Consider the following 576,716-nt stretch of genomic DNA (forward strand, 5'->3'; position numbering starts at 1 on the left):
TGTGAGTGTCTTGCTGGTATTCATATTATTCATACAGACAATTCCATTCTCTGCCTATGAACAAGGCCTGTTCTATTTATACATATAAAAACTGAGGGTAGGTGGAAACAGTGTACATCCCCTTTGTTCATCAGTTATTATCTCTCCAATGACTCTATTGTTAATTTCTTCAACTACTGTTAAAAAATACATCTCTTTACTATATTTGATTATGAGGGAAGCTGTGACCTCCTACATTATTCACAGCTTGTCAAAAAGAGTGAGCTTCAGTTGTGTTGAAAAACCCCTTCTGCTTTTAAATATCAAATAGGTGTTTTACAAATAATAAAAAGTAAATTATTTTTTAATCATCATCAATCATTTTTACAGCTTGATGAATAGACATCATCAATGGCCACTTATGTGATATGAGGATTCTAAAAAAGCTCTTAATGATCCATAACCACTCCCTTTTGCTCCTATGATGTCTAATATTTTAGAGTTAGAAGTTTATCCCTTAAAGGTCTCCAGTTCCAGTAGCATGGCAGACTGAGTTAATGCAGAAACCCTTTTACACAGGAATGCTACATTAAACATGAAAGCAAGAGATAACCATAGATGAGCTCACACACAGAAAAGGAATATCTCCTAGAAACAAAGAGGAAAGGAAAGCCAGAGTGATAAGCGTGTTAGTTAATTCTGCATCAGCTTTGTGGTAGTGTTATTTGATCTGGAAACGGCAAGTAAATTGGGCTTTAATATCTGCTTCAGGATAGAAGTTGAAACCCTGGACCTAAGGGAGTTGGAAGTATTGATAAAATATTGCATAAAAACACAGCTCTCCATAGGTTGAATTCCCAGGCCTGTAACTTGCATAGGATAGAAATCCAAGTTTACACTAGCTGAAAAATGAACATAAATATTGGTTAGTACTATACCTATGATCTTTCTGTGGATCTGGTGCAAGCAAACAAAGACATTGCTCTGGGTCACATGGGATGCCCACAGGGAAAAAAAAACCATGTGAAGATGATCTCACAATATAAAAAGTTATAAAACACAATGATCCATCATGAACAAAAGTCAACAAGCACATTATTTGAAATAATAGAATATGATTGTCTAAAATAAGTATGTCTAAAATGATTAAAGAAGTCATTGGGACCGTAAAGAAAAAAACTCAATGAAAAATAGAATAGGGATATTTGAAAAAAACTTAGTAGAACTTCCAAACTTAAAAACATAATCATTGGAGGGCTTCCCTGGTGGCGCAGTGGTTGAGAGTCCGCCTGCCGATGCAGGGGACACGGGTTCGTGCCCCGGTCTGGGGGGATCCCACGTGCCGCGGAGCGGCTGGGTCCGTGAGCCATGGCCGCTGAGCTTGCGCGTCCGGAGCCTGCGCTCCGCAACGGGAGAGGCCACAACAGTGAGAGGCCCGCGTACCGCAAAAAAAAAAAAAAAAAAAAAAAAAAAAAAAAACATAATCATTGGAATTAGAAGCTCAATGGACAAGTTAAACAGCAGATCAATACAAATGAACTAAGAATTCTAAGAATTAGAAATAGATATGGTAAAGTTATCTGGAATGAGGTAGAGAGACAAACACTTGCAAAATATCAAGAAATATCTAGACTAGAATGAGAAAGTACAACATATGTCTAATGGGAATTCTACAAGGAGAGAAGAGGAATAAAAAAATTGTGAAAATAGTTGAAAATTTTGCATGACTGATGAATGATATGAATCTTCGATTTAAGAAACACAAATCCACTGCAAGATAAATAAAAACAAGCCTACACCTGGCTGCATTGTACTGAAATGGCAAAATGCCCAAGAAAGGGAAAAAGTGTAAAATAATCACAGAAAAATTCATTCCATTAGCTGTGATTTCCTTCTTATTAAAAATTGAGCTCTAAATATACTCCAGTTTAATTGGTGAAGTGGATACTATGGCTGGATGAGAAGGGTTTTTGGCTGAAAAATTCAAAACTTAAAAATCATATAGGGGGGCTTCCCTGGTGGCGCAGTGGTTAAGAATCTGCCTGCCAGTGCAGGGGACATGGGTTCGAGCGCTGGTCCAGGAAGGTCCCACATGCCGCGGAGCAACTAAGCCCGTGCGCCACAACTACTGAGCCTGCACTCTAGAGCCTGCAAGCCACAACTACTGAAGCCTGTATGCCTAAAGCCCATGCTCCTCAACGAGAGAAGCCACCGCAATGAGAAGCCCACATACCACAACGAAGAATAGGCCCCTGCCCCGCTCATGGCCAACTAGAGAAAGCCCACGCACAGCAACGAAGACCGAACGCAAACGAAAATAAATAAACAAATTTATTTTTTATAAAATCATATAGGAACTAGGGAAAAAAATTCTCAGATCCAATATTCTTGTGATTTCAATAACTGCAGCACAACAGGAGTTCAGATATTTGATTATATTAGAGTCATTCTAATATAATTCAAATACTTCCAAATATTATGCTCTGACAAGAGATTCATCTACTTGTCAATATACCTCCCTGCTCCCCCACCCCACCCTGCCCCCATCCCAAATACATCATATACAGAAGAAACTAAGGCAGAGGAAGGCATGAAACTAACAACCTGTCATTTTTGTTCACTACTAGTAAGTGGTTTATCAAGTAGTGGGCCAATAAGTATATCAATGACATAAATATTTGATTGATAATTATCTCTGCCAATGCCTCCAGCTTGAGGAGAAACCTCTCTCTTCAGAACATTTTCCATGAAGGGCTACTGCACTTTCTGGGGCTTCCAAGAAAAGTGATTATAGGCTGTTTCCTAGAGGAGTCATAAGAAGTCAATGTCTCCCTCAGGGTCTGACTGAAAGCATACTGGGTTGTTATTCTTTGGCAGAGTATCCTGAGCGCTAAGAGATTAAAAAAATGCTTGGGAGTTGGTCTGAGAAAATTAACCCCAGACTTTGGGTACTGTCTCTAATGATAAGTAGCCTAGGTCTTCCAGAGAAATTTAAGGTCTCCCACCTTTCTCCCCTGAAGAGGTATGAATAGTGTTTGCTATTAAACTTCATATAGAATAACAGAAAGAGACTTCATCCCTTTTGCTCCAACAATTCTTTTGATTTTTCCAGTTCGGACATCCATTCGCAGGGAAACTGAGATCACCTGGAACTGCTTTGAAATCTTAAATCTAAACATTCCTGTTGTTCCATATCCTTTGCTTAGGCTAATCCTTTCATGTTGTTCTTGTACCTCATCAGGATCTGAGTCCCCTGACCTCTCTACTCTCTATCAGCCCTCTTCTCTCTTCTTAGACTTCAACCAATTTAGATGTTAACCATTCTCTTTCAAATACTCTCAACTCCACGATCTCTACTTGTTCAATGAGATAATGTAGATAAAGCACAGGCCGAGAGAAGTGCTCAAGAAATGGCAGCTAAAACCACTACCATCACTACCACTAACATACATAACATTCTCTTGTTTCTTTGTCAGTCTATCATATCAGCCTGTACATCATACAGTCCTGGGCTGGTAAACATTACTGGAGAAAGTCACTAAGTTGTACGACAGATGGTGGTAAATTCATGCTTCTGGCCTTAACTGCCAAGCAATTCTGTTTCTCTAATCAGTTTTCTGAATTTTGAGACTATTCCAAACCTTCTCCAATCTCCTCAAATCTCCTATCCACCATGTCCTCGCACCATTCTCATTTTCTTGCTTCACAGGAAAAAAAGAAACCAGCAGAAAGAACTCCAACTTCCAGGCACTTAATCTGCAAACCTTTGTGCTTTTGCATCTCTTCTCCCCTGCTTTCCTCCTCTGACAACGGAAGGAGAGTACGGTTTACTGCTAAGGGCCAATGACTCCATATTCTCTCCCACTCTGTCATCTTCATCCACATATCTTCAACCTGTCTCTCCACTGGTGCCTTCTCATCAATATTTAAACATATCCCAGCTTCACACAACTACTGAAGCCCGTGCGCCTAGAGCCCGTGCTCCACAACGAGAAGCCACCACAATGAGAAGCCCGTGCACCACATGAAGAGGAGCCCCCACTCACCGCAACTAGAGAAAGCCCGTGCGCAGCGAAGACCCAAAACAGCCATAAATAAATAAATAAATAAATAACATATCCCACCTTCAAAAATTCCTCTTTTCATTTCAGCTAACATTTTTCTCTTGTTCTTCCCAAACTATCAAAAAATGTTGTCCACCTTCTCTGTCTCTATTTACTTCCCACTCATCCTTTGTCACTGTAATCTGGTTTCCATCCCTACACTCCACTGAAACTGTTCTTATCTGCTTTATCAATAACTCCAATAAGCCATTCTTAGGTCTTATCTCATTTGACCGCTCAGTCACCTTTGGTATAGTTAATCAATTCCTTCATCTGAAAACTCTTTTTTAAAAAGCCCACTTTTCTAGAACGCCTACCTCTCAGACTGCTTCTTGTGAGTATTCTTTGTGGTCTCTTTCTTTATCCATCCCTAAATATGGAGTTCTTTTAGAGTTTGGTTCAGGGCCCTATTCTTTTCATACAGTTAAACTAATTAAACAAGGAGGCCATTAGACTAAGGTGGCTCTAATGCTTTGGTGGCCTACTTAAGCAAACCAAAGTCTAAGTGTGTAAATGCCTCAAGATTATGAAATCTAAACACTAAGAACAACCAATCACAAACAGCTAACTAGGCTTTAAGCTGTAGCCAATTAAATAATTTCCTTTCTTTGCTTCTGCACCTTCTTTATTTAAGTCTTTCCCCTGCCTCCTGTTGGTGCTCCTAACCACTTCTGGTTTGGTGTTGCCCAATTCCAATCAATTTTTGCTCAGATAAACTCTTAAAATTTTTAATATGCCTCCATTTACCTTTTAATGATACTCTATATCTCATTCCCTCCAATCCACCTATATGCTAATCCGTATCCATTTGTAGATGGCCCTCCTGATCCATACATGAAAATATTTTCCCATCCCTTAGGCATTCTGCCTCCATAGCTGTTTCTGCTGTGTTCTCTCTCTCAGTTTCCCAAGCCAGAAATCTGACATCCTGACTTCTCTGTTTCACACTTCACATCCAATCAACTACCAAGCTCAGGCCATTCTTGCTGAAACAGCTCTCGAATCATTTCAACTGACATGCAGCCCACCATTATGTCACATCTCCTTAAGGGGTCTGCCAGTTTCCAATTCTGTCTGTTCTAATCCATTCTCCACACAAAGCCAGAGTGATTCTTCAGAAATGTAAATTATATCATGCCACTGCTATGCTTAATTTTTCCACTTCCTGTTGCCTTTAAGATAAAGCTCTAAAGACTTCCTAGCATGTCCTTCTCAGTCTCAATTCTTCACTCCCCTCTCTGCAAGCAATCTTCAGTCATTATAAACTTTGAATTCCTAGAGTGCATGCTTGCAGCCTGAGCTCTCCCCCAGCTGAAATATACCTTCCCCTCTCTTGTTTTCCTAACAAAATTTGCACTCAATCCTTAAGCTCAACTTTATGCATTATTTCTAGGAAACTACCTGACACCCCTCCAGTTTGAAGTCCTCTTTAGGTGTTCCCAAAGCATCCTGTACTTATCTAGCAATTAAGAGCAGTATTGTCTTGTAATTGCTTATTCCCTAGTCAATAGCTCCATGTGGCTGTTAAGTCCAAGGAGGTCAGAAACCAGGTGCTCTTAAATTTTCCATCTCAAGGGCCTAAAACGAGTGTCTGACAGACAGTAGTTCAATTAATATTTGTTGAATGAATTTGTTGAATCCCTTTCTTTGGAATGAGGGCGGCCAGGAGAACGCCAGAAAGACGGGGGCTTAAAGGGCACACAGTAAAAAATCTATCAGCAACAAGTGGGATGGACAGAGTACCTAGGTTTTTCCATGAACGTGGCATGGGGGACTACGTGGAGCGCCTGGTCCGAGGCCACGGCGACCACACGCTCCCGAGGGCAGACGCAGGTAGCGCGCGACCCCACGCGAGGAAGGACAATAGCTTGGAATTCGGCCTCGAGTTGCCGGTGGGGCAGCCTCGAGCTCGGCCCGTGGGACCTGGGGATGGGGGTTCCGACCCGGCCCACAGCAGGAAGGCGCTGCACCTACGATCGCTGTCGCCGTCGCCGTCTCCTCCGACGTCGTCGCCCCGCCCCGCCCCGGAAGTGACTTGAGGCTCGTCCGGAACCTCCGGGCCCGGCGGCTGCAGCGTCACCAGCCGAGCTGGTGCGGGGCGGGCGGAGCGGCCGCTGCAGCCGCCAACGAACCGGGAACCGCGCGGGGCAAGCAGCGCGCCGGCCAGGGGAGGGGGCCCAGCGATAGGGCCGAGGGCGACGACGACGCGGAGGAGGCGGAGCCCGGAGAGGGGTGGGGGCCGGGGAGGGTTAGGGTGGGAGGGGGTTGGGGGGGTGTCCTGGTCTCATGGAGCCGGCCGAAAGGGCGGGCGGCGGGGACCCCTTGGAGCCGGGCGGGCGCCCCGGTCCGGACCCGCGAGGCTTCGTTCCGCAGAAGGAGATCGTCTACAACAAGCTGCTGCCCTACGCCGAGCGGCTGGACGCCGAGTCCGACTTGCAGCTGGCCCAGATCAAAAGCAACCTGGGCCGGGCAGTGCAGCTCCAAGAGCTGTGGCCCGGGGGCCTCTTCTGGACCAGGAAACTCTCCACGTAAGTGTGCCGGGGCCTGCAGGATGGGCCGGAGGCAAAGGCTCGGGTGTGAAGGCGTCCGCGGGCGGTGGTGGGGGGAGGCTCTTTGTCCGCACCGGACCGCTGGACCCTCAACTCTGCCCCGGTTCGGGCGGATCGTTTCTGTGCAGTAATCCCAGGGTCGCGACCGAAGCCTGGGAAGCACTCAAGCTTCCTCCCTGCCACTTTCTTACGGGATCTCCCTGGTTCTCACCAGCCCTCTGTGTCCTTCGCAGCTGCTTCTCCCCAAGGTTTCGGGTTGTTGTCTTCCGACATTCGGGGCCCGGGGGAGCGTGAGGGCACTGGACCCGCAGGGAAAGAGAGGAGCGGTCCCCCAGGGGTCCTCCTTGGACCTTTGCCGGTGGCGGGAGGGAGCAGAGAGGATTCGTCTTTGAGCGAACAACTCGACTTTTCCTGGTGTTGACTCCAGTTTTTTCTTACCTTACGGTCCCTGCCTCTTCCTATCCCTCAGTTCGCGTCTAGTAACTTTCTGAATGGGAAGGAGGCCGTAGGGAACTTCTAGGTTCTGCTTTTTTTGGGCCTTCTCAGTCTTTGTGGGTTTGATTGAAAAGACTTTTAAAATCAGCCCTCAGCGCATTCTTGGGCTGTGTACTAGACGTTAATGTTGAGAATGTTGAGTCTTACAACCTCGGGAAAGTGTATGTTGCTCCTTTTATGACATTTTCTTTGGAAATGTGCCATACTAAGGAAAATAGAGAAGGAAGCTGTCAAGTTGTCCTGGGCGTTATTAGTATCGGGCTGGTGTTAATTTTTGAGCTGCTCAGATGAATATAGATTACCTAAATCAATCTCAGTTGTTCTATTCTTCTTTTGTTACCTTTTTTTTTTTTGGTATAAACTGGCTGCAAACTACAGTGCCACTGAAATTAGGGGAAACCGAGTACAGTTGGGGGAAAGGTTAGAGACATATTTGCTAGATGGGCATCTTCACTGTGTCAGAAGAACTTTTTTAAAAGAGAATTTTGCTGTATCTTGTTTGGTTGGCTATACATAAAATCTGGTAACATTGTATGTTCATGCATGTCGGTATGGGTGGCTGAACACACAAGACATAAATCACTTATCTAATGTTTACCCAAATCTGCTGAGTGAACTGGGTGATGACTCAGGGTTTTGTAATGCAGTCGTCTTTTCTACATTTCCTCACAGGATGATTCTTATCTGCCAATTATGAGGGAGCCTCTAACAAATTTCTCATCTCCAGTTGTCGCTGGTGGTAGCACTAATTACCTTTTTAATTAAAGAGCAAAACTCAAATGCTTAATTTGCCCTTTTCAAAGAGTGACCATATTTATGTCAAGGTTAACAGCTCCCCTCTTGATTAGAGCTTGAAGAAGTTTGTGGTGTTAGGATCCATAGGAGACTTGGGAAAAAAGAAGTGCAACAGGGAGAAGAACCACTTTTGGTTAAAACAGAAGAATGTTTTATAAATTATTAAAATTCACAGTTTTTTCAAGTGAGCCTCCTAGGTTTTTGTGTTACTTGGGCACAGTAAAAATAAAGTTACTTTGTCAGTTCCAGTAATTCCTCATTTTAATCACCGAGGTTAGATTTTTCAGAAAATAACCTTTTTGGGGGACACAAACAGCTCCTTTTAGATGCACAGTATATAAATAAACCAGTGTGTGAATGCATATATGGTTTGGATTTATTAATGGAGAATCTACACAGGCATAGTTAAGCACTGTTTTCTGACATTTTTATTGTAACTAAGCTTGGCAAATTAACACCTGGAGGTTTATTTATTATTTTTGGCTTTTAGGTATAAGTATCTGTACCTAGAAAGGGCTAAAAATACAGTGGAGACAGTCCTTGGTGTTTAGGGCAATATTGCAGTTACACAGCTTTATAACCTACGAACGTCAAACCATTTATATCTAAGTAACCAGCAAGAAATGCTATCAGAATTTTATTTTGGAACGGTGGTTAAATGCTGCAAGCTGATTCTTGGGATTACGCTATGAGACATTTTGAACTTGGTGGGACATGTTGTGATCTTGGGTGTATTTTTTCTCCTAAGTCATGCTAAGGTGACCTGTTTATAGTTGTGCTTGTTGTTTTTAAGCCTTGTGTGTGTTGCACAAGTTTACATCTAAATGATGCCAAAACATGTGATGATAGCTCTCAGTTACCTTAGTAGTGATAATACTTAGTGCTTTGTAGAAGAATGGAAAGTAGTAATGAAAATAAAATCTAATTTCTCCCACTAGCTCTGTGACTGTGAGCAAGTTACTTTAATCATGTGTTTCAGTATACTTGTGAGAGAAATGAGGGAGTTGGAGTAAATAATTCCTGAGAAACACTCCTGCTCTGGTATTTTATGATTTTATTTTTTATCTTGTAGAGCCTCAAATAAGCCAGTGTGTATCTTTCTCCAAGGACTGTTTGATAAGTTTGTAAACTACTGGAAATAGTTGCACAGATCCAGTGCATTCCTAAAGAAGACCAGAGTGTAAATGCTGTTCAGAGACACTGGGACTGGATCCCCGACCAGAAGTATACATCCCTAATCTGGGTGTCACAGGACTGGGTGGAGTTCTGGTTTAGGAGATACTCAAGAAACCACCCCCCCTTTTTTTTTTTTAACTTTTTATCTCATTTTGATGGTTATACTTATCTTTTAATCTATCTCAAGACTTGCAGGTCTGTTTAGCAGATCTCTGTGAAGAAAGGTTATTTCTGTGTACTTTAAAAATTGGCCCTGTGATATAATACAAGCTCTCTTGTACAGAGAGCTTAAAGTATTAGTACTGCCTGTTGAAGTGAGATTGTCACGAAACTAGTTTTTAAGAAGCAAGGAAACAAATTAGAGAAGAGAGGCACAAACTAAATGGTCTTTGAAAAACAGCAGTTGAGACAGCTCTTGGACCCTGAGTGAAAGGCATCTGTAAGAAACTGGTATGGCCCCTGTAGAGAATGAAAGGAGTTGAAGAAAGGTAATCTTGAAGCTTGCTTTTTCTCCCTTGTCCTTCTGGGCCTTTCATGAGAGGCAGTGAGGTCTAGTCAGAAGAAGTTTATCTGTACCTGGTGTTGCCACTCTTATCATCTTGATCTTGCTTAACCTCTCTTAGCTTTAGAGTCCTCTTTTGGAGAGTGGGAGTGTAGACTACGCATGGTTTTTCAAACCTAAAACTTAGCAGCGAATTGTTTCATAAAAGCAAAATCTTAAACACAAAATTAGATCATTTCTTTCTTTTGTGTTTTTTTTTTTTTAAAGCAGAATTTTGATTTTAGTGAAGTGTGAGTTTGGATTATTAGGAAGCAAATTTAGATGCTTTGTTTCGGTGAAAATGTTATATTTTCTGCTGTGAATGAAATGATTGTATTATAATGTATAATGAAATGATTGTGTTATACTGAGGAATCATTTGCTAATGATTAATTTGCTAATTAAACTGTAGCTCCCTTGTTTAATTATTATTAAGAATATTATGTGGCCTTACTTGATAGGAATTGGATTAAACCACATAATGTATTTAATTAGATTATACAACCACTGGAAACTTGTTTAGTCAAAATATACATTATCAAATACACTAACCTCCTTTGTGGAGAGCAATATGTCACCACAGGAGCACCCAAATCCATATCATTTCTATGTTAGAGAAGAAAGAAGAAAATGCTAACCACTAAATCTCAGTGTTAATATTGTCTATTAACATGATGTACTTAATAGAGTAATATTTGAGTATTGAAATTGTGAAGTACACAATAAAGATAAGCTTTTTATTTGTAGAAGAATCTCAAAATCTTGACAAATTGCCACATTCATCAGTGAGAGCCAGTTGGAGAAAGTAGTAGAAAAGGTTTGTCTCTGTTATTTAAGTGGCCACACTCAAAACAGGACCCAAAATTTTGTAGGGAGAAAGTTGATTTTCCATAGGAAAAGACAAAATGCATGAATTGATTGATTTTGGAGAGACAAATTTTCTGATAAAGTTGTATAACAGCACAGTAAGTTATCTTTCACTCTTTTTTCTGTTTGTTTTTTTTTTAACATACTATTTTTTAGAGTAGGTTTAGGTTCAGAGCAAAATTGAGCAAAAAGTACAGAGTTCTCATATACCCCCTGCCCCTACACATACACACGTTTGATTTTTCATAGCAATGTCAAACATATATTTTTTTAAATATTTGAGGCTCTTCCCATTTTCCAGGGATGTCTTGTTCTCTTTCTTTTAAAACACCTTGTCAGTTTTCTCTTTACTAGTTAACTGGCTATTTCTGCCTGAGTCTCATTTGTCATTGACTATATGTGTGATTCTGATGTGAATAGTTTTCTAACTTTTTTTCTTTGCTTTAAATATTTTTTTATTATGGAAAATGTCAAACATATACAGGAGAGGAAAGAATAATATAATGAACCTGGGTGTACCCATCACCCATGTTCAACAGTTACCAACTAATGGCCAATTAGGTGTCTCCTACCACCAACCCCTTCAACCATTTTTTTTCAAAGCATATTCTTCATTCATAAATATTTCCAGTATATATCTTTAAGGGAAAAGGAATTAAACAAAAAGTCAATACCAATATCATTATCAAACCTAAAAGAGTAACACTATTACGTTGATCAACCTCATGGAGTTGGCTTCTTTGCAGAATTTGTAATTTTACTCCTGAGTTTCCATTTCATTTGCATTGTTTTGTCTAAGGTTCAATATAAACAGACCTCATGGACAGAGATAAAAGAAATAGCTCATTAATGAATATTTTCATATTATGACATCTTTTTCTTCCCCTCTTTTTTTTTTTTTTTCTTCCCCTCTTAACTTTGGAAACATAGAATCAATCCTGGGATAACGAGGACTCCCTTGAATTATCTCTATTTTAAAAATGAAGACACTGAGGTTCATAGGTTAATACATAGCTTGATGCAAAGTAGTAGAGACAGGAGTCTTCTTTGAACAAATTATTTTGTGAGTGCCTTGTATGGGATGGGCACTGTTTGTGTCACTTGGGATATGTCAGTGAAAGAATTCCGCCCTCCAGGGAAGTTCCAGCGTGTTCTTTTTCTCTTAGTGCACATTTATGTTCATTTAGGACAGAGCAAGCAAGACGTAACTCCATCAAGAAATTTGGGGGAAGGAAATATGAATGCTAAGCGCATTACTTAAAAAAAATTCTCAATCTGACTGGTGTGTTTTAATGCCATAGATTGAGGCACCGAGAAAGGCAGTTAGAAAACAGTAAAACAGTACCATGTGTTTTTCTTTTGAGATCTGAATGTATTACTTAAAAACAATTTCTTGATGAAGTGTTTATAAAATCAAATTGTCTTTGAAGTGTGTGTTCTTAATTGAAGTGAAACAGAGGCAAATCACTAATGTTTTTTAAGGGACCTTTATTAGTAAATAAGTACACAACTTTTAAACTAGTTGCTCTCATTGTAGAACCTGGGAGTTATTTTATTTATCTATTAAGTGAGACTCATTTCTAGTGAATCTCCCTCCCCACCTCCCACATTTTTTAATATAAAATTCAAATATGTGTTTCCTGTAACGTTTGTAGAGAATTTAGACCAACATCTCATTTGTACTGTGTGAAAAGCAAGCTGAGACATTGTAATAAAAGCAATAGCAAGCAAAAAAAAACAACAAAAATCCTCTGTATTCATTGATACTGGCCACTGGAATGTTAAAAGCAGCACATACTATAAATATTCCCATTTGGAATCCTGAAGTTGCCTACTTCCATATTCGGCCTGTGCTTAGCATTTCTTCCCTTTTAGTGCACTTTCTTGATCCCTTATTCATGCTTTTGTATTCTTTGTGTACCTATCTTCTCTCTACTGTGAGCTTTCTTGGGGTCAGAGTCTTCCATATTTACTTCTCCTTCCCTGCACCCACAGCATTTAGTGCAGCAGTATATACATTCATAGGTACTCAGTAATATTAGAATTGACTTTTTTGTTCCTTGTAAACTAAAGCATTATGCAGTTTCTGATGAATTGTTACTTTTACAGTCAAAATGGAGAAAACGAATTTGGGGTGAGATCTGTTTTAATACTGGGTTCAAAAGAAAGTGTATATTTAACCAAAGAAGAGGGAAGGAGCAACTTGGTTGAGGAAGAGAATGGTGTGTTTCATAACCCAAAGAGAGAGGGTATGGGGAGTGGGGTTTAACAAAGTTAATTAGAGAAAAGAGCAGATTATTTGGGTTGCATCAGGGAGTTTGAAATTTTCATTTAAAAATAAATCTGACATTGTTATTGTTAAATATTTAGTGTTTAAAAATGTCGAGTATCATTACTACAATTTTCTGATAGACGAACCATAAAATTTTAGTAGTGGTCATTACATTTTTATGCTAATTTGACTTTATTCATAGCACTCAGACCCTAAATTTTAGAGTTAAAAAATATAATAAAGGCTTTTTCCCTTTCTAAGAAAAAACTTAACACCATTGCAGCTGTGAAATGAGTTTGAGAGTAGTATTTTAGTTCAAGTAAGTTGGAGGTTGCTTAAAATATTATTAAAAATGCTTTATAATCTCTTTTTCCAACACATAGACTTTTTAAATTTATTTTTTTATACAGCAGGTTGTTATTAGTTATCCATTTTATACACATCAGTGTATACATGTCAGTCCCAATCGCCCAATTCATCACACCCCCACCCCCACCCCCCGGCCACTTCTCCCCGTTGGTGTCCATACGTTTATTCTCTACGTCTGTGTCTCTCTTTCTGCCCTGCAAACCAGTACATCTGTACCATTTTTCTAGGTTCCACATATATGCATTAATATACGATATTTGTTTTTCCCTTTCTGACTTACTTCACTCCGTATGACAGTCTCTAGATCCATCCACATCTCTACAAATGACCCAATTTCGTTCCTTTTTATGGCTGAGTAATATTCCATTGTATATTATGTACCACATCTTCTTTATCCATTCATCTGTCGATGGGCATTTAGGTTGCTTCCATGACCTGGCTATTGTAAATAGTGCTGCAAAGAATATTGGGGTGCATGTGTCTTTTTTAATTATGGTTTTCTCTGGGTATATGCCCAGTAGTGGGATTGCTGGGTCATATGGTAATTCTATTTTTACTTTTTTAAGGAACCTCCATACTGTACTCCATAGTGACTGTATCAATTTACATTCCCACCAACAGTGCAAGAGGGTTCCCTTTTCTCCAAACCCTCTCCAGCACGTGTTGTTTATAGATTTTCTGATGATGCCCATTCTAACCGGTGTGAGGTGATAACGCATTGTAGTTTTGATTGGCATTTCTCTAATAATTAGTGACGTTGAGCATCTTTTCATGTGTTTGTTGGCCATCTGTATGTCTTCTTTGGAGAAATGTCTATTTAGGTCTTGTGCCCATTTTTTGATTGGGTTGTTTGTTTTTTTAATATTGAGCTGCATGAGCTGTTTATATATTTTAGAGATTAATCCTTTTTCCATTGCTTCGTTTGCAAATATTTTCTCCCATTCTAAGGGTTGTCTTTTCATCTTGTTTGTATTTTCCTTTGCTTTGTAAAAGCTTTTAAGTTTCATTATGTCCCATTTGTTTATTATTGTTTTCATTTCCATTACTCTAGGAGGTGGGTCAAAAAAGATCTTGCTGTGATTTATGTCAAAAAGTGTTCTTACTGTGTTTTCCTCTAAGAGTTTTATAGTGTCCAGTCTGACATTTAGGTCTCTAATCCATTTTGAGTTTATTTTTGTGTATGGGGCTAGGGAGTGTTCTAATTTCATTCTTTTACATGTAGCTGTCCAGTTTTCCCAGCACTGCTTATTGAAGAGACTTCCTTTCCTCCATTGTGAGTCCTTGCCTCCTTTGTCATAGATTAGTTGACCTTAGGTGCGTGGGTTTATCTCTGGGCTTTCTGTCCTGTTCCATTGATTTATATTTCTGTTTTTGTGCCAGTACCGTATTTTCTTGATTACTGTAGCTTTGTAGTATAGTCTGAAGTCAGGGAGCCTGATTCCTCCAGCTCTGTTTTTCTTTCTCAGGATTGCTTTGGCTATTCGGAGTCTTTTGTGTTTCCATACGAATTGTCAAATTTTTTGTTCTAGTTCTGTGAAAAATGCCATTGGTAGTTTGATAGGGATTGCACTGAATCTGTAGATTGCTTTGGGTAGTATAGTCATTTTCACAATATTGATTCTTCCAATCCAAGAAAGTGGTATATCTTTCCATCTGTTTGTGTCCCCTTTGATTTCCTTCATCAGTGTCTTATAGTTTTCTGCATACAGGTCTTTTGTCTCCCTTGGTAGGTTTCTTTCAGATTTCATCATTAGTGTATAGGAATGCAAGAGATTTCTGTGCATTAATTTTGTATCCTGCAACTTTACCAGATGCATTGATTAGCTCTAGTAGTTTTCTGGTGGCATCTTTAGGATTCTCTATGTATAGTATCATGTCATCTGCAAACAGTGACAGTTTTACTTCTTCTTTTCCAATTTGTATTCCTTTTATTTCTTTTTCTTCTCTGATTGCCATGGCTAGGACTTCCAAAACTATGTTGAATGATAGTGGTGAGAGTGGACATCCTTGTCTTGCTCCTGATCTTAGAGGAAATGCTTCCAGTTTTTCACCATTGAGAATGATGTTTGCTGTGGGTTTGTCGTATATGGCCTTTATTATGTTGAGGTAGTTTCCCTCTGTGCCCACTTTCTGGAGAGTGTTTATCCTAAATGGGTGTTTAATTTTGTCAAAAGCTTTTTTGCATCTATTGAGATGATCACATGGCTTTTATTCTTCAATTTGTTAATATGGTGTATTGCACTGATTGATTTGCATATATTGAAGAATCCTTGCATCCCTGGGATAAATCCCACTTGATCATGGTGTATGATCCTTTTAATGTGTTGTTGGATTCTGTTTGCTAGTATTTCGTTGAGGATTTTTGCATCTATATTCATCAGTGATATTGGTCTGTAATTTTCTTTTTTTGTAGTATCTTTGTCTGGTTTTTGGTATCAGGGTGATGGTGGCCTCATAGAATGAGTTTGGGAGTGTTCCTTCCTCTGCAATTTTTGGAAGAGTTTGAGAAGGATGGGTGTTAGCTCTTCTCTAAATGTTTGATAGAATTCACCTGTGAAGCAATCTGGTCCTGGATTTTTGTGTGTTGGAAGATTTTTAATCACAGTTTCAATTTCATTACTTGTGATTGGTCTGTTCATATTTTCTATTTCTTCCTGGTTCAGTCTTGGAAGGTTTTACCTTTCTAAGAATTTGTCCATTTCTTCCAGGTTGTCCATTTTATTGGCATAGAGTTGCTTGTAGTAGTCTCTTAGGATGCTTTGTATTTCTGTGGTGTTTGTTGTAACTTCTCCTTTTTCATTTCTAATTTTGTTTATTTATGTCCCCTCCCTCTTGATGAGTCTGGCTAATGGTTTATCAATTTTTTTTATCTTCTCAAAGAACCAGCTTTTAGTTTTATTGATCTTTGCTGTTGTTTTCTTTGTTTCTATTTCAAAATATGCTTTATAATCTTCTAATGGTAGGCAGTCTAAATAGAATGTGTTAGTAATCTTTGGACTGTTAAGTGTGGGTATTTCATTTCATTTTCTGATGATTTTCTTTTTCTTTTTTAAAAAATTTAATTTATTTTTTATACAGCAGGTCTTTATTAGTTATCCATTTTATACATATTAATGTATATATGTCAATCCCAATCTCCCAATTCAACCCAACCCCCCAACCCCCCACCCTCACTTTCTGCCCTGGTGTCCATACGTTTGTTCTCTACATCTGTGTCTCTCATTTCTGCCCTCCAAAGCAGTTCATCTGTACCATTTTTCTAGGTTCCACGTATATGCATTAATATACGATATTTGTTTTTCTTTCTGACTTCATACTGTATGAAAGTCTGTGGATCCATCCACATCTCTACAAATGACCCAATTTCGTTCCTTTTTATGGCTGAGTAATATTCCATTGTATATATGTACCACATCTTCTTTATCCATTCATCTGTCGATGCTGACAATTTTCTTTTTTCCTTTTTCATTTATTTTTTTAAATTGAAGAATAGTTGATGTATGATATATGTTCAGGTGTACAAGATAATGATTCACAATTTTTAAAGGTTGTGCTCCATTTATAGTTATTATAAAATGTTGTCTATATTCCCTGTGTTGTTCAATATGTCCTTGTAGCCTACTTTATAAATAATAGTTTGTGCCTCTTAATCTCCTACCCGTATGTTGCCCTTCCCCCTTCCCTTTCCCCACTGGTAACCACTACTTTGTTCTCTATATGACAGTTTTCTTTTTTAAGCCAAGGATGAAGTAGAAGCTTTTAGAGCAAGAAGTTTTATGAATGCATGTGAGTGCTTATATTTTGGACAGATTCCTGAAGAGCTTAGTTGGCATAGCTTGTGTTCTAAGGGAAGGTAGGTTACTTCCAGAGATCCTAGTTAATAAAATGTTGTCAAATTTCTGTCAACATATAACAAACAGAGGTCCCTAATTTGTGAATGGCAGGAGAAAAGTTGGTATTTAACAGTTTGGTAATGATTTAGAAGTGTGATTTAGGGACTTAGCTGGCAATCCAGTGGTCAAGACTTCGCCTCCAATGCGCGGGGTACAGGTTTTCTCCTTGGTGGGGGAGCTATGATCCTATATGCCTTGCAGCCAAAAAACCAAAATATAATAAAACAGAAGCAATATTGTAACAAATTCAATAAAGACTTAAAAAAAAATTGTGATTTAAAAAAAAAAAGCACTCAAAATTTAACCGACAAATATCCAAGACCTTTTCACTTTGTGTTTTGTTTTTGTTTGTCTGGAGTGTCTCATAATATTTTATCTGTATGTTCATTTATAAGTGTTTATAGAGAATTTTCCAAGTTTTCAGTTATGACCAAAGTGTTGTGAAATCAGTTTAGTAGGTCTTGACCAGTTTGGGTGTGGTTTTGTTTGGTTTGATTTGTTGAACGAGACTAACATTATTAGAGTGAATTTGGAAGTAATAAGGGTGAACGATCATGACCTTTGTTTCAGTTATACATATGTGTTTGTGTATAGTGTATTATGTATTTATTACTGTGGGTTGTGGCCAAAAAAATTTGAAAGCTACTGATTTTACAGGTTTCTTTCAGTACTACAGATATATAATCCACATCTACTTATTGAGCTATAAAGATACAAGAGATGGAAACAAAAAGTTGCAACAGTTTAAAAATATCAGTAACCAGAGGGATTTTATAAGAGAACATTCATAGATTGTTAAATGAGTGGTATAGATACTACCTACCATTTGTTGAGGGCTCAGAATGTGCCAGCACTATGCTAAGGGCTTTATATTTATTATTTCGTTTGATTTTCACAAACATTTAACTGTAGGTACGTTTATTATCCCAATTTTACCATTGAAGAAATGAGTCTTAGTGAGGTTATGTAACAGCCTATTTCCCTGCTGAACACAGGGCTGTTGCTCTTAACCATGTGTCCAAAATGAGGAAAGCTCCTTGGGCTGTGTTGCCTGGGAAGACTACCAGTGAAGGAGAAACGGCAGCTGAGCTTTGAGATGGGATTTGGTTAGGTACGGAGGAATTTGGAGAAAGCCATTTAATGTGTGGGAACAGAGATGGAGCAAATTGAGCACAAGTGTTAAAAGTCTCTACTCAGACTTTAACTTATTGAAATAATCAGTTGTCTGTCTCCGTTTCTAGGCTGCATGCTCTAGGGCCATTTGTTACTTATTTTATGTTTCCATTGCCTGTTGCCATGTCTGGCCCTTAATTGATACTCAGTAAAGCATTTCAAGAAATGAATGCCCCTTATCCATGCCTCAGCAGAGAAGCAACTGGGAAAAGAACAGAGGCATCATTAGGTGTTAATATTGAATGACTTTATTACTCTAGAAATTGTCCTGTCAATTTTAGTAAGTCATAAAGGATATAACTGACATAGAATATGCTGGAACTCTTGTGTTGTTCAGCCTGTGGTGGATGGGGGTAAAGAGAAGCATAGACCTCAGATCTCTGTGTTTAGTGCCTTCCATCAGAAGTACTACACTTGGTAAAGATGATACATCTGGTTTTCAGTGTTTTGGAAACCTCTCAATGTTTTAAAGTCAATTTGTTTAATTTGGTCAAATATTTAATTGTTAGTTTGAAGGGTTTTGTTTTGTTTTGTTTTGTTTTTTAAATAGAACTAGCCCTGGTGAGCTGTTTGTCATTACGTACATCACTGTATTTCTCAAGGTATACTTATACATTCAGTCAGTTGAGAAAATGTTTCTCAGTGTTCACCTTGTTTCATCTCTGGTTAGAGCCAAAGGTTAAATAGGTACAGAGGCATGGTCCCTGCCACCATGTAGATTTCAGTCACCTAAAGAAATAGAATAATGTATTACATACATAACTATAGTGTGAGATAGAATGTGAAAAATACTCAAGTTTGGTATGAGCTATAAGGGGCAGAGAGGACAAAGATACCACTTTTGATTGGGACATCAAGAGTATTTTCCTCTCAGGCAGGCAAAAATACCATTCCAATTCCATTTTATACTCAGTGCTTCAGGATGAGATTAATTTCTGTAATGAATTTTAACATAAGTCTTATTTTCTGTTTTTTTGTATTCCCCACCAATATGTCAAACAATTTGAGCTAGGAATTCATTGTTCAGTATGCTTGTACACTTGTGTAAACATGTAAATACAAAGATACCTACTAAATATTATTTGTAATTTTAAAAAATAACAGGAATAACATAAATGCCTAAAAAGAGAAGATTGAGGAAATCATTATTTTTATAATGGAATATTAGATAGCTATTAAAAAGAGTATGGCCAATCCATATTTATAGGCATTGAACAGTGTCTTGGCTTTTCTATTAAGTGAAAAAACTAAATGGTAAATAATATCTATAGTATCGTTGAATTTATGGGTTTTTTTCTTTTTTTTTTTTTAAAGAAGATGTTGGCGGTAGGAGTTAATTAATTAATTTATTTTTGCTGTGTTGAGTTTTCGTTTCTGTGCGAGGACTTTCTCTAGTTGTGCCAAGTGGGGGCCACTCTTCATCGCGGTGCATGGGCCTCTCACTATCACGGCCTCTCTTGTTGCAGAGCACAGTCTCCAGATGCGCAGGCTCAGTAGTTGTGGCTCACGGGCCTAGTTGCTCCACGGCATGTGGGATCCTCCCAGACCAGGGCTCGAACCCGTGTCCCCTGCATTAGCAGGCAGATTCTCAACCACTGCGCCACCAGGGAAGCCCCGCATTTATGTTTTTATAAAGTATATACATATGTACATTTGTATATAAATAAAGTCTAGAAGGATACTATACAGGCTGTTAACAGTTGTAGACAACAGTTTCAAATTTGTATGCTTGGTGTACTGTTTGAACCATTTAAATAAGTATATATTGCTTTCCTGATAAAATAATAATAATCTCCCCCCACAATAATATTTTCCTCTCAAGTCTCAAGGATACAACTTATAGTTGGTTTAAAAAAAATAAAAAAGAAAATATATAGGTTTATGGGACCATCCACAGATTTCCAGCATGGCTAGATACAGATACTGAAGGAACATTGTCTTATTATCCATCACTTAACTCATTGTTTATCCTCTGGGTTGACCATTTTTTAAAATATTTTTTTAAAGGCAAATATCTTAAGGTGTATTTAGCCTCATATGTAATTAAAGAACATAAATTGAAACAGACTGTATTAGTATTATATGTTTAATGATTTTAACAGAGTTTAAAAAGCATATATTGTGCTCTAGTCAGTCTGCTAAGGTGCAGTGGTTCTCAAACATAGTGAGACATCTGGGAAAGTTATAAAAAACAACTGGTACGTGGAAGCCCATTCTAGAACAATTAAATCAGAATGTCTTTCATGCACATTCATCAATTATCCATTACCATAGTCTTGTGAGAAAACCCAGGTTTTACAAATGCCTGGGAGGTTAAATGACTTGCCCAAGGGACTGACATAGAGCAGTTTGAATTCTCAGCAAACTTGTAGAACCATGCTGTTCCTGCTTGCTTGGCTACTGTGTTGAAATCCATAAATATTCTGTCTATCCAGAGTTGATTATAATGTTGGGAATTGCAAAACAAGTTAGCATGGAAACATAAGACATCCTCCACTTTATATAACACCTTTGTTCCCATCGTTCCAACCAGCAGCCATGTTTGTTTGTTTGTTGTTGTTTTGGCCCCACTGTGCAGCAAGTGGGATCTTAGTTCCCCGACCAGGGATCCAACCCCCGCCCACTGCATATTGGAAGGGCGGAGTCTTAACCACTGGACCGCCAGGGAAATCCCATTGTGATGGTCTATCCCCTTTTTTGATCCTCAGTTTGACTTTTTAGAGGGGAAATAGAACAAGCAGTGTTCTTTTGGCTGTGTCTTCTTGTCACAGAAGTTTGCTGTTCTCTCTGTGTTCCTCTACCTAGAGCTGTTTTTTGTGCCTCTTGCCGCCTCTTTCCCCAAATGCTCAGATTATCTTAACCTTGAGTTTCCTATTGAGAGTCATGATACCTCTCTATTCTTTCAAGATTCGGTTCAATAATCACTTAGGTATGATGAAACTTTGGATAAAAAAAAAAAAGAATCACAAAACTCTGATAAAACTGCATTTATTCCCCTCCTTCAGTATATTACCTAGTTTTCTGAGTACATGTCTCACATCTGATTGTGAGTTCTCAGCCTAAAGGAACTATTTGGATCACACTCTTGTGCTGTACATGTCATTTGCTCTGGAAATGCTTTTTGAATCAATAGGTAATTGAGTGAAAAGAGGAGAGGTGGGCTTATGAGAAAACCCTGCATTTAATCTCTTCACTTACTGTTTCTAGCAGTGAGAAGCTATATTGGCATTTTTTTTTTTTAATAAAAAAACCTTTTTTTGGCTGCGTTGGGTCTTTGTTGCTGCGTGCGGGCTTTCTCTAGTTGTGGTGCTCGGGCTTCTCATTGCGGTGGCTTCTCTTGTGGAGCACTAGGCGTGTGGGCTTCAGTAGTTGTGACACTCAGGCTCAGTAGTTATGGCTTGCAGGCTCTAGAGCTCAGGCTCTGTAGTTGTGATGCACAGGCTTTGTTACTCTGTGGCATGTGGGATCCTCGTGGACCAGGGCTGGAACCCGTGTCCCCTGAATTGGCAGGCGGATTCTTAACTACTGCGCCACCAGGGAAATCCCCATATGCATGCTTTTAAATGATTTGGTTTCTTTTTATTATACTTGTTTAATATTTTCTAATTTACATTTTATTATAATCAGACTACTTGGCTAGTATAATATTCACATGTTAGAATTAAGTAAGGTTTTCTTTGTGGCCTATTTTACAACCAGTTTTTATAGGTGTCCCACAAAAAATTCAAAGGAGGGCATAGTTTCTGTAAGCTCACAATTTTTATTTGTATCTTCTGAAGTCAGCTTTATTAATTACATAATTCTAATTACCTTTAGTGGAAGTCAGATTGAAGTGGTAAAGACACAGTAATTGATTTTGTTGGTGCTATACAGGACATAAAGTTTCATTTTCTTTTTCAAGACTACATAATAGTATTGTATAATTTTATCAGGAGATGCGTAATCCCTGATTTTCTCTTTTTGTGATGTTAGTAACTGTCCTACATCTGTTAGATATTGCATAATGGTGATACCTTTTATTCTTCATGAACTTAGTGAATTTAAACACACATTGTAGTTCATTATCGTGATTCATGGTTTCATTTTTGGCTGGTGAGACCTATACAACTTGACTCCTATGCTCTTTATTTTTTATTTTTTTGGCTGCTGCACAGCTTGTGGAATCTTAGTTCCCCCACCAGGAATTGAACCCGGGTCACAGCAGTGAAAGCACCAGAGTCCTAGCCACTGGACTGCCAGGGAATCCCTTCTGTGCTCTTTTAAGTTGGAGTTTAGTAGATTTTTAAATTAAGATAATAGTAGAAATGCAGAAATATTGATTACCTGATTTTAAACATACAACAGAGGTTGATATGAAATGTTTTTACATGTTAATTTTAATTATAATAAATTATGCCTGTTTACTTTAGAAGAGTTTGAATGAACAGAGGTATATAGAAGAACATGAAGTAGTTTGACCATCAAGAGGTAACACTTTAGCGCCGTGCATCCTGGGTCGGCGTAGCCATGGCGGCTTGTGTCCTTTGCGCCTGTGTCCTTCGACTGCCTGCGGCCTTCGCGCCGCTGCCCAGGCTCCCCACGCTGGCCGCGGCCCTGCCGCTCAGCACCACCCTGTTCCCCTTGGGGGCCAGGACGAGGCCTGGGGCTCCGCAGCCGGCTTTTGTACTTGCACAGGTTCCAGGCGAAGTTACACAGCTGTGCCACCAGTATAGGGACGCACCCCCTTTGACATTAGAGGGAATCAAGGACCATGTTCTTTAGGTCTTGAAACTCTATGACAAGACTGACCCAGAAAAGCTCTTAGTAAATTCCCATTTTATGAAGGACCTGGGCTTAGACAGTTTGGACCAAGTGGAGATTATCATGACCATGGAAGATGAATTTGGGTTTGAAATTCCTGATCTAGATGTGGGGAAGTTAATGTGCTCACAAGAAATTGTAGATTACATTGCAGATAAGGAGGAGGTATATGAATAAAATATCAGACCCTTTTTCTTCACTGAGAGAAGACTCAGAATATGCTGGCGAGTGTCTGAAAGTGAGAACGCATTTCTGCAACATTGCTGACTGACAGAGTAACTCTGTTTAGACTTGTACTTAAATTATCTTAAGTGTTTTTTGCCCTTTGAAAATAAATCTGTAAAACCAAAAAAAAAAGAAAGGTAACACTTTATAGTGTTTATTTTTATTTATTTTTTGCGGTACACGGGCCTCTCACTGTTGTGGCCTCTCCTGTTGCGGAGCACAGGCTCCGGACGCACAGGCTCAGCGGCCACGGCTCACAGGCCCAGCCGCTCCATGGCATGTGGATCTTCCCAGACCGGGGCACGAACCCGTGTCCCCTGCAGCGGACTCTCAACCACTGCGCCACCAGGGAAGCCCCTATTTTTTAATTTTAATGCATGATTGTTTCTTTTTTATTTAGTTACATATTGTGAATGTTTTGTATCCTGATTTTTTATATATTACATTTCACATCCATAAAAATTCTTTGAAAACAATTTTAAATGACTACATTGTAGTCTAAAGGCATAAACCACAATTTAACAAACCATTCTCTTACATCAGACTTCTAGGGTTTTTTCAGGAAATTTTTATTAATTGCAAATGTGCACTTGAAAAGCTTTTTGGTATTTTGATTTTGATATTCTGAATTTTTATTTAAGACATATTGCTAGATGTGACATTGAAGAAAAAAATCATCCATAACTACTTTTAAGTACTTTCAATGACAATATTTAAATTCTGGTTTTTAAAATTTCAAGCTAAAGTTTCATTTTTTTGCCTTGTAAGTAGGACTACTCAAAATAAAACACTTAAGGTTAAATTTCATTGCAAATGTTGTATATGTTTTACAATAACAAATAGTCTTAATGTTGCTCTGAAATGATGTTAATTTTACTTTACTGATGGATATAGAACCTTAGAAACCCAGTGACTGCCTTGAAGAAAACTAACTGATGAATGACAGAACTTGTATTGAAAACCAGTATTTTTAGCCTCTAGCCAAGATCCAATTCTTAGTTCATTTCAATAGTGCTGTATAATTTTATACTTTACTTAAATTTCCTTCGATATATAATAAACTTGTCTTCAGGATATATAGTAGAAAGAACCTTGACAGCATTGTACATTTTGTTAAATAATTGCTGTTCCTGGCATGCCACTGTCTTTCTTTACTTGCAATTAAAAGTTAAAGCAGGAGCTTCCCTGGTGGCGCGGTGGTTGAGAGGCCGCCTGCCGATGCAGGAGGCGTGGGTTCGTGCCCCGGTCTGGGGGGATCCCACGTGCCGCGGAGCGGCTGGGCCCGTGATCCATGGACGCTGGGCCTGCGCGTCCGGAGCCTGTGCTCCGCAACGGGAGAGGCCGCAACGGTGAGAGGCCCGCGTACTGCAAAAAAAAAAAAAAAAAAAAAAAGTTAAAGCATTTGGGACTTCCCTGGTGGCGTAGTGGTTAAGAATCCGCCTGCCAATGCAGGGGACACGGGTTCGAGCTCCAGGAAGATCCCACATGCTGCAGAGCAACTAAGCCTGTGCGCCACAACTACTGAGCCCACGTGCCACAACTACTGAGCCCACGTGCCACAACTACTGAAGCCCTCACACCTAGAGCCCGTGCTTCACAAGAGAAGCCCGTGCACCACAACGAAGAGTAGCCCCTGCTCACCACAACTAGAGAAAAGCCCGCGCGCAGCAATGAAGAGCTGATGCAGCCAAAAATAAATAAATTTTTTAAAAAAATTAAAGCATTTGATTAATACACTTGATTAATACACTGTAGGGTTGTGAGGAGGAAGCAGGTGAAAAATGCTTTTGTATTATCTTTTACTGTTTTTTTTCCCCCTGTGGGAGGATGGAACATAATGACTTGTCATCTATATATTCTGGATAGTTTAAGAAAATATCCTATTCAGAAGTTCAATCCTGACTGTTACCGAGGTTTTCAAGTATTTTAATAGAAATTTTTAGTCATAAAATGTAATGTGCAAATTAATTGGAAAAAGAGAATGGACTGTCTCTAAATATGGTCTGAAGTAGAATTCTTGAGCATAAATATATAGAAAAAACTGGAGTCGTTTTTGTAAAATGGAGACTCTCAGCCTCCATTCTCAATATTTTTTAAAATTTCCTTTTTTTTTTTAAAGAAACAACTTTGCTGCATTTAACACTCCAAGTATTTTCGATGGACTAGATTTAAGATGGAGCCTAGGAATGTGCATTTTAAACAGTCTAATGTCTAATAGACATTTACTAGGTAATGTCAAGCAGTTTTTCCAGAGTGGTTATACCAGTTTATACACACATCAGTAGCCTATGAACGGTCTGGTTCCTCCATGTTCTCACCAAAATTGGGTATTGTTGGGCTTTTTAATTTTAGCCCGTCTGGTGGTATGAAATGGTACCCTATTGTGGTTAGTTTTTTCTTTTTTTTTTCCTTTTAAATTTTTTAATTTAATTCAATTTTTTTTATATACAGCAGGTTCTTATTACTCATCAATTTTATACACATCAGTGTATACATGTCAATCCCAATCGCCCAATTCATCACACCACCATCCCCACCCCCACATGGCTTTCCCCCCTTGGTGTCCGTACATTTGCTCTCTACATCTGTGTCTCAACTTCTGCCCTGCATACTGGTTCATCTGTACCATTTTTCTAGTTTCCACATACATGCCTTAATATACGATATTTGTTTTTTTCTTTCTGACTTACTTAACTCTGTATGACAGTCTCTAGATCCATCCACGTCTCAACAAATGACCCAATTTCGTTCCTTTTTATGGCTGAGTAATATTCCATTGTATATATGTACCACATCTTCTTTATCCATTCGTCTGTCAGTGGGCATTTAGGTTGCTTCCATGACCTGGCTATTGAAAATAGTGCTGTAATGAACATTGGGGTGCATGTGTCTTTTTGAATTATGGTTTTCTCTGGGTATATGCCCAGTAGTGGGATTGCTGGATCATATGGTAATTCTATTTTTAGTTTTTTTTTTTAAATCTTTAAAACACATACGTTTATTTTTCATTCACCTGATGTTGGCGCTGGGTCTGGGAGACTCTTCCAAGGGTTGGCTCAATGGTAAAGGCTGCTTTGACCTATTTTTAGTTTTTTAAGGAACCCCCATACTGTTCTCCATACTGGCTGTATCAATTTACATTCCCACCAACAGTGCAAGAGGGTTCCCTTTTCTCCACACCCTCTCCAGCATTTATTGTTTGTACATTTTTTGATGATGGCCATTCTGACTGGTGTGAGGTGATACCTCATTGTAGTTTCGATTTGCATTTCTCTAATAATTAGTGATGTTGAGCAGCTTTTGATGTGCTTCTTGGCCATCTGTATGTCTGCTTTGGAGAAATGTCTATTAAGATCTTGTGCCCATTTTTGGATTGGGTTGTTTTTTTAATATCGAGCTGCAGGAGCTGTTTATATATTTTGGAGATTAATCCTTTGTCCGTTGATTCGTTTGCAAATATATTCTCTCATTCTGAGGGTTGTCTTTTCATCTTGCTCATGGTTTCCTTTGCTGTGCAAAAGCTTTTAAGTTTCACTGGGTCCCATTTGTTTATTTTTGTTTTTATTTCCATTACTCTAGGAGGTGTATCAAAAAAGATCTTGCTGTGATTTATGTCAAAGAGTGTTCTTCCTATGTTTTCGTCTAAGACTTTTATAGTGTCTGGTCTTACATTTAGGTCTCTAATCCATTTTGAGTTTATTTTTGTGTATGGTGTTAGGGAGTGTTCTAATTTCATTCTATTAAATGTAGCTGTCCAGTTTAACCAGCACCACTTATTGAAGAGACTGTCTTTTCTCCATTGTATATCCTTGCCTCCTTTGTCGTAGATTAGTTAACGATAGGTACATGGGTTTATCTCTGGGCTTTCTATCTTGTTCCATTGATCTATGTTACTGTTTTTGTGCCAGTACCATATTGTCTTGATTACTGTAGCTTTGTAGTATAGTCTGAAGTCAGGGAGTCTGATTCCTTCAGCTCCTTTTTTTCCCTCAAGACTGCTTTGGCTATTTGGGTTCTTTGTGTCTCCATACAAATTTTAAGATTTTTTGTTCTAGTTCTGTAAAAAATGCCATTGGTAATTTGATAGGGATTACATTGAATCTGTAGATTGCTTTGGGTAATATAGTCATTTTCACAATATTGATTTTTCCAATCCAAGAACATGGAATATCTCTCCATCTGTTGGTATCACCTTTAATTTCTTTCATCACTGTCTTATAGTTTTCTGCATACAGGTCTTATGTCTCCCTTGGTAGGTTTATTCCTAGGTATTTTATTCTTTTTGTTGCAATGGCAAATGGGAGTGTTTCCTTAATTTCTCTTTCACATTTTTCATCATTAGTTTATAAGAATGCAAGAGATTTCTGTGCATTAATTTTGTATCCTGCTAGTTTACCACATTCAAAGATTAGCTCTAGTAGTTTCCTGGTGGCATCTTTAGGATTCTCTATGTATAGTATCATGTCATCTGTAAACAGTGACAGTTTTACTTCTTCTTTTCCAATTTGTATTCCTTTTATTTCTTTTTCTTCTCTGATTGCCGTGGCTAGGACTTCCAAAACTATGTTGAAGAATAGTGGTGAGAGTGGACATCCTTGTCTGTTCCTGATCTTAGAGGAAATGCTTTCAGTTTTTCACCATTGAGAATGATGTTTGCTTTGGGTTTGTCGTATACTACCTTTATTACGTTGAGGTAGTTTCCCTCGATGCCCACTTTCTGGAGAGTTTTTTATCATAATTGGGTGTTGAATTTTGTCAAAACCTTTTCCTCCATCTGTTGAGATGATCACATGGTTTTTATTCTTCAGTTTGTTATATGGTGTATCCCATTGATTGATTTGCGTATATTGAAGAATCCTTGCATCCCTGGGATAAATCCCACTTGATCATGGTGTATGATCCTTTTCATGTGTTGTAGGATTCTGTTTGCTAGTATTTTGTTGAGGATTTTTGCATCTATATTCATCAGTGATATTGGTCTGTAATTTTCTTTTTTTGTAGGATCTTTGTCTGGTTTTGGTATCAGGGTGATGGTGGCCTCAGAGAATGACTTTGGGAGTGTTCCTTCCTCTGCAGTTTTTTGGAAGAGTTTGAGAAGGATGGTGTTAGCTCTTCTCTAAAAGTTTGATAGAATTCACCTGTGAAGCAATCTGGTCCTGGACTTTTGTTTGTTGGAAGATTTTTAATCACAGTTTCAATTTCATTACTTGTGATTGGTCTGTTCATATTTTCTATTACTTTCTGGTTCAGTCTTGGAAGGTTATACCTTTCTAAGAGTTTGTCCATTTCTTCTAGGTTGTCCATTTTATTGGCATAGAGTTGCTTGTAGTAGTCTCTTAGGATGCTTTGTATTTCTGCAGAGTCTGTTGTAACTTCTCCTTTTTCATTTCTAATTTTATGGATTTGAGTCCTCTCCCTGTTTTCTTGATGAGTATGGCTAATGGTTTATCAATTTTGTGTATCTTCTCAAAGAACCAGCTTTTAGTTTTATTGATCTTTGCTATTGTTTTCTTTGTTTCTATTTCATTTATTTCTGCTCTGATCTTTATGATTTCTTTCCTTCTGCTTACTTTGGGTTTTGTTTGTTCTTCTTTCTCTGGTTCCTTTCGGTGTAAGGTTAGGTTGTTTATTTGAGATGTTTCTTTTTTCTTGAGGTTGGCTTGTATAGCTATAAACTTCCCTCTTAGAACTGCTTTTGCTGCATCCGATAGGTTTTGGATCATCATGTATTCATTGTCATTTTTCTCTAGGTATTTTTTGATTTCTTCAGTGATCTCTTGGTTATTTAGTAACATATTGTTTAGCCTCCATGTGTTTGTTGCTTTTTACGTTTTTCCCCCTGTAATTGATTTCTAATCTCATAGCATTGTGGTCAGAAAAGATGCTTGACATGATTTCAGTTTTCTTAACTTTACTGAGGCTTGGTTTGTGACCCACAATGTGATCTATCCTGGAGAATGTTCCATGCACACTTGAGAAGAAAGTGTAATCTGCTGTTTTTGGGTGGAATGTCCTATAAATATCAATTAAATCTATCTGGTGTATTGTGTCATTTAAAGCTTCTGTTTCTTTCTTTCTTTTCATTTTGGATGATCTGTCCATTAGTGTAAGTGAGGTGTTAAAATCCCCCACTATTATTGTGTTACTGTTGATCTCCTCTTTTATAGCTGTTAGCAGTTGTCTTATGTATTGAGGTGCTCCTGTGTTGGGTGCATATATATTTATAATTGTTATATCTTCTTCTTGGATTGATCCCTTGATCATTATGTAGTGTCCTTCCTTGTCTGTTGTAACATTCTTTATTTTAAAGTCTACTTTATCTGATATGAGTATTGCTACTCCAGTTTTCTTTTGATTTCCATTTGCATGGAATATCTTTTTTCATCCCCTCACTTTCAGTCTGTATGTGTCCCTAGGTCTGAAGTGGGTCTCTTGTAGACAGCATATATATCGGTCTTGCTTTCGTATCCATTCAGCGAGTCTGTGTCTTTTGGTTGGAGCATTTAATCCATTCACGTTTAAGGTAATTATCGGTATGTATGTTCCTATTACCATTTTCTTAATCGTTTTGGGTTTGTTTTTGTAAGTCCTTTTCTTCTCTTGTGTTTCTCACTTAGAGAGGTTCCTTTAGCATTTGTTTTAGAGCTGGTTTGGTGGTGCTGAATTCTCTTAGCTTTTGCTTCTCTGTAGAGCTCTTGATTTCTCCATTGAATCTGAATGAGGTCCTTGCCGGGTAGAGTAATCTTGGTTGTAGGTTCTTCCCTTTCATCACTTTAAGTATATCAATCCACTCCCTCCTGGCTTGTAGTGTGTCTGCTGAGAAATCAGCTGTTAACCTTATGGGAGTTCCCTTGTATGTTATTTGTCATTTTTCCATTGCTGCTTTCAGTAATTTTTCTTTGTCTTTAATTTTTGCCAATTTGATCACTATGTGTCTTGGCATGTTTCTCCTTGGGTTTATCCTGTATGGGAATCTCTGCGCTTCCTGGACTTTGGTGGCTGTTTCCTTTCCCATGCTAGTAAAGTTTTCGACTATAATCTCTTCAAATATTTTCTCTGGTCCTTTCGCTCTCTCTTTTCCTTCTGGGACCCCTATAATGCCAATGTTGTTGCATTTAATGTTGTCCCAGAGGTCGCTTAGGCTGTCTTCATTTCTTTTCATTCTTTATTTTTTATTCTGTTCCACAGCAATGAATTCCACCATTCTGTCTTCCAGGTCACTTATCCGTTCTTCTGCCTCAGTTATTCTGCTATTGATTCCTTCTAGTGTAGTTTTCGTTTCAGTTATTGTATTGTTCATCTCTGTTTGTTTCTTCTTTAATTCTTCTAGGTCTTTGTTAAATGTTTCTTGCATCTTCTCCATCTTTGCCTCTACTCTTTTTCCGAGGTCCTGGATTGTCTTCACTATTATTATTCTAAATTGTTTTTCTGGAAGGTTGCCTATCTCCACTTCATTTAGTTGTTTTTCTGGGGTTTTATCTTGTTCCTTCATCTGGTACATAGCCCTCTGCCTTTTCATCTTGTCTATCTTTCTGTGAATGTGGTTTCTGTTCCACAGGCTGCAGGATTGTAGTTCTTCTTGCCTCTGCTGTCTGCCCTCTGGTGGATGAGGCTATCTGTGTGGCTTGTGTAAGTTTCTTGATGGGAGGGACTGGTGGTGGGTAGAGCTGACTGTTGCTCTGGTGGGCAGAGCTCAGTAAAACTTTAATCTGCTTGACTGCTGATGGGTGGGGCTGGGTTCCCTCCCTGTTGGTTGTTTGGCCTAAGGGAACCCAACACTGGAGCCTTCCTGGGCTCTTTGGTGGAGCTAATGACAGACTCTGGGAGGGCTCGTGCCAAGGAGTACTTCCCAGAACTTCTGCTACCAGTGTCCTTGTCCCCATGGTGAGCCACAGCCACCCCCTGCTTCTGCAGGTGACCCTCTAACACTATCAGGTAGGTCTGCTTCAGTCTCCCCTGGGGTCACTTTTCCTTCTACTGGGTCCTTATGCGCACACTGCTTTGTGTGTGCCCTCCAAGAGTGGAGTCTCTGTTTCTCCCAGTCCTGCTGAAGTCCTGCAGGCAAATTCCACTAGCCTTCAAAGTCTGATTCTCTAGGAATTCCTCCTCCCATTGCTGGACCCCCAGGTTGCGAAGCCTGACATCGGGCTCAGAACCTTCACTCCAGTGGGTGGACTTCTGTGGTATAAGTGTTCTCCAGTCTGTGAGTCACCCACCCAGCAGTTATGGGATTTGATTTTACTGTGATTGCGCCCCTCCTACCGTCTCATTGTGGCCTCTCCTTTGTCTTTGCATGTGGGGTATCCTTTTTGGTGAGTTCCAGTGTCTTCCTGTCAATGATTGTCCAGCAGCTAGTTGTGATTCTGGTGTTCTCACAAGAGGGAGTGAGAGCACGTCCTTCTACTCCGCCATCTTGGTTCCCGTCCCCTATTGTGGTTTTAATTTGATTTTAGTGATGAACAGTGATGTTGAGTATCTTTTCATATGCTTATCAGTCATGTGGATGTTGTCTTTTGAGAACTGCCTTCCTGAGTCTTTTGCCCATTGTTTATTTGGTTGTGTTTATTATTGATTTGAAGGAGTTCTTAAGTAGTTTGGGAGAGTACTTTGTCAGATGGTGATATGTATTCCAAATATCTGCCTGGGCTTTTTTATTTTCAGTGGTGTTTTATTGTGAATAGAAGTTCCTGATTTTAATGAAGACCAGTTATTAATTTTCTTCTTTTAGTACTTTTTGTGTTCTTCAGAAGAAGTCTTGGTCTTTTTTTTTTTTTTTTTTGTGGTACGCGGGCCTCTCACTGTTGTGGCCTCTCCTGTTGCGGAGCACAGGCTCCGGACGCGCAGGCTCAGCGGCCATGGTTCACAGGCCTAGCTGCTCCCCAGCATGTGGGATCTTCCTGGACCGGGGCACGAACCCATGTCCCCTGCATCGGCAGGCAAACTCTCAACCACTGCGCCACCAGGGAAGCCCTTGGTCTGTGTTTTGAGAAATGCTGATGCAGGAATCACTTTCTGCTTGGCAAGAACTATTTGCTGTTGACAGGGCAAATAGGTTTCTGAGTAATCCCCCTAAAATCTCTAGTTTTGTCAGCATTTCTAGCTCCTCTAAGAATCCCTGGGTTGGTCTCTTCTTTTCATAGTATTAAATTTTGGACTCTATGAATTTTATGTCCCTAATGTTTACACAATTTATACTACAGTAAAAAGGCCTGTAGGTAAATTATTTCAGTTGCTTAGAGCAGTGTTTCTTCAAGTTTTCCACAGAAGTCTTTACGCCACAAGGGAGAGTAAGTGCATAACCGCAGGCGCACTTGGAGCCCTGTCAAGGCCTGAGGTAGCCACTGGGAACAAGAAGTGTTTCATTGGACTCTTCTGTTTTATCTTTAAAATATGTGCTGTTTCTTAGGGGGTATGGTTTGTTTTCACTTGAAAGTAGCGTTTAAATGATTCTAGCTTTTACTCCTAAATTTAGAGTGAAATTGAGGGAGGCTTCAGGAGTCTGTACCATGTTCATTCAGCAGCCTGAAGTATCTCTGGCAGCCCTGGGCTTAGGGTCTCTATGTATTGTCTTCATTAGCCCATTTCCTTTACCAGGCCTAGGTGGTTAAGAAACTTTCACGGTAATTACTGACAGAGGCAAAACAATATCTCAGGTCTCATTGCTGTCTCCCCTCACCGCCCCCACCCCCGCCCCAATACTGTTCGATCGCCTAGTAATAAGGTGAAATCATGGGATTATACCTTGAAAGTTCAGACAGACAAGAGCTGAATAAATATGCAGCAGCCTGAGAAAATTAAAAAAAGAGTGCTCTTATTGGACCAAGAATATTGAGGATTTTCTGGAAAAAGAAAAACAGGTATTCTAATTTTAGAAGTTAAACGCACGTTTAATTTGATCTTAGCTGTTGGGGAAGTGCTAAAGATCATATAAGGAATGTTAATGCTGTGTCTTCTGTTGAATTATGTATTTGTCTATAAAATGGTCTTCCTCAAAGGAGTTTATGATTTTAAGTATCGGTAATTTGTTCTAAGTAAGTTTTTGTTAAGTTTTAGTTACTTCTGAATCCTTAACTATGCCGTGCTTAGTCATTCTTGCTTTTTGGGACACCTTTTCCTTAAATTGCTTATAGTTGACGCTTTTGTTTACATTGATTCCCTAAAGTTAAAAAATTGAAAACATATAATTTTGAGATAAAATACTGTGCTTTTTGGGTAGCAACATAATTTTATTATAGTTATGAGTTAATGCCTAGAAACAAATAGTACAAGTTAGGTAACGCTGTATTGTTTCAGGATTCTCAGTAAGCGTTCATCAAAGATTCTTGTGGTTAAAACAGTAAACTTCTATGTCTGTACTCTTTTGTTCTGTTTTATAGTGTTGTGATATGATGTTTTTAAGTAGTTTCAGCAAGTCATTAGGTAGATTGTTATTCTGAATGAGCACTTGTTTAATAAAGGAAAGGGTGCAGGGGGATTCTTTTCAGGTTACTGTGTCCAAAGACCAGTTAAAACCATGCAAAAATAAAAGAGCAGTGTTACAATTGGTCATTAAATGTTGATGTGAATTCAGTCATTATAACTGAATTATAAGTTTTTTGTCAATAAAGTACTTATTTGGTAATCTCTTAATTAAAATATAGAGTAAGTCTTTCCTGCACAGTGATGAGTGTGCAGTGTGATAAAATGTTTGACATCAAAGACTTTTGAAATTGAAGTGTACCAATACATATTTTTTTTTATTGTGGCAAACTCTTAAATTTACCCTCTTAAAAAAAAAAAAAAAATTTACCCTCTTAACAATTTTTAAGTGTACAGTATGGTATTGCTAACTGTGTGTACATTGTTATACAACAGATCTCTAGAATTTTTCATCTTATATGACTGAAACCCTATACCCATTGTACAATAGCTCCCTGTCTGCCTTCCCAGCCCCTGGCAACCACCATTGTACTTTCTGTTTCTATGACTTTGATTACTTTAGATACTGCATATAAGTGGAATCATGCAGGATTTGACTTTTTTTGATTGTCTTATTTCACTTAGCATAATGTCCTCAAGGTCCATCTGTGTTTTAGCATATGACAGCTTTCTTCTTAAAGGCTGAATAATATTCCATTGTGTATATATGTGTGTGTGTGTGTATGTGTATATATATATATATATATATATATATATATAAAACATTTTCTTTATCCATTTGTCTGTTGGTGGGCATTTATGTTACTTCCACACTTTGGCTATGTGAATAATGCTGCAATGAACATGAATGTATCACGATATCTATTTTTAAAGGCTGTATCAATTTTTCTCTTGCAGATATATTCGACTTTATGGGAGAAAATTTAGCAAAGAAGATCATGTTCTTTTTATCAAATTATTATATGAGCTGGTATCAATTCCAAAACTGGAAATCAGCATGATGCAGGGATTTGCACGTCTCTTAATCAACTTGTTAAAGTAAGTCAATGTCCTGTGATTTCTGCTAAGATTTTTTTTTTTTCTTCAAGGTTTTAGGGAATGAGGAGAGCTAAGTGTTCTTTGGTAAGAAGACCAAGTCCCAAATTACCATTTTGGAAAAAGATTGCAGAAAACTTTATCATAAGTTTAAACCCCATGTGTTAATTAACCTTTTAATTAAGATTCCTTTTTCTCCATGAAGTCTTCTCTTCTCTAGTATATATTGAACTATATGTTGTCTGTTTGTTTCATTTATACTAATTACCTTCCCTTATGTAGACTGTAATATCCTTGTGAAGACAGGGATCATTTATTCTTTTGCTTATCCCAGGCACCCAGCACAATTCAGGAAACATTAAGTACTCCATAGATAGTGTGGGAAAGTATGAAACTCATCTACAATAATGGTGGCACAAATTTTAATGCCTCTTTTTACCTGGTGCCCCTTGAGGTTTGGACAGCAGCAAAAGTCCTGGTGCATTGTTCTTCCTCCTACCATGTTTTGCCAGTGAGTGGCTGAGGATGGGGAAAAGCAAAACCTACTGTGATGACAGCAACATTTAACAACTGTTCTCCCTGTGTAGTATACACACCCTGAGCAAGCATACACACATGTATTTACTCTTTCTTTAATTAGGAAAAAGGAACTTCTTTCAAGAGATGACTTGGAGTTACCTTGGAGACCACTTTATGACATGGTGGAAAGAATATTATATTCCAAGACAGAGCACCTGGGATTAAATTGGTTTCCTAAGTAAGTATTTCCATTTAAAGTACTTTTGGGGAGCACTTTTGGGGACTCTTAGGGGTTTGATCATAATTGAGAAATGTTGGGTTACTTGAGATAAGCAAGCAAATACACATTTTAATGTGCTCATTTTTATGTATCTTGACTCCTAAAACAATTTATTGCCCTCTTTAAGCTATATCTGAAGCTGCACTTAAGAATTTCCCACCACCATATCTCTAACAGCTAACATCACCATACTGGCCAAAGAAAAGAAGAGATTTTTGTTTGAAATCTAATATTTTGTCATGTACATTTGGCGTTCTTCATAGTGTATCCACATATGTTTTAATTCTTCAAGTAAAATGAATGCTTCAAGAGGAGGAGCTTTGCGTATTCCAGGGGGCACCCACATCCCAGAGCACACACACTCCCAGTTAAAGGAGCATCAGTTTCAGTGATTGACTGTGTTATAGTACAAATTATTCAAATGCACGGTCTTTGGTTTATGTTATTTTCTAGTAATGTTTAGACATAAAAGACTATAAATCTCTGGCTGTTTATGGCTTCTTGTACACACATCCTGACTCTTCCAGATCTCTAATTTTCGTACATTTTGTATTTTATTCTGAACCTTTACAGAGTACAGTATAATCATCTGTCCTTTTTGATTAATAGTGATTTCAGGCTTGACTGCAAAGTGTCATTTTTCCCTGTTAACAAGGGTTTGTCCAGTTGTGATCTAGCTCTTAATTTTCTCAGTCTTAGCGTGTTTGGCTTAAAGTACTCTTAAATTTGTGATTGAGGTTTATTTTTAGGAAATCTTTTTTTAAACTTTTAATAGCTGTTTCCTCTTATTATCTAGAGTTGTTTCTCATATACATATGTACTCATTTTCTGAAGAACACCGTTTTATATGCCTGTATTATTTTCCTTTTTCTCTTTTATAAATGAAGTCTTTGAACATTTATTTCTGTGGTTTTTCTCTCAATCCTAGACATGTTTACATATCTACCCAGTTCAGTTCATTTAATCCGTGATTAATCCTTAGGCCTCACTTAAATCAGCAGTCGTAAGTGAATATTTTTGAAAATGACTGCTGATGGCAGACTTTAAAGACTTTTAGGTCATAGGTAAAGAGTGAAATGATGTAAATGGAAAGAGTAAAAAAAAAAGCATACTATAGGTAATTGTGAACTTAGGCCCTAATTGTTTTTTGGACAGTAGTCACAAATACTCTCAGAAGGTATTTCAGTCAGTCATGGTCAGAAGGTATTTATTTCTTGAAGATTTCATGTGTTAAAACAAGGAAACCCATTTCAACCATAAAAGTGGCAGAATTCATCATGAAACTAAATGGTGCAATGTTCAAGTGTGTTTTTACTAATATTTATTATGAAAACCCCAAATTTAACATGAAAGATTACTTTTGAGTTATTTCTGCCGGAGGGAGCATGGAACAGACTGGATTGACTAGACCTCAAAATCTGAGCCTATTAAACTTTTTTTTTTTTTACAGCTGTTTTATTTTATTTTATTATTATTTTGGGGGGCTGTGTTGGGTCTTTGTTGCTGTGCGCGGGCTTTCTCTAGTTGCGGTGAGCAGGGGCTACTCTTTGTTGAGGTGTGCGGGCTTCTCATTGCGGTGGCTTCTCGTTTTGGAGCACAGGCTCTAGGTGCGCAGGCTTCAGTAGTTGCAGCATGCAGGCTCAGTAGTTGTGGCTCGCGGGCTCTAGAGCGCAAGCTCAGTAGTTGTGGTGCACAGACTTAGTTGCTCCGCGGCATGTGGGATCTTCCTGGACCAGGGATTGAACCCGTGTCCCCTGCATGGGCAGATGGATTCTCAACCACTGGGCCACCAGGGAAGTCCTGAGCCCATTGAACTTTTGACTAGAATCACCATTTCATAGATTTCAGGGACCTTTAAATGGAGTTCAAAATCAGTTATCTTTCTAAAATTTTCCTGGCTCATTTTTTGACTGCCTTTGAAAGTCTTTGGTAAATCATGGGGGAGGGAAAGCTATTCCTTCAGTAATTTCTCCTTCTTCAGCATTTCTTTTACTTCTTTATAACCAAGTGTCACACTTCCTGCCCTGACAGCTGTAACTTTGCAAAGGCAGCCACTTTTTTTTTTAAGTACTATGTCGTTATTAATAAATATCTATGGCTTTCCTCTTCAGCGATGCCATTGTTTTCCAGGAAATTTTGTTAACGCTTATTACTGTTAGTGTCAATCATTGTTTATAGTTCCTTCCCTGCATCTTGATACTAATTACCATGTCATTTCCTGAGGCTTCACATCATCCTTGCTGTTATGGAAACCTTCCTTAAAAGTTTCACCTTGGCTGTTCTTGGTCTTTTGAAGAGACATAAAGTCTTTGATGAAATCTTTACTTGGTTTACAGTGTGACTCTTAACTCTAATAGACTTTTGTATTCTGTAGATAACTATTCCAAAATGAAATTCATAAATAGCATGACCTTTCTATACTCAAAAATAAATAATGTTTTAACCGTAAAAGAAATAATGGGAAAGTAGTTTATTATAAAGCAATATATATTTCAAACATGCATGCACTATTATACTAAAAAACGCAGTATAGGAGACTTCTCTGGTGGTCCAGTGGTTAAGAATCCACCTTTCAGTGCAGGGGACGTGGGTTTGATTCCTGGTCGGGGAGCTAAGATCCCACATGCCACGGGGCAACTAAGCCCGCACGCCGTAACTACTGAACCCACATGCCACAACTAGAGAGAAACCTGTGCACCACAATGAAAGATTCCGCTTGCCACAAGACCTGACGCAGCCAAAAATAAATAAATAAATATTTAAAAAACAAAACCGTATGGTATTCAGATTTTGCATCTACTTTTAATGAGTAAGTTTGGATTTAAAAGTAAAAAGGTCAAAACACATTCTGGGGGCTTCCCTGGTGGCGCAGTGGTTGGGAGTCTGCCTGCTAATGCAGGGGACACGGGTTCGAGCCCTGGTCTGGGAGGTTCCCACATGCCGCGGAGCAATTGGCCCCGTGGGCCACAACTACTGGGCCTGCGCGTCTGGAGCCTGTGCTCCGCAACAAGAGAGGCCGCGATAGTGGGAGGCCCGCGAACTGCGATGAAGAGTGGCCCCCGCTCAACACAACTGGAGAAGGCCCTCGCGCAGAAACGAAGACCCAACACAGCCAAAAATAAATAAATAAAATTTAAAAAAAAAAAAAAAAAAAACACATTCTGTATCAGAAGTACAAGAAAATGTAAGATAAACAGCATAGCAGCATTGTAAGTGGACACTGAAATAAAAACTAGTGCTAGGATACAGAATAACAGGCCACACTTACTTAAATACGATGAGAGGGAGAGAGAAATAACTTTAATTTCGGACTACTGCCTGGGAAAAAAAGAAGTAAGATACTGTTGCAGGTGAGCTGGCCTTATTTATAGCATAGTGTCACAATGATTCTTTATGTAATTATGTGGGATGGTGTAGTTACTTAGTATTACAAAACATTATTTTTAAACATTATCACATGTGAAAGAAATAGGCAAAGGATGAATTAGGAAAAGAAACATTAATATAGGAAGCCATAGAGAATTTGTGCAGCAGACTTTTGCCAAAATAAACAATGTCAATGTGTAATTTTCACAACATAAATTGTCTTTTGTGTCCTACCAAAATAAGGATGACATTCCAGAAAAATATGAAGCATTTTAACAACAAAATTATTAATGAAATTCTCTGACATCCTCTTTCTTTGTGTATCTGATAATTGCAAGTGTAGTGACAATTGGTTCTAAGACTGTTAAAGCAATCTTCAATCTTAGTTACATATTTGTATGAAAACTACACATGCACAGGGATTTAGTTTTGGCAAATCAAGTGGGGCAACTGGAATTGCCATTATGCTGTTAATTTTTTTTTTCTTTCAGGAATCATGAATAACCGTAGATAAAATTTTCAGCCAAAGTACAGCCTTCCTTCAATTTACATGTTAGTTGTATTCCTAGAGATTCGATGTCTATTAAAACTGTGTGAAAAATAGTTAATGTTTAAAGCAGTTAACTTTTAGTTCAAGAATTTTTAACCTGTATAACCGTGCATTGGGACATTTGAAAGTCTTGAAGTAATAATTTTTTGTTGAGTCTGGCTATTCCATGAATTGCAGGATATCTAATATACCTGACTTTTAATCAGTAAAGGTCCAGTGAGTCCTCCCCACAATTGTGATAGTTAAAAATGTCCCTTACATTTCCAGAATGCGCCCTGCATGTGGTTAGAGGCTTATGGATTTGCTGTCCTCTTAGCCTGCATCCATGCAAGTTAAAGTTTGCTGCCTCATTAATCAGTCTCTCCTGTTTTCTTACCATTGGTCCAGCACTTTTTGCTTTCTTTTTTTCTGTTTTTAATTCTTTAAGATCCAGGTCTTTTAGTTTCCAAACCAGTATTCTTTTTCCTGTTCCAGTGCTTCTCAGATTGTCCATTTAATACCTCCTTCCCTTTCCCCAAAGATGTTTCTTAAGAGGTGTGGTGTGAGAAATTTCTTGGAATTTTTACATTTTATCTTAAACATTCATATATTTATTAGGCATATTAAGTAATGCATTCATAAGTAAAAATTTCTTCCATATGTATCTCTTGACTAAAGTTGATGCTCCAAGAAGATGAACTCTATTGACCTAGTGGCTTGGAGCACTTACACACAGGGCTGTGTGTGTCCACTAAAAGGAGCACACATTGTGAAGTGCAGCTCTGTTGATGCATCCTGTTTTTAAAAATGATGATGTGTTGTTCCAGTTTGAAGTGATCAGAAAGAATACTGGGCATCTGGAACTACTTTTGGGGGGGCACTTTCGTAGTGAGAGGCAGCACTCTAGGACAAAATTTGAAACTTAATGTCTCTTCTGGTAAAAAAAAAAAAAAAAGCAGTTTTTCAGAATTGTAATTATTTATTCATTTTTTCTAATTTGCTTTAATCTTTTTACTGTTATTATCATATTTTACCTCTCCTTTTTTTTTTTTTTTTGCGGTATGCGGGCCTCTCACTGTTGTGGCCTCTCCTGCTGAGGAGCACAGGCTTCGGACGTGCAGGCCCAGCGGCCACAGCTCACGGGCCCAGCCGCTCCACGGCATGTGGGATCTTCCTGGACCGGGGCACGAACCCATGTCCCCTGCATCGGCAGGTGGACTCTCAACCACTGCGCCACCACGGAAGCCCTACCTCTCCTTTTGAAAGGAATATCTGTACCATATTTCCATTCAGGTCACACTGTATATAGTTACAACAATTAACTTTGAAAGATTTTCAGATTCTTTGGTTTTTGGACTGTTTCATCACACTTGCCTTGATTTTAATATTGGAGGAATCTGATGTGTTAGAGACACTAGTTGGAGAGCCATACAACAGTACTTTCACTTTTTGTTCCTCACAGCTAGTCTCTGTCCAGTGAATTTCTAAGATGGGACCATTTAAAACATTTGAAAATTTACTTTTCTACTTAAGATACTATTGGGGCTTCCCTGGTGGCGCGGTGGTTGGGAGTCCGCCTGCCGATGCAGGGGACACGGGTTCGTGCCCCGTTCCGGGAAGATCCCACATGCTGCAGAGCGGCTAGGCCCGTGAACCATGGCTGCTGAGCCTGTGCGTCCGGAGCCTGGGCTCTGCAACGGGAGAGGCCACAGCAGTGAGAGGCCCGCGTACTGGAAAAAAAAAAAAAAAAAAAAAAAGATACTATTTAGTACACTAGTATAGCAAGTGTTTATAGCCCAGGGATAGAAGTGTGACTTTTTACAAACATTTTATTTCAGAAAATTCCTTAAGGAGCCCTTTAATATGGCATGCTTTGGGAGTTAGTATTTTGTTTTGAGTATTTTCATCTTAAATGTATTCTGAGACATTTTGAAACAGTTTTGTCAGCTGACTGCATGTATTCATAACTATTTTTAGAATACCATTTTTATAATCAAACGTGAAAGCTTTTTTCATTTGTTAACTGTTTGTCTTTCAAGTCTTAAACTCATGTGCCTTATGTGTTTGTCTTTATTGAAACCACTGCTTAGAATGCCATGCATTTCAACATGATTTTAAAAGCTGATTCCATTGTTTGAAGCAAGGATTATTAAACTTCCTTCTCCTTTCCCCTATTTTCTTCTCTGTCCCCTCCTCCTTCTTTTTTGCTTCCTCTCCTCCTTCCCTCCTCCTTTCTGTCTTTTTGCCTCAGTGGCAAAAGACCCTTTTTACTTTCATCTGTTTTTACTTTCTACTGGAGAAACAATTTGTAGGGTTTTTTTATTCAAAAGAAAAATTAAAATTGGAAAAAACCTAGGTAGTTGTGAACTTGATACTAGCAACTTAAGAGCTGCTTATTGTTTACTTTGTAAAAGAAGCATCTGAATCTTTTGGGCATGATTTTATGTCATAAAGCAGTGTCCCACACACTTAATTGGAATAACATATTACAGGTTACAAATGTAGGCAGCACGGTAACGAAAGGTATTGCTACTAACAAAATGTGGGGGAATTATGCATGGATCAGTTTTTACAAATGAACATAGATAATTCATGTTTGAATTGCTATGTGTATATATAGAGATTTATTTAGTTTTATTACTATCAGTTCAGTTTTTGTGGGTTGTTTGGTGTTTTAAAGGTTTACATATTTGCATCATGAGTAGCTTGGGCCTAGATAACTCATTTACATTTTAAAAACATTTAAATGTCTATTTTTCTTTTATATATATTCTAAGGTGGATCATACAGTATTAAACTATTTTTCATATTAATCTGCCTCTGGAGAAATTTGATATTTCCCTTTTCTGGTACTTGTTCTTGATTTCTTCTTTCTCTGTTAAATCTAAAAGGACCATTTGAATTGGTACTCTTATCCTTAAGATACAGTTAAATCCTTTGTTCCCCCATCAACACATGAAAATGACATGTTCTTAACCTCTGTTGGGGTTTCTTGATATGTGTAGCCACATTTCTAAGCTTAAGTTACTACCAGCAACTCAAGAATGATCTTTAGCTACAGAATTTAACATGATAATGAAATATGAAAGTAATTTGTCTGAGAACCTGTTGAAATTTAAAATAGTTTACAGTTATTTTGTTAATAAACAATGATTATTAATATGGCATTTGCAGTGATTTTTTTAACATGGTATTTGAGGAACATTCTATTTGCTTTTTTAAAAATTCTATTTTTATTTGGAAATTAGAGAATAATTGGTTGATTTTATTAATTTTTATTAATGACTTTGATAGTGCTTCTTTCAAAAGTTGTGCTACAATGATCTTTCTCTAGAAACTGCTCTTTTTAAACCAGTTTAAAAAACACTCGGTTCACATTGATCAGGCTTGTCATCACTTGTAGCAATTATACACACTCTTTACATGGGTGGTCAGAATCATTACAATTTCTTAACATTTACTTGCCATAGAGGCATACTTTTTTCTTGAAGTAATTGTATTGAAAAACCCATGTTAATGCTACATCAGTGATGAAGATGTTATAATTTATTTAGACTGTCCTCAGGTAAAATTATCTTGAACCTAATTTTGTGTGAAGTGGCTGTGAAAAATGACTGCTGATTTAACTAAGCAGTATTAGATTTTGTAAGATTAGATATGCGGTGGATAGTGTTTGACTAACTGATGGTGGATTTGTTTGGATTTAGGAAAAGCAGGAAAAAACTGATATATTAAGTTACAAGGAGGTTGAGGCAGAGGTATGTAGAATATACCAGGGTTATAGTTTCCCAGTTCATTTATAAAAAAGCAAATATGATTACTCTGAAGTTAAATTTTAGTTCAAGAATTGTGAAGTGAAGCTGAACGTAGTTCTGCCCGTGGGCAGTCCACACTACTCTCATCTTGAATTTGTCATTTTCTGTACATTTCTCTGGTTTAGAAGTGAATATTGTCCTGACAGTTAGGTAAGGCTAAGGAGGTAGGAATCATAAACCTCAAGGTTTATATAAGTCCACTGTCTCAGTAACTGGAGGCTAAGGCTTTTGGCTTTCCTCAGGCTTCTCTGCTACATATTTGGCATTTATTAACTTAAGGCATACTTAAGTACTTAAGTATTTATCTGGCATACTTTATTAACATAAGCAATCATAAAGAATGTCATCATAAGGAAATTGCATCCCAGAGAGGAAAATTCACACAGAGTCATTTGTTGAAACTGGGACAAGAGCTCAAGAACTGGGACAAGAACTTACTTTCTGCCCTGATAAATAGGGTGGCAGTTGGGGAAGGACTTTCCTATTTTGATGCAATTTCCTAAATGTAAATTAATAGCTTCTCAGAGGCAGTAGAATAAATGTAAAAGCAAAATGAGTACAAATTTTCATTCTTAAGGAGGTTGAAAATATAATTTATTTTGGCCAGATATGAAATAATAATTGTAGGTAACATTTATTGTGCTTAATTCTGGGCCAGATAACTGCATTCTTTACATTATCTTATTTAATTTTTTTAACAGCTCTTATATACATATGAGGCTGTAATACCACGCTACTAGTAAGTAGCAGGACAGGTATTCAAATTCAGATCTGTCTAACTCTAAGCCCAGGCTGTGAACCATTCATTACATGATACACTGTGGCTTTCTTTTCAGGCTAACATGCGTTTACTAAGAGGAAATAGGGTACGAGAAAACCCACCCAAAACTTAGTCCCTCTGTAGATCCCTTTTGATTTAAAAAAAAAAAAAAAAGTGTTTTGAATTGTTGTCACTTTAGTATTAGAAATTTCCAACAATTGGAAAAGTTTTTAGTGATTATTCACTCCCTCTAAAAATTAGTGAAATATAATCTAGTAGCATCTAGCCATAACCTTTTATTTTATTTTTAAACAGAAACATTGTTCCCTTCATCTTGAGAGATTACAAGAATCACAAATGGTCACTATACAGATATCACAGGTTAGAGAGATTGTACCCTTTTCTGGCTAAAGAGTATAAATCCAATGGCACAGGCCTTATTAAGGAGGGGTTGAAACAGACTTTATTTAGATGAACTAAATCACATTCCCACACACCCTATTCCTCTAATGAGTGAAGTGACAGCTATCAAAGTCTTACAATTAACCTTCTATTCTGAAGAGTGAAGGGAACTGGAGAAAACATGTAGCTATGCAGCCTTTTATGACTTGCTTTCTAGAATCATTTTTGACATTATAGGAAGTTTGTTGGTAGAATAGAAAAATTACCAGTGAAAATAGCAGGTTTTCTGTGTTGTACTCTCAAACAAGCTGCCACAGAAACAGTTAAAAGTAAATGTAAAGTTAACATGAACACAAACATTAGGAACTGGTAGAATTATAGATCTTCTGCTTATTTCCTTGGACCATAAGTTTACCATTTTAGAATTATATTTTTTAAAATCTGCATTTAAGTTAATCTCTTATTTCATTTGGAACTAGATGAATCTTCAGATCTTACCTATGAATTCTAAAATTTGTTTCTAAGTTGGTTCTTTGGTCCAAACTAAAAGAAGATCCAGAGATCGATGTTCTTTGTTGTCCTGATAGAAAATGTTTATACAGCGTTGTAAATAAATAAATATATTTATAATATATGTATATATGTAAATGAACACAGCCTTGTTATAAGCACTTTGGAAATGCCCAGAAGTAAAAAATCATAGTCGTGGTCTTCAGGGAGTTGTAAATGTAGTTGGAGAGAAGTTTGCTCCCCTCCCCCTCCTTTTTTTTTTTTAACTAGGCAAACTTAGATGTTCCCTCAATTAAACTCTGTTTCTGAGTTGATGAGTTTTTTTTGTGAGAGAAGGTAACATCTCTCTTTGATAATCAGAGAAAATGCTCCATGATGGCTCTCTGGCCATATGGTCATCTTTTTTATTTTAGAATTATCTCATGAGTTGTAGCCCGGTTTTCTCTTCAGTTAATTTTTTTCTGAGTACTTTTGAAATTAAAGAGGATTCTTACTGGGGCTTCCCTGGTGGCGCAGTGGTTGAGAGTCGGCCTGCCGATGCAGGGGACACGGGTTCGTGCCCCAGTCCGGGAAGATCCCACATGCCGCGGAGCGGCTGGGCCCGTGAGCCATGGCCGTGGAGCCTGCGCGTCCGGAGCCTGTGCTCTGCAATGGGAGAGGCCACAACAGTGAGAGGCCCGTGTACAGCAAAAAAAAAAGAGGATTCTTACTGCTTCAAGTAATGAAATTATAGTTTTCTCTCTTGGTTATATAGTACATTGATTACTTGTGTTGAGTTTGGTTTGTGTTATTCCTTGGAATTTCTTTGCAAATTAGTTCTTAAGCTTTCAGAGAAGTTGGATAGACTTCTGGACTTAAGAATTTCAAGCAGCTTAATGAGAAAGTGTCAGGTGGAAGCACTGCCTGAAAGTTACCCCTTTCCCCCATAATTTTTTCTCTTGAGATTTGGGGACTTGTTTTATTTTTACTTTTATACATCGTATTGTAAGTAGTCACACATTTATTTTAAAATTCCAGTTCAAAATCACCCTTTGTTTTGTTAATTTGCATTTGACCTCTTTTGACTGTGGTCTACTTAGAATTTTAAACATCCGTTCTGGTGATGTGTGTTTAAACCAGTACACACTAGCCTTTTCATTAAAGTAGAAGTGTTTATTATAAGTTCATATACAAATTTTTATGTTGTTTTCCTAAATTCACTTGAACCACCTACCAGTTGGAAAATAAGTTACAGCTTTTAATGTTCCTCAGCTAACTTCTTAAGTAGCTGGTCAGAAAGGTGACAGTTGCTAATTATTTTGATGATTGTTGCTGGCAATAAAGTGCCTTGGAGGGTTATAAAACTCTCATCAGTAGGTTACAGAAAACTGGTTTCTGGTAGTTGCTGACAGAGGCACACCAGACTTTGCTGTTTGTTTTTTGATGTAAAAGCACTTTAATAAAAATTTAAAATTAGTATTTGAAGCCACTGAACATACTTCTTGATGTATTGATAGGTATATGGTCATTGCTGCCCACTTAGTAAAGATCGAAGATGATTTGCCCTTTTTCTAGTTTTCTTCCCTTTTTTTCACTGCATAGAATGAACAAAATGAAGGCAAAGGGAAGAGTAGATTACAGAGTTTAGGTAGTTAATTGTTAGAGTTTTGTCTGTATGAAAGAGAAGGATTAGTCATTCCGTATACACAGATAATACCTAAATGTATGAGTGTATCTTAGAGATATTTATTAAAAATGTGTTCTTAAAATATACCAACCTAATTTATCAAATGGCTTTTTCCCCCCAGTTCTGTAGAAAATGTTCTCAAAACACTCGTGAAAAGCTGCCGACCGTAAGTAGCTTCTCAATTTATAAAGCCTCTATTGTTTCTGTGGGCTTTTCCCCATCTTTAGTATGCTTTGAAGAGGAATTTAGAGGTATAACTAGTCTCTGATATTGTGATGTTAGTCACTGGGCACAACATATCATCTCCAGCTCTTCAACTGAACTTTTCAGATTTCATTTATAAATTTAGAAATTTTTAACTGGTGTGGGTGTCAGTCACCCATTATAAAGTAAGAATGCAATAATGTACGTATAACTGGCTTCATCTGAAAGATTTTCCTAGAGTATTGTTACTCAGATCAAAAATATTTTCCAAAATGAGCCTTGTAGGTCTTATATTAAAATGAATAATAATACGATGGCGCATAAGTTTTTTTCTACTGTGTTCTGTTTCAGTAGAATATTTGACTTTGAACATCCCATATTCTTATGTTTAAAGATGAATATAGATAGAATTTAGTTTAATTAAAGTCCAGTTGTGTGGACTTGAACTATTTTTTCATTCTTGTTTATCAGGCTGTTCTAAGACATACTTCTGCTATGAATGCAGTGAATTCTTTTGAATGGAAATTCGTATATTTATCATATGCTTGTAATATGAGTTAAAGTTTTATAGATCAGATATTTGTTGCTGACTTCCTATACTACTCAGTCTCGGGGAAATGTATTTTCAAGATATAAAATGTCTCCTTTTAAGAGGCTTAAGATCTAACCTGAGTCATTCAATAAGCCACCAAGGAGCAGTGTCATTTTGTGAAACTTGATCATCACTGAGGTACTTACTGGTTTTTAGGTTCTTAGATAATTCATAGAATGCCCAAGCTTCTGTTTTGGATTACTAGGCTAACAGTTGATTCTGAATTAGGAAGGGGAATCAATGTATGAGATCTTTGAAGGTAGAACATATGAATATATTCTGCCTTTAAAAATTTTTTTAATTCTAACCTGTTGCACAACGATCTGGTACATAAATGCTCGATGAACTCAACAGAAGAATAACTAGAAATGTAATTGTATTTTTCACATAAAGGAATGAAGGGTGATTCTAATAACACAGATGTATAAAGATATAATAAGATTAATAATATGATGTATAGGGCTTCCCTGGTGGCGCAGTGGTTGAGAGTCCGCCTGCCGATGCAGGGGACGCGGGTTCGTGGCCCGGTCCAGGAAGATCCCACATGCCGCGGAGCGGCTGGGCCCGTGAGTCATGGCCGCTGAGCCTGCGCGTCCGGAGCCTGTGCTCCGCAACGGGAGAGGCCCGCATACCGCAAAAAAAAAAAAAAATAATATGATGTGTAGGCCAAACCTCCAAGTGTATTTGAAAGGGTTTACTAACTTTTTGGGCCATACCCAAATCATAAATTTTCATATGCTTTTCATTATTTTAAACCTCAGTTGCCTACCCATTTGGGTATCCATTCCATACCCAAATGGATAATGGGTCCTCCTTATCCATTTACCTTCATTTTGTGTGTGTCTGCACACTTCAGATTTTATTTTTCTAAATCTTCTCTACCCCAGGGATGCTCCTGCCCATTTCATAGAATTTTACAATGTTAGAGCCTATAGGACTCGATCATCTAGCCCAGTCCTCTCTTGTATATAGGAAGAAATGTATAATCAGCAAAGTGAGAAAGAGAACATCAACCTAGGAGCCTCTGGTCCAGTGAGGTAAATGGTTTGTTTCTAAAGTGCCTAGAGGTTCCTGGGCTGATGTTCTCTTTCTCACTTTGCTGACTATACATTTCTTATATAGACTGGATTCCCTATGACAAGATTTTTTTTTTTCTATTGCTATTGCACAGCACATAGGATGAAAAAATACAACAATCATGTTTAAGTTTGTAGGTGATTTGAATGACTTTGTATTTTATCTGAGGTTTATCAACTTTATGTTGGGTTGGCCAGAAAGTTTGTTCAGCCATCTTACAGAAAAACCCAAACGAACTCTTTGGCCAACTCAATAACATTTTCCCAAGTCCACAGACAAGAAAATTTATCTTATCTAAGTGTGATAGGCTATTTATTTTAGAGTTATAAAAATGTGTGTTTCTTGTAAGTAATATCACACACATTGATAGTGTGTGATATTATCTCATGAGTATCTTCACCTTCTCCTCCTTTTTTGTCAGTCATATAATGATGTAGAGCATTTAGCCAATGATCAGATACATGAAAACCTTCTTTATTAGTTATTTTCCAGCAGATGCCACAGCTGAGATGCTAGAAGAATGGCGGCCATTAATGTGCCCTTTTGATGTAACGATGCAAAAGGCCATCACTTATTTTGAAATATTTCTTCCTACCTCCCTTTCTCCAGAACTTCATCATAAAGGTTTTAAGTAAGTATATCTATATATCTTGACAAATTCTAGAATATAGTAGGGAATACATACATATACATATATACACATATATATGTATTATGTATATACATTACAAACTATTAAAGCAATAATAAGTAAAAAATTTACCAACTCAGCCATTACGTTTCTTATACTTGAAGTGTGTATGTGAAGGCTAAAACAGTTAAATATAGGATTGCAAATAAAGAGAGAATAACACTTGTATGTCAAGCCAAGTAAGATGTGGGCTTTAATTTAAGATATTGGGAGAGAAAGAATAATAAGTACAAAAAGGGGTTGAAAATTTCAATAAATAGGCAGTGGTGGAAATGTTAAATTGCATAGAGTTTAGGGAAGGGAAAAGTGTTTTTCTAAACCTTGGTTTTAACCCTCATCATGTGTAGCATAGTTTTTTTTGGTCTTTTTTTTTTTTTTTAACTTGTTCTAGTCTTTTCACTGTTTTTAAGAACTGTTTTTTTCTTAGATGACTGCAGGTATATCATAAACCCAAGAATGAAAATATTTAGGTTGTACTTTTATGAACAAAGTAAAAGGTATGAGGAAAAGACTGGAAGGATCATAGTAATTATCAGTATATTATGGGTTTATGCTTAGCCCTCCCACTCCCCCAGCATGTTTTCTGTAGCGAGATGTCAAATCTTTTATTTCAGTCAAATCAGAAATTTTGTATCTAGCTGTATGTTTGTGAAATTTTAATTAAAAATTTGTAATTTCTTTGATATTTGTAAAGATTGGTTAATAACATTCAGATGTTTTCTTGCCCCTATAGTCTCTTCTGTTGGGTTGGCCAAAAAGTTCATTGGGGTTTTTCTGTAAGATGTTACTTTTTGGCCAATCCAATGTTTCTTTAATTTGAGAGTTTCCACCACTATAATTTAATTACTCCTAAAACTTTGTGGCTCATTTCTTTTATGGAGCATTTACCATAGTGCTAGTTAATGGTGTAATTACTAGTTGGCATGTTAAAAGAGAGTAAGGGAGAGTTGCAGGAACAGGTAGTAACGGGAAAGCATTAAAGCAAAAAGGTAGGGAGAGGAAGGAGAAACTTGTAAACAGTATTAGATAGGGGTAGACAATTATTTAACAATGAAGTAGAAATTTGATGAGATTATTCTTTTTAGCATAAATAAATTGAAAGGGGAATATTCAGACAAAAGTAGTTCTTTTTCCATTAAGTTTGTAACTTTCGGTGTTATTTTTTCTAGGTTGTGTAGTTATCAGTAAGAATAATAGATTAAAAAAATACAGAGGATACCTGGCTTTGAACCACTTGCTATAAATCACTTGCTATTCCTAACAACATTTTTCTTCTTCAGACTTTGGTTTGATGAATTAATTGGCCTTTGGGTTTCAGTGCAAAATCTCCCACAGTGGGAGGGGGTGAGTATCCCATTTTTTCTTATATACTTTTTAGTTTGGAAGTAACTATATCGGATCATTTGATAAGTAACTTCAGTTCCTTAGGATTGGCTACTAGCAGTGTTGTAGTCAGTTTTTTAGAATTTTATTTGCTGTATTCTAAGAGAACTAGAATATTCATTTTGGTTATATTCTTTATTTTCAAAATATTCTTTATTTTGGTTTTATCAATATCTGAAAGTATATACATGTACTGTGAAATGCATGAAGAGTAAAACCCTGTTGTTTATTTCCTTTTGTACCCTTACTGGCATGGCGCTGGACACCTGGTGGATGTTTTCTACATGTGTTTGATTAAAACTTATTTTTCTCTTTGCATTGTGGATGATGCTTTGTCATTTCCCTTTTTTAATAAGCATTTCAACTGCAATTGGTTTTTAAATGGGTGACGAGAATCAGAACTTAAATTTGGAGATTTGAAAAAACTGAGTCATAAATCAAATATTAAATTCAGTTGTGCCCATAGTGATTGTTCTGAAAAGAATAAATGGATAAGGGGTGTGACTGTGACCCTTAGAAACAACAAATGTATTAACTGTCTTATTTTTTTGTTTACTTTCAGCAACTAGTAAATCTCTTTGCTCGATTGGCTACAGATAATATAGGGTACATAGATTGGGATCCTTATGTACCAAAGGTAATTAAGAACATTTGAACATATACAATAGTACTGACATCATCTTTATGTCTTTAAGAAGTGTGTTTTGTATTCTTATTTCTAGCACCACATAAAATATTTTTTGACTGTTAGTAAAAACATAAGTAATTTAAAGGATAGATCGTTTATTTTCAAAAAGTAATTGGATCATATCAAGTTATCATAAATGTTTGATTATTTTGTCTTACCTATGCAGGACATGAACTATAAGTTTCAGAGTAAGTAATTTAGAAAGTACTAAAACTATTATTCAGGGTGTCATACATTCATCCCTTCCAACGAATTTTGTGTATTGTATTTGATTGTTCTTCTAGAGTGTTCCCCACTTTTAAAATCACATTGTATACTTTCCTAGAGTAAGTAAAGCCAGAAAATGTCTCTAGGTGCATTATTGCACATTTGGTATTGTTTCACCTGCTGTAGAATCATCGAGCTTCAAGAAGGCTGTTACGGGGCATCCGGGTGGTTCTGATGTGCACACTGACAGTAGAGCAGAGCTGGGGAGCAGCAGAAGGCATATGCTCTGATTGCCTTTGCTTGTGCTGTCTTTCTCTGTTGCTGGCCAATAGAAACTAAGAAGGAAAAATAAATTTCCCCAGTCTTTAGCCCTGCCATATCTGACATATTTAACGACAGATTTAAAAAATAAATCTAATTGTATTAAAATACAGTTATTAAATGACAGATTAAAATGCAGATTCTTAGGGGATAAAGTCAATGGTAAAATTTTGAGAGGGAGAGTAATCGGCCAGAAGATATTTGTGTTTTGTGCATCCTTGGCTTGGAATGAGAGCATAGGAAAAATAATTTTATGTGCATTTAGGGAGGCAGAAAGTAGTCAAAATATTTCACATTGAACTACAGTTATCTACATTTTGCCTTTTTATGTTTAAGTCTCATTTGCCAACTTTGGAGTACATGGATATGGGTGCTTCATAGTCACATGCCTGTGACCTCAGAGTGTCATTAAAGAAAGTGTACAGATATTTATATGAAATTCCTAAGGAATAAAGCAAATTACTAAACAGTATGTCATTTTGCTTAAAAACCAATCAAATGAGAATATATATTCAATATAGTAACACTAATGTGTAACACTTAGCTTAATGAGTTATTTGATATCTGTAAATATTTATTCTTAATTCTTTTTTTTTTCTTTTAAAAGATATTTACAAGAATTCTGAGAAGCCTGAACCTCCCAGTGGGAAGCAGTCAAGTGTTAGTCCCAAGATTTTTAACAAATGCTTATGATATAGGACATGCTGTAATATGGATCACCGCCATGATGGTTTGTAATACATTATGTTTGGTTTATATAGTTTATGTAAATTTTGTGTTAACCACATAAAAAGTCTACATAATCACATAATTCTAGATTAGTGGCTTAGTTGGTCATTTGATTCTTGGATATTTCTGATGGAGTAAGCTTATGTTTCTCAGACTCAGAATGTAGTCATAATGTACCATTTATAAATCTCCTTAAGTAATGGACCTTAAAAGTAAGGGTCAGAAGTTCAGAGTTTTGATTATTGTGATCATTTTGTAATATATAGAAATATGGAACCACTATGTAATACACTGGAACTAACAGTGCTATGGGTCAATTATAGTTTAATTTGGGAGGGTGGGGAAGCAGTTAGGGTTTTAAGAGATTCAGAATGTCTGTAATAGTTTTACAGACCAAGAACCAGAGTCATGGGTAAAAGAACTTTCCCAAGTCAAATTGATAATGATAAAGGTAGATTGAACTCAGGGTTCTGCATATGCTCAATATTAATGCATTTATTGTCAGTGTTCACATAAAACATCATATTGAACACAAAGCTTATTGACCAAGTAATCTTAGTGAAGGGAGAAGTATGAAGGATTATTTTACTGACTGTCATCTTCCAAATATATACTGTAATTTTCTGAATGGTCATTCATATTGCCTCTACAGTTATCTCCTTTTTGAATTATTCTGCATTTGATATTTGATATTGTTCTGTGTTTGTTATTTTCTCCCAGGTTATACTGCTCGGTTGGCTGTTTCTGTCAAAAAGACAGAATCGTTGTGAGAAGTTTAGCTCTTAAATTTCATTGTAAGATTAAAAGAAAAGAAAATCTCAACCTCCTCTTTTTTTTTTTGTTATTTTATTAAACAGAGGGAAAATCCCATTTTCTTTCTGATATTCAACAACAGCAAAAACATACAGATATTTAGTATTTTACATAAGCAATGAGTTAGAACTTGTTTTTTAGGAGCCACAGAATTAGATCGTGATTGGTATCAGCCTTATTTTAATGTTGCTGTTTCTCACACAGTTGTTCTCATTGGCAGTTTCATTTTGTGTTAAATATGAATATTTAATATAATTTAAAAATCAACAGTGCTAATTATTATGTTAGAATTTTGAAAATTTTATTGGTATTTTGCTATGGAATTACGGTCTCAGTAGTTGCCCTGTACTAAATTGGGAAACGTGAATGTGGATTTTATTTCAGCAGAAAGACATGTTCCTTACGTAACTCGATATTCTGCCTTAGGTCTGTGCTGATTCTTTTTTTACTTGAAATATAATTGACATATAATACTATGTTAGTTTTGGGTATACGACACAGTGATTTGACATTTGCATGCATTATAAATCTGTGCTGTTTCTTGAAAGAAGATCATCTTGAGACAGATAGGAGGTTTCAAGGCCAAGTTGTAGTCCTTTATTCCCAGGGTGGTTCAACTTGATAAGATGATTGCCAGCCTTTTCCTCATTGCCGCCGCCCCCCTCCCCTGGCCCCCCTCCCCCGCCACCCCATCCCCCACCCCCATCCTGCAGCCCAGGTTCTATGGTTGTTTGGTTGGCTGTTTTGGTAACAGATTAAGGGAAAATTTTTTTTTCCTTTTTTGAATCACAATATAGTCACATATAACAGGTCTAATCACTTGAAACATTTAGAAGTAATAATAAAATATTTGAATGCACTTATGTAACTCTCACCTCCTTATTTCCTGCTGTGAGAACTTCTTCACTTCTTGAATCTTTTAAGGAATGCTTTTTATGCTTACTGTTGCCACAGTTGGTTATTTTAAGATGGTAATCTTAGTGAGAAAAATTATTTAACTGCAAAGAGTAAAAGATATTGTTATTCTAAATTGAAAGGTACCTTTTCCATTTTCTGATTTGGTTTCAGTAAGTTGCCCTTATTTTTTATTTTAATTTTATTTATTTATTTGCCCTTATTTTTAGTAGACTGTCTTGGATTGATTTGTATGAAGTTCATCCGGGAATTGTTTTTGACTTTTATTTAGAGGTAGAATTGATTTTTGCCAGCAGGATGAATATAAGCCACGTTAAGAGATCTGTATATAGGCCTGGGCCTGTTAACCCCTTCAGTTTTACAGATAACGTGGGTACTGATATTTTTGCTCTTTTATCTGAACAGGGTGGACCAAGTAAGCTAGTGCAAAAACATTTGGCTGGTTTGTTTAACAGCATCACATCTTTTTACCATCCTTCAAATAATGGCCGCTGGCTGGTGAGTAATGTTCATTTTTTTACTCTTAGGGTTTGGAATTTTTTAAGATATGGTCACATGTAACTATTGCCTATTGTTTAACCTATGATACATTTTCTGTCCTTTGTCTAAGATTTGGCTGTATGTCAATGATCACGTTAACATTAAGTTACTGTGTTCACAGAACATACAGAAATAAAGATAATACTAGTGTGGTAACTGGTAACAAAATGCCACAAACCCATGGAATCATCTCTTCAGTTTTATCATGTTAGTTTTTTTTGTTTGTTTATTTGTTTGTTTTTAAGTTGCCTGATTAAAATGGCTTTTCACGTAATGGAAGATTCATGTGGTGCTAGAAATTAAAACTGAAATTTGAAACACATCTTTATTAATTATTATCAATGATTAATTGATAAGAGTATTTTATTCTATCTAGTTAGGCCATACAGGTCTTTGTAATAAGATTATACAAGCTGTTAAACAGCAAGGTCCTACTGTATAGCACAGGGAACTATATTCAATGTCCTGTGAAAACCACAATGGAAAAGAATGTGAAAAAGAATATATATATGTATAACTGAGTCACTTTGCTGTACAGCAGAAATTAACACACCACACTGTGTTGTAAATCAACACAGTATAGTTGTAAATCAACTATACTTCAATAAAAATTTAAAAATAAAAAGGTTGTAGTCGAAAAAAGAAAGATTATACAAGCTGTTATTTTAAAAATCTTTACTTGGGAGGGTAGAGAGGAACTATGAATATCTATAGGGGAACTAGAACCTACCTAGGACCTTCTGCTTCTGTGTCCCCAGAACAAGTTAATGAAACTACTTCAGCGGTTGCCAAACAGTGTTGTTAGAAGATTACATCGTGAAAGATACAAGAAGCCTTCTTGGTTAACTCCTGTGCCTGATAGCCATAAGCTTACTGATCAAGATGTTACAGACTTTGTACAATGCATTATTCAACCTGTCCTCTTGGCTATGTTTAGCAAAACTGGTAGTTTAGAAGCAGCCCAGGCTCTGCAGAATCTTGCACTCATGAGACCGGAGTTAGTAATACCCCCTGTACTTGAAAGGTAAGTATAGCTTTACTTGTTTCGTTGAAGCCTCAACTGTGGCTACTGTTATTCTCTATACTCTTTTGCTTGGCTTTCTTTTCTTTTCTGTGGCTTCTGTTTTGCTATCTTTGTGCTTATTCCTGTTCCTAGAGGAGGCAAGACATTTTAACCTAATGATTGGTAACTTGATAAAGGTTTATTGGAGAGAAAAGAAAATTGATATGAAACGGATAAAATAAAATATTTTGAATTATTTGCACATTTTAGCTACTCAAGTTTTTGCTCATAAATAAAGCTCTGGCTGTTTTTTCACAAAATGTGAGTGTCACTAAATATTGAGAACACGGCAGTGAATGTGATTTTGCATTTCTATTTCTCAGGCTCAACGATAGACAAGAACATTTGGTTGCCTGTATTATTTTCATATATTGTATAACCTTGTGTGTATTTCCACAGTGTTGATTTTACTGCATTCGTTGTTTTGTATGTTGAAATAGTAACAAAAGTAGTTCTCCATTTGCCTCATCACTGTCACAGTGTAGACCTGGTGTGCTTCATAGGAGAGAGCCACTCTCAGTTGTCTTGGGTGTTCAGGAGCAGATTGCTTAAGCTGTCTGTTATTCATTCCTTTGCTCCCTGAACTTCAGCTTTATGATTCCTCTCTAAATGGCTTTGTCAAAAGTAGAAGAAGAATGTTAGATTTTGGAGCCCAGAAGGATCTAACAGTTTGAGTTTCTTAAAACTCAGATTTGCCCAAGGTCCTTACTGGCAGAATACAGATGACAGCTTATTTTCTAACTGTTGAGACAAGAAAATTGGTGACATTTACTTGGCAAAGGGTATCCTGTTAAAGATTTTCACCAAAATGGGGCTCCATTATTTGTAATTTGAGTTGCTTGTACTATCTTGCCCTGTCTCTTTGCCATAACTATTTAAGTTGTACTTCACTTTCTCAGCCTCCCCTGTTTTTTTATGTATACATCTTGGGGCCTTGAAACTTCCAGCATGTACAACTTAATTAGGAAGTGGAATGGGGAAGTTAGGCAGTTTCTACTCTGTCTTCAGCCTTCAGTGTTCTTTGCTACTTGACCTCCACGTGGTAGCAGAAGCTATCAGTCAGTGGCAAGTCCCTTGATGCTCTTCGGAGAGGAGAGGCTTGCCTCTAAGGGGGGACTTCAGTTGTTTGCATAGTTAAAATTTTGAACTCTGAGGTGTTGGTGTTTCTTTACTTTCCCTTTGTTTTGCCTTATTTTAATGTTTTCCAGCTGATGAATTATGACTGGTGAGATAAGTATTTAGTAGAACGAACAAAGCTTATAAATACAAATACAATTATCCATCACATTTTTCTTTAGTTCTCAAATTTTGGACAAATTTAATACCAGCATATTCTGTATGTATGCTTAGCCAAGATAAATATTTAATTAACAAAATTGGCAATACAATGACATTTTTTGAGACTCATTTGTAATTTTGTCCTGTTTAGAAGTGGCATTGCTACCTTTTTTTTGATGGGTTTTTGTTTTTTGTTTTCTTTTTCTTCTCTTTTTTTTTTTTTTGGCCGCAATGCATGGCTTGCAGGATCTTAGTTCCCTGATCGGGGATTGAACCTGGGTCATGGCAGTGAAAGTGCCGAGTCCTAACCATTGGACTGCCAGGGAATTTCCAAGCAAAAGTCTTTTTTAAAAAATATGTATTTATTTGGCCACGTGGGGTCTTTTTAGTTGCAGCACACGGTATCTTCGTTGTGGCATGTGGGCTCTTAGTTGAGACATGCAGGATCTAGTTCCCTGACCAGGGATCAAAGCCGGGCCCTCTGCATTGGGAGCGCAGAGTCTTAATTGCTGGACCACCAGGGAAGTCCCCAAGCAAAAGTCTCTTAAAAGTAAAAACGTAGAAAAAAAATTTTAGGCACTTAGTTTTGCATCTCCTGAAGACAGCCTCTGCTGGAGTTTTTGGTTTGTTTCATTCATCTTTTAAAATAAGCATAGGTTTGATTTTTTTTTTTTAATCCTAGTTAGAGATCCTTCTTTTTTTCCTACTTATTTATGATTAAATTTCCTTATTACTTATCTTTTCTGTATAAGAGGAATTTAAACTGACTGTATTTTGGATTTTTTTTCCTCCTATAGGATAGATTCTCAAAAGTGAAAGCACTGAGCCATAGAGTGAGTGTTCTTGGCTCGTGATCAAAGATTGCGTTTGTCTTATTCCTCCTGTTTTATTCACTCTAGTCTCAGGCATATTCTCTTATGTTTCTGATAGCTGATTTCCAACTTTAAAATACAGTCTTTTTAAAAGTATAAAATAGACCCTTCAGCATTTTAGTAAGATTATTTTTTCCCGTAAAAGGGAAGAGTAGAGTAGTTGTAACTTGTTATTCCTGAATTCTGATAATCACTGACTGTTAAGATTAGATGCAGTCCTATTAGAATGTGGAAATGGATTAAGATGCTGAAAGAATGCAAAAATCTACCAGCTAATGTTACTTTTCAGTGTGGAATTGGCATGGAGGAAGGTGGTAAGGTGGCAGGGAGTTGGGGAAACATGTACCTTTCCTTTATTTGTGTGATTCTGTTCACTTTGAGAGCAAATATTCACTCAAAATACTGTGCCAGCTACAAACCTTTAATCCAAAATGCAGTTTATGAATTTAGTATGTTTAATGTGTATGTATGTTTATCTGTGTTGGAAAATTTTTTAAATTCTGTTTTCAAACTATAGAACATATCCTGCACTAGAGACTTTAACAGAACCTCACCAGCTCACAGCTACATTAAGTTGTGTAATTGGAGTAGCCCGCAGTTTGGTATCAGGGGGCAAGTGGTTTCCTGAAGGTCCAACACACATGCTACCTCTGTTGATGAGAGCATTGCCTGGGGTGGATCCAAATGACTTTAGTAAATGCATGGTGAGCATGTTTATGATTCTGTTTTGTATCTAAGTTATAATTATGTAAATGGATATCTTATTACTTTTTCAAATATTCTTTAGAACATAGTAAAGTGTAAAATTTGTTAATGGTAGCAGAGTTATATCTGTAGATGCCCAAGTTTAGATCTGTGGACAGTTAGTTGATCTATGTAAGGTCTTCCTTAGTAATTTCCCATAACGTGTGCATTTATGATCATATGGTGTTTTAAAGCTCATTATGTATCTCCTATCTTCCTTAAGCAGATACATTAAAAATGATAGCATATGATCACTTGCGCTTCCATTTGTCTGCACTTGTCACAAGGAGCATAATAAAAATTACTGGGTGTGAAATGCCAGATTCCCCTTATACACACACCTTCTGACTTACAATATCGTTCACTTTCCCTCTTCCCTGGTCTCTAGCTTCTGCATTAGCATTTTCTATTTACTCTTAGCTAATGTTATATTTTTGGTGGGAGGCACAGTAACTTCTCAATGACAAAAGATTGCAGAACTTTGTGCTTAAACCAAATAAACTTTCAGAAAAATTGTTGTGGGATTTCCCTCAGAATAATTTATTTGGTACTTTATTGTAGCTTATGGTATACATGTATTTTGGAACTAGAGTTATGTAATTAATATTAGATCTTTTGTATCTTCCCATAGATCACATTCCAATTTATAGCAACATTTTCCACCCTGGTGCCTTTAGTAGATTGTTCATCTGTACTACAAGAAAGAAATGACCTCACAGAAGTAAGGATGCTTTCTGGTTGTAAAAGGATTGGTTATCTGAGTTCTGATTCTTACTGTATAGGCATAGTAATATTTGATAGTTTAAAAGCAACCTTGCAGAGGTGCTCATAAGTTAAAATTACTGTTTTGTGACCAGAACGATATAAATGGAGGTCATCATTGATAAAATAATCTGCAGAGCACCCACCAAAGGGGGTGGTCAAAAGTAGGCTATTTTAGTAAACAAGTGACATGTAAAGGTGTATTTCAGTGTTTTGTCACTTTTTAATGTTTTGTTAAGCAAAGGTGGTGGCATTTTGTTTTTCCATCTTATGTTAGGAATAAATCTGTTAAGGGGATTGGCATCTAATTCATTACTGTCTGGGTTTGTTTTAGAACAATTTTCTTTATTACAAGTATTTTACTACCTGACTTTTGGCATGTAGATGTTTAAGTAGTGAGAGATAATCCTTTACACATACACCAGCAGTTTGAAACTGTTATTGATTTTTTAAAAAATGGCTGCCTGACTTCTGTTTTGGGCCCTTACAAAATATGTTAATTACTTCTTATTTTGGTTCCTGGAAAGTAGATGAGTTATTCTAAATTGATACGGGATTATGGTGCTGTTTCTCAGTGCTCAATGTAATAATGCAGTGTTAGAAACATTTTGTAGACTATAATTGAGTTTTGTTCAGAGAAAAAAAATCAAAGACTATTTTAAAATTTTCTCCACATTGACATGTTACAGGTGGAGCGAGAACTTTGTTCTGCCACAGCTGAATTTGAGGATTTCGTCTTACAGTTTATGGACAGGTGAGCAAGTACCCCAGATATCTCCTTTATCTGGCATTCAAAAATAGTGATGTCCTGTCCCAGCAACTTTAGCCTCGTTTTGCATTGCAACCTGTATTTAATTATTGGGTTGGCCAAAAGGTTCGTTTGTTTATTTCCATAAGATGGCTCTAGTAGTACTTAGTTGTCTTTAACTTCATTCGAAACAATTTTGTTAGATTGTATGTGACAGCTGTCATATTGGGGTGCATTTAGAAAAAGACATCAAAAATTGGTGAATTTTTGTGTAGCCATTTTAATATTGAAGGTGGAAGAAAAAAGCAACATTTTTGGCATATTACGCTTTATTATTTCAAGAAAGGTAAAAACGCAACTGAAATGCAAAAAAAAGATTTGTGCAGTATATGGAGAATGTGCTGTGACTGATCAAACATGTCAAAAGTAGTTTGCAAAGACAAAAAGACAGCCCTCAGAATGGGAGAAAATCTTTGCAAACGAAGGAACAGACAACAGGATTAATCTCCAAAATATATAAACAGCTCATGGAGCTCAATATCAAAAAAACAATTACAACCCAATCAGAAAATGGGTGGAAGACCTAAATAGACACCTCTCCAAGGACGACATACAGATGGCCAAGGGGCACATGAAAGGAAGCTCAACATCTCTAATTATTAGAGAAATGCAAATCAAAACTACAATGAGGTATCCCCTCACACCAGTCAGAATGGCCATCATCAAACAATAAATGCTGGAGAGGGTGTGGAGAAAGTGGAACCCTCTTGCACTGTTGGTGGGAATGTAAATAGTTACAGCCACTGTGGAGAACAGTATGGAGCTTCCTTAAAAAACTAAAAATAGAACTACCTTATGACCCAGCAATCCCACTACTGGGCATGTACCCTGAGAAAACTATAATTCAAAGGGACACATGTTCCCCAATGTTCATTGCAGCACTGTTTGCAATAGCTAGGACATGGAAACAACCTAAATGTCCAATGACAGATGAATGGATAAAGAAGATGTGGCACATATATACAGTGGAATATTAACTCAGCCATAAAAAGGAACGAAATTGGGTCATTTGTAGAGATGTGGATGGACCTAGAGTCTAGAGTGAAGTAAGCCAGAAAGAGAAAAACAAATATTGTATACTAACGCATATATGTGAAATCTAGAAAAATGGTACAGATGAACTTATTTGCAGGGCAGGAATAGAGACACAGATGTAGAGAAAGAACAGGTGGACACAGGGCAGGAAGGGGAGGGTGGGACGAATTGGGAGATTAGGATTGACATATATACATTACCACAGGAAAATAGATAGCTAGTGGGAACATGCTGAGCTCAGCTTGGTGCTCTGTGACGACCTAGATGGGTGGGATGTGGGCTGGGGGGAGGCCCAAGAGGGAGGGGATGTGGGGATATAATAGCTGATTCACTTCATTGTACAACAGAAACTAACACAACATTGTAAAGCAATTATACTCCAATTTTAAAAAATTTTTGAAAAAAAGTGGTTTGCGAAGTTGCTGGAGATTTCTCTCTGGACAGTCCTCCACGGTTGGGTAGACCAGTTGAAGTTGATAGCAGTCAAGTCAAAACATTAATTGAGAACAGTCAACGTTACACCACACGGGAGACAGCCGACATACTCAAAATATCCAAATCAAGTGTTGAAATCATTTGCATTAGCTCGGTTGTGTTCATCACTTTGATGTTTGGGTTCCACATAAGTTAAGCGAAAAAAACCTTCTTGACCATATTTCCACATGCGATTCTCTACTTAAATGTAATGAAAACGTTCCACTTTTATTTTTTTTATTTATTTTTTTTTCGCGGGCCTCTCACTGTTGTGGCCTCTCCCGTTGCGGAGCACAGGCTCCTGACGTGCAGGCTCAGCGGCCATGGCTCACAGGCCCAGCCACTCCGCGGCATGTGGGATCTTCCCGGTTCGTGTGGGGCACGAACCCGCGTCCCCTGCCTTGGCAGGTGGACTCTCAACCACTGTGCCACCAGGGAAGCCCAAAACGTTCCACTTTTAAAACAGATTGTGATGGATGATGAAAGGATACTGTACGATAATGTGGAACAAAAGAGATTGTGGGGCAAGTGAAATGAACCACCACCAACCACACCAAAGGCTGGTCTTCATCTAGAGAAGGTGATGTTGTGTATATGGTGGGATTGGAAGAGAGTCCTCTGTTATGAGCTCCTTCCAGAAAACGAAATGATTAATTCCAACAAGTACTGCTCCCAATTAGACCAACTGAAAGCAGCACTCGACAAAAAGTATCCAGAAATAGTCAAAAGAAAATGCATAATCTTCCTACAGGATAACACAAGACTTCATGTTTCTTTGATGACCAGGCAAAAACTGTTACAGGGACTTCTCTGGTGGTGCAGTGATTAAGAATCCGCCTGCCAATGCAGGGGACACGGGTTCGAGCCCTGGTCCAGGAGGATCCCACATGACACAGAGCAGCTAAGCCTGTGCGCCACAACTGCTGAGCCTGAGCTCTAGAGCCCGCGGGTCACAACTACCGAAGCCCGTGCACCTGGAGCCCATGCTCCGCAACAAGAGAAGCCACCACGATGAGAAGCCCACGCACCGCAACGAAGAGTAGCCCCCACTCGCCACAACTAGAGAAAGCCTGCACGCAGCAATGAAGACCCAATGCAGCCAAAAATTTAAAAAATAAACCAACAAAAAAAACTGTTACAGCTTGGCTGGGAAGTTCTTTTTTAAAAAAATACTTATTTATTTATTTGGCTGCACTGGATCTTAGTTGTGGCGTGCGGGATCTTTAGTTGTGGCATGTGAACTCTTAGTTGCTGCATGCGAACTCTTAGTTGTGGCATGTGGGATCTAGTTCCCTGACCAGGGATTGAACCTGGGCTTCCTGCATTGGGAGCGCAGAGTCTTAGCCACTGGACCACCAGGGAAGTCCCTGGCTGGGGAGTCCTGATTCATCCACTGTATTCACCAGACATAGTACCTTTGGATTTCCATTTATTTTGGTCTTTACAAAATTCTCTTCGTGGAAAAAAATTTCAATTCCCTGGAAGACTGTAAAAGGCATCTGGAACAGTTCTTTGCTCAAAAAGATAAAAAGTTTTGGGAGGATGGAATTATGAATTTGCCTGAAAAATGGAGCAGGTAGTGGAACAAAAGGGTGAATACGTTGTTCAGTGAAGTTCTTGGTGAAAATGAAAAATGTGTCTTTTATTTTTACTTAAAAACCGAAGGCACTTTTTGGCCAACCCAGTACTGTGCAAGGCTGGTGCTTCTTAAGTTACAAAAGGACAGTTGGTTTGTGATCCATGTACAAATTAAGTAGCTATCACTTGCATAGTCATGACAATAGATTTATCTAATCAACAACAAAAAATGTTAAGCCAGTTTTTAGTTGCTAAAGTTTTACTTTCTTTGGGTTATTTAGATGCTTTGGACTTATAGAAAGTAGCACATTGGAGCAAACAAGAGAAGAGACAGAAACTGAGAAAATGACTCACTTGGAGAGTTTGGTCGAATTAGGTCTGTCTTCTACGTTTAGTACAATCCTCACACAATGTTCCAAAGAAATATTTATGGTAAGAGTGCATTGCTGCAAAGAATTAAATTCCAACTTGTAGTTTTATTTGATGTTTTAAAAATTGAACTTCAGGTTACTTTGTATGCATATCATGCCAGCTTATCCTTTCTTTCCATACTAAAATTTGAAAAAGATGGGGAGTTCTTTGGCAGTCCAGTAATTAGTACTCCGCACTTCCACTGCAGGAGGAACAAGTTCAATCCCTGGTGGGGAACTAAGATCCTGCGTGCCTCATGGCGTGGCGAGGCCAAAAATAAAATAAAATAAAATAAAATTTGGAAAAGATACACAGTTGATCCTCATTATTTGCAGATTCTGTATTTGCAAATTCAACATAGTGTACTTGCTAAAATTTATTTGTAACCCCAAAATTGGTACTCGCAGTGCTTTTGTGCAAACTTTTGAAAGTGGCAAAAATTTTTGAGTTGTGCGTGTTTACAGCTGAAATCGAATAAGGTGACACTCTGCCATCTTGTTTTAGCTCTCATACTGTAATGTAAACAGGTGTCCTTTTTTCATCTATTTAAGGCCAGATTGTTCACATTTTTGTGCTTTTTGGTGATTTTGCATTTTAAAATGGCCCCCAAGAGTAATGCTGATGCACTCACTGACTAGTGTTCTAAGCAAAAGGTAGTTGTGATGGACCTAACATAGAAAATATTAACATGTTTTAGGTAAGCTTCATTCAGAAATGAGTTACAGTGCCTTTGGCTATGAGTTCAAGGTTAATGAATCAACAATGTATTAAAGTGTCAACAATGCAATTGTTGCAAAAATGCAAAAATCAACAGTGTATTAACGACATTAAAGTGTCTTCAAAGAGAACCACACATAAACAAAATTATATATCCATATATCCATCAGTTGATGAAAATGTAACCAGAGGTTTATGGGAACTTAATCCTGTATTTCCCCTAAGAACTGTGGTTCAGTATTTGCTAATTCAGTGCCCACAGTGATTTTACAGAGCATAACTACTACAAATAACAAGAATTGACTGTATGTTTAAAATTTACAGTAAAATACTACTTGGGAGAAAAGTTTTGAAAATTGTTTATGCCATCACATAATAGAAATTAAATCCCAAATATAAAAATCTGGCAAACTGTGATGAATGAGAAATAGTTTGTCCTCATAAGGCATTCTGTGAGCATTCACTTATTCAGTATTAGTCGATACCTATTATATACAATATGGTATTTATTTCATATTTTCTATTCCACTACTCTCTATCCATTTCTGTTTCTTCTTTCGCTATCTGAGATTATCATTGTTCAGTGTTTATCCTGGTTAAAAGCTAAACTGCCTTACACCTGCATGAAATATTTACTACGATTATGTTAGTATAAAGAAATTAACATAAATAATCTCTTATTTAACCAAAATCTTTTGAAAAGAGTTGTTTATAATTTGCAGCATTGTCAATCCATGTCTAGAGCTAATTCTTTAATTCAGAAATGAAATTAAAATTCTGTGACTTGATTGTAAAATTAAATAGAATGCTTCAAGTCTTTTAGAGGAGAGAAAAATATAGTTTGTAGTTGTCAGAATGACAAACTGTAAATATTAGATATTACCCCAAATTCCCTCTGTTATATTGGATTAGCCAACAAGATAATTAAATTGCATTTGCTTCCAGCAGCTCTGGTTTTGTGCTTAGCATTTCTGCAGCAAATAAAATCTTGTGCCGCAAATGTTTTGTTCACATTAGGGTTTTGTGCAAAGGTTATTCATAGACCTGAATGTAGCATTATTAAGCAAATCTTTATGTATTCAGATGGTTAAGTTTTTCCTACTTGGTTATTTTTAGTATAGTGTGAGTATCATTTTCTTTGGTGTTTCAAAAGATGTTTAATTTTCTTAAACGTACTGGTTAGACATTTTCATTTGTTACATTATCTTTTAATAGGTGGCCCTTCAGAAGGTTTTTAATTTTTCGATTTCACATATATTTGAAACAAGAGTTGCAGGCCGCATGGTGGCAGACATGTGCCGTGCTGCAGTGAAGGTGAGTTGGGGTTTTCTGGACTGATGAATTAATGAATCAATAGCCATGAGTTTTATGTGGTTAACTATTTTAGACATGCTTATCATTCTTAAAATACACGTTTCTTTCAGTAGCTGCTTATAGCCCTTATTTGCCACTGAAAATAGAGCTAGTGTATACTTTGTGACTGTTCAATACTTGTGCCTTTCAAAAAAACTTATTTATACAAATATGTTTTCAGTGCTGCCCGGAGGAATCTTTGAAGCTATTTGTTCCCCACTGCTGCAGTGTTATAACTCAGCTTACAATGAGTAAGTCTTAAGGTTATTATTCTGTATTTGTAACTTTAGCAAATTTTTTTCTTGGTTTCTACAACTCTGTTGATGGAAACAGATTCTCTAAGCCATGCAGTATTTTAATTTTACAGTTTGGGGTAAAATTGCTCAAAACAAGGTATCATCCAGGGTTGACAGGTAGCTTAGAAATTTTACTCTATTACATTAATGTTTTCATACATACAAGAAGCATTCAGCTGTTGGTATAATATCTGTTATTTTGTGAGATGTGTAGGGGCAGGCGTCCTGGTTGGTGTGTTTATTTTCTTGAAAACTGAGCTTCTACCTCCTCTGGAGCAAGTCCAGCTTAATGAAGAAAGAAAGAAAAAGTCCTAAAAGAGACTTTTCTCAGCTATTAGAAATATTAAATATAAATACTTTTAAATGATGCATTTAGTTGGATTTTTTTTTCTTCTGATACTATTTTGCTATTTTTAGATGATGATGTATTAAATGAAGAAGAGCTAGATAAGGAGTTACTATGGAATCTTCAACTTTTGTCTGAGGTATTGTAAATCTTTGGAATAAGAAAATATTTCTGTGAAAATGTTGACTTGCTCTGAAGATTTATCCTGTTTTGAAAAGTTAACTTTAAAACATGTAAAGTCGGGCTTCCCTGGTGGCACAGTGGTTGAGAGTCCTCCTGCCGATGCAGGGGACACGGGTTCGTGCCCCGGTCCGGGAAGATCCCACATGCCGCGGAGTGGCTGGGCCTGTGAGCCATGGCCACTGAGCCTGCATGTCCGGAGCCTGTGCTCCGCAACAGGAGAGGCCACAACAGTGAGAGACCTGCGTACCGCAAAAAAAACCCACAAAAAACATGTAAAGTCATAAGTTTGAAAAATGTCTTTATGGGACAACAAAAAGTTAGATAAATCTCATTTTCTTATTATAAAAAGAGTATGGTAACTGTTGACTACTTCGTGGTCAATGCTTTACCTGACTTTTTACTGATTAATTCTACTGTGGGTAACTCTGACTGAAAAGTGTATCAGATTTGGCATCTTCCTCCCCCACCCCACACCATGCTAAATTTGGCCATCAGTCAAACTTCAGTTTCCTATAGGGGTTAGTTCAGAAACCAAAGAACAGAGAAATCCATTTAAATAAGTTTTGTCTCTTTAAGGAGATAGCCTCTTGAAAAGGATGTTACTATGGCACTTCAGAGCCTAAACTCAGAAAATGTGTTTTGATCTTAAGAAAGAATTCATTGTTAGAATATAATTAAAATGATAATCCTAAAATGAATTAAAGTAATTTTAAGAAACACTATTACGGGCTTCCCTGGTGGCGCAGTAGTTGAGAGTCCGCCTGCCGATGCAGGGGACACGGGTTTGTGCCCTTGTCCGGGAAGATCCCACATGCTGCGGAGTGGCTGGGCCCGTGAGCCACGGCCGCTGGGCTGTGCATCCAGAGCCTGTGCTCCGCAACGGGAGAGGCCACAACAGTGAGAGGCCCGCGTACCACAAAAAAAAAAAAAGAAACACTATTATTATTTTATTATTTTAGACTACTTTAATGGCCAAACATAGTTAACTTTAATTGTTGATTCTTGATCTTTTAACCAAAATATCTTTAACTGTTTTCTTTTTAGATTAGTCGAGTGGATGGGAAGAAGTTGCTTCCTTATAGGGAGCACCTTGTAAAGATTCTCCAAAGAACCCTACATTTAACCTGTAAGCAGGGTTACACTCTGTCTTGTAACCTTTTGCATCACCTTCTTCGTTCTACTACACTTATCTACCCTACAGAATACTGCAGTGTGCCAGGCGGCTTTGACAAGCCTCCTTCTGAATACTTTCCTATCAAGGCAAGCATTTTCAATAATTTAGGATTCCAGGATATATTGGGTTATTTTTCTAAGGGATTCAAAGTGCGGGTTTTTTCCTTGTTGTGTATTAAGGTGTCACTTCTTTATTTTTAACATAGATTACTAAAACTATTATTGGAATGTTTTAAACTTGGGAAGTATGATGTAGCTCTCATCTAGCTCTAGTTTTCTTCTTTTCTGTTTGTATGTGAAATGACTTTTTAATGCCATATTTAACCTCCATAGTTCCATATAATTTGGGGGTGGAATGCAATAGCCTTACATAAAATTATTGTTACTGTTATAGTAAACTCATATTTGAGTGGCTCTTCAGGGAGACCCTTTTCAGGAGTGATAATGAAAGACTCCTATGATGTCTTCATACCTTTATTTTGTGCACTTGCTGCCTTAGGTTTGGATTACCTATACAGTTTCTTTTAAGCCTTTTAAAATACGTTTGTATGTTGTTGTTTTTTTTCTTCTAACTTCTCAACTTGCTAATTAAATGCTATTTTCTAGGACTGGGGTAAACCAGGGGACTTGTGGAATTTGGGGATCCAGTGGCATGTTCCTTCTTCTGAAGAAGTGGCTTTTGCCTTCTATCTGTTGGACTCTTTTCTTCAGCCTGAGCTCATCAAACTCCAGCGTTGTGGGGATGGAGAACTTGAAATGTCTAGGTTAGTTTTCTTTTATAATCAGTTAGTGTTATATGGTTGTAGACTAAAAAATTCTTTTTGTGCCTCTCCCTCTCTTGATGGCATATCTGATGTATTCATTTTCTTTTTTTTTTAAATTAATTTATTTTTGGCTGTGTTGGGTCTTCATTGCTGAATGTGGGCTTTCTCTAGTTGGAGTGCGCGGGCTTCTCACTGCGGTGGCTTCTCTTGTTGCGGAGCACAGGCTGTAGGCACACGGGCTTCCGTAGTGGCTCGCGGGCTCTGGAGTGCAGGCTCAGTAGTTGTGGCGCATGAGCTTAGTTGCTCCCCGACATGCGGGATCTTCCTGGACCAGGGCTCGAACCCGTCTCCCCTGCACTGGCAGGTGGATTCTTAACCACTGCGCCACCAAGGAGGTCCCTGATGTATTCATTTTCAATGTGTGTTTTGAATGTCTGCCATAAATGTGATCAGAAAACCATTTAATACATTTAAATGGTTTTCTAATCACATTACTATGATATAAAACTATATAATATAAAACCATTTTATAGTTTAATAACAGAAATTTTGTCATAATACTTAAACATCTTAAATAGAAAAACTCAGAGTTTTTTCCTAGTTTGCTTTTAGTGCCTTCTATTTAGCAGTGTCACTTGTGCGTCTTTTGGGAAGTGTGTGTAAATATGCCCCCTTTGTAAGGAAGTGCCTGTTTTTCTAGATTCGCCTTAGATTTTATTGGCTTGTTTCTTTTTAGTAATTCTTATACTATTGATATTAATATTACTTAGAGAAATATCTCTAAGATATTGTTTCTCCCCCAAAGAGCTTTAGCACGAAACAATTACTTGAGACCACTAGACTTTTATAGTTTGAATCTTTGAAAGTTCCTAAAATCATAGTAAGAAAATTACTATGTGTCAAATAACAGGAAATTCTGATAAGCAAATCCAGTAGGAATGGGCTTGGAGGAGGAAGAAGTATGATTGACTTACGTTGGCTGTGTGGTACTCTGAACTGCTTTTTGGAGTAAATGTTTAGCTAGTCTTTTTTTTTTTTTGGCCACGCTGCATGGCTTGTGGGATCTTAGTTCCCCAACCAGGGATTGAACCTGGGCCCTTGGCAGTGAAAGCGCTGCATCCTAACCACTGGACCTCCAGGGAAGTCCCTAGCTAGCGCATTTTAAAAACAGACTGTAGTGGAGAATCTTCTGTAATACTGTTTTCCCTTTTTGTTAGTGGTTGTGATCTTTGGGTAAATAGGGAATTAAATTCAGAATTGCTTCACAAAGGGCAATCAGTTGTTGTTACTTGTGATTATTTAGAGCCTGTTTAAATGTAAGCAGGTCTAATATTATCAGTAAATATCTGTTTAATTACCTTGTACTATTAAGAGGGTAAACTGAAAACATTCCTCATTTCTATGCCTTAATTTTGTATATTCCCACTTGATAAAGTTTTTTACTTCACCTTAAACTCTACAAGGCTTTTTCTTAAATAGGGATTTGGAGTCTTCTCAAATATGAAAATGCTCTTTATTTTTTCTAGAGATGATGTTCTACAGAGTCTGACTATAGTACACAACTGTTTAATTGGCTCAGGAAACCTCCTACCTCCCTTGAAAGGAGAGCCAGTTACTAACTTGTAAGTAAAAATAACTACTTTACATATTTTGCTGTTTTGCCATTTGGCATATATTTTAAGACTTAGTCACATAATGAGTCACTGGTTTTGTTATTGGTGTTGTTTCTGTATCACTTTAACCTTTTTGTCATTGTTAGGCCAAAAACACCTGAGGCACAGTTTAGATCTATAAATTTTAGGGCTTTATTCAGATTTTTCATATGGTACCAGGATAGAATAACTTTCAATGCTAATCAGTTTTAAAATATCAACTTAGAGATATTAAGTTCATCTGTTAGTTTACTGAGTTAATTAAGATAAATTCTTTAAAAAAAGAAAGGAAAACACCTTTTTTTTTGGTCTGCAATCAATGGTAAGGATTTTCTAGCAAAAAACCTGGGGTGTTTTTTAATAAAAATTTGTTCTATGTTGTTCATTATGATTTTGAACTTTTGAGATCCACCAAGTTGCTTTTACAACTTTAAGTGCTTTTCAGAGTATTATTATTTCAAATGAATGTCTTGATTTAGTCCATTGTCAGTGTTACCATTTAAGTTGAAAAAAATTGAGTTTAAATGAAATCAGCTGTATATAACTTTAGCTCACTTATCAAGTACATAGATGCTAGTTTCAGTATACCATGTTAGATCATTTTCTCTGAACACCAACATCTCATTGCTGAATAAGTTAATGAAAATCACACAAAAATGAGTAAGGAAACCTTGCCACTCAGAAAAGCAGAAGGGGAGAATTATTTGTTGATTTTGCAACAAAAATCTTAAAATGTTTCAAGGAATGGTTTTAAAATGTGGCTTGCTTGTCTTTCCATATTCTGCATAATCAGTTGTTTGGGGTCATACATTTTCATAATTCCCACTTATTTCACTTATCTAAAAACTGTTTCTAGGCATTGAACTTTTTAGATTACTCATTAGATTTAAGAGGGAGAAGTAGGGTCGTTTCAGGTAAGGAAATCTGTTTTAAGTTTGCCTAGGAATTTACTGAATTCTTTTAAAGAACTTTTGTTGTTCATCAGTTTTATAGTTTGATATAAGAGCAATTTTACCAAAATTCATTTTTGTCAAGAGAGATGTTAAACAGTGTTTTTAAATGAGAGACCTACAGAAATGGTTTTGATTTCCCTAATGATCTTTAACAGTATGTAATTAGTAAGAACTTAACTCTTACGGCATGCCAAAAAGCTATTTCATACATAACAAATTGATTATATCAGTAAACTTAGTTCTGCTTGAACGTGTTGAAGTGTGGTCCTTTAATCCAATAATTTATCTAAGAGCAAAAGCATTTATCTTCTGTGTATATAATTAGATTATTTTAGTATTGAGTGATGATTACGATACACTCAGGAGGCTTAGAGGTTTCCGTTGAACGTTCATTTCAGCATGGAGCCATTGAAGCAAAGTCTTTATCCTTTGAAATAAATGTACATTAGGGCAAATGTTCCATATATATTTGGTTATTATAAAGCCAGTTAGATATGTATATAATGAAATGCATTTTCAGTAAGGAAAACAATACCATATTATTAAAACCTTATTAATGCCACAAAAGATAATTAAGCAGATTGTTAGCCCATTTTACTATACATTATAAGCTATAAAATTGAAACGAATATCCCTTTATAGGTTTTTTTCAGAAAAGTTGAAAAGGAAAGATGATTTAGATTTAAAAGTGTTGTGTTTAGAATTTTCACTTAATGAAAATTTGACATAATAAAACCTAACGAAGTAATACAAAATTATGTTTAATATAAATGTGTTTATATATTTTAATTATAAAATATATTTTCTTGTATATTTAATAGTACATAATGAAATAAAATATACAACGAGGAAAACTTCAATCATTTTAATCACTGAACAGTACACATTTTTAGGATTTTTTATAGTTATGTACACCAGTCAGTGTAATGATTATACAAAGTACAGTTAGAGATGAATGAGCATCCCTTTGCCTTTGAATTGTCAAAAGAGAGAGTTTGTAAAGTCTTCCCTGGGCTTTTAATTAGTTCTTAACAGAATCCTTTTTTAAAAAACCAATTTCTAACTGGTATCACCTTCACCTGAAATTTTAATTTATTTTGGCAATGTGTGACTTTTTACATTGACTTTATATAACATTATAACTTTTTTTTTGTAGATAGCAAGTTAGTTTTCACTAAAGTAAAATAAAAGTTAGCCTTTTAAATTTCTAAAATGCTTATTCTAATATAGGTCAATAATTATTAAAATCTTCTAAGTGTAAATTGATTTGAAAGAACTAATCAAATAATTTCAATTGATGGTGCCATTGTTCTGTAATAGTGAATCATACTGCCTAGTTTGAAGAAAGAAGATCTGTAGCATAATTCTTGGAGATTATCAGTAGCAGGTCAATTTGAAACTAGAAGATGAAAATAGCTCTTTTATTTTGGACATGAGTTATTCCAAAGGAGATAGAGTAAAATGTGCCAAGTTGGGGAGAAAAGGAAACGCATAATGGTGACCAGTGCTTTAGTGTAATGCCTAAGATATCCGGTGGTGTTTGGCTGTGGTATTTGTGGGACATTTTGCATTTTCTGAAATACCAGACCAGTTTTTGGAAGCACCTAGCAGCTCAATTCTTTTTTAAAATTTAAACGTACATTTTTCTTATATAAATCTCAATTAGGGAAAATATTCTAGCTGCTTTAATTATTTTTTGTTGAATCACTTATTATTAAGTTTGCCTTGTGCATGTATTAGTAGTATTAGTCTTCTGTCAAATTGCAGCAGTAAAAAACCAGAAGCTTATTTCAGTTCTGAATTTTCCTGTAAGGAAATCTTAATTGCTAATAGAGTATATGGGATCCCATTGTTCAGGGAAATGGCTACCACATGTGAAAAACAATTTTCTATGCTATGTGATTAGAGACTGACAAAAAATAAAAAGCTTAGATGAGATGAGTTGATTGTCCTAAGTATAAAGTAAATTATATATCTAATGATATCTACATTGTACTTTTTGGCCTTTAGCAACGTAGGGTTACTAAGTATCTTGTACATATTTTAAATTTTACTGTTTCAAAGGATGGATGAAATAAGGTCCCTTGAGGGTTTAATTTACCCTTAATTGAGTAAATTTTTTTAGTTTAGTTCAGTTTGAAATTTAACAGTTTTGTCAGATACTAAGGTTACTGAATTAATCTTAAACCTCTCTATTTTGCTCTTGGAACCTTTAGTTAATGATTTCATGGAAACATTTGTGCTATAATTTATACTCATAGTTCTACCTTTATAGATGTGGAAGTTGGATTATGTCTTTCCAGGGTCATGTAGGAATTTTGGACACTTGCCTTTAATCCTCAAATGGTCATTAATTTCTCCTTTTGCAGTCCATTTCTTTAGAATCTTTTAGGTCTAACCAGCTATCACAGGATGCAAAAAACTAACATCTATAAAAACAGGGTTACTCAAGGTAGAGGAGTCATCATTTTTCATCTCAAATATTTCTTCTTTACTTTGTGCCCCCTTTCCTCCAATAGATCTGTTAAGTCATTCTTAGTTAAATCATTCTTAGGAGCTCAGCTTTTACTAACTTTTCACTCAAAAAAAAAAAAAATTCATACTTAAGGTCTAAGAGTTGAGACCATTTCATGAATATGTGAAAGGATGTGTTGTTATGCGATGAGGGGCAGGGCTAGCTAACCTCTCTTGGCACCTCCAGGAAACTACCCAGCTCTGCTGGGGGAGCTGCACACAGAAAAGGAAACAGTTACTACTCCACGGTGAGTAACCCTGTTTTCTCCTTATTTCACCTTCTGACTGTTTTCATTGATTTTTAAAAAAACTTGTGTGTCAGACATGGAAATAGTTCTTATGCTCCGAGTTAATTTTAAACCTAGCGGTATGTAAGATTCTCTTTACTTGGCAACCTTTTGTTCACATGGTAGAGTCAGAGCCAGCCTTTAATTTGTGTTTATAGCTATTGTTTATGCCCAGGATTGAACTGGATAACAGAACACAGAAATAGGCCCGTTGTCTGTTGTGAAACACTTGTTATCTTGAGGGAAAAAAAAATCTGTTAGTGGCTTGGTTTTTATACCTTTTATGTTTGTTTTCATTTGGGAGGGGAGGGATTTGGAGCAGGGTAGGTTGTTCTTCCACTTACAGAAAGGGAGAATTATTGTTTGCAGTTGTTCCATGACAGTTCACCTAGCCTTCATTTGCATATTTGATTTGTATTGTATATTTTGTTTTTATGTTACTGGTCATTTCTTCCTTTTTCACCATCCTTTCTTTCCCACCAGTGATTATTTTCATCGTTCTACTCTAATCAAATCTAAAGAAGATTGCCATCTAGTGGTACAAATATCATAGATGTAGAAAACGTACAAGTTTTTTGTTTTGTTTTGTTTTTAAAGTGGTACAGATATTAAACACATTTTGTTATAAATTAGGTGGCTTGGTGGTCCTATGTAGTTGCTATGAACCTGATTTAACTTGATTATTATTGTATACATGGTATTATTTGTAATATGTTGTGTTGAAATTATTTGTCATACTTTTATTTTTATATTACTGTTTGTAAAATGAACCAGTGATGAGTAGAATGAATTTCACTCGGGGTGGGGGAGTGATGATATTTTATTTAAATTGTATATATTGCTACTATAGTGTTTAATCAGAATGCAGATCTATAATTGTTGATAGCACTTTAAGTCTACTCAGCTAAGATTATATACATAACTAAAAGTTACAAGAGCAGATTTAAGTATCAGAGAGTACAGCCCAGCACACGTAGACTTAAGATGTGACCACAAAGAGATACAGTTATAAAGTCTTACTTGGGTAATGGATAGACATTTCTTTTAGAAAATTATTCTTCTAAAGATCAGAAGAAATATTTACGTATAAATATGTATTTATACTCAATGAGAAGCATTTGGTGTAAAAGGTGTCAATACAATCAGAGTTTAATTAATTTGTTAGATAAGAAGAGATCAATTAAAGCTGAATCTTAGATAAATAAGCATAAGAGAAACTTGAGATGGATAAGAACAAATAAAGTAAAGCTGAACTGTATGTCTAAACAGATGCCTTCTATACTCTTGAGATGTGTAAGATGTGTTTTAGTTCAGGTTTTAAAAGTAAAAGCCTAAGCCATTTTAATTTAAATCTATTACTTAATATTTTAAAAGCCCACACAGGTTGATATGTTTCTAAATAATAGTAATAAGTGATAGTACTTCATCAACTTTTCTGATAGGGAAACAATTCAGAGTGACACATGGATTTTTAGAATTAGCATCACGGTTCTTAGATGAGACTTGCTATTAAATGTAGTTATAGTGTGATTGGTGTTATTAAAGTCAGAAAGGCGTATAAGAAAAACATTTCAAATTCCCAACTGATAGCCTTTTGTTTGCTTGTTTGATATAGTAAAAAAATTTTCGGGATAGCTTACTACAGTGAATGCTTTTTAAAATGTCATTTGTTAAGAGTAATTTTTGTGACAATAATTAAAATGCATGCTTGGTTCAGTACTGTGTGGTACTAGGTATGGACGGGGTGAGGTACAGTTGTATTCCTACTCTAGGAAACAACTTATGTTTATAGCAGCAGTGAGGGGACATGTACTCTCATGTGATAGCTTGTGGCCAAGTACTTCCCCATGCTTTACCAGGGAAGGCGGAGGGGGGTGGGTAACAGTCTTTCGCCTAACGCTTGTTACTATGTGAGCACAGCCTTTTTTCTCTTTCGTGGTCAAATCTAATTTCAGTAAAGATGTTGGACTTCCCTTGAAATTCATTGTGAAAGAATCTGATTTTATTTTTTAATGACTGGACTCTGGATACATATATATTTTTCAATCATACATAATTTTACAGAATGTTCAAGTTTGCAAGCTGTTGCCGAAAGTTGAAACTTTATGGAATGAAAACCAGATTTTAAGAAGAATCTGAATTTGAAATTCTTGAAATTCTCTGAAAAGCAAATTAGCATTTTATATTATGAAATATTACCATTCTTTGTTTATATTCTGTAGGCTTGGTTTTGAAACTTGGGACAGTACCGTTGCCATCCACATTATGGCAAGGAACATAGTTAAATAATTGGCATTTTAGTCATCTTAATGTTATTACCCATTTAGATAAATTCCAGAATTCATAAAAACCAAATATTAGGGTAGAAATAACTTAATTAATTCAACTTAAAAAAATACAGTACGGGGGAGGGGTATGTTGATTTCAAAATAGTGTTTTCTTCATTACAAGTGTTGTGTAGGTCGTGAATTATGAGCAATAATTATAAATTTTCTATTTATTACTAATTAGCCTTGTATAGGATACGCTTACCCCATGTTTCCTTGGCATTTGTGCCTGTCTTCCTTTTCTTAGAAAGTATTATTGCTTTGTTTGTAAACAGTTATTGAATTGAATCTCATATTTTGAAATAAAGTCTACTTATTTTTCATTAAAGAAAATTTAGATTTCAGATATAAAGGTTCATTATTCCCCAGCAGAATCTGTCCATACATACCTAAAAAATGACTTTTAATGTAGTTTTTTTACATCTGAACATCTTCAAAAGTAGTGGCATTTTACTGCAGATGTCAGGAGAGATCAGTTTAGCTGGTTTTAAGAGGGGTAATGATTATCTAAAGATTATCTAAAGAATACTGTATATTCTACAGTAAAATTTGATGGTGATTTTTTGGTGTCTAGTTTTAACCTTTATTATAACATTGTAAAGCTGACTTTTCCTTGTATAAATGTTTAACATCAGATTTAAGCTTTTACATTTGAGTATTGAATATCAGTGTTATGTTCATTTGGGCAGTGAATTTCCCCCCCCTAAAGTCATTACATTTAATTAACATTTTTTTAAAGATGAATAACACTGTCCTTACTGAAACAGATAGAGCATTAATCTTCAGAAAGCTAGAGTAAAGAATTGAAGTACTGAAGATGAGAGATCTGTGTTTGTTAAAGATCATCATTTAAACATTCTAGCAATGACACTTTTCCCTTTAAGCCTCCTTATTGGTATTATTAATAAATACAAGCATTCTTGTTTTTATACAGGGTACCAAGTATGGTGTCCTTGGAAGAGACAAAGTTGTATACTGGACTTGAATATGGTATGTGAATCCTAATCTGAGTAAATCTGTATGGACTGTTTTCATCACTCACTGCACAAGGGTTAAAATGGGATAATTTTGTAGTTAACAGTTTTTCTAGTCTCTTTTTTATATGTAGAATGAATATTAATTACTTAATATTATCTTTGCTTTTTCTGGAGAAAGTGTGTAATTATTATATAAAGAATAGCCAGTAAAAGATAGATGCTTTCTATGTGCAAAGGCAGACTTTTCATATATTGTAATGCTCATTTATGGTTAGAATTGTTATAGAACTGTTGTATTATACTTGATGTAAACCCTTACCTATTCTAACTATCTTTATAGTATCTTTCTATCACAGTGAGTTAAATTTTATATAAATACTTATGTAAAACATTTTGTGTTAATTTAATGTTCTGAATCTAACATTAATAGAAATTTAGCACACTTCTTTATTGCTGGATTAACATCAGAGTTCATTGCATACATTAATTAGGTGTAGTTTGTTTGTTTGTTTGATTTGGGTCACCACAACTAATTAGAGAATCCTATGCATTTATGGCCTCTAATTAGAGGATAGAGCCTTTGAAATATTGGCAGAGATAGTTTTATCTCCCTCCTCCTTGCCTGCCTAATAAAGTTTTGTAAGCAGGTTCTTATAAATGTGAAGGTTTTAAAAGTTATTCTGTATCATGCCAAGCTACTAACCAACTATGATAAAGACAGACCCATTTGGTTTTTCTTTGTTTTTTTTTTTTTTTTGTTTGTTTATTTTGTTTTAGTTTTTATTGGGGGTATAGTTGATTTACAATGTTGTGTTAGTTTCAGGTGTACAGCAAAGTGAATCTGTTATACATATAAATATATCTCCACTCTTTTTTAGATTCTTTTCCCATATACAGACCCATTTGTTTTTTTCCTGGATACGTTATCTCTTCTTGATATAACTGTTGATATAAACTTCAAAGCTCTGGTCAGCATTCAGTGTGTAAAATGCTTTCTCTCATTTTTTTAAAAATAGATCTATCCAGAGAGAACCACCGAGAAACAATTGCTAGGGTCATAAGGAAACTTCTTAGTAAGTACAAATATGTATTTAATTTATGTTTATTAATAAATATTTAGAAATTTTATTTTATAGCATGTGTGCTTTTACTTAACCATTTTAAAAATCTAAATGGTGAGAATACCAGGCAGTGGTTTTTTTTGGTTCGTTTGTTTTTTGCTCTCCTTCCTTAACCAGTATATCAGGAGTCCTATAGTAATTTAAAATATTTTAACCAAAATTCTTTTCCTCCTATTATAGACCACATACTTAATAATTCAGAAGATGATACCAAGTCCTTGTTTCTTATCATAAAGGTACAGTTGTCACTTAACAGTTGCATAATTGTTAATATGACTGGGTTTGACTTGACGACTCATAAATATAAAATTTGCAATTCTTTGATGCAGATTACTGGAGACCTTTTGCAATTCCAAGGATCTCACAAGCATGAATTTGACTCTCGTTGGAAAAGCTTTAACCTAGTAAAGAAATCAATGGAAAATCGGGTCAGTATTTTCACCTAAAGCTGAATTTTTTTTAAAGGTGTATAATATTGATATAACCACCTGATTTAGCAATTATTTGGCATACAGAGGAAGTTCCCTATAAGTAAAAATAGTAGATTTTCAAATATTATATGATGGTATAATCAAAAGGATCCTAGAAAAATGTACTTCCCTGAGACAAACTCTTCTGTCGATTTCCATGGTAGTCTCTGGACTCTCAATGGCAATTTCAAGTCTGATAACTTGGCAACAGCTTTCTTACCATGTAAGAAACTGAAGGAGTAAAAATAGGAATTGTCCACAGGCATGACTTTAAAGCATTGCATTTTATGTAATCTTATGTTATATTTGGTCTCCAAGAGAAGTCAATACAAGCTTCCCTGGGAGCCTGGAAGAAAGTATACTTAAGTCAGCCATTTGATGTTCATAGCAGTGTTCTTCTATAGGAGACTTTTGTTGAAATTGAGTCTGAAAAGGTTATATGAGTTCATTGTTTAGGCACAGGGTGCTACATATTTTAGACAAAGGGAATGGCATGTGCCAGGGCAGGGAGATGTACAAACATGGCATGCTTTAGCAAACAGTGTTTGTAGGGAAGAGTGGCAGGAGGTAAACTAGGTCATTTCTAGTTTTGCCCAAGAAAATGCTTCAGTTTTACATTCAGCAACGGGTGAGTCATTAGAAGTTCTTAAGTAGATCTGATGTAAATGTTGGAAAGATCATTATTCAATTTGGTGAATTTTGAAAAGCTCTGCCATCGCTGTGAACAATAAGCAGTAAGCGATTGAGACTGGAAGCCGGGAGGCTTTAGTTAAACTATTATAATAGTTCAGATGGGAAAGCACAGCCTGAATCCAGTCACTGGCATTGGGGTGGAGATAAGGTGTTTTTAAAAGAAGATGGAATTGTGGGGACTTGATGACTAATGAGATACAGGTGGGAAAGAGGAACAGTCTGAGTTCCAGACATCTGCCTTTAGTGACTGGATAGAACATTGGGGGTGGGGGAGAGCTTAAAAGATAATTTTTACAAAAATAAAAAATGTTATATTCTGTAGTAAACATACACAACTACCCAGAAAGGCTGTTTATAAATTTAATAGAGTAAAGCAATTTTCTTAGTGGGCTGTTTTTGTATTTTTAGTATTTGACTGAATAAAAGTCTGATGATTTTAGAATAAATGAAATACCTTCAGTACCCACCATCCCATCCTGTACCTTCTTTGAACTAATTTTTTGTTAAGGGATTCAGGGGAACCATTGTTGAAGTCATTTAGGGAAAATGTTGAAGTGTTTGCTACTGTTTTTCAGCTCCATGGGAAAAAGCAACACATCAGAGCACTATTGATTGACAGAGTAATGTTGCAGCATGAGGTAAATAGCTTTTTAAAATCATGATGCCTTTTTTTTTGTCCTGCCGTGCTGCACAGCTTGCGGGATCTCAGTTCCCCAACCAGGGATTAAACCCAGGCCACAGCAGTGAAAGCCCGGAATCCTAACCACTAGCCACCAGGGAACTCCCCACAGTGACTTTTTTAAATGACAGTTTTTCAAATAAATATTTAATTATTGGTGTTACTTCATAATTAAATGAACTTTTAGTAAAAAACTTTGAGATTTGATTTACACTGTTTTGTTTTGTTTTTTTTTTTGTAGCTACGAACACTAACTGTTGAGGGTTGTGAATACAAAAAGGTACATCAGGATATGATTAGAGATCTTCTTCGTTTATCTACAAGTTCATACAGTCAGGTAAGGCTAGTCCAGACAGTCTGGGCATGCCCCCTCTTACCCATTTTGTAACACGCAATCTGAAGTATCCCCATTTTAACAAGGGAATTTAAATAATTTATTGGCAAAGAAAATTTACATTTTAAATGACATATATTCAAACTAATCTTGCTTCTCTTTTTAAAATAATGTTTATTTTTGCTGTTTGTAATTGCTTCTCAAATTTTTTTTAAAAATATATAACTAATGTTGGTAGATAGTGCTAGTGTAATGTTGATGCCACTTAAATTAAATCACATTATGAAGGCCTGTCTGTGACGGCCATATAATTCTTCCTAGGCATTCTGCTTGAGTTCAGGAAGCTGATACCATGTGAATTGTGGGGTCCCTCCTTTCAGGTAGCATAAGACCAAAAATTTATCTCTAAACACAGAGAACTGGGAAAAGTAAAGAGATTCATGTACAGCCAATGATTCTGTCTTTATAAAATAGTGTAAATTAGGAAACCAATCTAACCCAGAGATTTTGCCTAAAGTATTGTTTTAAGAAGTTTGAAATATGTACAGTGTATTGCTTTTATTCATTACTATTTAACTAGTTCATGGATTATAAATTTATACTGAATCTTTTGCTTGGGTTAAAAATATGTGGCCTAGGGCTTCCCTGGTGGCGCAGTGGTTGAGAGTCCGCCTGCCGATGCAGAGGACACGGGTTCGTAACCCGGTCTGGGAAGATCCCACATGCCGCGGAGCGGCTGGGCCCGTGAGCCATGGCCGCTGAACCTGCACATCCAGAGCCTGTACTCCGCAACAGGAGAGGCCACAACAGTGAGAGGCCCTCGTACCGCAAAAAAAAAAATATGTGGCCTGTACTTGAGGCTTGCATTGAAAAGGTTAAGTTGTTCTGTGTTTTGGAAAGTCTTTGATTTTCCTTGTGTAGACACAAGAGAAAATCTGACCCTTCTCATTAAGAGTAACTCAGAATAAAAAGTTTAAATCTGCTGATTATGTTACTGAACAAATGCATATCAGTTCCATTCAGTCTCTCCTTTATCAAAAGGATATTTGAACCAGTGTAACTTTTTTTTTTTTGGCTGTGTTGTTGCTCGCGGGCTTTCTCTAGTTGCAGCAAGTGGGGGCTACTCTTTATTGGGGTGTGCGGGCTTCTCGTTGCAGTGGCTCTTTTTGCAGAGCATGGGCTCTAGATGTGCAGGCCTCAGTAGTTGTGGCATGCGGGTTCAGTAGTTGTGGCTCATGGGCTTAGTTGCTTCACGGCATGTGGTATCTTCCCAGACCAGGGATCGAACCCGTGTCCCCTGCATTGGCAGGAGGATTCTTAACCACTGCGCCACCAGGGAAGTCCCTGAACCAGTGTAACTTAAACCATGGATGTGGTTGGTGGTAATTTGCTTTCCTTCTAATAAAAAGATTATCATTTACTCATTTTTGTTAAGTTATGTGCTTTGTTATATTTTTCTGTTATTACGAAAACATTTAAATTACCACTGCTTTGTTTTAATGATTCATTTAGAAATTTTTTTGTAGTTTGTCTACCATTTAATAAAAGTCATCTGTTAATAACTGTTTCTTTAGGTCAGAAATAAGGCCCAGCAAACATTTTTTGCTGCCTTGGGAGCATATAACTTCTGTTGCAGAGATATCATTCCCCTGGTTTTGGAGTTCTTACGGCCTGATAGGCAAGATGTCACGCAACAGCAGTTCAAGGTATAGGGTTTTTTATTTTGTTTTACTACGAAATTTTTCAAACGTAGAGAAAAGTTGAAAGAATTTCGCAGTAATGGAATTGCTGACCCCCAAGGCAGATGTGTAATTCAAGAATGTTGTAGAGGATCTAACTCATTGGGTGATATGTTGTCGACCTTGTGGAGAGCAGTTTAAATGGACAAAATCAGACAAGTCAAGTAAGCTTAAAATTGGAAACTGTCTATTAGGTCAGTAAAATTGAAGTTACAGTGATCTTATAAGAACTGTAAAGAGGATTAGAGCCCAGGGTGGTTAGGAAGTCAGATTGGAATTGTTCAGGTGAATGTTCAGGAAATAAAATGTTTTGGTACTAATAGCTCTTTTCATTAAAATGGGGTACCTTAGAAAGAGGTACCTACTGTTATCAGAATCATTCTGATTAATTGAGCTCCTATGAGTAAAAAGTACACAGTATAATTAAGTAACCTAGTTTTTATATACTTAGAGAAATACTTGGCAATCAGATTTAACCACAATTTTTAAAATTATTTTGTATGTTATACCCTAAAATGCTAAGAGTGACACATTTCACAGCCTTTATAAATGTAGTAGAGGAGAATTAGAATGGAAGCTATATCCGTAAAAGCAATATCTTCACATTTCTATATTACCTCATTAATAGCCATTCTTTGAGCTAACCCTCTGTTAAATGACTTAGAGAAAATATTACTGGATTGCACTTAAGTGTCAAATTCAGGTTTCTAAAAGTAACGTGTTGAATGTGGGGACCTATTTTATAACCAGTACCAGGCATTTAAATAATCAGTGTTTAGTAAATTTGAAAACAACATGTAAGTGAGTTGGCTACAACTAAACAGTGCCTCTTGTTTCCCATATTGATCATTTTTTCCTGCAGGGTGCCTTGTATTGTCTCCTTGGAAATCACAGCGGTGTATGCTTGGCAAACCTTCATGATTGGGACTGTATTGTACAGACTTGGCCAGCAATTGTTTCTTCTGGGCTTAGCAAAGCAATGTCCCTGGAAAAGCCATCAATAGTGAGGCTGTTTGATGATCTTGCAGAAAAGATTCATCGGCAATATGAAACAATTGGTTTGGACTTCACAGTAAGCAAAATCATTTTTTTAATTCAAATTTTAGTGCAAACATTGCCTTGTCAAAATGCTATCATTTTCTTGTGTTTTTTTAGTAATCATATTCTTGGCATTTGATTCTAATTTTTTTTAAAGCATTAGTACTCTGTTTCCTTTTACTGCTTTAGTGATCATTACTATAGATGGCAGGGTAGCGTAGGAAGTTGGAGCATGGCCAGGAGAGAACTAGGTGGTTTTCTACCAAGAGGCCACAAAGTGTTATTACATTGTTGCATTTACCATTATCCCCTGTATGTCTGCAGCCTCATTTTTCAAAGAGTTGGTTATATTTTAGGAGGTCAGTTCTACTAGTCAAAGTCACAGAAGATTGACCACAGGGTTCCATAATTTATAGTGAAGATTAAAATTGGATGATTTGACAAATGAAAAAGTAAATATCAGGTTCAGTGGAGCTCAAATGGGGAGAGATAGCAGATCATCATCCAAGAATTTTAAAATCCTATTTACACACCCATCAGAATTGGGGATGGGTAGAAGAGGTGTGATTGTGGTTGAATCCCCCTCTTTTCTGCAGTGATTATTTTTGATGTCCATACTCAGTTGTTTTTTTTGTTGTTTTTTGTTTTTTTGCGGTATGCGGGCCTCTCACTGCCGTGGCCCCTCCCGTTGTGGAGCACAGGCTCCGGACTCGCAGGCCCAGTGGCCATGGCACACGGGCCCAGCCGCTCCGAGGCATGTGGGATCCTCCCGGACCAGGGCATGAACCCGTGTCCCCTGCATCGGCAGGCGGACTCTCAACCACTGCGCCACCAGGGAAGCCCCATACTCAGTTTTAAAAACCACTGCTCTAAATGTATTCCTTTTCTGCAAAACATACTCTTGCTATTTGTAACTGTTGTTAGATTATGCTTTCTTTTTTAAAATTTTTTAAAAATTGACATGTAATTCACATACCAAAAAATTCACATTTTGAACACAACAGTTGTGTGCTGTTATATACTATTGTGAATATATATATATATATATATATATATATATTCACAATAGTATATTCTCAGGGTTGTACAACCATCACTACTCTAATTCTAGAACACTGTAATTACTCAGAAAAAGAAACCCTGTACCCAATAATTTTTTTAAATTAGTTTTTATTGGAGTATAGTTGCTTTACCTGTACCCAATAATAATTGCTTCCCATTCATTCCCCCATACCCCTAGCCCCTGGAAACCACTAATCTACCTTTTTTCTCTGTGAATTTGCCTATTATGGACATTTCATCTAAATGGAATTATACAGTTTGTGGCCTTTGGTATCTGGCTTCTGTCACTCAGTATATTGTTGTGAAGATTCATCCACGGTATTTCAGTACTTCATTTTCCTCCCTGGCTTTTCTTTTTAATAAGATTCCAAAGTCATGTGTCGGAATAGCAGAATTACTTCAACAATCAAAAAACCCGTCTATCAAACAGATAATGCTTAGCTCAGAAAAAATTAAAGAAGGACTTAAACGCCAACAAGAAAGGAATGCTGATGCCCTAAGGTAATTATGAATGCCTACTTATCGTGACATATAACTTTATAGATAGTAGGTTTTAAATATCTCTAAAATATAGATGCACTGTAACTACCTAATGAAATTTACACACTGATTCTGAAGAGATACCAAAATGTTAAGAGGTAATTATTGTGAAGATCTCTGATTGTCACTTTCAGCTATGGAGGTAGAAAACACCATCTCACAATAAAATTATCTTTTTAAATTATTTATTTATTTAATTTGGTTGCACTGGGTCTTAGTTGTGGCAGGTGGGCTCCTTAGTTGCAGCTCAAGGGCCCCTTAGTTGCAGCACACGGGCTCCTTAGTTGTGGCAGGCAGACTCCTTAATTGTGGCATGCGAACTCTTAGTCTCAGTATGCATGTGGGATCTAGTTCCCTGACCAGGGATCAAACCTGGGCCCCCTGCATTGGGAGCGTGGAGTCTTATCCACTGCACCACCAGGGAAGTCCCTAAAGTTATCTTAATATCATATGTTTTTTTCAACATGAATTGATTTTTCTTGTAGTACACATATCCCACTCATTAAATCTTAAATTCAAGTTCAACACGTTTATCTCTTCATATCTCTTATAATAACTTTCTGATCGATAACATTTATACAAATTTGTTACTAGGATATTAGTAAACTGCCTTCAGATTTTTGGGACCAAAACACTTCAATGGTAACACTGAAGCAGGAGCCTTCCTAACTTTATTTTTTTCTTTGCCGTATGAATATGCTTATTAATTTTTTTCTAACAGTTCTGTATAAATAATAAACTTTACAGCCTACCTCATGTATACCTGGGTTGTTACATAGGTAGACCACTCCTAACCAATTGATTACTACTCACAAATTTACTTTTGAATGTCCACTCAGGAATGGTTGAGTTGCTCAGTGTACTTAGCACTTTTTTTTTTTTTTCCTCTGCCTTTCATTTTCTTTTCCCAGGGTTAGGCATCTGCTTTCACTCTGGCTTTCTTCTCATCAGACCCTTTATAGTCTGGTGATGAGAAGAGGAGGGTGAATTTGAATTTATATTACATTATTTGATGTTCATCTTAGTTTTGTTTTGTTTTGTTTTGTTTTTGTGGTGCACGGGCCTCTCACTGTTGGGGCTTCTCCCGTTGCAGAGCACAGGCTCCGGACGCGCAGGCTCAGCGGCCGTGGCTCATGGGCCTAGCCACTCCGCGGCATGTGGGATCTTCCTGGACCGGGGCACGAACCCGTGTCCCCTGCATCGACAGGCGGACTCTCAACCACTGTGCCACCGGGGGAGCCCCATCTTAGTATTTTATTAAAACAATACCTTACCTGAATTTTTTTTTTTTTTAAGGAACTATGAAAATTTGATAAACACTTTGCTAGATGGTGTGGAGCAGAGAAATTTGTAAGTGCAAAAATATATTTTTTTAATTCTCAAACTTTTATCTTCAGTATTATAGGAGGTTTCTACCCTGAAGGCCATGAATGACTGTCAGAAAATTGTAGTCTGATTCATGAGTTTAGAAAGTATGGGGCTGATGATAGGAGCAGTATTTTTCAATATACCTATTTTGATTCTTGGGAAACTTAAAATTATAATGTTTCCAATACAGGGTTGTTTTTTTAAAGTGATTTTATGAATGATGTGTTTTGTGATTCCCCCCCACTCCCCTTTTCAGGCCCTGGAAATTTGAACATATAGGCATTGGGCTTTTGTCTCTACTTTTGAGAGATGACCGAGTGTTACCGCTTCGTGCCATACGTTTTTTTGTTGAGAATCTCAACCACGATGCAATTGTAGTTCGAAAGGTAGATACTTTATTTTAGCTATAATCTTGGGTTTGAAAATTTTTGCCTCACCTGATATCTTGAAGTGTATTGATTTGAAATCTACCTCTATCGGTTCTGAGATGATAGTAATTCATCCAACAAATATATGAGGAGGTGTTCAGGTACTGTGCATTTCAACACTGGAGATGTAGCGGGGAACATGTTTATAGGTTAATTGGAAAGATTGACTTTAAAAAATTAATTACAGTTATAACATGTTACAGGAAGGGAAAGGTATCTGAGTGATACAACTAGTTGGTTTTAACTTGAAAACTGTTAGAGGTAGGTTACAAGATGGGGCTGACCTGACCTGGCACATTGAGAAAAGACCCTTAGAAAGAAATGTTTAGGCTGAGATAGGAAGAATGAGCAGGAATTGATTTAACAAAGAAATGATAAAAGTGTTTTAGGTAGAGACTAGCATGGATGAAGGTTTAAGTGTAAGAACTGCAACTGACTCAGTCCAAGTCAAGAGTTAGCCCTCATGTGGCTGTGCTGCCAGATGTCAGTGGGTGAGGTATTTCTCTGCTTTGGAAAGAAACAGAACCCAGATTCTGCTTTTGATCAAGGGAGCAACCATTTGAGATGTTTAAAATTTTGATATATGTACCTTACCTGCTTCTTTTTTAGATGGCAATCTCAGCTGTTGCTGGTATTCTTAAGCAGCTAAAAAGAACCCACAAAAAGCTGATCATCAATCCGTATGAAATCAGTAAGTGCTATCAAACATAATGAGCGGTGCTTCTCAGTCAAACTTGGAAAGTTTCTTTGAAATGTATAAATTACAGTTCTTGATGTCAAGTATTTTTCTATACAAAGTATAGAAGTATAGGAAGATTTTAATATGAAGTGTGAAATAATATAAAGGGAAAACAGTTGACTTAGTAAAAACTAGTGATAGCAAGTATTTATAAAAATAGATGGCTGTTTATGTCTTTATAATACATAAAATGTGTAGCTTTATGTCTTTATAATACATAAAATGTGTAGTTTTTACACACTCTGGGTGCACATGTCATCTCCTTACTTATCAGCTAAGCAATTATACTAGTTATTTATCAAACTGTATTTCAAAGGCTTAAAATACCATCACCATTTAATTCATCAATATATTAAGTGTTTCTTCCTCAGTAGTAGGATTAGGGGTAAGATTAATTTGATTTTGGAGGGAGAAAAACATCATTTTTATTACTTTGGCTATCATTTTTTTTTAATCTCTGATAACTCCTGAGATATTCAAACAGCTGTCTTCAGTTTACCCCCAGCCCCATTTTGGGAGGGAGTGTAGCTGTGCACCAACTACCACCTTTATTTTGGAACACTATAAAATGGTGTTAACTAAATGTGGGAAAGACTTTCATTTCATTATACTCTCTACTACTAATCTTGTTTTACCCTCACTTGAAACACATGTTTGTAGGTCTCATATTAAATGAATATTTAATGGTCCCAAAAAACAAGTGTGTGTAGGTGCATGTGTACGTGTGTGTGTGTGTGAAGAGAGAGAATGTCAAAGTGTACACATGGTGAAATGTTAAAATTGGGGGCATCTGGTTGAAGAGAGTATATGGGAATTTGTTGAGCTCTGTAATTAATTAATTCAAACCTAAAAAGTTTGAACAAAATTAATCCTTTTAATTTTGGTAAAAGGGATGAAGTATGGATCAAACTTGACTTTCTCCCCTCAAATAACTATCCCAACACCATTTAGTGGATAATCCCATCTTTCCTTCTCTGATGTGAAATGCCTCATATGTATGTGCTTTTGCCTTGAGCGAATTTTAACAGAGTCTTGTTATGAAGATAAACTCACACTAGCACTATTTGAGAATAATTATTGCACAGTTATTTTGAAATTCATGAAATGTAATTGTCTTTTCCTTAGGTGGATATCCTAAACCCCCCCAGATTGTTGCTGGTGATAGACCCGATAATCATTGGTTGCATTATGATAGCAAAAGTATACCAAGAACTAAAAAAGAATGGGAGTCAAGTTGCTTTGTGGAAAAAACTCACTGGGGATACTACACCTGGCCACAGTAAGTTGCAACTTGCCATGCACATTATTATTAAACAACTTCTCTTTGATATAATTTGTTTTATCATCTGGATTTCTAGGGAGGTTCTGAGGCAGTTGAAGCAGTTAGAGGTACTTTGTCACCAGAGATACACAATCTCTAGCTTTTTCCATCTTCCCTCTTCCTCTTTTTCTTTGTTCTTGCCAGTGCTATGCCTCATCCTGCCTCTTTCCTTTCCACTGAAACCCTTAGGCTTCCTTAGTCCACTATTATACATCTAAGGAATTTGTTAATAGTTGCTCTAAGTTATATTCCTACCTATTAATACTACACATGTCTAAACCAGCCCCAAGAAATACTTATTTGTCTCTTATTGACACCAATAATGTATGTCATTAGGATGCAATGACCTAAGATTTTTAAGGTGGAAGACTGAATGATATGCTCGTAACCCACAACTTAGCATCTCATTAGAGTTCATTAGAAGTGCCTTCTAATGCTTTCTATCCAAGAAGCTCTAATGTTGTTTCCTATGTGTATTACAAATATAAACTCTTACTGTGTAGGAATATGGTTGTTTATGCTGGTGTGGAAGAGCAGCCTAAGCTGGGCAGAAGCAGAGAGGATTTGACAGAGGTAAGCATTTAATTTCACCACGTGTAAACACTTACCTGGTTCAGATGCATCTTACTTTTGGCCCCTGATTTATATTTCAAACTAAGTTCATGGGTTTTTTTCCCCCAGTTTGTGTATTGCAGCATAATAAGTATTGGTAAATGTGCGCTCCCTTATTCCCCCCCAACCGTCCCCCCTTCTGTTAGGACCAGTTAGCACAGGTCTTCTATATCTAAGGTCACTCCCAAGTTACTACCTACTTAGCACTCGGGTACTGGCTTTAATTTTTTTATTGCGTATAAATGATGGATACTCAGTAAATAGATGTTTGTAAATTTAAGTTGGAACTTCTTAGTCTTTGTAGAACTTCTTTATCATTTTGAAAGTTGATGAAGGGCTTTTAGGTTTATGTCTTTCTTAATTAAGTTAATGTTGTAGCTTTTATTTTCTAATTCTGAGCAAAGTTTACCTTTTAACTGCTGATATTTTATAAATATGGAAATACTTTGCTGGGGTTTGGTTTGCAGTTTGGAGGATTTTCCTAATTTGCACAGAAATTGGCACAATAGCATTAAGTCTTCGTTTCTCAAGCAGAACATTTTTGGTTTTATTTCTCAGTTTGAGAAGTGGAATCCAAACTTGAAGAGCTGAAGGAAAACTTTTAGCTATTCTTAGGATTTAGCATTTTTAGGAGGCAATATTATTTTGGTTCCAGAAAGGCTCTATGAGAACTAAAAATTCTTTAGAATAGAACAAAAATAAAAACTTACTGTTGAGTTTCAAATCTTTATGGTTGAATTTTAATGTTTTCAGAATCATGTTTTTAAATAGATTTTAATCCCTGAATGTTGTTCTTTTTTTTTTAACTTTACAGGCAGAACAGATTATATTTGATCATTTTTCTGATCCTAAATTTGTGGAACAGTTAATTACTTTTCTATCTTTAGAAGACAGAAAAGGAAAAGATAAATTTAATCCTCGACGTTTTTGCCTCTTTAAGGTAACTATGTTATTTACATACCCTTTTCATAAAGCTTAGTGACTGTCAATTTGTAGGTTCATAAGTTTTAAAGTATTTGTTCAAAGTTTGAGTTTAGTCATCTGTTATCTTTATCTAAAATGACTCTGGAAGTAATGCCTATCATATTCATCTTGGCTTAAGGTCTAGGACTCAAAAAAAAACAAGCTTTTTAGTATTTATCTCTAATATTTGTAATTAGCAGTAGAAGCAAAAAACCAAAACCCACAAGACTATGTGCATTTCATGTTTATTTGATTTTTTTTTGAGGTGTGTGTGATATTTTTAAGGTTAGAAATTAATTTTTCTTTCACTGATCATATTTTAATGTAATGTGGCAAATGACAGTGTTTTTACCATTTCAACTTACAGATATTGTTAAAACAGTTAAGTTCTATAGGGGAGAATATGGAGTTTTTTAAGCACAGTAGTAATAACAGCAAACAAATATAAGCATGTGATACTGGAGATGCTATTCGTTTGAGTACTAAAGAACTTTCTTATTTTTATTTGCGTAGGGTATATTCAGAAATTTTGATGATGCCTTCCTGCCAGTTCTGAAGCCCCATTTAGAACGTTTGGTTTCAGATTCACATGAGAGCACGCAGCGATGTGTTGCAGAAATTATAGCTGGTTTAATCAGAGGCTCTAAACATTGGACATTTGAAAAGGTGATGTCATTTGTACAGTGCATTCCCTCTTAAAGCTGTATTATGCATTTATGCAACAATTCCCAACGCGTTAGGTATTAACACCTAGCTCAGTCCCTCAGCCTCCACCACCACTGTCCCTCTGCCAGCATTCCGGTGCCACCTCGGGCTGGCGGTCCTCAGGAGGAGCAAGGCGACAGGTGGCCGGGCAGGCAGCTGATGGGGGCAGCGGCGGGGCGGACAGTGGTCCTACCTGCTTGTCTCGTCTCCATGGGGTTAGCCCGTGGTGCTGTGAGCTCTAAGGTGGACAGCAGGTTGTGTGTTTATCAGAACATATTCACGGCTGCGTCGAGGGCACACACATCTTTTAAAAAAAGAAAAAGATGTTAACACCTAAAATATGAAATGTTTAACTTTATATTGCTTTTGAGTATAGGTCACAAAGTCGTGGTCTGTAGGTGGCATTGAATGTCTTTTAAAATCTGAATTATTTTCCATCCTGTAAAAAGGATTTTCGTTTCTCTTGAGAAGTGGGAAGATTGTGGAGTACTGGCCCCGCATTGCTGCACTGTATCAGTTGGCTGGGGCTGTGCGTGGGTTTCTCCCTTCCTGAGGCACTCTCTAGCCTCTCATTAAATCTTTTCTCTTACCCTCTGTGCTAATTTACATTACTCATTTGGTCTCGTAGATGGTTTGAGTTTGACAGCCTTGTTTTGAGTATCCATCTTTTTAATTGTAAGATTAAGTTTTACATATCCACCCTAAGGTTAGTTTCTTAGCAAGATGCACTAGACTGAAAATAACCTGGTAAAATGTCCAGAATGCCTGAGTAAAAGGTAGGCTGCCATTTTTCAAAGAAAAGATGCAAATATTGTTTCTGGTAAACTTAATTACACATACTTTTTAGGAGGATTATCAACACTTTTTAATATATTAATTTAGTTATACATATTCGAATCATGTAAAGTATTCGTTAGTTTGTAATATTGCCATTTTCCTGCTCACATATGAAACAATTTTATTTAAACGTGTCCATACATATCCTTGTCATCCTGTCTCTGTCATTTTTGAGTTACCTCATTTCTAGAACACGTCTCCTTTCCGTATAAGTTATTTAAGATATAGCTTGTTTTTTTCTTTGTATTCAGTGCCTAGTGCTACCACTGGAAATTTTATCCCAAGCCCTCTCTCCCCATTTGTCCTACATAGGTCCTTTTGACTAAAGTATAGTCCATGGACTTGCAGCTTGGGCATCACTTGGGAGCTTATTAGAAAAGTAGGATCCCAGGTCCCACCCTGATCTAATGAATCAGAATCTGCGTTTTATCAGGATCTCAAGGTGATTTGTGTTCTCACTAAACTGTGAGAAGCAGTTTAGTGTTTAGACACATATATATATATTCACAGTTTCTGTATAACTGAACACTTTTAAAATGCTATTTATAGTCATCCAAACTTGGAATTTAAAGGTTATACTTCAGGCTAATACTAAATTGTATTGAAAAGTCATTGCTTCCTATATTGGGATTCAATCAAGTGACCTCCATAAGCATGCAAAATACAGAGATGATTGAGGTTTTGTTTCAGCCCAGTGTACTAGGTCAGTCCAACATTTAAAGAGAGAACTTTTTAACAGTATGAGAGATTTTGTAAGAAACCATATAAAGTGTCTCCTCTTTTCTGATTTTTGTTTTATTTTTTTGGAAAAAGATGGCCTTGTTACCTGGATATGTATCATGATAACATGGTGAAGTTACTTTCTTGGATTATTTGGGTCTTCTAAGAAATAAAGGAAGTATCAGGTTGTGTATTTGTATGTGTGTGTTTGCAGAAAAGGATGAAGAAAAATGTTCTGAATATCATTAACTTTTTCCTGTGTATTTTGTTTTGAGTAGGTGGAGAAGCTTTCGGAGCTTTTGTGTCCTCTGCTTCGAACAGCATTGTCCAACATTACAGTAGAAACTTATAATGACTGGGGAACTTGTATAGCAACGTCCTGTGTAAGTTCATTTTTGTGTCTCACTGATTTATTCAAACTGTTTCATACCATGTCTCAAAATGTGTAAAATCTCATTATACCTCTTGAATCCTGAAATTTTATCATCTTACATGACTGGAGATGGTTCTGTTTAGCTTTTTACATAAGCCTTGAGTGATAACTCTTAAGTGATTGTTATACCTTCTCTGCCATGGTAATTGCATTTTTAGATTAAATGACAAGTCAAATCCTATATCTAGAAGTGTAACTTACATACAGTAAAAGCCAGATGATACAAGGTTATAGGTATTATTTTTGACACCTTTTATGTCCAGGGCAGTTATACTTTGATTTAAGAGAGTCCATTTAGCTAACAATTTTCTCACTGTTAGTCTTTCTAACATGAGCTATAAGAATACATTTGGATTTGACTTGCCTATGAGTTTTAGTTTGATTTTCTTCCTCTATACTTATATTTATTTATATTTCTAAAATAATGATGTCTGATTTATTTGAAAAATTGTATGACCTCTGTTTTAATTGCTGCTGCTTTATCTTTTCAACACAGGAAAGCAGAGATCCCCGGAAACTTCACTGGCTTTTTGAGCTGCTGTTGGAATCACCACTGAGTGGTGAAGGAGGATCCTTTGTAGATGCATGGTAAATAAGAAGGAAGCTTATGAGGTTAACAAAAGATTTTACAACAAAAGATAACATCTTTGTTCTTTATGTATAAGTAGAAGTGAAATGTCTGTACTCCTAAAGGCTACATAATGTAACACTGTCTTCTGGGAGATGACCATAGTTCAATTCAATACAACATATGATTCTAAATACAGTTATTTCTCAATTGAGAACAAGTAGGAGAATTGGAGGCAGCCTGAGCAATTCAAACATAAAGTAGGTCCAGCCTACTCTGCTGTCACATCTTTTATATCAGGACTGCTTTTTTGTACCATGACAGTATTACTAACTTCTTTATCACGTTCTAATTTTTCACTGTTTCCTATTAGGAAAGAAGATAGTAATCCTTTTAAGGAAAAATATACTTGGGCATAAGGAGCTGCAAAAATTACTGAACAAGAGAACAAAATCTAGATAATCCTGTAACAAGAAGAATAATTTTTTTATTATTATTATTAATTAGTGAGGAAACTTCTGATGCTTAGAAATTAACTCAATGAGTATTCTAAAGTCACTGTTTCCTTTGATTTTATAGCAGTGGATATGAAATGAGATACAGAGAAAATGATGTAGAAAAATTAATAAAATCTTCCTAAAGGTGCTATTCTAAATTGTTAGTTTGGAAATGAAACAATTTTAAGTGGAATACAAACATCATTAATCTATACTGTCAACATGTAAAAGCAGGACTTCCCTGGCGGTCCAGTGGTTAAGACTGCACTTCCACTGCAGGGGACACGGGTTTGATCCCTTGTCAGGGAACTAAGATCCCACATGCCACAGAAAAAAAAAAAAAAAAACATGTAAAGGCAGAGAGGGGCACTAACACAACTCTACTGTGCTTTACTTTTAGTCGACTCTATGTCTTACAAGGTGGCCTTGCCCAGCAGGAGTGGAGAGTACCTGAGCTATTGCATAGACTGCTGAAGTACTTGGAACCCAAACTCACCCAGGTTTACAAAAATGTCAGGGAAAGAATAGGGAGGTAGGTATTATTTTCTCTGTGGTGTGGTATACCTCTTGAGTTCTTTTTATCCAATTTTAATGTCTAGTACTACATACTGGTTATGTTACTGTTGAGTTTCATGATATCCTCTTCTTCAGATTTTGTTTTATATTGTATTGTGGGACATTAGACAAGAGTCTCTGAATGTAAAATAGAATGGTAGTGTGCTCACAAGCCAGTGGGGAGTAGTCGCCACACTGTAGTTTTTAATACCTCAGAATTGTGTGCACAGGCACAAGACCCTCTCTAGGGATTGTCTTGGGAAAATTTACTTTGGTTGGGTCATACTTTTGAACCTTAGTTTTATTGATAATGTGGGATCTCTTCTTATTATATGTATTTTATTTTACAGTGTGCTGACCTATATATTCATGATAGATGTTTCTTTGCCAAACACTGCACCAACAGCATCCCCTCGTGTCCCTGAGTTTACTGCTCGAATTCTAGATAAATTGAAACCCCTCATGGATGTAGATGAAGAAATTCAGAACCATGTTATGGAAGAAAATGGAATTGGTGAAGAAGATGAACGAACCCAGGGCATTAAACTCTTAAAAACTAGTGAGTGGCTAAACTTAGTAGAAACTCCCTCTAAAAACAGATATTTTAGATTATCCTATTGACTTCTCCCCCCTCCCCTTTTTATTATGGTAAAATGTACATAATATAAAATTTATAGCTGAGTGGCATCAAATATATTTACATTGTTATACAGCCATCACTTTCATCCATCTTTATACTCTTTTCATCTTGCAAAATGGAAATTCTGTACCTTAAACAATAACTCCTCATTCTCCCCTCCCTCAGCCCCTGGCAACCACCATTCTACTTTGTCTCTGTAATTTGCCTATTCTAGGTATCTCATATAAGGAGAATCATACAATATTTGTCCTTTTATGTCTGGCTTTTTTCACTTTGTGTAATGTTTTCAGTGTTTATCCATTCATCTGTTCATGGACATTCAGGTTGTTTACACCTTTTGAGTATTGTGAATAATATTTCTGTGAGTATTAATGTAGAAGTATGTTTGAGTCTCTGCTTTCAATTCTTTTGGGTATTGAAAGCAGAATTGCTAGACCATGTGGTAATTCTATGTTTAATTTTTTGAGAAGCCACCAAGCTATTTTCCACAGTGGCCGCACCATTTTACATTCCAACCAGCAGTGCAGAGGGGTTCCAACTTTTCCACATTTTTGCCAACACCTTTTATGACTGTAGCTCTCCTTATAGGTGTGAAGAAGGTATCTTGTGGTTTTAATTTGCATTTCCCTTATGACTAGTGGTTGAAAATCTTTTCATTGGCTTATTTTCCATTTTTGTTTCTTCTCTGGAGAAATGTCAAGTTCTTTGCCCATTTTTGAATTAGGTTGTTTTGTTGTCGTTGAGTTGTAGTTCTTTCTATATTCTGGATATCAGTCCCTTATCTGAAAATGATTTGCAAATATTTTCTCCCATTTTGACTCTCTTGATAGTGTCCTTTGATGCACAAAAGTTTTAATTTTAATGAAGTCTGATTTACCTCTTCTTTCTTTTGTTGCCTTTGCTTTTGGTGTCATGTCTAAGAAATTGTTGCCAAATCCAGTGTCATGAAGTTTGTCCCTTAAGTTTTCTTCTAAGAGTTTTATAGATTTAGCACTTACATTTCAGTCTTCAGTCTACTTTGAGGTAATTTTTGTCTATGATATAAGATAAGGATCCAGCTTCTTTCTTTTGCTTGTGATACCCAGTTTCCCAGCATCGTTGGTTAAAAAGACTGTCGTTTTTTTCATTGAATAGTCTTGGCACTCTTGTTGAAAATTGACTGGCCATATGTGTGAGCATTTATTTCTGTGCTCTCTGGCCTATTCAATTGGTCTCTATGTCTGTTCTTATGTCAGTACCACACTGTTTTGATTACTATAGCTTTGTATTAAGTTTTGAAATCTGGAATTGTGAGTCCTCCAACTTTTCTTTTTCAAAATTGTCTTGATTATTGGGGGTTCCCTGTTGTTTGTATATCTAAAACTTTTTCAAGGATTCTAAGTATAAACAACTAACTTAGTCATCAGTTTTGCTTTGTTAGGATTTTTGAAGGCTAGTTTTAATTTTTACTTTGTGTGAGTGTTTGTAGACCATTAATAATTTGCTGATTCATTCTTTGAGGGTGGCTTCAGTCCCCTAGATTAGTTGATACCATTTGTTATGGATCCTGTCACACTGCTGATCTAATTTGTGAAGTAACACAGACCTCTTTCTTTACATTGAAGAGCTATCAGAGTGGCTGATACTAGCATAGAATCCCTCTACTTTGTAGTCTCTAACTGGATAGCAAAGACTTACTCTTTGTGTTTGTTTCCATAAAGTATTGAAATGGCTGATGGCAAGTGCGGGAAGATCCTTCTCTACAGCAGTCACTGAACAACTTCAGCTTCTACCTTTGTTTTTTAAGGTAAGTTTATGTCTGAAATTAAAAATGCATCCCCTTTATAATTATCATCAGATGGTTGATAGGTTTTCAGACTGTGTATGATTTGTTTTCATCTCTGAAAGGTAGAATAGTCACAGGAAAATCATTAGGTGTTAGTGGTTAAATATTTGTTGAAATAATCTTTCTAATATTAGGTAAGAGTAGGTTCTTGACGGTTACATGAAAAGTCTAAAGACAGAACATTGTTTCAGTGAGAGCCAGTTTTCAAGTAATAGTTTAGGAAAATACTGATAGCTTTAAAAATAAAAAGCCACAATGACATTTTTGAATATAGCTATTTCTGACTTTTTAATTCAATGTATAATAAATTTGAAAATCAAAATGTTCAGTATATTGTATTTATTTTACATTGCTAAATGGCCACTATATATAGTTGGTTCTAGCAAATATTTGCAGGAAATAACTTGTGTCTGGTAATCATATTGAAGTATTATTTGGTGCAAGATATAACCTGAGGTGGTTTTAATTATTCATCTCTCCAGTCAGTGGATAAAGCTAGTAAACTAAGATTATATAGTAGTTTCCAAAATTATAGTTGGTAGTGATGGCTGTGGTTGGTTGTGGTTAGGAAAACAGTCTGGTCTTATTGCAAATTGGGAAGGCTTGGCACAAACATCACCACTACTTGACAATTATTGGTCAATACAGTTATTATTTAAGATGGAGGGCCCTTGTTACTGTTTATTTGCAAATGGCATGCTAAACTTTTCATCTGCCATGATGTATTTTGTCTTTAGGAAATTTCAAAAAGATAACACTTATGGAAATTTTCAAAGGATTCACTACTAAAATACTTCTTAAAGTGCTCTGTAGGGCCTGATACCCATGGATACCTTTGGGATCTTTTGGGATATAAAAGTGGACAGTAGCCATTAGTGTATAGATAGGTCTTTGTTACTTGTAGGTCCTTGGTGTAGATATGGTTTGTCTTTAGGGCAGTGGTACTTAAACTTTTTTCCACTACCACATACACAGTGGTATGGAACATGGTCTCATATGTTCGTAAATGGGTAATGTGCAATGAATGTTGGGATAGCTGGAGTTCCACCCTTTTTCTTCACTCAGAAAAAAATCAGAAAGCAAATAGTATATGAGAATGAGGTTGATAGGATGATTTATTTGAATCCACTTGAAATTTGCAGAAAAATGTGTATCATTAGATTGCTGTACTGCATAATTTGCTAGTGACGGGCCTAACAGTTAACCTGAATATACAAATATTGAGGTTGAGAATCTCCTTTAGGCCTTCATGGTAAGTGGGATCTGGTATATACAGGCATCAAATAGTTGGGGAAATGTGAGCACTACTGAATATATTTTAACTGTAATGAATTTTTATGTATGATGTCATTACAGGTTTTTAAAATAAGAGATTTTATCTTTCAGAGATAAAAATAACTTTTTTTGGCGGGGGGCATGCTGTGTGGCTTGTGGGATCTTAGTTCCCTGACCAGGGGCTGAACCTGTGCCCCCTACACTGGAAGCACAGAGCCCTAACAACTGGACTGCCAGGGAATTCCCGAAAATAAAATATTTATGGATGAAATATGTCTGGGATTTGCTTCAAATAATTTAATTGGGGGATGGGGAACTACAGGGTAGCAAAAAATGAAAGGATTAGCCATGAATTTGTCATTGTTGAAGAAGTGATTGATTCATGGGGATTCATTATACTTTTCTCTAGTTTTGTGTATGTTTGGATTTTTCTGTATGTTTGGATTTTTCTGTAGAACTTGTTAAAATTAAAAATGTAATTTCTTTTATGTAAGGATGCCTTTGTACTTATTGGCTGTTTTTCACTTTATGTCTTTTGTTTTTTTTTGTTGTTCTCTAGATTGCCCCAGTGGAAAATGACAATAGCTATGATGAACTGAAAAGAGATGCAAAGTTATGTTTATCACTAATGTCTCAGGGGTTGCTTTACCCTCATCAAGTGCCTTTGGTACTTCGGGTGCTAAAACAAGTAAGAGTGTATATCAAACACTTATATCTTTGGCTTACAATTCTAAGAATTTCACAAAGTCAGCTGAGGTACACACAACACCTGATACTTGCATTCATTTTGAATCTTCTTTTAGTTTGAGAGGAGACATATGTTGACCAAAGAAACAGATTTATAATCTGTACCTGGCTCTGCCACCGACTTCTTTGACACTGGGCAGGTCACTCAACCCTAAATTTTCTATATACATAAAGAGCTAATTATTGAAGCACCTTGGATACAAAGTGCTTATGAGGGAGGGGGTGGGCATTCTCTTTTACCATTTCCCCTTTATTTTATTCACTTGTATTTTCTGATCTGTGGTAGAAAGACCTAAGTGAGTATATATTTTCTGACTGCATTTTTATTTATTTATTTAATTTATTTTTGGCCGTGCCACAAAGCATGTGGGATCTGTGGGATCTTAGTCCCCCGACCAGGGATTGAATCTGCGCCTCCTGCAGTGGAAGCATGGAGTCTTAACCACTGGACCACCAGGGAAGTCCTGTGGCTGTATTTTTAGTGTACTATGTGCTCAGCTTTATGTAGGTTACACATGTGTTATATAATATAAAAAATGGACATGTTCCCATGGTTTCCCCTGAAAGATATTTTTTAACAGCCTCAAATGGTATTTTTTTGCAGTAGAATTTAGTAGTTCTCAACTTTGTTTGCTTTCATTACCCTACCAGCTACTATCAAAAGTAAAATAAAATAATGTGCAGGCGTTGGAGGATTTAAGAGTAATTAATTATAAATAATTCTTCTAAAATTGACTTTTATCTGTGTTCCTTTCCCTTTACTCTCAACCATTCATTCATACATTCAGAATAACTAACTTTTACCTGAAATAGCTTGTACAACCTTTTGTTTAGAAGGAAGTATAAGATGAGCTTGCTCTAGCTATACCTGTAAAAGTAGAGTTATATTGGAAGTATATATTATTTGTCATTTCACTGTCATCTCATGTTCTTGTCAGCACTGTTTTCATTATTTCTACTAATTTCTCATCCACAGACAGCAAGAAGCAGTTCTTGGCATGCTAGATATACAGTACTGACCTACCTCCAGACCATGGTATTTTATAACCTCTTTATTTTCCTAAACAATGAAGATGCAGTTAAAGACATCAGGTGGCTGGTTATAAGTCTTTTGGAGGATGAACAGCTAGAGGTAAAATTTAGGTTATAGCAAACCGAAATTTAATAAATTTAAAGAAAGCATTATGGCACCTCTTTTAAGAAGTATTTACACACTGATATGTAAAGTAAAAGTAACTTTGATTTTAACATAGCCCTATGTGATTAGTTTTGATACCCCAATCATTTCCTGTAGTACAGATGGAAACAAACATTGGACACGTTCTTGTTCTGGCTTCTCTTTGCAATTGGGCAGATAACATTTATGAACCAAAATTTTCTTAATCTATGAAATTGCAGGTGATAATACTCTACTTACCTTACTGATTTTTAAAGGGCTAATAGGAATGTGTATGAGAGCAGTTTCAAGAGAATGAAAATCTACACATAGGTGCTATTATTCAGTAGATTTAAGATAAGATTGCTGTCCCTTTTTATTTTCCTTGGTAGAGAAATTAAAGTCAGCTTTTTTGCTGAAGTAGCATTAAATAAGATATAACTGTCTAAATTGGCCTTAGGTAAAGAAAATGTAATTGAAAATTTTGTGAAATGTTTGCTTATTTTATTTTATGGACTTTATGGGTTTTCCATATAGTGGAGCACTCCCAGTAATTATCTGTATTTTATTTGAGAGCACTGAAAATAGATTTGTATCCCTAGGAAACTGGGAATGGAAATTTCTCCACCTCCCTTATGAATCTATGCATTCTGCATTCCAGCTTTCTTGTGTTCTGGGAGCAGATATGTCCAGTTCCTAGGGTACTCACCCAGTGGTTATAACTCTGACAGCCTTTGATTAAAATATTTGCAGCTATCTGTAAATTTTTTTTAGACTATTCTTATTTTTTCTTCATTAAACTTAAAGGAATGGAAATGGAAAGGTGGAAATCTCAAAAGTCAGTGTTTCCTACCTTTAAATATTATAGCTAAACCGACTGTTTTCTGGACCTTGTTTTAGAACATTTTTATAGATTATTCTTGTATTTTATTCCATGTAGTAGGCTTAAACTTAGCTGTTACTATAAACATAGGCATGACATTTATTAAAACTATCAGTTTTAAAACATGTGGTACTGAATATCAGTAATAATTAGCCTGAAGTATTCATGATAATATTGGGGAAAAAAAACTTTGTGGTAATCTAAATGAGAAATGTTTAAAGAAAACTTTATTAGATTTAAAGGAAAATTTTTAGAAATGTTGGGAAATTTTTTATAGATAAAAAGCTAAATACCTTTTTTGCTTACCTTGTGAAGTTAATTATTATAGACATGTACAGACTGACCCTTGGAACAAAATATCACAAAAGTAGATGCCACTACTGGGAAAGAGAACAATTCAGTTAGAGGTGTTTGGGTAATTTGATAGCAGTTTGGAGAAAAAAAAAATAGATGAGAACATCTCACACTGAAGTGTATTCCAGATATAGTGTAGATACACTCCCACCCCCACCCCAACACATACTTTTTACTTAGAGAAAGTAGGAGAAATGAATTTGGATATTTATGTGAACTGTGAGCCGAGAATGACATTCTAAGTATTTAAGTCAATAGATTTCACAGATCCAGAGATGGACAAATCTGACCACAAGAATATTAGAAACTCATCAGTTTAATTGGTCAAGCATCAAACTAGAGAAAAACATAAGACCATTAAGACCTTGAGGAGTAGATGGTGGTGGTGGTATCATACATGTATGGGTGAAAACAATATAAGCAGTAAACAAAAGTCAAACCTCTCTTAATGACCAGAGAAATACAAACTTAAAACAATGAGACTCTTAGTTTCACGTCCTCCACCCACCAAAGACAAAAATGTGTAATAATAATAACCAGTGTTGGTAAGTTAAAACCTAGTATTCCCATTAGTTTTGTATCATAGTATATGTTAGCACTGGCTTTTTGAAAAGCAACCAGTAGCCACAAAATTAATAGTACTAAATTGGAGATACATTGAAATTTAGTAAGCCCAATTCTTAGAATTAGCCATGTCCTAAGAAAATACATTGCAATATGGAAAAATTATATAAATTAAGTGTTTTGTAGCATAGTAGTGAGAAGTTGAAAGCATTCTAGTCGATAGTTGAGTATAAAAATAAATCATGGTATGAAAGGAAATAATGCAACCAAGTATGAAGTAATAAAACATTTTATAATGTATTTCATATAATAATGTAATAAAAGTAGCAAAGAATATGTTAAGAACCCCCAAACTGTCACATTGAAAAATTTAAGAAAAAGTGTTTTGAATGAATAAGTAGCAAAGCATTTGAGTGTTTTTTTTCGAATTATTATTGCCTTTCCTTACGACTATTTAGCAGAAATTTTTGTGATATATTTGAGATAACTTTTTACAGCTTTTTTGTCTTCCCAAAACTTGAGTTCCCATTTCAATTTGAAATGGACTGTTAAACACTCTTCATTTAGTACTTCTATAAACTGTATTTATAGTCTGACAACAGCCTGTGAAATTCATGAGTTAAAATGGATATAAATCTCTACTATGTATGCCAATTATAGAAATTATCCTGTATATTACCAGTGAAAACAACAACAACAGTTGTTTTAAGAGATGTAGAGTCTAGGAAAATTTTATTTTAATGTTAGGCTCTGGCACTGCTTTTACAGTTACACCCCAGATAAGAACTATCAGTCAGTAAGAAAATAATTAATGTATGGAGAAATTTAATTTTGTATAGCATGGTTAACCATTAAACTTTCTGTGAACCTGGTGTAGTGACTCATCCATCTTGAGGTCACAGACCCTTTGAGAATCTGATGAAATCTCCATTAAGAAACTGCAAAAGAGCATTTACACAATTTGTATACAAATATCAGGGAAAATCCCCACCCCAGTTCCCTTACCACTCTCTTCACCTCTCCAGGCTTAGGATCTTGGCTCTAATGGAAGTGATTGTCTTCTATAGGTTCGAGAAATGGCTGCTACCACCTTAAGTGGTCTGTTACAGTGTAACTTCCTTACCATGGACAGTCCTATGCAGATTCATTTTGAGCAACTTTGCAAAACAAAACTACCGAAGAAAAGGAAACGAGACCCTGGTTTTATAGGAGATCCGAATACGATTCCTTCTGCAGGTAACAAGACTGATGGAAAACACCTTTTGGGAATTAACCAGGCTTAACTCAACAAATATTTATCGAATGCTTGTATGTGCCTAGGTCTATGCTAGGTACCAGGAATAGCTGACCCTGCTTTTGAGAAGCTTTGCATATGGAAGGCAAGACCTGGGGTGTAAAAGCTGAAATTGAGAGAGGTACAAAGGAATGTGTACACGGCTGCATACAACTATTGTAGTAAATCAAGCCAGTACCCACCCACCTGAAATCTCTTTATAAAGAGAGGTATCCAGAATTATTTTGGAGGATCTAAAGTATTTGTTTTTAGAATTTATAACTTATGTGTAAATGTATTAAGAGAAAAAAACTAAACAAAACAAGCCTTGCTTTCATTTGGAGAGAGGAAAATCATTACTTCCCTAGGCGTTTGATAGAGGATGAGAGCACTCATTATTCTACAGGAGCTTCCACTCTAATTGAGCATGAAGGTAAACAAGAGAATGAGATCTGATGACTGTGTCATGTTTAAAGAGAAATTTAAATGTGATTGCAAAGAAGCATCCGATCTTGCCACTGTTATCTACAAATAGTCACAAGAATGGAAAACATAGACTATTAGTAAGTGGGAAGCTGACTGAATTTGCAGAAGATGCTTGGAATGTGAAGCTCTTAAATACTGATTATAGCAAGGTTTTAATTTTGTTTTTAATTTCATTGAAGTATAGTTGATTTACAGTGTTGTGTTAATTTCTATACGGCATAGTGACTGTTATACATGTATACATTCTTTTTCATGTTCTTTCCCATTCTGGTTTGTCACAGGGTACTGAGTATAGTTCCCTGTGCTCTACGGTAGGACCTTGCTGTTTATCCATCTTGTATTTAATAGTTTGCCTCTGCTGACCCCACACTCCCAGTCCTTCCTGCCTACCCCTCCGCCCCGCAACCACAAGTCTGTTCTCTGTGTCTACCAGGGTTTTGATTACGTCATATAGTTACCTAATAGCAATTTCCAATAAAATACCAGTATATATTCTAGTTTTTTTGCTTGAAAACTGTGTTTTTAATAATGAAGTACCAAAGTAGTTTTAGGTTTTTGTTATAACCAAATGGCATTGTTTATAACTACTACAAATTCCCTTATTCTTAATTTCAACTCCCTATCCACGGCGTTTCATGTATACACATATAATAGACTTACAAACACATACATGCACACATCTTTATTAAAAAACAATGAGAATTTGAAAGCACTTTAATGTAACTTCTGTCCCTAAAAAGGAAGAATAGAGGCCCCGTAGAATACAGACACATAGCAGTTCTGTTTTGCGGAATACAGACATTCCACATTCACGCTGTGTTTACTTAATGAATTGATGCATTCTGTAGGAGGTGGTCACATCCAGAAAAGTGGGATCTAATTTTGACTGGTGATTTTTTTTAGGATCAGGGATTGCACTTTCAAGTATGATATGAATTGCTCAGAAAAAGCCATTACTATGTTAGTTTTACCAAATACATGACACATTTCTGGACCTAAATATAATTATGCTGTCATTGAGGGATGGCTATAGGATGTTTTTAGTTTAGCCTTAAAATCTTGTTTTTGATATGTGTGCATACAGTCATTTTTAAATGCAGAAATTCAAACATTGGAAACAACTAGCATGATCGAAAACTAATTTATTTCACTGTAGCAAGTGCAATAGAGTCCTGTAAATATTTGCACATATATTGCTGTTTTCTTTGCAGAGTTGGTCAAACGCCATGCCGGGGTGCTGGGACTTGGTGCATGTGTTCTTTCTAGTCCTTACGATGTTCCCACCTGGATGCCCCAGCTCCTTATGAATCTCAGTGCACACCTGAATGATCCTCAGCCTATTGAGGTAAAATTCTCCCTTGTTAGTTTCTTTGCACATATATTATCAGTGATACTTTGTAAGAAACCATTTATACTAATCTCTATACTCTGGATCTTCTGCTTTGATAAAGCTACTACTCCTACCTCTGCCAGACCCAAGTTACTCATCAATAATTATTAAAATCTTGCAGAGACCCTGCTGCCTGTATATTTGAGATATTTTGGTAACAAGGAAATTACCATAGCTTCTGTCCCTCCAACTCCAGTGGAAGTAAGGTGTTGTCAGTGTTGTCAGAATAAATTTTATGCTTCTATTTCACTAGCATTTTATATCTAGGAAGTATATAACTGGGAGCTCATATTAAACAGGAAAATGTGATGGTATTATTTAGTGAACACCTGTGTTCCTACATTAAACAACTTGGAAGACCAATGACCTTGTCCTTTTCAAGGTCCTTTTGCATATAGGACTGGTCCTGGTCCTTTTCAAGATAAATAGATGTAAGTATATATTGAAACTGGTTTAATAATGTGGTGCGAGTTCTGGTCGCTTGTCCTAAATTGCAGCTGGTACTAATTCTAAAGAAGTAAGCTTGGTGGCTTTTTGACGTAAGATTGGTTTATTGGTTTTGTAGCTCTTGGTGAAGTGTAAGATCTGAAGTCTAGAAGGATTGTTATTTAGCTAAAGGTATCCTAAGTATAACCCTGGAGAGGTTAAAATAAAATGTATGTGGGTTGCCTACTCTACAGATGACTGTAAAAAAGACCTTATCCAATTTCCGAAGGACGCACCATGACAACTGGCAAGAACACAAACAGCAATTCACTGATGACCAGCTGCTTGTTCTCACCGATCTCCTCGTGTCACCCTGCTATTATGCATAGAAAGGTGAGGCAGCAAAGTTTAAAGAAGTCTGACATCCTCAAATGTCATTGGTTTGATAACTGAGAAGCGGGTATTTCTAAGTTTTTTCTTTCATGACTTTTACTATGGCCAGTGGAAGTTAAGTTCCCAGAGCATTTTATCCTTTCTTCTCTGCTTTAGGTATTAAGCAGAGAATTGATGTGACTGCTTTTGGGCCTTTATACATGAGTGGGCTTATGGTTAGATAAAAGAAAAGAGATCTTACTCTTAATTGCCTCCTGAGTGGGGCCTGGCCATTTTGGGTTGTCGTAGGGATTCTAGGTTCTACAGTTGTGAAAACATTTCATCTGGATTCTTAAGTATTTATCATCCATTCTGTATTAAAGAGGGAGGACCCAGAAACCTTTCTACTGAGATAGGATGAATGAAGATTTCATTTACTGGGCTCTTAGAGTTGGATGTCCTGTTGTCTAACTGAAATTTTTTTCCTCCTTGATACAGATGAGTAGTCCTCACTTCGAGCTCTTTTCATCAAAAATTCCAGATCCTCAGGTACCATCTGTGGTGGCTTTCTGCAGGTTTTAAAACCCTGCCACTGTTGAGCTCTCATCATTTTGGTGGTTTCTGTGTTTGGTCTCATTAGTCTGCGTTCCACAGGTTCTCAGCTGCCATTTGATTTCCTAACTTGTCCAGAAGTATTTCTGGAATATTAATCACTTTTTCTTTGAGGCATCAGACAAAGCTATAATGTCTCAGACTAGAGATAATTACCCAGTATGATCATGGCATCCAAGACCAGACAGAGTCTAGGAACTCATTACGAAACAGTTTACTTGGAATGGAGAAGGCCCATCTGTAATAACAGATCCTGTCATTTCCTTCATCTCAAATTATTTTGAATTCTTTCCAAATGGCCGTGGGTTTAGATGGTAGTAGGCCTGTGGGCCATAAATCTGAAGCCTTGAGAGCCTTGGGTCTGGAGAGCCATGAAGAGGGAAGGAAAAGAGGGCAAGTCTTGAACCCAGCCAAGGACCTGATGGATTGCTTGACCAAGACACAGAAGTGAAGTCTGTGTCCACATGTTTCCCACAGACTGGAGTTTTTGGTGCTGAATAGAAGAGCAGTTGCTGAAAAACTAGGGGTTTGGTGAATAAATTTTTGATTGATATATATGTATACAATGTGTGATTTTGCAAATAAACAGCAACAACAATAAAAACCCTGACTGGTTGATTTTTACCTGTATTCTTTGCAAATATTGTTTGACCCTCTTTGAAAACTGTTACACTTGACTAATGGAAGTCTGCTGTGTTTGTGGAAATTCTGTAATTTTTTTTCTCTTTTTAATTTTTTTCCTTTTCCTTTTTTTCTTTTTTTTTTTGCCTGCAGAATCGTTGAGACTAATAAGTCTTAATATTTATTTGACTTGTTTAATAAGTGTTACATAGATGTAAAACACTGTATAAACTGTAGAGATAGCATTGGCAAGACTTTGTACAGATGCAACCTCTTACACAACACCATTGTGTAATTAATTTGTAAAGATACACATATAGCTCTTTATTATAGTGATTTTTTTGGCTTTTGTACCAATTGAATGCCATTTTTTTGTGTTTTTAAATTATTTTCTTTATCTTTTCATGTTACAAAAGCTGAGGTGTGGGTTTTTTGAGTTTATTTATCGTTAGAATGTCTGAACTTTTATGTAACTTTTTGTGCGCATCTCTAAATGCGAACACCACATGTTTGCCTATGACCAGTTTATAGAACTCAAGGTATCTTCTAGGTTCAAGTAATTCACAAGTTGGTGAATGTCATCTTGCAGCCCGCCCTGTACAGTCTTCCTTAAAGGAACACTACGGTATATTTTTTAGTATCTACTTGCTGAATGACTCGATACAGACCTAAGCACAGCAGAGGTCCTGGTACAGTATTTAAGTGTCAGCATACACAGGCGTAATCCCTGTATAGTGTAGTGCCAAACTGATTATTTCAATTGTGTAACTAGTTTAAAACCCAATAAATGGATTGTTTTTAACACCTGGCTTTTGTCTTCATTACAAGGAGAAGACAGTTCTGTAGCCAGTGACCCTCATGGATTCCTTTTGCATTCATAGATCTGGGTCCGTAAATTCATGCCCTCCGACCAGAGTGAATTATCTAGATCAGACCTGTCCAGCACAATAGGTCATAGCCATGTGTGACTATTTACATTTAAATTAAATAAAAAATTCCTCAGTCTCAATAGCCACATTTCAAGTTCTCATTAGCTACTTTTGGCTAGTGGTTACCCTGTTAAATAGGCAGGTGAATGTTTTCATCATCACAGAAAGTTCTGTTGGACAACACTGGTCTAAATGATTGATTCTCAAATTGATGGGCCTAGAATGTGAATTTTAGTTCATGCCCCCAGCTCATGATATTGATGCCTGGTCCTGAAACCACAGTTTGAGCAGTGAGGTTTCATGTTGTGTTGACCACTTCAATTTTTCATAGCCAAGCTGTATGAACATACACTGCCATAGGCAAGGTTCCTAAAGTGGGGAATTTAAAAAATATAAGATACTGGGCACCCACTGTGTTCCTCAGTCAGAATTTCTGTGGTTGGGACTCAGGCATCAACGTCTTTTAAAAGCTTTAAAAGTCTTTTAAAAGCTCCGTAAATGCCTCAGTTGTGCAGCCAGGATTGAGAACCACTGGTGACGACTCCTAAGGCCCACTCTAGGCCTAAAAGTGGGGCACCTTAATCACATGCCCAATGTGATTCTGATACCAGGCTTAGAAGTTGCTTATTACTTTGATACCCTAAGTGGTTATATTGTGAATTATTTAATTCCTAAATTTTCTATCGGGGGCCTCAAGAATGAAAAGGAGGAGGGAGAGAAAAGGGATGAATGGCCACTATTGTCTAAATTCTTAAATGGATGTTGCATTCAAAAGAATGGAGAACGCTAGCAGGAACAGTGTTAAGGGAACGCAAGTGTTATGGGTTTGGGGGGTGGTGTGTGTAGGCAGACCAGTGTTTAGAAGTCACTGCTGATTGGGCCTGGAAGACTGAGCTAAGGCAGGTTTCAGGTGGGGATGGGTGGAGGGGGGGAGTGGTAGGAAGTAAGGGGAGGAGAAAGCCTGTATCTTCAATGTTGTATGAGCCAATAAATAATCTTTAGTTTCTGAATGAATCCTTTAAAAAAGAATTTGCAAATTGTGTTTCAAAATTTGGGAGGAAATTTTACCTACCTGTTTTCTTAATGCTAATGATTAGTAATGGGGCCAGAGAAAACCAGTGAGGAATTTTGTCTTACTGGAAAAAAACTTTCTACAGACTTTGTAGTTGTTTTTGCGGCCAAGGGCCATTTGTCTTGTTACTGTCACTGTTTTGGGTATTCCCTCATTGTTGAACATCAAGGTTTTCAGTTTTCTCTACTATAGATCACACTGCAGTGAACATTTTCATCCCTTCATACTTAAAACTTGTTTCTTTTATTCAGGTATTTCCTTAGGATAAATTCCAAGGAGTGAGATTTTTAGGTCATGAATCTAAGCATTTTACTGGCTGTCATGTTCTTTCCTCAAAGTGCATGTGTCAATTTGCATTGTCAATGATAGTGTGTATTAGAACGTTGGTTTCCCTGCCAATTGACAGCCTATTCATATCTTAACATACTTCAAGTCAGCCCTGCTTGTTTATTTGTAGATTGCCATTTTGTGACTACTAAACCAGTGTTCTTTCCAATTTGACACACTGCTGGTACTTTTTGTAGACGTGATCATAGTAGCTTTCGTCTTGTTGATCGTGCTTACTAGTTCTGGAACTTGGATGGTTCCAGATTTCCTCTTCTAGCTCTCTAGAATCCTTTACAACTTGTGAAATTTTTTTTTGAAGTTATTTCTAAATTCTGATAGCATAGTCAACACCTGGACTGGGTATCTACCTCATAAATTATCCAGCCCTCTTGATTTTCTCTTGATGAAAGCAGAGTGGTGGGGGTGGCTGGGAAAAATATATGCGTAAATCCAATTATTTGGTACTTGTTGGTGCTGAACTGTTCTGTTTTAGAAGATGGAACTATCGGCCAAAATAGGTGTTTCAATAGCAGTGTCCTAAGTACTTCACTTGAATGGAACTTTCTGGTTTTCTGGCACTCGGTGAAGGAAAGAACACTCAAATAGCACTCTTTGTTTCCAAGTGGTACCCTCTGAGAAGGTCAGAAAAGTAGTAAGATCCTAGTTACCCAGGTTGACACTGAAGTAGTAAAGAGTTTAACTGGCTTTCTTTTGTCCCCAGAGTAACAAACATACTTGGGAATGCTACTTGATAACTCTTGAGACTAAAACCCGCTTTTATGAGTTCATTATTTTGGACATACTGTGCACTTTAGAATGAGAGGCTGGTAAATTTTTTGGTTTGTGTCCTTGCTTGCTAAAATTAGCGGCATACATTGCACCATTGCTTTTCAAGTTGATTTACATTGAACACAGCATTGAGTAACGTCGATGATTTCTTGGCTTGGTTATTTCATTTGCATGGGTAGTTTCTGTGCTCTTTGCATTTGTTTCCTAGTAGTTATGCCCTTTGCTGAGTTCCCTCAATAAATTTATTAATACTTTCAGAGAGCTGAGAGGAGAAAAAATTACCTTATAGTTGGTTTGATTTAAAGTCTGTTGCAATGACTTGATTTACAGATTCTGTGTCTCAAAGTACCAAACTGGACGACAACGCCAGTTTAATCTAGGAGAAAAAGTATTAGCTACAGCGTAGAGAGGAGCTAGGAAGGCGGACTAGGAAGCGCCAGGAATGGGGAGAGGTGGGTGGCGGGCCGACCAGAAGCCTGGGAAGCCCCCAGATCCCGCCAAGACCGACGTGAAGCCAGGCCACGCCTCGCTGTCCACGGTCTCCACCCTCTAAGGGTCAAGGTCCCCATGGGTCGCGCTCTGTCCGTCGGTGCCCCCACCTTTGCCCTCCTCTCCACCCAGTCCGCTCCCCCTCTTCCTCGGTATGTCAGCTCGTAACAGCCTCGGGGAGCCGCCACTGCCCGAGCGGCAAAACGGCGCTCCTGAGACCTCGCGCGGCGCGGAGGACGGAGGTCGGGGCGGCGGGAGCGGTCGGGCCCCGGGGCAACGGGAGGCCCGCGAGTCGTCGAGGGCGCGGGGGCAGGCGGGGCGCCGAGCCGGAGTGTCCGGCGTGGGGGTGGGGGGCGGCGCCCTCGGCGTCTCCGTGACTGCGCCTCCGCTTGCCGCGGCTCCCGGGATGCGCGGAGGCGGCGGCGATGGCGATGATGTCTCTAGCCCTGCATCCTCCCGGGCGGCGGGCGGAGCTGGGGTCCGAGCTGCGATATGGAGGAGGGGCGGCGCTGCGGCCACCAGGCAGGTGAGAGACCACGGGCCCCTGGAGGAGGACGACCCCGCGGGGACCGGGAGGGCCGGGCCCTGAGAAGCCGCCGGGTGAGCGAGGAGGCGGCCGCACAGGTCCAGGCCCGGCCGCCGTGCACCGGCGCTCCTGGCGCGGCCTAAGGGGAAACCATCTCGCGCCTGCCCTGTCGGTTCCCCGGCTCCGCGGGGCCCGTGGAACCCCTCCCCCGCCGCCCATGCCCTGCCTGAGCCCTCCCCACCTCACCAACCCTCTGCTGCATCTTTTACAAGCTTCCCTGGACCGACCTAGGCCCTCCTTACCATTACCTTCCCCAGCCAGGGGAGCCCCTACCCATCTCAAGTCCCTGGTCTGGGTCGCTGTGCCCTCCCAGAAGTCTCCCACAACAGCCTCACACTGGAGGTGCTCCACAGCCTCCCCTCTCCCTCATCCACTGACAGACCCGACCCTATCAGCTGCTCTGGGCTTCGAAAGGTAGTTCCACTGGGGAGAAAGAGCATGGCCTCTGAAATCAGATAAATCTGGCTTGAATCTTAGTGACCTTGGACAAGTCATCTAACTTCCCTGATGTTTTCCTGATCAATACAAATACAGTGGGAATAATAATATTAATAGTACAGAACCTTGTTTTCTTGTGAGGGTTGGTTAGACTGAGAATGCCTGCCCTCGAGGAACTGAGGATATAATGAGAAAACAAGAGTTGGAAGAATCCAGGTCATGAGTTGACTTGTAAAAGCTCATATAAAATGTTTTAATATGTACTAAAATATTAAGACAGCACACTAGATTATCAAGAGGCTCTTCACACACATCCTAATGAGAAATTGCTGAACAATTTTCACTTATTTCTTGCTTACTTTAGGCTCTCTCCTTCTTAGTTGTAATAAGATGCATATGATATGAATTCATTCCTTCTTATTGTGCTTAATATGTTTTCTTCTTAAGACTGGTGTTCCAACTTAAAATTTCTCTGATTTTATTAATTACATCTTCTTCCAGAACTTGTTTATGGTCCCAGAGATAAAGAGTAACTTGTACGCTTGCATTGAAAAGAATGTTGGTAACCTTTATTTAATATTTAGGAGTAAGTAGCAGATAGGTATTCATTTACCGCCTCCCTCCCCCAAATAAGTGAGTTTTATAGTTCTTCTATCATAGCTTTTCCCCAAATTGTCATCTCAGCCTCCTCTTTCTTAAAGTCTCAGAAGTTAGTACCTAAGGCCTGGGTTTACTTTCCCTCCATTTCCTTACTGCTTCTAAAGTTTCTCTGCCCAAACCTTTACTTCTGTCTTCTGCTTTTTCTCCCTTTTCTCTTCCCAGCCTCTGATTCCTTCCTTTTTTTTTCTAATTATCTCAAATCAGAATGATTTATAGTTACTTTATACCAGAACCATAATTTTTCAACCTTGCCAAAAAGGTACATGGAAGTATATATGTGTGTGTGTGTGTGTGTGTGTGTGTATTCAAATTTTGGGCTCCAGGAACTTTGAGTTGGGAAGGGATTGCAATACCTACTTCATAGGATTATAATGAGAATGAAATAAAGTTTGATAACCTATGTAAAGCTTCTAGTAGAAGTGCCTGGCATATAATAACCACCCAGTAAATTATAGCTGCTGTAACTGTCTTCTGACCTGGGACTCCCTGCCTTGATTGCTTTGCTATTCTGTTTAGCTTGGTGGTGGAGTGCTGCCTTTAGAGAGCAACTGCTTAGGTTCAAATCCATACTGTACCCCTTTAAGATAGGTGCTCTCTCTCTCTCTCTCTGACTCAGTTTCCTCATCTGTAAAATAGAGGTAAGTTATACTATCTCAGGGTGGTTTTGACGATTCAATATATTAATAGTGTGGAGCACTGAGAGCAGTGCCTGGCACATCACAAGCACTTAGTAAAGTGAACATACTAATGATAAGACTGATCATTATATTCCTGACCGAGAATTCTACTTTATTTTTTAATGTATTGAAAAAATTTAAGTTTATTGAAGCAATTGTAATTGGAGAGAAAGTGAAAGTTGCCCCTCAACTCCTCCAAATCCTTTTTTTTTCCTTCTGCCTCTTATCTTTGACTAATGTTGGTGCCTCATCATTCCATTTTCCCCTTTCCAAATTCCTTCCAGCCTGGGGTCTTCATAACTTCCATCATCCGCTTCATTTTTATTACCCACTTACTCGATATTTTTCTTAGCATCCTAATTCCAGACTCTTCATCATTCTAATTTCCCCAAGCCAAATTTCTGCTTCTCTCTTTCGGGGTCAGGGGAATTTGCTATAAACAGTAGTATCACCTTTCTGCTCTTCTTGCTTCCACAAATTGGATTTTCTCTTCTACTTCTTTTTTCCATCAGTTAACCCCAATCCTCCAATTAACAATTAAAAAATTAACAGTAAAAGGTTTTTTTTTTCACTACACAGGTATCAAAAAGGGTTCAGAAACAGGCACATACTCTTTTAAGTGAAAATAATAAGCTATCCATTATTATTTTTAAATTCTAATCATCAAGAAACAAAAGGTCAGGATTATTTTTTCTATCTCTTTTATATCAGGAAAGTACAGAAAAGTTGGTCCTACTTATCAGTGGAGAAATTCATTATATTGTTATGATCTGCACTTTTGACCATTAGAATGTAGAAGAGGTTTTCTTCTTCCTTCATGAAGGACACCAGTTAGTTTTATGGATCTCCCCAGGACTGAAATTTGTCTGATACTCACCGGCACAGCTGTACCTATTATTGAATGCTGGGTGACTTCTGTATTGGGTGGTCCATAGCTCCTGCTTGGAGGCACCAGTAATACCTCACTAACCAGGCCCCTTCCTCTGTACCCCATGATTCAGCAACTAAAGTGTTAATCCTAGGACAGCTGGAGGCCTCTGGGACTCAGCTTGAGCTGGTGGTTAAATACTCTGAACATCACCCATGGACCTCCCCAGTACCACTGGTTATGCCTAAAATACTGGGTTAAAGCAAGTTATTTTTGGTTGCCAAGAGCATTGCACCAGTCTCCAAGGAACAACTTAAGCTGTACCACTGGAAGCATCTTTGGGAGCGGGATGGGCACCAGGCCACACAGGGCTTTGGGATTTGGGACAACAGAACATTATGTGAGTGTATTTTAAATCTCATTGCAAAATGGAAAAAAAAAAATGTTAAGAAAGTAAAGGACCAAGAAGAGAAAGAAGTTTTTCTTTAAAAGTAGAGGCTGTGTCTTATTCATCTTTGTACCCACGGTACCTAGCGTAAAGCTGGAGGAGAGTATGCACACGGTAGATATAAACTGGGTGAATGCATGCATGAATGGGTGCATGCCTCCTGCTTCTCCACGAGGATATTCCTGCTGGAATAATGATAACTCACATTTATATAGAGTTTGCAAAGTGGTGCTTCGCCCCTTGTAAATCTCATATGATTCTGACACCCTTCATTACTTCCATTTTTTCCCTCTCAAATATAGTCGTACACAAAGTTCTTTTCCAAAGGAGAGTGCGGAGTTGGCCAAAAAGTCACAAATAGGGAGAAGAAAATATAAATAACGGAAAATAAAGGATTCTTCCTAGGAAGAGGAGTCGGATTTGTTAGTGACGTGTGGGGGTTATGTAAAAGGCCACAGTATACACTCCAAAAGTAGCCTCTCGCTTATGCATCAAGCACAGCACGTGCTGTTTCTTGCCTCAGTCCTTCTGCTGCAAAGACCTACTCCCCTTCTCCCAGGCTGTCTGTCCCCCACTCCCTGCCCCTCGCCTTCCACCCAACTAGCTCCTCCTTATCGAGAGCTGCTTTACCCTCTCTCAGCCTTCACCCGGGGCTGGATTATGTCCCCCTTCTTTTCCTCCCACAGTGTGCTGCCATCAGCTGATTTGCCGCATTTGGCTGCAATTTCATAGGTTGATCTCCTCCAACTAGATTGTGATCTCTTTCGTGGAGAGATCATGTTCTCGTGTCTTCACAGTGTCTGGCACTGCAGAGTTTCCGAAAGTAACATCTGCACACCCATCCTTCAATCACAGTCTCAAGGGGTGAGGCCCAGGAATCTTGTTTTTTGTTTAACCCACTCTCCAGATGATGCTTAACCTAGTTTGAAAACCACTGTGTCATAAAACCTGAAATCAGCTGGATGAATGTATTTTGAGGTCTTTGTGTCTTTCCTGTGTGGGGCTTTGCAAGGAGAAATGCTTTCTAGGCACTGGGTCAGAGCTGAAAAAGTCTAGTGCTTTTGTAAAAGATCATGAGGTCACTCTTCTTTCTCCATTAATTCCTTTCTGTTTCTGGGTATGCATTTTTGTGCACAGGCTTTTCTGCCTTGGGCCTCTTTTGTCAAATATCGCTCATCTGTGAGTTGAGGCCCTGACTCCCTTCACACAGAAGGAAGTCATCTCTCTCTGAAGATGAACTCAACAGACCTCCCTCAGGATGCTCCCAACACTACCCTGCTACATGTGCCTCACTCCCAGGGAGAAAACAGCACTGCTGTCCAGGAAGACCTCCAGGACCTCATCCACACGGCCACCTTGGTGAGCTGTACCTTTCTGCTCGCAATCATCTTCTGCCTGGGCTCTTACGGCAACTTCATTGTCTTCTTGTCCTTCTTTGATCCGGCCTTCAGGAAATTCAGAACCAACTTTGATTTCATGGTCCTGAACCTGTCCTTCTGTGACCTTTTCATTTGTGGCGTGACGGCCCCCATGTTCACCTTCGTGTTGTTCTTCAGTTCAGCCAGCGGCATACCAGATGCTTTCTGCTTCACCTTCCACCTCACCAGCTCCGGCTTCATCATCATGTCCCTCAAGACAGTGGCGGTGATTGCCCTGCACCGGCTCCGCATGGTGTTGGGGAAGCAGCCGAACCGCACGGCCTCCTTTCTCTGCACCTTGCTCCTCACTCTGCTCCTCTGGGCCACCAGTTTCACCCTCGCCACCTTGGCCACCCTGAAAACCAGCAAGTCCCACCTCTGCCTTCCCATGTCCAGTCTGATTGCCCGAGAAGGGAAAGCCATCCTGTCTCTCTATGTGGTCGATTTCACCTTTTGTGTTGCTGTGGTCTCTGTGTCTTACATCATGATTGCTCAGACCCTGCGGAAAAATGCTCAAGTCAGAAAGTGCCCCCCTGTGATCACAGTTGATGCTTCCAGACCACAGCCTTTCATGGGGGCCCCTGTGAAGGGAGGTGGAGATCCTATCCAGTGTACCATGCCAGCTCTTTACAGGAACCAGAATTACAATAAACTGCAGCACGTTCAGACCCACGGATACACCAAGAGTCCCAACCAGCTGCCAACCCCCGCGGCCAGCCGGCTCCAGCTGGTGTCGGCTGTCAATCTCTCCACGGCTAAGGATTCCAAGGCGGTGGTCACCTGTGTGATCATTGTGCTGTCGGTCCTGGTGTGCTGCCTTCCGCTGGGAATCTCCTTGGTGCAGGTGGTTCTGTCCAGCAATGGGAGCTTCATCCTTTACCAGTTTGAACTGTTTGGTTTTACGCTTGTATTTTTCAAGTCAGGATTAAACCCTTTTATATATTCTCGGAACAGTGCAGGGCTGAGAAGGAAAGTACTGTGGTGTCTGCAGTACATAGGCCTGGGTTTTTTCTGCTGCAAACAGAAGACTCGACTTCGAGCCATGGGAAAGGGAAACCTCGAAGTCAACAGAAACAAATCCTCCCATCATGAAACAAACTCTGCCTACATGTTGTCTCCAAAGCCCCAGAAGAAATTTGTGGACCAGGCCTGTGGCCCAAGTCATTCGAAGGAAAGTGTGGTCAGTCCCAAGATGTCTGCTGGACATCAACACTATGGTCAGAGCAGCTCAACCCCCATCAACACTCGGATTGAGCCGTACTACAGTATCTATAACAGCAGCCCGTCCCAGGAAGAGAGCATCCCACATAACTTACAGCCAGTAAATTCTTTTGGATTTGCCAGTTCATATATTGCCATGCATTATCACACCACTAATGATTTAATGCAAGAGTATGATAGCACTTCAGCCAAGCAGATTCCAGTCCCCTCTGTTTAGAGTCATGGAGGCTAGAGAATCTTACGTAAATGTTTTTGTTTCTGATACTAATTGATTTTTTTTAATTCTGTGAGACCAGAGGTACATCAAAACTTAAAGACCTAGACAGTTGACACTAATGACTCCCTTTTGTCTGAAGTATTAGCATCTGTTCGTTTGCTTTGCAGTTTCTTGACGTTTTAAGAGTTGATGTAGAAGTTTATTATTTTACACCTGACCTGTGCTCCAATCTTTTGTACGAAACTTTTAAACAGATGCCAGGGAATGATCATGCTACTGTATTAAAGTAGGGAATGGACTGATTAAGGTCATTTGAGTCAATGTTATGGTTCTTTGAAGTAAGTATGAGCTGGAATTTTTAAAGAACGTGAAGGTATCATCTTTACTGAGGCATTATTTTTATAAACTGAATTATAAATTTTGACTCTTTGAAGCGTTGAATTGGGATCAATGTACTTTTTTTGGTTGCAGGCTTACTGGAATAAATAACACATTGTTAAAGCAGAAAATCAGAAATGTATTATCTATAACTATTTTTACCAAAAATACACAAGCATTAGTTACTTTCTTTTCATAAGACAGCCAACTAAGAATAGGGTATTAAGATCATTACCATTTGTAATTGTAGACATCATTATTTTGTGTCAGCTGAGTAGCTGTATAGTTCTTTTAAAAAGAAGTTTGGGACTTCGCTGGTGGCGCAGTGGTTGAGAGTCCGCCTGCCGATGCAGGGGACGCGGGTTCGTGCCCCGGTCCGAGAGGATCCCACATGCCGCGGGGCGGCTGGGCCCGTGAGCCATGGCCGCTGAGCCTGCGCGTCCGGAGCCTGTGCTCCGCGATGGGAGAGGCCACAGCAGTGAGAGGCCCGCGTACCGCAGAAGTCTGTTTTTTCTTGCTAAAAATGAATTATTCTATTTCAGAATGATCTTACCCAAGAAACCTAGTGAGGAGGACTGCATCTGTAGTAGAGGGGTGCTCTCCCTGGGGTAGTAGGCACTAACGGTGGTCATCTCATCAGGGTGCTGTTATGTGGGAAGCAGGCTAGACTGTTGTATGTAGACTCTTGTATGTACAAGAAGGCATAAGGATGAGATGGGGGTGTTTCGATCTGTGCTTTCCTTCTGTTTGAGAATGATTTGTTAACAACCTGATGAAGACTATCTAAGTAACTATTTAGAAAAATTTTTTGGTCTTTGTTTATATATTACCATGGTAGAAAAATTCTTAAGATGGTCTGTTTTCAAACTAATTGTGTTATTTCTCTCCCATGAATCTTAAACTGGAAATGGGCAATAAGGCAAAATAGATTAAATATTTCTACACTTAAACTAATTTTATTATATACTCTGTGATTCCTAGCGTAACTACTGTAAACTTACATTTTTATGTAAAAATGTTTTCATTATACAGTTGGCATTTGAACTCAATACAGTTTTGGAACTATAACTTCTAGACAAGATGAGCATCAAGATACAAAACCTATCTTTATAAATTGTTATATTCAAGAACAGTTATTGCAGATTGGAAGGTACTTTGTCCCTTGGATGAAAGGTGTTCAGTTTATAGCATCCTCTCCCATGCTGTTTCCCAAATACAGAGGTCGTGAGACGCATGGAGAAGACAGCTGGTACTCAGCTAGAACTCTGCTCAGTCTCATCTAATAACTCTTACCTTCCAGGATCAACCAGTCATTTCTATTTCCGAGGCTTAAGTATGAGATATGGATTTTATTTTGCTGTTAAATTCACCTTTTAGGACTCTCTCCCTTCTTTCCTTCTCTCTCTCTTGTCCTTTTATTTTTGCTATTAAATTTTATAACAGAAGATAAAATATACACTCTTCTTTTTTTCCTTTGGTAATTGAATGCTATTTTTGGAAGTCACTATGACCTATTTCAACTGTGCTTTTATATTTTTAATACAACACTATTTTCATTTATTAATACTTCCATGAGGTAGGTTCGTATATTACCTCTTTTTAACAAAGAATTAAGAAATAGAATATCCTCTCCCAAGATCATTTGAAGAATTGTGGCAAATTAGGAATGAAACTTTTGTCTAAATTCAGAACCTCGTATTTAAGTCAATAAGCCAAACAGCTTTATAAGTAATAACATTGCAATCAAGAAGCTATTTCATACTTTTTAAGGTATGAATCTCTTTTTTGGCCAGGCATTTCAAATGTGACTCAATAAAAGATTTTTTAAAAAGTAATTTCTACTTGTAAAACTAAAAATGACAGGTTTCCTTTGTGACCTCTGAGTCTGAGATGATCTGACCCATCTTTGGGAGGTAAAAATCATAGCATAAAGACAATAAGCATGTGCATATGAGGTGTTCAGTCTCTTTATGCTCATCAAGAAATTATTGATTTAACTTGCATGAAATACATAGCAGGCTAGATTCTTAGCCTTCCTGTATATTTATATCTCTGTATCTATGTCTATGTGTAGATATATGTAGATACAGATACAGAGATAGATATATGTAACTTGTCTCTTCATAAGTTATATATGTCTATCTATATCTATGTCTATATGGAGATAAAGATATAAATAGACATATATAACTTTTCCATAAGGGCTAAAATGAGAACTTTTATAAAAGTAATGAGAATTCAGTTGAATATGACTAATTAGCAGGGTATATTAATTATTTCTCTTGATGCTTTACTGTGATGCAAATTGTTCTGATGTTAACCATTAGGTCAGATTTGTATTTCTGATGCTTTTAATGTTCTTTTAAACTAATGTTTGGAAAATAAAAATAATGAAAAACCTAACATTTCTGAACATCAGACTGCAATACTTTTACTTTCCTGTCAATCATTTAAAAACCATCGGAGAATAGCAGTGTTGAAACTCAGAGAGTGTTCTTTTCCTTAAAAGACAAATAACTTGTTTGACCACATTGTGTAGCATGCATTTGTGCTCAGAACGATCAAGAATAATTAGTTCCAAAGGTTAATTATTTACTAAACTAAGTTTATCACCCAGCGGGAAAACTCCTAACCATTTCAAAAACTTCTTTAAAATGAAATGAATCTGGAAAAAGATACGGAATTCTGGGTATTTCAGTTTATCAATCACGGTTTTAAGAATCAGAAAACATTAATTTAAGCAGAAAAGAACTGAATATCGGAAATCAGATGTCTTCTCAATCATTAAAAGGTCAAGGCTCTATGATGACATGTCTGCAGGAAACATTCCAGAATAAACAGTACCAGTCTGACTAGCCAGCAGAGATGCTTTTTCCGCTACAGCCAGGAAGGGAAGGAGTGAGGAGGCCTCCTCGGACCTTGGACTTCAAGGACACCTGTTGAAGTAGACACCCAGAGAGATCAGGAAGCTGCTGCACTGCCACAACCTCTACGACTAACCCTCCTGACACCTCCAAAGCAAATGCTAAACATCAAAGCAGTGCCGCAGAAAGAAATCTGGCACCAGGCATTTAGTTGGCAGAACCCAATTTACATTTAAAACCCTAGTTTCTGTGAATCTGGGAAGTGTAGTTACACTAAAAAGGTAAACTAAAAGGAGGTTCAGAACAGATACTGAGTTCCAATCCACTCCGTCCACAATGGTCCATCTTTTTGGTGCTCAACATTTATAGCTGCTCCTTTAGCCATATTTCCAAAGAACACCAACTCTCCCATTTGAAATAATGCAACTTCTCTCATTTAAACAAAAACATGCCTCCTCTCTTCCAGAGGAAATGCAAAGTCCGATCAACTATTCTATTTCTCGGTAATGTACTCTTCTGGTTCAGTCAGAAATCTCAACTTTGTATTCTGTAACCCAAGGATGAAATTGTAAAGTTTACCACTGTATGGTCAGGCCACTTAAGATGATTGTTCTCTTGTTCTCTGTACATCCCCTGCCCAACCAGTGCCTGCTTCACCTGCACCCTGTTCACATGACTGACCTTCCTGCGAACTTGCCCCAGCTGGTGATTGTTCTTATCAAAGGGGCAGTGAGAGGCTTGATAAGAGGCATGCCCCTGTTGGTTTCCCTGGTAACTAATGAGCCCACCTGATGTCAATTCCCCTGTAACTGGTAATTCCCCCCACAGGGAGCGAAGACTGCTGCCGTGTCCTGCCCGTCGTCCACCACACACAGTGGGCTGTCGCTCCAGGACCTTGCTTCAGACATGTAAGCTCCCCCATCCATTAAACCATTTGATACCAGGGTTCTAGGCCTTCCCCAGTCAATAGAAATTGATGAGGCCAGTCAAGAAATTCAGGCAAGGCTTTATTGGGGCCTCTGTTGCAGCAGGAGGGTAGCGAAAACAAGTAACAAGTCCCCTTGCTCACTCCCCAAGGTGGAGGGAGCTGGTTCCTTATATGGGGTTGAGGGTAGGGGTGTGACCAGGGGTCGGGCCAGAGGGGTGGCTTAGGTGTTTTGCCCACCCCTTTGTTGGTATTGAGTGCTGGGGGCATGTGCAGTACCCTGCTTTTGCTCCCGACACCCTGTTTTTACTTCCAGCTCATCAGAAGTGGCAGTTGGGGTTTTTTTGGTCTTTTTGTATCTTTTGTCTAGAATTTGCCGGAACTGTGCATGGACAGCAGCTACTTTTAGTCCCTTATAGTTTTCTTTGTATCAGTATTTTCTTGCTCCAGGAGATGTTAGTCCAGGCGCAAGCATTGCAGTACTGGAGCAAAGGGTCCCAGGTCCCAGCCTGTCTCACACTGATGTCTCTGTTGCTGACTCCAGGCTCTTTCTTCAGTCTTGAAGCTGGGCAAGCACAGGCCTTGTAGGCCTGTGGGATGCAGCCCAGTAACCACCAACAAACACATCTTATAGAAAGTAGCAGAGAAAACAGGGTAAGAAGAAGAAATAGGTTGAAATGATTCATAAGGGAGAAAATATGGGTGCTAATATAGGCCTTACTTGCTTCTGATCAGGAAGTTGTGGTTGCTATTTTGTAACTTCCACTACTCCCTGCTTCCTACCCCTTTGCCCTCGGCTAGCATATTGCATAGTCTGAGAAAATATATAGCTTTTATAAAATAGTGGAGGGAAGGAAATACTAAGAAAACAAAATTTAGGGAGTATAAAGCAGGATTACAGAAATTAAAACAGCAAGAAAATAAATGTAAATGCTTACTGTCGTTTATAAAACACAAAAATCCTTGAATTTAAAATATGTAAGGGGCTTCCCTGGTGGCACAGTGGTTGAGAGTCCGCCTGCCGATGCAGGGGACGCGGGTTCGTGCCCCAGTCCGGGAAGATCCTACATACCGCAGAGCGGCTGGACCTGCGCGTCCAGAGCCTGTGCTCCGCAACGGGAGAGGCCACAACAGTGAGAGGCCCGTGTACCATCAAAAAAAAAAAAAAAAATGTAGGGGACTTCCCTGGTGACCCCGTGGTTAACACTCCGTGCTCCCAATGCAGGGGGCCCGGGTTTGATCCCTGGTCAGGGAACTAGATCCCACATGCATGCCGAAACTAAGAGTTCACATGCTTCAACTAAGAGTTTGCATGCCACAACTAAGGAGCCCACAAGTTTCAATAAAGGAGCCCACCTGCTGCAATTAAGAACTGGTGCAACTAACTAACTAAATATTTTTAAAAAATGATATGCAGGGAATTCCCTGTCAGTCCAGTGGTTGGGACTGCACTTTCATTGCCAAAGACCCAGGTTCAGTCCCTTGTTGGGGAACTAGGATCCTACAAGCTGCACAGCACCGCCAAAAAAAAAAAGATATGCAAAATTTGCTGCTTGGAATAGATAAACATAAGATAAACTGATGTAAAAATTAAGAGGCAAAAGTAGATTAAGCTTACATGAAGAAAAAGAAAAAGGGAATGGCAACATTAATATCGGAGAACTAAAGAAGAGAACTAACATTGATAAAGAGAACCCCCAAATAGTAAAGTAATAACAGTATTCATTCATTCAATGGATATTTATTGAATACTATGTGCCAAGAACTTGAGATACACTGGTGAACACAAGAGAGAAGTTTCTATTCCCATGACAATTATATTAGGCTAAGGAAGATAAAATAAACAGGTAAACAAATATGTAATTTTTATGTGGTGATATGTTCTATGAAGAAAAATAAAACAGTAAAGGCAGAGAAAGTGTCAGGGATGTTAATTTTATACAGGGAAGTTAGAAACTATTTGGGACAATAATACAATTTACTACAGTATTATTTTCATTATCGTTTAGTTCTAAATATGCTCTAATTTCCATTATTATTTTTCTTTGGGTCCACAAATTATTTAGAAGTGATTCTCTTAATTTTCCAGTAATGATATTTCAGTTATTGATTTTTTAACTTGACGACCTTGTGGCAAATGAGATATACACGATTCCAACCCTTGAAAATTGAAATTTGCTTTATGCTCCCGTAGATGGACAGTTTATGTAAACGATCTGAGTATACTCGAAAAGAATGTGTATTTTTTAAAAATAAATTTATTTATTTATTTTTGGTTGCGTTGGGTCTTCATTGCTGTGCATGGGCTTTCCCTAGTTGTGGCGCGTGGGGTCTACTCTTCATTGTGGTGTGTGGGCTTCTCATTGCGGTGGCTTCTCGTTGCAGAGCACGGGCTCTAGGCGCGCGGGCTTTAGTAGTTGTGGAGCACGGGCTTCAGTAGTTGTGGCTCGTGGGCTCTAGAGCACAGGCTCAGTAGTTGTGGCGCACGGGCTTAGTTGCTCCGTGGCATGTGGGATCTTCCCGGACCAGGGATCGAACCTGTGTCCCCTGCATTGGCAGGCGGATTCTTAACCATTGCGCCACCAGAGACGTCCCAAGAATGTATATTTTTTGTTGGGTAAAATGTTTTCTACAGGTCCATTAGTTCAAGCCTATTGATTGTATAGTTCAAATCTATATTCTTACTGATTGTGTTTGTTTGTTTGATCTGGAGAGAGATGGCAGCAAAAGTGCTTATACACAGAGAGTAGACTACTAGCATGTGGTGTGCATGGGTACCCTGCAGAATAGTTTATAGAGGGAAGAGAGAACTTGTTACTTGCTGGGTTGTTAAAGTGGAGGTCAGTTAGGAGAGTTTCTATGGGAGTGTTCTTTTTAAAATTCAATAAATTAGATTTTAGATATTACTCAAAATTCACTTCAGAACTTTATTACTATATATGCATGCATTTGTACATAGTTGTAACCGGAATGTACGTTTTACCTTCTATTCTTTTCTGTTGAAATGATCATATCATCAAACTTTTGAAGAGCAGATTCATTTTATGAATACTGTTGAAATTACTCATAAACCTGTATCTGTTCAAGGAAAGTAATGTAGAGGAAAATTGCCTTCAGTCAACCTAGCAAATAAGAAAGAGAGCTGGGAATAGAGTGTTTCCTTACAGACTTCCCTTACAGAAGTTTTTTAAGTTGTCAAAACTGGCAACAAGGAATGTATCTCTGGGTGATAGGTTTAAATTTAGAAACTCATCTACTTGACCTAGAGAGTTTTTCTAGACAAAAGAATTTGTCTTCTGCTTTAGGAATATTGTTAACCTCATTTGATTCACCACCCACTGTCCACTTTTGCCCCACAGCTCTGCTTCTTAGGTGATAAAAAAGTGCTCCACTATATGTCCAATATGCATTCTACAAGTTTTGATTGTGAAAATGCACAAGTGCAGGTAATAACAGCAACCATTGGGCTTACATGATGGTAAGATACACCAATTTCAGAGAGGTTACAATGTGAAAAAATGCTTATCTTAGAATTGGTGATATATGGTGTTTAGTATAAGCTAGGGGAAAACACAAAATTATGGTCCCTTGATAAATACTTTAAGGATCTTTCTTTAAAACTAAGATTTTAAATAGTTCCTTGGTTAGGAACTCTTTACTTCCAGAAGCAATGGCCTCATAAGATTCCAGGTGGGAATTCTTTTCTAAAGTGGGAAGGGGCAGTAATGAAAGGGCAGCATGAGGTCTTAAGAGTAAGGCACAGTAGCCTTCTCAGACAGCTCAGTTGTAGGGACCTGAAAATGAGCATCTATAAACTGGATCCCTTTTTCATGCTCAAGATACTTGCACCCCAGTCTGAAGATCTCTACGCTTGGCCACCAGTAGCACTCCTGGGTGCTGGCAGGTTCAGGTTCCCACCAGATCTGACTTTGGGTTATGGCTCATTCTTGAGTAATTCTCCATAACCTAGCCAGGCCAGATTATGGAGGCTCCCCTTTCAAGGTCGTCCTCTTCACTCAGTTTAGTGGCAATGATACATGGAAACTACAGTGGGACTTTTGACTCCCAGAGGTAGGCGTTTTCTCCCTTATTCACTTAAAGCAGTTGTTGTTTTTCTTCTTCATTACTGAAAGAGGTCTACGGTCCCGTAAAAGAGATTTGCTCTCACTGCCTCCCTACTGGAGTTGAAGGAAGGCCGAGAGTCAGTGAAGACACCAGGTCTGTGGAATGGTGAGGTGAGGCAGGTTGGCGGTCAGGGAAAAAGGCTCACCTCCTCCAGGGATCCAGGCTTTAGAGAGGGCAGGCCTAGACTGAGCTTAGAACCACAGCCAGAGCAGCCAAGCTCCACCAGTGGGAGGACTCTGCCTCAGCAGGTGACTGGGGAATGTGCTTCCGTGTGTACCAGTCAGCAACACCGGCCCAAGTGTGAAGTCTTCTTGAAGTGAGGGCTTGAAGCCAGATGTTGTAATGTTTGAGGGGATGAAGAAGGGAAAGGAGGAGCAGAAAGATAGGAAAATGGCTCCCTACTTCCTCTCCCACCCCTAAATATGGATCTGTAAATTGAGAAGCAGGTGCTGGCAGTGATTAACGATATTCAGTCTTTCAATACCACTTAAATGCTGATGACACTCATTTTATCTCTCTAATCCTAACCCTCCCTGAACTCCATGCTGGTCTATCCAATTGTCTATTCAGCATCTCCACTTGGATGTCTAATAGACATGTACAAAACTGAACTCTTGATTCAAACCCGCTCCCCACAGACTTGTGTCTCCTGCTGTTTTATCATCTCAGTAAACAGCACCGCAATGACCAGTGCACAGCTCAGTCAGGGCCCTTGATTCTTTTCTTTCTCTTGCATGCCACATCTAATTGATAGAGCAATCCTCAATTATCTTGAAAATATACTCTGAATCCAACTATTTCTCACCTCCTTCAACCCCATCCCTTCTAGCCCATACCCCCACCATCTCTCGCCTGGACTGTTAAACTAGCCTCATAACCATTCTCCCACCTTCCAGTCTTTCTCTCCCACAGTCTCCTTCCTCTGTGTCTGTGACCCTTTTAAAGTAAATCATATTTGTCACTCTCTTGCTTAAAACCTTCCAGCAGCTTTCCATCCCACTTAGAACAAAATCTGAAGTCCTTGCTATGGCCTACATGGCCCTAATAATCTGGCCCCTGGTTTCCTCTTTGTCCTCATTTCCTTTCATGTGTACTCTGCCTAATGTGCTTGGGCTACACAGCCTTTTTGGCTATTTCTCACACGCCTCCATTTTGTTCTCATGTCAGGGAATTAATTCCCCCAGGAATACTTCAGCCTGGAATGATCTTCCCCCAGGGCCTTTCCTAGTTTCCATGTTCAACATAGCTTTCCACCCCATCACTATATATCCTTCCGCCATACTTTATTTTCTTCATGATTCTTATCATTACCCAACATTATGCTACTGTATTAGCCTGCTCGGGCTTCCATAACAAAATACCACAGACTAACTGGCTTAAATAACAGAAATTAATTTTCTCACAATTCTGGAGGCTAGAAGTTCAAGGTCAAAATGCCATCAGGATTGGTTTCTTGTGAGGTCTCTTTTCCTGGCTTGTGGAAGCCATTCTCATTGTGTCCTCATGTGGCCTCTTCTCTGTATGTGCATGGAGGGAGAAGTTTAGGGGGTCTCTGGTGTCTCTTCCCCTTCTAAGGACACCAGTCCTATCAGATTAGGGCCCCACCCTTGTGACCTAATTTAACCTTAATTCCCTCCTTAAATGCCTTATCTCCAGATACAGTCACATTGTGGGTTATAGCTTCAAACATGAATTTTGGGGGGTGGGGGGCACACTTCAGTTCATAATAGTTACATATAGTTGTTTACTGGCTGTCTCCGTTAGAAAAACGCTGTAATAAGGCAAAGACTGTCTATTTTGATCAGCACCGTATCCCTAGTAACTATTAGTCCTTGGCCCTGGTGGGCTTCCAGTGATGACTGTTGAATAAATGAATCATATAATAAATGACTGAACGGATAAAGCCTGAAAGTGATGTCCACCCAGATATCTATCTGGCTGGCTTACAATTTCCCCATGTTTGTTACTTTCTGTATCCCTCTCTATATTCCCAGGATGACTATCAGCAGGACTCTGATGAAAGGGGATATGGGTCTTGATTTACGAGGACTACAAAGCGTTTCTGTTTACTCAGGAGACCATCTCTAAGGGCATCTTTTCCCAAGTGACCACCCTGGCTGCCCAGGCGCTGCCAGACAACCTGCATTCATTCTCGTTCGAATTTCTTGGCTCATAATGCAGTCTGAGGACTCTGAGGATAAAAGCAAACTCTTCAGCAACCACAAAGGAGTTAAGGAGAAAAGGGGTAACTGGTTCTTGGAGGGACAGAAGGGACGATACCAGTTACTTTAAAGCAGATGACAATTTGAATAAAGGTGGGGATTTAGTGAAATTCTGCTTTCCATAAGAGATAGTTAACAGGCAGTCTGTTTAGGTACAGTGCCTTTGAGATTAATTTTACCAAAGTAAAAATATCACTTTATGGTTTATGGACAAATTACTGAATTTTCACTCCTTTACCCCAATAAAGAGATAATTCTGATTAAAAATAAATAAGTACACTTAGCTGGTTCAGTTTGTTTCTCTGAGTTCCATTTCTGTGAAGGTTTGTTTTTTTGACACTTTTCCAGACCTTCAGCTGCTTGTAGCATGCTGATGAGTGGGAGATCTTTCAACTGTGGGAACCTTGATTTTCATGCAAAGCCTGATTTTTGCAAAATGTACTTTGTTCAGATGCCAGATAGGCCTTAAAAAGTAGAGCGAGTCACAGAGGGTGCTTTATGCCTGTCTTCTGGGGCCGTGGCACTAGGATAGGTTTTGTTACCTGTATAAATGCTTCAGGTTCAATACATTTCATATCTGACGTTAGGAAGGGCTTATGAAAGTTTCTTGCTCATTTGCTTGGGTTTAGCAACAACGTATGTCAAAGAAATTGTAAGAACTGATTTTATTTATATTACTCTGAGGAAAGATATGACTGGGAATTGTATTCTTCACAGAGAACCATAATGTTAGACAATTTCTTTAAGGAGTTCAGAGTACCTCAGAACTGGCATGTTTTCAGTACATGGAGTTGGAGACTGAAAATTGAATTTTCTTGGGAATTCCCAGGTGGTCCAGTAGTTAGGACTTGGCGCTTTCACTGTAGGGTCCCAGGTTTGATCCCTGGTTGGGGAACTAAGATCCTGCAAGCTGCATGGCCAAAAAAAAAAAAAAAAAAAAAAAATTAATTTTCTTAACCTTTGAGATCAGGAACTTTACTCAATCACTGCCCACTAGTGGGAGAAATGAAACACAATAAGGAGGCAAAGACACTGTACTCCTGTTAGGAAGGAGGAGCAACATATGGGACCGTGGGAAAGCAGTGTAAAGCAGCAAAAAATTAAACAATGTTGGGGGGGAACCTGAGTGAAAAGGAATACAGATGGGACAAATCAATAATCCTACTCCTTTTTCTTTCCCAACCATTGTAAAACTGAGGAAAACATTTTTTTCCTCCAAGCACCAAACACTGAAAAATAAGGACTGTTAGGAAACCCATGGGAATTGGAGTAGTTGGGGAAGAGAGGATGAAGGTTCAATCATTTATTCAGCAAATATTTGTTGAGTGTCAATTTTATGCAAGGTCTGAGAAGAAACAAAACCAAGACATATTCTTTACTCCAACAAATAAAAGATAAAGGAATTATTTTTATCATTTAATCATAAATGCAATCTGGATCTAGATAAATCGTCACTGCACTTGCATCATTTACCATCACAGGAGGATTATCAAAGAAGGTAGGGTTTGATGGCATTTAACCAAGCCAGAATCTCCAAGGTAACACTTTAATCTTGTTAGTGAACTTTCATTTGCCCGATTTGTGGGTGGCATTAGCTTAAGAAAAGTTAATGGAGTTCCATGATAAAAATAATATATGGAAAAAAATGGGTGTCATACGTTACCAGGACAAAATCAGTCATTTCCCTCATCTTACAGGACATTTTGCTGAGTCCCTCGGTGTGTTCTCTCTGGTGGAAGATGATAACCGAGAGTGGTTAATGGGGCAGATGCTCTGTGAATAGAAAGCACTATGGCATATTATTTACAAACATGGACTCTGGAATTTAAACTGATTCAACTGTTGGCTCAGCCAACTGTAGTTTAGTTCAGTTCTTGTAGCCTCATTTTCCTTATCTGTGAGTTAACGATAGTAAACCTACCTCACAGGATTGTGAACATAGGGTATGTGAAGGGTTTAGTATAGTGCCTACTATTTAATAAATGTTCAAGAAGTGACAGCTGTCATTTTTATTTTTATAAAAGAAGAGTCTGGGATAGCCTGTTATCTGAAATTCAAAGAATAATGACACAAGATTATTCACAACTGGCTTTTTGGGGGTGAAACCCTTTCTTGGAGATGGTTAATGAAAGTTTTTCCAACGTATGATTTCTCAAGATGGCTTAGGAATATATATATATTTTTTTAATATTTATTTGGCAGCACCAGGTCTTAGTCATGGCACGTGGGATCTTTAGTTGCGGCATGTGAACTCTTAGTTGCAGCATGTGGGATCTAGTTCCCTGACCAGGGATCGAACCTGGGCCCCCTGCACTGGGAGCGTGGAGTCTTAGCCACTGGACCACCAGGGAAGTGCAAGATGGCTTAAGAATATTAATAACTATAAGTATGGAAAACTAATCTAGGGGAAAAACAACTTCTAATCTCCTTGATCAATTATTAATATTTTTCTAATCTATGGGATAATATTTGGACCTCTGATAGAATTCTTAAATGAGTAAATTGGTTTTTACTGCTATTAAAGACCACTGGTGATTAATTGGCAAACTAGTATTTTATTGAGGACACAGAAGCTTTTAGAACCCAACAAAGTTCACTATTTTTGGCTGTATTACTGAGTGAATTTAGATAGTAAAGCAGATTTGACTTACTGGGTTTTACAATCTACTTTGCTGGACTTTCAAGGATGTTTGATTTTTAGTATTATATATTTACAAAATGAAAATTATGTTTGTGCTTCGGGCAAATATACAGAAAGCGATATTTTTTCTTAAATTCAGGCAAAGCATAATTTATTCTATTGAAAGGTGCTGGAAAGCAATTTAACATATTTGAAATATATAATGTAGTATATGATTAGATGTGAGATGTTTAGCATTATTTCATAGTCTCACAAGCATCTTCCATAGTTGAGATGATTACCATTTCCAGAACTTCTGCTTGATTCACTTGCTTTTGATGCACACTTTTTGTTTCAAATATAAAAAATTCTAAAATTCTTAAAAGTTTACAAATAGGTGTGGATGCAAAACACTACAAGCCCTATATTCCATTTGTTAGTAATTCTGACTTTCTTCTTTGCATTTTATAAGTTTTGAGACTGTCAGGCCTGCCTTTATTTTCTTTAGGTGTTAAAGAGTGGAATTCTATTCTTCAGACTGTAGTTCTTTTGAAAGCAAGCGAGGAAAACATGCTCATTCTTCCTAAACACTGCAAAAAAGCATTAGTATACTGTGTTATTACTAATAGAGAAGACTTGTAAGATACCAGGATCACAGTGACTGAAGCCATGACTGATGAAAGTAACCTGTTAACCTCTAACCTTAGTTCTGATTGGTTATATACCTGTGTGGTCTCGATGCTAATATTTTAAGTGACAATTCAATTTTCTGAAAGGTGATGGAGGTATTAACTTAGTTACTCTACAATGCTGTAATATGGTAAAAGTGAAGAATAATTGTATCCCCACCAACTCCTCTACACATGTAACACCCACTCTTCCCCTCAGGATCTTTTGTGTTTTATTACATGAAACCTGATTCATGAATGACTGTGTGCACCAGTGTCAGTCCACATATTAAATATTAGTGAAGCTTAATTCCTCTTTTGCAGATGAAAAATTAGTAGAATTTCTAGTATTTTCTTCCCATAATCCACTGGATCATCTCGCCTGCTTGTACAACCTACTTTTGAGACTACTGGCAACTGAAATAAAGCATGCTTTTGGTACGTAGTGGTCCATGGTTTCTCTACCACCCCTGTCAAACAACTGAAAAAAAGAAATGGAGAAATGGATTTTCTTTTAAGCCATGTCACCATGGCAATGTATTTTGAAAACTTTTACCTCAACAGCTCATCATAACATATAACATACACACATATGAAAATAGTTCTATTTGTATGTTCAAATGGAAATGTAAGCCCTGGTAAGTAAAATTACCCAACACTAGGAAGAGAGTTTATAATCACTTCCTAGTATAGCTGATATTTATTTTCATTTGAAACTCTGATTGCAAATACTATTTATTCAAAATTCAAATCTTGATTCTTACTTTCCTTTTTAGATTGAGACCTTTTATGTTAGCTATTTGGTGCTACTGGGTCAATAATTTGGCCTGATTATGTACTATGAAGTTTAAGCTTTGTCACAAATCAGGTCAGGCCTTTTTGTATATCACACTGACTGAAAAGGATAGTTCACCAAGACTGTACACAAAGCTTACTATTCAGTTTAGCTGAGATAATTTGTTGCCGAAGTCCCTTTAATCAAGGATACAAGGATATAAACAAGGCCCCATCTAGTGGTATCTTGAAAAAAAGCAGGTAAAGCTGAAAAAAGGGGGGAAAAAAAAAGTCTCCATGTCACAATCTTCCTGTAAAATGAGCTACTAGTTATTTCCCTGAAACCCTAGTCAGGAGGGTTAGTACGTGTGAAATTGTTAAAAGTGAAGTGCCTGAGTCACAGTGATCCTCGATCACTGGAGAATTTATTTAAAATAAAGAGAATCACTCAGGAAACATATTCAAATGCAGAGTCTTAGGCTCTGGGCTAAAGAATCTGATTTAGCACCCACCTTAATAGAGATTCCACTTTGAGAAAGACTTCTCAAAGTACATTAGGCATATTGTAGCTGAGCCCTTTTTCCTGCCTACTAATATAGAAGAATGGCTGCACAATCGAGGTAGCAACAAACAATTTAGAGATCAAAAAACTTCATAGATTAGTGATAGGGGACCCAAGATTTAGAAGGGCTATAGAGATACCTGGCCTAGCCTTCCTCTCAAAGAAGTTTAAGCTGTTAGCCAAGACAGAAGGCTGACTTAGTTTTTATTATGACTTCTATTTTTAAGAATCTTCTGTAGTAAACTATTCTAATACAGTTTTTCAGATTTTTACCCCCTCTCTTACAAAAGAAAGAGTTTGGCCTAAATATTCCCCAAGTATTTTTTTGGCACTAAGCTTTCACAGTTCTCTCTCCTCTCCTATACCTATAATCTAAATGTGAAAGTAAAGCTGTTTGTCTTAATTAATTGATATAGTAAATATAATTCTATACTTTATTAAAGAATTAAATTTTAATGGCTTTGGTCTCTGATCTTACTATGTTAATAGGAGACAAGGGAGATATTAGGAAATAAACTAACACTTATTGGGAACCTGCTAGGCTTTTTATATACAGAGAAAATTAATGCACTGATACAACCACCTTATGAAGTAATAAGTAGTCTCTCTACAATAGAGGAAGTGAGGCTCGAAGTGGTTAACTGCTGTCTAGGATCACACAGCTAGTACGTTAAAGAGAGTATCTGGATTTAGGTTTGAATTCGAAGTGCATGCTATTTCTACATGTGCTGCTTCCTACTAAAATCTATAGATAGCCTTCCAATAGTCAATTATATTAACCTTTTCTCAAACTAAAATATCTTTGACCAGAACTGCTGAGAAGGAGGAAAAGGAAAGTATCTTATGGGTACTCTTCTGCCCTTATTTAGACATGTATGTCCAAAATACAACAGGATGATGTGTGAAACAGAGTAATGGAGAAAATAAAGAAACTATAATGTGCCATTGACTACATGACAACACTGCTTGTGGACATTTTATTCACTTTAAAATAAATATTGTGCTGTAAAACTGTCCAGAACTAAAATCTGTAGTATATAGTAGGCAAGTACAAAGGATAGCCAGCACAGTGTGTTTTGTTAAGATAAATCATTCTAAATCGAAAGAGAAGAATCACTGACTGTCTATACCAGGTACATATTCTGGGGGGAAGCACACTCATATCAAGGAGAAAGAAACAGATAAAAGTTCTGAGAGAGAAGCAACCTATTGTAAATAAGAGTTTCTTGAGATTAACAGAGGAGAAGAAAACTTATATGTGAGGCTTTACTGTGTGTCCAGTTTCTTGCTTAATACCTGGTAGAGAGCGGTTGCTAAATAGAAATTCGTTGAAAGGATTTCAGGCACTAGAAATTACATATTTAACACAGTCTCTCATTTAAACAACCTCCTGTCAATTTCTTTCTTCATTATCCTTACTTTATTAGCTAGTGTATATACTATAATTTACATAATAAATCTATTATTTAAAAACTTTCAATAGGTACAACGATTATGACATTTCATTAGGATGGACTCTAAATTGCTTGGACAGGATTTATTTTGGAATCACATTATCCAAGCAAAGAAAAACACACAATCAGTTCATAAGACACAACAAAAATGAAAAAGGTGAAACAAAACGTCTGCCTTAGAAGTTTATCAATAACCTCTTATGTACACATACATATTCACAAAGTGGTTGAGAGTCCTTTTATACAATCCTTTAGATGCAGTCCAATGACTGAGAGCTCTATAATGGGACATATGGTCAGACAAATCATCATGACTTCCAATGATCTTTTTTTTCCCCTGAACTTTGTTACCCTTTAGTTGGGGAGAGAAAGAAGTCCATTTTCGTCTGCTGTATCTAAGATTTTACAGATCACTGGAGATTCAACCTAAAGAACAACAACAATAAAACCATTAAAAAGCTGCTAAGCTGAATACTTTATTCAGTATTTTTCTGCTGAATGAATACCTATAAATTTGATAAATGTATACGAGTCCTTGTTTTGGATAAACCATACAATGTTATTTGTACAAATTGAGCTTTTTAGAAAAACATTTAGTCATCCAAATAAAATACCAGATAGGTAGAGAAGGTATTTTTAATCTTTAAGTAAAAGAGATGAGAAAAGAAGTAAAGGACAAGAATGAGAGAGAAATACATAGCTAGGTCTTATATAACAAAAAAGTAGCAGAATATGGCAACATAATAAGTTGTACAATTCAGGAAAAGGTAAAAAAAAAAAATACAATCCAAAAATGGGCCAGGTGTTAAAATGATCAGATTTAAGATAACTATAATAAATATAATGAAGGAAATAGTGGAAAAGGTAGAAAACATGTGTGAATAGATGGGGGATTTTAGCAGAAATGAAGCCATAAAAAAGAACCAAATGGAAATGTTAGAAATGAAAAATACATCAGATACAAATTCATTCAAAGAGGTGGACAGGACACAGCAGAGGAAAGAATCAATGAACTTGAAGACAATTCAATAGAAATGACATGACCTAAATTGAAACAAAGAAGGTAAGAATAAAATAAAGGGCCTGAGATTTGGGGACAACTTCAAACTAACGTGTTTAATCAGAGTCCCAGAAATAGAAAAAAGGTGGGGCAGAAGAAATCTTTGAAAAGATGATGGCCAAAATTTTTCCAAACCTAATGAATTATATCAACCCACAAACCTGAGAAGCTCAGTGAACTCCAACCAGGATAAATAACAAGGAAAACCACCCTTACGCATCGCATAACCAAAGGTAGAACCATATTTCTAGAAGGAAGTAGAAGATAATACCTTCATGACTTTGGGGTGGCAAAATTTCTTAAAACAAAAAAATCATTAGCAATAAAATGGGAAAAAAATTGATAAAATGAACTTCATCAAATAAACTTTTGCTCATCAAAAGACAGTAAGAAAAAGAATAGTCAAGACACAGATCAGGGGAAAAATCTGCAATTACAATAGAAAAAAACTCATGTCCATTATATATTTGAACTCCTAGAAATAAATAATAATAAGACAGACAACACCAACAAAAATGGGTAAAAGACTGAGAAAGACTCTCTCCTTGACCAAATAGTAAGGCTCCCCTGAGCCCTCTTTTTGACTAGGCCTCTTTTTGTTCCTGGGCCTGCCAAGTCCAATTGCAGCAGTAATTCTGATAAGTCAGTTTAGAGAGAATCCCTCACTCTGAATATCTAATCACCCTCCATATCTGATCAAGTTCCTCCTCTCTCACTTTTGATATCTGATCTTCCTGGCCAGCCTTCAGCAATAATTCTGTTAAGTCAGTTTAGCAAGAATCCCCTACCCCCGATGTCTCCTTTTAGTAATTTGCCATACAATGACTACTCCCCAACACCCCATTTCTGCTTGTTGGCTATGTATCCCTGGCTGTCTTTGCTGTATTTGGAGATGAGCTGACTCTCTCTCTCCTATTATGATAGTCTTGACACTTGTGGCAACAGTCCTGAATAAAGTCTTCCTTACTGTTTTTGTATCAGAATAATTTTTTCTTTAAAAAGACTTGGCCAGACACTTCACCAAAGAAGGTATACAGATGAATAATCACATGAAAAGGTTTCAACAACACTTTTCATATGGGAAATGCAAATTAAAATCACTAAAATGGCTAAAATAAAAAGGACTGACAACACCAAATATTGGTAAGGATGTGGAGCAATTGGACTCTCATATATTGCCGGCGGGAGTAAAATGATGAAAACAAAGGCTGAGTCTAAAAGACATGCTTTGTCAAAGAGGCCAGGCATAAAACATTATAGACTATATGATCCCATTCATATGGAATCAAAAAAGAGGTAAAACTGATCTATGGTATCAGAAAATAGAAAGGAGTATCTTTGGGAATTGAGGGGTATTGACAGGAAAGGGGTATAAGAAAATTTTCTGCAGTGATAGATACCTTGTTTTGGGTAATAGTTAAATGGGTATATAAAACTGTCAAAACCCATCAGACTCAACACTTAAGAACTTTGCATTTTACTTTATGTAAGTTATACCTCAATAAAAAAATGTCAATATTTACAAGTAGTATGAGGGCTATATTAAACTTTGGATACTACTGAAGGTCCTTTCTAGACTTAATGCTAAAAATTAAAATGTGGCCCCAAACTGAATTCCTGAGTATTAGTTTTTCACTTACCCCAAGGATATACTGACAGGAGTGAGGCTCTAGCATATATACAGTAACAGCATGAGGAGAATCTGATTCTTTACACCTAAAACAGAGAGTACTTTAAGGCACTGTCCAAACGATACAAAATTATTTTAAATTGTTTTCCTCTGAAGGATAAAAATGCCTTGTAAGTGGTTCTGTATAATTTAATAAATAATTGAAATAATTTAATTTGATAATAACATACATAAATAACAATTATGATTTTACTATTTTATAATAAAACAGTATTTTATGACAAATCCATAAATTATTATGAATAAATATAATTATCCATAATTATATATTTATATAATCTTTTGCCCATAGGAAGCAGACTAAAGAGAAAGGCATAAAGCATGATTTGATGGTCTAACTTACTTTAGTTTTACAGTCACCTGTCTTGGTTTGTCAGTTATATCACAAATATCTCCATTCCCATAAAAATGTGACACCATCCTGAATCAGAAAAACACACAAGCTTTATTAAACTAAAACTTCACTCATTCAGAGTAATTGTAATGGGTAGGGTGAGAAGTTGGTTAGAGGGATCAGTTTTGCATTAGTTAAAAAAAAAAATCTGACTATAAAATACTCCTTAAAAATACATATTTTTAAGGTTATGTCACAGAGAAAGTCTTTCAGCGTCTATAAATAATACAAAGTTGAGATACTTCTTAGTGGTTTAATTAATAAGAATGATCTTTAACTTGCACATAATTTATTTGTATACAAATAGTTAAGGTTAAATTGCTTTTAAAAAAGTTTTCTTTTAAAGCTAACCATTTCCCCAGCCCTGTATATTGTTTCCTTTGTGGAACAGTTTCCCTGTCTTCCTATCCTCCATTCAGCTCCACTCATTAAAATACTGTAATGCAGGTGTACAAAGGTAAAGCCTAGGCTAAGCTATAAATTCCAAAGAGCAGGAACCAAAGACAAGTTTTAATTTTGCTAGCCTCACACTCCTGTGCTTCAATATTTGTTGCACATGATACCATGAGCTATTTTCACTTGAAACATATAAACATTTAAAAAACTGATCCGTTTAGTATATTAATACTTAAATACCTATCTCTTAATTTTGCTAATTTTGATTTTGGTCAGTCCAAGAAGTCGGCACATTCTGAAAACAGACTCTCTCAATACCATCTATGCTAGGAAGGACAAAGTTAACATCTGAGAAGGAAAAAGAATGAATAATTTAAAATTCACTGGGTAATGGACTATAAGAAAAGCTAAAGTTTAGTTATTCTTGGGAAAGAAGAGATTAATTTACTTCTGCTGTAACAAGATAAACCTAATAGCCCAAAAGAGATGTGAGGTAGTTCTTCAAAAAACCATTGTTTAACAATTTTCAACCATTACCCCACTTTAAGTAACAAAGGGAAGTGCTGGAGTATATTTAAATAGAGTTAAGTAACTTAAAGTGGTAGCGATTACACATGAAGGGGGAAAATGTTTATAACAGCCTTAGACCTAATACCTGGAATTGTACCAGTGTTACTAGCGCCACCACCTCTCTCATTACCATACACCACCACCACTGTCAAAGGCAGCAGCCAAAGTTTATTGCATGCAATTGCCAGGCACTACACTTTACATGAATTACCTCATTTAAATGTCATAACAATTCTCTGAGGCAAATACTACTAGACAATTCTCTGAGGCAAATACTACTAGACAAGAAAAGTGAGGCTTACGAAGATTACGTAATTTGCCCAAGGTAGTAAGTGAATCGCCAGTATTTGAATACAGGGTATCTGACTTCAGAAACTGTGCTCTTAACTATTACACTATGTTGTTCCCTCTAGAAAAGAAAACTAACCTAAAAAATGTCCCTGAGAAAAGCTGACCGGATATTTTACTTTAAATTTATGTTTTTCAATATCCTGAGTTTTAAATATTCTAAGATCTAAAGGCAAATAAAGTTAATATTTACCTGACTGTCTGGGTACCATCGTCTTGAAGGTGATAGGCTCTAGCAGTATTCTTCTTAGCCCATTCAATATGTTCTTCTTGGTTCCATGTCCCCACAACCACAGAGGTTTTCCCACTATCCTTGTCCTAATATATAAAAAAATATTTGTGACAATGCATGCTTGACATCAAGGTGACATTTATGCTGATGGCCTACAAGCTACAGATCTTATCTTCATCTGCACACTGGATATCTATGTTTAGACGTGATAATGTTAGTCAAACTTCTCAATTAGTAGAAATTTGAGCTCATTATTCTTTACTCCTTGTTTCTCTGAATTATGAAACTAGTACTTTCTAGTCAGGTTAGGTCCTGATGTAGTTATTTATTTATTTTTTTTTTGCGGTACGCAGGCCTGTCACTGTTGTGGCCTCTCCTGTCGCGGAGCACAGGCTCCGGTCGCGCAGGCTCAGTGGCCATGGCTCACGGGCCCAGCCGCTCCGCGGCATGTGCGATCTTCCCAGACCGGGGCACGAACCCGCATCCCCTGCATCGGCAGGCAGACTCTCAACCACTGTGCCACCAGGGAAGCCCCTGATGTAGTTATTTTTGACTCTTCTATTTCCTTTCTCTCCTACATTTATCAGTCCTGTCAATTATTTTCCTGGAAATGTTCTTGGCTTCACTCTTTCTCTACATGTCCATTGCCAACATCTCACCCCCAACTAAGAGTTTAATCTCTCATACCTAGATAATACAACCACATACTACTGTGATTCTTACTTAAATATTTGGCCTCTATCTCTTACCCTGTAGCCACACTGAGCCTATCTTCATACTACTCTTTAAAATGCAAACCTTCAAGTTATACTAGTTTTCGCACTACTCATTTGACACGATGCACTATATATTGTCCTGTATGTGGACTTCCTTCTCTCTCATTTTCCTTCCGTTCCTTTTCTTCTTTATATTTTATGCCAGGGACCATGCTGGGCACGAGTATACATATGATTAGTAGAACTAAAAACACTTAGAGGCAAAGGAAAGAGCCACAGCCACTGCTACAGTGGAGCTTATTGCCTAGTGGGAGAGCCATTAAACATTCTTTTAGCAACTACACTGTAAATTTCTAGAGAGACAGGGATTAGAGCTGCACAGTGAATCAAGAGGTTGGATATGGAACAAGAGTGCCTGGGTTTGAATTTTAGTTTCACCATTTACTACCTATGTGATTTTAGGCAAGTTACTAAATCTTGCTTCAGTTTCCTCATCTTGGAGTAACAATACTCATCTCTTACAACTGTTACGAGCATTAAATGAGTTGATATTTGTAAAGTACTTAGAACAATGCCTGGTATACAGTAAGCACTATATTTGTTAGCTACTATTATTTTTCTGTCTCCCAAAGCTCCTACCAGAGTTCTTCAAGAAGTTCTAGGGACCTCCCTGGTGGTCCAGTGGTCAAGACTCTGTGCTCCCAATGCAGGGGGCCCCTGTTTGATCCCTAGTCAGGGAACTAGATCCCACATGCTACAACTAAGAGCCCGCATCCTGCAACTAAAGGTCCCACATGCAGCAATGAAGATCCCGCATGCTGCAACTAAAACCCGGCGCAACCAAATAAATTTAAACAAAAATAAAAAGAAAAAAAAAGTTCTAGGTTACATGACCTTGACTAAAATAAGTTTGATAAAACCTAGTGTTCGCAAGTGTATATGAAAACAGCCATTGTTAATGGAAATGTAAACTGGTCCAACCCTTTGGAAAGCAATTGTTCAGTATGCATACATTTTGACCTAGCAAGTACATTTCTAGAAATGTGCCCTATGAATATACTTGCAAAAGTTCACAAACACAACTATTTAAAAATGCTCACTAAGATGCTGTCACAGCAAAAACTGGAAACAACTCAAAGGCTCATCAGTACACGTCTGGCTAAATATACTGTGGGTAGAGACATAATCCTCTGAACCTGCTGAAAAAAATAAGATCAGCTGTTGCTGGTACAGAAGATCTCCAAGATACTAGGTGAAAAGAAAAAGTGCTGAGCAGTGCATTTAGTATATCCCTTCTGTATAAATAAAAGGGTTATATCAACATTTACATATAGGCATTTTGTTCCCTTGTGGTGGGTTAGCTAAGAAAAAGTTAACAGCTGTTACTTTTTTTAAAAATTTATTTATTTTTTAAAATTTATTATTATTATTTATTTATTTATTTTCTGAACCCCCTCCCTCCCCCCGGCCTGAGTGAGCCAGAGTCCCCGAATCAGCTGCTCCTTTATTTTTCTTTTTTGAATTTTATTTTTTTATGCAGCAGGTCCTTATTAGTCATCCATTTTATACACAAGAGTGTATACATGTCAATCCCAATAGCCCACTTCATCACCACCCCCCGCCGCCGCTTTACCCCCTTGGTGTCCATAAATTTGTTCTATACATCTGTGTCTCAATTTCTGCCCTGCAAACCAGTTCATCTGTAACATTTTTCTAGGTCCCACATATATGCGTTAATATACGATACTTTTCTCTTTCTGACTTACTTCACTCTGTATGACAGTCTCTAGATCCATCCACGTCTCTACAAATGATGCAATTTCGTTCCTTTTTATGGCTGAGTAATATTCCATTGTATATATGTACCACATCTTCTTTACCCATTCGTCTGTCGGTGGGCACTTAGGTTGCTTCCATGACCTGGTTATTCTACATAGTGCTGCAATGAACATTAGGGTGCATGTGTCTTTTTGAATTATGGTTTTCTCTGGGTATATGCCCAGTAGTGGGATTGCTGGATCATATGGTAATTCTTAGCTTTTTAAGGAACCTCCATACTGTTCTCCATAGTGGCTGTATCAATTTACATTCCCACCAACAGTGCAAGAGGGTTCCCTTTTCTCCACACCCTCTCCAGCATTTATTGTTTGTAGATTTTGTGATGGTGCCCATTCTAACTGGTGTGAGGTGATACCTCATTGTAGTTTTGATTTGCATTTCTCTAATAATTAGTGATGTTGAGCAGCTTTTCATGTGCTTCTTGGCCATCTGTATGTCTTTTTTGCAGAAATGTCTATTTAGGTCTTCTGCCCATTTTTAGGTTGGGTTGTTTGTTTAATATTGAGCTGCAGGAGCTGTTTATATATTTTGGAGATTAATCCTTTGCCCACTGATTCATTTGCAAATATTTTCTCCCATTCTGAGGGTTGTCTTTTTGTCTTGTTTATGGTTTCCTTTGCAGTGCAAAAGCTTTGAAGTTTCATTAGGTCCCATTTGTTTATTTTTGGTTTTATTTCCATTACTCTAGGAGGTGGATCAAAAAAGATCTTGCTGTGATTTATGTCAAAGAGTGTCCTTCCTATGTTTTCCTCTAAGAGTTTTACAGTGTCCGGTCTTACATTTAGGTCTCTAATCCATTTTGAGTTTATTTTTATGTATGGTGTTAGGGAGTTTTCTAATTTCATTCTTTTACATGTAGCTGTCCAGTTTTCCCAGCACCACTTATTGAAGAAACTGTCTTTTCTGCATTGTATATCCTTGCCTCCTTTGTCATAGATTAGTTGACCATAGGTACGTGGGTTTACCTCTAGGCTTTCTATCCTGTTCCACTGATACATTTCTGTTTTTGTGCCAGTACCATATTGTCTTGATTACTGTAGCTTTGTAGTATAGTCTGAAGTCAGGGAGCCTGATTCCTCCAGCTCTGTTTTTCTTTCTCAAGATTGCTTTGGCTATTCAGAGTCTTTTGTGTTTCCATACAAATTGTCAAATTTTTTGTTCTAGTTCTGTGAAAAATGCCATTGGTAGTTTGATAGGGATTGCACTGAATCTGTAGATTGCTTTGGGTAATAGAGTCATTTCCACAATGTTGATCTTCCAATCCAAGAACATGGTATATCTCTCCATCTGTTGGTATCATCTTTAATTTCTTTCATCAGTGTCTTATAGTTTTCTGCATACAGGCCTTTTGACTCCTTAGGTAGATTTATCCCTAGGTATTTTACTCTTTTCGTTGCAGTGGTAAATGGGAGTGTTTCCTTAATTTCTCTTTCAGATTTTTCATCATTAGTGTATAGGAATGCAAGAGATTTCTGTACATTAATGTTGCATCCTGCTACTTTACCAAATTCATTGATGAGCTCTAGTAGTTTTCTGGTAGCATCTTTAGGATTCTCTATGTATCGTATCATGTCATCTGCATACAGTGACAGTTTTACTTCTTTTCTGAAGTGGATTCCTTTTATTTCTTTTTCATCTCTGATTGCTGTGGCTAAAACTTCCAAAACTATGTTGAATAATAGTGGTGAGAGTGGGCAACCTTGTCTTGTTCCTGATCTTAGTGGAAATGGTTTCAATTTTTCACCATTGAGAATGATGTTGGCTGTGGGTTTGTCATATATAGCCTTTATTATGTTGAGGTAAGTTCCCTCTGTGCCTACTTTCTGAAGCGTTTTTATCATAAATGGGTGTTGGATTTTGTCGAAAGCTTTTTCTGCATCTATTGAGATGATCATATGGTTTTTCTCCTTCAGTTTGTTTTTATTTTTGGCCGTGTTGTGTCTTTGTTGCTGCACACGGGGTTTCTCTAGTTGTGGCGAGTGGTGGCTACTCTTCGTTTTGGTGCCTGGGTTTCTCACTGCGGTGGCTTCTCTTGTTGTGGAGCACAGGCTCTAGGCACGTGGGCTTCAGAAGTTGTGGCATGCCAGCTCAGTAGTTGTGGCTTGTAGGCTCTAGAGCTCAGGCTCATTAGCTGTGGTGCACAGGCTTAGTTGCTCTGCGGCACGTAGGATCTTCCTGGACCAGGGCTCGAACCAGAGTCCCCTGCACTGGCAGGCAGATTATTAAGCACTGTGCCACCAGGGAAGCCCCAGCTGTTACTTTTGAAAAATGGGACAACAGTGGAGGAAAATTTTATTTTCATTCTATATTTCTGGTATATATTCCTTTAATTATATAAAAAAAAGCCACTGGGTATTATCTGGGCTGTACTTAGATGACACTTTTTTTTGTATTAATAAAAAAATTAAGTAAAACATCCAAGCAGCAAGAATAAATGGAAAGCATAGTAAAATGGAACATCTCAGGCTTAAGTAAAGAATAAAATGTTCTAGTTTACAGACACCTCATAAATTCGGAGTGATTTACTTGTGGAAAGTGAGTTGATCTTTCCCATTATGATCCATCTTGAAATTTAAAATCAGCTCAAAACATCTCAAGAGGGCAAATACAGTATTTTCTGATTACCCATTGTTATTTATTTGGGGCAATAAAAAGAGCCTTTTAAAACAGATCAATATTTATTAATGTTTGTTTTCCATGTCTAGTAGTTTACCTTACTAAACAAACTACAACAATGATAAAACTACTGGGGCTTGAATTTCAGAATTTAAGCAGCTTTGGCTCAAGTGTAGGAGAATACTGATTTATGAAATTATGAATAAAGAGCCAGTGCATTTAATCTTAAAACTTATTTTATTTTAAGCTTAGATGATATGGTACCTTTTAGTTGAGAAACCTGCTGTATTTATCCTATTTTACTAACTCTAGTGATATACTATCTTACCATTCACTTAATTTAACGATGAGTTATAACAATGACTAATTTCTTGGTCAAAGCTAAAGAGGTTAGTCACTGTAGTTTATTATTCCTCCAGGCTCACAGTAATACAAGAATCTGAGTAGTTAATAAATAACGTTACTTTAAGATGATTGACTTAATCTTAACTGACACCAAGTTTTCCAGTCTCCAGAATTTAGAGACACTTTGATGAATAGTTCCATATTAAAATCATCTTATAATTAAAAGTAACACCAACCCCACCCCTTTTTTTTCCACAAAAGATTTTTGAAACTTTAATCCGCCTAGTGGTAGAGTGATATAAACGCTGTTCTATACCTCATGGTATTGATGTACATGTTTGCCATAGCAGAATTCATATTTCCACCAACCAACACCCTACAGGAAAGGAAACAGATCAAGTTATAGTACAGAGAAAGGCATATTGCGGTCTGTCTCAATACTGCTGCATGATAGTGATGGACATACATATAATTTTAAAAAACTGTACTAGCAATATGGTTGAAAATCAAAATTAAAAATTACTGATAAACTTTAAAAAATAGACATTACTAGAGAATAATTGCTGTACCACCCTGGTAAAATAAAGTAAAATGAAAATTCCACTTATAAGTGTATTTCCCACTGGAGTTCTTAGGGGCAAAATTTAACCTTTGTAGATATTAGCTCAAATTTTAAATGTGATTGCTACATAACCAAAATGTTGGCTACACAATCATTGATGCCCATTCCAGCAATTAGCCAGAATCACATATGAAGTACTTAAATATATATATTTTTGTCAAGTAAACATCAAGTTTTAGCCTGTGAGTAAAGAGAATATAATGGCTATGTATTGGATTATAATTAGATGCAGAGAGAAAATGTCCATTGGGAAGCTTCCAGAATCCTGCCATTTCTCTATAGACAAAAAATCTTTTTCAGTGCTACTAATGCCCCTTGATAAATAACACACAAGTGAAAGCTGTAAGAATAAATACTTAAGCTGATGGTTCACTTCTCACCCCGTGAAAGCAGTAGGAACCACTAAGGAACTCTTTTATGAGTTGGTCATCTGTCAGTTTGGATATGTGGGTTGTTCCAACTGTGAGCATTGGCTGAGAACCAACAGCAATGGGTTTGTGGATTGCTGGAAATCTCTCTTCCTTAGTTGATTGCATATCTTCCTAAAATTAAATAAACATATGTTTAAGGGCTTCTTTGCCACACAATTTTTTTCAGTATGACTTAAATTATTATTTTTAAACTTCAGAAAATTTGGAAAAAAATGTCCACTCGTTTTTTTTAATTAATTATTTTTGGCTGCATCAGGTCTTTGTTGCTGCACGTGGGCTTTCGCTAGGTGTGGCAAGCGGGGGCTACTCTTCATTGTGGCACGCGGGCTTCTCACTATGGTGGCTTCTCTTGTTGTGGAGCATGGGCTCTAGGTGCACGGCCTTAGTAGTTGTGGCATGTGGTCTTAGTTGCTCCACGGCATGTGGGATCTTCCTGGACCAGGGCTTGAACTCTGTCCCTTTCTTAACTACTGCACCACCAGGTAAGTCCCTGTCCACTCATTTTTAATGTGTTTTAAGAAAATGAATTTTGCAACACTTAATAGTATAGAGAAAGCTCTAGGCAAATGTTAGTTCCATTTACCAGTTAGGGGCACGGTGACCCATATAGAGATAATTTCCATTTCACATATTTTGTCTCATATTTTTATTAAGTACTTTGCTACATGTTAGATTTTGTGTTTCTACATTTAGTTTTGGAAATGTGATTACTATGGGTAAAGAAAGGATAACAAGCAGGCTAATAAAGAGCTGAGTGGGACAAATATGAATATTAGTTATAATTATTCAAATGTAGCAGGACCTGGTTGTTGCCCTGGAGGAAACTGCAGTTTAATAAAGAAAGGGTACAGGGAAAAGCAGTTTCACAGAGGTAGGGGTGATTCAAGTAGACTTTGACAAAGAACTGAAACACGAAGACTTCACAAAGAGAAAGCCCTTGATTAATTCATGAAACATTAATAATTTGTGACTTACGTGAATGTCTGTGTATGTGTTTTGTGTGCGTGCATATGCATGTGAACCTGAAGAAAAGGTAAGAGCAAAGATGTGTGGTATGGTATATTTAAAACCAGAGAGAAGCAGGCACTATAGATTGAAAACTATGTAATGCTAAGAAGTTTGGACATTATCTTTTAGGTTTTAGGCAAAGATATGGTATGATCAGCTTTTTAAGTAATTACTTTAGCATGGGCAGGGAAGAAGGAATGGTAAGAACAAATCTGGAGCTGGAGAGTCAAGTTAGGAGCTGCAATTACCCAGGCCACAGACAAAGTGAATCTAACATAAGGGAGTGACACAGTAAGCAGAGAGGAAATGAATCCAGACCAGAACTGAAGAAGTGGGTGTACCAACTAACTGAATAAAATAATTTTTAAAAATTAAACAGTAAAATGTATAGACTCCTTTTTCACCCGCTGTAGTTGCCATTGACCAATTGTGGTCCTTTTCTTCTTTTTCAGCTTGTAGGATTTACTGGGTGGTTACTCTGGAAACCAATGACCTTATCCTCTCTCTCCTCCAATACTAAGAACAAAGATTGCCAAGATGGCCTCTTGTTTTTTGAAAGAACCTTGAATTTTACATATAACTCTTCCTATATTCAGAGCCTACTACTATGCTCCTGACAGTATTTTAAGTATGGAGTATTAAAAATGAAGTACCGACCCTATTCTTCTGTTTTTTTCTTTTGCTCTACCCAAGAATCTTACATCAAACTTATGGGGTCTTCAACAATTACAACAGCAACAGTCCTGAGATCAATTTTAAGTAACTTTGTGAATCAGCTATAAATCTCCTAGTAGAAGATGTATTTTGTAATGTAGTACTTGACCATGTAAGACATTGGGACACTGATACCCATAAAAATGATCATCTAAAGCAAAAAAAAAAAAAAAAAAGCAGCAGACATAGTTACTACTCATAAGGAGCTAAGGTTTACTAGACTAAAGTAATTACTTACAATATATGAGACCTATAGTAAGGTTAGTGAACAAAAGAATAGTACCACATAGTGAAACCTGCAGATGAGAAAAGGGGAAGAGGTAGGAAGAAAAGAAGAATGACAATTTATTATTCCTTCTTGTGGACAGAACATCTACTTTCATTTTTAAGGAAAACTACTCCAATAAAAGCAAGATGATAGTAGTTTTTGTAGCAGGGTTTGGAAATTCATAAAATAGATTCTTAATAAATCCAGTAATTTCCAAATTAATTTAATGTAATAACACAGGCGGAACATCAAACCAAAATTCTAATAGCCATATATGTATTGTGTTTAAAAAAGAAAAAGAATCCTTTATGGTAAAGCTTGATTCACACTTAAAAGGCAAACCATATGCCAAATATCAACATTTTTAAAGTTATGTGTAATAAACTAAGTTTCTAAAAAAATTATTCTGAAGGATGATCAGTTTTAAGTAATCACTCATCCTACAGTATTAGCTAAGATTTTCATGTACTCTAAAGATGCTAAGTATTTAGAAAGCATTATCATCAGTAGCTTTATTTTTAATAAATTTATTTATTTGGCTGCATTGGGTCTTCATTGCTGTGCGTGGGCTTTCTCTAGTTGTGTTGAGTGGAGGCTACTATTCATTGCGGTGTGCGGGCTTCTCATTGCGGTGGCTTCTCTTATTGCGGAGCATGGGCTCTAGGCGTGCAAGCTTCAGTAGCTGTGGCAAGAGGGCTCAGTAGTTGTGGCACACGGGCTTAGTTGCTCTGTGGCATGTGGGATCTTCCCAGACCAGGGCTCACACCCGTGTCCCCCACACTGACAGGCAGATTCTTAACCACTGCAACACCAGGGAAGCACATCATCTGTAGCTCTTTTTGTTTTTTCTTTTTTTTTAAATTTGTTTTATATGGCAGGTGCTTATTAGTCATCAATTTATACTCATCAGTGTATACATGTCAATCCCAATCGCCCAATTCATCACACCACCACCCCCAGCTCCCCCCTGCCGCTTTCCCCTCTTGGTGTCCATATGTTTGTTCTCTACATCTGTGTCTCTATTTCTGCCCTGCAAACCAGTTCATCTGTACCATTTTTCTAGGTTCCACACATATGCGTTAATATATGATATTTATTTTTCTCTTTCTGACTTACTTCATTCTGTATGACAGTCTCTAGATCCATCCGCGTCTCAACAAATGATCAAATATCGTTCCTTTTTATGGCTGAGTAATATTCCATTGTATATATGTACCACATCTTCTTTATGCATTTGTCTATCGATGGACATTTAGGTTGCTTCTATGACCTGGCTATTGAAAATAGTGCTGCAATGAACATTGGGGTGCATGTGTCTTTTTGAATTATGGTTTTCTCTGGGTATATGCCCAGTAGTGGGATTGCTGGATCATATGGTAATTTTATTTTTAGTTTTTAAGGAACTTCCATACTGTTCTCCATAGTGGCTGTATCAACTAACATTCCCACCAACAGTGCAAGAGGGTTCCCTTTTCTCCACACCCTCTCCAGCATTTGTTGCTTGTAGATTTTCTGATGATGCCCATTCTAACTGGTATGAGGCGATACCTCATTGTAGTTTAGATTTGCATTTCCCTAATAATTAGTGATGTTGAGCAGCTTTTCATGTGCTTCTTGGCCATCTGTATGTCTTTTTTGCAGAAATGTCTATTTAGGTCTTCTGCCCATTTTTAGGTTGGGTTGTTTGTTTTTTTAATATTGAGCTGCAGGAGCTGTTTATATATTTTAGAGATTAATCCTTTGTCCGTTGATTCGTTTGCAAATATTTTCTCCCATTCTGAGGGTTGTCTTTTTGTCTTGTTTGTGGTTTCCTTTGCTGTGCAAAAGCTTTGAAGTTTCATTAGGTCTCATTTGTTTTTGTTTTTATTTCCATTACTCTAGGAGGTGGATCAAAAAAGATCTTGCTGTGATTTATGTCAAAGAGTGTTCTTCCTATGTTTTCCTCTAAGAGTTTTACAGTGTCCGGTCTTACATTTAGGTCTCTAATCCATTTTGAGTTTATTTTTGTGTATGGTGTTAGGGAGTTTTCTAATTTCATTCTTTTACATGTAGCTGTCCAGTTTTCCCAGCACCACGTATTGAAGAGACTGTCTTTTCTCTATTGAATATCTTTGCCTCCTTTGTCATAGTCATAGATTAGTTGACTATAGGTGTGTAGGTTTACATCTGGGCTTTCCATCTTGTTCCATTGATCTATGTTCCTGTTTCTGTGCCAGTACCATATTGTCTTGATTACTGTAGCTTTGTAGTATAGTCTGAAGTCAGGGAGTCTGATTCCTCCAGCTCCGTTTTTTTCCCGTAAGACTGTTTTGGCTATCGGGGTCTTTTGTGTCTCCATACAGATTTGAAGATTTTTTGTTCTAGTTCTGTAAAATATGCCATTGGTAATTTGATGGGGATTGCATTGAATCTGTAGATTGCTTTGGGTACTATAGTCATTTTCACAATATTGATTCTTCCAATCCAAGAACATGGTATATCTCTCCATCTGTTTATATCATTTTTAATTTCTTTCATCAGTGTCTTATAATTTTCTGCACACAGGTCTTTTGTCTCCCTAGGTATTTTACTCTTTTTGTTGCAATGGTAAATGCAAGTGTTTCCTTAATTTCTCTTCCAGATGTTTCATCATTAGTTTATAGGAATCCAAGAGATTTCTGTGCATTAATTTTGTATCCTGCAACTTTACCAAATTCATTGATTAGCTCTACTAGTTTTCTGGTAACATCTTTAGGGTTCTCTATATTTAGTATCATGTCATCTGCAAACAGTGACAGTTTTAGTTCTTCTTTTCCAATTTGTATTCCTTTTATTTCTTTTTCTTCTCTGATTGCTGTGGCTAGGACTTCCAAAACTATGTTGAATAATAGTGGTGAGAGTGGACATCCTTGTCTTGTTCGTGATCTTAGAGGAAATGCTTTCAGTTTTTCACCAGTGAGAATGATGTTTGCTGTGGGTTTGTTGTATATTGCCTTTATTATGTTGAGGTAGGTTCCCTCTGTGCCCACTTTCTGGAGAGTTTTTATCATAAATGGGTGTTTAATTTTGTCTAAAGCTTTTTCTGCATCTATTGAGATGATCATATGGGTTTTCTTCTTCAATTTGTTAATATCACAAATTGGCATTTGGATCACACTGATTGATTTGCGTATATTGAAGAATCCTTGCATCCCTGGGATAAATCCCTCTTGATCATGGTGTATGATCCTTTTCATGTGTTGTTGGATTCTGTTTGCTAGTATTTGTTGAGGATTTTTGCATCTATATTCATCAGTGGTATTGGCCTCTAATTTTCTTTTTTGTAGTATCTTTGTCTGGTTTTGGTATCAGAGTGATGGTGGCCTCATAGAATGAGTTTGGGAATGTTCCTTCCTCTGCAATGTTTTGGAAGAGTTTGAGAAGGATGGGTGTTAGCTCTTCTCTACATGTTTGATAGAATTCACCTGTGAGGCAATCTGGTCCAGGACTGTTGCGTGTTGGAAGATTTTTAATCACAGTTTCAATTTCATTACTTGTGATTGGTCTGTTCATATTTCTATTTCTTCCTGGTTCAGTCTTGGAAGCTTATACCTTTCTAAGAATTTGTCCATTTCTTCCAGGTTGTCCATTTTATTGGCATAGAATTGCTTGTAGTAGTCTCTTAGGATGCTTTGTATTTCAGCCGGTGTCTGTTATAACTTCTCCTTTTTCATTTCTAATTTTATTGATTTGCGTCCTCTCCCTCTTTTTCTTGAGTCTGGCTAATGGTTTATCAAGTTCATCTTCTCAAAGAACCAGCTTTTAGTTTTACTGATCTTTGTTATTGTTTTCTTTGTTTCTATTTCATTTATTTCTGCTCTGATCTTTATGATTTCTTTCCTTCTGCTTACTTTAGGTTTTGTTTGTTCTTCTTTCTCTAGTTCCTTTAGGTGTAACGTTAGATTTTTTTGAGGTTTTTCTTGTTTCTTGAGGTAGGCTTGTATAGCTATAAACTTCCCTCTTAGAACTGCTTTTGCTGCATCCCATAGGTTTTGGATTGTCGTGTTTTCAGTGTCATTTTTCTCTAGGAATTTTCTGACTTCCTCTTTGGTTTCTTCAGTGATCTCTTGGTTATTTAGTAACGTATTGCTTAGCCTCCATGTGTTTGTGTTTTTTACTTTTTTTTCCCTGTAATTCATTTGTAATCTCATAGCGTTGTGGTCAGAAAACATGCTTGATATGATTTCAATTTTCTTAAATTTACTGAGGCTTGATTTGTGACCGAAGATGTGATCTGTCCTGGAGAATGTTCCGTGCACACTTGAGAAGAAAGTGTAATCTGCTGTTTTGGGATGGAATGTCCTATAAATATCAATTAAATCTATCTGGTCTATTGTGTCATTTAAAGCTTCTGTTTCCTTATTTATTTTCATTTTGGATGATCTTTCCATTGGTGTTAGGTGTTAAAGTCCCCCACTGTTATTGTGTTACTGTCGATTTCCTCTTTTATAGCTGTTAGCAGATGCCCTATGTATTGTGGTGCTATGTTGGGTGCATATATATTTATAATTGTTATATCTTCTTCTTGGATTGATCCCTTGATCCTTATGTAGTGTCCTTCCTTGTCTCTTGTAACATTCTTTATTTTAAAGTCTACTTTATCTGATATGAGTATTGCTGCTCCAGCTTTCTTTTGATTTCCATTTGCATGGAATATCTTTTTCCATGCCCTCACTTTCAGTCTGTATGTGTCCCTAGGTCTGAAGTGGGTCTCTTGTAGACAGCATATATATGGGTCTTGCTTTTGTATGCATTCAGCGAGCCTGTGTCTTTTGGTTGGAGCATTTAATCCATTCATGTTTAAGGTAATTATCGATATGTATGTTCCTATGACCATTTTCTTAATTGTTTTGGGTTTGTTTTTGTAGGTCCTTTTCTTCTCTTGTGTTTCCCACTTAGAGAAGTTCCTTTAGCATTTGTTGTAAAGCTGGTTTGGTGGTGCTGATTTCTCTTAGCTTTTGCTTGTCTGTAAAGCTTTTGATTCCTCCACTGAACCTGAATGAGATCCTTGCTGGGTAGAGTAATCTTGCTTGTAGGTTCTTCCCTTTCACCACTTTAAGTATATCATGCCACTCCCTTCTGGCTTGTAGAGTTTCTCCTGAGAAATCAGCTGTTAACCTTATGGGAGTTCCCTTGTATGTTATTTGTCGTTTTTCCCTTGCTGCTTTCAGTAATTTTTCTTTGTCTTTAATTTTTGCCAATTTGATTACTATGTATCTCGGCATGTTTCTCCTTGGGTTTATCCTGTATGGGACTCCCTGCGCTTCCTGGACTTGGGTGGCTATTTCCCATGTTAGGGAAGTTTTTAACTATAATCTCTTTAAATATTTCCTCTGGTCCTTTCTCTCTCTCTTCTCCTTCTGGGACCCCTGTAATGCGAATGTTGTTGTGTTTAATGTTGTCCCAGAGGTCTGTTAGGCTGTCTTCATTTATTTTCATTCTTTTTTGTTTTCTCTGTTCCGCAGCAGTGAATTTCACCATTCTGTCTTCCAGGTCACTTATCCGTTCTTCTGCCTGTTATTCTGCTATTGATTGCTTCTAGTGTAGTTTTCATTTCTGTTATTGTATTGTTCATCTCTGTTTGTTCTTTAATTCTTCTAGGTCTTTGTTAAACATTTCTTGCATCTTCTTGATCTTTGCCTCCATTCTTTTTCCGAGGTCCTGCATCATCTTCACTATCATTATTCTGAATTCTTTTTCTGGAAGGTTTCCTATCTCCACTTCATTTAGTTGTTTTTCTAGGGCTTTATCTTGTTCCTTCATCTGGCACATAGCCCTCTGCCTTTTCATCTTGTCTCTCTTTCTATGAATGTGGTTTTTGTTCCACCAGCTGCAGGACTGTAGTTCTTCTTGCTTCTGCTGTCTGCCCTCTGGTGGATGTGGCTATCTATGAGGCTTGTGCAAGTTTCCTGATGGGAGGGACTGGTGGTGGGTAGCGCTCCATATGTAGCTTTTTAAAAATAATTTTTCTCAATTTGCAGATTAAACACATTAATTAAAGGAAAATAAACTGGTACTTCTACCTTGAAGAATAGTTAAAGTTGGACTTGTGAATCATTTTGATCAAGCTGACTTTAAGTACCTGTCAGTACTTAAACTACTATCAAGAAGAAGATGAGAACTGAATTCCATCTCTAATCTTTCAATACATCACTTCAAATAAAATGCAGATTAAGTTTAAGATAAATTTTTCCTCCTCTCAGAATGGCAGGGTTCACAACATCCACAAAGAGTCTGGCAATACTTTCGCAGTCAGTATCCAAGAGGAAGGGGAGAAAAAGGCTTTGCAGTTAAATGTTAATTAACCCGCTATAAAGTACTAACAGCATACCAGGTATCATGCAAGGAGCTGGAAACCCCAAGTAACAAAAGCATAGTTTATTTTCCCTCCGTTTAAATGAAGAACCATAGGAAAAAGAACAAATTTTAGCCATAAAAGTGCTATAATGGAGGACTGAATAAAACACAAGACCACAGAAGAGGAAACACTGATCTCTTCCGTGGGTAATCCATTAGAAGTCATGGCTCATTTGCAAAGGAAGTGACACTGGAAGCATATCTTCAAGCATACATGTGTTGACCTTCTATTAGTTCATCAGATATAGGGAGGGAGGGGAGAAGACAACAGAGGAAGAGGCAAAACAGTATATTCAAAGGAAAGGAGGTTGGAAAGAATGTGGTACTTTTCTGAAACTCTTAAGTTGTTCAAAATAGCTGGGATCAAGGGAATGGTGATGAGAGATGAAGCTGAAGCTAGATCACAAATGGTCCTTTTTTTTTTTTTTAATCTTTTGGCCATGCCACATGGCATGTGAGACCTTACTTCCCTGACCAGGAATTCACCTGTGTCCCCTGCATTGGCAGTGCGGAGTCTTGACCACTGGACTGCCAGGGAAGTCCCCACAAATGGTCTTGACTCTCCTTTGATAATACCATTGTATGAGCAATGATTTTATCCTGAGGTATAGATCATGTTAACTACCAAAAGATTAAATAAATAATCAAATGTTCACTTCAGAAAGAACATTTTATCAGCTTTGTGGGAGGAATTAGAAAGAAGATGCATGAGGACATTAGTTTCTGGTCTTAGAAAATGATGGGGTCCTGAACTAATGACAGGACAGAGTTGAAAAGCAGTCAGTGGATAACACTGATAGCACTGAGTAAATGATTAGAGTTAGAGATGAATTAAGAGATGGGTAAGAAAAATGACTCACGTTTCTGACTTGGACAACTGGGTAGAGAACACTGCTTTGAAAGCAATGGGGAAGACTACAAAAGGGTCAGTGTGAAAGAGAAAAAAATGGTTAAGTTTGAGATTACCGAAAATGTATATACATCCAATACGCAGATGAAAAGGGAAGATAGCATATCAAAAGGGAGAAGTAGCAGAGAGAGGTGGTTAAGAGGACAGGTTGTAGAATCAGACTACTTTGATTCTAATCTCTAACCCACTACTTGCCACTTCCCCTCTCTGAACCTCAGTTCCTTAACCTGTTAAGGTGGATAATAGTAAATCTTATACGCTATTGTAAGGATTAGATAATAGTTGTAAAGACTCAATACATGTTAATTATTTGATTGTGATTTGAGTTCAGGAAAAAGATCAGTGTTGCAGATGTGTATTTATAACTCATGGATGAGCTTACTTAAGGAGACTATGTACAATGAGAGAAAGCAGCTATGGACAGAACCAGGGGAAGTTCAACATTTTAAGGAGCAGGAATCAGAGAAGGAACTAGTACACAAGAGATCAGACCAGAGAGAACCAGAGATAATGACCTGTAGTAAAGAAAGGAGAAAAAGTTCAAGCTTCCAATGCTCAGCTAAGATCAAGTTATGCATATGTTCAGCAAATTTAGAAGCAAAAGATTGCTGTTGACCTTAATAAGAACAGTTTAAGAAGAATGATAGAAATATGGTTTGATAATAAATAGCAATGAGCTGAAGAATAAAGCATTAGGAGATGGGCTGCAGTCTATATTTTCAAGAGGCTTAGCTGGTAAGTCCAGTTAACTAGCTAAAAATTAAACTTAACTGAAATGAACAGGATGGCAAACTTTAAAATACTATGGAATCATGGGGGACTTTCTTGGTGGTCCAGTGGTTAAGAATCTGCCTTCCAATGCAGGGGACATGGGTTCAGTCCCTGGTTGGGGAACTAAGATCCCACATGCCATGGGATAACAAAGCCTGTATGCCAAAATACTGAGCCCACGTACCACAACTATTGAGCCCGTGCGCTCTGGAGCCCATGTGCCACAACTAGAGAGAAGCCCATGCTCTGCAACGAAAGATCCCGCAAGCCGCAGTGAAGATCCCGCATGCTGCAACTAAGACCCAATGCAGCCAAATTAATAAAAAAGAAAATTATGGAATCATGAGTGTAAGAGAATGCTAAAATAGTTTCTGAGAAGTATTAGAATAAGGAAAAGAATTAAAATCAAAAGAATTGGAATTGACAATTTTGAGTCAGGAAAATAAATACTACTATACTACAGAAATCATTAAAATACTGATATATGCTCTGAAATTTGGAAAAGGAAGCACTGAAAGAAATACTGTTAGATAATTCTCATACCTCTTTATTTCTCCTAAAAGGCACCCTCAGTATTTCTTCCTGCTGTTCCAACTGTCTCAGGGTGAGGGGTTTAAATGGTGATCCTGGTAGTGACTGGCAAAATATGTCATTCACAGGAGATGCTCTGAATCTATTCAGTGAGAACAAAGCATTAAACCTAAGCAAACGACCCTTTAAAGCATGTGTGCATTTCATGTTTAAAATATTAAATCCACATCCTACCTATATTTAGGATGACTGCACAAGAGTGGTGTCAAAATGACAACTTCATATTCACAAGTTGTAACTTCAGCTACTGAAAGAATTTCATGCTTAGATTCAGGATGACATATGTACATCACAGTACTTGATCTGGGCCGGTTCTGTTTCAAACTACAAGGTGTACCATTTCCCATTCCCACTGGATAGTAGGGTGTCATCTGACCTTCGATATTTTTAGTGGGAATCTTAAAAAAAGAGTATAAGACAGACTTTTCATTAGAAATAGAGGTGGGGTGAGGATGGAGAAGCACTTATTCTGAAAGGAAGAAAACTACATTTTATTCATAAACTAACATTTATAAAGGTAATATTTCTGTACAATCTATAAGCTCTCCCTCTACTATTCTTTTCATTCATATTCTTATTTGAGCAAATACATATTTTCAGAGCTAATTTAATACAGAATAAAAGAAAATTTTTATTTGGTGCTAAAATTAAGATGTACACTTACATAAAAAAGGCTATAATAACATAATTAATATGAATTATTTTCAAAAGTTCTAAATAAAGTGCTAAGATAAAATATAGAAACTTACTATACTTGGGCTGGTCAGAGCTTTCTTCGCTAAACTCTCAAGTGAATGCCTATGTTAGAATTTAGATTCTAGAGATTTGAAGTTTGATTTGTCAAAAAGTAGGGCTACAGAGTTAACACTATGTTCTAAAACAGGAATCTAAATATTGTGCTAGTTCACTGATCTGCTTACTCTTCTTCCCTGTTATTAACAGACATACTTCTCAGCATATAAACTCCTGTACAAATCCATTCATGGCCAGCAAAAGACAGATGAAGAAATTTTCATGGAATGGGGGAATAAAGGAGATCACCCCAGAAGACAAGGATTATTAAGGAGTTAGCTCCCATACTTTCATCGACATAAACACAAGAAGAATTAAATGGAAGGGCTTTAAAAGATATTGTTAATATCATCTCCAAGCAAGCTCTTTGGAGGCAGGGAGCTCATCTTGTATCACTTTGGTACCCAAAACAGGCAATAAATAAATGTTTCCAGGGGAAAATATTTTGAGATTTCTTGTATGCTAGTTTCAGCCTAGTGTCTAGAATTAGAAAATCCTGGGTTAAAATCCAAGCTTTGCATTCACTAGCCTTATGACTTTGACCAAATTTCAGTTTTTGTCATTCATAAAAGTAGAATAATATATACTCAAAGGCTGTAGGGAGAATTAAGCATTACCCTTTGTTACATGCCTGGCACAGCATCTGGCTTATGAATTGGGGCTCAATAAATGTTAGTTTTCTTCCCTTACCCTTTTCTTCCTCTTCCTTGATCATTTCACACTTTGAATTCCATCTTGCTATCCTCCAGAGCCAAAAATATTTTGAGATAAATATTTTATCTCAAAGGTAGTCTGTAAAATTAAAACCTTTTAAAATAGCAATGCTGTGTGTGTCTATGCATAGCTTACCAACTCCCCCAAAGCCACCCTTTTAAGTTATGGGCATCCCTTTTAAGTAATCTTTAAGGCCTTTTGCCATTTAACTTTACTTCTAATAAAAGAATCATTATGGTATGAAACCATTTATAGAAATATCCTCTACCAATAAGTTATTTAACTTTATGGAAATTCTTAGGATTCATAAAGCATTCCTTGAACCACAGGGGCATTTAAAAACTGTAACTGGTCACCCTAAGGAATCGTTCTTTTTAAACAATCCTATTTTTCAGTCATCAATTATGCATTCACATTCAATAAGCATTCATGAAGGGCCTACATTATGTCTGGCACTCTGCTTTGCACTGTGGGGTAAGGAGAAAAAAGACAGTCCCTGCTTTTAAGATGCTTGCAGTCTGGTAGCTTGTTATTTACATTTATGATTTATCTGTTTTACCCATAGGAAATAGGGTCCAAACAACAGAAAAAATGCAAAAGCTCCAATGTTGAACAGAGGGAAAGAACCACTGTGAAGCACAGAAGTGATATAATGCTGTTATAGAAACTTTCCCAGACACATCTTTGATAAATTCATTTATTTTTGTATGACCTTAAAGTAAATAAAAGTATTATAGCATAACTTTTCTCATAAAAATCTAACATATTGCAAATTTTCTTTGACTAAATCCTTTGAGGTAGTTGATAGATAAAGAACACATGGCTATATTCTGTCAATTGAGTTTTATAAATTCATGTCTAACAATAGATGTTAAGACTGAAAATCACCAATTATCACTTGCCTCTTTTGATTTTTCCTTTTCTTCCGCTTCTTGTTCTGTGGATTAATACAGAAGTAAGTTAAATAATGACCAGTGACTTATATACAAGATATAAATGACTAAGTTTTCATCAACTTTGTAATCTTAAACTTCTTTCTAAAGAAAACCTGGACTTCCCTGGTGGTGCAGTGGTTAAGAATCCACCTGCCAGTGCAGGGGACATGGGTCTGGTCCCTGGTCTGGGAAGATCCCACATGCCGTGGAGCAACTAAGCTCGTGTGCCACAACTACTGAGCCTGTGCTCTAGAGCCCGTGAGCCACAACTACTGAGCCCGCGCGCCTAGAGCCCGTGCTCCGCAACAAGAGAAGCCACCGCAATGAGAAGCTTGAGCCCCGCAATGAAGAGTAGCTCCCGCTCACCGCAACTAGAGAAAAGTCTGCGCACAGTAACAAAGACCCAACACAGCCAAAAAATAAATAAATTAAATTAAATTAAAATAAAAATAAGACCCAAAACATACACATACTTTTAGCTAGATTCCCTGAAATGGTTTCTTTTGAAAGAACAGTCATATTTAATCATTACATCTTTACTTAGGAAATACTCTATTTGAGGCATAAGAACTGGCCACGACAGTTTTCTTCTGAAGTGTTTTTATCTCAGTGAAAGGTTTAATCTTAAATGAGTTGACCAATTTGAATAATATAGATGAATAAAAATATTTCATAATTTGAGGGATACATCTACATGTCTATTTCCATATATAAAAAGTTGCTTAAACCAAGCAAAAGACTAACACTATATAAATATAACACTGATATGTATGGCTCACCAGATTTTAAAAATTTATTAATAGGTAGAAAAAAAGCATAATGTTTGCTAAAACAGAAAATAATGAAAAGTTCTCTTTGAAAAAGTTTTCTATGGGATTGTTCAGAAGTTTATTTTAGTGTTTTAAAATTCATACAGTCTCCAACAAAATCTTTTAAATTCCAATTTGAACATATACTTTAAACCAAATACCAGCATTACTACTAAATCACTCTGTAGAAACAAACCTTTTTCGGATAGAAGATTCTTAGCCAACATATTCCCAAGGTAGTACTCGTGAATATTTACTTTCTATATTTAAAAATAAAATAAAAATATAGTAAGTAAGTATTTGGCAAATACATTTTTAAAGAATACAGTTTAAAACCATCCACCTCATTATTAAAGTTTTCATTTTATAATGTTCTACATTTCATATTTTGAAGAAAAAAATACCTGACCACTTTCTTTCTCTTCATGGTACTGCCGAATGTGTTTTCCGTGACATACTTCGTAAGTCCAATAAGACTCAATCTAAGACAGATGGATGTATTTATGTACAAAAGCCACACAACTCAACTGAATTCCTTTTTGATATTTTAAGCAACTGAAGATTTCTCTGAAGATTTACAGCAAGCTTTCATTAAATGAAAGTTATTATTATGCCTCAGAAAACATGAAATTACTGAAGCTTATTCATTGTTTTCACTAATTAGCTAAATGTGAAAATTCTATGAAGGAAATAGGTCTAAATATACCTGGGGTCTATAATAAACACCTGGCTAAGGGATCATTTTTTTACACAGCCTAAAAAAATAACCGTGAGTTTTTATTAAAATTGTATATAAAGAAACTTTCTTTTGATCTGAAAAACATTCAAAGCAGTTTGGTGATATTTGATAATTGATATTATTGGGTGTTTGCTGCATATACTATACAGGAATTTAAATGAACAAAATACTATTAAGCAACAGTTTAGTTTTACAACTAACTTAAAATGTGATACCACATAATAAAGTAAAAAGAAACAGAGAATTATTTTCAAGGGCCTATTGGCTGCTGGAAATTTATTTTCTAGTTATCAAGTGAACATAAAATACATACTCTGTAGGAACAACTGCTCTGTTTAAATAGTGGCTCCAATAGCTCTCTTGGATTTGGGCCTTTATAATCCTTTTCTTCTTCCTATGAAAGAATTAGAGTTTAATACAATTATTCTGGAACTTCACCCAACTCTACTGTTTAGGTATTAACTCATTGGTCAAACCACAAATGCTTGGAAATAAAAGGGGGAAAAAAGTCAAAACCTTTAATAAGATCCTATGGCATGCCACTTCTTTCAAAAGAATTGAAGTATATGCAGCAACATGGATGGACCTAGAGATTTTCATACTGAGTGAAGTATGTCAGACAGAGAAAGACAACTATCATATAATATCACTTATATGCGGAATCTAAAAAAAAAATGGTACACATGAACTTATTTACAAAACAAAATAGTCACATATGTAGAAAATAAATTTATGGCTACCAGGAGGAAAGCGGTGGGGTGAGGGATAAATTGGGGGATTGGAATTGACATATACACATTACTATATATAAAATAGATAACTAATAAGGACCTACTATATAGCATAGGGAACTCTACTCAATACTCTGTAATGACCTATATGGGAAAGGAATCTGAAAAAGAGTAGATATATGTATATGTATAACTGATTCACTTTGCTGTACACCTGAAACTAACACAACATTGTAAATCAACTATAATCCAAAAAAAAAAAAGAATTGAAGTATAAAATATGGAGCCATAGAATAATCTTCCATTCTTTCTTCTCTTAGAAAAAGGTTAAGTATCAGTTTCCTGAACAATTCTTATAAACCTACTTCAGAATTATTAAATGCTTGTATCCAAACAAATTCTATCTATGAAAGCCTCAGAATAGTTGAATCTTATAGAATACACTGGAAAGTTTTAATATACTTCTCAGTTTTCCATATATTTTTACATTTCAGACTTGAATGCCATAAATACGTGTGTAATTGCATATGTGTGTATTTGTGTCTTAAGGTGGTTTAAAACAAAATAAGATAGCTGTCTTTCACAGATTTTAAGTCTGAACAAAACCTAAGAAACCTAAACTCACTGAGTTTAATACTTCCATTTTACAGATTGCGAAAATATTATGTAATTACCTCAATAAACTTATTGAGTGGAGGAACTGAGTTTCAAATTTGTTCAAGGCTCCACAGCTAACTATAGCCTATACCTCAGCCTCCTGGCTCCTAGGCTGGTGTCCTTTCCATTTTACCATGCTGCCTCTCGTGTTTCATCTTGAAAGAAGTAATTGCCTTGAAGGATGGATAAGAGGCAGTTAGGGCATTTTAGGTGGAAGAAACGGGCATGAGCTAAGGTAGTAAGAAAGCACAAGGTACCTATAGATTTACTTATTAGCAATTCTTTATAAAAAATGTCACATATACATTTAAAATTTTATCTTGTTTCAAAACCTTCATTTCTATAAAAGAAAGCATCTGTGGAGTTAGATTTTCATCTAAAACATTAATAACTGGTTGCTAGTTTTTCCAAGTTGAATTGTAAAAATCAAAGAATTCAGGAATAATAAGGATTACTAACATTGTAAATCACTATACTTCAATAAAAAAGTGATTACTATATTTTTAGTAAGACAGGATAATTGAGAAACCTGTCACTCAATTTTATTTTAAGGTATGGAGTTGCAATGTTTTAAATAAATATCTTTGGTGACAGGGTTTATCAATGTATTTATAAAAACTTACCTCATCACCACTTGTCACAAGGGGAAGAATGCATTTATATTTTTCTTTATGTGTAGTTGTCATGATGACATAATTATCTTCTTTATACAAAACTCCAGTTGTAGGCTAGAAATAGAACAAAAAAATGTACATTACTTTAGCTGATTAAACTGAACTATACTAACTTACAGTCCCAGGTTAAACTAATTCATCACTTCAACAGGATTTTTAAACATACTTGCAAAGGCAGGGAAAAGATTCTACATATTTTTTAATGACAAAATGAAGATGACAAACTTTATTCTGGTGTTACAATGTAACAGAAAATAAGGAACAAAAATAAAGTTTGGAGTAAAAAGAAAAAAGTAGTAATGCAACAGACTGAAGTTATAATACAGATTAAAAAGCAGTAAGAGGTGTCAATGTTCATGGATACATCATCACTGAATACTTATTACTCCTACTAACAATTACCATCTATATATGAGAATTTACAGCACTTTATAAACATATTCTCAATTCTGTTGGATGGGACACCTGAACATAATATAATGTAGTAGTTTTCATATTTGGATAACATATGGTCTTTACTGCAACTACTCAATTCTGCACTGAAGGAAGTAAGTGCACAGGCAATATGTAAATGAAAAAGCATGGTTGTATTCTGAGAAAACAAACAAATAGCTTTACAAAAATAAAGTTTGGAGTGGGCCAGCCCAAAGGTATAGTTTGCGGATTCATGGTATATATCAACAAAACTATCCTTAAAGCGGTCTACAGTATAAAACCAAACAAATTCACAAATCAAAATGAACCAATGTAATTCAAATGAACATTTCAATTAATATAACTGATATTATTTAACTAAAAAGAAATCTCTGCTTTGTGATAGCAAATATGTCACTAACTACTAAGGCAGAAGTTTTCAAAGTCTATGAGAGGTGTTCTCTGACAATTCAATTCTCTCTTAACTTTTCTCTTCTTACAGCATTGTAAAACCACTATACTATTTGGCTATCCCTGGCAAGGAAAGAACCACCCTTATTACATATCTCTGCTCTTTTCTCAGTTTAACAAAAACAATTCCTAACTATAATAAAACCAGTACTACTTGAAACTGATGTTATCTTAAATACAAATTAGGAGATGTTTTCCCAAGACAATAAGACAAAACAAAACAGCAGTAAATACTAGCTGTATTAGCTATATGACACTACCAAATTAAGTTCTTTACATTTATTGTCTGATTGATGCTCGAAGCAAGCATTGTACCCATCTCACCGAAAAGGAAACTGAAGCCCAGGGCTTAAATAATTTGTCCAAGGTAATATAGCCAGTAAGTAGCACAGCCCAGACATGAACCCTAGCAGACTGATTCCATATTCTATGTGCTCTTAACTGTTTTAACATGTTTGAACTAGCTTTTGTTAACATTTTCTTAGATTACTATATAGACTCCTGGACTATGGCCAAAGATCCTTATTTAATAAAAGATCATCACAAGTGAAGAGAGAAATCAAAGAGATTTGAAAGTCAGAGTTGTAAAGCCAAATTTGTCATAAAGGGATCCTTAGAAACATTTATTCAGTTGAGCCAACAAACTGCTGTAAGACAAAGCATTTATAATGTCTCTCGGTGTTTTCTGGATATATTCAGAACATATGATAGTGAGCTGTACAAAGCATGACTTACATTCATTTAGCTAGCAATGGATGGCCTTGAAGTCTTAGTCTTGTCAAATCATTCCTGTACTGTAGGGAAGGCGGACAGTAGCATATGACTTAAATCTAATCCTCTCTATTTGTGAAGTACCTGCAACTTAATATTCAGAACTGGATTCTACAGCAATATTGACTCATTTACTAAAATATTTACCACAATGCTAACAATGGAAAAAGAAACTGCTTGTCTAGAGCAACGGCAAAGAAAGGAAGACAATTCTTTCTTTGTAATTAAAACTAATCTTGGGTTTTATGTCTATGTGAAGAAATTCATGCCTCTGCCTATCGCTTTTAAGGTTTAGGTAAAAGGTAACAGAAGTAGAAACCATCACTATTCTTATTTGAAGATTTGTTGTTGCTGCAAAGATTCATTTTTCATTAGTTTAGGAAGGGCTACTTTCTTCTTTGATAAAACAGACCAAGTGGCAATTCTTCTATCTGAAAACTCTTTGCTGAAATAGTGCATCACTTATTGGGATCATGAAGTAAAAATTTTAACAAACTTTACCCTAATTTTTAATAATATAAATTACAGGGGAAAAGTTAACCTTTTGTGATTTTCTAAGTTAAAAAATTTTTTTTGATCTACTACTAAAATGCTTCCTTCTGATTTTGTAAAACATGTTTTTACTTTAAAAAATATAATTCTGAATGCACAGAATCACAGATAGTGTTAAAAAACTTGTTCTATATAACTTAACACCTTAAAGTATTTCTAGTGTAAGATTAGTGATTTGATAAAAATCAGATTTTAATATAATGAAACTAATCAAGGGAGGTGTGGTCTTTAAGATTAAGGAATTTAAAAAGTATCTTGGCAGGGGAGAAATTCCTAATGTTTGACATGAGTCTGGAAGAATTAAGATACAGGATGAGAGAGAAAACTATCCTTGGAGAGGCTGTAAAATAAACTCAATGGCACTACTTGTTAATATATATAACATGCTTCGAAACATGGAGTTGGTCACCATTTTTCCCAAGAGTAGTGTCTGGGGAAAGTTTTTGAGTGGGAATACATTTCTATACTTACAAAAGAAGTAGAAAGAAAATTAGACTTAATTCATAAACTCTGTGAAGTAATGAATAATCGAACACTTTAATGACACAGAGATGTTATTTCAGAAGGAAAATATACACAAAAACAAAACTGACTTCTAAAAACCAGTAAAGAATATCATAATCATTAATTATTGTAAACATTTAAAAATGTACACAATTTTGGTGCTTAATACTTTTCTAAGCAAATTTGAAAGATTATGTATTATTTTGATATACATGAAGGGGAAGATGATTTAAAGCACAGAAGAATTTTAAAGATAAAGAAAATTCAGATCTTCTAATCAAGTGCCTTCCAATTTCAGGTGGGAGAGAGATAAAGACCTTTATCCTAGTTCATACAGCTGCTTAGTTACACACAAATGTCCATCCAACTGGCCTATAAAACAAAATGACAGTGCCAGGTGTGGAGGGCTGTAGTTTCAATTACACAAAGTAGGGAAGGGAAGCCCTGAGATTAGAAAAATACTAAAAAAAAAAAAAAAAAATCCAAAGATCAATGATAATCACTCTTGGGGCTTATTTTTGTGTGAGGGCCACAGATCTTTTGCCAACTTATAGGAAAATGTTTCTAGATTTTTCTCAAAATAACTCAAACTTAAAAAAAGAAAAGAAAAAAAATTTCTTTCCAAATTTTCAAATGTGCCCATCTTAGATTATGCTTCATTGCCAAAGAAAAGTAATTAAAAACAAAATGTCAAAATAAAATTGTTAGATATAGAAAAGGTTGGTACAGCATACGTTAAGACCGAGATCTTCTACCATAACCTCTTTTTAGCCAGCAAACACCAGTGCCAGAAAGAAAACTGAACGATTTAGTAGTAACTTCTAAAAAGGCTAGTTTTAGTCATCTGCGTATAGGTCAGTAAATTTTTAGGGCCACATATCAGCATGCCTTTTTAAATTAAAAAAAAAAAGCAAAACACAGGTGCAAGAGTAAAAAATTTTAATGACCACATTCTTTAAACATTTGCCAAGTTCATGCCAAGTGTGCTCTTTGGAAATAATAACAGAGGCTGGACTAAAATATTCTTATCCCAAGCCTCTTAGTTATATCTGACTTGTAACAAACTTTCATATAAGTATTTTAATATATCAATATTTCCTGAATAAGAACCAACTGTATAGCACAGGGAACACTACTCAATACTCCGTAATGACCTATATGGGAACAGAATCTTAAAAAAAGTGTATATATGTATAACTGATTCACTTTGCTGTAAAGCAGAAACTAACACAACATTGTAAACCAACTATGCTCCAATAAAAATTAATTTTAAAAATATTTCTTGGCATTAATGCAAAGATTAATCTGGCTTCCCAGAGAAATACTTAAGAACCACTGAAATACCAGAATGGAAGAACTGAAGACAGGTGGAGAAACAAACCAGGTGTGAAATACTAGCAAAAACTAACATCTGCAAATAGAAGTCTGTTGTGGTACTGATGACATCCGTTATCCTGGGACATTCTGTGCAGACATCCTAGTATCACATATTCACGTTTCAGTGAAATAGTAATACAACAATATACTAAAACAGTCTTCCAAGCAGAACAACTGCAGGTAACTGGAATAAGAATTTTAAAAAAATTCTGCAGGGCAGAGCGGGGTGGGGGGAACTGTTGCATTTTCCCCGACTTCCATTTGAAATAAATGAATTAATTACCATACGGTAAGTATCACAAGAGCCCAATTTTTACTGGCCTCCCGTGGATAGCAAGACTTCTCAGCAGTGCACTCCCCAAAAGAAGGACTGCAAATATTCATTACTTTGAGATTATAAATATATTCTTCAATGTAGGAAAACCGATCATAAAATCTCATGTTTTGGGGTCTTTAATAACAGCCGTAATACATCAAAACTGTAAAGGATATTCTGCATAGAGCGTCGTTAACATCTCACAGGCCAAACAGCCCTCTCAGAAACAACTCTGAAGGAAAAAGAGCTGTGCGTATATGTTATGTACTGTGTGTGTATACAAGGGAGAAAGAACGAATATAAGAGAGGGAACTCATATCCGCAGTACAACTGGTTGTGTAGGTAGGGTGTGTAATACTCCTTTAAGGACAGAAGGCTGCTGGTGGAGTTAAGAGCTGCAGAGGACTTTCCAAAGAAAAGACAATTGTGTGCGCCTGACGTGGTTCTAGAAAAGCTTCTTCCACAGAGTGGGAGTGTTGGTAAGGTATAGTGCGACAGATTTTTAAAGGGGAGAGCAAGTGACCGCTGGATCCCGGAATGCGTAGCATGGAGGGCACATCCACAGAACGTGTCTGATAACACTTGCTGTTTGAATGAATGAACGCGGGGTCGATGAAGCTTTGGATTGGGGAAGGAGGCATGCGCCCGCAGAGGAGGTTCTAGGGAGAAAAAACGCAGAATACTGAGGGAAGGGGCCGAACCCTTAAGTGCCAGGAGGAAGAGAGATGGCTACCGGGTTCGCGAGGGCACTGACCAGAGAGAACTCCGTGCCGGGCCAGTTGACGCGGAAAGGGATGTCATCGCTGAGCTGGGGGAGCGCTCGGCCGCCGCCGGACGCCTCTAGGAGACCGCAGAGTACCAATAACAGCGGCCCACCTGGGACCAGACTCCGCGCGCCGCCGCCTCCTTCCTCCATCCTCCGCCGCTGAGTTCTCCAGCCGCCGCCACAACCCCCTCGGCCCACAGTGGAGAGGAGAGGGGGGGGGGAGGAGGAGGAGGAGGCGGCGGGACTACCAAGCGCCCAGGCAACCCGGGGCCCAACAGTCGCCACGTCTCCTTCCGGAGAGCCCAGCAACGCCGCCCCCGCCCCCTTGGACTTCCCGCCACCGTTTCCGGGGCAGTTGGTATATCAACATCCGGGGCCGCCGAGCCGTCCGCCTACGGAAGCCGGGACGCCGGCCGGGCTTATCTTGTCGCGCGCAACCGCAGTCTCGTGGCTGGGAGCGAACGCAGCGGTTTCCCGGGGGCGGACGCGCAAAGAACGGGCCTCGGACCAGCCGAGGCGGCGAAGTGGCGGCACGGAGAGCTGGTGAGTCCGGGAGGCGGCGGCTGTTCCCTTCCGCCACCCGCGCGGCTCTCCACCGGCTGGGCAGCGGCTTGGCGCTCGTGGAGCAGCTACAGGAGAGTGTGAGCGGGGCGGGTGCTGGTCTTCAGATGAGGAAATTCGAGGTGGCGAGGAGAAGTGGGAAGTGGCAGTGTTCCTGACTGCTCTACCCTCTCGCTGCTTTTCCTTTTCTCCGCACGTAGCATCTGTACGCTTCATCTTTCCCGCTGGAAGTTTCTCTCCGCCTCTTTTGCTGTGGGCCGCGGTCACCTCACTACTTCCAGCTCCTGACGAACGCAGGGCGGGGGTTGGCTCAGTCTCCGCAGCCGTGGTTTCGGGGATACCCGAGCCGAGGAAACCTGTCGTCCCCCTGTATAAAAATACTGCAATTCTCCGAGGGTGGCCTAGACGGAGAATCTCCTTGTGGGAAGGGCAGCTAGATAGCTCAGCCCCTATATTTTTTGCTTTACGGGAGTCTCTTTCATCCTAGAGTTGAAGTGTTGGGTTGCTGTTTTTTTAAGGAAGCCGATAAGTTGCTTTATGTGAGGTTCAGGGCCAGGTGAATGTGAGGTTATGAACTCACATGAGGTTCAGATATCTCTGACTTTATTCAAAACACAAAAAGTTTTGGATTCCCCTCCCCATCTTAAAAAAAAAGCCGTTGTTTTCATCTCTAATATAATGGGTTATACAGTGTTAGTTCTATAGCACCTGTCATTGTCTTTCTGGAGGTGGGAAAAGCTAGACCTCCGTGCTAGATCTGCTAAAGACTGTGTCGCCCCTTGTGTGTCGTCGTCCCCCCCACCCCCCGCGCAATTTGAGCCAAATCAAAAAGCAGGAAGAACAGTCTGTTTTTCTATTTTTTGTTTTAAAAATTTCCATTTTTAAAACAAAAGGAATCCGCAGCATCAAAGAAAATTACTTTTTTCCAGAATTGAGGTGTTGTTCATTAATTTATTTACTTATTAATGCTTAATATGTATGCAAACACTGGGATTGGTAAATGGCGAATAAATGGGTCTCTGTCCTCTTTCTCTCATGGTCTAACAAGGGAGATTACACAGACAAATAATGGTAACCTATTGTGATATAATAAAGTAGTCAACATTTATATAGCCTTTCTTCCGTGCACTAGTGTAAGTACTTTATATATGTTATGAGGCAGGTACTATAGATTATACAGTAGAGAGATGTTAGAGTGAAGATATAAAGAAGGGCAGAGATTGGACAGGAAAGGCTTCCCAGGAGAGGTGACATAGAATTGGGGTTTTAAGGATTTATAGGAGTTCATCAGGCAGGTGGGGAAGTGCATTTCCAGCACCATCCTTCTAGATGGTCCGTTAGGGCTTTTCGGTGTAGTCAGCAGATAGTGTGGGATGGAATCAACAGCAGGAGATTAGTGCTCTCTTAGAGGAACAGAGGCAGTCAGTTCAGATTAATTCAGTTCATTCAGTTCAAGATTAATTCCAAATGGGTTAGATATTTAAATGAACAGCAAAAAGAAAACGATAGAGGAAAACTTAGGAGAATAATTCAATGATCTTGGTGTGTAAGATAGGAAATCCTGAAGTCATGAAGGAAAAGAGATGTATTTGACTAAATAAAAATGAAAAATATTTGTCTGCCCTGGTTTAGTCTCTGGGTCTATAGTGATGGAAGCTGCCTCAATAGAGCTTATGTTCAAGTAACAGATAAAAAACAAGTAAGATGATTTCTGGTAGTGGTCACTGCTGCTTAGAAACTAGGGTTGTGTGAAAGAGAATGCTTCTGGGACATGCTGCTCAGGTAGATGGTCAGACTTGTTTGAGGAAGTGACATTTGAGTTGTGACTTGAAATGGTGAAGAGGAAGCCACACAGCAATTTTCAGCAGGAAAAGCTTGGTGTGTTGGAGGGACAGAAAGAAGGCTAATGTTGCTGAGTGTAAGAGCAAAGTGGTAGGAGATGGCCAGCTGGACACAGATCTGTAAGTAGGAGAGTAATGTGGCCTGATGTACATTCGTGAAGATCATTATGGTTGCTGTGTGGACAACTGATTATAGAGAATGTTATTGGCTGAACTGTGTTCCCCAAAAGGATATGCTGAAGTCCTAACTCCTGGAACCTGTGAGTGTGAACTTATTTGGAAATAGGGTCTTTGCAGATGGAAAGTTAAGATTATTGAACTCGGGTGGGCCCTAATACAATGACTAGTGTCTTTATGAGAAGAGGGATATTTGGACACAGACAGATATACAGAGAGAATGCTGTGTGAGGATGGAGGCAGAGATTGGAGTGATGTGTCTACAAACCAAGGAACGCTAAAGTTTGCCAGCAACCACCAGAAGTTAGCAAGAGGTAAGGACAAATCCTCCCATAGAGGTTTCATAGAGATCGTGGCTCTGCTGACACCTTGATTTCAGACTTCTAACCCCCAGACCTGGGACTTTCCTGGTGGCACAGTGGTTAAGAATCTGTCTGCCAATGCAGGGGACATGGGTTCGAGCCTGGGTCTCGGAAGATGCCACATGCCATGGAGCAACTAAGCCCTCAGCATGTGGGCTTAGTTGTATGGCAGCCCTAGGAAACTAATGGAGGGGCAAGTATGGCAACAGGGAGACCAGTTAGGAAGCTGGTAGCAGCAGAGGTGGGGAGAAGTGGCCTAATTTGGATATATTTTTCAGCTACAGCATCTTGAATTTGCTGGTGGATTAGATGTGACATGTTCTTACAGAGATGAATTAATGATGATGTCTAGATATGTTTTATGAGGAACTGGTGGTACAGTTTACTGAAAGAGGGAAGAAAAGAATGTGGACTGATGGGAGCCATGTGTTTTTGTCTGTTTTACTTTTTATTTTGAAGTGATTTCAAACTTATATAATAGTTGCAAGAATCAAACCTAGATTTCCCCAGTTGTTAACATCTTACATATATGGTTTGATTACAATAAGAGTAATTTCTGAATCAAGGGTTCTGTTTTGGACATGTTAAGTTTTATTATTTTTTTAAATTTTTATTGGAGTATAGTTGATTTACTGGACATGCTAAGTTGTAGATATCAGTTAGACATCCAACTGCAGCTAACATGTTGGTTAAATAAACCTGAAGCTCAGGTAAGGAGGTCAGAGCTGGAGTTATAAATTTTGGCATTATTAGCATATAGATTTACTGAAAGCCATGGTTCTGGCTGACATCATTTAGGGAAAAAATGAGGATAACAAAGGGAAGATGAGTCATTGCAACATTAGATACTTAACAGCATTGAAGAATTAACGAAATGGACTGGGGAGGTGTGCCCAGTAAAGCAGAAAGAAAATCAGAAAACTGAGATATCAGGGAAGTCAAGAGAAAGAAGTGTGGGAATGACCAGCTAGCTGAGTCAAGTAAATGCTGCTGAGGAGTTGTGGAAGATGAGGATAAGCAGGTAACCCCTGGATTTGACAGCATGGAGGTGGAGCAGAGGGGAAGAAAGCCTTGATTGGATTGAAGTGGAGGCTTTTTTATGTGTATGTTAAATTAAAAACATTATGTTTTTGCATTTCAGCAGAGTATACACCAGTTTCTCAAAACCTTGGCAATGTTGACATGTTGGGCCAGGAAAATCCTTGTTGTGAGGGGCTATCTTGTGTGTCGTATAACGTTTAGGAGCATACCTGGTTTGTGTCCACTAGATGCTAATAGCAACCCCGCCCTCCCCCCACCCCCTAGCCAAGCTGTGACAACCAAAAATGTCTGCACACATTGCCAAATGTCCCTTGGCAGGCAAAATGACCCATGGTTGAGAATCACTGATTTAGACTTTTAAATGAGAGGCTTGAATATTAATGGTAAAGTTTTAGACATTAGCTCACTGAGTGGGAAGATATTTAGAGGCAAGCAGGGGACCTTTCTAGCACTCTAAAACTTTTGCAGTGTAGTGAACACCTACTTTGCCTATGATGCCTGTTTGTGTTGTATCTTTGATGATTCCATAAGGCACTTAATCTTACCTCGCACTGATGTCATCATTATGCAGTTATCATCATAGAGAATTTTGAATGTAACTATGTAGAAGATTGTCCTGAATCTGTATTAACCCCATCATTGCCTAGAAATTATTTTGAAAAAATAGTCAATTACTTCATTTAATAGTCTCTTGATTTTTTCTCATGTAAATATGGTACAGAATACACAATGTTAAATTTTATTTTAAATTTCTGCTTCATGGATTCCAGAAAAATTCCCCTTTATTTGGCAAAACTACGCTTTTCTGCACACAAGGGAGTTAGTCTTAGTGTGGCAGTTTTCAGTTAGCTGCAGAACTACAGATCTGGGGAGATTAAGAAAGTTGTGCAGTTATTCATCTAATAAATGTGGTTTGGAAGCACTGTCCAAAGTACTAAGGGTGCTATAAAAATGACTTAGATATAAAAAAAAATGACTTAGATATAGATCAAGTCCACCAAAATATTACCACCTAAGAAGGGAGACAGGACTTGTAAATAACTAATTATATTAAAAGTGAGAAGCGTTGTTAGAGAAGTACTGTGCAGATAAAGTATTGCAGACATTCAAAGGAGGGGGTGATTACCTCTAGCAAGGGATGAGAAGAAGGAAGCGTGGAAACCAATAAAATAGTCTCGGCATTTGTATAGGACCTTAATGGATGGTAGGAATTGGATTTACAGGGCTGGGAGAAGCCTATTCTAAGTGGATGAAGGAGCATGAACCCAAGACATAGAGATCAAAAATAATTTGGTTTGAGTATGAGAATGACATAAGGAATTTAATATGTGACAAGGGTGTCATTTCACTTTTGTGGGAAAAGGATGTTTTAATCAATAAATGCTGATAGTGGAATTTGCTATTCATCTATAGGAAAACCAACTAGATCACCTTATCATAAATTACATAAAAAGTAAATTGTGAGAATTCCCTGGTGGTCCAGTGGTCAGGACTCCACGCTTTCACTGCTGAGGGCCCGTGTTTGATCCCTGGTAGGGGACTGTAATCCAGGCAGCGCTGCCAAAAAAAAGTAAGTAAATTGTAAATGAGTTAAAGATATTTCCATATGAAGCAATTAGGAGAATATTCATATAATTGGAGTAGGGATGGTATTTTTTAGTAAGACAGGAAATCCAGATACTGTAAAAGGAAAGATAGACCTGCTATAATAAACTTTTTTAAATTAGTAAGTTTTTTTTTTTTTTTTTTTTTTTGCGGTACGTGGGCCTCTCACTGTTGTGGCCTGTCCTGTTGTGGAGCACAGGCTCCGGACACACAGGCTTAGCGGCCATGGCTCAGGGGCCAGCCGCTCTGCGGCATGTGGGATCTTCCCGGACCAGGGCACGAACCCGTGTCCCCTGCATTGGCAGGCGGACTTTCAACCACTGCGCCACCAGGGAAGCCCAAAATTAGTAATTTTTAAAGTTAAAAATACGCAAACCTTTTGGCCTAGTGATTTTACTTTTTGGACTTTCTCCTTTAAATACAAAAGCCCTGACACATAGGATGTATGTATAAAGATAATTCATTGTGGCATTAGCTATAATGGCAAAAAAAAACCCTGGATATCTGATTTTCTAATAATAAGGCAATGGCTGAATAACTATATGCAAACTCTGTACAACTGAATAGTGAAGTGGTTAGGAGCAGGGGCTCAAGAGTTAGGCTAGTGAGATTCTGATCCTACTTACTACATGTGTGACCTTGGGCACGTTACTTAACCTCTTTAGAGCTCAGTTTTCTTACCTTTAAAATGGAGAAAATAACAAATGTGAGACGTAAGAACTATTATGAAGATTGAGATTTATTATGTATTTCATTCATTTAATAGATGTGTCCAGGCACTATTTTAAGCGCTTTATAGATACAAATTTATATAATTGATTTATTCCTTGTAATAACCTCAGAAGTTAAATTTTATTGTTTCCTCATTTTACTGATTAGGAAACTGAAACACAAGAGAGGTTAATATGTTCTAATATAATTCGCATACAGGTATAAAATTGTATATCTGTGCCATGTTATAAAATATGGTTGAATAAAACTTTAAATTTTTTTTTCCAGTTGAAATTTTTCTGAGACAGAAATGAGAACCAACCACTTGGGCTTTGAGTTAAAAGTTATCCCATATCTCTATAATACTTTCTCATTTAGAGATATAAAGGGCAAAAACTGATAAAAATAAAGACATTTGTTCAAATTAACAGCTGGTATGCAATGAGGTTGTTTAACACTAATTACTCCAGAGGCTGCCTAAGATAGTAATTGACCATTTCTGTTAATTTCCAATATTGATCTTTTTTCCCCTCCAGTCACTCCTTTAAATATAATTTACTCTGTGGTAACAAGAAGACTTAAGAGGACTGGGATACACATTTTGGGAAAAATAAATGAAGAGAAAAGTTTTGGCCTTCAGAGATTTTTGGTTAAAATACATCATGTTCACAGGTGACAGAATGCCAGCAAATATCCAGGTGCAAATGTGAATATTGTACATACTCAATTCTTAGGTACAAGGAAAAAGAAAGGAGATTGGAAATTTGATTTCAAATCAAGCTAGAATGTTTCTTTTTTTAATTCCATGCTTTATATTTTTGTTTACGGTTTTTCCTAAGGATTTTCTGTTAAGAATTTTATATAAGAATGAGTTTTTAAAACTTCATGTGTACAACACCTATATATAACAATACCTGTGTAGTATTCTTGTCAAGCCTGGGTATAAGAAAATTATCAAACAAAAAATGTGGCTCATTCTACAAGACAGCTGGCCTGAACCTTGAAAAAAATCAATGACTAGGAATAAAAAGATTCCTCTATAACCAAAGATGTATACTATCACATCTTAGAAATATAGCAATGATTTCAACTTTCACCATTTATTGGCCTTTTTTCCCCCCATTCAGGATCCAATCAGGGGCATGCCTTGCATTTAATTGTTGTCATAAAGGCTGTTTTATTTTTATTTTTAAAAGAAGTTTATTGGCGTATAGTGATTTACAATGTTGTTTTAGTTTCAGGTGTACAGCAAAGTGAATCAGTTATGCATATATCCACTCTTTTTCAGATTCTTTTCCCATATAGGCCATTACAGAGTATTGAGTAGAGTTCCCTGTGCTGTACAGTAGGTCCTTATTAGTTTTCTATTTTATATATAGTATATATATGTCAATCCCAATTTAAAGTCTGTTTAAAACTATAGCAGTTCCCCTTTGCCATTGATTCTAGGGCTCACTATTTTTTTTTTGTACTACTAACAAAGAAAATAACCACTACCAATTATATTTATGACATGCCATCTAGTGTAAGACTCATCTCAATTTCAGAAGTCTTAAAATGAAATAAATATATTGACAAAATATGGCAACTTGCCCAAGGTCATAACACTGGTAAGCAGTGGAACTGGATATCAAACCCAAACAGTCTTGCTCCTGAATCCATTCTTTTGGCCACTTCTCAGTGTTGCCATTTTGTAATCAATGAGTTATTGCATGTAAGGCTTTTTCAGCATAGTGCCTTAATTACATATTAAATATGTAATATGTGTTAGCTTTTATTATCATTTTCACTGCTTCTGCAGTTGGCTACTACTATATGTTTATAACATCTATGTTCTGTTTATGTTCAGTTTTTCTGTGCTTTGTTTATAGGTTGATTCTCAAGCATTGAAAACCTATAAACTTTACAATATTGTACTTATGCAAGTACAAGTCAGTATAAAATCAAAAGGTGTAATTGGAACTGCAGAGAAAGAAATGTAATTGTATTAATCCTCTGCCACTTAAAGTGTCCTTTTAGCTCCCTAAAATTAGTCCTATATTTGCTAAAATGAATCCATTTTGTTCTTGAAGATATATATTTTTTTAAATTTATTTATTTATTTATGGCTGTGTTGAGTCTTCGTTTCTATGCGAGGGCTTTCTCTAGTTGTGGCAAGTGGGGCCAGTTTTCATCGCAGTGCGCGGGCCTCTCACTGTTGCGGCCTCTCTTGTTGCGGAGCACAGGCTCCAGACGCGCAGGCTCAGTAATTGTGGCTCACGGGCTCAGTTGCTCCGCGGCATGTGGGATCTTCCCAGACCAGGGCTCGAACCCGTGTCCCCTGCATTGGCAGGCAGATTCTCAACCACTGCGCCACCAGGGCAGCCCTTGAAGATATATTTTGAGCTCTCAAACACTTTGTTCTAATTTACACTAGCTGCTTTCCAAGTCTGTTGCATATCTACCTATCTATATTGGGTCTATCCATCTATCTATGTTTGGTTTTTTTTGGTAACTCTCCTGGGTTAAATCTACTGTTTTATGTTATTCCGTGTCCTCCTTATCTCACATTTCCCTCCCAGCTTGTTGGGGTATACCTAATTAGAAGTAATTTTTTTGGGAAAAGATATAAAGCAGGTAATTTAATTTTCACAGGCCTATAATATGCAAATGTATTTATCTTGCCTTCTCAGTTAATAGTTTGTGAATAGAATTCATAGTTCAATCATTTCGTTTTGCTTGAAACTTTGAAGACATCATTCCTTTGCCTTTTACCATCTAGTATATCTGACGAGAATACTAAAGCCAGTTGATTCTGCTTCTTTTTTGCAAGTAATATACTTTTTCCTCTGGAATGTTTTATTAGACTCTTTTTCTTTATCATTGGTTTTATCATATTTTATGAGAGTATTTCTTTCTAGATGTGGATCTTTTTTCATTTATCCTTCATTGCACTCCATGAGTCCCATTTGTTCACTTATTAAATTTTGTTCTCCTTCATTTTCTCTTTTCTATTCAGAATACCATTTAGATAGATTCTTCCAAACAGAGAGAAAAAAGACAAAAAAAATTAGGTAATGTGGAAGATCAATTCAAGAGATCTATTTCCTTTGACTATCAGTTCTCCTTTTTGAATATCTTTCGTCAGTGTTTCTTTTTTTTCCTGTTTCCATAGTTTCCAGTTGCTCATTTTTAATAGATGCAGTGTCTTCATGAATTTCTTTGAGGATAGCACTTACAAACTTTAAACATTTATAAGTTTAAAAGCTATGCTTCCTTAAGGTGAGTTGATTATTTTTACCCTTTTGTGCTTTTGCTTTTCCTCTTCCTCAAAAATTAAAAAAAAAAACAAAGGATTCTTGAACTCTTTGTAAGTGAGCAGGGTATCAACTGTTGTGCCTCACTTTAGAGTCCATGGGTGAAACGCAGGAAAACAGCTGCCTCTTCCTCTTCTCCCTCCACCCTATGCCCAAGTAAGGAAGGCTTTGTTGTGGAGCATGAAGATGTTCTAATGCTTTCAGGGTAGATTGTTAAATTAAAAAAAAAAAAAAAAGTTGTGGTTTTAGCTGGAAACCAGCATTGTTGCTGCTAGACATTCTGTGTGTAAAGGAGTAAGATAAAAGGTTTGGCTTGGCTATCTAATATACATATTGTAAGAATCCTAATTTTTGTCCTACAGCCCCTTTCTGCTGTATCTAGGTTTGGTATTTCTTTACACTCTGCTGGCAGGAAAGGTTTCTGCATGGCTGCAGCTTTCTTGTGTGTACACATGCATATCGGTGCATCTGCATGTTTGTTCTAGACTGTGGTTTTCTCTGCACTGGCTTAATCCTCAATATAATCCCATCTGCTCTCCTTCTAGAATGCATGAATGCACTTCAGTGGGATTTTGCTAGGAAGTGGAAGAAAATGCATATGCTTAGTTTGTCTTACACAAAGTATGTAATTGATAGGTATATGTTGAATAAATCAATCAATGTTGTTGAGAATATTGGGCAAAACATACATCTGTTTAAATTTTTAAAAATTATGACTTTAGAACACGGGTAATTAAATGAATCTTTTTAAAAAATTCTTTTAACTTTGTCCTGTTTCAGGAAAGAATCTCATTGGGGTTAAAACTTACCAGTGGAGGTACAAAATGAAAAACCTGCCATCTCTCACTGTGTTTTTTTTTTTTCCCCCCAAAATTAAAGACCTTAATTCCATTTTGTTCCTTTTTAGTGCTTAGCACAGTGCCTGGCATGTTGTAAGTATTCAATGATAGTTATTATTAATGTTTGTTTAAGTTAAGCTCTTTTTGTCTCTCATTGGGGAATAATATGTGTAAAGTACTAGGAATAGATTTTGGCATTTACAGTAAGTGCTCCATAAGTGTTAACTACTATTCTTTGATACATGAGCAACAATTTATTTTTTTCTGTGCAGCTTTCTCTGATCTTATGTCCCAGCCTTTCTGGTAAGTAACATTGATTTGCTTGCTTGTGTGTCTCTCCACCAAATGTGGTTCTTGATAGCTGGGAGCTATCTTTTTTATCTTAGTAGTCTTGCTGCATAGTGATTGCTTGCCACCTATCATTAGTCCCTCTTTTTTGCTAGGTCTTAATGGTTGAGGATGATGGTGTGACTGGAACATGGGGGGTGTGCACTAGTGGGAAGTGAAATGTGACAAATATGCTGACACCAGGTTGTATGTAGCTGAATACCAGATTAAAGAATTTGAACTTTATTTTGTATGCCCTGGGAGGCATTTTGATTACTGACTAGATTAGTTTCATATTTTAGAAAGATAATTCTGAGTACAGAGAAGAGAATGTGCTGGAAAGAAGAAATAAGATTGGAGGCAAGCAGAAGGTATAAGAAACTCTTGGCTCTTGCCGTATTATAAGGTTCTTATTTTAGTTGAGAAACGTTGCAGCTCATACTTGAAGGATAGGTCTTACCGACACATAACCTTTTAAGTCATATCACAGATAGGCTTCAGGGCTTCCCTGCTCACTTTGCTTTGAGTTATATAAAATTATATAAAATTTTAAATAAAATGCTAAAATTTATTATAAACAAGGAACACAACTACATTTTGTAAAAATTGTGAAAATATTTTCTGCAAAAGCCTGTGAATTGGTGATATTTTAAACTTGTTTGTTGTATTTTCTGTTCTGCCATTGTTCAACATTTAATGTGTGTCATGTACAGGGAAGTAATGTGGGACAAAAGTTTTCTTTGGGAAAGGAGATGAATTATGTTTTTAATACACTAAGTACCTTACATATAAGATGTATAGATTTGTAAAGAATTTGAGGAAGTAGGCTAGAGATTGGAAGTTTTCTAAATAAAGATGGTAATTGAAGCCTAGGGTTCGATGAGTTTGTGCATCTGATAAACAGTAGTCAAAGATGTAAATAGAAATGCAACGAAATGTTCTGCTTTTTTGGTCTTAGTGATACGGTCACTAGTGTCTGATGTGTCAGAGTTGTAAAGAAGAATGAAGGACTGAGATCTTTGGGTTGAATCAGAAAGGAGTCATTGGAGACCTGAGACTGCACTGATTGGGTAGAGTACAGCAGAGTAAAGTTAGATTGGAGGGACACTGAAATGAGTTGATAAGGAAATAGAACACTGTAGTTTAAAAATTCCTGCAAAGGATAGGAAAGCTAGAAGAGTGAAAGAAATTGTAGGGTTAAGTGGTGGCTTTTCCAGATGTATGTGCATTGGCTAACCACTTATAAAGACAGGGAGGTTCAGTACAGTTAAATAAAACTACCCAGAAATTGGTACTGAACTATATAATACTTTAGAAAGGTAAAATGAACATTAAGAAGAATTAAACAACCCTGAAATTCAGTAAAGCTAATTTTCATCATGTAAATTTGACATTTAGAAGAATAATTTTAGTACGTTTTCAGGAGTTCAGATTCTTTGAACAGTAGCCACAGGATTAAAAAATCATTTGCTAATCGTTGAATTTTTAATGTGTGCCTAGGGTGAGTTTATTTTAAAGTTTTAGAAATTCATAAAAATAGATTGTTAAAAGCTGAATAAATTCATAGAAAATATAGTCACAGTATTTTTGTTGAAAAAGATAGGCATAATTGGAATACCCTATTTGATACGTAGATTTCGACGTGATATGATGAGAGGGAATTTTAAGCACATTTATCATATAACTGACTTAGAATCAGGGATGTAAATTATAGGAGGATGATGCTTACATTTATATTCACAACTCTTCCAAAGTTATAATTTTAAAAAGATATGTTTTTATGGAAAAGAGAAATCTAATATAATAGAATAAAATGTTGACTATAAAATGTTTTAAAATCAGTCTTGAAGGAATAGATCACCTTCATGCTTTCAAATATTCAGAGTTGACATCACAGCAACCTTCGTTTCCCTAAGTGATAACTTTTTATGTATGCAGGTGGTATCTAGACTGTGCTTACAGTTCTTGGTAGACTGAAGAGTGAATGTGTTATTTGTTTGGGAGTGGGGAAAGGAAATATAATAGTGGCTTGGAGTAGGAGTAGAAAGACCTACTTTAAAAAATCTACTCCATTAGAGATTTACATTAAAGGTTTATTTTCTATATGTAGGGTTTACACTCATACTTTTCTTAAATTCCTAAAACTGAACACCTAGCTAATAAGATTTATTCTCTGAGGAATGAGAGTCTGAGTTATGTGTGTGTGATGAGGGCAGAATGAGACTGTTTTGAAAGTGACGTCCAAGGGCTATAAAGAGACTTGCAGTTTTGCTAACAAAAATGTTATGCTCTAGATAACTTAGTACCTTTATGATTCTTACTAGCTTGTGGGCTCCAAACCGTAGCTTCTCTCTAATTCAGTATTGTTTATCTTCTCCATTTTAGTCATGTTTCTCTCCATCCCACTGAAAATGAAAGGTCCCTGTCCCTGGGCTATTTGGATCATGGCTTCCCTATAAATGTTGATGGTATACCACATGTGTATTTTCTAATTAACTTCTAACTGAGAGTCTAGAAAGACACATAAATGGGGAACACAAAGTAATCCCTCTCCCTTGATATTTCATAACATAGTTATATATTAAATGGTAGAAGAGTCACTAAGGCTGTATCTCTGAATACACCTATGTGATTCTGAGCTATGGCATGTGAATCTTGGATAGACTCATTATATTTGTGGAAATCTGTATGCATCTATCAAAATTAACATCTCTACGTAACAAGTCACGTACTATGTCGTTACACAAAAAGTTAAATCTTGTTTACCTCTTGAAAAAGAGATGCAGGTTAGTAAAGACAGTTAAATTCAAGTGGATTTTTAAATATATTGTAGAAAGATCTTGTGCTTTAGCAGAGACATGGACTTCTGCTGCTTACTAGATGTGTTAATTGTGTGCAAGTTACTATGGAAACATGCTCAGAGGATGATTCTGTATGTATATTGCCTAGTACATCCTTATGAGGTATTCATTAATGAATGTTAGTATTCTTCCTGTTGTACAGGACAAGTGAAATGCCTTCTAGAAAACTAATATTGAACATGTTGGAAAATATTTAAAATAGTTATGTAACTGAGTAAATTATCAAGTAATGTGTTAACAGATTTAAAAAAACCTGAAAAGGACTACTGTTCCTACTATGTAGGACAGCTTTATTTCATTTTACATGACAAACTTCTGTACTAATTATTAGTTTCACATTAGACTTAATGTGATACTGAAATTCTTTTCATGTTGACTATATAACAGAGACGATATGTCCTGTTGAGAAGGATATCACCTATAATAAGAAATAATCTGATTAGTTTGCATCAAAGTTACTTTTACATGAGTTAATAATGCACATATATGCTTCCTACTTGAGTAGCATCATCAACACTATTTAGTGGATACCTTTGGGTGACAAGATGTAAGAAGGGAAAAAAAAGCTGTGTAGCAAATGATCAGGTAATACCACTTCTTTAAAAAATTACAATTCTAAACACCATTTCAAACAGCAAACTTTCATTGTATGTTTCTGTTAATTTGTAATATCAGATAGCCCATCTTTTTTATTTTTAAGTTTCAGTATAAGATTAATACAAAGTGAGTGACAGACTAGATGACATTGTTAGTAGACATGATTTGTATAATTTGTGCTTTTCTTGCTGAAAGGGTTTTTTCCATGTAGTAAAATACATTTATTCAAAAATGGAGAGGTATAGTACATTATAATTCCAAGGAAATTATTATATTAAAATGCATATTTTGGCTTAAATTGGAAAGGATTTCATTTAATACCTAAATAAGGAGATTCACATTCAAGGCCCAAATCTTATCTATATTACCATACGTTTCTAATTACATGTTATTTTAAGCTTATTTATTTTAAACCATGATTACAGAGTTGATATATGGGAATATATTGAAGGTATAACCTTATTATATTTACTGGTCTTTTGGTTTAATTCTCTACAACTTCAAAATAGTACTGTGGTATGAAATAACAGAATTATATTTACTCAGGTAAAAACAAGTTCTGAACTGAGTCCTTCATCATATTTTTCTAAAGAACTCACTTCTCATGAGCAAGTATTTAATATCACATAGCTGGAAAATCATTATATTATTGAAACAAATTTTTTCTTTAACTATACCCCAATATCTTGAATATGTATGTGTTTCAGGCCACTTGCAATTAAACTATAAATTTAGATGATATCTTGACTACAACATTAAACACAACTAAGATTTTCAAGTAAACACATTTACAAATCATAATGCCATTGTGCTGTTCTCTGAAGACTAAAAGCTCTGCTTGTTGGGAAAAGTCAGTTAGGTCTTTTTAAGCAATTGAAGTTCTGTTTTCCTTCTAAACGTTCCTTTACTAATTTTTCCAAAGAGAAAAGATGCTCATCTGCATCTTCTGGCACAAGGCTTCTAATGGAATTTGCAAGTTCAAAAAGATATTCTGTATTTTTTCCACTTGGACCAGCTGCATTAAAAATTTGTTCAGCAATGTCTTCCAGAGGTGCAGGACCAAGATAATTAGGATTATCACATGTTCCAATATATAGCAACACAGTGAATGGTTCTGTTGTGGAATCTTTTGGATAAAAATTGACTGTTGTGGTCCTGTAGCCTCCTTTCTCTCTGAAGTCAAGGTATGCTTTTACTTCTTCTTCCTTTCCTACTGGCAGTCTGTAAGCAACACCCCATACACAACCCTGTTGAAAAATGAAAAGAATATATTATAGTTTTTACAAGGCTAAAATAGGTGAAGATATATTATGATGTAAGAAAATATCTTGTATATTCTTAGAAATCAGTGCAGTTTTGCTTCACTTAATGTGCACCAAACAGGTATATTCTAAACAGTAAAGGAAATCAGCATTTTACATTCTTCAATCTGAATAAATGATTTCCTTGTATACCAGGATATTTATCTTTGTTTAAGTTTTTCAAATTATGTCTTTTAACTAATGGGACTGAAATTAAAATACGAGGTCTTCATTTAGTCATTAAATATAGTTCTAAAGCTTTAAATCCATAAACATTTCACTGATGGTATAGGGGCAGCAGTTTCCAAACTGCTTCAGGGAGTGTTGTAGCCACCCTGAAGCCTACTTCAGGGCTTCTGGATATAAGTGTTGGCGTGCTGGCTGGGAGGGGTTTGACCCCCAACCCCCTTCAGCTGGAGGTGAGTATCACTTATATATTTGGTGTTCCCTTATTTGCAGAAAGTGTTCTGTATTTTAAAAGCTCTGTAATAAAGTAATCAACTATTAAGGCGATAGGTTCATTTATCTGTTCATTTCTTCACTGCCTAAACTTTCAAATATCCTTTGTAAATTACTCCATCCAGAATACTAAATGGCAACCTCTTTGTCAAGAGAGCCCATGAACAGTGTCAGTAAAAGCAGTGTACTTCAGCTGCAAAGATTCTTTGTAGTATTAATAAAATATCTGTGATATAAGCAAGATTTATAGTTTGTAACAGATTTTCTAGTTTCTTGACAACCTTTAATTATTAACTTGATTATTAAACTTTAGGTTGCTAAGCATCTTGAATAAATTAACATTCTGTAGAAACAAAGTGGTTTTATTAACTCTAATTAGGAGTTTTACCAGTTTGAAGCCATTTTTATAGATGCTTTTCCTAATGTAAGTTATGAAAGCGTTTCATAATTTCACCATTCATCTGCTGTTGCTAGCTGCTTGATTTTATATATCAGAGTCCTTTCTAAAGTTAAATATTTAACTTCATAATATAAAATTTGAATGTCAGTAAAATGATTGAAAATATTTAAGAAACAGAGAACTACCAGGTAAATAAAAGTTTTCTAGTGCTCTAAACTTTTTAAAAAACCTCTTGTGCTCTTGATAAAATTAGGCAGTAAAGAAAGTGATAGTTCATGACTGGGATTTTTGCTAAAATATTAGAATCCTAGCAAATGAGAGGAAAGCTTTAGGGTTTCATTTGATTCTTGGTGGTAGTCTGTCTGAGGGCAGGCTCCATTAATTTCAAAGGAGACCACAAAATTCTCAGTCAATAAACTCATCAAGAAAGGAAAAATGAGACTATATGGCATCGTTTTTTTTGTTGTCTACCTTGAATTCTGTATTCCAGCTTTTCCCAACAGATGAAAAGAAATACAACAAATACAGAGAGGAATTCTAGACTCAGTGTAGTTCAAATTGTCTGTGATGACTGCTAATAAAATTTCATTGATTATTAAAACTGAGAAACATCTTAACATTTTATGATTAAAGACTATACAAAAAAGAATAATTATACCATACCGCAGGATCTTCAACAAGAGTCACAACTCTTCCGGGCTGTTTTAAAAAAGTAAAAAAAAAAAATATTTTTTTTCCCGAATTAAAGTTCAATAACTGAGCATTAGCAACTTACTGTTGACGTGGAATATTTTAACTTTGTTGGCTCATACTAAACACTTTTTCAAAAGTACTTATTTTTTATGATAAATTTTAAAATGAATTAAGAGAGTCTACCTTATCCAAATTATCTTGGCCTTTCTAAAAGATTCTCTTTAATTTGTATATAATAGGTATATTATGTTCACTTAGAATTGATATATTAAAAAACACACACATGTGACTAAGGCTCATCTAAAATGAAAAGCAAAAGGAAGAAGCAATTATAAATAAATGTTCTGATCACTTTTTTCTCTTCAGGAAAAAAAGATTGCTATAGTTTCACTGAGGAACAAAACATGACATGCCAGGGTGCTTTCCTATTGGGAAGTGGTTCTCAAACTTAAGTGTAGATCAGAATTACTTGGAGGTAGTTCCTGATTCTGTAGGTATGGAGCAGTCTAAGAATTTGCATTTTTTTTTTTTTTCAAATACAATTCCTACCTGGTGCCAAAGTCTGTGTCTACTGACATGTTATCATTAGTGAGAAAGTTGAGTTGTAAGCCACAATTTTACCTACTTGTATGCCTATTGTGTGGCACATAGCGAACTTACATCATTCAGATATTTGTGTCATCCTTGTTGCTATTTCCTTCTAGTCTTTGTCCATTTGTATAGATAATTCATAATCACGGAACGCATGGAATTTTGGATTATGTTTTTTATTTAATTATATTTTACTGTTTGTCTTCTCATCCATTTTAATAGTTGCATAATATTCTACTGTCAACTATAATTTAAACATTCTTGTATTGTTGGACATTTATATTTGACTTATTTTCTATTTAAGATAATGCTAAAGTGAGGATACATATATTGGTGTGGGTCATGTAGCTATTGCCATGTTACCTTCAATATCAAAGTGAATATGGAGCTATTTATTGAATACCTATTCTGGGCTATAGAGAAGATAAAACCTTGATTCCTGCTTTCAAGAGCTTATATTGTAATTCTGGAATATGAACTTAACATGTGAAATAGGTAGAGAATACTTAAGAGCTATGATGTATACTATTTATTAAGTGCAGTAAGAATTCTGAGTCTTGGGTGGTCAGAAAGAAAGACAAAATTCTGGCAAAAGGGCACTGTGACTCAAGATTTATGAGTGAGGGTCTAGAAGCAAGATTATACCAGGCCAAGTGTCTGACTTTAGCAGAGGGTCCTCCATGTATGGAAGATGACTCAGAAACATAACTGGAGAAATAGGATAGAGTTAGACTTGAGATTGGAGTTGAAACTGGGGGTCAATGGAAAAGAAGCCGCCACTGAAATTTGGGAGAAAAAGGAAGTGAAGAGCTACTGTAGCACTTGAGTAGTAGGTGACTGGCATGATAAAAGAAGTGCTTTGGGAAGATGGGTGTGGTAAAGTATATAGTATACACGTTCAAGTGCGAAGGAGGTAGACTGTGCGTAAGAAATGTTAGTGGTGGAGGGGACAAGTTCTTCATTCCACCTTTTCTTTCCTTCCCCTTTCACCAGACTAGTCACCAATTTTTGGTAGCTCTATCTTCTGATTATCTTCTGAATCTGGTTTCTCTTCATCCTTCAGTTGTCTCCTTAGGGATTTCGCTGCCTGCCTCCAGACTGTTCTCTACTTGGCCCTAGACTGACTTTCTGGTGCAAAAATTGGGCCACTCACTTCTGTGCTTTTAATTTTTCAGGGTTGTAATATTGTACAGGATAAAATAATTATTTTGCATGAGTTAACTACAAACCTCATTTCTTAACCACTTTCCCTCTCAAGCTGTAATGAATTATTTATAACTTTTACAGACATTCACATCTTTGGATATACTAGTTCCCAGTGTGGAATGCGTTTCCTTCTTTAGAATCCCTTGGATATCCTCCCACCACTCTCTCCATAAAGGCTTGGCTGTCTGCCCAGATGACTTTGCAGCAGCTCCTTCTAAACTCTCATTGCTCCTTTTATTCATTTCCCTTATAAGCACTTATCAGGTATTGTTGTTTGCATAGGTGTCTCCCACTTACATGTGAGTACTCAGTAGTAATTGTTGAAAGGAGGAGAGGTAGTAAAGTCCTCGATGTAGGTGGTGGCAATTGAAACAGAAAACAAAGAGCATATATAGGGAGTCATTAAGGGAAAATAGATTTGTCCCTGTGACTGTTTATGGATGAAACAGACATTGACTCTTGGCACTACTGATATATTTACTCAAAAATATTTTCTAAAATTTAAGCTGTTTATCCCTAAAATAAAATATATTATTGGGAAACAATGTAAATTTGTAAATGCACTTAAATGTGTTTTGGGGGTATTGAAACTGAAGAAGGGGTCTTGGAAGCTGAATGGGATTGGAGTATGCTGTGAAATATGAGTCATGATGGGTGCTTTCATTGGGTAATGAGTAATGTTTCTGATCTACATCTAGAAAAGTGAGGGATTTAGTAAATATTCATGATTATCTCTTGTGTTAAAATGTTTTCTCTTTGAAATTGAAATATATTCTTTCTGATATGAAAATTTTTTCACATTTAAATATCCTTAATTTGATGAGAACTGGCCAGTTTTGTAGAAATAAATGAGATGCTTAATTAAACTTAGGAAGATACAAAAGTTCAATGAAGCTAAAAAGAAAGCATAATTTAGTAAAGAAAGTAAGTTTGGTATTTTTCCTACAAATGTCACATTGCAGTATGTGGAAATGAGTCCAACATTTGTTTAATAATATCACGTTTCATATGTAATGATCATATGCTCACTAGAAGCATATGTTGCTGTAAAAACATAGTCCTATATAGCATTTACGTTATTCTAATTTGCTAGATATTTCTGTAGCCTTTTATATTCTTGTTTGTCAGACAGTTAATATTTATAAAAGGCTGGTGATCCATTATAATAAAAAATGTGAAGTAAGATAATGTTCTTTCCAGTTTTCTTAATAGAACATTATATTTAGAAAATGTTTAGTGCCTTAGGCTTTCCTTTAATATGCTAGGATGGATTCTTTAAATAAAAGTAGGTATCAAACTATTAGCCATTGCGTTTTCTCCCCAAATTTCCTGCCCTATATTTTAGTATATTTAAGTAAAAAGAGAGATATTGGCTTTTATAGCTACCTTTTTCTTTTTTAAAGATTCATGAACTGTTGTATTGGCATGACAGTTTCTTATCATCGGTTTGTTTTGATGGTGTACATAACTCATTATGCTGTGTACCAAACAAACATTTTGGTTGAGACTAGAGTAGTAAAATATGCTATATAACCGTGCTCGTAAGTAATTAATACTTGGTCATTGAAATTGAAGCCTGGGTTAAGGCATTCTTCAGAATGGCAGTTTTAAGTGCCCATATCTGACAACTCTAAAGGCATTTTATTTAACTTAGTTCTTTGAAGTCTTAAATATTATTTTATAACACTCTTGGAGATACCTTGGCCATGAAGTTTCTGTTGGCCTGTAAATGTGCATTTGTGGTAAATCAGCCCTCTGTTTTCAAGTTATCTGTCTGCCTTAAAGCCAAATTCTTAATTCACCAACTCTAGTTGAGGTAGAACAGCTTTTAACTTTTTGTGATTTCCATCCTATGTCTCATTGATGAGCAGGTGCAAACTACAGCCTTCCTCTCTTCCCTTTTCCATGATGCAAGACTACAGGTATTTCTTTGGAATTAACCTCAATCTCTTGCTACATCTGATTTCTAGCATTTTAGATATTGTGCTTTTGAACCAATATTAATTTCTTTTTTAAAAAAGTGGTAATCAAGCTCATATAACTCTCAGAGTATTTTAGAGAATATGTAAGCAATTAAACACTTTGTACTCTTCTAAAAGTTAGGAGGTTAACTATAATAAGTGTTCAACTTATCCAAATTATCAGTTACTCAAAATTTAGTTTTCCTTATGGATTAGTTGTTTTGCAGCCAAAATGAGGCTGATTTGCATAAGCAGTGAGCTCTTATTCTCTTTTCACATATATTAAGATAAATGTCTCTGCATGGCTGACTGAAAAATGGATCAAAGAACTTACATTTTGCATTTATAATTTAGAGGAGAACCACTGAGAAAAAAAACATTAAAATAATGCTGGATATAGTATTGGTACTTTGCTATTTAGGTAACAAAACGGGACTCGCTTAACTTGGGAAGTACCGGACAACCAACGTGATCAAAGTAAGGTAATTTTGGAAACGAGTTCTTCTGTGACCTTAGGTGTCATAAATAAAACCTTTGGAAAGATACTAAAAAACTCCAGAAATAACATGCACGTTTAAACTCAGACCAGTCAAAGCCTGGCAGAATGCACAAATGCCAATAAACTTAATTGCAAAAAAGCTGAATTTGCTAGTTGATTTTAGTATTTCAACTCCGTGGTGACAGGAAGGTTTATCTTCCCACCTTTTGGTGGGGGCAGTAGTTGCCAAGAGATGGGGTCCCCTCCCAGCACGCTAGCCTTGTGCGAGTTTACGCCCACGCTTCTTCCTCTTCAAGAACTACCTACCACCAAGCATGTCAAGTGGCTTCGGAAGGACTGCCTTTGGTTTGAGAGGGAGTCGGGGGCAGGTGGCCGAGGAAGGTACACAGAGAGGTAGAAGCATTATAAACTATTTTATGAGTTTACTCGGCCGTTGGGGTGTTAAGTCCCACAGAGCTAGGCCAGGAGATGGGGAGCAGTGAGCCGGGGTCAGTAAGTGTGGGGGACTGGTTAGCGCCTCACCTTGCCAGGAACCCCGCGGTGGTCGATGCTGCCCTGCCAGAAGCGCCTGCTGTAGCCTGAGATATATCCAACCACCTTGTCCTGATAGGGGAAGTCCACCTTCCAGATGAGGGACCCGTAACCAAAAACCCACATCCTTCCCTTGCTCTTCCTCCTTGGTGGCGGCTGTCCCCTCGGCGTGGTCTCTGAGCTACAGGCAGGGACTACAGCTTTCCGGACGCAAGAAACCGGCTGCGCAGGCGCAAAGTCTGCACTCCCTGCTTGGGGACGCAAAGCACACTGGGACTTGAAGTTCGAAGAATGTTTTCCTACTGCAGCTCAGTCAGTTATTATTATTATTATTTTGCTTGCTTAGGGTATCCGGAAGCATTGACTTCCTCTGAACTAAGCAATGGATTTTTTTTTTTTTTTTTTTTAAGCAATGGATTTTTTCAGCAGCCTCTGTAAATCACCCTACCTTTCCTGAGGTGCGCGTGGTCAGAGGACTACATTACCCACAATCCTTTTATGGGTTTTGTGGTTCTAAGATTGGAACTGTCTTCTGTTTTTCAAATGCAGAGAGGAAGAAGAGAGAGGGTGGGAATTGTGGCTGGTGTGGTCTAGATACAGAGGCGAGCTGTTTATTGGTACCGCAGTTGGTACGTAGAAAGACATTTTGTTATGGTTTGAAAACTGGATTTGCAGGGAATGTAATCTGTATTTTTACATTAAAAAAAATCTTTCTACCTGTCGAATAAAAGCAGAAAGTTTACTACAGAAGTGTTGTGCCTGTAGAAGAGCTGTTGAATATTATTTCAACAAAAATTGCTTGCATATTTAAATTTTCTGCGTGAAACGACCTTATTCATCTTTAGTATTCTCAGGAGTCACTCAGAAAAGTGTAGGCAAAGGTTTTTAGCTCGTGTATAGGCTTTGGAAGCCATATGTGAGACCTGAAGTTGTATACAAGATTTGGGATCTGTGTACATTTTTCTGGGGAGAAATTTAATAGCTTTCATGAGTTTATCCAACAGGTCAAGTATCCTAAAAAATGTTTTGATCTGAAGGCTAGAGCTACTGCTCCAAAATACTGTTCAGGAAGCTCACTTGGACCATCAGTGCAGTGTTTCTGTATGTGAAAGCAGAAGCTTTAACAAATGATGATTCTTTCTTGAGGATTTCTGTTGGTAGTCTTTAGCTTTATAAAAGAATGCTAGAACATCCAGGTTCAAGGAGTATTATTTATGCTCTTAAGAAATCAGCAGGAAAATGTCACAAAGAAAAACTTAATTTAGGAATAATCAGGTCTGGGCTTCCCTGGTGGCGCAGTGGTTAAGAATCCGCCTGCTAATGCAGGGAACACGGGTTCGAGCTCTGGTCTGGGAAGATCCCGCGTACTGCGGAGCAACTAAGCTCGTGAGTCACAACTACTGAGTCTGCGCTCTAAAGCCTGTGAGCCACAACTACTGAGCCCACGTGCCACAACTACTGAAGCCCGTGCGCCTAGAGCCCATGCTTCGCAACAAGAGAAGCCACTGCTATGAGAAGCCCCGCGAACCTGCAATGAAGAGTAGCCCCCTCTCCCCACAGCTGAAGAAAAGCCTGTGCACAGCAACGAAGACCCACGCAGCCAAAAATAAAATAATTAAATTTATATATAAAAAAAAGAATAACCAGGTCTTTTAATTTTCTCCAAGCTGTGGTTTCACATTGCCTGGAATGGTTAGTTCCCCCCCCAAAATTTTTCGAAAAATTTCAAACCTACAGAAAAGTTAGAAAAAAAGAACATGGTGACCGTTTATATACTCTCCACATGGGTCCAATAATTAACATTATGCCATAGTTGCTTTACTCTTTTTCTCTTTATATACTTTTAAATCTAAAACCTTTTGGGCTTCCCTGGTGGCGCAGTGGTTGAGAGTCCGCCTGCTGATGCTGGGGACACGGGTTCATGCCCCGGTCCGGGAGGATTCCACATGCCGCGGAGCGGCTGGGCCCGTGAGCCATGGCCGCTGAGCCTGCGCGTCCGGAGCCTGTGCTGTGCAACGGGAGAGGCCACAACAGTGAGAGGCCCACATACCACCAAAAAAAGAAAAAATAAATAAAACCTTTGAAATAAGCTGCATGTGTTGTGACTTGACTGCTAAATACTTCTAAGAATAAGGACATTTTCCTGATAACCATAATGCCATTATCACATCTAAGAATACTAACGATAATTACATCATCAAATATCTATTCCATCTTCAAATTACCTTAATTGCCTGAAAATTTATTTTTGTAGCTGATATTTTGTTTACCAGTTCAGGTCTAGGTGATGTTTATGTATCATACATATTTGTTATTACATTGTATGTATTTTGTTGTTTGAGTCTGTACTCTATTTTAGTCTAGAACATAGGGAGGTTTTATTAAGGGAGATCTTAACAGTTTATTCATGTTGACTAGTTGGTATTAAAGGTTGAAGAGAACGATCCTGCTATTATAGTACATGTCTTTTGGCTTCTCTTTCCCTTAAGCGGAAAGATATTATCCAGTTCTGTTAATTTTTTCAGATTATTGTGTATTAATCTGGATCTGTTAACATTATTTGTAACTGTGAGAAAACCCAGTAAATTTAGAAGGGGATTCTTATCTGTTTTTACTTGAAGTTGTTTTTCATGTCTTTGGAATAGTATTCTTATATGTGTGTTTGTGTGTGGTTTTCCTATGTATGAAAAAAGTTTTCTTCTATTAGATAAGTATGCTTATAAATAGACCTAAAATGTGTGATTTGTTCTTTTTTGTGAAATTTGGATGTAATGGCCTTGGCTAGAAGTAATATATTTAAAAACATACAGTTTACCATTCAAGATTCTCCATAGTTTGGCTATGTCTGTAACCTCATTTTTCTACTATTCTTTTTTTACCTAATCCTCCTTCCAAGATAAATTGTTTCCATTATTCACTGAACCTTACTCACCCTTGCTTGTTCATTTCCATAATTTTGGTTATATTTTTTCTTCTACCCAAGAAATGCTATTTTACATGTTATCTCTTTGTCACGGCCTCCCTTATCTTTTAGGCACAGCTCATATCCCCCACCAAGTTGTAGTAGTTTTCCCCTTCTTTGATTACTCATGGCTCTTTATCTGTACTTCTCTTATGGCACTTTCTGCTATTTTGAATCACGTATATTTATCATTTCTGTGACACAGTACATAACTTGAGATAGAATCTGTGTCTATGTCATCTCTTTTTTTTTAAGACATCCAAACAATTTTATTTATTTATTTTACCATCTTTATTAGAGTACAGTTGCTTCACAATGGTGTGTTACTTTCTGCTTTATAACAAAGTGAATCAGCTATACATATACATACATCCCCATATCTCCTCCCGCTTGTGTCTCCCTCCCACCCTCCCTATCCCACCCCTCTAGGTGGTCACAAAGCAGGAGCTGATCTCCCTGTGCTTTGCAGCTGCTTCCCACTAGCTAGCTGTTTTACATTTGGTAGTATATATAAGTCCATGCCACTCTCACTTCGTCCCAGCTTACTCTTCCCCCTCCTGACGTCCTCAAGTCTGTATCTTTATTCCTGTCCTGCCCCTAGGTTCCTCAGAACCACTTTTTTTTTTAGGTTCCATATATATGTGTTAGCATATGGTATTTGTTTTTCTCTTTCTGACTTACCTCACTGTGTATGACAGACTTGAGGTCCATCCACTTCACTACAAATAATTCAGTTTCGTTTCTTTTTCTGACTGAGTAACATTCCATTGTATATATGTACCACATCTTCTTTATCCATTCATCTGTCGATGGACACTTAGGTTGCTTCCATGTCCTGGCTATTGTATATAGTGCTGCGATGAACATTGTGGTACATGACTCTTTTTGAATTATGGTTTTCTCAGGGTATGTGCCCAGTAGTGGGATTGCTGGGTCATATGGTAGTTCTATTTGTAGTTGTTTAGGGAACCTCCATACTGTTCTCCATAGTGGCTGTATCAATATACATTCCCACCACCAGTGCAAGAGTGTTCCCTTTTCTCCACACCCTTTCCAGCATTTATTGTTTGTACATTTTTTTGATGATGGCCATTCTGACTGGTGTGAGGTGATACCTCATTGTAGTTTTGATTTGCATTTCTCTAATGCTTAGTGATATTGAGCATCCTTTCATGTGTTTATTGGCAATCTGTATGTCTTCCTTGGAGAAATGTCTATGTAGGTCTTCTGCCCATTTTTGGATTGGGTTGTTTGTTTTTTGGATATTGAGCTGCATGAGCTGCTTGTAAATTTTGGAGATTAATCCTTTGTCAGTTGCTTCATTTGCAAATATTTTTTCCCATTCTGAGGGTTGTTTTTTCATCTTGTTTATGGCTTCCTTTGCTGTGCAAAAGAGTTTACGTTTCATTAGGTCCCATTTGTTTATTTTTGTTTTTATTTCCATTTCTGTAGGAGGTGGGTCAAAAAGGATCTTGCTGTGATTTATGTCATAGAGTGTTCTGCCTATGTTTTCCTCTAAGAGTTCTATAGTGTCTGGCCTTACATTTAGGTCTTTAATCCATTTTGAGTTTATTTTTGTATATGGTGTTAGGGAGTATTCTAATTTCATTCTTTTACGTGTAGCTGTCCTGTTTGCCCAGCTCCACTTATTGAAGAGGCTGTCTTTTTCCATTGTATATTCTTGACTCCTTTATCAAAAATAAGGTGACCATATGTGCGTGGGTTTATCTCTGGGTTTTCTGTCCTGTTATATTGATCTATATTTCTGTTTTTTGCCAGTACCATACTGCTTGATTACTATCGCTTTATAGTATAGTCTGAAGTCTGGGAGCCTGATTCTTCCAGCTCCGTTTTTCTCTCTCGATTGCTTTGGCTCTTTGGGGTCTTGTGTTTCCATACAAATTGTGAAATTTTTTGTTCTAGTTCTGTGAAAAATGCTAGTGGTAGTTTGATAGGGATTGCATTGAATCTGTAGATTGCTTCGGGTTGTATAGTCATTTTCACAATGTTGATTCTTCCAGTCCAAGAATGTGGTATATCTCTCCATCTGTTTGTATCATCTTTAATTTCTTTCATGAGTGTCTTATAGTTTTCTGCATACAGGTCTTTTGTCTCCTTAGGTAGATTTATTCCTAGGTATTTTATTCTTTTCGTTGCAGTGGTAAATGGGAGTGTTCCCTTAATTTCTCTTTCAGATTTTTATCATTAGTGTATAGGAATGCAAGAGATTTCTGAGCATTAATTTTGTGTCCTTCTACTTTAACAAATTCATTGATCAGCTGTAGTAGTTTTCCGGCAGCATCTTTAGCATTCTCTGTGTATAGTATCATGTCATCTGCAAACAGTGACAGCTTTACTTTTTCTTTACTGATTTGGATTCATTTTATTTCTTTTCGTCTCTGATTGCTGTGTCTAAAACTTCCAAATCTATGTTGAATACTAATGGTGGGAGTGGACAGCCTTGTCTTGTTCCTGATCTTAGAAGAAATGCTTTGTTTTTCACCATTGAGAACGATGTTGGCTGTGAGTTTGTCTTATATGGCTTTTATTATGTTGAGGTAAGTTCACTCTGTGCCTACTTTCTGGAGGGTTTTTATCATAAACGGGTGTTGAATTTTGTCAAAAGCTTTGTGTGCATCATTTGAGATGATCATATGGTTTTACTCCTTCAATTTGTTAATATGGAGTATCACATTGATTGATTTGCATATATTGAAGAACCTTTGTATTCTTGGGATAAACGCCATTTGAATATGGTGTATGATCCTTTTAATGTTCTGTTGGATTCTGTTTGCTAGTATTTTATTGAGGATTTTTGCATCTATGTTCATCAGTGATATTGGCCTGTAGTTGTCTTTGTTTGTGACATCTTTGTCTGGTTTTGTTATCAGGCTGATGATGTTGCCTTGTAGAATGAGTTTGAGAGTGTTCTTCCCTCTACTATATTTTGGAAGAGTTTGAAAAGGATAGGTGTTAGCTCTTCTCTAAATGTTTGATAGAATTCGCCTGTGAAGACATCTAGTCTAGGACTGTTGTTTGTTGGAAGATTTTTAATCACAGTCTCAATTTCAGTGCTTGTGTTTGGTCTGTTTATATTTTCTATTTCTTCCTCGTTCAGTCTCGGAAGGTTGTGCTTTTCTAAGAATTTGTCCATTTCTTCCAGGTTGTCCATTTTATTGGCATAGAGTTGCTTGTAGTAATCTCTCATGATCCTTTGTATTTCTGCAGTGTCATTTGTTACTTCTCCGTTTTCATTTCTAATTCTTTTGATTTGAGTCTTATCCCTTTTTGTCTTGATGAGTCTGGCTAATGCTTTAGCAATTTTGTTTATCTTCTCAAAGAACCAGCTTTTAGTTTTATTGATCTTTGCTGTTCCCTTCATATATTTTTCATTTATTTCTGATCTGATCTTTTTGATTTCTTTCCTTCTGCTAACTTTGGTTTATTTAAATTCTTTCTCTAATTGCTTTAGATGTAAGGTTAGGTTGTTTGTTTGAGATGTTTCTTGTTCCTTGAGGTAGAATTTTATTGCTATAAACTTCCCTCTTAGAAGTGCTTTTGCTGCATCCCATAGGTTTTGGGTCGTTATGTTTTCATTGTCATTTGTTTCTAGGTATTTATTGATTTCCTTTTTGATTTCTTCAGTGATCTCTTGGTTCTTAAGTAGTGTATTGTGTACCCTCCATGTATCTGTATTTTTTACAGGTTTTTTCCTATAATTGATATGTAGTCTAATAGCATTGTGGTCAGAAAAGATACTTGATATGATTTCAGTTTTCTTAAATTTACCAAGGCTTGATTTGTGACCCAAGATATGATCTATTTTGGAGAATGTTCCATGAGCACTTGAGAAGAAAGTGTATTCTGTTGTTTTTGGATGGAATATCCTATAAATATCAGTTAGGTCCATCTTGTTTAATGTGTCATTTAAAGCTTGTGTTTCCTTATTTATTTTCATTTTGGTTGATCTCTCCATTGGTGAAAGTGGGGTGTTAAAGTCCCCTACTATGATGGTGTTACTGTCAATTTCCCCTTTTAATGGGTGTTAGCATTTGCCTTATGTATTGAGGTGCTCCTATGTTGGGTACATAAATATTTACAGTTGTTATACCTTCTTATTGGGTTGATCCCTTAATCATTATGTAGTGTCCTCCTTTGTCTCTTTAACAGTCTTTATTTTAAAGTCTATTTTGTCTGATATGAGAATTGTTACTCCTGCTTTCTTTTGATTTCCATTTGCATGGAATATCTTTTTCCATCCCCTCACTTTCAGTCTGTATGTGTACCTAGGTCTGAAGTGGGTCTCTGTAGACAGCATATAAATGGGTCTTGTTTTTCTATCCATTCAGCCAGTCTGTGTCTTTTGGTTGGAGCATTTAATCCATTTACATTTAAGGTAATTGTCAATATGTATGTTCCTATGACCATTTTCTTAATTGTTTTGGGTTTGTTATTGTAGGTCTTTTCCTTCTCTTGTGTTTCCTGCCTAGAGATGTTCCTTTAGCATTTGTTGTGAAGCTGGTTTGGTGGTGCTGAATTCTCTTAGCTTTTGCTTGTTGGTAAAGGTTTTAATTTCTCTGTCGAATCTGAATGAGATCCTAGCTGAGTAGAGTAATCTTGGTTGTGGGTTTTCCCCTTTCATCACTTTAAATATGTCCTGCCACTCCCTTCTGGCTTGCAGAGTTTCTGTTGAAAGATAAGCTGTTAACCTTATGGGGATTCTGTTGTATGTTATTTGTTGTTTTTCCCTTGCTGCTTTTAATATTTTTTCTTTGTATTGAATTTTTGATAGTTTGATTAATATGTGTCTTGGCATATCTCTCCTTGGATATATCCTGTATGGGACTCTCTGTGCTTCCTCAACTTGATTGACTATTTCCTGTCCCATATTAGGGAAGTTTTCAACTATAATCTCTTCGAATATTTTCTCAGTCACTTTCTTTTTCTGTTGTTTTTCTGGGACCCCTATAATTCGAATGTTGGTGCATTTAATATTGTCCCAGAGGTCTCTGAGACTGTCCTCAATTCTTTTCATTCTTTGTTCTTTATTCTGCTCTGTGGTAGTTATTTCCACTATTTTATCTTTCAGGTCACTTATCTATTCTTCTCCCTCAGTAATTCTGCTATTGATTCCTTCTAGAGAATTTTTAATTTCATTTATTGTGTTGTTCATTATTGTTTCTTTGCTCTTTAGTTCTTCTAGGTCCTTGTTAAACGTTTCTTGTATTTTCTCCATTCTATTTCCAAGATTTTGGATCATCTCTACTCTGAATTCTTTTTCAGGTAGACTGCCTATTTCCTCTTCATTTTTTTGGTCTGATGGGTTTTTACCTTGCTCCTTCATCTGCTGTGTCTTTCTCTGTCTTCTCATTTTGCTTACTGTGTTTGGGTTCTCCTTTTCACTGGCTGCAGGTTCGTAGTTCCTGTTGTTTTTGTATCTGCCCCCAGTGGCTAACGTTGATTCAGTGGGTTGTATAGGCTTCCTGGTGCAGGGGACTAGTGCCTGTGTTCTGGTGGATGAGGTTAGATCTTGTCTTTCTGGTGGGCAGGACCACGTCTGGTGGTTTGTTTTGGGTTGTCTGTGACCTTATTATGATTTTACGTAGCCTCTCTGCTAATGGGTGGGGTTGTGTTCCTGTCTTTCTAGTTGTTTTGCATAGGGGGTCCAGCACTGTAGCTTGCTGGTCATTGAGTGGAGCTGGGTGTTAGTGTTGAGCTGGAGATCTCTGGGAGAGCTTTCACTGTTTGATATTACTTGGAGCCAGGAGGTCTCTGGTGGACCAGTGTCCTGAACTTGGCTCTCCCACCTCAGAGGCACAGACCTGACACCCCGCGGGAGCACCAGGACCCTGTCAGCCACATGGCTCAGAGGAAGAGGGAGAAAAAAAGAAAGTAAGAAAAATATAAAATAAAGTTATTAAAATAAAATATTATTAAAATTAGAAACTAATAAAGAAAGAAAGAAGAGAACAACCAAACCAAAAAACAAATCTACCCATGATAACAAGCACTAAGAACTATACTTAAAAAAAAGGAAAAAACAAAAAACGGATAGACAGAACTTTAGAACACATGGTAAAAACAAAGCTCTACAGACAAAATCAGACAAAGAAGCATACACATAGACACTCACAAAAAGAGAAAAAGGAAAAACATATATATATATATTTAAAAAAAGAGCAACCAAATCAATAAACAAATCTACCAATGATAATAAACTCTAAATACTAAACTAGGGTAAACATAAAACCTGAAACAAATTAAAAGAAAACCCCAAGTCTACAGTTGCTCCCAAAGTCCTCTTCCTCAATTTTGGGATGATACGTTGTCTGTTCAGGTATTCCACATATGCAGGGTACATCAAGTTGATTGTGGAGATTTAATCCGCCGCTCCTGAGGCTGCTGGGAGAAGTTTCCCTTTCTCTTCTTTGTTTGCACAGCTCCTGGGGTTCGGCTTTCGATTCGGCCCCGCCTCTGCGTGTAGGTCACCTGAGGGCGTCTGTTCCCTGCTCAGACAGGACGGGGTTAAAGGAGCAGCTTATTCGGGGGCTCTGGCTCACTCAGGCCCGGGGGAGGGAGGGGTACAGAATGTGGGGAGAGCCTGCGGCGGCAGAGGCCGCAGTGACGTTGTAACAGTCTCAGGTGTGCTGTGTTTTCTCTCGGGAAAGTTGTCCCTGGATCATGGGACCCTGGAAGTGGCGGGCTGCACAGGCCCCCGGGAGGGGCGGTGTGGATAGTGACCTGTGCTTGCACACAGGCTTCTTGGTGGCTGCAGCGACAGCCTTAGCATCTCATGCCCATCTCTGGTGTCTGCGCTGGTAGCCGCGCCTCGTGCTCGTCTCTGGAGCTCGTTTAGGCGGTGCTCTGAATCCCGTCTCCTCGCGCACCATGCAACAATGGTCTCTTGCCTCTTCGGCAGTTGCAGACTTTTTCCCGGACTCCCTCCCGGCTAGCTGTGGCTCACTAGCCCCCTTAAGGCTGTGTTCCCGCAGCCAACTCCAGTTCTCTCCCTGGGATCTGACTTCTGAAGCCCGAGCCTCAGCTCTCAGCCCCCGCCCGCCCCGGCGGGTGAGCAGACAAGCCTCTCAGGCTGGTGAGTGCTGTTGGCACGGATCCCCTGTGTGGGAATCTCTTCGCTTTGCCCTCTGCAGCCCTGTTGCTGTGCTCTCCTCCGTGGCTCTGAAGCTTCCCCTCTGCCACCCCCCATCTCCGCCAGTGAAGGGGCTTCCTAGTGTGTGGAAACTTCTCCTCCTTCACAGGTCCCTCCCAGAGGTGCAGGTCCTGTCTCTATTCTTTTGTCTCTTTTTTCTTTTGTCTCTGTTGTTTCTTTTTTCTTTTGCCCTGCCCAGGTACGTGGGGAGTTTCTTGCCTTTTGGGAAGTCTGAGGTCTTCTGCCAGCGTTCAGTAGGTGTTCTGTAGGCGTTATTCCACGTGTAGGTGTATTTCTGATGTATCTGTATGGAGGAAGGTGATCTCTGCGTCTTACTCCTCCACCATGTTGAAGATCTCCTTCAGTGTCTTTCTCATTCCCCCTCCTTGCAACTTCTGTGTCATCTTTATATCCTCCACATTGCTGATCATTTAATTGGTACTCAGTAAATAATTATTAACTGAATAATTAAATGTTCTATAATAAATACCTTCGCTTCCTTAGTAATGGACTGGTTGATTTAATCAGATTAATTCATAGCTAATATTAGCTTTCTGTCGAATCAGGTTCTGCAGATACAGCTTTATATTTAAACATGACCATAGATAAGTTTAAACTTACTACAGGAACTGCTGTGTGCTTACTTTTAACCTCTTCCCTCAAACCTCCCGTTCTGATTAAATTATTTAGAATATCACTCTAGAAAGTTTTTTACCTGTATTGGACTAGACATGTTGTTGGTATTTCCTGACCTACCTCCTAAGATATTTAGAAAAACTAAAAGGAAGGATGGAACTGAAATGTTACTGAGAGGGACTGCCTTTTGGGAGATAATTGTTGCCCTGGGAATCCTGGGTCTTATCCCAACCTGCCTCATAGTGTGACTAACAAGAAATTGTCTTTGTAAGAGTCATATGCTGAGCTATACTGGACGCTGACTCCAGGGGAACTTGAACTTTGAAGGGAGGTTGTGAGGAAGAGGCTAATAATGCTGTGAAAAACTTTCTGGGCTAGTGTAGGAAAGCTGGACCCATCTATGATGGTTTTTGTTCATTTTAGTATATTCAGTCAGTGGGCCTGTTTCCTCAAGGAAAGAGAACCCGAGTGTTTTGCTGCTTCTGGAAAGAACCAGCAGGGACATAAAAACTAGAATTACTACTTATTTTTGTTTTTTTAAAAGAAATGTCCTTCACTTCTTTCTGGCTTTTTTGGGTTTAGCTTTTCCCTGTAGAGGGCTATAAAATTAGTTCTTGAGGCTGAGCGTTGCTGGTAGTTAAATGGCTGTCTCTACACAGTATATACATTTTGGATTAACTGAAGGAATTTCACTCTCTCATCAACAGTGTTCCAGTGAGTGCATTTTGTTGGAGTATGAATGGGAGCAGAAGCCTGCAGGAAGGAGCTGCTCAGACAAGGAGTGATAGAACACTTAAAGCTCCCTTGATATCTTTAATAAGAGGATTCTAAGGAAGCCCAGTCCCCCAAACAGAGAGACTTCCTGATTTAGACTGGCAGAGGCTATGGCCTGACAGGTTGCTATCTCCACCTCAGGCTATTCCCCAGCAGTTATGTGAGAGATGCTAGACAGGTCCACAGTGATCTGCTAATATCTAGGAGTGCAGTGTTGTTTTATTGACGATAGTGTTTTCTTTCTGCCTTGTTTTGTAGACTGGTCAAAAGAATGGATTTTACAGAGGCTTACTCTGACACATGCTCCACGGTTGGACTTGCTGCCAGGGAAGGCAATGTTAAAGTCTTAAGAAAACTACTCAAAAATGGACGTAGTGTTGATGTTGCTGATAACAGGGGTTGGATGCCAATTCATGAAGCAGCTTATCACAACTCTATAGAATGTTTGCGGATGTTAATTCGTGCAGGTAAAGTAAATTCAGGGTGTGGGAGGCTGGGCTTGCAAGCTGGATTAATAAAAGAAAAAAAATGGTAATACATGACTTATTAACAGTAGTATTTGTTTACCTTTTTATAACCATACAATAACTGCTTCTGTGTTATTAAGAATGGTAAGGTTGCCTACCTTGAATTATATAAGTATGGTGTTCCAGCTGGACATTTAGAAATGTTGTCCTTTATATGGAAGTGCTTATGCCTGGCCGATTTTTATTGCTAAGCTAGGTGATGTGGCAGAAGTAATCTGCTGTTTTAATTTAAGCATTTGGTACTTACTGGTCATGTTTATTTTTTATTCCTTCTCCAAAGAAAAAGAACAGTGCTGCCAAAATTGAGGGTATGAGTGTTTTCCTTGAATTAGTCTTTTTTTTTTTTTAATACTTTTCAGTTTCCTGAATTTGGGGACTCTTACCAATTAGCTTGATTTTGTACTTGCTGAGGACACAGAAGAGAACAGGACAGAAAAGGTCCCTGCCGTAGTGTTTTTATTCCCTTTGGGGGTAGGGGTGGGAACAGAATAAATACCTAAACAGTTAAACAAGGTAATTTCAAAAGGTAAAAGTGTTGTGGAAAAAATAAAACAGAGTAATGGGACAGAGAGTAATCATGTACATCTCTTTCCAGCTCTGTATTTGGTAGACTTCAAAGCTGGTAGGTTGAGATCAGCCATGTGGGAGTAGTTACACCACAGAAATCAGCCAGTGTTACAAACCAATTCTATAAACTTTTCTTTTTTCTTTTTTCACTCCCTCAGAGCCAGTTACACAGCCAGCACACAACTGAGTGAGGGGCTCAGTAAATGAGACTAAATGAGACAGTGTGACACTCAGGAAGCGGGGTGTGGGAAGAGAATTAATGGTGATTAAGCACTGCTTTGTAGCAGTCATTGTACTAGATGCTTGATTTACATTATTTATCTAAATATGCAAAACTGCTATTGAGAACATGTTATCCCCATTTTATTGAAAAGACCAAGGTTCAGAGAAATTGACTTGTCAAAAGTTATATAATAAACCAGGATATTTGATTGGAACCCATTTCTCTCTGACTCTAAAGCCCATGTTTTTCCACTATAGTATGTTTCCAGCGTTTAATCAAAGTAAACATTTTTAACATTCAGTTAATTTAAACTGAGTTTGAATATAACACTCCATGACACTCAGTGCACCATTTACATTTCATTAATCATGGACATTCATATTTTTCTCCCCTGTGTACTTACCATCACCAGTCACTCAGAAGGTAGACTTTTGGGACCATAGCTCATCAAAATTACTAACTCGTTACTTCATGGATGGGAAAGAAAGTAATCCTCAAAATGTTTTTGGTGTGGCTTTTTGTTTGTTTTGTTTTAAGGGATGAGAGATGACAAGGCTAAATTCTCCAAATCATAATACAGGAAGTTTACCATGAATGCTTTTTAAATCACGTGTCCTAGAGTCTATTACAGTTCAATGTTTAAAGATATTGGAAAGATAGAGTTTATGCCTCAAATGTAAAAATATATGTTTTCAGAATTTGTTTGAAGTTAATTCTATAGCTTGAATTCCCAAACTATCTCTAGTGACAAAAGCATGAATTTTTTCTTTGTTGTTATAAATTTATTTTATTTATTTATTTTTGGCCGTGTTGGGTCTTCGTTGCAGCACGTGGGCTTCTCATTGCGGTGGCTTCTGTTGTTGCGGAGCATGGTCTCTAGGCGCACGGGCTTCAGTAGCTGTGGCACACGGGCTTAGTTGCTCCCCGGCATGTGGGATCTTCCCGGACCAGGGCTCGAACCCGTGTCCCCTGCATTGGAAGGCAGATTCTTAACCACTACGCCACCAGGGAAGTCCCCAAAGGCATGAATTTGAATATTTGTTTCTAGTCAAAAAGTTCATTCCAGTTATACTGTTATCTCTTCCCACATCAGTTTTATGTTATAATTTTTTTTCCTTTTAGCTGCCGAATAAAATTAGGCAGGCTTTTGACTTAATGTGTTTGAACTGGCTATTTAAGTCATCTATGTTTTCTTTTAGAAGTTAAAAGTATCACCTTCATTGTTAATGACTATTCTTTTTTAGGCTTGATGTTTTTGGAGGGTAAGTCACTCATAGTTAACTATGTGAATAGTTGATATAAATGGTCAAATAAAAATTTCTCACAATTTGTATTAGAGTTCACTATTAAGAAATAAATTTTGGATAAATCTAATTTATGTGCAGTACATACACAAAGATTAGGGTAGGGGTAGGGAGATAAGAAATAGGGTTTGCAGAGGGTAGGAAGCAGCTGTATGACTTATTCTGGGAGGTGGTGACATTTTTGGTCTCAGTTTTCCATGAGTTTGGTTGTTCTGTGTAGTTGGAACTAATGTCCAAAATTCTGTCAGATTTGGTTACTTGATTCACTAGAAAAATCAAACTAAAATGAAGCAAAAGGGCTATATAGCCTATTGGTCACTTTCAAAAATGTTTTCTATATTCCCCTGGCTCATCCCTTCTTTTGTAAATTAAAGTTCATACTTAATTCAGATCCACTGCCTTCTAAAAAAGATTATAATTTAAACTTTTCTGGTTAGTTCAAGTTCATAAATATTTACCAGTGGGGAATGGTAGCTGACTACTTTGTAAAATGTCTAGCTAACATACAGCTTCATGTAAGGAGGTATTTTAAAGTGATGGTGACGTAGAAACATTTCTAGTCTTGAAGAGTGAAGTGAGGTCTCTTCTGCTTAATGATGACAGTAGCATCTTCATATCTGTAACCAGTTAACTTGTTATTATGGGTTAATCTTAAAAGTTTCAAAAGCAAGTTTGACATTTCTGTCATTCTTTATACTTGCTATACCTGTGTTTTATATGATTCATAATTCTCTTGTCCCTTGTAGCTCAGCTGGTATACATAAAATTGTCTTTTATTATATAATTTCTGCCTCCTTAAATTCATCTAATATTAGTTAACTGCCAGAGATTCCTGAAACATACTTTTTATTAGTGTACTAAAGTATGAAGGTGCTCAGGCCTAGACAAAAAGGATGGAAGAGTCTTAAAAGGTTAGAAAGGTTTTGCTTTACTGTCTTCATTTTAGATCCAGAATCTAGCCTAGAAGTCATACATGGCCTTTTCATTCAAGTTGGAGAAGAACACTGAAGTATGGATTACTTAGAAATTTAATATGCATATATATGTATATATATTTCACTTTAGCTTTCTGTATAAGTATTAGCACAAATAACAAATTTGCTTGTCTTCTGTATTGACAGTTTAGTGTAATAGGTACTGAGATTTCATGAAGTTTATTAAATCTGGAAGAACAATAATGATCTTCAGTGACAGTTAATCATGCCGTTCTATATTAAACCATTTGCTGATGAAAGGTCACCTAAACTCTTGCAATTAATTATAACGTACTGTGAACAAGTACTTTTATGTGGCCAATATATGATCTAATAATTCATAGTACTTTTTATTAGTTCATGTTAAGAAAATATTACACTGTTATACTGGGCATGATAACAGATATTGGAAATCCTTAGATAAATAAGGCAGTGTAGCGTAGTGATTAAGAGTTGTGTTCAGATGGACCATGTTATTTTACTTATTCTAACTTTAGCACATAGTTTAATAGTAAGTCTAGCTTCCCCCCAATATATTCCTTCTTTTATTTTTCTAAATTCTTTGTTATTCTTACCTGCCCTCCGTAACCCCTATCAACTTGAGTCACTTTACAAGTATAAAACCAATCAATGAACTAATACCCAGCTCTGTTGACATTTTGATTAGAATTATAATAAATTTATTATTATTATGGGAAGAATCAGCTTCTTTATAATGTTGAAATTTTCTATTTGGGAGCTATTTACATATCTGTATCTATATATATCTGTGTGTTCCTAGTTTTTCATGTCTTAACCTTATAGTTTTGTGGATATCTGAATATATGTCAGTTTCTGACTAATCTGGGAACACTGTTTTTGTGATAGGAACTTTTAAAATATAACTACCCTATCTTGCCATTTAGTTGTGTATCTGGTAAAGTTGGAGGCTGTTTATTTATGCTTACAAGCTGTTAGTTGAATATTATTATGGCTTAGACTGACAGTTTCAGCAGTTATGATTGCAGGAATTACTTAAAACAGATGATTATTGTAGTCAGGAGCGTTAGTTTTAATTCTGGTATTTCAAGAAAATATTATTTAAACCTTTTTTTACTTGTTTATTTTTTGTTTTTGTTTATCAATGCTCTCAGAAATGCCTCCCCCATTCAACCCACCATTCTATTGTGGGTTTAGAATTTTATTGTTTTGGAAGCAAAGGTAAGAAAGTCACTTAATATTTTCTTTTGCTGTGGACTTACAAAAAATTTAATGTGGACATTGTTTACATAATTTGAATGTTACCAAAACTTTGAGATTTTCATAACAAACCCAGAAAACTTAAGTCAACTCATAAGTTCCTTATAAATTGTATGCCATTGTTCAGTTTCTTTGGAGTGCATTTTATTATTTTAGAAATGTAGGCTTCATTAATGATTAGAATGTAGTTTTAGGTTAGAAAAGGAGTATTTTAAATACCTTCATCTTATTAGTTGAGTACAAGGAAGTAATGCTACAGGTGAGACCACTTTCCTCATGGAAATTTAGAAATAAAAGAATCAAATTTATTAATATTTCAGTACATTTTGGATCTTGCTTTTGTGTTATTACTTTTCAATTCCTGCTGCTCTCCTTCCCCCACTTACCAAAAATTAGAGAAGAGAAAATGAGTGTGTGGGCAGAATTTGTATTAAGACTACTGGGAAGCTGTTTATACTGTGACCCTTGTAGAACTTTTTCTTGATTTTCTAGAGAGTTTTAAACTATGAGACCTCCCATTTATAATTATCTTTTAATAGTTTATTAAATTCTTCTTGGAATCTTTGCTTTTTAATCCAAGAAATAGAAGTGATACCTTCTAATTGATAGTTTTTTATTCTTTCATAGATTCATCTAAAAACTACATTAAGGCAAAGACTTTTGAGGGTTTCTGTGCGTTACATCTTGCTGCAAGTCAAGGACATTGGAAGATCATACAGATTCTTTTAGAAGCTGGGGCAGATCCTAATGCCACTACTTTAGAGGAAACCACACCACTGTTTTTAGGTGAAGTATATTATTTGTGGTACAGATACAATTTTTTATTTTTTACTTTTATTTTTTGCTAAAGAAACTAAGCTTAATTTTCCCTAAAGCTGTTGTATTTATAGTATGTTATCTGGCAAATATTATACTGTCACTTCTTTGATTTTGAAACCGAAAGGTATTTTTAAAGGTTCTTTATTGTTTTCTACCCTTGGGTGATAGCATTTGAGAATATCTTTTAAATGTTTACTTAAAGTTGTAAAACTTGTTCTGAATTGTAGTCATTATCATTGTTCTCAATGTTGTTTTGAAGACCAGGTAGAGTTTAAATTGTAGCAGTAGTTACAGGGTTACCTGTGAATGTTTTATGTTTGCTTTTGCTTTTTCTTAGCATTAAGAAATTAAGAATGTTTTATGGAAGAAATCATGAGCTAAACCTTTAACGCCAGTTAATTTGTTGCCTATATGGATCACTATTCAGACTTCTTCAGTTATGGTCTGGTTTTTTTTTGGTTTTTTTTTTTGCGGTACTTGGGCCTCTCACTGTTGTGGCCTCTCCCGTTGCGGAGCACAGGCTCCGGACACGCAGGCTCTGTGGCCATGGCTTAACGGGCCTAGCCGCTCCGTGGCATGTTGGATCTTCCCGGACCAGGGCATGAACCCGTGTCCCCTGCATCGGCAGGTGGACTCTCAACCACTGCGCCACCAGGGAAGCGCTATGGTCGTTTTTTAATTCATTAAGAACAAAGGCCAGGGACTTCCCTGGTGGTCCAGTGGGTAAGACTCTGTGTTCCCAATGCAGGGGGCCTGGGTTCGATTCCTGGTTGGGGAACTAGATCCTGCATACTGCAGGTAAGAAGTCCGCATGCAGTAACTAAGAGTTCACGTGCTGCAACTAAGAAGTCCACATGCCTCAACTAAGAGTCCGTGTTCTGCAAGTAAGACCTGGCGCAGCCAAAATAAATAATAAACAAACAAACAAATAAGTAAATATTAAAAAAAAAAAAAAAGGCCAAATTCTGAAGGGCATACTTCTAATACCTGTCTTTTTAGCTTCCTCCTTCCCTTTCATCCTGTTTGTCTTTGGGGACATTGTGGCCCATAAAGTTTAGTGGAACATGAGAAGATTAAGAGAATAAAACATTTGTACAGAATCAGTGTATTTGGATTATAGTTTTGGTCCTGCCACATGTAATTCATATGTTCATTTATTTACTGTATGCTTCAGTTTCCTCACTTATAGAATGAGAGTAATAGTACCTACCTAGTCTTTATTGGGCTGAGAATAAAATATCTATGAAAATAATTTTTTCCTTGTAAATTTGAGAATATATATTCTTAAAGTTATGTGCAGTAGAATTCATTCTTTTTAGTGTACAGTTTTACGAGTTTTGATATATGCATTAAAATGTGTAATAACAATGACAGTCAAGACACAGAACAGTTCCATCACCTTGCAGAATTCCATCATGCTGCCTATTTTTAATCAACCTTTTCCCCCTACCTCACCCCTGATAACCACTGATCTGTTTTCTGTTTTCATGCCTGTAGTTTGCTTTTTTCTTTTTTGGCTGTGCCTTGCAGCTTGTGGGATCTCAGTTCCTTGACCAGGGATTGAACCTGGGCCACAGCAGTGGAAGCCCAGAATCCTAGGCCACCAGGGAACTCCCCTGTAGTTTGTTTTTTTTTACAGAATGTCATAAATATATATGAAACAATACAACATGTAACCTTTGAGACTGACTTCTTTCACTTAGCATAATGCTTTTGAGATTCATACATGTTGTTGCATGTATCAGTAATTCATTCCTTTCTTTCTAAGTAGTATTCCATTGTATGAGTGCACCACAATTTATCTATTTACCAGTTGATAGACATCTGAGTTTTCAGTGTTTGGTGATTATGAATAAATTGCCACAAACTTTTGCACACAGGTTTTGTTTGAATATAAGTTTTCATTTCTCTTGAATTAATATTTAGGATTGTTGGTTCGTGTGTTAAGTGTATGTTTAATTTTGGAAAACAATTTGTAAGTTTCTTATATAGTGACTCTCCCATTTTGCATCCCCTCCAGTAATGTTTGAGAGTTTCAGTTGTTGCACATCCTCACCGTGTCACTTGGTATTGATAAATTTTTCTTTTTTTACATTTTAGTCATTTTAATAGGGATTTAGTGGTATCTTGTGATTTTAATTTGTATTTTTCCTGACTGCTAATGATGTTGACCATCTTTTCATATGATTATTTGCCATCTTTCCTTTTTTTTCTGTTCTGTTACTAGACAAGTGTTTTGTTTTGAAATAATTTCAGACTTATGGAAATAACAGTACAAAGAATTCTTGTGTACCTTTCACCCAAAGTCTGTTCTTTTGCCCTGTTCACTATATCATTTTTTCTCCCTATATATTTATCCATGTATTATTTTTTTGGAACCCTTTGAGATTAAATTGTAGACATAAAGCTTCTTTACCCATAAATACTTCTGTGTGAACTTCCTATAAGCAATGAAATTCTTTTATGTAAGTGCCATAAAATAATCAAAATCAGGAAGTTAACACTGATACAGTACTGTTGTTTAATCTACAGATTTTACTCAGGTTTGCCAGTTGCTCCACTAATGTCCTTTTTAGCAAATAAAAAAATTTTTTTTAATTGGTTCAAGATCAGTCCAGGATTATTTATTATATTTAGATGTTATGTCTCTTTAGCCTCCCGTAATTTGGAACAGTTTTTCAGTCTTTATCTGTTATGATTTTAGCATTTTTGAAGAGTTCAGGCCATTTATTTTGTAGAATGCCTTTCAATTTGGGTTTGTCTGATGTTTTTTCTTGGTAAAGTACAGGTTATACATTTCTCCAGGAATACCACAGAAGTGAAATGGTATCTTAGTGCATCTTATCAGGAAGAAAATGATCCATTACTGGTGATGTTAATTTATAAAAGTGTTTTAAATATGTGATATATACTATTATGAAGATGTTTCATGGAAGCCTTGCTGTAATATGGTTTGAGTTTCCTAGAGGGGAGATTACTTTTTATGTAAAGTTTCTTTTTTTTTTTACCACATCCACATTTAACCCACTTCAGATATTCTGTACAACTACATAGTAAGCTTAAGCTTTCATTGAAGCCGTGCTAAGTGCAATCTCTATTCTAGTTGTTATCTTCAAGGAATCTAACATAGAGGCATGAACAAAAGGAATTAAGTCCTGTAAAAGAGTTAGAAATAACGTGTTCAGGGTATTAAAAGAGGGAAAAATAAGTCACCCTGGGATGACAGAGGAAGATATCATGTGCAGAGTACTGTATTAATAGTAACAGCAAAATTTATTAAGCAGAGAATGTGTACCAAACCCTGTGTCAGATGTTTTACATGAATTACCTTGTTTAATTTTTCACCATGATTCTATGACATATGTACTATTATTATTTCTACTATCACAGATGAGGAAGTGTGAAAACACTGTATTTAGGATCAGAAGTTCTGTATTTAAGTTTTGATCTTTCTACTGTCTGTGTATTGGTTAGAATAGCATTTCCTGAATTGATTCAGTGAGCTATTAATAGATGTTCATTGACAGAAGTGTTCCTGATCAACATATGTTTGGGAAATGCTATGTTCTGTATTCCCCAGTGTAGAAAAACAAAAATTAGTAGCCATGTAGCTTTATGTGTCCACCTAGTCTGCAGTATCCTCTGTACTCTATGTTATCCTGTGTTAGTATTTTCATAGTTCTTATCACTGGCTGCAATTATTTTATTTATTTGCTACTTTGTTTATTGACTCCTCTCACTAGAAAGAATGTTCCATGAGAGCAGGGATTTTATTTATCTTGTTCACTGTTGTAACTCCCAAACTCAGATCAGTGTCTGGTATATGGTAGGCATGCAGTAAATTATTTGTTGAATGAAAGAATGAAGGTCTCTGAAATAGCTTCTTATAAAATATCACTTATTTTTTTTAAATATCACTTATGTTAACTTTAATCCAGCATTTTGAAATGTATTTGACCTTAATATTATTTTTATTTGTGGAACACTTGGGACTATCTCAAAAAACATTAATATTCCATGGGACTATTTGAGAAATGCTAGCTTGATCACTTAGTTTACAGTTTCAAAATATAATAGTCCCATTTACTAAATTCAGCATCGTGCTTACTCATTATATAACTATTTGGAGAATATTAGAGATGCAGAGTTTTTAGTGATTTATATTTCAGGATATACTTGCTGTTTTTTATGTTAATGAAGGAAGAGTTGCCAGGATAATTCACACCAGTGAAAAACTTTAAATCACTTATTTTTAGTAATAGGATTTATTTAGTTTCTTTGGCAGCAAACTACCATCCTAATTATGTTTTGTATTGGCTAATACAAAAAATATTTTGACTCAAGCAGAGAGTTTAAGCTCAAGGATATAGAGTACTCAGCATGCTCAAATACTGCATCAATTGTATTAGGTCCTTGTTTGGAAGTAGAGGTTTTTTTTGTTTATTTATTTATTTATTTATTTTTGGCTGTGTTGGGTCTTCGTTTCTGTGCGAGGGCTTTCTCTAGTTGCGGTGGGCGGGGGCCACTCTTCATCGTGGTGCACGGGCCTCTCACTGTCGTGGCCTCTCTTGTTGCAGAGCACAAACTCCAGACGCGCAGGCTCAGTAGTTGTGGCTCACGGGCCTAGTTGCTCCGTGGCATGTGGGATCTTCCCAGACCAGGGCTCGAACCCGTGTCCCCTGCATTGGCAGGCAGATTCTCAACCACTGTACCACCAGTGAAGCCCGGAAGTAGAGTACTTTTTAAAAAGGAAGAGAAAATGAAAAGTACAGGCTGAGCTTTTGCAAAAGCATAGTGACAAAGAATGGATATGTGACTCTTCACTTAGGTGTTTTGTTTAGTTAGGTGTTGTGGGCTCTAGTGTCTGCTCTGACCCATAAATAATATGACAAACTTTAGCAATGTGCTTTACTTACCTGTATATTTCTCCCTCTTTTAAATAACCATAGTGATCTGTGTTTCCATCTATAATGGAAGAGGTTTTTTTATTAAAACAAAATCCAGAACACTTCAAGGTTTGCACCAAGCTATAGATGATAATCTCTAGGTAAGGAAGAGTGGTTGGACCACCTGGACTTAAAGTGAGAAAGGAGGACTGCCCGTCTAGTATAGCTTCCTTCCCCATCTGTAGCTTTATCTTTCCAAACTGTTCATTGCTGAAACTTTGGAGTATGTTACCCCTCCCCGCAAGGGAAGCTATATTCCCTTGCATGTTGTAGTACCTATCCTGTGGCCCAGTTAACACCTAAACTGGGGGATCAAGGGATAGAAAATGAATACAGAACTATGGAAACTTTCAGATGACCGCAAAAGTCATCAACATCAGTGGTGTGTCATTATGATTGAACTAAAGGCTAAATGCAGACAGTTAGAAAATTTACTACTCCACTGTTTATAGTGGGAATATCTTTCCTACACAGAACTCACCAAGATTTTCATAAAATGGAGTTTGGAAGGAAGCTTTTCAGTTCAATGACAGTAAGAATTAAAATGAGAAAATCCCACAAATTCAGGAAACTTCTCCTCCATATCTTTCCACGTGAAAATTGTTCTTATAGAACATCATTTGCTAACATGCAATTTAAAGTTTATGTTTAACAAGGAGTCTACCTCTTATTTCCTTTCTTTACTGTGTCTTCTCTCTCCACTCCCCTTCCCTTGCCTTATAAATGCATACACAGTAAATATTCTAAGGATAGATTTGTAAAAACTGCTTTGGAAATATGAATACCATTATTTATAAATATAGTAGATTTAAGTGAAAATATAGCTGATTATATAGGAAATAGATTTTCTTTTTATTTTGCTATATTTAAAACAACACTGATAAATTGGAGGCTCAAATCCAACCCAGTGCAACCTCACAGAACAATTTCTATGAGAACTGCACAGCATGCTGTTTTGGCTTTTGATGGATTATTTTTCATTTTTTGTTCTTCTGAGTCTCTGCTTAGTCTGTGTAACCTTCAACGTTAAACATAGCTGTAATGTTTATTAGGAACAAAGTTTTTTATAAGCAGTGTTATGTGAGGCCGCCTATTTCAATATTGAATTGTAAAATATGTCATACTTTAGCTCGTGTGGCCTATCCTTTAACTCTGACTGTTGATATATTGCAGAGTTGAACAAACCAACCTGTATTTCACTTTTCACTAGTATTTTCATGGATTAGTGATCATTCATAGAGTTATTTTTTGAGGTGCTATGAACTTTGAGGTGTAGCATTCATATATTTAATATGTATTATATTAATTAAACTTAATCTTTGGAGTTATTTTTAGATCTTTCAATGGAAAGATTAATCATCTTCCTTAAGGATTATAACTTAAGCATTTTTATTTGAGGACATGTTCTTGAAAATAGGAGTTTGAGTTTTCTCAGGTCTGAAGTATGGCTGTTCACTAAAAAGTTACATTTTTTAAATGTTAATTTCATGTTCTATTTACTTTCTTGATGTAACTTTTTATTATTTTATATCATACTCTTCAATGCTTTAAGACTATCTTTTCATTCCTTAAGATAAGCAGTTTGAAGCTAGTATATTTATTATCTTTCTTGTGTTACCTTCGTATAATTAAATGTATTTACACCATCTGTCATTTTATTAGTCATGTTTGATTGATAGAATTAAACTTCTGGCTTTTAAAAATGAAGAAATCAATATCCCTGTATTCTCCTGTGTAACTCTTTTTCTTTTTTCTGTCCTTTGCCAAATTTTGTTAGTTATATTGTATTAACGTTGTCAGTGGAAATAACATTTTGCATCCTATTCTGGCATCTTAATACCTTCATTTTATTTTATTCTTATAGTTATGTGGTTCAGTAGCTTAGAAGTTTATCATCAGTTATTTTGCCATGGTTTTTCCAGTCTTGTTTGATTAACTAAATTCTTCCTTTAACAGAGTCCTCTGAAAGGACCCATGGGAATAATGTTCCTTGAGTTCTTGCATGTTCATAATTGAATAATTAATTTAATTAAATTAATGAATTAATTTACTTTTTGCCCATACCACGCTGCAGCTTGTGGTATCTTAGTTCCTCAACTATGGATTGAACCCAGGCCCTTTGGCAGTGAGAGTACAGGGTCCTAAATACTGGAGTGGTCCTTGGGATGAGGGATGTTTTGCCACATACTTTTTCTTTGATAGGGACTCCTCAGTGTAATGATCTGTTTCTCTAAGCCATACTGTGGAGGTCATACAGAGGTGGCTCCTATAAGGAAACTACTGCTATATGAGTACTTCAAAAACGTGAATTGGATAATTACAGAAAGTGGTAGAATTCACTTTTCTAGCTCTGCTATCTAAATCAAACGTTTCTCTTGACTCTGTTGGTGGGGAGACATATGGAAAAATGATAAGGTTTTTGTCTTCTAAGACTTTCATGTGATTGAAAGATGTGTTTTTCTGGATATGATCTCTGATGGCTAAGTGCCCATTTGACTTCTTTCTGTCAGAAACAGAGACATGTCAGTGGCAACATGTAGAACTAGATTGGGGTACTGACCACAATCTTTCTGTTATATTCCTAACAATGAATTTTGTCCATTTGGTCATGGTTTTTACCATCAGTATACATCTTTAAGATTGTTAGTCGTTGGGCAGACACGAGGTCCTTTGTAAGAAAGAAGTGTAACTTTTCATTACAATTTTAGAAAAAAATTTTCTAAGTCGCAATCAAATACTACATTTCAGACTAAGGATTCATGGCCAAGACACATTATAGAAATATATCTGTATATATAGGGAGAGTGGTTTGAAATTATGATATATGTCTTTGATGGGAAAGCCTTACTTTATAACCATTCTGATTATAAATTTTAATTATGAAATAAATAACTGTGGGTAGTCCTACTTATCCAGTGACATTCTTGAAATAATTCTGCATCCTTGCCAGTCATTTTGTCAGAGTGAAAAGTTGAAACTAACATATGCTGTCAGTGGAGTTAGTATAGTACTTTAATAGTTCTCCTGTCCTGGGTATAGGTAAAGTCTTAGAAAAACATAAAATCTGAGGTGACATAGAATAAATTCAAAACACTAGAAAAAAAATCACTTGTCATTGCAGTCTAGTTTCTTTTCTAGTGCCACCAGATGTCAGTGTTACCACAGGACCAAAGAAATACACGGTAGATAAAATGGCTACGAACATTCTTTTTTGCTTTGTGAAAGAGGTAGGGAAAAAAGTTTTATTCAAATTAGATATACAATGGAAAGATTATTTTATCAGTGAATTGTAGAGGAAAATGAAGTGCATAATGGAGAATAGAGTACATGTAGAATTTAAGAAGCATAGATACAGTTAAAAATTCATATATAAATCAAATGTACTAATAGAATACGTAGGTGACCTCTGAGGCCCTCAGAAATCACCAACCTGTTGCTATAACTAGAGAAGATGGACAGCCTGTGGTTAAACTGTTCATTACAGCCTTACTGACTGTGATGTTTCTCAGCAGAACTACTGTCACAATCTGAGCCTCAAGATGAAAGAGTATATTCTAGCTTATAGATGTAAAACTCAGCTCACTGCAATTTGCATTTGGTACAGAACTTGTCTACAGTAATTCCCTAGAACATATAGTCACATTAGGCATTTTTCCAAAAGAGCATTCAATAGGATAATTGCATTTTAAAAAATCCCTCCTTTAGAAATTTATTGTTTAATGAGTGCTGCATTAAATAATGATCATTGTTTACTATTTTTAGTTAGAGTTTAGTACTGCTAGTTAGATTTATTACTTACATGTATGTATAGCTCTGCCATATTTCTCCCAGATGAGAATCCTATGTTGAGTCCGTGTCTTCATGAAATCTTCATGTGGGGCTTGTGACTGCACTCAGTGTGCTACATGCCTCAACTGAGTTTTGATTTTGGTTAGAAGTTATATGTGGGTCAGCAGCTGCTTCTACTTCCTTGATTTCTCCTTTTCAACAATATTTTGTTATTCAGGTTATGTTATCCCAGATTACTTCTTTTTCCCTCTTAAATATAGGAAATGGAAAGATGTGTTTCTTCAAAAATACAAATGTCTCCCTAGAAATTATTGCAGGTAATGATGTTCTCATATCATTTTTACTTTGTTAGATTTTGATGTTACAGGTTTCTTCAGCTCAATAACCTGACCTGTTGTGGGAGGGGCAGTGTCCCTGCCATCAGAGCTTCTGGTTTTTCTTTTCTGCTGTCTCAGCTAGAGTCTTACAGACAATACCTGTTTGGATTGAAGGGAAGAAAGCCTTTCTCCCATCTTTGTGTGTACCCCAGACACGTTGAGCTCTGTCTTCCAAATGGGGTGTTTTATTTCATGTTTATTCTTTATCCTTGGGCTCTGGTCTCTGTTCAATGCCAGTGTGATACCAGATCCTATGATTCTGCTTTCTTTTTCTCTCTGGGAATCCACAGTACTTTTCCAGGTTCCAGAATTACTCATTTCCTTTCTGTCCTTGAACATCTGCCCCAAACCATAGGAGCCACAACTAATGGCCTGGCTCCCTGTCCTCATTGCCAGGCATGTATCTTGGAGACAGATATGCCTAGTATTCTAGGTTAAATTCCAATTTAGTTAAATTCTAAACTCTAGACCAGAGCCGTCCAATAGAATTCGGAAGTGTCCTAAATCTGTACCGTCCAGTCACTAGCCAAGTGTGGCTCTTGAGCACTTCAAATGAAGCTAGTTTGATTGAGGTACTCAAATTTTCATTTAATTTAATTTTAATTAATTAGATTTAAATAGCCACATATGGCTACTGGCTTCTGTATCAGAGAGCACAGCTCTTTGTATACCCTTAACTGAGCTGTAGTCCTCTTCTATCTTTGAAATGTTGGCCTCCTTTGCCGTATCATGCGGTACTAGATGGGTCCCATGTAGAGAGGTGAGGGAGCAAAGAAACACCAGCTTAGCCAATCAGCTTGCTTATCAGTGGGATGGTAGAAATTGCAGCTGAATTTCCCTCATTATCCTCAGTTGATTAAGTGATTATCAGACTCACGCTCCAGTCTAAGGAAATGTCTTTAGGTCTCTGCAAACTTGGACAAGAAGTGGAAGGAAAAGAAAGAGCATAAAAGTTCTGTATAAGCAGCATCTGCCTATAGACCTAGTTCTGTTTTTTGGAAGAGAGAAAAATCTGGCAAGTGAATACAGGTGGTGGCCATGGAAAGATAGAGGATTATGGGCTTTGGATTCCTTTTTTGAGGATGGGAAATAGTGTATATGTTTGTAAGACAAGATCAGTATGGCTGTGGAGGAGGAAAGATAAGCATAAACATTTATTTAAACTAGTAAGACTGGTTTGTGGGTAATTATCATGGAGGAAGTAAATTGGACAATAAACTGGGTAAACCTGAGGGTCTGCACTCTCACTTAGGAGGGAACCTGGATATGCACTTCTTGTAGTGCTGGATGATGGTTGCAGTTAATCAGGTTGTTGGACAAAAGGATTGATCCTGCAAAGGGAAGAGGCTGTCCTTACGGTGCATGGAGTGAAGGTGACCAATATGGGTTTAGTCAGAGAGCTGTATTAGTATTGAGGGAACTGTAATTATGGCCTAACTCCTCATGATTGAAAAGCTAACCTTCTGAGTATCCTATTTGTGGAATTTATTAGGAAAAGAAGTTGACCAGTTATATATCAGGAAAGGGGTAAGGGAGACTGAGGGAGAGAAAGAAGGAACATTTATTGAGCACCTACTATATTTACTTATATTAATTATTCAATCAACTAAAAGCCCATAGGTAAGTAGATTATCCTTATTTTATATGTGTAATGAGGTTGAGAGACTAACTTGCTCACAGCTGGACAGAGTGCCTGACTACACTATCTGTGTTCTTTCCACTAGAGTTAGGGTATCATCTTGATCCTAAATTATAATTCAGATATGTCTGAGATGCCTGAGCACTTGTGTCATGAATAAGTAGGTGGCAAATTCAGGAGCAGAATGAATGGTTTTCAGGAGATTTTTATTTGAGTAACTGGGTGGTAGAGGGGCTTCTGGGAGACAAGGGTGGAAGAACAGCCTGGTTTTCCAGCTTCCGGGATTCATATTTGAGCCCTGTAGTGAGAGGAGCTGAAGGCGGAAGGTGAAGGATCTGTTTCCATGAGCACCTCTGAGAGGCACAGGGATATGAGGAGCCCTGCTCTGTAGGAAGCTCGGTGACAGAGCATGTTGTGGGTTAGGTTGCGAACAGGGCATCTTCTCCACTGCTGCTCAGATGTAGCATGTTGCCTATACAGTGGGCACTGCAGGGAAACCAGCATCACTTTGGCATCTTGCATATTCAGAATTGGGAAATAAATGGCACCTATGGCCTGGGTGACATCATTCTCATTGACACTGTGCCAGTTATAACCTTCAAGTGGCCTTTACAACTGTGGACATCAGGAAGGTGTCTCAGAGAAGAAGATGACAGGATTATTTAGGAGATCAGAAGTCCTTAGTGGGGTAGAATTTGTCAGGAGATATAGCTTCCATATTATGCAAGTGGGGCCATGAACTGGTGAAAAACACTAAAAACTTTTATTGTGAAACATTTAAAATATATACGAAAGTAGGGAACATAATATAGTGAACTCCTTTGTACCATCAGCCAGCTATAGCTGTTATCAGCTTGTTTCTTCTGTAACCCCAATGTCAGGATTTGAAATTTTAGTTTGCAGTTTAACATAACTTCACTTGTACTCCCAGGCTAGTGAGTCCCAAAGGAACTCAGGATAAAGACAATGTTATATTTTGTTTATTTATTCGTATCTCAACTACTTCCAAAGAGAATTTGAAGTGACTGATGATTAAGGTAAGAGTAAACACTACACACCTGCCAGAACGGCTAAAAAGAAAAAGATTGAAAGTGCCAAGTGTTTATGAGGATGTGAAGCAACCAGAAGATAGATTACTGATGGGAGTGTGAATTTGGTATAGCCACTTTGAAAAACGGTTTGGAAGAACTTACTAAAACTGAGTATATACATACACTCTGTCCCAGCAATTCCATTCCTAGGCATATAGTCAACAGTAATGTGTATCAGTGTTCAGTAAAAGACGTACTAGAGGGCTTCCCTGGTGGCGCAGTGGTTGAGAGTCCGCCTGCCGATGCAGGCGGCAGTTCATGCCCCGGTCTGGGAAGATCCCACATGCTGTGGAGCGGCTGGGTCCGTGAGCCATGGCCGCTGAGCCTGCGCGTCCGGAGCCTGTGCTCCGCAACAGGAGAGGCCACAACAGTGAGAGGCCCGCGTACCACAAAAAAAAAAAAAAAAAAGATGTACTAGAGTAGTCTTGTTGTAGCACTCTATTACAGCCCCAAACAGGAAGCTATCCAAAGACCATCTGCCAGCAATAGAACAGGTAAATAAATTGTGTTCTATTTACACAATGGATTACTACACAGCAATGAAGAGGAATGATCTGCAGCTAGAGGCAACAATATTGATAAATTTTACAAGCATAATATTGAACCAGAGAAACTAGATGTAATAGAGTACAGATTTTCCTCAACTTAGGATGGGGTTACATCCCAATAAGCCCATTGTAAGCTGAAAATGTTGTAAGTCAAAAATGCACTTAATACACCTAGCCTACCAAACATCATTGTTCAGTCTAGCCTACCTTATATGTGCTCAGAACACTTACATTAGCCTACATTGTGCCTTACATTAGGCACAGTCATCTAACACAAAGCTTATTTTATAATAAAGTGTTGAATATCTCGTGTAATTTATTGAAACTATATTGAAAGTGAAAAACAGAATGGTTGTATGGGTATAGAATGGTTGTGAGTATATCAGCTGTTTATCCTCGTGATTTTGTGGCTGACTGGGAGCTGCAGCTTGCTGCCACTGCCCAGCATTGTGAGAGATGATCATACCACATATTGCTAGCCCAGGAAAATATCAAAATTTGAAGTACATTTTCTCCCGAATGTGTATCCCTTTTGCACTGCTGTAAAGTCGAAAAATTGTTGTCAGACCATCTTAAGTTGGGGACTGTCTGTATTTTCTGGCCCTTTACAGAAACAGTTTGCTGACTCCTATTCTTGTTAATATTACCAGGTATAGTTGAGGGAGTCCTGACTAACTAGGAAGCCTGGGCTCTGGCTCTGTGACTTTGGGCAGATCACTCAGCTCCTCAGGATTTATGTCCTGAACGAGCAGGTGATGAGCTGTGCTTCTAGGAGTAGCTCCAACTACAAATTCATTTTTTCCTTAAAAAAAAAAAAAAGCTAACTTTTTGCCAAGGCTTACAAAATTTGGCTTCTTTCTACCTCTCTTGCTTTATTTCCTTTCCTTGACTTCACTTCAGTCACACTGGCCATCTTGGCTATTCCAAACATACTCAGCTCATTTGTACTTCACTGCCTTTACACTTATTTCCTGTTTGGAGTACTCTTCTTGCACCTCATTGCATGGCTTACTGCTTATCTTTCATTTCTCTGTTCAGAGGTCTCTGTTTCAAAGAGATGACATCCTCTTTTCTAACATAGCACTCTCATACTCAGTCACTGCTCTTTACTTTACCTTGTTAATTTCTTTCACTTTTTTCCCCACAAAAAGCAATTTCACAGTTTCTTTTATCAGAACTTATTTCCTTTATCTGTGTGCTTGTTTATTATCTGTCTCTCCCACTAGAATGGAAGTTCCACGAAGGCAACTACTTTGTAAGTCTGGTTGCTTGCTATGCCCCTTGTGCTTAGTACAGTCCATGGCACTGTTGAATGATTGGATTAATTATTTAACTATTGCAGAGTCTTAAAGGACATGGTAAAATGGTAGATTTTATTTCAAATGCAAATAAAAGCCCTGGAAAAAAAATTAAACTATTATTATAGCTAAGTTGATTTCAATGGCTTGTTGTTTGCAGCTGCTTTTATAATCATTTAAATTCTTCCACAGAGCTGTCAGGTATGTTCATATAATCATCCTTAATTTACATAGAATGTGAAGTCATAAGTATACTGACTTCTTCCAAAGCACTGTGGTTTACTGAATTTCTGGGATTTGTAAGTCAGTGTGGCTTTTGTTTTTGTTTTTTAAATCAAATTTTGGAAAATTTCAGGCATTTTTTTCTCTTCAAATGTATTTTTTGCTGCCCAGTTTTTACTCTCTTCTCCTTCTGGGTCTCCAATTAATGTATGCTGGACTGTTAGATGTGTACAGTTGATTTTCCTGTAGTCTTTTTTTTTCCTCTCTCAGTTCTTCAGATAGGATGATATACATATATATATGTTTTTGTTTTTTGTTTTATTTTCCTTCTTTCTTTTTTTGGCCATGCTGTGTGGCATGCAGGATCTTAGTTCCCCAACCAGGGATTGAACCCATGCCCCCTGAAGTGGTAGCGTGGAGTCTTAACCACTGGACCGCCAGGGAAGTCCCTGGTTGATTTATATTGATGTCTTCAAGTTCATCCACTCTTCTACCATCTCTGATCTTCTTTTAAGCCCATCCATTTCTTTTTTCAGTTCTGGAATTTCCAGTTGGTTCTTTTTTTAAAAAAAGTTTCATTACTCAGATTCTCTGTGTATGCTGTGTATATACCATAGATATTAAAAGTAAAGTCTTTGGGGCTTCCCTGGTGGCGCAGTGGTTGAGAGTCAGCCTGCTGATGCAGTGGACACGAGTTTGTGCCCTGGTCCGGGAAGATCCCACATGCCGCGGCGCAGCTGGTCCCGTGGGCCATGGCCGCTGAGCCTGCGCGTCCGGAGCCTGTGCTCCGCAGCAGGAGAGGCCACAACAGTGAGAGGCCTGCGTACCGCAAACAAACAAACAAACAAAGTAAAATCGTTGAACATATTTTCCTTAAAGTTTTAAAGCATATTTATAGTAGCTACATTAGTTAATCTGTTAAATCCAATGTCTGTGCCATCTTGGGATCAGTTTCTGCTCACTGCTTTCTGACTTGTATACTGGGCATTGTGAATAGTGTGTCACAGACTTGAATTCTCTTATCCTCTGAGAATAGTGAGTTTTTTTCTGTTTTTTAAATAATAGGTAGATTATTTACTGGCTTATGACCTTGAACTTGTTTAGGTTTGGTTTTATGCTTTGTTGAGAGCATAAGGTATTTCCCAGATCTAACTCCCAGGAGGACTCAGTTCCCAGCCTCTGCCTCCTTCCTGATCAGGGCTTATTTTAGGCTTCCTTAGAGCAGGTCTAGAGTAGGCCTTAGTCTCAGATGTGGTCTTTTTTCCTAGGGCTCTGCCTTTTGGGTGTCTCAGCCGGATGCCCAGAGTGTTAACAAGCTATCGAAGTATCAGTGTGGTTTCACCACTCTGACTGGGCCAGAACTCCTAGGAGTTCCATTGCCCCTCAGCACTGTCTTCTACTTACCTCTGTTCCATTCTTAACCCTTTAGCAGTTCCTCTTGCCTTGTACATGTGTAGCCCAGAGCTCAGGCAAGGATTCTTGGAGAACTTCCACAGTGGGGCCTCCCCTCCACACAGTTCTCTTTTCTCTTGGGGTTTGCCCCACCGATTTCAACTGCTTAAACTCTAATATTTTCCTCCTTAGCTCAGCGGACTGCTTCACTCTGCTTGGACCATTTCCTCTGCTTGGAGTATTCTTTCTTCAACCTTATCCTTACTGTGCTTGGACTTCAGCTCATTGCACCATAATCCAGAAATGTCCCCAGGCAGAAAGCTGGGGTGATCATGGGGCTCACCTCATGTGTTTCCCTTTCCTTAGGAATCAGTCTTTTACCCATGGTTTAATGCTAGAAAAAGTTGCTTTATGTATATTTCCCACTCTTATGATGGCTAGTTTAGTACCAGTTATTTTGTCATATCCAGAAGTATAGTTCTGAAGGCTGTTCTGTTTGGAGAGGAATGAATTCTTAAAAAGAAAATCGTATTTTATTTTAGACATTTATTTTTCATTCCCTGAGTCAGTGCTTATTTATTGCCTGTCTTCTGTTTGCGATTGGCACTGGGCACGTAAGGCGAACGGAACACAGTTTCTCTCCTCAAGCGTACTTTACTAATGATAAGGAGGCAAACAAATAGTAAGTTCGAGTCTGGGTTTTTTTTAAAATAACTTTCGTTGAAGTATAATATACTTGGTCACAGTATGGTTCCCACTCCGTCTCCAATTTGGTAACTTATTATATAAGGACAAAGAAGTTAACCCAACTCTTCCAAAGGAGAGGCCTTGGTAGTAGGATGTAAGCTGTAAATACACTTTTCTAAACCACTATTTCTTTTTTTTTTTAAAGGTTTATTTATTTATTTAATATTTTATTTTTGGCTGTGTTGGGTCTTTGTTGCTGTGCTCAGGCTTTCTCTAGTTGTGGTGAGCGGGGGCTACTGTTCGTTGTGGTGTGTGGGCTTCTCATTGCAGTGGCTTCTCCTATTGAGGAGCACAGGCTATAGGTGCGCGGGCTTCAGTAGTTGTGGCACACGGGCTCAGTAGTTGTGGCTCTAGAGCGCAGGCTCAGTAGTTGCGGCGCATGGGCTTAGTTGCTCCGCAGCATGTGGGATCTTCCCGGACCAGGGCTTGGACCTGTGTCCCCTTTATTTGCAGGTGGATTCTTAACCACTGTGCCACCAGGGAAGTCCCTAAACCACTATTTCTTAACGATTAACCATTACTTAACCATTTGCCTTATTTTGAAATAATTAGCAAGAGCTGTAAAAATGCCATTTTGCCATTGAGAAATTTTTTTCACTAGAGATGCAGACATCAGATATCTTAATGTATTTATGATATTAAAATTTTTCTCTCTGTCTGACTTCTATAGCGTATTTAATAATCAAAACAAATTTTTTCGACTTTCATTTTTAGAAGGTCTCCCTAATTCATGGAAACAAACTTATCTAAACTCTGTTTCATATATCACCACTGACAACCTGATAATCTTCAACTCAGGCTTTTGGCTATGGAGTGATTTTTGCCAGCAGTCACTGATAATGATGTATGAATTGGATGTGAAACAGATTCTACTAAATTTTCATTGGTTGATATAAGAACATCATTTTAACAATGATAGTTGTTTATTATGGTAAAAATATCTAAGATGCAGACTTGCAGTATTGTGCTTTCAGTTTGCTTGTCATTTACTATTGTCATTTGTGATCAGATGGTAATAGCCAACCTTTCAATTCTTTTGAGACTGTTTCTCCAGACTGCTGCTGTTTCTTCTGACCCATTCATCCCATCCCCCTCCCAACTGCATTTTTAACAAAATAGAAACACATATTATCTCCATTATCAAAGAAAATATGTTTGCCTCCTGCTTCCATTTCCTCTGTATCTTTTAAGATACAATTGAAAATAATTTTATATGTGTACCAAAAGGATGTATATATTAATGGGTTTGGGCTAAGACAATTGTGATAAATGTTTTGGAATTGCATAAGGAGTACATATATGTTCTGATTTGTTGATAGGAATGATGACAGTATTGTGAGTTCAAAGCTGAATAAGTGATGGTAACATCACCGAAGTGCCCAGTCCTACAAACATGGCTTTTTACTGACAATTTTTTTGACTGTTGTATTGCAGCTGTTGAAAATGGACAGATAGATGTGTTAAGGCTGCTACTTCGATATGGAGCAAATGTTAATGGATCCCATTCTATGTGTGGATGGAACACCTTGCACCAGGCTACTTTTCAGGTAAACTCTGAATTTATTATTTCATTTCCATGTAAATTGTGTGTTTTACCCTTTTAAAATGACAGTTCAATACAGTTTTTGCTTCCCACTTGCCTGTGATTTATGATGGTTAGTGCAGTACAGAAAAGGCAGTCTAAATGCTAACGGTCATTCTGAATAAGCCAACTGCTCTAGTAGTTCTAGTAGCTTTGGGCTGCAGGGATTATCTAAGTTTTTCAAATGTTGATAGCATAGTTAAGAGACCATCAGAATATTTGGGATATAAATTGATAGCACTGGCTTATTTTATTTATAGCACTGTGTTTAGAAACTGTGATGACATCTTAGTGCTTGTACTTGCAAACTAATTTTGCAGGATTTTATGAGGATTATAATTCCTAGAGATTCCCAGTGTTCTATCTGTTTATGTTTAATGTTCTAGCTAAAGGTACAGAATAATCTGATTGTTTAACACTTTCTTCCCATCCACCAATACACTTTTTTCCTTTAGTGAGGATAAAAAATATACACACACACAACAATAAAAAAGATATCTTCTATTTTCTTTGTTTTCTCTTATTTAAAATATGAATCTGTGCCTTAGGAAAATGCTGAGATCATAAAATTGCTTCTTAAAAAAGGAGCAAACAAGGAATGCCAGGATGACTTTGGAATCACACCTTTATTTGTGGCTGCTCAATATGGCAAGCTAGAAAGCTTGAGCATACTTATATCATCGGGTAAGACTAATTCATTGGGTAAGACTAATCCATTAGCCTTTACACTGTTAAGATCATGAGTTTTAACTTTGTATCTTCTTAGGAAGAGTAATTCTTGACCAGATATAAATCAGGTTCTGGAATTTATGGTCTTTTATGTTAGTGGTAAATAAGAGTACATACAAGCTCATTTATAAGCCTGGTTACTAAGTCTCTATTACTAACATAATACATTGTGCAACTATTAATTTATCTGAGTAGGACCATAATGACCTATCATTAAAGCAGGTTTATTGGCAAGTTAAATGATGGTGCTGTCTTTTATTATAGGGACCTGAGCAATTCCAACTTTCTAGGGTACAAGAAAAAAAAAGACTAGTATAGGCTTAATTAATTTTTTAGATATTTTGTGTATTAACCCTTTGAGTTGTATGTTTTGATCAATTGTGTGATATTTAAATGGATTTATTTCAAAGCATGTTTATACTTTATTATGTTAATAAATAGCAACAGAAGCCTGTTAAAGGATTCTCAGTGACAACGATTACACATTCAGCATTGTCAGAGAGGATGGTGTTGAGGTGGCATTCTTACTCTGTGTGACATTTCTGTGACCAGAAACTTTTGTTATGTAAGAGCTTTTCAGTTCTTCCAGGCACTGCGTGTGCACTCACACTGCTAACCTGACGAAGCATGGATAGTCAGGAGCGGATGGAAAATACACCAGATTTGCCACCACGCAATTTTTTTTAATACTTAGACTTTTCACATATCTTCTGTAATACCTAAACTTTTAATAAATTACCAAAACAAAGTTTAAAGTTGAGAGAATCCCCCAAATCATTTGTGCAAGCTTTTTTTTTTTTTTGTATTAAGAATCCCAGGCTTGGGGACTCCCCTGGTGGTCCAGTGGTTAGGAATCTGCCTTCTAATGCAGGGGACATGGGTTCGATCCCTGGTCGAGGAGCTAGGATCCCACATGCCACAGGACATCTGGGCCCGTGTGCCACAACTGCTGAGCCCGTGCACTCTAGAGCCCGTGCACCACAACTAGAGAGGCTGCATGCTGCAACTACTGAGCCTGTGTGCTCTGGAGCCCACATGCCACAACTAGAGAAGAACATGCATGCTGCAACTAAGACCTAACACAGCCAAATAAATAAATTAATTAATTAATTAAAAAAATAAAGAATCCCAGGCTCTGAGCATTTAAGTGCCTTGCCAAAGATCTAGAAAGTATTCCCTGGCAGAATCAGGACTTGGATCCAGGACTTGTGATTTCTCATCTTCCTTCTTCTATGTTGTACCTTCCCAAGGACTGTCGTGATATATTCTGCGACTTCCAGTCCGTAGGTTCCAGTTATTAGTGTGTAGCTAATATTTAGAATGAAATAGGTTAAACTGCAGCTAATGACTCCTCATGCTGAGCCTGTCTCCTGGAACACTAAGCACCTGTTTTGTTTTCCTTTGTTCTTTTTTTCTTCCCCTCTCTGAATAGTTATGAATGGCAAGTTGAAAAGCTATGTAGGTATGTTTATAATGTAACTATACATGTTTCTAACTCTTTAAAGTGACTTTCCATTCAGTGAATTATCTCTCATTTTCCCAACTTTTCTACCTGTAATCTTACAAGGTCTAGTTCCTTATTCTTCCTTATACATTGAAATTGTCAATCAAAACAAAACATTGCTTAAAAGAGAAAGTTAAGTAGGTTTCTTTTTTGACTTAGTATTTTCTCAGTTATAGTGTTCATTTCTTTCTGAGGCTGACAGTAGGTGAAGCCACCTTGTACAAGTCAGGAATATTCTGTGTATCTAGACATGTTGAATATCCAGTTGGAATTTCTGACAGTTCCATAAACTCTAAGTTACCATTTGTGTTTTACATTGTTTTTACCAATTTCAGGGCTTTGGTTTATTCAAGGTATATTTATGGAACATCCGTTTAAATAAAAAAGTAGTCTTTTCCCCCTTGATGATGATGATTTTTCACTGAGCTGTATTCCAGAAATTTAAAAATTCTCATGGTCATGTATTAACACCATACTTAGCATACTTAACACATTATTTGTCAATGAGAAAAGTTTGAGGAAGTCTGCTATTTTTGAAACCTTAACAAAAATTGAGGTCACTAAACTTTTTCACATCTTTGTACACTTGGGTCTAAATAATTGATTAGATTTATGCTTAAAAAGATCAGCTTACAAACCCATTTAAATAAACCTTTTTCCTTTTAATGTGAGCTCTGTTTATCATGCACTGGTCATGAAGAAAAGTGATATAATGAAGAGTATAGTCAACATTAGTTTAAAGGCATAGCCCCCATGTTTATCATATCTACTGGAATTTTTTTTTTTCACAAATCTTAGCCGGAATCAATTAGTGGCATCTGTAAAGTCTCATAATTTAGATTTTTTTCTTATCCTTTCAGTAATGATCAGAAATGTTATCCATATTTGATGGTTTGCATTTTTCCTTTTTTTTTTTTTTTTTTTTCTTTTGTGGTACGCGGGCCTCTCACTGCTGTGGCCTCTCCCGTTGCGGAGCACAGGCTCCGGACGTGCAGGATCAGTGGCCATGGCTCATGGGCCCAGCCGCTCCGCGGCATGTGGCATCTTCCCAGACCGGGGCACAAACCCGCGTCCCCTGCATCGGCAGGCGGACTCTCAACCACTGCACCACCAGGGAAGCCCGCATTTTTCCTTTTTTAAATGATTGCTTACTGGACCCTCAGAGTGCTTGTTGGAATGAAATGAACCCTTCATTGAATAAGTTTCTTATTTTAGCTTAAAAATGAATTCTAAAATATTAATCACTTGTTTTCGTGCTGACATAAAAGTAAAAACAATGTAAATGATTACCAATAAGTTATGAAAATTAATATGTTTTAACAACAGTATCCACTAAGGAAGAAAAGCTATTGTACTGTGAAACCCTTTTAAGGCAACTGCTTTGAAATTTTTGTTAATTATTATTATTATTTTTTGCATTAAGGAGGGTTATATGTTAAATGTTTATTTTAGGTGCAAATGTCAATTGTCAAGCCTTGGACAAAGCTACTCCCTTGTTCATTGCTGCTCAAGAGGGCCACACAGAATGTGTGGAGCTTTTGCTTTCCAGTGGGGCAGATCCTGATCTTTACTGTAATGAGGACAATTGGCAGTTACCTATTCATGCAGCCGCACAAATGGGCCATACAAAGTAAGTGTTAAAAATGGAAAATAAAAATGGTCTCATAATTCAAAGGTAATAGAAATAGATCTTCTGGGCCAGACCCTTTACCTCCAGGCATAACCCTTGGTATTCCCTTCCCTACTGATCTGCTGGGTGACTAGATCCACCCCCCACATTTGTCCCCCTTGCAATCCCAGCAACTCGTAGTCTTGCTCTTTCCTAGTGTGAGGCAGAGTGGCCCCAGGGGCTTTCTCAGGGTAAGTCTTCTCTCTGACTTCTTAAGCTGTGGCTGTACTCTCCCACTCCTTTCCAGTTTTGTCCCAGGCATCTTTAGGTATTGATCTGATGGCTTTATTCAACTTATTTTTGTTACCTCCTTGGCCCCAGGAATGTTTTGAGTTTGTGATCTCTTTTGTGTGGACTGGGTAGTCCTCCACATCTTGAACCCTTTGACTGGACTTCTCTTTGTCTTATTTCAAATTCAACTTGGTACTTTCCCCTGCTTCTATTACTCTTCTTCCTTAGCCAGAAATTCCAATGAAATTTTTGATATTGTCTGAAGAGAGAGAGACTTAACGAAAGTTGGAACTCCCTGAAATTGGGGGTTCCAGGAATCTCAGAAATTATTAAACCTGGTTTTATACCTGTGAGAATATGGCAGCCTGTCTTAACACAGATTGGTACAGTTTTTTAAATATATATTTAAAGTTTTTAGAGTTATACTACTACAATAATAATTTTATAGCTCTTGTTAGTATTATTTAATTTAAAAAGTAATAGTGAAATGGTCTTGTCTTTAGTATGTATACATAGTAGGAAAACAGATGCTGTAATTGGGTTATTATGCCACTAGGTGGCATGGTATTTTACTATTTCCTTAAAGATATTTGTAATCATGTTTGTGCCCTGTTGAAGAGTATAATTTTTCCAACTCATTTAAAAAAATTTAGCACATTTATTACATATAAGAGACACTAAACAGATTCTTTATTTTAACAAAGTACTTAGGTTTAAAAATTTGATGTTTTTCTTAACTGTTGATTGTTTATTTAATCATAAATCTTAGGTACAATTATACTCTGAGCTTTAAATTGATACCAAAACCCTCTTGAGAATTTGTCCTCATTTGTTCTCAATTTTGAGAATTCTGTTGGTCACTGATGATTTCCTTCATGGTGAAATATAAGTTCTCCTTAAATATTATCTTAGTCCTACCTTACCTAAGGAAAAGTAGCAAAGAGAAAGAATGTTATCAATTCTTAATTTATTCTTAATTTTTAAATAAATATGCCTTAATATTTAAAGAGCTCATCTTCTTTTCTGAGAATACAATATTTTAGCAGAATTTCTGACTTCTTCCTGATGACAATACTATTCATTTCATGTCACTCACCGTCTTAAAAAATTCTTACTGATTAGAAAAATAAAACTTTGGTTGCTACTCTATGAAGGAAAATAACTTGTTTTCTTGATAACAAGTTTATATTTAGTATAATGAAGTTTTAAAAAATTTATTAGATCCTAAAATATCTAATATAAAATTTGAATTTTGGGGAGGAAGGTGGTTGTTGGTGGGAAGGTAAATAATTCGTGAAAAATAAAGGACTGTGTGTTATCTGTTTACTTTTATGGGAATGTTACTTAGCTCTGCTTCAGATACATTTAAGGATCTTTCTACTAAGCATCAATAATGAGTGTAACATTTCAGAGTATGTAGCTTGTAATAATTTACTGTAGATAGAAAGTACACTGAAGACAGAAAGACTTTTTAAAATCAATCAGTGGGTGACTCAAAATATGTGCTGTAGAAATGTCTGCACTTATGTACATATAAAAGCATTATATACCCCTGAATTTGTGTATTTGCAGAATCTTGGACTTGTTAATACCACTTACTAACCGGGTCTGTGACACTGGGCCAAACAAAGTGAGTCCTGTGTACTCAGCAGTGTTTGGAGGGCATGAAGAGTGCCTAGAAATGTTGCTCCAGTCTGGCTACCGCCCAGATGCCCAGATGTGCCTCGTCTTCGGATTCAGTTCTCCCATGTGTATGGCTTTCCAAAAGGAGTATGTATATTTGCTGTATTTTTATTCTTTTTTGCTATATGGAGATGTATTTCCAAATGACTTTCTTTTGTGAAGCAATATGTCTTAGAGCTAAATTTTTAACTTAAAAACAAAAAACAGACAAAAACAAAAGCCTTCTGTGATGCACCTTGTTCAGTCAAACTATAATAAAAATTAGGTGATAATGTCAGATTTTTTTTCCTTCTCTCTTTGGCTCTGGATTATATTTTTGGTGTAGCAATTTTAGAGCATACTTTCAATATATTAAAGTAAATGCAGGAACTCTCTGATACCCTTGGTCTTCAAAACAATTTAAGAATTAAAACAAACTTTAAGTTGCACAATGAATAAGGGCTGAAGATTTAATGTATAATGTGGTGACTGTAGTTATAATGTGGTGACTGTATTATATAATTGAAATTTGCTAAGAGTACAACTTAAATGCTCTTAAAAAAAGAGGTAAATATTTGAGGTGATGAATGTTTTCACAATGTATATGTATGTCAAACCACCACATTATATACTTTAACTATCTTACAATGTTATTTGTCAGTTATACCTCAATAAAGCTGGGAGGCAAAAAGATAAAAAAGAGTTAAAAATATCTTTGTCAAGTATGATATTGACCGTGTGTCAGGCTATTTATCATTTGAAATTTATATTTACAAGACTTGTTATGAACCTAAAATAAAACTTTAGTTTTCTAGGTATTCCTGCATTTTTTTTTTATTTTTTTTTTTTTCCTGCATTTTTAATGTATTTGGTATGTAGCGTTTATTTCTGTAGGTCACACTTAGTTTAAAATTTTTTTTTTTTTTTGCGGTACGCGGGCCTCTCATTGTTGTGGCCTCTCCCGTTGCGGAGCACAGGCTCCAGACGCTGGGCCATGGCTCACAGGCCCAGCCGCTCCGCAGCATGTGGGATCTTCCCGGACCGGGGCACAAACGCGTGTCCCCTGTATCAGCAGGTGGACTCTCAACCACTGCGCCACCAGGGAAGCCCTCTTTTGATGCATTTTGCCAGTTAGCTCTCTCATAAAAGGGTTACACTTATTTTCAATCATTTTAACCACAACTTAGCAGTATTGGATGATAATGTTTTCTTTTTTAAAGTAACCAATTCAATAGGTATAAAATGATAACACATTTATTCTGTAAAACACTTTATAAAGAAGATTAATTTAAAAATCTAAAGCTGTAAGTTAAATTTTTGTTCATTAAAAAAAAGCTTTTCTATGATTGCTTTTTACCATTAGAAATTTAAAAGTAAGAGGGAAATTGACTAAGATATTGTTGAAGGAAGTGGTATCTTGGAGATTCCTAGACTGAATCATCTGTCTTTAGGGACCAGTCACATTGTTTTATTAACTTTGTTTAGCAAGTATTTTGTATTATGGATACTTAATTGTGCAAAAAAATCACAATTTGAAAAGAGTTTTCTACTTGTCAATGATAATTTTAAAACTTAACTTATTTAAGATAAATGTTTTAAATTCTAAGGACACGACTTGTTCATAGTTGGAAACTAAAAACCATGCAGAATGGTGTAAATTAAAAAGTAAAACCCTCCCTTTCCTCTGGTCCCCTAGTCTCAATCCACTAGACATGTAAAAATCATCCACTATCCTATTTGCTATTCTTATTTTCCGGTTGTAACTACTGTTAACTTTGTAAGAATTATTTTTTTAATCTGAAAATCTAACTTCTCTTCTCTTCCCTTCCCTTCTTTTTCCTTCCTCCCTCCCTTCTTCTTTCCTTCCTTCCTTCCTCCCTCCCTCCCTCCCTTCCTTCCTTCCTTCCTTCCTTTCTTTCTTTTTTGTGGTGGAGCTGTGACTTCTTTGGAATTGTGAATATTCTTTTGAAATATGGAGCCCAGCTAAATGAACTTCATTTGGCATACTGCCTGAAGTATGAGAGGTTTTCAGTGTTTCGCTACTTTTTGAAGAAATGTTGCCCATTGACATCATGGAGCCACATATCTGAATTTATAAGTCATGCAGTTAAAGCACAGACAAAATATAAAGAATGGTTGCCATCTCTGCTGCTTGCTGGATTTGACCCACTGAATCTCCTCTGCAGTACTTGGTAAGAAATCCTACCATGTGGACTTTACTCTTTTTGAGTGAGTGTACTACCTTTAATTTCCCCCAATTTCTTGAGATCCCTGTGTTGGGAGGAGGTTGTTATTGTGTGTGTTTTGACTGTGATGGTTGGGTTGGGGTGAAGGAATTGGGGGGGGCTGCTAATGGTGAGATTGAGTGTAAGGATAGAGTCCTGGAAAAAGGTCAGAGGTGGCTGGAAGGGAGTAGAAAGGAATGGGTGCCAGTGAACCCTCCTGAGAGGGTTATTTCTTCTACTTAGGCCATCCCTCACGCTGCTCTTAAAATGTCTGTGACAGAATGGTTGTAGCTGCTTTGGAGATTTCTAGCATCCCTTAGTCAAGTAGATTGAATACTCCTATCCTATAGCAACTTGTCTACTTGAACTTAGTCTCCCTCAATAAATACTGATTTCTGAAGTAGCTGAGTAAATAACTCTTTACCTCAAGTGGTTTCTCAGAAGGGCATCCCCTATGAGTGATTATATGAAAGTTGAGTCAGAAATTTTCTAGGGCAAAAGGATAAAAACTGTTTTACCAACCTTTTCAAGAGTTATGTGTCTAGATGGACCAAGAAGGTAATTGTAGCGGTGAGAGAACTCTTTTGGCCTGATAATTCGAGTCAAATGAGGAAATAGAATAAAAGTCTCTAAGAATATAAAGAACATAAAAATTAAATGTATTTTATGAAATTTCAATAAAACATCTAGAAGATTTCTTTTTTGTGCTTCAAAAATTACCATTTACCAAAATAATGTTTAGACAAATACTGAGATTTTGGATTTCAGCAGAAAAGTGCTCTGATATTTTGTTATTTAAATTTTGCTTTTCGAAAGAGGTCCTCTTTGGTATTCCTGCAGGCAACACTAGTGGTTCCTGCTTGTAAATTTTGTTTGCATTTCTGGGACTCCATCTTCTGCCTGGTGGCTTCTCCATCTGTAAATGAAGAACATATCTTTGTTTGGCAGGATCCCAGTATCTCACCTTTTTATTATGTCTGCCATAATATAGAATTCAAGAATTTTCACTAAGCAGAGGTTTTATGCTTAGGACTATCATCCCTTTCTGATACTAAATGTTTCAGATATGTGGCTTGTGAGGAAAAACTGCTTTCTGGTAGGTGGTTTGAGGAATATAGAAGTAAAGCAAAGTTTAGATACATGTTCTGATCTCCACTTTACTTTTTGTTTATAGTTTACAGTGGTTTGAATACCCGATTGTATTTACTTCTGTCTCCAACAGCTGATTAATACACAGTTATCTGTCAAATCACTCACTGTTGCAATTCCCTCTATACCATTTCAATAAAATTTTACAAAAATCCATTGTATTTTTTAGATAACTGAATGAGATTTAAAAATTATTGACAATTCATTGAGAAATCTAATTTTTAAAAGTTATTTGTGCATGTTTACTTGTCCTAACAAATCCCCTTTTACATGTGCACACACACACATACACTCAGTACTGAGATAGAAACGCTCACTAATGAATGCTATATCTAGCTATTAACGAAGCTATTTAAATACCCTTAACTTTTTACTTAGTGAATTTTATTGTTGTGTCTGGGCTCCTGACAGCTAACAGCAGTTACCCCTCACCGTTCTAGGATTCACTCCCCAAAATGCTACTGTAAATCCAACCAACACGTTAGATAGCTGTGGGCAGTTCTGACAGTATGTTTCCTTTCCTCTGTCACTTCACTTAGTGCTTATTCCCAAGGCACCCACTTTCTTCTCAGCCATGCTTCTTGTGTTTTTCTACTGAAGATACTAACTCGACTCCATATTACTTGCCCATTACTTTCAGCCTTCATGCTCCATTCTGGTTTCTAGTTTATTTCTTTAACCAACACTTAAAATATTGCCTGATACACCGTAGGTACTATTTTAAGTTCTTTTTTTTTTTTTTTTGCGGTACGCGGGCCTCTCACTGTTGTGGCCTCTCCCGTTGCGGAGCACAGGCTCCGGACGCGCATGCTCAGCGGCCATGGCTCGCGGGCCCAGCCGCTCCGCGTCATGTGGGATCTTTCCAGACCGGAGCACGAACCCGTGTCCCCTGCATCAGCAGGCGGACTCTCAACCACTGTGCCACCAGGGAAGCCCTATTTTAAGTTTTTTTACTATTAGCTCATTTAATATAAAACATAGTAGATACCATTATCCATATTTTATAGAGGAGGGAATTGAGGCACAAAGTATTTAACATAACTTGCCCAAGCTCACACAGCTAGTTAGTGCAAGAGCTTAGGTTTGGACTCAGGCTGTCTAGTAGTGTAACTCATGTCTGTCTTTGTAACCCCTGTGCTATGCTGCCTTAGCCCTATGTATCCCCAGGGATATGGTAGTTTTTATCACTTAATTTTAGGGATTCACTTAATCCCTTGCCTAACCTAGGGGGATCTGGGCCAACTTTTCTTGCTCTTTCCTATTCCTAAATTAGGAAGAACCTATTCAGGGAAAAAATTAAATGTATCTTCTTTTCCTTTCCTCCTCAGACAACTACATAGACTGCTGGAAGGAAAGGGAATTTGCTTTATCCTCCCAAAAGGCTTTGTAAAATATACTCTCCCATCCCTAGTTCTTATACAGGGTTCCCTTCCCCCCATGGGACTAGCCCATTTGAGAATTTTTGTGGTAATAAGCCACTGGGTTTGTGTTATATTTATTGGATGTATTAGGATAGAAAAGAGTTAATAAACAGTAAACTACAAATTATTTTGTAGTAAATTGTAAAACTTCAGCTATTTGAATTGAGAACGCCAGTTGCATACATTTTACTCTGAAGGAGTAACTTTAGTCACTTTATATTCATTAGAAAATATACGATGGAAAATTTCACTTTAGCAATAAAAATGCTTAACATGGTCAAATTTTTGCTTACTGATCTTTTATTGAATGAATAACGCAAGTGTTTACGCTGAATGTGATGAATGTTTTGCTTTCTTTGATCAAATTTACATTCAAAGAGCTGTTATAAAATAATTATCCCATAAAAACGTCAATATGTTGTTAAAGTGGATTTTGGTTATATCTTATTTATATAACATATAAGTCTGTTGCTTAATCTTTGTCATGTAAATTATAAATGTCTTTCCTAGGTATTGTTTGTCTTAAACAGTCTTTAAAGATGTATCTGGCTGAATAATTGCTTATCACAATATAATCTGCAGAGTTGAAATATTTTTTCAGCTTTAAATGCAAGACTAGGTTTCCCTCACACCCCCAATGCAGTACATGAATGATAGAAAGTAAATGTCATCTGTGCATTTAGTTGATTAACTGTCACAGGTTTATGATTTTACAACTGCTTTGTACAACGTAACAGTCAATGTAGTACAGTAACAATACATTTTCAGTGCCATTATCAGCATTGGTAAAATAAACTCAACATTATATTAACTAAAGCTGTGTAAATAGATTTATTTCTTATGTGTGTGTTTAGATAACTGCACAGAAATGACTTTGTTTTTGGTCACAGTGAGACAGCACATTATGGTAGAAAAATGAAACCATTAAAAAAGAAACTAGCAACCAGAACCAAGTAACCTTTGGTGTGGGGTTCCTAGAAAGTGAAGAAGGTTGTTTGCATTTGAATATATTTTATCATTTCACTTATTCTCAGTATTTTCTGATAAATCGTGACTTCACTGAGAGCTTTTTGAGAAGTAAAATGTTTCCCAAAGCATTTGTGCTACAGTTTAAGTTCTTCCTTATATAAGTTTGCATATTAGAGAATTAAGATTTTAGGAAATAATTTTCATACTCTCTAATCAGTCATTTCAAGGATACTTTGACCCTGAATTACGAGAAATAAGTTGTCTTTGAGATGACAGGTTTAGAGTATTATTCAGTTTCTTTACTTCTATTTTTCCCTTATTTTGTCCTTGCTCAGTAATGTCTCCAAAAAAGTGACCTTGAAAAGAATTTCTGTTTTTGAAGTAATCACCAGAGACCCTAATGATTTTACTTTTCTTCAAACAATGTGATGGTAGGGGAGTATCTAGTTGAGTACAAAATAAGTATCTTATTAGAATTTAGAGTTCTCTTTAAGCTTTGACTAAATTTCATGTGTACAATGTTATAAGGCCCACTGAAAATATAATACTGAACATTTCAAACCAGTTCTAGTAATATCAAATATTTATATAACATTTTATAGTTTTAAAAGTCTGTTTACTATATTGTCTCCATTATTTTCATGAATAGTCCCCTAAAATAGGTAGGTTAAGTGTTATTCTCATTTTAGAGACCAGGATCTAGGGCTTAAAGAATTTAGGCAACATGTTTGTAAGTAGTAGAGGTGATGTTAGAAATCAGAGCTTTTCTTGGGTCAGTGCTCTTTCTATTAGGATTCAAGTGCTTATAAAATTTGGGAAGTCTCTTTTGGGTGGGTTGGTAGGAAATATGACATTATTTTTAAAAAATAGAAGGAGAACTGCTTGTCTTCAACAACTTCTTTCAGTTCTTAAAGACAACTTATTCTGTTATGTCCTTTAGAGCCGTATCTACAATATAATGGGAAAGGTTCTTATAGGAGAACAGTTGTAGTACATCTCTGAGAGCTGGTCAGAAACAAGCCATCTCTCTTATGCACTCAGTTTAGGGACAGCTTTGGGTGTTTGGGCTTTATTCTTTCAGAACTGTTAAATTATGTGTCTGTGAGGATGACCAATCTAGATTTGGCAAGATGGTCCATTTGGAAGGAAATAATGGCAAATCCACTAATGACAGTGACACTGAATCTGTCTTTTCTTACCACTGCTGCTGGGGAATGGGAAGGAAAATTCCTACCCTCTGTAAGAGTAGAAACTCCTTTTGTCATCCATTGGACGACAACATGCACAGTCACTTGAGTTTCCTGTAGCAACTATAGCTGATTTTTCATGTGCACTGAACTTGCCTCTAGTTTCATGAATATTTTCTATGCTGCAGTTCTTTGTCTGTCTTCCATATCAGGATGTTGTAAGAATAGGTTATGTGGTGTTTGTTTTCAGGGTGAACCTTGGTGTATTTTGTGTCTAATTTTGTGTTAATATCTTGCCAATATAGGATTGACTCAATCAGCGATGACATCCTTATCTTCACTTTGGAGTTTACTAATTGGAGGAGGCTTCCTCCAGCTGTTGAAAAGATGCTCTCTGCTCGTGCCTCAAACTCCTCTTGGGCTCTACAGCAACATATTGGTAAGAAAACACAATTTTCGGGCTTCCCTGGTGGCGCAGTGGCTGAGAGTCCGCCTGCCGATGCAGGGGACACGGGTTCGTGCCCCGGTCCGGGAAGATCCCTCATGCCGCAGAGCAACTAAGCCCGTGTGCCACAACTACTGAAGCCCACGTGCCTAAATCCTGTGCTCTGCAACAAGAGAAGCCACCGCAATGAGAAGCCTGTGCACCGCAACAAAGAGTAGCCCCTGCTCGCCACAACTAGAGGAAACCCACGTGCAGCAACGAAGACCCAGCGCAGCCAAAAAAAAAAAGAACCTCGTTAGTAATTACCTTTCATCTTTAAAAATTGAGCATGTGACCTTCTATTTGTAGAGTAGGAAACTTTGACCTCCCAGATACTAGCCATGTTATGGCTTAAGCGAATCATGCCTTGATTAACAGTGTTCTGCAGGCTGCCCTTATTACTGGATTTAAGAGCCAAGCTTTTTTTTTTTAAGAGAAATTTATAGTTAACTTAAAATTTTAGTAAGGTTCCATCTTCCCATTTATAATTTTAGCTTCACACAGCCTCTTATAAATCCAAGTGGTGGATTTTATTTTTTGTTTGGGTCTGTGTGTATGTGGTGGGGAAATCCTTACTAAACTAGGTACCAATGAGTTGTATCCACATTTGCTGGGACATTTTGCTGGTAAAACTACTTTTATTTTGTCAGCAATCTATTGATAAGCTAAGAGAGGAGAAAGTGTTGCTCTAGAGCAATTAAAACAATTTTTTTAAGTGTCTTAGGTATTGGGTCACCAATATTATTTGAAGGCCCATTTTACTCTTCCCATATATGTACATTAGATATGTGTGCTGGCAGACCCCTGGGACAGCTATATCCTAATTAAAAGAAAATTATTTTCCATATCCCAAATATTTATTTTAGGGATATGGAAAGTTAGGACAGAAGCTTTGGAATATTTATTTTAGGGATATATATTTTAGGGATATGGAAAGTTAGGACAGATATGGCAGTTAGGACAGAAGCTTTAATTTTTGATAGCTTGTTCATTTGAGAACTTTTAAACACTCATCTGTAATTTTAGTTAGTTCTAAATGTGGACCATAAGCAGAAGTCGTTAGTGAGGAGAATCTATCATGTAAATATTTCTGTAGGTGGGCATTTACAAATCTAGCTGTTTATATTCATTAATTCCTTAGTAAGTGGGTTCTTTAATTATGTGTCAACTATGTATCAGATACTGATTTAGAATCTGTGAGTGAAAAATAAACAGTTCTCTAGTGCAATGGCTAAAAAAGAATGATGCAGGGTTATGGCAGAATTTTCTTTTTCTTTTTAAGGTGAGAGAGGCCTGAACATGTTTTATAGATTAAAGGGTCTCAGTTTGTTTAAGGAAAACATTAAAGATATGGAGATAAAAGCAATAGTTTATGTAATAAGATTTCAGATAAGCCGGAGGGAGGATTAGCCTCAAATAGGCCCCTTCCTTTGAGAATAAGAGAGATGAGGGTGGGGTGGATGTAGATAAGTTTATAGTTTGAGTATTAGGAACTCAGAGAAAGAGAGCCTAGAAGATCTCCTATTTTTACTTAGGAGTAGGAGGTAAAATCTTGCTAAAAAGGAAACTGAAGTGAGAGTTTGGTAGCAGAGACTTGATTTAGAATGCTTGTTGTGGCAAACTGGGAACCAGTGAAAGAGATTTACTGAGCAACACTGAGGGCCCAAGTGGAGGTTGGAAGTGGTATAGTTCATTCATATGGTTATATGGTAATTTTTTCCCAGCATTCTTTACTTTCTCTGTATTGGAAAGAAGGAAAGTGGTTAGATTGATCTGGGGGTTGTCAGAGCAGGTACAGAAGAATTGAGGATGATAAAATAAAATAGCATCAGTGATGGGCCCATGAACACCAAATAAGAAAAGAAATGAGAAAGGAAAGGGACCTGATAAACCAGACGGCAGGAGGAGTTGGGACCCGAGGTCTCAATGATATTAACGATCAGGCGTGGTGGTAGTAAGAGAGAGCACACTCTGGAAGGATAGTAAGTGGTGTATGATGGAATTTAAAGACAGAAAAATGTGGGTCTGAAGGTGGTGCAGAAGAACTGTGAGAATGCTAAAATTGCCACTTAGACTTTATGATAAGTGTGACAAGGTGTGGAAGAATAAGAAAATTATATCTTAGAAATTGGTCAAGGAAGTAATTTTGGGGGGAGGATCAGGCTTCTGTGAGGACAAGAGGTGAAGAGAGTGTTCTGGACAGTGTTCTAGATGAAGGCAGATTTGTTTATGATAGAATATAGGGGTTCCTGAGAACTTTATGGAAAGGTATTGGAGGGACTTAAAATTTACTTTATAATATTGAACTTAATTTTTTCTTATTGTCTCAGACTGCTGTGTTATATTATAGTTCCCTAAACAAGTTAGGGAAATGAAGAATGGATTTGTATTTTCTGAGAGATCCTGAGACCATGATTCATTCTTTCATTTGATTACCACAGGAAAATGCTTAGGCTAGATGATTTTACTTAATTTTCAAGTATTCCAGGCTCCAGAGAGAGGCATCCTAAAGGTGGGAGAGAGGAAGATGAAATTGCTTATCATTGATTAAGTTCCCTTTCACTTTATCTTTTCTCTAATAGTGAGGTAGTTACACAAATTGAGCTTTCATCTTTTTTTTTTCCACTTAGCACACATGGCCGAGTGCCTTGTACCTACATAGCTATATGGATTAGGTTCGCACTCCCAAAGTGGGTGACCTGGCACCCATACTTATGGTGTACCTTAATGAATTCTAGTTCATGTTTCTGTTCAGTGGACCTGTGATTACATCATCTAGTTTTAACCTAACCAATTCTCAAAAATTGGTCAAGCGGCTTAAAAAGATTCCTGCAAAAATAACGTGTTATGTGGATGATACTAAAGGTACCAATACAAGTGAACCAACAAAATAATCATAGAGCTACACTCCTATTCTTTTTTTTTTTTTTACGGTACACGGGCCTCTCACTGTTGTGGCCTCTCCCGTTGCGGAGCACAGGCTCCGGACGCGCAGGCTCAGCGTCCATGGCTCACGGGCCTAGCCACTCTGCGGCATGTGGGATCTTCCAGAACCAGGGCACGAACCCGTGTCCCCTGCTTCAGCAGGCAGACTCTCAACCACTGCGCCACCAGGGAAGCCCTTTTTTTTTTTTTTTAATTTAATTAATTTATTTATTTTTGGTTGCGTTGGGTCTTCATTGCTGCGTGCAGGCTTTCTCTAGCTGTGATGAGTGGGGGCTACTCTTTGTTACAGTGCGCTGGCTTCTCATTGCAGTGGCTTCTCTTGTTGCAGAGCATGGGCTGTAGGGTGCACGGGCTTCAGTAGTTGTGGCACATGGGCTCAATAGTTGTGGCTCATGTGCTCTAGAGCGCAGGCCCAGTAGTTGTGGCGCATGGGCTTAGTTACTCCGCGGCAAGTGGGATCTTCCCAGACTAGGGCTCAAATCTGTGTCCCCTGCATTGGCAGGTGGATTCTTAACCACTGCACCACCAGGGAAGCCCTACACTCCTATTTTTATCAGATAGTCATGTCATATGATAAAAAAGCTGACCACCCAATCTGAGCTGACGAGAAGTTCAAAAGTATCAAGAAAAATATTTTAAATATGGTTCACCTTAAAAAAATAAAATAAAATATGGTTTACCTCCACTAATGTTAACAGTGAGCCTTGATGTTAGTATGTAGTGTGCATTGAGATATTAGGTAATGAAAATATCATAATCTGCAAGACACTCTAAGCAACCAGAACATAAAGACAAACCCTGTGATTTTTTCATCAATATTTAAGTCATATGTTGCTCAGTCCATTCTTTTTATGAAGTATACTAAACATAATGACAGATGCTTAGAGCTCCTTTTAAATTTGCTTATTCAATAGTGAAAAGACAAAAAGTTACATACCGTTGGGGAAATGCATGTTCTTGCTGCCACAGTAAAACAGACTGAAATAATATGGGGACAAAGTAAAATGCATTTCTTATTAGCAAATATTGTTGAAAGGAGCATAGAAAACATTGCTAAAGAGTTAAAAGAATAAAAATATAACCTTGCAAGTAGGAAGGATGGTATACTAAGTTGGAAGAAGATATATAATATTTATAACATGTCTCAGCTTAGGGTTGTTTTAAGATTATGTTTCAGTAAGAAAATATAAATAATGTTACTTTTCTGAGAGCCACTAAAGGAAATATGCACCAGAAAGAATATATTTGCAATGGTAATGACTTATTTAATAGAAAAATGTTTTTTGGAAAAGCTGTGTAAGACTGACTGCTGATGGAGTGACTTAATTTTCTGTAAATGTGAGGAAATGGAGATAACATCACACATGAAAGGAGTTTATTGCATCATTAATAGGCTAATACAGAAAAGGAGTTGAAACCAGAATTGCGAAGTAATACTGTTGTGAATAATTTTATAAAAACATGACCTTTAAAATATATATATGCTCAGTGAAATAAACCATTACAGAAGGACAAAAAAAAAGAAAAAAGAAAAGAAAAAATATATAGTCTTTGTAGTACTTTATGATGAGATGGGAGTGACCATGATTATTGTTTATACATCCAGAGGTTTGGTCTTTATCTTGTGACAATATAAAAAAGAATCCTTGAACTTAACAATGAATTATGTACTTTTCTTTTGCAAAAATAAAACTGTTCCAATTTTCTTAACCTTTTTTTTTCTTGGTAATAAATAGCTATGAATAGTATGAAACCTAGTACATATTTCCTAAAATTCTGTTGATTTAAGGTAAAAATGATATTTTAACTGAGTGAGAAAGCAAACTACTTTCTGAAAGAAACTTTGCTATGGGGAGATGATTTCAAAAACAGATGCTGGGAAATATTTCTATTGTTATGTGATTTTCTTGCCAAAAACAATGTGCATCACCTAGAAAGACTCTTGTATTGACACACTTAAAATACTTGGAAACAGTTTCCTTAGATCTTGAATACATTTAATAAAAATGTGAAAAAACGAAACTTTGTAATTAGCTTGTAAACTGATTGATACCAGGAAAAATAGAAATTTACCAGTTGAATTTTGATAAAAGTTTTGCATAATTGCTAGATGAGATAAGTTAGTATCCTGATTAGTTCAGCTAAGCCACAATGTACTCCTCTGGTTTGAATCTACATGGTTTTTGTAAGATATTTTTTTAACTACATCAGTAGATTGGACCTAGAACCAAATCTTGGACTTGCCACGTCACTACAAATTAAATTAATGAACCTTAGTCACCTTGCTTTTGTTAAAATATTATTATTAACATATTTAGCAAAAGTAAAAAGGGTTTTACACCGTTAATAGATAAACGAAATTATTTTAAATATGTACCTTATTTCATTTTAGCTTATTCTTCTAATTTTATGTATTTTATTTGTACTTAGTGTAGATAATGTTAATTTAGTAGTATACATATATAATTTATATGTACGTAAATATCCATACATTGGGGTTATGTACTCAAAGACTTTTCACTAATTGGGTGTGCAGTCAAACAACATTTGGAGATCACTAGATTAGATGGTGCCTAGGATATGTATGGTATTTTACAGTTTATAAAATGCTTTTGCAAGTGTATTCTAACTTGAACCTTATCAACAACCTTTTGATGCACAGGGGTGTCAGTTATGTTCATTTTATAGATGAGGTATTATTCCCATTTCATAGAAAAGGAACTGAAAGAGCATTTAAATGACTTGCTGCAGGTCACACAAGTAGTTAATAATGGCTCATCAACTCCCAGCTCCAGGCTTATTACTGGGTGGTGCTTTTCCCATTCATTCCATTCATTGCTGTTCTACTGGTCATTCTTTAAGTTTTGATTTCCTGCCCTAATCTGTCTCTTATTTGTTCTTCAGAGTCCTCAGGTTGTTGCTTTTTTAATTTTGTCCAAGTATTTAGTTGTAGTCAGTGGGAAAGAGAGAGACTGTACAAGTAAATTAAGAAGGACTGGGAAGAAAAGGATGGAACCATAAAGACATTATATTAATGATGATAATACACATTGTAGTAGATGGCCCAAAAGTCAGATAAATACCTTTGATGTAGAAAACCATGCAGAAGAACCATAGAACTAAAGTCTAGGCAGATACATCATTTGAATATTGGCACGAGGGCAGGCTAGAGCTGAATGGTTGTAGGAAATATAGATAATGGGTGTGTATGATGTACATGTAGTTCTGTGCTATAGTAAACTTGGCATTAACAAGAATAATGAATTAAGAATTGTGGGGTTTAGTCTGATCATTGTTTTGATTTTAGTACAATTCCACAGAACATGTGGCCTTCTATTTTGATTGTTCTGTGTATGTGCAACAAAATTAACAAAATTGAAGACTTTATATATAGAGAAATGAATAGTTAAAAGTTGCTTATCTAACAGATCTAGAGATAACTGGGTTTAACATACTAATTTGAAACTGATTGGGTCAGAAAAGTGACTTAAAAGTATAGCATGGTTTCAGACATCATTTTCTAGACTATGATCAGTGCCATAATGTAGGAAAAGAGAGATTTATTTAAGAAATTAAAATCTGATTTTAACAAGTTTTCATGAAAGTTATGTTTTACATACAGCTTCTGGGCTATTCCATATTTTATATATATATATGTATATATATATAATGTATGATTCTTTAAATCTATTTTTTTTAATTTATTTATTTTTGGCTGCATTGGGTCTTCGTTGCCACATGCGGGCTTTCTCTAGTTGTGGCGAGCAGGGGCTACTCTTTTGCAGTGCGTGAGCTTCTCATTACGGTGGCTTCTCTTGTTGCAGAGCACAGGCTCTAGGCGTGCGGGCTCAGTAGTTGTGGCTCATGGGCTCTAGAGCTCAGGCTCAGTAGTTGTGGCACATGGGCTTAGTTGCTCCACAACATGTGGGATCTTCCTGGACTAGGGCTCGAGCCTGTGTCCCCTGCATTGGCAGGCGTATTCTTAACCACTGTGCCACCAGGGAAGGTCCCATGGGCTTTTCCATATTATAAATTCAAGGCATGACTTGATCTTCTCTCAACCTGGTGACAACACATCTGGAAATACTATGCATCACTAAAACTTTCATAGGAATTTTGCATGCTTTGAAATATTGCATATATGATTATACAGTTCCCTTAGTATTTACTAGCATATTAAACTAAGATGGCACTGATGGGTATATTACTGTCTGTGTTAATAATCCATAGGTAAAGGACTCCCTCAAGTTCAAATGAATACAGTTCTTACCTCTAATTGTTCATCAGGCCAGCGATTTATTTTGCTCACAGGACGAAAACCAAAATGGTGCAGTTGAAATTGGAACCAGTAACTGAAGTAGCTATACCCTTTCCTTTTTTATTATTAAATGGAAAGATCTTCCGAAACTTACAATAGTTTCAGTGGTTTAGAAGTTGTTAGAGAAATATTTTAGGCTTATCACAGTTTAGAGAACCCTAGACTTGGGGTCACATCATTTGGATCTAGTGTCAGCTCTGTTGCTGTATGATGTCAACACAGGCAAGTCACTTAAGCTTTCCATAACAAATGTGTACTGGTCCAGTTTGGCTTGATCACAGATGATTAAGCTTCCACACCCATGTCAGCATAAACAAACAAATGGTTTATTTAGTTGTAAAAGATAGGGCTGCAGTGATGTAGTCAGACTGCCTCTTGGAAAGGCTTGTCTGCACTGCAGGAGGCTGTGGGACAGCCAGAGGAACACTCCGCAGTCAGCCTGAGGAGTTGTAAGTCAGTGTAGTCTGTCAAGTTGGTGAAGCTGGAGAAGTGTTAAGGATTCCTTACCTCCGAGTGAGCAGCTCTCCTCCAGGTTACACAGCCATCCTTTGTCTTCCTTCTGGGTGTGTGGTAAGTATCTACATTAACAAAAATGTGCAGAATGAAGAGATTTCAATTTAACAGGATGCATATTAAACTCTAACCAAATAGGAGTAAAAATTCTCTTCACCAATCTCACTGTGATCCACACAATCTAGTCTTGTCATTTTCTCTGTCAGTCCCATTTGACTATGCTTATGGCATGCTCAGGGTTTGCAGCTGATAGGCCGCTTTCCAGTATGCCAGCATACTTTGGCCCTACCAGCTGAGTTGTGTGCTTACCAAGAATCAGTTATGCTCATTTCCAAAACTTTTATTACATTTGTGCATACCCAGTGACATTAGGACCAATTATTGTTCCTGATCTCAGTGGGTGAGAAGGTTTCCTTATGTGTAATAGTTGAACATGGGCAACCTACTTGTTGAAATTGAACCTGCTTACTACTCCTTTGGAAAACTGTGGAGGTTTGCAGTTTGAGCATGCTTTCCATGTGGTTTCCTGCTAATCTCTCTAGTGCTCCCTTTATCTGTGTTTTCTCATCTTAGAAGGGAGAATGATGATTCTTCCTTTAAGTTTACAGAAAAGGTTAAAATTTAAACAATATGTAAATATGAAAACAGTGAAAGTAAATGTGCTATATATTGTAGATGCTGTAATCTTATTTATAATGGGGAGTCTATGTGACTCATGGTTTAAGGAAATACTCTTCTTCGACTCAGGTTTTATGTACAAAATCAGGTAACTCTGTTGCTTTTCTTTTTTGGCATTTTGAAACCCTGGATTGAGGAGTTTCCCAAACCCTGAGTTAACTAAACTAAACTTAAACCAATAAGCTGAAACTAAAATGTAAGATGATGGACTAACTTCAGTGGTCTGGAAGATGTTAGAGAATTAGCATGTCTCAGGCCCTGTGGGTTATTACAGTTTAAAGAACCCTAGACTTGGAGTTAGACCAGCTGCTCTTATATCAGCTGGGTTCTTGATAGTGCTTGTCTCTGCTGCTCTGATCCTGGCCTGTTAGTCATTGGTGCATTTCACAGGGATTTACAAAAGATTTCTTGGACTAATAAAAGACATTAGATTTGATTCACATAAAACCACTAGCTGTTTTTAGTGCTCTTGGTTTTCATGGACATTAACTTCTTTAGTTAACACTTTTCATCTTGGAAAACAAAACCAGTATCTTACGATTCTTAATCAGGCATATGTGGGTTAGCCTTTAATTGGTTATTAGCTTTTGGCAGCAGTGGTTTTAGCATGTGTATGTACACATGCACATTTTGGGGTCATATGCACTTGAGTTTGAATCCTGGTCTACCATGTACTAGATGTATGACCTTTGGAAAGTTACTTAAACCTCTTTTTTTGTGTGTGTGTGTTTTTGTTTGTTTGTTTTGCGGTACGCGGGCCTCTCACTGCTGTGGCCTCTCCCGTTGTGGAGCACAGGCTCCGGACGCGCAGGCCCAGCGGCCATGGCTCACGGGCCCAGCCGCTCCGCGGCATGTGGAATCCTCCCGGACCGGGGCACGAACCTGTGTCCCCTGCATCGGCAGGCAGACTCTCAACCACTGCGCCACCAGGGAAGCCCTAAACCTCTTTTTAAACCTCTGTTTTCTTATCTCTGTGAGAGCATGAGAATATCTACCTCACGGGGGTTAATGAAGATAAAAAGAAGATGTGTATGGGCATACAGCATAGTAGGCATTTGATAGATGGTCCTTTTCTCTCTGTGTCAATTTTTAAATTTCATTCTGTATCATGGATAAAAAGAGCAAAACTTACGTAAGCTACATTTTTATTCACTTGAATGTGGTAGGTCTGGAGACTATTTGCAATGAGAGTAAGAGGAAAATAACGTTTGCTACTGTGTGCTTCTATCATTTCTAAAGTTAGATCACCCATTTCTTAAGTCCAAACTGGTATTGGCAGAAATTTAGATTTTGAACATTTAGTTTTATATGGCCCTGGGTACTGATTTGGAATGTGTGGCCAGAAATCGGAGGAAGAAGAACCCAGTGAAGGCTGTAAAAAGGAATAAATAAATAAAGTTTATTTTGGTCATTCTGGCCCAAGTAATCTATTTTCAAAAGTAAGTCTAAGTAACATATCACTTCTCTTCTACTACGCAGACGTGGGGAAAAAAAGGGCATTTACCTTAATGTACTGTTATATCTTTCTGGTTCAAACATTTTAATCTTCCTTTTTTTGTTTGTTTCTCCAGCCTCTGTTCCATCCCTGACCCACCTTTGTCGTTTGGAAATTCGGTCCAGTCTAAAACCAGAGCACCTACGATCTAACAGTTTTATCTGTCAGTTGCCACTTCCCAGAAGCCTACATGATTATTTGCTCTATGCAGAGGTTTTGAGGATGAATGAAGTTCCAGAACTGGCAGTTATTCAAGATGGAGAAATCAATGAAGCTACTTAACACAGGTCATGTCTTGCTCTGAAAACCACCAAGATAAGGAGCCATGGAGTACAAATTCTTCACGATTTTATCGTCACAAAAGATGATTTTTGTTTGTGTGGTTGGTTAGATTTTAGAGGGCAGTAGTTTAATGCAAATGGTTACAACTAAGCTCCCTGGTAAAAAAGTATAAACCTCACTAATGTTACTTTATTGCAGTTTTATCATCAGTACACTTTATGTTGTAAATTACCTAACGATTTTCTGCTTTATTCTGTTAATGAACTGTGGCTAAACATGGTGTATTTCCACCTATGATTCTGTGTTTACCTAGGGCTAGTATTTAGAAGGGAATGCATAAAACTTCACTGGATGTGTATACACAGTGGAATTAAATCTCTCTTATATTTATAAAAGAACTATCTTATATTCTATTCTCATCTCTTAATTCAGTTGAAATTCATTGGCTTTTCACAGGTAAACTCAGGGGAGAATTCTTTCTTTAAAGACTATAGAAAATGAATCATTTTGCTGTTGTTTTTTTTTTTTCCAGTTCCTTGATACTCTCTTTGGCTAAAAAAGATTCCTGTTTCTGCAAAGGCAAGAACAGACCTAAACTCAAAGATATGCTCAGTTGAAAAAAAAGAATTAGGTTGGTATTGAGATAAATGTGCATTTTACACAGTATTAATTAGGAGACTGGGAGAGACATTTCTGTGGTACCATCTTTAAAGAAAGGTATGTATTCCTGAGTTGTTCAGTATCAAATAAAACTGAAGCTCCATTCAGCCTCCAAATCAGAGGGCACCTTTGATCCTGTGAAGCAATGATTGCTAGTTCTATTAATGTTATAGTGGGTTTCTTTTTTACTATCTGGATACATTATCAAATAGTCCATGAAATTTAAACCTTAACATCCTAGGTTAATGAGACACTGCCTCATTGGTTTTGCAATTGCTCGATATGAATCTAGAGTCAGAGAGGACTGAACACCGTAACAGGTGAGCTATGTTAAGAGGCTGTGGGCAATAGTCTTGAGAAAAAGGTTATGAATGCATTAATGTTGTGATAGACAACTAGAGATGGGGTCCAAAGGAGGGCAAATATTCTGTCCTATTGGGATACTGTGACTTAAAATAGATGGGAGTGGGTTAGCCAGATTCATCTCTGATAGGCTTTTGCTATTTGGTAAAAGCAGTGATGATGGCGTACCAAATGATGGAGACATTAGGGTCCAGGGGGATGACTAAATTCAGCACAGATTAGGGCTGTAGTTGCTGCCTGTGGGGTGGGGAGTTTGACTGTAGTTATACAGGCAGAGATAAGGGTGGATATGGAAAAACAGGTGGAAATTCTGATAGTTACTAAATTCTAAAAAAGTATGTACTATGTAATATTTTTTAAATGTCTGTATTTTTCCAAACCCTAAGTCTCTGATTTTTACATAGCCAGTTTTTTGTTAGGGTCCATTGTACATAGAATGTTTACATTTGAGGGTGAATCTTTTCATGTGTTTTTGTTCATGTTCAAATATGTAATAAATTCAACTACTCATAACTTAATGAGCTTTTATTCTTAAAAATCTCAAAATATTTCAGATACATTAAAAACCCTTAGTATTTAAAACATAAATGATTTTACTTACTGTATAAATGCATCTTTCTTTTAGACTATTTTATAATACAATATTTATGATTTTTATGACTAATAACAAGGACTCAGTGAGAAGTCTAATCTAAAAGTACCTGAAGGTAGGTGAATTATAGTCACAGCCTCTGATCAAAATGATACATCCAGTTAGTGTGAACTTTAAGCTCTGACCTACATGCACCATGGTGCTTTAATACTCTTAAGGTCACAGTGAACCTGAGGAAGAACTCCATACAGTAGTTTTCTAATGGTGGTACACATCCAGAGCAGGATGCGAATTGGTTTTAATAACAATTGTCAAGAGTTTACCCTTCCTTGATCTGATGTTGTCCTTTAAGTATATTTCCTGCTGATCCTTCCTGTCATAGGACATCTTTCTGTGATCATTTGATGTAATAGTGGTAATCTGGACATCATTTCTTTTTTTTTTAAAGTAAACTTTTTATTGACATTTAACACATATATAAAAAAGTACACAAATCATAAGTATACAGACAGATTACAGTTGACCCTTGAACAACATGGGAGTTATAGGCGCCTACCCTCTGCACAGTTGAAAATCTCCATATGACTTATAGTCAACTGTCTGTATCCATGGATTCATCCAACGATGGAGCCAATCAACTGCAGATTGTGTAGTATTGTAGTATTACTGTTGAAAAAACTCTGTGTATAAGTAAACCTGCACCAGTTCAAACATGTTGAAGGGTCAACTGTAGTTTTACAAAGTGAAAACGTTGCATAATCAGCATGCAGTTCAAGAAACAGAATTATTAACATCCCAGGAGTTCCCTTTGTGGCCCTTCTAGTTACTGTGCTCTTGCCAGAAGAGTAACTACTCTTCTGGGTTCTAGCACCAAAAATCAGTTTTTCCTGGAATCATCCACTAGCTGTCTTTTGTTTCCTGTTACTTTTGTGCACATTTTCAGATTCATTTGTGTTATTGTATATATACTCATTGAACTTCATTTTTCCGTTTCCCTCTCCCTTTTGCCCAAGTAGAAAGTGTCTTGATATGAAGCTTTCTGGTGGCCCTACTTCCCAGATCAGTTATACACTTCTGTTGTCCCATGACCACCTATGACATTCATAATCTTTGACAGGCAGCCCAAGTGTCACATTTATGTCACGTGATCAGTTGATATCTCTAACTTTAGATCTGTTCTTACCATCTATCTGTAAACCTGTATGAAGATCATGTTTTATAGATCTTCAGGTATCGTGCCAGGTACAGTTTCAAGACCTCTGAGTATTTTTGATTGGTTACTCTCTAAAATTCTACTGTATTTTGTTGGTCCTCAAAAACTTATCATAAAAACTGTGATAAGAATGTAAATAATTATGTATCTTCTCTGGAACAGTGGACTTGGTTCCATCAGCAAGCGGTATAGAAAGAAGTTGAGAAAATCTGTCTCAAAGTTTGCCCTTCATTTTTATACTCCTCTATATTCTTGGAGGTATATTCCCCTAATTATATTTCTTGTTTGGTTATAGAAATATTTGTTTGAAGAAGCACTCTCAGTACGATTATTGCTAGCAGGTCCCTAGTACTATTGTGGAAAGGTTTTAAATAGTGGGAATGGTTGGTTGAAGGGCTAGTGAAGTTGCTAGTAATGTAGCCATTTCCAGTTTTATGATCAAGTGTTTTAGACCTAACAATTTGTGAGAATAACCAGTAAAACTACACACTGCCTTCCAATTTCATGGATTCATCCTCTGTATAAAGTAAATGGAAGCTCAGCCTGCTAGCCTATCCAAATACTCAATTTAAAGAGGATCTGGGGCTTCCCTGGGGGCGCAGTGGTTGAGAGTCCGCCTGCCGATGCAGGGGACACGGGTTCGTGCCCTGGTCCGGGAAGATCCCACATGCCGCAGAGCGGCTGGGCCTGTGAGCCATGGCCGCTGAGCCTGCGTGTCCGGGGCCTGTGCTCCACAACGGGAGAGGCCACAACAGTGAGAGGCTCACCTACCGCAAAAAATAAAATAAATAAGAATAAAGAGGATCTGTAAGCCAAAGGGATCTCTAAAACTTTACCTTTGAGCTGGGAACATAATAGAAACACCTTTGGTACTATTAATTCCCCTGAATTTCCTGTGCTAGAGCACTTGCCTCCTCCCTTCTCTCTTTTCCCAAGCAGCTAGTCTCACATAACTGAGGTGTCATGACTATGTGTAGGTAAGAGCCCAAACCAAGAGATTTCATTACTCATGACTCTACATGACCTGGGTAGTTTATCTGAAAGATGGGTGTCCTCTCATCAGGAAAGGAGTGTTATATTCTATCAATATGTAGAGCTAATGCTGGATCTCTGAGTTTATACCTACACAGTCTCTCTAGGAGAAGGTGGTGTTTATGACTTCAGGTAAAATAAATATGGCCATGTTTGAAGGCTTAGAGACTATCATAGTAGTTTTATAAACACACCTGGTGATTTTTATCCTTTTTCATTTTTTAACAAAACATTTAAGGAAAATTTAATATTCCTGTGTGCAACTGTTGAGATTTTTTGTTTTGCTTTCTCTTCCATTGTTTGTTTTTCTCTTAGTTTATCTTCATCTGTATTTATTATTATTGTTGTTGTTGTTATTGTTATTATTATTAAATGACAAGTGGTCATTGAAACATAATACCTGGCAGTAAGTAAACTTGTTTTCTTTTTTTGTTAGAGTTAATAGAAACCTGTGGTTTTCCTGAGACAGGGAACTGATTATGCTTAGTATTTTTGTGACATATTGGTAGAAAAATCTATAGTCTTATTTGTAGTAACATGTCAGTAGTTTACACTGAGAGGAGGCCAGTCTGAATTATATTTTTTATGGAAACATATACTTTAGGCACAGATTTTAAGTACATATTTTCTGCAGTTGATTTAATGAATAAAACATTTTAAGTAAGGGGCATCTGTTAACCTGTCCCTTTGCTAATATATGTCTTTTAAAGATTTTTAAAATTCTTTTTTAAAATCTTAAAAGTCAGCAAGAAAAGGGAGGAAGAGAGATAGAGCCATAGTCCTATCATCCAGACCCAGTATTTCTGTTATATGTTGGAATATTTTCTTTCTCTTAAGGTTTTTAAAGCTCTGTATACAGCTTTGAGGAGTGTTTTTGTTTTATCATAGCTAAAATCAAACCCACCTTTACAATTTTGTACTGATCAAGCCTTTTCTTTATCATGTTAATGATACCTTCAGCCAGGCTCAAGCCATGAGTTATGACAAATTTTGAGTTGGTAGGAATGAAAAATAATGAGGCATTTCTGGATTGATTCTTTTCCTAAGGCATCTGCATAAAGCAAACAGCCCCTTCCTCCTCTTTGTACAGGATAAAAGAGAAAGGAGGTGAGACCTTTGTGAACTGTGCTAGTCATCTGGTCTCAGTCCAGGTTAGTTATGTAGTTACCCTGTTATAACTATGTATTGTGTATGCTTTTAATGAAAGAATTTAAAATACCATTGTTGCAGTAAAAAAAATTAGTGTCTGCATGAGTTTTCTGTCTCTTGGCTTCTTTTTCATGCATAGCACTAATAGATGAAGCAGAACAGGTGGTAATTGCCATTGGCACACTGAGACTTGTGAATAGCATCTGTTTATGTCTCTTTTACCATCAAATGGTTAGCATAACCTTCTCTTCACTGCTTTTCTATGTGGATGATAAAAGTCTATCGTGAGTCATTATAAGGTGTTAATTTACACTCTTTTTCTAACATGGAATAGGTGAAGAAGAAAGTCCATCTGGTGTTTAAATATGACTATGATTTGAATCAAACAATTAAAAAGAAGGCCTAATAATTTTGAGGTTATTTTGGAATATTGGATCAAGTAATATGTGCCAAAGATATCAATTGCAAGCCAGAGTAGTTCCATAAATAGATGCATTAGTTAGTAATGTGTAGTCTGGATTTTAGTTTTGACATGTAAAAATTATTTACTTTATTTTAGACAATAAAACATTCAAATCCTTATGGTCTTCATCTTGCTTGTAATTATTTGGTTTTATTAAGCCCACTCTTAAATGTTGTAGTGTGGTATTTGTTTATGCATGTTGATGCAAGTGCATACTTTTTAATCACTTTATTATGGAAAATTTTAAGCCTATAAAAAATAAAGAATTTTATAATGAACTTCCATGTTCCCACCACGCAGCTTTGATAATTATCAACTCATGGCCACTCTTATTTCCTTTTCCTCACCAATTGCCTTTCTTCCATAGCATTTTGAAGTGAATTCCAGACATAACATTGGTAAATATTTTAGTATATATCTTTAGAAGTCACAGATTCCCCCTTTTTTTTTTTTTTTTAATTGTGGTACGCGGGCCCCGCGGCCCCGCCCCGTCGCGGAGCACAGGCTCCGGACGCGCAGGCCCAGCGGCCATGGCCCACGGGCCCAGTCGCCCAGCGGCACGCGGGACCCTCCCGGACCGGGGCACAAACCCGCGCCCCCTGCATCGGCAGGCGGACCCCCAACCACTGCACCACCAGGGAAGCCCACAGATTCCCTTTTAAAAGACATAATGATAATACCATCGTTATACCACCTTAAAAATGAATAATTTCTTAATATCAAATATCCAGCCAGTATTTACATATTTTAATTGTTCTATAGCTTTTTTAATGGTTTGCTTAAATCCGGATCCAAAAATATCACTGTGATGTGAACTCTTTTTTCTTTAAAATTTTTTGGTTGAAGGTATTAGGTTATTTTCTTACAAAGTTTCCCACAGTTGAAATTTTGCTGATTGCATACCCATGCTGTCATTTAACATATCTTCTGTTTTTTCTTGTCTTAGTTATATATTCCTGTGTAATAAGTTGCCTCAAATTTAGCAGCTTAAAATAATTAACTTTACCTCACACAGTTTCTGTGGGTAATGAATTCAAGAGTGGCTTGTTGAGTGGTTATGGCTAGGGGTCTGTCATGAGATTGCATTCAAACTGTAAGCTGGGACTCTCCACCTGTTGAAGGGAGGAGTATCAAAGAATTTGTAGACATCTTTTTTTTTAATAGTTAAACTTCTAATTAATTATTTTATTGAAGTAAAGTTATTTATAATAATATATTCACTTAAGGTGTACTACATAGTATTTTTATAGCTTATACAGCATTTAAAGTTAATATAAAATATTGGCTATATTCCCTGTGCTGTACAGTATATCATTGTAACTTACTTATTTTATACATAGTAGTTTGTACCTCTTTATCCCCTACCCCTATTGTGCCGTCCCCTGCTTCCCTCTTCCCACTGGTAACCATTAGTTTGTTCTCTGTATGTGTAAGTTTGTTTCTGTTATATTCATTCATTTATTTATTTTTTAGATTCCACATATAAGTGATAGCATATAGTATTTGTCTGACTTATTTCTCTAGGAATAATACCCTCCAGGTCCATCAGTGTTGTTGCAAATGGCAAAATTTCATTCTTTTTTTATGGCTGAGTAGTATTCCAGTGTGTGTGTGTGTGTGTGTGTGTGTGTGTGTGTGTGTGTGTGTGTGATCTTCTTTATCCATTCATCTGTTGATGGACACCTAGGCTGCTTCCATCCCTTGGCTATTGTAAATAATGCTGAGCAGAACATCGGGGTGCATGTATCTTTTTGAATTAGTCTTTTCATTTTCTTTGGATATGTACCCAGGAGTGGAATTGCTTGATCATATGGTAGTTCTGTTTTCGTTCTTTTGAGCAATTTCCATACCATTTTCCATCCTGGCTGAACCAGTTTACATTCCCTCCAGCAGGGTACTAGGGTTCCCCTTTCTCCACATCCTCTCGAGCATTTGTTATTTGTGGTCTTTTTGATGATAGCCATTCTGACAGGTGTGAGGATATCTTTATTGTACTTTTGATTTACATTTCTCTCATGATTAGTGATGTTGAGTATCTTTTCATGTGCCCGTTGGCCATCTCTAAGTCTTCTTTGGAAAAATGTCTGTTCAGGTCTTCTGCCCATGTTTTATTTGAGTTGTTTTTTTGATATTGAGTTGAATGAGCTGTTTTATATTTTGGATTCTCACGGCTTGTCAGTCATATCATTTGCAAATAATTTTTCTCATTCAGTAGGTTGTCTTTTTGTTTTGTCAATGGTTTCCTTTAATTAGGTCCCCGTTGTTTATTTTTTGCTTTTGTTTCCTATGCCTTAGGAGACAGATCCCCAAAAATATTGCTATGATGTATGCCAAAGAGTGTTCTGTCGACTTTTTCTTCTAGGAGTTTTATGGTTTTCGGTCTTACATTTGGTATAGCCATGTTTTTCTTCACTACACTTATTTCATATAAATTGGTAGTCAAATGTAGACAAGGATTGGCTACATAGTTTGCAGAGCCCAGTGCAAAATGAGAATATGGGGCCGTTGTTCAAATTTCAAGATGGGGACAGCAGAACATTAAACCAAACATGGGGTCTCTCTGAGTACAGAGCCCTGGGTGATTGCACAGATGATGAAATCAACCCTGGATGTAGAGGCTTGATCAGATTCACATTTGATTCTCATACACTTTTTTTTCTCCTTACAGTACTACTTGGTAGATGTTGAGTACTTTATCTCTCCTGGTGATGTTGGCAGCCATTGGTGATCATTAGCTAGATCTATTAATTAATTATAGATTTATTTATCTATTAGCCATAATACTTTCAAAAAGAGAACTTACCTTAAGTATTTGGTTACCCTGACATCTAATACATACAGGGAAAACAGTAAAATGCTTGGTTCATTTGGATAATGAATTGATTCTCTAATGTCTTTTATTTATTATTATTTTAAAGATTGATTTATTATTATTTATTTGTGGGTGTGTCGGGTCTTAGTTGCGGCATGCAGGATCTTTTGTTGTGGCTTGTGGGCTCTTTGCTGGGGTGCGCAGACTTCTCTCTAGTTGTGGCATACAGGTTTTCTCTCTCTAGTTGTGGTGCACAGGACTCAGGGCATGTGGGCTCTGTATTTTGCAGCATGCAGGCTCTCTAGTTGAGGCAAGTGAGCTCCGTAGTTGTGGAGCACGGGCTTAGTTGCCCCGTGGCATGTGGGATCTTAGTTCCCTGACCAGGGATCAAACCCATGTCCCCTGCATTGGAAGGCAGATTCTCTACCACTTGACCACCAGGGAAGTCACTCTAATGTCTTTTAAAAATGATTGATACGTTTTTTTTTTAATATTAACATAAACGTGGATTTTATTATGTATTGTAATCCGTTGTAGTTATTACCCTTATTGATACTCATTGTCTCTCTCTTCTTTTTTTTTTTTTTTTCTGTGGTACGCGGGCCTCTCACTGTTGCCTCTCACTGTTGTGGCCTCTCCCAGAGCACAGGCTCCGGACACGCAGGCTCAGCGGCCATGGCTCACGGACCTAGCCGCTCTGCGGCACATGGGATCTTCCCGGATGGGGGCACGAACCCGTGTTCCCTGCATCGGCAGGCGGACTCTCAACTACTGTGCCACCAGGGAAGCTCCATTGTCTCATTTTAAACTAGCATTTAAGTAGTCTTTGGTTTTCTGATGGTAAGATATTCCAGGTTTATTGTGTATATTTCCTTCCTCAGACCCGAAATTAGCCGGTTTTCTAAAGAGCTTTGTTTACTTTTTCAGAAATGGTATTATATAGACTATAATACACATAGAGAGTAATCTTGGCATTAGCGCTGTTCATTTCTACTGGTTTGATCATTGTTTGTTCAGTGAACAGAGCTAAGAAGTAAGTATATGTTAATTCCATTCATCATATTCTGCAAATTGATACTTCAGATCTAGGACTACATTTTTAAAATTCAACTTCAGTGATCTTACATTTGTGTATTTCCTTTATTATATGCTGAAAATCCTACTTCTCAGTGATGCTAACTATAACGCATTTGTTTTATACAAGAGTCACACACAGTAGTCTCACAATAACAATTTCTACATTACCATTAATAATATTAGTAAAAACGTTTAAAAATTTTCCTCCCTCAGTTCTTTTTGTATATTTAGGTATATATCTCACTAGGGTTATACAGTCAAGTTGAATGTATTACTTGAATGTACACTTGAATGTACAGGATCATGTGTTTCATTTTCAGTCTTCTAAGGATTTTTAAATTTTAATTTTGCTTTATAATTATCAGAGTGTTTACATGATTCAAAGTTAGATGTTAAAAAAAATATTCAGAGAAATCTGGCTTCTGTCCCATGTTCATCCTATTTTCTCGCTCTCCAAAGGGAAGTTTTTTTAAATAGTTTTTTAAAGTTTGTTTTAAACATAAGCATATATATTTTCAAAGCTCTTCCTTAGATAAATAAAAGAATAGTGTATACGGTTTTCCTCTATCTTTTTCACTTAATAATGTATCCTGGAGATAATTCTATAAGAGTATATAGAGCTAGTCCTCATTTCTCTTCACAGCAACCATGTTGATATACCATGGTTTATTCAGCCTTTCCCCTATTGACGGACATTTGGATTATTTCCAGTCTTTTGCTATTACAGCGCGTGCTGCAGTGAACAGCTTCGTGCTCTTTGTATTTTTGCCTGTTTCACTTTGGAAGATTCCTAGAAGTGGAATTGCTGTGTCAAAAGGTAAATGCACATGCAAGTTTGCTAGATACTACCAAATTCCCCTTCATAGGTAAGTAGTATATACCAGTAATGTATGAGAGTGCCAGTAGAGAAAGTTGTCAAACATTTGGGTATTTGCCAACCTCATAGGTGAGAAATACGTATCAGTATAGTTTCAGTTTGCATTTCTCTAATGGAACATCTTTTCATATTGATTGGAGGAATGGATCCAGTTTTTTAAATTTTTATTTTGGCTGCATTGGGTCTTCATTGCTACGCACCGGCTTTCTCTAGTTGCAGTGAGCGGCGGCTACTCTTCATTGCGGTGCTCGGGCTTCTCATTTTGGTGGCTTCTCTTGTGGAGCACGGGCTCTAGGCACGTGGGCTTAACTAGTTGCGGCATGCGGGCTCAGTAGTTGTGGCTTCCGGGCTCTAGAGCGCAGGCTCAGTAGTTGTGGTGCACGGACTTAGTTGCTTGGCAGCATGTGGGATCTTCCCGGACCAGGGCTCGAACCCGTGTCCCCTGCATTGGCAGGCGGATTCTTAACCCACTGCGCCACGAGGGAAGTCCCTGGATCCAGTTTTAATGATTTCTGTAAAACTGGTTATTCTAACAACATTTATTAGAAAATTCATCTTTTCCCTATTTATTGAGTTACTACTATTTTTTAAAACATCTTTATTGGAGTATAATTGCTTTACACTGTTGTGCTAGTTGCTGCTGTATAACAAAGTGAATCCTCTATATGTATACATATATCCCCTCCCTCTTGTGTCTGCCTTCAACCATCCCTACCCCACCCCTCTAGGCGAGCACAAAGCATGAGCTGATCTCCCTGTGCTATAAGGCTGCTTCCCACTAGCTATCTGTTTTACATTTGGTAGTGTATATATGTCCATGCCACTGTCTCACTTGGTTTCAGCTTACCCTTCCCTCTCCCCATGTCCTCAAGTCCATTCTCTATGTCTACGTCTTTATCCCTGTCCTGCCTCTAAGGTCTTGAGAACCTTTAGATTCCATTTATATGTGTTAGCATATGGTATTTGTTTTACTCTTTCTGACTTACTTCACTCTGTATGACAGATGCTAGGTCCATCCACCTCACTACAAATAACTCAATTTCGTTTCTTTTTATGGCTGAGTAATATTCCATTGTATATATATATGTGCCACATCTTCTTTATCCATTCATCTGTTGATGTACACTTAGGTTGCTTCCATGTCCTGCCTGTTGTAAACAGAGCTGCAATGAACATTGTGGTACATGACTCTTTTTGAATTATGGTTGTCTCAGGGTATATGCCCAGTAGTGGAATTGGAGGGTCATATGGTAGTTCTACTTTGAGTTTTTTAAGGAACCTACGTACAGTTCTCCATAGTGGGGTATCAGTTTACATTACCACTAACAGTGCAAGAAGGTTCCCTTTTCCCTACACCCTCCCCAGCATTTATTGTTTGTAGATTTTTTAATGATGGCCATTCGGACTGGTGTGAGGTGATACCTCATTGTAGTTTTGATTTGCATTTCTGTAATGATTAGTGATGTTGAGCATCCTTTCATGTGTTTGTTAGCAATCTGTGTATCTTCTTTGGAGAAATGTCTACTTAGGTCTTCTGCCCATTTCTAGATTGAGTTGTTTGATTTTTGGATATTGAGCTGCTTGTGTATTTTAGAGATTATTCCTTACTCAGTTGCTTTGTTTGCAAATATTTTCTCCCATTCAGAGGATTGTCTTTTCATCTTTTTTATGGTTTCCTTTGCTGTACAAAAGCTTTTAAGTTTCATTAGGTCCCATTTATTTATTTTTGTTTTTATTTCCCTTTCTCTAGGAAGTGGGTCAAAAAGGATCTTGCTGTGATTTATGTCATAGAGTGTTCTGCCTATGTTTTCCTCTAAGAGTTTTATAGTGTCTGGCCTTACATTTAGGTCTGCAATCAGTTTTGAGTTTATTTTTGTGTATGGTGTTAGGGAGTGTTCTAATTTTATTCTTTTACATGTCCCTGTCCAGTTTTTCCAGCATCACTCATTGAAGAGGCTGTCTTTTCTCCATTGTATATTCTTGCCTGCTTTATCAAAGATAAGGTGACCATATGTGCGTGGGTTATCTCTGGGCTTTCTATCCTGTTCCGTTGATCTATATTTCTGGGTTTTTGCCAGTACCATACTGTTTTGATTACTCTAGCTTTGTAGTATAGTCTGAAGTCAGGGAGCCTGATTCCTCCAGCTCCGTTTTTCTTTCTCAAGATTGCTTTGGCTATTCGGGTCTTTTGTGTTTCCATACAAATTGTGAAATTTTTTGTTCGAGTTCTGTGAAAAATGCCATTGGTAGTTTGATAGGGATTACATTGAATCTGTAGATTGCTTTGGGTAGTATAGTCATTTTCACAGTGTTGATCCTTCCAATCCAAAAACATGGTATATTTCTCCATTTGTATCATCTTTAATTTCTTTCATCAGTGTCTTATACTTTTCTGCATACAGGTCTTTTGTCTCCTTAGGTAGGTTTATTCCTAGGTATTTTATTCTTTTTGTTGCAGTGGTAAATGAGAGTGTTTCCTTAAATTCTCGTTCAGATTTGTCATTATTAGAGTATAAGAATGCATGAGATTTCTATGCATTAATTTTGTATCCTGCTACTTTACCAAATTCATTGATTAGCTGTAGTAGTTTTCTGATAGCATCTTTAGGATTCTCTATGTATAGTATCATGTCATCTGCAAACAGTGACAGCTTTACTTCTTCTTTTCTGATTGGAATTACTTTTATTTCTTTTTCATCTCTGATTGCTGTGGCTAAAACTTCCAGAACTATGTTGAATAATAATGGTGAGAGTGGACAGCCTTGTGTTGTTCCTGATCTTAGTGGAAATGGTTTCAGTTTTTCACCATTGAGAATGAAGTTGGCTGTGAGTTTGTCATATATGGCCTTTATTATGTTGAGGTGAGTTCCTTCTGTGCCTACTTTCTGGAGAGTTTTTATCTTAAATGGGTGTTGAATTTTGTCGAAAGCTTTCTCTGCATCTACTGAGATGACCATATGGTTTTTCGCCTTCAGTTTGTTAATATGGTGTATCACGTTGATTGATTTGCGTATATTGAAGAATCCTTGCATTCCTGGAATAAACCCCACTTGATCATGGTGTCTGATCCTTTTAATATGCTGTTGGATTCTGTTTGCTAGTATTTCGTTGAGGATTTTTACATGTATGTGCATCAGTGATACTGGCCTGTAGTTTTCTTTCTTTGTGACATCTGTGTCTGGTTTTGGTATCAGGGTGATGGTGGCATTGTAGAATAAGTTTGAGAGTGTCCTCCCTCTGCTATATTTTGGAAGAGTTTGACAAGGATAGGTGTCAGCTCTTCTCTAAATGATTGATAGAATTCGCCTGTGAAGCCATCTGGTCCTGGGCTTTTGTTTGTTGGAAGATTTTTAATCACAGCCTCAATTTCAGTGCTTGTGATTGGTCTGTTTATATTTTCGATTTGTTCCTGGTTCAGTCTCGGAAGGTTGTGCTTTTCTAAGAATTTGTCCATTTCCTCCAGGTTGTCCATTCTGTTGGCATTTAGTTGCTTGTAGGAATCTCTCATGGTCCTTTGTATTTCTGCAGTGTCAGTTGTTACTTCTCCTTTTTCATTTCTAATTCTATTGATTTGAGTCTTCTCCCTTTTTTTCTTGATGAGTCTGGCTAATGGTTTATCAATTTTGTTTATCTTCTCAAAGAACCACCTTTTAGTTTTATTGATGTTTGGGTATTGTTTCCTTTATTTCTGTTTCATTTATTTCTGATCTGATCTTTATGATTTCTTTCCTTCTGCTGACTTTGGAATTTTTTTTGTTCTTCCTCTAATTGCTTTAGATGTAAGGCTAGGTTTTTTATTTGAGATGTTTCTTGTTTCTTGAGGTAGGATTGTATTGCCATAAATATCCCTCTTAAAGTGCTTTTGCAGCATCCTATATGTTTTGGGTTGTCATGGTTTCATTGTCATTTGTTTCTAAGTATTTTTTGATTTCCTCTTTGATTTCTATGGTAATCTCTTGGTTATTAAGTAGTGTATTGTTTAGCCTCCATGTGTTTGTATTTTTTACAGTTTTTTTCCTGTAATTGATAGTTTCATAGCAGTGTGGTTGGAAAAGATACTTGATATGATTTCAATTTTTTTAATTTACCAAGGCTTGATTTGTGACCCAAGATATGATCTGTTTTGGAGAATGTTCCATGAGCCCTTGAGAAGAAAGTGTATTCTGTTGTTTTTGGATGGATTGTTCTATAAATATCAATTATGTCCATCTTGTTTAATGTATCATTTAAAGCTTGTGTTTCCTTATTTGTTTTCATTTTGCATGACCTGTCCATTGGTGAAAGTGGGGTGTTAAAGTCCCCTACTATGATTGTGTTACTTTCGATTTCCCCTTTTATGGCTGTTAACATTTGCCTTATGTGTTGAGGTGCTCCTATGTTGGGTGTATAAATATTTACAATTGTTATATCTTCATCTTGGATTGATCCCTTGATCATTATGTAGTGTCCTTCATTGTCTCCTGTAACAGTCTTTATTTTAAAGTCTGTTTTGTCTGATATGAGAATTGCTAGTCCAGCTTTGTTTTGATTTCCATTTCCATGGAATATCTTTTTCCATCTCCTCAGTTTCAGTCTGTATGTGTCCCTAGGTCTGAAGTGGGTCTCTTGTAGACAGCATATATACGGGTCCTGTTTTTGTATCCATTCAGCCAGTCTCTGTCTTTTGGTTGGAGCATTTAATCCATTTACATTTAAGGTAATTACCATTTCTTAATTGTTTTGGGTCTGTTATTGTAGGTCTTTTCCTTCTCTTGTGTTTCCTTCCTAGAGAAGTTCCTTTAGCATTTGTTGTAAAGCTGGTTTGGTAGTGCTGAATTCTCTTAGCTTTTGCTTGTCTGTATAGGTTTTAATTTCTCCTTCAGATCTGAATGAGATCCTAGCTTGGTAATTTTGGTTGTAGGTTTTTGCCTTTCATCACTTTAAATATGTCCTGCCACTTCTTTCTGGCTTTCAGAGTTTCTGTTGAAAGATCAGCTGTTAACCTTACAGGGATTCCCTTACATGTTATTTATTGCTTTTCCCTTGCTGCTTTTAATGTTTTCTCTTTGTGTTTAATTTTCTTTTTTTTTTTTTTTTTTGCGGTATACGGGCCTCTCACTGTTGTGGCCTCTCTCGTTGTGGAGCACAGACTCCGGACGCGCAGGCTCAGTGGCCATGGCTCACGGGCCTAGCCACTCCACGGCATGTGGGATCTTCCCAGACTGGGGCACGAACCCATGTCCCCTGCATCAGTAGGCGGACTCTCAACCACTGCGCCACCAGGGAAGCCCCTAGTTTTATTATTGAATAAACATTAAACCAGGATGTGATGTGTATTACAGGTAGTCCACTAAGAGACTGCAAAGACAGGAAGGAATTTCACTCCCTTACATAGCCAGGTAGATACTACCCACTCATATATGTTCCAAGATAAACAGTAGCTAGTCCTCAAGGAAGAGGACTCGATGGAGCCAGATGTCACAAATCGTTCATCTTAACTTTATCTGGTAATTGGGGCGACCATCAGTGTTAGCTTCTTGGCTTGATCCAGAGGAAAACAAACTTCATGTCTTTATGACAGGAAGTAGCTTTGCAAGTTGGAGAAGGTCCCCCAGTGAGGTTTGGCTCCGACCTTCCCATCTGACCTTCCCACAGAAACTAGGAGGGAGGGGTGCTACCTTCCTAGATACTTATCTTTCAAAGAGATGACTCCCAGGTCCTCTGAGAAAGACATTCCTGGGTCCTAGACCTGACAAATGTCCTATCTAGTTTTCAAAAGGATTTATATGCATCACAGAAGGAGAAAGTACTTAAGAATTATAAGTTTTCTAAAGTGAATGCTCTGAGAAAAATGAGGTAGGAGAAGTCTCTTCTATTATTTTCTACAGGAAGAATTCAGCCTCTTATTAAAAAAATTTTTTTGTTCTTACACTACTACTGACTCCAGTGAAAAATGCCAGCAGGCATTAGCCACAGGAGAGCTGACCACACTAACCACAGGACAGCCTCCAAGAGGAGAAGCTGTGCCTTCTAGGCTCTAGCATATGTTGGTCCTCCATCAGGAGGGCATGACTGCCTGTGGACCTGTGAGCTGGACCCAGCCAGTTGGAGGCTCCTCACCCCTTCCTCGTTGGACTGTATGTTCTGCCCACCATTTCCATAGCTGAAGTTATTTCAAGCATGCAGCCTTCAGAGAGCAATGTGATGTTGAGACCACCTGGATTATACACGTGACTGAACCCACCTAAGGTCTTTATATATACCTTTAAGATTCTATCTCCTAAAGCAAAGGAAATAAAAGCAAAAATAAATAAATGGGACCTAATTAAACTGACAAGCTTTCACAAAGCAAAGGAAACCATTGACAAAATGAAAAGACAACCTACTGAGTGGGAGAAAATATTTGCAAATAATATGACTGATAAGAGCTTAATATCCAACATAGATAAACAGCTTATACAACTCAATATCAAAAAAACAAACACCCAATTAAAAAATGGGCAGAAGAACTGAATAGATATTTTTCCAAAAAGGAAATGCAGGTGGCCAATGGGCACATGAAAAGATGCTCAGAATCACTAATCATCAGGGAAATGCCAATCAAAACCACAATGAGATATCACCTCACACCTGTCAGAATGGCTATCATCAAAAAGAACATAAATAACAAATGTTAGTGAGTATATGGAGAAAAGGGAACCCTAGTACACTGTTGGTGGGAAAGTAAATTGGTGCAGCACTGTGGAAAACAGTATGGAGGTTTCTCAAAACACTAAACATAGAACTACCATATGACCCAGCAGTTCCACTCCTGGGTATATATCCGAAAGAAACAAAAGCACCAATTCAAAAAGATAAATGCACCCCAATATTTATAGTAGCATTCTTTACAATAGCCAAGATACGGAAGCAACCTAAGTGTCCATCAACAGATGAGTGGATAAAGAAGATGTGGTTTATATATATATATATATATATATATATATATATATATATATATATATATATATATATATATATATACAATGGAATACTACTCAGCCATAAAAAATAAAATTTTGCTATTTGCAGCAACATGGATGGACTTGGAGGGCATTATGCTAAGTGAAATAAGTTAGCAAAAGACAAATACTATATGATATCACTTACATGTGGAATCTAAAAAATACAACAAACTAGTGAATATAACAAAAAAGAAGCAGACTCACAGATACACAGAGCAAACTAGTGGATACCAGTGGGGAAAGGGAAGGGGGGAGGGGCAAGAGGTAGGGGATTAAGAGGTACAAACTACTAGGTATAAAATAAGCCACAAGTATATATTGTACAACATGGAGAATATAGCCAGTATTTTATAATAACTATAACCGGAGTAGAACCTGTAAAAATTGTGAATCACTATACTGTACACTCATATAATGTATATCAACTACATTTCAATTAAAAAAATAGAGAAAAAGATTTTGGCAGGCAGGTACAGAGATCTACTTGTCTTGTGGCACCTTGCTTGTAAGTTCCCTTGCTTATTAAACATGCCACCTACCAATCTGGAGAGGCCTGCCTCTTTCCACGGTCTTTCCTTGCCCTCTGTATATAGGGACCAGTTCCAGATTTCACCAGGAAGCTCCCATGGTTTTGAATCAACAGCCTGGAGATGAATTAGCCAAGAAACTTGTTTAAACTGCAGATTCCTGAACTCTAAACTCCAGTCCGAACCTCAGAGAGTCTAAATCAGTCTGTTTAAAAAGGACTCAGGAATTTGAATATTTGGAAATACCCAATGTGAATTTAATACAGATGACCCTCTGATCACACTTCAAAAAACCATAGCAAAACAAACAAAAAAACAGCAAAAAAAAAAAAAAAAAACATAGAGTGGACTGAGCTCTGGAGTCAGATGGATCTGTCTTTGAATCATCATTAGCTGAACAGTCTCAGGAAAGTTACTTCTCTGAGAATCAGTACCCTTATGTACAAGGACATTTGCTTGTCAGGATGTGAGGATGACAAGAATGCATGTAGAATGCCCCAGACAGTGCCTGGAACGTAGCATGTGCTTGATAAATAGTGGCTGCCATTCCAGTTACGATTGTATAAGCCACTAACCATAATGTTTAGAAACGGACCTCCAACATAACTTTATGAAAGTTTATGAAAGGCCACATAAACTCTGAGGTCTCTGTATGATTTAACTGGTGAATCTGACCTCGTGAATGCATTTGATTGGACTTTTTTTTTTCCTTTGGCAAGTAACAGGAATGAACTAGTATAAACAAGACAAAAGAAAATGAGCCACATTTATTATAAGGATACTGGCTGTTGTCTGGAATGCATGGATAGGAATTTAGTTGCTGAATACTTGGTAGGTCTGGGAGGATGAGAGCCTGTGCTGGAGGTGCCTCCTTTTGTCTCGGCTTGATTTTGAGAAGCTGCTTCATTCTCCCTCCTCTCTGTAGACTGCTTCCTGCCCTCTCTGTAGACTGCTTCCTGCTTTGAACGTGAACCTGAGGCTCAGGATGCTGTGGGAGCCAGACGCTCTTGCTGGCAGCCAGGAAGTGACAAGCATGAAGATAAAGCCAAGGAGCGGAGGGCAGAGGAGGGAAAACAGAGAGCAGGCATCCCTGGCAGCCTGGTCCGGCTGCCGAACTGGCCCTGTACTGCCCGCGCTAGACTTCCTGTGATGGGAGGCAAATAAACCCTCTGTTTAAGCCACCAAAAAGGATTTTCTGCTACCTATGGCTGAGCACTCGCCTTACTGGGATGGAGGTTTGGGTACTTAGAGTCTTGTCACAGTTATTCACAAATGGCCCTGGGACAGTTGTATTTGTTCTCCTCTGGCCTCATGTTTCAGGGAAGTTGTGCCAGATTCTAACTCGATTTGCTTGTAGTGTTTGACTGGAATCTCCAGGGGGCACGTGCAGTCTGGCCTCTGTTAACTGATTCTTTGTGTGGTATGCAGTCAGCTCCCAGAGGTGGGCCTGCTTCTCCTCCCTGTCGTGACCAAGAGGCAGCACAGAACTTTCACTAACAGCAGTATGTGTTTCTTAAACTGTGTCCTGTCCAGGGTCTCACTTCCTGGTGGGCTTCCTGAGACCTCTGCCAAGTCTGGCTTCTCTAAGGACTGATACCCCTCCAGGGAACCATTTTCACCCTGCCTGGTTAGCTTTTCTGTTTTACGTAGCCTGGGGCACTGGTTGTGCCGAGGTAACCCAAACACTGCAGAGGAGGTGTACTGGGGAGATGACACTGGGTTTAGGTGTCCCACTGTTGTATTTATATCATTTGTTAAACACAAATTATTTCCATCCCACCTTGATGGTGGGTGTCATTTCTTGCATAGACAGTCATGTTCGCCTACTCACTGATGTCCTTGTCACCAATTTCCCCCTTCCCAAGCCATCCTATTTACTATAACCAGGGTAGCCTTTCTGAAGGATCTGGCAGAGGAGCACTCAAATTCCTGGACATGGATTGGCTCACATAGTAATAGGTAGGACTATGCCTGCCAATATGCTCCTTGGTCCTGTGTCCTGTCCCAGCTGGTGAGCTGAGCAGGAGGCTGCCTTCCCTGTTTGGGCGTAGCCACCTTACTGTTTCTCTTCCTCTGAAGGCTCTGTAGGGCTGTCAGTGTCACTTGGTCCCTACCTTGCTGGAAGAGACCTGGAAAGGCCAGCCCTGTGTTAAGCCTAAACTGTGTGCTTTAGCCCAGTTTAATAAAAATCTCTGCAGTGGAATGAGGAGTACAAGTCCAGCCCATACTAATCAAATGGGTCATGTTTTCCATTTTCTCTTGTCTCATGGGAGTTTATCTCCATCAAGAACATCCCATGGAAGAGAATCCAAAACAGAATTCAGGTACCCTGAGTCCTCTAGTCAAGTAACAGTTACTAATACTCCAAAGCCCTTCTAAGCCTTACAGCTTATTATTATAACTAATATTACAAATTATTATTATGCCATCTTATTAGTACCTTGATTCTCTCTGTCTAGAGAAGGGGTTACAAATCTAAATTTGTAGCCTTTGGAAGCCAGGCAGGTAACATGAATGAACAAAGCAGACCATCATGTGTCTCCCCCCATCTCTTGTTCGTCTGTCTGTGACAGACACATGGGTTCAGAGAAACATTTCTCTCAACTACATGAAAAACAAGGTCAGGTTCAATGACAAATGGTAGCTGAGACTCATCTTGGTCTTGGAAAGACCGTAGGGAATTTCAGGGACTGTGGCAACTGAAAAGTGAGTGCTCTGTGTGGGGAAGCTGACTGCTACTCATATCCAACTGATTTAAGTCCATGTGATTTAAGGCCTACTGTCACCAGCAGTTCTATATTAAAAAAAAAAAACTCCAGATTTCAGATTTTTTGGGGGAAGGGAGAAATTCCTCAATTTTAAATATTATCTCAATGTTTTAAAAAACAAACAGTGTGTGGGTCAATTAAAAATGTCTGGGAGCCACCATATTTTGCCCTTTGGCTCAGAAGATGAAGCTCGGACCACTTTGCTTATAACACAAACTTCTTCATGAATCTACCTGCGCCACCTCCTGCTTCATTTCGTACCTCTCTCTAGACATTCTGTAGCCGCTCAGTGCTACATTTCATACTTTCACCTTTTCTGGCCCCATGCTTTTGCATGTGCTGTTCGTTGGACTGTCCTTCCCTGGCTGATTAATTTTGTAAATGGTTCATTCTTACATATCCACATCAAAATCAACTCCTGTTTCAAGTCTTTTTATAACCTCCCTGCCACCTCCCAACCAGGCAGAGATACAGTGTCTCTTTTCTCTGGGTTTTCTGAGCAAAGTACACAGTCTTCTTACAGAACTTAACAGAGTCTCTTGTAATGATCAGGTGCATGCTCGTCTTCCCTGCTCATCACTGAGGCTGTGCCTATGCGTCCCCAGTACTCAGCACAGTGTTTGGCCCAGGGTCAGTGCTCAGTGACTACTGTGTGAATAGATGAATAAACAAATTCACTATGCACTACACTTATGTTAGAGTTAATTTTCTTGCAAGATGCCTTCACATTTGTTGCAATAAAATATTTGTGCGTGTGTGACATTAGTTATCACTTTACGGTGCCCACTTTGAATGGGTAAAACATAACTAACTTGTCTTAGGAGTATTTATATGTTGCTGACCTCTCAAGGTGGTACTGCTCTTTTCCAAAGGAAGACATCTGAAGTGGTATCCTTACTCCGGAGCTAAAACATTAAAATTTAATGCAATAGCTTCATGCTTTAAGAGCTTATCTGATCAAGAAGGGATAAGAAAGGGAGGAGGGATGATATGGGGACTTTTTTTTTTTTACACCATTCTTTCCCCAATGCTATGGCAGGATTAACAGAAGAGTTAAAACAAGGATGAATATGTATGCTGTATCCACTGACAAAGCAGTAAAAAGTAGTTAGCTGTGAAATTCCATTCGTATTTGTTTACTATTCTAAGTACACTTCCAACCCCTCCCTCTGGCCACCCATGCCACTTGACATTTTTCTCATCTGACAGCTTGGAGGTAGGAATTTTGTAAATGTCTCTCTTGGGGTTAGTTTTCAAAGAAAAGGAAAGCATGCTAAGTGCAATGGCTAAATTGTAAATTTCATCAAACCTGTAATTTAAATAAGCGCCCAATAATAATAGGCTGAAATCTTGTCTGGCTGTGTTGGGTCTGCTTTGTTTTACATGGATTATGACAATGGAACCACAAAACATAGCCTTTTGAGTGCTTTTACCCATTAGCTTCATCAAGTAATTGCCGTCTTATAGTCATCAATAACAATGAAGCTTGACACCTTGGGAAGAAGTGAATCTTTCCCCTTACAGATCTGGCAGGAAAGAAAATTGCCTTGATGAATGTACTGTGGGCATATGAGTGTTCAAAGCCCAGAGAAAGGAAGTAAGGTGAGTGCACAATGGAGTAGCTTTGACTTGCTTACATTAAGAACACTCGTTTCATTTCTCCATGGTCCTCTTGACTTGTTCAGCATCCAATAGGATCTCAGTAGGCTCCCTGCTGGTCATCTCTGCATGAGTATTCTTCAGAAAATGCTGTTTCTTGAAAATGTAAATTAAAAAAAAAAAAAAACTGGTGGTAAGAGTGGGAAAACAAATAGCAAGAGATGGCTTCCTAACTCCAGTTTGTTTAAACAGAGGGAAAAAACACAAAGCAATGAGAAGGTACAGAAGAAAAAAAATCCCATATATCTGAAACCAAGAATTTTTTCCTCCAAATCATTTATTGTGAAAAATTTTGTGTTCTTGGTTGACCCTCATCTTGGAAAGGTCACAATTTTCTTGGGTTAGAAATATTTATTAGTATCTCTGGAATGAACAGTATGGAAATCTTTTGCTCTAAGAAAAGTTTCTGGTCAGTAAAAAGAGTCAAATGTATATCTAGATTAACTTTACATTAAAAATGTTGACTTTGGGAGATTAAATTGCCAGATACATTTTTTCTTGTGTGAGATAAATTGTTGCGAGCTTTCTTGGTATTATTAAAATGTACATTTCTACTGTCGGTTCAGAATTTACTGAGGGAAACATAAGAAGTTGAGTTACCTCTTAAAATTAGGCTGGTTTGGAAGGGACACATTTTGGAGAAAGGAGGTCATACTTAAAGCCATTTTAGTAGTTCTTATCTTTAGCTACACATATTATTCTTCAAGGCTGTGAAGGGTTATGGACAGTGGATGCATATGAGAATTCCCTGGGGAACTTTAAACTGTACTAATGCCCAGGCTTCCCCCAGATATTCAAATTTAATTGATCATGATGGAGAAAATGGAAGGGGCATTCGAGCGTGTGTGTGTGTGTGTGTGTGTGTATCTGCATGTTTAACATTCCCCCAAGTGATTCTAATGTGTTCAGAGTTGAGAACCACTGGAATCATGAAGATGGGATGATCTGCTGTTATGGATTAAACTATGTTCCCTCAAAAGATTTGTGGAAATCCTAATTCCTGGTATTTGTGAATACGATCTTGTTTGGAAATAGGGTCTTTACAGATGTAGTTTATATATATACGTATATATTTTATATATATATTTCATTGAAGTAGATTTACAATGTATTAATTTCTGCTATACAGCAAAGTGATTCAGTTTTATATATACATATATATATTCTTTTTCCATTATGGTTTAAATATTAAATATATTTTCCTGTGCTATACAGTAGGACCTTGTTGTTTATCCATTCAGTATATGATAGTTGCATCTGCTACTCCCAAACGTCCAATCCATCCTTCCCCCACTCCCCCTCCCTCTTGGAAACCACAAGTCTGTTCTCTATATCTGCGAGTCTGTTTCTGTTTCATAGATAAATTCATTTGTGTCATATTTTAGATTCGACACATAAGTGATATCATATAGTATTTGTCTTTTTCTGACTTGCTTCACTTACTATAATAATCTCTAGGTCCATCCATATTGCTGCAAATGGCCTTATTTCATTCTTTTTTATGGCTGAGTACTATTCTATTGTATATATGTACCACATCTTCTTTTCTTTTTAACATCTTTATTGGAATATAATTGCTTTACACTGTTGTGTTAGTTTCTGCTGTATAACAAAGTGAATCAGCTATACATATACATATGTTCCCATACCCTCTCCCTCTTGCCTCTCCCTCCCACCCCTCTAGGTGGACACAAAGCACCAAGCTGATCTCCCTGTACTAAGTGGCTGCTTCCCCCTAGCTATCTATTTTACATGTGGTAGTGTATATATGTCCATGCCACTCTCTCACTTTGTCCCAGCTTACCCTTCCCCCTCCCCGTATCCTCAAGTCCATTCTCTATGTCTGTGTCTTTATTCCTGTCCTGCCCCTAGGTTCCTTAGAACCTTTTTTTTTTTTTTTTAGATTCCACATATACGTGTGTTAGCATACAGTATTTGTTTTTCTCTTTCTGACTTCACTCTGTATGACAGACTCTTGGTCCATCCACCTCACTACAAATAACTCAATTTTGTTTCTTTTTATGGCTGAGTAATATTCCATTGTATATATGTGCCACATCTTCTTTATCATTTCATCTGTTGATGGACACTTATGTTGCTTCCATGTCCTGGCTATTGTGAACAGTGCTGCAATGAACATTGTGTTACATGACTCTTTTTGAATTATGGTTTTCTCAGGGTATATGCTCAGTAGTGGGATTGCTGTGTTGTATGGTAGTTCTATTTTTAGTTTTTTAAGGAACCTCCATACTGTTCTGCATAGTGGCTGTATCAATTTACATTGTCATGACCACATCTTTATCCATTCTTCAGATGTAATTATTAAGTTAAAATGAGGTCAGACTGGATTAGGGTTGGCCCTAAATCCAGTATGACTGATTTCCTTATTAGAAGTGGAGAGACACAAGGAGACATAGACACACAGGAAAGATGATCATGTGAAGACAGAGGCACTAAGTGGAGTTATGCTGCAATAAACCAAGGAATACCAAGGATTTCCGGCCAACACCAGAAGCTAGAAGACACAAGAAAGGATTATTCCTTGTAGCCTTTGGAGGGAAGATTTCAAACTTCTGGCCTCCTCCACAACTGTGAGACAATACATTCCTGTCGTTTTAAGACACCTAGTTTGTGGTAATTTGTTATGGTAGCCCTAGGAAACTGGTATACCTGTTGCTCTCTATCATTTAGAAGTATGGCATGAACTTGTAGGAAAGTTACTGAAAGGAGATTCATTTTAATAAGATTTGTTAGATCTTTAAAGAGATTCCAGAAAGGGATTTTGGGCTGTTGGCTATTAAAATAATGTGACCAACCATATCAGTTTTCCCAGGACTAAGGGAGTTTTGGGGATGTGGAACTTTCAGTGAGTGTGAAATTTAGGAAAGTCCCAGGAAATCCAGGACAAATTGTTCACCCCAGGATGGAGGCTTGTCAAAGCAGATTGTCAGAGAGTCCTGAATGACAGTAGCTAAATCAATGTGGTTCTCTAAATTTGGACAGAACTTAAGTAAAAGTGTGTTAAAACAAATGGTTCTGAACTACTCTTGGCTTTGGCTTTTTATTGGATTTGTGTGTTGAAAGCCAAAATGTTGTTTTTAGACTTCTGAAACAGGAAGATTAGCAAATAATCAGATCTCTTTTACCCAATGAACCTGTTGTTTCCTGTCTATCATGGAAATCAGGAATCAGATATGGTTTCAGGGGAAGCCTGATGATCTGAGTCTGGCCAGATGAACTCCTTTCAGGAAACACAAGGTCATCTCAGAGGAAGCAGGATTTCTATTCCATGACTGAGAAGTGATGGAAGCCAGGACCCAAGGTGACTGAGAGTACCTACCACTCAGGGAATCGTGGAGATGAGCCACTTCTTGTCAAGTCTCATCGGAGAGCCATTCTGATGCGTTTTACTGCCTGATGACAAAACTGTTATGTTACAGGAGCCAAACCGCCTGGTTGAGTTCTAAGATCCACTCTCCTCATATTGAATTTGGTTATGGGGTGAGTCGTGTTACACTTGTGCTTCCTAGTGTCTGTCAGTCATGACAATACTCGTAAGAATGTGCTAGGTTGGAACTATGATTCTTGAAAGAAAACAAATGACTGTGGTGTCTGTGGAAGAAAGGCTTCATCTTTGAAATAATAGGTCATTCATTCTCTCTGATGGAAATTGCAAACTTTTCTTTAGTTAGCAAGTATTTTCTAAAAGCAAGTACCCCATGCATTTAGGAAGAAATTCTAATTAAATATCTGGTCCAATTGGATTGTTGCCAAGAGGCAAAAGGTTTGCTTTCAAGGACACTGAAATTTCAAGTGCTGCCTTGGGGGAAATAGTGATATTACGCTGCATGTGCAGGAGTAACTGTGGGGGCCTGAATAGGACAAAATCCATCCTGTTTTTAACGTTCCAAATTCCATATTTTTGTTGTTCAACATGGACACTCACTGGAGAATGTCATTTTGAAGAGCTATCACAGAGCATTTCATAGGCTCTTTGTAGAGACTAATATTTTTGGTTAAAAGTACTAAATTTGGTTAGGAGTGGGCCGAGGCATTCTTGGGGACCAATATTTGTCTTTATTCTTTGTGTGACTTTTCTATTCCTAGTCGTCTTCTCCTTCTCAGATAAAATCAGAATAAAAGGATTGACTCAGCCCGTTTATTTTCAGGATATTCTGAAAATTGACTAATAACTATAAAGCACTTTTCAATTTAAAAACCAAAAACATTATTAATAAAGAATAGTATTATTAGCTGGCAGCATGTAACCTTAAGGCTCCCAGCCACCGTGCTAGAAGCTGCACTGATATTTACAATCCTGCCAGTTGTTCTCTTTTCTGTAACGTGTATTCCAGATTATGAATCTCTTCCTCACATGACAGAGGCATCTTTATCTTGGTCCTTTTTGGCCACAGTGGTAAATGGGGATGTACTGACTGTCAGCCTGACACCTTCATTAACATTCTGCTGACCTCTGCTTCTAAGAAAGAATACCTGGTGCTATGTCAAAAGGCTACAGGATGTTTTTCAAAGCCGTTCCTTTTTCTGGGCAAGGGATGGTAGTAGAGACAATATTTATACCTTTGATTTTCTGATTTCCACATCATAACCAAAGCTGCCAAAGTTACTGAGTTTTAGATTCCATTTGAACTTGGCTTTGTGCAATGCAAGAAAACGTCTCTATTTAAAAACCACTGCCACAAAGTAATAGATAAGTCTCAGGCAGATAATCCTCCCCTAGCACACAACTTAATAAATAAACCATGCAACCCTCTGCATACCGCACTGATTTTCCTAAGAAATCCGTTCTATTCAGTCTTTTAATTTCCCCAGTGTTCACAGTCATGCTGGCATTTTCAAGAGATAAGCCCACAAACTTTTTCCTTAGGAAAAAAAAAAAAAGTTTTGACTAAAACAAAATGTGTTCTGTGCTAAATCATTATTTTCAAGCAGTGCCTTTTGTTTTCTTGTTTTTCATTATTATCAAAGGGATGAATCTTAATCCTGTGAAGAGCATGGCTGCTGATCATGCCAAAACTGGATCTGCCTTAATGTGAACAACTGCTTTCTCCCCCTAACGCTGATGCCAGGCATTGAACACTGCCCAAGAGGATTTGGGAATCCCTTAGTCTCCAAAACAGAAATAAAGGGAAAGTCTTGTCCAAGATTACTTTAGTAACATGCAGTTACTTGTAATATTAATTTGCATAATGCCCTCCCTTTTAGCAGCGACTTCACTGCTAAAACCAAGTGGTATTATGAAAAAAAAAAAAAGTTTCCAGTTGCCTAAGCTCAGAGGCTAACACAGGAATGATGCCCTTGTAACAAAAAGCAAAACATCCCTTGTTGGCAGAGCCTCTGAAGGCCTGGTCTGGGCACAATCCCTTTGCGCATTCTTTTTACTTTCAGTGGTTGGGATTGAGTTCTTAAAAGTGGTCTTGCCAATGACAACCAAAGTTACTTGCCAGAGCAGAAAGCAAAAAAGAAACAAAAAATCTTAAATTATGCATTATCTTTAGAATGGGCCTGTGGTTGGGGTCTGGCCTCTGGGCATCAGCGGAAGAAATTAGAGGAGGTGGAAATTTTCATATAAAAAAAAAAGGCTCAGCAATTTCTTTTAATGTTAAACCCTATAGCTATCCTACGACTCAGCAAGTCTGCTTCTAGATATTTACTTAGGAGAAATAAAGCATATGTTTACCAAAACACTTGTACAAATATGTCCAGAGCAGCTTATTTATCACGGCCTCAAACTGTAAACGACCCAAATGTCCATTACCAAGAGGGTGAAAAAACAAACTGTGATATACTCACATAATAACCAATAAAATACAGACATGGATGAACCTTGAAAACATTGAGTGAAAGAAGCCAGATACGAAATAGTACATACTCTCTGATTCCACTTACATGAAGCTCTAGAACAAGCAAGACTAATCTATGGTAATAGAAATTAGAACCAGGGTTGCCTCCCGGTGGTTGTGGTGGGATTCACTGGAGAGGGCGTGAGGGACCTTTTTGTGGTGATGGAAATATTTTATATCTTAACCAGCATTATGGTTACATGGATATATACATGTATCAAAACTCATCAAGTATACTCTTAAAAATCTATGTGTTTTGTTATATATAAAAATCATCTCAGAGCTGTGACAGGGCGAGAGAGTGTCATGGACATATACACACTAACAAACGTAAGTTAGATAGCTAGTGGGAAGCAGCCACATAGCACAGGGATATCAGTTCAGTGGTTTGTGACCACCTGGAGGGGTGGGATAGGGAGGGTGGGAGGGAGGGAGCCGCAAGAGGGAAGAGATATGGGAACATATGTATATGTATAACTGATTCACTTTGTTATGAAGCAGAAACTAACACACCATTGTAAAGCAATTATACCCCAATAAAGATGTTAAAAAAAAAAATCAAGAAAAAAAAAATCATCTCAGTTTGAAAAGAGGAAAAGAAAAAAATAGTTCAGATTTTCTCTTGTTCAAGTTCCTAATTGATTAATGTGGCAGCAGTCAGCTCATTAGTGGATCATTGCAGCGTGGAAAAAATTTTTTCTCAACCTAATGGTTTGTTTAACTGTGCTCACCAAGAACTCTTAATCCATCAAAAGGATTTTAAAGACCCTAATAATTAGTTTTAGCACTGTGAGAGGACACACAGACACAATACATCTTCTTGCCAGGATTGACAGATGCTATTTTGATAAGCACAGGAACCATCAGTTCAAGTTATCAGTCATTAGACCAAGAGTTTAGATGAGTAGAATCTTTTTATTTGTTGAGAGTTGATAGACTGACAGTTTTACACACATGTTTTCTTTCACTCTTTACTTGCCACTACTCCTGTATCTAAAATTATGGAAGGGTTAGATGTGTCCCCACTATCCTGGGCATTTTGCTTCTGAAAGTAATGCCTGAAAATTCAATTGCAGGTGCTTTGGCTGGTAGGAATTACACAGGCATTTGGTCCCACCTTGAGCAGGTGTCCTCTTAGAGTCATGGGAATTAAGTAAATTAGGAATTTACTTAACCAGAGATGCAAGCAAGCTCCAGTTGCATTAAATTCCAGATTTGTGAATCTAGGAGTCTCAGGAAACTAAGAGAACACTTGAAGATTCATATATGTTCTATGAGCATCAGCTCTAACAAATACGAGCACCTTCTCTTTAGTACTTAACAGTGTTCAAATTCCCTATTTAATATTTGGCCACAGTTGTCACTGAAATGAAGTTATATATTTCGGGACTCTATTGGATGCTGGAAGATTTTCTAGGTTATTTTCTTTCTTGTTTATTTCATAAAAGCACTCATTAATCTGTTGAGTTTCATTTGGAATTGCAGGCATGAGTTGAAAGCCAGATGTAAACTAAATTACAACATATGCATAAGGGACCCCTTACAGATGGAAAGTGCATATTTCCGCTGACCTACTCCTCAGGTAACAATTGGGGGGGAGTAAAATATTTATTGTAGACTATGTAATTGCCATTTTATTATTATTTTTTTAACGCTTCAAAATTGTAATCAAACAGCACTGATGGGAATGAGTAGCAGAGAAAGAGGAAGGGGAAGGAAAATTTGATCCAGAAACCAGTTCATTGAGAAACATGTAGGAAGCTTGTGGGAACTCAGATGAGCTCTCCTTGCTGGGGTAGGTGGGTAGGGCAGGGAGGAGAGAAGTGAAGACACAGGAGTCTACGCTAATTGGAACACACACAAGAGCAGTTGATGGGATAAGCAGAGGCCAGTCTGCAGCCTCAGAAATACCAGCAGTGCCGTAGTAATTATAAAATGGAAACATTGTGATGATTGGTTGTACAACCAGCTTACAATTTCAGGTCATTCAATATTTTTAGCAGTAATTCTAGGAGACTAAAAGAATTGGGATTGATGTATATACACTAACTAATACGTATAAAATAGATAACTAATGAGACCTGATGTATAGCACTGGGAACTCCACTTCTCTATACAGTAGAAACTAACACAACATTGTAAAAAAACTACACTACAATTTAAAAAAAAAAGCTATATTTTAAAACATTTGAATAAGTAACTCCTAAAGCTTAAAACATGACATCTTATATAATAATTCACAATAGAATTAAAAGGGAGTTTATGACTTTCCTGATTGGAACTGGCCTGCGTTTGGTTACATACTGACCCTTGTTTTTATTACAAGGCCAGGTTAGAAATAATAAAATACCTGTTAGGAATTTTAACATTATGAAAACAAGGCAATAAAACAATTTAGTGAATTTGACAGATTTAAAAATGCATAGTTTATTTTGTTAAGATGCAGGTTATCTAAGAGTAACAGCATTCAACACTATAACAAGTAAGTGAGTGGGGAATGAGTTGGTATGTGTGTGTATGTGCTGAACATTTTTTTTAAGCAAAATATTTAGTGTAGCAGAAATGATTTACCAAACCTTTGAAAAACAGATAGTTCCTATCTTATTAAAAAAGTTTCTTTAAAAATAAATAAAAAGGGCTTCCCTGGTGGCACAGTGGTTAAGAATCTGCCTGCCAATGCAGGGGACACGGGTTCAAGCCCTGGTCTGGGACGATCCCACGTGCCATGGAGCAACTAAGCCCATGCACCACAACTATTGAGCCTGCGCTCTAGAGCCCGCAAGCCACAACTACTGAGCCCAAGTGCCACATCTACTGAAGCCCATGCGCCTAGAGCCCATGCTCCACAACAAGAGAAGCCACCACAATGAGAAGCCTGCACACTGCAACGAAGGGTAGCCCACGCTCGCCACTAGAGAAAGCCCGTGTGCAGCAACGAAGACCCAACACATCCAAAAATAAAAACAAACAAATAATTTATATATAGAAAAATGCACTAATGTGAAGTATATAGTTTGATGGATGTTTTGCATACATAAATAATTATATATATTCATCACCCCAAAAAATTCCTTCTTTTTTTTTTTTATAGTTCAAACCTCTTTACAGTCAAAAGTTACTCCCATTCTGATTTCTATCACCATAGATTGATTTCGCCTTTACTTGAGCTTCTTAAGGATGGAATCACTCAGTTTGTGCTGCTCTGAGTCTGATTTCTTTTGCTCAACATAATGCTTTCAGAATTCATCCACATTGTTGCATCAGTGATTTTTTTCTTTTTTACTGCTATGTGTTATTTTGTTCTGAAATTTGTTTATCCATTCTCTAGTTGAAAATTTGGGTGGTTTTTGCTTTGGAACTATGGGGAATGAAACCGTTATAAACACAGTGGTTGTGAATCTTTTGGGGACATATGCACTCGTTTCCAAGTCCCACCCTAGGGATGGTGATTCAGTAGTTCTTGAGCCTTTCTTTCAAGCCTCCCCCACTCCCCATGCCCCCTCTCCCTTGCGATTCTGGTTATTGGTCAAGTTTGGGAAGTTTCACCCAAGATGGCAGGTGCCAAACATAGAGTATAATTTGGGGAATCAAATTACGATCTTGAAAATCAAAAGTCCACTTAAAATTTGATTGTGCAAGCTGAGAGGCTTTATTTTATTTTAATGACAAGCCTTGGATAGCTCTTTGGCCAGTTGTTCTGAGGTGGAATTCAATTTGCCCTTTGCCCTGTATTATAGAGCACTAATCTGGGTTCTGCGGGCTCAGTCTGCTATAAGGAGGAAGGGGGACTTGTTTTGCTTTCTGCTAGGAATGGGAGTGCCTTGAGTGTTTGTCTTCTTTCCCATGCAAAACTCAGATGACCCTTCTAGCTTTGGTAAATAGTCACTGACACTCCTGACTGAGGGAGGTACAGACTCAAGCAGCTTCTATGCCTCTTGAGACTGCTAAGAACGCTGTGTCATATTTGTTTTCTTAAGAAGTGGCCTCCCAAGATGTGAATCCTCAAGGCCCCTGTTTCCCCTGTCTTGTGGGTAAAACTTTAGGTTTTATCTTTTTTTTCTAATGCTGTAGCTCTGTCATCACCAAGACTCCTTCCAGGCCTGGGCCAGCCAGTGCTCAAAAAAAGTTCTGGGCAGCCCGATTCTGCTGCCCCCAGATCAAGCCCCGTTCCAAAGAGGAACACAGCCAGCCCTACACCTAGAGATACTTTCCAGTTGCTCTCACCTTTGGTAAAACCTCAGCTCCTTAAATAGCTTCTCTTTTGTTTTCCCTGATCAAAGAACTACTTTGTGTACCTCAGACTATATTTCATTGTCTCCTGCATTTTCTTGGGTTGAGGAAAACAATTCTGCTTCAATTAAGGAAATAGAGATTTCTAGGTTTTTCTAATTTTCTTTTATCTACTCAGTGTTCTGAGGGATAACAAGTTCTTTCATTTTGAAGAAACACTAAAGTTTCTCTGAAATTCTTTATCCTTCCAAGTATGATTTTCAGATAAATTGATGTATTCAATTTTCTCCTGTCCAGATGGTCACATTCAAAACTGCAATGCCATTCCTCTTGGAGATAAAATAGAAGGTTTTCGTAAGTGAAGTGGTTCCACTTTTATGAGTGGTCCTTTTCAATCAATTGAATCAGTAGCCACAGCTTGAGACCTGACCTAGGTAAAATTGTAAAGTGGCTGGTGTCCACTACTTTTTGATTCAATGTGTATTTTTCCTCCTTGAAAAGCTAACTCATGCCCACAAAAGGATCTGACACTTATTAACATTAAGGTGCAAATGTCTGTGCATCTTAACATAACAGTCTTCATGGGGCAATTTACATTTTAACATCCATCATACCAGAAGATCAGTAGTAGAATGTTGGTTATCAGCCAGCATGAGTGTTCCTAGGGCAACAGGAGCTCTAGTCCCTAAAATGCATAACTGTTGGAACTATGAGGCCTTCTGAGGTCTACCTGCTAGTTAGGATTCCCTAAGACATTCCAGGTGTTCTGGATTTTGAAGACTGAGGCATATATTCTATGAGCACCCTTTGTAGACAGAATCTATTTCAAGAGTTGGTTTGTTTTCCTTGATGTTCATTGTTCGTCTCTTGCAGATAACTGCCATATGCAATATTTTTACAGGCATGGAAGAAAACACAGTCCTAAATCTCTAATGGATCCCAGTACAGATACATTGGAAATAAGAATGAGGCTCTTGCCAGACTTGGGCTTCAGTCCTCGCTCCTTAGTTGAGGAGCTGACAGTTGTAATGGATGGTAAGAGACAAGATAATATTCAAGGAGCCAATTCTGGTTTCATTTTGTGCTTCATTGCTCATCTTGATTCTGTGCTGCCAGAAGTGAGGTGACTTAATATCCCTCCCACATGAGGATTACATTCTGTTTGCCATTTCTATAGAACCCATCCTTTTAAGAAGATTTACACCCCTCATTTCACATTTCAGGCCATGCTACAGAAAAGTCATTAGTGTTCCTAATTTGTGGATGGGGAATCTGAGATATTCTATTTTGGGGTCTAGTATGTTTCCCTTAACTATGTGTTTCTTTTCAAATTAGGGTACATGTACATTTTTAAAAATTATTACCATTAGTGGTTAACGTTGTATAGTACTTTAAACTTTCCAAATCATTTCTATATTGATTGTCTGTTGATCCCTCCAGATGGAAGAAATGAGTTTGCACAAGGATCATAATGTTAGAAGATGCTATCTGGCTGTTAAAGAAAATAAAACAAGGAAAGGAGAGAAAGAGAGGCTGATTGTTCCCAGAGGTAGTTAAGTAGAGCAAAGTGAAGAGTGGGCTAGGGCTGAATATTTACCACAAGAGCTATTATAGATTGAGTGGTTTCTGTGTGCTGGGCACAGTGTGAAGCCCCACGTAGACTTTTTCCATTCATCTTAACAACAATCCTGTGTTGAAAATCCTATCATCCCTGTTGTATAGAGGAGGAATTTAGGCTTAGAGAAGTTAGAGAAGTCGCTCAAGGTTACATAGTTAATAAATGCTGGAGCCAGGATTGAAAGCCCAAGTTCTTTTTTTTTTTTTTTTTTTTTTTTTTTGCGGTATATGGGCCTCTCACTGTTGTGGCCTCTCCCGCTGCGGAGCACAGGCTCCGGACGCGCAGGCTCAGTGGCCATGGCTCACAGGCCCAGCCGCTCCGCGGCACGTGGGATCCTCCCGGATCGGGACACGAACCCGTGTCCCCTGCATCGGCAGGCGGACTCCCAACCACTGCGCCACCAGGGAAGCCCCAAAGCCCAAGTTCTTAACCATCATGCTCTACTTCTTATATTATTTGAGTCCTGTAACAAACTCTACTTGGTCTTGCTCTTTGTTTACCAAGCACAGACTAGGCTAGCTGAGACATATTTGTCATTACAAATTAATAAATTCCTTTTCTGATTTAATTTTAAAAAATGATAGCTGAACTTTAGTGAGTGCTTAGTACGTGCCAAGCTTTGTTTTGAGCCCTTTGCATGTATTGACTCATTTAGTCATCACGACCATCTTTGAGGATGTTACTATTACTATCTCCATTTTACACACGAGGAAATATAGCCCAGAGAGGTTCAGTACTTGGCCCAAGGTAGCACAGCCAGCAGGTAGGGGAGTTGGAGTTTGAATCTAGGCAGTCTGGCCTCAGTGTCTCAGCTCACAACCACTCTTCTATACTGGCTATAAGCGAGTGGGTGTTACGAGCCTGGGTTATGCAAGTCCTTTTTAGAAAACAGTCTACTCATGGTGTGATGGCACATTTGGTGTCTGAGCCTGCAAGTCCAGTATTCAAACCCTGGGCCTGGAAATATTCATTAAACTAAAGAATGTCACCCTGTGAGGTTTCTTAGGAGACAGCCTGCTGGTTTCCCTGGAGATAACCCTGAACCCACAGTTGGCCATCTTTTAAAACACTACACACATGCTCTATGGGAGATAATGAATGAAAATTATGTACTGCAGATGTGGTGCTGTAGGGCCCCAGAAGGAAGTCAGCAGCAGGAGAGGTAGAGACAGCTTCACTTGGCTGGAGGTGTCTGAGTGGAAAGGGAAGGAATGAGGCATGAGGAGAGGATGAAGCAAAGGTGAATGGGGATGGGGGAGATGGGTGTGAGAGAAGGGTCACCTCTCTTAAGAGCAGGGAGAACAGGTGAACAGGAAAAGAGAGGCTGGATCATGGAGAGAGCTGAGAGTTCACAAGTGATGTTGGAGATCACAAGGTGCTAATGTCAAGATGAAAGGGGCGTTCAAGGGAGATGCTCTGGTGGGAAGGTCTGGAGGTGTGTTTTGGGAGAGCAAGTCATTTGCTTGAGATGTTCAATGTAAGATGTAAGTTTAGAAACATGAGAATAGGAATGCAGGTTGAAATGCTGGAACTGTCTTTATTTCATTTTATTTTCTCTTTGTCACATGGTTATGAATTTTCTGAGGTTAAACCAGTGTGGGAGAGGAAGGTCTGGAATAGAAACAGAGGTATCCTGAATGCCAAAGTAGGAAGAGCCACTTTCCCTACCTCCCTTTGGGAGGATTTCATTGGGTCTGTGTGCCCAGTGGGTACATCAAGCCTTGCTTTTATATGACAAACAAATGTTTGTACAGCAATTTAGTGTACCCTAATTTAGTTCTAATGGGCCGCCAGCCCTTCACTTCTAGCTCTTCTGTATCACTCCCAGGGTTGCACTGAGAACTGCTCATAATGGATGGGGCATTCTCTGCCTCAGGGCTTCTGAAGGGAGACCCATGGGAAGGATCAGCTCAGTGACAGTTTGAACTTGTGCTGTGGAGGAGGGGACAATGTCATTTTGTTTTTGAAATGGGTCCCAGGAACATAGTGCGCTTAACTCTCCTCTCAGTATCTTGCTGGCTGGCTGGGATGTGGAGTCTGCTCCTCTCTCCCACTCCTTCGTGTTCCTTCAGGCTTGTAGTCAGAGAATCAGGATCTTTCTGGAAAGACTATGCAGACCTGTTAGAACAGACTTCTCCTGGTTTCACGCTGTCCTTTCACCTCTCTGACTGCCCCTTTGCAGTAGTTTTTTCCTGGCACCTCTATGTGTACACATTCTAAATGCTGGCATTTATCTATCCAGGGTTCTAGCCTCAGCCATCTCCTCCCCCCTTCCCACTCACACTCTCAGCGTGAACGCCTTTAGAACCATCCTTCACCCATGTGTCCATGGCTTTCATGGCTATATCTCTCTCTAGTCCAGAATGCTCTTTTAATGCATGGCGGAATAGGACTGGGGATCAGGAAAGCTGTTCCCAAGTCATCACAGGATCAGTCACCTTTGTTATTTTCAGGGTCAAAGACTGCAGCCCCAACTTTGCCTGAGCACTACAAAATAAATGGCCATGATTATTGGTGGTGGTAGTGGGTGGGGGTGGAATATGAGAAAATAGAGATAAATCAGTGTGAATCCATTTCCAACACTGGAAAGACAACAGCCAATGCCTGCCCTGCTCTTTGCAAAGGAGGCATATTGTGCTCAAATGGAACATATCTGAGTGTTCTTATCAGTACGTCCTTTGATAGAAATTAGATCAGTGGGCCATCTCACTGACTCTACCCTGTCCTGTAAAAGGGCCACTGTGACACAGACAACCAATCAACAAAATGTTAGCTCTAGAAATTCTTCAGTAAACATTTAATCTTCTTTCCTACAGCATTTGTAAACATCATTTTATGAACTATAACATATATACACACATATATACACATGTATACACACATAGATATATATAATATATATTAGCTTGATGAATTTTTACCAAATAAACATACCAATATTACTATCGCTCAGGTTAAAAACTACATTATTACAACCCTATAAACTTCCCCCTTGCTCTCTCCCAGTCGTTACCGTTTCCCAAAAGGTAACCTATTCTGTCTTTATATAGGATTTATGTTGGTGGATTCATAGAGCTTTTAATCTTTTGTGCCTGGATTCTGTCTTTCAACATTATGCTTTTAAGATTTTTATGTGTTGTTTTGAATAGCTGTAGTTAATTCATTTTTAGTCTGAATATAACACAATATATTTATCCTGTTTGCTGTTGAGGGACATATGTACTGTTTTCAGTTTCTGGCTATTTCACATAATGTGCCATGAGCATCTGTGCAAGTGTCTGGTGCTCACAAGCACGTATTTCTGTGAGCTGTATAACTTGAAGTGAAAATGCTGGGTCAAAGGATGTGCATAACTTCAGACTGAGTGGATAATGACAAACTTTCCCAAAGTGGTTGCACAGTTTGCATCCATACCAGCAATGCTGGAGAGTTTTCATTATTCTATATCCCCACAAATACGTGCTATTCTCTGTTTTGGAACAGCAACAACTAATAGCCAATATAATGGTGTGTAATGATATACCACTGTGGTTTTAAAGTGAATTTTCCTAATCACTAATGATGTTGAATAGTATTTATCGTGGTCTGAGTGCGGGTTGGAAGAAGAATTTCCAGACACGAAGTATTTTAGAAAAGAGTGAGTTTCTTGAGAACAAAGAACAGAGTTAGTGAGGGGTGCTGCAAATACAGCGGGCGGACTTCCCGATCCTCTTTGTGAGCTAGTAGCCAACTTTTATAGCCTTAGGACAAAGAGAATTCCTGCTGGCAAGATGGCATTAGGTCATTCTTGTCAGGATGCTATGAGGTTACTACATGGTGATTATTTTGCTTAATACGGAGTCGGGGGGCTGTCCGGTTTAGATTAGGAGAGCCCATGGCAACAGTTGCAGTGGGGGCTTGGTTAAATCTGGAATTTTTGTCCTGTGTCCTTGATACAGTGTGTCCTTGATGTAGGGCTCAACAGTATTTCATAAGTTTATCAGTTATTTGGATGTCCTCTTTTATGCCTTTTGTCAATTATTTAAAACTGGTTGCTGAATGTAAAATGGATGGCTAGTGGGAAGCTATAGCACAGGGAGATCAGCTTGATGCTTTGTGATGACATAGAGGGGTGGGATAGGGAGGGTGGGAGGGAGAAGCAAGAGGGAGGGGATATGGGGATACATGTATACGTATAGCTGATTCACTTTGTTGTACAGCAGAAACTAACACAACATTGTAAAGCAATTATACTCTAATAAAGATACAAAAAAATACAACTGGTTGCTGTTTTTTCTTATTGATTTACAGTGGTGCTTTATATATTTGAAATATAAGTCCTTTGTCTAATATATGGCTTGCAAACATCTTCTACTTTTCACTCCTAAAGTTGGCTTCTGATAAACAGAATAATGTAGTCTTTATGATCTTTCCCTCTAGGCTTATTGCTCTTTATGCTCTGTTTAAGAAAGGTTATAAAGATGTCTTATGCTATCATCTAGTTACCTTATATTTTTACCTTCTGAGTGGAAAGGGAAGGAATGAGGATCTAATTTGGATCTATCTGGAGTTAACGTGTGTGTGTGTGTGTGTGTGTGTGTGTGTGTGTGTGTGTGTATCCTATGTGATAGAGATTAAGATTCATTTTTTAAAATATGGATGTCTCATTCACCCAAGAAATACTTAATGTAAAGATCATACTTTCCCATCACTCTACCAATGTCATTGTTCTTCAAGATTGCTGTGACTATTGTAGAGCCCTTGAATTTTCATATCAATTTTAGAATCACCTTGTCATTTTAAATTAAAAAATTTCAGGAGAACTTTGAATGGGATTGTATGAGATCTATAGCTCAATATGGAGGAAAACAGACATCTTTGCAACACTGAGTCTTCCATTACTTAATTAGGAAATTTCTCTCTACATCTTTAGTTTCTCTCAGTAATGCTTCTGTGCTTTCTATATTGAGCTTTGAACATCTTTCATTCGATTTATTTCTTTGTATTCCTTTTCTAGGTATAAGTATCATTTAAAAATAGTGTCATGTTAAAAAGTTTCATTTTCAAATTCTTTTTGAATGATATGTAAAAATACAATTTGTTTTGGTATCTCAATGATTTTGCTAAATTCACTTATTAATTCTAATAGATCACATATATTCTTTTAGGTTTCTGTATTATTATGTCACCTGTGTCATCTTCCGTTCCATTTGTTTTTTTTTTTTTTACATCTTTATTGGAGTATAATTGCTTTACAATGGTGTGTTAGTTTCTGCTTCATAACAAAGTGAATCAGTTATACATATACATATGTTTCCATATCTCTTCCCTCTTGCGTCTCCCTCCCTCCCACCCTCCCTATCCCACCCCTCCAGGCGGTCACAAATCACTGAGCTGATCTCCCTGTGCTATGCGGCTGCTTCCCACTAGCTATCTGCTTTACCTTTGGTAGTGTATATATGTCCATGCCTCTCTCGCGCTTTGTCACAGCTCACCCTTCCCCCACCCCATATCCTCAAGTCCATTCTCTAGTAGGTCTGTGTCTTTATTCCTGTCTTACCCCTAGGTTCTTCATGACATTTTTTTCTTAAATTCCATATATATGTGTTAGCATACGGTATTTGTCTTTTTCTTTCTGACTTACTTCACTCTGTATGACAGACTCTAGGTCTATCCATCTCATTACAAATAACTCAATTTCATTTCTTTTTAAGGCTGAGTAATATTCCATTGTGTATATGTGCCACATCTTCTTTATCCATTCGTCCGATGATGGGCGCTTAGGTTCTTTCCATCTCCGGGCTATTGTAAATAGAGCTGCAATGAACATTTTGGTACATGACTCTTTTTGAATTTTGGTTTTCTCAGGGTATATGCCCAGTAGTGGGATTGCTGGGTCGTATGGTAATTCTATTTGTAGTTTTTTAAGGAACCTCCATACTGTTCTCCATAGTGGCTGAACCAATTCACATTCCCACCAGCAGTGCAAGAGTGTCCCCTTTTCTCCACACCCTCTTCAGCATTTATTGTTTCTAGATTTTTTGATGATGGCCATTCTGACTGGTGTGAGATGATATCTCATTGTAGTTTTGATTTGCATTTCTCTAATGATTAATGATGTTGAGCATTCTTTCATGTGTTTGTTGGCAGTCTGTATATCTTCTTTGGAGAAATGTCTATTTAGATCTTCTGCCCATGTTTGGATTGGGTTGTTTGGTTTTCTGTTATTGAACTGCATGAGCTGCTTATAAATTTTGGAGATTAATCCTTTGTCAGTTGCTTCATCTGCAAATATTTTCTCCCATTCTGAGGGTTGTCTTTTGGTCTTGTTTATGGTTTCCTTTGCTGTGCAAAAGCTTTGAAGTTTCATTAGGTCCCATTTGTTTATTTTTGTTTTTATTTCCATTTCTCTAGGAAGTGGGTCAAAAAGGATCTTGCTGTGATTTATGGCATAGAGTGTTCTATGTTTTCCTCTAAGAGTTTGATAGTCTCTGGCCTTACATTTAGGTCTTTAATCCATTTTGAGCTTATTTTTGTGTATGGTGTTAGGGAGTGATCTAATCTCATACTTTTACATGTACCTGTCCAGTTTTCCCAGCCCCATTACTGAAGAGGCTGTCCTTTCTCCACTATACATTCCTGCCTCTTTTATCAAAGATAAGGTGACCATATGTGCGTGGGTTTATCTCTGGGCTTTCTATCCTGTTCCATTGATCTATCTTTCAGTTTTTGTGCCAGTACCATACTGTCTTGATTACTGTAGCTTTGTAGTATAGTCTGAAGTCAGGGAGCCTGATTCCTCCAGCTCCATTTTTCATTCTCAAGATTGCTTTGGCTATTCGGGGTCTTTTGTGTTTCCATACAAATTGTGAAAATTTTTGTTCTAGTTCTGTGAAAAATGCCAGTGGAAGTTTGATAGGGATTGCATTGAATCTGTAGATTGCTTTGGGTGGTAGAGTCATTTTCACAATGTTGATTCTTCCAATCCAAGAACATGGTATATCTCTCCATCTATTTGTATCATCTTTAATTTCTTTCATCAGTGTCTTATAATTTTCTGCATACAGGTCTTTTTGTCTCCTTAGGTAGGTTTATTCCTAGATATTTTATTCTTTTTGTTGCAATGGTAAATGGGAGTGTTTTCTTGATTTCACTTTCAGATTTTTCATCATTAGTGTATTAGGAATGCCAGAGATTTCTGTGCATTAATTTTGTATCCTGCTACTTTAAGAAATTCATTGATTAGCTCTACTAGTTTTCTGGTAGCATCTTTAGGGTTCTCTATGTATAGTATCATGTCATCTGCAAACAGTGACAGCTTTACTTCTTCTTTTCTGATTTGGATTCCTTTTCTTCTCTGATTGCTGTGGCTAAAACTTCCAAAACTATGTTGAATAAGAGTGGTGAGAGTGGGCAACCTTGTCTTGTTCCTGATCTTAGTGGAAATGCTTTCAGTTTTTCACCATTGAGGATGATGTTGGCTGTGGGTTTGTCATATGTGGCCTTTATTATGTTGAGGAAAGTTCCCTCCATGCCTACTTTCTGCAGGGTTTTATCATAAATGGGTGTTGAATTTCGTTGAAAGCTTTCTCTGCATCTATTGAGATGATCATATGGTTTTTCTCCTTCAATTTGTTAATATGGTGTATCACATTGATTGATTTACGTATATTGAAGAATCCTTGCATTCCTGGAATAAACCCCACTTGATCATGATGTATGATCCTTTTAATGTGCTGTTAGATTCTGTTTGCTAGTATTTTGTTGAGGAATTTTGCATCTATGTTCATCAGTGATATTGGCCTGTAGTTTTCTTTCTTTGTGACATCCTTGTCTGGTTTTGGTATCAGGGTGATGGTGGCCTTGTAGAATGAGTTTGGGAGTGCTCCTCCCTCTGCTATATTTTGGAAGAGTTTGAGAAGGATAGGTGTTAGCTCTTCTCTACATGTTTGACAGAATTTGCCTGTGAAGCCATCTGGTCCTGGGCTTTTGTTTGTTGGAAGATTTTTAATCACAGTTTCAATTTCAGTGCTTGTGTTTGGTCTGTTCATTTTTTCTATTTCTTCCTGATTTAGTCATTGCAGGTTGTGCATTTCTAAGAATTTGTCCATTTCTTCCAGGTTGTCCACTTTATTGGCATAGAGTTGCTTGTAGTAATCTCTCACGATCTTTTGTATTTCTGCAGTGTCAGTTGTTACTTCTCCTTTTTCATTTTTAATTCTATTGATTTGAGTCTTCCCCCTTTTTTTCTTGATGAGTCTGGCTAATGGTTTATCTATTTTGTTTATCTTCTCAAAGAACCAGCTTTTATTTTTATTGATCTTTGCTATCGTTTCCTTCATTTGTTTTTCATTTGTTTCTGATCTGATTTTTATGATTTCTTTCCTTCTGCTAACTTTGGGGTTTTTTTGTTCTTCTTTCTCTAATTGTTTTAGGTGCAAGGTTAGGTTGTTTATTCGAGATGTTTCCTGTTTCATAAGGTAGGATTGTATTGCTATAAACTTCCCTCTTAGAACTGCTTTTGCTGCATCCCATAGATTTTGGGTCGTTGTGTCTCCATTGTCATTTGTTTCTAGGTTTTTTTAAATTTCCTCTTTGATTTCTTCAATGATCACTTCGTTATTAAGTAGTGTATTGTTTAGCCTCCATGTGTTTGTATTTTTTACAGATCTTTTCCTGTAAATGATATCTAGTCTCAGAGCATTGTGGTCAGAAAAGATACTTGATACAATTTCAAGTTTCTTAAACTTACCTATGCTTGATTTGTGACCCAAGATATGATGTATCCTGGAGAATGTTCCATGAGCACTAGAGAAAAATGTGTATTCTGTTGTTTTTGGATGGAGTGTCCTATAAATATCAATTAAGTCCATCTTGTTTAATGTATCCTTTAAAGCTTGTGCCTCCTTATTTATTTTCATTTTAGATGATCTGTCCATTGGTGAAAGCGGGGTTTTAAAGTCCCCAGTATGAATGTTTTACTGTCAATTTCCCCTTTTATGGCTGTTAGTATTTGCCTTATGTATTGAGGTGCTCCTATGTTGGGTGCATAAATATTTACAATTGTTATATCTTCTTCTTGGATCGATCCCTTGATCATTATGTAGTGTTCTTCTCTGTCTCTTCTAATAGTCTTTATTTTAAAGTCTATTTTGTCTGATATGAGAATTGCTACTCTAGCTTTCTTTTGGTTTCCATTTGCATGAAATATCTTCTTCCATCCCCTTACTTTCAGCCTGTATGTGTCTCTAAGTCTGAAGTGGGTCTCTTGTAGACAGCAAATATATGGGTCTTGTTTTTGTATCCATTCAGCCAATCTCTGTCTTTTGGTGGGAGCATTTAGTCCATTTACATTTAAGGTAATTATCGATATGTATGTTCCTATTCCCATTTTCTAAATTGTTTTGGGTTCGTTATTGTAGGTCTTTTCCTTCTCTTGTGTTTCTTGCCTAGAGAAGTTCCTTTAGCAGTTGTTGTAGAGCTGGTTTGGTGGTGCTGAACCCCCTCAGCTTTTGCTTGTCTGTAAAGGTTTCAATTTCCCCATCAAATCTGAATGAGATTCTTGCTGGGTAGAGTAATCTTGGTTGCAGGTTTTTCTCCTTCATCACTTTAAATATGTCCTGCCAGTCCCTTCTGGCTTACAGAGTTTCTGCTGAAAGATCAGCTGTTAACCTTATGGGGATTCCCTTGTGTGTTATTTGTTGTTTTTCCCTTGCTGCTTTTAATATGTTTTCTTTTTATTTAATTTTTGACAGTTTGATTAATATGTGTCTTGGCGTATTTCTCCTTGGATATATCCTGTATGGGACTCTCTGTGCTTCCTGGACTTGATTAACTATTTCCTTTCCCATATTAGAGATGTTTTCAACTATAATCTTTTCAAGTATTTTCTCAGTCATTTTCTTTTTCTCTTCTTCTTCTGGAACCCCTATAATTCGAATGTTGGTGTGTTTAATGTTGTCCCAGAGGTCTCTGAGTCTGTCCTCAGTTCTTTTCATTCTTTTTTCTTTATTCTGCCCTGCAGTAGTTATTTCCACTATTTTATCTTCCAGGTCACTTATCTGTTCTTCTGCCTCAGTTATTCTGCTAGTGATCCCATCTAGAGTATTTTTCATTTCATTTATTGTGTTGTTCATCGTTGTTTGTTTCATCTTTAGTTCTTCTAGGTCCTTGTTAAATGTTTCTTGCATTTTCTATATTCTATTTCCAAGATTTTGGATCATCTTTACTATCATTATTCTGAATTCTTTTTCAGGTAGACTGCCTATTTCCTCTTCATTTGTTAGGTCTGGTGGGTTTTTATCTTGCTCCTTCAACTGCTGTGTGTTTTTCTGTCTTCTCATTTTGTTTATCTTACTGTGTTTGGGGTCTCCTTTTTGCAGGCTGCAGGTTTGCAGTTCCTGTTGTTTTTGGTGTCTGTCCCCAGTGGCTAAGGTTAGTTCAGTGGGTTGTGTAGGCTTGCTTTTGGAGGGGACTAGTGCCTGTGTTCTGGTGGATGAGGCTGGATCTTGTCTTTATGTTGGGCAGGTCCTCCTCTGGTGATGTGTTTTGGGGTGTCTGTGGACTTATTATGATTTTAGGCAACCTCTCTGCTAATGGGTGGGGTTGTATTCCTGTCTTGCTCGTTGTTTGCCATAGGATGTCCAGCACTGTAACTTGCTCGTCATTGAGTGAAGCTGGGTGCTGGTGTTGAGATGGAGATCTCTGGGAGATTTTCACCGTTTGATATTATGTGGAGCTGGGAGGTCTCTTGTGGACCAGTGTCCTGAAGTTGGCTCTCCCACCTCCGATGCACAGCACTGACTCCTTGCTGCAGCACCAAGAGCCATTCATCCACACGGCTCAGAATAAAAAGGAGAAAAAGTAGAAAGAAAGAATTAGCAGAAGTAGAAAGAAAGAAAGTAAGAGAGAAAGGAGGAAAGGAGGGAGGAAGGAAGAAGTAGGGAAGGAAGGAAAAGAAGAAAGAAAGAACATAAAGTAAAATAAAATAAGATAAAATATAGTAAAGTTATTAAAATAAAAAAAATTATTAAGAGAAAAAAAAAACGGACAGATTGAACCCTAGGACAAATGGTGGAAGCAAAGGTATACAGACAAAATCTCACACAGAAGCATACACGTACGCACTCACAAAAAGAGGAAAAGGGGAAAAAAATCATAAATCTTGCTCTCAAAGTCCACCTCCTCATTTTGGGATGATTCGTTGTCTATTCATGTATTCCACAGATGCAGGGTACATCAAGTTGATTGTGGAGCTTTAATCCACTGCTCCTGAGGCTGCTGGGAGAGATTTCCCTTTCTCTTCTTTGTTCTCACAGCTCCCAGGGGCTCAGCTTTGGATTTGGCCCCGCCTCTGCGTGTAGGTCGCCTGAGGGCGTCTTTTCTTCGCTCAGACAGGACGGGGTTAAAGGAGCCGCTGATTCGGGGGCTCTGGCTCACTCAGGCCGGGGGAGGGAGGGGCACGGAGTGTGGGGGAGCCTGCGGCGACAGAGGCCTGTGTGAAGTTGCACCAGCCTGAGGCGCGCCGTGCGTTCTCCCGGTGGAGTTGTCCCTGGATCACGGGACCCTGGCAGTGGCGGGCTGCAGAGGCTCCCCGGAAGGGAGGTGTGGATAGTGACCTGTGCTCGCAAACAGGCTTCTTGGTGGCGGCAGCAGCAGCCTTAGCGTCTCATGCCCGTCTCTGGGGTCTGCGCTTTTAGCTGCGCCTCGCGCCCGTCTCTGGAGCTCCTTTAAGCAGCGCTCTTAATCCCCTCTCCTCGCGCACCAGGAAACAAAGAAAGGAAGAAAAAGTCTCTTGCCTCTTCGGCAGGTGCAGACTTTTCCCCGGACTCCCTCCCGGCCAGCCGTGGCGCACTAGCCCACTGCAGGCTGTGTTCACGCCGCCAACCCCAGTCCTCTCCCGGAGCTCCGACCGAAGCCCGAGCCTCAGCTCCCAGCCCCCGCCTGCCATGGCGGGTGAGCAGAAAAGCCTCTCGAGCTGGTGAGTGCCGGTCGGCCCTGACCCTCTGTGCGGGAATCTTTCCGCTTTGCCCTCCGCACCCCTGTTGCTGTGCTCTCCTCCGCGGCTCCGAAGCTTTCCCCCTCCGCCACCCGCAGTCTCCGCCTGCGAAGCGGCTTCCTAGTGTGTGGAAACTTTTCCTCCTTCACAGCTCCCTCCCACTGGTGCAGGTCCCGTCCCTATTCTTTTGTCTCTGTTTATTCTTTCTTCTTTTGCCCTACCCAGGTACGTAGGGAGTTTCTTGCCTTTTGGGAGGTCTGAGGACTTCTGCCAGCGTTCAGTAGATGTTCTGTAGGAGTTGTTCCACGTGTAGATGTATTTCTGGTGTATCTGTGGGGAGGAAGGTGATCTCCGCGTCTTACTCTTCCGCCATCTTCCCGGAATCCCTATTGTGTGCATTTATTTGAGCATAAGTCAGGAGTTAGGTTCACTGTTACACGGTGATCTCATTTCTATAAGGCTTGATCAGAACAGAAATGGGCAAACAGGAAAGGGGCAAAAGAGCTGCTGACAAGTCCCTACTTGTCAAACATCATTCCATTTCTATGGGATTAGGGATGAAAGTCTGTCTTCTGTAACTTCATGCTGACATAGGGAGTCGTATTCTTAGAGTGGAAGATGTTGACATGGGTCTGTAGCATCTCTTTGCTGACCATTTTAGTTGCCTGCTTATATATACAGGCAGAGCAAGCTACAATTATTTTGATGCCCCCAAAGATACAGATAATTATGAGTAGTAAAGTTAATCCCGTTCTCTTGAGCCCAGTACTTGGGACTGTGTTAGCCATAGATGGAGCAGCTTATGTCATGGCTACAATCTGGTTATCATGCAGTTAGCTTTTCTCTCTCTGGTGGCAGTTATAGTATCTGTAAAACAAAGAAGGAAAGTGCATCAGACACTGAGTCTCTGACACTATTGTCCTAATCATTAGCCGTTTGAACCTGATACTTTGTGCCTCAGGGAGGGTTGAGAGACTTCAGCTTTTCTACAAAAAAGAGGCAGGGGACATGGAGGGGGCCTTTGTACCTGGCGGGGATGGCTCAGGGTTCTCTTCTGTTTCATCAGCATCTTATGGAGATTGTTAGAAATAAAAATTCTTGGGCCCCATCCCAGACTTACTAAAGCCTCATCTCTTGGAGTGGGGCCTGGGAACCTACGTTCTAATGTGCTTTCCAGGTGGTCTTCATGTACATAAATGTTTGATAAATTCTGTTTTGAAATGTTCTGCTCTGTCCTCTTGATGGGGTGCCTCCATCCCCAGGCTTTAAAACTCTCTGCCCTGAGTCTGTTTCCAGAACTTGTGTGGGTCTCTCCCCCAGGCCCATCAAGGGGCAGTTGTTTTTTGGGGCTGTGGATGAGTATGGACATGTGAAGGTGTCCACACACATGTATACCACGTCCCTTGCCAGACAGCATGGAACTGAGGGAAGGAAGAGAAGGGCAGTGAGCCACAGGTTGAGGGCTGGTTTTTCCGTTCTTCTAGTTCTAAATTTGAACTTACCTTCTGGGTCATTTTGAAGCTGAATTTATTAAGATAGCAGTAGAGAACATATTTTATTTAACTGTTTGCTAGTTTGATATATACCATTTCAACATTCAGATACATGATATGAGGGTCTCTATTTGTGACCTCTGCCCAGGCCTGCAAATATTAAGGTGGAGCCTGCTGTGAAGTTTTACTATTAGTTTCCCTTCTGTGTTTTCCACTAGGCTGGAACTCTTTGGGAGTAAGGACTGGGTTTATTCGCCCCTAACTCCTTTGCCTCCTGCAGTGCCTGGCAGAAGTGGCTTAGCAAATGTGTGCCAAATAATAAGTAAATGAATAAATAAACGAATGCCTTTGTGAAAATCGGTGCTGTCAGGGAAACCTTGTTGGGGAGGTACTGGCCCCACATGGGGTTTGTCCTTTGAGCAGGACCAGTGAGACCATTGCAGGCAGATGGAGTGTCCTCAAGCAGGCAACACTCTCTGCTATTATCACATAAATTGTTAGAATTAGGGAAAATAAAGGGGGTATAACATCGACTTGATATCATCTGATGGAACAGATTCACCAGACCAAATAAAGCTAAGCAGGCTCTGAAGTCCAAGCAAGGTGGCAAAGAGAACCAAATGCCATAGATTAATTAGAAGTAATGAAAACAGCTATCAAACTAGTCTAAAGTCTTGGCTTACTACAGTTAGTGTTCAGTACAAACTAGTTAAATTAGCAGTTCCCAGGTGTTGGCTTTACAGACTATATAAATTATGCACTGAGGCAAGAAGCTCTGTCCATACCAGGGCCTTATTTTGGTGGTTCTTTTTGTTCTGTGGTTTTCTGTGTGGCATCTGTTTGTTTTTTCTTTTAATTAAAATATAGTTGATTTACAATATTATGTTAGTTTCAGGTGTACTACATGATTTGACATTTGAATACATTATGAAATGATCATCATAATAAGTCTAGTAACCATCTGTCCCTATACAAAGTTATTATGATATTATTGACAATATTCTTTATGTGGTATATTGCATCATTGTGGCTTGTTTATTATATAACTGGAGGTTTGTATCTCTTAATTTCCTTCACCTGTTTCAACTACCTCCCTCTCCCCCCTCCCTTCTGGCAACCACCATTTGTTCTCTGTACCTATGAGTCTGTTTTTGTTTTGTCTTGCTTGTTATGCATTTTAGATTCCACATATAAGTAAGATCATGTGGTACTGGTATTTCTCTGCCTGACTTACTTCACTTAGCAAAATACACTCTAGATCCCTAGATCCATCCATGCTGTTGCAACTGGCAATATTTCATTTTTTATGGCTGAGTAATATTCCTGTGTGTGTGTGTGTGTGTGTGTGTGTGTGTGTGTGTGTTTGTATCACATCTTCTTTATCCATTCAAGTATAGATGGACACTTTCTTTCATATCTTGGCTGTTATAAAGAATGATGCAGTGGACATTGGGATGCATATATCTTTTTGAATGAGTGTTTTTCTTTCTTTGGGTAAATACTCAGAAGTGAAATTGCTGGATCATATGACAGTTATATTTTTAACTTTTTGTGAACCTCCGTACTGTTTTCCATAGTGGGTGCACCAATTTACATTCCCACTAACAGTGCACAAGAGTTCCGTTTTCTCCACATGTTTGGCAACAGTTGTTATTTCTTGTCTATTTGATAGTAGCCGTTCTGACAGGTACGAGGTAATATCTCATTGTGGTTTTGATTTGCATTTCTGTGATGATTAGTGATGTTAAGCATCTTTTCATGTGTCTGTTGGGCATCTGTATGTCTGCTTTGGAAAAACGTCTATTCAGGTCCTCTGCTATTATTAGTTGGATATTAACCCCATATTGGATTATTGTTTGCAAATAGCTTCTTCCATTCAGTAGGTGGCCTTTTCATTTTGTTGATAGTTTCCTTCACTGTGCAAAACTTATTAGTTTGATGTAGTTCCACCTGACTATTTTTGCTTTTGTTTCCCTTGCCTGAACAGACAGATCCAAGAAAATATTGCTAAGAGCAATGTTTTCCTCTAGAAGTTTTATGATTTCTGGTCTTATTTTAAGTCTTTAATCAACTTTGAGTTTACTTTTGTATATAGTGTGAGAAAGTAGTCCAGTTTGATTCTTTTGCATGTAGCTGTCCTGTTTTCCTAACATCATTTATTAAATAGACTATCTTTTCATCATTGTGTATTCTTGCCTCCTTTGTTGTAGATTGACCATATAAGAGTGGCTTTATTTTTGGGCTTTTTATTCTGTTCCATTGATCCATGTGTCTGTTTTTGTGGCCCTACCATACTGTTTTGATGACTGTAGCTTTGTAGTATAATTTGAAATCAGGGAGCATACCTACAGCTCTATTCTTCTTTCTTAAGATGGTTTTGGCTATTTGGGGTCTTTTGTGTTGCCATACAAATTTTAGAATTATTTATTCTAGTTTTGTGGAAAATGCCATTGGTATTTTGATAGGAATTACATTGAATCTGTAGATTGTCTTGGGTAGCATGGTCATTTTAACAATATCAATTCTTCCAATCCATCAGCACAATATATCTTTGCATTTATTTGTGCCATCTTCAATTTCTTTCATCAATGTCTTATAGTTTTCTGAGTATAGGTCTTTTACCTCCTTGGTTAGATTTATTCCTAGGTATTTTTTTTTGATGCAATTTTAAATGGGTTTTTTCTTAATTTCTCTTTCTGATAGTTTGTTGTTAAAGTACAGAAATGCAACAGATTTCTGTATATTAATTTTGTATCTTTTGACGTTACTGAATTCATTTATTAGTTCTAATAGTATTTTTGGTGTTGATTTTAGGATTTTCTGTATGTAGTATCATTCATCTACACAGTGACAGTTTTACTTCCTTTCCAATTTGGATTTCTTTTATTTCTTTTTCTTGTCTGATTGCAGTGGCTAGGGCTTGCAATGCTGTGTTGAATAAAAATGGTGAGAGTGGGCATCCTTGTCTTGTTCCCTATCTTAGAGAAAATGCTTTTACCTTTGCACTATTATGATGTTGGCATTAGTCCTTTTATGTTGAGTTATATTCTCTCTATACCCACTTTGTTGAAAGTTTTAATCATAATAGATTTTGAATTTTGTCAAAAGTTTTTTCTGCATCTATTGAGATGATCATGTGATTATTATCTTTCTTTTTGTTAATGTGGTATATCATGTTGATTGGTTTGCAGATATTGAACCATCTTTGCATCCTTGGAATAAATCCCATTTGATCATAGTATATTATCCTTTCAATGTATTGTCGAATTCAGTTTCCTAATATTTTGAGGATTTTTGTATCTATGTTTATCAGGGATATTGGCCTGTATTTTTCTTTTTTATGTAGTGTCTTTGTCTGGTTTTGGTATCAGGGTAATGGTGGCCTTATGGTATGAATTTGGAAGTGTTCTTTCCTCTTCAGCTTTTTGGAATAGTTTGAGAAGGATAAGTATTAACTCATTTAAATGTTTGGTAGGATTCCCCTGTGAAGCCATCTGGTCCTAGACTTCTGTTTGTTAGGAGTTTTTAATTTAATTTAATTTAATTTTTTTTATTATTTATTATTATTTTTTAAAAATAAATAAAACATAATGGTACAAAAAGGTTGAAAGTTAAAGAATTGGAAAAGATATACTGTGCAAATATAAACCAAAAGGAAATTATATAATAACAGATACAGTAGACTTGAAAGCAAAAGCATTACTAGAAATAAACAAGGCCACTTCATATCAACAAGTCCAATTTACCAGGAAGTTTAAAATTTTTATGCACTTAACTTCAAATTCTATAGAGCAACAGAGCTACAAGGAAAAAATAGACAAATTCACTATCAAAATAGGAGATTTAACATACTGCTGTCATTCACTGATAGAGGATACCTCTTTCAGAACCAGTAGACCCCCACCAAAAAAAAATTAGTAAGGATATAAAAAACTTAAATAAAGTGAGCAGCAAATTTGATTCAACAAGCAGATATATAGTCAGTATACTCCAAAACTTTACATTACAAATTATTTTCAAGCACACTTGGAACATTTTTTAAACTGACCATATTGTGCTATAAGGCAAATTTCAACAAATTTCAAAGTAGTAAAATTATACAAAGTGTGTTTTTGACTTGTAGTTAAGCTACAAATCAGTAACAAAATAGTAACTAGAAGTTATGAAAAACACTACTTCTAAGTAACCCCCTGAAAAACAAATCACAATTGCAGTTAGAAAATAATTTGAACTGAATGATAATAAAAATATTACATACCAAAACTTGGATGTGACTAAAGCTGTGCTTACAGGAAAATGTATAGTCTTTTTTTTCTTTTCAAGGTAACAGTAGTGTTGTTGTTTTTTTAAATTGCACACATGTCTATAAACCTAATAAATAGGTTTTCTTCATTTTTTTAATACAGCAAGTTCTTATTAGTCAACAATTTTATACACATCAGTGTATACATGTCAATCCGAATCGCCCAATTCATCACACCACCTTCCCCACTGCCCCCGTGGCTTTCCCCCCGGTGTCCACACATTTGTTCTCTACATCTGTGTCTCAATTTCTGCCCTGCAAACTGGTTCATCTGTACCATTTTTCTAGGTTCCACATATATGCGTTAATATATGATACTTGTTTTTCTCCTTCTGACTTACTTCACTCTGTATGACAGTCTCTAGATCCATCCACGTCTCAACAAATGACCCAATTTCATTCCTTTTTATGACTGAGCAATATTCCATTGTATATATGTACCACATCTTTATCCACTCGTCTGTTGATGGGCATTTAGGTTGCTTCCATGACCTGGCTATTGAAAATAGTGCTGCAGTGAACATTGGGGTGCATGTGTCTTTCTGAATTGTGGTTTTCTCTGGGTATATGCCCAGTAGTGGGATTGCTGGATCAAATGGTAATTCTATTTTTAGTTTTTTAAAGAACCTCCATACTGTTCTCCATAGTGGCTGTATCAATTTACATTTCCACTGACAGTGCAAGAGGGTTCCCTTTTCTCCACACCCTCTCCAGCATTTGTTGTTTGTAGATTTTCTGATGAAGCCTATTCTAACTGCTGTGAGGTGATACCTTATTGTAGTTTTGATTTGCATTTCTCTAATAATTAGTGATGTTGAGCAGCTTTTCATGTGCTTCTTGGCCATCTGTATGTTTTCTTTGGAGAAATGTCTATTTAGGTCTTCTCCCCATTTTTGGATTGGGTTGTTTGTTTTATTAGTATTGAGCTGCATGAGCTGTCTATATATTTTGGAGATTAATCCTTTGTCAGTTGATTCGTTTGCAAATATTTTCTCCCATTCTGAGGGTTGTATTTTGGTCTTGTTTATGGTTTCCTTTGCTGTGCAAAAGCTTTTAAGTTTCATTAGGTCCCATTTGTTTATTTTTGTTTTTATTTCCATTACTCTAGGAGGTGGATCAAAAAAGATCTTTCTGTGATTTATGTCATAGAGGGTTCTTCCTATGTTTTCCTCTGAGTTTTGTAGTGTCCGGTCTTACATTTAGGTCTCTAATCCATTTTGAGTTTATTTTTGTGTGTGGTGTTAGGGAGTGTTCTAATTTCATTCTTTTACATGCAGCTGTCCAGTTTTCCCAGCACCACTTATTGAAGAGACTGTCTTTTCTCCATTGTATATCCTTGCCTCATTTGCCACAGATTAGTTGACCGTAGGTGCATGGGTTTATCTCTGGGCTTTCTATCTTGTTCCATTGATCTATGTTTCTGATTTTGTGCCAGTACCATATTGTCTTGATTACTGTAGCTTTGTAGTATAGTCTGAAGTCAGGGCATCTGATTCCTCCAGCTCTGTTTTTTTCCCCTCAAGACTGCTTCGGCTATTCAGGGTCTTTTGTGTCTCCATAACAATTTTAAGATTTTTTGTTCTAGTTCTCTAAAAAATGCCATTGGTAATTTGATAGGGATTGCATTGAATCTGTAGATTGCTTTGGGTAGGAGTTTTAAAGTTCCTGATTCCATTTTATTACTGGTAACTGGTCTGGTGATATTTTCTATTTCTTCCTGATTCAGACTTGGGAGATTGTATGTTTCTAATCTGCTGTTAATTCCTTTTAGTGTATTTTTCATTGCAGTTTTTGTATTTTTCAGTTCTGAGTAGTTCTTTTCTATATTTTCCAGTTCTTTGTTGTGGTTCTCATTGCGTTCCTTCATTCTTTTGCTGAGTTCAGTGAGCATTTTTATGACCATTGCTTTGAACTCTATATCAGGTAAATTACTTATTCCATTTCATTAGGAGTTTTTCCTTGGGGTTCATCTTGTTCTTTGATTTGGGACATATTCCTCTGTCTTTTTTTTTCTGACTTTCTCTGTTTATCTCTATGAAATTAGGTGAAACAGTTACCTATCCTGGTCTTGCAGGTGTGTCCTTGTATGGGCATGTCCCTGTGTAGTCTGTGTGTGCCCAGTGGCTTTGATGGGAGAGATGGATCTGAAGCGAATGTAGGCTGGCTTTTTCCATGACATGCTGGGGCATTGCCTTATAGGGGTGGACTTGAGACAGAGGGAAGGGGCTAGAGCTAGAGGTTGGCATTGGCTGGGCTTCTCCTGGGATGCACAGGTGGCTGCCACCCTGGCAGGAGTAGAATGGAGCCAGGAAGGCTAGAACCAGAGCTCAGTGTGAGCCACCACTTTTCCCAGGGCATACTGGCAGTTGCTGCCTTGGCCAGAGGGTGGGGTGGAGCCACATGAGCTGGACCCACAGCCTGGTGCAAGCCATGCCGGCTTCTGGGGTGTGATGATGGTTGCTTTGGTGGAGGATGGGGCAGGAGCTGGATCAGGGGCTGAAGCCACAGCCCAATGTGAGCAGTCTCAGTGTGGTGTTTTCTTTATATCCTTGGTTGTAGAACTGTTCTGCAAGTCTTCAGCTCATTCTCAGAGAGAGTTGCTCTATATATAGTTGTAGTTTTGGTGTGTTCTCAGAAGGAGGTGAGCTCAGGGTCTTCCTACTCTGCCATCTTCATCCTGCCTCTCTTCTTTTTTTTTTTGTTTAGCTTGGGTGTTTTTCACTACTCTATGTTCTAGTTCATGGATCCATTCCTCTGTATCATTTAATCTACTATTGACAACTTCTAGTATATTTTTATTTCAGTTATCATATTTAGCTCTGTCTGGTTCTTCTTCTTTGTATTTTCTAACTTTTTGTTAAAATTCTCACTCTGTTCATCCATTCTTCTCCTGAGTTTGTTGAGTATCTTTATGATCATTACCTTGAACTCTTTATTAGATTGCTTATTTCCACTTCATTTAGTTTTTTTTTCTGAGACTTTGCCTTGTTCCTTCATTTGGAGCGTATTCCTCACTTTGCCTAATTCTTTGTGTTTGTTTCTTTGTGTTAGGTAGGTTGGTTACGTTTCCCAATCTCGGAGAAGTGGCCTTATGTAGGAGAAGTCCTAAGGGGCCCAGCAGCTTATATGCTCTAGGGGTGCTCCCTATGTGAGCTGCGTGAGCTCTTTTGTTGTGGCAGAGCCACCTACTGTGGGTGTGCTGGTAGGTGGAGTTGGCCCCAGCACAGCTGACTGCCAGGCCCTGCCTGATGCGGTGGTTGCTGGTCCAATGGCAGGCAAGTCCAGGTCCTGGGGTGACTGGCTGCCGGGCTCAGGGGTGCTCAGGGCTGGTGCCAGCCTGCTGGTGGGTGGGTAAGCCCTCAGGGCTAGTAGGCTAGAGAGAGCACTCCAACATGGCACTTGCCAGCACCAGTGTCCTTGTGGTAGAATGAGCTCCAAAAAATGGCTGCTGCCAAATCCCTAGGGGGATCCCAGTTGAACAAGTGGCCCTGACCCAGGTTTTTTTCAGATTACGACTTCTGTGCTGGGACTTGGAGCCTGTGAGATTTTGCAAGTGCTCTTTAAGATAAGACTCCCTGTTTTCTACGGCCCTCCGGCTCTCCCATACAAGCCCTTCTAGTGGCTTGTTTTCTCAGTGCAGGATCCCTGGGCTGGGAGCCTGATTGGAGCTTTGACCCCTAGCTCCTTGGGAAAACCTCTGCAACTGTGATTTTTCTCCCATCTGTGGGTCGCCTACCCAGGGATGTGAGTCTTGACTATACCATATCTCTGCCCTTCCTACCCATCTTGTTGTGGTTCCTTCTTTATATCTTTAGCTGTGGAAAATCCTTTCTGCTGGTCCTCAGGTTGTTCTCACAGAAAGTTGCTCTCTAAATAGTTTTAATTTTGGTGTGCCAGTGGGGGGAGGTGAGCAAAGGGTCATCCTACTCTGTCTTCCTGGCCACATGCCCTGTTTCTGGTTTTATTGTAATGCTTCATGTCAGGTATACCCAAAATAGCAGCATAATTGGACAATTGGGATGGATGCTGAATATTTAATAGGTTCATATTTTGATTTTTTTTCTCTTTCTTTGAAATTCATTTTTTTCCCCCTCTAAACACTTCACCTGAGTCTCTTAATAAAGTTGATGGTTTGTAAGATTCAGCCAACCCACCAATATTCATTAAAAAGTCTACTTTGTGTGCGACACCCTGGGCCAGTCTGGGTGGAAACTGTGAAGTGGAATGAAGGCTGTCCCAATCCACGGAGAGTTGAGAGTGCCACTGAGAAGTTAGGACGCATATGCAAACTTGCATTGACTCACAAGCCATGTGTGCTGAGTGCCAATTATACTGTGAAAAGTAGGCAATCATTTTAGGACGGAATCCCCTCCAGCTGAGGAGATAAGTGTTGTCCATGAGAAATGTCCAGTATCACTCTGACATCCCTTTGAGCAGTGTTTTTCAAACTGTATTGACTTTGAGTCACAGTAAGTAAAGTACTTGATATCACAACCATACACATTTATGGGTGTGAATCACTGAAACTGAAGGTTCACTAAATAATACTTAACCCTTTCTATGTGTTGTGCACTTTGGCCTTTCAATTTTATTTTTTAATACTCTATTCTATAAAAATATTCTACTTTATGAAAAACATTGCAGGTTGCCGTCTCAATAAATTCTTAAATGCTCCACTAATTAGTTACCATCCACAACCTGAAAAACATTGCTTTAGAGGCCCAACTGACAATCCTGCTGCCTCTGTGTGGTCAGGCCACTCAAGATGGCTGCTCTCTTGTTCTCTGTACATCCCCTGCCTGACAAGTGCCTGCTTCACCTAAAGCCTAGTCACATGACTGACCTTCCTGGGAAGTTGCCCCAGACCCCAGCTGGTGATTGTTCTTATCAAAGGTGTGGTGAGGGGCGTGCCCTCTGCTGGTTTCCCTGGTAACTAATGAACCCACCTGATATCAATTCCCTTATAACTTCCATCCTCCTCCTGCCCCCGGAAGTAAAGAGTGCTGCCATGTCGTGCCTGCCGTCTGCACACACGGTGGGGTGTTGCTCCGGGACCTTGCTTCAGACGTGTAAGCTCCCCCATCCATTAAGCCATTGATGTCTCTGTTGCTGACTCTGGCCTGTTTCCTTGGTCTTAAAGCTGGGCAAGTGCAGGCCTTGTAGGGCTGCGGGGTGCAGCCCAACTGCTTCCCATTATGTAATCTGCCTTTCTGTCCTCTCTGTACTATCCTATAATACAAAACTTATGAAATCATCAGTGTCTCTGCAGTGGACTAGTTAGGGGTAATTCTTGGTGTCTGCATAGGATAGGTGTTCCTTCTATAACAATTTGAGGACTTAACTTCTCCCCCTTCCTTCCCCACTCTACCAGGCCAGGTTGGGGCCACTTGCATGGAGTATACAAGGAAGGGAAACCGTGGAACCCCTTTGCCAAGCTAATCCAGCTCCAGTTATTTGTTTCATGCCTTTTTGATCAGATTTCAGATGATTATTCAGAGGGAGGTAGTAGGAGGTGTGAAGAAATAAATTTGGGATGTGGGAGGAGGGTTTTAATAATATTTTCTTGCCCTTGAGGGATTTGTTCTCATTGAAGATTAAGGTGATTATTTCTAGAGTCACTTGAATATTAATCTATCTTCAGGAAACCTTTTTCTGGACAAATTTATATAATGATAGTTGCTTTTAGCATAGCACCAGGTATTCGGCTGGAAGAATGTTTCATTAAATGTCATGGTTTGTTTATACACTTAAACATCTACAAAGAGTCTTTTATATTCCCAGCCCTCTGTTTTTTCTGGGTTATCATGTCCTGACACATGAAAGCTTCAGAGTCTGGGGTGAGAGACAAACATGTAAAATCATTCCCATGAAAGTGCTATGTAGAGGTTTATGCAAGAGACCATGGGCCACAGAAGATGCAGCCCCTAACTTCCTGTGAAGATCAGGAAAGTTTTTTGGAGGAGGTGACATTATGTAGGGGGAAGTGGAGTTTGCTAGGGAAGAGGTTGAACTTTCCACGGGAAGGGAACAGGATGTGTGAGGCATCAAAGATAGGAAAGATCCCAGACCTGCAAGAAGCTTAGTGAGGGTGGTGGAGTGCAGAGGAGAGAGAGGAGGTGGAGAAATGTGCAGAGGTGAGATGAAGAAGGAGCTCTCATGCCATGCTGAGGAGTGTGGATTTTAGCCATTGAGAACTGGGGAGAGATGCATTTAAGGATTATTAGTAGAGGAGTGATGTAAGTAGAATTCACATTTTGTAAAGAGTACTCTGGTAAATAGCATATTTCTAGGGAATTTAATTGTTCCCAAAGGTCTCACATAATGACCACAGAATTTTAGAGTGGGGAAGAGGATGTGGATCGGTGTTTCTCAAACTTGAATGTGCATCACCTGGAGGGCTTGTTAAAACAGGTTGCTGAGGGCTTCCCTGGTGGCACAGTGGTTAAGAATCCTCCTGCCAATGCAGAGGACACAGCATTGAGCCCTGGTCTGGGAAGATCCCACACGCCGTGGAGCAACTAAGACTGTGTGCCACAACTACTGAGCCTGCGCTCTAGAGCCCATGAGCCACAACTACTGAAGCCCATGTGCCTAGAGCCTGTGCTCCGCAAGAAGAGAAGCCACTGCATTAAGAAGCCTGAGCACCGCACCAAAGAGTAGCCCCCGGTCGCTGCAACTAGAGAAAGCCCAAGCGCAGCAGCGAAGACCCAAAGCAGCCAAAAATAAATAAATAAATTTATTAAAAATAAAGTATTGTATAAAAAAACAGGTTGCTGAGACCCACCCACAGAGCTTTTGCATCAGTAGAACAGGGGCAGGTCCTCAGAATTTGCATTTCTAATAAGTTCCCAGGTGATGCTAATGCTGCTGGCAGGGACAGCACTTTGCTCACTGAATGATGCGGTAGGAAGAACAGTGGCCCCCGGAGATGTCCATGTCCTAATCCTTGGAACCATGAATATATTATGCTGGATAGAAAATGGGAATTAGGGTTATGAATAGAATTAATTTATAATTAACTTATTAATTAATAGATCAGTAGAGTGAGATTGCTAAAGAGCTGACCTGAACATAGGGAGAGTAGCCTGGATTATCCAGGTGGGCCCAATATAATCACAAGGGTGCTTAAAATGGTAAGAGAGACAGAAGAGGAGAATCAGAGGGAGTTGTGACTATTGTAGAACGGGCAAAGGGATGCAACGTTGCTGGCTTTGAAGATGGAGGAAGGGGGCTGTGAGTCAAGAAATGTGAGCAGCTTCTAGAAGCTGGAAAAGGTAAGAAGATAGATTCTCACCTGGAGTCTCCAGAAGGAACACGGCCTGCTAACACCTTGATTGCAGCCTACTAAAATCCGAGTCGGATTTCTAATTTACAGGACTGTTAGATAATACAGATGCATTGTTTTAAGCCATTAAGTTTGTGGTAATTTGTTACAGCAGCAAAAGGAAGCTAATACAAATGTCTCCAGGGAAGTGATGGGTACTGGGAGTCCTATGGTAAAAACCGACCTGGTCAATGACTGTCAGCTTCCCTAGTTTTTTCCCTCACGTCCAACTCAGGACCAACAGAGAAAGCCAAATGCGCTTCCAAAATGGTCACATAAGGTGCCCTGCCTCCAGCTTCCCCAAGCCAACAGCTGCCCGTCAGAGCACTCCTGAAGCCTTCCCCTTTTTTTCCCTATAAAGCTCTCCACTGCCCTGCCTGCCTTTGAGTCTCTGCCAATCACAAGGGATGGTGCCCGTCTCCCTTGCTATAGCAAGCTCTGAATAAATAGCCTCTGTTTATTCTCATTTGGGTGATCTGCGTTGATTTCCACAAGAGATGGTGCTCTATTCTTTTTTCTTTTACTCACTGATTATCCTAATGCAGCAGTTTCCAGTGGAGGGGGATTTTGCCCCTCACCCACCTCCCTGAACGAGGGACATCTGGCATTCTCTGCACACAATTTGGGTTTTCACAACTGGGGAATACTACTGGCATCGAGTGGGTAGAAGCCATTGTAGGAATGGGCTAAACGTCTACAATGCACAGGAATATCTCCAGCAACAAAGAATAATCTGGACCAAAATGCAAATAGTGCTGATCTAATGGCAGAAATTTCTAGCCCCCGTGCAGTAGAGAGGTGTTGTGTGGAGGTGTTTCTTTTTTTCTTAATCTGAGTGGGACAGTAATACTAAAATAAGAGGGGGCCAGCAATCTGTGTATTTATTCCAACTAGGCTTGGTCTGGTAGCAAAGAAAGTCCTTATTTCTGCTTCCAAAAAAGAATGTGACCTCCCTTACCCTGAAGGAGCAGGGAAGTCTAGCATTTCATTTTGTTTCTCTGCTTAGTAAGTCCTAGAAATTTACAGTGTATGTAAAAATACGTTAATATATTTACATCTATTTATATATACATATGAAATATGACTATAACATGAAATTTTGACATGAATTGTGGAAATGATCTCTTTACTTCATAGCTATATCATACATGCAGACACGCACATAAATTTGTTTCTAGCTGGTTCAATTTGCAAAACTACTTCCCTAATTCTCTCTGTGCACCAGTGCCCAGTCCAATGGTGCGGTACTTCGTTTGAGCTTTATGTATCTGAGACACTCTCATCTCTGGGTCTTCAAAGTTGATTTGGAATGCATGCTATAGAAGCCTTCACATTCTTCATGCATTTAAAACAGAGCTGTAGTTGGAAATTTCTTCCACAGATCGACCTCTAGTTCTAATTGACAAGCTCAGGAAGGAAGAGGTGAGGTAAGCTGTTAGCTGTAGAGAGAGGCATTCTCAATCCTTTCGCTCTGACATTTTGCAAGCTCACAGGCTAATTAATCAATTTCATTAAGAAAGAGAGCATGTTGCTATGGTATCACGAGGCATGTTTATACTGCCACATTAAGATTTCAGAGTATTTTCAATTTTTAATTACCTACTTCCATTTTTTTTTATTGAATTGGTAAAGACCTTAAATTTTTTTTTCCTTTTGATTATGTGATTTTTCTGCCAGTGTTTTCTGAGCTTGAGGTACTAATTGAAATAGAGCTGCCTCTCTTCTTTGAGAAGAAATAAGATCACCTCTGGAGCCCTGGTTCTGTGCAAGATTTGATTAAAAAGTTCCACGGAGGACATTGTACCAGCTGGCCTTCAGTGCATGTGCTTATGTACAAGAAGCCACTCATTTATCGACAGAGACATGACCCAGGAGGAGTTTTATCTATAATGGATGTAACATATGCTTGCAAGGATTCAAAATATTTCCAGAAACATTTTCAGTTCTAGCTTTTTCTTTCCTACAGCATCACAGAAATGTTTAGTGTTAATGATAAAACAGGTGACTTTTTGCCTTAGACAATAGTTTTCTGGGAGTGTCAAGAGAATTAAATATGCCCAGGTTCATTTAAAGAAGCCATTAATTACTTGAAGTAACAGGTAACCCTGATTATTCAAAGAGCCCTTTTCCATCATGTTTTCTAGCTCCTAGTCATTAAAGGGATGAGTGAAGGTAGGGAGAGAGAGGGTGCAAAGTAGCTTTTGAATTAGATCAGACTGAAACTTTATTATTAAAGTAGAACAGGAATAACATAATAAAGACAAATCAGACAGAAACACTCTCCTGTATCTTATGAAGGATGTGAAATTGTGTGCAGTAATTCTTTTTTCTTTTCTTTTTCTTTTTTTTTTTTGATTTACTATAAAGTGTTTGTGCTTAGAGGGATTTGGAATCTTATTAAAAAAGAAAAAATGAATACATGGAAAATATAAATGTGTGTCTTTTATAAGAGGCAGTCTAGCTAGTGTGTCCTCCTCTGGGACTTATTTATGCATTGTTATTAATGCTTAATCTGTGGCTTGAATCATAATGTTCGTTTATAAGATGTGCACATTTATAAGATCTGTATTACTGAAGCGGACACCTTGGGTTTTTCATGTAGCTCAGCGCTGCTAGTGGTGCTTTTGGAAAGAGCCACTTCTTTAAGGACAAAGGTAGTGTCCCAGCAATGCAATCTATAAAGAACATCATAGAAATAGAGTGCCTTTCAGTACGGAAACCTACTGGAATTCTCATTTCCATGTGCAGACTGGCCTGTGAGCTGCCTTGTGACCTGAGTTGGCCACTGTCAAGCTTGTGATAACGCTGTCCTCTTAGATTTGACATGAGAACAACAATTAGAATTGCCTGATAGGATGACAGGACAGCCAGTCTAGGTGACTGAGAATCCAGCTCTGTAGTATAAAAAGTGCTCTATTTTCAGCTATGTCCTGTATTCAAAAAAAAAAAAAAAAATCACACACTGAAAAAAGTACTAAAAAGCTGTCAACACATTTTTTCATGGAACATTTTAAGTATGTTTGCTGCTGCTAGTAGCCTTTAAGGTGGGATAAAAGTATTATTTCAAGTTGGACTTTTGGCCAGGATGATCCGTCAAGGTTGAATCGATGTTGTCTAGTACTGCATTTAGGTCATACAGCACGTGACCTTCAGCTGCGACTCCAAAGACAGTACAGACTTCAAACCCTCTGCAATTTAACAATATTAATTAAACTAGTATAGTTTCTTAAATGTTGGGGCTTATGCTAGGGCTGGAGATACTACAAAACGTAAGACATAGTTCCTGCTTTCAAGAGCTTAGACTCCTAGATAAGACAGATGGAAGGACACAGATAAGAGAAGTAATTGAGGTAAATATTCATATAGTTAGCTTATTTGACTTTGGTTTGGAGTCAGGGTTTACTGCACATCTATTTCCACTTTGCAATAGGAAGTTGTCCTAGGAAATGAGTATTTAGTTCCTCTCCCAGTTGTTTTAGGAACATGTTGGAGGGTTGATCTAGCCCAGCACTTTCCTTTGTGACATCCTGAGGGGCAGGCTGGTGTTAGTGATGAAGGGATTGGGGTTTGAGGAAGAAGAGGTACAGGGACAAAGGCTGGGAGGCAGGCTGGGAGATCTGTTTTGTGGGGAGCTGTGCTCAGATTGTGCATTTGTCATAATGGGAAAGTGACGTGGGGTTAAGAATCATCTGTTCATTGATTTACACAGGCAGAGACTCTCCCTGGAGTGTCTCAAATGCATGCAGTGTGCATGAACACTGGATTGGGATCAGTGAGCTGAAAGATGCAGAGCAGCACACATGGCTGGATGAATCCCTGTGGATTGTGGACGGGAAGAACCGTGAGCACTGTTCATTTTAGAAGGTAGGAGCCATAGTGGGTGTTTGGTGAGGCTGGCTGGCTGGCTCTGAAGCCAGATTTAGCTGTGGCTAAATGACCTTCCATGGAAGTCATGCAGGGTCATTTTTTTTGTTTTGTCTCTCAATTTAAGATTTATGTGTTAAACATAATCACATAATCCCAGTTCCGTTGCTCACTTTCAAAGCAATTAGAAGTCTTAAGTTGATGTTGTTTTAGGTGAGCCATATATATACCAGAAGTTCAGCTTTTATTCCACTTTGGAGGAAGATGTCTATGTGAAAGTGTGATGAGGACTCAGAAATCTAGGGGAAGTGACAGAACAGTTTACCCTTCACTTTTGTAGTTGGCAGGGTTTTTATTCAGAGAAGGTGGTGCTTTTTATTCCTTGACAATTACATTTTACTTTCCCATGAAGAAAATGATGCTGAGCCTGGGTGTGGTGCTGTCTGCACTCTGATGTTTTGAGTAGGCATTTACTCCAGGCCCTGAGCAGTGTGCCAGGAGTTAGCATGCTGACCTCTGGCTGGGGGAGGCCAGCGTTTTCTGGATATAAAGCCCTGTAATAGGAATGACGATGGGGACAGAGGACCCAGTGTTTCCACAAGGGCAGGCGCCTTCTCTCTGCAAGAGGCAGCAGCACTGAATGAGATTGCACTTGTTGGCAAGGAGCCAGACTCTGGAGTTGGCATCTCAGCCCAGGTGCAGTTATCTGGTGGGTTGTCATTTAATCTCCATGCCTCAGTTTGCATCTCCTCTTATCATTAAAATTGAGCCAGTAATACCTGCTCCACCCTCGTTATAGGACTATTCTAAGTTCCAATGGGATGATGATTTAAAGTACTCAAAAAAAATGTAAGTTAAATTTGCATAAGTAAACACGTACAGTCATATTATATTGTGGCATCAGGGCTCTATCAATTATTTTTATAGACAATTGAATATTATAGCTTGAATTCAAGCATTTAAAAATCACCACCCTTTAACCTACTGTATAGCACAGGGAACACTACTCAATACTCTGTAATGACCTGTATGGGAATAGAATCTAAAAAAAGAGTGGATATATGTATGTGTATAACTGATTCACTTTGTTGTACAGCAGAAATTAACACAGCATTGTAAATCAACTATATTCCAATAAAAATTAAATAAACAAAGAAAAATATAAAAAAATTATCACCCTTTAATAAAAAAAGATCTTTCAAAATGCATGGCACTTTTTATGGCCATTAAAACTCAGGTGACACTGAACATGAGAGTCTAAACAAGGAGTTGGTAAGTGCTTTTCTGTAAAGGGCCAGACAGTAAATATTTTATGTTTTGTGGGACATACGGTCTCTATCACAACTACTCAACTCTGCTGTTGTAACACTAAAGTAGCCACAGAAACATTGTTGACCAGTGAGTGCAGCTGTGCTTCAAAAAAACTTTATTTCCATAAACAGGCATTGAGCTGAATTTGGCTTATATGGGCTGTAGTTTGCTACCCCCTGGCCTAGCCTAACTTTAAGGGGTTGGGGAAATGTAATTAAACCATCTTCCTGGGCGAAGAACTGGGATATTTGTGAAGAACATGTTTAGCTGATTGGGAGCAAGCATGGGAGAAGCAGCTGGTACAGTTTAGCCAGTTTGGAAGGTGATGATCATTAATGCGGTATAATGGATGAGGGTAAGGGAATTAATGGTGTTTTTAAAGGAGTGATTATTTAGACGTTAAGCTGGGTAACCCAAAGAGTGAGGAGGTAAGGGGGTGAGAGTGGTGAACATAGTTGGGGTCAGTAGCTTGGTGTTTTTGATGAAGTCAAGCAGTCTTGAAATGGGAATAATAATAGGAGTGCACTGGAAGGATAGGAGATGGTGGTAAACGGGCGTGAACTGGAAATTCTTGGAAGCGAATTCCCACTATTATATATTATGGGATTGGCGGGGGAGGCAGGTAGAGGTGAAATAGGAAAAAATAACTTACTAGAGGTGAGGAGGTCAAGAAACAGGCCGGGATGTTGAATGGCTCATCCATGGAGTTATTGCAAGCATCAAGAATGATACAGAAGTAGAGAGAAAGACAGTAAACTAGGTCTTGAATCCATTGGTAAATGAAGGGGAGTTCCTGAGAGGTCTGTAGGGTTGTGAGAAAGTCTGAAGCTAAGGACTTGAAGTATTTTGGAGTAAGGGAAGAAAGATGACAAATGGTCTGGCAGCAAATACTGTGGCAAACACTGCCTAGATACGTACCAATCCCATTAGTGCTTCTTCCTGAGCATACAAACTATATTTTTTTAGCCTTCCCTGTAATTAAGTGTGGTCAAGTGATACAGTTCTGGTCCATAGAATGAGGATGGAACTATGCTCAGCGCTTCCAAGCCTGTCCCATAGAAACCTTCTATGTGCAGTGCTCCATTGTCTCCCTTGTCTGCTTGATGGATGCAGAGGATCCTGGAGGCCTCTCAGACCCTGGGGGATGTTGAGAAACTAAATGGGAGGATCCTGGGGTCCTGAATATTTGCTGCTTTTAGTCACTAGGCTGGACTTTACCTGAGCAAGAAAGAAACTTCTATGGTGTTAAGTCCCTAGCATTACTTAATCTAATACACGTACTGTAGGGTCCAAAGTACATGGAGTGTGAGAAAAAAAGAAATAAAAAAAAACAAAACAAACTTAAGAGACCTTCAAGGGAAGTAGTATCATCTGGAGACGACCAGATGTCTAATTATGATAATATGATTGACTCTAGCAATAACAGCAGCAATGACAATCCCACCACCACCTATCTGAGCCTTTGGGACCTCTGTCCTAGGTACTGGGAATGCAGCTAGAGATTGTGATAGCTTTTGGTGTTGAATCTGTTGTCTCATTTCCTGTTAAAACCCAGGCATTTTTCACAGGGACTGCAATATTTCCCTTGTCTCTTTCATTTCCACTTGCTCGGTTGCAGTTTTCAGATCGCAAATACAAACACGTTTGGTATCCTTCTTGCTACCTCAGTTTCCCCAGAGATCACCATGGCACTTGGCATACTCCTCTGCTATTTTCTTCATAGTTGCCTTAAACTTCAGTTTCCTTACTTGTGAGATAGGAATAATAAACAATACCTCAAAGGGTTGGTATGAGGAGTAAATAACATGATTCCTGTGAGTAGATCACTTAGCACTTTGTGTCCAGCACAGAGTAAGCCTTCATTAAATGTCAACTATTATTATGATTGGTTGTTCAAGAATTTTAATTGATACAAGCCAAGAAAAGAAAATTATTTAGAGCAGTTATTCGCAAAGTGTGTTCCCCAGACCAGCAGCATCAATACTAAAATTCTTGGGCTCTACTGCAGTCCTACTGAATTAGAAACTCTGGAGGTGGGGCCCAGTAATCTGTGCTTCAAAAAGCCCTCTAGGTGGTTTTGATACATGCTGGAGTTTGAGAACCATTTCTTTACAGGTTTTAGCAATGCTTATTTTTTCATTTGAGAACCTTCTAAGGAGAATCCATTTAATTCTTTAAAACATTCAGAATAAGAGCAGAGAAAATACTCCAAACCATGAAACATTACTGTCTTCAACTGCGAGCAGGAAGTGGCAGAGTGTCGGGGAGAGAGTGTGACCCTGGGATCTGACCTTGTGTCTTGGACCCACACAACTACCCGTTTAGTTTGCCTTGTTTTCACCTATACTACAGGATGTATTTCACAGGCCAGTGACCTTGCAGTGTAAATGCCAGCAAGGCCAGGTTGTTAGCGGGTTTATAGCTATAACCCCTCACTACAAAGGGAATGGTCAGATGGAATTATTTTGCCTTTTGAAGTGGAGGTGCTAGTTTAAAAGCTATTTGGCTCTTGGAGCCATCTTCTTAAATTTCTTGGTGCATGGCTCAGAATCTGGGGCCCAGATCCAGAATGGCTTGTCTGTGACTTTTTTGGATCAATGTCCCATTTGTGCTTTCAATCTGGCTGTCCTCTGCCTTTGAGCTAGGTCTTACGGTGTGGTTTTTTTTTGTTTGTTTGTTGTGTGTGTGTATTTTGTTTTGTTTTTAAGCCACAAATATATATCTGGTCAGTCTGAATCTTATTGGTCCTATTGTCCTATTTCTTTCCTCTCCTTGTGCCTTGCTGAGTACTGGAGCTGGGAAGGGAGGAGGGGCCTTCTAGCCTGACTTTCTTGCTCCACAGAGGGGACACACATCCTGAAATGTGACATAACTCCCCCCAAGGCCACACTGTTGCTCTCATTTTCAGGGTTGTAAGCCTGTCTCTCATATCTCCTCTCTCTGTCCTTTGTAAGTTGACTTTTTCTTCATGCATTTTATTTTGGCATGGATATTCCTCTTTGGGAATGGGAGCATTTTGCTGCGTAATGATTTTTCTTCTAACTGTCAAATGACCATTGTCAGTTTACTGGTTTTGGTGGTGGCAAGAATCTGTGTCTGCAGAACTGTGTCAGATACTTGTTGTGACTCATATGTTTAGGTTTCATGATAAATTTTTTCTTTAGAGTTGGGTTACTTTCCTTCTCTGAAGTTATAGTTGGTTCCTGAGAAGCAACCTCATTGCTGGGGAAGAGCTAGTTGCTCCAGTGGATTTTCTGACATTCAGAGACTTTTGGTGTTGCCATCAGGGTGCGGGCCTGGTCTCCCAGGCTGTCCAGCTGGGTGGCATTCCCAATGAGCAGGTCTGAACACTAGCACTAGAGTTTCAAAGATGGCTGCTAGAGCAGCTCTGGAACCAGGGTAGGCAATAGATCTCTAACTTCCTCTAACAGAATCTCCTTATCTTTCACTTGTGCTCCTTTCCCAGGTATTTTCATGATTGTCTCATCCCAGTTTAACTGATTGACTGCAAAGTTCAAGACAGAGTTGTTACAGACTGTTTGTGTCCCCCTAAAATTCGTATGTTGAAATCTAATCCCTAATGTGATGGTATTAGGAGGTGGGGTATTAGGGAGGTGATGAGGTCATAAAGGTATAACCCTCATGAATGAGCTTAGTGCCCTTATAAAAGAGACATGAGAGAGATCTAGCTGTCTGAGGACACAGTGAGAAGACAGCCATCTATAAACCAGGAAGTGGGCTCTCACCAGATGGCAAATCTGCCAGCACCATGATCTTCAGACTTCCCAGCTTCCAAACCTGTGAGAAATAGATTTCTATTGTTTAAAAGCCACCTAGTCTGGTATTCTGTTAAAACAGCCCAAATAGACTAAGGCAGAGTGATCTCAAAAATCTATGTGCATTGTTAGTAAATGGGCTCTTTAAGGTTCAAAGGAATGAAATTGTAGTGGTAAAATGACAGGCACGATGTTTAAAATTTTTCCAAGATGAACTCAGGTAGGTGTGCTAAATATGTGATCTCCAGCATGAAAAGTACCTCCCCTGTTATTTATCTCCTGTGATAACATACTCTGCTGTTGTGACCAGGGACCACTATGATTCCTGTGTGAGGAAGGGAGTTTCAAATAGTCTGGGAGGGGTAATACATTATATTTGTCATAGCAAGGCATCAGACCAATTATAATACAGTCTGTGTAAAGTTCTGGTTTGTGTGAATGAGTTAAAAATACTTTTACATTGGCTGCTAAGTGTTAGAATTAAAAACTATCTAAAGTTAAAGAAAAATGAAGAGAAAGACGGAGTGAGATGAGGCAAAAGAGTATGTGTGAGAAAGTCCTACAACTCAATGGCAAAAAACCCCCTGCTAACCAGATTAAAAAATGGTCTGAGAACTTGGATAGACATTTCTCCAAAGAAGACATACAAATAGTCAACATGTATATGAAACAATGCTCAAGGTCACTAATCCTCAGGAACTTACAAATCAAAACAACAGTGAGATACCATCTCATACCTGTCAGCTATTATCAAAGAAATAAAATACAAGTGTTGGTGAGGATGTGGAGAAATTAGAACCCTTGGGCACTTTGATGGGAATGCAAAATGGTGCAGCTGCTATGGAAAACAGTATGGAGGCACATCAAAAAATTAAAAATAGAACTAACATATGATCCAGCAATCTCACTTCAATCTCAAATCAGGATCTCAGAGAGATATTAGCCCTCCCACATTCATTGCAGCACTATTCATAAGGGCCAAGATGTGAAAAAAAAACCTAAATATCCATTGACAGGTGAATGGATAAAGAAAATAATAGAAAAATATTTGGCCTTAAAAAAGAAGATTTTGCAATATGTGACAACGTGGATGAATCTGAGGATGTATGCTAAGTGAAATAAGCCAGTCACAGAAAGACAAATATTATATAATTCCACTTATATGAGGTATCTAAAATAGTCAAATTCATAGAATCAAATAGTGGAATGTTGATTGCCAAGGGCCTGGGGAAGAGGAAATGGGCAGTTACTAATCAATGAGCATGAAGTTTCAGTTAAGCAAGATGACTGTGTTCTAGAAGTCTGCTGTACAACATTGTACCTATAGTCAATATTTTATTATGCATTTATCATGAGATCTACCCTCTTAATGAATTTTAAAAAATTTTATTGAAGTATAGTTGATTTACAATGTTGTGTTAATTTCTGCTGTATGGCAAAGTGACTCAGTTATACATATCATTTTTTTTCATATTCTTTTCCATTATGGTTTATCACAGGATATTGAATATAGTTCCATGTGCTATACAGTAGGACCTTGTTGTTTATCCACCCTATGTTATAATAGTTAGCATCTGTCAATCCTAAACTCCCAATCCTTCCCCCTCCCTTGGCAACCACAAGTCTGTTCTCTGTCTGTGAGTGTATTTGTTTTGTATTTTAGATTCCACATATAAGTGATATCATATGGTATTTGTCTTTTTCCTTCTGACTTCCTTTGCTTAGTATGATAATCTCTAGATCTATCCATGTTGCTGCAAATGGCATTATTTCATTCTTATATATATATATATATATATATATATATATATATATATATATACATATACACACCAAATCTTCCTTATCCATTCATCTGTCCATGGACATTTAGGTGGTTTCCACATCTTGGCTATTGTAAATAGTGCTGCTATGAACATAGAGGTGCATGTATCTTTTTGAATTATAGTTTTGTTTGGATATATGCCCAGGAGTGGGATTGCTGGATCATATGGCAACTCTATTTTTAGTTTTTTGAGGAACCTCCATACTGTTTTCCATAGTGGCTGCACCAATTTACATTTCTACCAACAGTGTAGGAGGGTTCCCTTTTCTCCACACCCTCTCCAGCATTTGTTATTTTCTTTTAACTAATTAATTTATTGGCTGTGTTGGGTTTTCACTGCTGGGCGTGGGCTTTCTCTAGTTGCGGCTAGCGGGGGCTACTCTTCTTTGTGGTACGTGGGCTTTTCATTGCAGTGGCTGCTCTTGTTGCAGAGCATGGGCTCTAGGCATGTGAGCTTCTGTAGTTGTGGTACACGGGCTCAGTAGTTGTGGCACACAGGCTTAGCTGCTCTGAGGCATGTGGGATCTTCCTGGACCAGGGCTTGAACCCATGTCCCCTGCATTGGCAGGCAGATTCTTAACCACTGCACCACCAGGGAGGTCCCTTGTATACTTTTTAATGACAGCCATTCTTACCAGTGTTAGGTGGTACCTCATTGTAGTTTTGATTTGTATTTCTTTGATAATTAGCAATGATGAGCATCTTTTCATGTGCCCATTGGCCATCTGTATGTCTTTTTTTGAGAAATGTCTATTTAGGTCTTTTGCCCATTTTTCGATTGGGCTGTTTTTTTTTTTTATTGAATTGTATGAGCTGTTTGTCTATTTTGGAAGTTAAGCTCTTGTGTGTTGCATCATTTGTGAATATTTTCTCCCAGTCCATAGGTTGTCTTTTCATTTTGTTTATAGTTTCCTTTGCTATGCAAAATCTTGTAAGTTTGATTAGGTCCCATTTGTTTATTTTTGCTTTTATTTCTATTGCCTTGGGGGACTGACCTAAGAAAACATTGGTATGACTTATGTCAGAGAATGTTTTGCCTATGCTCTCTTCTGGGAGTTTTATGGTGTCTTGCCTTATATTTAGGTCTTTAAGCCATTTTGAGTTTATATTTGTGTATGGTGAGAGGGTGTGTTCTAACTTCATTGATTTACATGCAGCTGTCCAACTTTCCCAATACCACTTGCTGAAGAGACTGTCTTTTTCCCATTGTATATTATTGCTTCCTTTGTTGAAAATTAGTTGTCCATAGGTGTGTGGGTTTATTTCTGGGCTCTCTATTCTGTTCCATTGATTTGTATGCCTGTTTTTGTGCCAATTCCATGCTGTTTTGAATACTGTAGCTTTGTAGTGCTGTCTGAAGTCTGGGAGGGTTATGCCTCCTGCTTTGTTCTTTTTCCTTAGGATTGCTTTGGCAATTCTGGGTCTTTTATGGTTCCATATAAATTTTAAGATTATTTGCTCTAGTTCTGTGAAAAATGTCATGGGTAATTTGATAAGGATCACATTTAATGAATTTTTAAGTGTTTGTGGTAACACAGTAGAATTTTTATAAATTAAATAAATTGAAAATACAAAAAGTACATGCCACCCTCAAAGTCAGACAAAGAGTCCATACAGTTCTACTTATATAAAAATCCTAGAAAATGCAAATTAGTCTCTAGTGACTGAAAGCAGATCATGTTTGCCTGAAAGGCGGCAGAGAGGGAGGGAGGGAGGGGTGCACAAGAGGGCCTGAGGACACTTTTGGCAGTGGTGGATATGTTCATTATCTTGATTGTGGTGATGGTTTCATGGTGTGTACGTATATCAAAACTCATCAAGTTGTGCATTTTATGGAATGTTAGTTACATTTTAATAAAGCTCTGAATAAAAGTATATGCTGTTTTCATTCTGTGACTAAACGTAGTAAAGCACATTTGTTCAAATGACAGCCACATCCCTACCCCAGGCCATTCCTTTATTCTCCAGGCACCACTTGTGTGATAGACAGATGAAAAGTGAGACAGAAGTCTAGTAGGTTTTGTATCTTTACTCCCGCATCCCTCTCTTCCTTCTCCTTTTCAGTCCTTTCTCCTCCCGCTACTTTTCTCTTCCCACCCCTCCCCAAAGTCACCAGAATGTGAAAGGCTACATCTGTTCCTGCAAAAGTTATTTTGCAGTGCAATTAAGCATTCCTCACCTTATCTCCCCAGAAAGCTGGAGACTTGTGTGATCACTGGCATAATGGATGGTACCCAAAGCCCTGGCCCAGGTGTGCAGAGGCTGCACACACATCCATGTGGGCGGGAGCATGCAGCTTTCTGGCACACGATGTGGGGCTGCTGCTCCCCTCCTTGGGCCTCTTCAGAACTCAGAGCAGCTGCTACCCTCTAGGTGACCAAGAAGGGCTGCCATCATTCACCTGGCCAGGCCAGCTAACAAATGGAGCTGGTGCATTGCAGTCTGAATAAATAGTTCTGTAACCATCTCTGGCTTCAGGCTAAGGGAAGAGATGGATGAGCTCTGTGACCTGATGGGATTCTTTCAGGCTGGAGGGATTCTTTCAGGCTGGAGAGAAAAACTATTTAGAACTTACATCCATGCTCTTTTCAGTTCCTTTCAGAAAGCTTGAATGGCTCCTAGACATTTTCTTGATATACGATACTCATTTCCCAATATGGATATAACAATGACTAGAGCATCCAAATCCTTTGCCGATAATTATTTAGTTTCTGTCATTTTAGTTACTAAAAAATAATGCATATATATTTATAACCTATAGGAATATTAAGCATAATATCAGCAATAAGTAGCTAATAATAGTACATTAATTAATTCATTTTGACCATTCTGTAGCTTTTTAGAATGAATTACTAATAAAATTGGGACACAATTAGAATTTTGGGCATTGAGTCCACACTGAACATTCAGAAACTACTATGTTCTCCTCTGACTGGTTTGCCTGAACATTATCCTATCTGAGACCTCAATTTGTTCTCTAATGAATACCTCTATAAGAGGAGAAATTATATAGACTAACTTTCTTTGTATGCTTCCAGCTTAATTGTACAACTATATTGTTACAAATTGACTGAAACAGACTATTTCAGTTTTTTCCCCTCCATAACCAGCTCTGAATAGATGAACAGAAATAGCTCTCTTCATGTCAGAAACTTTAATTAAACCATTCTGAAAATAAGCATGTGGAAGTACTGGCAGGACCTTAATTTAATCACATTTCCTGCTCAACTATTCCTGTTGCTTCTTTGAAAGGTTGGAGGTTAGGCTCAGCTGTGACCCCGCTGTTGGCATGGACAGCCAAAGTCTGCAGGATTCAGAAGATTGTGACCTTCGATCTTTTGGACTCCCACACTAAATTAAAATCAGGGCCACAGGAAGGCATATGGCTGATGGAATGTTCTAAGAGGTATTCATGTGACTGAGTCACATGAAATTAATTGATGATCCCTATTTACATACACATTCCATAAATCTGTTTTCTTTGATTTCATTTTATTGTTTAATAAAAATTTATGGCATCATATATTTGCAAGGGACTGCTTTAAACACTTATAAAGGTTACTCCTTTACTCCTTATAACAATCCTATGGGTTAGATCCTCTCATTATTCACATTTTACATTTGGAGACTTAAGTAACTTTCTCGAGATAATTGCACATGGGTTTGAACCCAAAAAGCCAGCCTCCAGAATCTGGGTTGGTCAATACTGTTTCTTTCATCAAGGTTTAGGAGTGCCTATTTGGAAGGAACCAGATTCTTCTTCATGTTTTTGCATATTACCCCAGCATCCTGCTTTCAAATAAAATCTCTCCAGTGCAATTGTTCCAACTCATCCCACTGGCTGCCCATGTGCTCATCTCCAGATTGCATGCAACATTCAGCTTTTCAGTGTATTTCATCCAGAATTGTCTAATTTCCTGACGTTTAAAAAAAAATTTTTTTTTTCCTGCTTCTTAACTCTTGGGCTTCTCTGCCCTTTTCTTCCCCACTCTCCAGCAGTCAGTTCTTCTGGAATGATATATATAACTGGGCCCTTTCACAAGTCATTCAGGTAGGAGAATACAGGTAGAAGTGAAATAGAAAAAAAAAAAAGCATACTAATACTGTATTAAAGGATTATTTTGTTTTTAATCCCCACCCTGCCCCCTCCCATACACATAAATAGCTTTCTAGCAAGAGATACTGTATTCTCATCCACATATACATTGGGTGTTAGGTGACATGTAGCACTGAGATTTTACATTTTTCAATTGGAGAAAAATAATGACATCTATGTGGTGGGATCGATACTTCCATTAGAAATATAATCAATATTAAAGAATTTGTAATATATTAAAATCAAATGCAGTGAAAATCCAGGGAGAAAAAGTTTTTCAATATAACTGAATTTAATTAGCTTATAAACTGTCCTGCTGGCACACGAAAGCTTGTTCACAGAGCGATGCTAAAATAAAACTATTTTAGGTGTCAGATATACATTGATAAAGATCAGATTCCTCACAGCTTTATTGAATTACAGAGGTTCCTCTACTCTTCTGTTCCCATCTATTCCCAGTGGATGTGAAGTTAGTTCAAATCAGAGTGAGAGTCATGAAACCATAGAATCCACTTTTTAAGATAGTTTGCTGGATTTTTCTGAAAACACCTTTTGTTAGGAACGATTCATTTATATGGCTCTGCAAGTCTAGGCCATTCATCTTCTTTTTCCTTAACCATCTGTGGTTATTTCACAAGCATTCAGTTGAGCCACTTCCTTAGATATCTTTAAAAGAAAAGGTATGATGAGGTGCTTACAAAGAATCTAAATTTCTGGAAGAGGTTTTGGCTATTAAAAGCCCTACCTTTAAGTAACTATTGATCAACATGTCTTTAAAAAAGATGTTAGAGAAGGTTTGACAGCACTGAATTAATTTTCTCACTTATCTTAGAATAATGGGGGAAAAACCCATTTTGATTTGCATTTCTCTAATAATTAGATATGTTGAGAGTCTTTTCATGTGCTTGTTAGCCATCTGCATGTCTTACAACTGTCTTTTAATGTTGGGAATTTTAAGTAGCTTCTTACATGTTGGGGTCTTCATTTCTCTGATTTTTCATCCTTTAGGGTACGTATTTGCAAGGAAACATTAGTACGGTCATACTGGTTGTTAAGATATGGAAATCATTCCTTATTTGGTGGTAAATAGCCATTGTCTTGAGCTTCCTAAATGATGCCCATCATCTGTGGTCATCCTGACCTTTCCTCTGCTCACCTCCTCAGAGCTAGACAGCTGGAGGCAGAGAAGGGTGGTCCCCAGAACCCAGCTTGGGTGCTTCAGTCAACATCCCCTCTGACTAATTACTGCCTCGTACTATACTGGGTGTTAACAATTTTGAATCTTAACCCTGCAGATAGGAAGCAGATAGGAAGCTAACTTCAGGTGGAATTGGCTTTGGGCTGAACTAGTCAGTGATCAGTGCAGATAGACACAAATATTTTGAAGACCAAACTATAGTGAAAGTTATATGACTTACACATATTCTAAGAAGCAGTGTGAGAGTAACAACAAAGTTCATAGCAGTTTTCTGGAGAGAGGAATTAATCATGAGACATTTATTTGAAAGAGACTAGGCTGCCCAAAACAGACTCTTCTCAATTGTCAGGTCTGTCTTTATTCTCTCATACTGTATGACAGTGGGGAAAGTTCTGTCCTGAATATAGATTATAAAGAAGCATTAGCAGTTTATGTCTTAAAGAGATTCTTACTGATGAGTTGGTAGCTGGTGATTCAGAACGAGGCTTTGTCTTAGTCACAAAATAGTATGTCAAATTCACAGCAGCTTGGAAGTTTTCAAAGAGAGTTGCTATACTTCAGATAGAACGATTACCTAAGATGATGTTATATATCCACCTATGGGAGCCTGAATATAGTGTATAACACTCATATTTATACCTTTAATATATGACAGACAAATTTTTTTCATAAATTAATTAATTTATGGCTGCATTGGGTCTTCATTGTTGTGTGCAGGCTTTCTTTAGTTGCGGTGAGCGGGGGCTACTCTTCGTTGCGGTGCACGGGCTTCTCATTGTGGTGGCTTCTCTTGTTGAGGAGCACAGGCTCTAGGTGCACTGGCTGCAGTAGTTGTGGCATGCAGGCTCAGTAGTTGTGGCTTGCAGGCTCTAGAGTGCGGGCTTCGTTGCTCCGCAGCCTGTGGGATCTTCCTGGACCAGGGCTCAAACCCATGTTGAGCCTGAGTCTTGGGTCTTGAGTCTTGCAAATCCACCTCTGCATTGGCAGGTGGATTCTTAACCACTGCACCACCAGGGAAGTCCAACAGACAAATTTTGATTTAGACACAGATCTGAGGAAAGATGTTTTTATTAGCTTGCTAGTTATATGGGGAAACTTGAGGTTCAAGTCAGCGATTTAAATTACGTATCACATACAGCCCAACTACTGTTGTGGACATTTTCATATTCTCTCATTGATATTTCCAATAGCATTGTGTAGCTGGTATTGTTAATTTAATTTTAGAGATGAAGCTCAGAGAAGTTATGTGATTAGGCATTCAAAGGCCTTTACCCAGCAGATGTCTCGAAGCATCTTCTGTGTGTGTGTCTGTGCATCCATGTTGTAAAGATGAGTAAGTCACATCCTCTGCTCTTAGGAAACTTCTTTCTTAACTCCTATTACACCTTTGGTCTTTCTTTGATATTAAATGGATGTCTCAGCTCTATGAAAAGCAGAAATGTTTGCTAAAGTGATCTGCAGCGATGTATATTGAATGGGATTAGGAGGAGATGAGGAGTAGATTCAAGATGTGAAGGATAATGAAGTCAGGAGGCTGCCCCTCTCTAGGTCACAAGAAATCCCTTGGCTTCTTACGGGTTGAAAGTTTAGAGCAGAAAGATTTAGATCTCAAAATCTTTATTGAATGAATGCTCATTATTGTTAGGTTCCTTCACATGCAATTTCCTATCCAAACCTCAAAAGAACTCTATGAGAAAGATGTTAAGCTTGTTTTCCTGATGAGGTGCCTGAAGCTGTGTGGTGTTGTGTAAATTACATGGATAGAATTGGAAGAGATAGGGGCCCAGTTTCAAAACTGCAGTCTATGACAGCATTTCTATGGAATGTTTCACTTTTACAGATATTAAAAACTAAGGGGCCAGTTTTGACTGGAAACCTGTTCTCCTTTCTAGTTTCCAATTAAGTTTAGTTTAGTACTGAGAGGCGAATATTGGATTTCTAAATATTAATAGTTCATTTCATTGAAGGCAGTAAGCAACTATGGTGCCAAGGTGTTTATCGTATCATATTTTAAAAGTGTCTTACAATATGAATACATTGTCAACATTTCTGATGCTGGAGAGAAGTATGTTAAGATAAAGCAATTGAAAAATAATTGAAGCAGTTATTAAGCATAGAGCCCTATGTGAGATAATATGCTAAGAAAAAATACTCTACAAATTAAAATTTTAATTTATAAATAAATTACAAATGTATAAGTTTAATAGTTAGAAAAGTAATTTTTTTCAACTGATTCTAGTCCAAGCTCCTAGTAAACATAGCTTATTGCATTGACTGCACATAAGCAGCTGATTTTTGTAAACCACTGACTCTGACAGGAACTTTCAAGCAGTTCTAATTCAGAGGTTGTCCCTGCAAGGTGATTCATTAGCTCTTTAATCATACAAATAAGGCCAAAGCCACACTCCCCTGATACACATAATGGATACGGCAAACATGTTCTGTATGCACCACTGTTGCTGACCTTTAAAAGAATTCTACTATCCTTGTGGGGTGAAGCTCCTTTTTTTTTTGTTTTTCTGTACTGCTGATGACCTTTACCCCCAAGGTGATACCTCCGCTAAATACTGCTTTTATTCTAGTGGCTTAGTGTTGAGTTGCAGGCATTAGAAACAAACAGGTGAGTCTTGAAAATTATTTTAAAAAGATTGGAAAATGTGATGGAGCCTGCAGAATTTACATGGGCCTTGCCCACACTTCTACTTTCTCAGCTTTCATAGAGTCATAGCTCTCATTGGCTAGAGAAACAGGAAATTCACACTGTCTCTCTTTTAAAAGAATTATAGACCCATGATGAGTAGGGTCCATGAGCCTACTGTATCCTCTTGCATGTAGCCATGGAGATACATCCAAGCCTCCACATGGCCACAAAGAACAGGTAAAGTGGGGCACCTTTCCCTATTCTAACTGGTCAAAGGGACATGCCTCTTTGTTACTAAAAACACTTGAAATTCAGGAAGTGATAATACTTCTACTGACTATTCTCTCAGTGGTTTTCCATACTAATAGAATCTGTCCATTTGCATCTCCTTTTCTGTTCTCTGTGAATTTTCTTTAACTACTGTCTCTTCCTTTGTTAGATAATAGAAATATTGAGAAGAGTTGGAAAAAAGTTATCAGAGTTTCAAGGTTAAGAGGAATAACAGAACAGTGGCAGTCCTGTCCGTCCTCCAAATAAGCATGTCTGCTGTATCAACACATCTGCTATATGACTGGGGTTCAGCATAGAGTTGTGGTCAGAAAACAATGTGACATGAGTATTGTAGAGGTGGCATTAACCTCATTAACAGCAAGCCATAGAAGGCAATGCAAGAGGCCTGAGCATAGAGGTTATGGGATTCTTCTTTCCACAAAGCATTCAGAGTTATAATCTGAACTCTGTACAAAATAAAATAGGAGGGGCTGCCTGTTTTCCACTTCTCTGAGGTCTGCTCCTAGAGTTTAACAGCTCTGTACACTGAGAGTTGTCTTTCTGGGACACAGGAGCACAGAACTTGTCATTTGTAGGTGTTGTCTGTCCAAAAGAAGTTATGCATTCTTTACCGTACAAGTAAAAGGCAAAGTCAGGAGCATTCTTTTGCAGAAGGCCAGCAAACGGTCCTGTTTTCAGGAAAAAACCAAGGGAGTAAACATAGAAGTATGTTTCGCTTAGGATTATCTTTGATGGTTTAATGAGTCTTTATGAAATTTCAGGTGTATTCCCAATTCTCAGATTTGCCCACAACTGCATGTTTTAATTACTCTGGAGCATAGAGGGAGATTTTGTTAATCCGTAGCTATAAGACGCTTGAATGATTTGAATACTTCAGCCCTTCGGTCAATAGCATGTGTATTCTATATGGAGGCCACATTAACTATGCAAAGGGCCACATGAGGACCGGTGAGAATGGTGTTCAAAACATGGTCTCAGCAGAAAGGATGTATTATTGTTAAGACAAAACACCTTCACAAACTCTCAACGAAACCCACAGCCTCCTATAACCTCAAACCAAATATTTATGGCTAAGTCTCTCAGGATGTAAGCATTGTTACTAACAAGTTTTGAGGCATATTTGTTATTAAGTTTATTTTGTTAAAAATTTAAGAAAGAAACTGACGTAAATTTACTGTAGAGGTGTCATTCACTGGGGTCTTTTATCTGTGAAAGATCAAAGTTTACATCATGAATCCAATTAAAACCTTTATCTTGGGTCAAATGTCTTGAAATGTGTTTTGGTGACCCTTTATCTGTCCCCATCATTATTTTTGCTTGGATTTTAAAGGCTATTCATATTAGTAGGGGATGAACGTGAGAATGATTAGAAAGGGAGTTTAGAAATTAACATTAAGCTATTTGCGAAAATGATTGTATATACCCAGTTCACACTGTCTTCTAGCAGAGTTAGTTTGGGAATCCATGTTTCAAGTCCAGTGATGCTGCCGGAGCTAACATATTTCTGGAAGTCTCCTTTGGAAATGTCTGTAAATGTCAGTTTATAAGCCCCACAAGACTTCCTAATCTATTTATTTATATTAACTCCTTTTTGAAAAATTCTATTATTTACCAAATTTTATTTCAAATAGTGTTTGGCTATTTAAAAAAGACAAACTTGGAAGAGAAAAAAGATATTAGGAAAAACTGAAGAAATCGAAATAAACTATGGATTTTGTTCCATAATAATGTGTTGGTTCATTAATTGTGACAAATGTATTATACTAGTGGAGGATATTGATAACAGGGGAAACTGGGTGTAGGGCATATGGAAATTCTCTGTAGTAACTTTGTCATAATTCTGTAAATGTAAAGCTATTCCAAAATAAAAAGATTTTCAAAAAAGGACAAATCTTATACTTGAGATATGTTGCCTTTTTCTGGTACCTCTCATTGACTGAGAAAAGAAAAGGAAATGAGGAATAAAAGAATAAAGAAACTAACCTTTTCTGAGTATCTATCATGTTCCAGAATCTTATGTATATGTTCTCATTTACTTCTCATAATAATCCAATGACAGTAGTTATTATTTCAATCTTATAAAAAAAGAAAAAGAATTCTCAGTAAGGTAAATGATTTGGCTGAGGACAAATAGCTAATATGTGTTAAACATGAGAATTCAAGCCCATTTGTATGTAGGTCTTAATTCTCTCCACCACATAATCATATTTCTGCCCTAAAAATTTATCATAGGCTTTGAAACTAATTTCCAAAGAGCAGTTTCTAAAACAGTGTCAAGTACAAATTACCCAATACTAACCACCATGAACAGGGTAACACTAGATACAAAATTTCTGGTATATGTACTCTTCAAAATTAGTTATTTTATAATTCAAGTTATTAATTTCCTGATAGAGTCCATAAGGGTGACAGATCTTTCCCCTTTGGGGAAAGTTTTCACTTCAGGGACAGTGGATCTCTTGGACCAAGCCCCATTCTGAACTTGTCATCATGCCAAAACATCCGTTTGGTAGAAAGGCCTAAAGTGTGGAAATGAGGTTGGCTCTAGGAAATGTAGGCCCAAATAAATGCTTCTGTGTTGATGGAAGACCCAGGGCTTTTGCCAATATTATGGCTTATTCAGGTTACCATGGAGAAATAGAGGGACCTGCTGATGAGGCCAAAGAATGACCTGCTGGCAGTGGGTTTTCACACCTGTGGGGCACTGCCCAGATCCTCCACTCTTCCAGCTGCTGGGAGTGTTGACTGCTGGCAGCTCACCGGTGGGTGCCTCCCCAGGAGCTGCCCTCTGATGGAGGGAGCTGCCTCACCCAAGTTTTGCACCTCCCTTTGGACTGCAGGCATCTAACGATGCATAGATGTTGGGGTTACAAAGGCCTGCTCCCCTTGCCTCAGTACGGGGCATCTTTCAAGGACCTCCCCAGCTTCAGAGCTCCCTTTGGGTTCAGCTGAGGTCTCTCTTGCAGCTGCCTTACACTTCCAACCTCACCCTTTGCTCATTTCTGCTTCCCTTACTCGCTTACAAGTATTGACCCAAGAGGGATCCTCAGGGAGACATCCATATGCAAATCTCAGAGACACTTTCCTGGGGAGAACAGTCTATGCCACTATCTCAATGTGCTACTGCCCTCTCCCCTTAGGGGAAGAATCTAGTACTTTAAAATGCTCTCTTAAAAGTGTAGACATCACTCTTTCCAGGAGGCCTCCTCTGACTAGGTTAGTGCCCTCTTAGGAAGCCCCTCAAGCTTAGTTAAGTACCTTCCGCAGTAGGACATTTATGTCACCAAACTGTAATTGAATTGTACGTAAATATGCCAAATTAGTCAAGCCCCTTTAAAGGATTTTTATTTATATTGGCTTTGCTCCAAAGATATTTTGTCATATAAACATAAGCATTGATGGGGTTATCCTGGAAACTTTATTTCTTGTTTTTCAATGCCAGTTGATTTAAAACAAATGGGCAAAGAACTGAAAGGATTGACATCCTGAAGAAAGAAATCCTGAAAACAGATTTGCCTATAGATAATTTTTTTTCCTATATTGTATGTGATTCTGAAACAGAGACGTACATACTACAGAATATTGATTCAGAATTCACATTTCCTTCCAACCAAGAAATGTCTACTTAAAGCTGGAGGAAATCTTACTGTGCTCCAAATTATTTTTACAGATGATGGAATTGTCACATATGAGTAAATGTTCATAATGGCATCTTCTCAGATTCCTCCAGCTTATGGTACCATTCCTTTTTCTGACTCTCCATTGTCTCTTTGTGCCACCTATTAAGAGTTAACCATGGATGGCCATTGAGTACATTTGCAGACAGGCTCTTGGGGAGTCTCTGGCCATAGGCACCTTGAACAAAGGACCAACTCAAGGTAGATCCGAGAGACTCCCCAACCAGAAAACATCTCTATGGTTTCCCACATAGAAGCAAAGCCTAAGTAAAGATGCAGACTTCATAGGCCCGTAAGGCCTTACTTTATAAGCTTTCCAGCTGCTTCCTACCATGATCAGTGGGCTTGGAGTGAATCCCTTATATCTGTATTGTTTTTCTCTCATGATAGGTGTTTTATCTTGCCTCCTCCCTGTGAGAACACTCTTATTTCTCATTTATTTAATGTCCCAATTTTGCTTACTGCTTTACTTACTAATCTAGATTTTGTTGTGGTTTTTCTCACTATAATGACCCTACAACCCAAGTGGAAGGGGAGAACTTACTCTGGAATGATGGACTGCAGCTGCACAGTCAGTTGCTCTTGAAGATTTCACCTGGTTTGAGAGCTAGGTTGAAGTTGTGGGTCTGCTTTAATCCTGGAGATTCTTAAATCCCCACTCAATCCTTTATACTAGCAGTGCTCTCTTCATTACTGGAATAGTTTGAACTAATAAAGAGAAGCAAGTAGTTTGTGTCTTACCTAACAGAAAGCCAATTTCCTCACTGCTAATCATTCTCATGAAACTTTATATCCAGTCCCATAACCAGTGGTCTGTTGTATTGAATACCAATGACCCTCTTTTATTGAGGTTTAACTCCTCACATATGTCTCTTGTCTTCTTAGAATAAATGCTCACTGAGGGAAAGATTCTTGCCTTGAATCATTTTTAATCTTTCAAGAAGCTTAGGGTACTGCTTTGCACAGAAACTGCTGGGCTAAATATGCTTTATTATACTTAGCGTTGACTTTCACTTCCTTTTTATCCCTCCAGCCAATTCATGCCCATCCAGATTATACACAAAATGGTTTTATATTATAATTTTCTTTGCTTTTATGTTTCTGATTTCTGATGAACTATGAGGGCTTTAAAAATGCAAAGGATTCACCTATATTCCTTTAGTCATTTTAAAGGTGGGAGAATGAGCTCCTGCATTCTTCAGAACAAGTGCAAGCACGTTCAGTTGGTCAGTAACAAAGAATTATAGCAAATAGGATATTAAAGATAGTAGAAGTTTTGAGTTAAAAAATACTCTATTGGTAGGTGAACCTTTTCAGACTCTGCAATTATTTACTCAACACCCCAGTTTAACAGTGAACCACTTATTTCACTGGTCACTAGTTTTATTTAAGTCTTAACTAAATCTCACATGAGTTCTTTTGTGGTACAAATCCACATTCTGAGGTTGAATATTGTGGACTATTTAATTTTCTGAATGTAATTTTGCATATAATAGGCTTATCTTAGGATGAGCTCAAAACACATTGAAATAAGAGGATTAATGAGGCATGAATCATAAATCATTTGGCTCTCCCCAGATTGCACTTCTGGTTGTGGAGTTAGGACCACATCCTAACTGTCTTGATTCTAGTACACTGTGCTCTCCACTGGCCTTCTTTTTGTCTGTGGTCTTTTAGGTCTGTGATTAACTGAACCCTTTAATTTGAGCTTTCTGACATTCTTTCTCATGCATGTTTTCCCTTTGGGTCTGTAAATGAGAACTACATCCACTGGCTTGGCAACCTCAGCTCTTGTGAGTATAATGACGGCTGCTAATATTAACATGGCACTTTATAAATATCTTTCACAAATTTTAGTTATTTGAGCCTCTCAAAACCTTATGGGTAGGTAAGGCAGGTATTATTCTTAGTTTATAGACAGGGAGAGAAATATCTGAGAAAGATACAAATATTTTTAAATGAAGGATGGAATCAGTTTGGATTAAAACAAAAACTACTTCTGTAGTTTAAAAATATTTGCTAGAAACTTGAACCGTTGTGTCCAGAAATTTAAAGTCAATAGTATTAAAATGCCTAAGCCTCAAGCTTATCTGTGGTAACGAGTGATGTGGTATTTCACCAACTGACTTTTGCAAGTTAGCATAGTTTATAAGCCAGAGAGAAGGTAAGAAAGATACTTTGCAGGAGAACTTGTGAGCTTTTGGCAATGTTAGCAATGTAGATTTTGATTCCAAGGCAAAGGGGCTCTTCCAGTCTCTAGTTTCCTGGACTATTCTGGTCCACTAGCTATGAATGACTCAAGGGCAAAAAGATCATGCCTTATTCAATTGTAAACCAAATTCCTTGAACAGTGCAGAGAACATAGTCAAATGTCCACTAAGCTATTCTAGTGGCTCTTATTCCAAAGTTCCTCTGAATTAATACATTTTCTTTTGAAGTACTGTGTTGAATGCATAACCTCAAATGCTATTGTGAATCTCCAGTCCTTCATTTGATAGTCTTTCCTAGTATAAAGCAATTTTTCTTGTCACGATGGCTCTATAAATGCTTGCTGTTTATTGCATCTGCTTCCATTATTCTCTCTCCTTACACATTTAATTCACTCTTATACTTTATTTTCCTTTTGTTAGATGCCATGGGTAAATCAGAAAGTACAGATAGAATATGAGTGGAACCTTTTGTCCCTCTGTTCTAGACAAATGCTCTTTAACCAGAGCATTGTAAACATTGAATCGAGCTGAATAGATGGAACACTGAGTCATTCCCCAGGGCTTTGAGAAAACCTGGTGCTGTGGCAAGGGCTCAGCTTTGCCCTCCACACCTGTTACACTTGTGCTCACATTGGGGTGTAACAGGGTGCTGACTACATTGGCTCTTCCAGTGACCTAGAATGGTTGACAACTGTTTGACAATTCTTCTGTGAGAATTTCCAAGGGACAAGGGTATCTGAGGCTGGCTCTATCATCTTCCTGTTGGTGTTCCATTTTCATGCGCCCTCTTCTTTTCAAAGAAAAAAAAACTTTTTTCAAGAGTTTCACCCAGAATAGAATTCCTTTTTGGTACCTAAGTTTTGAGTATTTAAAAAAAAATCTCCTACTGCCACATCCTCCCAAAGTCTAAGAGGAACTGACTTGGCAGTAAGTGTAGCATTTGTTCGCTTCTCCCTTTACTAAGAAATTCCCAGAGGATCCTTTCCTCAGAAATACAAGCTTGAATTGTGCCCAGTCCTTGCTACTAATGCTCACTAAGAGAGATGGCAACACTAAAACAAGCAGCTATTAGCAATGGCATTTGGGCTGTGAGTGGTTTGTAGATGTTGAGAGTGAAATATTTCAAAATGGAACTGGGTGGAAAAGCCAAATTCTGATTGATAAAGGGCCTGTACATGTGCTTCATTTAACTTCAGACAGACTTTTGACTACTTGTGTCATATACAAATGTGTACAACAAAGCTTGAAATTGTATTTCCATTTTACTTAATTAGATTAGTGCAAGACCTGCATAATAATCAACAGTTAGTAGCTTCACTACTACTGGGGTTCAGAATCTCAAAATAATTGCTGCTTTTGAAGTTTGGTCTGTCCTCTGGGAATGAGGTCAATTGGTTGAGTTTTGGTATTGCTAAGGTTAGTTTTACTTGTATTTGTGTGGTCCAACTAAAAGACCTCAATTTTCTTAAACTAGAGTAGGTAGACATAAAATAGAATGCATTTTTAAAATTCTGAAGAAGTGATTAAGGATTTTTTTTTAAATTAAAGTCTTCCTGCTTTAACAAAAATAAGTTCAAGTACTATTTTTTTCCAAGTTTTAAAAGAAATGGGTAATGAAACTTCACTGCATGTTTTCTCTCCAACATGAATAATAAGAAGTTGAAATCCATTATAATTACAATTAGGGTGTTTTCTCTCCAGGTTTTAGATATCTACAGTGTGAGGCCTGCAAAGAGAACAGCTTTACATAATTACAAAAGACGAGGAAGATTGGTTTCAGAAAAGCCAATAGTGGAACAGACTATTACACATAAAATTCTGGGCAAGAAGACAAGGACAATACCAAGAGAGAGAGCGCTCAAGAGAGCGATACTAATTACCATTCAGAAATCAAGAAAACCCCAATAGCATTTATCCAAGCAGAGAGCAGCTCTGCAGTTTTCTGTTAAGCAAAAGGAAGGCAGATGTGCCATCTCGTCCCTGTTGGGAAGATTTTCATATGCAGCTGGGTGATGTTTTAAAATAAGACTTTCATAAGTACTGCTTTGTAGAAGGAAGTTGAATTTCATGACAGCCAAGAGGAGTTTTGGGCCACTCTTGCAGCTCTCAGATGTGCAGTTCAAACTTTGACTTAAAAGGAACATGTAGGAGTGGAAAAAGTTCAAGCCTTAGAGTTACGGACCTTACGCCTGCCTTGGCCATTAAGTCAGGCTATCTACCTTTTCATGCTCCAGTTTCTTCATTGGCTGAGCAGATTATAATAACACACTGTGACTGTGTGAAGTCGGTTGGTACACCTCTTAACTTTCCTGAATCCTGGTAGTTTTATCTGTAAAGTGAGATCATTTATGACTTTTGAGAATGTCTAGGTAAGGGGCCTTCATATTTCTTGTAAGCTAATTCTCAATTAACTCCATATTTCTCATATTCTATGGCCCTGCTATCTGCCTTTTATGTTTCATGGAGTGTTTATGAAGATGAAATAAGACCATGTACAGGTCAGTGCTTTAAAGGATATAAAGGGCTACCTAAAAATCAAAGTGGAACTCTTATTGTTAATACAGCATCGGATTTTGAAACAAGTTCCAGTTTTTTGTCAAAATGTTTATAAATCATATATCCCATCTGGGGTAGGATCATTGGGGGAAATTTCTTACCCTAAAATTAGTAAACATATCAGATAGAATTTGGACCCAGGTCAGTCTGATCAAGGTCTATGTGTCTGCTGATTACCTGTATTGGTAGGTAGACGACTGTTGTTAAAAGATAAACTGAGGCATATTAAAAATTTTAAGACTCTATTTGAGCAAGAATGGATTTGAATCAGGCAGATACAAAGGAGCTCTGAATAGCTTTACAAAATGAATGACTTTTATAGCCAGAAAGGAATGGGAATGAGGAAGTTACACTAGGCAAAAAAAAGTTTGGTTATTGCAAGGTTACTTTCCTTTAGGGAATGACAGGAGTCTATCAGGCAGACTACCTAACTGTTGATCAGGTGATTCCTGGTTGACTGGCTTAAGATTCTATTTATGAGAGCTGTAAATGTAATTCAGTCTTGGTTTGGTGATGTGGGTCTTGGCATAAAGAACTCTATTTTGGGCCTGTTGTCTTTTTTTTTTTTAAAACATTATCTGTAATGGTGAGAATGCCCACTACTCAAACTGGCTTAGAGGGAACGCTGATAAAGGGGTTTGAAACTTCTTCACCCATTTTCTTTGGGTTCTTTCCATCAAGGGTAAAAAGTCCAAAAAAACACTTACTTGCTTCTCTCAATAGGTCTCTGTTAACATCAAGAGAGAGGTGCTCTGAAATGTTTTGCTTTCACTGAGGGGTCTGATGAGTTACAGCTCTTATGATTAGGTTATTGATATTGGAAATATGCATCTTCCCTTACTGGTTATGTAAGATTTTTTTTTTTTTTTTTTTTTTTTTTTTTTTTTTAATGCGTTACGCGGGCCTCTCACTGCTGTGGCCTCTCCCGTTGCGGAGGACAGGCTCCGGACGCGCAGGCCCAGCGGCCATGGCCCACGGGCCCAGCCGCTCCGCGGCATGCGGGATCTTCCCAGACCGGGGCACGAACCCGTGTCCCCCGCATCGGCAGGCGGACTCTCAACCACTGCGCCACCAGGGAAGCCCTGGTTATGTAAGATTTATGTAACTTGAGTTTTTTTTATTTAACAGGGCTGGGAGTCTAAATGTATTGTTAAAAGTCTGTGAATGGCTGAGGTTTTCTTAAATTTTATAGCGTAAATTATTGGTAATGTAGCTCATAAAATCTCAGGAAGATAAGACTCTATGAAAATATAAACTTTATTATTAAAGACTTGAAGTGTTTTTACTGAGCTGTGAATTGTGGTGGTGGGGTGTGTGTGTGTGTGTGTGTGTGTGTGTGTGTGTGTGCTGTTCCCTGGCAGCCGACAAACACAGTGAGGTCATCAGCATGTGCTAAGATCCTGAGAGTGAGACTCATGTCTGTGCTCAGGATCAAGAAGCACCATGTATATAAGAGGGGGAATGTCTTGCTGTGCAACAGACTGGGTGTGGAATGGAAGGAAGTGGAGGGAGCCTGAGATGTAGCAAAGGTTTCCAGATTGGGTGACTGGGATGGTGGGGACAGGAAGAGAAGCAGGTAGGCTCTCAACAGTACAGATGTGTACCTCAAAAGAGGGATCTGTACTCGATATGCAGAATTGGGATTAAGCAGCTTTGAGAGGATGGGATCACCTGTGGGAAGAGATGGACCCGGGGAAAGGGTGTGCCATGAGATTCCCTTCTCTGAGCTGGTTTTAAACAGAGGCAGGTACAGAACGAAAAGGACAAAATGGTACTAGCAAATCCACTGGGGGGGCAACATAACCTACTCGTACTCCAGGGCCTTAGCACATTTTGCACTCATTGTCTAAAAAATTCTTTCCCCATCTAACTCTGTGGGTCGTTGCCTCATCCTTTTCAGAACTTGGCTGAAATGTCACCTTCTCAGTGAAGCCTTCAATGACTGCTCCATTTAAAACTGCAATCTCTCCCATGCTCAGCATTCTCCATCCCCCTGCCTTACATCATTTTTTTTCCTAAAGCACATATCCCCGTATGCCTTACTCTTAAGTTTAACTGAATGGTTTGTTTAATGTTGGTCTCCATCCACTAAAATGACCAGCTTCAGGAGGTCAGGGACTCTTGTTTACTTTGCATCTCTGGAATCACTGAGATTGCCTGGCACATAGTAGGAGCTCCAAAAATACTAGTTGAAAGAACAAGTAGGCTCATAGGGACCTAAAGGCCCAGCTCTCATGTGATCATTAGCCTTGGAAATGCAGGAGGACCCAATTCTGGTGGGAGAGTGAAAAAAAGATTATCTACTAACTTGATAGCAGGAAACTTGAGGCCACATTTTGTGACTAGAAAATGTTTAAAGAAGACAAATAGCAAAGCAATTTGTCTTCCAGAGAGGATAATTCAGAATATTAATGGGGCTGCTGATAAATTCGTTGAGAAAATGAAGGATGCACTCGCAATGTTTGTGCAGCTGGAGATTGATGACAAGACAGCTGGTTTGGAGGGACGTCAGTGTGTCTGAAAAATCAGGCAGGCTGTGATTTGGTTTAGGTGGGCATAATGATCTCTCATGTATACTCAAGGTGGTTATAAGTGGTAGGTCAGTCTTGGTTTCTTAAAGTGCTTTTTAAAAATGATCTCTATAATTCAGAGAAATTAGGATTAGAACAGAGAAATTACCTGAGTTGATAAAATGAAGAGAACGAATATGCTGGATTCACTAGAACTTGAAATTAAGTTGTTGTAGAGAAAATGCAATTTTCAGAATGACATAATTTTTAGAAAATGATTTAAGGATACATTAAAATATATGGAAAACTCAGTTTAATGTGAAATTTTTTATTGAAGAGTTGTAAAATGATGCAACCCAGTTGTGGGTCAGACCTTACAAGTTTCCCTCTTGGATTCTCAGAAGGTCTGGTTGGCTCATGGACTTCCTGGAAGTGTAACTTTGCACACTGGGAAGTCAAGTGGATGTCCAGGACCCCATCTGAGGTGGCCATTGCATGGTCCTAGGAAAAGACTTGTATGTGGTGTGAAGTCCAGGAGGCAACGCTTGATTTAATTCTGTTCAAATGATGAGCTGACCAACATAATCTGTATTTAAAAGCTTATTTTCTAAAGCACCAATGACTGCATACTGTTTGCATACATTCATTTACTTCTTTTTCTGGAAGGAGAGTTTGTATAATTGTACCTTCTCAACAGGAGTAGTACCTGTCTTATCTTTCCATGGGCTGATCATTTTCCATGTTGCTTTCATTTCTGGGTCTTGTCAGTAACACAATTTGGTCAGTGACGCTGACACAGGGCTGCTCCTTTCTTCCCTGGAGATGATCTTCCACTCTTCTCCCCTCCCTATTTTCTAAAAAAGAAATATCTGATTTGTCTAGCTTGGTTAAGGGAATATAAGACCTCTCATCCAGTGGTGGGAGGTAATTCTCCCCAAAGAAATCAAGAATATGAAATAGATAGTGGGGCAATGAAAAAGTAGCCAATATCCAAAAACTGATGGATTAAGAGAGCACTAAAATGTAAGTAAACTGCTATGCCCCTGTATGTGGCCATAGCAGTTTAATTTCTGTGCCTGACATTTAATTTTGGATACTTCTAGCCCCTTGATGTTTTCTTCCATAGTTTATCAGAGTGCTGGTAGACAATTAGTTGACTTTTTTTTTTTGGTGTCTCATGTGATGAGATTATTGGCTCTATAAATCTCCTGTCTGCTAACCTGTATCCTGTAGGTGAATGAAAATAGGATTTGGAGTAAAACTGTTTAGGTAGGAAGTTATTAAACATTATTCTAAAATTACCACTTCCAGTAGTTTTAATGTTGTAGCTTTATTGGCATATTTTCATCATGATACTTCCCAGTGGGAGATCTGTTTTCAGATTGATCCGTATTTAGGAAGAGATGTCCTACCATAAGGTTTTTTGTTGTTGTTGTTAGTTTTGTTGTAATAATGCTGTGTAACAAATAACTCCCCAAATCGCAGTGGCTAGAAACATTTATTTCTCACTCATTGGTCTGAAGATCCAGTGACTCTGATGGGCTCTGCTGTGCTTGGTTGGGCTTAGATGGGATAGACTGTAAGAGGATGGACAAAGGTAGTATGAGGCTGGCGAGCTCCCCAAACGCTCGAGTGCCAAGCATTTGCTGATTCCACCCTGTGCCTGGTTGGGCATTGCCACCTCCCCCTGGGCCAGCACCACCCACGTACCTCTTGGCAGAGGCCACAATTGATTGACTTGCTGTTGAGCTTCCACTCTTTGGCATGGCTGCATTTTGACGGCAGAGGGAGCAGTTATGCCCAGAGCCCGGTGTGTTGGCATCACCAGTCTGACCTGGGCACCAAGTGCTGCATGACATGACACGTGGCACAGGGAGAACTGCCCAGCATGGAAGATTCTCAGGTGCTGCTAGAGTCATCCTTGATGGCATCAGGCCTTCCAGCCACTCAGAGGATGAGGAGTCACTGGCAGGGCAGAAGCGGGCCTCGTCACAGGCTTTGAGCACCATCCCTAAATGGAGAATCTCCTCCAGGTTCATCAAGAGAAAGAAGTTTGATGGTGAGCTGGCGGAGAGCAGCCTGGCTAAGTCCTCTACCCGGGCGAAGGGGGCCAGTGGGGTGGAACCAGGGTGCTGTTTGGGGAGTGAACCCTCCTCCAGTGAGAAGAAGGTGTCTAAAGCCCCCAGCACCCCTGTGCCACCCAGCGCATCCCCAGCCCCTGGACTCACCAAGCATGTGAAGAAGAGCAAACAGCCACTCCAGATGACCAAGGATCTGGGTCGCTGGAAGCCTGCAGATGACCTCCTGCTCATCTATGCCATATTGCAGACCAATGACCTGACATCTGTCTACCTGGTTGTGAAGTTCAGCTGCCGCTTCACCCTGCGGGAAGTCCAGGAGCACTGGTACACCCTGCTCTACGATCCTGTCATCTCCAAGCTGGCCTGCCAGGCCATGAGACAGCTGCACCCAGAGGCCATTGCTGCCACCCAGAGCAAGGCCCTGTTTAGCAAGGCTGAAGAGCAGCTGCTGAGCAAAGTGGGATCGACCAGCCAGCCCACCTTGGAGACCTTCCAGGACCTGCTGCACAGACACCCCGATGCCTTCTACCTGGCCTGTACTGCCAAGGCTCTGCAAGCCCAGTGGCAGCTCATGAAGCCATATTACCTGTTGGAGGACCAGACAGCCGCTGCCCAAGGGGGACCAAGTGCTGAACTTCTCCATCGCAGAGGACTTGATTGATGACAGTAAGCTCAGTGACATATGAGATGAAGTCCTAGAACATGAGCTGACAGTGGTTGACTGACGCCAGAAACAAGAGATTCGGCAGCTGGAACAGGAACTGCATAAGTGGCTGGTGCTAGTAGATAGCATCAAAGGCATGAACTCTCTGGACTTTGACAATCAGACCCTGGCAGTGCTGCGGGGCCACATGGTGCGATGCACTTGAGAAAGATCACCCTAGGCAGAGCAGCTGAGGATAACCAGATTGACGCAGACCTGCCTCTGGAGGGTCCGGCCTGGAAGATCTCCCAGAAGCAAGGTGTCATCGAGCTGAAAAACAACGGTGATTTCTTCATTGCTATTGAGGCCCGGTGGCCCATCTACATCAATGGCCTGTGCTGTGTGGTTCCAAATGGCGCCTTAGCAACAGCTCCATGGTGGAGATTGCCAGCCTGTAATTCATCTTCCCCATCTACAGGGACCTCATTGCCCTTATTCAGGCTGAGGCTGCCAAGATCACGTCACAGTGAGAAGTGGTGGCAGGGTGCATGGGCTCTCTCTGGCCTCAGTTTCCCCTGCCATCCCAGACCCCTGGAGCTTGGAACTCAGGCTCCTGGAAAAACCAGAGGGGGCTGAGGGAGATTCAGCTCCTGGCCCCTTGATCTGAGCCTCTGTGGGAGGGTGGAGCTGGCCCTGGGTAAGCCCCTAGAGGCTGGGACCCTCAGGCTTCCTTAGTGCCAGAGCCCCTCCACTTCTCTGTCTGCAGAGGACCCTACCCTTTACCCCAGATTCCCACCTTTGCCTGGTGTCTCTAGCTGATTAGGTTCAGACTTTTCCTTTATTATTTTTCTTCTGTAAATACAAAGCACTGAGTTCCGAAGTAAAAAAAAACAAAACAAAAGGATACATTGAGAGTGATAATCCATACTCCAGAATATGGTTACATGTAAAACAAACATATAAAATACATATATATTATTCACATATAAAATAAGCAAGATCAGGGCTTCTCTGGTGGCACAGTGGTTGAGAATCTGCCTGCCGATGCAGGAGACGCGGGTTCGTGCCCCGGTCCGGGAAGATCCCGCATGCCGTGGAGCGGCTGGGCCCGTGGGCCATGGCCACCGAGCCTGCGCGTCCGGAGCCTGTGCTCCGCAGCGGGAGAGGCCACAGCAGTGAGAGGCCCGCATACCACAAAAAAAAAAAAAAAAAAAAAAAAAAAAAAAAAAATCAAGATCACATATATAATAAACTGATATTTTGTGGCTCTAATCTACCTTCCAACTTCGTAATGCAATGAACTAAGAAAGTCCCACCAGGTGGGAATTGTCTCACTTCTAGTCTTGTCCAGACCATCACTTTCATTGTCTTGGTTCTGTATGTGGACTGATTAGCACTTGATTCTTAATGACCTTCCATAGTAGTCAGTCTCTGCATTGGCAGGGTTGCCTCCTTATACATTAAGATTCTTATACTCAATGTAGATAATTCTCAATATATCTGTCTATAGTTTAAGGAAATAAAGAGTTTACATCAGCTCTATTCTTTTTCTCTCTTGCTATCCTTAAATGGCATTTTACTCAGACATATTTCTTGAATGCCTATGCAGGGTAGTGTGTGAGCTAGTGGATGAATTAGATATGGTTCTTGCACTTGTCACATTCACAACTCCTCCATAAATAAAGGCCCTGCTGGAACAGAAGGCACGTTGGTCTTCTTCAATATGCCACCTTCTAAATGCCTGAGAATCACTTGAGAAATGATCTCTCTGTGCATTGGAGTCTCTTCTCTGTTGGTAGGGGGCTTGGGATGGGGAAATACTCCTCCCTTCTTAGGATAGTTTGTGTGGGACATTAATGAGATTCCTTTGGTTTGTTTGAGATAGGTGGTTGTTTATAGTTTAAATATTTCTTATGTGCCTATGTAGAATAGAATTCCTGTTTCTTCTCTGAACTTAAAACACTGTTAATAAGTGAACTCCATAGAAAGGAAGATGACTTTTTGAAAAGCAGTTGATCCTTGAACAATGTAGGGGTTAAGAGTGCCCACCCTCCCCACAGTTGAAAAACCACAGATAATTTATAGTCACTTTCTCTATATAGTATTGTGGTTCTTCCGTATCTGTGGTTCTGCATCTGCTGATTCAACCAACCAACTATTGTGTAGTACTGAAGTATTTACTATTGAAAAAAAAACTGCATATAAGTGGAACTGCATATAAGTACAGTTCAAACCTGTGTTGCTCAAGAGTCAATGTACTATGTCCTAGGTTGTCTGTTATATCTTGGCTTTCTCCTCTGTGCTGGAGTACAAATTACCAGGTGGAAGAAGGGTAGAGTAGCTCATTGAAATTCTTTTAAAGGAAAATAAAGCCCATGTGCAACCACTAGACTATTAAAATGTGTTCTTATTAAGAAAGGAGGATTTGAATAAAAGTTCAACTTTTTTTTAAAAGCCAAATTTGAAAAATTGAAGGTAAAATGGAAGAGTATCTTCAAAAATGTTCTGGAAGTTTCTAGTTGTATTATTCCAAATTGGTGATGTTAATATTGTAAAATAATAATACCTGCATGGCTTATTATTCTCCAGGGATACTCTGATCATTGGAGTTGTGCTATTTATTTATTAGATAGTGTTGGAAGTGAATTGAGAGGTACTGAGAGAGAAAATTCAAGAGTTGCTAAATTTTCCCTGAGGTTTCCATGTTTGTGCATACAAAATGGCTTTAGTCACTTATTCATTTTTCTCCCTACCTTACTGCCAAATGCCTACTTTGTGTTTGTACAAATTTTTGTTTATCAAGAAAAAATCTATTTCTGAACAATATCATATTGTATCTCCAAACTTAAAGAGTTTTCTCTTAATTTTCAGTATGCATAATTTCACTTCTTTTTTTTCACTGCCAATGTCTTAATTGAAATTTTAATACTCTTAGTTTTTCACTGTTCATCAGTTTATTGTCCTAAAAAACATGGATTCGATCCCTGGTGCTCTACAGAAACTACAATTGATTCTTCCATTGCCTTAAACAAAACGTGGCTTTCTATTGTTGCAGAATAAATGATCACAAACTTAGTGGCTTAAAACAACACACAATTTATTATCCAACCATTTCTGTGGGCCAGGAATTTTGAGCACTGCCGAAACATGGTCTTTGCTTCAGAATGTCTCAGAAGGCTGCAGTGAAATCATTGGTCAGGGTTGGGATCTCATCTGAAGGTTCAACTGAGTTTGCATACTTATTGGCAGGATTCAGTTTCTTGAGGCTGTTGATCCAGAGGCCTCAGTTCTTTGCTGGGCTGTTGACCACTTTCTTTCTTTTTTTTTTTTTAATATCTTTATTAGAGTATAATTGCATTACAATGGTGTGTTAGTTTCTCCTTTATAACAAAGTGAATCAGTTATACATATACATATATCCCCATATCTCTTCCCTCTTTTGTCTCCCTCTCTCCCATCCTCCCTATCCCACCCCTCTGGGTGGTCACAAAGCACTGAGCTGATCTCCCTGTGCTATGTGGCTGCTTCCCACTAGCTATCTATTTTACATTTGGTAGAGTATATATGTCCATGCCACTCTTTCATTTTGTCCCAGTTTACCCTTCCCCCTCTTGGTGTCCTCAAGTCCATTCTCTAGTAGGTCTGCATCTTTATTCCCATCTTGCCCCTAGGTTCTTCATGACCATTTTTTTTTTAGATTCCATATATATGTGTTAGCATATGGTATTTGTTCTTCTCTTTCTGACTTACTTTACTATGTATGACAGACTCTGGGTCCATCCACCTCACTACAGATAACGCAATTTCGTTTCTTTTTATGGCTGAGTAATATTCCATTGTATATATGTGCCACATCTTCTTTATCCATTCATCCGATGAGGGACACTTAGGTTGCTTCTATGTCCTGGGTATTGTAAATAGTGCTTCAGTGAACACTGTGGTATATGACTCTTTGAATTATGGTTTTCTGAGGGTGTATGCCAAGTAGTGGGATTAGTAGGTCGTATGGTAGTTCTATTTTTAGTTTTTTAAGGAACATCCATCCTGTTCTCCATAGTGTCTGTATCAATTTATATTCCCACCAACAGTGCAAGAGGGTTCCCTTTTCTCCACACCTTCTCCAGCATTTACTGTTTGTAGATTTTTTGATGCCATTCTGACTGGTGTGAGATGATATCTCACTGCAGTTTTGATTTGCATTTCTCTAATGATTAATGATGTTGAGCATCCTTTCATGTGTTTGTTGACAATCAGTATACCTTCTTTGGAGAAATGTCTATTTAGGTCTTCTGCCGATCTTTAGGTTGTTTGTTTGTTTTTTGATATTGAGCTGCTTGTACATTTTGGAGATTAATCCTTTGTCAGTTGCTTCATTTACAAATATTTTCTCCCATTCTGAGGGTTGTCTTTTCATCTTGTTTATGGTTTCCTTTGCTGTGCAAAAGCATTTAAGTTTCATTAGGTTCCATTTGTTTATTTTGGTTTTTATTTCCATTTCTCTAGGAGGTGGGTCAAAAGGATCTTGCTGTGATTTATGTCATAGAGTGTTCTGCCTATGTTTTCCTCTAAGAGTTTCATAGTGTCTAGCCTTACATTTAGGTCTTAAATCCATTTTGAGTTCATTTTTGTGTATGGTGTTAGGAAGTGTTCTAATTTCGTTCTTTTACATGTAGCTGTCCAGTTTTCCCAGCACCACTTATTGAAGAGGGTGTCTTTTCTCCATTGCATATTTTTGCATCCTTTACCAAAGATAAGGTGACCATAGGTGCGTGCGTTTATCTCTGGGCTTTCTATCCTCTTCTATTGATCTGTATTTTTGTTTTTCTGGCAGTACCATACTGTCTTGATTACTGTAGCTTTGTAGTATAGTCTTAAGTCAGGGAGACTGATTCCTCCAGCTCCGTTTTTCTTTCTCAAGATTCCTTTGGCTATTCGGGGTCTTTTGTGTTTCCATACAATTTGTGAAATATTTTTTTCTAGTTGTGTGAAAAATGCCATTGGCAGTTTGATAGAGATTGCACTGAATCTGTAGATTGCTTTGGGTAGTATAGGCATTTTCACAATGTTGATTCTTCCAATGCAAGAACATGATATATCTCTCCATCTGTTGGTATCATCTTTAATTTCTTCCATCAGGGTCTTATAGTTTTCTGCATACAGGTCTTTTGTTTCCTTAGGTAGGTTTATTCCTAGGTATTTTATTCTTTTGGTTGCACTGGTAAATGGGAGTGTTTCTTTAATTTCACTTTCAGATTTTTCATCATTAGTGTATAGGAATGCAGGAGATTTCTGTGCATTAATTTTGTATCCTGGAACTTTACCAAATTCATTGATTAGCTCTAGTAGTTTTCTTGTAGCACCTTTAGGATTCTCTATGTATAGTATCATGTCATCTACAAATAGTGACAGCTTTACTACTTCTTTTCTGATTTGCATTCCTTTTATTTCTTTTTCTTTTCTGACTGCTGTGGCTAAGGTTTCCAAAACAGTGTCAAATAATAGTGGTGAGAGTGGGCAACCTTGTCTTGTTCCTGATCTTAGTGGAAATGGTTTTGGGTTTTCACCATTGAGGACAATGTTGACTGTGGGTTTGTCATATATGGCCTTTATTATGTTGAGGTAAGTTCTCTCTACTTGTACTTTCTGGACAGTTTTCATCATAAATTGGTGTTGAATTTTGTGATAAGCTTTTTCTGCATCTATTGAGATGATCGTATGGTTTTTATTCTTCAGTTTGTTAGTATGGTGTATTACATTGATTTATTTCCGTATATTGAAGAATCCTTGCATTCCTGGGATAAACCCCACTTGATCATAATGTATGATCCTTTTAATGTGCTGTTGGATTCTTCTGTTTGCTAGTATTTTGTTGAGGATTTTTGCATCAATGTTCACCAGTGATATTGGCCTGTAGTTTTCTTTCTTTGTGCCATCTTTGTCTGGTTTTGGTATCAGGGTGATGGTGGCCTTGTAGAATGAGTTTGGGAGTGTTCCTCCCTCTGCTATATTTTGGAAGAGTTTGAGAAAGATAGGTGTTAGGTCTTCTCTAAATGTTTGACAGAATTCGCCTGTGAAGCCGTCTGGTCCTGGGCTTTTGTTTGTTGGAAGATTTTTAATCACAGTTTCAATTTCAGTGCTTGTGATTACTCTGATTATGTTTTCTACTTCTTCCTGGTTCAGTCTTAGAGGGTTGTGCTTTTCTAAGAATTTGTCCATTTCTTCCAGGTTGCCCATTTTATTGGCATATAGTTGCTTGTGGTAATCTCCCATGATCCTTTGTATGTCTGTAGTATCAGTTGTTATTTCTCCTTTTTCATTTCTAATTTTGTTGATTTGAGTCTTCTCCCTTTTTTCTTGATAAATCTGGCTAATGGTTTATCAATTTTATTTTCTCAAATACCCAGATTTTAATTTTATTGATCTTTGCTACGGTTTCCTTCATTTCTTTTTCATTTATTTCTGATCTGATATTTATGATTTCTTTCCCTCTGCTAACTCTGGTTTTTTTTTTTTTTGTTCTTCTTTCTCTAATTGCTTTAGGTATAAGGTTAGGTTGTTTACTTGAGATATTTCTTGTTTCTGGAGGTAGGATTGTGTTGCTATAAACTTCCCTCTTAGAACTGCTTTTGCTGCATCCCATAGGTTTTGGTTCATTGTGTTTTCATTGTCATTTGGTTTTAGGTATTTTTTGATTTCCTCTTCGATTTCTTCAGTGATCTCTTGGTTATTAAGAAGTGTATTGTTTAGCCTCCATGTGTTTGTATGTTTTACAGATTTTTTCCTGTAAATGATATCTAGTCTTATAGCATTGTGGTCAGAAAAGATACTTGATATGATTTCAATTTTCTTAAATTTACCACAGCTTGATTTGTGACCCAAGATATGATCTATCTTGGAGAATGTTCCATGAGCACTTGAGAAGAATGTGTATTCTGTTGTTTTTGGATGGAAGGTCCTATAAATATTAAGTCAATCTTCTTTAATGTATCATTTAAAGCTTGTGTTTCCTTATTTATTTTCATTTTGGATGGTATGTCCATAAGTGAAAGTGGGGTGTAAAAGTCCCCTAGTATGATTGTGTTACTGTCGATTTCCCCTTTTATGGCTGTTAGCATTTGCCTTATGTATTGAGGTACTCCTATGTTGGGTGCATAAATATTTACAATTGTTATATCTTCTTCTTGGATTGATCCCTTGATCATTATGTAGTGTCTTTCTTTGTCTTTTGTAATAGTCTTTGTTTTAAAGTTTATTTTGTCTGATATGAGAGTTGCTATTCTAGCTTTCTTTCGATTTCCATTTGCATGAAATATCTTTTTCCATCCCCTCACTTTCAGTCTGTATGTGTCCCAAGGTCTGAAGTGGGTCTCTTGTAGACAGTATATATCTGGGTCTTGTTTTTTATCCATTCAGCCAGTCTATGTCTTTTGGTTGGAGCATTTAATCCATTTACACTTAAGGTAATTATCAACATCTATGTTCCTATTACCATTTTCTTAATTGTTTTGGGTTTGTTATTGTAGGTCTTTTCCTTCTCTTGTGTTTCCAGCCTAGAGAAATTCCTTTAGCATTTGTTGTAAAGCTGGTTTGGCGGTGCTGAATTCTCTTAGCTTTTGCTTGTCTGTAAAGGTTTTAATTTCTGTATCAAATCTGAATGAGATCCTTGCTGGGTAGAGTAATCTTGCTTGTAGGTTTTTCCCTTTCATCACTTTAAATATGTCCTGCCACTCCCTTCTGGCTTGCAGAGTTTCTGCTGAAAGATCAGCTGTTAACCTTATGGGGATTCCTTTGTATGTTATTTGTTGTTTTTCCCTTGCTGCTGTTAATCGTTTTTCTTTGTATTTAATTTTTGATAGTTTGATTAATATGTGTCTTGGCATGTTTCTCCTTGAATTTATCCTGTATCGGACTCTCTGTGCTTCCTGGACTTGATTAACTATTTCCTTTCCCATATTAGGGAAGTTTTCAACTATAATCTCTTCAAATATTTTCTCAGTCCCTTTCTTTTTCTCTTATTCTCTGGGACCCCTATAATTCGAATGTTGGTACATTTAATGTCCCAGAGGTCTCTGAGACTGTCCTCAGTTTTTTTCATTGTTTTTGTTTATTCTGCTTTGCAGTAGTTATTTCCACTATTTTATCTTCCAGGTCACTTTTCTGTTCTTCTGCCTCAGTTATTCTGCTATTGTTTCCTTCTAGAGAATTTTTAATTTCATGTATTGTGTTGTTTATCATTGTTTGTTTGCTCTTAATTACTTCTAGGTCGTTGTTAAACGTTTCTTGTATTTTCTCCATCGTATTTCCAAGATTTTGGATCATCTTTTTATCATTATTCTTAATTCTTTTTCAGGTAGACTGCCTAATTCCTCTTCATTTGTTTGGTCTGCTGGGTTTTTACCTTACTCCTTCATCTGCTGTGTGTTTCTCTGTCTTCTCATTTTGCTTAGCTTACTGTGTTTGGGGTCTCCTTCTCACAGGCTGCAGGTTCATAGTTCCCGTTGTTTTTGGTGTCTGCCCCCAGTGGCTAAGTTTCGTCAGTGGGTTGTGTAGGCTTCCTGGTGAGGGGGACTAGTGCCTGTGTTCTGGAGGATGAGGCTGGATCTTGTCTTTCTGGTGGTCAGGTCCGCATCTGGTGGTGTGTTTTGCGGTGTCTGTGAACTTATTATGATTTTAGGCAGCCTCTCTGCTAATGGGTAGAGTTGTGTTCCTGTCTTTCTACTTGTTTGGCATAGGGTGTCCAGCACTATAGCTTGCTGGTCGTTGAGTGGCGGTGGGTCTTGGCTTTGAGATGGAGATCTCTGGGAGATTTTCGCCCTTTGATATTACGTGGAGCTGGGAGGTCCCTCGTGGACCAATGTCCTGAACTTTGCTCTCCCACTCCAGAGGCACAGCCTTGATTCCCGGCCGGAGAACCAAGACCCTGTCATCCACACAGCTCAGAATAAAAGGGAGAAAAATAGAAAGAAAGAAAAAATTATGAAATAAAATAATATTTTTCGAATAAAAAATAATTGGGCTTCCCTGGTGGCGCAGTGGTTGAGAGACTGCCTACCGATGCAGGGGACACGGGTTCGTGCCCTGGTCCGGGAAGATCCCACATGCCACAGAGCGGCTGGGCCCATGAGCCATGGCTGCTGAGCCTGCATGTCCGTAGCCTGTGCTCCGCAATGGGAGAGGCCACAACAGTGAGAGGCCCGTGTACCACAAAAAAAATAAATAAATAAAGAATAATTATGAAAAAAAAAATCTAAAGTAATAAAAAAAAAGAGAGCAACCAAACCAAAAAGCAAATACACCAATGATAACAAATACTAAAAACTACACACACAGAAAAATACCAAAACAAATGGAGAGACAGACCCCTAGGACAAATGGTAAAAGCAAAGCTATGCAGACAAAAATCACAAACAGAAGCATACACATACACACTCACAAAAAGAGAAAAAGGGGGAAAAAAACATATTTATATATATTGTTTCTCCCAAAGTCCACCTCCTCAAATTAGGATGGTTCGTTGTCTATTCAGGTATTCCACAGATGCAGGGTACATCAAGTTGATTGTGGAGATTTAATCCGCGGCTCCTGAGGCTGCTGGGAGAGATTTCCCTTTCTCTTCTTTGTTCACACCCTCCTGGGGTTCAGCTTTGGATTTGGCCCTGTCTATGCATGTCGGTCGCCTGAGGGCTTCTGTTACCCAATCAGACAGGACGGGGTTAAAAGAGCAGCTGCTTCGGGGGCTCTGGCTCTCTCAGGCCAGGGGCAGGGAGGGGTATGGAATGTGGGGTGATCCTGCGGCGGCAGAGGCCACTGTGACGTTGTAACAGCCTCAGGCACGCTGTGTGTTCTCCCGGGGAAGTTGTCTCTGGATCCTGGGACCCTGGCAGTGACGAGCTGCACAGGCTCCCGGGATGGGAGGTGTGGATAGTGACCTGTGCTTGCACACAGGCTTCTTGGTGGCTGCAGCAGTAGCCTTAGCATCCCATGCCCGTCTCTGGTGTCCGTGCTGATAGCTATGGCTCGCGCCCCTCTCTGGAGCTCATTTAGGTAGTGCTCTGAATCCCCTCTCCTCGCGCACCCCAAAAGAATGGTGTCTTGCCTCTTAGGCAGTTCCAGACTTTTTCCCGGACTCCCTCCCAGTTAGCTGTGGTGCACTAGCCCCCTTCAGGCTGTGTTCATGCAGCCAACCCCAATCCTCTCCCTGGGATCTGACCTCCGAAGCCCAAGCCTCAGGTCCCAGCCCCCAACCGTCCCAGTGGGTGAGCAGAGAAGCCTCTCGGGCTGGTGAGTGCTGGTCGGCAGCAATCATCTGTGCAGGAATCTTTCCACTTTGCTCTCTGCACCCTTGTTGCTGTGCTCTCCTCCTCGGCTCTGAAGCTTCCCTGCTGCCACCTGCCATCTCCGCCTGCAAAGGGGCTTCATAGTGTGTGGAAACCTTTCCTCCTTCACAGCTCCTTCCCACTGGTGCAGATCCCGTCGCAATTCTTTTGTCTCTGTTTTTTTCTTTCTTGCCCAGCCCTGCCCTGCCCAGGTATGTGGGGAGTTTCTTGCCTTTTGGGAGGTCTGAGGTCTTCTGCCAGCGTTGAGTAGGTGTTCTGTAGGAGTTGTCCCACATGTAGATGTATTTCTGATGTATTTGTGGGGAGGAAATTGATGTCCACGTCTTACTCTTCCGCCATCCTTTTTTTTTTTTTTCGTACGGGGGCCTCTCACTGTTGTGGCCTCTCCCGTTACGGAGCACAGGCTCCAGATGCGCAGGCTCAGTGGCCATGGCTCACGGGCCCAGCCGCTCCTTGGCATGTGGGATCTTCCCGGACCGGGGTACAAACCCGTCTCCCCTGCATCGTCAGGCAGACTCTCAACCACTGCGCCACCAGAGAAGCCCTCTTCCGCCTTCTTGAAGCTCCTCCCTGTTGACCACTTTGAGTTCCTTGCCGTATGAACCTGTCCATAGGGCAACTCACAGCATGGCATCTTGATTCATCAGAGCCAGCACGAGCGAGCTTCTGCTAGCTAGCAAACTAGAAGTTTCAGTCTAACCTCCTGTAATATAATTATGGAAGTGCCTCTCCAGCATCTTTGCTGTATTCTATTGATTGGAAGCCAGTTGCTAAGCCAGGAGACACTCAAGGGAATGAGATTACCCAAGGGCATAAAATAGCAGGAGGTGAAGATCACTGGGGCCCATCTTAGAGTCTGTCTGCCACAAGGGTTGTTTTATGGGGTATGTTTTATCTGACAGTGGTGTCATTATTTTCAAAGTTGTTCTGGCCTAAACCTGAGAGTTCTTTTCGATTCTGTTTTTTCTCTCTGTCTTCCATTTTTTATCTGTTTCCGTACTTGTGCCATAGTGGAAGTAATAGTGAGAAAAGCAAGTTATAGTCCTAGCAATTCTACCAATCTCTGGGAAGTCGCCTAAATTGTCCTGGCTACAGTTTCCTTCTGTAAAATGAGGTCTGATACTAAGTTACATTTCTCTTCAGTTATAACATTCTTTGATCTCACGTACACTGAGTTTTCCTATGTGAATCTGTTCCTTTCTTTTCTTTTCCCATTCCAATCCAACCAGACCATCATTTCATTTTCATTTTGCCATTTGCCAACTCAGGACCTTATAGAAATTTTCAGTTGCTTACAGGATAAAAGCCAAATACACCTTGGTCTGCTGTTAAAGGCTGTCTTCTTTCTGACCCAAATTCTATCACCAACTTTACCTTGGATTCTGTTCCTTCATGGACTTTCTACCTATGGCTAGACTCAGCTATACACTCATTGCATCTTAATTTTCTTCTCTTCTTTTGTTCACACTATACTCCTTGCCTGATCATCCTTCATACTTTCCCTCTGCTTATGTATTTCCTACCTATTCTTTGGAGTCCAACTGAACTCTCATCTTTATAACATAGATATTAGTATATTGGTTTTGAATTTATAAAGACTAGGGCTCAAATTCTGGCATTCTATATATAAACTTTGTTACTTAAGCATGTTTAAACACCTTGAGTCTCATATTTAAAATAAGACTGTTAATACCTTGCTCATTGGTTATTGTAAAGTTTAGGTAAGATAACATATCTGGTGCTTAATACAGTCCCTAGTACATAACAAGGGACACAAAAATTATTATTGTCCCTGATTTTATCTAATCTGTATTAACTTTTCTTGGTGTAATCTATGGCATGTTGTTGGTTAGTCTTAACACATTTTTTTCTGCCTTTCCTGGTTAGTTAACTATTTTTTCTTTTGCGTAAGTTTTATTATACCCTAAATTGTACATTTCTTAAAGGCAGTGACCATGCTTTATACCCCTTATATTCTCTGATCATCTAGAACAGTGTTTTCCAGCACATTGATCACATTCTCCTCCTAAGTATGTCATCCGTGTTTATGCTGCTGCGACTATGTGCTTTTTTGTCAGCTCTTCTTTTCATTCTCACCCTATCAATTTTTTTCATTCTTTGTGGCCCAGCCCTGAGCATGTCAATTATTCGTTCACCAGATATTTATTGACAGCTTACAATATGCTAGCCACAGTGCTCTGCTCTGAGGGTGCGTTGATGAGCTAAAACCAATGTCTTATCTGACTCATGGAACATATAGTTTAGTTGGGAGAAAATGACATTTATCAAATATTCACAGACACAGATACACATGGCTCCATAAGAAAACTGACCTGTTATCAAATAATCATACAAAGTTACATGGCGTGAAGAGCTACTATAAAAGGGAAATTTGACAGGGATATTTGAAACCTGGAGAATGAGTAAAAGTCATCTGCATGAAGAGCTGATGGAGGAGCAACATGTGGGAGGCAACATGGTGACAGATCAAGGGCAGAGCTAGGTTCTAAAATTAGGGGAGTGAGCCTCAAGGTGGGTCAGGCCAGGAGTAGGCGAGGTGACACGAAAGAGCCACTTTTTGACCATCTACATTACGCATATCATGATGCAGGTTTATTATGCTGTCTCTCATCATAATCTTAATAGTTATGCTAAAATATTACCTTAAAATAGTTGAAAAGGTACCTATCTTCAGCAGTCACACAATCTGCTGCTTCTGACTCCAGTTTTTAGCAAGAGAAACTGAAAAACGAGTGTAGATACATGTCAGAGAGTAGGTGGGACCTTGAGAGTAAATGGGCTTGGAGGGGTAGCAGGGACCAGATCACACAGGGAATTATATACCAAGTTAAGGAGATTTGTCCAAAGGGAAATCATAGGATAGGTTTAAGCTGGGGAGTTATGGGATCAGGTTTGCATTTTGAAAGAAAATCTTTGGCTACTGTGTAGGGGCAGAGGACTTGCCTGAATCATGTTTTGTCACTTGATTTTGTGTGAACAGATTGTTGCTAGATAATTAATGTTTATTTTAATCTACCTCATATTATAGAATTATCCCCCATTCAACTATATGCTACAGTAATTAGGATTTGATTTTCTATTAGTAACAGAAACTTAAACAAATAGCAGCTTAAACACACAGAAGTTCGTTTTTCTCTCACATAAAGGAACCTGGAAGTAGGCATTCCAGGGTGACTATGAAAGCTTAGGAGTCATCAAGCAGCAGTGATCTCCTTTCCTGCTGCTCAACCATCTCAGTGTATACTACCTCATGGCCCAAGAGGGCCATTTGAATTCTGGACATCACATTAATTTCCTTGTCAGAAAGAATTGATGAAGAACATATCTTCTCCCTTTAAGGACACTTACTGGAAATTATACACAATGTTTCCATGTTCTGGAACATAATTACATGCCAACACCCAGTTCCAGAGGATGCTGGGGTATATAGTAAATTTTCTGTGGTGCCATGTATCTAGCTAAAAGCGAACAATTCTATTCCTATAGAAGAAGGGGAACATGAATATTTGGGACAAATTTGGAGCCCATATTTTTTGGCCATACTCTCTTCCTTCTTAGAGAGGTAGCCCTGAATCCTATTAAGCTACTAATTCCAGTTCAAAGTCCAGGATCCCTGGGAGATAGGCAAACCTATCCATCAGGTCTGGATATGATGCCTCATGTTCTGGTGGCCCCAAAACTAAAAGACAAGTTGTCTTCCATAAACACATCCAATGTTCAATAGTGGAGAAGGAAAAGGCTAATTTCAATAAAAGCTTCCATTCAGAAATGGGGAGAATGGGAAACACCTATCAGTCACTGGTCCTTAGAAATTGCAAATTCCCTATGGGCTGGAGCAGTATGGGATAAGTTCCTTGATTAGCCACCTGGACCCCTAGTTCTTTGGGAGGAACTCCCTTATCCATTATCCTCTATGGTTCTGGCTTTGCTCCTGGGAAGTTTTTTCATTTCCATTTACCTCCAAGGACACCTCTGAGGACAACAATAGGTACTAAGCTTTTACTGAGCGTCTTGAAACTTTTTCACATCACTTATTGTTTTTGCTGTCTTGGAGGGGGTGGGGAGCTCAAGAATTGTATTTTGAAGGCTAGACTATTATAGACCTGTATTTTCCAAAGAGGGTTGTAACAATACCTCTCATCACATCAATTCTTCTTACAGCCTTGCTATTTCCCCATCAAGAAGTAAAGTCTGAGTCCCCTTCTTCTTGAAACTTGGAACTTTTTGACTGCCTCAACCAATAGCATAGAGCAGAATGGCACCATGTGACTTCCAAAGCTAGGTCATAAAAGATGATACAGCTTTTACCTGACTCTCTAGTGGACTTGATCCTTGGAAACCAACCACCATGTTTTAAGGAAGGCCAGGCCACATGGAGCGGTCACATGCAGTATTTGGACTTAACTGGAGGTTATTAGGCAACAGCCAGCATCAACCACCACCAGACACATGAATGAAGAAACTGTTAAGATGACCCCAGCACCAGCCACTGTCTGGTCGCAACTACATGAGCGACTCTTAAGTGTGAACCACCTGACTGAGCACAGTCATCTCCCAGAACTGTGAGGAATTATGATAATAACAATAAAGGATTGTTGTAGTTCCACACCACTAAGGTAAAGGTGGTTTGTTAGGCAGCAAAAGGTAATTAATACGAGGCATATGCAGACTGGGCATGAAGATTTCTCCAATACAATTCTCTGAACACAATACAAAACAGAAAAAGCAGGCTTTCAAAGTATTCACTTTTGGTGAATTCCATGTATAAATGACCACAGTCAAAGTTCTTGAATAAACCTAGTTTTTAAGACTATGATATTTAAGACTTTTGATCTCCCCTACCCTACCCCTCATGTTAACGGTGACTAGCTGAAATAATGCATCAAGGGTGAAGGAAACACGCTTAACATCATCTTTGCCCATAGGTTCAGTCTTTATAGGGTGGGCATAAATGTAATCTGCTGGAGTCTTTAACTTCTCAGCTACCCCACCTCCCAGTCTCCCTCTGCTGCTTCAAAATGAGATACAGAAGCTGTAAACTTTTTCAACCTAGCAATGTTCTGAATCATTGAACTCTCAATAAACCTAGATTTCAGGGCATAGGTAGAGGGTACCTCCCTTAGCAAAGTGATAAATTCCCTTCCATCTCTGTTTGCACGCTGGCTGGCTCTGGCCCAAGTTTAACTTTTTCTTGTAGATCTTTGCTAAAAGTGGAAAGAAGCAGCCAACAGTCGCCAACCAGGATTCTGAATCTTTTCTATCATTTCCCCTAGAGCTACAGCCTTGTTGGTCATGTGATCTGCCTTGCAAGGTGAACAAGTTTCAGTCTGACTAAGAATTATGACTGCCCAAAAGCTGTGCCATCATAAAACAGGGTCACTGAATTTTTACTCTGGAGTAACTGTATCCTTATCACCAGGTGTCTACCACATCCATTAAGTCAATGCCCCCTCACCTTTCTTTTTTTAAAGTTCTATCATTTTCAGCACCCACTTCTAGGTACCTAACCTTCTAAATCATTTTGGATTAGATCCAGCCATAAGTAACAGATAAATCAAAATAACAGTGCCTTACACAAAATAGAATTATTTCTCTGTGTAACGTAGAGGACCAGAGGTAGGAAATTCAGGATTTGTATGGTAGTTCCATGACTATCAAGATTCAGCTTCATCTATCTTGATGCTCTGACATTCTTACTCTGCTGCCTCATGATCCAGAAGAGCTGCTTGTGCTCTAGTCATCATGCCCACTTTCTCACCAGTAGTAAGGGAAAAGGGAGCAAAGAAGAGTATGCCCTTTTTCTTTAATGGTTATTATTATTGACAGAATTTGCACACACAGCTTCCACTTATATCCCATTTGCCAGCAGTTAGCCACCTGGCTATACTTAACTGGGAGGGAAGATGGGAAATGTATTTATTGTGGGTGGTTATATACCCAGAGTAGCTTTTACTTACATCCTCTTTTAAATCACTTAGCTCTGTTTTTTATTTCCTTTATCTAGTTTTCTCATGCATTTAAACTTTTAAATGAACTGTGCTATGCGAGGAAAACATTACTGGGACTTAATCAGAAAGGAAGCATTTTGAGATCATAAAGCTAAGAAAATCAAGCCTTTCCTGTGTCCTTGGGATCTGGACTCCCAGGACCTTACTCACCGCTGGTAACTAAATCCCCCATACCGACCCTCATTAACCATTCTCATAGAAAGCATTGGTCCTCCCAGAAGGATTTATTATTTAAGTTTTGTGGAGGCAATTAGAAGTTTATAGTAAGATTTAAATTTGATAAGAACTCCAGTGGCCTTTTCTATATTTCAGCTAAATAACCTGACCAAGGTTGTTTACCCCTCACAGTTTAACAAACTTCGTCAAATCTGACACTAGAAAAACAAATGCTGTTTGCTCCAATGAAAGCTCCTTTTTGCTTACCAACAATAAGTTGATATGAGATAATGACTTTTTCTCATTATATCTAAGAGAAAGACTAATGAGTTATTCAGGTGATCAAAACTCACCAAATTCATTCATTTTCAAAAATGTAAACTGAGGACTTATTATGTAATAGTGCTAGCTGTTGACATGCCTATTTAAAATGATTGTGTTTACTCTCTAACCTGGAGCTTCCTACTGGGTTTGCCATGCATGCTAATATACTGATCCCCTCATCCCTTAGAGTGATAAGCAAAGCAGTCCCTGTCTTGACTGTGATGGCTGAATAATGGCCCACAGAGATGAGTCCAAGTCCTAATCCAGGGAGCCTGTAAATATGTTACCTTACATGGCAAAAGAGATTTTGCAAATGTGTTGAAGTTAAGGCTCTTGAGATGGAAGATTATCCTGGATTGTCTGGGTGGGCTCTAAATGCAATTACAAGTGTCCTTTATAAGAGGAAGGGAGAGGGAGATTTGAGAGAAGAGGAGGAAAATAATGTGATGATGGAAGCAAGGATAGAAAAGACAACGTGATGCAGAGCCATGAGCCTAGGAGGGAACAGCCTCCAGAGGCGGGGAAAAGCAATGAAAGGTGTTCTCCCCTAGAGCCTCCAGTGGGAGCGTGTCCTTACCCACACCTTGGCTGCAGCCTAATGAAACTAACCACTGACTTCTTGTCTCTAGGACTGTGAGAGACTATGTTTCTGTTGTTGTAAACCACCAAGTTTGTGGTCATTTGTTACAGCTACAGGAAACAAATACACTGCCTTTCAGAGAGTTGACAATCTAGTGGGTTAAAAGGCAATTAAAATGGAGGATGAAATGATACCTAATCATAACCTTATAAAAGCAATACGGGTTAGTGTTGGTAAGAGAGTGAGGGAGGGAAAAATGAGAAATAGATGGAAACCCTGAGTTTCTAAAAGTCATTCAGTCTCTATGAAGTGGAGAATGCTTTTATGGAGGTGAGGGATTGCGGTAAGAAATGAGGCTGAATGAACCATTAAGCAGGTGCTACATGATGAAGGCACAAGTCATGCTGAGGAGTTTGGACTTTGTTCTTTGGCTTGGGGAGCCATTCAAGAGTTCTGAGCAGAGTTGTAGTATTATCAGGTCTGCATTAAAACAAAACAAAACAAAAAACTTCTCAGGCTATAGGGTGGGTTATTGGAAAGTTCCTAATTCCATGTCACTCTTTTTGGGACCCATTCTTGGACCTTTGAGGTCCATAGCACACATTATACTTTAATACTATATAATTTCTTTCTTTATTATTTATTTATTTTCTTCATTATTATTTTAAAGATGTTGTTCTCCCCACCCCACCTTGGAAAGTAAGTTTTATGAGGGAAGAAATTTTGTCTGTATTATTCATTATTCCTAGTGCCTAAAACATTTTCTGGCACATAGTAGGTGTTTAATAACTGGTACTTGTGTGGATGAGTAAGTGAATGCTGTGTTGATGACAGTTTTTTTTTTTTTTTTTTTTAAACATCTTTATTGGGGTATAATTGCTTTACAATGGTGTGTTAGTTTCTGCTTTACAACAAAGTGAATCAGCTATCCATATACATATGTTCCCATATGTCTTCCCTCTTGCGTCTCCCTCCCTCCCACTCTCCCCATCCCACCCTTCCAGGCTGTCACAAAGCACCGAGCTAATATCCCTGTGCCTTGCGGCTGCTTCCCCCCAGCTATCTACCTTACTACGTTTGTTAGTGTGTATATGTCCATGACTCTCTCTCGCCCTGTCAAAACTCACCCTTCCCCCTCCCCATATCCTTAAGTCCGTTCTCCAGTAGGTCTGCGTCTTTATTCCTGTCTTACCCCTAGGTTCTTCATGACATTTTTTTCCCTTAAATTCCATATATATGTGTTAGCATACGGTATTTGTCTTTTTCTTTCTGACTTACTTCACTCTGTATGACAGATTCTAGGTCGATCCATCTCATTACAAATATCTCAATTTCATTTCTTTTTAAGGCTGAGTAATATTCCATTGTGTATATGTGCCACATCTTCTTTATCCATTCATCCGATGATGGGCGCTTAGGTTGTTACCATGTCCTGGCTATTGTAAATAGAGCTGCAATGAACATTTTGGTACATGACTCTCTTTGGATTTTGGTTTTCTCAGGGTATATGCCAAGTAGTGGGATTGCTGGGTCATATGGTAATTCTATTTGTAGTTTTTTAAGGAACCTCCATACTGTTCTCCACAGTGGCTGAACCAATTCACATTCCCACCAGCAGTGCAAGAGTGTCCCCTTTTCTCCACACCCTCTCCAGCATTTATTGTTTCTAGATTTTTTGATGATGGCCATTCTGACTGGTGTGAGATGATATCTCATTGTAGTTTTGATTTGCATTTCTCTAATGATTAATGATGTTGAGCATTCTTTCATGTGTTTGTTGGCATTCTGTATATCTTCTTTGGAGAAATGTCTATTTAGGTCTTCTGCCCATTTTTGGATGGGTTTGTTTGTTTTTTTGTTATTGAGCTGCATGAGCTGCTTGTAAATTTTGGAGATTAATCCTTTGTCAGTTGCTTCATTTGCAAATATTTTCTCCCATTCTGAGGGTTGTCTTTTGGTCTTGGTTATGGTTTCCTTTGCTGTGCAAAAGCTTTGAAGTTTCATTAGGTCCCATTTGTTTATTTTTGTTTTTATTTCCATTACTCTAGGAGGTGGGTCAGAAAGGATCTTGCTGTGATTTATGTCATAGAGTGTTCTTCCTATGTTTTCTTCTAAGAGTTTGATAGTTTCTGGCCTTACATTTAGGTCTTTAATCCATTTTGAGCTTATTTTTGTGTATGGTGTTAGGGAGTGATCTAATCTCATACTTTTACATGTCCCTGTCCAGTTTTCCCAGCACCATTTATTGAAGAGGCTGTCCTTTCTCCACTGTACATTCCTGCCTCCTTTATCAAAGATAAGGTGTCCATATGTGCGTGGGTTTATCTCTGGGCTTTCTATCCTGTTCCACTGATCTATCTTTCTGTTTTTGTGCCAGTACCATACTGTCTTGATTACTGTTGCTTTGTAATATAGTCTGAAGTCAGGGAGCCTTATTCCTCCAGCTCCTTTTTTCGTTCTAAAGATTGCTTTGGCTGTTCGGGGTCTTTTGTGTTTCCATACAAATTGTGAAATTTTTTGTTCTAGTTCTGTGAAAAATGCCAGAGGTAGTTTGATAGGGATTGCATTGAATCTGTAGATTGCTTTGGGTAGTAGAGTCATTTTCACAATGTTGATTCTTCCCATCCAAGAACATGGTATATCTCTCCATCTATTTGTATCATCTTTAATTTCTTTCATCAATGTCTTATAATTTTCTGCATACAGGTCTTTCGTATCCTTAGGTAGGTTTATTCCTAGATATTTTATTCTTTTTGTTGCAATGGTAAATGGGAGTGTTTTCTTGATTTCACTTTCAGATTTTTCATCATTAGTATATAGGAATGCCAGAGATTTCTGTGCATTAATTTTGTATCCTGCTACTTTACCAAATTCATTGATTAGCTCTAGTAGTTTTCTGGTAGCATCTTTAGGATTCTCTATGTATAGTATCATGTCATCTGCAAACAGTGACAGCTTTACTTCTTCTTTTCCGATTTGGATTCCTTTTATTTCCTTTTCTTCTCTGATTGCTGTGGCTAAAACTTCCAAAACTATGTTGAATAAGAGTGGTGAGAGTGGGCAACCTTGTCTTGTTCCTGATCTTAGTGGAAATGCTTTCAGTTTTTCACCATTGAGGATGATGTTTGCTGTGGGCTTGTCATATATGGCTTTTATTATGTTTAGGAAAGTTCCCTCTATGCCTACTTTCTGGAGGGTTTTTATCATAAATGGGTGTTGAATTTTGTCGAAAGCTTTCTCTGCATCTATTGAGATGATCATATGGTTTTTCTCCTTCAATTTGTTAATATGGTTTATCACATTGATAGATTTGCGTATATTGAAGAATCCTTGCATTCCTGGAATAAACCCCACTTGATCATGGTGTATGATCCTTTTAATGAGCTTTTGGATTCTGTTTGCTAGTATTTTGTTGAGGATTTTTGCATCTATGTTCATCAGTGATATTGGCCTGTAGTTTTCTTTCTTTGTGACATCCTTGTCTGGTTTTGGTATCAAGGTGATGGTGGCTTCGTAGAAGGAATTTGGGAGTGTTCCTCCCTCTGCTATATTTTGGAAGAGTTTGAGAAGGATAGGTGTTAGCTCTTCTCTAAACGTTTGATAGAATTCACCTGTGAAGCCATCTGGTCCTGGGCTTTTGTTTGTTGGAAGGTTTTTAATCACAGTTTCAATTTCAGTGCTTGTGATTGGTCTGTTCATATTTTCTATTTCTTCCTGATTCAGTCTTGGCAGGTTGTGCATTTCTAAGAATTTGTCCATTTCTTCCAGATTGTCCATTTTATTGGCATAGAGTTGCTTGTAGTAATCTCTCATGATTTTTTTTATTTCTGCAGTGTCAGTTGTTACTTCTCCTTTTTCATTTCTAATTCTATTGATTTGAGTCTTCTCCCTTTTTTTCTTGATGAGTCTGGCTAGTGGTTTATCTATTTTGTTTATCTTCTCAAAGAACCAGCTTTTAGTTTTATTGATCTTTGCTATTGTTTCCTTCATTTCTTTTTCATTTATTTCTGATCTGATTTTTATGATTTCTTTCCTTCCGCTAGCTTTGGGGTTTTTTTGTTCTTCTTTCTCTAATTGCTTGAGGTGCAAGGTTAGGTTGTTTATTCGAGATGTTTCCTGCTTCTTAAGGTGGGCTTGTATTGCTATAAACTTCCCCCTTAGAACTGCTTTTGCTGCATCCCATAGGTTTTGGGTCGTTGTGTCTCCATTGTCATTTGTTTCTAGGTATTTTTTTATTTCCTCTTTGATTTCTTCAGTGATCACTTCATTATTAAGTAGTGTATTGTTTAGCCTCCATGTGTTTGTATTTTTTACAGATCTTTTCCTGTAATTGATATCTAGTCTCATGGCGTTGTGGTCGGAAAAGATAGTTGATACAATTTCAGTTTTCTTAAATTTACCAAGGCTTGATTTGTGACCCAAGATATGATCTATCCTGGAGAATGTTCCATGAGCACTTGAGAAAAATGTGTATTCTGTTGTTTTTGGATGGAGTGTCCTATAAATATCAATTAAGTCCATCTTGTTTAATGTATCATTTAAAGCTTGTGTTTCCTTATTTATTTTCATTTTGGATGATCTGTCCATGGGTGAAAGTGGGGTGTTAAAGTCCCCTACTATGAATGTGTTACTGTTGATCTCCCCTTTTATGGTTGTTAGTATTTGCCTTATGTATTGAGGTGCTCCTATGTTGGGTGCATAAATATTTACAATTGATGACAGTTTTATTTGGAGACATTTCTGTGTTTCTCATTCAGGTTTGGAAGCTCATTTGACATTCACAACTTGTAACTAAGAACCAATTAAGTCTACTGCCATGTTCCATTTTAGACAAAAGAAATATGTGACACTGAAAGGCTAGTGTGTAAGCAATGAGCATCAGTACATCTGTATACTGAAAAAATAAACTTACATGACATACCTATTTAAGATGATTGTGTTTACTCTCTAACCTGGAGCTTCCTACTGGATTTGCCATGCATGCTAAGATACTGATCCCCTCATCCCTTAGGAAGGCTGGGTGACTGGAACTCCCAGGCAGCTCTCTCTAAAGGGAGCAGTCTTGTCTGGGGCATCTCAGAGCGGGAGCCCAAAGCAGAGGGTTTGGCAGCACATTCCCTGTGTGTACTGGGGACGATGAAGGACCTCAGGTACTCATCTTGCGTGGCTGCTGTACTAGGGCATGCCTGGTGCTTCAACATCTCCTCCGTCAACCTGCTGCAGAGCATTCTGCTGCCTATCATGCATAAGAAGTCCATGTACTACTGGGTGGTCTTGTGCTCTAGGTGTACTGGCCAAGGGCACAGTTTAAGGATGCTATTTGGGGTTAAGGAGGCTCAGTGGGGGCTCCTTGTGACTGCACTTCCAGACAGGAATCCAGAAACTCCTTCTTGTCAAATACTAGCTACTTCTGTCCATTCTCCATAGATGGGTCCTATTAGTGTGTCCAAACTAGCTGTAGGGATCTGTTTTACTAATATATGTGTTCTGCAAATCAGGGCTTCATCATTATTTTGAAATACTTGATATGAAAAGTTCAATTGGATTTAAAAATATCTTCATGTTATAAGAAATTGTACAGTTACATTTGTCAATGAAAGAGCTCTTAAATTCTTTAAATATAATTTCAGCTGTTGTAAAATTTCGAATGTTTGCATAAAAAGATTCACATTTTAAAAAATCATCTGGTAAAAATAAAATTTCTCTCTGTGGTGCCCATCAAAATTTTACAGAGATCATCATTAAAATGTCTTGAACAGGAATTGAATAAAACCATTCAAACTATAGAAATGCACATAACTTGTTAATTCAAGTTTTGTTTTTGTTTTTTAATGGTTAAAATGGCTTCATTAAAAATGTTTAAAGATTTTAACTGGAAGTTTTATAAGAATTCTATGTTTAATACCTTCCCTAAATTTTTGCCTTTTATTTTTCTTACCTTAATAATATGAGGAAAAGGTAATGACTTTTTAATCAGGACTCATATAGAGGTCTCTCAGTCTCCTTCAATTTACCTCAGTGTGCTGCACAAATATTATCGTTTTCTTGGTGTTCTTTGGCTTGAAAAAAGTTGGGGAGTTCTACCCTATGCTGTCTGTTCCTTCTTTTCTCGATCAGGTAGACCTCTCTGATCTTAACAAGGAGGAACTCAACTCAACCCATGAAAACGGCCAGGAGAGTTGGCTCTGCCATTTTCGGGTCACAGATGCTGTCAGGCAGGACAGACAAAGCCATTCTGACTTACGAACTTTTGGATTATTCATACTATTAACAGGCTGGCTAATGGGAGGCAGATACCATGCCCCATAGTCTCAGAATTCACTGATACAATCCATCCTTTTAAAAATTCTAATTTCTAATACAAATCTTTCCTTTTATCATCTTGCTAATTGTCCTCTATATTAACTTATTCTCCATTCTTCTTTTTTACTTGTGATTACAGGATGTTAGAACTGAACACTCACTTCTTTTTTATCATGTCTAATTCTCCTTGCTGATCAAGACACTTGTTCTTCTTGAGGGCTGAATCATGCTTATCTAATTCTCCTGATATAACACATCATAATTTTATAAAAAGAAACAGGCAAACTATTCCCAAATGTGCATTTTCTTATAACTATGCCTATTCTTTTAATAAAGTCTCTAATCAGATACATTTTATACATTCATTATTTAACCCAATATATTTCCCTTCCCTTGATCAGTACATTTCCCTTTGGTTAGTGCTGCCTAAAATCAGACTTTAGGCCTGGGGAGGGAGAAATCTGGTTCCTGATAATATTCAGAAGTCTAGTATATTACCCATCATTTCTGATCTAAAATTGTGTTCTGAACTTGCTAATCCCAATCAAAAGAGAAACCAAGGCAGAAGATAGGTGAACAGTTAAGGCAACGTGTAGCTGCTAAATGTTTTTTCAAATCCAAAGATAATCTCAATTATTCTCCTTTGAGTCTTATTTTTTTCTAACTACTGTATTGCTCTCTATATAAGACCTCATTCTTCTTGATCAGACTGACATTCAGTTTCATAAAATAGCCTTCCTCTAATTACACCTAAAAGGTTGACAAAATTAGAATACATTCTCTCTTCTCATTACCCATCTAAAAGGGAAATTCACTTTGTGAAGATGTAATTTTACTTTTCCTTTTGAGTAACAAGTGAAGGTTCATTGAAATGTGAGGAGTGGCAGCATAATTTTCTCTTATGTTATCTATACAGCATTTGCAGCTAAATTATTTTCTGGATAAATTTTATTCACAAAGGAGACCATAGCTTGCTTTTCACATTTTTATGACCTAACATGCCATGAGTGTTCCCCAATACATTGTTAAAGGAATGCCTGCAAGGTCCGATTCCTTTAGTCAGAGTCTCACACTAAGAACAGTTCTCTGTGGAGGAGGCCCTTTGTCATGTTGTGCGGATGTTGGAAAACAGCTGATTGGTGACAGAGTTGGACACAGCAATTCTGATTCCTAGAGGTTTGGCTTTCTTCCAAGTACTATTAGGAGCAGAGCTGATTTATAGGAAGCAATTTGATTGGAGGCATATTCCATCAAATCTGAGTGTTCCTCTCACTGCAGTCTATGGACCACGCTATCAGAATCACCAGGCATGTGTTAAACGTGCAGATTTCCGAATCCATTCCAAACTGTGTAAATGAGACTGTTTGGAGGTGGGATTGGGAAATATGAACTATTAAAAGCACTTCAGGGGATTCTTTCTTTTTTAACTAATTTTTAAAACTTTAAAATAATTTTAGATTGACAAGCAGTTGTAAGAAATAATACACAGAGACCCTTTGTATCCTTTCCCAGTTTCCCCAATGGTACCATCTTGCAAAACTTTAGTATATTATGATAACCAGGATATTGAGACTGATACAGTCAAGACACAAAAAAGTTGAGGATCCCTCAAATTGCCCCTTTTACAGCCACCCCTACTTCCCTTCCATCGCCACACCCTCCTTAACCTTTGGGATCCACTATTCTGTTTTCCCTTCCTGTAATTTACTCATTTCCAGAATGTTATATAAAAGGTATCTTATGTATCCTTTTGGGATTGGCTATTTAACTCGGGGTAATTCTTTGTAGATTCATCCAGCTTGTTGCGTGTAACAATGGTTTGTTCTTTTTTGTTACTGAAAAGTTTTCCATGGTTTGGAGGTTACTCGTCTGCTTAATTTTTGACCCATTGAAGGGCATTTCCAGTTTCTAGCTATTATGAGTAAAGCTGCTGTAAACATTTGTGTAAGGTTTTTGTGGAACATAAGTCTTTATTCCTCTGGAATGAATGTCCAGGCGTGGAACTGCTGGGTAGTATGGTGGTTGCAAGTTTAGTGGGTTTTTTTTGTTTTGTTTTTTTTTGCGGCACGCGGGTCTCTCACTGTTGTGGCCCCTCCCATTGCGGAGCACAGGCTCCGGACGCGCAGGCTCAGTGGCCATGGCTCACGGGCCCAGCCGCTCCGCGGCATGTGGGATCTTCCCGGACTGGGGCACGAACCCGTGTCCCCTGCATCGGCAGGTGGACTGTCAACCACTGCGCCACCAGGGAAGCCCAGCAAGTTTAGTGTTTTAAAAAAGAAAGTTGCCAAACTTTTCCAGAGTGGTTGTACCAGTTTTACCTTCCCACCAGCAATGTATGAGTGATCCAGTTTCTTTGCATCCTTGCCAGCATAAAGTATTGTCAGTGTATTTTATTTTAGCCATTCTGATACGTGCATGATGACGTTTCACCGTGGTTTAACTTTTATTCCTTAATAGCTAGATGTTGAACCTCGTTTCATTAGTTATTTGTCATCTGTATATTCTCTTTGGTCAAATATCTATTCATGTCTTTTGCCTATTTTCTAATTGGATTTTTAAAGACTTTTTTTAAAAAAGGAAGTTTACTGTTAACAGCAAAATTGAAGGGAAGGTACAGAGATTTCCCATGTACCTCCCATGCAAGCAGAGCCTCCCGCATTATTGACATCCCCCATCAGAGTGGTACATTTGTTATAATTGATGAACCTCCACTGATATATCATGATCATCCACAGTCCATAGTTTGCATTATGGTTCACTCTTGGTATGGTATTTTCTATGGGTTTGGACAAATGTACAGTGACATGAATCCATCATTATAATATCACACAGAGTATTTTTACCACCTTAAAAACTTCTGTACTTCACCTATTTATCGCTCCTCTCAACCCCCAACCTCTAGCAACCATTGATTTTTCACTGTCTATAGTTTTGCCTTTTCCAGAATGTTATATATTTGGAGTGATGCAGCATGTAACCTTTTCAGATTGGTTTCTTTCATTCCGTAATACACATTAAGTTCCCTTGGTGTCTTTTCATGGCTTGATAGCTCATTTATTTTTAGCACTGAGTAGCATTCCATTGTCTGGGTGTACCTCAGTTTATTCATCTTGTTTGCTTCGATGGTGTTATTGAGGTCTTCTATATCCTTGCTAATTTTATTTCTAGTTGTTCTTTTAATTGTTCAGAGAGGATTGTTGAGCTATCTAACTATTATTGTGTATCTGTCTGTTTCTTCTTTTAGTTTTACTAGTTTCACTTCACATATTTTGTAGTTCTCTTGTTTGATGCATATACATTTAGGGTTGCTATGTTTTTTTGGAGTGTTGACACCTTTATCATTAAATCTTTCTCTCTACCTTGGTAATTTTCTTTGCTTTGAAGTCTACTTTATTTGATATTTATATAGCCACTTGTGCTTTCTTTTGATTAGTGTTTTCATGGCTTTTTCCATTCTTTTACTTTCAAACTGCCTATATAATTATATTTAAAGTGAATTTCTGGAGAAATTCCCAGCAATTTACAGACATTCACAGCATATAGTTGGGTCATATTTTAAAATCCACTCTGTCAATTTATGTCTTTTAATTGGTATATTTAGGCTATTTACATTTAATATAATTATTGGTGTTAGGGTTCAAATCTGCTATTTTAATTTTTCTTTTATATTTGCTCTTTTTTTTGGTTTCTCTCTTTTATTTTTCATGCCTTTATGTGGTCACTTGAAGATTTTTTAGAATTCCATTTTGATTCATCTATAGTGTTTTTTTTTTTAAAGATGTCCTTGGTATATTAAATATTTATTTATTTGGCTGTGCTGGGCCTTAGTTGTGGCACGCAGGATCTCTTTGTTGCGGCACATGGGATCTTTTAGTTGAGGCAGGCAGGATCTAGTTCCCTAACCAGGGATCGGACCCATGCCCCCTGCATTGGGAGCACAGAGTGTTAACCACTGGACCATCAGGGAAGTCCCTATAGTGTTTTTTTTGAATTGAAGTATAGCTGATATACTATGTAAGTTACAGGTGTACAATAAGTATAAGCATTCACTATAGTATTATAGTGAAAGGTTATACTCCACTTATACTTATTATAGATATTGGCTATATTCCATGTGTTGTACAATATATCCTTGTAGCTTATTTTATACATAATAGTTTGTACCTCTTAATCTCCTACCCCTTTATTGCCCCTCCTCCTTTCCCTCTCTCCACTGGTAACCAGTAATTTTTTCTCTATATCTGAGTCTGTTTCTTTTTTTGTTGTTATATTTACTAGTTTGTTGTATTTTTTAGATTATACATATAAGGGATATCATACAGTATTGTCTTTCTCTATCTGACTTATTTCACTTAGCATAATACCCTCCAAATCCATCCATGTTGTTGCAAATGGCAAAATTTCATTCTGTTTTTGGCTGAGTAGTTTTCCATTGTATATGTGTCATCATAATAATGATATTAGAACATTCTCTAACATGATATACAAAAATAAATTCAGAACGGATTAAAGACATACATGTAAGACCAGAAACCATAAAACTCCTAGAAAAAACATAGGCAGAACACTCTTTGACATAAATCATAGCAATATTTTTTTCAGGTCTGTCTCCTAAAGCAAAGGAAATAAAAGCAAAAATAAACAAATAGGACCTAATTAAACTGAAAAGCTTTTGCACAGCAAAGGAAACCATTGACAAAACAAAAGGCAACCTACAGAATGGGAGACAATATTTGTAAATGATATGACCAATAAGGGGTTAATAACCAAAATATATAAACATTTATAGTGTTTTTGAGTGTATCTCTTTATATAGCTCTTTTAGTGGTTGCTCTAGATATAACATTATACACACAAAACTTATCAGAATCTACTGGTGTCATCATTTTGCCAGTTTATGTGCAGTATAGAAACCTCACTTCCCTTTACATTTTTATCCTCCCTTGTTTATAATACGTAAAAATAATTATAGTATAGGTGAACTTATTATCATATAACACTTTATAATAAAATTACCTTAGATTATTCTTTTATATACATTTAGAACCACATTAGACAGTTACAATTTTTGTTTCAACCATCAACATAATTTAGAACTTTAGAAGAGAGGGAAAGTCTATTGTATTTACCCATATTTCTGCTTACCAAGTTCTTTATTTATTCCTGATTGTTTTAGTTCCCACCTGCTGTTGTAATAAATCACCACAAATATTTTGGAATAAACAACACAAATTTATTTTCTTTTAGTTCTAGAGGTCTGAAGTTTGAAATAAATTTCACTCGGTTAAAAGCTGAGGCATCAGTAAGGCTGCATTTTTTTCCTGAAGGTTCTTGAGGAGAATCTGTTTCCTTCACTTTTCCCGCTTTTGGTGGCCACCTGCATTTCTTGGCTTGTTTTGTCTTTCTACTCTGGCAAGGTGCAGCTCTAAAATTTTGTTGTTTTCCCCAACCCAAGTTAGGATCTGTGCTGCTGGCTAATAAATTCCCAGGTAGATATCCATGAATCTTGCTCTATTTTCACTTTCCCTGGAACTCAGTCCCTCCAGTTATGATCAATGACACTGCCATCACTTTCTCCTGAGACATAGTTTATCTCTATGTGTTCTAGTTCCTAAGACAAGATTTCTGGGTTTTGGTCTTTGGTTTTTAGTCCTGCTTCCTTGTTTTTCTCTAGTTACAACCACAGGCTAATATATGTGGATGCGTCTCCCTGACGATACCTATCTGTTGCCTGGACTCTTGGTTATGTCTAGCCCTGATGTCATATCTGTGCACTGTATCGACCTTCTGGGGCCCTTGCTTTTCCCTTGAAATACTGTAGCCTTTAATGTATCTTGAACATGACTCAGCTTCCTATGCCCTTTAAACATATCCTTACTGTCACTGCCCAGGTACCATTTTGCTCTCATAGTTGAATTTCATTTAACATAGAATTTTAAATTTCAATGAAAATGGAAGATAATCTTGCAAAGAAAACTAACCTAAGGATAGCTAATTCAGCTCCATCAATTTTTTATACACCAAGTTCTCCCTTTTTAAACTTATAGTGACCTAACTATGACACATTCTTGTGGTATAGTGGCTCTGGTATCCCGTGCAATTCTGTGCCTGCGTTCAGCTCGTAAATTATTTCATGCTTTGGTTTTAGCGTTTAGAGTTTCACATTTGAGTTTAGGGTTTCAGATTATAATTTTTACTGCTGATAGTCATTGTGCCATTTACTCAGGAGGCCATAGAATATGAGGCAAAATAAAGCTCCAACTCCAGAGTCAGACTTCCTGGGATGAAGCTTTCTTCCATCAGTTACTAACAATGTGAACTTGGGCAGTGATTTCATCTCTCTAAGCACATTTATTATTATAAACTGAGAATAACAATAATAATGGCATTTGTATATTAGATTTTTAATGAAGACTAAATCAAATACTGTATATAAAGGTAAGTACCACAGTTCCTTCATGTAATAACTTCCCAATAGATGCTGTGTTTTTTAATTACTTATTTGTGGCAAAACTGCAAACTCAGAATTTTAGCTAAGCTTAACATATCAGTTAATTTTACCAATGATTAAGGTTTGATTAGTTTTACGTTTCGCAGATAACCAAAGAGGTCTATTTATTAACTGTCCACCACACACCTGAAGGATAGTCCTCCATCAACAATGAATCTACTTTTTGGTTACAAATTGCATATGAACCTTCACTTCCAAAACCAGGCATAGATGTGGTTCTCAGAGTGCATCGCCAGAGAAGGTGTCAGAAATGCAAGTTCTTGGGCCCCCCTCCTCACTACTGAATCAGAAGCTTGGGGAGTGAGGTTCAGTAAGCTGTGCTTCCACAAGCCCTGCAGGGGATTCTGATATACAGTCAAGTTTGAGAACCACTGTTAGATGAGGATTTGAACTGCTTCATGCAGTTCCTGTCTCACTGCTCTTGCTGTGGTGTTCACTGTTCTTCCTGCTGACATGCTCATCATATAACATTAGCTGATTAGGAAACTAAAAGGCCCAGCATAGAATTAAATGCTTACATTAGATTTAGGTGGAAAACCATTTTTATCTAAAGGCAGGGGATAGCTAATGGCTGAAGCAAGCAGTCACGTCTCCTGTGAATAATCACTGGAAATGCCTATTACATTTGATTATCTGCTTCTCTGTTCAATAGCAACAACCAAGGCCTGAGAATCTTTATTTTCCTTCTGGGGAGATAATCCCTGAGAAACTGGGATTTGTTAGTGTCTATGACTGCCTTGTGCATTGTTATTTTAAGGGGCCTTTTAATTTAATCTTAGTATAATCTTTTTTTTTGGTTAGTGTTTCAGTGCTTATATCAACACATGAATAAGCTTAGAGTGACTGCTTAAAAGCATTTTCAGTAGAGCCTAGGCAGTTGTAAATATAATGTCATTTATTATGAACAGATAATTTCTGGATAAACAGTAATTCAGTTGCTAAAGGCTATCATTGTTGTGTTTTCACATTCTCTAAGCACGCAAAGTGAAGCATAAATATTACATAGAATTGAGAATGGTGATATTGGATCTTATGTAAATTGAGTATATGAATTCTCAAGAAATAGCATGTTCTTTCCATTTACTTTTATGGGAATCCTAATATATTGGAAAACCCGAGGAGAGAATTAGTCTTAGAACAGACAGGCCTGCACAACACCAGGTCTGCCACCTCCTTGACGAGGAGTTTGGGTAACCTTTTTAATATCCCAAAACTCTGATTCCTCTTATTTAAAATGAAGACAAGAAGGCCAATTTCAGAGGGTATTAAGGATTAAATGAAATAATACAGGTAAAGGTCTGGCATAGGGTAAAATCTCAAGAAATATTGTCATTATTTCTGAGACATTTTATACATTAGGTAGTTTTGATTTGCATTTAGTAATCTTTGTAATTGATAAGACAGTTTATATACCTCTTCATTTTTGGATCCATGTTTGAGTTTTCAGTTTTCCTATGAGTTATGTAGGATAGATCTCTTTATTAGTTTTTTTCTTTAATGGAAGTGTTTAATGACACTGATTGCCAGCTTTGACACGGATTCATAAAACTTTAGAATCAGATCTAGGAGTGATTGATCTTGGAGGCCATCTAGTTCAAGCTCCACCTTTAATAAATAAAGAATCTGAGGCCCTGACAGAGGAAATGACATACCCAAGGCCTCAGAGCTAGTCGTAGGCACAATGCTATCTGTTCCCTATTAGCTGGTAACCTGTTATGTGGCAGGGAGAAACAGATCTTCTCAAATGTCCAAAGAACCTTAGCTTGTCCCATGAGGCCCTACCTGATGTGGCCTCCTCTTATTTCCAGCTTCATCTTCACTATTTCCTGCCTCACACGTCATGATTCTGCAATATATATATAATACTGAGGGTTTTCTTTATTCCAGTTCTAATGACATTATCTTCTTTTCCTGAAAGACTCTTTCCACCCTTCCCTATTTCCAACTCATTATTTCTAACTGTGAATCACAGAATAGGAGTCTTTGAAGCTCCCACAGTCCCGTCCCCATATCCCACCCCCTCATACAGCAAGACCTCCCAGGCTGTGAGGTACCACACTGTGTTATAATGATATACTGATATGTCTGGTTAGTTTATTACAAAACTCTCAAGTGCTGGTAACATGTCATTTTTTTCTCTATTTTCAGTAACTACTGTAGCATCTGGCAAATTTTTAAAATTCATTTTTATTATTTTTTTCACATCTTTATTGGAGTATAGTTGCTTTACAATGGTGTGTTAGTTTCTCCTGTATAACAAACTGAATCAACTATATGTATACATAAATACCCATATCCCCTCCCTCTTGTGTCTCCCTCCCACCCTCCCTATCCCACCCCTCTAGGTGGTCACAAAGCACTGAGTTGATCTCCCTGTGCTATGCAGCTACTTTCCACTAGCTATCTATTTTACATTTGGTAGTGTGTATATGTCAATGCTGCTCTCTCACTTTGACCCAGCTAACCCTTCCGACTTCTGGTGTCCTGAAGTCCATTCTCTATGTCTGCATCTTTATTCCTGTCCTGTCCCTCGGTTCATCAGAACTATTTTTTTTAGATTCCATATATATGTGTTAGCATTCGGTATTTGTTTTTATTTTTCTGACTTACTTCACTCTGTATGACAGACTCTAGGTCCATCCACCTCACTACAAATAGCTCAATTTCGTTTCTTTTTATGGCTGAGTAATATTCCATTGTATATATGTGCCACATCTTCTTTATCCATTCATCTGTCGCTGGACACTTAGGTTGCTTCCACGTCCTATCTGTTGAAAATAGTGCTGCAATGAACATTGTGGTATATGCCTCCTTTTGAATTATGGTTTTCTCAGGGTATATGCCCAGTAGTGGGACTTCTGGGTCATATGGTAGTTCTATTTCTGGTCTCTTAAGGAACCTCCATACTGTTCTCCATAGTGGCTGTATCAGTTTACATTCCCACCAAACAGTGCAAGAGGGTTACCTTTTCTCCACACCCTCTCCAGCATTTATTGTTTGTAGACTCTTTGATGATGGCCATTCTGACTGGTGTGAGGTGATACCTCATTGTAGTTTTGATTTGCATTTCTCTAATGATTAGTGATGTTGAGCATCCTTTAATGTGTTTGTTGGCAACATGTGTATCTTCTTTGGAGAAATGTTGATTTAGGTCTTCTGCCCACTTTTGGATTGGGTTATTTGCTATTTTTATATTGAGCTGCATGAGCTGCTTATATATTTTGGAGATTAATCCTTTGTCAGTTGCTTCGTTTGCAAATATTTTCTCCCATTCTGAGAGTTGTCTTTTTGTCTTGTTTATGGTTTCCTTTGCCGTTCAAAAGCTTTTAAGTTTCATTAGGTCCCATGTGTTTATTTTTGTTTTTATTTCCATTTCTCTAGGAGGTGGGTCAAAAAGGATCTTGCTGTGATTTATGTCACAGAGTGTTCTGCCTATGTTTTCCTCTAAGAGTTTGATGGTGTCTGGCCTTACATTTACGTGTTTAATCCATTTTCAGTTTATTTTCGGATGCGGTGTTAGGGAGTGTTCTAATTTCATTCTTTTACATGTAGCTGTCCAGTTTTCCCAGCACCACTTATTGAACAGGCTATCTTTTCTCCATTGTATATTCTTGCCTCCTTTATCAAAGATAAGGTGACCATATGTGCATGGGTTGATCTCTGGGCTTTCTATCCTGTTCCATTGAGCTATGATTCTGTTTTCATGCCAGTACCATACTGTCTTGATTGTTGTAGCTTTGTAGTATAGTCTGAAGTCAGGGAGCGTGATTCCTCCAGCTCTGTTTTTCTTTCTCAAGATTGCTTTGGCTATTTGGGGTCTTTTGTGTTTTTATACAAATTGTGAAATTTTTTGTCCAAGTTCTGTGAAAAATGCCATTGGTAGTTTGATAGGGATTGCATTGAATCTGTAGAATTCTTTGGGTAGTATAGTCATTTTCACAATGTTGATTCTTCCAATGCAAGAACATGGTATATCTCTCCATCTGTTTGTATCGTCTTTAATTTCTTTCATCAGGGTCTTATAGTCTTCTGCATATAGGTCTTTTGTCTCCTTAGGTAGGTTTATCCCTAGGTGTTTTATTATTTTTGTTGCAATGGTAAATGGGAGTGTTTCCTAAATTTCTCTTTCAGAGTTTTCATCATTAATGTATAGGAATGCAAGTGACCGTTTTACTTCTTCTTTTCTGATTTTGATTCCTTTTATTTCTTTTTCTTCTCTGATTGCTGTGGCTAAAACTTCCAAAACTATGTTGAAAAATACTGGTGACAGTGGGCAACTTTATTTTGTTCCTGATCTTAGTGGAAATGTTTTCAGTTTTTCGCCATTGAGAATGATGTTGGCTATGGGTTTGTCATATATGGCCTTTATTATGTTGAGGTAAGTTCCTTCTATGCGTAGTTTCTGGAGGGTTTTCTTCATAAATGAGTGTTGAATTTTGTCAAAAGCTTTTTCTCTGTCTATTGAGATGGTCATATGGTTTCTGTCCTTCAATTTGTTAATATGGTGTATCACATTGATTGATTTGCATATATTGAAGAATCCTTGCATTCCTGGGATAAACCCCACTTGATCATGGTGTATGATCCTTTTAATGTGCTGTTGGATTCTGTTTGCTAGTATTTTGTTGAGGATTTTTGCATCTATGTTCATCAGTGATATTGGCCTATAGTTTTCTTTTTTTGTGGCATCTTTGTCTGGTTTTGCTATCAGGGTGAGTGTGGCCTCATAGAATGAATTTGGGAATGTTACTCTCTCTGCAGTATTTTGGAAGAGTTTGAGAAGGATAGGTGTTAGCTCTTCCTTAAATGTATGATAGAATTTGCCTGTGAAACCATCTGGTCCTGGGCTTTTGTTTGTTGGAAGATTTTAAATCACAGTCTCAATTTCAGTGCTTGTGATTGGTCTGTTTATATTTTCTATTTCTTCCTGGGTCAGTCTTGGCAGGTTGTCCTTTTCTAAGAATTTTTCCATTTTTTCCAAGTTTTCCATTTTATAGGCATAGAGTTGCTTGTAGTAATCTCCCATGGTGCTTTCTATATCTGCACTCAGTTGTTACTTGTCCTTTTTCATTTCTATTTCTGTTGATTTCAGTCTTCTCCCTTTTTTTTCTTGATGAGTCTGACTAATCGGTTATCAGTTTTGTGTATCTTCTCAAAGAACCAGCTTTTAGTTTTATTGATCTTTTCTTTTGTGTCCTTCATTTCTTTTTCATGTCTTTCTTTTATTGTTTGTTTTTTTTAACATCTTTATTGGAGTAAAATTGCTTTACAGTGGTGTGTTAGTTACTTCTTATAACAAAGTGACTCAGTATATTTCATTTATTTCTGATCTGATCTTTATGATTTCTTTCCTTCTTCTAATTCTAGTTTCTTTGTTCTTTCTGTAATGGCTTTAGGTGTAAGCTTAGGTTGCTTGAGATTTTTGTTGTTTCTTGAGGTAGGATTGTATTGCTGTAAAATTCCCTCTTAGAACTGCTTTTGCTTTTGGTTCATCGTGTTTTCATTGTCATTTGTTTCTAGGTATTTTTTGAGTTCCTCTTTGATTTCTTCAGTAATCTCTTCGCTATTTAGTAGCATATTGTTTAGCCTCCATGTGTTTGTAGTTTTGTATATTTTTTTCCTGTAATTGATATCTAGTCTCATAGTGTTGTGGTCTGAAAAGATACTTGATATGATTTCAGTTCTCTTAAATTTACCGAGGCTTGCTTTATGACCCAAGATGTGATCTATCCTGGAGAATGTTCCTTGAACACGTGAGAAGGAAGTGTATTCTGTTGTTTTTGGATGGAGCATCCTATAAATATCAATTAAGTCCATCATGTCTAATGTATCATCTAAAGCTTGAGTTTCCTTATTTATTTTCATTTTGGAAGATCTGTCCATTGGTGAAAGTGGGGTGTTAAAGTCCCCTACTATGATTGTGTTACTGTTGATTTCCCCTTTTATGGCTGTTAGCATTTGCCTTATGTATTGAGGTGCTCCTATGGTGGGTGCATGAATATTTACAATTGTTATATCTTCTTCTTGGATTGATACCTTGATCATTATGTAGTGTCCTTCTTTGTCTCTTGTAATATTCTTTATTTAAAGTCTATTTTGTCTGATATGAGAATTGCTACTCCAGCGTTCTTTTGATTTCCATTTAGTTTAGGTAAAGCTTAGGGTACGGGTTAAGGTTAGGGAATGGGTACGGTTTAGGGTACAGGTTAGGGTATGACAACAGGTTAGGATAAGTGTAAGTGTTAGGGTACGGGTTAGTGTTAGTGTATAGGTTAGGATTAGGGTATGGGTTAGGGTAAGGCTTAGGGTAAGGGTTGGGGTAGGGTTACGGTTAGGGAATGGGTACGTTTTAGGGTATAGGTTAGGGTACGCGTAAGGGTAAGGCTTAGGGTATGGGTTGGGGTTACGGCTAGGGTTAGGGTTACGGTTAGGGAACGGGTATGGTTTAAGGTACAGGTTAGGGTACGACAACAGGTTAGAGTTAGGATATGTGTTAGAGTACGGGTTAGTTTTAGTGTATGGGTTAGGATTAGGGTACAGGTTATGGTAACGCTTAGGGTAAGGGTTAGGGATAGGGAAAGGGTACGGTTTAGGGTACAGGTTAGGGTACGAAAATGGGTTATGGTTAGGGTACGTGTTAGGTTACAGGTTTGTGTTCGTGTATGGGTTAGGATTAGGGTAAGGCTTAGGGTAAGGGTTAGGGTTAGGGAAAGGGTATGGTTTAGGGTACAGGTAAGGGTACAACAACGTGTTACGGTTAGGGTTCGTGTTATGCTATGTGTTAGTGTACGTGTTAGGATTAGGTTACGGGATAGGGTAAGGCTTAGGGTAAGGGATAGGGTTAGGGTTAGGGAACGGGTACAGTTTAGGGTACAGGTTAGGGCACGACAACAGGTTAGTGTTAGGATATGTGTTAGGGTACGGGTTATTTTTAGTGTATGGGTTACGATTAGGGTACCGGTTATGGTAGGGCTTAGGCCAAGGGTTAGGGTTAGGGCTATGGTTAGGGAACGGGTACGATTTAGAGTATAGGTTAGGGCATGACAACGTGTTACAGTTAGGGTACGTGTTAGGGTATGGGTTAGTGTTAGTGTGTGGGTTAGTATTAGGGTATGGGTTAGGGTATGGCTTAAGGTAAGGGTTAGGTTTAGGGTTAAGGTTCGGTTTAGGGTCAGGGTTAGGGATCGGGTACGGTTTTGGGTACAGGTTAGGGTATGACAATGGTTAGGGTATGTATTAGGGTATGGGTTAGTGATAGTGTGCATGTCAGGATTAGGGTATGGTTTAGGGTAAGGCTTAGGGTAAGGGTTAGGGTTAGGGTTTGGGTTAGGGAAGCGGTACGGTTTAGGGTATAGGTTATGGTACGACAACGGGTTAGGTTTAGGGTAAGTGTTAAGGTACGGGTTGGTGTTAGTGTACAGATTAGGATTAGGGTACGGCTTCGGGTAAGGGTTAGGGTTAGGGTTAGGGAACGGGTATGGTTTAGGGTACAGGTTAGTGTACGACAATGGGTTAGGATTGGCGTACGTGTTAGGGTACGGGTTAGGGTAAGGCTTAGTGTAAGGGTTAGAATTAGGGTTAGGGAATGAGTACGGTTTAGGGTACAGTTTAGGGTATGACAACGGGTTAGTGTTAGGGTACGTGTTAGGGTATGGGTTAGTGTTAGTGTACGGGTTAGGATTAGGGTACGGGTTATGGTAGGGCTTAGGGTAGGGGTTAGTGTTAGGGAATGGGTATGGTTTAGGGTACAGGTTAGTGTACGACATCAGGTTAGGTTTAGGGTATGTGTTAGGGTACAGATTAGTGTTAGTGTACTGGTTATGATTAGGGTACGGGTTAGGGTAAGGCTTAGGGTAAGGGTTAGAATTAGGGTTAGGGAATGAGTACGGTTTAGGGTACAGTTTAGGGTATGATAACAGGTTAGTGTTAGGGTACGTGTTAGGGTATGGGTTAGTGTTAGTGTACGGGTTAGGATTAGGGTACGGGTTACGGTAGGGCTTAGGGTAGGGGTTAGTGTTAGGGAATGGGTATGGTTTAGGGTACAGGTTAGTGTACGACATCAGGTTAGGTTTAGGGTATGTGTTAGGGTACAGATTAGTGTTAGTGTACTGGTTATGATTAGGGTACGGGTTAGGGTAAGGCTTAGGGTAAGGGTTAGGTTTAGGGAATGAGTACGTTTTAGTGTACAGGTTACTGTACGACAAGGTGTTAGGGTTAGGGTACGTGTTAGTGTACAGGTTAGTGTTAGTGTATGGGTTAGTATTAGAGTACGGGTTAGGGTAATGCTTAAGGTAAAGGTTAGGTTTACAGTTAAGGTTAGGGTTAGGGTTAGGAAATGGGTACGGTTTCGGGTACAGGTTAGGGTATGACAACGGGTTAGGGTTAGGCTACGGGTTAGGGTACCAGTTAGTGTATGGTAACCCATAGTCTTTGGGTTACGATTAGGGTATGGGTTAGGGTAAAGTTTTGGGTAAGGGTTAGGTTTAGGGTTAGGGTTAGGGAATGGGTACGGTTTAGCATACAGGTCAGTGTACGACAATGTGTTAGGGGTAGGGTAGGTGTTAGGGTATGGGTTAGTGTTAGTGTATGGGTTAGTATTAGGGTAAGGGTTAGGGTAAAGCTTAGGGTAAGTGTTAGGTTTAGGGTTAGGGTTAGGGAACGGGTACGGTGTAAGGTAGAGGTTAGGGTACGACAATGTGTTATTGTTAGGGTTAGGGTTAGGGAATGTGAACGGTTTAGGGTACAGTTGAGGGTATGACAATGGGTTAGGGTTAGGGTACGTGTTAGGGTACGGTTAGTGTTAGGGTACGGGTTAGTGTTAGTGTATGGGTTAGGATTAGGTTACGGCTTAGAGTAAGGCTTAGGGTAAGGGTTAGGGTTAGGGTAAGGGTTAGGGAACGGGTACGTTTTAGGGTACAGGTCAGTGTATGACAACGGGTTAGTGTTAGTGTACAGGTTCGGGTTAGGGTATAGATTAGGGTAAGGGTTAGGTTTAGGGTTAGGGTTAGGGTTAGGGAACGGGTACAGTTTAGGGTACATGTTATGGTACGGCAACAGGTTAGATTTCTGATATGTTTTAGGGTACTGTTTAGTTTTATTGTACGGGTTAGGATTAGGGTACGGGTTACGGTAAGGCTTAGGGTTAGGGTTAGGCTTAGGTCTTTTGTCTTCCTAGGTAGGTTTATTCCTAGGTATTTTATTATTTTTGTTGCAATGATAAATGGGAGTGTTTCCTTAATTTCTCTTTCTGATCTCTCATTGTTAGTGTATAGGAATGCAAGATATTTCTGTGCATTAATTTTGTATCTTGCAACTTTATCAAATTCATTGATTAGTTTTAGTAGTTTTCTGGTGGCATTTTTAGGATTCTCTGTATAGTATCTTGTCATCTGCAAACAGTGACAGTTTTACTTCTTTTCCAATTTGTATTTCTTTTATTATTTTTCTTCTCTGATTGTCGTCGCTAGGACTTCCATAACTATGTTGAATAATAGTGGTGAGAGTGGACAACCTTGTGTTGTTCCTGATCTTAGAGGAAATGCTTTCAGTTTTTCACCTTTGCGAATGATGTTTGCTATGGGTTTGTCGTATATGGCCTACATTCTGTTGAGGTAGGTTCCCTCTGAGCCCACTTCCTGGAGAGTTTTTATCATAAATTGGTGTTGAATTTTTTGTCAAAAGCTTTTTCTGAATCTATTGAGATGATCATATGGTTTTTATTTTTCAGTTTGTTAATATGGTGTATCACATTGATTGGTTTGCATATATTGAAGAATCCTTGCATCCCTCGAATAAATCCCACTTGATCATGGTGTATGATCCTTTTCATGTGTTCTTGGATTCGGTTTGCTAGTGGTTTGTTGAGAATTTTTACATCTATATTCATCAGTGATGTTGGTCTGTAATTTTCTTTTTTTGTAGTATTTTCTCTGGTTTTGGTATCAGGGTGATGGTAGCCTCATAGAATGAGTTTGGGAGTGTTCCTTCCTCTGAAGGTTTTTGGAAGAGTTTGAGAAGGATGGGTGTTAGCTCTTCTCTAAATGTTTGATAGTTTTCCCCTGTGCAGACATCTGATCCTGGACTTTTGTTTGTTGCAAGATTTTTAATCACAGTTTCCATTTTACTACTTGTGATTGGTCTGTTCATATTTTCTATTTCTTCCTAGTTCAGTCTTGGAAGGTTATACATTTCTCAGAATTTGTCCATTTCTCCAGGTTGTCCAGTGGCATAGAGTTGCTTGTAGTAGTCTCTTAGAATGCTTTGTTTTTCTGCGGTGTCTGTTGTAACCTCTCCTTTTTCATTTTAAATTTTATTGATTTGAGTGTTCTCCCTCTTTTTCTTGATGAGTCTGACTAATGGCTTATCAATTTTGTTTATTTTCTCAAAGAACCAGCTTTTAGATTTATTGATCTTTGCTATTGTTTTCTTTGTTTGTATTTCATGTATTTCTGCTCTGATCTTTATGATTTCTTTCCTTCTGCTAACTTTGGGTTTTGTTTGTTCTTCTTTCTCTAGTTCCTTTAGGTGTAAGGCTAGATTGTTTATTCTTGTTTCTTGAGGTAGGCTTGTATAGCTCTAAACTTCCCTTTAGAACTGCTTCTGCTGCATCCCATAGGTTTTGAATCGTCGTGTTTTCACTGGTATTTTTCTCTAGGTATTTTTTGATTTCCTCTTTGATTTCTTCAGTGATCTCTTGGTTATTTAGTAACATATTGTTTAGCCTCCATGTGTTTGTTTTTTTTAGCTTTTTTTCCCTATAATTCATTCCTAATCTCATAGCGTTGTGCTCAGAAAAAGTGCTTGATATGATTTCTGTTTTCTTAAATTTACTGAGGCTTGAATTGTGACCCAAGATGTGATCTCTCCTGGAGAATGTTCCATACGCACTTGAGAAGAAAGTGTAATCTGCTGCTTTTGGATTGAATGTCCTATAAATATCAATTAAATCTGGTCTATTGTGTCATTTAAAGCTTCTGTTACCTTATTAATTTTTTGTTTGGATGATGTGTCCATTGGTGTAAGTGAGGTGTTAAAGTCCCCCACTATTACTGTGTTACTGTCAATTTCCTCTTTGATAGTTGTTAGCAGTTGCCTTATGTATTGAGGTGCTCTTATGTTGGGTGCATGTATATTTATAATTGTTATATATTCTTCTTGGATTGATACCTGGATCATTATGTAGTGTCCTTCCTTGTCTCTTGTAACATTCTTTATTTTAAAGTCTATTTTATCTGGTATGAGTATTGCTACCCCAGCTTTCTTTTGATTTCCATTTGCATGGAATATATTTTTCCATACCCTCACTTTCCGTCTGTATGTGTCCCTAGGTCTGAAGTGGGTGTCTTGTACACAGCATATATATGGGTCTTGTTTTTGTATCCATTCAGCAAGCCCGTGTCTTTTGGTTGGAGCATTTAACCCATTCATGTTTAAGGTAATTATCAATATGCATGTTCCTGTGACCATTTTCTTAATTGTTTTGGGTTTGTTTTTGTAGATCCTTTTCTTCTGTTGTGTTTCCCACTTAGAGAAGTTTCTTTAGCATTTGTTGTAGAGATGGTTTGGTGGTGCTGAATTCTCTTAGCTTTTGCTTGTCTGTAAGGGTTTTGACTTCTCCATGGTATCTGAATGAGATTCTTGCTGGGTAGAGTAATCTTTGTTGTAGGTTCTTCCCTTTCATCACTTTAAGTATATCATGCCACTCCCTTCTGGCTTGGAGAGTGTCTGTTGAGAAATCAGCTGTTAACCTTATGGGAGTTCCCTTGTATGTTATTTGTCATTTTTCCCATGCTTTCAATAATTTGTCTTTAATTTTTTCCAATTTGATTACTATGTGTCTCGACATGTTTCTCATTGGCTTTATCCTGTATGGGACTCTCTGTGCTTCCTGGACTTGGGTGGCTATTTCCTTTCCTGTTAGGGAAGTTTTCAACTATAATCTCTTGATATACTTTCTCTGGTTCTTTCTCTCTCTCTTCTCCTTCTGGGACCCCATAATGAGAATGTCGTTGCGTTTAATGTTTTCCCAGATGTCTCTTAGTCTGTCTTCATTTCTTATCATTGTTTTTTCTTTATTCTGTTCTGCAGCAGTGAATTCCAGCATTCTGTCTTCCTGGTCACTTATCCGTTCTTCTGCCTCAGTTTTTCTGCTATTGATTCCTTCTAGTGTAGTTTTCATTTCAGTTATTGTATTGTTCATCTCTGTTTGTTTGTTCCTTAATTCTTCTAGGTCTTTGTTCATAATTTCTTGCATCTTCTTGATCTTTGCCTCCATTCTTTTTCCAGGGTCCTGGATTATCTTCACTATCATTATTCTGAATTCTTTTTCTGGAAGGTTGCCTATCTCCACTTCATTCAGTTGTTTTTCTGGGGTTTTATCTTGTTCCTTCATCTGATACATAGCTCTCTGCCTTTTCATCTTGTCTCTCTCCCTGTGAATGTGGTTTTTGGTCCACAGGCTGCTGGATTGTAGTTTCTTTTGCTTTTGCTGTCTTCCCTCTGGTGGATGAGGCTATCTAAGAGGCTGGTGGAAGTTTTCTTATGGGAGGTACTGGTAGTAAGTAGAGCTGACTGCTGCTCTGGTGGGCAGAGCTCAGTAAAACTTTAATCTGCTTGACTGTTGATGGGTGGGGCTGGGTCCCCTCCCTGTTAGTTGTTTGGCCTGAGGCAACCCAACACTGGAGCCTACCTGGGCTCTTTGGTGGAGCTAATTGCAGACTCTGGTAAGGCTCACGCCAAGGAGTGCTTCTCAGAACTTCTGCTGCCACTGTCCTTGTCCCCTTGGTGAGCCACAGCCACACCCCGCCTCTGCAGGAGACCCTCCAACACTAGCAGGTAGGTCTGTTCAGTCTCCCCTGGGGTCACTGCTCCTTCCCCTGGGTCCCAGTGTGCAGACTACTTTGTGTGTGCCCTCCATGAGTGGAGTCTCTGTTTCTCTCAGCCCTGTCAAAGTCCTGCAGTCAAATCCCACTAGGCTTCAAAGTCTGATTCTCTAGGATTTCCTGATCCTGTTGCTGGACCCCCAGGTTGGGAAGCGTGACATGGGGCTCAGAACCTTCACTCCAGTGGGTGGACTTCTGTGGTATAAGTGTTCTCCAGTCTGTGAGTCACCTACCCATCAGTTATTGGATTTGATTTTACTGTGATTGTGCCCCTCCTACCATTTAATTGTGGCTTCTCCTTTGTCTTTGGATGTGGGGTATCTTTTTTAGTGAGTTCCAGTGTCTTCCTATTGATGATTGTCCAGCAGCTAGTTGTGATTCTGGTGTTCTTACAAGATGGAGTGAGAGCACGTCCTTCTACTCTGCTATCTTGGTTCCTCTCCTCTTTCATGTGCTTTTAAAAGTATTTTATGCTCATTGAGAAAAGTTTAGAGGGGTTGGAAAATACCAATAAATAAAAAACATAACTGGCTCCTTTGAGGCTGTCACCCAATTATTAACATTTTGCCACAGTTTTTTCATGCTTTCATATATATCAAACTTTAGATGAATATATTCATTGATTATGCACCAGGCGCTGTTCTCAGTGTTGGGAAGATGTTAGGGGTAAGACAGTCAAAGTTACTGGTGTCATAGGCCTTAACCTTGAGTTAAGGAATAATCAATCAATAGGTAATCAAATAAATATTATAATTGCATGTGGGGATTAGTCTTGTTAGCAAAATAAAACATAAAATGGGATAATAAGATAGACAGCTCTGGGCAGTAGACAGGGAGTGGGGTGCAAGGATAGGTTAAAAGAGTGAAAATTGGCTTCTTTTGGGAGGTGACATTTGATCTAAGGCCTGCACAGGAAACAGAAGAGTCGTCCTCAAGTGGGAATAAGGCAGCTTTATGTGCTTTAGGACCAGAAGAAAGGCCTGTTTGGCTGGATTATTGTGAATAAAATGGAGGAGGAGATAAAGCTGAAAATATAGGCAGACATGAGATTTTTCAGGGTCTTGAGGACCTGGAACGAATTTGGATTTGAATTGTGATGGTAAGCTCTTGAGAGATGATGTGATTTGATTTCTGTTTAAAGAGGTTCATTTTGGTTGCTCTGTAGGAATGGAGCATTAACACCAAGAAATAGTGTATTAGTCAGGACAGGTTAACTGCGGTAACAAGTAGCTCCCATTTCTCAGTGGCTTAGCATAGTGTAAGGTCGCTGCTTCCTCACGTCATTGGTCAGTACAGCTCATGGGGGAAGGCTTTATTCCACACTGTGTTTTTGGGTCTCAGGCTCCTTTTATCATGTGATGCTACCATCTTAATTCAACACATGGCCTCCAAGGTTGTTGCAAGAGGAGGAGGAGAGTGAATGGGATTTCAGCAGGGCTCCTGGAAGTGGACTGCAAATGGCCACTTACTACTGGCCAGAATTCAGTCACAGTGTTCAAATTTACCTTCAAGGATAGTGGGAAATGGCATTTTCCTTTCTGTGTCTTTCCTTGTCTCTGCAACACAGGAAACAAGCTAGGAGGCCATTGCAACAGTCCAGGCAAGAAGCTATAATGGTTTGGGCTGTTGGTTCATTAAACAAATATTTACTGAGCACCTTATATGGACTAAACCTTGTTCTGGGTGTGGAAACATAGTGGAGAATAAGACAAAATTTCTGCCCTCATAGAGCTTATGCTCTCGTTGTAGAGAGAAAACTACAACAACAGCAACAATGGCAAACCAAATACACACACACAGACACACACACACTCACACAATAAATTAGAAAGATATTGTAATGAATAAAGTAAGATAGAGTGATAGTAAGGTAAAATATATTGTGGCTATATATACATTTGTATATATATTTCCATGTATATATATACTTTTACAAAAGTTAAATCTCACTTTATGGGTATAGTATTTTTACAGATTTCTCTAGTGTGTGTATTAATCAGTATATGCTCATTTCTACTAGAAAAATACCCAGAAACCTGTTTCCATTTAAACCGTAGGTGTCAAAACTTACCTTTTGGAAAAGATAACACTTTCATGAGTTTCCCTGCCTATCCACCTTCTGCTATTTTTTAGACTCTTGTCCTGGGTGCTGAGCCTCTGAGGCATTCAAATCACTCTCTGGGAAATGCCTTGGTAACTTTTCTCATGAGACCCATCTTCAGCCTCATGACATAGATAGCTCCCCAAATATGCCCCTTTTCCCCAAATGCCCACTCCTCCTCAGTCTCAGGTTTCCTTTCATTGACATTTTAATACATATGGCCTTATTTCTAAATATCTTTTTGGCAGCTATGAGATGCTCAGTTTTATATGTAGCAATGATAATTGAAATAAAACGGGGTATTGAGGTCTGGAGAAGAACAAGGAAGTAAGTGTCAGCAGATGTAAGGTTTTTGTAATGAAGTCTTCGAAGAGATAAAGATGCTGAAAGGAGGGAACAGAGAGACGAGCCTCAAACCTGTGATCCTGCAGCTGCTAGAAGGGAAGGCTCCAGCTGTGTTCTGAGGTGTTTCCACTGAGAACTAGTGACAGTCAGGGTCAACTACTTTGACATAGTTTTTTTTTTTTTAACCAAATCCAAAAAGCATTGAACTTTGGACAGACAAATAGGAGGAGAAAGAAAGGGATATTATATTCAATTAAATTAAATTAATTGCCAACATGTAATTGAAATGTGACAAAAGCAGATCCTGATAACTTTGGGAAGTTCAAAGAACAACAAATGGAAGTTTATTGTGCATTCCGCATCATTTCTATTTTAAAAGGTATACAAACTTATTCAGTTGGAATGTGGTATTATTTTAGAGAATAGAAAAATGCATATGAAGGTTTTCACAATTTCCATTGTGTCTTGCTCCTCACTTCTGTATCCCTAAAACATTTTCATTGTTTCACTGCCAGTTTTCTACCACAGATATTCTCAGGACACTAACTCTTAGGTTTGGGAATAAGTAATTATCTATATAGTTTATTAATGTAGTCACAAAATTAAAAGTGGATCATATTCTAAAAGTTCAGGTAATAGCGAGATATATGTTTGGAAATAAGAAGCATAGCTGTGTGTGAATTAAGATAGCAAATCAAATCCCTGGTCAGCCTTAAACTACCCATTCAATATCCACTGAGCAGGTAGTATACCTTTTAAAATTTGGAATCAGAAGGAAGAAGAAGAAGAGAAAAATGAGTTCGTGATCCCCCCACAGGCCCCTAGGAAAATTTTGAAACAGGCGTTCTTTCATATACCCTCCCACCTTCCTTCTGTACTCCTCTCCCATTTCCTAATATTGCTCATCCCAGATGCCCTGATCTTAATATACTGATGTTGCTTTATGTTCCTCACTGGGGCATTCTGTTGAGGGATGCTTCACTGTCCCACTAAAAGTAATAAATGGTGGTCCAGAGTTAGCTCCCTCATTTTCTATTCCCCTTCCTCCTCCTTTCAGCAAACTTACTTTACATTTGCAAGACAGTTGGAGTGGATGATAAAGGCTCAACTCTTTCAGAAGCATTTGTAAATATTTTTTAAAAAGGTGTTTGATAACTCAATGCATATCCATTTAGTGGAGGTTTAGATCAATAAATTAAATAGGAGAATACACATGAAACACGGAGCATAGTGCCACGAACTTTCTACATGCTAATTCTCATCCAATTCCTAGTATTAAGTTAAACAAACTGAAAAAAATTTTAAAATTGCCTTGTGGAGAAGATACTGTGATTCATCACGGTGGTGTCGTATGTGTATTTTAGACCTTGTGAGGAGCACAGAGTCAGGGTGGGGAAAATTGTTGTGTGTAGGAGAAGGTGGGCCTCAGATAATCTGAATATAGTAGTTTTAGACTTCTTTGCAAGGTGGCACTCATAATCTTTCTTTGTTTCTATTTCGTTGAAGAAAAAGAGTCCTCTATTACATGACCATCTTTATGTTTCTGACAAACTGTTTTTTTGTATTTTGAAACATTATGCTAGAATGTCACTTGGGGTTTCTAGAGCCCTGGTATTCTTCCACATTTTTCTTGTTTATTGAACTTTACTACGAGCTTTAAACTTCTTCCTACCCTCATTGCAACCCGTAGAGTTTAAATTCCATACTCTTTGGTGGTCTTTGATAGGTTTAAATGTAGATGGAAGAACTCATTCTTACGAGTTACATCTAAGTTGGAAATGTCTTGTATATTTTACTTTTATGGTTTTGTTTGTTTTCTCATGCACATTTAAAAACCTCTGAATACCCAGGAAGAGTGTAGTATGTAAATTTAGACCCAATTTAAGAAAAAAAAAAGTGAATTGAGGGTAAGAAATAATGCACGTATTTTCACACTATGTACAATATATGAAGGGCTGTTTTTTTTTTTTTCTTTTGGTCATGATTCTACCTTTTGATTTCTTTAGAGGATATGCCAATGTCTCTAGATAAGTTGCCTTTTCTTATGTACAAGTTTCTTTTATAGATCTTAAGTTGTTTTAAATGTATTAATAATAAGTAGCATAATTCTATATTTATGTGTTTACCACATACACGTCAGAGTGCATATTCTTTGTATTTTCTGTTTTATAGGAAACAATTTTAATTTTTCCGTTTCACTTATCCTTTCTTAGTTGCCCATTGAAAGTTTGGCTATTCTATTAAGCTTCATTCAATTTTTTATTATAAATCTCACTTTTCTTTAAAACCCTTCTTCCAAAGTCTATCCTTTCTCATGTTATTGCTCCTTCTACAGACACTCATCAATATTTGAAAGCTGCTATATTATGAATTTTGGCCACCTGAGCTCTCCAACTTAGATATCTCATCTGGTCCATTTCTAGTTATAATTGCATCTGACCCTTCTGACTTCAACAGTCTGGATAAGGAGAAATCTTGTATTAGTTTCATAAAAACTGCTTTACTTTGTTTTTTTCTCATTGTTAAAGAGATACCTCCAAACCACTTTATTCAGCAGATTAATAATACCTTTTTTTTATCCATTGGTGGTAGTGGTGATATTTTATATGCTACATTAATTTCTGAACAGCAAACTTATTTTTTCTGAAAAGTTTAAAAATAGTTATTAGTATAGGTTCATTATAATAAAAGTTGTAAACAGACGAAAACAAAACTAACAAAAGGGAAAGTACCATTTCCTTTTCAAATGAATAGTTATTAAAATTGGAGTGTAAATATCCAAAATTTTATGAGCATATATATTTTTCTTTAACATATTAAATCTTATTGTAAAGAGCAGTCTTTTTATATTCAGAAGTGTGTCCCTATTTGAATTTGAAGCACAGAATGTTCCCTAAATTTCTAAGATGGAAATGAAATCAAAGGAGTCAGTTAGGAACTTGATTAGGGACTAAGTATATGGTATTAATATGAGTTTAGAATTTATGACAACTCCATTATGCTTCTGTCAAAAAAGAAAGCTCACCATTTAGTGGGGTCTTAGGACTTGGTGTAATCTGTAGTGAAATAATACATATATAGAAAAGGTGGGATAAATGGAGGAGATGAACTATGTGTCCATATGTCTGGCTATGCAGGCATGAGCTGAATGCTTTGAAGGTGGCATGTAGGAAAGCCTTTATTGGTAGTAGTATCACTGAAGAAGGTACTGGGACAATGTATTGAGTTAACACATTTATTCTGTCTGACTTTATTTAGAGGGCATCCTCGCTAAACTCTATTCAGTTTAAACAGTCCTATGCATTCTTCTTATTATTATTGGAATTCCTTACTATTGGAGTTCTAAAGAACACTTTGTCCACACACAACATTCTTTATGGCAGTCTAAATAATTTTTTATCATTTGCTTAGATTCTACCGATTAAGGAAATTGTACAACTTCATAAAAGATGAAGATTCCATCTTTTCCCATTAAAGATATATTTTACAGAGAAAAGAGGAAATGAACATGATTAAGCATATTTCATACCTCTAAATCCTTTTTCTGTAATAACATAAATTACTATACTGTAAGTCCCCTACACATGAACCTTCAAGTTGTGAAGTTTCAAAGATGCAAACGTGCGTTCATGTGTCCAATCATGTAAGTTATTTCACGTGTCTGGTGTGCATTGTCATGTGCGTGCATCCTCTACAAGTGGAGCAGGAAATGGCAAGGGGATTTTCTTTATTTGAGGAGGCACTGTTTGAGGCACAAGACCTGAATGTACAACGGTACCGAAGGTTGCAGCAGCTGTTCAGAATGCAATCCAGTGCTACTGTGTCACCTATAATGAGAAAAAAAGCTACTACCCAGACATCACTGGATCATTTTTTCAAGAGGGTAGTTAGAATTGAATCCAGCAAAGAGCCAGGACCTGTGCTGTCAACGTCAGTTGTGAGTGAAATTGCAGCTTGCCCTCCGTCTCCTATTGCTGATGATCCTTCAGCTCTACCATCTCCCACCTTCTCTCCCTCCTCCAGTCAGTAACTCTTCTTGCCTGTTCACTTGACGCCAACCCCTGTATGCTACCTGTTGTACTGTGCTACTGTACTTTTCAAGGTACTGTACTGTAAGATTAAAAATGTTTCCTTTATTTTTTGTTTGTTTTTTACGTATTATATGTGTGGAATGCATTAGAAACCTATTACAGTACATTAATATATAGTCGATTGTGTTAGTTGGGTACCTAAGCTAACTTTGTTAGACTTATGAACAACTTGCACTTACAAACATGCTCTCAGAATGGAACTCGTTCATATGTAGGGGACTTACTGTATATGTTTTTGTTTTCATGGTTGTTAAATCTGATACTTATTATAGTTATATCATCTGAGTAAATTCATGATGATGTCACTTATTAATTCTTAAGTGCTTTGTGAGAAAAACTCCCCTATTAGCAGATAAGAATGGGGCTAACATGGAGAAAATCCAGCTTTTAAAATTCCAATTCTATATGATTCTACACAGTTGTGGTTAAATATCTCATGACAACTTTACAGATAAAACTCTAGAATGGTGACTGACTGAAAGGAACTTAATTTCCACTTGGCATTTGTCTTCTAATTGTTTAACAGTTCATCAGCAATGTTCTTTGCAAATAGCACAGTTTTTAGAAGACAGTACATAGCTCAATACAGATAAGCTACTGAAATTTTTAGCTAAAATGCTTCTGAAATATTTGGAAACTGAGAAAATATTGTAAGAGAACCAGCATAAAATTATAAAGTATCAGTAAATAACAAAGGCAACAAATTAATGGTGAAATCAGAAAATCATTTAGATAAAAGTGAATTTACTAAAATATGAAATTAACCATTTTCTGTATTAATGTTTGAAAGTCAGGAAAGTTTGCCTGCTTTGTTTTAATATTTGCGAGGAAAAACTGGACTTTGCCATTAACATAGTTGTACCATTTTAAAGATTAATGGAGTTTCAGTTTTCAAGAGGTTGCCAATTATTGAGATCTGTAAGGACTTCAGATGGCCATGGCTTTCTTGTCTGTTTTTTAAAGGTTATTGAATGTAAAGTCACCTCTAGGCTTCTGTACTGAGTACTTTATTACTTCTGTCAGACAACTTTCTGTAGTTGTCAACTCAGGGCAGATTTTATATCCCCAAACCTTGGCCTTGAATAAAGTAAGTCTGGATCCTCAGGTTAGACCACTGGTTCTTGTAATCTTGAAAGATGTCTGGAAGAAGAGTATTCCTTAAGGTCAGGCTTGGGCCAGGAAAATTCCTTATGCTCCCACAGTCTTTAAACTTGTAGACAAGATAGGTAATTTGTGAATATATCATTAATAGAATGTGTCATTTACTGAGCACCTTATGTGCCCATTTAGTTCTACAAATAACACCATGAAGTAAATACTTTATAGATGAGCAGATGCTCAGAGTGGTTAAGTGTATTCTTCATGGTTTCACAGCTAGAAAGCAGCAGAATTGGGATCAAATCCAGACTGAACTGAGTCCAAGGCCTGTGTATATTTCCATGTGACCTCCATTTGTGAAGTAAGGGGGTATGCAAATTAGAATAGGAAATGCCTTTGAGGGAGGTAATGATGCATATTATCACAACAAAACAGTTTTCCTCTTTGGAGACTAGATTGACTGTGAATGTGTGTGTGTGCCATCAAAGATGCTGTTAAGTCAAAGATGGGTTTGTATTTACCTGTGAAGAAGATCCTTAGAAACCAACACATCTGCCACGTGGGCTTTGGTTCATGAGTTGTTGCCCATTCCATTCTGAGGCAGGAACAGATACCATAATGTGACAGTCTGACACCTAGATTGTGTTTCATTCTCAAAAATATGGCCTAATTTGTCTAATTTGCCTAATACTTCCTAACTTATTTCTGTAAAGTGATTTTAGACTTGACAGATAATGCAGGCAATGCTTTGAAAATGTCATGGTGAATGCTTTTCTTCAGACTTTTCATTCACCAAAAGGCTTATTATTCTAATCATGCAATTGCACAACAGAAAATTTTCTAGAGAATTGGATAGAACTGTTTAGACATAGAGAAACTTTTTTTTTAAAACGTGAGACAGAGACCAAGACAGTTCCAAAACAGAAATTGACTCATGGGTTCACCTTTGGTAATTGCACAGTTAGCAGCGAGCTCTGCCACACAGGTGGAGAGCACAGTTCATCTTGTTGATGCTAGTTCTGCCTTGAAACTTGTGCTTCTGCTTGGAGTTGAGACTTACGGGTCAGATAGTCATTCAGTTCAATAAATTCAGTTTGTTTCTCACTCTGCAGGTCTTACCTAATTTCATTCTCCAATGGGAGGGGTTTCTAGTATGGGCACTTTTGTAACTTGACTGAAGTGTCTGGCAGGAGAAATTTCCATCCCTAGACTGAGGAAGAAGGTCAAGAGGAAAATGGTCAGTTATGTTCAGAAGAGATTAGTGACTATACACTTGCTTTCATGGGGAACAGATTCCATCACTGAGTGTGTAGCAAGATAAGTGGGTGAGCAGAGACTCTGTCCTCTCTTATGTATATCTGGAATAAGAATTTAGGCATTACATGTCTTCTATAAAGAATGATTTTCAAGTGACACACTCAAATTCTCCATAAATATTGATTAACTTAGAACCTACCTGCCTAGAATGCTTTCAGTTTTAATTTTATTCCAAATAATAAAAGTTTCAAACCCAAAGAATAAATCACTTTTGTGAATGCACTAGAATTTTTAGGGGCACAGGTATTTTCCTGTATATTATACCTGACTAGTGTCTCCCACTCATAAAAAGTAAATTTGTTGTCGTGGGTAAGAAATATGGGCCATTTTCTAAATTTCCTCTTTTAAAATAGTTTAAAGGGAATCATTATTCAATCAGCTCCTAGATAGTTTCAGTTTCTGATATCCAGAAAGCTCTATGTGTTTCCCAAGCAGAGAGTACACATGTGTGTGTGGGCTGACTCTTGCTTCTCCTTGCACTGTGGTAGAGATGAGTAGGAGCTGCCAGTCTCCATCAGGGAATGAGCACAGCTGACTTCACCTTGTCTCTTTCCTGTTCTTCACTCTAGTCCCAACAACTCACCTGTGTGCTCACAAGTTATAGAATGGGGAAAATGTTTATATTAGAAGATACGCATATTAGTTTAGTTATGATGCAGAAATGATCTAAATGCTCAGGGGTTGGACTCAGTAGTTCACTCCTCTTTTGCATTTCCTGTTCCTGCAGGGCTCTTAGAGGGCCCAAGCCCCATGATATCACTTGGTGACCTAGGCTTCAGCACTTCGGGCTGGACCATCTAGAATCTTCAGCCTGTCTAGTTTGTTAGTCTCCATGGTGGGGAAGGAGAGGACTATAGAAATTCATGTGGGTTTTCATTGCCTTGGACTAGAAGCAGCACATGTCAATGTCACTATCACTTCACTGGCAAGAAATAGTTGCATGACTTCATCTAATTGCAAGAAGATCAGGAAATGTTGGGGATAATGGGAAATAATGGAATATTTGTTAAGTATGTCTGCCGTAAAATTCTCTTTCTAAGCCTCGATAACGAGAATATCTTTAAAGACATGGATGAGAGAATGCAGATGGTTGGAGATAGGTAGGAACTGGAGCATTAGTATTTTGTAAGTTTAATGTCAAGACAGGTATTGCTCTTATGTTATTATGATATTTGGAAGTTTTGTTAGAGGATTAATTGTGAACTTATAGGTTTAAGTCCCTAGAAGTGGAGTTGTTATAAATGTTATGGCAAAAATGTTCCATCTTTTATAATATAAATTCCTGCATTTTTCCTAGGGTTAAGGGCCTGTAGATACTTTATTTTGATTTACTTATTTTGATTTCCATTGAAATGGGTCTTAAGGTCTCAACATTGCTTATGTTCATCTTATCTTTTTAAATTTAAATCACCCCACTTCAAGTATCAATGTATAATTTTATCTACACAGACACTTTTTAATTCTTCAGATTATGTAATAATTAACATTGGTCATTTACCTTTGAAAAATTTCTATTCACCATTATGTCACAAGTTTAAGAAAACTTTAAGCTTTAAGAAAACTAAAGCCCAGAGGTATCAGGTACCTTGTCCACTGTTTAATTATTTCCTGCTCTATAATAACACTCTTCTAATAGTTAATGGATTGGCAGGCACAGACATAAGTAAGGAATAGTTGTGACAGTTGAGGATTTCACTTTATGGCAGTGGCTCCCAAACTTTGCTGTTTATAGCAATCCCTCAGGTTTCTTGTTAGAAATGTAGTTTCACAGGTTTCCCACAGGGATTTGGATTTAGTGGGTCTGGGAGGATCTACATTCCAACAAGCGTGTTCCACATGACTATGGTACAAATGACCTACAGACATTTGGCTAACTGCTGGCTCACACCATAGATCACCTACACCCATCCTATTCTCTCTCCCTCCCTCCTCTCTCCTCTGTTCTATTCTACTGAGGGGAAAACTGGGAGGGATTTATCACATAGAAATATTTATATCTGTATCAGGGTTCTTAGTTGCAAACAATAAACATTAACTCTGGTTGTTTGAGGCAGAAAAGGAATTTATTAAAGGGAGTTAGATAGCTCAGGGTACCTCTGGGATGGCTGGAGAACTAAGCATAGAGATCAGCTACTAGGAACAATGCCTAAAGTCTACATGAGAGCAGTTCCAGAGGATAAAACATTGTCACATATCTGAGCATAAATGCTGCAGCTTATCCAAATGATGCCCCCAACTCTGAGCACTAGATGCTACCACCAGAAGCTCTACTCCAGCTGTCCCAGCCATGTCCAAAAACTGCTTTGAGCTGCTGCCACTCTCACTGTGAAGGATTATATGTGGGGCCTGCTTTAGGGAGCTGATTCAAAGACCAGCTCATCTCATCAGATTAGCAGAGCTTGGTCACAGTCTGCACCTGGCTCTAAGGCAGGCTGGGAAAGAAATACCTGGCATCTGTAGTGGGAGGTGTCCTCTGTTTTCCATCAAGAATCATGAGGTGATGGTGCTTAAAGGTACCATGTTGTCCAAAACAACAATGAAAAAGCAACACTGCATTTATGACATTTGAATTTGGGAACATATGCAACTTTATCTTGCATTGCTAACTGTTAGCTTATGGTGCTGAATTAATGAATGGTCCTCTGTTTGAAAATCAGTTTTATTGCATGTAAATTTTAGCATATAATTTATAAACTACTGTTTTCAAAGAAATGTTTAGTTTCATATCCTTCTGACTTAGCAATATTTCATTTAAAAACTAATACCCATGTTGGCTGAAAAAAATTTTCTCTTCCATCTCAGAGAAAATTTAGTAAAGAAAAGCAACCTTTTCTGAAAGTCTTGTGGGAGGAATTAATGTGAAACATGAGGAAAAATTCTCTTCCTCCGGAGGAAAAATATTACCGAGCCATGAAAGTTTCTATTGTGAGAGAAAAACTTGGATGATTCAGGGTTTGGGTAATCTTTTTTTTCCCAATAAAAATCCTTCTTAAATAAGAGCATATGGCAGAGGAGATTGGTTCAAGATGGTGGAGTAGAAGGACATGCTCTCACTCCCTCTTTCAAGAACACCAGAATCACAAATAACTGCTGAACAATCGTTGACAGGAAGACACTGGAACTCATCAAAAAAGATACCCCACATGCAAAGACAAAGGAGAAACCACAATGAGTAGGAGAGGCACTATCACAATAAAATCAAATCCCATAATTGCTGGGTGGGTGACTCACAAACTGGAGAACACTTATACCACAGAAGTCCACCCACTGGAGTGAAGGTTCTGAGCCACACGTCAGCCTTCCTAACCTGGGGGTCCAGCAATGGGAGGAGGAATTCCTAGAGAATCAGACTTTGAAGGCTAGTGGGATTTGACTGCAGGACTTCAGCAGGACTGGGAGAAACAGAGACTCCACTCTTGGAGGGCACACACAAAGTAGTGTGTGCATCGGGACCCAGAGGAAGGAGCAGTGACCCCATAGGAGCCTGAACCAGACCTACCTGCTAGTGTTGGAGGGTCTCCTGCAGATGCGGGGGGCAGCTGCGGCTCATCAAGAGACAATTCCCAGAGTCTGCCATCAGCCCCACCAAAGAGCCCCAGTAGGCTCCAGTCTTGGTTCACCTCAGGCCAAACAACCAACAGGGAGGGAACCCAGCCCCATCCATCATTAGACAAGTGGATTAAAGTTTTACTGAGCTCTGCCCAGCAGAGCAACAGCCAGCTCTACCCACAACCAGTCCCTCCCATCAGGAAACTTCCACCAGCCTCTTAGATAGCCTCATCCACCAGAGAGAAGACATCAGAAGCAAGAAGAACTACAATTCTACAGCCTGTGGAAGAAAAACCACATTCACAGAAAGATAGTCAAGATGAAAAGGCAGAGGGCTATGTACCAGATGAAGGAACAAGATAAAACCCCAGAAAAACAACTAAATGAAGTGGAGATAGGCAACCTTCCAGAAAAAGAATTCAAAATAATGATAGTGAAGATGATCCAGGACCTCAGAAAAAGAATGGAGGCAAAGATCGAGACGATTCAAGAAATGTTTAACAAAGATCTAGAAAAATTAAGGAACAAACAAACAGAGATGAACAATACAATAACAAATGAAAAACACACTAGAAGGAATCAATAGCAGAATAACTGAAGCAGAAAAATGGATAAGTGACCAGGAAGACAGAATGGTGGAATTCACTGCTGTGGAACAGACTAAAGAAAAAAGAATGAAAAGAAATGAAGACAGCCTAAGAGACCTCTGGGACAACATTAAATGCAACAACGTTCTCATTATAGGGGTCCCAGAATGAGAAGAGAGAGAGAAAGGGCCTGAGAAAATATTTGAAGAGATTATAGTCGAAAACTTCCCTAACATGGGAAAGGAGATAGCCACCCAAGTCCAGGAAGCTCAGCGAGTCCCATACAGGATAAAGCCAAGGAGAAACATGCTGAGACACATAGTAATCAAATTGGCAAAAATTAAAGACAAAGAAAAACTATTGAAAGCAAGGGAAAAATGACAAATAACATACAAGAGAACTCCCATAAGGTTAACAGCTGATTTCTCAGCAGAAACTCTAAAAGCCAGAAGGGAGTGGCGTGATATTCGTAAAGAGATGAAAGGGAAGAACCTACAACCAAGATTACTCTACCCCACGAAGATGTCATTCAGATTGGATGGAGAAATCAAAAGCTTTACAGACAAGCAAAAGCTAAAAGAACTCAGCACCACCAAACAAGCTCTACAACAAATGCTAAAGGAACTTCTCTAAGTGGGAAACACAAGAGAAGAAAAGGACCTACAAAAAAAACCCAAAACAATTAAGAAAATGGTCATAGGAACATACATATCAATAATTACCTTAAACGTGAATGGATTAAATGCTCCAACCAAAAGCCAGAGGCTGGCTGAATGGACACAAAAACAAAATCCATATATATGCTGTCTACAAGAGACCCACTTCAGACCTAGGGACACATACACACTGAAAGTGAGGTGATGGAAAAAGATATTCCATGCAAATGGAAATCAAAAGAAAGCTGGGGTAGCAATACTCATATCAGATAGAGTAGACTTTAAAATAATGAGTGTTACAAGAGACAAGGAAGGCCGCTACAGTATTATCAAGGGATCAATCAAAGAAGAAGATATAACAATTATAAATATATATTCACCCAACATAGTGGCACCTCAATACATAAGGCATCTGCTAACAGCTCTAAAAGAGGAAATCGACAGTAGCCCAATAACAGTGGGGGAGTTTAACACCCCACACCAATGGACAGATCATCCAAAATGAAAATTAATAAGGAAACACATGCTTAAATGACACAATAGACCAGATAGATTTAATTGATATTTATAGGACAACCATCCAAAAACAGCAGATTACACTTTCTTCTCAAGTGCGCATGGAACATTCTCCAGGATAGATCACATCTTGGGTCACAAATCAAGCCTCAGTAAATTTAAGAAAATTGAAATCAAGAATCTTTTCTGACCACAATGATATGAGATGAGAAATGAATTACAGGGAAAAAAGCATAAAAAACAAACACATGGAGGCTAAACAATACGTTACTAAATAACCAAGAGATCACTGAAGAAATCAAAGAGGAAATCAAAAAATACCTAGAGAAAAATGACAGTGAAAACACGATGATCCAAACCTATGGGATGCAGCAAAAGCAGTCCTAAGAGGGAAGTTTATAGCTCTACAAGCCTACCACAAGAAACAAGAAAAATCTCAAACAATCTAATGTTACACATAAAGGAACTAGAGAAAGAAGAACAAACAAAACCCAAAGTAAGTAGAAGGAAAGAAATCATAAAGATCAGAGCAGAAATAAATGAAATAGAAACAAAGAAAAGAATAGCAAAGATCAATAAAACTAAAAGCTGGTTCTTTGAGAAGATTAAACAAGATTGATAAACCATTAGCCAGAGTCATCAAGAAAAAGAGGGAGAGGAGTCAAATCAGTAAAATTAGAAATGAAAAAAGAGAAGTTACAACAGACACCACAGAAATACAAAGCATCCTAAGAGACTACTATAAGCTACTCTATGCCAATAAAACGAACAACCTGGAAGAAATGGACAAATTCTTAGAAAGATATAACCTTCCAGGACCAAACCAGGAAGAAATAGAAAATATTAACAGGCCAGTCACAAGTAATGTAATTGAAACTGTGATTAAAAATTTTCCAATAAACAAAAGTCCAGGACCAGATGGCTTCACAGGTGAATTCTATCAAACATTTAGAGAAGAGCTAACACCCATCCTTTCCAAACTCTTCCAAAAATTGTAGAGGAAGGAAAACTCCCAAACTCATTCTACGTGGCCACTATCACCCTGATACCAAAACCAGACCAAGATACTCCAAAAAAAATTATAAACCAATATCACTGATGAACTTAGAGGCAAAAATCCTCAAAAAAATACTAGCAGGGCTTCTCTGGTGGCGCAGTGGTTGAGAGTCCGCCTGCTGATGCAGGGGACACGGGTTCGTGCCCCGGTCCGGGAAGATCCCACATGCCGCAGAGCAGCTGGGCCTGTGAGCCATGGCCGCTGAGCCTGCGCGTCCGGAGCCTGTGCTCCGCAACGGGAGATGCCACAACAGTGATGGGCCCGCGTACCGCAAAAAAAAAAAAAAAATACTAGCAAACAGAATCCAAAAACATATTAGAAGGATCATACACCATGATCAAGTGGGATTTATCCCAGGAATGCAAGGATTCTTCAATATACGCAAATCAATCAATGTGATACACCATATTAACAAACTGAGGAAGAAAAACCATATGATCATCTTAGTAGATACAGAAAAAGCTTTTGACAAAATTCAACACTGATTTATGATAAAAACTCTCCAGAAATTAGGCATAGAGGGAACTTCCTTCAACATAACAAAGCCTTATATGGAAAACCGACAGAAAACATCATTCTCAATGGTGAAAAACTGAAAGCATTTCCTCTAAGTTCAGGAACAAGACAAGGATGTCAACTCTCACCACTATTATTCAACATATGTTTGGAAGTCCTAGCCACGGCAGTCAGGGAAGAAAAAGAAATAAAAGGAATACAAATTGGAAAAGAAGAAGTAAAACTGTCACTGTTAGCAGATGAGATGATACTATACATAGAGAATCCTAAAGATGCCACCAGAAAACTACTAGAACTAATCAGTGAATTTGGTAAAGTTTCAAGATACAAAATTAATGCACAGAAATCTCTTGCACTCCTATACACTAATGATGAAATATCTGGAAGAGAATTTAAGGAAACACTCCCATTTACCATCGCAACAAAAAGAAAAAAATACCTAGGAATAAACCTACCTAGGGAGACAAAAGACCTATATGCAGAAAACTATAAGACACTGTTGAAAGAAATTAAAGATGATACCAACAGATGGGGAGAAATACCATGTTCTTGGATTGTAAGAATCAATATTGTGAAAATGACTATACTACACAAAGCAATCTACAGATTCAATGCAATCCCTATCAAATTACCAATGGCATTTTTTATGGAACTAGAACAAATAATCTTAAAATTTGCATGGAGGCACAAAAGACCCTGAAGAGCCAAAGCAGTCCTGAGGGGAAAAAAAGGGATCTGGAGGAATCAGACTCCCTGACTTCAGACTATACTACAATGCTACAGTAATCAAGACAGTATGATACTGGCACAAAAACAAATATAGATCAATGGAACAAGATAGAAGCCCAGAGATAAACCCATGCACCTATGGTCAACTAACCTATGACAAAGGAGGCAGGGATATACAGTGGAGAAAAGACAGTCTCTTCAATAAGTGGTGCTTGGAAAACTGGACAGCTACATGTAAAAGAATGAAATTAGAACACTCCCTAACACCATACACAAAAGTAAACTCAAAATGGATTAGAGACCTAAATATAAGACCGGGCACTGTAAAACTCTTAGAGGAAAACATAGGAAGAACACTCTCTGACATAAATCACAGCAGGATATTTTTTGATCTACCTCCTAGAGTAATGGAAATTAAAAAAAAATGGGACCTAATGAAAGTTCAAAGCTTTTGCACAGCAAAGGAAACCACAAAGAAGACGTAAAGACAACCCTCAGAATGGAAGAAAATATTTGCAATTGAATCATCAGACAAGGGATTAATCTCCAAAATATATAAACAGCTCATGTAGCTCAATATTAAAAAAACAACCCAATACAAAAATGGACAGAAGATCTAAAGAGACATTTCTCCAAAGAAAACATACAGATGGCCAAGAAGCACGTTAAAAGCTGCTCAACATCATTAATTATTAGAAAAATGCAAATCAAAACTACAGTGAGGTATCACCTTACACCAGTTAGAATGGGCATCATCAGAAAATCTACAAATAATAAATGGCTGGAGAGGGTGTGGAGAAAAGGGAACACTCTTGCACTGTTGGTGGAATGTAAATTGATATAGCCACTATGGAGAGCAGTATGGAGGTTCCTTAAAGAACTAAAAATAGAATTACCATATGACCCAGCAATCTCACTACTGGGCATATACTCAGAAAAAAACATAATTCAAAAAGAGTCATGCACCCCAATGTTCATTGCAGCACTGTTTACAGTAGCCATGTCATGGAAGCAACCTGAATGCCCATTGACAGATGAATGGGTAAAGAAGTTGTGATACATATATAGAATGGAATATTACTCAGCCATGAAAAAGAAAAAAATTGGATCATTTTAATGACGTGGATGGATCTAGAGACTATCATATAGAGTGAAGTAAGTCAGAAAGAGAAAAACAAATATCGTATATTAACGCATATATGTGGAACCTAGAAAATGGTACAGATGATCCAGTTTGCAGAGCAGAAATTGAGACCCAGATGTAGAGAAAAAATATATGGACACCAAGGGGGGAAAGTGGGTGGGGTGGGTGTGGGGGTGTGATGAATTGGGAGATTGGGATTGACATGTATACACTGCTGTGTATAAAATGGATGACTAATAAAAGAAATAAATAATAATTTTTAAAGAAGCATATGGAAGACTCTTGATTCCTTTGGACAGGATATGCTCTGAAGATAGGTTTTATTCTTTGCCTTTCAGCTTTTTTATTGCTAGGCACTGTGATAAGGGAAAGAAACTGCACTAGGGAAAGAAACTCTAAATTTGCTAACTTTAAAATAGAAAAAAATGGAGCAATCAGTTAAAAAAAAAGCTTCATGTGTTCATTTGGCAAATATTTATTGACTGTGCATTCTACAAAAATGTGTATCATATGGTCCCTATTCCCAAGAAAATCACAAACAAGTGGGAACTCAGCAATAATTGGATTATAAACATAGGGTCCTGTGAGAGTAGAGACAAAACATATTTAACTTAAACTGGGAGGTGTCAAATCTGGCTTTCTAGAATCAATAATGCTTTTCAGTATCTTAAAGATGGAGGGGCTTCCCTGGTGGCACAGTGGTTGAGAGTCCACCTGCTGATGCAGGGGACACGGGTTCGTGCCCCGGTCCGGGAAGATCCCACGTGCCGCGGAGCAGCTGGGCCCGTGAGCCATGGCCACTGAGCCTGCGCGTCCAGAGCCTGCGCGTCCGGAGCCTGTGCTCCGCAACGGGTGAGGCCACAACAGTGAGAGGCCCGCGTACCGTAAAATAAAAAAAAAAAAATAGGTGGAGAAGGAGTTAGACAAATGGTGGGTGTGGGAAATATTACAGAAAACAGCATGGGTCAGAAGCAGGCACATGGCACAGAGGCATGAAGGGGCATTTAGCAAATTTAAGAGGCCATGATTTGGAGCTAGGAGAGCTAAGACTGGAGGGGCTGGTTAAGTGGGGTGAAGTCAGTTGCCCTCAGGACAATGGGGAATCACAGAAGAAGTTAAGTTAGATATATATTAGTAATTTGTTTGAATACAGAAAAGGGGATGATGAGGGTGGGAATGAGATCTGGGAATGTTTCATTAATGCCATCAGGAAATGATGAGGCCATAAGTTAAGATGGAGAAAATGGAATGGATTTCACAGATACATATATGAGAGAATTGATGAGACCCAGAGAATAATTGGACATAGCGTGTCCAAGAAAGTGTTAAAGATAATTTTTAGGTATATAATTTGAACAACTTAGTGGATTATGTTGCCACTCACTAAGACAGAGGATTTCTTTGGGAGAAAGAAAATGAGTGTAGCTTTGGGTGTGTATGGAGGAGGACACCCAAATGGAGATGTATGGTTAGCAGTTGGCCATGTGGGAGTGGAGCTCAAGAGAAAGGTCTAAGCAGACATATGGATTTGTCAGGTTTTAGGTGGTAGTTGAAGCCATTGGCAAGGGTAAGACTGCCCAATGAGATTGTGAGAAAGAGGGCAAAGAATGGAACCCTGAGAGTTACCAGCACATGAGGAGGTTGACATGCAGTCCATAAAGGACACTGGCAGTGTCAGTGTAGGGAGGAGCCCTTATCAACTCCCTTTGCCTCCTGACTCATTCCTCCCAGGTAAATTGGCACAGACCCTACCCACTTTCTCTAAATTTTAGGATCTGCTTCTCTGCATAAAGTGAGTGTTTCTGTCTGCACTTGGCCTGTGCTAAGAGGCTTATCTCTGTGGGACATCCTGAGGCTGTTCAGCTGTGCCGAACCCTTATGAGTAAATATGTTAATTCAAAGTAGGGTGTTAATAGACCTCCTTGACTTCGTATCTAATCAGAGATTCTCAACTGGAAGCAATTCCCCCCACCCCCCACCCTAACACTGGAGACATTTGGCAGTGTCTGGAGATATTTGGGGTTATTTCCATTGGAGGAGGGAGAGAGTGCTATTGTCATCTAGTGTGTAGAGGCCAGGGATACTGCTAAACATCCTACAGGACACAGGACAACCCTCCTTTCCTAATGAAGAATTATTTGGCTGAAGATGTCAGTAGTGCAGAGGCTGGGAAACCCTGATCTAAATCATATTCTTTAATAGTGTACATTAATAAAAAGGTGATATTTTTATCTAGTTGTTTGGATCCTGAGTCTGTCTCTGGTTGGCTACAGAGTTTGGTGGGGAAGAGAATGGTGTTATTTATTGGCCCCCTAAAACACCATCAAGGGGTGGTCAGAAGACATGAGAAAAATCAGAAAGGCATCGTGGAAACAAGGATGGTAGCATGCTTAAGAGGAAGAGGCTATCAAGGCCAACTGCTTTTGAGAGGTCTGGTGAGACAGAAACTTAAAAGTGTTTTTAGGATTCAACATATACGACTTCCCTAGTGAGTTTCAGAGGCATTTGGGTGAGAAGATGAAGCTAGAGTGGGTTACCTTGAGGGGCAAAGGAATGGTGAAGAAATAAAAGCACCCAGCACCATGTGCTTTCCTTGGACACTGAGGAAAAGCAAGACAGGATGACAGCTAGAGGGGAACACAAGAATGGGGGAAGGTTGAACAAATTTTTTCAATGAATGAAGAGGCTAGTAGAGAAGGGGTATCTGAAGACCAGGCAAAAAGGGCAAAATGTATGAAGTAATATTCCTGAGGAGGTCAGCGGGAAAGGAAATCCAGAGCACAAGTGAAAGGATTGGCTTTGCTCAGGAAAAGCAATTTCTCTTCTATGAACATGGAGATGGAGGAGGAAGTAAGTGGATGCAAATAGTTTTGTATGACAGAGGCTTCCTGAAGGTGGGGCAGGAGCGAGAGGCCGCTGCAGCAGATCTCCCCTGACGGCTTCTTTTCTGACTAGCTGAACTAAAAGGCGGTGCCATTTTCTGAGACTTGAGAGGCAAGAGGTGGAATATGGAGCCTAGAGGGACTGTGAAAGTTTGAAATCAAAATCCAATGGGCCCGGGGGCTTCCCTGGTGGCGCAGTGGTTGAGAGTCCGCCTGCCGATGCAGGGGACGCGGGTTCATGCCCCGGTCCCGGAAGATCCCACATGCCGCGGAGCGGCTAGGCCCGTGAGCCATGGCCGCTGAGCCTGCGTGTCCGGAGCCTGTGCTCCACAGCGGAAGAGGCCACAACAGTGAGAGGCCCACGTACCGCAAAAAAAAAAAAAAAAAAAAAAAAAAAAAAGAAATCCAATGGGCCAAAGAGTCAACAAGGGGCCCTTCCATTAGCTTACTTTCTTTTTCAAAAATGCAGTTTGACTTTACATTTTTTAAATGGAAATATATTTGACATAGAACACTGTATAAGTTTAAGTTGTACAACATGTTGATTTAATACATTTATATATTGCAGTATGGTTACCACGGTAGCATTAGCTAGCACCTCTAATCCCGTCACATAATTATAATTTCTCATTTGTGGTGGAAATAATTAAGATCTAATCTCTTAGTAAGTTTCATGTTTATAGTACAGTATTGTCTCTAATCACTGTACCGTGCATTAGATTTTTAGGACTTATTTATGTACTAGTTGCAAGTTATCCTTACGTTATTATGTTTCACAGGAATTTTGGGGGAGGCTGGGAGGGAGAGATCTGATCACCCACATTAACAACCAAGTCAAGTTAGAAATCTCACCCTTTCACATTCTTTTGTCCCCAAACTGTCCTCCCAGATATCAGGTAGAGGAGGCCAGTGGGATGGGATGGGATTGCTGCACTCCTGGCTTCCTGTTTCTTTTTTGCCTTCCATGATCAACTGCATGGAACCATCATTCTGGGTGTCTGGCTTTTTCCCTAAATCTTAACATTTCCCATGTGTGATGTGAATTTACCGTGCTGCCTTCGCATAGCTGCTGAGACTCTTGGGACCTTAGCAGATAACCCATCTCAGACTCAGGTGCATCATATCTAGTGCTTAGACTATGGCAAACAGTATCTCTTGTACCAGTGGTTCAGAAAGTATGCTTACTAAATGTGATATTGTTTGCATCCCAAATTGTTGGAATTTTTATGAGTACTTTAATGCCCCATTTAGACAAGAGGATGGAATATTTGAAATAGATGTCATACTAGGGCATCCAGGAAAAGGTGGCCATAAAGGCAACCACCTGCTTCACCTCCTTGCAGGAATGACTTTAGAATATTTTGCTCCACTGACTTGAGTTTCTGAAATGCTCATGGTACTCACTTCTAGCTACAGCCCTATCACAAAGGGAGCTTGAATGTTTTTATTTGCTTTTCTAAATTCCTGAAAAGGTTTTTTTTTTTTTTGCGGTATGCGGGCCTCTCACTGTTGTGGCCTCTCCCGCTGTGGAGCACAGGCTCCGGACGTGCAGGCTCAGCAGCCATGGCCCACGGGCCCAGCCGCTCCGCGGCATGTGGGATCTTCCCTGACCGGGGCACGAACCCGTGTCCCCTGCATCGGCAGGCGGACTCCCAACCACTGCGCCACCAGGGAAGCCCCTGAAAAGGTTTTAATGTTATTTTACCCACTGGTAAATGTAATAAACAGTGATACTCAGATAGTGCACATCTAAGCTTGCCTTTCCTCTCTACATGAAAGTGCATGCTAATGATCGCTGGATAATTGAAATTAAGCCACATTTAATACGTAAACAAATTAAGCAGAGCAAATTGTGTGCATGCCTCCCTAAACAGCGCACACATTATCAGAGGGGCGACTCTAATTATTCAAAAATATAGCAAGAGCTATTGAAGGAGCTATTGACTTTTTTAAGATAAGAAAGTGTCTTCAGTATTAATGAGTAGTATTTGTTTACAAGTCAAGTTGTAATACTGTAGAAATTAAAAAGGAAATTGGATCAAAACTACCCAAACCTTACACAGAAATCAGGACATATGAAATAATAGATCATGGTCTGCTACTATTAGTTTTAACATTTATTTTTAATTATAAGGTAACACATGAATTTATTTTCTTTGTAAAATATTACAATATTTCTGACCATCCCCAAGTATCCATCCATTTTCAGAGGTAACACTTGGTTTGGTGTGGATATTTTCAGATGATTTCTAATGCATTTTAAATACATTTATCTACATATACTCATACATGTTTTAGAATGTTGTATTGTGGATTTTTTGTTTGTTTTTTGGTTTCCAAAATAAATGAGATCATTCTATATTCACCTTTCTCTAAAATACATTTATCATTCAATCATATGCCTTAGAGATTTTTGATAATGGTACATAACAAATCTACTTCAATATTTCCCCTCGTTTCATTTCTTTTTCCTCTTAAGACATTTGTATCAAAGCAATAAATGCCCTTGATTGAAAAATGAGAAGGGACAAGAAAGGCTTATACTGAGATGCAACAATCTCCTGCTGCATGGCCACCAGACCCCGTCTCACTTCTCATAGGCAGCCAGTCTGAGCAGGTGCCTGTGGATATTATCTACAGATGTCAAAGTAATCTGTGCCTATATCATTATTAATGAGTTGCAATTGCAGACACTATAGTGACTTTCTGCTTGGTGGAATATGATTCTCCATACTTATACTGTTGCTACTTCCTTCCTCATCTTACCCCATATGGTCCTAATATTGCATCTAGTTTCTTTATTATACTAATTATACCATTTAGTAAACAGAACTTATTAATTCTGTCTAATGATTAGTCATTTTTGTATTTTGGTTATGAAATCTGTCTCTACCACAAGATCATGTGGATATTGTTATACGTTATTATACATTATTTTTTTAAAAATCCTACTGTTTTATCTTTAATACATATGGAAATGATTTTTGTTAGTGGTGTTAAGCACAGGTCCAATTTCCCCTTTTTTAATGTACATACCAGCTTGATCAACACCATGTATCGAAAAGAAATCCTTCTGCACTATTTTTCAAGAACAACTATTATGTAAATCAAGTGTCCACATATAGTGGGTGTGTTTCTCGGCTCTCTTTTCTGTTTCACTGGCTTATTTGTCCCTTTAAATATTAATATCACACTGCTTTAATTACTGTCATTTAGTGATAACATTTAATAGTCAACATGATAGATTTTTCCAAATAAAAAAAATATATCCTTTAGAGTATTAACTTGGATTATCTGCTTTCTTTATAAGCTGAATCTAAAAGTTGAAAATCAACAAATGGCATTTACATTCTTCTAACTATGCAAATATGACATGCACAAAGAGTATACACTATCTATGATTTTTCAGAATATAGTTTTCAGTTTTTGTTTCTGATGGAATTTTATTTGCCTTTATCATATCCTTTTAAAAAACTCCTTCAATAAACTATGTATGGATTCTTCATTCCCAGAGATCTTTCTCTCAGGGCCACCATTCTGTTGTTCCAATAAGGACTATTGTTCTCTAGCCTTGTTGCCCAGCTTTTATCCTCACTGCTTCTCTAGAATGTTTCCCTCATTTCTTATTCCCGTATCGTTTTTGCTCTAGAATATTCTCAAGTAATTTACTGAGAAATGGTATCTGAGGGGTAAATTTCCTGAGCATGTCTGAAAATATTTTTTCTACCTTAAAACTTGATTGATACTTTGGTTGGGTAAGAATGAAAGTTTCAAGATTATTTCTCCTTATAATAATGAAGGCTTCAAATGTTATTGTGAGCAGTCTGAAGGCAATCAACTTGTTATTCCTGTGTCCGTGACCTTGTTTTTTTGCCCCATCTGAAAGCTTTCAACATCTTTATTCTCAGTATCATAAAGCTTTACAGATATTTCCCTGACTGTGGGTCTTTCTGTTTTTAAAGTGGGTATTTTGCTTTGGACTCTCATGTCTTTCTTGTATTATTTCTTACATAATTTTTGTCTTTCATTTTCTCTGTCTCATTCCTATTAGAATGAAATGTCTGATCTTTGGGTCATGTGTATTAATTCTCCATTTATATATTTTTATTTCTCGTCTATTCTCCTTCCTGGGATATTTCTTTGATTTTATTTCCAAACTTTCCCTTGATTTTTTTAACTTAATATAGTTTCAACATATAAGAATTTGTTTTTTCATTGACTTCTCCTTTTTAAGTGATCTCTTATTTTTCTATAGAAAAAGAGCATCTTGAGATTTCTGAAGATAACAGAGGTTTTTTTTTCATTTTTATTTATTAGTTACCTATTTTATAAATATTAGTGTTTATATGTCAATCCCAATTTCCCAATTCATCCCATGACCCCGTTTCGTCCCTTGGTGTCCATATATTTGTTCTCTACATCTGTGTGTCTATTTCTGCCTTGCAAACTGCTTCATCTGTACCATTTTTCTCGATTCCACGTATATGCGATATTTAATATATGATATTTGTTTTTCTCTTTCTGACTTACTTCACTGTGTGTGACAGTCTCTAGGTCCATCCACATCTCTACAAATGACCCAGTTTTGTTCCTTTTATGGCTGAGTAATATTCCATTTTATATATGTACCACATCTTCTTTATCCATTTGTCTGTCGAGGGACATTTAGGTTGCTTCCCTGATCTGGCTATTGTAAATAGTGCTGTAATGAACACTGGGGTGCATGTGTGTTTTTGAATTATAGTTTTCTCTGGGTATATGCCCACTAGTGGGATAGCTGGGTCATATGGTAGTTCTATTTTTAGTTTTTTAAGGAACCTCCATACTGTTCTCCATAGTGGCTGTATCAATTTACATTCCACCAATAGTGCAAGAGGGTTCCCTTTTCTCCACACCGTCTCCAGCATTTATTGTTTGTAGATTTTCTGATGATGCCCATTCTAACTGGTGTGAGGTGATACCACATTGTAGTTTTGATTTGCATTTCTCTAATAATTAGTGATGTTGAGCAGCTTTTCATGTGCTTCTTGGCCATCTGTATGTCTTCTTTGGAGAAATGTCTGTTTAGGTCTTCTGCCTATTTCTTGATTGGGTTGTTTGTTTTTTTAATATTGAGCTGCATGAGCTGTTTACATATTTTGGAGATTAATCCTTTGTCCATTGATTCGTTTGCAAATATTTTCTCCCATTCTGAGTGTTGTCTTTTCGTCTTGTTTATAGTTTCCTTTGCTGTGCAAAAGCTTTTAATTTTCATTAGGCCCCATTTGTTTATTTTTGTTTTTATTTCCATTACTCTAGGAGGTGGGTCAAAAAAGGTCTTGCTGTGATTTACGTCAGAGAGTGTTCTTCCTGTGTTTTCCTCTAAAAGTTTTATAGTGTCTGGTCTTCCATTTAGGTCTTTAATCCATTTTGAGTTTATTTTTGTGTATGGTGTTAGGGAACAATATGAGGTTTTTAAATTTTTCATTCCCCTAAATTAATCTTTCCCTCTGACATCATTTTTCTTTTCTTTTTAGATCTTTGTTTGTGCCTTCCCTTTGGAAATTTTCTTCAAATGTTAGCTGATCTTAATGTTAAGTTCTTCTTTCACCTTTTTAGGATGAGGGTATAAAAAACTGTATGGGGAGCTCTGTGTGTGTGGGCAGGGCTTGTCCTCTGGAGGCCTCTGCTCTAGTACAGTTGATTGGAGAACTCTAAAGTTCTCTGAATGTGGATGTCTGCTCTTTGTGCATATTCTGTGAGGGGGGAGATGACTGAGCAGCGAGGCTCCACAGCAGCTTCACAGGAGCCCTCACTCCGAAGGGCCCCACCTTTGGCTTAATGCTCTGTGTTCCCTGCCTTGAAATTATTAAGAATTTAATCTTTGAATCTGTGTTTTCTCAATCCAGTTCAACAGGACAGTGGAGAATGTGTGGAGGTTTTTAGCCTCAGCTCAAGGGGTCCCACCTCCTCCCCAGAACAAGGTTTACTGAGACTCAAGTCTATGCACTCTGGATCCCCAGCTAGCCCATGGTTCAGTGACCCTTGGGATGAGCCACTCAGGGCAGTGACTGGGCTGTGTATGTGTATGTGTAATAGGGGTTGGTGGGGGAGAAAGGGGTTGTGTTTTACTGTTGCCCACCACTCCCTGAGAGGGCCGGGACATAGATGTGAGGTGGGCTGAGCTTGGGTGCAGGTCCCACAGGGCCACAGTACCTGTGGGGTATTTCTAGGGGAGGCAACTCAGCAGGGGTTTCTCACCTACCCAGGTCTAGGAATCTAAGACATCACAGGTCACATCTTACAATCTCTTGAGTCATCTGTCCTTTGTAGACCTTCCCTGCCCTTGGATTTGCATTTTCAATTAGCACTGGGTGTTTTAATTACACAGTCAACCCTGAGTGTAGATAATGAGATAATGAGAATGGGAATCACTTTGCCATCTAAGTGTGCCTTTAAATTTAAATGAGTAGAACAGAAGCTTTAAAGTAAGAAAGCATTCAACGGCCTGACATTTTTAGCCAGCTCTACACAGATCCAACTTGCTGCTGTGTGGCTGACAGGGTCTTGGTGCTCTGGCTGGGTGTCAGGCCTGCACTGCTGAGGTGGGAGAGCCGAGATCAGAACATTGCTTCACCAGAGACATCCAGGGCCCACATAATATCAAACAGAGAACACTGTACCAGAGATCTCTTTCTCAACACTGAGACCAGATCCACTCAACGACCAGCAAACTACAGTTCTGGGCACCCTATGACAGACAACTAGCAATTCAGAAACACAACCCCATCCATTAGCATAGAGGCTGCCTAAAATCATGAGTTCACAGAGACCCCAAAACACCACCAGGTGTGGTCCTGCCCACCAAAAGACAAGATCCAGCCCCCTTGTCCAGAACACAGGCACCAGTCCCCTCTACCAGGGAGCATACATAACCCACTGAACCAACCCTACCCACTGGGGGCAGATACCCAAAACAGTGGGGACTATGAACCTGCAGCATGTGAAAAGGAGACCCCAAACACAGTAAGTTAAGCAAAATGAGAAGAGACAGAAATACACAGCAGATGAAGAAGCAACGTAAAAAGCCACCAGAACAAACAAATGAAAAGAAAATAGGCAGTCTACCTGAAAAAGAATTCAGATAAATAATAGTAAAGATGGTCCAAAATCTTGGAAATAGAATAGAGAAAATACAAGAAACGTTTAACAAGGAACTATAAGAACTGAAGGGCAAACAAACAATGATGAACAACACAATAAATGAAATTAAAAATCCTCTAGAAGGAATCAATAGCAGAATAACTGAGGCAGAAGAATGGATAAGTGACCTGGAAGATAAAATAGTGGAAATAACTACCACAGAGCAGAATAAAGAACACAGAATGAAGAGAATGAAGGACAGTCTTGGAGACCTCTGGGACTAAATTTAACACATAAACATTTAAATAATAGGGGTCCCAGAAGGAGAAGAGAAAAAAGGGAATGAGACAATATTTGAAGAGAGTATAGATGAAAACTTCCCTAATATGGGAAAGGAAATAATCAAGTCCAGGAAGTGCAGAGAGTCCTATAGGATAAATCCAAGGAGAAACACGACAAAACACATATTAATCAAACTATCAGAAATTAAATACAAAGAAAAAATATTAAAAGCAGCATGGGAAAATCAACAAGTAACATACAAGGGAATCCCCATAAGGTTAAGAGCTGATCTTTCAGTGGAAACTCTGCAAGCCAGAAGGGAGTGGCAGGACAAATTTAAAGTGATGAAAAGGAAAAACCTACACCAAGATTACTCTACCTGGCAAGGATCTCATTCAGATTCAACCGAGAAATTAAAAACTTTACAGACAAGCAAAAGCTAAGAGAATTCAGTACCACCAAACAAGCTCTATAATAAATGCTAAAGGAACTCCTCCAGGCAGGAAACACAAGACAAGGAAAAGACCTACAATAACAAACCCAAAACAATTCATAAAATGGTAATAGGAACATACATATTTATAATTACCTTAAATGTAAATGGATTAAATGCTCCAGCCAAAGACACAGACTGGCTGAATGGATACAGAAATAAGACCCGTATATACGCTGTCTACAAGAGACCACTTCAGGCCTACAGACACTTACAGACTGAAAGTGAGGGGCTGGAAAAATATATTCCATGCAAATGGAAATCAAAAGAAAACTAGAGTAGCAATTCTCATATCAGACAAAATAGACTTTAAAATAGAGACTATTACAAGAGACAAAGAATGACACTACATAATGATCAAGGGATCAATCCAAGAGGAAGATACAACAATTGCAAATATTTATGCACCCAACATAGGAGCACCTCAATACATGCGGCAACTGCCAACATCCATAAAAGGGGAAATTGACAGTAACACGAAAATAGAAGGGGAATTTAACACCCCACTTTCACCAGTGGACAGATCATCCAAAATGAAGATAAATACGGAAACACAAGCTTTAAATGATACATTAAACAAGATGGATGTAATTGATATTTATAGGACATTCCATCCAAAAACTACAGAATACATTTTCTTCTCAAGTGCTCATGGAACATTCTCCAGGATAGATCATATCTTGGGTTATAAATGAAACCATGTTAAATTTAAGAAATTTGAAATCATATCAAATATCTTTTCTGACCACAACACTATGAGACTAGATATCAATTATAGGGAAACAATATGTAAAAAATACAAACACATGGAGGCTAAACAATACACCACTAAATAACCAATAAAAAACTGAAGAAATCAAAGAGGAAATCAAAAAATACCTAGAAAAATATGACACTGAAACCACAACATCCCAAAACCTATGGGATGCAGCAAAAGCAGTTCTAAAGGGAAGTTTATAGTAATAAAATCCTACCTGAAGAAACAAGAAACATCTAAATAAACAACCTAAACTTACACCTAAAGCAATTAGAGAAAGAAGAACAAAAGACTCCCAAAGTTAGCAGAAGGAAAGATATCATAATGATCAGATCAGAAATAAATGAAAAAGAAATGAAGGAAACAGTAGCACAGATCAATAAAACTAAAAGGTGGTTCTTTGATAAGATAAACAAAATTTATAAACCATTAGCCAGACCCAACAAGAAAAAAAGGGGGAAGACACATCAATAGAATTAGACATGAAAAAGGAGAAGTAACAATAAGCACGGCAGAAATACAAAGGATCATGAGAGATTACTACAAGCAAGTATATGGTAATAAAATGGGCAACCTGGAAGAAATGGAAAAATTCTTGGAAAAGCACAACCTTCCGAGACTGAACCAGGAAGAAGTACAAAATATAAACAGACCAATCACAATCACTGAAATTGACAATCACAAGCACAGAAATTGAAACTGTGATTAAAAACCTTGCAACAAACAAAAGCCCATGTCCAGATGACTCCACAGTCGAATTCTATCAAATATTTAGAGAAGAGCTAACACCTATCCTCAAACGCTTCCAAAATATAGCATGGGGGGAACACTCCCTAAAACTTCCTATGAGTCCACCATCACCCTGATACCAAAATCAAAGATGTCATCACATAAAAAGATAACTACAGGCCAATATCACAGATAAACATAGATGCAAAAATCCTCAACAAAATACTAGCCAACAGGATCCAACAGCACATTAAAAGAATCATACGCCATGGTCAAGTGGGGTTTATCCCAGGAATGTGAGGATTCTTCAATATATGTAAATCAATCAATGTGATACACCATATTAACCAGTTGAAGGATGAAAACCATATGAACATATCAATAGATGTAGAAAAAGCTTTTGAAAAAATTCAACACCCATTTATGATACAAACCCTCCAGAAAGTAGGTATAGAGGGAACTTATCTCAACATAATAAAAGCCATACATGACAGACCCACAGCCAACATTGTTCTCAGTGGTGAAAAACTGTAACCGTTTCCACTAAGATCAGGAACAAGACAAGGTTGCCCTCTCTCACCACTATTTTTCAACATAGTTTTGGAAGTTTTAACCACAGCAATGAGAGAACAACAAGAAATAAAAGGAATCCAAATGTGTAAAGAAGTAAAGCTGTCACTGTTTGCAGATGACATGATACTATAGATAGATTATCCTAAAGATGCCACTAGAAAACTACTAGAACTAATCAATGAATTTGGTAAAGTTGCAGGATACAAAATTAATGCACAGAAATCTCCTGCATTCCTTTACACTAATGAGGAGAAGTCTGAAAGACAAATTAAAGAAACACCCCCATTTACCAATGCAACAAAAAGAATGAAATACCTAGAAATAAACCTACCTAAGGAGACAAAGGACCTGTATGAAGAAAACTATAAGACACTAATGAAAGAAATTAAAGATGATACAAGCAAATGGAGAGATATGCCATGTTCTTGTATTGGACCTACCAAAAGCAATCTGCACATTCAATGCAATCCCTATCAAACAACCAATGGCATTCTTCACAGAACATGAACAAAAAATTTCACAAAATTGTATGGAAACACAAAAACCCTGAATAGCCAAAGCAATCTTGAGAAAGAAAAATGGAGCTGGAGGAATCAGGCTCCCAGACTTCAGACTATATTACAAAGCTACAGTAATCAAACAGTATGGTACTGGCATAAAAACAGAAATATAGATCAATGGAACAAGATAGAAAGGCAAGAGATTAACCCACAGACAAATGGTCACCTTACCTTGATAAGGGAGGCAAGAATATACAGTGGAGAAAAGATAGCCCCTTCAGTAAGCGGTGCTGGGAATACTGGACAGCTACATGTAAAAGAATGAAATTAAAAAAATTCCTAACACCATACACAAAAACAAACTCAAAATGGAATAAGACCTAAATGTAAGTCCAGACACTATAAAACTATTAGAGGAAAACATAGGCAGAACACTCTATGACATAAATCACAGCAAGATCCTATTTGACCCACCTCCTAGAGAAATGGAAATAAAATTTTTAAATGGGACCTAATGAAATTTAAAAGCTTTTGCACAGCAAAGGAAACCACAAATGGCGAAAACACAACACTCATAATGTGAGAAAATATTTGCAAATGAAGTAACTGATAAAGGATTAATCTTCAAAATATACAAGCAGTTCATGCAGCTCAATATCAAAAAAACAAACCAACCCAATCCAAAAATGGGCAGAACTCCTAAATAGACATTTCTCCAAAGAAGATATACAGATTGCCAACAAACACGTGAAAGGAAGCTCAACATCACTAATCATTAGAGAAATGCTATCAAAACCACAGTGAGGTATCACCTCACACCAGTCAGAATGGCCATCATCAAAAAGTTTACAAACAATAAATGCTGGAGAGGGTGTGCAGAAAAGGGAACACTCTTGCGCAGTTGGTGGGAATGTAAATTGATACAGCTACTATGGAAAACAGTATGGAGGTGCCTTAAAAAATTAAAAATAGAACAACCGTACTACCTAGTAATCCCACTACTGGGCATATACCCTGAGAAACCCATAATTCAAAAAGAGTCATGTACCACAATGTTCATTGCAGCACTATTTACAATAGCCAGGGCATGGAAGTAACCTAAGTGTCCATTGACAGGTGAATGGATAAAGCAGCTGTGGCTCATATATATAATAGATTTTTACTCAGCCATAAAAAGAAACGAAATTGAGTCATTTGTAGGGAGGTGGATGGACCTATACTCTGTCATACAGAATGAAGTAAGTCAGAGAGAGAAAAACAAATACTGAATGCTAACACATATATATAGAATCTAAAAAAAAATGGTTCTGATGAACCTAGGAGCAGGACAGGAGTAAAGACGCAGATGTAGAGAATGGACTTGAGGGTATAGGGAGGGGGAAGAGTAAGCTGGGATGAAGTGAGGGAGTAGCATGTACATATATACGCTACCAAGTGTAGAATAGATAGCTAATGGGAAGAAGCTGCATAGCACATGGAGATCAGCTTGGTGCTTTGTGTCCACCTGGAGGGTTGGGATAGGGAGGGTGGGAGGGAGATGCAAGAGGGAGGAGTTATGGGGATATATGCTTATGTATAGCTGATTCACTTTTTTATACAGCAGAAACGAACACACCATTGTAAAGCAATTTTACTGCAATACAGATGTTAATAAATAAATAAGTAAATAAAGACCAAAAAAAATTTTAATGTGTACATTTACTGGCTCTCTAAAGTGGTTGCCCTTGCTTTACTACCAGAATTTCCCCACACTTTCACCTCAGGTGTTAACATTATCCTTTTTCAATTTGGCCATTCCTGTGATTGACAAATGGTCTCCTGTTGTTTTACATTACTCTGCTTATTAGTGAATTGACTACTTTTTCATAGATAGTTTTATATTAACCTTTTCATATAACTAACCTTATGTATGATTAATCTTCTCATATAATTAACCATTTGTATTTGCTTTTGGTGAATAGTGTTCCAGCCTTTGCTTTTTTGTCTTTTTCTTTTTGCCCTGTTAGTTGTCTATATATATGTTTTTCATATATATACTTAATATTTTCCAGGCACTATTCTAAATTTATATATAAACTCATTTAATTGTTGCAACAACCTTGTAAGGTAGTTTACTTTTATTATCTTCATTTTACATATTAAAAATAATTATGGTACTGAGATGCTAAGTGCTATGAAGGAGTTGACACTGTTAGTAATTTGTTATATCCATTGTAAATATTTTCTCCATAGATTTTTCGTTTGTATTCTCCCTTTTTTAAAAAACATGTTTATTGGAGTATAATTGCTTTGACTGTTGTGTTAGTCTCTGCTGTACAACAAAATGAATCAGCCATATCTATACATATATCCCCAAATCCCCTCCCTCTTATATGTCCCTCCTACCCTCCCTACCTCACCCCTCTAGGTGGTCGCAAAGCACCAAGCTGATCGCCCTGTGCTTTGTAGCTGCTTCCCGTTAGCTATCTATTTCATATTTGATACTGTATATATGTCAGTGCTACTCTCTCGCTTCTTCCCAGCTTACCCTTCCCCCTCCCCATGTCCTCAAGTCCATTCTCTATGTCTGCGACTCTATTCCTGTCTTGTCCCTAGGTTCATCAGAACCATTAAAATTTTTTTTTTAGATTCCATATATTTGTGTTAGCATACTGTATTTGTTTTTCTCTTTCTGAGTTACTTCGCTCTGTATGACAGACTCTAGGTCCATCCACCTTGCTACAAATAACTCAGTTTCGTTCCCTTTTATGGCTGAGTAATATTCCATTATGTATATGTGCCACATCTTCTTTATCCATTCATCTGTCGATGGACACTTAAGTTACTTCCGTGTCCTGGCTATTGTAAATAATGCTACAGTGAACATTGTGGTACATGACTCTGTTTGAATTATGGTTTTTTCAGGGTATATGCCCAGTAGTGGGATTGCTGGGTCATATGGTAATTCTATTTTTAGTTTTTTAAGGAACCTCCATACTGTTCTCCATAGTGGCTGTATCAATTTTCATTCCCACCAACAGTGCAAGAGGGTTCCCTTTTCTGCACACCCTCTCCAGCATTTATTGTTTGTAAACTTTTTGATGATGGCCATTCTGACTGGTGTGAGGTGATACCTCATTGTGGTTTTGATAACATTTCTCTAATGATTAGTGATATTGAGCTTCCTTTCATGTGTTTGTTGGCAATCTGTATATCTTCTTTGGAGAAATGTCTGTTTAGGTCTTCTGTCCATCTTTGGATTGGGTTGTTTTTTTTTTTTGATATTGAGCTCATGAGCTGCTTGTATATTTTGGAGATTGATCCTTTGTCAGTTACTTCATTTACAAATGTTTTCTCCCATTCTGAAGGTTGTCTCTTTGTCTTGTTTATGGTTTCTTTTACTGTGCAAAAGCTTTTAAGTTTCATTAGGTCCCATTTCTTATTTTTGTTTTTATTTCCATTTCTCTAGGAGGTGGATCAAAAAGGATCTTGCTGTGATTTATGTCATAGAGTGTTCTTCCTATGTTTTTCTCTAAGAGTTTGATAGTTTCTGGCCTTACATTTAGGTCTTTAATCCATTTTGAGCTTATTCTTGTGTATTGTGTTAGGGAGTGTTCTAATTTCAGTCTTTTACATGTAACTGTCCAGTTTTCACAGCACCACTTACTGAAGCGATTGTCTTTTCTCCATTGTATATTCTTGCCTCCCTTATCAAAGATAAGGTGACCATATGTACATGGGTTAATCTGTGGGCTTTCTATCCTGTTCCATTGATCTATATTTATTTTTTTGTGCCAGTACCATACTGTCTTGATTACTGTAGCTTTCTAGTATAACCTGAAATCAGGGAGCCTGATTCCTCCAGCTCCATTTTTCTTTCTCAAGATTGCTTTAGCTGTTCGGGGTGCTTTGTGTTTCCATACAAATTGTGAAATTTTTTGTTCTAGTTCTGGGAAGACTGCCATTAGTAGCTTGATAGAGATTGCACTGAATCTGTAAATTGCTTTGGGTAGTATAGTCATTTTCACAATGTTGATTTTTCCATTCCAGGAACATGGTGTTTCTTTCCATCTGTTTGTATCATCTTTAATTTATTCCTCAGTGTCTTATAGTTTTCTGCATACAGGTCTTTGGTCTTTTTAGGTAGCTTTATTCCTAGGCATTTTATGCTTTTTGTTGCACTGGTAAATAGGACTGTTTCCTTAATTCTCTTTCAGATTTATCATCATTAGTGTATAGGAATGCAAGAGATTTTTATGTATTAATTTTGTATTGTGCTACTTTACCAAATTCATTGGTTAGCTCTAGTAGTTTTCTGGTAGCATGTTTAGGATTCTCTATGTATCATGTCATCTGCAAACAGTGGCAGTTTTACTTCTTCTTTTGTGATTGGGATTCCTTTTATTTTTTTTTCTTCTCTGATTGCTGTGGCTGAAACTTCAAAAACTATTTTGAATAATAGCGATGAGAGTGGTGAACCTTGTTTTGTTCCTGGTCTTAGAGGAAATGGTTTCATTTTTTTTTTTTACCATTAACAGTGATGTTGGCTGTGGGTTTATCATATATCGTCTTTATTATGTTGAGGTAGGTTCCCTCTGTGCCTACCTTCTGGTGAGTTTTCTATCATAATTTGGTGTTGAATGTTGTTGAAAGTTTTTTCTGCATCTATTGAGATGATCATATTATTTTTCTTTCAGTTTGTTCATATGGTGTATCACATTGATTGATTCGTGTATATTGAAGAATCCTTGCATTCCTGGGATAAACCCCAGTTGATCATGGGGTATGACCCTTTTAATATGCTGTTGGTTTCTGTTTGCTTGTATTTTGTTCATGATTTTTGCATGTATGATCATCAGTTATACTGGCCTGTAGTTTCCTGTTTTTGTGACATCTTTGTCAGGTTTTTGTATCAGGGGATGGTGGCCCTGTAGAATGGGTTTGGGAGTGTTTCTCTCTGTGCTATATTTTGGGAAAGTTTGAGAAGGATAGTTGTTCAGTCTTCTATAATGTTTGAGAGAATTCACCTGTGAAGCCATGTGGTCCTGGACATTTTTTTGTTGGAAGAGTTTTAATCAGAATTTCAATTTCAGTGCTTGAGATTGGTCTCTTTATATTTTCTATTTCTTACTCTTTCAGTCTTGGAAATTTGTGCTTTTCTAAGAATTTGTCCATTTCTTCCAGGTTGTCCATTTTATTGGTATAGAGCTGCTTGTAGTAATCTCTCATGACCCTTTGTATTTCTGCAGTGTCAGTTGTTACTTCTCCTTTTTCATTTCTAATTCTATTGATTTCAGTCTTCTCCCTGTTTTTCTTCATGGGTTTGGGTAATGGTTTATCAATTTTGTTTATCTTCTCAAAGAACCAGCTTTTAGTTTTATTGATCTTTGCTATCATTTACTTATATTTTTCTCATTTATTTCTGATCTGATTTTTATGATTTCTTCTGCTAACTTCAGGGTTTTTTTGTTCTTCTTTCTATAATTGCTTTAGGTGTAAGGTTAGGTTGTTTTCTTAAGATTTTTCTTGTTTCTTGAGGTAGGATTGTATTGCTATAATCTTCGCTCTTATAACTGCTTTTGCTGCATCCCATAGGTTTTGGGTCGTTGTGTTCTCATTGTCATTTGTTTCTATTTATATTTTGATTTCCTCTTTGATTTCTTCAGTCATCTCTTGGTTATTTAGTAGTGTACTCTTTAACCTGCATGTGTTTGTATTTTTTGCAGTTTTCTTCCAGTAATTGATATCTAGTCTCATACTGTTGTGGTCTGAAAAGATACTTCATACAATTTCAATTTTCTTAAATTTACAGAGGTTTGATTTATGATCCAAGGTATGATCTGTCCTGGAGAGTGTTCCATGAGCTCTTAAGAAGAAAGTGTAGTCTCTTGTTTTGGGACGGAATGTCCTATAAATATAAATTACGTTCTTCTTGTAATGTACCATTTAAAGCTTTTGTTTCCTTATTTATTTTTATTTTGGATGATCTGTTCATTGGTAAAAGTGGGGTGTTAAAGTCCCCTACTATTTTCATGTTACTGTCGATTTCCCCTTTTATGGCTGTTAGCAGTTGCCTTATGTATTTAGGCGCTCCTATGTTGGGTGCATAAATATTTGCAATTGTTGTATCTTCCTCTTGGATTGATCCCTTGATCGTTATGTAGTGTCCTTCTTTGTTCCTTGTAATAGTCTCTATTTTAAAGTCCATTTTGTCTGATATGAGAATTGCTACTCTAGCTTTCTTTTGATTTCCATTTGCATGGAATATATTTTTCCATCCTCTCACTTTCAGTCTGTATGTGTCCCTATGTCTGAAGTGGGTCTCTTTTAGACAGTGTATACACAGGTCTTGTTTTTGTATCCATTCAATCAGTCTATGTCCTTTGGTTGGAACATTTAATCCATTTATATTTCAGGTAATTATTGATATGTATGTTCCTATTATCATTTTCTTAATTGGTTTAGGTTTGTTTTTGTATATTTTTTCCTTCTCTTGTGTTTCCTGCCTAGAGAAGATCTTTTAGCATTTGTTGTAAAGCTGGTTTGGTGGTGCTGAATTCTCTTAGCTTTTGCTTGTCTGTAAAGGTTTTGTTTTTTTCTTCGAATCTGAATGAGATACTTGCTGGGTAGAGTAATCTTGGTTGTAGGTTTTTCCCTTTCATCTGTTTAAATATGTCCTGTGACTCCCTTCTGGCTTGCAGAGTTTGTACTGAAAGATCAGCTCTTAACCTTATGGGGATTCCCTGGTATGTTATTTGTTGCTTTTCCCTCACTGCTTTTAATATTTTTTCCTTGTATTTAATTTTTGATAATTTGATTAATATTTCTCTTGGTGTGTCCTTGGAGTTACCCTGTATGGGCCTCTCTGCACTTCCTTGACTTGATTGACTATTTCCTTTCCCATGTTATGGAAGTTTTCAACTGTAATCTCTACAAATATTTTCTCAGACCCTTTCTCTTTCTCTTCTTCTTTTGGGACCCCAAAAGAGATTTTGAATGTTGGTGTGCTTAATGTTGGTGTGTTTAATGTTGTCCCAGAAGTCTCTGAGACTGTCCTCAATTCTTTTATTTCTTTTTTCTTTATTCTCCTCTGTGGTAATTATTTCCACTATTTTATCTTCTAGGTCACTTATCCGTTCTTCTGCCTCAGTTAGCCTGCTTTTGATTCCTTCTAGAGAATTTTTAATTTCATTTTTTGTGTTGTTCATCATTGTGTGTTTTCTCTTTAGTTCTTCTCTGCCTTTCTTAAACGTTTCTTGTATTTTCTCTCTTCTATTTCCAAGGTTTTGGATTACCTTTACTATCATTACTCTGAATTCCTTTTCAGGTAGACTGCCTATTGCCTCTTCATTTGTTTCATCTGGTGGGTTTTTACCTTGCTCCATCATCTGCTGCATATTTCTCTGTCTTCTCATTTTTTTTAACTTAGTGTGTTTTGGGTCTCCTTTTTGCAGGTTGCATGTTTGTAGTTCCCGGTGTTTTTGGTTTCTGCCCCTAGTGGCTGGGGTTAGTTCATTTGCTTCTTCAGGCTTCCTGCTGAGGGGACTGGTCCCTGTGTTCTGGTGGGTGGGGCTGGATCTTGTCTTTTTGGTGGGCAGGGCTGCATCTGGTCGTGTGTTTTGGAGTGTCTGGGAACTTAATATGGTTTTAGGCATCCTCTCTGCTAATGGGTAGGGTTGTGTTCCTGTCTGCTAGTTGAATGGCATGGGGCGTCCAGCACTGGAACCTGCTGGTTGTTAGGTGGAGCTGGGTCTTAGCGTTGAGACAGAGATCTTTGGGAGAGCTCCTGCCAGTTGATATTATGTAGGGCTGGGAGGTCTCTGGTGGTCCAGTGTCCTGAACTTGGTTCTCCCACCTCAGAGGCTCAGGCCTGATGGCAGGCCAGAGCACCAAGACCCTGTCAGGAACATGGCTCAGAAGAAAAGGGAAGAAAGAAAGAAAGAAAAAATAAATAAATGTAAATTAAAAAATAATAAATAACATTTTTTAACAAATTAAAAAATTATTTTAAAAAAACAAAGTGAGCAACCAAACCAATAAACAAATACACCAATGAAAACAAGTGCTAAAAACTAAACTAAGATAGACATAAAAATCAGAGACAAATCAGTCACGCACAGCAAATCCCAAATCTACAGTTGCTCCCAAAGTCCAGCACCTCAATTTTGGGACAGTTTGTTTTCTATTCAGGTATTCCACAGATGCAGGGTACATCAAGTTTATTTTGGAGATTTTATCTGCTGCTCCTGAGGCTGCACAGAGAAATTTCCCTTTGTCCTCCTTGTTTGCACAGCTCCTGGGGCTCAGCTTTGGTTTGGGGCCCACCTCTATGTGTAGGTCACCCTCAGGGGAAGGAATCTCCTCTTTTCATACACCCCGAAACAATGGTCTCTTGCCTCTTAGGCACATCCAGACTCTTTCCCGGACTCCCTCCCAGCTAGCTGTGGTGCACTAGTTCCCTTCAGGCTGTGGTCACGCAGCCAACCCCAGTCCTATCCCTGGGATTTGACCTCCAAAGCCCGGGTTTCAGCTCACAGCCCCCACCCTCCCCGGATGGTGAGCAGACAAACCTCTCAGGCCGGTGAGTGCTGGTCAGCACCGATCCTCTGTGTGGGAATCTCTCCGCTTTCCCTGTACAACCCTGTTGCTGCTCTCTCCTCTGGGGCTCCAAAGCTTCCCCCCTGCCCATGCCCCATCTCTGCCAGTGAATGGGCTTCCTAGTGTGTGAAAACTTTTCCTCCTTCACAGCTCCCTCCCAGAGGTGCAGGTCCCATCCCTTTTCTTTTGTCTCTGTTTTTTCTTTTTTCTTTAGCCCTACCCATGTATGTGGGGAGTTCCTTGCCTTTTGGGAAGTCTGAGGTCTTCTGCCAGCGTTCAGTAGGTCTTCTGTAGAAGTTGTTCCACATGTAGATGTATTTTTGATGTATTTGTGGGGAGGAGGGTGATCTCCACGTCTTACTCCTCCACCATCATGAAGGTCCCCCATCTCCCTTTATTTATAGTGTCTTCTGTCTCTTGGAAAATTTAAAATTTCATCTTACAAAATTCTTCAAACTTTCACTAAAATTCATCAGAATGTCTTATGTCATTTTATGTCTTGTTTAAAAAGATCTTCCCTATCTTAACTTCATATCCATTGACTCTTAGATTTTTAAATATAACTATACAGTTCTGCTGTTTTTATTGAGATTTTTCATTTATCTTGATTTTTTTGTGTGAAAACTTTTACCTATATAATGAATTGTCTATTCCAATAATTCATCTTTTTTGAATAGTTTATGTTTTAGCCATTAATTTAAGTAACACCCATGTCATACTCTAGATTCACATATATTCCTTGTTGTATTTGGGGTTCTTCTTTTTCCTTTTTAGTTTTACATTCTCAGTTATTGTAGCTTACGATATGTTTGAATATTGGGTAGCTATTTGCCCTTTATTTTTCTTATCCAAAATTGTCTTGCATATTATTGTGCATTTAGTTTTCTCTATGAAGTTGAGAATCAGTTGATCAGGTTTGGTGAAAAGTCCAGTTGCAGACTCTATGTGGACTGCTTTGAAGTTAACATATTGTTTGGGGACTGTTGACATATTTATTTTAATGAGCATGTTATATCACTGTATTTATTCAAGTGTTTTTTAACATCTAGAAAATACATTTTAGAGGTTTTTTGTTTTCTTTTTTTGTTTGTTTGTTTGTTTGTTTTTTTGCGGTACGTGGGCCTCTCACTGTTGTGGCCTCTCCATTGCGGAGCACAGGCTCCGGACGTGCAGGCTCAGCAGCCATGGCTCACAGGCCTGGCCGCTCTGCAGCATGTGGGATCTTCCCGGACCGGGGCACGTACCCATGTCCACTGCATCGGCAGGCGGACTCAACCACTGTGCCACCAGGGAAGCCCCTATTTTGTTTTTTAAATGAAGATCTTGCATGTATTTGTATACTCTTATTCCTATCTAAGTATTTCCTAGTAGTTACTGTGGTAAATGGCATTTTTTTCTGTTACATTTTCTAATTGGTTATAGGTAAAATAGAGAAAAACTATGGATTTTTCTTTTACCTCTTTATTGGAGTATAATTGCTTTACAGTGGTGTGTTAGTTTCTGCTTTATAACAAAGTGAATCAGTTATACATATACATATGTTCCCATATCTCTTCCCTCTTGCGTCTCCCTCCCTCTCCCCCTCCCAATCCCACCCCACCAGGAGGTCACAAAGCACAGAGCTGATCTCCCTGTGCTGTGCGGCTGCTTCCCACTAGCTATCTACCTTACGTTTGGTAGTGTATATATGTCCATGCCTCTCTCTAACTTTGTCACAGCTTACCCTTCCCCCGCCCTCAATATCCTCAAGTCCATTCTCTAGTAGGTCTGTGTCTTTATTCCTGTCCTGACCCTAGGTTCTTCATGACATTTTTTTCTCTTAAGTTCCATGTATATATGTTAGCATACGGTATTTGTCTTTCTCTTTCTGACTTACTTCACTCTGTATGACAGACTCTAGGTCTATCAACCTCATTACAAATAGCTCAACTTCATTTCCTTTTATGGCTGAGTAATATTCCATTGGATATATGTGCCACATCTTCTTTATCCATTCATCCGATGATGGACACTTAGGTTGTTTCTATCTCTGGGCTATTGTAAATAGAGCTGCAATGAACATTTTGGTACATGACTCTTTTTTTCTTTTTTTTTTTTGTGGTACGCGGGCCTCTCACTGCTGTGGCCTCTCCTGTTGCGGAGCACAGACTCCGGACGCACAGGCTCAGTGGCCATGGCTCACGGGCCCACCCGCTCCACGGCATGTGGGATCTTCCTGGACCGGGGCATGAACCCGTGTCCCCTGCATCGGCAGGCGAACTCTCAACCACTGCGCCACCAGGGAACCCCCATGACTCTTTTTGAATTATGGTTTTCTCAGGGTATATGCTGAGTAGTGGAATTGCTGGGTCATATGGTAGTTCTATTTGTAGTTTTTAAGGAATCTCCATACTGTTCTCCACAGTGGCTGTATCAATTTACATTCCCACCAACAGTGCAAGAGGGTTCCCTTTTCTCTGCACCCTCTCCAGCAATTATTGTTTCTAGATCTTTTGATGATGGCCATTCTGACTAGTGTGAGATGATATCTCATTGGAGTTTTGATTTATATTTCTCTAATGATTAATGATGTAAGCGTTGTTTCATGTGTTTGCTGGCAGTCTATATCTTCTTTGGAGAAATGTCTATTTATGTCTTCGGCCCATTTTTGGATTGGGTTGTTTGTTTTTTTGTTATTGAGCTGCATGATCTGCTTATATATTTTGGAGATTAATCCTTTGTCAGTTGCTTCATTTGCAAATATTTTCTCCCATTCTGAGGGTTATCTTTTGGTCTTGTTTATGGTTTCCTTTGCTGTGCAAAAGCTTTGAAGTTTCATTAGGTCCCATTTGTTTATTTTTTTTTTTATTTCCATTTCTCTAGGAGGTGGGTCAAAAAAGATCTTGCTGGAATTTATGTCATAGAGTGTTCTGCCTAAGTTTCCCTCTAAGAGTTTTATAGTGTCTGGCCTTACATTTAGGTCTTTAATCCATTTTGAGCTTATTTTTATGTATGGTGTTAGGGAGTGTTCTTATCTCATACTTTTACATGTACCTGTCCTGTTTTCCCAGCACCACTTATGGAAGAGGCTGTCCTTTCTCCACTGTACATTCCTGCCTCCTTTACCAAAGATAAGGTGACCATATGTGCGTGGGGTTATCTCTGGGCTTTCTATCCTGTTCCATTGATCTATATTTCTGTTTTTGTGCCAGTTCCATACTGTCTTGATTACTGTAGCTTTGTAGTATAGTCTGAAGTCAGGGAGCCTGATTCATCCAGCTCTGTTTTTCTTTCTCATGATTGCTTTGGCTATTTGTGGTCTTTTGTGTTTCCATACAAATTGTGAAATTTTTTGTTCTAGTTCTGTGAAAAATACCAGTGGTAGTTTGATAGGGATTGCATTGAATCTGTAGATGGCTTTGGGTAGTAGAGTCATTTTCACAATGTTGATTCTTCCAATCCAAGAACATGGTATATCTCTCCATCTATTTGTATCATCTTTAATTTCTTTCATCAGTGTCTTTTAACTTTCTGCATACAGGTCTTTTGTCTCCTTAGGTAGGTTTATTCCTAGATATTTTATTCTTTTTGTTGCAATGGTGAATGGGAGTGTTTTCTTGATTTCACTTTCAGATTTTTCATCATTAGTGTATAGGAATGCCAGAGATTTCTGTGCATTAATTGTGCATCCTGCTACTTTACCCAATTCATTGATTAGCTCTAGTAGTTTTCTCGTAGCATCTTTAGGATTCCCTATGTATAGTATCATGTCATCTGCAAACAGTGACAGCTTTACTTCTTCTTTTCCAATTTGATTTCTTTTATTTCCTTTTCTTCTCTTATGGCTGTGGCTAAAACTTCCACAACTGTGTTGAATAAGAGTGGTGAGAGTGGGCAACCTTGTCTTTTTCCTGATCTTAGTGGAAATGGTTTCAGTTTTTCACCATTGAGGACGATGTTGGCTGTGGGTTTGTCATATATGGCCTTTATTATGTTGAGGAAAATATCCTCTATGTCTACTTTCTGCTGGGTTTTTATCATAAATGAGTGTTGAATTTTGTTGAAAGCTTTCTGTGCATCTGTTGAGATGACCATATGGTTTTTCTCCTTCAATTTGTTAATATTGTTTATCACATTGATTGATTTGCATATATTAAAGAGTCCTTGCATTCCTGGAATAAACCTCACTTGATCATGGTGTATGATCCTTTTTTTTTTTTTTTTTTTGCCATACGCAGGCCTCTCACTGTTGTGGCCTCTCCCGTTGCGGAGCACAGGCTGCGGACGCGCAGACTCAGCGGCCATGGCTCACGGGCCCAGCCGCTCCGCGGCATGTGGGATCTTCCCGGACTGGGGCACGAACCCGCGTCCCCTGCATCGGCAGGCGGACTCTCAACCACTGCGCCACCAGGGAAGCCTGTATGATCCTTTTAATGTGCTGTTGTATTCTGTTTGCTAGTATTTTGTTGATGATTTTTGCATCTGTGTTCATCAGTGATATTGGCCTGTAGTTTTCTTTCTTTGTGATATCCTTGTCTGGTTTTGGTATCAAGGTGATGGTGGCCTCGTGGAATGAGTTTGGGAGTGTTCCTCCCTTTGCTATATTTTGGAAGAGTTTGAGAAGGATAGGTGTTAGCTCTTCTCTAAATGTTTGATAGAATTCGCCTGTGAAGCCATCTGGTCCTGGGCTTTTGTTTGTTGGAAGATTTTTAATCACGGTTTCAATTTCAGTGCTTGTGATTGGTCTGTTCATATTTTCTATTTTTTCCTGATTCAGTCTTGGCAGGTTGTGCGTTTCTGAGAATTTGTCCATGTCTTCTAGGTTGTCCATTTTATTGGCATAGAGTTGCTTGTAGTAATCTCACACGATCTTTTGTATTTCTGCAGTGTCAGTTGTTACTTCTCCTTTTTCATTTCTAATTCTATTGATTTGAGTCTTCTCCCTTTTTTTCTTGCAGAGTCTGGCTAATGGTTTATCAATATTGTTCATCTTCTCAAAGAACCAGCTTTTAATTTTATTGATCTTTCCTATCGTTTCATTCATTTGTTTTTCATTTATTTCTGACCTGATTTTTATGATTTCTATCCTTCTGCTTACTTTGGGGTTTTTTTGTTCTTCTTTCTCTAATTGCTTTAGGTGCAAGTTTAGGTTGTTTATTCGAGATGTTTCCTGTTTCTTAAGGTAGGATTGTATTGCTATAAACTTCCCTCTTAGAACTGCTTTTGCTTCATCCCATAGATTTTGGGTCGTTGTGTCTCCATTGTCATTTGTTTCTAGGTATTTTTTTATTTCCTCTTTGATTTCTTCAGTGATCACTTACTTATTAAGTAGTGTATTGTTTTGCCTCCATGTGTTTGTATTTTTTACCGATCTTTTCCTGTCATTGATATCTAGTCTCATAGTGTTGTTGTCGGAAAAGATACTTGATACAATTTCAATATTCTTAAATTTACCAAGGCTTGATTTATGACCCAAGATATGATCTATCCTGGAGAATGTTCCATGAGCACTTGAGAAAAAAGTGTATTCTGTTGTTTTTGGATGGAATGTCCTATAAATATCAATTAAGTCCATCTTGTTTAATGTATCATTTAAAGCTTGTGTTTCCTTTTTAATTTTCTGATTGGATGATCTGTCCATTGGTGAAAGTGGGGTGTTAAAGTCCCCTACTATGGATGTGTTACTGTCGATTTCCCCTTTTATGGCTGTTAGTATTTGCCTTATGTCTTGAGGTGCTCCTATGTTGGGTGCATAAATATTTATAATTGTTATATCCTCTTCTTGGATTGATCCCTTGATCATTATATATTGTCCTTCTTTGTCTCTTGTTATAGTGTTTATTTTAAAGTCTATTTTGTCTGATATGAGAAATGCTACTCTAGTTTTCTTTTGATTTCCATTTGCATGAAATATCTTTTTCCATCCCCTTACTTTCAGTCTGTATGTATCTCTAGGTCTGATGTGGGTCTCTTGTAGACAGCAAATATATGGGTCTTGTTTTTATATCCATTCAGCTAATCTGTGTCTTTTGGAGGGAGCATTTAGTCCATTTACATTTAAAGTAATTATTGATATGTATTTTCCTATTCCCATTTTATTAATTGTTTTGGGTTCATTATTGCAGGTCTTTTCCTTCTTTTGTGTTTCTTGCCTAGAGAAGGTCCTTTAGCAGTTGTTGTAAACCTGGTTTGGTGGTGCTAAATTCTCTCAGCTTTTGTATGTCTGTAAAGGTTGTAATTTCTCCATCAAATCTGAATGAGATCCTTGCTGGGTAGAGTAATCTTGGTTGCATATGTTTCTCCTTCATCACTTTAAATATGTCCTGCTAGTCCCTTCTGGCTTGCAGAGTTTCTGCTGAAAGATCAGCTGTTAACCTTATGGGGATTCCCTTTTGTGTTATTTGTTGTTTTTCCCTTGCTGCTTTTAATATGTTTTCTTTGTATTTAATTTTTGACAGTTTGATTAATATGTGTCTTGGCGTATTTCTCCTTGGATTTATCCTGTATGGGACTCTCTGTGCTTCCTGGGCTTGATTAACTCTTTCCTTTCCTATATTAGGGAAGTTTTCAACTATAATCTCTTCAAATATTTTCTCAGTCCCTTTCTTTTTCTCTTCTTCTTCTGGAACCCCTATAATTTGAATGTTGGTGCATTTAATATTGTTCCTGAGGTCTCTGAGACTGTCCTTAGTTCTTTTCATTCTTTTTTCTTTATTCTACTCTGCAGTAGTTATTTCCACTATTTTATCTTCCAGGTCACTTATCTGTTCTTCTGCCTCAGTTATTCTGCTATTGATCCCATCTAGAGTATTTTTAATTTCATTTATTGTGTTGTTCATCATTGTTTGTTTCATCTTTAGTTCTTCTAGGTCCTTGTTAAATGTTTCTTGCATTTTGTCTATTCTATTTCCAAGATTTTTGATCATCTTTACCATCATTATTCTGAATTCTTTTTCAGGTAGACTGCCTATTTCCTCTTCATTTGTTAGGTCTGGTGGGTTTTTATCTTGCTCCTTCATCTGCTGTGTGTTTTTCTGTCTTCTCATTTTGCTTATCTTACTGTGTTTGGGGTCTCCTTTTTGCAGGCTGCAGTTCGTAGTTCCCGTTGTTTTTGGTGTCTGTTCGCAGTGGCTAAAGTTGGTTCAGTGTGTTGTGTAGGCTTCCTGGTTGAGGGGACTAGTGCCTGTGTTCTGGTGGATGAGGCTGGATCTTGTCTTTCTGGTGGGCAGGTCCAAGTCTGGTGGTGTGTTTTGTGGTGTCTGTGGACTTATTCTGATTTTAGGCAGCCCCTCTGCTAATGGGTGGGGTTGTGTTTCTGTCTTGCTAGTTGTTTGGCATAGGATGTCCAGCACTGTAGCTTGCTGTTCATTGAGTGAAGCTGGATGCTGGAGTTGAGATGGAGATCTCTGGGAGACTTTCACCATTTGATATTATGTGGAGCTTGGAGGTCCCTTGTGGACCAGTGTCCTGAAGTTGGCTCTCCCACCTCAGAGGCACAGCACTGACTCCTGACTGCAGCACCAAGAGCCTTTCATCCACATGGCTCAGAATAAAAGGGAGAAAAAGTAGAAGGAAAGAATTAGTAGAAAGAAAGAAAGAGAGAGAGAAAGGAGGGAGGGAGGAAGGAAGGAAGGGAAGGAAGGAAAAAAGAAAGAAGATAAAGTAAGATAAAATCTAATAAAATTATTAAAATAATTATTAAAAAAAAACAAAAACGGACGGATACAACCCTAGGACAAATGATGGAAGCAAAGCTATACAGACAAAATCTCACACAGAAGCATACACATACACACTCACAAAAAGAGGAAAAGGGGAAAAAAATCATAAATCTTGCTCTCAAAGTCCACCTCGTGAATTTGGGATGATTCGTTGTCTGAAGGAAGGAAGGAAGGAAAGAAAGAAAGGAAGAAGTTAAAGTAAAATAAAATAAAGTTATTAAAATAAAAAATAATTATTAAGAAAAGGAAAACGGACGGATAGAACCCTAGGACAAATGGTGGAAGCAGAGCTCTACAGACAAAATCTCACACAGAAGCATATACATACACACTCACAAAAAGAGGAAAAGTGGAAAAAATAATAAATCTTGCTCTTAAAGTCCACCTCCTCATTTTGGGATGATTCGTTGTCTATTCATGTATTCCACAGATGCAGGTACATCAAGTTGATTGTGGAGATTTAATCCGCTGCTTCTGAGGCTGCTGGGAGAGATTTCCCCTTCTCTTCTTTGTTCTCACAGCTCCCAGGGGCTCAGTTTTGGATTTGGCCCTGCCTCTGCGTGTAGGTCGCCGGAGGGCGTCTGTTCTTCACTCAGACAGGACGGGGTTAAAGGAGCAGCTGATTCGGGGGCTCTGGCTCACTCAGGCCGGGAGGCGGGAGGGGCACGGAGTGCGGGGTGAGCCTGCGGCGGCAGAGGCCTGCGTGACGTTGCACCAGCCTGAGGCATGCCGTGCATTCTCTCGTGGGAGTTGTCCCTGGATCACGGGACCCTAGCAGTGGCGGGCTGCACAGGCTCCCCGGAAGGGGGGTGTGGATAGTGACCTGTGCTCGCACACAGGCTTCTTGGTGGCGGCAGCAGCAACCTTAGTGTCTCATGCCTGTCTTGGGGTCCGTGCTTTTAGCCGCGGCTTGTGCCTGTCTCTGGAGCTTCTTTAAGCAGTGCTCTTAATCCCCTCTCCTCGAGCACCAGGAAACAAAGAGGGAAGAAAAAGTCTCTTGCCTCTTCGGCAGGTCCAGACTTTTCCCTGGACTCCCTCCCGGCTAGCTGTGGCGCACTAACCTCCTGCAGGCTGTGTTCACGCAGCCAACCCCAGTCCTCTCCCGGCACTCCACACTCCAACCGAAGTCTAAGCCGCAACTCCCAGCCTCGCCCGCCCCGGTGGGGGAGCATACAAGCCTCTCGGGCTGGTGAGTGCCGGTCGGCACCAATCCTCTGTGCGAGAATCTCTCCCCGCTTTGCCCTCTGCACCCCTGTTGCTGTGCTCTCCTCCGCGGCTCCAAAGCTTTCCCCCTCCTCTACCCACAGTCTCCGCCCGCGAAGGGGCTTCCTACCTAGTGTGTGGAAGCTTTTCCTCCTTCACAGCTCCCTCCCACTGGTGCATATCCCGTCCCTATCCTTTTGTCTCTGTTTATTCTTTTTTCTTTTGCCCTACCCAGGTACATGGGGAGGTTCTTGCCTTTTGGGAGGTCTGAGGTCTTCTGCCAGCGTTCAGTAGGTGTAGGAGTTGTTCCACGTGTAGATGTCAACTATGGATTTTTATATGCTGCTCTTGTATCTGACCATGTTTCTTTTTGTATATCAATTAGTTTTTAAGCTGGTTCTCTTGTTGCTAGCTCTTCAACTAGTGTTGCTGCCTAGGTCTTCCTTTTCAATGATTTGCCGTGATTTCCATTGAAAGGCAGCAAATGCTTCTGAACTTTACTGTCACTAGAATTGCTTCTCAAGCACTTCATCGTCAAGATGCCTGCTGTTAACCCCAAACTCATTGCAAATGTACTTTACGGAGAAGCTAGGTTTGTCAGTACACTAATATGCTGAAAATAATTCAGTTTCTAAATTACGTTTTGGAATACTTGGTGCATTTTGCCAAAAGATACTTGAAAGAGCATGTGTTTTCCATGGCTCTTGACAATTTATATTGGTCAAATATTTCTGTTTAATTTTGGTCTAGTTGGGCTCAAAAATAGGGGCCTAGTTTTGGACAAGAGGGAAAATATCTTTAAAATAGCTTCAAAAGTATTTATATGAAGTTAATTTAGGTTAGTTCCTTTGATGACTTGTCTCTGGGAATAGAGTTGCCTAATAAAATACAGGATGCCCAGTTAAATTTTTTTTTTTTGCGGTACGCGGGCCTCTCACTGTTGTGGCCTCTCCCGTTGTGGGGCACAGGCTCCGGACGCGCAGGCTCAGCGGCCACGGCTCACGGGACCAGCCGCTCCGCGGCATGTGGGATCTTCCCGGATTGGGGCACGAACCCGTGTCCCCTGCATCGGCAGGCAGACTCCCAACCACTGAGCCACCAGAGAAGACCAAGGATGCCCAGTTAAATTTGAATATCAGATAAACAACAAATAATTTTTTAGTGTATGTCCTATATCATATTTGAGACATATTCATTCCATGCAATATTTGGGACATATTTATAATAAAAAATTATTTGTTGTTTATCTCAATTTAAATTTAACTGGGTGTCTTGTATTTTTCTTTGCTACATCTGGTGACCCTGTCTGGGAAGGCATTGTGAGCAGACATAGATATTGCGGTATGTAGACACCAATAGTAACGATGTGACCATCTCTTCTGATAAAGGAAGTAGTGGAAAACAGAAGAAAGTCACTTTCAGAGGAAAAGACTTTGAAGTCTTATTCACTCACCTTGGTCTGTTCAGGGCTGGGAATGATGAATTTTTCAGCTTCTCTCTTCAGCTTAAGCCCCTCTTAGGAAAGTAGCAAAACAGTCATGTAATGTTACATAGAATTTATTTTAATATTTCTGCCACTTTTTGAGTTACATTTTTGGATTTGTTTCATTACAGTTTTAAAAAGATAATTGAAGTAATGATAAACTAGGAGTCAGGGCCCTGAATTTGAATAGTATCTCAGTGCCTCTGTAACTGTGTGACTGTAGCAGGCATTAAATTAGCACTTTTCATATATACACTGGTTCTCTTTGTTCCAGGGATATGGTGGGATCGCACCTCCTAACCCCAAATACTCATGACTTGCTTTGGTTAATAAACTATGATTGGAAACTTTAAAAGCCAAAGTTTTATTTGCTACGTCCCTACCCCAGCCATAGTGATCTTGGAAACATGGTAAGATGGAACCTTGGATTGCTTGAGTCCCTGAGTGACCACGATGAGCAAAGGTGACCCTTCAGTCACATGCTGAATATGTAGTATGAATGAGAAATAGTTTAAACCAGCAGTTCTAAGGCTGTTTTGTTACTGCAGCATAACATAACCCACATTGACAGATATGTGTGGTATTAGCCTATTGGTTGGGTGCTGGCTAGTAGAAAACTATTATTAGAGATGAGACAAATGATGAACTGTCTCCTGTGATAATTTGGAAAGGAGTTAATGTACTTACTTAATTTGTATCTCTAGAAGAAGAGGTAGAAAATAGAATGTTAGTAGTGTGTGTGTTGCTGTTCACTGTGACAAGAAAACTCAAGAAAGGTGAATCTGGATAAGGATTGGCCAATTTACAAGCAGGAATAAAAGTACTAGAGTCCACAAATTCAAATAATTGTAAAGTTGGAAGAGGCCACATCCTCCCAATATCAAAGAGGAAGAAATAAAATTGAGAAAGATTTTGGTTAAAAAAGGCTGATTGAACTCAAATGTATGGTCATTACATGTATTGTTAAATCCTCTGAATGGATAAAGTATCTCCTTCAATGTCCAACTAAAGGTATGGAACCAAGTAAATCTTTCTATTAGACAAAGTCGCTCAGGAATAAAAGACTAATATGGTCAGAGCCCTCTGTTAACCTTTGTTGCACTTATATAAAGAAGCAAGAAATAAACATTAGTTTTTTCTAAGTCACAGAGTTCTTGGGCTTCCAAGATTAAGATGTTGACTTTAACTTCTTATCTTTTTCTTCTTCTGTAAAATGGGATTAATTATACTTGTCTTGTGTACTCCACAAGACAATTGTGAGAATCTTGGATTTGTTCATTAGCATACGTTTACTGAATATCTTTCACATGCTAAGCTTTTGCTAAGCTTAGAAAAACCAAACCTGATCTTTTCTTATAGAGTCAGAAAATTTAAAATACTGTATGATCATTAAGCACAGTGGGCTTTGGTTCACAAAGGAAGCTCAGCTCTCCCAGTATTAGAAAGAAAGCTGTCAAAGAATTCCTAGAGGAGATAAGTGCACTAAATCTTGAAGAATATTTGAGTTATGTCTAAGCAGAGACTATAGTGAGAATGATGGAAGAAGGTTCAAAATCAGGAATCAGTAAGTGCTTGTGGGGTAGTGGTGCTGGATGTGGTTGGAGAGTAGGGAGAAGACAGATCATTAGTCTCTTGTGTGCTAAGTCAAGAAATTAGACTGTTTCTAAATCAAATCATGAATCAAAAAAGGATTTTAATTATGGAGAGAAACAAGAAAAATTGCCTTTTTAGAAATACCACTAAGGCAACAATATATGGTAGCTTGGAGGGGCAGAAAGTACTGGGTAGAAGTTTCCTGAGGTAATACAGGGAAAATAATGCAATGGCAATGGGAGTAGGGAGAAGGGAAAACATTTGAGAGATATTTAGAAAATATTTTGGAAATACTATGATTTGGGTTCTGATTGACTCTGAGATCTCTGGTGTAAGTGGCGGTGGATAAGGATAGAATATAAGAAAGGAAGGATTTTTAGGGAAAGACAGTGTGTTCAATGTTGTCCTTGTAGAGTTTGCTGTTTGCCTGGGTGTTGTATGGGAAGAAAAGTTCAATAAACAATTGGTTTTATAGGACTTGCTCCTATACCCAAGGTCTGAGCAAAAGACATGGATAGCAGAGTCATTGTCATCCAAGAAATAGATGAAGTCTGGGTTTCATTGAGGTTATCTAGAGAGAGGGATAAGGGCATAGGACCAGGGGTGAAGCTATGGGGAATGTAAATATATAATCATGTATGACAGCTCCCTTTTATTGAGTACTTACCATGAACCAGGCACTGTATAAAGAGATTTACATGGATTATTGTTTAACTTCAGTCACATCCTATAAGACAGCTGATGCTTTTAAACTCACTTTACAGAGGAGAAAACAGAATCTCAGAGAGGTAGCTTGCTCAAGGTCATGGAGCTGGTGAGTGGTAGAGTTGAGACTCAAAATCAAGTGATCTGATGTGAGAATTAGCAGTCTTAATCACTGCTTTTAGGGAGAGAGCCATGAAAACCACCAGGAGGCTGTGACCCAGACTTAGGAAGAAATTTGGATGAGAGGGGTATACCAGAAGCCAAGGGAGAAAAGATTTTCAAAGAAAACTCAGTGAGTGAAGGATTATGTGGTAAAATGTTCTGAATGTTGTGAGGACATCAAGGAAGGTAACATGCCTAACTGTTTTTGATGGCTGAGGCAATATTAGTGACCATGGGAAGAGTGGAAGACAAGAGGTAGTGCCTTGAGTAGAAACTAGAGAGAAGCAGAGATGTTGGGTATAAGCTGCTTTGTAGAAGACTCGTGGCCAGGAATGACCTGTGATTTCGGGGTGCATGTGAGGGATGTTTTATTTTATTTTGTTTTGATTTGTAATGGGAAAGATGTGATCATGTTTAGAGGCTAATTAAACAGAATCAGTAGGGTAAAGAGGAGAGAGAGAAAGATGATTGAAATTGGGAGAATAGGTCTAGGAAGCAGGTAGAAGTTTAGCTTGGATAGAAGAAAGGGCACTTCTATTGAGGAAAGAGAGAAGGAATTAAGGAAGGTTCATAGTCAGCAAGTTTGTAGGCAAAGGAAAGAAAGTGTATGTCTGTAAGGTATTTCTCCTACAGACATAAAAACACTTTGAGAGAGGCAAGTACTGTGCCTATACAAATTAAACTTTTTAAGGATTGATAATATGAACATTTTTCTCAAGTTGCTTAATAGAGTTATAGCAAGCAAGGTTTAAAAATATGTCTCTAAATCTAGAAAGGATGTCCAGATTTGTCTTTTTATTTTTGTTTGGTGGCTAGAGGACAGTTACTTTAATATGAACTTGATTATATTCAAGAGAAATTGCATTGGCTGTTCACGCTACAGGATTAAATTAAATCAACAGAAGTTTTCAAAGAGTAGACCCTGTAAATCCCCTCTTGAAGAGGAAGTGACCCCCATGTCCCTCACTCTGTCTGCCCTGGGCCCTTTCATGTTGACTTGATGTCTGACACAGGAAACTCAGTGTCTTAGTTGGCCCGGGCTGCCACAATAGAATATCACAGGATGGATGGCTTAAACAGCAGACATTTATATCTTACTTCTAGAGGCTAGGAAATCCAAGGTCAGGATGCTTATATGGTTTGATTCTGGGAGAGCCCTCTACCTGGCTTGCATATGGCTGCCTTCTTTCTGTGTCCTCTCATGGCAGAGAGAGAGAGAGAGAGGGGAGGGGGGAGGGGCAGGGGGAGGGGGGAGGGGGGAGGGGGGAGGGGAGGGGAGGGGGAGGGAGAGAGAGAGGAGGGAGAGAGAGAGAGGGAGGGAGGGAGGGAGGGAGAGAGAAAGAAATCAAGTGAGCTCTCTGGTTGATCTCTTCGTGTAATCTCATCATGAGGATGCTGCCCTTATGATCTCATATAAACCTAATTACCTCCCAAAGGCCCCATCTACAACTTACCATTGCATTGGGGGTTAGGGTTTCAACATATAAGTTTGGAGGGGACACAAACATCCACTCCATAATACCCTGTGACCCTGGAAGACTTGTTTCCCTTAGAATAACCCCTGTTCCTTTTGCTTTTATATTATCCGGTTAAATCAAAACCTTGCTGATCTTTATTCAAAAGCGTTCAGGTGGTTTTATAGTTTAAAAAAATTACTGTACTTTATTTGCTAAATCGATGTGAAAACTCTTTTGTCTTGTAAAATCACCAAGTCTCTTTTCTCTGACCTAAAAAAGGCATCATAAAATACATACTCGTGCTTAGCAGAACACGACACCTGACATAATAAACATATGCCCTTTTAACTCCTAAGACTTCTGAGTCTACCTCTTACTTTTTAGGCAGGATTTTTGTTGTTGTTGAAATTTTTACTGTGCCCTCACAGGGATTTTTATTTTATTCAAGCAGTGTTTCCTGAAATCAGAAGCAGGGGCTTTAGTGGATACTGCCTGCCTGTTATTTCTTTAGAAAGCTGTTTTCCAATCTGCTGTCGGCTATCAAAACAACATTCTAAACAGATGAATTATTGAAATGTTTGAGGGTGACAAGGGAGCTGAGAAAGGTCCCCTACAGAGGCTGGGATGGCATTTGGGAGAGAAGTGCCTTGGGCTACCTAGTAACAAACAAGGTAGCTCCAAATGAGGGATGTTTTCCAAGCTTATTGCTGGCAAATCCATAACATCTGAGTGATCAGTGATGAGTGTGCTCATGCCTTGAGATGACAAGGCATCGAGATGATGACACCAGAAAATCTAATCGTGCTGTTTGATAGAAAAGGCCATGTTGGAAGAGGATTTTGAGCTGCATTTTTCCCCTCCCTCCCTCCCTCCCTCCCTTCCTTCCTCCCTCCCTCCCTCCCTTCCTTCCTCCCTCCCTCCCTCCCTCCCTGTTTCTTCCTCCTTCTTTCTCTCTTACTTTCTTGGGATTTCTTTAATTGAGCTCTTTCCTGTGCCAGTATGATGATGAGTACTTTACAAATATATCTCATTTAAATCCCCCACAATGCTAGAAGGTAGGTCATATTATATCCATTTTATTTTATTTATTTATTGGAGTAAAATTGCTTTACACTATTTTGTTAGCTTCTGCTCTACAATGAAGTGAATCGGCTATATGTATACCATGTCCATTTTAGAACTGACAAGATCGAACAGTTAGTGGATGCAAGTTATTTTAGAATGGTTTATGAAGCAAATACCATCTCTCTGTCTCTTCTATGAAATCCCAGTTAATCTAGTATTAATCACTAGTATTTTATAGAAGTGGGTTCTTGGGAGGTGGCTTAAAAAGGAGTTTGAGAATCCTACTGAAATTTGTTATACATTTAATGGACATCTAACTCAAAGTGATGGGATCAGATACTGCTTCTTGGAAGAGGTATAATTTGAACAGAATTTTAAGGATGGGATTCAGCCAAAAGTGTGTGGGTAGGACACAAGTTATATCAGGGAGAGAGAGGAGCATATAGCAAGGCTGAGAGTCAAGAGCACCTATGGCATATTTGAAGAACTGTTAAATGTTAGCTTTTGCTACATGAGGGTCATACATAATAAAGAATATCACATAGACTATGTTTCAGTTTCTTGCTTCCTCTTCTTTACTTAATCATGGGTCCCATTAGGGTTATACTGCCAATCAACACTCTGAATATGCATAGAAGATGTAGAATATTGCAAAGCAGCCACTTCTGTAAAAAAAAAAAAAAAGTGATTGTGAAGGGAGAGATTAAAGTATCATTGCCTATTTTAAATCGTTAGCCAAGGAGATCCAACTATTTTATTAAATGTGTTTTTTCTATTATTGTGCCATATCTATCACAGATCTCTTTTCTTTATTTTTATTTTTTTGTATGCATATTTCAAGATTTCATTAAGTGCACATTTTTATTTTATTCTCCCTTCTCTATGTTCATTTACTTCTTTTTAAAAAAATATATTTTCCTTTTAAAAAATATTTTATTAGAATATAGTGGATTTACAATGTTGTCTTAGGTTCAGGTGTATAGCAAAGTGATTTGGTTATACATATACATGTGTCCACTCTTTTATAGATTCTTTTCCCATATCGGTTATTACAGAGTATTGAGTAGAGTTCCCTATGCTATACAGTAGGTCATTATTAGTTATCTATTTTATATATAGTAGTGTGTATATGTCAATCCCAATCTCCCAATTTATGCTCCCTTTTCCACCCTGGTAGCCATAAGTTTGTTTTCTACATCTGCGACTCTATTTCTGTTTTGTAAATAAGTTCATTTGTAACGTTTTTTTAAAGATTCCATTTATAAGCAATATCATATGGTATTTGTCTTTCTGTATCTGACTTACTTCACTCAGTATGACAAACTCTAGGTCCATCCATGTTGCTGCAAATAACATTATTTCATTCTTTTTTATGGCTGAGTAATATTCCATTGTATATATGTCCCGTATCTTCTATATGCATTCATCTGTCATTGGACATTTAGGTTGCTTCCATGACCTGGCTATTGTAAATAGTGCTGCAATGAACATTGGGGTGCATGTATCCTTCCAAATTATGGTTTTCTCTGTATATATGCCCAGGATTGGGATTGCTGGATCATATGGTAGCTCTATTTTTAGTTTTTAAAGGAACCTTCGTACTGTTCTCCATAGTGGCTGTACCAATTTACATTTCCACCAGTAGTGTTGGAGGGTTCTCTTTTCTCCACAACCTCTCCAGCATTTATTGTTTGTAGATTTTTTGATTATGGCCATTCTGACTGTTGTGAAATGATACCTCATTGTAGTTTTGATTCGCATTTCTCTAATAATTAGTGATGTTGAGCATCTTTTCATGTGCCTGTTGGTCACCTGTATGTTTTCTTTGGAGACATGTCTATTTAGATCTTCTGCCCATTTTTTTTTGTGGTACGCGGGCCTCTCACTGCTGCAGCCTCTCCCGTCGCGGAGCACAGGCTCCAGATGCGCAGGCTCAGCGGCCATGGCTCACAGGCCTAGCCGCTCTTTGGCATGTGGGATCTTCCCGGACCAGGGCACGAACCCATGTCCCCTGCATCGGCAGGTGGACTGTCAACCACTGCGCCACCAGGGAAGCCCTTCTGCCCATTTTTTGATTGGTTTATTTGTTGTTTTAATATTAAGCTGCATGAACTGTTTGCATATTTTGGAACTCTGTTTTCAGTCACTTCATTTGCAAATATTTTCTCCCATCCTGAAGGTAGTCTTTTTGTTTTGTTTATGGTTTCCTTTGCTGTGCAAAAGCTTTTAAGTTTAATTAGTTCCCTTTTGTTTATTTTTATTTTCATTACCCTAGGAGGTGGGTCAAAAAAGATCTTGCTGTGATTTATGTCAGAGTGTTCTGGCTGTGTTTTCCTCTAAGAGTTTTATAGTATCAGGCCTTATATTTAGGTCTTTAATCCATCTTGAGTTTACTTTTGTGTATAGTGTTAGGGAGTGTAATTTCATTCTTTTACATGTAGCTGTCCAGTTTTCCCAGCACCACTTATCAAAGAGACTGTCTTTTCTCCATTGTATATTCTTGCCTCCTTTAAAATAAAACTGCCCTATTAGTTATTGTCAAGAGGGTTTTTTTCTCATATTTTTTAAAAAAAATTATTGAAGTATAGTGGACTTACAATATTACATTACTTTCAGATGTACAACATAGTGAGTTTTATAGATTACACACCATACAAAGTTACTTTAAAATATTGACTTGTAGTCCCTGTACTGTACATTACATCCTTATGAATTATTTATTTTATAACTGGTAGTTTGTACCTGTTAATTGCTATCTATTTTGCCTCTCCACTTCCCCCCAAGTTTGTTCTCTGTTTTCCATAGTGACTGCACCAATTTACCTACCCACCAACCATGTACTAAGGTTTCCTTTCCTCCAAATTCTTCTCAGCACTTGTTATTTCTTGTGTTTTTGATAACAACCATTATGACAGGTGTGAGGTAATATCTCATTGTGGTTTTGATTTGCATTTTTCTGATGGTTAGTCATATTGAGCATATTTTCATGTACTTATTAGCCATCTATATGTCTTCTTTGGAAAACTACCTATTCAGGTCCTTTGCCCATTTTTAAATTGGATTGTTTTGGTGTTTTTGATATTGAATTGTTTGAATTCTTTATGTTTTGTATATTAACCTCTTATGTCTGCATATTGTTTGCAAATATCTTCTCCCATTGAATAGGTTGGCTTTTGTATTGTTCATCATTTCCTTTGATGTACAAAAGCTTTCTAGTTTGATGTAGCCCCATTTGTTATTCTTTTTTGCTTTTGTTTCCCTTTCCTGAGGAGACAGATTCAAAAAAATACTCTCTTATGATTGCTTGTATTTCTCTCATATCAGCTGTAACTTCTATTTCTAATTCTATTTATTTGGGCCCTCTAGTATATTTTTCATGAGGCTAGCTAAAGATTTATCAGTTTTCTTTAACATTTCAGAAAAATCCCAGCTTTTAGTTTCATTGATTTTTTTTCTATTATTTTTTAATCTCTATTTCATTTATTTCTGCCCTGACCTTTATTTTTTCTTCCTTCTGCTAACTTTGGACTTTGTTAGTTCTTCTTTTTCTAATTACTTTGGGTGGAAATGTAGATTGTTTATTTTAGTTTTTTCTTATTTCTGGAGGTAGGCCTGTAATATTATAAACTTCCCACTTAGAACTCTTTTGCTGTGTCCTGTAGGTTTTGGAAAGTTGTATTTCTATTTTCATTCATTCAAGGTGTTTTTTTTATTTCCTCATTGGTCTATTGGTTTTTTAATAGCATGTTGTTTAGTTTCCCTGTTTGTGGGTTTTTTCCAGTTTCTTCCTGTAATTGATTTTTAATTTCATAATGTTGTGATAGGAAAATATAATTAATATGATTTGAATCTTCTTAAATTTATTGATACTTGTTTTATGGCCTAGCATGTGATCTGCCCTGGAGAATGTTTCATGTGCACTTGAACACTCATTCTGCTCTTTTTGAATGGAATGTTCTATAGATAGTATTTAGTTCATCTGGTCTAATGTGTCATTTAGGGCCAGTATTTCCTCATTGATTTTCTTTCTCGATAATCTATCCATTGATGTAAATGATCTCTCCAGTGTTGTAAAGTTTCCTACTATTATTATATTACTATCAATTTCTCCCTTTATGTCTGTTAATACTTTATAGATTTAGGTGCTCCTATGTTAGGTGTATATATGTCTATAAATGTTATATACTCTTTCTATTTATTGTTATATAATGCCCTTCTTTGTCTTTTATTAAATACTTTAAGTCTATTTTGTCTAATGTGAGTATTGCTATTTCAGCTTTATTTTTGTTTCCTTTTGCATGGAATATCTTTTTTCATCCCTCATCTTTTAGTCTGTGTGTGTCTTTAGCTCTGAAGCAGTCTCTTGTAGGCAGCATATAGATGGGTCTTGTTTTCTTTTTAAAAAAAAAATCATTTATTTATTTATGGCTGTGTTGGGTCTTCGTTTCTGTGTGAGGGCTTTCTCTAGTTGTGGCAAGCGGGGGCCACTCTTCATCGTGGTGCACAGGCCTCTCACTATTGTGGCCTCTCTTGTTGTGGAGCACAGGCTCCAGATCTGCAGGCTTAGTAATTGTGGCTCATGGTCCCAGTTGCTCCGTGGCATGTGGGATCTTCCCAGACCAGGGCTCGAACCCGTGCCCCTGCATTGGCAGGCAGATTCTCAACCACTGTGCCACCAGGGAAGCCCTGGTCTTGTTTTCTTATCCATTCAGCCACCCTTTGTCTTTTGATTAAAGCATTTAGTTCATTTACATTTAAAGTGAATTTTGATATGTATGTACTTGCTGCCATTTTGTTTCCTGTTTTCTGGTTGTTCATGTAGATTTTCTCTGTTAGTCTATTCCCATGTGGTTTGATGATTTTCTTTAGCATTATGTTTAGATTCCTTTCTCTTTGTTTCTTTTTGTGTGTGTGAATCTGTTGCTGGTTTTTGGTTACCATGATGTTTCACTATACATATATACATATACATACACATACACATATGTACTTGTTTTAAACTGAATAGTTGGTTTTACAACTTTTGTCTTTTAACCTTCATACTAGCTTTTTAAAATAATTGATTCACTGCTTTTACTCTATATTTGCTGTTACCAGTCAGATTTTTTTTCCTTCATATATTTTATTTATTATTATGGCCTTTTAAAAAACATTTCTTGTAAAACAGTTTAGCATTTCTTGTAAGGCTAATTTAGTGGTGATGAACTCTTTTAGTTTCTGCTTGTATGGAAAATTATCTCTCCTTCAATTCTGAATTAAAACCTTGTTGGGTAGCATATCCTTGGTAGTAAGATTGTTCCTTTCAACGCTTAAATATATCATGCCACTTCATCCCGGCCTGCAAAGTTTCTGTGAAAAATTAGCTGAAAACGTTTTTGGGGTTCCCTGTGTTTGACTCTTTCAGTTTTGCTGGTTTAATGGATATGTCTCAGTGTGGATCTCTTTGAGTTCATATTGTTTGGGACTCTGTGGGCTTCCTGGACCTGGATATCTGTTTCCTTTTTGATATTAGGAAAGTTTTCAGCCATTATTTCATCAAATATGTTTTCTGTCCCTTTCTCTCCTCGTTTTGAGATCCTTAGAGTATGAATGTTAGTACATTTCATGTTGTCACACAGGTCCCTTAAGCTATCCTCAATATTTTTTTTTTCTTTTTGCTGTTTTGATAGGATGATTTCTGCTATTCTGTCTTCTAGGTTGCTTAAATGTTCTTCTCTATCACCTAATCTGCTGTTGATTCCTTTTAGTGTATTTTCTATTTCAGTTATTGTATTCTTCAGCTCTGATTGTTTCCATATACCTTTCATTTTCTAATTCTTTTTTGAATTTCTCACTGTGTTCTTCTTTTCCCAAGTTCAGTGAGTATTTTTATGACCATTGTTTCAAGTTCTTTATCAGGTAGATTGCTTATCTGTGTTTTATTAGTTTTTCTTTCTTCCTGGGTTTTATCTTGTTCTTTCATTTGAAACATATTCATCTGTCTTTTCATTTTGTTTGACTTTCTCTGTTTACCTCTGTGAAATTAGGAGAAACCATTATGTATTCCAGCCTTGAAGGCATGTCCTTGTGTGTGATTGTTCCTATGCAGTTTGTGGTGTCAGCTGGCATTGGTGGGAGAGCTGTATCTGAAGTGAGTGCAGGCCGGGACTTTTTCTGGGTTGTGTTGAGGCCATTGCCTTGGCAGAGGTGGGTTTAAGCTATGTGGGCACTATAGCCAGAGCCCAGCACAGCAGCACAGGCTGGGGCTACTTCTGGGGTGCACTAGTGGCCAACTGCCTTGACGGGGGCAGGCTGGAGTCAGGGGTGGCTAGACCTGGAGCTCAGTGTGAGCCACAGCTTCTCCTAGTGACACTGGCATCCAGAGCCTTGGCAGGGGCTAGGGCTGGAGAGGCTGGAGCCAGACCCTGGTGTGAGCTGTGGCTTCTCCTGGGGTGTGCTGGTGACTGCCATCTTGGTGGGGGGAGGTGCAGGGCTGGAGCTGGAGTTGATGCAGGCTTGGGGGCACACTGGAGAAGTCTTGGCAGGCTGGCTACAGCACCAGGCACTTTTAAACCTGCTGCCTGTATGCTGGGGCTGGGAACAAGCAAGTCTGTGCATTCCCTTTAAGAGCAGAGTCTCTAATTCCCACAGCTCTCTGGCATTCCTGGTCATAAGCCTCACTGTTTTTCAGAAACAGCAAGGGGAGCTCATCTTCCCAGTGCCAGACCTTAGGACTGGGGTGCCCAATGTGGGGCTTGAACTCCTTGCTCCTTAGAGACAATCCCTGAGCTTGTGATATTGCCCTCCTCTTCTGGGTCACCCACTGGCAATGTGGGTCCTAACTGGATTGCTTCTCTTCCTCTCCTATCCATATCAGTGTTTTTGTTTGTTTGTTTTGTGTTTATATCCTTGGTTATAGAAGAACTGTTCTGCTAGTCATCAGGTTGTTCTCAGAGAAAGTTGTTTACATGTAGTTGTTGTATTGGTGTATTTTTTTTGGAGGAGATGAGGTCAGGATCTTCCTACTGCACCATCTTTATCCTGCCTCTGAGCTGCCTTTTCACCTTCAAAATTAAATTGTTGTATTTATTTCAGCAGCAAACATTTGCCACCTCAGTTGAAACTGCTTTAGCTTATTTCACTGTGATAAATACTTTAAAAGTTATGGCCATGCTTTATCCCTGTCTCTTGGCCAAGCATATTTTGCAGTCTTGGTATTTAAATGTGTGCTTGGGATCCACTTGTGGCTCAGTGTGTTGGTATGAAAAAACTTGGAGGAGAAAGCCAGGGCATTGGCTTTTGTGTCCAACTTTGCCACTAACTAGCTTGAGACCTGGCACAAGTCATTTAGTCTGTCTGGATCTCAGTCTTTTCCTCTATGGAAAGAGGAATTGGATTAGGTAATATTAAGAGTTGCCTTCTTGATGTACAGTTTTGTGATTTATATATACTTGAGGTAAGTGAAGGGAATTTTACATGAAACCAGAAAACTCATTATTATGTATTTTAGAAAAACACGGCATGAAGTAAACAGAGTGATATTTGAGTTAACAGGAAGCTTACATTTGTTTTCCAAAAGATTAATTATGGCAAGGAGAACTAACTTAGCGGAATTAGTGTATTATATTGATTTTCTTCTGGTATGTCATATATGGCCAGTGGATCACATAGGAATGTATATAGTGGAATCAGGTGACCAGGAAGTACCAATATTTTTATCTGCATTCAGAAAACAGCTTTTTTGTTGTGTTCTCTTGTAAAGTTAAATTAGGGCACCTAAATACCTCTAAAGTTAAAACTTCAGGTAATTAGTACATATACAGTATTATGTTGTCTATGCTGTTATTTTAAAGTAAATTATAGAAATTGTTAAACTAACTTAGTAAGGTATCATACAGTTGGATTATATTAGGAAATCCTTTCAAAAGCTAATCTTGGCTCCATACAGGTTTATTCTTTTGAAATGGGGTGGGCATCTATTAAGATTAATGATTCATTAGGCTCCTTAGTTATTCCAAGGGATGCCAGCCATACTTCAGCTGGTATGCATTTTGAAGTCTTTGGACTTATAGACATTTGGAGGTTTTTAATAATTTTTCAAGGGAGCACGATACGAATCTTATCATCATTGTATGAAATAAATTATAGTATAGAAGTTAGTAGCACCAACCCTGGAGTTAGATTCCCTGAATCTAATTCTGGTGCCACCCCTTACTGAGGGACCTTGGACAAGTCACTTTTGTTCCACAGTTTCCTCGTCTGAAAATTACAGATAATGGTAAGGATTAAATGAATGAATATATTGTAAGTAATAAATGTGTTAATATATAGAAAGGGTTTAGAATAAATCATTCCTGGCACATAGCATGTGATATCTAAGTGTTAGCTATTATTATTATAATTTCATCATCATCATCTCCAGGATTTTTTAACACCCAGTTGAATAAAACAATATTGAGGGAGGACTGTGAAAGATTTAGAATCTATTCTTCTAGATATTCTGAACTCTGCCCAGTTAATCAAATAAGGTCTACAGAGAGCTGGAATTTTGAATCCTGTATTGATAATGCTTGTTGTTTTAGTCAGGGAAATCAACACACTGAAGCTTTGTTCCTTGCTTATGTCATGGTCTAATTCAGGTTGAATGGCTCTCCTTGTAGACACTCCTCTGAGCTAAGGATATAAGCTCCTTCCATTGTGTGGCACTGCTGTCTTAAATATGGTCCTTCAAGGTCATGGTGGAAGAAGAAAGCAAAGAGCTGTTATGCCCAGGCCTCCATAGAGGACACATCGCTGTGCACTGGCCAGAATCCAGTCATATGGCCCCAATCTGATCTCAATAGCTGGGAAATGTAGAGTTTCTGCATGTGCAGGAAGAAACAAAAGACGTTCAGTTGACCTCTGTTACATACGGTCCTGCAGACTCATTCTTTTTTTTTAAACATCTTTATTAGAGTATAATTGCTTTACAATGGTGTGTTAGTTTCTGCTTTATAACAAAGTGAATCAGTTATACATATACATATGTTCCCATATCTCTTCCCTCTTGCGTCTCCCTCCCTCCCACTCTCCCTATCCCACCCCTACAGGCGGTCACAAAGCACCGAACTGATATCCCTGTGCTATGTAGCTTCTTCCCACTAGCTATCTATTTTACATTTGGTAGTGTATATATGTCCATGCCACTCTCTCACTTTGTCATAGCTTACCCTTCCCCTCTCCCCATATCCTCAAGTCCATTCTCTAGTAGGTCTGTGTCTTTATTCCCGTCTTACCCCTAGGTTCTTCATGACCTTTTTTTTTCCCCTTAGATTCCATATATATGTGTTAGCATACGGTATTTGTTTTTCTCTTTCTGACTTACTTCACTCTGTATGACAGACTATAGGTCCATCCACCTCACTACAAATATCTCAATTTCGTTTCTTTTTGTGGCTGAGTAATATTCCATTGTATGTATGTGCCACATCTTCTTTATCCATTCATCCAATGATGGACACTTAGGTTGCTTCCACGTCCTGGCTATTGTAAATAGAGCTGCAGTGAACATTTTGGTACATGACTCTTTTTGAATTACGGTTTTCTCAGGGTATATGCCCAGTAGTGGGATTGCTGGGTTGTATGGTAGTTCTATTTTTAGTTTTTTAAGGAACCTCCATACTGTTATCCATAGTGGCTGTATCAATTTACATTCCCACCAACAGTGCAAGAGTGTTCCCTTTTCTCCACACCCTCTCCAGCATTTATTGTTTCTAGATGTTTTGATGATGGCCATTCTGACTGGTGCAGACTCACTTTTTATAAGGCTCTGATCAAGTCAGTATAAAAAATGGTTCAAGGGCTTCCCTGGCGGCGCAGTGGTTGGGAGTCCGCCTGCTGATGCAGGGGACACGGGTTCGTGCCCCGGTCCGGGAAGATCCCACATGCCACGGAGCGGCTGGGCCCGTGAGCCATGGGCGCTGAGCCTGCGTGTCCGGAGCCTGTGCTCCTCAACGGGAGAGGCCACAGCAGTGAGAGGCCCGTGTACCAAAAAAAAAAAAAAAAAAAAAATGGTTCAAGGCCACATTATCTTATTTTTATTGTATAAATGCTGTTGAGTAGTGTCCCCAGTGGAGTACTGGGCCTGATCTTAGTTTAAGAATAATTGTAGCCCTTTTAGGAAAATTGTTAATATTTTTCTTATGTAAACTGAACTGAGACCAGATTTCTCTTTTCTAGTTGGCAGACTGCTCAAAACTTTACAGCCAAATTTGTTGCCCATCTGGAGCAAATACATTCCTTGCTCAGTTTTATGCCCCACAGACTTGGTTTTTTTATATTGATTCTTTCATAAATAGTTCATGTTATTTTTTTGTTGTATTTTATAAATCACAATAAATATTTTTTAGAGGGAACAAGGTGGTACATAAGTAAATAGGTAAATAAACTCCTTTATGTAGAGGTATATATCATGGGAATGTTATCACTGAGTCAGTTAGTTGACAAAGATTCTCTTTCTTAAACTCCTTGAGAAATAAGACACTCCCATCAGTAACCGTGGGTCAATTTGGTAGTGATTCTCAACTCAGGAGCTAGGGATAGACCCTGTAGGAAGGTTTACCAGAATGTTTGGCAGGGGGGAGGGAGGAAGGTGGGATTTATTCCCCTATACACACACCTCAGTACCACTGGTACAGACAGACATTTAAATAGTAATGCTCTCCTTCACTGCAATAATATAGCTCTATCCTTCCTTTGTAGTCTCATAAAATGTTTTATGTTTATGTTGTATGTAAATCTTTATCTAAGGAAAGGAGAAGTCCCTTCTCAAAGTATCGGGTGACCTTACTGCAGTTCAAGTTCCAAATGTTCAACTCAGGAGTTGCTCTTCGGCTAAAGTAGGTACCTTCCTGGCCCAAAGGGAAGCCAGGTGCAAAGCTGCTGTGGAAGTATCTCTTTTTTGCTGAGAAAAACATGGTTTGTTTGAATTATCCTTTCCTTAACATCACTTCTAATTATCCTAAGGAGATTTTATTTCCTTCTCTGTGCCCGTTTCTCCCCCCAGGAAAATAGCTTCATACTGTCCAGGGAAGGGCAGAGTGCCAGAGAAGGAATTTACACTGAAAGACAAGCACTTTGAAAGAAACTGTGTCTTGTCTTTCCTACCACACTATATGTTTGGTGAATTTGAATTAGAAATTAGAGAAGACTAACTGGCTTAGCGAATGCAGTTATGCAGACTTCTCAAGTAGAGAGAGGGCACGGATTTACCTTAAAGGTAAAACAGACAAACCTGGGTGAAAGATGGTATATTTATGATTAGTTTACTTTGTGCCTGGATCCCACCAGCTTAGCCTCTAGCCATTTTTGTGGTTGGCCAGTACTGCTTTCTTGTAGGCCTCTTGTAAGTTAGGTGATGTGGTGGCATATCTCCTAGATGACCCCTGATGTTGCCTACCTCCTGGTAGCCATACTCTTGTGTAGTCCCCTCCCACATTATACCAGGATTGGCCTATGTGAACAATAGCATAAAGCAGAAATGATGGTAATTCACTTCTGAGATGAACATATACAAGATTGCAATTTAGGTGCTGACTCTCTTTTGGATATCTTGCTCTGAATGAGATAGGCTGCCATGTTGTGAGAAGCCCTATCCAGAGGCCCATAGAGTAAGGAACTCAAGTCTCTGACCAACAACCAGTGAAAAAGAAAGACCTGACAACACCACATGGATGAGGTTGGGAGCAGATTCTCTTGACTCAGTCAAGTCTTGAGATGACTATAATTCTAGCTGACAGCACTGCAACTTACTGAGAAAACCAGAACCAAACCACCCAGCTAAGTGCCTCCCAGATTCTTGATGATAAGAAACTATTGGATATAAAAAATGCTTGTTGTTTTAATCTGCTGAATTTGGGGTAATTTGTTACAAGGCAATAGATAACTAATACAGATAAGATAGAATGAACATAAATCTTTTCCCCCAAATACCAGAAAATAAATCATTGGGTTTTCTTGAACATTGAAAGATACCTGACTTTTATTTCTACTTCAAGTTCTTTTCTCCTTTCCACCTTAATAAATATACTTATCACTTGGCACTGCAAAGGAAATTAGATTCTCTCCTAATGTTGAAACCCATTTGACAGTATCTTGGAGCAGTGATTGAAGAGATGAGACTGTTCTCAATGCTTAGTGTGAAGAGAATTCCCTGCAACAAATCTTGTAGTAATGGTCATTATTAATTATCATCTAGGCAGCCTCCTCTCTTTTCCCCCTTCTTTTGGAGGTTCAGAGAAGCATCTCTTCTGTTGGGAAGTAAAGTATAGATTAAGACAGAATCAGTTTCTGGCCAGAGGTTAGCTTTTTCTCTCTACATGTTCTATTTTTCTCCTTTAGTTTGTAGAATAACGGACAGAGAACACATTTCAGGGGCCAGATATTATGCCTTAAATTTTTCCATGAGGTGCTTCAAAAGATCATGGAACAGATCCTTCTTTGACATACAAGAACTGAGTGGGCAAACTCGCTTGAGACAACTGGAGCCTAGTGTCTATTTTAATGCTTTATTTAAATGAAATGTCTTAATATTTGGAAAACTTCACTAAACGTTGTAATATGTAATACAACTGCCTTTGTACAGCATGGTGACCATAGTTTTTCTACCATTATCTCAGAGATTCAGATGATATTTACTATAATTTAATAAAGTGAAAAAGTACTATAAAAGGTTCTGTGATTTGTCTGAAGCCCACCAGATATTTAGAAGCATTCATTACTATAATGTCCATTTCCTACCTTCATTCCAGGCCTTTTTTTTTTTTAACACAAAAATAAGCAGTTAGTTGAATTCAAATTAATTTCTTATGTATTCAAAGAATGGCTTTCGTACAGTAAGGATAGCCCAAGATAGAGAGGTCCTGTGAAATTTCTTAAATGGGACTCATTAATCCTCTGAAATAGTGGGTATAGGTTTTAAACAGCATGAAACAGTTTGGACAAGTGCATACAATTTTATTACAAATTAATAAAATTCATTTTGATTAAAATAATACTTCTGCTAAAATTGAATGGTACCACTTTTTCTTGGATAGCACAGTATTATCATATAATATGGCAAAAATATTCAGAATATGTTTGAGATTCAGCCATGCTGTATAAACAAAACATACCTAGAAGAATCACTTTTATTTGAATCTGCCTGAATTTGCTCATTTATCTTTGCTGTACCTTGGCTGAAGTGTTTCTTAAAGGGAACGCACTTATTCATAGGGTTGCAGTGTATAAGCAGGGGCTACCTCCCATCCAAAGCATAGTTAAAAGTAGAGTTAGGGCTTCTGATGGGGCAGTGGTTGAGAGTCCGCCTGCCGATGCAGGGTATACGGGTTCGTGCCCCAGTCCGGGAAGATCCCACATGCCGAGGAGCGGCTAGGCCCGTGAGCCATGGGCGCTGAGCCTGCACGTCCAGAGCCTGTGCTCCGCAATGGGAGAGGCCACAACAGTGAGAGGCCCGTGTACTGGGAAAAAAAAAGAAAAATTGTGGAGTTAATCTTCATCTGGATTGTGCCTTATTTTTGTTCTATTTGTCCTTGGAGGACATTAATCAGTGCTTCCTTGGAAACAGTGTTCTGGTATATGAGTTAAAATTGTAATGAATCCAAAGAGAGGCAAATTAATAGATCTAAAAATAGATTCCTATTCAGCACAATTCATACCCCTCCCCCTTAGACACAGGTCTCCTGGTTGACTATCTATAGCAGTTAAGGGTACGGAGCTTTGCAAGGGCTTTGTCCCTTGCCTTCGTGCCCATGTGGACACACCCAAGACCCAGGACCATTAGTCTCTTGTGCAAAGCAATTAAACTGCTGGATTCCAGCTGTGCAGCACCTTATGGGTTTTCCTAACATTAATTTCTACAGGAGCCAAGGCAAATGAGCAACTGGGAAACCTGATTAGTCTTCCCAAGGCTTCCTCTGGGGACTATCTCATTTCTCCCCAATGAGAGGAGTGTTTTACAGTTCTGCTGTGTGCATACTAAACATTCATTTATTATCTTAAAGAAGGAAGTACTCATAAATAACATACACATAATTCCCAATTAGATAATTTCAATTTTAATCATTATGCAAATCTAATGAGCCACCTTTGATTTTTCTTTCTCCCTAAGTTAGATATCTTTCAAAAATCTTTAAAGAAATATCATTGTTCTAAAATACCCACAAAAGTATAGAATAGATTTCTTCATGAATGCTGACCAGATAGGTATTAAATAACTTGAGGGATTCCATCATTTATGAATAAACACAATTTGGAACTGTGTGTAATGTTTGAATTGAAAATTTGCCAGGGTCATTACTGTCATCGATTTGGTCAGTATATGTTCTGACAGAGGTACTTTGATGCTGTTCTACTAAATTCATTGGAATTTATTCACTGTGACTACTTAGGTACATGAACCCTCTACTGCTGGTAAGGATGTGGGCTTTCTGGTTGCTCATCCTGGCGAGATGCCCAGGATTGTGATAGTCCCGAGAACCCTTTCCTCCAGATGCAGTCAGGCCCTAGCAGTCTACTCTACTCCTTATGCGTAGGTTCTCCCTGGACTCTTGAAGGGCATCAGGAGGTAGGGGCCCAGAGTGGGAACTCAGTCAATGTTTGTTAAATGAAGGACTGAATTTTGCAGAAAAAGTTTGAGAGAAGTGAACATTTTCCCAAATCTAATTTGAATAAGTGCTTTCTGCTTTCTCGTGAAAGTTCTACCACTTAGTGACATGGCTTCTTTTGTGTCTTCCTGAGCCCTCCATTGTATCCTTGTCTTCCAGAGTGGTTCCTCCGTAGAAAAGACCTGGGGAGAGACAAAAGTCTTGAGTTCTTCTCAGATCCTGGGTATTTAAAGGGACTGGGGGGAACTATGAAACAGGTGGAGCCTGTGAGTAGACTTTGGGGCATTTGTGACTCTTCTGAGATGCCAAGCAAATTTTAAGTATTTATCCTTATTTGTATGTGTGGTGTTTTTTGTTTGTTTGTTTGTTTGTTTTAGGAAAAGAATCCATAGCTTTTATCAGATGCTCAATAGGGTTTGGGCTCAACCACCAAGAATCACTGCCATTGAGGTTATCAGCAGTAATTACAGACAGACTTTGTAACTTAACTACTAATGCTACCAGTTCTGAAAGTGATTCCTTAGAAATAGTTTGCTGTGAGACACACAAAATGCTATTTGAGTAAAAGTCGTGTTGTCCAAATAATCAAGACTCTGTGGAATGCTTCATGGTTCAAACTTTTACTTAAACTCAGAGCTGACTGATTTTTTGCGATATGCCAGTTCTTTCCTTGTTCTGCTCTCTTGGACTCTGGAACAGAAAAGTTCAGTGATAATGGAGCATTTGCAAATTATGTCTTTCAGTACAACGGAAATGGAAGCTTCATTTTTCATTCTTTTCAGTCTAGTAGAGCTCTGATCTCTCATGCCTGACATATATTTTCTTTTGGAATCTATCTTTTCTACTGTCTAAGTACTCATGATAAAAAAGTACTTCTAGAAGGCAGAATAAGTTGAGCACATTGTGTTTTATCTTTATGATGAAATGCCGACTTCCCATTAAAAGGCAAATACTTCTTTTGAAAAGTTGAATAGAAAGGTGCTTAAAAAAGAGACTTATAGATGAAATTTGGAGGACTAAGAAAAACTGATAAAATTTTTTTTTTTTTTTTAAACATCTTTATTGGGGTATAATTGCTTTACAATGGTGTGTTAGTTTCTGCTTTACAACAAAGTGAATCAGCTATACATATACATATGTTCCCATATGTCTTCCCTCTTGCGTCTCCCTCCCTCCCACTCTCCCCATCCCACCCTTCCAAGCTGTCACAAAGCACCGAGCTAATATCCCTGTGCCTTGCGGCTGCTTCCCCCCAGCTATCTACCTTACTACGTTTGTTAGTGTGTATATGTCCATGACTCTCTCTCGCCCTGTCAAAACTCACCCTTCCCCCTCCCCATACCCTCAAGTCCGTTCTCCAGTAGGTCTGCGTCTCTATTCCTATCTTACCCCTAGGTTCTTCATGACATTTTTTTCCCTTAAATTCCATATATATGTGTTAGCATACGGTATTTGTCTTTTTCTTTCTGACTTACTTCACTCTGTATGACAGACTCTAGGTCTATCCATCTCATTACAAATAACTCAATTTCATTTCGTTTTAAGGCTGAGTAATATTCCATTGTGTATATGTGCCACATCTTCTTTATCCATTCATCCGATGATGGGCGCTTAGGTTGTTTCCATGTCCTGGCTATTGTAAATAGAGCTGCAATGAACATTTTGGTACATGACTCTTTTTGAATTTTGGTTTTCTCAGGGTATATGCCAAGTAGTGGGATTGCTGGGTCATATGGTAATTCTATTTGTAGTTTTTTAAGGAACCTCCATACTGTTCTCCACAGTGGCTGAACCAATTCACATTCCCACCAGCAGTGCAAGAGTGTCCCCTTTTCTCCACACCCTCTCCAGCATTTATTGTTTCTTGATTTTTTTGATGATGGCCATTCTGACTGGTGTGAGATGATATCTCATTGTAGTTTTGATTTGCATTTCTCTAATGATTAATGATGTTGAGCATTCTTTCATGTATTTGTTGGCATTCTGTATATCTTCTTTGGAGAAATGTCTATTTAGGTCTTCTGCCCATTTTTGGATTGGGTTGTTTGAAAAACTGATAAAATTTATTTGATCTTGGATGCATTTCCATTTATTTTTAGTTAGTTCTGATACATACACATATATGTATATATACGTATGTACACACACACAATACAGTGAAAAGAACGGAATGCCAGGCAACCTAGTGTTAGCATAGAACTTAACAAGCATTGTCTTGTTTTACCCAAGAAAATTTTAATCAGTAAGTAGCAAACTTTCAGTCATTTGTTTATTCATTCATTTATTCAGCAGACATTTGAGGTCTACAAGGTCCTAAGGCCTTTGTTATATTCTGATGTGAAAATATGAACAAGAAGTGCTCTCTCCTCAAAAGCCTGCCTTTCAGCCCAGACAGACTAAACAAAACCCATTGTGCTCAGGGTCAGTATCGTCAGTGGAAGCTACATCATAGGGAGGTATCTAATATGAGATCTCCTGGGTGTAAACTTTGTACTATTGCATGTTAGCCTTGTGACCATGGTCAGTCAGTGCACCACTGAAGGCCTCAGACTCTTTATTTTTAAATTAAGTAGCACCACCATACTGGGTTGCCATGAGTATATAAAGGCCTACGTAGAATGACAATAAATCCTACATAAATATTAATTGTTATGATTAACTTTTAAAAACACAGTGTGAACCAAGTACTGGGAACACAGAGGTGGGAACTATGGAAAACGACTAGAAAGGTTCTGGAAAGATAATACAGAAAATGTATTCTCTGTGCTGTGTGGGTTTGGGGTGAGAAGAATCTTCAAAGGAACATAGATGGCATGTAAATACATAGGTGCTTAGGGGAGGATGGTTAAAGCTATGGAGGAAGGGGCTTTCTAGGATGCTTATATTGTTTTCCTTCATGTGTTCAACTTTTTTTTAATTGAAGTATAGTTGATTTACAATATAGTGTTAGTTTCAGGTGTACTGCTTAGTGATTCTATTATTTTTTTCTTATTATATTCCATTATAGATTATTACAACATGTTGAACATAATTTCCGGTTCTATATAGTAAATTCTTATTGCTTATCTATTTTATATATAGTAGTTTGTATCTGTTAATCCCACACTCCTAACTTGTCCCTCCCCACCTCACTCTCCCCTTTGGTAACCATAAGTTTGTTTTCTATGTCTGTGAGTCTGTTTCTGTTTTATATGTAGATTCATTTGTATTGTTTTTTTTAAATTTTTTTTATTTTTAGCATCTTTATTGGGGTACAATTGCTTTACAATGGTGTGTTAGTTTCTGCTCTATAACAAAGTCAGTCAGTTATATATATACATATGTTCCCATATGTCCTCCCTCTTGCGTCTCCCTCCCTCCCACTCTCCCTATCCCACCCCTCCAGGCTGTCACAAAGCACGGAGCTAATATCCCTGTGCCATGCGGCTGCTTCCCACTAGCTATCTACCTTACTACGTTTGTTAGTGTGTGTATGTCCATGACTCTCTCTCGCCCTGTCAAAGCTCACCCTTCCCCCTCCCCATATCCTCAAGTCCGTTCTCCAGTAGGTCTGCATCTCTATTCCCGTCCCACCCCTAGGTTCTTCATGACATCCTTTTTTTTCTTAAATTCCATATATATGTGTTAGCATACGGTATTTGTCTTTTTCTTTCTGTCTTACTTCACTCTGTATGACAGACTCTAGGTCTATCCATCTCATTACAAATAACTCAATTTCATTTCGTTTTAAGGCTGAGTAATATTCCATTGTATATATGTGCCACATCTTCTTTATCCATTCATCTGATGATGGGCACTTAGGTTGTTTCCATCTCCGGGCTATTGTAAATAGAGCTGCAATGAACATTTTGGTACATGACTCTCTTTGAATTTTGGTTTTCTCAGGGTATATGCCCAGTAGTGGGATTGCTGGGTCATATGGTAATTCTATTTGTAGTTTTTTAAGGAGCCTCTGTACTGTTCTCCATAGTGGCTGAACCAATTCACATTCTCACCAGCAGTGCAAGAGTGTTCCCTTTTCTCCACACCCTCTCCAGCATTTATTGTTTGTAGATTTTTTGATGATGGGCATTCTGACTGTTGTGAGATGATATCTCATTGTAGTTTTGATTTGCATTTCTCTAATGATTAATGATGTTGAGCATTCTTTCATGTGTTTGTTGGCATTCTGTATATCTTCTTTGGAGAAATGTCTATTTAGGTCTTCTGCCCATTTTTGGATTGGGTTGTTTGTTATTGAGCTGCATGAGCTGCTTGTAAATTTTGGAGATTAATCCTTTGTCAGTTGCTTCATTTGCAAATATTTTCTCCCATTCTGAGGGTTGTTGTTTGGTCTTGTTTATGGTTTCCTTTGCTGTGCAAAAGCTTTGAAGTTTCATTAGGTCCCATTTGTTTATTATTTGTATTGTTTTTTAGATTCCATATACAAAGGATATCATGTTGTATTAGTCTTTCTCTGTCTGACTTACTTCACTAAGTATAATATTCTCTAGGTCCATCCATGTTGCTGCAAATGGCAATATTTCATTCTTTTTTATGGCTGAGTAATATTTCAGCTTAGTTTTTTACCTCTCTTATAAAACTATAACTTGCCTTTTAAAGACTTTCTCTTCTTGATATCAAAAAGTAATTTAGGTCTGATGAGAAATTGTCACTTTTGGGCCTCTTTCTTCCCAGGTAGCTAGGTTCCCAATGTAGATTTAGTAACTCCATAATTTAACTAATAAATATAGATTTTCAAATAGAAATATATCCTAATTTACTCTTATGTTTAAGGCTAAGGCTTTAAGTTTTTCATCTTGCTTTATTTCATAGTAAGCATTTCTAAAATATTCCTATTCTCTGTTAACCAACTTTTATTGAGAATTCTTTATTTTATACACTGTGTTGTTTCATTCATAATTTGGTACTAAATTCGAGTTTTTATTTGCTGTTTTGATTGAATAGTGCATATCTCAGTCTGTCACGCCACCCTAAAGCAACGAGCTTGTGGAATTTGTATATGAGTGTGTGTGCACATGTGTACATATATGTATCTTAACCAATTTGCAAATGTGAGACAGTTTTAAGTAAAAAACATTTTCCTAACTCCCTGAATATTTTGTGAGATATTGAGAAAAGCAGAGTACATAAATAGCAATATGGCAGAGACTGACTGGCAAGATGATTCATAAGGAAAAAATGCTCTATTTCTTCAGTTCACAAAAATGCACTCATTTTTATTTAAGTGTATTTGCCTGTGATCATCTTTCTTTTAAATTTAGTCTAAACTCCTCAAGGTCTTGAACCTATGATACTTGAAGTTTGAATCGATACAGGTCATGTATCCAATGTGGAAAATAACAGTTTCCTTTTTACTTTGAGGGGCACATACATTTTGAATAGACATAGAATTTAAAATAAAATCCTTATCAGTTAATGTTTTCAAAATCAATTCTACTTGTCAGTGCACACAAATGCTTTAAGAGAATATAGTACCTTCTCTGCACACAAGGGTACTCAGTAAGTGCTAGCCTTAATTTTCAGATATATTAGAAGTGAGTGTACTTGAAATACTATTATTTTAGCAATACCTATTCTCATTTTTAATAAAATTCTTATCTATGAAAATGTCTGCAGAGTTCAATGCTATTAATCTAATTGAAACTATTTGATTACACGGAGATGAACGTTAAAATGACTAATATTTTTTGGAGACAAATTTAATTTGCTTTTAAGTACTATAGCAAATGACATTCTTCTAGATCTCTGAATGGTATTGATGTTTGTGTGTTCAGGTGTTGCACAAATTAAGGAACTAAATCACTTTTATCGGTAGGAGTTAAATGCGGTAGAGAAGCCATTAAAATAATTTACAGCAGATGATATGTCAAAGCAGTTTCCTATGAAACCCTACAGAGATGGGAGGGAGTATGAATCATTGAGGATTTTTCATCTCTAATTACTTTAGCTCTCTTAGGGACAACACATAAATTTTTAATGGAAAAAATAAAGACAACAAACACCAGAGAGGGAATGTTGTACTTAATGCTGGCTCACTCACTTTTTGTTTTTCAAGACCAGAATTCTGAGATCAAGCTGAATCTGTATATTTGATTTTTAATGCCTTCTCTCTTCATCTTCTCTAAAACAACATCAGCAACAAATTGTTTATAAGGCCTGTGAGATTTCATTTATTTGTCCTATTGTTTGACTAACATGAGTGGAGAATGCTTAGAAAGCTTACTGTCAGTATATGTTTTTCTTTTATCTTTAATATAGGTTAAATAAACTCTTAGACTAAAAAATGATTTCAGGTACTCCTAAATTTGTATATGAAACCCAAGTACGTTAATTGCCATTATTTAATTTAATTAAAGTTTGCAGTAGGCATCTATTGCTTGGGTCGTGTAGCACCTACTCACTGTTTTCTGGATAAATCACCCCATTTTTCTTATGGGTAATCTTCATCTATTCTTCATGCAGGGGAGGGGCACAGAGCTGGGCAAGCTGTAGCCATGTGCCTGCCTTGAACTCAGCATTGGGCCAGCCTGGCTAGAGAAGATGCTCAAATTTGTGGTGACATGGAGGTCTGCATGCAAACCTTGGCCTGGATAACCTCAGGTAAGGAGGCAGCTGGCTGACCTGGCCTCATAGAATCAGCTTTCTGGAGATTTTTGCAGGAATACCCATTGACCACCTTACTTAGCCTGCTTAGCCTGCTTAGTCCCTCTATAGGCTATGTCTTGTTTGATTTGTGCTTTTAAATGTTTGCTATATTTTTCCTATCATTTGTTTGTTGTTTTGGTAAGATCAAGGTGTCTATTAGCTCAGTCTCCCATGTTGATGCAACCTGAAGTCTGCAATAAGGTTTTAAGAACTAAATTCCCCTACTGGTTGTCATTGTACTGGGGTCATTATAGGATTGTCAGATGATTGTCAGACTGTGTGTGAAATGATTAGCTCAGAGCCTGGCACAGAGAAAGGGCTATGTGCATGTTGGTTAGGGGACTAGAGGAGATGGTTGTGTGTGCAGCCTAGCATGTGTCAGCTGGCCAAAAGTAAGAAAGTGTTCTGGAAAGAAAAGGGCTGAGAACCTCAAAAATCTTCTCTACTTCTTATTTGGAGGCAGCTCTGGTAGCCTCTGTCCCTTGGTCCCATCAGGTCCTCATCACTGGGAAACACTCTCAGAAAACTTCAAAGAGCTGAGTGAAAATACCAGTCAACTGAGTTTCATACCTAGCCAAACACTCTTTCAAGAGTGAGGGCAAAATGAAAAAAAAAAAAAAAATCAGACAAAGACTTGGAGAGCTTACTAATCCATGGTGCTTTTAAAGGAAATAGGTATAGTTCAGCAAAAAGAAAACTGAACCGAGGAGGAAGTTTATAAAAAAATATAAAAGAAACTAAAAAAAATATAATGAAATTTAACCATTGATGGTGCTTTTTCCCAACACAAGTAAGATAAAACTAAATTTCAACACAATAATAAAATATGTTGGAAAGTTCAAGGGTGATTAAATCATATTATCAAGAGGAGAATATAAAGTTGAACTTTGACTTTTAGAAAAATTCATGGATAAGAGATATCTTAACACTTTAAGTGTTTAAAAGCAACTTTTTGATCTTTAACTTTCAAACAAAGATATAACAAAAATTTTTATCAGTTTAATCAAAGATAGGAAAAAGAACAAAAGAAGCAAAGAAATGAATGGTAAGTAGAAACTACAAAATAAGGTGGTAGAAATAACTGTAAATGTGTAAGTATTCAGCATAACTGTTGTCAAGTAACATAATTATTGCAGGTAACAAGTAAATCTTCCCAAGTTACTACATCACGTTGACTTCAGGTTACAGCAACATAGTAGAATGAGCTAATAGAAACCTTGATCTTATCAAAAACACTAACAAATGCTGGAAAAATATAACAAACAGTTAAATGTATAATTCAAACAAGTAATAACATAAAGAGGGACCCTAAAGCAATAAGCACACTTTTTCAAGTAGCAGATATTTTTATCTCCACTTGCCTTACATCTTGATATATCTTAAATGGTTTTGAACTCTAGTAGGGAAGAATGGGTTATATTATATGGGAATCCTGCTGTCCCTAACAGAACAAAATAGGAAGTTCAGAGAAACACACCTACATAAATGAAAACTTGGTATATGACAAGGATATTAGAAATCAGTGGAGATAATCGATTTACTGAATAGAGCAGTCACAGTTGGCTACCTAAATAGGAAAATAAAGATAAAATTAGATCCCTGTCTCACATCATACATAAAAATCTATTGTAGGTAGAATTATAAAATATCATACAGCAACATATTAAAATAAAAGCATACATAGGAGAATGCCATTTAATTTCAGAGTAAAGAAAAACATTTAAAACTATTCACAAAAAGCACAAGCCATAAAAAGCTAAATTTCACTAAATTAAAATGTTAAATTTCTTTAGAGCGATAAACAGATAACATTAAAATAAAAGTCAATCTGGAAGAAGATATTTGGTGTACACATAAGTGTCAAAGAAATAGTAGCTTGAGAACATAAAAAGTCCAATAACCCAATGGACAAATGTGGAAAAGACATGAACAGACAATTCACAGAAGAGGAAACCTAAATTAGCTTTGTAGGTTAGCAATGATGTTCAAATTAACTAGTAATCAGTAAATACAAATCAAAACAACAAAATACAGGGGGTTTTCCCCCATATATAACATCTTTTTTAAAATTAAAAAAAATTTTTATTGGAGTATAGTTGACTTACAATGTTGTTAGTTTCTGCTGTACAGCAAAGTGAATCAATTATACATATACATATATCTACTCTATTTTAGATTCTTTTCCCATATAGGTCATTATAGAGTATTGAGTAGAGTTCCCTGTGCTATACAGTAGGTTCTTATTAGTTATCTGTTTTATACATAGCAGTGTGTACATGTCAATCCCAATCTCCCAATTTATCCCTCCCTCTCCTTCCCCCCGGTAACCATAAGTTTGTTTTTACATCTGTGACTCTATTTCGGCTTTGTAACTAAGTTCATTTGTACCATTTTTTTTAAGATTCCACATATAAGTAATATCATTTGATATTTGTCTTTTTCTGTCTGACTTACTTTACTCAGTATGACAACTCTAGGTCCATTGATGTTGCTGCAAATGGCATTATTTTGTTCTTTTTTATGACTGAGTAATATTCCTTTGTATATATGTACCACATCATTATCCATTCATCTGTCAGTTGACATTTAAGTTGCTTCCATGTTCTGGCTATTGTTAATAGTGCTGCAATGAACATTGGGGTGCATGTATATTTTTGAATTATGGTTTTTCTCTGGATATATGTCCTGGAGTGGGATTGCTCACCTCACACCAGTCAGAATGGTCTTCATCAAAAAATCTACAAACAATAGATGCTGGAGAGGGTGTGGAGAAAAGGGAAACCTCCTACACTGTTAATGGGAATGTAAATTGGTACAACCATTATGGAGAATAGGTATGGGGTTTCCTTAAAAAATCTAAAAATAGAGCTACCATATGGTCAAACAAAATACAGTTTTACACTAGTATAACTGCAGAAATCAAAAGTTATGGCCGTGCTAAATTGATATATACATATTTATATGAAAAACTGATGTATGACAGTTGAGGATGTGGGGAAATAGGAATCTCATCCACTGCTAAAGGGGATGGAAATTAAACCAACTTTGGAGAGCAATTTGGCAATGTGTAGTGAACCTGAAGATTGCCTGTGCTAGGTGTATAACAATAGGAGGAAATATAAATAAGAATGTTCAATGCTAAATTGCTTACAGTGGTGAAAAACTGAAAACAGTATAAATATCCATTAGAGGAAAATTAATAAACAAATTATAGCATATTCATATAATACGGTACTATAAAAAATCGAAATGATCATGTGCTCCAAGTATTAGTATGAGGTAAAATGTTGAGTAAAAAAATGGAAAAAGAAATTTGTGATGTGATACCTATAGAATGATAGCATTTTTGTAAAATTTAAATATGCTATCAAATATTATACGGAATGAAGATGGCGTGCATGGATATTAAGCTTACTTGGAATGATTTTGTTTTAAAAAATGTGAAACAAATTTGGTAAACAGAATGTATTAAAGTTGGGTAGTAGATACATGATGCATATTTTGATTTTATTATTTAAAAAATTTGCATGTATGAATATTTTATAATAAAGTTTTTTGTTAAATAGGAAGATAAGGATGATAGAATAAAATAGAAAAAGGGCAAAATATATCAATAAATAATTAAAGAGGAAACCTAAGTGACCAATAAATATACTTAATCACAAATGTAACAAGGTAAATGAAACTAAAGCAAAAATAAAAGCTCACTCTGGGCTTCCCTGGTGGCACAGTGGTTGAGCATCCGCCTGCCGATGCAGGGGATACGGGTGCGTGCCCCGGTCTGGGAAGATCCCACATGCCGCGGAGCGGCTGGGCCCATGAGCCGTGGCCGCTGAGCCTGCGCGTCCGGAGCCTGTGCTCCACAACGGGAGAGGCCACAACAGTGAGAGGCCTGCGTACCGCAAAAAAAAAAAAAAAAGCTCACTCTACCCAAATAGGCAAAAATAAAAAAATTTTGAAAATACCAAATTGGTGAAGGTGTATGTTAAGATGACTTTGATGGGAGTGTAAAATACTGTAATTCCTTTGTAAAACAACTTATAACTTTGAAGATAAGCATATGTTATGTACAAACAACGATGTTATCCTAAATATGCCTTTGTGCAGGTGCACAAAGACAAAAGTGTTCATCAGACGATGTATAAGTGGATAAGTGAGAACTAACCTAAATAAACACAAATAGAGGACCAGAAGAATTAAGGTCTATTCACATGATGGAATACTACATAGATAAAATGAAATAACTAGGTCTGAATGTATCAACATTGATAAATATAAAAAAAAGTTTAATAAAAATAATTGTCAAATGTTACATTGACCATTGTACTAATTATGTAGATTTAAAAACATAAGGACTCTTTATTCTGCTTTTTGATCTATTTATCACCACATCAAGAGCACACTATCCTAATTACTATTGTTTTATAATAGATATTGATATGTGTGGGCACGTCTCTCTACCTTGATCATTTTCAGTAATATTTTGTCTATTCCTGGTCTTTTATTCTTTCAAATAAATTTCAAATTAGCTTGACAATTTAATTAAAATATGTTGTTTTTTTTAATTACATTGATTCTATTACTCTGATAATTTAGGGAAAATTGCCTTTGTGACATTCATTGAGTCTTCCTTCTCATAAAAATGATACTTATATTTTTAAATTGTTGTCGCCAAGTGTTTCAATGTCTGACTTTCTCCAAAAATATATTGTGTATCTTTTGTTGGCTGCCTGTTACCTCTATTTTCCCCACATTCACCACCTACCAAGTTAAATAGTGTGCTTTTCTTTTTTAAATTGAAACAGCCCTTGTTTTTAGAGATGAAAGAATTCTATCTCCTAATTTCTCCCTATTATTAATGAAGTTGTGGGTGAGTAGAGGGCCATTAATATATGCCAGATTCTACCATGAATGCTGGTCAGAAATTATAAGAAAATTAATTGCAAAGAATACACTACTATGGCAAGTGTGTCAGAAGCTACGATTTATTAGCTGTATCTAGACTGCCTGATCCAGATAATGGTTAGCAGGACAGCCTGAGTTATGGCTGACTGATCATCATTTAAGGGCAGCATTAATAATGTACTTTCAGAGAATGTAAACGTAAAGTGGAAGGTTGCTTTTACAAGTAGGGGAGTTGAAGATATTGCCCTGATTTTGTTCTTCTTCCCAAATCTGTTTACATATAAGCCATTCTAATGTTATGGTTCAGAATCAGCCAAGTTCTAGGAGTATTTTTGCATTACTGACTTAAACTTATCTTAAACAGTGGTAAAAACTTCTATTCATTAAACACATCCCAGAGAGTACTTATTTATTACAGTTACCTATGTGGCCTTTGACATCATCTTTGAGTCTGTCTATTGGGTCAAAATCAAGCAGCTAAAAATAACAATTACTGTTTTGCCTCAAATGGAGATTAAAGACAGCTGTCTTTAGGAAGTAGCGTAGTCCAGACACTGTTGTTATTGAGGAACAGTAAGCAAATAGTAATTAATAAGTAGTTTTAGCAAAGTTTGAATCTGGATCCATTGCCTATTTATCAGTGTGGGGAAGACCATCTGGTACCCTGTGGGACATTTCCAAGAGTGTTTACTTCTGCCCACTTGTACCACTAGGACCTTTGGGTGGTTTCAGCACTGATGAAATAACACTCTATGTAGAAATGTTTATTGATCCTAGCTCATCTCTATATTTCATATCAGATAGTAATGAGTTGGAGACATTTTGGCTTCTGGTTATAAGTTCTGAAGCAAAGCTTAGTGCTTATCTATTTAAAAATACATTGCTGCTTGGCTTTCTCCTAGGAGAATTGTAGTAACCAAGAGCAGACAAATCTTAAGAGTAAACTATTCACCTACCTAGTATAAATTTATTCAACTGCATGTTTATATATTGGTTTATACATTCTTTTATGTTCCCTGAATACATTATATGTTTCATGTGTCTTGGGTTTTAATTTTCAAGAGGACAGCATCCATGGTGGTTAATTGTTTTGTACCATATTTGAAGCAAGTAGTTGCATAACAGGTGCTGTTTAAAGATTGTAGTGGTGGTGGTGACTCTATATACACCTGTCTTCAGCATTAGCATAATGGACCTGATTTGGAGCTGGATATGATTGGTTTGAATATAAACCTGGAAGAGTCTTAGCAGCTTTCCATAAAATCAAAGTGTTGGTTTCCAGCTTGACTGCCAAACAGGAAATCATTCTTACCAAAGAGGGGAAGGATAAACCTCTGGCAGAGTTTTAGAGTGTGAGAGGATGCACAGAAAGAACCACAGTCTTAAGATGCAGGATAAGAGGCATGGCTGCCACACCAGTTCTTCATCACTAGAGGAAGAAGCAAAGCCAACAACATGCACCTTGCGGAACTTCCTGAAGAAAAGCCAAAGCTCCTTAGCCAGGACTTTGATGAAGACTCTTACTTTAAAAGGAATTTTAAGCAAGAGCTTAAGACCAAGAACCTTTGTGAGAACAGTATTACAGTGAAAACTTTGTCCTAGCACACCAAAATAAAAGATGGAAAACTAAGGTATCAGAAAAAGAGACAGATCATATGTGTTTGGAAGGTGGGGAAAGTTAATTCACGAGCAAATGGCTTAGTGCACAGGGAGGATGGGATGGGTCTACTTGATACCTGGGACAGAGGGATTCCTGACACTTTGGGTGTGTGGCAGGCTGGGAGGACAGAATGGAAAGGAATATATCTGTGAGAGTTTCAAGCGTCTGGTACAGGAGTGAGAAAGTGCTCTGGTTAAAACCTCCCTGAGGTGGCTTTCACTGGCAGAGAGCAGCAGAGGCAGGAGCAGGTGTGTCTGTCCACCTGCACACAGGGTCTTAATTGTTCTCCTCCTTGCTCAAGGCCCTTGTATGTGTGAAATTATCCTAGGCAAATGTGGTTGCTATGGGCAAGAGTAGCATCTGATACACTGAGTGGTGACAAGATCCTCTGGGCCTGCAGAGATGGCCAGTTGGTGATGACAGTGACAGCCATGTAAGAATTAGAAGAGCAGATATGAGATACCTCAGAAATCTTTATCCCACCACCTGAGTCAGAGAAGGAGGAAACTGAAGGGTCAGACCTGGCAGCTTCCTGAATATCAGCATGCTGGAAGTCAGGGAGCTTCCCAAGAAATTGAGGTGAATGCCTGATCTATAACCCATATTCTCTCTGCCCTACATCATAGCATCACTTGCTTCCTCACTCAGCTTAACAAATTGACTCCACATTTTTTTTGTCCCTTTAAGTTTGGTCCCCAAATCCAAATCAGAAAAGAAGAAGTAAAGCTGTCACTGTTTGCAGATGACATGATACTATACATAGAGAATCCTAAAGATGCTACCAGAACACTACCAGAGCTAATTAATGAATTGGGTGAAGCAGCAGGATACAAAATTAATGCACAGAAATCTCTTGCATTCCTATACACTAATGATGAAAAATCTGAAAGTGAAATTAAGAAAACACTCCCATTTACCATTGCAACAAAAAGAATAAAATACCTAGGAATAAACCTACCTAAGGAGACAAAAGACCTGTATGCAGAAAATTATAAGACACTGATGAAAGAAATTAAAGATGTTACAAAAAAATGGAGAGGTATACCATGTTCTTGGATTGGAAGAATCAACATTGTGAAAATGACTCTACTACCCAAAGCAATCTACAGATTTAATGCAATCCCTATCAAACTACCACTGGCATTTTTCACAGAACAAGAACAAAAAATTTCACAATTTGTATGGAAACACAAAAGACCCTGAATAGCCAAAGCAATCTTGAGAAAGAAAAACAGAGCTGGAGGAAACAGGCTCCCAGACTTCAGACTGGGAGATAATTACTATACAAAGGTACAGTAATCAAGACAGTATGGTACTGGCACAAAAACAGAAATATAGATCAATGGAACAGGATAGAAAGCCCAGAGATAAACCCATGCACATATGGCCACCTTATCCTTGATAAAGGAGGCAATAATATACAATGGAGAATAGACAGCCTCTTCAATAGGTTGTGCTGGGAAAACTGGACAGCTACATGTAAAAGAATGAAATTAGAACACTCCCTAACACCATACACAAAAATAAACTCAAAATGGATTAAAGACCTAAATGTAAGGCCAGACACTATAAAACTCTTAGAGGGAAACTTAGGCAGAACACTCTATTACATAAATCACAACAAGATCCTTTTTGACCCATCTCCTAGAGAAATGGAAATAAAAACAAAAATTAAAAAATGGGACGAAATGGAAGTTAAAAGCTTTTGCACAGCAAAGGAAACCATAAACAAGACGAAAAGACAACCCTTAGAATGGGAGAAAATATTTGCAAATGATGCAACTGACAAAGGATTAATCTCCAAAATTTACAAGCAGCTCATGCAGCTCAATAACAAAAAAACAACTCAATCCAAATATGGGCAGAAGACCTAAATAGACATTTCTCCAAAGAAGATATACAGATTGCCAACAAACACATGAAAGGATGCTCAACATCATTAATCATTAGAGAAATGCAACTCAAAACTACAATGAGGTATCATCACATACCGGTCAGAATGGTCATCATCAAAAAATCTACAAACAGTAAATGCTGGAGAGGGTGTGGCTAAAAGGGAACACTCTTGCACTGTTGGTGGGAATGTAAATTGATGCAGCCACTATGGAGAACAGTATGGAGGTTCCTTAAAGAACTATAAATAGAACTACCATATGACCCAACAATCCCACTACTGGGCATATGTCCTGAGAAAACCAAAATTCAAAGAGAGTCATGTACCAAAATGTTCATTGCAGCTCTATTTACAATAGCCAGGACATGGAAGCAACCTAAGTGTCCATCATCGGATGAATGGATAAAGAAGATGTGGCAGATATATACAATGGAATATTACTCAGCCATAAAAAGAAACGGAATTGAGTTATTTGTGGTGAGGTGGATAGACTTAGAGTCTGTCGTACAGAGTGAAGTAAGTCAGAAAGAGAAAAACAAATACCGTATGCTAACACATATATATGGAATCTAAAAAAAAAAAAAATGGTCATGAAGAACCTAGGGGCAAGACGGGAATAAAGACACAGACCTACTAGAGAATGGACTTGAGGACATGGGGAGGAGGAAGGGTAAGCTGGGACAAAGTCAGAGAGTGGTAGTGTATATATGGGCATATATACACTGCCAAATGTAAAATCGATAGCTAGTGGGAAGCAGTCACATAGCACAGGGAGATCAGCTCAGTGCTTTGTGATCAGCTAGAAGGGTGGGATAGGGAGGGTGGGAGGGAGGGAGATGTAAGAGGGAAGAGATATGGGGATATATGTATATAACTAATTCACTTTGTTATAAAGCAGAAACTAACACACCGTGGTAAAGCAATTATACTCCAATAAAAATGTTAAAAAAAAGAAAAATTTGGTCCCCTATTTCTGAACTTCCACAGGATCTTGGTTCCATGCACAGAACAGTGTAATGAGGATCTTGGAAGTCCTGGAAGTGTTTAGTGGCTGCTGCCCTTGAAGTGTATAAATGGTGTGAAGATTTTAGCTTTTGGACTAAGAGAAAACTAAGTAAGTTTGACCTTGCAGGTTGCTGACATAAAGTTCCACTTGAGTTCAAGGTTTCAAAAGATGTATAAGATAGTGAGAACATTGGTTGTTGCAGATATTGTAGTGAGGTGGAATAAATGCTCTTGAGGGCTACTTTGTGCCAGATAATGTGAGGAGAAACTTAAGATCCAGGTGCAGGTATTAGGCCACAGTGAGAGAGGCCATTTTTGGTGCATAGTGATTGCCAAACAAATGCAATGGACATTCAAGACCAAGGGAGACCAGGGAAAGAGGAGGTCACAGCTGAGCTGGAGAAGTCATAGAGTGCTTTGGATTAGGAGTTAGGGGGATATGGGCCTGGAAGGCAGTCCATACCTGCCTCTTATACGGGAACAAGTCACACAGGCTTTACAGAATTCCTGAGTCCGTTTTAGTAAAAAAAGGAGTTTGGTCACAAATGATCTTCAGAATTACTTTATTCTTCTACCCTTTATAGTTTCATAGTCCCCCTAAAAGTAAGAATTAAATCAAACCTAAGGAATTCAGGATTTCATTATGAGGATGAAGGCACAGCACATTTCAGGAGCTGGAAATCACATGAGCCAAAGTGTGGAAAAGGAGAGTGTAAGGTTCTGGTTTGGGGATACAGAGTGGTTTGTCCTAAATATTATAAATAAAATATCAGAAGACAGATATTAGGATTTGTAAGTACTCAGTACTACATGGTGAAGGAAGGGGACAATATAATTGGATTTGGGCTTATGGTGAAAAGTGTTGATTTTGATTTATCCTTTCTTAGCTGTGGTTCACTTGAATCTTTAAAGTTTCTTACTGTGGCCTTTGGTCAATGTCTTGCTTCAAACTTTAGCGAAAAAAGGCACAGTAAAGAATTATTCTGTGATCCTGTATTTTTAACACTAAAGGGAATGGGGCTACATCTGTGATTTCCTATCCTAGAGACCTATAGTCTGTTAATAAGGCATTGCCATCCCCATTAACCAGCTCCATGAGAACCTGTGATAGTGGAGGGCATGGGCCCCTGTCATGATTTTTTGAGCACATACATTTAGGAAAAATGTATTGATTATACAATATTCAGTGTAACACCAACGTGACAAGTAAACAAAAACTTGTAAATTTTCTCAGAGTCTGAGGGAAATGGAGAGTGACACTCCAGTATTCTCAGATTTACACAGTTCTACTTTAAGCAAATTAGCAGCAGCACTGTTTTGGGGGGTTAACAGCTTTTGTGCAGAGATTATGCCAAGGAGTTTGTTTTGGCTTTGATATGTCATCCTCACAAGATTGTAGTTTTCTTATTAGCTGTCTTTTTATTTCTAAGGCTGTAAGATAGTATTAAAGGGATTATTTTGATTAAAATACTAGATAGTTGCTTTCTATTTATAGTTTTAATCCAGTTTCCAAATGATTCATGTTTGGTATTAAATTCAGTAGGACAATGAGTATTGAATATTTCCATCTTGAAACTACGAGCATGGATTTTCTTGCTGTTTGTTCTCACAGAAATATTTCTAAGGATGATTGGAATTGTGTATAAATAATCACACTGTAAATATTTAAGAGTCACCTTCCCCTTTCATAGAAAGGATCTTATCAATGAAAATGTGATTAGATCCATAGCAGCAGTGCTTGGAAGAACATCTCTAGTAAAGAGAATATTATTTCTGTTAAACTTCTCAAGAGAAGATAAATAAGGAGAGGTATGAGTTATCATGAGTAATTTGTTGCATCATCATGGAGTAACAAACTAGCTTCCTGTGCTTGCTTGACAATGGAGACGAGTTATCTCAGAACAATGCCTAAGGTTTCATATTAACTCATTAACCACTATTATTTGTAATTTAATAATAGACTAGTTTCAGGAGGTTTTGGAGAAAGGTCCACACGGTTTAGGTAGATTACATGCAGTTTTAACCTGTACTAGTTAGATGCCTCGAAAGTCCTCATTAACATTATCAATGCTCCCTATTCCAGTCATCCACCCACCTAGCAGCCTGGCAATCTGGAATACACTTGGTTTGTCATGTAAGACATGGTAATCAGAAGATGCATCTAGATGTTGCAGTTAATGGGTATCCACACCATCTTGAAGCCACTATCCTTGCAGACATATATGGAAATACTATAATACTCAAGTAGCTTCTGTATCACAGCACCACCTTCACTGCCTCTTATACTGGGAGGTGTTCGTTTTCTACTGTTCAGTAGTATGGTTGGGGATGATTTCTGATATTGTCTATGGATATGTGATCTGGTGAAATAATTGAAGCACAAACAGTCATAATCAGTTAGATTTCGGATGTGCAACCAAACAGGGAAAGAATGACAATACGAACTGTGGAGAAAAAGTGGGAAATATATTATGGATGATGCTTAGAATTATTAGTGGTCCAGGAAACAAGTTTGTTTGTTTGTTTGCTGAGTCAACATGCTACAGAGGCAGCTAAAAGAAAGATAATAAATAACCTTGGTCAAGACATTTAAAGATACTGCAGAAGTACAGACACAGAAGGGAACAGACTTGCTCTCTAGTGGTTGTTAATGGGGAGAAATGCATGAAGATGCCTGGACAGATTACTTACTTACTTAATCAGTCAATCAGTTTTTAATTGAGTGCCTTTCATGTTCTAGGCCATGGTTTAGGCACTAGAAACATTTAATAGAACAAAACAGTTTCTCACTGAAATTTACATTCTAGTGAGGATACACAGATTGACAAACAAACAAATAACTATATAGTTTTTTCCTCCATAGTATAATAAGCACTATGGAGGAAAATGAAGTAGGATAGATGCAATAGGGAGTGACAGGGAGAGAGAGGTTTTACTGCTATTTTGTAAAGCTGGTGGGCGTTAGGACACCACCTTCCTTTTTGAATAGGAGATACTGCGGCATGTGAATTTTGATAGGAATGATCTAAAAGAGAGGGAATAGAGGGAAATATCATGAGAAGAGTTACTGACTAAGCATGGAATATGGGGTCTAGTAGAAGAGTGGAGCCTTGGATTTAGATTGAAGCTGGATAAGTGTGATGATTAAAATTGAGATTAGTGGAGAGGTACAGTTATTAGTAGTGCCATGATTCAGCCGTGGGAATAGGTGCTAAGGTTTAGCTCAAGGACAAGGTCACTGGGGAGGAGAAAGTCAAGGAATGAGTAACAAGGGTATTATTGGATAGCTATCTGGTGGATATTGAAATCACCAAAAATTATGACAGGAGGGGTGTTGGAGAGAGTTACAATGAACCAAGGACTAAATTCTTGAAGGAATAAGCGACATGATCCAGGGGTTTGTAGATAACTTCAACAATATTTAAATAAATAAATATAAACCTTTTACCACTTGGAGATACTTGCTCCTGTCTGATCCCTCTTCCCTGACTAGTAGACTGGGGAGCAGTTCTGGTTTGCATTAGTCCAGTGGGACTATCCTTTATCTGGAACTTCAGAGACATTGAAAACCAAAGGGTATACAAAATTGATAGTTGAATGGGATCAGCTGAATCAGTCAACTGGAGAAAGGGGTACATTTGGGTCATCAAAATGAGGCAGTGCTTGGGCAAGTTAGGAGATCTGAGGACCAGGAAGAGGAGAGCATAGGAGAGTGTGAGGGTCAGGTAATTGGATGGCTACTTGGAGATGGGAAAGGCAGAGCAGGGGTGCAGAAGGTGATTGTTACATTTGGGATTTTTAGAGGTCCCTAAAATGAGTGTGACAGAGGTTGTCCAGCTTTACTTACTTAAAGGGCCAAGATCAGAATAGGCAACACTCAAGTACCAAAGAATATTGTCTCTCTTGTATAAAGACATTTTTATAATTATGATCACCCTAACCAGTCCAGAACCCCATCTCTCCATTCTGACCATTGCTTATAAAAGCTTGTGTTTTTATCATTTCATCAGCCTCTTTTATTTGGGCATATTGGTACATGAAAGTTGAAAAGCATTTTTCTTGGATTAAGAATGTTAAATCAGTTTTACTGGAAGGACTGAGGATTTTCATTTGAGATTGCCCCACTGGAGGGCATTGGGAACAGCAAGGCAGCATCTGCCTGCTACTTCAGGGTGGATCAACATTTATTAATGTAAATAGGGAAGGGTGGGGTGTAGAGAGGTCCTGTTTACCCCTAATGCTCTTGGGACTCTAGTGACTGCTGTCATTTGCACTGACATTTCAAATTCTCTCTCCTTTTTCCATCATGTGGCCTGCTTCCCTCACTGAGTCTCTTTATGTTCACAGCCTGTGTAAGATTTTCTCCTGTCTAGAAAAAGCTGCTCAAAATGCAGAACCTTGCTTCCCATCTCCTCTTTTTACTTCCTGCTGCTGTTCTTGAAAATAATTGCTGTATATAGTCAATCCACAAAACATGAGACTAGGTAGAACCTTTACAGATTCTACATTATAAATTTAAGATTGCAGTCTCTTCATTTTCACAAATCCCAAAGATGGGGGACTCTGCTTTCATTTCTTTCCTGTCAAAAGGACTAAATTTAGCTGGTTGATTTACTTTTTTTTATCATCCAAACATTAATTCTGAAAGGCAAATAAGTTTTTCCAGATGAACTTTAAAAAGATGATATATCTGATCCCTAAAGCACCAAATCAGAAGTAATACATTAAGGACTTTTTCTGGTAGTGAGGTTTTTTTTTCACATTCCCATTTACCATTTAGTAGATTTCCTCTCTAAATGCAGAAATAAGGTGTGAGAGTATGCATTCATCTGTATTTTCTGTTAAGGTAAAACAGGGGTATATCTTCAATGTTATACCATGCTGTGCAGATTATACATGAACCCTTAGAATTTTGACTTTCAGTATTGATATAAACATATAATTTATTTGTTTTCCTTAATTTATGCTGCTTGTTTGTGAGAGAAATAAGTTGATTAGAAATAAAGAACCCTGAAGGTTGTATGTGTTGAGGTAGTAAAATCACTTTTGAGTTGGTGCATTACACAACTCTTGGCATGGCCATAAATTTATTGTCATTCCTCTCCTTAGTAAATTTTCCAGTTACTGTTCCAAACTGTTCTCATACATATCCAGCTTTCAGCCTCCCATCATCCCTTAGGTAACCTTGCCTCCTCTTTACTTGGGAGATTTTGAAACCATCTTTGAAACCATGTGGCTGCCTCAGCCTCCTCCTATAGTAAACTCACTTTATCTTTGAAGGTAAACCATAGTGTTATAACATGGCCATGGTTTTGAGACATTGCTAATTGACTGTTTGTTATCCAAGCTGTTTTTAGGGCCCTTCAGCTGCAGTTGGTGCTTTTGAGGGATCAATGTAAGAAGAATCTTTATAATAAACTTGTTTTATCTAGGTTCTGTTTGTATTCAGCCAGTGCTTACCATGAAGCATTTTAACATACTTTTCACATTTCTGAGTTTTAAATTTGATTCACCTTTTCAGGGAGCCTGTAAGGGACACATGGGTGTTGTATTTGCTGATTTCTAGTATGCTTGAGAATGTGGATTATGTTGCAGATTAGAAGTATCTTAACGCCAAGATTGAAAATCAGAGTTTTAAACGTTCTTTTATAATCTGTATAGCAGGTAGAACATTGAAGATATATGATTAGGAAGGGGATGGGGTGAAATCTTAATGGTATTAACTGGAAATTTAGTTCATAACTGTCCTGGGAGCAAACTACTGATTCATTCGTTCATTAATTCCACCAATATTTATTGACCACCTGCTGTGTGCCAAGCATGATTTTAGGCACTGGGGATACAGCAGTGAAAAAAAGGGACAAAAATCCTTGCCCTCAATGAACTAATTCTCCTCAAAAATAAACCACATTAATAAATAAAATACAGGGTGATAAGTGCAAAGAGAAAGAAGTAAAGGAGGAAAGGAAATAGAGCTGTTGGTTTGGAGACTGAAAAGTTAGGTTGGCAAGGGAAGGACTGAATGAAGAGGTGATTCTTATGTAAAGACCTGGTGTATGAAGAAGGTAAATAACTTGCTTTTTTTTTTTTGAAACTTTTTATTTTATACTGGAGTTCAGACGATTAACAATGTCATGATAGTTTCAGGTGGACAGCAAAAAGACTCAGCCATACATATACATCTATCCATTCTCCTCCAAACTCCCAGTGAAGGCAAATGGAGGAGCAACACTCCCTATGAACACATAAACAGAGACTGGTGCTTTCTTTACTCTGTTGCTGAGTTAGAGGTGGAAACTAAAGCAATGGAGTGAGACCTTCCTAGGAGGTCTTGAGCCAGTGGAGCAAGCTGGGTGCTCCAGATTTGGGTGTTGTATGTGTTTGGCTTAGGTAACTGGTGACCTAGGAAATAATGTTGAAGTTGGAAATGACCCCGAGAAACAATCTGGTTCAACCCTCTCACTGTATAATGAAGGAAATAGAATGGGCCCCAAAATGCTTGTTAAGCTGAATTAACCAAAATAATATCCGTGAAGATCCAGCACTAAACCCACATATCTCTTTCGTGATTGACTGTTCATTAACAATACCTCACTTCCTTCCAGTACCACCAGTGCCATGGGGGTCACTGTGAACTATTTTAAACTCAGCTCATAAGATGTGGCTGGGAAACTTGGAAAGTAATCCCATAATAACCATTTCCCTTCTCTGTCAATTCTCTTCTTTAAAAGTGATGAACGTTGTCATGACATTGACTTCTGAAGACATTGACAACATCACAAAAATCTCTATAATGGAAGCTGTGGGCCACCAATTTCTTTTTTTTTTTGAATTTTATTAATTTTTTAATACAGCAGGTTCTTATTAGTCATCCATTTTATACACATCAGTGTATACATGTCAATCCCAATTGCCCAGTTCATCACACCCCCACACCCACCCCTTGCTGCTTTCCCCCCTTGGTGTCCATATGTTACTTCTCTACATCTGTGTCTCAATTTCTGCCCTGCAAACCGGTTCAATTGTACCATTTTTCTAGGTTCCAGATATATGCGTTAATATACGATATTTGTTTTTCTCTTTCTGACTTACTTCACTCTGTATGACAGTCTATAGATCCATCCATGTCTCTACAAATGACCCAATTTCGTTCCTTTTTATGGCTGAGTAATATTCCATTGAATATATGTACCACATCTTCTTTATCCATTTGTCTGTTGATGGGCATTTATGTTGCTTACATGACTTGGCTATTATAAATAGTTCAGCAATGAATATTGGGTGCATGTGTCTTTTTGAATTATGGTTTTCTCTGGGTATAAGCCCAGTAGTGTGATTGCTGGATCGTATGTTAATTCTATGCTTAGTTTTTTAAGGAACCTCCATACTGTTCTCCACAGTGGCTGTATCAATTTCCATTGCCACCAACAGTGCAAGAGGGTTCCCTTTTCTCCAGACCCTCTCCGGCATTTATTGTTTGTTTGTTTGTTTGTTTTTTCCAGTATGTGGGCCTCTCACTGTTGTGGCCTCTCTCATTGCGGAGCACAGGCTCTGGACGCGCAGGCTCAGTGGCCATGGCTTACGGGCCCAGCCGCTCCACGGCATGTGGGATCTTCCCGGACCAGGGCATGAACCTGCGTCCCCTGCATCGGCAAGCAGACTCTCAACCACTGCAACACCAGGGAAGCCCTGTATACTTTTTGATGATGGCCATTCTAACTGGTGTGAGGTGATACCTCATTGTAGTTTTGATTTGCAATTCTCTAATAATTGGTGATTATTGATTATTATTCTCTAATAATTGGTGATTGGAGCAGCTTTTCCTGTGCTTCTTGGCTACCTGTATGTCTTCTTTGGAGAAATGTCTGTTTAGGTCTTCTGCCCATTTTTGGATTGGGTTGTTTGTTTTTTTAATATTGAGCTGCATGAGCTGTTTATATATTTTGGAGATTAATCCTTTGTCCATTGATTCGTTTGCAAATATTTTCTCCCATTCTGAGCATTGTCTTTTCTTCTTCTTTATGGTTTCCTTTGCTGTGCAAAAGCTTTAAAGTTTCATTAGGTTCCATTTGTTTATTTTTGTTTTTATTTCCATTACTCTAGGAAGTGGATCAAAAAATATCTTGCTGTGATTTATGTCAAAGAGTGTTCTTCCTGTGTTTTCCTCTAGCAGTTTTATAGTGTCTGGTCTCACATTTAGGTCTTGAATCCATTTTGAGATTATTTTTGTGTATGGTGTTAGGCAGTGTTCTAATTTCATTCTTTTACATGTAGCTGTCCAGTTTTCCCAGCACCACTTATTGAAGAGACTGTCTTTTCTCCATTGTATATCCTTGCCTCCTTTCTCATAGATTAGCTGACCATAGTGTGTGGGTTAATCTCTGGGCTTTCTGTCTTGTTCCATTGATCTGTATTTCTGTTTTTGTGCCAGTACCATATTGTCTTGATTACTGTAGCTTTGTGGTATAGTCTGAAGTCAGGGAGTCTGATGCCTCCAGCTCTGTTTTTTTCCCTCAAGACTACTTTGGCTATTCAGGGTCTTTTGTGTCTCCATACAAATATTAAGATTTTTTTGTTCTAGTTCTGTAAAAAATGCCATTGGTAATTTGAAATGGATAGCATTGAATCTTTAGATTGCTTTAGGTAGTATAGTCATTTTCACAATATTGATTCTGCCAATCCTACAGCATGATGTATCTCTCCATCTGTTGGTATCATCTTTAATTTCTCTCATCAGTGTCTTATAGTTTTCTGCATATAGGTCTTTTGTCTCCCTAGGTAGGTTTATTCCTAGGTATTTTATTCTTTTTGTTGCAATGGTAAATGGGAGTGTTTTGTTAATTTCTCTTTCAGATTTTTCATCATTAGTATATAGGAATGCAAGAGATTTGTGCGCATTAATTTTGTATCCTGGAACTTTACCAAATTCATTGATTAGCTCTAGTAGTTTTCTGGTGGCATCTTTAGGATTCTCTATGTATAGTATCATGTCATCTGCAAACAGTGACAGTTTTACTTCTTCTTTTCCAATTTGTATTCCTTTTATTTCTTTTTCTTCTCTGATTGCTGTGGCTAGGACATCCAAAACTATGTTGAATAATAGTGGTGAGAATGGACATCCTTGTCTTGTTCCTGATCTTAGAGGAAATGTTTTCAGTTTTTCACCATTGAGAATGATATTTGCTGTGGGTTTGTCATATATGGCCTTTATTCTGTTGTGGTAGGTTCCCTCTATGCCCACTTTCTGGAGAGTTTTTATCATAAATCAGTGTTGAATTTTGGCAAAAGCTTTTTCTGCATCTATTGAGATAAGCATATTGTTTTTATCTTTCAATTAGTTAATATGGTGTATCACATGGATTTATTTGCGTATATTGAAGAATCCTTGCATCCCTGGGATAACTCCCACTTGATTATGGTGTATGATCCTTTTACTATGTTGTTGGATTCTGTTTGCTAGTATTTTGTTGAGGATTTTTGCATCTGTATTCATCAGTGATATTGGTCTGTAATTTTTTGTAGTATCTTTTTCTGGTTTTGGTATCAGGGTGATGGTGGCCTAATAGAGTGAGTTTGGGAGTGTTCCTTACTCTGCAGTTTTTGGGAAGAGTTTGAGAAGGTTGGGTGTTAACTCTTCTCTAAATGTTTGATAGAATTTACCTGTGAAGCCATCTAGTCCTGGACTTTTGTTTGTTGAAAGATTTTTTTCTTTTTTTTTTTTTTGGCAGTACACGGGCCTCTCACTGTTGTGGCCTCTCCTGTTGTGGAGCACAGGCTCCGGACTGGCAGGCTTAGCGGCCATGGCTCACGGGCCCAGCTGCTCTGTGGCACGTGGGATCTTCCTGGACCAGGGCATGAACCCGTGTCCCCTGCATCAGCAGGCAGACTCTCAACCTCTGCACCACCAGGGAAGCTTTCTTTTGATTTCCATTTGCATGGAGTATCTTTTTCAATCCCCTCACTTTCAGTCTGTATGTTTCCCTAGGTCTCAAGCGGGTCTCTTTTAGACAGCATATATATGGGTCTCGTTTTTGTATCCATTCAGCAAGCCTGTGTCTTTTGTTTGGAGCATTTAATCCATTCATGTTTAAGGTAATTATTGATATGTATGTTCATATGACCATTTTCTTAATTGTTTTGGGTTTGTTTTTGTAGGTCCTTTTCTTCTCTTGTGTTTCCTACTTAGAGAAGTTTCTTTAACATTTGTTGTGGAGCTGGTTTGGTGGTGCTGAATTCTCTTAGCTCTTGCTTGTTTGTAAAGCTTTTGATTTCTCCATCAAATCTGAATGAGATCCTTACTGGGTAGAGCAATCTTTGTTGTAGGTTCTTCCCTTTCATCACTTTAAGTATATCATGCCGCTCCCTTCTGGCTTGTAGAGTTTCTGCTGAGAAATCAGCTCTTAATCTTATGGGAGTTCCCTTGTATGTTATTTGTAGTTTTTCCTTTGCTGCTTTCAATAATTTTTCTTTGTCTTTAATTTTTGCCAATGTGATTATTATGTGTATTGGCATGTTTCTCCTTGTGTTTATCCTGTATGGGGCTCTCTGCATTTTTTGGACTTGGGTGCTATTTCCTTTCCCACGTTAGAATTTTTCAACTATAATCTCTTCAAATACTTTATCTGGTTCTTTCTCTCTCTTTTCTCCTTCTGGGATCCCTATAATGAGAATGTTGTTGCATTTAATGTTGTCCCAGAGGTCTCTTAGGCTGTTTTCATTTCTTTTCATTCTTTTTTCTTTTCCATAGCAGTGAATTCCACAATTCTCTCTTCCAGGTCAGTTATCCGTTCTTCTGCCTCAGTTATTCTGCTATTGATTCCTTCTAGTGTATTTTTCATATCAGTTATTTTATTGTTCATCTCTCTTTGTTTGTTCTTTAATTCTTCTAGGTCTTTGTTAAACATTTCTTGCATCTTCTCGATCTTTGCCTCCATTCTTTTCCCGAGGTCCTGTATCATCTTCATTATCATTATTCTGAATTCTTTTTCTGGAAGGTTGCCTATCTCCACTTCATTTAGTTGTTTTTCTGGGTTTTTAATCTTGTTCCTTCATCTGGTACATAGCCCTCTGCCTTCTCATCTTGTCTATCTTTCTGTGAATGTGGTTTTTGTTCCACAGGCTGCAGGACTGTAGTTCTTCTTGCTTCTGCTGTGTGCCTTCTGGTTGATGAGGCTATCTAAGAGGCTTGTGCAGTTTTCCTGATGGGAGGGACTGGTGGTTGGTAGAGCTGGCTGTTGCTCTGGTGGGTAGAGCTGGCTGTTGCTCTGGTGGGTAGAGCTCAGTCTCCCATTTCTTTTCAGAAGAGCTTCCTTAAAGTTTTTTTTTTTTTCTTTTTCTCTCTGGGACTGGGCAGAGCAGGTGGTTCTCTCTGAACTATTGATTTGGAATTGGCTGCAATGATTGTTTAATTCTGTGTGCATCATTCAGCTCTAGTCTGCCCTGCTGCACAATAGACATTTATGGTTGAATGAAGGTGTGTACATGAACTTCAACAGGGACTGGTAAAGCACAATGCATCCTGGAAGCTCTTCTGTTTAATGCAAAATACTCCTTAAACTTTGTAATTATGAATTTGAATTTTGTCTTTTGGACACCTAATTTCATCGTTTCCTCAATAGTGTGGTTGAGATTTGTAACAATCTGGGTTGGTAAGCAGGTTAATTGTGTGTGAAGTAAGCCTTCATTAATGCAACAAGCTGCTTCCTCTCTCTTATATCCACATTGCATTAAAGAAATGGCTTCTACAATGTATAATCGTAGAGGACATCTTCAGAGACTGTTTTCTGCCAGGCCTACAAAAATTATCAGGATGTTATCAGAATTATCAGGAATCACAACCATGGTGATTACAAGGGAATACTTGCTGTGATTCACGGAAGGCTGTTTACCTCGTGTGAGTGAAGAGTTGTGTTTTGTGTGTGTCTCTGTGTGTGTACACATGTGTACAAGTACATGCATGTGTCTGAACAGTATCTAATTACTTGGTTTTTCCTCCCTGCCTCTCATTGTTTCTAGAACTGTTTAATTTTCCATTACTATTCTAGGACTTTACGTAGAGATAAAAAATAATACTTGAAATATAAATACCTTTAAAGGAATCATGATTCTTAGAGACTGGCATATTGATTTATTTTAGCTACTTAAGATATTTTTTTTTTTTTTTTTTTTTTTTATGCGTTACGCGGGCCTCTCACTGTCGTGGCCTCTCCCGTTGCGGAGGACAGGCTCCGGACGCGCAGGCTCAGCGGCCATGGCTCACGGGCCCAGCCGCTCCGCGGCATGTGGGATCCTCCCAGACCGGGGCACGAACCCGCGTCCCCTGCATCGGCAGGCGGACTCTCAACCACTGCGCCACCAGGGAAGCCCTACTTAAGATATTTTTACATGACCAACCCAAGAGAAAGAATGTTTTTGATATTTAATCATTTCAGATATGCAAATTGTGACTTTTCTAGTTACCTGGGATGAAATCAAGTAGCAGATATTTCTGGCAGCAGTGTTCTTCAAAAGATTCAACTAGGGCTTCCCTGGTCGCGCAGTGGTTGGGAGTCCGCCTGCCGATGCAGGGGACGCGGGTTTGTGCCGCGGTCCGGGAAGATCCCAGATGCCGCGGAGCGGCTGGGCCTGTGAGCCATGGCCGCTGAGCCTGCGCGTCCGGAGCCTGTGCTCCACAACGGGAGAGGCCACAACAGCGAGAGGCCCGCGTAGCTAAAAAAAAAAAAAAAAAAAAAAAAAGATTCACCTAGCATAGTTCTGCATACCTAGCATATGCTCTATAAATAGCTGTGGATTAGCTGACCATGGATATTGTCAATTTCTTTTCATTCATTTAAAAAATTCAGTTGTCCAAGTATGCATGCCTGCAGAGTGTAACAAATCCTTATTATGAGTCCATTTTGCTTTAGATTCTGGGTATACAATGGTGAACAAGAGAGAGTTTTTGCCTTCAAGGAATTTACTTATAGTGGATGATAACGAAACTTCTAAGGCCATTTTGTTGAATTATATATGTTATATTAAGCATACTGAGTGTATTGCCCTATGCATCGTGCTAGTGATACAAAAAAAATTAACGAAGTACTCTTGACCTCAGGGAACTTAAAGACTAATTATCTCTAATTAGTCTTTATCTCAAGACCCATGCACATGACTAAATAGCTAGCTGTGTAAGGCCTTGTAGGGTGACAGATGAGGGATGCTCATCTGGTCCTTTCCTCTGTGTTCCAGACACATGGCTGTCTCCTTCATATACTCCATGGATGGAGTTTCCTGACTCCTCCAGTGACTCAGATTTCTACACTTAGAATTCTTCCCTGCTTTACTTTCATCTATCATTTTTAAACTTCTTTCTTATATTCTCTCATAGCTTCAAAGGGAAAATATCTAGTCACTCTATTCTCACAGAATCCTTTCTGCTTGGAAGAATAATCATTCAGCACAGGGGCTGGGTTTTTTCAGGTATATTATCTCCACTGAACCACTTAAATCCCTTTTTGCTCTCAGTTTTGATCATTTCAGATTGCATCTGCCGAAGGCCCATTATTGCCACTCTTTAATCAACTTAGTGACCTTCATCACACTGTAGGCAAAGACCCATAGAAGTAATTTTAGCAGAAGTGAATCCCTCATACTCGATTTGGTGAAAGGATAAAATCGCTCTATTCAACCTAAGTGACCCTATTTGGACTTTTTATTTAACAAAATCCTGGATTAGCTTAGATTGTCAGTGACCATCTTCACGTAAGATAAAATATAATCACATGACAATGTTAACCTCTTGAAATTGGTTTTAAAGGGGAAAGAGACACAATTAGGTAGAATAAGTGAGAGAGGAAAGGAGGGAGGGCTTTAGAGTAGACTTTATTTTTAGTTTCTTTATTGCAGATGCTAAATTCAGATTTCTAAATATGAATACAGCGTGTCAGACAGCTTTGTGATGGTGCAGACTGCATCATTTATTCTGTAGATGACTGAGCAGGGGAATGCTCTCAGGTTTTATGACTAAATCAAAAATACATTTCCTTTCTTGTAGATGCCTAAATAACACATACACCATAAAGCCTCTGACTGAATATTTCTTCTACGGAAGAGGTGTATAATCTTATAAAAAGGTTGGTTGCTTTGGTCTGTGTTTATATACAGAGATATATTTTGTTCTTTCTTGTTGTGACCATTGAAGTTGTCTTTTCACTGATCTCACTGTCTCCAATTTCTCCCTATTCCAATCAACTTTGTATTCTGCTATTGAATTAATCTTTGGGAAACTCTTATATCACTCTTCTACTCCAAACTTTGGCCTCATGTTGTTTCTCTAACAAAGGTCAAGCATTTTATCCTAATATTGTAAATACTCAGTTCATTTTTTAAAATGTTATTTATGACTATTTTCTTTTATTGGTTCTGTTTCAATCAAATGAAACTACTGCTAATTGTCATATCCAATACAGACTTTTCAATTTCTAAGCCTTTTCCTTAAACACACTCTCCATTTTCTTAAAGTACATTTCTCTGATCTCCTTACACCTAAAGCTTTTCTGTATTTCAAGACTGAAAGGCCACTACGTTTACAAAGTTTTCCCATGATCTCCATTACCATAAGTCCTCTTTCTTTAGCTTAAACTCCCAATACGTTTTATTTATGTATTTTGTTGTTCTAACACTTCTTATCCTAATGTATGTAATATATATGTATGTATACCCACAGTTTATATCTATATCTTATTTACTTTGCTAGACTAAACCTACTAAAGGAAACAATAGTATAACCTTCATTGTACCACTTCTTTGCGTACTCTCTTTCATACAATAGGCATCTAATAATTATTCCTAATTTAGAATTTGATATGAGGCTTGTCTGTGTTAATCTATAGCCAAAGGTGTAGAATTATGGAAATGCAGAAGTAAAAGGACCCTCAACATAAATAATTTTACTTTTGAGAACAGTGAAAGTGATTCTATTCCATGATGAAACTACATCAGAAGGTATGTGGTAGCCCATCCATATCAGTTTGAATTTCTGGCAAGGGAATAGAAGGATGATGAAAATAGCTTGTGTAGTTAATTGACAGTACTGCAAAACGTATTAAAAAGTGATATAATTGAAATACTATTTCAGTAGTATTTAGATTCAAAAGAGGAAGAGTAACAGCATGTGACAGACTACAATATGTGGTTCTGGTACCAATCAAGAGGGACAGTAAAGTCAGGAATCAAAGGCTACATACAGTTTAGGCAGCTATAAATGCTTGATTCAGAGAGGTGGCTCTCATTTTTCATGGCATTTAACTAAAGAGTTGAGTGGGGTGGGATCGATGTTCAAGATACACAGTACACATACTTGGTGCCCCTGGAGGAGAAAAACAAAAGTGGGAAAGAATGAATGTTTAAAATCATATTCAAGAAAATGTACTGATATAAATGAAGATCTGAATCTACATATTACAAGGGCCATTTGTATCTGTAAAAATGGACCCATGATGATTATCTCTGAAACAGCAAAAAAGAAGACAAAGTCATTCACAAAGGAAAGGAAGTAGGTTGATATCGAATTTCTCATTAAATGTTCAAAACAATAAGTAAAGGAATAACATCTTGAAGATCCTCAAGAAAGAAGGTGAAGGATGTTATTCCATTCAAGTTGTCCTTTAAATGTGAAGGCTCTAGGAAAAATATGGAACATGCAAGAACTCAGGGGTTATTGTCCCTAGAAGCTTTTCCTAGCAAAATTACTACAAGATGAGCTTTATAAAAAAGTGCCATGGGGGACTTTGACAGAGACATCAGTGGTGAGTATTTTATACATCTAACTGTAGATCAAAGATCTTAAAGTTGTGGACAAGGACTAAAGAAGAGTTTGTCAGTGTTAAATGCAGTGCCAAAGTAAAAATGACAGAACTAAAGCACAGAGAAAGGTGGGAAGGAGGGAATTAAATGATTTCTTTGGATATTGTTTAAAGCTGACGAATAATAGAAACTTTAGTATATTTAAGAGTACAAAGATTAGGCACAAGAAAGATATTAATATTGACTGAAAGTACATGATGGAGAAGAGAAACGGGTGGAAAAGCTATTGTAAATGAATTTTATTGTGACTCACAATCGTGGAACAATATGTATTGTCTGGTGGAAAAGGGGGGCTATGAATGTTACCCAAAATATTAATAAAAAGACAACCAACAGAACAAAATTTCAACTTCTTTGATGCCAAAAGAACACAGAAACAAAACAAAACTTAGTGGCATACAGCCTAAGAATGAAAAGAACTGCAAGAAAATCTTAAATATCATTCAGTAACGTTATTGTAAATAGTGATATTGAGATTGCTATTTTGTGGTTTCTTGTATGTTATGGAATAAACCAATAATTAAACTGAGATTTTCAGTGTATGAAAAACAGGTACAAGTATTAAATCGAAGAAATTAAATGAAAGTCCCGTAATGTTAAATTTGCTTTGGGAATATCAATTTGATTCATGATAATATATTTCCTGTATCTGTACAGTGGAAAGGCACAGGAGCTATGGCACTCCATCTGGAATCACCATTTTACTGCCCAAATTTTGTTTTCTAAATTCTGTTCTTCACAGAAAGGAATCAGGGTTCCTTGGAGAAATGGCTGATTGTAGGCTCGGAGGAAGGAAAATACAAGGTGAATTTAGGACACCTTGTTGTGCTAGAAAGCAAGGGAAGACTCATGGATTGGGTCATGGGGACAAGCACTAGGAAGTTCTCATTGGCCAAATTTGGCACATTTTGTACATGCAAAAGAACATGACTGTAGTTGATTGAAACACATGGAGTACCTAAGCATCCAGAGTCCCAAGTCTTTCAAGATATAAAAGAAGAGAAAGATTTAAAACAATGAGTTATTTGCCACTATTGGAGGTAACTATTAAGTCAAATCCTTCTGAAAACTGGTAATTAAAGACACATTATTATACATTTATCCTGGTTCTTCAGTGGGAACTATAGTTCTGGCAAACCGAATACTCTAATTCATGAGCAAAAGTTTTCTCTACAGAAGAATGTTAGTTAATAAATACAGAACAAATGAAAGAATTTTAAAAATACACAAAATAATATTATGATATATTTTATATGTTTCTATGTATGTTTCATATATATACATATATATTTCCAGGGAAGCCTATAATTTTATATAAAAGTTTCCTGTTGTTAATTTTTTTTTTTTTGCCAAAAAGCATTCATTTATTCAGCAATCATTTGAGGACCTAGTATGTGCCTTTGGGGAAAAAAATGCTGTCTAATGTTTTTTGCATTATTTTCTCAAGCCAGGTCACTTAAGAGTTATGAATGCCATTAAACTATATAATTTCAGAACTGGAAGGACCCAAGAAGGTCATTTGGTCACTCCCTGCTCCATGCCCCTTCTCATTTTATAAACAGGAATCACATTATCCACTCTCATAACATGAATACTTTATGAACACTACCAGTAACTGAGGAAAGAGAAAGAAATTGACAAACTTCTAAGAAGCTAAAAAATCATTGCACCATATGAAGGTTCGGCTTGTAATTTTAAAATGCTAAGCACTTCTTTCATTTATTTGTTTTTAATCTTCAGAAAATTAAAACACGCAGATGGCCTATCTAGGTCATTATGAATTTTTTTTCTTTCTTTGACCGAATTGCTATTTCCTCTAGATTAATATCAGACTTGAGCTGCATGGCTGAGGCAGAAGTTCAGGGACCGGGGCATACAAGTGCCCTCTCCACTCAATAACCAGCAGACTAATTTGATGTTCCTATTGACTTGAATCTGTCTGCTTTATATCTTGAGCTTACGAGTGTGTGACCTCTTCTGCAGAGATCTGCTGCTTCCAGGCATTTTGTAAAGTGCTGAAATTGTCTGGAAAACTGCTCTTTGTGCTTTGCAAAATAATGGAAAGAGAGTATTTCCTATCTGACTACTGCAGTGATTTCCTAGTAATAAAATTGAAGATGTATGTTTTAATTTTATTTCCATTTAGTTTTGAGAACCATCTTGAGGTATTTTGGTTCCTAACTCTGACTCCTTATCTGTCATCTTTTATGATTCACTGTTTCTCTCAGCTGTAATTTCTTTTCAACTCTTCTTCATAAAAAGCAGCTCCATATTTTCCTGAGTCATTTTCTGTTTCTAATACAAAAGATAATATTTGGCCAGAATCTCAATCTTGAAATGCCATCCATTTTCTAATGTGTTTAGCAATCAGGCAATTAAGAAACTGGCCTTCTCTTTCATCATCTCAGGAAATTAGAGAGATTTTCTTCATGGCTGAACTGCATTTCTGAAAAAAATTGAGAGGGCTTTTGTAATTTATACAGAAATTTTGTTTTCTTTGAACTTTTGTGCATAGATTGGTCATTTAAGAAATAAGGAACTTAATTTTCTCTTTTTCCTTTCTTTTTCTTACCTTTGTTATTGTCCTTTTGAAATCTTGCCAGGGCCAAAATGAGTTATTTCAGTGTCCAAGTAACTATGCTTTTGTTTTAGCCATTAAAATAGCAAAGCATGTTATTTTATGGAGGTTATGAAGCAATCTAATAGTTTGTTTCTGTACTCACACAGCAGGAGGCTTTCCCTGGAGGCCTTGAACCACTTCCTGGACATAATTTATTTCCCCAGGTCCTGGGTCTTTACAGACAGCAAGAAGTCTAAAACAGCTTAGGAAGGAAATAACCTTTGTCCTAGGATTTGCACTCATGTCATTGTCTTCTCTTTGCTAGGACTGTTGTTTCTGATTCCCTGACTGAACTCTGAGGACTTGGGTCTTACCTCCCTGGATTGACTTACTCTGTCAGATACCTTCTGTAATGGAACTGCCCCTCCAGACTCCTGCTCACCCTGGTCACATTCTTCCGGTAAGATTTTTGCTAAGACTGTGACGTTATTGCCGGCTGGTGCTCTGTCTTCTTCATTCCTGGATCCTCTAACGTAGTATCTTGCCCAGAGTGGGAACTTGATAAGCAGTGGCTGCATGATAGTATTGACTGTAGCACACAGTGAGTTGGTCAGAGGTGAGTTGGAGATGCTGTGTTGCTGAGAATTTGTGTGGAGTCTTAGTGTGAGAAAGCTGAGGAGGATGAAGTGGGTACTGAATTATTTTCTTGTATACTTCTCTTTTCCCTCTTCTGTATTTATTCGCACTGAGCTGAAGTAAGTGTTGGTCAGTGCTTGACTGGAAATAGACCATTCCTCTGAATTATATAATCATTGGCTCCTTGATTTTTCCATTTTCTATCCTTCATTGCCCTTTCCAGAATGATATGAATCCCCTTTACCTGAGTAATAGTGCAGGGGATTATCACCTTCCTCATTTAAAAGATATAGTGATGGGCTTCCCTGGTGGTGCAGTGCTTAAGAATCCTCCTGCCAATGCAGGGGACACGGGTTCGAGCCCTGGTGTGGGAAGATCCCACATGCCGCGGAGCAACTAAGCCCGTGCACCACAACTACTGAGCCTGCGCTCTAGAGGCCGCAAGCCTAGAGCTCTTGCTCCGCAGCAAGAGAAGCCACCGCAATGAGAAGCCCGTACACCACAACGAAGAGTAGCCTCCACTCACTGCAACTAGAGAAAGCCCGCGCACAGCAAAAAAAACTAATGCAGCCAAAAATAAATAAATTAATTAATTAAATAAATTAAAAAATTTTTTTAAAGATATAGTGAAATGTCTACATGACCCTGGGAGAGAGGGAGAAGTTTGGATTGCGAGACGTCCAAAGCTCAATGAAGGTGTGTCAAACATTTAAATCTAAACTTCTTCAATGGGGCAAAATGTTTTAGGAGGATCAGGAGGCAAGAAGCATATAAGTTGTGCCTTCAGTGAACAGCAGGACCATAGGGTCAGGGAAGGAAAGAGGCAAGAGATGTGCTCTGAAGATTCGGAGGGCTCAGGACACTGGGTTCCTGACCTCAGGCAGCTGATCAGCTGTAAGTGTGCCTATGGGAAAGCCATGGGGGGGGCTTTCTTCAAGTCTTGAGTAACTGGTGGCCTTAGACATGAGCTATTGCACCTGTCCTGCTATTGGAACGGGGTTCCCTGTAAAAACAAGCATGCGCTTCACTGACTGCTCAGCTGATGGACAGGACTCTGCCTTTGGTTACCACAGAGAACCCCTTCTGCCAGCCTCCTTCCAGAGTCAGGAAATGTCTTTCTCTTTATACTTTCAACTCAAATGCATCATGTGGATTCGCGTGGCTGCTTTAAGACAGGGACTTGTTTTATTTTCTTCCTTTTCTTTCCTGCACTTTATCTTGTGTTAGTCTTAGACTAGAAAAATGAAAACCCTGGGGGCACTTGGGAGCTTCTGCAACCCAGACAGCAGAGGCTGAAGAGCTCTCTCCTCTCTGTGTTTTTATGTCCTTTCAAAATGTCAGTTGGCACCTTTAAAATAAAGTCTGCCATCAAAGACACGCTCTTCTCCTCCCTGTCTGGTGAGCCAAAGATAGACATTACTCTGTCTGCTTTAGTTCTCCGCTTCCCGTTATGTTTGGCAAAAATGTAATTGGCTCTCCTTTCAGAACAACTTTTATTTATTTTCTTCACTTCAACATTTCCTCTAAACAAGAGGTTTTGCAGCAGGGGAATGTAGACAGCTTTTGTTTTTGCTGCTTCATGATTGGCTTCCCAGTGTTTTTTACAATGAAATTTTGTGCCCAGGAAAGATGCCACGGGAGCCAGGCAGTGCTGGTTTATCCAGGGTGACAGGTCACATAGGGAGCCAAGTTTACTCAGGTTTAACTCCAGGCTGGGGCTCAGGGCAGGCAGCGGCATTTCTTTCCTGCCTTCTAGTACCCTTCACATCCTGCCTTTGCAAAATTGATTTAGGTAATAACAATAATAACAATAATACTCCCTCTCAGTCAGCTTCTCTTACCCCAAACTTATGTTCCTTAGAGGGTCCTTGCTCTCTATCCTGCTGATTTTATACCAGTCTTTCAAAACCTGGCTCACGTGTCATGTGGAATTAACACTGCTGTGTCCTCTGCTGCCGTATCACTTTTCACATATGTTGATTACAGTGCTGCTGCACGCACTGCATGGTCGAATGACTCATTGTACATGAACCTAACAGCTTAGCACTCCCATTCCCCCCACCCAAGACCGTGAGAAGTTTAAGGTTAAGAAATGTGTCTCCTACCTTATTCTTTCTCACATCCCCAACGTTTAGCCTAGGGTATGATACATAGTGGTCAGTTAAAAGGTATTTATTAAATGAGAGAATAAATGCAAATGGTACATTTTTTTTTTGGCGGTACGTGGGCCTCTCACAGCTGTGGCCTCTCCCGTTGCGGAGCACAGGCTCCGGACGCGCAGGCTCAGCGGCCATGGCCCACGGGCCCAGCCGCTCCGCGGCATGCGGGATCCTCCCGGACCGGGGCACGAACCCGTGTCCCCTACATTGACAGGTGGACTCCAAACCACTGCACCACCAGGGAAACCCCACAAATGGTACTTTTGCACATAGATCTCACAGTATTGTCCTGTTGGATGCAAGCTGATGTGCCCGACAGGAGCATGGATTTAAAGCACTGAATTTGTAGGTATTTAAGTGAGATCCAAGGTTAAGGAAAAAGAAGAGTGTTGAGAATAAGTAAAGGAACGTGACTAGCTCTCTGCTTTGGATTTTTGTGAAAGAAGTCAGATTCTCTTGAGATTGGTAAATAAAGGGAATGACAACTGGGCTTTACAACTGAGGAAATGAGAGAATATACTCACAAGGTAATATGATACACCAGTGTGAACAAGAAGATATTCTGAGAGGGTATGGAGAGTTCAGGCTTTTCTGGTGAAGCAGAGATGAGGACACTGCCACTACTCTTGAACAGAAAGGAGGAGTGACCCTGAGTGTGAATTCCACTTGGGGGACAAAACATCTGGAGAGGTTGCAACCAGAACTGGGGACTCTGGAGTTTCAGGGATAAACTCTGTTGGAAATCCAGGCGAGGGATGAACTATGCATGGATCATGTTGTTAGTAACCTCTGAGACAAGTCAATAAGAAGAGCACCTCCAAATTCATGACACGGGCATGTATCTTTCACCATTACTCAATGAGACAGTGTGCTATGGCAGGAGAAGCTCTTTCATGGGAAGGCAGGCAGGTGGCGTGAGTTGTAATTCCTTTCCTCTCACAATTAGCTGCATGACCTGGGGGAAGTCACTAAACTGGGTCTCAGCTGATTTATTTGTAATATGGTAATAACTGCATTTTATCTGTGTAAAGGGAAAGTATTGTGCTGAATGATTAATTGAGCTCTTCAGCTACTGTAAAATCCATTGTATCTCCCTGGAAATTCTCCACTGTGTCAATTAACGTGGCTATTCTTAAGAGTTTGTTGTTTAAATTATTTAATTATGTTCACAATATGTGGTTGTCATATAGCATACTTAGGTCACGTGACCCTAAGCATGACTGCCTTGGAAAGGACGTGTTTGTAGTGTTGAAAATCTACATTTAAGACAGGTGAATTTTATATTTTAATAAGAGGAATGAATGTTAAAAGTTGGTTTTTCCTTAACATCTGAAATGTGTAGTGTTGGAGTGATATTTGAACATTACATAGTGGTAGAACTCTCAGAAAAATATAATTCTTTTAACTTGAAGAGATCTCAGCACTTTGAACTCATGAAAGATATGTCTAGCTTTCTGAAAAATTAGAGGTTCCAGAAGGTTAAGACTATTTCTTAAAATCATTTTTTATTTCTTAACAGAAGGAATAACATTTAATCAGGTAAATAATCTCTTTTCATTTCCACCTAGCTTTCAAATACTGTATAAACACAACCACATTATAAAAAAAGAAATTTTTAATGACAGGAGAAAAGATGAAAATGAAAAAAAAAGCTTTAAGAAGAAAATTAAAATCATCCTTAGAAATAACTGTAGTGAACACTGACATCTCTCTTTCGATGTATCTTTATATATCTATCTTCTCTCTGTCGTGTGTGTGTGTGTGTGTGTGTGTGTGTGTATAGAACCACACACATATACATACACATATACTGGGTTAGCCAAAATGTTCATTTGGATTATTACTATCTTTTGTCTTTTGGTGGGTTCATTTATAACTACAACTCATATTCTGAAAAGTACGTTTTATAATGAATCAACTTTGGAAAATGTACCATAGCTCTTTTCTATGTAAGATGAAGAAAGAATACATCTCATTTTCCTTCAGTCTTTTCCCTCATTCCATTAGTTTTGCATCATCAAGGTGTATAACACTGATCCTTTGACCTGTAATTATGTATTCTCTGCTTCATTTTGAAGTTAATTATAAAAATTGAAAACCAATGAAATAATGCAGTTGGTAAAAGCACAGGCCCTGGAACTGTACCACCTGGCTTCAAAAATCTAGTTCTGCCACTTTCTGTCTGGGCTTTTGCAAATTTGGATATATTACTTAACTTCTCTGTGCCTTCACTTCCTCTTATGTAAAATGGTCATAAAATAGTATCTACCTGCTGGTGGTGTTGTGAGCATTAAATAAGAAAGTACTTACTAAGTTCCTAGAATAATGCCTGGTACATAGTAAGTGCTTGGTAATAGTATTTCTTGGAGAGCCCCATGCTATGAATGACCCTGTATCACTAAATCTATGCTGCTTAAGGGAGAATGTTCTAGGAATCAAAGTGAAATGGTTTTCTTTTCTTCTGTGCATCTCATCAATTATTCAAAAGCATGTGATGTATTAGTTTACTTCACATTTGGACTATAACTTTCTTGTGCAACTTTTTGTTTTGCCTGGAATTTCTAATTATTTTTCATTTTGTCTGCTAATGAAAGAGAGGAATGCCCTTATCACATTATTGTATTGTTAACCTCTTCCAGGAACCTATTTATTACATTCATTTAAGTAGAGATTGAAAATATAACAGCCACTTAGGGAGGCTTCCTTTTCGTAGATTATTGAATTTGATTTGATGTCTATTGTGAGGCCTTATAAGGACCAGATTTGATACTCTGTCTGGCCTCAATGAACACAGCAATTGCAAGTAGAATTGTTTGACTTTTCTTTCTTCAACTCTCATTATTCTGATTTAATGTATCAGGTTGGATAGCTGTGACCCTGACTTCTCAAGAGTTTTCTTCATCTGGAAAAATTTCTTGCAGAAATAAACTGGGTGGCTTTTTGTACCTTCAGGTCGGTACTTCAGCTTATTTTCTCTATGCACTACCTCTCTAGTACTTTACTGAAGGCCAGGTCTCCTAGACTGAATTTTGGAATTGTCCAAATAGCCTTAGTGACCTGCTTCCCTGAAAAGAACTGCGCAGGAAAGCCCTATTCAGAGCCATCCATGTTTGGATAATTGCCTATTTCTGGAGAACAGTGAACAGTTCAGCATGTCTGCAGTTAAGGGAGTATCTGAGGGAGTAATGAAGTGTGAGGCTGGATGGGTGGACAGTGGTGGGGGGAGATTATGAAGGATGTAGAACAATTTGCCAAAAAATTTTAAATTTACTCTGTGCTGAAGGGAGGGAATGATGGAAAAACTTTAGTAGAGGAGTACAGTGATCAGATTCATCCTTCCTAAAACAGATCTTTGATGGAAGTTTTAAAGACGGTTACAAAGAGGGCCTGGAGAGACAGAAGACTGATTGGAGGCTGTTACGTTTACATTTTTGGCAGTGGAAATTTAACATCAAAACAATTTCTGATAGAATTAATTATATGTACTATTCAGTTAGATGTGACAGATAAAAAGAAGCCCACATTATAATGTGAACATAAGAGCAGGTTTTAAAGAAGAAGGTAAAGAATCCAGTTTTAGGTGTTTGTATGCCTGTGGGATATGCAGATAGAGATGTTTAGTTGGTAGTTGGAAATCAACAGAGAGGACATCTGGATACACAGATCTAAGAATTTTCCATGTTGAGGCTGTAACCAGTGAATTGGATATGCTCCTTTTTAGAGATTCTATTGCCTGAGAAGAGGGCTGAGGACAGGAAAATCCCGTGGACCACAAGTGTTTAAGAGGTGATTGGAAGAAGAGGAGTCAGTGGTAGGGAATGCATCTTGTTCATCTCTGTGTACCCAGTATCCAGCAGTCTTTCACATAAATACTTATTGGTAGATTCTATGGGACTAAAAGGAGAATTTAGGAATGAAGACGTGAAATCAGGAGTACTAGCGACCTGGAAAACAAAGGCAGAGAGAAATGTAAGCAAGAAGGAGACATTAAATAAGGTGAGAAGTATCCTTTGGATTTGACAATTAGGAGGTCATATTCTGCCTTAGGCAGCTGCTTTAATGGGCTGGTGGGGCCAGAGCCATATTGCAATGAGTTGAGGGGTTTGTGCTAGACAAGGGGAGACAGAAGCTATATTAGTCTTTGAAGAAGTTGGACTGTGAAAGGAAAAGAAAGGTGGTATTTATAAGACAAAGGGTAAAAATCTTATTGACAAGTAAGCATTCATATTTGATAGTTTTGTGGAGGATGGAGGGACCTGAGGAAGGAAGAGCAGAGAAATGACCTCTCACTTCGTACTGAATATTAATTCCATAGTGTTGGTTACGTGTGTGTGTGTGTGTGTGTGTGTGTGTGTGTGTGTGTGTGTGTCTGTGTGTTTCATTTACCTCTAAGAAGACCATTACTAACTGAGACAGGAGTCTCACCCTATACTTCTGTTCTTCCTCAGCTTATTAATGCATGGTATCTGGTTATTACTGCTTGAGTTATAGATATTCCTTATCACTGTATGAGGAAATATTTGAAGGCAATTCTCTGGATAATTTCTTACTACTTTGTTTTTAAAACTAGACAATGTTGAAACAGTGCCACAGGTCTCTCAGCAGTCAGCTGTAGGCCTCTTGCTGTGTGGGTTGGTATGTAGTTGTACACTTGAATTGGCCCAGATAATTTTGGCAGATTTGAACATTGTCACCTCTCTCTAAGTAGTCAAATTGGCTCACTTTTGGTAAGATTACAGAGCTGCTAACTCTACGCTTTGGATCAGGAAAGCATGTTCTCTCTTCAAAATCAAAACCAAAAGAGAACCAAGTGTGATATTATTCCCCTCTCTTTCCATTTCACCTGTTCTGAAACTTTTTCTCTTTTGGGGACAAGGACTTTCCCAAAGCTCTGGGCCCACAAGACTTCTGTGAATGACCGCCTTTTCAATCTCCTACATATCTTTGCACAACCACTTCTCTGCCTATATTTAAGGAAAAGAGGAGACGTGTTTCACAGTTATGCCTTGAACTTGATGATACCAGTAGATGTCACTCTGAACAGCAGGATGGGGTATCCCTGTTCTTAGCTGTGGTTCAAAATGGGCTGTGGTATTCCTGCTGCTAACCACTTTTGAACATCTCAGGACTGACACATCTGAATTATAACATTCTCTGCATTGCCAGTTTTACTTCTATGTTGTGAAATAAGAGGGCTGGGAGAGCTGCCATTTCATCTCGTTCTCATTCAGCTAGAATGCCAAATGCTTACATAGTTACACCAATCAACTAGACAAGAAGAAAATGTTTCAGGGAAAAAAATGGAGGAAATACGTATTTTAAAGCAGCATATCTGAATTCAGTGTCAGGCACATTAAATTCTGGTGAGACTTAAGGCAGCGGGGAAGCAGTAAATACTTTCCTCAGTGTATGTGGCTGGACCCAGACTAAGCTGACCTCTCCCCACCTATACAGTATCACTTTCCACTCTTGCCCTAAATCAGTGATTCTCAATAAAACTCCTGAAATAGGGAAAAAGAGGAATCTTCCTAAAATTCTCAGAAAACAATAAAGTTAATAGATAAGTTTTCCTTAAATTTATTTTTTCCTTCCATACTCCATCCCCTCTCCACAAACCTTTGAAATCTGCTTTAGTACATGACAAGATCAATGAGCAAACAGCAAATAGGAAACGTTGGGGAAAACTAGTCTAGTTGGACAGATTTATATTTTGCAGACATACGTTTGTGGTTGTCATGCTGTATACAGTTATATCTCATTATGCTTTCTTTTAAAGTTGTTTCCATTATGGACATAGTAAATAATGTATGTGAGATGGTATGTATCGATTTATGATATTCTGTCACCTGAACAAGAGTAAGGACTGTGCTCCGCATGAACCACCCTCCACAATTAGTCTTGGATAGTTATTTTACCCTGTGCAAACTCTGCTCAGTTCTAAGTCAAAGTTCTTGGTTGAGCTTTAATGCCTGAGTTGGAATTCCCTTCCATCTCCCCTACCAAATTTATACAATCCAACCAACACTCAGGACCTATCTCAAATATCACCTTTGCCCCTACCATAAGGAAGTATTGGTCAGGCAATAGGATTATTAAGAAAGGGAGGAACAAGACAGTACATGCAGGGAAAAAAGGACTTTTCCTTGGGAGGTAAATATGTGACAGCTTTGGGGGCTAGATTTAAGGGCTCTGGAAGCTCATGCAAGGAAAGATCACTCCCAAGGGTGCATTTGTTGAGAAGGTAGAATTGATATTCACCTCCTTGAAGGCTGAGAGGTATGTGGCTGGCTGGCAAAGAGTGAGGAAGAAGGTCCTCTAGGAAGAGAAGACATAAAGAAAAACACAGAGATGGGCAAGGCTCAAGCAGGGACAAGTGGCAGTGAGGTCAAATTGTCTAGAACTCAGGCCTTATGACTGAGAGTTATTAGGGATAAGGCTGGTAAGACTTCCTACCCTAATTCCTCCTCTCTGCTGAGACTGAAGACAAAGGGAGTCATAATATTTTCCAGAGCACATGTGGCTCTCTTGCTTCTCTATGTCAGCTGTGATTCCCCCATCAATCCCATCTTCCATATTCTCTTTATAAAATCATCTTGAATGTGAATCAACATGAAGATGCATGTTTAATAATAATAACAACAAAAGATAATACTTGGCTTCTCTCTATATCTTGCAAGGTTTAAGAGACTAGAACTGCTACTGATCTTACTAGTGTGGTGTTAGCTCAAAATGTGTCATGAAAAACAGATGTGTACAACTCAAAGGCAAAGGCTCCTAGATAAAGATGCAATCCTCTTATAGAGCAGGAGGAGAAAGAGACAGATAATGCTGCTTTAATTAAGGTCTTCTTAATATCTCCATTATAATTTCCTACTTGAAGGGTTACATAGCTGTTAAATCTATGACATTGCATTGAATAAGTGAATACGTTTCAGTACTAAAAACAATTTTCTCCCTAATAACTGTATTTTCAAAATGCTATTTTAATACTGTTACTTCTTTTCAAAGGTTAAGGACACATTTCTGTTTTCCTATGTTAAGATGACCCCAGCATTTTACAAAATGAGAATAGATGTGCTTCCAGGGACTTTCTTTAAAAATTCATAGTATTTTATTCTCAGAAATTTATATTTACTTACTTGGGAAATAACCTACAGAATAACCTACAATTTAGATCTTCAGGGAAAGAAAAGGATGACTTCTCATTATGTGAAAAGTTTCAAGCTAAATCTTCTACAATCCTTTATGTCGACCATCCAGCTATATAATGCTGTAAGCTATTGGATTTTCCTCTTTATAAAATCCTTATTAGTCAAAACATGTTGGTGCAAAGCAGAGGATTAATTGTTTGCTCTGAAAATTAAGGAAAGGGCATATAGAAGAGAAAAAAGATATTAAATAGCATGATGTTTCATTCTGCTTGGAATTAATAAGCATAGTGATCACCTTATTTTTTTTTAATTTTTTTATTTTGTTTTTTTGCGGTATGCGGGCCTTTCACTGCTGTGGCGTCTCCCGTTGCGGAGCACAGGCTCTGGACGCGCAGGCTCAGTGGCCATGGCTCACGGGCCCAGCCGCTCCGTGGCATGTGGGATCTTGCCGGACCGGGGCATGAACCCGCGTCCCCTACATCGGCAGGCGGACTCTCAACCACTGTGCCACCAGGGAAGCCCTTATCACCTTATTTAAATTCCTGAACTTTACCATATTATCAAAATTTATTATATGCACAAAATCTATGGAGATTTCAGATGTACTTGTTGTGGACCTAGATGACTTGAGAAGATTATTGTGAACCTTTAGAAACTTTGTAATAAGGATTCTATGATGTCATTTAAATTAGGGCACACGGGCAGTATCTTTTAGTATTGACTTGTACAGTATTTACTTGGTTGTGATACCAAGTTGCAAAATAAGTTAACTTCCAATATTGGGGAAGATATGGTCATCCTTTTTACAGAGCTTTTCATTTTAGAGAAGAGCTTTCTTCTCTTAGACTCATAGCACTTTGGACTTCTTACAGTAAGTGACATCTGCCACCTAATACGTGAGAACAAAGACCATGTTTTTCCCACCTTTCTGTCACTGACAGAATTAAAGTGAATTGGTAAATAAATATTTATGAGTAAATGTCACAGTCCACTGTGCTGTCAAGAACCAAAAGGCTAAACATAAAGTTACATTTTGGTTAAAAGAAACCAGAATCATGTTGCCGTGGCATCCTTTGTATTGTAGCTTAATCCTTTTGGCTCCAACTTTTATCATTAAAAGTTGAAAAAAGAACATGCAAGAATGTAGACAATTTTCTTTTCCATTCCTTTACATGTCAGTAAATCCCTTTCTTCCTCTTCTGTACCCCTCATGCAAAAGTAGCACATGAATACAAACCTACTACTATGCTTTTGATTCAAATCTGAAATAGTTTTCTAAGTTGTAAGTGTAAATGTATAAGAGAATTCCAGTTTTATACTATAGATGTAGGAAGGGAAAAATCGCCTATAAATGATTTCCACTAGATCTAAATTATATTCAGTACTGTCAGTGATTTTCTTCATTCAAGGCTTTAGATTGGGAACTTCTTGTCATGACTACCCAAGAGCAAAAATTCAGACTTTCCAGACAAAGATTAATTTCTTAGGTCACTTTCTCTATAGGGCTCAACAATACAAGTTAGAGAGGCCTTGGCAGTGCCAACTTGAACCCTGATAATTCTCTTTAATGGGAGACACATCCAAGGATGTTAATGTTTGGTCTACTATTTTAGATGTTATTTCTGAGGTCAATAATAATACCAATATTAATAATATTAGGACAATAATAATACTAATATTCACTGATATTTGCGTGCTACCTATGTACAAGGCACTGTTCTAGCCTCTTAACAGATATTACATCATTATAGCAAACCAATGAGCTAAGTAATTGTATTATCTCATTCTCTTGATGAGAAAACTAAGGCATATGTCGTCCAGGTTATTGCTTCATGCCCTTTTTGAAAAGCATGTGTAGCAACTAATTATCCTGGCTAAGACTAACCCAGGGCTCATAAGTCAGGGCCTAGACTCATATCTCAATAGGATAGACACATTTGAGCTTGAGAAAAATGGGGAAATTTTAGTGTATTTCCTAAGGATGCTATCTAATGGTACGAGTTCTTAATAATCTCAAATTAATTTTGCTCTTTGATCCAAACTGTAAAATAAGCTTAGCATTGTTAAGTACTCCAGTCAGCTAGCAATCTTTAACTGAAGCTTATAAACACAAATGTTCTGTTCAGTACTTAGGTCTGCTCTTTTATATTACTATACTTTACTTTTTAAAGAAATTGTGTTGCTTGAATGCGGTTATTTTGCATATTATTTTTAACAATGCTGAATCTGCCCGAATAATGTAAACTTTGATTTTGTGGGGAAAATTAGCTTTAGTTTGAGCTTTTGAAAAATGTACAGTAAATGCCAGCCTATAAGCCAGCCTACATTTTTGTAAGTTAATTTTTATAAGACGTTTCACATTTAAAATGATGCTTCAGTTTTGTTTATCTGTTTGCCACTAGAGTCAGTGTAGAAAGTTGAAGCTGTTTGTGGCATGTACAACTCAGATGTTTCTCATTAAAACATTCGAATCCATCCAAATAAAAGGAAATAGGAAATAGTTGGTCTCTTTGTATATTGTTGTCCATAATTTGCCCCAAATGTGCATACAAATGCAGTTATTTTTAGTCCCTTATAGTTTCTTTGTATTTTGTTGCTCAAGGAGATATTTGTCCAGGTGCAAGCCTTGCAGCAAAGGGTCCCAGTCCCAGGCCAGTCTCAAAACCCCCCACTTAAAAGGGAGGAAGTGGAGGCACAGAGACACAGGGAAACTTACAGAAGGTCTTGCAGCTAGTAAGATGTGGAGCAGAGATCCTAATCCAGTGAGCAGGACTTAAGGGTCCAGAGCCTGAGATAACAGTCTGCCATCCTAGAGGGATTAGAATACTTCTGTGTAGAATGGTTTCTTCCCCGTGTTCTCATCCCCAGTAGGGATAATGGAAAAGATGGAGAAATACTTAATAGCTGGGAAATCAACTCTAAATCTCTTTGAGGACTACTTTATCACTTTGAATGATTTCAGGAACATTCTTCTTTCATGCTTAAGCAAGATGCTGATATAGTGTTATGTTGGCAGATGTTATAAAATGTCTGTCATGTTGGCATTATAGTGCTACCTTGGGCTTTTTCACTGTCCAACTCCAAGCAATATTTATATGAGAGATCACAGAGGCTGAATTTCCAAGCCTTTCTCATTCAGGCCTTGCTGGTGGCACTTGAGTGTGTCAATTTCAAGCAGCCATGGGCCATGGTGAATAGATGGGGAAACAGAAGAAACCCTGCACAGATGTGCTCCTCTTTGAGGGAACTGAAAGTACAAAAACACAGTTCTTCAAAACATTTCCTTGGAGGCATGTCTATGCATTGTAAGTGATGTCTTAGGTTTAAGCTATTTGATACATAGTTTTCTTTAATATAGAGATTTCCTGGTATTTGTCCATCCTTGTTTAGAAATTATGAACTATTTCTGGAGTCACATGGATTAAAAATTGAAAGAGAAATATAAAGCCAACGTGTTAGTCAAAACAACTCAGAAGTGAGAGGGAAGCATGGCCCCACCCAATTTTAATGTAATTTATCACTTCATTTAGAAGACCTCCTTTAATGTGTGAAGAAAGGTCTATCTCCACTGCTCTAACAGTCAGGCCAGAGAATCTGATTTTAGGAGACATTTTCAAAAAATATTCTAGTTAACCCAGTGGTAAAAGTTTGTTCTGTTAAATTAGACCTTTCAAGTATCTGTGGTGGGCAGATCCAGCACATTCACTGTGTTTTAATCTCCTCTTCTTCACCCCATTAGTGAAAGAGGGATTCCCACCCTGCGGTATGGGGATGACCGAACACATAATACCTGACACTGGACAGATGAGATCAACAAAAGTTTATTAATCCCATTACTCATTGCCCAGGTTTTTTAATATCAAGAGGATGGAATGGCCCCTGGTTCCCATGGGAGGATGTGATTTCTGTGTTGAATAATTCCATGAGCTGGAAGGGAATTGAAACTCACTACAGGGATAGGCAGGAACTGTGCCCGGTTGCTTTGTTAAGGAAGGTTGTTTAGCTATGGACTGGATCTGTGGGAGTGGAGTAGGGATAGGAACTTGCAGTTAGGTCATTCAAGGTCTTTCTGGTTTGACCAGATGTCAAGGCCCGTAATCTTGGGTCTTAACTTCAGGCCTTATACCAGACACTGCTAAATTCAACCATTGCACTTAGTGTCTAGGTCTCCCCTCTTGTGTTAGTCTGCTTGGGCTACTATTAAAAAACAAAATAAAACCACCTACTGGGTGACTTAAAAAAACAGAAATTTATTTTCTCACAGTTCTGAAGGCTAGATGTCCATGATCAAAGTGGCAACAAATTCAATTTCTGGTGAGCCACTCTTCCTATCTTGTTGATGACTGCTGTTCTTACTGTTTCTTCAGTGGCCTTTTCTTGGTGTGTGCACATGGGAGCAGAGAGAGAGAGAGGAAGAGGGAGAGAGGGAAAAAGGAAGAGAGAGAGGGAGAGAGAGTGTGTTTCTGTGGTGTTTCTTCTTTTAAGGATGCTGGTCCTATCAGATCAGTGCCTCACCTTTATGACTTCATTTAACCTTAATTACTTTCTTAGAGGTCCCATCTCTAAATACAGCCACACTGGGGTTTACAGCTTCAACATATGAATTTGGGGGGAACACAAACATTCAGTCCATAACACCTCCCCCATATTTTTCAACACTCCTCACACTTTTCATAATCAATTAATATCTGTTTCATTTCTGACAGATTGACTCTTGGAATATTACTAGTTCCTACCATGGTATCTAGGACAAAGTAGATTCTCTAAAATTTGTTGAATTGAGAGAGGAGTTTGGATTTAGATTTTGTTAAAGATACTCAGTGTATCCAACTTTCTTCCAAATTTTCTTTGAAATTAATTTCTGAATATCATTAGTTAAGCAAATATCAGATTTGGTCAGCACATTATAATTTTCCTTTTTATTTTTTTGGTCTTTACTCTTGGAAGGACCACTGAACATGGTGTTAGTTTTGATTCCTGGAGCTGTTGGTACCTAATATTTGTTACATTTTTAACTTTATCTGTAATTTGGAATCAATGATACCTATCCCATCTTTCTGCCTGTGAAGATAAAATGAGAGCATGAATATGAATGTTCTGCATAAATTACAAATCACTACACAAAAGCGGGGTAGGATCTAAGAACACATTGACATACTACAGCAGCATTACTTCAGTTGGATTTTTAAAGAGTCTGGGGTGCTGTTAAAAATGTCAGTTCCACTCTCCTGCATTGAATTTACTGAGTTATTGTATCTGATGGGTCCCAGAAATTTGAATTTTAGCAAAACCCCAGGTGATTCTAATACACATTAAAATCTAAGAGCCAGGGCTTCCCTGGTGGCACAGTGGTTGAGAGTCTGCCTGCCGATGCAGGGGACACGGGTTCGTGCCCCGGTCTGGGAGGATCCCACATGCCGCGGAGCGGCTGGCCCCGTGAACCATGGCCGCTGAGCCTGCACGTCCAGAGCCTGTGCTCCGCAACGGGAGAGGCCACAACAGTGAGAGGCCCACGTACCGCAAAAAAAAAAAAATCTGAGAGCCAATGTACTCTGTTACAGTTAGTTGAAATGAATCAAATAAAAACATCTGCCAATGACATATAACCCTCAAGTTCACAAGGAGATATTAGTTTTTAGTTGAAAACAAGCAAACAGTGAAATTGAGCAACTTCCCACAAACAGCAGGAAGGCTTTGGGTATACTTGGTTTCTATTGTGTATGTGCTCCAGATTCAGAACTATGAATTTAGTGCTTCCCAAACCTGAATGATTTCAGAAACACATGGGAACTTTAAATATATAGATTCCTGGGCCCCACTTTTAGAGAATTTCATTTAGTAAATCTATGGCAGGATCAGGAAATCTGTTTCTCAAATGCGCATATGATGGTTATAGAGATTGGGGGCAGGACATTGAATTATTGTAAAACTGATTGTAAAGTCAACAAAATTCACAATTTCTTCACTTAACAAACTTCGGATGTACCAATATCAGTGTTGACTTATGTAACTATGACATTCATTAGTCTTGATACACAAAATACAGTTAAAAAAACTGACAAAACTTACTGTAGGCCTTGTATCTTTTTGTTCAGCATTGGATTGTGTATCTACTTGGAATAAAGCCACTTTTTGTTTTGATTTAAGATGTGCAGTTGAAAGCTGGAAACTCTGACAGAGCCTAGCTGTTCTGACTGAATGAGTTTTAGCTTTCAAAGTCTTATGGTTTTTATTTACTGTCTTCTTTAGCATCCCAAGGCTTGAGATGGAATCTGAACACAAAACCTACTTCGTGAAATAGATTCTTAATAGTATTTATTCAATTTGAGAGAAGTGAGTCTTAAGCACTTCTTTAAACTTCACCTGCCCAAATACATAATATCATGTTTATGCTCAGTAAATAATATTAAAGATATTAAATTATTTGTCCACAGTATACCCAGGGAATGCAACAATTAACTTTATGGATTAGGGATACTACTCGCTTACTTCAACACTGGTACACGTGCATGGAGAAACATTTTGAAGTTGATTGGAGCAACTCAAATATTAGTTGAAAAATTAGTCTGGTGAAATAGTCTTTTAAAACGCTGTTGCAAATTGTTGTATGATTTATGATTGCATCTTCAGAGGCTTTCAGACATTCTCTTGATTCTTAAAAGCAACCTAAAGGCTGGATAGGGTCTGTGTCACCTCCCTCCCTTGACAGAAGAAGAAAGAGAAATGGAATGGCTAAACTATCATGGGACATGGACTTAATTAGTGTCAGAAATTGTGCTAAAACCCACATCTTCTGGTCATACTTCACTTCTTACTGAATCTGGTGGGCAAAATACATACCATCCACATATGAAAAGAATGCTGTTTTTACATGGCATAAAAATGAGTTTAAATGTGTTGGATCTTGTGGACATCAGGAGCCAAATAATTTTTCCACCTTCCCTCATTGTACTTCTAGTATTCAGAAATTATTGGGGGCGAGAAAAGATTGTGCTACCCTGCCTGGTGTGTGTGCTTCTCAAAATTGCAGCCCATATTTCCTCCTCTTTGGTTAATTTCTGGGAACAAGGTTTAAAGGTTTCTGAGAACAGAAATAATTTAAAGGCTCTAAATTCTATTAGAGATTAATTTTAGATAAGGGCCAGAAAGTATTTAGGCACATTAATGGAATTAACTTCATGGAATCAAGTAGATACATATAATGCTTTCTTGACGTGTATTCATTAAAAAACAGTGTAGAACACTGAAGCACAGACAATTATTGTTTTGAGAGCTCTGGATAATTAAAGAGCAATCTCAGTTTATTAGCATAGAAGTCTTTAAATTCATTTTATCTTTGTTACTGTTTATGCTGTATTATAAAATTCTTCTTTTAAAAAAGAGTAAGGGCTATCTTAAGTCACAAGATACTTCAAGAGACCCCTCAGGTGAGAGGCAGTAAGAGAATTAGAGAAAGGAGTTAACTCTAACAAAATCTTTGCATTTTGACAGTACCAATAATCACTCTCTAAGTAATCCTCAGTCTGTAGTATTTGTTACAGCAGCCCAAGCAAACTAATACAATTACATATATATGGATATATAACCTCTTAACTTTTTCCCACCTGTAAGGATATGGGAATCTCTTGAAATTGTATGTAAAATATTTGTAGAAGCAGGGCTGGCTACGTAATTTCTGCGTTTCAGTGCAAAATGAAAATATGGGGCCCTTTGTTCAAAAAACATCAAGAAAGTGCTTTTTTTTAGAAGCTATAGTACCTTTAAGGTACTAAAATACGAAAGTTTTCCTTTTTTCCATGGCTTGTCTTTCAATTTGCCATTTTTAATTCCTCAATAAAGAAAAATGAAAATATTTAAAATTATTAGCCTGCGTTTTACCATTCATATTTGTATTGTGTATTGCAAGTTTTAAAGGCAAATTTTTTTTATTAAAAAGCACTTAACTTATATGCAGAATTACCACTTTTGCACAGTTCTTATTTTGTAATTTGTGCATATATATTTTGTTCTTATCAGAACAGTAGAAACACTGCACAAAACTAACTCAACTGATTTTACTTCATTTCTTGATACACATACAGCCTATCAACACTCACTACCTATAGGTTTCTGATGAGTAAAGAGGACTTAAAGGAACTATGGATTGCCCTGTCTTTTCCTTCTATGTCATCATTTTCAGTGTAGGTGATTGGCTAATTCAGGGAAGCAACAGAAACAAGAAAGGATACAGTAGGGCTCCTTGGTCATTTGTCTTCTTTCTGCATTTGAAGAAAGTTCTGATTTGATTTGAAAGCGTGGCCTCTTGGGGCTGTTGGCACCCTGCCTACTCAGTAGTAGATGTTCATGTTTACCTTGTCCTTGCTTTGAGTCTTGGTGAATGCCCACACATCAGGGGCCCATTGGAATTCTGTGCTCATGGGTATTGTGAATTCTATATGCAGATGGAGTGGCAAGGACAGGGGACATGCATATTTCCCATTTTCCTCTGCTCATATTCCATTATCCCACTGGACTTCTCTTACAAAACACAAATTCAAAGGTGAAATTATTAAGAATTCAAGATGGCAACATCAGAGTATTAAGGCAAGCATGAGAACCTTCTAAGCTAGGGACTCTGTGTGACTGCACAGGTCACATGCCCATGAAGTCAGCATGTGTAGGGGTTTGTGTGCACTTCTTGCCTGTAGTACTTTTCTGCCAAGAAGGTGCAAACCCTTTTTCAGATTTTCGAATGACTGTCTGACCTCACAAAAAAGATGAGATGATACTGTTCTAGAAGGATTGTGGTTCAGAAAAGAACTTCATCACTCTGCAAGGGAGGTGGTCATTCTTATTTCTGTCCTCTTTCAGCAGCCTAAGGAACTGGTACAAGTGGATTTGCTGGTGCCACTCACAATGCATTCACCAAGCCATCAAGTTTGACACTACCCCTCTGAAGGTTTTACTGATTGGAAATATGGGTATTCCAAGATCATAAAATATCCGAGCTAGAATATCTATCAACTTCATTTTTATATATAAGGAAGAGGGACTCTAGAAAGGAGCTTTTCTGGGGAGCTTGTAACTGCTTAATGCCCTGAGCATTGTCCTTTAGGACTATATATAAAGCTAGGGGAGAAAGGGGGCTCTCGGATGGCCAAAGAAAACCTGAGACTCAAATATTTGAAAACAACGCTTTTGGCAAAAGCAGTCGCTGTTCAGTGATGAGTAACATCTTGTGTCACACGCGCCTGGCAAAATAAATTGCCTGCATCCTGCCTCATCACCTCTGTTAGGCATTGATATCATGCAGTGTAAAAATGGGTGTTTTATGCAGGGAAAGGACACTAACATTTGTGTACACCATTCTGGAGTCTTTGCTGCTGGTGGATGCTGTGATAATTACACAAAAATATTCATTCAGTGTGCCAACCATTTCTTTGTAATTGACAGTTTCTGACTCCTGGACTCACTGGAGAATTGTACGCTTGGTGCTGCCCAATAAAAGGCAGACACGGGTGTGTATACATTGCTCTGTCAGGCAGACAACGTTCTGGGATGTTGGAGTCATTCATTACAGCCTTTGCTGCATCATCCCACGCAACTCCAGCCAGGATTCAGTTGCATGAAGGATTGTTTTCAAGCTTTTAAAGTAAGATGGGTTGCACTCTGAGATAAAAACTAAGAGTGTTATGAATTTATGGTTCTGGCAATACTTTTCTTAGCCATTTAACAACGTGGAGTGGAGAATTTTTTAAAAGTTTATTAATCAATATTTCTAGGTTGAAACAAATTATTTACCTCTTTGATTTTGCCCAATGGAAATTGAAGTGAACTTGGAAAAGACAGTGCAGTAACAGTAGCTGGTAAAATGCAAATGGCTTCTGTCTCTAAAACAGAGAAGGCAAGGTTGGGAGTATTCAGAGGTTACTTTTTCCCTCGCAAGCTTCAAACTCAATATGATGTCAGAAACAGTCAACATAATGTATCATTGCTATTCAACGAACAAAACAGTCCCTGTTTACAATAAAAACTTATGGTAATTTAGAAGCATCAAAACACATGCTATAAGCATTCTGGAACTGAAATATTTGTCTAAAGGTTTGGGTGACGAGTTGCATTTTATATGTTTTATCAAACTTGCCTTTTCCTGCAATGTCAGAAAATAAAGACAAAGGAGTGCATGCCATCAGTGGCAGGGGAAAAGAAAGGTGACTGACACATTGAAATATTTGATTTCCACACATGCTTTGCTTCTTGCCTTTTATAAAATTTGGGTGAAGGAAAACTCTGAGGTCCTTACAAGTGTCTCATTTTCTGATAAGGGTTTTATTAATTTTTTCTTTTATTACTTGGTTACAATTTCAGTCTCATTTCCTCATTTGCATCTAGCCTGAACCCTCAAAATGCACGCCTGTCATGAACCCCCTTTCCAGGCATGCACTAAGAGTTTGAATTAAAGGCCTAGGTACTATTGTTGGGCGTAATTTTTTTCCTTATGGGGCTTGCCACTTCTGCTCTGTTTTTGTCATAAACTGCCAAGTTCCCTTTGAACAAGAAGATGTTTATTCTAGCAGAGTGACTAAGAGCATTCACATTAGAGGCTAGGAGATCTGCACTGACTCCTGCCCTCTTTTCCCCTCCCCGAGCATCAGGGTCTCAGCAGTAAAAGGGTGTTACTATTTCATATTTCATACCTCAAAAGATTTCTATGACCATGATGTGAGTTAATATACATCCTCAGCACCATGCTTGCTTCATGTTATCGATATTTCTATTGTAGTATTACAAAGAGAAAGCAAGTTTTAATTTTAAAAAAATTTATAAACTGTTTAAAAAGTTTCCCAAAGCTTTCAGTTTGTCCTATTCTATATGCCATCGCCTGACTTTATAATCTCAATCTCTCTCTTGCTGTTTCTGAAATTAGCCCATGGCTTCTTTTGCCCCTTAGTATCTTCCTGCCTCTTGTTCTTGTTTCCTCCATATGGAAATCTTCTTTCCTTCTCCTAATACATTACACAATTTTGTTAAGGCAGTTCAAGATTGGTGACCTTCAATGAGTTTGCCCTGGTTGGCCCATTTGACAGTGACTCCTCCTGACTGTTGTGCCCTTAGCCCTTTCTTATGTGACTTGTTGTTTCTTATGTGCTTATGTGTGTTGTAGCTTTCTCTGATGTGCTTATATAGATTATAAGTTTCAAAGGGGTACTGTTTTCTACATCATACCTGTTAAAGCAGTGCCAAATACTATCTATCTATCTGTCTATCTATCTACCTATCTATCATCCATCCATCCATGCATATATACACATACATATAGGGTGCTAAATAAATGCTTGTTAAACAAATAAACCATCATCAGCATGCCTCATCTAGGAGTTAGAATGAAAGAATTTCAATTTGGAAATCCGGTTTTTACTGTGCATTGTTATCCTACTATCTCTCTGCCTCAGTGTTTCCATATATGCCATTTAGAGTGTTTTCAATTATGACCATGTAAAAATGCTCTTGAGGGCATTTCACATTACTTGTTTTTAAATATTTTAATACTAATGTGTAAACACTAAATTGTTAGTGATTTCTCTGCTATCAAACCTCAGATATTACCATCTAGACCGGGGTCGGCAAATATTTTCTGTTAAAAACCAGGGTCAGGTGGTAAATATTTTAGACCTTGATGACCACACACAGTCTTCATTGTCACATACTCTTTTTTAAAAATTTTAGTTTTAACCCTAATGACATACAAACCAATTTTAGCTTACTGTACAAAAAAAAGGTCTGCAGGCCAGGGTATGTGACCACTGATCTAGATCACTGTACCTCAGCTGTTAATGGCTCCATTGCATAGGACTTCCAGTGCATTCCACCTACTGTACTCTACGCAGTTTTTAAAGAGTGAATTTTCCTTGTGGAAATTATTTAAGAATAGCTGCAAAAATGAAATATGATCAATAAGGAACTTGAGGAGTGTTCCTCTGGTACCAAGTTCTGTCACTGTCATTGCTGGTTTAACAGCAATCCTGTTAACCCTAACAGTTTGTGACAGCTGGCGAATTCATGGAAGCCCCACCAATTAACCTGTGTGATGTCTCCACAGGCCCAGGATAATTGTGTTTGGACTAAATATTCCAGGTGGAGTCTTGACATGCCTTTACGGACAGTTTTAACTCCCTGGGGGAGATTCTAGGCAAGCCACCTGTGGGCTAGACCACAGAATTTTCCTTGGAGGACAATTCAGATGCCATGTTTTTCATAAAGCTTTTCTTACTCCCAAGATCTGTTAATTTTCTGAGCCCCGTGACACCGGCTTGTCACTTTCATGCCTTTTAATACTTTCTGACTTTAATTGTAGCTATTCAAATCCTGTTTATATCCTTTGTGTTACAGCTCATGCAAGAGGGATTGTGTTTTTTTCTTTCATGTGTTTCTTAGCACAATGCCTCTTGCATGGTAGGTGTTCAAAAACATTGAACTGAATTCAAAACCTACTGATACCCAGTTAAGAGATTTTTTTTCCCCTGAGCCTTCTGTTGCCTTTTAAAGAGACAAAGAACAATCTTATTAAATGATTTAGTGAGAGACTTTTTCCATCAAACAGAGCCTAAGGAGAAATGGCTTCCCCACAGTATGTTTTCTAGGAGTCTATCCCCTTGGCAGTCTGGTCAATTTTGATACATTTAACCATTTCTGAGTCAATGATGAATTCCCAAAGTCTAGCACTTAAGTTTTTAGTAGTTATTTTTAGTCAAACTGTGTCCAAAAAAGCGGCTTAACAGAGTTTTAAAATTTTCTTAAAATGTCTCCTTCTGATTTGTAACCCACTGAAACTCTTCTGAAATCTGTTAGAACTTGAAAGGCCATAATAATCCTCCTGTCTTCCCCTGACCCCCCAGAGGTTTGCTTCAGTTTTCTCCCAGACAGCCACACCTTCAATAGACTGCCCTCAGCAACACACAAAGGTGGGATTCAATGAAGGTTAGAACTCAGATGGACAAAACAGCTTGAGGCAGAAAGAGCTGCAGGCCTATGGTTTGATATCAGTGACCCCCATGATCAATCTTTTTCCTTGCTCTCCCTGAGATGTAACGTCAAGCACTCATCTCAGGCAGTCATCAGCCTGGGGGTGTGGAAGAGTGTCAGTGTAAGCTTAGGGAATTAAAAAAAAACCCCTAATATCTAGAAATGGCCCTGTTAGTTAAGCTAAGAGTAGAATGGGAGTGCTGGAGAATTGGGTGGGGGGAGATACTCACATGGTGTGGTCTGGAGGTTGCCTGTACAATGAATTATTTGTTTATTTTTAACTATTTTTGGTTGAATAATGAGCATTTCTTTCAGACAGGTGCATACCAGTTCTTAGACAAAAGGATTTAATGGAAGTGCCTCCAATGACAGCATGTATTAACTATTAACTTAAATTTATACCTAAGTAGATCCAAATCATCAAAATTTGAATGGGGGAAGAACTTGAAAACTCAGAAAGGAACCAGAGAAGAAGATGCTAAGAAGGGGGGAGAAGGGAAAAAACAATCATGAAAAATATCGAAGTGTGAAAGTACCTGTCATTATGTCTGACACATGTAGGAATTTATATATATATGTGTAGACATGTTTTCTCCTGACTATAGATCCCTCCCTGCCCTCCCTTTTCCTAGGTAGAGCATTTACTTTAGAAAACTTGCCATTGTATGTTCTTTCTTTGCCCCTTTGAGATGTAAATCTTTTCCCAGCCTCTTGTAAGTTTACAACCCAGGAAAAGTCTTTCTCAAGGATGTGGGAACTCTCTCTCTGAAATGTAAACATAGAAGGAGAGAGCACCCCATCTCCCAGTCTCTGTGGAGGGTAGTATACTAACTTTGGCCACCAACTAGCAAATGAAGATGAACTAATCACAGAGAAAATCATTTGCAAACTCAGGAGACATCCCATTGATCAACCTCCCGCCCAGCATCCTCCAATACTTTTCCACTAGCTCACCCAGCACTTAAAACTCTCCTGCCTGGGGGAAGCTTCAGAGCCATGGAGGAGAGCGCAGCAACAGGGGTGCAGAGGGCAAAGTGGAGAGATTCCCACACAGAGGACTGGTGCCAACCAGCACTCACCAGCCTGAGAGGCTTGTCTGCTCATCCGCCGGGACAGGCAGGGGCTGAGAGCTGAGGCTCGGGCTTCGGAAGTCAGATCCCAGGGAGAGGACTGGGGTTGGCTGCATGAACACATCCTGAAGGGGGCTAGTGGAACACAGCTAGACGGGAGGGAGTCTGGGAAAAAGTCTGGAACTGCCTAAGAGGCAAGAGACCATTGTTTCAGAGTGCGCGAGGAGAGGGGATTCAGAGCACCGCCTAAAAGAGCGCCAGAGACAGGTGTGAGCAGCGGCTATCAGCGTGGACACCAGAGACGGTCGTGGAACTCTAAGGATGCTGCTGCAGCCACCAAGAAGCCTGTGTGCAAGCACAGGTCACTATCCACACCTCCCCTCCTGGGAGCCTAGGCAGCCCACCACTGCCAGGGTCCCGTGATCCAGGGACAACTTCCCTGGGAGAACACACTGAGAACACACAGTGCCTAAGGCGGTTGGAACATCACTTCAGCCTCTGCTGCTGCAGGCTCACCCCGCATTCCATACCCCTCCCTCTCCCTGGCCTGAGTGAGCCAGAGCCTCCTAATCAGCTGCTGCTTTAACCCCCTCCTGTCTGGGTGAAGAACAGTCACCCTCAGGCAACCTCCACACAGAGGTGGGGCCAAATCTAAAGCTGAACCCCAGGAGCTGTGCGAACAAAGAAGAGAAAGGGAAATATCTCTCAGCAGCCTCAGGAGCAGAGGATTAAATCTGCACAATCAACTTGATGTACCCTGCATCTGTGGAATACCTGAACAGACAATGAATCATCGCAAATCTGAGGCAGTGGACTTTGGGAGCAACGGTAGAATTGGGGTTTGCTTTATTTGTCTAATTTGTTTCTAATTTTATGTTTATATTAGTTTAGTATTTAGAGCTTATTATCACTGGTGGATTTGTTTATTGATTTGGTTGCTCTCTTCTTTTTTTTATATATATATATTTTTTCATTTTTCTCTTTTTGTGAGTGTGTATGTTTACTTGTGTGATTTTGTCTCTATAGGTTTGCTTTTACCATTTGTCCTAGGGTTCTGTCTGTCTGGTTTTCTTTAGTATAGTTTTTAGCGCTTGTTATCATTGGTGGATTTGTTTATTGGTTTGGTTGCTCTCTTTTTTTTTAAATTACTTTTTAATTTTTTTATGTTAATAATTAAACACATTTTTTTGGTAATTATTTTATTTTATTTTTTTTCTTTCTATCTTTTAAAAATCTTTTCTCCCTTTTCTTCTGAGCTGTGTGGCTGACAGGGTCTTGATGCTCTGGCCAGGTGTCAGGCCTGAGCCTCTGAGGAGAGAGCTGAGTTCAGGACATTGGTCCACCAGAGAACTCCCAGCCCCATGTAATATCATTCAGTGAGAACTTTCCCAGAGGTCTCCATTTCGACACTAAGAACCAGCTGCACTCAATGACCAGCAAGCTCCAGTGCTGCACACCGCATGCCAAACAACTAGCAAAACAGGAACACAACCCCACCCATTAGCAGAGAGGCTACCTAAAATCATAATGAGTTCACATAAACCCCAAAACACACCACCAGACACGGTCCTGCCCACCAGAAAGACAAGATCCAGCCTCATCCATCAGAACACAGGCACCAGTCCTCTCCACTAGGAAGCCTACACAAACTGCTGAGCCAAACTTATCCACAAGGGGAAGACACAAAAAAACAACAGGAACTACAAACCTGCTGCCTGTGAAAAGGAGATGCCAAACACAGTAAGTTAAGCAAAATGAGAAGACAGAGAAATACACAGCAGATGAAGGAGAAAGGCAAAAACTCACCAGGGCAAACAAATGAAGAGGAAATAGGCAGTCTACCTGAAAAGAATTCAGAGTAATGATAGTGAAGATGATCCAAAATCTTGGAAACAGAATGGAGAAAATACAATAAATGTTTAACAAGGACCTAAAATAACTAAAGGGCAAACAAACAATGATGAAAAACAAAATAAATGAAATTAAAAATTCTTTAGAAGGAATCAATAGCAGAATAACTGAAGCAGAAGAATGGATAAGTTACCTGAAAGATAAAATACTGGAAGTAACTACCACAGAGCAGAATAAAGAAAAACAAATGAAAAGAATTGAGGACAGTCACAGAGGCCTCTGGGACGCCATTCAAATTACAGGGGTCCCAAAAGAAGAGAAAAAAAAAGGGACTGAGAAAATATTTGAAGGGATTATAGTTGAAAACTTCCTTAACATGGGAAAGGAAATAGTCAATCAAGTCTCGGAAGTGCAGAGTCCCGTACAGGATAAATTCAAGGAGAAACACACCAAGAAACATATTAATCAAACTATCAAAAATTAAATACAAAGAAAAGTGTTAAAAGCAACAAATAACATACAAGGGAAACCCCATAAGTTTCAGCAGATCTTTCAGCAGAAACTCTGCAAGCCAGAAGGGAATGGCAGGACATCTTTAAAGTGATGATAGCATAAAATCTACAACCAAGGTTACTCTACCCAGCAAGGATCTCATTCAGATTAGACAGAGAAATTAAAACCTTTACAGACAAGCAAAAGCTAAGAGAATTCAGCACCACCAAACCAGCTTTACAACAAATGCTAAAGGAACTTCTCTAGGCAGGAAACACAAGAGAAGGAAAAGACCTACAAAAACAAACCCAAAACAATTAAGAAATGGTAATAGGAACATACATACCGATAATTACCTTAAATGTAAATGGATTAAATACTCCAACCAAAAGAAACAGACTGGCTAAAAGGATACAAAAACAGGACCTGTATATATGCTATCCACAAGAGACCCACTTCAGACCTAGGGACACATACAGACTGAAGCTGAGGGGATGGAAAAAGATATTCCATGCAAATGGAAATCAAAACAAAGCTGGACTAGCAATCTCATATCAGACAAAATAGACTTTAAAATAAAGACTATTACAAGAGACAAAGAAGGACAGTACATAATGATCAAGGGATTGATCCAAGAAGAAGACATAAAATTGCAAATATTTATGCATCCAACATAGCAGCACCTCAGTACATAGGCAAATACTAACAGCCATAAAAGGGGAAATTGACAGTAACACAATAATATTAAGGACTTTAACATCCTGCTTTCATCAATGGACAGATCATCCAAAATGAAAATAAATAAGGAAATGCAAGCTTTAAATGACACATTAAGCAAGATGGACTTGATTGATTTTTATAGTACTTTCCATCCAAAAACAACAAAATACACATTCTCCTCAAGTGCTCATGGAACATTCCCCAGGATAGATCATATCATGGGTCACAAATCAAACTTTGGTAAATTTAAGAAGATTGAAATCGAATCAGGTATCTTTTCTGACCACAACCCTATGAGACTAGATATCAATTACAGGAAAAAAAACTAAAAAATACAAACACATGGAGGCTAAACAATACACTACTAAATAACCAAGAGATCACTGAAGAAATCAAAGAGGAAATCAAAAAATACCTAGAAACAAATGACTATGAAAACACAATGACCCAAAACCTATGTGATGCAGTAAAAGCAGTTCTAAGAGGGAAGTTTATAGCAATACAATCCTACTTCAAGAAACAAGAAAAATAACAACCTAAACTTACACCTAAAGCAATTAGAAAAGAAGAACAAAAAGACACCTAACTTATCGGAAGGAAAGAAATCATAAAAGATTAGAAATGAAAAAAAATTAAGGAAATGATAGCAAAGATCAATAAAACTAAAAGCTGGTCCTTTGAGAAGATAAACAAAATTGATGAACCATTAGCCAGCCTCATCAAGAAAAAAAGGAAAAAGACTCAAGTCAATAGAATTAGAAATGAAAAAGGAGAAGTAACAACTGATACTGCAGAAATACAAAGGATCATGAGAGAATGCTACAAGCAACTATAAACCAATAAAATGGACAAATCCTTAGAAAAGCACAGCCTTCCAAGACTAAACCAGGAGGAAATAGAAGATATAAACAGACCAATCACAAGCACTGAAATTGAAACTTTGATTAAAAATCTTCCAACAAACAAAAGCCCAGGACCAGATGGCTTCACAGGTGCATTCTATGAAACATTTAGAGAAGAGCTAACACCTATCCTTCTCAAACTCTTCCAAAATATAGCAGAGGGAGAAAAACTCCCAAACTCATTCTATGAGGCTACCATCACGCTGATACCAAAACCAGACAAAGATGTTACGAAAGAAGAAAACTGTAGGCCAGTATCACTGATGAACATAGATGCAAAAATCCTCAACAAAATACTAGCAAACAGAATCCAGCAGCACATTAAAAGGATCATACACCATGATCAAGTAGGGTTTATCCCAGGAATACAAGGATTCTTCAATATACGCAAATCAATCAGTGTGATACACCATATTAACAAATTGAAGGAGAAAAACCATATGATTATCTCAATAGATGCAGAAGAAGCTTTCGACAGAACTCAACACCAATTTAGGATAAAAACCCTCCAGAAAGTAGGCATAGAGGGAACTTATCTCAACATAATAAAGGCCATATATGACAAACCCACAGCCAACATCGTTCTCAGTGTTGAAAAACCGAAACCATTTCCATTAAGATTAGGAACAAGACAAGGTTGTCCACTCTCACCACTATTATTCAACATAGTTTTGAAAGTTTTAGGCACAGCAATCAGAGAAGAAAAAGAAATAAAAGGAATCCAAATCGGAAAAGAAGAAGTAAAGCTGTTACTCTTTGCAGATGACATGATACAATGCATAGAGCATCCTAAAGTTGCCACCAGAAAACTACTAGAGCTAATCAATGAATTAGGTAAAAGTAGCAGGATACAAAATTAATGCACAGAAATCGCTTGCATTCCTATACACTAATGATGAAAAATCTGAAAGAGAAATTAAGGAAACACTCCCATTTACTCTTGCAACAAAAAGAATAAAATACCTAGGAATAAACCTACCTAAGGACACAAAATACCTGTATGCAGAAAACTATAAGACTCTGATAAAAGAAATTAAAGATGATACAAACAGATGGAGAGATATGCCATGTTCTTGGATTGGAATAATCAACTGTGAAAATGACTATACTACCCAAAGCAATCTAAAGATTCAATGCAATCCCTATCAAATTACCAATGGTGTTTTTCACAGAACTCGAACAAAGAATTTCACAATGTGTATGGAAACACAAAAGACCCCGAATAGCCAAAGCCATCTTCAGAAAGAAAATGGAGCTGGAAGAATCAGGCTCCCTGTCTTCAGACTATACTACAAAGCTACAGTAATCAAGACAATATGGTACTGGCACAAAAACAGAAATATAGATCAATGGAACAGGATAGAAAGCCCAGAGATAAAACCACGCACATATGGTCACCTAATCTTTGATAAAGCAGGCAAGAATATACAGTGGAGAAAAGACAGCCTCTTCCTTAAGTGGTGCTGGGAAAACTGGACAGCTACACTTAAAAAAATGAAATTAGAACACTCCCTAACACCATACATAAAAATAAACTCAAAATGGATTAAAGACCTAAATTTAAGGTCAGACACTAGAAAACTCTTAGAGGAAAACATAGGCAGAGCACTCTATGACATAAATCACAGCAAGATCCTTTTTCACCCACCTTGTAGAAAAAGGGAAATAAAGACAAAAATAAACGAATGGGACCAAATGAAACTTAAAGGCTTTTGCACAGCAAAGGAAACCATAAACAAGACGAAAAGACAACCCCCAGAATGGGAGAAAATATTTGCAAACGAAGCAACTGACAAAGGATCAATCTCCAAATATCCAAGCAGCACATGCAGCTCAATATCCAAAAAACAAACAACCCTATTCAAAAATGGGCAGAAGACCTAAATAGACATTTCTCCAAAGAAGACATACAGATTGCCAACAAGCACATGAAAGGATGCTCAACATCACTAATCATTAGAGAAATGCAAATCAAAAGTACAATGAGGTATCACCTCACACCAGTCAGAGTGGCCATTATCAAAAAGTCTACAAACAATAAATACTGGAGAGGGTGTGGAGAAAAGGGAACCCTCTTGCACTGTTGGTGGGAATGTAAATTTATACAGCCACTATGGAGAACAGTATGGAGGTTCCTTAAAGAACTATAAATAGAACTACCATACGACCCAGCAATCCCACTCCTCGGCATAGAAAGAGAAGAATACCATGTGCTAACATATATATATGGAATCTAAAGAAAAAAAAAAAAGGGTTCTGAAGAATCTAGGGGCATGACAGGAATAAAGGCGCAGTCGTAGACAGTTGGCTTGAGGACACGGGGAGGGGGAAGGGTAAGCCGGGACAAAGTGAGAGAGTGGCATGGACATATATACACTACCAAATGTAAAATAGCTAGTGGGAAGCAGCCGCATAGCACAAGGAGATCAGCTCGGTGCTTTGTGACCACCTAGAGGGGTGGGATAGGGAGGGTGGGAGGGAGGGAGATGCAAGAGGGAAGAGATATGGGGACATATGTATATGTATAGCTGATTTGCTTTGTGATACAGCAGAAATAACACGCCATTGTAAAGCAAGTATACTCTAATAAAGATGTTAAAAAAGAAAATCTCCCGCCCTTTGTATCAGCAGAGCTGTGTATCCACATTTGATCTATGTTCTGTCCTCTATTTTTGGTGACAGTATTGGAATAGAAATCTACTTTTGTCTGCTCATCTGGTCCTGTTTGATTTTTCTTTAACAGTCACCATATCACCTGTCAATATATATGTGTTAAGAGTGATTTCACATCGTGGAAAAAGTAGGATGCTGCTTTATTGCAACAAGTTTTTAGAAACAAATCTCATTTTGGAGAAATTACAACCTTTATATTGTATTTAAATTAAACTTGCATGCGGGTGGGAGGTATAGGTGTTTGTGTGTGTGAATGTGTATGCATTTCTAAGTAGGACCTGAGTGCTAGAAAAATCTTTGTGGAAAATTATTAAATTTTGGACTTTTTTCCCCTTTGGAGTCAGTTTGCCACATTCATTCTTTCTCTCTCTGTTCTGAGAACGTATTCCAGAGAAGTAAGTTCTGTTCTAACATGAGAGCACCTAGTAACAGCCACTTGACCTTCCCAAGGAGAAAGATATCTTTCTCCTGGGCCTATCTGTCATAGTAGGTAAAGAGAAAGCTGGCTTAATCAAAGGCTTTCTCCCCAAACTGGAATATGATCTGACTGCTTGAAGAGGCTTCTGTGCAAGCAGGCAACAGCTTTCCTAACTTTCAACCATAAAGGAGGAGGAAAAAAATATGCCACTGAAGACTCATGCCTTGAAATGGCTTTGGAGATCACAGCCAAGTCTTCCTATAAATGAAGTACTTTCCTGGTGTGTTTACTAACAATAGTTTGTGGGGGCATAGAGAGAAGGAGAAAAAATGTCTGAATAAAGTTGCTGCCCTAGCAAATAAAGAAGGGAGAGAGAGCAAGTTCTTACTTGACCAGCTGGAAGATGTTTTTTTGTTGGTGGTCATCCAAAGAAAGTAAAAATTGTCCATCTGACGTGTGAAATGTATTTTCTTTAGCTTTTTGCTTTCCCTGTGATAAACCAGCGAATGTCCCCAAACTGCTCACTTGTACTACGGGAATTAAATATTGATTTTAACCTTGTAAGTGAGGTAGAATGTGAAGCTGGCTGATGGATCCCCTAGGGGAAGACACTGTGTTTTAGGTCTTTCCTTCTACAGAAAACTTAGAGAAACGTTGCTCCATTTGAAAGAATGAAAGTAGACAGACAAGGAAGACAGTCTTTTTCTTAAACAAATTAATATTAGCAGCCTGCCTGTGGTGTGATGGGTACAAAGGGAGAAAGAAAAAACGTGGAGTATACCCTGCCTTTTTGTGCATAGTGTCCAAAGTGCTGTTTGCATAAGTGACAATGAATATACTTCAGAATTGTAATGTGCGGTGCAGCAGGGATTATGTGAGTGAATTCTTCCTGTCAGCTGGACCATTTTATATCTTGGGTTCATTGTTAAGTCAGTTCACTTGTGGTCCGTTTCCTCTGTAATTTGGTTTAAAGTTGAGGGCAAAGATAAAATCAGCTTAGAGAGGAAGTTGACAGTCTGGTAAATAGCTGTGGCTTTTCTCTTTTAGGAAATAGAAGAGATACCAAGGATCAAAGCAGTGAATAATGTTTCTTTAGGAAATAAGTTTTCTGCTGTTATGTCAGATGGCCTTGAATATTCAAAATTGCCAATCAAATAGGCTGACCTCTCTCTTCACAGGATTGACCTCTCTACCTGCCTGAGATTCTTGGCAGCAGAGCACAAATTTCTCCAGGCTGGGTGGCAGCAAGTCTTGGTGTGTGGAGGGAGGCCAGTGTGCACTTTTGTGTTTCTTTTTGTAGAAATCCCAGGGGGATCTTGTCTCCTTTCATGGAAAATCTGTCTTATGAGGGGAGATGAACGGAGTAGAAAACATAAAACTTTACCTGTTGATGAGGTGGTATATGGATAGAAAGGGCAAAAGACTGGTTCTTGTGTATTGTTTTTTTAATTAGATTGCATGATGCTCTTTGCTGGACCTCATTATTATTCCAGTAGTTGCCTTATTTTACTTTTTATTTTTACATTTTTTTGCACAGAATAACTTACTGTTTACTTTTTTAAAGTCCTATCCCAACTAGTTTGGTTCTATTAGTGAGTCAACTGATTAATATATTGATATTTAAAAGAATTATTGAGAATGCTGTATGCCAGTCATTGTGCTAGGTACTGTCAGATAAGAACCCAGGTAACTTTTCTACACTAAATTCTTGTACTTTTTAAGATTCAGCCATAAACATGTGATTGTAAGTTTTTATTTTGTTTTCAGTTGTACTGTATATACTGTATGGTTTTTGAACTAAATTTTAATTTCTGAGAAGCAGTTAATGTTTAATACTTCTATTAAATTTCCTATAGTACCTAAAACATGGTAAAGCATAAAGTAGATACTCAGTTAATTTCTTTCGACTCTCCCCCTTTGGTCAAGTTTTGAGTGTTCTTTATATATTGAGTTACAATGACTGTTTCTGCATCTCCAGACTACTTTGTTTCATTGCTGTCTCTTCCCTTTCAACCTGAGGTTTGATCATAACTTTATATGGGAAAGATATCAAATCAGACCTACCTGGAGAACTGGGAATTTTGAGAAAGCCCAGGAGATAAATATGTCAGAGAAAAATACCTGAGGCAGATCTGAGCAAACATCAGGAGAGATGGAGCCCAAAAGAGGTAGTACAGGCACATGGACAGTATCATCTTCAGCTCCATGTCCTCCTTCTGTACCCCATCTTAATAAGTGGCAATCCTGGAATCATTTTTTGATTCTTCTCATTCACTCTCACTCAATGGCAATTTATCAAATCCTGTTAATACTACTTCCTGCATCATATATCCCCAACCGAACCACTGAATACAACCACACTGGTTCAAACCACTATTTCTCAACTGGACTTTCACAATAGTCTCCTCACTGCTCTTCATGTTTCCATACTTGCTTCCTTCCCCACACGACAGCCAGTTGACTTTTAAAAATATAAACAATTTTATGTCACTTCTGTGTTCAAACCTCTCTTTTGAGAGAAGATCACAGTAAAAATAAGACTCTCAGTCTAAGCACGAAGCTTGTTCTACAAAGTCCTACATGAACTGACCCTTGTCTACCAAAACAATTGTCTTTGGACTTTTTTTTTTCTTAAACATCTTTATTAGACTATAATTGCTTTATAATGGTGTGTAAGTTTCTGCTTTATAACAAAATGAATCAGCTATATATATATATATATATATATATATATATATATATATATATGTATATCCCCATATCTCTTCTCTCTTGCCTCTCCCTCCCTATCCTACCCCTCTAGCTGGTCATAAAGCACCGAGCTGATCTCCCTGTGCTATGCGACTGCTTCCCAATAGCTCTCAGTTTTACATTTGGTAGTGTATATATGTCCATGCCACTCTCTCACTTTGTCCCAGCTTACTCTTCCCCCTCCCCGTGTCCTCAAGTCCATTCTCTAGTAGGTGGGTTTTGACCATTTTTCCATTTCTTCTGCTCCAGACACATTGTTTTCCTGCAGTTTCTTGAGCACACTGATCTTATTCACACACCCGGGCTTTTGTGCTTGCTATTTCCTCTGCTCCAAATGTTTACCCCAAGGTTTTTAAATGACTCTATCTCTCACTTCATTTAGTTCTCTGCTGGAATTTTACCTCCTCTCATAGGCCTTGCTTATTCACGTATTTGATTACAGTCCTAGTCATTCTCTTTACCCTGCTGCTTTTAAATTTTATTTGCAACACTTATCATTACCTGAGATTATATTCTTTATTTGTTTACTTAGGGTTTTTTTTTTCTATCAGAATGTAAACTAAAGGTGGAGGGTATTTTTCCACCCCGTGAATAATGCTGGCACATAGTAGGTACAAAATAAGATTTACTGAATGAATTAATAAAGGAAGTAATGAATGCTACAGCTATTTCTGGGGGTAGGTGTTCAGTGCTGGTACAATGGCCTTGATTTTCTCCACGCCATTTCTGTTTGTTGAACTTGACCTGGTGTTAATGATTTGTTAAAGAGTCAGTCTCTTCTTTGGGTCATCCCTGGATTAGGCATGGGGGCCACAAACTATGCAGAGCAGGGCAAAAATAAAGAAAATGCTAAATCACAAGGTAGAATGTCATAGAATTATAGCCAAAACAGTCTTAATTGTCTCAGTTTGTAAGTGACAAAATTAGGGTCCACAAAGAATAATAGCTGGAAGTACTTGCATGTTCTTGGGGGTTTGTCCAGGATTTATATGTATATTAAATAATTTGATCTTTACTTCTATGATGTAGGTATTATTAGGTTTTCCACTTTATGGGTGAGGAACAAAGGTTCAGGCACAGATGTCCATTGTCCCCCAGCTATCAGTAAAGGTAGATTCAAATCCAGGTTTCATAATGACCACTTAAGTAATGTTTAATGTTTTTATTCCCTGGGGACAAAATATTTTAGTCTAAAGAAATGGTTTTGTAGACAAATCCCAATCAGCTCCACTAATTACTATCTGATTATATCACTTATGTTCTAAGAACTTTAGTTTTTTTTTTTTTTTGGTAAATCTTCCACATTTGTTTATTTATTTATTTGTGGCTGTGTTGGGTCTTCGTCTCTGTGCGAGGGCTTTCTCTAGTTGTGGCAAGCGGGGACCACTCTTCATCGCGGTGCACAGGCCTCTCACTATCGTGGCCTCTCTTGTTGCAGAGCACAGGCTCCAGACGTGCAGGCTCAGCAGTTGTGGCTCACGGGCCTAGTTGCTCTGCGGCATGTGGGATCTTCCCAGACCAGGGCTCGAACCCGTGTCCCCTGCATTAGCAGGCAGATTCTCAACCGCTGCGCCACCAGGGAAGCCCAGAACTTTAGTTTTAACCTTAGTTTTTATGTCTATACAGTAGGCATTATACTGTCCATTTCATATCATTGAGAGAAGTGAGGAATCATGTATTAAGTGCTCAGCACACTGCCTGGCTGTGTGCTGGGCACTTAATTAAACACTAAATAAAATATTAACTATTTTCACCTAACCGTTTGGTCCCATTTATGGATATTACATTATCACAGTTACCTTTTTCCTAGAAAAAACATTTTACAGACATCTGGAAATCAAGGGACTGTAGAGTCATCTTACCCTTATTACTCGGTGGAATATAAGCGTGATTTTTTAAAACTAAATTTCAAGTTTGTTTCTTAAAAAGTGCTATGGTAGTTAATGGAAGATACATTTCACCAGTTTTGGCACAAGCCAGCTCTCCAACTGGAATAAAAAGTCCAGTGAATCATTCAGCACACTATATTTTCAATATAACCACTGAAGAGAAATGGAAGCTTGTCATTTTCCTTTTAAAGCCATGCACATTGCTGAGTTTTCCATGGGCTTGCTGTGTATACATAACTTTTAAAATGAAAATACTAGTCATGTGAAAAGGATGATCAAGGTAGACTGCAGCGGATTGTCACTGCAGTAGTTTGGGATGTCAGTAATTCTTAAGCTAAAAGGATTCATGATTCAAGAGGATGCCTCTAATTTTACATTTGTTGTCATCTTTCATTTGTTTTCCTGTTTTGGAACCATTTACGAACTGTGCTTATCAGACTGCTTTTGATTCCTATGGAGGAATGATCTCTCTTAAAATTTGTGATCCAAAAGGAAGATAGAAAGCATTTGTATTTTGATTTCAAGGTATTTAAAAGATTTGATTGTTTATATACTATGGCCTTTTGTATTTCATTATTGTAGGTAGCACACAGAGAAGGCTACTTTGTGCATTTTTTTCTGAGAGTCTTGATCAATGAAGCAAGCTTAAAGTACTTTTCCACAAGAAATAATCACATGTAATTAATATAAAGAAATCAGTTGGGTCTATTTATTTTTCTCTCCTTTTTACAAGAATATATTTGACCTTGGAAGTAAAAACAAGAAGTTTCAGTGATGTTACTTCACATGGCAGAATCTTTCAACTATATTTGGGGTATGAGTAGATGTGTCTTTGGTAGCTACTGTAACTATCACGCCCTTTGGGTACCCCACAAGCATGTTGGAGTTGGACTTTTCAACCAGAGAACAATGATATGATCCTTAGATGCATAGTCCTAGAATATTATCCTTTGACTGATTTCTGAACTTTATAAAGTTGAAGACACCCTAAATAGACTATTGAAAGTATTTATGCACAATAAAAATGCAGATGAAATTTTTTATCAGCTTGCTTGAAATGATTGGAAACTACCATCAGTAGGTCAATTGATTATATCTGAAATCCTCAAGGTAAATAATTCCACTTGGAAAGGGACCAATACACCTGTCCATTTGCCAGAGTCCGGTGAAAACATGGACCAAAGGAGGGAAATGCACTTTCAAACTTCTGGACAGTAAGAAACATCATGGCCTTGTTGGGTGGGATGGGTGGGGGAGGGAAGTCCCAGAGGGAGGGGATGTGTGTAGGCATATGGCTGATTCACTTCGCTGTTCAGCAGAGACTAACACAACATTGTAATGCAATTATTCTCCAATTAAAAAAAAATCAAGTACAAATTGGACATTCTAGAATCCGTAAAGGACAAGAAGAATAAAGAGGTATAGTGATGTGATACAAATAATAAATTTCAGTGGGGGAAGCAAAGGACTGTTTTTTAAACCGGCATTTGTGGATTGGTCTTGCCAACACTTCAAGAAGACTTAGAAGAGAAAAGAAAAAAATCATCACTTATGTGATTCTTTTGACTGGTGCTTTCTAAAGTTCTTGGGAGGTAGATCGCACTGGGAAATTGAATCAATTCACTAGCTCTCAAAACATAGAATTCTTCATTACTCAACTTTGCTGAGCTGGGCTCTAATTCTTATACCCATGAAAATACCTTGGCTTGGGAGAAGACATCTGTGTCACTAAGGTAGCAAGGTGTACCATCCAATGAATTCAGGGCTCTCTTTCATCAATGTGTAGCACTGAGGGTAAATTATAATAATTAAGATTTGGCCCTTAATGGAAGCCAATCTGCAAGCAGATCTGAAATGAAAACTCTTGAAATCTATTATTTAAGTCACCTTAAATTTCCTAGGAATCTGTGGGCTAGGAAAACCCCAGGTATAGCACTCAAAGATTCTAGAAATTCTCTCTATACGTAAGCATGCTTTTTACAAGTACTGTGCCATTAAGGAATAGCAGGAAGGCACAGAGTTGCAGTGTCATATGCTATTGTCATTCTCCCTAACCACTCTGCAGAGTTTACGTCCAGCCGTTTTCCTTTCCTGCTAATTTGCATGGTTGCTTCTTGATGGTGGTGATTTTCTATGTGTTAAGCTTTGAGTAATTCATTCTTACACCACTCTCCTCCCCTTCCTTGTTTATTTAGCACAGAGCTTGTAAAGCTCAGTGACATTTGACTCTGTTGCCGACTGGATTATGGGATGCAGAAAGCATGTATGTATCATTGAGTGAATCTCTGAGTGATGGCCTCGGCATCATGTCAAATCACGGGGTCATCCTCTCTCATCATGTCACATCACATCATGCTTGACATAGACACATAGCTCAATTCTGAGTATCCAGAAGTAATCGGGAAGTAAGACTTCACAGCAGTATAAGCAGTGCTTTCAGATACAGGAAATAGAGAAGATTGACCTCTCCATTTTCTATTTTTTACCACTGCAGATACAGTGAACCCTGTTAGAAGTTGTGCATATAAATGTATTCATATCTCAGTGAAAAAAACAAAGCATCTGTACAAGACAGGAATTTTCTTTCTGAATTTTTCTCACAGTGGTAAGGCAGTGCTCTTCCTGTGTTTATTATTGTTGTTGATACGATCTAATTTCTGGAACCAGGTATTAATATAAAGGATTCTATTCATAGAGTGAGCTACATGATAGTTATTAGGGATTTGCAATGTGACAAATCAAACTAAAAGTATTCAAAAAGAGCTGGACTATGCCATTGAGAGATTATTTCTGCAAAGTGTCTCCACTGTTAAATCAATCCAACCTGATACATTAGGCTTCTGTTGCCTGATAAATCTAGCGTATAACTCTATTAACCATTAGCACTGAATATTTCCAAGTTTAAATTTTGCCTTGATTATGGAACTCTAAGACACTGGATATTAGTCCCCAAACCTCCTCTGCCTTTACTCCTCCATCTTTAAGTCTTTTCCACATCAGAAGCTAATAAAAAGGAAAAACTAATCTGAATAAAACAAGATTCTTGAAAATTAATGAATGAACTAATTAATGAATAATTAGCTGATGAACAAAATTTGGATCATATGAACTATATTGTTCATATTTGTTGAGCCCCAGGAATACCCAGGAATCTACAATAGTGAGAGCTGGGCCTGTTTCTGAAGCTTTCACCAGAGGAGAAGTAAGTTGTTCTTTCAAGAATGTGGAAGTTGTCTTCAGCCTCCCCGGGAACTCAAGGAGTACTGGATGGAGGTTTTACCACAGTCATCAGCAGAATTAACTTTAATGAGCACTGTGGATCCAGTGAAGCTTTCCTTAGCACCCTCAGCCTCATGTTCAGTAGCTTTTCTGCTCATTTTACTCAAGATATTTTGTCTCCTCCTTTATGCTTCTCTTTCATTCTCTATCAAATCTTCCTCTCCTACCTATGCCTGACAACTTAATATGCTATTCTTCTCAAACAGTTTAATAGGAATCAAAACCTTAAGCACAGAAATGAAGTAATGGTCATTGGATAAGTGAGGGGTGTTTAGGAAACAGTAGACTGAATTGATTAACCCTTAAATTATAAATATGGTCAAAAATATGGTCTATTTTTATGTAAATTTATCTCTGGTCTATCACATTACTCTAAAGTGTTTACATTGCCATCAGTTAATATTATTTATCACAGACTGACTGGCAGGATGTGTCTTAACATGCTCTTGTGAAAAAGACTTCCTCATTTAAGTTGCTTGTAGATTCAGCATGGGTATGTCACCACTGCTCATAAAGCTAATGCAAATTTTGGCTACATTCATAACATATTGTGTCTTGATCAAGGGCAATAATATTCCCTCTGCTCTCTGCTGATCCTATTGCATCTGGAATACTGAGTTCACTTCTAGATGTCTTATGATTGTGTATTGGATCATTTCAGTTGGATTACAAATAAAAGGTCAAACGAATACATGTATTGATATAAAAAGACATATTGTTTGCTTAACTTTAAGGATGTGGTAGGAAACCTCCAGTTTACTAAAAGGGATCAAATGATTCCCGGAAAAGCCTTTCTGATGCGAGGTAAGGGTGAAGTTGGAACACGGTTGGATTAGGATTAGAATGAGGTTAAAATGAGCTTGGAGTGAGGCTGGCGTGTGCCTAGGGTGATATTGAGATGAGCACAGGTTGAGCTTTGGGCAAGTTTAGGGTGTTACAGGGATAGGAAGAAGCCGTCAGTGAGTCTAGAGAGGCACAAGAAACAGTGTCAAGCTTGCACAGCAGGTTGATATATCCTAGTGGATTCAGGGCACATGTCATGCTAGTCAACATAACACCTCCGGACAGAGTCAACCTAACAATGGATAAAATCAACTTTAGCGGACTGCTGCTGAACTTCTTCACCATATTTATTACATTCAGTCATCTGAGCATCTCCTATGCCTGAACCCTCACATAATCCTCAAATATGGAAAGTGAATTTAACAGGATGTTAAAGAGTCAAGAGTTACCCAAGGCTTAAGTTGGAGGTTTGTCTAGAAAAAAATTTGGGAAGCCATAGTTCTTGTCACCTAATAATTGAAATGAGGGGCATAACGTGAAAGAAACAGCAGTCTTGGTCTTTAGCTTATCAGATAGCAGAGTTTGAATGGGTACCTGGAGGTTAGTGGGAGATGTTTGTGGAAAGCTTTCTAATAATAAGAGCTATGCAGTGATGGTATAAGCACCCTTATAACCAGGGGAGTTCCCGTTTCTACAAGTGTGCAAGAAGAGGCTGGTGCATTTTGCCTTCAATTGGAAATGCCACTGAAGGATCTCAAAGGTCTTTTCTGAGACTGTGGCCCTGAGCAGCTTTGAATTTTCAACCATTTCAGTTTCAAGATTTTTCCTTTTGAAGAGATCACTGAGTTTTCTTCTTGAGGTAAAAACAGAAAGTAAAGATGTTAATGTCTCTAAAGCATCTAGCACATACCCCTTTTCCTTAATCACTGTCTTCCTTTGACTCTTAAAGAAAACATATTGGAAGAAAATTGAGTAATTGAATAGAACATGCTGTCTAATACAGAAGCATTTCTGTTGGATGAGAAATATCCAGCCAGGCAATAGAAGATTTATGGTACGACTCACAAACACATTTTATTGAATATTTTCAAACTATTGCTGACCACCAATTCTTTGTACTTCTATTTTTGCTCATTTAAAAAAAGCAGTTTGAGGCTCCAGCTGCTAAGCCAGGAATGCTCTTTTTCACTGGCAGCATTTTCCTCTGTTGGCAGACTCCACAGGCAATTGCTTTGATGCTTTGTTGGAGTTACATTCAGTGTCTGTCATAGTTCATGCAAAGATAAGCTGATTGGGTTGTCTGGTTGGTCCCAGATGCTTTTGGCTTTAATGCTCCATCAGTTCTCTTTGAAAATGAAGTCCTGGGCCAATCCCATCTCTCAAGAGACACTTGCAGATGACTTGTTCATGATCAAAAAGCAACATAATTTCCTGATATCCATATGCTTTCTCTGGAACTTCTTTTGGTGCCCTCACAATTGACGTTTCTTATAAGTGGATGACAGATCATCATTTAGAAAAGGGCTAGACTTCATAACTGTTTCCTCAAGTGTTCCTACAAGTGAGAGGCAAGAGGGCTGAACTGGTTTCTCAGAACTCCAGGGAGGGGTTCTAGAACCCAGAGCCATAAAATCACCCCCTACAAAGATAAAAAACTGGATTTATTGTTTACTCTTGCATCATGATTATAGGAAGTGTGGATTTGTAAAGTAGAAATTATCCTCTTTTTTCAGTTTTTAGTCTTAAATGTCAGGTCTGATTCACATATTTCCTCCTAGACAAACTTACTTACAATCATTTTGTTACAAAGAAATTCAAGGAGCTAGGTAAACTAGTGATATGATTGTATACAACATAGTTTTGCTGGAACTAAGGCTTTAAAAATTGACAAAAAAGTATCCAAGTGACATCTTTGAACTCCATCTGACACTCTATATGTTACATGCTTCTCTGTAGGGGCAAGGATGAAAGGCAGATAAAGATCCTTCTGTTTTCTATGTTTGTTTTTCAAGAAGGGCATATCCAACTAGAGGAGAGAATAACAGGGCTGAGCAGTAGGAATGCTCTGAGAGCCAGAGTCTGTGCTTTTTGAGGAGGGACAAAGGGACAGTGTGGCACTTAAATAATGGACTTATTCAAGTTGAGCTTCTGAATCTCATTTTTTCTTCCCCAACAAATCCCCTTTTTAAATTTATTTTTGGGAAGAGATGTTTGGACTAGCTCTGCGTACAGTCCTGATTGAAATGGTTCCCACCTTGTATGTGAGGGAGGAGGAATGACAAAATCCTTAATTAGAAAAGTATTTAAGAAAGTCACATAAACATCTGCAATAATGCTTTCATTTGCATAAGGGAGAAAGATGAAGATGACAGTGCAAATTCATAATGTTTTTGGATGGTGTCAAGGAGCAAATCATTCTACCATCTTTTTCTTCTTTAAACAAAGCAATTGGAGTTTTATGAACAGCTTGGAAATAGAAAGATTGAGAACAAAGCCATCTGTCAGCTACCTGTTTTATCACTCAGCTAGTCATAGTTTAACCTTGCCTTCCAGGGTTGTGAGCATTCTAGAGATTGTTTGAAAGATGTGTGTGTCCTGTAAGCAGCCATCATCAGGAAGCAAATTACTGAACTGAAATAGTGAACTCGTCACAATGATTAAATTTAGTATTTTTAGAAAGGGGAAGGCTCTGTGCTGGTACTTAATGCAAATGATCTAAAATATTTATTTCAACAAACCTAAGTTTGATATTAACACCCTTATTTTATAGACAAATTGAGGCTGGATAAATTGCATAAGCTCATATAGTTGGTACAAGCAGAGGTGGGATTTGACTCAATTTGACCCCAAGCTCACTCTAAAATCTCACTCATTCCAGGGTCTCTGTTTTTGTTTTTTTTCTGATGGACAAGATAAATTGCTTTATAGACATCATAATTGTTCTCTCTCTCAGAAGGTTCCTTTTATATTTGACTTTCTATTGTTTAAGTGTGAGCTTGAGAGAGTTTCGTAACAGTTACCTATCTTCTACTTCCCAGAGATATAACATCACAGAAATAATTTAAAAGGTTCAAATGCAGGAAAAGTGGGTGTTACTTCCATATATCTAATTGTCTATGGGCATCTAGGTCTGGTTATTCTACAGGAACCTCAACTTCAAGAAGTCAAAAACTAAAGAAATTTTCCTCACACTGATGTTTCTGTTTTATTTTTCTCAATTTCTGTGAATGTCATAAGCCTCTACCCAATCTTCTAATCTCTAAACCCAGGTTTTACCCTAGGTGTTCATTCTTTAGCGTTCTCTTATCTGTTTCCTCAGATTTATCTTGCTTACTATTTCCAGCTTTCCATTGTGTCATGTCCTTCTGTCATCACATCCAAAGGCAAACACATCTACTTGAAATTATCCAAATTTGTTTTTTGTCATACAGGCCATTCTGGTATACGCTCCCCATTCTCCCCATATATTTACATAGTAGGAGGTAACCTGTCTTTCAAGATTCAGCTCAAAAATAAACTCCTTTCCAAAGCCATTCCAACATGTCCCTATAGGTAGATATATATCTCCAAGCATTCTCTTTTCTTTTCCTCCCTGTATTCAGATGTCCAATGTTGCAAGCATAACTTATTTCCTTCTTTACCTTTCTAGTTTCCTTGACTAGACTGTAAGTTCCTGACGGCAAGCTTTGTCTTATTCCTCTTGGCGGCAACAGGATCTAGCACAGTGCATGGCTCATAATCAGTTCTCAGACACTTTGGTGAAACCAGTAAATTGAGAATGAAAGCAAAATCTTGAATCCAAAGACTCTAAAGGACATCAGACTAGCAATGGTCTAAAAGAATAGATCAATAATGAACTGAATAGTGCGGATCTTACATATTTTACATTTGTTACAGTCAAGAATTTTGTAAGAGAATTTGTAAGTTAGTCTACAAAAAAATACTATGAAGTTCCCTTTCTGAGTATATATACATGAATTGTCATTTTTCTATGAATGTACTTCAGTGTGGGTCTAGAACAAAATTGTTTAGCCTAAAACAGTGGCAAAAATAACAGGTTCATCCCTAATAAAGTGAATGAGTTATCGTAACAAGAGGTTGGCTCTTAATTTATGTTGATAAAACAATATTTTCTCATGCCCATTATGAATGTATAACGTGGGCCAGTATAATGGCAAGCACCTCAGAAAATTAGAAATAATTCATTAAATAAATGAGATATAATTGAAGAAAAATTTTTAGAAAAATCAAATATTGAAAACCTGATAAGCTGAATTGTCTGTATTTACATATGTTCATAATTTATTTTCCCCAACTCTCTGTATTTAGCTCATTTGGAAATCATCTATGAGTTGCAGCTGTTGCCTAAATCATAAGTGCTTCTATATTCTGAGATAATAAGAATCAATTTAGATTCCAGCGCCCCAAAACATAATCAACTTGCATATAAACTTCATTGCTTAAGGGCAGTATAGTAATTGAGAATGTATGGGCATAATAACTTGGGTTTCTGAGAAATTATAAATGTTATTCTTTTTTCCTTTGTTTCTTCTTAAACCACTCTGTTCTGAGTGCACCTTTTACAGTCCACTATTGGATGATCTGGTTTTTTTTTCTTTAAGTTCATGCTGTTTGGTTGGAATAAAAAGCATATAGGCTCACAAATGACAATTTTTAACTGGGAGAAAATAGATTAAACAAAACCAGGACATAGACACAATTTTCCGCATGGTTTTCATATCTGGGATTTTGGAATACTGTACCAATAGTTGAAGCACGTGGTGAGGGATGATGAGTTCTGGCTCAGCTGTGTAGCTGCCTCACCTCACATCCATATGAATGTGGACAAGTTGCTTTAATTTGGTAAATGGTTCTCAGGCATTATTAGAAGCACATTTATCCAGTTCAGTCTTTCAAATTGTAGTTGGCCCAGTCTACATTTGCTAACATTTACTGATGGTGGTGACACTATCCCAGTGGTTTGTAGTTTGTACTTGAATTGTTCCATATGTGTATGAGTATACTCAGTATTATTGAGTAACTGTTTTCTTTTTATCCCTATCTCTTTGTTTTCTCTGTCTTCTAGCTATTTTCCCCCTCTTCTTTCATTCACTCACTCAGTCAAGTCCCATCTGAATACTAACCAGGTATTGAGCTGCTCAATTCTGGGCTTGTGACCTATGCCTTTTCTTCAAGGAAGGCAGTTATGCCCTTGTTGAAAATCCTTTCTCCTCATACTTCCCCCTCTCTCCTTCATGCTACCACTCCATCTTCTCCTCTCTGAAGTTGTGCATGTTATCATTTATTGAGTAGATATTATGTGCCAGGCCCTGTACTGTCACTGCATATATATTATTACATCAATTCACACAACCACCCTATGAAGGAGAACCAGTTACCTTATATTTCATCCATGAGAAAAACAGAGCCCGGTGTAACTTGCCTAAAAGTTAAGAGTTAGTAAGTAGATTCGCCATGAACAGAATCCAGTTGTATCTGACTCAAAGTTCTTTCTCTTCTATTGCTTCATCTTTACTTCTTTAATAGATTTTAAACTTAATTTACAGGTTCCAAAAAGTTTTAGAAATCAAGACACTGAACTTGTTATGATGGTTTTTTTTTTATGGCTCTGACATCTCTAATATTGGTTTGGCTTTCAGAGAGATTACTTTTCAAAATGAATTTGTAGAAAAGTGGGGAGTGTACATGGAAGAGTGATTATTTTCAAAATTCAATTGAATGCTGAAACTTATATAATTAAAACAATAATTGGAACATAAAATATTTTGATGGCACTTAGTTTTTTATTTTTAGAGCAATAGATCCTTTAATAACAGATCTGTTTAATAGAGACCTTTAAAAATTGCACAAATGTAGAGCTCTCTCTCCCAGCCTGACTGTGAGGTCAGCTATCTGCCCTTAGAGTTTGAATGATGGGGCTGTCATTTAGGTTGGTATTTGAAATCAACCTATTGCTGTGAATTTCTAAATTACAAAGTGAAGAGAGGATGGTTGGTTTATCAGCAGTATATGGAAACTAGCTTCAAATTCTTCCCCCTAATATCCCAGTTTAGAAGTCATGAAGTATTTTCCCTGGTTTTGGGCAATAACAGACCACCTCTTAATCAGACCAAAAAATAATTTCCTTTTTTAAATCAGTGAATATTTCCTCAGATTCCAGTGTACATTTAACACTGTGCTTGATATTATGGGTAATATAAAAATACTTTGAGATATGGTACTTGACCCTAAGAAATCTACAGTCTACTTGGGCTTGCAATATATTTGTTGAAATAAATATTTATCATTTCAATAGATTTTGAAGATCAAGAAGAGGAATAAACTCCACAAGTGAAGTTCTTCTTTATTCCTTGGAAAATTTTTGTTAGGATACTTTTGTTTGATTAGAGCAACACGCTCACATCCTCAAATAGAAATTAAAAAACTGACATAATGATAATAGTTTCCACTTCCAGTGTGTGACATCAACTTATCAAATAGTCTAGGTTGCAGTAATACAGAGACATTTGAATCTAGGAGAAAACTAAAAGGTTCTTGGTATAGTAAACATGCTTCTAAGTAGGGAGATACATCAAATATCATGTTAACATTCTTAGTATTATGGCAGAATATATAGGTATGTTGGAGGGGCAGTATATGTGGAGCAGGAAAACACAAATGAGATGGAGATTAGCTTATGGAGAAATATATGCAAGAAGTATCTCAACACTATGTCATTAAAGATGGTAAACAATGTCACCTTCTAATCTTTCATCTTAAAACTGCATAGATTCGTAATTAGAATTAGATCTTGGATTTTTCACCTTTCCTCTAATTACTAGGTAAAACCACAGCAGCTTGGTGGTTATCTTACCTGTTGATGTTAGATATTAGACTAAGCGTTAAGATACAGTTGTTATGGTGATGAGAAGGGGAAGGGAATTATACATTCTTTTGTAATATGGAGGGTATTTGGATCACAAAGCCATCTGGTGAAAGCCTCCTAAGGGACAGTTTTTTTCTTATGTAGATGAAATGTATTGGTAATTGTAGTTTTCCACTCAGTCAAGTTCAGTTTAGCATTTGGATGCAGCTTTGGGATAATTTTGTAAAAAATTAAAATTCTTGGAGTAGATTCTCAGTGAAACTGTATTTTACTTTATATGTGTTAACTCTGTGCTAAGAAGTTGAATGAACCAGATTTTTTTTCATGCCTTTGGAAAAGAGGGAACATTATATGACATATGACATCTTGTTTTTTTGCTGACTATGTAAAACTTTCCCTCTGAAATCTGGTTAATACCTTCCTGATTTTCCATGTTATACACATTAAAGATTGGTTTACTAGGCAAATTGTGAATACCAGTCTCATTTTTTATTACAAATAAATTAGGTAAGTTTATGGGTGGACTAAGCATTCTAAAACAAAAACCAGTTTTGTTTTGGTTTTTCTTTAAGGTAACCTAATTGTTATTTTTTCCTAGGAAAATGTGTTATGTGGTGATTTCCAAGTCCAAATGTAATGATTTTGGACTGTAATTCCAAAATTATTATATCTATCTATAATTTCAAATGTCTATAGCTTTTAGGATTTTATGTTAAAGAGGAAAAAGAACTGTGTATAATCGAAACAGTTGTAGTAAAAATCTTTGAGCCAATCCATTTTCATGATAGAAAAGGATAATAATTATTATGATCATGGATATGAGTAAATTGGGTTTGTTAAAATAACAATCTTTGTTCTAATCTCATTTCCTTACCTTTTTTTTTTTTTTTTTTTAAATCCTGAGCAGCACTTTAATTCTTTCTGCCTCCTTTTTTTCCTTTTTCTTTATATCCCCACTATCCAGGTCAATCAGAAATTAATTCCTCTTATCTCGTTTGCAACATTTCTTGAATCTTACCTTACCTTTTTCTTTCCTTTGCCACCAGTAATATCTAGGCCTTTACTTCCTCATACGTAGACTATTGCTTTGTTCTCTAAAATAGTTTCTCTCCCACTAATATTGTTTCCATAAAGGTCAAATTTTTATATAGTTGCTGGATTAATCTTCCAAATGTATAATTTTCATTAAGTTCAGCTTTGAAAAAGCAAATACTCTTTTACACTCAATTATAATAGCAATTTGCACCTTTATGATAAAGACCCATTTCCTTTTCCTAGTGTACACGACGTTCCATCATTTCCCTCCATTCTGCATTCCCAACGCTATCCTCACTTTAATCCTCTTCTGGATTCTATGCTACAGCCAGAATGGTTTAACAGCTATAACATTCCATCTTCTAATGTGTTCATCCACTCTCTATCCCCAGCACTCCAATTTGTAGTGGCTTCATTTAATTCCATCAAAATCTAAGGTCCAATACAAGTTTTACCTCCTTGATAAAGAATGTGATGAAACTATCCTGCAATGCTTTTGTCTACCTAGGAATTTTCATAGCACTCATATCTATACACCTTTATGGTAATTTGGAGAATGCATGTGTTTGTGTATATGTGTGTCTGTGTATTTACATATGTACATACATATGCATTTATACATGTACATTTCTTTTTCTCACACACATATATATAGATATCTGAGTTTGGAGTCAGGCTTACTGAGTTTTCATTCTAGTTTTGCTGTTTACAAGTCATATGATCTTAGATAAATTACCAAAGTTTTCTTAACTTAGGTATTTTCATATATAAAGTGGAATAACAAAGAGTACTTACCTTTATTAGTTACCTAGGGCTGCCATAACAAGGTATCACAAACTTGGTGGCTTTAAACAGCAGAAATTTATTCTCTCCCAGTTCTGGATGCTAGAAGTCTAAATTCAAGGTGTTGGCAGGGTCATGCTTCCTCTGAAGGCTCCAGGGGAGGATCTCTTCTCACCTGTGGAAGCTTCCTAGCTTCTGGTGGTTGATGGAAATCCTTGGCCTTCCTTGGCTTTCAAACGCATCACTCTAGTCTCTGCCTCTGTCTTCACATGGCATCCTCTCTGTGTGTTTCTGTTCTATCTTCTTATTAGGGCACCAGTCATAGGATTAGGGCCCATCTGAATCCAACATGATATCTTCACTAATTACACCTGCATAGTCTATTTCCAAATAAAGTCACATTCTGAGATTCAAGGTGGACATGAATTTTGGGGGGACACTATTTAATCCAATGTACTACCTCAGAATTGTTTTAAGGATTTAATGAGATAATCCATGCAAAGTGTTTGATGAAATGCATTGGTACATGGTAAGTGCTCACAAAGTTAGATATTATTACTACTACTAGTGCTGTTGGACAGATTTCTTTATCATCAAGGGACCATGTATATGATATCAGAGACTTTAGCCATTTGATCATGCTTGTTCAAGATGTTTTTAAAATCTGAAGCTCAAATATTTAATAAAGAGAAAGTCATCCTCTATAAAAAGCAATAATTATCAAGATTTTGGTAACTTCCTTTTTTTTTCTACCATGATATATTTACATATGTCAATGATTACTTGCAGTCTCTCAGAATTCTCATCCCTGTTTTTGATAAAACAAAAATGAATCACTTTAACACTATTAGAATTTCTTGATGGAGTACACATTTATAGAAATATAGGCATAAAAGATATAAAGGGGATAAAATTTCAGAGGGATGATTAGGGTGCTTTTAGTCTGGTGGAAAAGAAAAGGAATTAAGGAAAGAATAAGGATACCACTGGAGGAAGATGCTGTACTGTGTAGAGATGTTAGAAAGCTTAACTATTCAGTTTCTGTTATGCTTTGTTCTTCTTTATCAAGGAAAGTAACTTAAAAACTTACAAGTATAGGATAAATAAACATAATTAAGAGAAAATAGAAGTACCAGACAGATACTGTGGGTAATTTGCTCTTTCAAATCAAGTCACTTCTTCAGAACTAAGTGAATACTTCTGGGAGGGAGGTTGAACAAAGATGTAGAGGTGGGAAAACAGCCACTATTGCTAATTTTCAAGAATTGCAGGAAATGGGGGAGGTGCTAGAAAAAAAGGCCTTGCAGAATCCCTGGCTTAGTGTATAGTATTGGGTTGGCCAAAAAGTTCGCTTGAGTTTTTTCTATAACATCTTATGAAAAAACTGAATGGACTTTTTGGCCAACCCAATATTTACCATACTGTTTTTAAGTGGGCTAATAAAGTTAAAATCTCTCCCAGACAAATTTTAGAAGACTGACCACGGAATTCACTAAGAGTAACTAGGTCACACTTTTCCTTTTATAGTAAATGATATAGGAATGAAATAATCTAGGTATTTGGATATTAGCAGAACATTTGACAAAGGTTTTTATGATGTTCTCAGTAACAAGTACAATAAATATGGGAATGACAATATCATAGTTTGGGAAATTTGTAACTGGCAACACAACTCTATCCAAGGAATTTTAAATGTATATAAAACTTAGAAAAAATATAATAGGTGGGAAAGTGGACTCACCTTTCAAAATTATCATAATATGGATTTCTGGTCAACATCACACCATGAGTTAACACTGTAATGCATCTTCTTTATTTCAAACACATAGATAAACTATGACAAGGCAAAATAAGAAAACACGTTACTATGCTAAGAAAACAAAAACATAAAGAAAAAGAATCTCATGGATCTGAATCAGATGATGAACAAAAAATGATGAATGTAGATGGACTACACAACTGCTGGCCCTTGACCTCAGCAAGAAGTTGTGGTTTCATTTGACCCTTGAGGGAGAAAGGGGACTTAAGTACTCCATGGGGGACGGGACCCTGAAGAAGACTCCTTGATTGTATCCAGGGACTGCACAGGAGGCTTATGAAAGTAAACTGAGAGAAAAATAAAACCTTGCCATTATATGTGGTATTGGATGTAAGCAAGCATCTGAACTAGAGAAATGGACAGTCCTACATAACCTCCCAATCAAGACTGAACTAAGCTGTGCCCTGGATCATTAACTGGATTTGCAATTTTATCAGCATCACAATGGGCATGAGCCCATTAGAGGACACAAGGGTCCTGAGAGTTTGGAAAGTGACAACTGCAAAACCTTGCAATGTGGAAGGAAGAACACAGGGAAAGATGGAAAGAGAAATAATATCAGAAAACAAAAACTAAATATTCAAAATGAACTTGCAAACCAAAATTCCAAAACACATGAGTAAATGTAATCCCAAAAGACAGCCCATCAACACTTAGAATGTGGATTTATTCCCAAAGAAACTAATCATAAGAATAGTAGTGCAAGGTATTTAAAATAAGTTTGCCTAGAATACTTAAGACAATTTTTATGAAAGAGCATGGCACTATAAAATATATTAGCATAAATAAAACAAGGACAGGTTCTTATGTAAAAAGGAGTAATAATGAAAAATATAGCCATTAAAATATTTTAAAATGGAACAAATTAGATGAACTCTAGACTGTACATGGTGAACGAGTTTGTGAACCAGAACATGATGCTGAGAAATTCACTCAAACCAGCACACGAAGACAAAGAATACAAATGTAGAGTTAGTAGATATAGAAGGGAGACTGAAAAGTTCCAACAAACATCTAAAGGAGCTTTAGGGGAGAATGGCAAGAACTGTGGAACATCAATATTTGAAGAGATAAAATCTACAAATTTCCAGGGCTTCCCTGGTGGCGCAGTGGTTGAGAGTCCGCCTGCTGATGCAGGGGACGCGGGTTCGTGCCCCGGTCCGGGAGGATCCCACATGCTGTGGAGCAGCTGGGCCTGTGAGCCATGGCCACTGAGCCTGTGCTCTGCAACGGGAGAGGCCACAGCAGTGAGAGGCCCGCATACCGAAAAAAAAAAAAAAAAAAAAAAAAAAATCTACGAATTTCCAGAATTAAATCCCTGAATCCTGAGACTGAAAAAATGAATAAAATAAATCTACAACCTGGAAGATTATTGTGGAACTATAGGACATAAATAATAAGGAGAAGCTCTTAAACCTGTAAGACAAGATAGATTTCCTTCAGAGGAATAGCACTTTGATTGACAGTTGACTTCTAGACATGAGTAGAGACTAGAAAATAGTGGAACAGTGGCTTCAAAGTGCTGCAGTCAGATGGTATTCAGCCTAGAATTTTACTCCCTGCTGTATTATCAATCAGGAGTTTCTTTTCCAGACCTATACCAATTGAGATTTTAAATTTTTATTAAAACTACTTTAGGAGAAAAGATGTTTTTAGCACAGAAGTCAAAACCATGTAAAATGAGTACTGACTATAAAATAACATTTTAAAAACATAATTGTAAACCATTGAACAAGAATTAAAGGAGGCAGGAGAATAATTTTCGAGGGTAATAGAACTGTGGCTCTGAGACATATTTGGGATGAGATGGAAACTTAGAATAACTTTTGCTCTGTTATAGTAATTTATAGTTAAGTTTGTTAGAAATTTAAGGACAGTTACCACCTTATACCCAGGAGGATGGCTACTATAAAAAAATATCAAGTGTTGGAAAGGACGTGGAGAAACTGGGACACTTGTGCCCTATTGGTGGGAATATCAGATGGTGCCCCTGCTGTGGAAAGCAGTATGGGGGCTCTTTCAAAAGTTAAAAATAGACTCACTCTATGATTCAATGATTCCACTTCTGGGTGTATATCTAAAAGAATTAAAAGAGGGTCTCGAAGATCTATTTGTACACTCAAATTCATAGCAGCATTATGCACAATAGCTAAAACGTGGACACAATCCAAATGTTCATGGACAGATGAATAAGCAAAATGTGAGGTATACATACAGTGGAATATTATTCAGCTTTAAAAAGGAAAGGAATTCTGACACATGCTACAACATGGATGAACCTTGAAGATATTATACTAAATGAAATAAACCAGTCACAAAATGACAAATACTATGTGATTCTATTTACAACAGTTACCTAGAGCAGTCAGATTCACAGAGACAAAATAGAATGGTGGTTGCCAGGGGCTGTGGGGAGGGAGAGTGGAGGGTTATTGTTTAGTAGGTACAGGGTTTCAGTTTTGCTAGACAAAAAGAATTATGGGGATGAATGGTGGTAATTGTTGTATAACAATGTGAATGTATTTTATACCACTGAACTGTATATCTAAAAATAGTTAAGATGGTCAACTTCATTATATGTATTTTACCACAATAAAAAATTGGAAATAATATTAATTACTGAAAGAGTAGCTATATAATGTATGACACATACCAACAAAGGGAAAATATAATGCTTTATGAATTCCAATAGAAGAAATAAAAAGGGAAAATAAAAACAAAGGGACAGGTTAATATCAATACATAGATGAAAATTAGGATGATAGAAGTCAGTAAGATAAATCTCAACACATTATCAGATATATTCAAATATCCTGCCTTATGATGATACTAACAAGAGAAAGACCTAGAGCAAAACCATGCAGAAAATTTGAACATAAAGGGATAAAAAAGAATATATCAGGGAAGTCTGAATTAAAAGAAAGCTACTGTGTCAAAATTAATATTAGGCAGAATAAAATTTAAGGCAAAAATCATGTATAAGAATAAGTAGTTACTATATACTAATACAAATTAATCTACCAAGAATATAAAACAGTTATATACTTGGCATCATTCTGGTTATTGAGGAGTAAAAGTGAACAAAGAGCCAAAAATTCCTGCCCTCGTGGACAGAACACAGGCAAATTTGAAAAATACACAATCATAGTGGGAGATTTTATCACACCTCTATGAAATTGAGAGGAAAAAATTAGAAGGATTTAGAGTGTTTAAACAAGAAAACTAGTGAGCCTGATCTAAAATATATTTAAAATTCTATATCCCCTTTGTAAAGATATATATTCTTTCAAGTGCCCATAGAGCAAAAAACTAAATAACTTGGAATAAATTGAACAAAAGTACTTAAGGTTCTTACTGAGAAAAATATATTATTGAAGGAGATTTAAAAAATCTGATTAAATGGAAATATATAGTCATGTATGTGGTCACTTAATGTGAAAAGTATCACTTAATTAACCTATACATTTAATTTAGCTTCTATTTATATCCTCACAGGAACTTTCCCGGACAAACTGATACTAAAATGTACATTGAAGAGCATAAAGCCAAGTACAATTAAGGCAGTTTTGAAGGGGATGTATTAGTCAGAGTTCTCCACAGAAACAGAACCAATAATATATAGTCATAGGAAGAGATTTATTATAAGGAATTGGCTTATGCTGAGAAATCCCATGATCTGCCATGTGCAAGCTGGAGACTCAGGAAATCTGGTGGTTTAATTTCAGCATAAATTCAAAGGCCTGAGAATCAGGGGAGTTGATAGTACAAATCCCAGTCCAGGGGCATGATGAGACTCATATTTCAGTTCAAACAGGCAGACAGGAAGCAAAAGGGGCAAATTTCTTCTTCCTCTATCTTTTTGTTCTATTCAAGCCCTCAGCAGATTGGATGATACCTACTCACACTGGGGAGATGATCTACTTTACTAAATCCAGCTATTCAAATGCTTATCTCATCAGGAAACACTCTCCCAGACACAGCCAGAAATAATGTTTAATCTGGGCACCCCTTGGCCCAGTCAAGTTGACACATAAAAGTAACCATTGCAGAGAGGAACATGGTAAAGGTTCTTCCCTACCAGACACCAAGGCTAATTATAAATTATAGTTATTAAAACAGTGTGGGGAAAATGTGGCATTATTTCAGAGATTAAATAGAATAATGGAAAAGAATAGAGAATTCCTGAAATGAACCATTAAAATATGAAATATGACAAATGACAGAGTGACATTATAAATCAATGGGGAAAGACTGGAGCACTTAATAAATGGTACTGGGACAAAGCTTATCTCTGTGGATAAAAAATAACGTCAAATTCTATCCCATAGACACAAGTATATACACATCCCAAGAAGATGAAAAACGTACATGTGAAAACCAGAATTTTAAAACTTTTAAAAGAAAATATAGGTTATTTTTATGACCCCATGGTAGGAAAACAATTCTTAGACTAGACACAGTAATCACAAACCATAAAGAATAATATTCACAAATTTGACTACATTAGCACTAAAAATATCTGTACAACGATAAATTATAAGCCACACATTGGAGAGATTGAATGATTTTTATCAGAATATATAAAGTAAAAAAAAAAAAAAAGACCAGAAACTCAAGAGGAAAAAAAGACAAAGTACATAGGCAATTCATGGACAAAGAAAGCTAGGTGGTCAAGCACTATAAGCAAAGACTCTTAGCCTTGTTGGTAATTAGGGAAATGCAAGCAAAACCACAATGAAATATAATTCCCATCAGATTAGCCTAAAGTACCAAGTCTTATAATACCAACTATTGGCAAGACAGTGGAGCAACAGGGCTCCTGGTATGTGTATAAATCGGTTCAATCCTTGCTTCTCTTTACTACAGCCAAGTGACTTTAGGTTTATACCCTAGAGAAACTCTTCCAAGTGTACTTGAGTACACAGATTTTTGCAGCATTTTGTTTTTTATTTTGGTTATTCAGAAGTTAAAATGAATTGACTGGAGCTCTATGTATCAACCCGGACAAATCTCAGAAGTTAAATAGAATAAAGCAAGTTTTAGAATATGACATGTGTTTAGTTGACACTTGAACAACATAGGCTTAGGAGAGCTGACCCTCTGAGCAGTGAAAAATCTGTATATAACTTAGAGTAGGACCTTGGTATCCAAGGTTCCTCCATATCTATGGTTCCACATCCCCTGGTTTAACAAACTGAGGATTGTGTAGTACCACAGTGTTTACTATTGAAAAAATCCACATAAAACTGTACCTGTGCAGTTCAAACCTGAGTTGTTTCAGGGTCAATTGTATGTGTATGTGTCTGTCTGTCTATCTATCTATCTATCTATCTATCGAGAGGGTGATAACATTTATGGAGAATTTTAAATTTATTAAATATTTCTGTATCATTTATAGATACATACATATGAGGAAAACTATAAAATGCAGAGAAGTGATTCAAGGTAAATTCAATATGGTGGTTAGTTCTGGGGAGAAAGGAAAGGAGATAGGATTTGGGAGGATCGCACAAGATGATTCAGCCGTATTTGTGAAGTTTTTGCTTGGTGTTTGATTTACTTTGCTCTGATTTGCTTTGTTTTAATATTTAAAACAAACATGGCAAAACATGAAGACTGTTAACATTAGTTGGTATATGAGCATTTATTTTTATTATTTTAGGGTTTTCCGTGTGTTTAAAATATTTCACAATAAATGTATAGTGTAAATTTATTTTAATACTGACCTAAAATAAAATGGGGAGCAAGGCAAACTTTCAAGCTAGGTTCTAAAAGTAGATCCAAGAGACTGACTGACTTAAGAGTTCAAGTGAAAATGTCTCATGGCATTTAGTTAACTGCAAATCTCTAGAGATCAAAACTAAAATAAATGCAGTCGACTCAATTAAAGATAGATTTTGGGTGAAAAAGAAAGAATTTGGTTGTCCAAATTGGATGGACTAATGGTAGCAGTGACTTCCTTGTTCTTGGAAAGTGTTCAAACAGAACTAGTGACTACAGTCAGTTTTGTAGGGAAGGGGGTGGTATTTTGGGTGTAAGAGTCAGTAAGATAAGTACTAAGGTCTCTTTCAATGACTTCTGCTAAATATGATCATTTATTCTTTTACTTTGTTGATTAGACAGGCACTTCTTATAGGGTTTTTCTTTTTTTTTAAACATCTTTATTGGAGTATAATTGCTGTACAATGGTGTGTTAGATTCTGCTTTATAACAAAGTGAATCACTTATACATGTACATATCTTCCCATATCTCTTCCGTCTTGCATCTCCCTCCCTCCCACCCTCCCATCCCACCCCTCTAGGTAGTCACAAAGCACTGAGTTGATCTCCCTGTGCTATGCGGCTGCTTCCCACTAGCAATCTATTTTACGTTTGGTAGTGTATATATATCCATGTCACTCTCTCACTTTCTCACAGCTTACCCTTCCACCCTCCCCATATCCTCTAGTCCATTCTCTAGTATGTCTGTGTCTTTATTCCTGTCTTGCCCCTAGATTCTTCATAACTTTTTTTTCTTAGATTCCATATATATGTGTTAGCATACGATATTTGTTTTTCTCTTTCTGACTTACTTCACTCTGTATGACACACGCTACGTCCATCCACCTCACTACAAATAACTCAATTTCGTTTCTTTTTATGGCTGAGTAATATTCCGTTGTGCCATATATTTGCCACATCTTCTTTATCCATTCATCCGATGATGTACACTTAGGTTGATTCCATGTCCTGGCTATTGTAAATAGAGCTGCACTGAACATTTTGGTACATGACTCTTTTTGAATTATGGTTTTCTCAGGGTATATGCTCAGTAGAGGGATTGATGGGCCGTATGGTAGTTCTATTTTTAGTTTGTTAAGGAACCTCCATACTGTTCTCCATAGTGGCTGTATCAATTCACATTCCCACCGACAGTGCAAGAGGGTTCCCTTTTCTCCACACCATCTCCACCATTTACTGTTTGTAGATTTTTTGATGATGACCATTCTGACCAGTGTGAGATGATATCTCATTGTAATTTTGATTTGCATTTCTCAAATGATTAATGATGTTGAGCATTCTTTCATGTGTTGGTTGGCAATCTGTGTATCGTCTTGGGAGAAATGTCTATTTAGGTCTTCCTTCCATTTTTGGATTGGGTTGTTTGTTTTTTTAATATTGAGCTGCATGAGCTGCTTATAAATTTTGGAGATTAATCCTTTGTTAGTTGTTTCATTGGCAAATATTTTCTCCCATTCTGAGTGTTGTCTTTTCATCTTGTTTATGGGTTCCTTTGCTGTGCAAAAGTTTTTAAGTTTCATTAGGTCCCTTTTGTTTACTTTTGTTTTTATTTCCACTTCTTTATGAGGTGGGTCAAAAAGGAACTTGCCGTGATTTATGTCACTGAGTGTTCTGCCTATGTTTTCCTTTAAGAGTTTGATAGTCTCTGGCCTTACATTTAGATCTTTAATCCATTTTGAGTTTATTTTTGTGTATGGTGTTAGGGAGTGTTTTAATTTCATACGTTTACATGTATCTGTCCAGTTTTCCCAGCACCACTTATGGAAGAGGCTGTCTTTTCTCCACTGTATATACTTGCCTCCTTTATCAAAGATAAGGTGACCATAGGTGCAGGGGTATACCTCTGGGTTTTCTTTCCTGTTCCATTGATCTATATTTCTGTTTTTGTGCCAGTACCATACTGTCTTGATTACTGTAGCTTTGTAGTATAGTCTGAAGTCAGGGAGCCTGATTCCTCCAGCTCCGTTTTTCTTTCTCAAGATTGATTTGGCTATTCGAGGTCTTTTGTGTTTCCATACAAATTGTGAAATTTTTTGTTCTAGTTCTGTGAAAAAAGCTAGTGGTAATTAGATAGGGATTGCATTGAATCTGTAGATTGCTTTGGGTAGTAGAGTCATTTTCACATTGTTGAGTCTTCCAATCCAAGAACATGGTATATCTCTCCATCTATTTGTATCATCTTTAATTTCTTTCATCAGGGTCTTGTAATTTTCTGCATACAGGTCTTTTGTCTCCTTACGTAGGTTTATTCCGAGATATTTTATTCTTTTTGTTGCAATTGTAAATGGGAGTGTTTTCTTAATTTCACTTTCAGATTTTTCATCATTAGTGTATTGGAATGCCAGTTATTTCTGTGCCTTAATTTTGTATCCTCCTACTTTACCAAATTCATTGATTAGCTCTAGTAGTTTTCTGGTAGCATCTTTAGGATTCTATATGTATAGTATCATGTCATCTGCAAACAGTGACAGTTTTACTTCTTCTTTTCCAATTGGATTCCTTTTATTTCTTTTTCTTCTCTGATAGCTGTGGCTAAAACTTCAAAAACTATGTTGAATAATAGTGGTGAGAGTGGGCAGCCTTGTCTTGTTACTGATCTTAGTGGAAATAGTTTCCATTTTTCACCATTGAGGATGATGTTGGCTATGGGTTTGTCATATATGGCCTTTATTATGTTGAGGAAAGTTCCCTCTATGCCTACTTTCTGCATGGTTTTTATCATTAATGGGTGTTGAATTTTGTTGAAAGCTTTCTCTGCATCTATTGAGATGATCATTTGGTTTTTCTCCTTCAATTTGTTAATATGGTGTATCATATTGATTTGCATATATTGAAGAATCCTTGCATTCCTGGGATAAACCCCACTTGATTGTGGTGTATGATCCGTTTAATGTGCTGTTAGATTCTGTTTGGTAGTATTTTATTGTGGATTTTTGCATCTATGTTCATCAGTGATATTGGCCTGTAGTTTTCTTTCTTTTTGACATCCTTGTCTGGTTTTGGTATCAGGGTGATGGTGGCCTCGTAGAATGAGTTTGGGAGTGTTCCTCCCTCTGCTATATTTTGGAAGAGTTTGAGAAGGATAGGTGTTATCTCTTCTCTAAATGTTTGATAGAATTCGCCTGTGAAGCCATCTGGTCCTCGGTTTTTATTTGTTGCAAGATTTTTAATCACAGTTTCAATTTCAGTGCTTGTGATTAGTCTGTTGATATTTTCTATTTCTTCCTGGTTCAGTCTCAGAAGGTGGTTCATTTCTAAGAATTTGTCCATTTGTTCCAGGTTGTCCATTTTACTGGCATACAGTTGCTTGTAGTAATCTCTCATGATCCTTTGTATATCTGCAGTGTCAGTTGTTATTTCTCTTTTTTCATTTCTAATTCTATTGACTTGAGTCTTTTTCCTTTTTTTCTTGATGAGTCTGGCTAATCGTTTATCAATTTTGTTTATCTTCCCAAAGAATCAGCTTTTAGTTTTATTGACCTTTGCTATCGTTTCCTTCATTTGTTTCTGATCTGATCCTTATGATTTCTTTTCTTCTGCTAACTTTGGTGTTCTTCTGTTCTTCTCTGATTGCTTTATGTGTAAGGTTAGGTTGTTAATTTGAGATGTTTCTTGAGGTAGGATTGTATTGCTATAAACTTCCCTCTTAGAACTGCTTTTGCTGCATCCCATAGGTTTTGGGTCATCATGTTTTCATTGTCATTTGTTTCTAGGTATTTTTTGATTTCCTCTTTGATTTCTTCAGTGATCAGTTCATTACTAAATAGTGTATTGTTTAGCCTCCATGTGTTTTTTACGGATATTTTTCCTGTAATTGATAGCTAGTCTCATAGCATTGTGGTTGAAAAAGATACTTGATACAATTTCAATTTTCTTAAATTTACTGAGGCTTGATTTGTGACCCAAGATACGAGCTATCCTGGAGAATGTTCCATGAGCACTTGAGAAGAATGTGTATTCTTTTGTTTTTGGTTGGAATATCCTATAAATATCAATTAAGTCCATCTTGTTTAATGTGTCATTTAAAGCTTGTGTTTCCTTTTTTATTTTCATTTTGGATGATCTGTCCATGGGTGAAAGTGGGGTGTTACTGTTGATTGTGTTACTGTTGATTTCCCCTTTTATGGCTGTTAGTATTTGCCTTATGTATTGAGGTGCTCCTATGGTGGGTGCATGAATATTTACAATTGTTATATCTTCTTCTTGGATCAATCCCTTGATCATTATGTACTGTCCTTCTTTGTCTCTTGTAATAGTCTTTATTTTAAAGTCTATTTTGTCTGATATGATAATTGCCACTCCAGCTTTCTTTTGATTTCCATTTGCATGGAATATCTTTTTCCATCCCCTCACTTTCAGTCTGTATGTGTCCCTAGGTCTGAAGTGGTTCTCTTGTGGACAGCATATATATGGGTCTTGTTTTTGTATCCATTCAGCCAGTCTATGTCTTTTGGTTGGAGCATTTAATCCATTTACATTTAAGGTAACTATCGATATATATGTTCCTATTACCATTTTCTTAATTGTTTTGGCTTTGTTATTGTAGGTATTTTCCTTTTTTTGTGTTTCCTGCCTAGAGAGTTTCCTTTAGCATTTGTTGTAAAGCTGTTTTGGTGGTGCTGAATTCTCCTATCTTTTGCTTGTCTGTAAAGTTTTTAATTTCTCCATCAAGTCTGAATGAGATCCTTGCTGGGTAGAGTAATATTGGTTGTAGGTTTTTTTCCTTCATCACTTTAAATGTGTCCTGCCATTCCCTTCTGGCTTGCAGAGTTTCTGGTGAAAGATCAGCTGTTAACCTTATGGGAATTCCCTTGTGTGTTATTTTTCCCTTGCTGCTTTTAATATTTTTTCTATTTAATTTTTGAAAGTTTGATTAATATGTGTCTTGGCATGTTTCTCCTTGGGTTTATCCTCTTTGGGACTCTCTGCGCTTTCTGGACTTGATTAACTATTTCCTTTCCTATATTAGGGAAGTTTTCAACTATAATCTCTTCAAATATTTTCTCAGTCCCTTTCTTTTTCTTTTCTTCTTCTGGGACCCCTATAATTCGAATGTTGGTGCATTTAATGTTGTCCCAGAAGTCTTTGAGACTGTTCTCAATTCTTTTCATTCTCTTTTCTTTATTCTGCTCTGCAGTAGTTATTTCCACTATTTTGTCTTCCAGGTAACTTATCCATTCTTCTGCCTCAGTTATTATGCTATTGATTCCTTCTAGAGAATTTTTAATATCATTTATTGTGTTGTTCATCACTGTTTGTTTGCTCTTTAGTTCTTCTAGGTCCTTGTTAAACATTTCTTGTATTTTCTCTATTTTATTTCCAAGATTTTACCTCATCTTTACTATCATTATTCTGAATTCCTTTTCAGGTAGACTGCCTATTTCCTCTTCATTTGTTAGGTTGGTGGGTTTTTGCCTTGGTCCTTCATCTGTTGTGTGTTTTTCTGTCTTCTCATTTTGTTTAACTTACTGTGTTTAGGGTCTCCTTTTCACAGACTGCAGGTTCATAGTTCCCGTTGTTCCTAGTGTCTTTCCCCAGTGGCTAAGGTTGGTTCAGTGGGTTGTGTCGGCTTCCTGATGGAGGGGACTAGTGTCTGTGTTCTGATGGATGAGGCTGGATCTTGTCTTTCTGGTGGGCACGTCCATATCTGGTGGTGTTTTGGGGGTGTCTGTGGCCTTATTATGATTTTAGGCAGCCTCTGTGCTAATGGATGGGGTTGTGTTCCTGTCTTCCTAGTTGTTTGGCCTAGATTGTCCAGCACTGTAGCTTGCTGGTCATTGAGGGAAGCTGTGTCTTGGCGTTGAGATGGGGATCTCTTGGAGATTTTCACCGTTTGATATTACGTTGAGCTGGGAGGTCTCTTGTGGACTAGTGTCCTGAACTTGACTCTCCCACCTCAGAGGCACAGCCCTGATGCCTGGTTGGGGCACCAAGAGACTTTCATCTACACAGCTCAGAATAAAAGGGAGAAAAAAATAGAAAGAAAGAAAGAGAGAGAGAGAGAGGGAGGGAGGGATGGAGAAGATAAAATATAATAAAGTTATTAAAATAAAAAAGAAGAAAAAATATTTTAAAGTAAACAAAATTGAAATGGACAGACAGAACCCTAGGACAAATGGTAAAAGCAAAGCTATACAGACAAAATCACAAACAGAAGCATACACATACACACTCACAAAAAGAGGAAAAGGGGAAAAAATCATAAATCTTGCTCTCAAAGTCCACCTCCTCAATTTGGGATGATTTGTTGTGTATTCATGTATTCCACAGATGCAGGGTAAATCAAGTTGATTGTGGAGCTTTAATCCACTGCTTCTGAGGCTGCTGGGAGAAATTTCCCTTTCTCTTCTTTGTTCACACAGCTCATGGGGTTCAGCTTTGGATTTGGCCCTGCCTCTGCATGTAGGTCGCCTGAGGGCGTGTGTTCTTCGCTCAGACAGGACAGGGTTAAAGGAGAAGCTGATTCGGGGGCTCTGGCTCACTCAGGCCTGGGGGCGGGAGGGGCACGGAGTGCAGGGCAAGCCTGTGGCAGCAGAGGCCAGCATGACGTTGCACCAGACTGAGGCGCGCTGTGTGTTCTCCCAGGGAAGTTGTCCCTGGATCATGGGACCCTGGCAGTGGCGGGCTGCACAGGCTCCCAGGAGGGGAGGTGTGGATAGTGACCTGTGCTTGCAAACAGGCTTCTTGGTGGCGGCAGCAGCAGCCTTAGCGTCCCATGCCCGTCTCTGGGGTCCACGCTGATAGCCGCAGCTCATGCCCATCTCTGGAGCTCCTTTAAGCTGCGTTCTTAATCCCCTCTCCTTGCGCACCAGGAAACAAAGAGTCAAGAAAAAGTCTCTTGCCTCTTGGGCAGCTCCAGACTTTTTCCTGGACTCCCTCCCAGCTAGCCATGGCACACTAGCCCCCTTCAGTTTGTGTTCACACAGCCAATCCCAGTCCTCTCCCTGGGATCCGACCTCCGAAGCCTGAGCCTCAGCTCCCAGCCCCGCCCACCCCAGCGGGTGAGCAGACAATCCTCTCGGGCTGGTGAGTGCTGGTCAGCACTGATCCTCTGTGTGGAAATCTCTCCGTTTTGCCCTCCGCACCCCTGTTACCGCGCTCTCCTCCGTGGCTCCGAAGCTCCCCACTCCGCCACAGTCTCTGGCCGCGAAGGGGCTTTCTAGTGTGTGGAAACCTTTCCTCCTTCACAGCTCCCTCCCACTGGTGCAGGTCCCGTCCCTATTCTTTTGTCTCTGTTTTTTCTTTTGCCCTACCTAAGTACGTGCGGAGTTTCTTGCCTTTTGGGAGGTCTGAGGTCTTCTGGCAGCGTTCAGTAGGTGTTCTGTAGGAGTTGTTCCACATGTAGTTGTATTTGTGGAAAGGAAGGTGATCTCTGCGTCTTACTCTTCCGCCATCTTGAAGCTCCTTCTTATAGGGTTTTAAGGTCATCTCTTTTCACACGAAGTCATTACCCTACGACCATGCAAACATTTTTATATTCTTATTTTAAGGTGGTCTGAAATTTGGATGAGGATTTGTAGCAGCCAAAATTATTCTTTCCTTTATGAGAAAACTTTTGTTTAAATCATGTCAGATAGAATCATTACTATTTATTCAATAACATTTAATAATAATTTACTGAGTGCCATACTCTGTATTACTATTCTGCTACTCTCTAAGCTTTGTCTAAGTCATTTCCTTGGATTAGAAATAGTTTTTAAAAGTCAGACATATTCAATTTTTATCCATTTATACTATTCTCCAATTGTTGAAATCAAGTTATTTGATGGTATTAAAAATCAGTAGTCTCTATATTATTACATTGTTTTAGAGATAGAAGTACAACAGCTAACATTGCTTATAGCTTAACCTGAAGTTTATTTTCCTACTTGTGTTAGAAATAGAGAAGCTGACCTTGGCCTCTCTCTCTAGAGATTACTTGAGAGAAACAAAGACATGGTCTGCCAAGGTCACCCTAAAAACCCATTAAAAATTTATTAAAGACTTGAGTTAGTAGTAGGCTGTTGGAAAATATAAGTATCCAAATAGAAAATAGATATTGTGGTGCAGCAGGAAACATAGGTATATAGCCATGAAAAATCAATGGAAGTAACTCAAAAAGGTAATAAATCTCTCTTAAGGAATATTGTCATGTTTTCTGAGCCTGCAACTATAGCCTGTGTTAAACTTTTTATCTGATGAGTTAAAAGTTCCTTTCTCATCTAGTAACAAATTAAGAGTGTTTTCTTTAGTGATTGAATGGCAGGATAGATAAATTTTTTCTAAAAAAAAGAAAATCACCTATTGAAGCCCTGTGTAATTGTTCCGATACGATCTTTGCTGCCGCAAAAACAAGGAACTATGTAATTGGTTTCTAGCTTTTATGAGCAAGAACATAGTGGTGTGACCCAATCGGTCATTTCCCCTTTAAGTTTCATGATTCAGAAGGAATGTCTATTCCACATCCCATATCTCCAGATCACAGGTGCATAATTAGTCAGTTATAGCTGCCTGTTTGAATCAAAATACATATAAAAATGATGGCTAGGGAAGGTGGGGAGGTTGTCATGTGTACAAAAGAGTGCTTTCTAAGTAAAAAAGGGAAATAATTTTTGGAATGTCTGAGAATTTTGTCCTTTTACTCAGAAGGACCCAAAAAAGGTCTGTTCATGTTGCTTGAAGGCATTGGTGAGAGTTTTTTATTCCAGTCAGAAACAGAACAATGTTTCTACTCTAAACAATTTTAGAATTTGTGTCTAAATGAGCATCTGGAGCCTTCAGGAATGGGTGGTCCCTCATGCTACCTAGACTGTTTGTGTAGTGTTTGTGTCTGTAAATTTTTGCTACTTGCTTTTGCCATGATGACTTCCTATTCAGGGAGCTTCTACAGTGAAGACTTTTTCTGAGTTATTTAAAAATTTATTTTTTAAAGTGTGATTTCTTAAGAGAACTCACCACTGCAGAAACATACTTTGTGTCCAAAATTTCCAGGTGGGTCTGAAGTGTTTCTAGATTGCTTTGGATCACATTAACTTGGTGGCTTTGAAAGTAATGGAGTGAAACCTTCCAAATAGTTTGAAAAAATTGGCAGTGCTTCAGAAAGAGGAGAGCCAAATGGAAATGTCCCTGTGGAAAATGTACTGCTAAGACAGTTGTAATAGCATGGATTATGACAGAACAATACATATCATGTTTTCCTTGTGTATCAAGGCCAGAGAAAGCACATGTTCTGTGGTCTTTTGTTATGAAACAAACTTGTACAGCATATTGACAGCTCTAATTTAGTTACAAGGACATAATAGATTCATTACCCTTTTAGTTTTCTAGTCTGAAAATAACCTAGGTATTTTTCCTTTAATATTATTAGAATAAGGTTGCTTGTGAATAAAAGATGTATTGGCTTTATGTGTTATACATTGTTTAGGCAAACACAGTTATGGTCCTTAACTGATATTTTGACACTGAAACGTAACAACTATATTTCTGCTGTGTGCAGAAGTTACTCTAGACAAGCAAATGTAATAAAAAGGTACTCTCTATTCTATCAATTTATGACAGAAAAGTTATCAAATTTTTCCTATTGTATATTGTGTTTGGCATGTAATTTTTAAGAAACCTTTTTTAGTTGATTTTTTCTCTCTCTCTCTCTTAATTAATAGACTTTGCTTTTACAGCAGTTTTAGAATTACAGAAAATTTGATCAGAAAGTATATTTACATATGCTCCCCTCTCCCCCACACACACACAGTTTACCCTATTCTTAACATTTTGCATTAGTGCGTACATTTGTTACAACTGAAGAAACATATTGATATTAAATAAGTAAAAAGTATTTTTGTGTGTTATATAGTTCTGTGAGTTTTGGAAAATGTATAATATGTCCACCATTATAGTATCATAAAGAATAGTTTCACTGCCTTAAAAATTCCCTATTTATCTCTAACACCTCCCATTTATTTTTATTTTAAACACCTTTATTGGAGTATAATTGCTTTACAATGTTGTGTTAGTTTCTGCTGTATAACAAAGTGAATCAGCTATATGTATACATATATCCCCATATCCCTTCCGTCTTGTGCCTCCCTCCCACCCTCCCTATCCCACCCCTCTAGGTGATCGCAAAGCACCGAGCTGATCTCCTTGTGCTATGCATCTGCTTCCCACTAGCTATCTATTTTACATTTGATAGTCTTCAGTTGATCTTAATATCATTAAAGGTGAGATAGATTATCCAGTTATGATGTATATCCTTCATGACTTGTTTTTGGATAGCAAAATTGCCAATTCTTTTTTACCTTCATGTTTAAGGGGTAAACAAAAATACTTCCTTTGTTTCAATTCTTCAACAGCCCAGGGAAGTAAAATAAATGACAGCATGGTCTGGAATTGAATTTTTAGCACTAAAATGAAATCTTGTAGAAATGTAACATCTTCTGCTTCAGGGGCTAGACAAATTCCATTCTAGTATATAAAGTGCTTCATTTGTGTGTTTAAAAAATTTTTTTTGGCAGGAGGAGGAAAGAAGTGTGAAGGTGATAGCAGAGGATAGATTTGATTTGACTTTGTCCCCAGATGGCCAAAGTGATTCTCTGCTTTAGGAAAACTCACTTTAGGGAAGACTGGGAAGGGCCTGATGGGCTCTGTATCTGAATAGAAGTAAGCATGGAACAGATGAGTGATTTTTGTCCTATTTGGTCTTACTCACTTTTTTGAATTATATTTTTTATTGTATACTAACGGACTTCACTGTTCCCTTTGGTAGTTACAGAGAAAAGATATACTCCATGAAAGCTTCCCTTTCACAAACTTCTCCTTTTTCTTTTAAAGAGAGAGTTACACACACACTCACAAACCATCCCCCGCTCTCCCCACCACAGCACACATCTCCATACACTTTAAATGCTATAGGAGTGCTTATAATGGATGTATAATCTCCTGCCTCATGTGTTCGCACTTCTAATCCCAGAGCTTTAGAGCCAGTGATTTATAGCTATTTCTAGTTTCCTTTGATGGTTATTTTCATCTCATTAATAAATGTTTATATATGTATTTCTGGATTTAGTCACTAAACTTCCTACTATGCTAAAGATTTAGCTTAACTGCACTCTATCACCACTTTTTTCATCCCCTTTATGGCATACTTAGAACACTTTTCAGTTTTTGTTCGTTACTTTTATATCTTCAAATGGTGTAATTAAACCTCTATATCTTGTTTCACCAACCACAGAAAGTATTTATCTTTTTTATGTGTATTTATTTTTATAGTCGCAGTTGACTTATTATCTAAGGTCAGAAGGGAAGGTTCAAAACCAACTTATGTGGCAAGCTTCCCTAGGAATGCCTGTGTAAAATGTCAGCCTTCTCAATGCACTGATTTTCACATGGTGCTCTGTAGATCAGTAGGCGTATCTTCAGGGGTTTCACAAACAGTGGGCTTTTTCTTCTGCCATTCCTCAGATCATCTGTCTTTTTGTTTTTCTATGTCCTACCTTTGGATTTTTATTTTAAAATGAGATTGGTTTCTAGGAGATGTGGGTTTTAGCCCAGCTCTTCTAACTTGCTTTGTTACTTTGACTAGGTCATCTGGGCTCTCTTTTCAACAATTTCAACAGTACCAACAGCAGCATCACCAAGCAACAAGAAGATGGGATTTGTATTAGTCTGCTCAGGCTGCCATTACCAAGTATCACAAACTGGGTGGCTTAAACAACAGAAATTTACTTTATCATAGAACTGGAGGCTAGAAGTCCAAAATCAGGTTTTCAGCAGGGTTGGTTTTTTTTCTGAGGCCTCTCTCCTTAGCTTGTAGATGGCCACCTTTATATTGTGTCCTCACGTGGTCTTCTCTCTGTCTGCGTCTGTTTCTTAATCTTATAAGGACACCAGTCATGTTGGATTAGGTCCCACCCTAATGACCTAATTTAATTTCATTATTTCTTTAAATACCTGTATCTGAATAGATACAGGTCACATTCTGAGGCTTTCAACATATGTATTTAGTGGCAGGGGACACAATTTAGCCCACAACAAGATTGGCACTCTCCAATTCTATTTGACTGTACAATTAAATGAATACTGCTAACCAAGAAGCAGGGACTTGTTCACCTTTGTTTAATATTTATTATTTAATTTGTTGATAAAGACAGTATGATGCAGAGAACAGTCACTGGTCTTTTCACTGTGTCTTACTCATATAATAGATATTTCTGCCTCTAAGTTTCCCCCATGATTCAGATGCTCACTGTTAATCAGAAATTTTCATTCCTGGATTAGCACAAAAGCCTATATATATAATGGTGGGTGGTAAAAAAAAAAAAAAACAAACATTAAACAGGGACAATTAAAAACCCAGACCAGGTTTATCCAGTATGAAAGTAAGTCTTGAAACAAACATCTGGGAGGGGCAATGAATCACAATTTCTTACAGTAAATATAAGCAAGTGATTAAAAGCTAACTTACCAAATTTAACTCACCAGACCTAGAGTATGGCCCCAGATTTTACTCTGTCCTAGCTGCAGAAAGGCAAACTTTAATATCCTCTACTCAAAATTATAGAGCTAGTTATCTTTTGGACGCACCCTGAAAATATAAGACCAGCTGTCTATTTAATAAATGTTGGGGCATGGATCTCTTGCTGTAACTGCATACTCACTATGAAGAGAGGTCAGGTATACACAGGGTGTCTTTTCCCAGTGTTTTATTTTCAATGTCTTGTGTATTTATTTTTTAAAATCTTTTTTTTTTTTTTTTTTTTTGCGGTACGTGGGCCTCTCACTGTTGTGGCCTCTCCCGTTGCGGAGCACAGGCTCCGGACGCGCATGCCCAGCGGCCATGGCTCACGGGCCCAGCCGCTCCGCGGCACGTGGGATCTTCCCGGACCGGGGCACGAACCCGTGTCCCCTGCATCGGCAGGCGGACTCTCAACCACTGCGCCACCAGGGAAGCCCTAAAATCTTTTTTTTTATTTAGTCTGATAATTTTAAGTGGGATATTTAGGCCATTATCATTTAATATAATTATTAATATAATGTAGTTATGTTTAAGTCTACTGTTTTCCTATTTATTTTCTGTTTGTCCTAATGGTTCTTGTTTTTTACTTTGTTCCTTTCCCTAGGGTTAGCCAAATAACCTTGAGTATTGAATTTAGTTTTATCTTTTGGCCTTTTAACTATACCTTTTTGTATAGAAGTCCCTCTAAGGTAAGGCTAACAGTACCACATATAACTTCTCACAGTATGTTTTGAATTAATATTATACTACTTAATGTATAATGTAGCAACCTTAAATGGTATAATTACGTTCATCCCCTCCCACCCTTTGTGCTGTTATATTTTTTCACTTCTAGGTTTGTTTGCTATATAGTGTAATAGTCACAGGTCATAGAAATTAGGGCTCAGATGTATCCTTGGGGGGCCACCATTCAGCTCCACTCTACCACTTCTCTGTTTAAAACCCTCCAATTGCTTCGTAAATCACTCAGTGTAAAAGGCAAAGTCCTTACAACAGACTGCAAGTTCCTACACAAGATGCCCTCTCCCTGTCTTTCTTCTTTGACCTCATATCTAACTAATTTTCTTTTTTCTCTTTTTACTCCAGGCATACTATAATCCTTTGATTTGGGAACATAGCAGTCATGCACCCCTCAGAGCAATAAACTTAATGGAACACTTTGGCTCCAAATTCCAAGTTCTCACTCCCTCATTTTAGGGCTTAGATCTAAGGTTTCCTTCTTATTGAGACTTTCCCTGACTTTCTGTTTAAAATCGCAACTCTTTCAAACACCCTTTCCTATTTCCCACAGTAAGTCATTGTCTTTTAATTTTTTTTCCATAACATATCACTTCTCTCCAATATATATTTTATTTATTATTTTGCTTATTGTCAGCCTCCAACCATTAAAATGAAAGTTCTGTCAGGGCAGAAATTTTTGCTTACTTTTTACTATTTTAAACATAACACAATAGCACAGAGAACTCTACTCACTACTCTGTAATGACCTATATGGGAAAAGAATCTAAAAAAGAATGGATATATGTGTATGTGTAACTGATTCACTTGGCTGTAAGCAGAAACTAACACAACATTGTAATTCAACTATACTCCAAAAAAATTAACATTAAAAAACACATAGTAAATACTCAACAAGTATTTCTTGAATAAATGAATGTATATCTTAAGACTTCCATTTTTACTGTTGAGAAATCTGTCAGTTCAGTTAATTTTATTTTGTGGATAAAAGTACTTTCTCTCTGACTACTTTAAAGATATTCTTACAGAGTTTCTGGTTTCGTGGCCAAGTAGCTATGTACACATTTATTTTTATGTATTCTGCTTAATGTAGATTATGTTTCCTTACCTGTGGATTAATTTCTTTCTTTAGCTTTATAAAATTTGTAGCAATGATGCTTTAAATGTAGCTTCTTTTCTATTCTATCTCTTCTCACCTATGGAACTCTGACTCTATCCTCTTTTTTCCGTTATTTTTCAAAACACCCACAATGCTATGATCTACTATCTACCTCCTATTTGCTTTGCATCTTTTTTTTTCTTACCTTTTCCCTTCTGAGAGTAAAAAGTGCCTAATACACAACAGATGCTTAATGAAAGCTTCTTTTTTTATAAATTTAATTTAATTAATTTTTTATACAGCAGGTTCTTATTAGTCATCCATTTTATACACATCAGTGTATACATGTCAATCCCAATCGCCCAATTCATCACACCACCACCCACCACCACCACCGCTTTCCCCACTTTTGTCCTTACGTTTGATCTCTACTTCTGTGTCTCAATGTCTGCCCTGCAAACCAGTTCATCTGTACCATTGTTCTAGGTTCCACATATATGCGTTAATATACGATATTTGTTTTTCTCCTTCTGACTTACTTCACTCTGTATGACAGTCTCTAGATACATCCACATCTCTACAAAAGACCCAGTTTCGTTCCTTTATGTGGCTAATATTCCATTGTATATCTGTATCACAACTTCTTTATCCATTTGTCTGTAGATGGGCATTAGGTTGCTTCCATGATATGGCTATTGTAAATAGGGGTGCAATGAAAATTGGGGTGCATGTGTCTTTTTGAATTATGTTATTCTCTGGGTATATGCCAAGTAGTGGGATTGCTGGGTCAAATGGTAATTCTATTTTTAGTTTTTTAAGGAACCTCCATACTGTTCTCCATAGTGGCTGTATCAATTTACATTCCCACCAACAGTGCAAGAGGGTTCCCTTTTCTCCACACCCTCTCCAGTATTTGTTGTTTGTAGATTTTCTGATGATACCCATTCTAACCGGTGTGAGGTGATACCTCATTGTAGTTTTGATTTGCATTTCTCTAACAATTAGTGATGTTGAGCAGCTTTTCATGTGCTTCTTGGCCATCTGTATGTCTTCTTTGGAGAAATGTCTATTTAGGTCTTCCTTCCATTTTTGGATTGGGTTGTTTGTTTTTTTAATATTGAGCTGCATGAGCTGTTTATATATTTTGGAGATTAATCCTTTGTCCATTGATTCGTCTGCAAATATTTTCTCCCATTCTGAGAGTTGTCTTTTCATCTTGTTTATGGTGTCCTTTGCTGTGCAAAAGCTTTTAAGTTTCATTAGGTCCCATTTGTTTATTTTGTTTTTATTTCCATTACTCTAGGAGATGGATCAAAAAATATCTTGCTGTGATTTATGTCAAAGAGTGTTCTTCCTATGTTTTCCTCTAAGAGTTTTATAGTGCCCGGTCTTACATTTAGGTTTCTAATCCATTTTGAGTTTATTTTTGTGTATGGTGTTAGGGAGTGTTCTAATTTCATTCTTTTACATGTAACTGTCCAGTTTTCCCAGCACCACTTACTGAAGAGACTCTCTTTTCTCCGTTGTATATCCTTGCCTCCTTTGTCATAGATTAGTTGACCATAGGTGTGTGGGTTTATCTCTGGGTTTTCTATCCTGTTCCATGTATGCTGTCTACAAGAGACCCACTTCAGAGCTAGGGACACATACAGACTGAAAGTGAGGGGATGGAAAAAGATATTCCATGCAAATGGAAATCAAAAGAAAGCTGGAGTAGCAATACTCATATCAGATAAAATGGACTTTAAAATAAAGAATGTTACAAGAGACAAGGAAGGACACTACATAATGATCAAGGGATCAATCCAAGAAGAACATAAAACAATTATAAATATATATGCACCCACCATAGGAGCACCTCAATACATAAGGCAACTGCTAACAGCCCTAAAAGAGGAAATCGACAGTAACACAGTAATAGTGGGGGACTTTAACACCTCACTTACACTAATGGACAGATCATCCAGAATGAAAGTTAATAAGGAAACACAAGCTTTAAATGACACAACAGACCAGATTGATTTAGTTGATATTTATAGGACATTCCATCCAAAAACAGCAGATTATACTTCTCAAGTGCGCACAGAACATTCTCCAGGATAGATCATATCTTGGGTCACAAATCAAGCCTCAGTAAATTTAATAAAATTGAAATGATATCAAGCATCTTTTCTGACCACAGTGCTATGAGATTAGAAATCAATTACAGAGAAAAACATGTAAAAAACACAAACACGTGGAGGCTAAACAATACATTACTGAATAACCAAGAGATCACTGAAGAAATCAATGAGGAAATAATAAAATACCTAAAGACAAATGACAATGGAAACATGACAATCCAAAACCTATGGGATGGAGCAAAAGCAGTTCTAAGAGGGAAGTTTATAGCTATACAAGCCTACCCCAAGAAACAAGAAAAATCTCAAATAAACAATCTAACCTTACACCTAAAGGAACTAGAGAAAGAACAAACAAAACCCAAAGTTAGCAGAAGGAAAGCTTGTTGAATGTTTATAGAATGGGTGAATTAATAAATATTAGCTATTTTCTTTCTATGCTCAGTATGTCTTAACCTCTCTTTCAAATTTTCTGTTTTTCTCTCTGTGCTACATTTGGAATAATTTCTTCAGTGATGTCTCTGAATTCATCTTTTCAGTTTTGCCTATTCTGATATTTAATCTATCTATTAATATTTTTATTTCAACCATGTTTTTTCATTTCTTTTAAAAAACCGATGTATTAAAGTTAATTGATGTACAATAAACTGCAAAAATTTAATGTATAAAATTTGATGAGTTTGCATACCACTGTAATCAATGTAACAGGCATATCCATCAGCTCCCAAAGTTTCCTCATGTTTTGTTTTGTTTTTGTAAGAACACTCATGAGATCTACCCTTTTAAAATTTTCGGTGAGTGATATGGTATTTTTGACTATTGGCATTATGCTGGACAATAGATCTCTAGAACTAATTCACCTGGCATAACTGAAAATTTATACCAATTGAACAACTCCTCATTTCTCCCTCCTCCTGGTCCCTGGTAGCCACAGTTATAGTCTTTTGCTTCTCTGAGTTTATCTGTCCTAGGTACCTGTATAAGTGGAATCATGTGGTGTTTGTCCTTCCGTGAATAACTGATTTCAATTATCATAATATCCTCCAGGTCTGCCCATGTTGTTGCAAATGGCAGGATTTCCTTCTTTTTAAATTCTGAATAGTATTCTGTGGTATGTATGTATTGTATTTTCTTTTTCCATTCATATGTTGGTAGAAATTTGGGTTGTTTCTATAATATTTTTTCATTTGTAAAATTTCTATTTTGTTATTTTTTTCAGGTTTGCCTGATCACTTTTGATAGTATCTTACAGCTTGCTCATTCTGAAAATTTAATTACTTCTTTATATATCTCATCCATAGCTATTTCATGATCTCTAGCTTATAAAATACTTCAAGTTCTTGAATATCTAAAACTCTTGTCTATGCTTTTCTTGATTTGTATTCATGTGTACTTACATGTTTGGTGATTTTGATTATGTGTGTATATGTGAACATACATATAATGATTTATGATATATAAATGGATATATACACACATAGTTTTATGAGTTTTATAAAGGACCTTATATAAAATAAAACCTGTAAACCTACAATGCAGAAGCTTTTCTGAGAGATGATTTGCATTTGTTTAACCTGACAGCAGCAAATCTTTAGCCCTCTCCCAGAGTCTTGGCTTAATCTAAGAATCTTGCATTCAGCTCTACCTTTTTGCTCTGTACCAAGACTAAGCTTCTTCATTGCAATGCTGCAGTGCATTTGTCTTCAGAGCAATGCGACTTTCATATTTTCTTACTACTTTTTGCTTTTAGTTTCTGATTTTAGTTCTCTTTTTTGTTTCTATCTCCTTGATGTATCCCTTACCTCCTCCAAGCCCATCAATGTAGCAAGTATTATGAATAAATATGTTTATATCTCTATCTCTATTTATATATGTATGTATATATATTTTTTCCTTCCATGGGCTTTCACTTATCTAGGAAAGTAGTTTAGTGTGCTTTCTCTACTTTTCATTGGATTTCTTGCAGAATTGGTAAGAATTTTACTAAGAGGGTATCAATACTTGGATAATAAACTATTCTTAATAAATATGGAAGTATCCCTATGCAAGTCTATCAGTTATTTGCATCATTAACAGTAAATAACCATGTCCTCATAATTTCAGGTCTACCACTATAAGAACATTATAGTTCCATTTGTATACCTACAGAATATTTTTGACAGGTAAATTAGAACTGATTTTTCTGCTAAACTCCTTTAGTGAGATGTTTTTAATATTTTTCCTTTGATAGGAAAAAATAAATTACCACTATGTCCCCTTGAAACTCTGAAACTAAAACCTGTTGTTTCTTCTTGTTGGTGTGAAAATATGAACCTGTAAACTTGTGATATTAGCTATGACTAAGTACTTCCTCCCTATATTCCTGTTTTTCTGTCTTTTGTCTGAAAATTCATCCTAATTTAGTAGTATTCAGCAACCTGGTGCAGATTTCAGACTTGGGGAAAACTTTGGGATAAATTCTTATTATGCAAAAGTAAAACGTTTTAAGACCTGTAGAGGAAGTCAGTGGTTTTTTATGGAGAAGAGTGCCTCCTGTTAACAGTACAGGCACTAGTAGTTGCTGTTGGTGTAGTAGTCATGGGTATTACAGCAATTTCACATGAGACATTCTGTAGAGTTTTGGAAAAAATCATGCTGTTAGGTTTCCTGACCTAAAAATGATTCTTTCGTCTAAGAAGTTCACTGACATTTATTTTTATTAAACAAGAGTTAGCAATTATTTAGGATTTAATGTTAGTATCTTTAAAGCTTTACCCATAAAAACCTTTGAGTAGTTCTTACTGCTAGACTTCAAATCCTTCTTTTTCTCTATGTTGCACTTTCAGACCAAGGCAATCAGTAGTGTGGAGTTGAGGGATCAGAGAGGCTAGAAGAGCAGGAAGGAAGGGACTGTAAAATATCATACTGAGGAAAGAAGAGGCTGTGTTCTGGTTAAAAAATGCAAAAACTATCTGGGGTTCCCAAGCCTGTACATACCAAAAAAATCCAGTTAAAATGATGAAATGAATGACAAAATATTTCTCCATTTTTTAGACAGATGGGCTCTGTGTTTAAGTGAATGTCTTAATTTTTATTTAAAACTGTTGAACTGTGCTGTCATCAAAATCCTTCAAGTAACACATTTAAAGGTGTATATTTACTTTTAAATTATGGACGTTTTGCTTTCTTGTTTAAGACTTTCATATCCCAACGTGATACCTAATGTCAACACACAGAATACAACTTGAAATGCTAGGTTTTGCCTTTCTGTATGGCTTCTGTTGTTGTTATTCAGAAGGAGGAACTGTTAAGTCTTTTTTTTTTCCGTGTGGAAAGGAACTCAAGGAAGTTGATAAAGAGGATGGGAAAAGAAATATGAGTATCCTCCTTTTAATAGTGATAAAAAGTATCTATTCTCTTTCTGTAATTCAAAAGTTGATAGCACTTTGGGGTTGTAGATAAATCATTAAGGGAGAGCGCTGGGACCTGTAGCCTACTACAAGAAAGGCCTGTTCTCTTTGGAATTCCAAAGGCAAATTTTATCTGGTAAAACTGGGCATATCAATTCATATTTTTTATCCATTGTTTGCATAAAAGTAATTAATATTCTCAATTTATGCTTCTAATCCCTAATTATGACCCATTTCTAAACTCTTGAAAACTTTGCCAAACCTTATCCTCTTTTCATTTTTTTCTTCCCACTTCCTTTTCCTCCATCTGGACTTCTGGTTTTTTCTAATATTGCCAGTGACTTGGAGGTTGTGGTCAAAGGCAGAAAAATAGCAAGGAATGAAATGAAAAAACTCTTTTAGATTCTTTTTTCTTCTTAAGCTTGAATTTGAATTCAAATTTGGTGGGGTCCTCTGCTAAGACCAGCATCAGTTATGACCCAAAGACCATTTATTAGTATCTTCTCTGAAATGAGAGAACAGTACAAAGAAACAGTGAAGCTGAGAACAAGAGGGAAAGTAGGAGCTCCAGAACTTGGAAGATTTGCCTGATATTCATACAGTGTATCTCAAAAATGTATTTTTTCTCCCTCATTGCATGAGAACAGGACTACTCAAACTACTCAAACTTTGGTTGAAACCCGAATTATGGGTCTCAACTTCCAGGGCATCCTCCCATTTGAAAGTGGTATTAATATATTATTTTAAGCATTAGAGTTATTTAAGTACTTAGCAATTAAAAGGTCATTGTCTTTGTAGTCAGAACTGGGTAAACTTTGTTTTCATCCTTATGAAAGAACTTATGGGCAAGATAGTTTTCATCTTTATACCTTAGTTTGTCATCTTTAAAATCAGGATGTAAATCCCCAGTTTGTAAGATTTTTGTGGATATTAAGTGGAAATAAGTATTTATAGCACACATAATACAGTTTAATAATTTAGTGTTACCATTCTTAAGAAGAGCCTGATAAAGGATGAGGTATACTAGCACATAAGTAGAATGAGCAAAGTCACAAAATGTAATTCCTTTTTTTTTAAGTTCCTCCTTTTAGGGAGGGAACATTTTGTTTCAGCTATGAGAATGTAGTTATGTACCTTAATCACATTAGTGATATTAAATGGAAGTATGCATGTGTTAGTCTGCTTAGACTGCTTAGTGCCCAATGTCTAGCTGAAACAATTCAGTGAAAGAACTGGGTATTTACAAAGCTTGGATATTGGGATGATAAAGTAGTAGACTTTTTGGCTGACACTTCTTTCTTCCGGAGGTGTTGATGACCACAGCTGAGGTCCTGTCTACACAAAGGAGGGACAACATATTTGTGATTTGTTTGAATTAGTGTGTTTCTAAATCTTTGGGTTTACCCAGTTTCTAATGGGAGAATATTTTAATCTGTGTTTAATTGAAAGAAATAAAAATCTGTATGTTTGCCTTTTTTTTTTTTTTTTGGTGGTACTCTTGGTAGGCATTTAACCTCTGAGTGTTCTTTCTAATATAAAAACTGTGTGAAAACTGTGTGAATTGCCTTTTCATGTGCTTTCAAAAAATCCAAACTAAAATATATAATTTCTTGCCTCATTGGTTGACAGTGTTAGTCCTTTTATAAAAATCTCCCAGACTTGCTAAAAGTTCAAAATGACTGAGATTAACTTGATCTATTGAAAATTCCCTTTAGAAATATTATTTTACCCAGACACAATGTCAAATCTCATGCCAACAATAAATTAGAGGTGGAAAGAACCTATTACGTTATTACAACCATCCAAGTAGCAAGAAAGGAATGTGCCTGACAGTACATTATTTTGGTACATAATTTATCTCATAGCAACACTTGGAAGAACTTCCAAAGCTTATGCAAAATTGCCATGTGTCAGGGTGACTTATTTTTAATTTTTTAGCATTTATCTAAAGTGAAGAGTGTGAATGTATAAATTAGTCCATCTGAGTTGACACATGCAGAGTGAAAGGGAAAGAGCACTGGGGCAGAGAGGTTTTTAGATCCTACAGCCTGTGTTCAGTTCCATACCCTGTCACTTAATAGTCCTGCTAACACAGATGAAAGTACTGAGCTCATAACAGACACTCAATCGATGTAACTCCTGATATTTACTTATCTGGTATTTCAGTGATTTTGATCATAATCTACATTTTATACCTTATACATATAGACACATACACATTTGGTAAGGTATACCAGAGAATGGCAGGACAATCTTTTAGAGGTGTTAAAAAGTTGTGCTTCTAAATAATTTATAGAAGTATTAAGATATTAATAACATCTCCAAAGTGTGAATATATGCTGACTCCTGATTCTCTAGTGGTTTCTTGCAGGTAGTTTTTTTACTTTTTATTATCTTCTACAATATCTCTGGTGCAGTATTGAAAAGACACCTTAAAGGTTTGTGTTTTTTTTTACACACTATTTCTGTCATGGTATTGAAAACATACAATACTTAGAGTTGTTGAAGAAAAGCATTTTAAAATAAGAAAAGGCTCTAGTATAGAATTTTTAAATGTCTGGAGGCCTATTGGTTGACCTGAGCACTCTATTTTCTATCTTTGAACTATGAATCTACTCCTAACTCTTCTCTCTGTGTCAAAAAGAATTTCAGGTGGCTCAATCGTTATCACTTTCTCCTATAGCTGTGTTTGAACTTAAGGCACCTACTTATTACTAGCCAGGGTATCTACAAGGTTCCTGCTTCTGTTTCAGAGGAATTCTCTCACACCCTGAAAGAGAATATGCATGCCATTTTTAGGGTCAGATATCTCTGAGGGAAAATCATTAATGTAAATCTTTCCCTCTAACCTCCCATCTCCCATTAAGGACAATTTCCTTTTGCAGCCTTCATGTGCCTTGCTCATTACCACCTGTCGTTTTTTTAGGATTTTCTGGTTTCCAGGCACTATGCTAGATTCTTGAAGATGTAACAGATGAATGAAATATGCTGACTGCCTTTAAGTCACTAATAGTCAATCTCTTTGAATCATTTCTTCCACTAAGTTTCTGTACCCTCTTTTGAGTGACATCTTTTTCTCCTATTAGATTTCTGTCTTCCACACCTTTGAGATGTCATTGGTCTCATGGCCATACATACCATGTGTACACTGACTACTCCCAAATGTATATCACTGGCCTCTTATTTCCACGGAGCTCCAGTTCCTGTATGCAACATACTACTCCCTACTCGTTGTCTCCATGCATCTCAAAATTAAATCATTCAAAAATATACACTTGATTCCACCTCTTCCAAACTTGCTCTTTCCACAGTTCTCTCCATCTCAGGAAATGACCTTTTCTTTTCTGTGGTCTGAGCAAAAAGGCTTGGAGTCTATAATTTTGGTTTTTGTAATTGTTATTAAATCTTGTTGCCTCTACTTTCAAACCACCACTACCACCCTAACCTGAACCACTGTAGTACTTGTTTTCTTTGTTTTTTATAAATTTATTTTTTATTTTATTTATTTTTGGCTATGTTGGGTCTTCTTTGCTGTGGACAGGCTTTCTCTAGTTGTGGAGAGTGGGGGCTACTCTTCGTTGCGGTGCACGGCCTTCTCATTGCAGTGGCTTCTCTTGCTGTGGAGCATGGGCTCTAGGCACGCGGGCTTCAGTAGTTGTGGCACGTGGGCTCAGTAGTTGTGGCTCGCAGGCTCTAGAGTGCGGGCTTAGTTGCTCCATGGCATGTGGGATCTTCCTGGATCAGGGATCGAACCCATGTCCCCTGCATTGGCAGGTGGATTCTTAACCACTGCACCACCAGGCAAGTCCCTGTACTTGTTTTCTATTGCTGCATAACAAGTTACCTTAGATTCATAGCTTAAGACAACATACATTTATTATCTTACAGTTTGTAGGAAGTCTGGGTGTAGTTTTACTGTGTTCTCTGGTTCAGAGTTTTCCTTCCTTAGGCTCCAGTCCAGATGATGGCCTGGTCAACAGTCTCATCTGAGGCTGAACTGGGGAAATGTAAGCTTCCAAGTGCCAACAGGTTATTGTTAAAAAAATTTCCTTGTGGCTGCATAACCGAAGCTTCAGTTTCTTTCTGGAGGCTTCCATTAACAATTCAAAGCCTTCTTCTGACTTTTGCCCCAAAGGCTTCTCCAACATGGCCACTTACTTCATGGCACCTTACTTCTTAAAGGCTAGCAAGAGGGAATCTCTCCACTGGCTCTGCTAGCAAGATGAAGACTCAGATATATGGCAAGGTAATCAGGCTAATGACATCCCATCATCTTTGCCATATTCTGTTGGCAGCAAACAGGTCCTATACCCAAAAGAGGAGATTGTCCAAAGGTGTAGACACCAGGAGGCAAGGATCGTTGAGAGTCACCTTAGGGATTGTCTGCCACAACTGTCATCTCTTGGTTAGATTTTTGAAATAGCCTCCTAACTCCTTCCTGCTTCTTCCCTCTCCCACCCTCATTTGATAGTTAGAATGATCGTTTAAAAAGTTAAGCCGTATCACATCATTCTAGGCTCAAAAACCTTAAACAGTTTTCATTTTATTCATAATAAAAGCCCAAGTCTTTATATGGCCATAAAAGATTTGAACGTTTACCTCTCTGATCGTACCTTCAGAGGGAACTGGTTATTCTTTTCCTGAAGTGCTTTTTCCTTGTTATCCATATGTATTATTCTCTTACTTCTTTCAAGTCTTTGCTCGAACATTACCCTTTAAGTGAGGACTTACTAGGATCCCTACCCCCTATTTAATATTGTGACATTCAACTATTCCTCTTCTTTGCTCTGTTTTTCTCCTTAGTACTTTTTACCAACTGATATCATGTATAACTTTACTTTTTAAATTTATACTATGCATTGTTCCCACTTGAATATAAAATTCATAAAGCATGGCTCCATGAGATCTGTTCTAGTTAGCTGTATTTCTAGCATCTAACTAGTGGACACACAACAAATATATGTTGAATAAATTAATGATATAGCTCAGTTAGGCCTCAGTTCCTTAATATAGACTTCTTATTATCCAAATCCATGGAAATACTCACCTTATAAAAGTTCTATTAAAACCATTTTCTGTTCAAATTTTTCTTTCATCTTTACAAGTTTATTCATGTATATAAATAATATATATAGTTTTACTGTATATATAAATTATATATATAGTTATATATAAGTTTTTATATAGTATATATAATATAAATATGTAGTATTATTTCTCAGATCATTTTGGAAATTCTTGAGGATCGGAACAGTGGCTCAAACTTTAGAATGAGTTGTGTTGGTTTTCAGTAACTACTTGTTCATTGGTTTTGAAACTCACACATTAAGGACTGGTAGAGTGATATTTTAATATGTAACTTGAACTTTTTTGTAGAAGTCCTATTTGGTTATCACATAAAAAAACTAAGCTACTTCAATCTGGGCTGTCAGAGGTTTACTTAGATAGGACTCTCATTGGCCGTGTTAACTGATCAAGAGTTTTTGCTACTATATGACAGTTAAGGAAGGGTCAAATAAGGTTCTATGTTAAAAATAAGGTTTTATTTTAAACAACTCAGAATAATAAACAATGAAGACTTTGACGCGCCTTTTGCAGAAAAATTTTCTTTTTTATTTTTAGAATGGCTTTATTGATGTATGATTGATATACAATAAATTTCACATATTTAAAGTAAACAGTTTTTTTCATTTTTGACCTCTGTATGCATCCATGAATTTTTACCACAGTCAAGATCGTAAACATATCCATAACCCCCAAAGGTTTCCTTATGGCCCTTTGTAATTCCTCCATCTTCTCTTAAATGTCCCTCTGCTCACTGGTTCCCCAGAAACCACTGATCTTCTTTCTGTTACTACAGATGCATTTGCATTATTTGGGACTTTGTATAAATGGAATCATACAGTATGTGCTTTTATGTCTGGTTTCCTTTACTCAGCAAAATTGTTTTGAGATTTATCCATGTTTCTGTGTTCTTAGACCCCTTCTATTGCTGAGCAGTATTCCATTGAATAAATATGCTATAATTTGTTTCCATTCACTTTTTGATGGACACTTGGGTTGTTTCCAGTTTTTTATTTTTGCAAATAAATCTTCTCTGTATATCTGTGTCCAAGTATTTGTGTAGATATATACCAAACTGTTTTCCAAAGTGGTTGGAAATTCCCAGCAATGATGTGTGAAAGTTCCAATTGTTCCACATCCTCTCCAGCAACACTTGATATGGTCAGTCTTTTTGATTTTAGACATTCTAAAAGGTGTCAAGTTGTATCTCATTATGATCTTAATTTTCATTTCCCTGATTACTAATAATGCTGATGTCTTTTCACATACTTATTTGATATCTGTATATCTTCTTTGGTGAACTGTCCTTTTACTTCTTTTGCACACATTTTAATTGAGTTTTTTCCCTTATTATTGAATTTTGAGAGTTCTTTATATATCCTGGATAAAGTCCTTTATAAGACATATGGTTTGCTAATATTTTCTTCTAGTTTATGAATGGTACTTTAATTTTCTTAACAGTGTCTTCTTTTTAACAGTGTCTTTTGAACAGCAGAAGTTTTAATTTTGATAAAGTGTAATATATCAGTGTTTTTTTTTATAGTTCAGGCTTTTGGTGTTGTATCAGAACAATATTTAAAATTTTTAAATGACATGATGAATTAAGAAGCACTGACTTCTTTAAGATATACTTTAATATAGAAATAATATACAAATCAAGAATTAAACTATAGCCCAGTTAGTTTCTATGTGCTTTGACCTATAAACAAATTTCATTGAACTTAATGTATTGTGTTTCTAACTTTAACTTTTTATCTGCCTATCATTTATACACACGGGTATTTCCCTAGGCCATGTTTTCTTAACCTTGGTACTACTGACATTTGGATCAGATAATTCTTCGTGGTGGGGGATGATGTCCTATGTATTTTAGGATGTTAGCAGTATCCTTGGCCTCTATCCACTAGATTCCAGTGGAAACCTCAAGTTATGATGATCAAAAATGTTTCCAGATATTGCCAGTTGTCCCCTGGGTGTGTGTGTGGGGCGGGGGGGGGGGGCAGAATCACTCTTGGCTAAGAATTATTCTAGTCTATTGTACTGATGGGCCTAATTCTGGTTCTCCCTCTCCCAGGCCACCAATTATATCAAGATAGATGTCCCTCTCTGAGCCCATACTCATGTAAATAGGCCCCAAACAATACATTAATTTGTTCTTCAGTGGAATCCCTTTCCCATTTTCTACTTTAATGTGGGTGGACACGGGAAAACCATTTGAGTCCTTTCCCTGTGGTAGACACAAAGAATTCTAGGAGTCCTGTTATTTCTAATTCTGGAGGTGGTGATTTTCTACTTCTATAAGAGTTACCCAATTCTCTTGTTTTCCATCAGCACATACATTTGATACTAACTTGGACATGACTTTTTCTGATGGTTTACTTCAGATAGAGAATATATTAGTTGTCAGTTAAACTGACTCCTAGTTGAGAGCATTTGTGCAGTTTTAGCTCAACGTATAAATAAGTTTTTCTAAATTATACAGAAATAATAGAGAAAATTTTGAGGGCAAGCAGGAGGAGGAAAATACTTGTAAAATAATCACTATCTTATATATCACTTAATGTTATTCTTTTCAGTTTGTGATACCCATGGGCTTAATTTTTTCAAAAATATCCACTCCCTATTTCAGACCATTTATAAGTTTTAGAACATAATTTGGTATATTAAAGGATTTTCATTTCTCCATTGCTGGGGTTCCCGTGGAGAAGATTGGGAATATCTTCTCATTACCTGACAGAGAAATGATATTTCTACCATTCTGCAGGTTTCAGAAAACAGCTGAGCTTCTTGTCTTGCCTCACAAAAATATAAGATTTGAATGTCATTTTTTCCTTTGGGAATGCAGATTTACAAGCGACACAGGATGCAGTTTGAAAACAAGACAAATGCCAGTGACAGTAGGAAATTTCTTGGAATAGGAGTCTGCATGAAATTGTTGGCTAAAACTGAACATCCCCTTTTGGCTGATATGCCACATTAAGAGACTGTTAGTGCAATTAAAGGATGCAACTCATCCTTTGGATGAAACTCATTTTGTTTTTAGAATTGACACCAAGTATTTTGATGTCAGTATTACCAGAACTACTCTGTACAGTGGTGATTCAAATAGTGATACTTAGGCCCTTCTGAAATAATAAATTTGGTAGTAAAACATTTATTTTCAAGACAGAGAAACGAATGATGTTTTGAAGACTTTAGGTCACAAAAAAGCATTACATTATTTTACTGGGTGAGCCAATTGTCATTCACCCAAATTACAAGGCAAGTTGCTGGAAGAAATCATTTTATTGTAACATCATGCTGAATGTGGGATGGCATTTTTCAATTCAGACTGAGAAAGTTAGAGAAGAATGGTGATTAAACACTAGGAGTCACTGAGAGTGTGATCTGATTCCACAAACTGGCAGAAATCAGAACGGAAGTTCCTATTATCACTCTTTCTCTGACTACTTTTCTTTTGCCCCCTAGGGTGGGAAGATCTTTCTCCTCCCTCCCTTCCTCTTTACTTTACTTTCTTCCTTTCTTCCCTCCTTCCTTTTCCTATTCAAGATATCAAGGAACAGAAATTCTTTTTTTTTGAATTTTTTAATTGAATTTAATTAATTTATTTTTTATACAGCAGGTTCTTATTAGTTATCTATTTTATACAGATTAGCTTATATATGTCAATCCCAATCTCCCAATTCATCCCACCACCACCTCCACCCCCCCCCCCCCACTTTCCCCCCTTGGTGTCCATATGTTGGTTTTCTACATCTGTGTCTTTATTTCTGCCTTGCAAACCAGTTCATCTGTACCATTTTTCTAAATTCCACATATATGTGTTAATATATGATATTTGTTTTTCCCTTTCTGACTTACTTCACTCTGTATGACAGTCTCTAGGTCCAACCACATCTCTACAAATGACTCAGTTTTGCTCCTTTTTATGGCTGAGTAGTATTCCATTGTACATATGTACCACATCTTCTTTATCCATTTTTCTGTCGATGGGTATTTAGGTTGCTTCCATGACCTGGCTGTTGTAAATAGGGCTGCAGTGAACACTGGGGTGCATGTGTCTTTTTGAATTATGGTTTTCTCAGGGTATATGCCCAGTAGTGGGATTGCTGTGTCATATGGTAATTCTATTAACATAGGAAGAACACTCTTTGACATAAGTCACAGCAAGATCTTTTTTGACCCACCTTCTAGAGTAGTGGAAATAAAAACAAAAATAAACAAATGGGACCTAATGAAACTTAAAAGCTTTTGCACAGCAAAGGAAACCATAAACAAGATGAAAAGACAACCCTTAGAATGGGAGAAAATATTTGCCAATGAATCAACAGATAAAGGATTAATCTCCAAAATATACAAACAGCTCATGCAGCTCAATATCAAAAAACCAAACAACCCAATCCAAAAATGGAAGGAAGACCTAAATAGACATTTCTCCGAAGAAGACATAGAGATTGCCAACAAGTGCATGAAAAGATACTCAACACCACTAATCGTTAGAGAAATGCAAATCAAAACCACAATGAGGTATCAACTCACACTGGTCAGAATAGCCATCAACAAAAAAATCTACAAACAATAAATGCTGGAGAGGGTGTGGAGAAAAGGGAACCCTCTTGCATTGTAGGTGGGAATGTAAATTGATACAGCCACTATGGAGAACAGTATGGAGGTTCCTTAAAAATCTAAAAATAGAATTACCATGTGATCCAGCAATCCTACTACTGGGCATATACCCAGAGAAAACCATAATTCAAAAAGACACATGCACCCCAATGTTCATTGCAGCACTATTTACAATAGCCAGGTCATGGAAGCAACCTAAGGAATGGAAATTCTGTTTTAAAATTTTGTTCTCTCTATTTAACCTTAATTTTTTCTCCTCACATGATTTCTTGTATAGTAATTGGAGTTTGTGATAAAGATACCATAACTATTGATAATAAGGACCTACTGCATATCACAGGGAACTCTTCTCAATACTCTGTAATGACCTACATGGGAAAAGAATCTTTAAAAGAGTGGATATATGTATATGTATAACTGATTCACTTTGCTGTACAGCAGAAACTAACAGAACATTGTAAATCAACTATACTCCAATAAAAATTTTTTTAAAAGATACTAGGAACACAAAGAAATTAGCCAACTATATCTCAGAAGCAGCATTGACTGTTTCTGCTTCTGGTTAGCTGTTTTGCACTTTTCTTTCTAATTGGTTTCAAAACTAGTCCTACTTAGGCCGCTGGGGTCCATTGTCACAAAAGGAAAATCAGTAGTCACATACTACCATGGAAAGCCAGAAACAAATGTGTGTTACCTCTCAATTCTTATTTAGGAAATGGAGAATCATGTTATATTTTGGAATAAATAGGTCATATGGCTCAGTATAGCATGTTTATGCACCAAATTACTTAGTAAGCAAGGCTGCTAACGTATTTCAGTGGACTTGTGTACAGTAAAACATAAAAACGTGCCTACTTGTCTTACTAGAAGGAGGCAGTGTGATGGGCTTTTCCTAGCTCACATGATTTAACTTCTTCAGGGCTCATTTGTCTCATAGAAGATAGAAATAATAGCTCCTTCCTTGCAACTTTACAAGATTAAATGAGGTAATACATCTAAGGCAGACTATTCTATAAGCTCCAGAATCAGAACTGTGTTTATTTTTGGTTCTGTCATTTGTGATTGTCATAATATTTAACCTTTTTAAGCCTCTGAGTAATCATCTATAAATAGGGATTGTTCTCAAGAGTGAATGAGATAATATAAACTGGGCACTTAGAAAGGCTTCTGTAACATGTGTGATTATAAATGTTATCGCATAACAGTGTTATCCTTTTGTAGAAGCCACTTTTACTATGAAATACAACACATATATAAAAAATTAGATTTATAAATAGATCTTCCAATAAGTGTTGTTTTTGCATATGGCTCTTTTGTTCAACATGTTTGTGAGATTCATCCATGTTTTTACATATAAGTATTGTCTATGCATTTTCACTGCTGTTACAGTGTTCTGTTGAATGAATATAATACAATTAAATTATCCAATCAATTGTACATGGACATTTAGGTTGAGTCCAGCTTTTGACTGTTAATAATGAGACTGCTATTAAAAATTCTTTATTTGTCTCTTGGTGCACATGAATGAATTTTGGTTGAGTCTATACATAGGAATGAAATTGCTGAGTTATAGAAGGTGAGCGTCTTCAGCTTCTGTAGATAATACCAAATTTTATGAGTATACCTATTTCTCATCTTTGCTAGCACCTACCTTGTTAGTCTTTTTAATATTAGATATTCTGGTGGGTCTATGTGATATATAATTATGGTTTTAATATGCATTTCTCTGATGAATAATGAAGAGGACCAATTTTTCATTTGACAGTGGGCCATCTGAACATATCCTACTGTGCGGTGTTTATATTCTGCATTTACACCTCCTTTTTTGGTTCTATGAATGGCAAATGCCAACTCAATTCTATGACTTGCCTCCCAATTCTTGATTCTTGTAGAGAAAAAGAATTTAATTTTAATGCAGTCATAAATATCAGTCTTCACATTTATGGTTTGTGCTTTTGATTTTTCTGTTAAAAACAAAACAAAACATTTTCCTTCCCTGAGGATTTTACGATATTCTTCTCTATTCCTCTAAAAGTTTCATCGTTTGTGCTTAAAATCCACCAGGAATTGATTTTTTTTTTTTTGTATGGTAGAAGAAAAGAGTAAAGTTTTGTTTTCTTCTTACATGGATATCTAATTATCCCAGCATCATTTATTGAAAAGACCATCCTTTCCCCATGGCTTTATAGTGTCACTTTTGTTGCCTGTCAATAGAGATTCCATATATCTATATGTCTGTTCTAGGATCTTAATTTTGTTCCATTGGTCTATTTTTAATACATGTATATTAAAACTTGTCAATGTATTCAATTTGTCTCTTACCTATTCTTATTTTGCCTTCCCACTATATTTCATTTTCAGTATTTTTTAATCACTTAGCTTCTTGTTCTTTAATTCTTCAGCTTTGTCTAATGTATTGTTAAATATATCTGAGTTCAAAATTTTAGCTCTTGTGTTTTTAAATTCTAGTTTTTTGGGATTCTTTTTCAAATATGCAAAGTGATTTTTTTCCAGTTTTCTGCTAAATTTTTCATTTTTCTTCTGATTCTTGGACAGAATAAGTGGTTACTTAAAAATTTAAGTCTGATAATTACAACTTTAAACGCCCCTTTAAATCTGACATCATTAATTTTTATTTCTGCTCAGTTTCCTTTATGTTGTTCTATTTTCATGTTTTGTAAATATTATGTTTGTGGAAAAATGTTTGTGGAAATAATTTGAGGCCTGGAATGATGTTTTCTTCTTCTAAAGAGGATTTTAGGGTCTTTTCCATGATATTTTTCCAGTTTTTCTATTTTTCCTCAACAGAAGCTTTAGTCTGTTTTACGTAGTCCACAATTACAGGAAATAAACCCAATTTTATCTTTTTGAATATTGGAATGGCATTTGCTTGGCTGACTGCATATATGTGAAATTGTTTTGGAACCCACTACAGAGCGTACATTTATACATGTTCAATTTTATGTGTTTGGATTCTTTTGATACTATATCTACCTTTCATTATTTTATCTGTTATAATATTTATCATGTTTGTCCACAAATAGCAGTGTTCATTCAGATCATTGATAAAAATGTTAAACTCAGTAGAACCAAGGTGATACTGCAGTAAATTATTTGTAATATAATCTGACTTGAAAATCTTAATACATCTTTCACAAAAGGAAGCAAATTTAATTTAGCATGAGCCATCACTCTGGTGGCTCATACAGATTGCTATAGTCTTTTCTAAGAGTGAATAGACTTTCATGTTTAGTTAAATCTCCAGATTTTTCATGGACATCAAATCAATAAGTTAGCTTATAGTTTTCAAAATTTAAAGTCTGGGACATAATTTTAAAATTTGATACCAGAATTTTACTAGAATTTTCCCACAGATTATTGTCATAAGATCACTTTTATACTTACCACAATATAATCACTTATGGTTGGGAGAAATTGCACTTATTTTAAGGAATCATTTGCTTTTTCCTACACTTTTCATGAATAACCCAAATCTTAGTCTTCCTTCTTAAAAATAGCCAATGTTTATACTATATCATTTAATTGCTAAGAACTTTTCATAATTTGGGGGGGCTCTCTTTTTTCTTGATGCTATTGTATACCTATTAATGTGTTTCATTATTGTCTGATTAAGTTGACATCACCTCCCTCCCTACCTTTGTATGGAAAATAACTTACTTTGATGCTGAGAAATAATAGGTTTGTGGTGTGTGTGTGCATGTGTGTGTGTGTTTGTGTGTGTGTGTTTGTGTGTGACTCTTTCAATAGATTGTAATACCCTCCTCTTTAGTAAAGCAATTAAGCCGTAAGTGTTCTTATGAAGGCAAAGTAGAATTAAGTGCATTAAGAACCATTAGGAGAATGTTAAGATTATAATATATGCTGTGTTTAAATATATACTAAATCCATTAAATATGCACATATATATAAAGTGCTAAGTCAAATAACAATGGAATAAAATGACTATTATTCAAAAATCATTATTTCATTAGCATGTTATATAGTTACCTACAGAATAATATAATTTTATAAGTACAAAGGACATTAGCAAGCGTTGAATTAAGAATTATTATTTTTCAGTGAACAGAACAGAAGCCCAGAGGGGGGAAATAACTTGCCCCAAATCACATGGTTTTGCTGGTGGTAAGGACTATATCCATGTCTCGACTTCCACTATGTTTTGCCCACTTGCTCTTATAATCCAAAAATTTACCACATGGTAGGAATGGATTTCCTGGCATAGGAGAAGATTTAGTGTGTACTGTTCAGTCTTATTATGGGAAGAAAAAAGGCAAAGTGGAATTTGTTTGAAATAAATGCTACAATAAGAAAAAGAATCCACCAGTTTCTCCTCTCTTTTGATGTTCGAATTTGAAGAAGTGACCTTTGGGATCAAAGAAATAAAAGATATATTTCAGTATCATCATGTGTGGAGGAGGCAGGATTAGGCTTGTAACAATAATATGAAGTTCTAAGGCCTTAAAGATTTCTTCTTTAATTATCTTTGAAAAGTTCAGTTGTTTGTTCTGAACAGAATGAAACCATGGGCTGAAGGAACAGAATAAAAATATCTAACTCCTGGGTACTACTCAAGATATTCCTCATAACTTTTACACAGGGCACAGTAAAATGTAACAGCTTTACTGGGTAGACTGTTTGACTTCTTTTTCTTCTCTGTTTAAACCACGTTTGGAGTCTCTGTCTCTTGTCTCTTTCTGTGTCCTTTTGTCTCTGTGTGTGTCTCTGTCTCTCTCACCTGTTCAATACCTCTTCAGAATCCATCTCTGACTTCTTATCTGCATTACTGTGAACACCTTGCTGATGCTTTGTCTGTTCCCTTCTCCAAAGGCATTGCCTCAAAGTTCATTTCTCACAATTCTTCCTGAAAAACTTTCTCTAGTAGCTTGGTATTCT

At 37.7% G+C, this 576,716-nt stretch overlaps 5 protein-coding genes and 2 pseudogenes across 8 annotated transcripts; 5 read left to right on the forward strand and 2 right to left on the reverse strand.

Moving 5' to 3' along the window:
- The first annotated feature begins 6,368 nt into the window (after positions 1-6,368).
- Positions 6,369-108,115, forward strand: PSME4 (proteasome activator subunit 4). The gene is made up of 47 exons (XM_065891554.1): positions 6,369-6,610; positions 34,554-34,694; positions 35,332-35,448; positions 46,660-46,704; positions 48,893-49,042; positions 50,383-50,446; positions 51,048-51,122; positions 52,309-52,431; positions 54,564-54,656; positions 55,457-55,722; positions 58,429-58,615; positions 59,287-59,376; positions 60,107-60,171; positions 63,594-63,744; positions 65,656-65,754; positions 65,975-66,044; positions 66,507-66,574; positions 67,663-67,878; positions 68,398-68,555; positions 70,082-70,177; positions 77,223-77,278; positions 78,282-78,338; positions 78,567-78,622; positions 78,716-78,814; positions 80,125-80,187; positions 80,470-80,565; positions 82,137-82,268; positions 83,164-83,373; positions 84,766-84,902; positions 86,238-86,291; positions 86,566-86,695; positions 87,347-87,428; positions 88,602-88,755; positions 89,301-89,370; positions 90,224-90,349; positions 90,886-91,038; positions 92,913-93,017; positions 93,564-93,655; positions 94,533-94,664; positions 95,038-95,246; positions 97,028-97,113; positions 98,987-99,115; positions 100,151-100,306; positions 103,199-103,367; positions 105,102-105,235; positions 105,961-106,099; positions 106,577-108,115. The coding sequence occupies exons 1-46, from the start codon at positions 6,369-6,371 to the stop codon at positions 106,093-106,095; spliced, it is 5,538 nt and encodes a 1,845-aa protein (XP_065747626.1). The 3' UTR covers positions 106,096-106,099; positions 106,577-108,115.
- On the forward strand, positions 22,719-23,189 carry LOC136134139 (acyl carrier protein, mitochondrial pseudogene; annotated as a pseudogene).
- A 3,127-nt stretch (positions 108,116-111,242) lies between the features above and the next one.
- GPR75 (G protein-coupled receptor 75) lies at positions 111,243-117,666 on the forward strand. Its single transcript, XM_065891711.1, has 2 exons — positions 111,243-111,443; positions 115,732-117,666. Exon 2 carries the CDS (start codon positions 115,828-115,830, stop codon positions 117,448-117,450), a length of 1,623 nt encoding a protein of 540 aa, XP_065747783.1. The 5' UTR covers positions 111,243-111,443; positions 115,732-115,827; the 3' UTR covers positions 117,451-117,666.
- On the forward strand, positions 111,343-248,828 carry ASB3 (ankyrin repeat and SOCS box containing 3). 2 transcript variants are annotated; one of them, XM_065891708.1, is made up of 10 exons: positions 111,343-111,443; positions 200,800-201,008; positions 206,003-206,161; positions 223,678-223,790; positions 224,374-224,509; positions 227,511-227,688; positions 229,531-229,728; positions 231,555-231,812; positions 236,877-237,010; positions 247,082-248,294. In XM_065891708.1, exons 1-10 carry the CDS (start codon positions 111,343-111,345, stop codon positions 247,285-247,287), a joined length of 1,692 nt encoding a protein of 563 aa, XP_065747780.1. In that variant the 3' UTR covers positions 247,288-248,294. The 2 variants fall into 2 exon arrangements, with proteins under 2 accessions (XP_065747780.1, XP_065747781.1); XM_065891709.1 differs by lacking the exon at positions 111,343-111,443 and adding an exon at positions 167,535-167,703 and having other exon boundaries at positions 247,082-248,828.
- On the reverse strand, positions 134,217-167,467 carry ERLEC1 (endoplasmic reticulum lectin 1). 3 transcript variants are annotated; one of them, XM_065891076.1, is made up of 14 exons: positions 167,149-167,310; positions 161,939-162,043; positions 160,241-160,321; positions 159,593-159,670; positions 159,385-159,448; positions 158,347-158,381; positions 156,113-156,336; positions 155,891-156,020; positions 145,251-145,412; positions 144,565-144,624; positions 138,694-138,818; positions 137,136-137,213; positions 136,743-136,818; positions 134,217-134,468 (listed from the first exon to the last, which is right to left on the reverse strand). In XM_065891076.1, exons 1-14 carry the CDS (start codon positions 167,308-167,310, stop codon positions 134,397-134,399), a joined length of 1,452 nt encoding a protein of 483 aa, XP_065747148.1. In that variant the 3' UTR covers positions 134,217-134,396. The 3 variants fall into 3 exon arrangements, with proteins under 3 accessions (XP_065747148.1, XP_065747150.1, XP_065747149.1); XM_065891078.1 differs by lacking the exon at positions 145,251-145,412 and having other exon boundaries at positions 167,149-167,467; XM_065891077.1 differs by lacking the exon at positions 137,136-137,213 and having other exon boundaries at positions 134,397-134,468.
- On the reverse strand, positions 181,363-189,196 carry CHAC2 (ChaC glutathione specific gamma-glutamylcyclotransferase 2). Its single transcript, XM_065891580.1, has 2 exons — positions 189,011-189,196; positions 181,363-182,625 (listed from the first exon to the last, which is right to left on the reverse strand). The coding sequence occupies exons 1-2, from the start codon at positions 189,143-189,145 to the stop codon at positions 182,230-182,232; spliced, it is 531 nt and encodes a 176-aa protein (XP_065747652.1). The 5' UTR covers positions 189,146-189,196; the 3' UTR covers positions 181,363-182,229.
- An 89,255-nt stretch (positions 248,829-338,083) lies between the features above and the next one.
- On the forward strand, positions 338,084-339,480 carry LOC136134010 (microspherule protein 1 pseudogene; annotated as a pseudogene).
- Positions 339,481-576,716: the final 237,236 nt, after the last annotated feature.

This window comes from Phocoena phocoena, chromosome 14 (assembly GCF_963924675.1).
Source record: "Phocoena phocoena chromosome 14, mPhoPho1.1, whole genome shotgun sequence".
NCBI lineage: Eukaryota > Metazoa > Chordata > Mammalia > Artiodactyla > Phocoenidae > Phocoena > Phocoena phocoena.

Coding starts and splice junctions, on each gene's coding strand:
- ERLEC1 (XM_065891076.1), bottom strand. CDS start 167,310: ATGGAGGAAGGAGGCGGCGGCGCGCGGAGTCTGGTCCCAGGTGGGCCG. Junction 159,671..160,240: donor AGAGCAGTTGTTCCTACAGA/GTATGTATTTTA, acceptor CATCTGTCTTAG/ATTGAGTCTTATTGGACTTA. Junction 138,819..144,564: donor ATGTACATCAATACCATGAG/GTATAGAACAGC, acceptor TTTATATATTAG/GACAAGGATAGTGGGAAAAC.
- ASB3 (XM_065891708.1), top strand. CDS start 111,343: ATGGCGATGATGTCTCTAGCCCTGCATCCTCCCGGGCGGCGGGCGGAG. Junction 111,444..200,799: donor GCGCTGCGGCCACCAGGCAG/GTGAGAGACCAC, acceptor CTTGTTTTGTAG/ACTGGTCAAAAGAATGGATT. Junction 227,689..229,530: donor GCACAAATGGGCCATACAAA/GTAAGTGTTAAA, acceptor GTGTATTTGCAG/AATCTTGGACTTGTTAATAC.
- CHAC2 (XM_065891580.1), bottom strand. CDS start 189,145: ATGTGGGTTTTTGGTTACGGGTCCCTCATCTGGAAGGTGGACTTCCCC. Junction 182,626..189,010: donor ACCGCGGGGTTCCTGGCAAG/GTGAGGCGCTAA, acceptor ATTTTTCAACAG/GGTTGTGTATGGGGTGTTGC.
- PSME4 (XM_065891554.1), top strand. CDS start 6,369: ATGGAGCCGGCCGAAAGGGCGGGCGGCGGGGACCCCTTGGAGCCGGGC. Junction 66,045..66,506: donor TATAACTCAGCTTACAATGA/GTAAGTCTTAAG, acceptor TGCTATTTTTAG/ATGATGATGTATTAAATGAA. Junction 77,279..78,281: donor GTATACTGGACTTGAATATG/GTATGTGAATCC, acceptor TTTTAAAAATAG/ATCTATCCAGAGAGAACCAC.
- GPR75 (XM_065891711.1), top strand. CDS start 115,828: ATGAACTCAACAGACCTCCCTCAGGATGCTCCCAACACTACCCTGCTA.